General features: G+C 42.8%; 3 protein-coding genes across 6 annotated transcripts in view; 2 read left to right on the top strand and 1 right to left on the bottom strand.

Moving 5' to 3' along the window:
- Positions 1-14,355, top strand: part of LOC124721509 — a 105,767-nt gene extending 91,412 nt beyond the window's left edge. Inside the window, exons 2-3 of the mRNA XM_047246526.1 lie at positions 8,970-9,088; positions 12,860-14,355. Coding sequence (XP_047102482.1) covers positions 8,971-9,088; positions 12,860-13,248 — 507 coding nt within the window. The 5' untranslated portion in view covers position 8,970 and the 3' untranslated portion in view covers positions 13,249-14,355. The remainder of the gene's footprint in view (positions 1-8,969; positions 9,089-12,859) is intronic.
- A 113,820-nt stretch (positions 14,356-128,175) lies between these two features.
- On the bottom strand, positions 128,176-453,051 carry LOC124721500 (beta-1,4-glucuronyltransferase 1). 4 transcript variants are annotated; one of them, XM_047246515.1, is made up of 8 exons: positions 314,918-314,954; positions 282,232-282,310; positions 251,200-251,253; positions 154,656-154,932; positions 140,466-141,251; positions 135,589-135,831; positions 134,006-134,235; positions 128,176-130,809 (listed from the first exon to the last, which is right to left on the bottom strand). In XM_047246515.1, exons 4-7 carry the CDS (start codon positions 154,884-154,886, stop codon positions 134,038-134,040), a joined length of 1,458 nt encoding a protein of 485 aa, XP_047102471.1. In that variant the 5' UTR covers positions 154,887-154,932; positions 251,200-251,253; positions 282,232-282,310; positions 314,918-314,954; the 3' UTR covers positions 128,176-130,809; positions 134,006-134,037. The 4 variants fall into 4 exon arrangements, with proteins under 4 accessions (XP_047102471.1, XP_047102470.1, XP_047102468.1 ...); XM_047246514.1 differs by lacking the exons at positions 282,232-282,310; positions 314,918-314,954 and adding an exon at positions 452,947-453,051; XM_047246512.1 differs by lacking the exons at positions 282,232-282,310; positions 314,918-314,954 and adding an exon at positions 392,449-392,661.
- Positions 158,562-264,168, top strand: LOC124722439 (RNA-binding protein 25-like). The gene is made up of 4 exons (XM_047247601.1): positions 158,562-158,588; positions 164,899-165,546; positions 239,653-240,403; positions 264,095-264,168. Exons 1-4 carry the CDS (start codon positions 158,562-158,564, stop codon positions 264,166-264,168), a joined length of 1,500 nt encoding a protein of 499 aa, XP_047103557.1.
- Positions 453,052-576,716: the final 123,665 nt, after the last annotated feature.

Raw genomic sequence — 576,716 nt, 5'->3', positions numbered from 1 at the left:
CGATGGCTCTGCGTGCGAGGGCGAGAGCTAACACCGACCATCTGGCCCATTCTTTTTGTTCCCTAATTGAGGCTCTGGATCCACTACCTGCCTTGTTCGGTGCACAGTATTCAGCGCCTGGAAAGTCGTCAAATGCTCTTCAGTAACATGAAGATGGCAGCTGGTGCAAGAGTTTCATGTGCTGTTGCTTCAAAAAAGCCTCACAGCTCCCTCTGCGAATGAAACGCATCATTTGCAACTGGACTGAAGCCCTTCGCATTGACGACGACGACGACGACACGTACCTTCACGCAAGCGAAAGTTTCATAGCTGGGTTGCAAAAAGGAAATATGCGAGGTATTTCATCTGCACAATTTCACATTATTTGGACTCCCATCATTGTGGAAGTAGCTATTTTAGTTCGGTCTTTCGCCTTGATAAACAAATAAGGAAGTCCTACAGCCTAATCGTGTTCTATGGGGTGAAAGAGGTTGATTACATGCCCCGTAAACATCCTCTTTGTCAGTGACTTGTTAAAGGACTGAATCAGAGTGGTACTGGCACATTTAAGAGAAAGTTGCAGCTATTAAACAACCGCAGCTCCAAATAAAATATTTAACTACACTATGGAACCTTCCTTCATATTGCATCCTGATAAAGAACCTTTTGCTGGCATCAACAATCCAGATACTTTAATTTGTTGATTATATTCGATATTCTGAACATGGCTGCACTACAGCAATGGCTAGACAACAGGAAAAAGGACGGCCAACCAGTTGCAAAAAATGGTGGTTTTCAAGTCACCTTGACAACGATTTCGACGGATCTAAACCCATCTTCTTCAGAAGGACAGACGGGCGTCGCGTGTCCATCGAACCAGAGATTCAGCAAATTTCTTTTCCCCACAAGTTCCCTTTCTGAAGTCTTCTTCCTTCCAAATCCAAATATACCGTAGCTGGTCTTTAGATAGCTCTACATTCACCTCTATTTCGTTAAGTCGTCTACGCATTCCGCTAAAGAAATCTCTAGAGACTTAAAGATTTTTCTTAGGATTTGAAATATATGTCGTCCTTTCCTCATTCATCCATGCCTTCTTTCTCATCCACTACAAACACCTAATTTCACTGCTGATTATATTCTGTTATATTTTTTGCATCACAATGCATCCTGCTGGCTATAAATTCAACTTCTTCACGAGTCCCGCAGTACTATCTTGGAAGAACATGAGGATAACTCCTTTACTGTCCTTCTCCTACTGTTAACCTCCTGGTGGGAGTGCTCTCCCCACCCCACCCATAAAAAAGTGCTGATATTATGGGAAAAACATTACTTTGACAGTGTCAGTAGCCAAGATGTGGCTTACATACTGTTGGATCTCATTCATTACTACATCTGCCCCAGTATGTTTGGGTTACGATACTGAAAATTGTTGATTAAAACGTCATTTGGCGTACACGTAAAGACATCAGTGTGCAATAATATACTTTCGTTAAATGTCCGGGCGGGATGGGGCAGTGGTAAGACGCTGGACTTGCATTCTAAAGGATCACGCTTCGAATGCCCCCGAGTTAGGTTCTCCGTGATTTCCACAAATCTCTTGAGGCAAATGTCAGGACGGTTCTTTCGACAAAAACAAGGCCGATTTCCTTCCTCTTTCTCCCCTATTCAGTGCTTGTGCCATGTCTCAAATGACCTCGACGTTGACGTAACGTTAAACTTTAAATCTGGAGGATATTTGAATTTCTAAATATATATTATTTAGGTGCCCCAACTGTTCGTACAGTTTGGCACAAGTCAGATTAAGGGCTGATTTTGCCCTTAGCCAATTCTTTACTTTCTGAAATCGACTTCACATGTTCGTACTCACTGTTTCAGCACTTGTAATGTAATGACGAAGAAACGGAAGAGGTTTGAACTTCCTTTGTAGTCTCGTTTCTGCTGGAAAATTTCTTAATGTCACGGCTGAGCGATAATGTTCTTCCAGCGTATGGAGGAAGACAGCCATCCTTGGTCACTTTACGCACAGCCATCACGTTGGACGAACGGCCATATCTGCTTCGAAACAAAACATTTTAGACAGTCTCCAGGAAGAGAGATTTTTTCCAAAAATGCGTTTTCGGCCGCCATTTACACATATGTAGTTCAGGCATTCTTTTGCTAAGTACATGTAGGCGTAAGCGGTCAAAAATCTCAAACTACTCTGGCATAGGTGCAATGTGTGCGCAATGATGAGCTCAAGTTTTCATTTGTGTGTACAGAGGAACCGGGTAACAGTTTTAGGCTTCCTTAGGCATCCACTCACCCAAGTGTACAGAAAAAATTCATACCTCGGTGCGATGAAAGTTCTTAGCCAGTGCAACAAATGACTCACATTCACAAGCCTATCAAAATAAAAATTGTATTTAAATTTACTGAAATCTCATTGCTATCGATGTAATATTTCAGCCAGCCATTGCTGGAGAGCAGTAAGAGGCTGGTTGGTTTATAGATAAATTGTGGGAATCTTTCGATGTTTCTGCTGTCGGCCAGTAACCTCAAAAGGTTCTTCTTTTTTGAGAGTATTTCTCGTATTCATATCACAGTACTTTTCGTGTCTATAAAACATTTATCCTGACTTGAGTCGCCGGCCGAAGTGGCCGTGCGGTTAAAGGCGCTGCAGTCTGGAACCGCAAGATCGCTACGGTCGCAGGTTCGAATCCTGCCTCGGGCATGGATGTTTGTGATGTCCTTAGGTTAGTTAGGTTTAACTAGTTCTAAGTTCTAGGGGACTAATGACCTCAGCAGTTGAGTCCCATAGTGCTCAGAGCCATTTGAACCTGACTTGAGTCACTTTGTGTGCAGTCAACACATACAGCGGCACGTATGCTAATCACGGATATAATCAATAACGTGTGTCCACGGATGTTGTGGCCCGGTCCAGTGTTTGGTGGCACGTGAACCCAGGCGACAACCTGCAGTATAAAAGCGGTTACCATAGGCCACAACGAATGGGCAGCCCCCAACGACTGCAGATAGCCGGTGTTGCACAGTTATGTTTTCACATATTACGCACTGTCTTCAGGGGTTCGGTAACGTATCTACATCTACATTTATTCTCCGCAAGTCACTCAATGGTGTGTGGCGGAGGGCACTTTACGTGCCACTGACCTTACCTCCCTTTCCTGTTCCAGTCGCATATGGTTCGCGGGAAGAACGACTGCCGGAAAGCCTCCGTGCACTCTCTCTCTAATATCTCTAATTTTACATTCGTGATGATCTCGGGAGGTGTAAGTAGGGGGAAGCAATATATTCGATACCTCATCTAGAAACGCACCCTCTCGAAACCTGGACAGCAAGCTACACTGCGATGCAGAGCGCCTCTCTTGCAGAGTCTGCTACTTGAGTTTGCTAAACACTCCGTAACGCTGTCACGCTTACCAAATAACCTTGTGACGAAACGCGCCGCTCTTCTTTGGATCTTCTCTGTCTCCTCTGTCAACCCGACCTGGTACGGATCCCACACTGATGAGCAACACTCAAGTATAGGTCGAACGAGTGTTTTGTAAGCCACGTCCTTTGTTGATGGACTACATTTTCTAAGGACTCTCCCAATGAATCTCAACCTGGCACCCGCCTTACCAACAATTAATTTTATATGATCATTCCACTTCAAATCGTTCCGCACGCATACTCCCAGATATTTTACAGAAGTAACTGCTACCAGTGTTTGTTCCGCTATCATATAATCATACAATAAAGGATCCTTCTTTCTATGTATTCGCAATACATTACATTTGTCTATGTTAGGGGTCAGTTGCCACTTCCTGCACTAAGTGCCTATCCGCTGCAGATTTTCCTGCATTTCGCTGCAATTTTCTAATGCTGCAACTTCTCTGTATACTACGTATTATATGGCCCATAAGTTTTTCGAAGTAGAATGTCTATTTGAATTGCTCACATAGTTAGCTTTAATTCTTCAAAGCAAGGATAATATTTTTAGCTTACATACAAACGTAAGAGCTTAAGCCTGGGGTAATACATTTCGTAGCAACATGAAATCCTTGTCTACTTTTTGTTACAAAAAAAAGATCTAAAACATCATTATTAGAAATTAAGCAATAAAACATTTAATATTTTGATTGCATTGGTGTCCACAGCCAAAACAGTTTCTTTGAACAACATTAATTGGCCACACTGGCCGCCGTTAATGAAATCTAAATACGGAATCTTTTTAGTTTGTATTCTCTCCTGTTCAGTTTAGGGCTTTTAACCATTGTCGAATGAATGTATCGTAGGTATAACCCATCAAAGGAACGTACTTGGATTACAGTTAATTAGTCACTTCATTAGAGTTTAGAGGGTTGGCTGGACTTCAACAATATGACATACGACAGATTGTTTGAACATCTGTGACATAGCACACCAGTTACAGCCTATGCAATATGCATAACATCTGTCCCTGTACTCGAAAACGGCTATGTGCAGTAATGGAGAATCCAAAATAAAATGATAGTTCAATCCATCTAATGATAGCTAGTACGGCGAAACTTGCCATTCATTATCGATAAACATTCAAAGCTGCCTTAAACGAAATAAATTTCCCTTTATTTCAATTGTCCATAAACCACTCATTTAAGAACACTTTTGTCGTGAATTTGGGTTAACCCAAATATGTTTACCTACTTGCATCCCAGAATATACATAGCACAAAACCCCAAAACGTACTTCAATGAACATTACATGATACATAGAGCAACACTTTCTGCTCTAATAATGGCTTGCTACTGCGTCACATGTCAAGCTATACACATTTCAGGCAAGGCACCAGTGTGAACTGATGCATGTACTGAAGTTGCATGTCTACATACAGAAAGTATAATTAATTGGATAAATCACTTAGGTGCCGATTTAGTCCCAAGTAACAGAACCGACGCTTGGGAGCCACAACTGTAAAATTTCCATACGGGACATATCATAATGTAGGGGTTTGCTTGAGCCGCCATGACTGCAAGTTTTGTATACAGTACGTAGGCCAATCACAGTAGCGAAAACTGACACAGATACAAACTGTACGAGGGGCAACGCTAGAAAAGCGGCGCCCAAATGACAAGTCGCTTGTGTACAGAAATGTTTTCGGACTGGTCCTGCTACCATCATGGGTCTCAACAAAGCATAATGGCAAAGTGGAAGCATCGCATTGCTTTTGTGCCAACGCAGACTTTATTGAAAAGTGTGCCATTGAATTCCTATTATATCCACTGTTTCTCAGATTAGGGACTGTAATATATGCTTGTTGCATATAGAGCTGTAATATGTTATTTGTGAAAGCAAAACCCGAAAAAACGAAGTATTTAAATTGAAATCTGCCCTTCAGAATTATTCCTTTCACGTGGTTTTGTGCAGTTCAGTGTTGAGGATTTCCTTCCAGCGTAAAATGTTGGTAGCATTGAGAAACAGTGTGGTTGGAATAACTCGCAGGTCACACCCATCTAAAAGAAGAGTATCAAAAGTGGTAGGCAAAATCAAATTTCCAACATAATGATGTCCATATGTTGGAATGTATTCTAAACTCAAACATAATGAGGTATCTCACTCAGAATGATTTCCTCCATGCCAACCAGCATGTGTAACATAAATGTCGTGTGAAATGTTACACCTGACACACACTTTCTCATTTCACATACCCAAAATCAAAGATCAACATAACAGAGTGGGTACAGCTCTTGTTGACTTACGAAAACCTTTTAATACTCTACCATACCAATATTCTTATTAAAAACACGATTATGTTGGGCATCAAACAAAATTTGTGACTGAATTGAAGATTTTTGAGTAGGGGGGGGGGGGGGGCGGATGCAGTATCCTGTAATTAGCAGCTGTATATTTAACTTAAGGTGTGCCCTCATGGAGGTAAGTTTGGATCTTTAAAATCCATGTTGTACATTAATGACATAGCAGCCACTGTTAATAGGAAACTCAGATTTTTTTACAGATAATTCTGTTACCTATAATGAAATACTTTTTGAAAAAATGCGCAAATATTCAGTCAAATCTTCATAAAATTTCAAAAGTGGTTTAAAAAAAGGCTACTTGCTTTATGTGTATATAAAATGCAAAACTGCTCCTTACATGAAATTCAAAAACACAGTACTCTGCCTATGATAGGAAGTTATGGTAGGAATCTTTCAATTCACAGAAATATCGGGGTGTAGAAATTTGTGCAGATATGACGATGTGGTTTCAACTGTAGTTACAGCAGGTGACAGTTCCATAGGTAGGATAATGGCAAAATGCAGTCAGTCTGCAAAGGAGATTCCTTAAAAACACTCCTGTCCCTTGCTAAAATACTGCTGAAGTGTGTGGGTCCCATATCTAACAAGGGAGTTAACAAAGAAGGCAAGCTCAAATAGGCACAGATTTGTTTCACCCGCAGCAATCATAGAAAACCTGAATTGGCAGATACTTAAAGATAGATGTCAACAACCCCCACAAAAATTCTAATTCAGAAGTTAAAAGAACCAGTATTAAGGAGGAATCTAAGAATGTGCTTGTAGGACCACAAAGACATGAAAAATACAGCAGGCATGGAGTCACTGAAGCATTCATTTATCCCACACTCAGTATTCAAATCCTTGTTGATATTCTTGCAGTTCTTGTTCGTAATTTCTAGTGTGAACAATTTTGGGTAAAATGACGTATAATGTCAAGTAGTCAGCCACGTCCTCCATAATTGTTCCGATATGACTTAGCAGCCATTTGGTGAAGTGGGTGGATTATCACTATTCCACTCTTTGCTCACTTTTACTTTATCATCTTCTTTCTTTAATAATCCAAATGTCAAAAATGGGTTTATGTAGGTTTTGAACATTGGCATGCTTCCATACTTGTACTGCTACTTTGTACTCATAGTTTTTCGGTTACCTAATTGCATGGTAAATTTATTGTAACTTTGTGGTGTAATCTTTTCTAGTAGTTTTTAGTTTTTTAGACTAGGATCAAACTTACATGTTCTGTTGAGTCTTCAGTTGAATAATTTGAAGAAGTCTGACACAATTTTAGCATTGTCTTGATCGTTATGTGCTATCATCACTGTTTCATTTTTCGTCATAAGTGTAAGTGAAATACAGTTATGCTGATTGTATTTAAACATTCTAACATAGTTTGCTTTACGCTGATTTAATGTATTTATTCTGCAATACAGAAAGTGCTAACATTTACTGGGTACTTTATTACTGGAATTTAATTGAAATTGATGTCAGCATGAAGAAACAGCAAATGAAAGTGTTAGCTTAGCAACAGCCCAGAGTGCATGTAAATTCACCCCTTCCATGCACCACCTTTACCAAATGAAAGTTCTTTCCACTAATAATTGTGTTCACTGTCCAGAATAACATCAATATAGTTTGGCTAGCTTCAATTAATTTAGCACATTCCAGTATCAAAAGTATAATTCTGCATTTCACTGTTTACACCTTTGAATGGATATTGGGTGAGTATTCATCTGCACTGCTTTAAGTTGATAAAATTTGCAAACACTTTTGAGGTGGTTGTCATAAGTTTTTCCAGTATAGTATCATATTATATTGTAAGCAAACCATTGTTTTGGCTGTGGTTATATTAGCCTCCTTCTGCGTCTACTGGCGTGTTTTAGCTGTGCAGAGTCACTTACATTTTGTTATTACTGTTCAGTGAACATGACATTATTTGTACATCACAATTTTAAAATATTGTTGTTACAATTGATCTACTAAGGTAGGAGTGGGAACTTCATTGTAATAAGTTACTACGGTGAAGGAAGTGGGGAACTGCTGTTACTTATTTCTTCTTAGATTGTCTGCCATGATTGGTGATGTGGACTCCTGTTTTCCTCCTCCAGGACACAGGCAGTGAGGTGGCAGTTACTTGCTGGTAGTGCTCCCATCTCATGTTGCTGGTGTGGCCTGATGGATTCTGAGGGCTGGCAGCGAAACTAGTGCAACCCTGAGTCCATCCTCTATTCGTGTTAGGGTATTTCAGTATTTAGATGGCTTCCCTCATCTTGCATTTTACCAAAACCGTTTGCTTGACAAGTACACTGGCTTTGTTAAATTGTATTTCCTTGCCACAGTTTTGTTGGTAGTTAGCCAGTGCAGATTTGCTGTGTTGCCCTAGATGAATGTAGCACTCATGTTCCCATATGTGCATTACTATTGGCCTGCGAATTTCACCAATGTGTACTTCTTCTCACTGGCATTCTAACTTTTACACACCTACAGTTTAAAGAGTCTACGTTGTCTTGGTGGAGCCTAGCACTTTCTGGATCTTGTGGCTGTTGCAGAAGACAGGCTGAATCCAGCAAAGGTGTTTACCAATCCAGTCAGAGACAAGCTTCACACCGGGTAACGTGCTTCCGTCTATAGTTTGTCAATTTCTTGTCTATCGTGCTGTTGTTTGTTCCTTGCATGGCTATGTGGATCAGTTTATGGCTGTAACCATTGGCGAAGAATGTTGTACACAGCCTTTTGAGCTCATGAGCATCACTTCGGCACTGTGTGTGGATAGCCAAAGTTTGGAGAAATGAGTTGCTCTGCTCTGTGGTGGTTGGATTTTGCGTGCGGATACCTGTCTATGTGTAGACTTCTGATCTACTCTGTGTCGTCATGTGTGCTCCATTATTCTATATACTTAAATTACTAAGAAAGGCATCGTGCCATTCCTTTGAGGTGACTTCTTGATTCCTTGCGCATGCAGTTTCCTCTTTACCTTACAGACTAACAAATCCTCTTTCTTATGACATCTGACTGAATGGATTAAGTACAACAAATCTAAATATATAAATAAATGTTTTATAGTTCTGCATTTATTATATGTACTCTGTAACTTAGTTCTTCATGCAGGGACTGTTGGGTGAACAAGTAAGGGTTCCTCTATTCCTTCATTCCCAGCATGTCCTGTGTGAACTAATCAAGTTACAGTTCATGTATTAAAAAAATGTATAACTCCTATATTAAAAACATTTTCTTCACTTTCAGGATGGTGGGATCATTTTCTATTCAGCAAGTGCTGGTAGACCAGGTGCAGGTGCTAAGCAAGCAGTCAGATCAATTGCTGAAGACAATGGCAACTTCATCACCACCTTCTAAACGACCTGGTAAAAAATGAAGACCAGTTGTTAATTTAAAATTGTGAAATTCCAAAAATTTCTAAGTTAAAGTGCAGAAATTATATTTTAGAAGACAAAAACACTGCATTTCCATACAGATTTAACAGTTGAGTAATTTATTGGTAACAACAGTTAAAGTCCCATACCTACCACTTCTTTTCCTAAAATGTACTGAACAATCCTCTGTTAAAGTGTCACGTATGCAGAATAAAGGAATACTTGATCCAGTCGACAATAGGTAGTGTGGCAGCATGTTACCATCCACAAAAAAACATTCTGGTAGAAACTAGATAGGCTTGAAGTGTGACACAAGTGAAATATAACATCCCTTCTTTGGTTTTTTGGCAACACCTGTTGATGTAATGGCACTTGAATATTCCATAAAAATGGCGTTTTCACTACTCTCTGCCTAGTAAAAGATGAAGCAACTATTTCATTTGAATTGGAATATATAGCCATTTTCTTTAGGAACATTGCAGAGTAATTTCCTCACCATTCTCTTAGCTTGACAGCTGGGTGTCCAAGCAACACACCTACTACGCAACAATGTTTTTGATAGAAATCAAAGTAAATCACATCCTTTAGTAACTATGTTAACTCATCCTCACTTAGTAACTCATTACTAGCAGCTTCATTGGTAAGCCCACCCAAGTGGAATGGCTATAAAGTGATGAAGCTTCTGAATTTCTTCAAGAGATTAGAAGACAAGTTATTCAGAATTTCAGAACTCGCTCAACTCACTCTTAGAGTTTGTATGCCAGTTTTTATTATTGATGTAGAAATAAATACCACGGAATGGCATTGCTGTTCTAATAAGATTGAGAAAGTTCAAAGAAGGGTAGCTCATTTTGCATTACTGTGAAATAGGGGAGAGTGTGCCACTGACATAATACATGAATTGGAATGGCAATAATTAAAACAAAAGCATTTTTCATTGCAGAATGATCTCATGAAATTTCAGTCAGAAACTTTCTCCTCCAATTCAGAGAATATTTTTTTGGCACACACCTACATGGGGAGAAATGATAATCATAATAAACTGAGAGATATCAGAGGTGGCACAGAAAGATGTAAGTGCTTGTTTTTCCCATGTGCTGTATGAGAGTGGCACACATTTAATTGTGAATTACAGAGTAATCATGTAGCTGCAGATTCATAATGCTCATAAATTTTGTTCCCATCACTATTAAAGACCCTGTATTGCAGTCAAATCAGTTGCATGATATAGGGGTTAGGCAAAATTGTGGAAACACCAACAGAAATGCATGCTTGAACACAAATGCAGATGCCAGTGAAGCCTGCAGGTTTCTCTGTTGTACTAGACTATGAACAGCAACTATGCAATGTCCTCAGGACATCAAAGGAGATCACAGCTGCAAAATGGCTGCAAAATCAAATTCCACCCTCCAAAACCCTCAGACTACCAAAACAGCATAAAGTGAACTCCATAATCAGGGAAATGTGGAATTTCAAAACCACTTACAAATGATGCAAAAGCTCATAACAGGAAAAAGTGGTGACAGAGACATAAAACTTGGACTATGGAGTTATGAAGGAAAGTCATTTGGCCAGATGAGTCTTGTTTCATACAATTCCTAGCTTCTGGCAGAGGCTATGTCCCAAGACTCAAACATGGAGAGTGTTTGGCTATGATTTTGGCACCCATATCATTGTATTCCAAGGTTCTAATTGTTATTTTGCAAGCTTTATCTGACAATTTTGGCTGATCAGGTCCATCCCGTGGTACAATGTTTGGTCCTCAATGGTGAAGCTGTGTTCCAAGGTGACTGAGCACCTATTCACACAGCAGACTAGTTTTGTGAGTGTGGAGATGGATACACATCTCCTCTGCACCCCCAGTCCCAAGATTTCAATACTGTTGAACCTTTGTGGTCTGCTTTGGAGGGAAGGCCACATGATAGCTATCCATCGATCATAGTTGTGTGAACATGCCACTATTTTTGCAGGAAGATGATGACCCTAACAACCATACTGGACCTCTGTTTATCCACTCTGAGATGGCTGGAAACTGGTTTGAATGGAAACGGTTTTTGTACATTGTATTAGGCATGGTAATGTGTTATACAAAAGTATTGTGGCTTTGGAGGCCACTTGTTGACTTACTGCCTGTTGGCTTCTGTCTCCGGTTCTTTGGCCAATTTTTGTGTGACAATTTCCCTGATGTTTCCCTAGCACAAGTTGGTGTCATTGTCAGAACTGCTGCACAAGAATCTGTGTACCATTACATTGTTACTGTGTGTTATAGTGAGAGAGAGGTGTTTGTTGTCACCTTTTTTTAATTAACCCCTGCTCAGAGTTCTCTAATTTTTGTAGTAGCATTAAAAAGGTGTGCTTTGACTGCCTTTTTTAAGCCCTAAGAGGTGGTAGATATTGTGTGTTAAGATTGTACAATAATGTCTGTAGGTAATTCTTGTGATCTATGGATATTAATTCAACTGAGGAAATGATGTATAGTGAAGTCAAGTTAATCAAATCGGTCTGTTAGCCCTAGGAAATTAACTGATAGGGACAACCACTCTGTAAAGTATACTGTTCAAATCAGTCGTCATACACTCTTTTCATTGCTTTGAAATTGCAATCATTAGTGGCAGAATGGTCATGACTGTTCGTAGAGCATTATAATGCCACCAAAAAGCTATTGAAAGCAAGAATAAATACAATGTCACTTAGTGATACAAAGAACAGCAGCATTGGTTTGTGGTGCATTGGAAGAAAGCATATTTATAAACAAATCACAGGATTAAGTTTGGTGTTATGGTATGGTGCTCATTTCTTGTGGAGGGTTGGGCCATTACATTTAACCTATGGCAGAATGAATAGAAATGATGCAAAAACACATTTGACAGTAGCACACTTCTTGCGAAGGGGCAACAGCTTGAAGAAAAGGTTTCCTTGTATCAGCAAATCAATGCTGCTGTCCACAAAGTATGTCCCACTGCACCATGAAATTTCTAGACTGACCTCATTGATGCCTTGATTACAGCTGTCAGGCATCTCTTACATCAAATATAGCAACTGTTGTGTGTTAGATATATTTTCCCAACAATCTGGCAACAAGTACTCTAAAAGCTTTGGGAAGAAGGGAAGCAAAATCCACATCCTTTGCGTCAAACTTAAAAGGGAAATTTTTCCCTGAAGATGAAATACTGTAATAGTAGCAAGAGGAGATAAACATTGTTAGTTTTGTGGCTGGAGTCCCTGATACCAACAGGAGGTGGTGCCTGGAAGCTTTATTGGTGATTCTGTATACACCTTCTAAAATTTCAAAATTTTTATATCCCATCATCTTATGAAAATATAGTTACAGGATTCTGAAAACTCGTACTTGAACAAACCTCAGTACGTATCATTGTGTTGCCTGAAATTTTTCATTACTTAAATTCTTTATGTATGTATGTATGTATGTATGTATGTATATTTAATATATTTATTAATAAGTTTGTTCATAAATAACTCACCTGCTACCAGTCAAGATTTTCTTTATTTTATTTTTCGTACGACATGTTTCAGGAAATGATTCCCATTTTCATGTGCGTCGTGCAAAAAATAAAATAAATAAAATCGTGACTGGTAGCAGATCAGTTATTTATAAACAAACATATTGATTTCAGTGTTGCAGGCTTTCAGAACCATTTATAATGGATCAAATCGGTGTATATTTATTACTTTTATCTGATAGAGATTTGGTTACCCCATATTTACCATTTGACTGATAGACTTCTAATTTTTTTTCTCCAGGACTTCAGAGTGGAAAACGAGATACTTTCACCCGCAGTAGTTCTTTCATCCGTCTAAAGCAGTTTCCTGCATACTTGTGCACAAGAAGCTGTGATGCTTTCCCCAATGTGCTTTTGTTCCTTAGCACTGCACTTACATTTATTCAGGGCTATACACAACAGCTTTCCGTGCTTTACAAGAAGTATGGAATTTCAGTATCGTTATGTGGTGCCCTGATTGTCTTACTGGGTCAAGTTATTGGGTGTTGTATGGGTCTTGTTCTGGGCAACAAGCCACCTGGCTTAATTTTCTTACTGTGTTGCATTATTTTCATAGCTGTAATAGGTTACCAGATCTGTTTGCAGACAAAAGTTGTGAGAATAAGGCACAGGAAATTGAAAACACATTGATGTGCAAATAAGCAAATGCTTGAATTCTGTATGAATTGTCATGTGTATAGAACAAATAAATATATCATAAATTACGTATCAGTGAGAGTAATTAGTGAAAAAAATGTATAGCTGTTCGTATATTGAGTGTATTCTCATTCTAGAAATGAGTAATATGTAAATCATAATGTTTTGAATATATTTGACTGTGTTGACGTGATAGCTCCAGGAATTTCCCTGAAGAAACTAGACTGTTGCAAAAATGGTAACTTCATAATTTTAAATACTGGCACTTAAAAAGTGATTAGGTTAGAATACCACAAATGAGGTGCCCAAAGTGCCTTAATATAAAATAAGTGTTGCTGTGCATATATAAATATGTGTTTGTGTGTGTGTGTGTGTGTGTCCTTTTTTTTCATAAAATATGCTGGTTTGTGTGTAGCAGGTTTGTTTATTGTGGATTGTGAAGCAAATGATGATGCACTTGGTATGAGTGCCGAAATTCCCCTATTAAGACTGAATTATCATAGTTGCTATTTTCTCATACCTCTGCAATAGTACTTAACCATCTGACATGTACAGAATATTATCTATGTATCCAGCATTACTGGTAAAATATTTCAAAATCTTGCCATTAAAATATCATTTGTATATTGATCACTGTCAGTACTTGTCTCGCATTTTACTAAATTGTACTGTAGATGATACAACAAACTCTGTACTTGGTAATTGGTCTGAGAAATTTATTTACTGTATGCAGTGAAAAAACTGTTAAATATAGATTACAAATAAAAGTATTTCAGAGGTGAAAAAAGGTTCGTAAACTTTTTCGTTTGAAAGTGTCAAATAACATGTGCAATACAGGCTATTGTTGAGGAATTGTGATGTCAGCAATATAATTTAGTTACCACTGTGATTTATTAAATATTTTATTTGACGACCTGTATAACTGTGCCAAAGTGAAGTCTGAAGAAATTACTAAATTATGTAGCACTTTACTGCATGGTAAATGCCTTCACTTATTTAATTTCCTGAGAACTTTTACTTTGTACTTGCATGGAAAATTTGTACATAAAATTTTATGTGATGGTTTTTCATTAAATGACAAAATTGTTGGAACACTTGGAATAGTGTCAAATAAGTTTAATGAGTAGCATTCCCTTCTTCCTACTCTCTCCGTTTCCACACAATCCGTTTCCATGATAACTTTTAGTGTATCAGTCCACCAGTCTGGTGTGTACTCCTCCATAGTACGTGTTCTATAGATAAAATTCTTAAATTATTCTTCTGATTATCTGTCAGTACAGATATCTCACTATCCAGTCCTTATTCTTCAACTATTACCGTATTAGCCTTTAGCAATATAAAAGAACCAAATATATATGTGTTTTGCAAAAAATCAACAGCTGTAATTATTTTATTCTCTATCAGTTTCTGTACTGGCTACCATCTTGGCAGGAGATGATAATTTACATCAATTAGTCAAAAATAAGTCTTTGCCAAATATGGCAACATCAGGTATAACACGTGATGAATTAGTAAAACTGTTCCATTAAGTGTGTGGTGGTTATTTGATGCTGAGATAATGTGTGATCATGTTGTCACATTTAGTTTGTGTAATTCAACTACAACTGAAATTCAATTAAACAGTTACCATTTACTGGCTGTAGATAATGAGTTGAAGAAAGCCTAGCAAATATACACAGCAGTACTTCCATTTTGCACATAAGAACACAAGCTATTTCCTTATTTCTCTGAGTCTGTGGCTGTCAATGAAAAACAGTATTATAATAAAGTGGGATACTTTGTCAGATTTGACAAGGGATTGTCGTAAGCTGATGTACATGATTGCATTCTTGTGGTGTGCTATAGAAATGGCACAAAATCTAAAATGGAATAACTGAACACTGATTGATATCAGAATCTTTTTCAGTCAGAATGCTACCTGCAGAGTTTTTTTTTTTTAATCTTCTGATCTTCATTAGGTTACCTCTTCATCAAAGAAACACCACAGCTTGACAGCTTGCAAAAGCTAGATCACAGATATCACTGTTTTTACTCCTCTTCACATTGACTCTGTAGCAATATACAAGTTATGTTAATGTGTCATTAATTATGAAGAAAATTGTTTTCTTTCCAAAATATCTGAGCCACTTTTGAATATCTCCGGTATGTCTTCACATAGTAAAGTACAGTGTGTTAACTACTCCTTCACCAGTGTGTGTGGTACCCACTAATAAAATTCATACGTACTTTATATCATTCTATCCAACCATAGTGAATTGCAAATGGAGAAAGGTAAATGGCTGCTCCCTCTCCCTGTATCTGATGGCATGACACACTGTTCTCCCTTCATTAAACTCCACACTGCAGCAGTATTCTCTCCAGTGCATGTGTGGGTGTTGAGTCCAAGTCAAGAAGCAGTGCATCATTGAGACTAAAGTTAGTACCAGAAATACTTCGAATCATATCACCATTTTGGAATAAGATGGACAATTAGCTCCAAAGTGCTACTGGTACTTAAACTATTGTCATTCTGCCATTGAGATAAAATGTAATGGGGAATTTCTAGCCCCCCCTTTTATTGAGAAGTCAGCTGATACTAAAAATTTAGTGGCTAAGGGAGAAATGATATGATTGACTGGAGTACCAGCTTACAGAGCCTGTATAGAGAAGTGCAACTGTACATGAGTTGGTACAAACATTGTCACCTTGAGTCTTGCAAGCAAATATTTTTCCAGAGCCTATTACAGAGCGCTTCAACATAACCGCACCTTTTGGGTCTCGAAAGTGGTGACATGGTCTTGGTAGCATCAGGGAAACATCACATTCACGCTATACTTCATGTTACATACTAACATTGTGTAAGATATTAGCATAAGCCTCAGAATTTCATGCATGATGTGATTACATAATATGTTTCCCTTAAAAGATGGTACTAATTCACACACAGATATTAACAATATTTGAAACATGGGAAGAGAATTGGTGTGCATGCCCACATATGGCAAAAATTTTTGAAGTATCAATATATATATAAAATCTCAAGTAGTCTGAGTAATACTGTTGATGTGATATGTTGGAGGTAAAATATTGATATATTTGGTTTATGTGATTTTCCGAACACTTATACGTGGTGAAAAGTCTTTCAAACCCAACAACTGTCTTCTGTATAAGAAACAGGAAGTTATTACTAAAATTTGTTCTACAGGAGGTCTGTCAATGGTGACTGACACAGAAGCTTTGTCAAGTGGCTTGTTTTAAATTAAGCAAAATTATATTTTCATTTATTTAAAATTTAAAAAATTACAAAGTTTATTAATTATGCAAAACATATTAAAAAACACTCAATATATTAACTCCATTTGCAGACTGTGGGCCTCATCAGTATTGACCAACCGCCACGCCATTCTCCAAATGGTGTCACTGGATATGGTATGGAGGGGCATAAGTTCAGCACACCACTCTTGTGGGGCTGTTGTCAGTTTTTGTGACGTCGAGCCACTGGTCCTCATTTGCTATCAGGACGCTGAGTGCACCCTGTCACAGTCCTCCCACCAAGGGAAAATCCTTGGCAGTACTAGGAATGGAACCTGGATTCCCTGAATGGCAGTCAGCTGTGCTGGCCACTCACCTGTGGAGGCAGATGGAGTTTGTTTGTATACAAACAAAAAAAATATAAATTCATGTGGAAATTCCCCCCCTAATGCTGAAGATGTGCTAAGGGCTGTGTAACATTTGCTTACAAAGCTGAAGTCTGCAAACCCTTGACAGAAGGTGAATTTTCATAAAAATAAGGGCTATCTAATTTGTATACATATGTAGTGGTCTACACTAAAATTGAAACAACATTAATTTCAATGTTTGTGTGGCAGCCCATTTTGTAGAACCTTTCTATAAAGTACAAACGATCCTGTCGCCAGCCTTTGAAAATGCCATCTCAGCTGTGATGAAAGTGTGTGTGTGTCAGTAATGTTATCTTGTCAAAGCATAGTGCCATATACGTATGCTTGAGATTTTCTCACATCAGTGAAAGATGTTTGGTAATTGATGGCTGCAGGTATTGACACACAGACAGAATATTTCTCCTCAATCAAGATTTGCAGCACAGAACAAATGCACTTCAATTTGCTTGGCACCATGAGAGCATTATGATGTATCCATTTTGTTTGATGAATCTGTTGTGTTAATTTCAGTCTCTGACTCTGATGATGATACCTTTTCGACTGCACTGCAGTGAGATTTTTAAATCTAGGCAAGAGCTTTTGCAAATTTGAATCCAAATGTTTGGGTTGTTTAACCTTTGGTCCAAGGACTCGGAGCAAGTCAGTGTTTCAATTTTGAAAAGTATGCATTTGACAGGAGGAAACAATTTTGCACACCATCCTGCTATGTAAACTTTTGCAAAGGCTTTGCCTGACATTTCTCTTTTCAAACACTATGAATATTGCCAAAAAATGCTTCACTTCTGTAGAATTTTCTGCTTTCACAACATCCAGTGTGGCTTGTGATCCAGAGAGTGGATTTCCGATACAACCACAGACAGGTCCAGAACAAATTTGAAGGTTTCTCCTTGTAGAATTCCTCTCACATTCTGCTCATCTCAAATGACAGCTGGCATTTACTGACTTTAATGAATCATCTTTAATTTTCTCTTTGTGTCATCTTGTCCTGTATTTTGGATGGCAGCTTCTACCAGTAAATTTCCTGTATGAGCCGTATAAAAAAACATATTTAATTTTGCTAATACATTGTGCACATTTTTTGGAATATTCCATTGGTTCTACACTGACAGAACATGGTAGTTCAGATAATGTGTAGCAAGTGAATCAACTCAAATACACTAAGTGATACCAAATTGATAGTCCACCAATGAAATTATCAGTTGCATCCAAAATGCTTGGTGTGGTAATCAAATTTGAGGAAGAATTTGGAGGAATTCAGAAGTGTTTCTCATTTTTCAATAGCTGTTTAAGTTCATGCTTAATAATTCAGACTTCTGGACCATCAGACTGTTTACCAATATTCTTATTAGTAATTTGTTGAGTAATACAGCCTTTTTCCTGAGATAGCTAGAAGCAGCTATACTGACAGTTGACAAAGGCATGCCATCCTTGCAAGTGGAAGAAAAACGCCCCTTATGTGAAGCTGCAACTCCACACAGTGATACTGAAGAAGCGGGCGGATAAGTATAGTGCAGTCATCTTCTAAGTATTCTGCCGATAAAATGGCCTTTGGTTCAGCTTCTCAACAGCGTTTTCTATGTGATTATTTCAATTTAAGTTGTTTGTCACTGTAATCTCTAGGTATCTAGTTGAATGTAAAAACCTTTAAATTCATATTATATATATTGTAATCAAAATTTAATGGAATTTTTTATTAATCATGTTGTGGACTCTCACACTTTTTATTGTTTGGGATCAGTTGCCACCTTTCGCACCATGCAGATACCTTGTCAATCATTTTCAATCCTATGATGACTTTACTGGGCAGTAAATGGCAATATCTGCAAACAGTCTTAAGAGGGCTGCTCAGATTGTCTCCTAAAATGTTTATAGAGATTAAGAACGATAAAAGGCCTATAACACTTCATTGAGGAACACATGATATATCATCCATTTTACTAGACAACTCTGTCATTTATTACAAACTGTGACCTTTCTGACAGGAAATAATAAATCCAGTTTTACTGAGACAATACTCAACAGGCACACAATTTTATTAGAATCCTCCTGTGAGGAAGGAGAAAGATGGAAATATTTAATCAACTTGAGATCCCTTGTCGAGCACTTTTTGTGAATAAAGAGCCAGTTGAATTTCACAAGAATATTTTCTGAATCTGTTCTGGTTGTGTGTCAATAGATTGTTTTCTTCAAGGTATTCAATAATGTTGGAAGACAGTACGCGTTCCAAAATCTGATTAGAAACTGACATCAGTCATGGGTCTATAATTCGTCAGATTACTTTTGTTTACTTTTATATATTGGTGTTACCTGTGCACTTTTGCAGTTTGTAGGTATGGGTCTTATGTCAAGGGAGTCATTGTACATGATTATTAAAAAAAAATGGAGCTATTTCACTAGCATATTCCAATGGGAACCCAAATAGTATACACTCTGGACAGGAATACTTGCTTTATTGATTGATTTGAGTTGCTTCATTAAATGAGGCTATCAACTTTTGAATTGTTGCTGCTGGCAGCTGTTCTCAATTTGAATTCTTGCATATTTACTGCATCATCTTTGATGGTATTTTAGAAAACAATGATTAGTTTTTTTTTAATGGTGCTGTCATTTGAAACATTGCCATTGCTATCTCTCAGTGTACCAGAATATGACCAGAATCTCTTCGTAATGTTTTCCAGGCTCTAAGACAGAATTTTGTTGTGAGAACTATTAAAAGTATCTAGCACTGAAGTTCACACTTTGAGAAGTTTTGAGAATCTGAAATGGAGACTGCATCTTAATAAGGAATCATGCACATTTTTGTTGGCTTTTTTAATTAAACAGATGTTTCTTGCAATGGATTTTGGTGAATTGAAGGTCCCGTCCTGTTGCTGAACCTTGCCAAAGCATGGTTCCTCTTCCTCCCAGTCATCTCGCTACAAAAATCTTGTAGCGACTAATTTCTACATCCATGATTTGCTCAAGATTGTTTGTCACTAACAGGTTTAGTATGTTACCCAAACATTTACACTTTGTACATGCTCCTGTATAATTACTCAAAATAATCATCAGAGGAAGTACTCAATACAGTTTTGGACAATAGTGTATGCTCACCATAACGTTTAAATACATGTTTCTGCCAGCATATGAAGGGCCAATTGAGGACAGCACCAACTGCAACCCCCCCCCCCCCCCCCCCCAGTGGGCTCGCCACTCTTCACTCTTTGGCAGGTACGTGCTTGGCTACCATGGGGCCCCAGCCTTTCCAGCACTTTTACCCTTCCATGCTGTAGGTCTATCTTCTTGCTGATCTTTTTCCCTTCCCTTGGGGAACATGTCTGGAGTATTATTGGGAATGTTCTCCATTCTGTCACCGACCTACGAACAGTCTCAACTTTCTTTTTGGCTCCCTTTTCCCTTTCTTTGTTTCCCTTCTCCTCTCGTTCCTCTACCTCGGTGTTTGAGGGTCTTCTTTTTTCTTCATCCTCCCTGTGCACTCCTGAAGGCCAGCCCACATGTCTGACACATAAAAAGTGACTGGGTAAAATATAATTCCCAGCCCCAGATCGACAGGCAGTCCGCACGTACCCCCTGGTATGGGCCAGGCCCGGCGAGGGGTGATTGCCTGTTCTGTAACCTTCCCAAATTGCGAATTGGTCCCTCCGTTTGTTGTTCGGGAGGTGTGACCTGAGGTGTGAACAATTGCCTAAGGTGGGTGCACCCCCTTGTGAAGGGGGTCCCCAGTTGGAAGGAGCGCGCCATCAGAGATGCTGGCAATCATGGGGGATTTCCTTGCGACGAGTCAATCATTCTCTCCATTGACGTCGATGAAACCTAAATGTAATGAGGCTACTGATTCAAAGACCCTTCCCGCTGCACCGAGGTTCCTTGTGGTATCACGTACTGAAGACGTTCAGTCCTTCACCACAGTCAGTCAGTTTATTACTCAGAAGGGTGTTGATGCCATTGTTGGCCCTGTGATATCCTGCTCTCATTTATGGAATGGCACTTTGGTTTTGGAGACCACTTCTGATTCTCAAGCACAACTGTTTGCTGCCTTGCTTATCCACGGTTACCCTGTTCATGTCGAGGCCCATAGATCATTGAATTCTTCCCGTGGTGTAATTTACACCAGACTGTTCAACAGTCTTTCTCACTTTTGATAGAGTGATGCTTCTCTTCAAGATCAAAGCAGGCTATAAAATCACCACAGTCTGGCCATACATTCCAAACCTGATGCACTGCTACCAGTGTAATCGTTTCAACCACACTTGAACATCTTGTCGACATCCAGCCAAATGTGTAACCTGTGGCAGGGATGCACACGAGGGCGAATGTCCGTCTCCTTCTCCCCATTGTATCAACTGCAATGGCGACCATGCTACCTCCTCCCATGATTGTTCCACGTATCTAGATGAGCAGGCTGTTCAAGAGATTCGGGTAAAGGAAAAATTTCCTAACCCAGTAGCTCACAAGTTGCTGGCTAGTTGCAAACCATGTGTTCTCCCGGCTGGTACCTACAGTTCTGTTCTTGTTATCCCTCACCCCATGAAGGACATGGCCACGCAGACATGCGACCTCAAATTTGGCTCTGAGGTTGTAAAGTCACCCAGTGTCAAGGTAGCATCACTGTCCCCCCATCCTGCTGTGCAACAATCCGTCAAACTCTCGCCTAAAGGGGCGAAGCAACCCACTACACAACTGGTAGGCAGGAAAGGACAGAAGGAGTACTCCCAAGAAGACTTCCTCCATCCCTCCAGCCAAACAACACCCAAGCCTTCCTCTAACCAGAAGGGCTCGAAGAAGTCCGCTAAAGACAAATGGTCTTCCTCTTCACCAACTCAAAGATCTAGCTGGACGGTGTCTCCACGTGGTTACTTAGCCCAGCCGGCGTCTATCTCACCGGTGTGTACCACCAACCATTTTTCAGCATTCAACTCCACAGGCTGACCACACAAGCACGCCAATGCTTCTGTGGACCCCATGGAACAGGATCCTCCCACTTCTGTGCCCTGTAGTAGCGACGCTACACCATATGTCCCTCAGCAGCCTCCAAGTTGACACCCCTACATCTCTTCCTCCTCATGACTGTCCTCCAATGGAATGTTCGCAGTCTTTGGGTCCACAAAGAGGATTTATGGTTTCTTGTAGCATCGCAGCATCTCCTCGTACTCTGCCTTCAGGAAACAAAATTGTGCCCTCAATACCTCTTTGAGCTTTCATGTTACTTACCGATTCATTTTCACCTTCACCCCTGATGTCGGCATTCCATCTCATGGGGTTGTCATGCTGCTCATACAGGTTGACCTTCATAGTCAACCCATCTCCCTAACTACCCATCTTCAAGCTGTTGCCATTCACCTTTTCCTTCCCCACCTGACTTTCTCTCTCTGTACCATTTATGTACCTCCGTCCTTTGGTGTCACCAGGGCAGACTTCCTTCAGCTTATTGGGAAGCCACCTCTCCCATTTTTGCTACTCTGTGACTTTAATGCGCATCATCCCCTTTGGGATTCTCCCAGGACCTGCCAGAGAGGTGCCCTCTTGGATGACCTCCTTAACCAACTCAACCTCTTCTGCCTTAACACTGGAGCACCCACTTTCCTTTCTGACTCCTCACACACCTGTTCCCATTTGGACCTATCTTTCTGCATTGCCCAGCTTGCCCATCGTCTTGAGTGGTCTGTTCTTTCAGACACCTACTCGAGCGACCATTTCCTGTGTGCTCTCCATCTGCTGACTCCTACCCCATCCACATACATGCCCAAATGGCAGCTTACTAAGGCTGACGGGCAGCTTTACTCCTCCCTGGCGACCTTTGCAGAACAAGATTTCCCCAGTTGCGATGGCCAGGTGGACTATCTCACTGACGTTATCATTACTGCTGCAGAATGTTCCATTCCTCGCACTTCCTCTTTACCACGTTGTGTCCCAGTCCCTTGGTTGACTGAGGCATACCACGGCACAATTCGCACATGGAGATGTGCTCTCCATGTTTTTAACCACTACTCTACGCTAGAAAACTGCATTCATTATAAACAGATGCGTGAAAAGTGTCATCTAGTTCCTCAGGATAGCAAAAGAGCTAGTTGGATTTCATTCACTAGTTCTTTTAACAGTTCTTCACCTTCCTCTGTCGTGTGGGCCAACCTCTGATGGCTCTCTGAAACCAAGATCCATTCCCCCATTTCCAGTCTGACAGTAGGTACTGAAGTCACTGTAGATCCTATTGCTATCTCCACCACCTTGGGCCACCATTTGGAGGAAGTTTCAAGCTCTTCCCACTATCACCCTGCCTTCATCCATTGGAAATGAGTGGAGGAGGCTCAGGCAATACCCTTCTCTTCTCTGAATCGTGAGTGCTACAGTGCCACCTTCACTATGAGGTAGCTATATCATGCTCTCAGTTCATCCCAGTCCTCCGCCCCAGGGCCAGATGCTCTCCATGTTCAGATGTTGCAGCACCTCTCTCTTGCGAGCATGCACTTTCTGCTTAACACATACAACCGCATCTGGGTTGAGGGCTCATTTCCTGGACATTGGCGTGAAGCCACCGTCATACCCATACTCAAGCCCGGTAAGGACGAAAGCCTTCCTTCTAGCTACCGGTCCATCTGTTACCAGCTGCATTTTCAAGGTGATGGAATGTATGATTCATGCCCGGCTGGTGTGGTTGCTTGAGTCTTGTAATTTACTCATGAATGCACAGTGTGGATTTAGAGTGTGGCGTTCTGCAGTTGACCATCTCGTTACTTTGTCCACCCATGCCATGAATGGTTTTCAGTGGAAATCCCAGACTGTTACCATGGTTTTCAATTTGGAGAAGGCTTACGACACCTGCTGGAGAACTGGTAACCTCGGTATTCTTTACACGTGGGGCTTCTGTGGGCGCCTATCCTGTTTTCTTCAGGCATTTTTACAAGACCAAGTTTTCAAGGTGCGTGAAGGTTCTGCCTTGTTGGATACCTTTATTCAGGAAAATGGTGTGCCTCAGGGTTGTGTCCTGAATGTCATCCTCTTTGCTATCGCCATTAACTCTACAATGGCCTGTCTCCCGCCAGGTGTCTCCGGCTCCCTTTTTGTCGATGATTTTGCCATCAGTTGCAGTTCTCCAAAGACATGTCTCACTGAGCAACATCTGCAGCACTGTCTTGATCGTCTTCACTCCTGGAGCATTGCCAATGGCTTTTGCTTTTCCACTGACAAAACCGTCTGTGTGAATTTCTGGTGGTGCAAATGGTTCCTCCCACCATCTCTACATCTTGCACCTGTTGCCTTTCCAGTCATTGATGCTATGAAATTCCTGTGGCTCATGCTTGATAGGAGGGTCTCTTGGTCCTCCCATGTCTCTTACCTGGCAGCCTGCTGTATACAGTCCTTCAATCTCCTACGTGTCCTCTATGGTACTTCTTGGGGTGCCGATTGAACCATCCTCCTCCATTTGTGCTGGTCCCTTGTCCATTCAAAACTCGACTATGGGTGCTTTCTTTATGCATCTGCACACCCATGCCTTTTACACTGTCTCAACACTATCCATAATCATGGCATCCATTTGGCCACGAGCACCTTTCACACCAGCCCAGTTGAGAGTCTGTATGCCGAAGCTGCTGAATTACCACTGTCCTGCTGCCGTGACTTTCTCCTCAGCAAGTATGGATGCCATTTGTCTGCCATGCATGGCCGCCACCCCTCCTATGCCTCCTTCTTTGATTGTTGGTATGGAGCTTGCCCCTCTTCTCTGTTACCTCCTGGAGTTCGCTTTTGCCACTTGCTACAGCGGCTTAACTTCACGCTACCTGCAACTTTCCCAGTGGTTGTGAACCCTTTACCACCTTGGCTTTGTGAAGTGGCCTATGTTAACCTTGGCCTTCATTCACTTCCTAAGGACACTACTCTGGCCTCAGTCTAACACCTTCAGTTTCACGACCTTCGCATGGAACTTAGTGATGCTACCTTTGTATACCCCCATGGCTCTTGGACTGACCATGGGGTCGGGTGTGCCTTCGTCATTGGCAGCTGTGTCTCTCGATATCAGCTTCTGGCACACTGCCCAGTATTTACGGCTGAGCTCTTCGCCCTGTATTAGGCCACGGAATACATCCGGCGACACAGCCTTTTCAATTGTGTTCTCTGCTCAGACTCACTCAGTGCCCTTGAAAGTCTATGTGCGCTGTACACTGCCCATCCCTTAGTGCAGCAGGTCCAAGAAAACTGTCACTTGTTCACTCTTGGTGGAGCCAGTGTCGTGTTTCTGTGGGTTCCTGGTCATGTCGGTCTGCCAGGAAACGAGGCTGCTGACGCTGCTGTCAAGGCTGCAGTCCTTGTACCTCAGCCTGTGAGTACCTATATTCCCTCTGATGATCTCTGCATTGCCGTCTGTCAGGAGGTGGTGTCCCTTTGGCATCGCCAATGGTCCTCCCTTCACAGTAATAAGCTTCAGCTTATTAAGCCTGTCCCAGTGCCTTGGATGACCTCCTCTCTGCCCTCCCACCAGGAGGAGATTATTTTAACTTGGCTGCGTATTGGGCACTGTCTTTTCTGCCATTGTTATTTGCTCAGTGGCGCTGCCCCATCACCTTGTATGCATTGCGCCCAAATTTCAACTGTGCGCCACTACCTGCTGGAATCCCCTTTTTTTACCAATTTACATTCCAGTTTGGGTTTGCCATCTATTTTATCAGCCATTTGAGCAAATGACGTGTGGGCTGTTGACCATGTTTTATGTTTTATCCGCCAAAGCAATATGATGAAGGCCATTTAATCTTTAATTTTGGACCTCCGTTTTTGTATGGCATTTTTTAGCCCTTTTTTCACGTGCCTTTTTTAGCTGTCTCCTGTTCTGCCCATTGGGATTGTGTTCTATAGTTTTGACTTGGGTGCGTATGACCCCAGTTGTTTTTTGCACCCTAAATCAAATCAAACAAAAAAACCAACCAACCATCTATAAATGTATTAGTTGCATACCTGTTCAAAATGAGATGTAAATTTCCATACACTTTTAAGAATCTGCAAGCTGTTAGTGTGGGGGATGGTAAAAGGATCCAATAATTAATTTAATTCATGCTATTGAGTGCAACATGTATGCCTACTAACTCGTAGCAGCTACCTACATCAGTCTCACCACAAGATCAACTACTTTTAACTGCAACAAAAATACCACTACCAATTGAATTTAGTCTGTCTCTCTTAGACCATTGGCAGTGGTGGTTCATCCCCATCAAAATATTCGCGTCTGAGAGAACGTTACAGTGCATGAAGATTTTAAATTTAAAATCTCCCATTTGCCTGCCTATCTGGAGGATAATTGTTGCTTCCCATCTACATCTACAGTCATGACAGAAACTGGCAGTCAGCTTCATGAGCTCAGATCAACACATGTGCAAAATCCTGTGTGAATTGACATAGTGAGCAAGGAAGTAACTCATATTTCCAACACAACGTGGAATTTTAAACCCAGAACTGTGCAAGTTATGTATGAAAAGTCAGTCACTTGTAGAATTCCTGGAGAAAACTGAGCATACATCTTGACAAACCACTAGAATTACTCAAGCTGCAGGGCACCGTATGAAATTAAGGCACCCAGAATTTCACTTTTGCTTGTCTGTATTTAATCATAATGTGGCACACATTGCTATATTTTACAGTCGATTATGAAAAATGAGTAGTTGACCCATTGACTGTACAACAAGGGGTCAAACATTTCGAAACTGATTCCAAGGTAGCATCATTGACAGGATTTCCACATCCACAAAGCTGCTGCATCCTGCAAAGTGACTGAGAAATGAATTCCAAAAATTGTTGTTGCAAAAAAAGTGAGAGAGAAAATTATCACTCAGGTTGCTGAACACTTTCACTTTACAGGGTATCTTGTTGCTGCAAATTTATTTAATTCTGAAAAGTTTGTCTTGTATTCAAGTCAATTTCCACAAACGTTGCTGCAGAGGTCTTGCAAAACATATTACTTCCTTGACTGCAATAAGCTGAGAACAGAATTTCAGATACTATACATGAGGAATGAGTTTGGAACTCTCACAGGTGCTGTTCCACTTCTTGTTCGAAAATAATTGGCAGAGGCCTTTCAGTGAAATGATCAAACTCCCCCAAGTGATAGTTACCATGTTGGTGACATCATCTGAGGAACAGTGATCTTTGAGAAAAAAAGCTGTTCTGCAAAATACTGTGTCTCAGGAGTGGCTAACAGCAATAATAGTGCTCTCCATTGAGAAAGGTTTCATACACAGCACCATAGACTTTAATGAATGCTTCAGTAACAGAGTCTCTGCTCTTAATCAGTGGAGAATTGAATTTTTCATACAAACATTCATCATACATTAAGCGTATTTTTTTATATTATTAGCCTTTAATGTTAGTTATTAGGAACTTTGTAGACCATCTTTCAGTGAACACCCTTGGAAAAACTGCACGAACTGCCACTGGTCCTTGGTAAAAACTTCAGCAGAATTTATCTACAACTTTAGTCAGCTTTCAGTACCTATAAGGAGTATTTGTTTCAGTGCTTTGTACAAGCACCTGGATCTCTGGTTCTTTTCTAAGAAAGCTATGATAATTTGCAATGAGGGGTAGTATCATGTAGACAAGGTATAAAAGAGCTGTCACTTGTGCTCAGGTGGTTCATGTAAAATGGTTGGCGACATGATTATGGCTGCATGACAGGAATTACCAGACTTTGAATATGGAATGGTAATTTTAGCTAGATATATGGGACATTCCATTTTACAGATTGTTAGGGAATTCAATATTCTGAGATCCACAGTGTCAAGAGTGTGCCAAATATACCAAATTTTAGGCATTACCCTCTCACCAAAGACAAGGCAGTGGCCGACAACCTTCCTTAACGACCGAGAACAACGGTGTTTGATCGAGTTGTCAGTGCTGGCATACAAGCAACTCTAGGTGAAATAACCCCAGAAATCAATGTGGCATGTACAACAAACATACCCGTCAGGACAGTGTGGTAAAATCTGGCATTAATGGGCTATAGCAGCAGATGGCCGATGCAAGAGCCTTTTCTAACAGCATGACATTGCCTCCAGTGCCTGTCCTGGGCTTTTGACCATAGATGACCCTAGGTGACTGGATCCTAAATGACTAGAAAACTCTGACCTAGCCAGATGAGTCCCAATTTCACTTGTTAAGAGCTGATGATAGGGTTCAAATGTGGCACAGTCCCCATGAAGCCGTGGAGACAAGTTGCCAGCAAGGCACTTTGCAAGCTGGTGGTGGCTCCATAATGTTGGGGCTATATTCACATGTATCATTGACTGGAAATGGTTATGTTTGGCTACTTAGAGACCACTTGCAGCCATTCGTGGACTTCATAGCCCCAAACAATGTTTGAATTTCCAGTGGGCCACTAGGAGGTTTGAAGAACATTCTGGACAATTTGAGCAAATCTATTTGCCACCCAGATCACTCAATATGATTCCCATTGAACACTTATGAGACATATTTGAGGGGTCAGTTTATGCACAGTATCCTGCACTAGCAACACTTTCATAATTATGGAGACAGCATGGCTCAGTATTTCTGCAGGGGACTTGCAATGATTTGTCAGGTCCACCTAACATTGAGTTGCTGCACTACATTGGGAACAGGAGGTTCAGCACATTATTAGGAGATAGCCCATGACTTTTGTCGCCTCGGTGTATGCTGATTAAAAAGTGCATTTAGTTTTTAGAAACGATGATCATGAAAAGATATTAATGACTGATCATTTTATTACAGTACAGAATGGGGAATTTTGTCTGATACAGTCATTCATGTTGAATGTATGGATATATTGCACCTGAGATCTATGACTTGAAATTTTAGAGTAACATGTTTTAATTTTCTAAACTAATGTACTTATTGGATAATTATTATTGACGTCTGCATCCACCTAAAATTGCTGTTGACTTTTGGATCATTATATCTGTTTAATTCCCAAGTTTAACACTATACTTTTGTTGCCCTTCATCAATAAATTAAACCACTAATTAAGAAAATGCATAATTAATCATAATTTCAACTATGGCAGCTGTACTCATAAACAGATAATTCACAACATAGTAATACAAAGTAGTTCCGTAAACCTTTTTAATTTATTAGGTAACTACCTATCTTGTAAAACAAATTATTGTCTGAACATATAGCTCCTCTACTTAATTAAATTTCAATCAAGTAATTTTGTGGACAAATATATACTTTCCTAAATCCAAAAATATATAAATATCCCCACTAGCCCAAAACTCTTGTCTATGTTCCAAAAGCACACAAGCAGCATCTATGTGAAAGTCATGGGCAAGCTTGTACACAATTAATACCTCCATGATATTTTGCTCATCATCATCATCTTTATAGTAACTTTTACTACTTGTTATCAAGTTCTTTGAGTCAGTCTGGGAGCAAGTTGCATGCCAGCTGTGTCTCGCTGTTTTTGTATCAACAACATGGACATGTATTTATTTCTATAAGTGATCAGAAAGTTTATCATTTTCAATGACTGTGTAATTGAAAGGCAACTCTGATAGTCAACTGTGGGACTTCATACATGAAAGTGTACTGTAGATAATCTGCAGCTGTCACACTGATTAACATGATGCTGAAAGTATCTGCCTGTGAAAAACATTTAATGTGAGAGCTAAAACTGGCCACCATATTGCTAATAGTGACAATAAATGTGGATCAAGTCACATTAATTAAAAACTGTGTGGTATACCTTATTAGAATATTTCCCATAAAGCCAGTTCTATGGCAATCCAATAAATTTTCTCTAATGAGGCTCAAGACTAGTTTACGCAGGTAGGTAATCTTTCATAGTGCCAATATACAGGGTGGTCCATTGACCGCGAAATAAGCACCAAACGAAAAAACTACAAAGAACGAGACTCGTCTAGCTTGAAGGGGGAAACCAGATGGTGCTATGGTTGTCCCACTAGATGGCACTGCCATAGGTCAAATGGATATCAACTGCATTTTTAAAAACAGGAACCCCCATTTTTTATTACATATACGTGTAGTATGTAAAGAAATATGAATGTTTTGGTTGGACCACTTTTTCACTTTGCGATAGATGGCACTGTATTAGTCATAAACATATGGCTCACAATTCTAGATGAACAGTTGGTAACAGGTAGGTTTTTAAAATTAAATGCAGAACATTGGACGTTTGAACATTTTATTTTGGTTGTTCCAATGTGATACATGTACCTTTGTGAACTTATCATTTCTGAGAACGCATGCTGTTACAGCGTGATTACCTGTGAATACCGCATTAATGCGATAAATGCTCAAAATGATGTCCATCAACCTCAATGCATTTGGCAATATGTGTAATGACATTCCTCTCAACAGCGAGTAGTTCGCCTTCCGTAATGTTCGCACATGCATTGACAATGTGCTGACGAATGTTGTCAGGCATCATGATAGCAAATATCCTTCAACTTTCCCCACAGAAAGAAATCCAGGGACATCAGGTCCGGTGAACGTGCAGACCACGGTATGGTGCTTCAACAGCCAATCCACCTGTCACGAAATATGCTATTCAATACCACTTCAACCGCATGCGAGCTATGTGCCGGACATCCATCATGTTGGAAGTACATCGCCATTCTGTCATGCAGTGAAACATCTTGTAGTAACATCAGGAGAAAATTATGTAGGAAATCAGCATACATTGCACCATTTAGATTGCCATCGATAAAATTGGGGCCAATTATCCTTCCTCCCATAATGCCGCACCATACATTAACCTGCCAAGGTCACTGATGTTCCACTTGTCACAGCCATTGTGGATTTTCCGTTGCCCAATAGTGCATATTATGCCAGTTTACGTTACCGCTGTTGGTGAATGATGCTTCATCGCTAAATAGAACATGTGCAAAAAATCTGTCATCGTCCTGTAATTTCTCTCGTGCCCAGTGGCAGAACTGTACAAAGTCATTGCCAAGAAATTCCTGGAGCATAGAAATATGGTACGGGTGCAATCGATGTTTGTGTAGCATTCTCAACACCAACGTTTTTGAGATTCCCGATTCTCACGCAATTTGTCTGCTACTGATGTGTGGATTAGCCGCGACAGCAGCTAAAACACCTAATGGGCATCATCATTTGTTGCAAGTCATGGTTGACATTTCATATATGGCTGAACACTTCCTGTTTCCTTAAATAACGTAACTATCCAACGAACGGCCCGGACACTTGGATGATGTCATCCAGGATACCGAGCAGCATACATAGCACACACCCGTTGGGCATTTTGATCACAATAGCCATACATCAACACAATATCGACCTTTTCTGCAATTGGTAAATGGTCCATTTTAACACGGGTAATGTATCACGAAGCAAATACCATCCGCACTGGTGGAATGTTGTGTGATACCACGTACTTATATGTTTGTGACTATTACAGCGCCATCTATCACAAAGCAAAAAAAGTGGTCCAACTAAAACATTCATATTTCTTTACGTACTACATTAATATGTAATAAAAAATGGGGGTTCCTATTTTAAAAAAATGCAGTTGATATCCATTTGACCTATGGCAGCGCCATCTAGCGGGCCAACCATAGTGCCATCTGGTTCCCCCTTCAAGCTAGACGAGTTTCGTACTTTGTAGTTTTTTCATTTGATGCTTATTTTGTGAGATATTTGGCCTGGTCACTATCAATGGATGACCCTGTATAATGCTCATGAACTACAAATGAAAGGAACTTTCCAGGCTAAAGTTTTGTATAAGTTTGTAGTGAAATGAATTTCTTTATTGGTTATCAGTTCACCATACGCTGACAATACAGATACTTTCAACCAACTCAGTTTATCAGTTAGTGGAAAAATTCATGCATTTTGCATTGAGATTCCATTTAATATGTTGGTAAACTGTATACTAAACTTTCCAATCTCTTTTCTACAGTACTAGCCTATGAAAAGAACATGAAGCATCACATGCACACTGGGAAACCATCATTCCCCATCTTCCCAAGCCTGGCCAATACCTTACTTTTTGTATGATGTGGCCAAGACAGAATTGGACTACCTAAAAGAACTAAATGTCATCACAGCCATTTTTTCCAGGTTCCAAGCATCTCCATTAGCTGTTTTTAGAAAGGCAAATGGCCTACTTAATGTGTATGGGGACTTCAAAGCAGTAAATGCCCAAGTTGTGTGGATACATTTCATATTCCTTGATTAGAAGATGAATGCTTCACTACAACTAATTTGTCTGATGATCATCTGCAACTCACCCTGCAACCACAGTCCAGACAGCTTCTAGTTTAGAACACACCATTCTGTTTGTACCAATACCTGAGTCTACCTTTTGTAATTTCCAGTGATTTCACTACTTTTAGCTGCGTGGGATTAGCCGAGCGGTCTAAGCTGCTGCTGCAGTCATGGACTGTGCGACTGGTCCCGGTAGAGGTTCAAGTCCTCCCTCGGGCATGGGTGTGTGTGTTTGTCCTTAGGATAATTTAGGTTAAGTAGTGTGTAAGCTTAGGGACTGATGACCTTAGCAGTTAAGTCCCATAAGATTTCACACACACTTGAACAGTTTTGAATTTCACTACTTTTCAATGCTGTTTAGAATAGCTAATGTGCAAAGTTCTGGCTTGTTGCAGTTATCTGGATGACATAATTGTTATGGGAGTGAATACACATGAATGTTTACAGAATCTTCACAAGCAACTTACAGCATTACAGGAGGGCCCAAAATACAATCTTAATGTTATGTAAATTGAAGGTGGAAGGGGAAGAAAGGAAAGGAATGGAAAGGGACTACTGGTGTCATCTGCAATGGAACATTATGTGGAATCAGGGGCAATGAGTGAAAATGTGTGCTGGGCTGTGATTTGAACCTGGGATTCCTGCTTACTAGGCAGTTGTGTTAACCACCACACCATCCAGACACAGTGTTTATCACACTGCGTGGACTATCTTGGCACAACTCTAGGCCAACCCCCATTCCGACGTAGCACCACTCATCCAGTCCCTATCCAAGTCCTCCACACTTGCTGCTTTGAGATTCCTGCAGGAGGTCAGATGTAATTTTGCGTCCATGCTGAAGGTGGTGGATTTATTGCCAATTGAAACCACTTGCATGAAAGAACAGACACCACACATCCATATAATCTTAAGATGGTTAATTCTTTCAACAGTTGGTAGACTATCTTGCTTTTTAGTCAGTAAGAAAGGTATTCCGCCTACTTATCAGCACTTATGAGCCTTGACAGCATGCCTCCTCTTCACAGTCTCAAAGAACTGCAGTTATTCTTGGGAAAGATCAGTTACTAACTGATCTGTGAAACAAAGGAGATAAATTTATATGGTTTCAGAGTGTGGTAAGGCATTCTGCACCCTTAAATAGGTACTCTAGAGAACACCTTACTTAGTCCCACACTCTTCAGGATTCCAGGAAAACCATTAACTCTAGCTGCAGATGTGTCTTAGTATGATATCAGTACAGTTTTATTGCACTGTGAATGAGATGGGTCTAAATATCTCAGTGCATTTGTGTCAAGTACTCTGAACTCAGCTCAGCAAAACTACAGTCAGACAAAAAAGTAGGCACTGGCTGTATCTATGATGTTTCAAAGTTCCATACAAATATACATGAGGTAAGTTTTCATTTAGTGACAAACCACAAACCAGTGTTGGTTTTTTTCAGTCACCAAATGTCACTACAAGATAAAACAGTAAGCATTGGGCCCTCTTTCTTTCAGCTTACAATTATCATACTCTACGCAAACCTACCAGTGATCATGCCAATGCAAATGCATTATATAGGCACTAAGCTGGTTCAGGCTCAGTCTGACAAACAAGAGGTTCATTTCTTTCAAGATACATGCCACTCTGTGGAAGATTTCTTGATTACCAATCAGTCATCACAGCAGAACAAAAGGAGGATCCATCCCTTTGGCAGGTTCTAGAGTGGATGAGATTAGACTGGCCTGCATGGGCTACCCCAATATTGGGAACTTCTTTTCCATGAGGCAGTCTGAGATGACAAGCTACTCCTTGGTATGGCAGATGAATTCCGCTGGATAGTAGTTCCACCTACACTATGTAGCAAAGTTATTTCACTACATCATGCAGTACACCAGAACATCACCTGAATGGAGATGTCAGCCACTAACAGTGCATTAAGAAATGGAATGCCTTCATACATGCATGTTCAAAATATGCACCTCACCAGGCTGGTCCTCCTAAAATCCATTCCCTGTGGACCCAATCATCTGATCTTTTGGAGAGTGTAAATGTTGAATTTATCTAGCTTTTAGTGCTAAATGCTATTTCTAAGTTACCCTGTGTAATGTGAATGTATACAACAAAAGCAGAAACAACAGTCAAGGTATTAACACAAATTTTCAAAATTTTAGGGCTTCCTGTGCAATGCTCATGGACATCCAGGTTTATGAATTTTTTAGACCAAAATGGAATTCAACACATCTGTATTGCTCCTTCCCACCCTCAGTCCAATGAAGAGGTTGAGTAAATGGCCCACAATTTGAAAGAAAAACTAGAGCTTATGAGACTAAATTTTGCCTGTTCTACACTTACAATGACTGCAATGAGTGTTAAATTGCAAAGTTTGGTTGCAGCAAGAAGTGCCACCATGTCTATCAAATTGCAATGCCAAGTTGCACTTTGGCTCTCTATTTGTTGGTTAACTTTGTGGCAACTGTCTTTCAGTTTTTACTGTTGCCAACACTATTGATTTAACAGTGGTAGCATTGTAGTGGCACAGCAAACTCGTGTTGTGTGTGTCAACTGAAAAATAAACAGTGTAACATGTGTGTCTGAATAAGAACAACTCTACTACATGCTTTCACATAACCTTGTTACTTCCATGTGTAATTAGTACAATAGCTGCTGATTATTGGTGCACATGCATGCCTGAAGTGGCATCACTGTAGGGCAGACAGATAACATTCTGCCACGTATGTCCCTCCCTCAGCGTGGGGAAAAAATCCTTCTTTTCTATAGAGCAGACTATGGCGTCTGAAATCGCTACAACTTGAAAAAAAAATATTTTTTTTTGAAGTGATGTAATAACAGTATCTGCACAGGCATCTGCAAAGGGGAACAATAGGGGGCAGAGGTACAGAATATTTATTCATATAGTAAGTGGATAACTGTCAGTTCTATGTGATCTATGTTTTTGTGCCATGTATGCCTTGACTTGCCTCAAAACTGTCCAACTCACTTATATAAAAAAATTCTGAATGTTTGATCCCTTCTCCTCAAAAAAATTCTGGGAACAACCATGAATATGCCTAATACTCTGAAGAGCCGAAGAAATGGACTTGACTATTGTCTGATAAAATGCTGGGGGAGATTGACACCATGAATCCTGCAGGGCTGTCCACAAATCCATAATAGTACAAGGGGTGGAAATCTCTTCTGAACAGCACGTTTCAAGGTATCCAAAATATGCTCAATAATGTTCAGGTCTGGAGAATCTGGTGGCCAGTGGAAGTGTTTTAACTCAGAAGAGTGTTCCTGGAGCCACTCTGTAACAATTCTCAAAATGTGGGGTGTCGCATTGTCCTGCTGGGATTGCCCAAGTCTATCAGATTGCACAATGGACACGAAGGGATGCAGGTGATCAGACAGGATGCTTACGTTCATATCACCCGTCAGAGTCATATCTAGACATATCAGGGGTCCCATATCACTCCAACTGCACATGACCTACAGCAGGGCTTCCCAACATGTGGTCTGTGGACCCCTTAGGGGTCCGCTGGCTCCTTCTAGGGGGTCTGTGGCCACCTTTCATCAAATGGTGTAAAATAATGAGTAAAATTATTGAATAAAAATGTGAAAATCAAATCATCACTTTTTTGTGTGAAAAACATGTGTACTTTTACCTCAGGTCATATTCCCAAGCAGCCTTTGCAGTTCCTAAGTCAGAACGCATACACAATTTAGTGCCAGAGAACGCGGCTTCTCTGATCGAGTGTTTCGCAACAATATGGGAGTTGTTTGTGCACCGGCTCATGGCGCTAGATGCGCTGAAACCTTTTACGCATGCACGGAGCGAGCTTTGTGGACCAATCACAGTGCTTGCTGGCATGTATGCGGCCCCAGGCATCATTAAATGTTAAATTTGCTTTGTCATTGCACTACCTATTTCATAAGTCGATTTTTGACCAGTTTATTACTTCTAACTTGGATCAGTCACTGAAGTCAGGATCAATGAAGAAGGATGCAGTTTCTCCATCACCTTCACAACAAGGGAAGTTTCCAGTTGAAATGAATGAGGGAGGGAGGATGACCAAAGGAAGAACAATCACAAGAAGCTCCACAGCCAGATTTATTATGTGAAAATGCTGCAAGTACTCCATTGGTTGCAATATCCTGTGGAAATGGAATAACCAAGAAGCGTAAGTACAGTGAAAGCTATTTGAGTCCTTCCGAACAGTTCAATGGTTCCAGTTAAATTGCATCGTCATTTTGAAGGTACTCACCTGGACTTCCAGGCTAAAGACATTGATTTTTTCAAAAGGAAGAGTGCTGAATTAGCTCCTTCTCAGCATTGCATGAAAACTCATGCAAAAACAATTAATGAAAATTCATTAAAAGCTTCTTTCTTGGTTAGTTATTGAGTGACAAAAATAGGCAAAGCTCATACCATTGCAGGAAATCTCATAAAGCCGTGTGATAATGATATTGTTTCTTGCATGCTAGACAAAAAGGCAGTAAAGCTTGTATCTTTGGTGCCATCATCAAACAAAACTGTCAAGAGGTGCATTGCTGACATGTAAAATGATGTGAAAGACACTTGTTTCTTGCATCCAACACAGTTCATTTTCTTTGCAGGTAGATGAATCCAGTGATGTTGCAGGATTAGTGATTTTATTGGCTTTTGTCCGTTATGAATATTCTGGATGTTTTGAGGAGGACTTCTTATTGTGCAGACCACTACCTGCCAACACAACAGTTGCTGAAATATTCCATCTATTGGATGATTTTTAAAAGACTAACAAAGTTTCATGGTCTAATTGCATAGATGTGTGCACAGATGGTGCAAAAGCTATGATGGGTCCTACAGCCAGAGCAATAACGAAAATAAAAGAAAACGCCAAGAATTGCAGCAGTAGTCATTGTGCTCTCCACACATACGCTTTAGCCACAAAACAAATGCCTCTTTCATTCAAGAAAGTTTTAGACGAATCCATTCAAATCATTAACTACATAAAATCAAGGCTGTTGAAGTCAAGACTTTTCACAATACTGTGTGAAGATATGGGAAGCCTTCATCTTTCCCTGCTTCTCCACGCAGAAGTGAGGGGGCTCTCATGTGTGAATGCACTCTCTCAGTTGTACGAATTAAGATTGGAAGTCTTAGCTTTCCTTTTGGAGCATAATACCAAATTAGCAGACCTTATTAATGACAAAAATTGGCAGTGTATACTTGCCTATTTGTCAGATATTTTCTCCAAAATGAATGAAATGAATATTTCACTCCAAGGGCAAAGTGAAACAACGGTCACTGCTATCGACAAAGTTCAAGCATTCAAGAGGAAAATCAATTTTTGGGCAGAGAGTGTCGAGGAGGGGGAGGTTGAGTGTTTTTCTCTTCTCAAGGAGTTTTTGAAAAACAAAACATTGGCGCTTGGGAAGAATTTGTTTCACCAAATCCTGGAACATCTCCAAAGCTTGATGTCATTGTTGGAGCATCATTTCCCTACAGCTGAAGATGAGAAGCTGCAGAAATACAAATGGGTGGTCAACCCATTCACTGTATCCAAAAAGCCGAACATTCTATCATCAAATGAATATGAGTTGTTGATAGAAATTGCCGCAGACCCTACCTTGAAATCAAGTTTTGACATTGACGGTTACTCACACTTTTGGATCTTTTTGGATAACAAGAAATACTACCCCCTTGTTGAAAAGGCAAAATGTGTACTACTTCCATTTGCCACAACATACATGTGTGAATCTGGATTCTCAATCTATGCTGCCCACAAAACTAAGTACCGAAGCTGTCTAGATGCAGAACTAGAAATCCGTCTCCAGTTGTCAAGAACTGAACCCAACTTTTCAAAATTGTGTCAGCAGAATCACCCTCAACCATCACATTAGGATTCCATTATTATTCCTACAGACTCATGTATACTAAAGAGGAATGCATTTTTCTTCATAGATGCTCAGTGAATGTACCTGAACTATAACTCTATAGGAATTTTGTTTCTGTCTTCTATCATTTACAAAATAATTATTAATTGAATTCTGTTGGCATTGATGTTTTTGTTATGAAAATTAAAATGATCTCCAAAGCTAATTTCTTTTCTTTAAAATATATTCTGTCCTCTCAGTTAAAAATATGGCCTGCCCATACTTCAATTACAATTACTTGCTATTACTCTGACACTATATTGTGGCAACTGGCTGCAAGTGTAAACAAATGAGGACATTTCACAAGCCACCTTGTAAAAGGTAAGCCTCCACTGCCAGAATTGTTTCCTTTGAGAAAAAAAGTCTTACATTCTGTGAAATGCTTTGTCTTCTTATATAAAAATAAGAGAGTCTGTTTGTTTGTTTTCCTAATTTGTTTACAGTCGAGGCTGACTGCCACAATATAGTGTCCAAGTAGCAGTTGAAGTAGTCAGCTGTGACTAAACTGTTGCCATGCCACCTGCCAGTTGCCAGCTACCAACTGACAGTACGCTGTTGCAATGCCGCCTGCTAGCTGCCAGCTATGGACTGACAGCTGCCGTTTGGTAGATACGCAAAGGCGTAAAAATAACTAGACTTTCCGAGCTGTTTACATGGGCACAAAAATCGATTGTGGAACTGGCAAATGGCTTTATAAAAGAAGATTTCCAGAATCGATTCAGATTTCCAGAATCAATTCAGATTTCCAGAATCGATTTTGAAGTGTTTACCTCATCAACCAAAAGCGGAACTGGGACATCGGCTTACGAAATCCGGTTTTGGAAACGCATGTAAACCGGGTGAATGTATTCCCACACATTGCACAACAGATGTCACAATAGTCCTTTAAAGACAATTCCTTGGCCTCTTTTCTTTCATGATGTGTTTGTATCCCGAATCATGGGTCTGCCTCTTTTCTTCACAGGCGAAGCACTAGCTTGTCAATAGCGAACAGTTTGGATGTGACGTTGATTGCTCTTGGAGGAAGGCAGCTCCAACGTGAGACATGTCAGTTACCAAGTAATTTTAATCAGGCTAAGGTGTGTTGAAAAAAGGTAGTAAATCCACTAGTAAGTGTCTGGATACAGTGGGAATTGAAATTGGATCGTTAATTTCAAGTTGTTTTCATTCATCTCTAAAGCAAAGACTATTGATAATTCGGGAGGGGGGGGGGGGGGGGGGGAGGGAGGGTCATTGGGAACATGGCACTTGCATTAAGAAGCTTTCAGTTCCCATGGGTTTGGCTCTGAAATTTAAAGTTACTGTGCTCTTGACTGACTAGGGATCGCCACGGATTTTCGACTGAAGAAGGGGTCCGCCAGCTGAAAAGGTTGGAAGCCCTGACCTACAGCATTATAGAGCCTCCCACAGCTTGAGCAGTCCCTTGCTGACATGTAGGCTCCATGGATTCATGAGTTTGTATCCATACCTGTACATGTCCATCTGCTTGATACAATTTGAAATGAGACTTGTCCAACCAGGCAATATGTCTCCAGTCCTCAATAGTCCAATGTTGGTGTGACGGGCCCAGCTGAGGTGTAAAGCTTTGTGTCGTGCACCCATGAAGGGTACACAAGAAGTCCTTTGGCTCTGAAAGCCCATACGATGATGTTTTGTTGAATGTTTCACACGATGACACTTGTTGATCGCCCAGCATTGAAATCTGCAGCAATTTGTGGAAGAGTTGCACTTCTGTCACGTTGGACAGTTCTCTTCAGTCAATGTTGGTCCCATTATTGACGGATCTTTTTCCGACCGCAATGATGCCAGAGATTTGATGTTTTACCAGATTCCTGATATTCACAGTACATTCATGAAATGGTATTATGGGAAAAGCCCCACTTCATCGCTACCTCAGAGATGTTGTGTCCCATTGCTCATGCACCAGCTGTAACACCACATTCAGACTGCAACTGTGACATGGGATGGAAGCAGCAATCAAGTGGGGCTGGGAAAGGGGAAGGGATAGGAGTGCATGGGTGGGTGGATAGAAGGGCACTGTCTGGAGGAGTGTGCAGGGGCTAGAATACCAACATGTGCAGCATCAGTAGGTTGTGGAGTAGGAAGGTGGGGAAAATGGACCAAAAAAGGAGAGGTGCAAGGAAAGAGGGTCAGGTTAGTTGGCAAAGGACAGCAAAGAAACAGAGTGGGAGACGAGGATGGGGAAGAGGTAACACAAGAGAGGGGGTGGAAACTGTTGGATGGGGGGTGTAGAGACAGTATGTTACTGTTGGTTGAGTCTGGGATAATTACAGGAGCACAGAATGCGTTGTAAGGATAACTCCCATTAGCACAGTTCAGAAAATCTGGTGGCGGAGATGAGGATCTAGATGGCTCAAGTGCTGAAGCAGCCATTGAAATCAAGCATGTAATATTCAGCTATATGTTGTGCGTTGTACCACAGGGTGGTCTACTTTGGCCTTGGCCACAGTTTGGCAGTGGCTGTGGGTAGATTGATGGAATTCATACCAATATGAAAAGCTGTGCAATGATTGCATCAAAACTAGTAAATGACATGGCTACTTTCTCAGGTGGCCCAGCTCCTGATGGGTTAAGATAAACCTGTGACAGGACTGGAGTAGGAAGTGCTGCGTGGGTGGATTGGCCAGGTATTGCACCTGAGTGCTCCATGATCCTTGTGGCAAGGGCTTGGGATTAGGAGTGGTATTGGGATCGACTAGGATGTTGTGGAGGTTGGGTGGGTGATGGAACACCACTTTAGGAGGGGTTGGAAGGATCTCTGATAGGATCACTCTCATTTCATGGCAAGATGCTAGTTAATCAAATACCTGGTGAAGGATGTCATTCACTTGTTCCAGTCCGGGGTGGTAATGGGTGACAAAGGGGGTGCTCCTTTATGGCTGGTTCTAGGGGGTGGCAGAAGGATTAGGGGTGTGAGGGGAAATAGCATGGGAGATCTGTTCATGGACTAGGTCTGGGATAGTGCCTGTCTGCGAAGGCATTGGTGAGACCCTCAGTGGAGTGGGACAGGGATTTTTTTGTCACTGCAGATATGCAGTACCCAAGTGGCCAGCTGGTACGAGAGGGATTTTTTGGTGTGAAAGAGTCCTCTTCAGTCACATTTGTTAGCCATGCATGATCTGCCAGTTCTTCACAATGGCACAGAATTACAGTCAGTTTTACGGAAAATGCAGATACTGTCGGTGGCTGGTGGTTTTAATGTGAACGGAGGTGTGGATGGAGCCATCAGAGAGGAGGAGGTTAACACTGTTGTATCCTTCCTAGCCTCTACCGCATTCACTTGTTGGTCATAATAGTTAGTTAGCAAATCTATAACCTGGTTGTAGGGAAGTTCACACAGAGTTGCATGAGGGAATAATTACTGAATGAGGGGAAACACTGCACTTCCTACGGTTGACAAAAAATAATGGAGTTCACAGTGCCTGGTACGTAGTGAGCAATTAGGTGGGCTTCAAACTATTGCAACCACTCGAGTCATTCCTCTTGTTGTTCATTAAACTGGGGAAAAAGGCGATATGTCACTAGGAGCTACAGTAGGTGTAGTTTGCGCTGCATTATTAGATTGGTTCGCCAGTAGCTGCAGTACTGTGTTTAGCAGTATAGCTATTTGCTGTACCTGAAACTGAAACATCTATGTTAGCTGCATTGCATGTAACCGTTGCAGCTGTGGCACCTGAGCACAGGGTGCGAGAGGCAAACACAATAGCAGACAAGGCAAGCAATAAAAATAAGCACACAAGAAAAGAAAATTTCTGCAACACCTATCTGAAAACACCGATTAGCAAAAACACTATTATAAAAACTGTTAAAGCAAGTAAACACCCCTTAAATAGAAAATAAAATGTAGAATTAAGGTGCCAGCAAAACGGAAAAGAAAATCCATGGCCATCAGGCACTGGGTTCTTCTTAATATGTGTTGCCATTTCCTCTTCGTACCCTGCAAATCTGTTACCCACTCACGATAGGTTTATTCTGACCCTTTCTTGCAATTAAAGAGCTTTTACCTAATTTTTACTGGTCTATCTCTTGCCTCGAAGGTTTGCCTGAGGTCATAGTATTGGACAATGGCTCTCAGTTCATGTCAAATGAATTTGAAACATTCTGCAAATGAAATAGCATACAGCATTTAACTAGTACACCATTCCATTCACAGTCAAACGGCAAAGCATAACTTTTTGTCAGAACCTTCACACGGCCAAACTTCACACTGCAACTGTTTCTCGCCTCCTATCATTCATATCCATGAGATGGATGATCACCAGCGGAATTACTTCATAGGCATTAGCAAAACTAGCAAGCGAACAGTTTCTTCAGTGCTACGCCAGTCCAACAAACTTTTTGTTCAAATGCATGTTGGTGGAAAACGTATGAAATTTCAGTTGGACAGGGATGCCTCTGTTACACTGCGGAATCTTAACACATATGAACCGTTAGGCTTTTCACCCCTGTCTAAAACTAGCACACACCTGACAGCTTATGATGGACAATGCCCATTCTCAGGAAATGTACTTTGCCTGCCCTGTATCACTCGTATATGCGTACTGTAACATATTTGGCCTTGATTCATTTGGCTTTAAAATTCTGGAGGTTTAGGCAAGACTAACAATTTTGTTGCACACATTACTATAAAAGACAATGCTCAGCCGAAATTTTGCTAGGCCATAACTGTTCTCATTGCATTATGGGACAAATTTGCTGTTGAACATAAAGAATTGCAAGATGGTGGAGCTATTGCACCCATACAATCTAGTCAATGGGTAAGTCCACTGGTTTTGCTCCCCAAACCTTCAGGTCACATTCACCTCTGTGTTGAATTTGAGTCTACAGCCAAACCACAAACTGTAATTGATACTTATCCATTGTCACACCCAGAGGATCTTATGACAGGTTAGACCCTGGTCTTTACTTTCCAGAAATTGATTTGTGCAACACATATTTTCAAATACCACTAGCTGATGAATCGCAAAAAGTGTGTGTTGTGAACACTCATTAGGGCTTGTTTAAATATTTGCATTTGCCTTTTGTCAGTGCTCCTGTGCCCACCACTTTCCAACAGTATTTGGAACAGCTGATTGCTCACGTACCAAACTGTTCAAACTATTTGGATGATATAGTCATAGCAGGTCATACAACTGAAGAACACGTGGCAAATTTGCATTCTTTGTTTCATGTGTTATCTGATGTGGGACTAAAGTGTAGACTGGAAGAGTGTGATTTTTTTAAACCTGAGTTGCAGTATCTTGGCCACGTCATGAACAGTCAAAGTGTATGTCCTCTTCAGTCACATTTGTTAGCCGCATGCAATCTGCCAGTTCCTTGCAGTGTCACAGAATTACAGTCAGTTTTAGGGAAAATGAACTATTATATTCAGTTCATTCTCAATGCTGCTCAAATTGCAGCTCCATTGCATCCCTTGCATCACAAGAGCATTCTGTTTGTTTGGACAGATGAGTGACAAGAAGCTTTTCAGAAACTTCAAGATGCATTGCTCAGTGATCGATGTTTGGTGCACTTTAACCCTGATAAACCAGAAGTGTTGCAAGTTGACACTTCCTCTTATGGAATAAGTGTAGTGCTTTCATACAGAATTGGAGGTAAAGACAGGCCTATTGCTTTCACATCAAAAGTGTTGTCAAAACCTGTAACTATTCACAAATAGAGAAAGAGGCATTGGCTATTGTGCATGATGTCACCAAATACCACCACTATTTATGTGGCAGAAAATTCTACTTAGTAAAGGATCACAAGCCATTGCAATCCTTGTTCCATCCGATCAAGCCAGTTCCTGTATGAACTGCCCAAAAATTGTAAAGATGGGCTTTATTGTTGTCTCAATACCAGTACAAGGTTGTGTGTTGTCCGACAGCTCAACATGGTAATGTGGACGCACTTTCATGTCCTCTTATTGGTCCTGATACAGACTTTGACACTTATGCTGCATCTTGTTGTCACATCGATGCACAGGATTCAACAAACGTTTAGGAAGGTGGCATGCGGGGTTGAGGAGGACCGGGTCAAGTGGATGGGAGAGAAGGTGTGATATGGGGATTGAATGAAGATAGGGTGGCTTGACCCTGGGTCCATATCATGAAGATATCATCAATGAACCTGAACCAGACTAGGGGTTTAGCATTTTGGGAGGCTAGGAAGGTCTCCTCTAGATGGCCCATGAGCAGGTTGGCATAGGATGATTCCATGCAGGTGCCTGTGGCTGTGCTGCAGATTTGTTTGTATACCTTCCTTTAAAAGGAGAAGTAGTTGTGTGTTAGGATAAAGGAGTAATGAGTATAGTGAGCAGGGACACTACAAATGTAGTATGTGGACAGTAAGTTGGAAACGTGAGTCTCACGGGAAGCGTGCCAGAGATAAGTCCCTGCAGTTGCACTATCCTCTGTGTCCTCGATGGCTCAGTAAGATAGAGCATCTGCCATGCAAGCAGGAGATCCCTGGTTCAAAGCCCAGTTGAGGCACACATTTTCAACTGTCCCCATTGATAACTCCTCCCCTTTTTTGTTGTGTTTTCCTCACCTCCCTACTCCACAGCCTGCTCATACTGCAACTCTTGGTATTCTAATCCCTGTGCTCTTTTCCAGACAGTGCCCCTTTATCCACCCATCTGTATGCTTCTATCCCTTCCCCTTCGCCACCCTCTCCAGATTGCTGCTTCCATCCCACGTCATAGTTGAATTCGGGCCCAAGCTGCCAGAGTTGGTGGTCATGTTTGCATGTGGTGTTCTTCCTTGTGTGAATGAATGGTGTATGTCTCTCTTTCCCTGATGAGGGCTGAGGCTGAAAGCTTATGTGTAAGGGTCTTTTAATTGTGCCTGTCAGCAACTTAATATGTCCTCTTTACAGTAAGTAGCAAGATACCTTTTCCTACGTTGTTGATATTCCTACCTAAGGTTCCCATTGTTTAATACATGAGTTGGGCCTATTTCCAGTGGCATAACAATACATAGTGGACTGTGTCCTATGGTTACTGACCAGTCACTGAGGCTGTGTTTGTTTACATGAGAGTTAAACGACAAATATGAGTATAGTTGGTGGAACTTTTAAAAAAAATTGTCACACTGATAGCAAAAAGGGAGTTGCAGTATATTGTAATGTATAGAATAGTGTTTGTAAGCAAATGAAAAGCATTTAATTACTCAGTTATAGAGATGTAATTACCATGCCCACAAGGGGCAGGGGGAAGCCACAGAGAAGCGATGCTATAGTCTGGTAAACCTAATATACAATTTTGCTTTTGATTCATATTTCATTTTGGTAACAGTCCTAAAGGGCTGCTGACCCTCCCTGATATGCCACACCTACAAATTATGCTTAAAATAGAAGACAAAATTTTGAGAGTATTTTCCAGTTGCGTTCATCCAGAAAACAGCAAACACTCATAACATGGTGAAGGAATTTTTTTGAAAGATTTCATGATGCCTTCAACTGTGGTTCTTTTTATTTGAAATAGGATTGTATCCTTTGCCTGGTTGGACAATGATTCTATAATTTTCAGTGTGATAGTTAATAAAAAGAATGGCAGCTGAAGGCATCATGAAATCTTTCAAAAAATTAATTGCACCTGCGACCATATCAAATTGAAAAGATGGTAAAGGAAATCTAAAACTGTGGAATATGGCAAAATCACATAAATCCAGCATGGTGGACTTGTTTTTCTTTTTTTGCCATAAGCTAATAGCAGTATAGCTTGTTCAGTGGAATTTTATGGGAGGCAATCTACCACAATGTTGGCATTTCCAGCTCGCATTGCAATGCGGCCACTGCTGTGATGGAAGTGATGCAAGGAAGTAACAATGTTTCATGAATGCATCTTAGGGCTATATTCATGTTCATATCTAGTACTTACTTGTAGCTATGAATATGAAATGAAGCTAAATTAATGAAACAGCTCAAGGTTGAGCAGTTCACTGCATAATGGCTAGTGAAGTGCCTCTTACAATTCCTGCCAACTAGTGTAGATTGGCAAGCACAGTTACAAGTGTCACAAAAATTTCCAAATTCTATTGATCAATTCTAAGCCTTATTGAGGGCATTACCTCAAGATAAGTTGGACAAACTGTATGGTTTGGACACATTATACAAATGCAGTTGCCCTTAATGTACAAAGTAAGAAGCTCCTAAGTTACTTGATGCAAAAGTTTAAGTGTGGTGTGGGTCAATTGCTTGAAGCATCACTACACGAGTGTGAAAGAAAGGGGAATGGTATGTTGCATGTCCACTATTTTCCATTAAATAGAGAAACCATTCAATTTAAGGAAGAAAATACAGGGACTTACATGTGAACAGTGGCAAAGCAACCACACTTTTTCATTTAAAGCCACAAAACTTTTTGGAAAACAATGAACTAGCTCCCATGAAAGATTTAGTTCAAGAGATAGTTACACATTTTGAGGAGCACAGCATTCCAAAAGATTGGAAAAGGGCACAGGTCATCCCCGTTTTCAAGAAAGGACGTCGAACAGGTGTGCAGATCAGTTGTAGAATTTTGGAACACGTATTATGTTCGAGTATAATGACTTTTCTGGAAACTAGAAATCTACTCTGTAGGAATCAGCATGGATTTCAAAAAAGATGATCATGTGAAACCCAGCTCGCACTATTCGTCCACGAGACTCAGAGGGCCATAGACATGGGTTCCCAGGTAGATGCTATGTTTCTTGACTTCCACAAGGCGTTTGATACAGTTCCACACAGTCGTTTAATGAACAAAGTAAGAGCATATGGACTATCAGACCAATTGTGTGATTGGATTGAAGAGTTCCTAGATAACAGAGCTCAGCATGTCATTCTCAATGGAGAGAAGTCTTCTGAAGTAAGAGTGATTTCAGGTTTAATGAACAAAGTAAGAGCATATGGACTATCAGACCGATTGTGTGATTGGATTGAAGAGTTCCTAGATAACAGAACTCAGCATGTCATTCTCAATGGAGAGAAGTCTTCTAAAGCAAGAGTGATTTCAGGTGTGCCATAGGGGAGTGTCGTAGGACCGTTCCTATTCACAATATATATAAATGACCTTGTGGATAACATCAAAAGTTCACTGAGGCTTTTTGTGGATGATGCTGTAGTATATCAAGAGGTTGTAACAATGGAAAATTGTACTGAAATGCAGGAGGATCTGCAACGAATTGACACGTGGTGCGGGGAATGGCAATTGAATCTCAATATAGACAAGTGTAATGTGCTGTGAATATATAGAAAGAAAGATCCATTATCATTTAGCTACAATATAGCAGGTCAGCAACTGGAAGCAGTTAATTCCATAAATTATCTGGGAGTAGGCATTAGGAGTGATTTAAAATGGAATGACCATATAAAATTAATTGTCAGTGAAGCAGATGCCAGACTGAGATTCATTGGAAGAATCCTAAGGAAATGCAGTCCAAAAACAAAGGAAGTGGGTTACAGTACACTTGTTCGCCCACTGCTTGAATACTGCTCACAGGTGTGGGATCCGTACCAGATAGGGTTGATAGAAGAGATACAGAAGATCCAATGGAGAGCAGCATGCTTCATTACAGGATCATTTAGTAACCACAAAAACATTACGGAGATGATAGATAAACTACAGTGGAAGACTCTGCAAGAGAGACGCTCAGTAGCTCAGTACAGGCTTTTGTTGCAGTTTCGAGAAAATACCTTCACAGAGAAGTCAGGCAGTATATTGCTCCCTCCTATGTATATCTCGCGAAGATATCATGAGGATAAAATCAGAGAGATTAGAGCCCACACACAGGCCTACCGACAATCTTTCTTTCCACGAACAATATGAGACTGGAATAGAAGGGAGAACTGATAGAGGTACTCAAGGTACCCTCCACCACACACTGTCAGGTAGCTTGCACAGTATGGATGTAGATGTAGACTCTAATTTACTATACTTGATGTTATTACCCTTTTGCACAACTGGTTTATGTTATCTACGATATAAAAGATTAATATATATTTTAAACGTTATTCCTCTCTTACTCATTGGATATTTGTTTCAGAAGTGGCTTAATTTAATTTCATACTATTTGTCATGAATAAGTACCACATTTGAGCATGAACAACTCTGCAAAAAAGTTCTTCCCCGAAACATCATTACTTGTGTGTGTCACATTTCTACCATGCACAGAAGTTGATTGGCACAATGCAAAAACCACACATGTTGTCAGCACTGAGCAATATGCCAAGAACTGTTACTCCTGTACCGTTCCTTACCCCTGCAGCAGTCATTGCTCAACCTTTCACACCCACACTGCCCCCTCCCCTACACCAGGATTCACTATAAAGTGAACAGGCTATAGTTGTACACTCAATTTTTAAAAATACCATGTGGTATGCCTTGGCAAAAAGTCGAGGAATTCCTGTTCTAGAGGATTACCAAAGTCAGTCTGTGGAATTTTTAAACATTTCACTCTATGTAATTTGTCATGTTTCTGATTACATGTTAGAAAACACATGCTCTAGAAAATCAGCTTACTTAGACTACTTTCATGCTTTTTCCTTAACACACAACATTTATGGTTTACATTGCCACAACAGTTAAACACAGAATATTTCACATGTTCATTGCCTCTTTTTAGGAATATCATGGAACCAACAGCTCAAAAAGGAGCTCTGCAAGCAAAATTAAATCATTTTAGTCAAAGTAAAGTACCAAAACTGGAATCACCCAATGAAAACCTTAAAGAAAATGGAGAAGATGTTACAAATACAGGAAAATAGTTCTAGTTGCACTTCTTGTTCTCCGTCTGATATTAGTTCAGAAGATAGATACAACTGTGTTAACCACTCTCCATTTCCAACTCCACCAGGAAAAAGTGACATTTCTTCATTTTTTGTCAGAAATAGCTTAAGCAATGCTGACTAACTTCAAATAGTAAACAATATATGGGCAACTATGCTGAGAAAGAAAGCATTTGAAATGGACTGTGGCATAGCACGCAGCCTACAGGTGCCAAGTACTAGTGATTTATGGAGTGATTTACATCAGCATCAATAAGCACCACTTTTTTTCCTACTGTAGTGCCTTCACTTACATTCATTTGTATCAGAATTTTCAGCAGATACAACTTGTGTTCCAATTCTAAATGTTGAAACAGGTTATGACAGTTCGGCTGCAATTATTCTGGGGTACTGGCCGGAATGAACATTTTGTTTATGAACAGAACTGAACCATCCCCCACCCCAGAACAAAAAATTATCTATGCCCCTGGGGGTTCCACATGGCCACCACAGTGTGGGTGCAAATACTTATCCAGCAGCCAGAATGGGTACCAACAACTAGTACCCAGGACCCATGAATGATGTCTCTATAATGTGGACATAGTAATTCTCAGTTTCTGAAAAACATTTGATTTAGTACCACACCTATGATTATTATCAAAAGTATAAATGTAGGAGGTATCAAGTGAAAACTGTGAGTGAATTGATGATTGTGTGGTAGGAAGGATGCAACAAGTTTCTTTCAATAGAGTGTCCTCAATAGATGTAGCTCTGGATGAGCCCCAGGAAAGTGTGTTAGGCTCCTTGCTGTTTGTGTTGTACGTTAATGACCTTGTGAACAATATCAATAGTAACTTCAGCCTTTTTGCAGGTGATGCAGTAATCTACAGTAGAGTTTCAAAGAGAATGAACAAATATTCAGTCAGATCTCAGTAAGATTTCAAAGTAGTGCGAAGATTGGTGACTTTCTTTCAGTGTTCAGAAATGGAAAATTGGTGCTTCACAAAACAAAATAACATGTAACAGCCTATGACCATAATATCTGTGAGTCACAGTTGGAATCATTTATTTCATACAAATACCTGGGTGTAATACTTTGTAAGGACATGAAATGGAACGACACATACGTTCATTTGTAGGTAAAGCAAGTAGGAGTCTTTGTTTTTTGGTAGAATACTAGGAAAATGCATTTAGCCTACAAAGGAGATTGCTTACAAATCACTTATGCAACCCATCATAGAAAATTGCCCACATATGAGGAACCCATACCAAATAGGACTAACAAAGGATATTGAATGTATGCAGAGAAGGGCAGCACAAATCATCACAGTTTTGTTTGGGTTGGCCCAGGAGACAGCGTCACAGAGACACTGAAGGAACTGAACAGACAAACTGCTGGCGACAGATGTGAACTATCCCAAGAAAGCTCTCTTACAAAGATTCAAGAATTGGCTTTAAATGATGCCTCTAGGAATATACAACCTCCTTCATATCGCTCCCATACAGACCACAAGAACAAAATTAGATTAATTATATCATGCACAGAGGCATTTTAACAGTCATTCTTCCTGCACGCCAAACATGAATGGAATGAGAAAAAGCCCTAATAACTGGTGCAATGGGGACTTACCATCTGTCATGCACTTTCAGTGGTTTGCAGAGTATGTATTTAGATGTAGATGTATGAGCAGATGTCTGCCAGTGGTGTTGCCATCAGCATCAGCTTTGGTCTAGGCAACCCTCCAGGACTTTCTATATCATACTACCTACAAGCTATGCTCCGGATGGCTCGACCTCCTCCACTGCATCCTCTATAGTTGCAGCAGTAAGAACCATGCAGGTGCCAGTTCTCTGAAGTTTCCATGGATTGGTTCCTCTATGCTCTCCACAGCGAGAAGCAGTGGTCTCCATTGACAAGATGGACTCATTGACCTTTCATGGCAAAAACAGTACTAATACGGTGCTACTCCCAGTGACAACATTAGCTAGTGGGATTACAGAGTCAGCAGCAGCCCTTCAGTAGCCAGCCTCAGAGGACAGAAACATTGAGATGGAGGAAGTGCATCCCCCCCCCCCTCCCCCTTCCATCCCTTTTCCATCTTTGGAGCGAGTGTAAGTTGGGTCAGTACTGTCCCTATGTGCCATCTCATGGGGGAGGGATGCTGTATCCAGTAGCTCAGATATTAATACTTATGATCACTACTGCAGGGTCCGTGGCACAGAAATCATCACTTTTACAACAAGAATGGTGCTACAAGCTAGCAACATGCCTCCCACCTACATGTAGGATCACGTGGTACTACTCAGCTTTTTCCAGCTCAGAATAAATTCAGTTGTGTGTTGTTCTCAATCAATGCTAAGGCCCTATTATCTGGCTGTTATTTATATGATAACCACTGTGATGGACTTGGATTTTGTGAGGTTTACTATGTCAGCCAGATTCTCACCTACAGCTCATGGTTGGCAATTTTTGGACTTTATTTTGAGTATATTACTTGTTTTTTGTGAAATCAGGGTATTGTACTTAATAAATAAGCCATGTACTGTTAGTCAACATAAAGTTTATGGGATTTTTCTTCATAGATTTCAGTCATTATATCTATAAATCTTTTGACTGACTCATTAGCTTCCACTTGCGTGCAGTTAGTTCATTCCAGTACATTAAGCTGTATCTAGCTTTTTAGTCTGTATAGCTTCTGTTGCTTAATGCATCTGATTACTTTTGTCTGACTTGCATCTACTTTGTTATCTAGGGGAATTCTGAGCTGCAGCCCTTAATAGTCAGAAATACCTAGTTTAATTGTACTAGACTCCATTGTGCTGAACTGAAATTTGTAGTTAATATCATCCAGACATGTGTACAGCCTGTTAGGTTTGTCATTTATACAGTAAAAATTTAGCAATTCTAATTTTTTAAGTAAATAGCTTACAGTTCTAAGTTTAAACGTAATATTGATGATATTAATGTCAACAAACATTATCACTCTGCAATATTTATTCTTGAGAAGCAGGACTACCAGTATCTTGAGACCCTCTATGAACAAGGGTAGTATTCAGGGACAGCTAAAATTTCCACTTTTGTAAACAGTAGAGCAGCAGTTTCAAAGTTAGATTCTGTTCAGAGCTCACTTACATCTACACTCCTGGAAATGGAAAAAAGAACACATTGACACCGGTGTGTCAGACCCACCATACTTGCTCCGGACACTGCGAGAGGGCTGTACAAGCAATGATCACACGCACGGCACAGCGGACACACCAGGAACCGCGGTGCTGGCCGTCGAATGGCGCTAGCTGCACAGCATTTGTGCACCGCCGCCGTCAGTGTCAGCCAGTTTGCCGGGGCATACGGAGCTCCATCGCAGTCTTTAACACTGGTAGCATGCCGCGACAGCGTGGACGTGAACCGTATGTGCAGTTGACGGACTTTGAGCGAGGGCGTATAGTGGGCATGCGGGAGGCCGGGTGGACGTATCGCCGAATTGCTCAACACGTGGGGCGTGAGGTCTCCACAGTACATCGATGTTGTCGCCAGTGGTCGGCGGAAGGTGCACGTGCCTGTCGACCTGGGACCGGACCGCAGCGACGCACGGATGCACGCCAAGACCGTAGGATCCTACGCAGTGCCGTAGGGGACTGCACCGCCACTTCCCAGCAAATTAGGGACACTGTTGCTCCTGGGGTATCGGCGAGGACCATTCGCAACCATCTCCATGAAGCTGGGCTATGGTCCCGCACACCGTTAGGCCGTCTTCCGCTCACGCCCCAACATCGTGCAGCCCGCCTCCAGTGGTGTCGTGACAGGCGTGAATGGAGGGACGAATGGAGACGTGTCGTCTTCAGCGATGAGAGTCGCTTCTGCCTTGGTGCCAATGATGGTCGTATGCGTGTTTGGCGCCATGCAGGTGAGCGCCACAATCAGGACTGCATACGACCGAGGCACACAGGGCCAACACCCGGCATCATGGTGTGGGGAGCGATCTCCTACACTGGCCGTACACCACTGGTGATCGTCGAGGGGACACTGAATAGTGCACGGTACATCCAAACCGTCATCGAACCCATCGTTCTACCATTCCTAGACCGGCAAGGGAACTTGCTGTTCCAACAGGACAATGCACGTCCGCATGTATCCCGTGCCACCCAACGTGCTCTAGAAGGTGTAAGTCAAATACCCTGGCCAGCAAGATCTCCGGATCTGTCCCCCATTGAGCATGTTTGGGACTGGATGAAGCGTCGTCTCACGCGGTCTGCATGTCCAGCACAAACGCTGGTCCAACTGAGGCGCCAGGTGGAAATGGCATGGCAAGCCGTTCCACAGGACTACATCCAGCATCTCTACGATCGTCTCCATGGGAGAATAGCAGCCTGCATTGCTGCGAAAGGTGGATATACACTGTACTAGTGCCGACATTGTGCATGCTCTGTTGCCTGTGTCTATGTGCCTGTGGTTCTGTCAGTGTGATCATGTGATGTATCTGACCCCAGGAATGTGTCAATAAAGTTTCCCCTTCCTGGGACAATGAATTCACGGTGTTCTTATTTCAATTTCCAGGAGTGTATAATTTAATAACTTACTCTGTTTTATTAATGTACACAAACACACCACCATGTTTCGTACTTTTTCTACTGTTATCTGTTACTAATTCAGTGTTATTTGTCTACTTAATTCTAATTCTCCATATGTTAGTTTTCATCTACCATAAGAACACTACAGTTTCACTTTTCCAGGCATTATTAGAGTTACATAAGTTTATTTGCTGAAGGGTTGTACATCAGTTTTACATTACAAGCTGGTATTAATGATTCTATTTCAGAGTTATAACGACTGTGCACTGCATTTATCTGTTCTAAATTCAGAGTCATCATTACAGTGCCATTGATCTTCAGTTTAAAATCTGTTCTTTGTGTGAATTTGTTCATTATCTGCAGTTTTTCATTGTTTCCAGGTATATTCTGGTAGGGTTTGGCCCACTTTAACTGTTTCCTTGAGAAAGACCACCTAAGACAGTTACAGACTTGCTTCTAGTATTGTTTTTGCAGAACATTTCTTCACTAGCCTAGTCTACATTAGTGACATGTTCCCTTTCGTTGCACTGATTTGGTGGCATACCATATGCAGTGAAACTGTTCCTTTTGTAGCTACTAATGACTAATAACTTTACATTCAAAACTTAAGTGCAAAAGTATTTTAGTTTATCATCATTTTAAGTCTGCCACGAAATCTTCTTTGTGTGATTGGCAGATTAAAAAATAGTGCAAGGATTGCCATATCAAGTTAACACAAGATTTAAAAGCTGTACAAGAAACACCACCATAGCTAGAAGAATTGTCATTCTTACTGATAAAATATGTAAAATAAGCAAAAGACAACCATTTACCAATAGCACCAGATTGGTGCGTCATGTACAGATACATGTGGCAGAAAACAGTTAACACTTACTTTAGAGTTCTTGCTCTCTCTCTCTCTCTCTCTCTCTCTCTCATGGTAGCAGTGGAGTGATTATTGTATATTGATTATTGAAAGTATTTGCCTGGGTAGATGGAAGTGGGAAGCATGTAGAGACAGTTGCACAAGGCAAGGAGGAGTACCAGGGTAGTGTTAGGCAGGTTTTTTGCTAGATGACTTAGCAGATCCACAACAGGATGAAAGGAGTTCAGAGGGTACAGCATATTATAAGGGGTAGAGAAAGGAAGGGCTATAGAGGAAATGAAAGGAGAGGAAAGTGGTGGTGAAGAGGGAGACAGGTAGAGGAGAGAGTAAGGGAGACGATTGGTAAAAAAGGTGGAGAGGGGGGAAAAGGTGGGGAGAGAGGGAGGGGGGGAGGGAGGGAGGGAGGGAGAGAGGGGGGGGGAGGGGGGGGAGAGAGAGAGAGAGAGAGAGAGAGAGAGAGAGAGAGAGAGAGAGAGAGAGAGAGAGAAATGTGTCTGCATTTGGGGAGGGAGGGGGGGTGGAGAAAGAGTAGTGGGAGAAAGCAGTATATTATTCAATGGGAAAGGAGTTGTATCGACATAAGATAGAAGGGGAAAGATGAGGTGAGGCAGTGGGAAATAAATTAGTGGAGTTTTATGCCATGGGGATCGCAAGAGACAGTATATGCTGAAAAGACAACTCCCACCTGCACAGTTCAGAGAAACCTGTCCTGGAAGGGAGTTTCCAAAGGGCCTGTGTAGTGAAGTAGCTGTTGAAATCATTAGAGTTGTGATGTACAGCATGTTCGGCAACTGGATGGTCAAGTTTGTGGTTTGCCATGGTTTGGTGGTGGCCACTCATATGAGTTGACAGTTGGTTACTTCAGATAATCCTGACAGGGGAACAGACACAACTAAGCATTAGAGTAGAAGTTGAAAATACGTTTTCAGTTGTAAGATTTTCTTATTTTTCAATGCTTAGACCATGGCCAGTCTTGGGCTATTACATGCTCATCATCAGGTGTGAAACATAAAATAAACAGACTGAAGCTAAAAACAGTTTTTACACACACACATGAGAAAACAAAAAAGAAGTACCATATAAAATTTTCGGAAAACAGCATTTGGGCTAGGCAGTAAAACATAAAGCAATGCCAAAGCGACACCAAACGGTGCAAAGGATAATTACCTGGATAAAGGAGGAAGAGGAGATTAGAGTTTAATGTCCCATCGACAACGAGGTCATTAGAGACGGAGCACAAGCTCAGATTAGGCAAGGACTGGGAAGGAAATCGGCCATGCCCTTTCAAAGGAACCATCCTGGCATTTACCGGAAATGATTTAGGGAAATCACAGAAAACCTAAACCAGGATGGCCGGAGATGGGTTTGAACCATCGTTGTCCTTGATAAATAAGAATAGAATGACACCACGACATTTACATTTTGTACAGTGACCTGACTGCCACAGTGGAGAGTCAAGGACATGGTGAACCACCAGCGAGCACAGAGCACAGAGTAGTGAGCATGATGGAGGAAGTACACTAGTAAACCAGATTGGCAAAAGTACTGCTTTATGTTGATGGGAAGAATAACATGGCGCCAATTAGCCAAGCCATTCACAATTTGAATTAGAGATTTAAAGACTCATGCCCTTCAACAGTTGGAACAAAATTCCAGCATCATTTGAGCAACCTATCCCAGCTACTCCTGCCAGCATGGAATTACCTACAAATAAGAAAGAGCTCACCACTCTGATCCTCTTAAACCCTTCCTAGCTCCCCGGCCATGACTTGCTGACTTAATCTGCCTTCCGTACCCCCAAAAACTTCGTCCACTCTCTGTGAAACAGATTACTCCTAAACATCCATCCCTTAATACTGTTGTCAAACTTTCTGCCAAAACTCTGACTCCTGTGGAAGTCTCAGTACTTTCTAAAAGCCTCACCCTTAGCCCCAAACCTTAATTCAATTGTGCTTGACTTGTAAAGGACCTCTTTTTATCTATGCTCTGCATTGGAAATATTTCTTCGCCACTCATCCCACTGATGACAATCAACCAAAACTCCACAGAGAACCTTGTTTAAAACAGTTCCAACTAATTTATCACAGTTGCTGACAGGGCTGCAACATGTTAAAAATTCTTAGTTCCAACATCCCATCAATGGTGACCCTCCTTCCTGTTCACCAAGTCATCCTCTGGATTTTTTTTTAGGGATTCCACACTTCTAACCTGGCATCATCTTTCTTTCCTAAATCTCTCCCCAGTGAGTTCAACATCACTCCTATGGAACACACAATTATCCATAATCTGAAAACAAATTCAGACTTTATCATCCTTCCTGCAAACAAAAGCACCACCTCAGTGTTCATGAATCAGAGAGACTATGTGGCTGAGGGGCTCTGCAAACTTTCTGACACCTCTGCATATAAACCTTATGACCATGATCCCATCCCAGAAATCGAATAAGATCTCTGGCAGCTTCTGAAGGCCTCAGGTCTATCCCAAAATCTGACTCCTGAATCCATTTCTCTCCTCATACTAGCAACCCCCAGAATGCTGACTATTACCTACTCCCACACAAACCCATCCCCACATGTCTCCCCACTGGTCATACCATTGTGGTTGGGTAATATGCTCCAACTGAATGAACCTCTGCCTTTGTTGACTAACACATCCAAATCATTGCCTGTAATCACCCAACCTACATTCAAAACACTGCTCACTTCCTTCATCACCTTTCCATAGTTTTTGTCCCATTACCACAAGACTCCCTGTTGGTCACTTTGGATGTGATGACATTATATACCAACATTCCCTATGCCCATGAACTTGCAACCATGGAATACTCAACCATTCCCAATGTCTTCCAGATAGCAATCTGGTCAACTCTTTCCTAATCCTCCTGACCCATAATTATTTCACTGCAAGATCTATAAACAAATCCATGGTACTACCATGGGTGCATGGCACCTTCCTATGCCAACTTAGTTATGAGCAATCTGGAGGATGTCTGGTTCAGATTCACTGATGGTGTTCTCATGATCTGGACACATGGCATTGAAAACTAGTGCTCCTTCCTCCATAACCTTAACACATATTCCCAAATCTGCTTCATCTGGTCCTTCTCAGCTCAGTGAGCCCCTTCCTAGACGTTGATCTCCACATTCCAGATGGCTCCATAAATATGTCCATTCATGTCAAGCACATCGACACCAACAGTAGCTTCACTTTGACTGTTGTCACCCATTCCATGCCAAAAAGTCTCTTCCATGCAGCTTGGCCACCAAGGGATGCTGCATCTACATTGGAAAGCAGAAGTTGTCAAAGTATACTGCTAACTGTACAACAGCTTTTATCAGCAGACAGTATTATATCCAACTCATTCATAGTCAGATCTCCTATGCCATCTCCTCCTCTGACACCAGTAACCCTGTTCAACTGCCACTGACCAGCACTCCTCTAATCACCTACTGTCACCCTATCCTTGAAAAGCTCAAAAACATCCTTCACTGGGACTTTGACAAGCTCTAATTGTCCCCTGAGATGAGGGATATCCTACCCAAAAACCTACCCACATCACACCAAGTTGTGTCCTGACACCACACAGCTTACAGAATATACGTATCCATCTATATTCCAATCCTGCTCCCAATCCTGCACCCCACTGGTCATTCCGCTGAGGTCAGCAAAGGTCAAAGATCTGTCCTACACTTTCACCAACCACCTCCTACTGCATTCCAATCACAGGCATCGTCTACCCAACAAAAGGCAAGGCCATATGTGAAAGCAACCGTGTTATATATCAGCTATGCTGTAATTACTGTACAACTTTCTATGTGGGTATGACAAAAGTGGCAAACTGTAAACTTAACCATCCAGTTGCCAAACATGCTGCACTCCACAATGACTTCAACTGCTGCCTCACTACATGGGCCATTTGGATGCCTCCTGCAGCACAATTTTCTCTTAAATATGCAGGTGGCAGTTGTCTCTCCAGCATATCCTGCACTCTTATCAATCCCTCACTGCTAACTTTTTTCCCACTGCCTCACCTTACTTTTTTCTTCTGTACACCCCCACCCATCTCCCTCTCTCTCTCTCTCTCTCCCTCCCTCTCTCTCTACACTTCTTTCATTTTGTTATGCAGCTTCTGAGCAATTTGGTGAATGACCTGCCTCACGCTGCTCTGCTACACCTTCTTGCCTCATGGATCCTTCCCTGTCCCCTCCCCATCTATCCATGCCACAGCATTTAATAATCGATATTGAATAATAATCAGTCTCGCTGCTACCACGAGCATGTACATTTTGTGTGTGTTGTGTGTGTGTTGGTGTTTAGGTGCATGTATTCCTATTAAAAAAAGAGCAATAGTCCAAAAGCTAAAGTTAACTGTCTCTATCACATCTTTCTGTGCACCATGCACCAGTCCTCTGGAGGTAAATTGTTGTCTTTCCCTTATTTTACGTATTTTTCCATCGAGGTTTTGCCATTATTGTTACTGGCAAAATAGTTTTCTTGTCTCCTTAGGATCTGTGTTTATTAAACTAATGGCAATAGTTAGTATCCGGTAGTTTGTTAATAGACAAAATGTTTACTGCCTCTGTGAGGAAGTAATCATTGAAACTGATCACAAATAACTTCAGTGTGTCATCATTTCTGCCATTGCTACTCTCTAGGCATACAGTTTTGTTTACATTGCTGTTTTCATCTTAATAATGCTGCAAATTGATTTATTATTCCCCCTGAGTGACTTATATTTGTGTATACCACATGTGGTTTTTTTTTTCTTTTTTGATATAAGACCTAAGGATTTGGCAATACTTATCGTAATGTTGTGTTTTAGCTTGTGGCGACGTCATTTATCCACTGCGCCAAAAACAGCGGGTGAAAGCTGCAGCTGATAGATATTTATCTTTGCCGTAGTCTGCTTGGTTATGAGTTGTTTATTCTTGTGGTTTTTGATCTGTGCTTGGAAAATAAAATGTTTTCTCATCTCACGAAAAAGCTGTTACTTCATAAAATATAAAGACTCCCATAGTGGTGACCCCGACGCCATCTGCAAGATTTTCACATATACATGTGGACATTGTGGGCCCGCTATCATGCTATTCAGAACAACACTATTTGCTCACAATCATTGATCGTTTTACCAGGTGGCCAGAAGTAGTTGTAATACAAGACATTTCTGCGGAGTCGGTTGCAAAAGCACTGTTGCATTCATGGTTCTCCAGGTTTGGCGTTCCGCAAAACATAACAACAGATTGCGGAAGGCAGTTTGAAAGCCAACTTTTCAATGAACTTTTACTACTGTGCAGGTGCAACCACCTACACACCACAAGCTATCATCCATCTAGTAATGGAATGGTGGAACGACTACACCGCACGCTCAAAGCTGCATTAATGTGTAGTTCCACTTCATTGCCTGAAGCACTACCGCTGGTCCTACTCGGATTGAGAATGGCGGCCGTGAAGGAGGACTTACAATGCTCTTCCGCAGAATTGGTTTATGGCGAGCAATTGAGGGTTCCTGGAGAATTTATCGTTCCAGCATCTACACAGCCGTTCGCCCCTGAGCTATGCACGCAATTCGCGAGACAACTCAGTGTTAGAATGAGAAACATCAAACCCGCTAACCCTATCAGACATGGAGACTGGAGAATGTTTGTACATAAAGACCTGCAAGCAACGTCCCACGTGTGGCTTAGGGATGATACGGTGCACCCGCCGCTTGTTTCGCCTTACTCTGGGCCATACAGGGTAATCACAAGAGGAAGCCACAGCTTCAAAATCGATAAGGATGGTAAAGAAGAGACAGTCTCAATTGAGCGGCTTAAACCTGCTTACACCGAAGAGGGTACACTCCTTCATCGGTCTGCAAAATCACCCTCAAACGTGGAGGCCAAAGAAACAGCAGATAGTCTCGCCGAACCCTCGGTTTCAGAAGAGGACAAGGAAGCAGCAAGTGCAGAACAGGAGCAGCCATTGCCTGCACCAGATGTTTTCATGAGAGCTGGTAGAAAAATCAAGAGCAAGTTTCCTCACATACCTGGTGCACCCAGTTTCAAAAGGAGGGGGCCTGATGTGGCGACATCATTTATCCACTGCGCCAAAAACAGTGGGTGAAAACTGCAGCTGATAGATATTTATCTTTGCCGTAGTCGGCTTGGTTACGAGTTGTTTATTCTTGTGGTTTTTGATCTGTGCTTGGAAAATAAAATGTTTTCTCATGTCATGAAAAAGCTGTTACTTCATAAAATATAAAGGCTCCTATAAGCTCTTGGTTACAGCTTTTTTTCTTAAGTACATTTAAATTTCTCTTCCCTGTGAAGGATAGTTACCCAGGATTCATAGGGTGATCCTGCAGAAATGTAGAGAATCTATAAAGGGAGTAAACTGCAAGACTCTCACTGAAATATCTTCAAATATTATTTGTTTGTCTAAGATTCATAACAGGCCATATTGGCTGAAAAACTTAAAATAATTGAAATAGAGCTGAACAATTTCTGCCATCTTTATTTGAACACTACAAGAGTCTCAAAGAGAGACTTATTGGGCTCCAAAGAAATACACAATAAGAAACTTATTTCTGAAAACATGGAAAAAGCTACCAACCCTTCTGCATCAAGCATGCTCTCTCCTACACCCTAGTTCTACACAGAAGAAAAGTGTCTTTATACCATCTTGCTGATACCATTACTGTATTTAATTATTTACTAGTTACAATTACACAAATATATATTTGTATGCTAGGAGCTGAGGAAGGAAGTTCTGTCCCACACATACAGCACTGCTGAGAGAGAAGAGATATGGATACTTCCTTCTTGCAGAATTCAGGACTGATACAAAATGAATGGAACTGTTGTTTTATAATTTTTACATAACATCACAAAAGGTAAAACTCTCACTGAGAGTTAATAATCATTAAAATACTCTGTGTAATTGAAGGTGAAGGTAAAAGTAGTTCCCTTTTCCTCTTTTTTGATTGCACAGCAGTCTGAAATATTTAATAAATAAATAAAACCCTATGTAGCATTTGATAGTGCCACCAGAACATATCTAATGATGAGCAACACACTAAGCTGACAGCTGAAACTAATTTAAAGACAGACAAATATTTAGTTGATAAAAATGGTGCATGAAATTAGGTCCTCTATCTCAGCTGACAACCATTAATAACTAATTTCTCCCCTGTCAGTTTAATGTAATATTATCCAATCATTTATTTAATTTCCCACAATTTTTCTTGTTATCAGTGCATGTATGTATCTATGTAATATATGTAGTGTAATTGTTCCACTAATTATGCATGCACCAGTGTAGTAATTGAGTAATATTGTTGGAATCAGTGTAAAAAGGTGTATTTACTGATATACACTGATGGCAATGATGTCTCATACTTATCAAACTTTGTGGAGATGCTCATCACATAGTGGCTGTTAAATTACATTTGAAACCAATGCCCATCAGGAATATCAGTAAGATATGCTTCCCTCGTGGGCATAAATACAGTCTAGTATTTGTTGTGGCATAGAATCAGACATCCTCTGAATGTAATACAAAAGAATTTCTCGCAATGCCTGAAACACATGCAGTGTCAATTCATTAATATAGCTAGCTGGAGCCTGATACAAAAGTATACGTGTCCCATCACAATCCAGACATATTCTAGGGATGAAAAATCAGGGACTGGGCAAGTCAATCAAGATTCTGTACATTCCTCAAGATGTTTGTGGTGTGAATGGAGTATAGGGTCTTACAGTACCCTGCAGGAATATGAGTATGCCATTTGTTATCCTGGTAATGAAGTGTACGACAACAGGAATTACCATCCTTCCCATATATTGGTGAGCATTTGGCCTTCCTTAAACAACTGTTATCTTGAATCCATCTTGTCAGGTTTCATTTTACAGTCATTGCACGACAGCTAGCTATCTGTACAAGGTAAGAGTTATCATATACAACAGCTCCTCACAGAATAATTCAAGTTGTTGGAGAGGTATGGGTCTTGAGAACTGCTGCTACCTGTGGCTTTTCACCAAGTTGTCTGCAGACACATTGCTGTCAATCTGGCTTCCATAAACAGAAGTGAAACTCTTCACTAAACACCACAGAATGCCAATCAATGTCCCGTTTCACTCTGGATCTGCACCATGCAGGTCTCTGTTGTCTGAAATATAGTATCACTGGTAAATATCACACCATAACTCAAAATCTCAACTGAGCTCTCAACAATCTGTCATGAAGGTTTGTGGTGACATTCTACATGTAACTTCTGCCCAGATTTCAGCTGTTCTCATTGATCTATTTACCAGAGTCACGCGAACAATCCTACAATCTTCACATGGTGTGGTCTTTCAGGACCCATCCAAACCCCTTGTGCCTTACTGTTATCTTGACTCCATCTTGTCAGAACTCATTTTCCAGTCATTGCATGACAGCTAGCTATCTGAACAATCTGTTGGTATGATGCTCCCATACCACTGATGCCAATGATCTGACCTTTCTCAATGACTGAAGGATGCCAATACACTCCATATGCACATCATCTGGGCATACTGTGCTGCAATCTCCACCTGAAAATTTCAGTGATATTATACAAACACAGTAGACATCATGCACTCTCACCAGCCTTAATATTTAGGAACAGGTTGTTTTTTTCTTCACTGAAAGTATGGTCACATAAGGAAGAAACTTTAATCAACAAATTCCACAGGCATGAACACACAAGATGTGGCAAAACGGAAGGGAATTTTTGTTTTTATTAAAGCATCTTTATTTATTCATCAACAGTAACTTTTTCCTCTTCAAAGTAATCTCTCTGAGATATAATACATTTGTGTCAGCACTTTTTCCTATCTTGGAAGTACTTCTGGAACTCAACTTTTTTTTATGGTGTTCAGCTCTGTCAGCGATTCTGTTTTTATCTCATCAATAGTGGCAAAATGACATCCTTTCATGGTTCTCTTCAGCCTCAGATATGGAAAGAAGTCACAGGGTCCATGTCCAGTGAATAAAGTCGCTGAGGCAACATAAGAGTTGTGTTTTTTGCTAAAATATCACGGACAAGCATTGAGGTGTAATTGGGGGCATTATCATGATGCAATTTCCATGGGTGGTTTTGCCACCATTTCTCATTAGTTTCTTCACATTGTTTGATGCAAACAGTGCAGAACTACCAGGTAGTATACCTTATTGACAATACAACCATAAGGCAGGAAGTTGTATGAACTATGCACTATCCAACTGCAATTGATGAATACAGTGAGAAGAACCTTCATGTGTGATCAAACTTGGCCACCCCCCCCCCCCCCCTTTTTTCTTTTTTTTCCGGCAGTTACCACTGGGATGACCGGGTCTTGGTTTTGACATCACACCCTTATTTTGTCACCTGTTATAGCCTTCTTTAGAAGTTCTGGATCGCTGTTGACTTCATTCAGCAATTCCTGAATGACGTCTACACAATGTTGTTTTTGGTTGAAATTCAACAGTTTTGGAGCTGACTTTGCTGTTACATGCTTCATGCCAATAAAAAACTAAAAATAAAAAAAACTGCCTGGAATGAACCAAAGGATATGCTGATATAATTAGCAATCTCTCTGATAATGATATGTCATTTTCCAGAACCATTTTCTTTACCTTTTCCACATTGTCATAGTAATTGAAGTGCTGGGCATCCAGGGCAGTTGTCTTCAATGTTTTCTTGGGCCTCTTTGAAACATTTATGCCACTTATATATTCTTTTCTAATTCATAGTAGATTCACCAAAAGCCACAATCAACATTTTGAATATAGTGCTGCACTTTATTCCATTTTTCAAGCAAATTGTAATGCAAATACTTTAATCCATCTTTTTCATAAGTATAAATTGGTAAGCACTCAAAAACATGTACAACATTTTTGATATAATGTTTTTGACTGTCAAAAAGAAACTAATATTCGAATCAGCTGAAAATGTAAATAGTCATCAGCAACATGTTTACCAACAAGATAAGGAAAATGTTTTGAAACTGGTTGTGTAAAGCCCACGGGATTACAAAAATCCGTTACTTTTTTTATTACACCTCATACTTGAGTATCACTTTGGTAGTATTCAGTGAAGGTGTTCAAGGTGTAACATTTTCCATTACCATGAATTTATTTATATATTTATTGCTATATTTATTAAACCTGTTACCTTCTTGTCTACAACAGGTTGCAATCTTTGAAAAATGTATAACCTTAGTTTAATCAATTTACAGTCAACAGTACTTTTAAAAACAAGAAAAGACCTTATAATACTATGAAATGACAATTTATAACCAGAAACCAAGATCTAAAAATCATACTAAAAAATACAAAATTAACTGGATTATGAATAGAGGGCAAAAGAAGAAAAAGCGAATCTTATTTTCACCATCAGCCTACTGGTTATGTGAGTATCTTGATAAAAACTTCAGAACTGCTAACACCCAAGCTGGTGCCTGCTCCTTGTGTTCATAGCAGTGGCATGTTCATACAAACATACCAATGTTTGACTGTCATACAGAGTCCTGTATGAAGGACATAGTAAAATGCATACATGGTATAGAAAAACAACTGAAAGAGTTGAAAAAATAAGTCATGAGGTCCAAATGGAATCCCTATTCATTTTTACAAAGAGTACTCTGCAGCATTGCTCCCTTACTTAACTTGCATTTAACAACAATCTCTTGTCGAGCCCAAAGTTGCAAGCAAATGGAAAAAAGCACAGGTGGCTCCTGTATATAAGAAAGGTAAGAAATCAGACCCACAGAATTACAGACCAGTATCCTTAACAGTAGTCTGGTGCATAATTCTGGAACACATTCAAGTTCAAATATAGTAAATTTACTTGAGATGGAAAAGCTTCTATCCACAAATCGGTACTGGTTTGGAAAACATCACATGATATCCTACACACCATGGATGGAGCAAAATGGGCACATTATATACTCCCATATTTCTGGAAAGTATTTGACATGGTGCATCGCTGCAGGCTGCTGATGAGGGTCCAAGCATAAGGTTTATGTTCCCAGATATGTGAATGGCTCAAAGACTTCATAAGTGATAGAACACATAATGTTGTCCTCAACAGTGAGTGTTCATCAGGGGCAAGAGTCTCATTGGGAGTGCTCCAGGAAATTGTGATAGGACAAATCTTATTTTCTATGTACATAAATGAACTGATGGACTAGGTGAGCAGTGATTTACGGCAGTTTTGTGATGATGCTGTACTGTACAGGAATATTTCATGGTTGAGTGACTGTAGGGGTATTCAAGATGGCTTAGACAAAATTTATAGTTGGCGATGAATGACATCTTGCTCTAAAACCAGTAAAATGTGAGTTAATGCAGATGAGTAGGAAAAACAAACCTAAAATATCTGAATACACCACTAGTAGTGTACTGCTTGACACAGTTGCATCAATTACATTTATAAGACATAACATTGCAAAGTGATATGAAATGGAATAAGCACATCAGGTTAGCAGTAGGGAAGCTAATGCTCAGTTTCATTTTATTCACAAAGTTTTGTGAAAGTTAGCCTGTCTATAAAGGAGACTGCATACCGGATGCTAACATGACCCACTTTTGAGTACTGTTCAAATGTTTCAGATACCTACCAGATCCAGTGGCATGCTGCTAGATTTGTTACTGTTGTGTACAATCAGCATGCAAGCATTACAGATGCTTTGTGAGCTCAAATGTGAATCCATAGAGTGGTGACAACAGTATTTTCACAAAGCATTATTGCAGAAATTTAGGGAAACAGCAATGGATGCCAAATGAAGAAGGATTTTATTGCCTCCAACATACATTTTGCATAGGAACAATAAAGATAAGATGTGAGAAATTAGGGCTCTTACAGAGGCTTTTAGAAGGTCATTTTTATCTCACTCTATTTGCAGATGGCACAGGAAAGGAAATGACTAGTAATGGTATGTGGTATCCTCTACCATGCACTGTAGAGGAGGCTGTGGAGTACGTATGTAGTTGTAAATGTAGAGCTATTGTTAGTACAACTATGTTTACTGCCATTGGTATTTACACCATATCAATGGAATTCTGAAATGATTTCAAAAGCAAACTACAATAACAAAGAATGCAATAGTTATAACCTTCTGAAGAAGGTTACTAAGTGCCTGAAACCTATTAAGGAAATTGAATTTCTTTCATGCAACTGGTTGTTCGTAATTTCTATGCATAATTTTAATTGCCATGTAATCTATGCTGCTTGTGTTTTCTAAATAAATGATGCAACTATAACGCATAAAAAGTGGTGACATCCTCTAGATTGCTTGTCACTATTAATATCAACAGTGGTCACAAGAAATGGTCATGATAATGTGTGTGATGCTGACAAAGGTGACAGTCTACTCCAATCCACTGAATCTGCTGCACGTAGTACTTTATACATTCCTTCGTCACTTGCACTTATACAGACACTATGTGTGCTTTAAGCATGTTTTTTGGATTTATTTGATGCTTGTAGAAGTATTTATCGTACAGTTATAAGGAAATGCTGTTCACAATTTCTCACAACTCAAATTTTAAAAGTATGTGTTAAACAGGTTGTCTAGCATCATTTCTGGTTTTTATAATTTGAATAATGGACACTCAAATATAAAGTGTTCTGGGGAATCAGCCACTCTGCAAGCACATACTCCTCCCTACTGGCATTTCCTTCTCGATAGATGCTGTGAATAAAGGCTGTATCCAGTCAACTGACAAACCATGACTAGATTGGGTGAATGTGGTGTAGTTTTAGCATTTGTCAGATGTTTGGGAAGATTCCCTAGATAAGTCTGAGTCATTTGGCCTGATACCCAAACACCGGCAGATGTAACTGCAAATTCATTAGTGGTTGGCACATGGACCTTGTCCAGCTTGCCTATCTTGATCCAGTATGAGTGTGTCACATATCTGTCAGTAATATGTATTGGGAATATGCTTAAAATCACAAGCAGTGACTCTACTGGAGTGGTTCCAAGTACTATGGTAAGCTTTATTAGCACGACTCTCTCTGCCCTGAATAAGATAATACTACATCGAGCATAGCAAGGCTGGTGCGCCAACACACTGGCCATGAAGCTACTGATGCCCATAAATATAGCATTGTGTTATGCATTGGTTGCCATGTAACAATCTGCTACAGAATGGTGTGATAAACTGATGATTAAATTTAAATTTTGTGTTTTGCTTCTAATTAAAGGAGTTTTTTTTACAAATACTGACATAATTGGTACCAGATAATAACTTAGCTCTAGCCCTTGTTTCATATTAGGGGCAATAAGCTTGCTTTGCTTCAATACACATAACACAGGTTCTTCATGCATTCAGGATGTTGTATCCGCAATCCAGTTAAAAAATGTATACTGATATCTGATCAGTTTTCACTCTGGATTATATTTATTCACAAATACACCAATTTTGACAAACAAACTTGTTCTGCTTGCTGTTCTAACTTTCAAGTGAACTGACATTAGTCAACTCCCAATCTAACTCAATTTTACTAAGTAGCTTAGTAACTAAGGTTCAGATGTCTGATTATTTATAACAGGTAACAATGACAATTTTCATATGGCAGAATTAACAAGATTGATGAAAAGAGTAACAATGAAATTTTATACAATGTAAAAGGATAGATAAAAAATCTACTAACCAAGTGGCAGCAGGATAACAATCACACAAAAGGGTTTAACTGCCACAAGCTTTCAGAACCAGTGGCACCTTCATCTGGCAGAAGAGTTGAAGGGGAAAGAAGAGGGGTGAAGGAAAAGGACTGGTGAGGTTTAGGGAAAGGGGTACAGAATCCCAGGTCAGGTGAGATTTACTGGATGGGATCCCATTTGGTAAGTTCCCATCAATCAGTCTTTCCTTCTCATCCCGCCAGTAAGTCTCCCCTGACCCAGGGTTCTGGGTGACTTTTCTGAACTGTACCCCTTTCCCTAAACCTCTCCAGTCCTTTTACTTCACCCCTCTTCCTTCCCCTTCAACTCTTCTGCCAGAAGAAGGAGCCATTGGCTCAAAAAGCTTGTAAAACTTAAGCCCTTTCGTGTGTGTGTTCTCCTGCCGCTGCTTGGTGTGTAGATTTTTTTAATCTTTTGATTTACATTATATTATCAATAATTGATTATTTTCGTTGTTAAATTAACTTTTATAGCTTTGCAAGAATCCAGTTACACAATTCTGTTCCTAAAAATGTGTTGACATATCTTGTGTGAACCAAATTTTGACAGGTATGCATTTTTAATATGAAATTTAGTACAATGTCTATTTAAAACAATCACAGAAGTTCTAATTTCTATTTTAATTAAAATACAGGTTTTTATACTATCATATTCAAATAATCATGGTATGGTAACTGACATTATACAAGAGTTGTTTTTGAAATAAATAATTTGGGAATGCTATAAAAAGAACATGTTAGTCCAACATTCTAGAATTTTCTATGAGATTAGTTTTACAAAAAATAATGATGATTTGATGCCTAGAAATAAGCTTACCAGAAAGATGTTTATTGGCATGTGCAAGATTATAAACAGTAAGAAAAACTAAATGTGAAATATGTGGGTGACAAGTTGCCTAAAGTAGTAACAGTAACATTAACATAAACATAATAAATGAATCTAGTGAATCAACAGAATTTATTGATCTGATTAAAGCACTTGGTTTCAAGCTAAACTTCATAGAATTCACAAGAGAGGGTAAACAGACTGACAAATTATTCATTTGATGATAGAAAATAATTTGCAATGATTTTCTGAACTTTACCCCTTACAGTCAGTCATAAAGAAGTCACAAGAAAACTAAAATGAGGAACTGCTGGTACATAAGAAGGTATAAATGTAAATTTAGAAGAAAAGGTATAAAACCATATTTTGAAGGGTGGTAAAGGCAGCAAAAGAAATGGCACACAAAAAATTTATTCCAAACTGTACAAATAAACCAAATGTGGTATGGTCAGTTGTAAAATCTGAACTTGGTGTCATAGCTGGCAGTCCACAAATCTCCAGAATTAATATAGGTGACAAATCCATTGTAAATCCTCCAGAAATATCAAAATACCTCAGTGAGCTTTTGTAAATATATCATAGCCAGGTGTTGATCGAAGTGGTTACCTAGATAATGTCCAACCCTTCAGTTTTAGTCAGGATACCAGGGAAGTTCTAACTAAATTTAAATAAGTTACAGCTAAAAATGTAGAAAAAGTAGTATTACACCTCAAAAACAAAAATTGATCTGGATGGGATGAAGAGCCCACTATTGTAATAAAAACAGTTTCTGTTAAAATATCAGGACCCTTATCCGAAAAACCAGCAGCTTGAAGAAGGATGCATCTCAGATGCTCTAAAGTATGCAATAGTACAGCCACTATTCAAGAAAGGCTCAAAGGAAGATGTAGAAAACTACCAACTATTAAGTCTTCTTCTTCTTCCAATATCCTCAAAGGTATTTTAAAAAAAGTTGCTGCAAATCAAATGTAAAATTTCATATTAAAACCTAACATCACCACATGAAATCAGTTTGGCTTCCAGAAAGGGAAGAGTACAATAGGTGGTATTAAAAAATTTGTTGAGAAAATTTGCATATCTCTGGACAAATCCCAAAAAGTCACAAGAATATTCTGTGACCTTATGAAGGCTTTTGAATCTACCATTACTTCTTACTATTCTTTTCAGTGATCACAGACCCTGTAGACAATCCTCTGCATCAATGATCTGCTTCCATCTTCTTCTGTCTCTCTCCACCCTGCAGGAACTCCTAATGCTGTAACGTTTTTCTCTATGTCATCTTGCTACTGTGTGCAAGGTCAGTCCAGTAGTATTTTTGCTTGGAGAGTGCCCTCAAATGCCTTCTTAGGAATTCTGTTTGTTTCCATTCTAGCCCCATACCCTGCCCATTGCATTTTCAAATTCTGGACGTTAGTGGGTTGCTTCATTAATTGATAAATTTCTGTGTTCTTTCAAACTCTCCACGTGACATTCTCCAACAGAGGTCCCCAAATTTTTCTGATCACTTTTCTTTAAAAAACATTCAGTTTTTCTCTTCGTTTCTTGGTAAGCATCCAGCTTTCCAAACCGATTAACCATTAATACATGCTCACCTTGAGGTAGATTGGTTCAAAAGTTAAACAAAGGGAAGCAGTTTGAAGGGCAGAGGAAAAAAAGTGCCATGGCAAGAGCCAAGTACAAAAAACTTCTGCAATAGCTGGGTTGGGTTGTAGTGGCTAGTGGTTAGGAAACATGGCTGTCACATTAAATGTATCTAAGTCATATTGTTGATACTGACATGTCTCCTGTCAATCAATGATTTATGTGTGTATACAATGATCCCGTAAAATTCAGATTCTGATGTCTTTTTCAAACATAATGACAACTGTGAACTCACATATTACTGAAATTAAGAATGACAATGTTATCAGTAATTTACGAAATATTTGTTTTAGTTACAACCTGTGCATCAATATTTGCATCATTTATGGCACTAATCACTTCACTATCATGTTTCATGGTCTACCACATTACAACCAGCTGTGCCAGTCTGTAGGTTGTACCTCCTGCTGTTTTAACCATGCATCATTTCACACACTCCTGGGGCTGCATTGGTCATGTGCTGTTGGGACACTAATTTTTTTGTCTAGCGTTACCCCACATATTTGCACACTACCTACTGCAGATAGAATTGCCTCCCAACCTAATAGTCTTGTTCCTTTTAGTGGAAAATCAACCTTTCGGCAGAACCTGTGTCATCTTGTTCACTGCTACTGATGTCCCCCCCCCCCCCCCCCCTCCAACTACTTCATTCAGTCAAGGACTGTACTTACAATCTTCTTCAAAGCTGTCCTTGAGCCAGATGAAACTATTTCCAGGGAGTAATTTATATATACCACTGCACCTTCACTTTATTCATCCCCAACAATAATCGTGAGTCATGAGGAGGGGTTAAATGTATTTATCCCACAAAATAGAATCACAGATCAATCATTGTTGGTATCCTTGCTAATACATTTGATCCTCCTGTGATTGCTTGAATTACATTCTACTATCCTCCCCAAAGAATAATCGCAGACTAAAGCACAGCATGTTGGAAATCTGGAGGTCTCTCAAACATGGAAACACTGTAAGCCATTTCAAGTTGTTGATAAATATTACAACTTAGTATCTGAAGCCATATTGACTGTTCACCAGCTGTGAATATTTAAAAAATATGAAAAGGTTTTACAAATACCACTACCAGGTACAAAATTTGTTGAGTGCTTAAATTAGTGAAACCCCGCTTTTACATTTTTCATGGGACTTCAAAAAAGATGGTGTGAAACGCAGCAAAATACAAATGTGGGAAATAACGTTTTAAGCTATAAAAGTTACGTCTAGGTTACTCCCTTGCATCTTCGCACTTGCTGTATGATATATGTACATAACAAGCATCAAAAGGCTTGTCAGTGTCTTGTTTATTATCTAATAAAGATTTATTATCTGATGAAAACCGCTGATGTAACTGGAACTGACAATTGTTTGGGAAGTAGGACCGTTTGGCTCAGTTACATACGTCATAATCGTTGTTTTTGAAAGCCTGTAGCTGTCACTCATTATTTACATAATAAAAATGCTGCACTATTTACGTATTTTTTCATGCTTAGCACAATGCGTTTCGAGAATTTTTTCTCATTGTCAAGTGCACATATGTACGAAAGTATTTTGTGTGGGTTTGAATACGTGTTAGTCTGCATCTCTTGCGGTGTAGTCGTCTATTTGATGTTATCAGGTACAGTGCCTCCTCGCTGATGTCGCAAACCACACACATACATACATACTATACTCACACTTTTTGTTTGTGTAACATCACAAAAAATACATATGTTAATACTGAACTTGACAACAAGAATAAATTCTCGAAACACTTTTTGCCCATCATGCAAAGAATCATAACTATCGCTGTGTTAAATTAAACATTTGAGGAATGCAAAGTGAATGAAGTTCGTTGTCTACTAGCGCTCCAAGTGGCGTAACGCCAAAACGCGCTAAATATGGCTCGACAAAGGTGTCACAAAGATCACAACAATCACGAAACTGCGTTTGCGCAGTAGAGACAGTTTGGAAATGGTTGTGATTGGTCATGACATCTTTAGGCTGCGTTCACACTGCCGGCCGGGCCGGGCCGGGCCGGTATGACGTGTACTGTCTCGGCCCGTGCCTAGCCAGCTCAGGCCGACGTGTAATGCGTTGACATTGCGCGCCGCGCCGAGCTGGGACGGCGAAATGGGGGAAAATCCACTTCTCCAATTTTCATGTTTTAAAAATTCTTAGCGGTATATCAGACTTCGCCACATCGTTTTACGAACTTATTTTTTCCTTAAAAGCGCTACTTACGTCGTGAAAAAAGAAAAAGTCTACTTTTCGTTTCGCGTGATTTCTTAGTTTCGTAACGCTTCCCAACCGATTTTGAAGAAAGTATGCGGCTAAAAATCTGATTTTTGTACACGTGGTAGTGTAACATCTTAGCTTCGTATTGAATCATTTATCTTTCCATATTTCTTAACAGTCATTGTGAAATGATGCTATTTGTGAACGTTGTGCACTTGACTTACGAATCTTGTAGTGAAAAAGTTATGTAGCGGGTAGCTTACTGTTAGATCCGTTTTAGACCATACATTGTTGGGAATGAAATGTAGCTAAAAGTACCAAAAAGTTTTTGAAATGATAATGATACTGATATCTGTCTCTGGTCACAAATAATGCGAGCTATTCAGGGGCATCAGTGCCGCGTGCGCAAGCCACGGAATTCGCGCGGTTACAGCTTGGTTTAGTACATGTACAGGTAGAAGTGTCAATGACATAGGTCTTATAAAATTTGGTGTAAAACTAATCACAAAAACAAACTGGAGATTTGTGATACGTTTACTGCAGAAACTGAAGCGCAATTCTGTAGTCTCGTTATCTACTTTGACAGAAAAAATTATGGAGAGTTAATGAAACTACTGTAGATCGACACAGATGTGCGTTTCATTGTTCTTCATTGTTTTTTTTCTTCCTTGGCGGGCTGCGCTGCACTGTCAAGGTAATCCCCACTCTTTGGCTAAATGGCTGTTGGTTGCCGGAGGCCAAATAAATAAATTTAAAAAATCCGCTCCCTTCGACAGCTGACAAGCATGTCAGTAGAAAACACAGCTGCAGTCAACAGCTGCTCGCCTTTAGCTAGTCTGTGCTGTCGTGTTGAACAATGTCTTCACTCTTTTATTGGTATTGTTTTGACTCTGCAGTAACTCGTCGAGGTTTGAAGTACAGAAGAACTAGGAGGTTATGGATTCATCCTATAAATAGCGACAGACATTTAGGAGAGTTTTTTTCTTTACATGAAAAACTTAAAAACTACCCTGAAAAATTTTATTCATATTACAGAATGAATCACAATACATTTCAGTATGTGCTGCAGAACATTCAAGACAAAATTTAGAAACAGAACACAAATTTTCACAGAAGTATAACAGCAGAAGAAAAATTGTGTATAATGATAAGGTAAGATTCGTTAGTGCACACTTTTTGGTTTGCAGTAGAACTTTGTGCAGCATTCACTACCTCCAATTAATTGTAGTCATGCTTTTGTATTTTAAATTTCACAAACGCTTACCTCTGAGGGGAAGAGAGTTTATGGGAGTCCTAAGAATCATTAGTAAGTAATTAGCTCGTCATTTTGGGTAATGTCTTGCTGTGCCTTCAACGAAGAATCGCAGAAATACTCTTTCAGAATTTTCCTTCTTTTTTCTTCATGATGCAGCGGTTGGCAGTGGTGATGGTTCATCATGTGGAGCCACTGATGACGTCACAGAATTCTTTTCATTACCTTGTAAGACTGACAGATTGATAGGCGAAGAGTTTTGAGATAATGCCCTTTGACTCAGTGGTTCTATTTCCACTGATAAGGAACTGTGCATAGCTCTTGGAACTTAGGAAAATCATATGACAGAACAAAGCCCGAATGGAATTGCATTTTAATGTACTGTTCCCTGGATCACATGACCTTATTTTGCCAAGTTATACAAGTTAGTCTCTGTAACTGTCTCTCAGGTCTTTGCATTTCGATTTCATTATTTTAATTGAAAGAATATAGAAGGGTACAAGAAAATGTCTCTTTAATTATTGATTGTTGTATAACTGTGAAATGACATGGACTAAGTAAATATCTACTGTGCAAACAAAACTGTAAAAACCTCTCCCAACACCACACTTGAGTAACACATTTTACGATTTTTTTCTCAGGTATATGTCCACTGGCATCTCCTTTCATGCACTAGCATCGTCATTCCAATTATGAGTGTCCACCGTATCAGTGGTGGTGAAAGACGTTTGTATGGCCATATGGGAGTCACTTGCTCCCATTCATTTGCCAACGCCAACTGTTTCTCGATTTAAAGAAATTGCCAGTGGAATGCATACGAGATGGGGATTTCCAAACTGTGTTGGATGTATAGACGGGAAGCACATACGTGTCCCATGTCCTAAACTTTCTGGCAGCATGTTTTACAATTACAAACAGTATTATTCGATTGTACTCCAAGAAGTTGCTGATGCAAATTACAAATTTGTAGCTGTAGATGTTGGTGCCTAAGGTAAACAGTCTTATGCAGGCGTGTTGAAAGAAAGTATGTTATATAAGAAACTTACAAATGGGGAGCTGTTATTACCGCCATCAACAAGACTTGAAGGAATGTGTCAGGAACTACCGTACGCCATTTTGGGAGATGAAGCTTACCCCTTATTAAAGAATCTGATGAGACCTTTTCCTCGCAGAAATTTGGACAACGAGAAGATTCTATACAATGATATACATTCCAGAGCAAGAAAAGTTGTCGAATGTGCATTTGGTATAATGACCAATAAATGGAGACTACTGAGAAATGAAATTGAAACATCCATTGACGTAGCTGATCACATAGTCAAGTGCATTTGTCTACTTCACAATATTGTCATTGACAGAGAAGAATGCAATGTTGAAGCTGAAAAGATTTGTAACAATGCTGATATGCAGACAGCTGGTGCCACATTCAACAGAAATTCGACATTACGTTCGAAAACTGTCAGCAACACTTTTGTTGAATATTTCGTTAAAATGCAACTTAAAATAATTAAAAACCTTTCAAAAATAAATTTTGGAATTGAAAGTACTTAGCTATTTACTGTATTTTTGTGTATCTCATTTCACTGTAAATAAAACAAATAAAATTATAAAGTAAAATAATTTATATTTGTGTGTACTATCTGAAACACACTCCTTGGTTACTTCGTTCCATAATCTGGAAACTGCATCATTACTGTCATACTAGCCGAATTTCTGATACCAAATTGATGGACACAAGTTAATGTCATGTATATGTTATTCTGCATTCATTAAAGTAAGAACATCGCAAAAAGATGTCACAGACAACAGCTTACAGTAACGTGCCACAGCATGACTTTACAATGCATTGTCATGTGGTAGGGACGCATTTCCGTCCCTCAGTGACACTCATATCTGTCTCCGTTTACAAGTAAATGCGAATTATTTAGTGGCGGCAATGCCACGATCGCTGGCAAGCTATTGTTGTAAATGCATGTAAATACGGTAGATTAAATAAACGAAATAAAAGTAATTTCGCATGTATCATTATAATAAACGTAATTTTTCTTCACTGATTGTGAAATGTGAGGTAACATGTTAAAATAAAAGACGTGTGCAGCCACACAGAAGGGAGACGTGTGATGGGTGTACTGCAGAAGCTGTAGTGCTCCTCCACAGGCTCGCGCCTGCGGTCGGCTCGCGCCGGCAATATTAAACACTCGGGATGTCGCCGGCTCGGCTCCGGGAGGCTCACGTCGTGTCGGCGCGGCGCGGCCGCCAGTGTGAACACCGCAATTCAAAACCATGTGTTTGATATCAAAGCGGGCGGCGGCTCGGCCAGGCTCTGCTCAGCCCGGCCGGCAGTGTGAACGCAGCCTTATTCGAACGAACCTAGTTACTCCCATGAACCACTATATCAAGTAGACCTTGGCAGCGGCTGGAGATACGGCATAACTTGTTCCAACTCTTTACATGTTTACCAGATCAAATTCGCTGAGCAGAGTGCCCTGGTACCAAAAGACTTAACCGTGTAATATTTGTAAACATTACTGGACGGTCACCATCATACCAGCATCATTTTCTTTCTTCACGGACATTTTTCACAATGAGTAAATCGCGGGAAAATTATTAATATGTTGACGCAAAATCGGATGCAAATTAGCATTGTGGACATAAGAAATTTGACGGGAATGGTTAAAAATGTCGTAATCGGTGGGAAAACATTACTTCCGGGAATGTAAAAGACGGGTTATACTGTATTTATTTAGCAACAAGTTTCAAGGCTAGACCTCATCATCAGGTTACAGTGGTACAACAACAACATTTAACACAAATGCACATGGATATGAAAATGTTTTTGTAGTCTTGGCGTACGCTGTGGTCATGTTTGTTCTCCAGTGTGAATGTCTTCTTATGATGTTATCATTAACTCCATTTCTGCGGCTCTTTTGAACTTGTTAGCCCTTGTTCATAAACTTAAAAAGGTAACTCGAAACACAACATAACAAAAAACTCAAAACACTTTTCAAGTTACCTGCAGACACTTATGAACAATCACTGTAGAAATGGAAGTACCTAACACATTGTAAGAGGACAGCGATGTCACAAAGAGAATCATGAGCACAACACAACCAAAGACTCTACAAAGGACTGTAATATCTATCTGCACTTGCATTTTGTTTTTAACTGCCACCATAGTCAGATGATGAGGTTTAATATCAAAACATATTGCTAACCAAACAATTTATGTAGAGAACAAATTTTGTGACTGAGAGTGGTATTTGTAAAGCCTTTTCAGACTGCTTATTTGCCTTCCTAAAAATGACTGGTCACTGTGCCACTGGCACTTTCGTTGAGCAGCATGTATCTTATGGGTACATAAGGGGCACTCATAACAATTTCTTTCCTCAGTTTCTAGGAAAATATGTGTTTGTGGATCCCATATATAATGATGAAATACGCTCAGTTTTTATTTATCTATCAATACTGTCAATTATGTGTCAACTGCATGTCATGAAATTTAGGGGTAGTTCTCTCTAAAACAAAGGGGTGTTGAGCCAAAATATCTTCATTTTTCATTTTAGGTTGTACACAAGTGAGATGCCAGTTATGAGCTGAATCAGTTGGCCATGTCTGAGACCTTCCTCCTGTCAGTAAAACAGTGATGCTACCATGACTGTTGGAAAAGGTCTAGGGGGAAGCAGGCAAGTGCAGAGTCAATCAGAACACAGTTACATCAGATGCAGAAATACCACCATCAGGTTTCCACATTGTGGGTTGCACCAGGAGCCAGCACCACAATAATGATAACTTTGCAAAAAGGTGGAATGACTCTGGCATTGGCAGGCTGGTTACTACAAATCCAAGCTACAGGATTGTTTTGGCATATGTGATTGGAAGGGATACTTTGGCAAAACAAGTAGGCACCGAACCAGTATAAATACCCATCATTTTTAACCAAATGTACTGCAGTGTGGCAGCCACCATCCATGGGGAGAGTTCTAGACTGGTTGATGGAGTGATGTAGTTTTTTTTCCATTGGGGTGACTGTAGCGGCGTGGGAAATGGGGACGTGTATCAGACTCGTCAGTGGTTCTGTAGGATATGCAGTAGAGATAGGAAAATAGTGGAACAGGAGGGGAAAATTGCTGACCTTCAGGCACAGTTAGAGCAGGCTAGGGAAGATCTGAACAGGTTAAGGAGGGAGAAGGGTAAAGAGAGGTGGGAAGTGGCAACAGGTAACAGGAGTAACAGACCTAGAACTTTGTCAGACAGCTTTGTGGTGAATATGAAGAATAAGTTTGACCTGTTGCTTCAGTTAGATGCTAATGAGCCTCAGACAGAGGTAGGTGTAGAGAGGGCACAACAAACTTTCAGTAGAAAATCAAATAAGAATGTAGAGAGGTCAGCAAAGAGAAAGAAAGTTTTGTTGTTAGGTAGTTCACATGTGTACAACAACCAAGAGGGAATAATAAGAGTGGACGATCAAGAACAAAGTGCTCGCATTGAGAAGGGTGTAAGACAAGGCTGTAGCCTTTCGCCCCTACTCTTCAATCTGTACATCGAGGAAGCAATGATGGAAATAAAAGAAAGGTTCAAGAGTGGAATTAAAATACAAGGTGAAAGGATATCAATGATACGATTCGCTGGTGACATTGCTATCCTGAGTGAAAGTGAAGAAGAATTAAATGATCTGCTGAACGGAATGAACAGTCTAATGAGTACACAGTATGGTTTGAGAGTAAATCGGAGAAAGACGAAGGTAATGAGAAGTAGTAGAAATGAGAACAGCGAGAAACTTAACATCAGGATTGATGGTCACGAAGTCAATGAAGTTAAGGAATTCTGCTACCTAGGCAGTAAAATAACCAATGACGGACGGAGCAAGAAGGACATCAAAAGCAGACTCGCTATGGCAAAAAAGGCATTTCTGGCCAAGAGAAGTCTACTAATATCAAATACCGGCCTTAATTTGAGGAAGAAATTTCTGAGGATGTACATCTGAAGTACAGCATTGTATGGTAGTGAAACCTGGACTGTGGGAAAACCGGAACAGAAGAGAATCGAAGCATTTGAGATGCGGTGCTATAGACGAATGTTGAAAATTTGGCGGACTGATAAGGTAAGGAATGAGGAGGTTCTACGCAGAATCGGAGAGGAAAGAAATATGTGGAAAACACTGATAAGGAGAAGGGACAGGATGATAGGACATCTGCTAAGACATGAGGGAATGACTTCCATGGTACTAGAGGGAGCTGTAGAGGGCAAAAACTGTAGAGGAAGACAGAGATTGGAATACGTCAAGCAAATAATTGAGGATGTAGGTTGCAAGTGCTACTCTGAGATGAAGAGGTTAGCACAGGAAAGGAATTCGTGGCGGGCCGCATCAAACCAGTCAGTAGACTGATGACCAAAAAAATAAAAAAAGTTCACATGCCAGAGGTGTAGGCCAACTTTTGCAGGACCAGTTAGGATCAGAGTACCAGGTCACAAATTTTTTAAAACCAAGTGCTGGTCTGGGTCAGGTGACAAAGGATTTAGGTTCACTCCGTAAAGATTTTACCAAGGAAGACACCGTGGTTATTCTGGGTGGGCAAGGCAATAGTATTGACAGAGATCCTGGGTACAATATAGAGTGTGACCTGGCAAAGATTGCATCAGCAACGAGACATACCAGTGTTGAGTTTGTGTCTGTTCTGAGACGCCATGACCGACCTCATTTAAACTCTTCTGTCGGGAGACTTATTTTGGAGTTGGAATGGCTGCTTGGGTCGGGTGCAGGGTCACATATTGGTTTGGTTCCTGTTGATTCTCTCAGTAGGTGGGATTATACTAGACATGGCCTGCACCTCAACAGGAAAGGGAAGGGTAAACTGGCTGGGCTAATAGCAGGAAATGTAAAGGGGGCAGGCACTGCCATGAGTGGTAATATACCAGTGGTCATAGGTGTTGGAGCAGCACCTTTTTTAGGATAGGTAGGACAGAACGAAGTCAAGTTCTGAGAGAAGTAAAGATTGAAACAAACCTTCAGTATAATAAAGAAATCAAACAGCATAATCCTGGCACATTGGATCAGTGAACACAGCTGTTGGTTAAAAATTTACAGCAATCAGCAAGAATTTTATTTCCACCTGATTTCATCTCGGTAAATGTGAACTGCCAACTATTTTCAGTGTATCAAAATATTCGAGGGCTTAGAAGTAAAATTAATGAACTACTTATTATATTTTTTTATTGTTTTTTTTTCATGGAGACACCAACTGGTGTCTTTTGCAAACGTCATAGCATTTTTTTACAAGTTTAGTACAGTCATATATACATATGTGATTACATATACATGATACAAATGTACCATTGTACCTAATAAGGCACATTGATGAATTAGAGTCATCGAACCCAGTTGATATAATCTGCCTCTCTGAACATCATGTGACCACTGGTATAGATATGTTAAACCTTACAGAATTTAAGTTAGCCTCCTACTTCTGCAGACAAAAGATGGAGAAATGAGGAGTAGCCACATTTGTTAAAAACAGTTTTAAATTTAAGGATACTGACATTAATAAATTTTGCTTAGAGCAGCACTTAGAAGCATGTGCAACAGAGATAGAATTTCATAATAGGTCCTTTATAACAGTAGCCATATACAGAGCACCTTCAGGAAATTTCAACCTGTTTATAAATGGTCTTGAAGATTTATTATCTTATCTAAAATTAAAAAAACAAAGAACTAGTGGTTGCTGGTGATTTTAATATAGATGTCCTGAAAAACACTGCCAGTGAACAGTTACTGAAATCAGTTACATTGTCATTCAATTTAATTTCTACTGTAAATTTCCTAACTAGGGTATACAAATGTTCTAAGACTGCCATTGATATATATTTATTGACAATTCTAGGCAACTAAGCGACATTAAAAAACCAGTAGTAAATGGGCTATCCGACCATGACATGCAACACCTAACATTAAATTTTGAAAATTGTCAGCGTAAAACATCTATCAGAACTGAGTACAGAAGGCCAATAAAACAGTCAAAAACTGAGAAATTTAGGAGATTGCTAAAAGAAATTAATTGGATGGATGTTTACAGCATCCAAGACACAAATGGAAAATACAAAACATTCATTAATAAAGTTAGCACCTTATTTGAAAACTGCTTTCCCCTGAAGGTAACTCAGATTAAGCAGAAGTCTAATAAGAAACCATGGATCACACAAGGGATAAAGATATCATGTGAGACAAAAAGGAAACTCCATCTGATATGTAGGACACCTTTGATACTAGCACTATAGCTCATTACAAAACTTACTGCAAAATATTGAAGAAGGTTATCCAGAAATATAAACACCTGCATTATGAGAAGAAGATAAATACATCCAGCAATAAAATAAAAACAATATGGGATATAGTTAAGTCAGAGACAGGTAGGACCAGAGATGAGGAGGAACAAATAGCTCTAAAAATAAATGAAACCCTGGTAACAAACACATGTTGTGCTGCAAACCATTTAAACAAGTATTTTGTCTCTGTTACTGATAGCATGGGGTTGTCAGGTTCAGTAAATAATGCAATGGAATATCTGAGACCAGTGCACACAAGCAATCTCAGTAAAATGGAATTGACACTTACTTCACCCAAAGAAATGGAATCCATCATAAAGTCCTTGAAATCAAAACATTCTAGTGGTTATGATAACATATCAACAAAGTTAATAAAAGAGTGTTCATGTGAGCTTAGTAATATCTTAAGTTATTTGTGTAATCAATCACTTGTCACAGGAACATTCCCAGACTGGATTAAATATGCTGAAGTTATACCTCTCCACAAGAAAGGGGACAAAGAAATGCCGTCAAATTACTGACCGATCTCACTTTTGCCAGCTTTTTCAAAAATCTTTGAAAATAACATACTGTCAAAGTCACAGTGTGGGTTTCTTAAGGGCTCTGATATTGAGAAAGCTATTTACACTTACAACAAAAATGTCCTTAATTCATTGGACAACAAATTAGAGGCAACTGGCATATTCTATGACCTGTCAAAGGCATTTGACTGTGTGAATCACAGCATTCTTTTAAGTAAATTAAAATATTATGGCATCACTGGTAGTGCTGCAAATTGGTTTCAGTCATATCTTACTAATAGAAAACAAAGGGTGTCGTTACGTAACACTTCAGCAGCAGGCAATCAGACATCATCTGACTGGGATGAAATTACATGTGTTGTTCCCCAAGGTTCCATACTAGGCCCACTACAGTTTCTTGTGTATATTAATGACCTGTCATCTGTTACATTACCAGATGCCAAGTTTTTCTTATTTGCAGATGATACAAACATTGCAATAAATAGTAAATCGAATATAAATTTAGAAAGGGCAGCTAATCAAATTTTTACTGACATTAATAAGTGGTTCATAGCCAGTTCACTGTCATTAAACTTTGAAAAGACCCACTATATGCAGTTCAGAACTTCCAAGAGATTTCCTTCTGGTGTGTGTATAAAATATGATGACATGGAAATAGGAGAAATTGAGAGTGTAAAATTCTTGGGATTACAACTTCATAATAAATTCAGTTGGGAGCAACATACTAATGAACTTCTAAAGCACATAAACAAGTCTGTGTTTGCAATGCGAATGATGTCAGACATAGGTGATATAAATATAAAAAAACTGGTGTATTTTGCTTATTTTCCCTCCATTATGTCATATGGTATCATATTTTGGGGTAACTCCACAAACAGAGAAAAAATTTTTAGAGTACAGAAGCGTATAATAAGAGTAATGAGTAGTGTAAATCCAAGAACATTATGTCAAAACCTATTCAAAGAATTGGGCATATTAACCACGGCTTTTCAGTATATTTATTCCTAAATGAAGTTTGTTGTAAATAATACATCTCTTTTTCCAACTAACTGCTTAGTACACGGTATCAATACTAGGAATAAGAACAATATACATAAAGATTTAAAATCACTTACTCTTGCCCAGAAAGGAGTCCAGTATTCAGCAACACACATTTTCAATAAGTTACCAACAACCATTAAGAGTTTAGTTTCAGACAAGGCTCAATTTAAACATAATTTAAAAGAATTTTTGGTTGCCAACTCCTTCTATTCCATCCATGAGTTTCTCAACAAGGGAAGTAGACCATTTTAGTGAAAATCTATTATACTTTAATTTTTGACAATACTTGGTTGTAACAGCCAAGTAACAACCTACTGGGTGAATGATGTATGTATGGAAAGCAGATGTAAGTCTTAAGTCTGTAAATAGTGGAAGTTTAATTTTAAATCTTGTACATAATCTGACTGTTCTTAACCGAGGATCACTGAAATAAATAATTTACTTTAATTTTTGACAATACTTGGTTCTAATAGCCAAGAAACTAGCAAATGTCTGAATGAAGGATTTAATGAAAGCAGATGTAAGTATTAAACCTGTGAATATTAGAAGTTTAAATTTAATTCATGTACATAATTTTACTGTTTATTGACTGAGGATCATTAAAATTAATGAAACTCAAGTTTTTCTAATTACATTTTTGTAATGTGTTTATCTGAAATGTTCCACACCCAGGAGTATTCTCTCTTTTATGGGTCTATGGAATAAATAATTAATCTAATCTAATGTGGTTCTGTAAGCAGTTGCCATGAGACTTGGCCTCCACCAACTGTGGGCCTACTATTGATTCTAAGTCCACTGTTGAGGACTTAGTGCCTTCCAGCTGGCGGGCTATCTCCCGGCTCACTTCAGTTGCAGTCAGCCTTCTGCCTTGGAGGCTTTTGTTTGAGACCAGGGTGGTGCAGCTGCACAATCACCTATGCCAGGCCAGACACCTCCACTCACATTGGTGGACACAAATGCTGAGGGCTGTCTTATTGTGCAAGAAGCACAATGGGTTTCCATGCCTTCCAGCGTGCCCTGCCTTGAGCTGTGCCCAGACAGTACATGTGCAGCTGTGGTCTCTGGGCATCAGCATTCCTGCACAGCAGGCTCATGGGCATCTGCTTACAACAGTGCCTTCTCACTCTCTGTCTTCAGCACATGCCAGGTCTTGTAAACGGTGACATTTCGATCAGCAAATGATTCCAATCCAGGTAGGGAAGCATTCTCACATCGGACAATAGCTAGAGTAAACCATCCGCTTCCAGTACTCCCTGTGCCAGCATCAAGGGTAAAATTAACTCGACATCCACGGAAAAAATAGGTCCATTTAATACGACACTTTGTGCAGTGCCATTAGTCCCAAATTTATTCTTGAGGCTTATCATGTGTTTGTAGACTGGCATGCGATGGCGACATTGATGATATACACGTCGACGAGGCATAGTGCTTCAATACTGTTGCAGATATGGCTCACAGCGGAATGATTCCCCTGGTCTGCGTTGGCCACTTTTATACCTAGCACATGACCTTGATTACATAAGAGCGCTGATAACGGACTTAGACGCTGCGAGGGCCGGCGCGGGAGCATTATCCCGGTTGAGCGCTGTAGTTGTTTTAGCAGCACACGTCATGCTGGCTAGCCGGCCCATACAGGTTCCATCATGCAGCCTCGCAGGCACTCAGTGGCCAATGCGGCACTATGTTTTTGATTTTTTTAAAACTGTTGCATCACAGACCTTCACTATGATTGTAGTAACCTGTTCCCCAATAAAATGTGTGACTAATAACAATGTGCCCTTGAGCAACGATCATTCATCATCCTGACATAAAACCATCTCAACTCAGCCCTGCCACTGCAGAGGGGTCATCCATCACTTCAGGCTTCTACATTTCAAAAGAATGCAGTTATGATCCTTTTACAAAAAGGACTCCTAAAACATGCAGAAACTTATTCCAAAATCTAGGCACCATTAGTTTTACATCTTTGTATGTATATAAAACAATGATAAACTTGCCAAAGGTAGTCCAAAATGGATTACAGATGTTAGTGTACATGCCCAGAACATGTAGTGTAAGACTAATAAACGAATCATACCCCACTGACTGACAGTGCTTCAAAAAGTGCCTCAGTACCCAAGTATCATGCTTATAAGAAGTCTGTGTACAGATCTGTGTAACAGTTTACATGACTCTAACTCTCTAAATAGGATCAAAGACTGTCTGGTAGAAAAGGAATTTTACAGCGTTAAAGAGTATCAATTAAATTAAATTCATATATTTTGTTCTTTATAAGCAATAGTGTCTGGGGGTGTAATCAATATGTTTGCTCCTTAAGGAACAAGTGATAATCAATATTTTCTGTTTTTGATGTGTCCTTCATCACATGTATATTTCCTGTGCATAATGGAATCCTAAAAGACCAAATGAAAGTCAATTTAATTCAATTCAGTTCACGGAGTCAGTGACAGGTTCCCCAATGCTCAGTCTGTCAGAGGATGTGATGTTTGTTAAACTGATCATGGTACTTATATCCTACTCATCATAGATTATCATACATGTTTTCGATCATCAGTGCAGCCCAATTACATGCTCTTTGACTTATGTGTTTTCTCTACATTTTCCCTTAATAACATCAGTATTTACTCTAGTCTTCCATGGCAGCAAACTTCCCTCTCCAATGACAGACATGTACTCTGCTGGCCTTTACCTTGTTCTAACTACTTCACAAGCCATTTTCAACTTTCAGCCTTGTACTTGTTATGTGTGTGTGATTTTGTACACCACAGTATAACACTGGTATATCTGGAAGTACCGCTTGGATTTTCTGATTACATCAGTTTAGTTACAATTACATTTTCTTTTAGATGATGAAATCATTGACAATTTCCATTTATGAATTGCCACATAAATTATAATTCTCTGTGAAATAGATGGAATCCAGAAACAAATTAGATCAGAACAGTGAGTAATGTGAACTATGTGGGAAGCTACAAACCCAGTCATTAATAAGATTTTTTTTATGTGATATCAGTCCAATCCTCCCCTAATATCTTTTATACTACTGCCATACTGTTGATTCTATTCTGCTTTTCCCTGTTCTGTTGAGCAGAGGCCAGATTATGCCTCTCTGAAAGTACCAGTTCTATTTAACAATTCCAGCCAATCTTTGTTGAGGTATCGCTCCTCCCTTGTGACAGTATCCATGAATTATTCCATGATGATCTACCGTGAGATGTGAACTTAATACCTGTCAGACCATCAAACAAAACAACAATATTAATTATTCCAAGAATTGAAATCATACATTGACATTGATTCCATAGGAAGCCATGCACTTACAGTAATGCAGCTGTTTCGATCACATCTGTAGCCATCCTAACGTCTACAGGTGCCACTGCCTTAGAGTAGGTCGTGAGTATGTGTATGAGTTGTGCTTGTACCCCTAAGTCTTTGTCAAATTTCTCTAAAAACATAGTAGACCTTGAACGCATTGCAGTGTACCATTCAGTTTGCAGTTTATTTGTATCACTACCATGGGCTTTATACCTGTCAGCATACAACTGGACTATAAGTGCTACTGCAGTTGTGCTTTTTAATCCACACAGGTATGAGGTTGTTAATTGGTTTCCTGATTCTCTTGGGGGCCTACAACTAGCATGATGTAATTGGTGGTCACAGAGATCCCTCACCTGATAATAGTATTCCCTTCTGATTCATTTTCATACCATGACCCACCTACCTTCCATTGTCTTGCTGTCACACACATGACTACATGTACACTGGGCATTTACTCTGCTTCAAGTAAGTCATAGTGACACCACCTACGCACAACACAAATATGTATTGTACACACTTGCTCTGAGACACAATTCAGAGTATTACACTAAAAGTACCACCTTCTTCTGTTTTTCTTTCCAGCCTTCTTATCTGGCCAGCAACCCTTGGGTTACTGTTGGTGATTTCAGTATCATGCTTTCATCAGTCACTCAGCCTGTGAAGTAACAGTTTCACTCTGTGATTGAGTCAGTGCACAAATCACCTACTTGGCACACATGAGACTCCTGGCAGTCAGTACAGCTCTGTGTACCATCAATCAGCCAATATCCATCACTGATTCTGTCTCGTGAAGTTACCATTACCACAAGAATGAATCCTCAAATCATTTTACCAACTAAGAACAACCGAGCACCACCCAAATAGCAGGATCTATCAATGGGTTAATTCTTCCTGTACATGGTGTCTCAGTCAGTAAAACTACAGCCCTAGCTATGTTCTTGCAGCCCTACCATGAAGTAGAACTGTAGCGAGATTCGGAAGAACATAATGTGCCTACACATTCAAAAGGCTTTGCAACTTGTTCTAAGCCTCATAAGGTTACATATGATGTAAGAATGCCCATTGACACTGCACTTTCTAATGCAACCACATCCTTGGTTCTGGCTACTCACAAGTTTCTCAGCTGTTCAAGTTCGATTACTCTCTGCTAAAGTGATGCACAGTACTAAGGATCTGTGGGCTTATACCATGAATGAATGCATCAGCACTGTGTTCCCAAGTCCCTTACCAAAAGACAGCATACTTCTGAATCAGTCAGTGTGAACTGTCAATCATAAATGCTGTCTTATCAGCCCTCATTTCAGCTTTGATGTTGTTACGACATATGACAAACAGTTCTCGGCTTATATGCCCCTATTCTTGTGAATGTGCCACTTTTAAAGTGAGTCATCTATGAGAATGGTCCTAATCATTATATGCATGCACTGCTTTATGCATCTGATCATACTCTCATCAGCATCCATATTCATGGAGTAGACAGAAGATGATTCAAAAGATGGAATAGTTGCTTATTACCCTCTTCACGTTTTTGACATTGTGGTGATGTTATGAACTCATGCATAATGGAAGAGCTAATATATGTTATACATCTGCTGTACCTACACAAACTTACTATTATCTTGTCTTACTATGGATTTACCCTTTTTACACATATTACTTCAAAGCAACTGATCTTGACGAACATGTTCTCACAAAAGGGGTTAACTTAATCTGTTTAGGTCATTTGTGTGCTCTACACTGCCTTGTGTTATGGTAACCACATTTCACACTTCTTTCAAAGCTGATAATTAGTTTGAAGATAAAATATCATTTATGTTGCCTTTATTAGACTTTTTCTGTTGCTGACAATGCTATCGAAGAGCATCTGGTCAGTGTTACCTAAACACCAACTATACTATTACATTTTCACATGGCATATTTGCTGATATTATACTGAACAATCACACTTGTACATACACCAAACATACTTACAGAAACAGACTACCATACTTCTTTTCAACGCATAGTCATGAACTCAAATCAATAGACTCAACTGTACTAGAGTTTCCTGTCACCATAATTTTGTGGGTAAATCTACCCAACCACACTCGATCCTCCCATTTTTATCCCTGACACACTTCGTCATAATGGCATAAGCCTAGGAGGTGAACTTAAAGCAATAATTTCACAAACCCTTCAACAACCCCAGTCTACATCTGAAGGTTTGCACCTCATCTGGCCAAATGAGCCACGCGGGATTAGCTGTGCGGTCTAAGGCGCTGCAGTCATGGACTGTGAGGCTGGTCCCGGCGGAGGTTTGAGTCCTCCCTCAGGCATGGGTGATGTGTTTGTCCTTAGGAAAATTTAGGTTAAATAGTGTGTAAGCTTAGGGACTGATGACCTTAGCAGTTAAGTCCCATAAGATGTCACACACACATTTTTTGGCCAAATGACTTCAGCCTGAACTTTGTAAATTCACCACCGAACACTACAATTTATGTTTGGCAGATCACACTTATCCATACCCTTCAACTACCGTTGTTCTAGACTCCCTTAAGGGATTAAATATATCTTTTTTCTTTCATGGGGCCAGCCATTCCCCAAAGAAATTGCTCTATATATGCATTGTACACTAGTGAATTTCCCATTCTGTGAATCTTCTGAACAGACCATATTGTTGTATTCTGTCCACTGTCCTTTTGGCCAGACCTACTTAGTCCCAACTAAAGTTCCTGCAAGGGTGTAATCTGCTGATCACTTCTCGAAATCTGACCCACTTACACTCACTACACCTTATGTCTAGGCAAGAACACCTGTATCTGGTTCACCTCATAGCAAGTGAGCTGGTGCAGTACACAATGTTCCAGTTTGCTTAGAACACTGTGAACCCAAACAGATGATTACAGTTACCTTCCCAGCCAACCTTATCTCTGCCTCCCATTCTCCTATTTGCATGAATATCTGTAGGCACGTTATGTCATTTGACTATTTTGTCTCAGTTTCTGATAATGTACACTATGTGATTAAAAGTATCCAGACACCCGGCTGAAAATGACTTACAAGTTCGTGGAGCACTCCATCGGTAATGATGGAATTCAATATGGTGTTGGTCCACCCTTGTCCTTGATGACAGCTTCCACTCTTGCCGGCACATGCTTGCTCAGGTGCTGGATGGTTTTTTGGGGAATGACAGCCCATTCTTCAAGGAGTGCTGCACTGAAGAGAGGTATCAATGTTGGTCGGTGAGGCCTGGCATGAAGTCGGTGTTCCAAAACATCGAAAAGGTATTCTATAGGATTCAGGTCAGGACTCTGTGCAGGCCAGTCCATTACAGGGAACTTACTGTCATGTAGCCACTCCACCACAGGCTGTGCATTATAAACAGGTGCTAGATCGTGCTTAAAGATGCAGTCGCCATCCCTGAATTGCTCTTCAATAGTGGGAAGCAAGAAGGTGCCTGAAACATCAATGTAGGCCTGTGGTGTGATAGTGCCACACAAAACAAAAAAGGGTGCAAGCCCCCTCCATGAAAAACACGACCACACCATAACACCACCAACTCCGAATTGTACTGTTGGCACTACACACACTGGCAGCTGACGCTAATTGGGCATTTGCCATACACGCACCCTGTCATCGTATCATCACATTGTGTACCATGATTTGTCACTCCACACAGTGTTTTTCCACTGTTCAATTGTCCAATGTTTAAACTCCATACAACAACTGAGGTGTCGTTTGGCATTTGCCAGCATGATGTGTGGCTTATGAGCAGCTGCTCGACCATGAAATTCAAGTTTTCTCACCTCCTGCCTAACTGTCATAGTACTTGCAGTGAATCCTGATGCAGTTTGGAATTCCTGTGTGATGGTCTGGATAGATGTCTGCCTGTTACACATTATGATCCTCTTCAGGAGGAGGAGGAGGAGGAGGAGGAGGAGGAAATTAGTGTTTAATGTCCCATCAACAATTAGGTCATTAGAGACAGAGCACAAGCTCGGATTGGGAAAGGGTGGGGGAGGAAATCGGCCAAGCCCTTTCAAAGGAACCATCCCAGCATTTGCTTGAAGTGATCTAAGGGAAATCATGGAAAACCTAAATCAGGATGGCCAGACGTGGGATTGAACCGTTGTCCTCCAGTGTGCTAAACACTGTGCTAGCTCACTTGGTACGACCCTCTTCAACTGTTGGTGGTCTCTGTCAGTCAACAGACGAGGTCAGCCTGTACACTTTTGTGCTGTAAATGTCCCTTCACGTTTCTACTTCACTATCACATTGGAAACAGTGGACTTAGGGATGTTTAGGAGTGTGGAAATCTCACGTACAGACATTTGACTCAAGTGACACCCAATGACCTGACCACGTTCGTAGACTGTGAGTTTTGCGGAGTGCCCCATTCTGCTTTCTCACAATGTCTAATGACTACTGAGGTCGCTAATATGGAGTACCTGGCAGTAGGTGGCAGCATAGTGCACCTAATATGAAAAACATGTAATTTCTGTTAGGATTTGGAGCTATCAGCTCCCATCAATTTCTGGCCAGTTTTGCAGACTTATCACTCCAGTCATTATTTATACTTGCATCTATGTGAGGTCGGAGTCATATGATCCATAAGCATTTGAGACACAATGTCTCCTGCTTTCTCCGGGTACTTTTGATAACATAGGGTACATGCATAGCTGTCTACTTTGTCTTACAGGTCTCAGATTTGGAATTACTGCATTCTTTCAGAAATAAATTTTGAAGTGGACAAAGCAAAACTCTCCACCAACTGAGAAAATTGGGTAACTAATAACAAGACAAACTGTCGCATAAATTTTCTGATAACACCTAAACAATGCACTTATGCATTTTTGTGACTTAAAACTTATACACCAAATAAACCCACTGACCCACAAAGTTCTTATAGCTTGTTTCTTAAAAATAAAACTGATTTTATTATACAAAAATGGCCAATGTCCATGGCCATTTAAAACAAATGCAAGAACTTTTTCTTCTGCACTTTTTCAATTCATCATTAAGGAAAAATTCACTCTCTCATTTTGTCCGCAACATGTTTTGAACTGGTCACTGAAAACCTTGAGCAATATAATCTGACAACAGTCACTCCACTTGCACATGACGTAATTTACACAAAGCTCTCCAACTACACCCGCTTCCATAAGAAGCGAGGTCCTAAACTTTACATATTTATGGCGCTATGAGCCTGTTATTTACAACATCTAACTTTACACAACTAAACATGTTATCCCTTCCACTTTGATTCACACTTACATGTGCATTTACATCACCTTTTTCATTAAAAAGTTTGGGAGTTTTCCTGTGGAAGACTGCCTTCGCAGGTTCTTCCAATATTCAAAATTATTTGTTGTTAGCTCCACTAGTTTCTGCCATTGTAGATGAGCCTGACCATACCTTTATTTGATCCTGTGATTAACCAAAGTTGTTCCACTATTTCAAACTCTACTGCAAGTTTTCAATTTCTGTTAGGATTCCGAGCTATCAGTTCCCATCAATTTCTGGCCAGTTTTGCAGACTGATCACTCCAGTCATCATTTATACTTGCATCTATGTGAGGTTGGAGTCATATGAGCCATAAGCATTTGAGACACAATGTCTCCTGCTTTCTCTACCACTCTTTTGAGCTGACTCAGTTTTCCATCACCATACTACAAACTTAGTTTGACTCGAGACCATTCAGTCACTAATTGGATGCTTCACATGCCACACCAGCATGCTGCAAACACCGCTTTTGCTACCTGTCACATAACAGTGCACAGGTAACTACCAGCTTTTTGTTTACTACAAACTTCCCTGCGTGGAATAAACCTTCTTATTGTTCTGTCAGTTCTTGAATTTAAAACAGTCAAGAAACTGGTTTGCCCCATTGCAACACACTGAATCACTACCTTTTAGGTGGACAGACTTGCATTACTACTTAGCACTACCATTGGGACACTACAGACTAGTGATAATCAAATTTGTTGAGGTATTCTGAGCTATTGTATCTCCATTGACCATCACCTGTATTTGAAATGAGGTGCTGTAATATATTTGCTCTGCTTATTGGTGTTATGGGTTCTCCACTCTTTCAGGACCACCCCTCATCATCAGGTATAATGTTCAAATGATTGGACAACTTGTTGTATGCTCCTGAATGGATTATTGTACTAGTTAACATAACCTTAACTACACTGAAAGAAGAAGTAGTGTTGCAGCATGTTACCAGTCAGTTAACAGTATGTGAACTCTTATAAGGAGATCGGGCTAAAGTGGAATGCTTTATACTCTTTAAGACTTGAGACTAATGCCTGTCACTATCCAAGAATAACTGAAAAGTATTTCTGATGCTGTACCACTCCGTCACACCATGCAAGCCTGGTTGAACACAGGCAGAGCCATGCTAAAGACACTGTTTGGTACTCTTTACCAATCTGATGCTCATCATTGGAATAAAGACCTCAAGTGGGCTATGTCTTTTTCTGCCCAAAATCATGCGACACTCATCCACCAGCATATATGATTTTTATGTATTGAAGATAATCTTCTGAACACTACCAGACAAATGTGGAGTGTGGCTACCAAGCTGGTACAGCAATATGAAGAACTTAGAAACTCAATCCAACATGAAATAGTCATGGTATACAGGGAATTATTGAACCTGACTGCTACTCTGGAAGTAACCAAAGCATTACAAATCCTGCTACATGATACACATTTGACCTAGCTACATGTCAACACTTTATATTCTACCATTCAGCTGGGATTACGACAGAGGCTCAGCCCCAACTATTACCCATCTAAACCTTTTTACAAACATTAACGAACATTTTCTTTCATTTGCCAGCTCCTAGACAGATGGTCTACCTCATATGGGATTCAACTCTGCCAGACTACTACACAGCTGCTAGGACACATTTTTCATGGTTCCTAGATATGCTAAATGTACAAATCTCATTGACTGTCACCTGTGCAAACTGTGAATTTAAATGTTACTTTTTTCACCCTTTCCCAGTTGTATGGGCAGCTGTGCAGAAATATGTCCTCTGGCAAACCAAAAGCATTTTAATTGTTAGTAAAGACAACCAAGCACAGTCAGGTGTGGCAATTAATACATTTCAAACTTGCTATCACACCAATTACTACACCTGGCTTACCCTATCCCTTGGCACTTGGGTAAAGAACTGCGAAATTGTTCTACTTTTAGAGGAAACCAAAGTTCCTCCTTGACTCATACTGTTGTTGTGATACATGAACCGTGGTTGGCCTCTGTCAGTAACAGTGCCACAAGCCACTATAGTGGCCTTACTTTGCTGAAATCATGTTTTTATGACTCTGACTTACCTGTTTACTTTGGCTGATAGTGGACTCCTGTTTAACAGTTCCACCTGTGACATAGCCATCCCCACAGCCAAACTATCTGCCCACATAACATATATACGTACATAATGCTAGTATTAAGTCTTTCCTTCTTTACCTGCCTGAGGCCCCCCTATTGTTGCCTCAACCTGACAGCCTAACCGTATTGAAAAATAATACCAATACTTGACTATTCCAGTCTATCAATGATTCATTATCTTGGAAGCAAGAACAAATTACCCTTGACATCACAATGGCCAATATTAACACCTTGAATACAAAAGACTACTTAAACTGAGTAATTACTTTTGAACACATTATGGGAGTGGCTGTGATCAATGTCTTACAAATATTTACTATTAAAACAGTCTTAATCACGATTTATTTATCAAGGTGTCTGGTTTTGACCACTACTGTGATCATCTTCAGACCATTGAGTAGGAACCTCTTTCTGTTGATTCTGGTGATTCTCCAACAGAAAGAGCTTCCTACTCAATGGTCTGAAGATGGCCACAGTAGTGGTCGAAACTGGTCACCTTGATAAATAAATCATGATCAAGACTGTTTTTAATAGTAAATATTTTAAACTGAGTAGTCATTCCTAGAGCTACATCTGTTCCTTTAACATTGATCATTGTCTGTTTTGTTATATGGTTTCTGCATGCCCAAGATCACCTAGATGTTACCAAGCACAGCCTCAAGCAGTACCCAAGCAGCAGCTATCTAATGAGTATCATGGGTGAAACATTTAGGAACATGGAACCTTTCAGGCATGGCTCCCCACTTCCTGGTTTAAGATTTAGAAATTAAGTGTTCATAAGAGTTGGTTATTTTTCTCTTAAATGAAACATCTGCAGTCTTATGTATGTTATGCTGGAGAATTATTTTAACTAAATATAATGGGATGTAGTATACAGGAGTATTGATCTGATATTGATCAACTCCCAATAGGAGTGTCCTACACCAAACAAAAATTCAATTATTAACTGCTGATGTTGTGTACCTTTTTAATGTGCAGGAATAACACAGATTATTAACTAGTCTAGGATTACGGACATTTGTCACTGACCCCCTAACCTATTATGTGGAAACTGTTACTGTAAGAACTTTGAGCCATGATTATCTGTAACCCTCACTATAGTGACACCTTCCCAGGAGCTTCCACCGATGTGCCTCTCTGACTGAGTGATGCAGCCCTTGCCACCTGCAAAGCCAGATCATCACACCTGCTGGCCTTACTACGGCAGCATCAACACAATTTTTTAACTACACAGCACCGTTGCTCCTCCCTGGTGTTGCCACAACTCAGCTCAGCTGCTGCCTTCAAGCTGGCTCCATCCACCATCACCGTCTGGCACTATCTCCACTCCAATGGCAACATATCAGTATGGCAATGCAAAGAGTCACTTTATTCTCTATTTTGTAAAGCATATACAGGGTATCCTATTTATCTTGACCACCCTAAATAACTGTTTCTCCAAATGAAAATTACAAAATCTTTGAAGCAAATGTTCTTTAGCTGTCAGGGGGACATCAATCAACGTGATTGCCTTCATTGTAGCTTTGTTTTTTTTTACAAAGATAAGAACAGTGGTATGACTTTTTTAAATGGCACCCTGTATTTTTTATTCAGTAATTCATTTCATCTCCTGAAGACCTGTTCAAAAATGTGTCACAGTGTGCCATTCACTGATACACAACATTATTAACTACACAACACAACAATTTCATTGACGTTCCCAGCACTTAGTGCAGGTACTCGGGGTAATGGAACACATCTACGTGCTGACATTGACAGAGGGCAAATGTAAACATAAGTCAATTGCACACCCGTCATTCCATCAACCCGCGTCAGTTGAAGAGTTGTGTGAGTAGAATGTACACCAATGAAGAGAAGGTAGAAATGCTACTCATTTATGTGGAATGTAACTTAGCAGAACAGTAATTGCAATACTGTTTTCTTATGTAAGGGTACATTAGTACAGTAGTTTAGTCCTTTTAAATACTGTTGTGTGGAGTAGGCATACAGTAAAGGCTGTCCTTCCTACAAACTGCAGCGACATTTGCCTTTACAAATGTCTGCTTGTGTCTGTGTATGTGCAGATGGATATGTGTGTGTATGCAAGTGTATACCTGTCCTCCTTTCCCCCTAAGGTAAGTCTTTCCGCTCCCAGGATTAGAATGACTCCTTACCCTCTCCCTTAAAACCCACATCCTTTTGTCTTTCCCTCTCCTTCCCTCTTTTCTGATGAAGCAACCGTTGGTTGCGAAAGCTTGAATTTTGTGTGTATGTTTGTGTTTGTTTGTGTGTCTATCAACCTGCCAGCACTTTCGTTTGGTAAGTCACATCTTCTTTGTTTTGGCTCATATCACAATAAATTCATTTACACCATTCTATAACAGCAATCAACATTACCATGATTTGTACCCAATGAATGATTTTATAGGATTTTGTTGGAGTGCCCTCCAAGAGAATAAGCCCCCTAATAAATGTCAGCAACCTATTCAAAGAAGCCCTTAACCTTTTTCTTCCAAGTGATGTTATTACATTCATTTTGACCAGTAAAATGGTTCCTGTGGGAAGGGTAAGGCTATGTACGGTGAGCAGTCTGACTGAGTGGAATGTCAAAGGGTTGAGGGAAATTCTTTCAAAATTTTTATTTCATTCTCTTTTATGATTCTGGTACTGCATCCTTTGATGAAGCAGTGGCTGGACCTGGGCTGGTACATACCAGATGTTACTCAATGGGCCCCTGCGCATACTCGGTTCACAGTGGTTACTGCTAACAGGAGATGCTAGGTGAAAGGCATTGTTGCACATGGGGTACCTTAAGGTGCCCCTCTGCCAGCCAATAGGCTGGCTGGAAATCATCACATGAGGATGCAGAGCAGGGCGGCAAGGAGCACCCCAAACAAACGACCTCTCTCTCACTTACCAGCTCACCCTCAGGCTAGACATGTTTCCCAGCTGCTCTCCTAGGGCATCATGCCCTTAGTTTACCTGTGGCATCCCCTGACACCATAGCACAAATCATTTGTATCTCTTAACATTAGGGCTTGGAGACAATATACTCCAAAGGTGATATTTAATTTTCTTATCACAGCTTTCATTTCAAGAAATCTCCTAATACACCCAAGCATCCACATCCCACCTCCCTCCTAACTCAACCATTACTGGACATTAGAATATGACAAAAGAAAGGCAGGAAATGGAATAATAACTGAAAGAGTATTAAAAACATGTGTATACATGACATAATAGTTAAGGGAGGAGTAAGGAAGACAGCAGCAACAGTAACGGTTTCAACAAAAAGTGAAGGTATGTCACGAAAGCTAGGAAGGTTGAATGAAGGTGGGAAAAAGTGTGAGAAGGATATTTGAAATGAGGATAGAGAGAAGAAATAAAAATCATGTGGTATGAGTACAAAATCTTCTGCAGGGTGAATTAGGATCCAAGAATGAAAAGGAGAATGACCAGGAAAAAGTGAGAGTAACTCGAAAGGTTTTAAAAGAGGAAGATAGGGAAGAAGAACTAGAGGAGAAATTAAGGAGGTTCTCTTGATGGTATCAGAGAATACAAAAGAAATAATGAATAGCAACAAAATATATAAGCCAGGGGTAACAAGGAATTTAAGGAGAAAACTAATCTGCAGGAAATGAACAGAAAAAGAAAATTGTGGCTCCAAATGAGATACAGATCGTGAATAGGAGATAAATTTTAGAATGTCTGTGAAGGACAGAGATAGAAGGGGGGAACCTAATGAATAGCAAATCAAGAACATACATACTAAGGGTATGATTCAAGCATTATGAAATCTTAAATATTCTGTGGGATTGATTTGATTTGCATAGGGAGACCAGACAACTGTGGTTTTAGACCGCTATTGCTTGCACCAAAACTAAGTTTGCTGTGTGGCTTCCCTCCCTGTCTTTCCAGTAAAGCCAGCCATTATCATTAAAGGTCTTTGGGCCTCCAAACCTTCCCACTGGAAGATTAAATGTGGTGCAAATTCATTCCCCTCACCACACAGTCTACACTGAGGGTTTGTTTCTCTTTAACCATTGTGTGCACGTGTTTCTTAAAGTTCCCACAACCAGTCATTAGTCCTACTATGAGTTTATTGTCTCCTGTTCAAGCTCAAGACTGAGAACTTCTCTTGAAACATAGATTTGGCATCATTAGCTTGTCATGTTTTTTTTTTTTTTTTTTTTTTGGATCTTAGTGCAACATTCTCCATGCTGCCTACTTTTATTTATTTATTTAGCATCCAATAGATGACACATGTGATATAGGATTTGTCATTTGATTACACGTAACACATAACAACACATACACATAATAAACTGACAAACATATACAAACAGCAAACAAATTACATACACATAGTACATATGTAGTGTACAAGAACTTACTACCCAAAAAACAAAAGTACGTGCTCATGATAAACAATTTTAGATCATGAACTATGCCTTATACACAAAACATAATACGGATATACACAAAACGTATTACGGATATTTAGCAGATTTTTCCTAAGTATCATAATTACAAAGTTGAAAACATCATTAAATTAGTTTGAATTTTCAAAAAATAAGTACAGGTTTCAATCCACAGTCTGAGACAGGTATTCATTTACACCGTAGTAGCATTTTTCCATCAAGTATTTTTTTACTTCATGCTTGAAATTATTTTTGCCTTTCAATTCTTTAATTTGAGATGGAAGTGCATTTAAAAGCTTTATTCCCAAGTTACTAACATGTTTCTGACTTCTAGTTTTTGCTACATAGGGAATGTGGAAGTCTTTACAATGCCTTGTATTGTGATCATGGTAGCTTGAGTTGGTTTGGAGATTGCAGTTATTTTTACTTATCATTTCCAGGCATTTAGAAATATATATTGATAGTATTGGAAGTATCTTCAGTTGTCTGAATAAGGGTCTACAGTGAGTTTGTAGTGGGCTGTGTGTCATGATACGAATAGCTCTTTTTTGGATAATAAAAATGTCATTTCGTCTTGACCTGGTTTTTCCCCAAAAACTTATGCCATAGCTTGCAACTGATTGGAAATAACTAAAATACATCGCTCTAATACATTCTCTGCTGCATACCTTGGATATTATTCTTAAGGCAAAATATGGTGAGCTAAGTATCTGAGTAAGATATACACTGTGTTCATTCCAGTTTAAATCTTGGTCAATTCGCATTCCCAGAAACTTTGTGGTGCACACTATGTCTATTTGTTTGCTATCCAGCATAAGGCACATATTTTCCCCTTGAAACTTGTTTCCATACTGTATAAAGTTTGTTTTCTTTGTATTTAATGTCAGCTTATTTGAATAAAACCATGACTGTATGTATGAGAGCATTTTCTCTGCTGTAGTACACAATGATTCCTTTATATCACTAATTATGATACTCGTGTCATCTGCAAATAGTAGAATTTTGGCTGAGCTGTCTGGAGCCTGTATATCATTGATATAAATTAGAAATAACAGTGGGCCCAGAATGCTGCCCTGTAGAACACCTATTTCAATTTGTTTTGGTTCAGATATGAGTTTAAAATTGTGAATATTATAGGATGACCTCAGCTCAACAACTTGTGACCTGTTTTGCAGATAAGATTCAAACCATTTTTAACAGTACCCCTGATGCCTATTGCTTCAAGTTTCTCTAGTAATATTACATGGTTCAGAGTACTGAAGGCTTTGGATAAATCTAGATTAATTCCAACACACTGTTTATTTGACTCCAAATTTCTTACTATTTCTGTTGTGTAGCCCAATATGGCTGTTTCTGTACTCTGCCCTGCTCGAAAGCCATGTTGACTGTTGTGATTCTTGAGTTTCTCCCGGCGTATTTGATAATCAAAATATCCACGGGTATGCTGCCGGTCTATAGTGTCCAACGGGCACAATATTTCGGCGATCGTACATGTCGCCATAATCAGGTGAACTGAGGGACTGAGCTCCTGTGAACGTGCCGGCACGGAGATCCGTACGCTATGGCTGCTCAGAGGGAACTGGGTTCGGTCGCGGCATCGGCCGATTTAAATACCCTCCGCCCGCGGCGCGCTCCCTCCGCCGTCCGCGCCCCGCGCCACGGTCGCGCGTGGAACAGATTGCAACGGCGTCTGAGATGACGTCGGTGTGATGGCTCTGTCCGCCATGGTCGTCACAACTATACGTTTGCTCGATTTACTCTTGATTAACCCGATCACTGGTTCCCAAGCCTTGCTAAGATTATAGCCACAGTCCCGGTTTATGAGGTCGTCATTGGTGCGAATTTCGATGGCCTCTCTAACAACGCTGTCCCAGTATCTCGACGTCTGTACCTCCGGTAAATCTGCGTCCTTGAGAAGCGCCCTCGTCTTGTTCTCCACCTTCTTTGTAGGGTCAACGCTGATCTTCCGGTAGGAATCGTCATTTAGCAGGCTCTGCATCTTATCAGTGTACTCCTTATGGGTGACGCTAAGAAATTGTTACCCCAAGGTCCGGTACCGCCTAGACTATATGGACTCCCGAAGGTTCACAAAGAGGGGGTACCATTACGTCCCATTGTCAGCAACATCAGGGCACCTACATATTTGTTGGCCAAATACCTGACGGGAATATTAAGTCCTTATGTGAGTAAATGCCCTCATAACATCGGTAATTCCGTGGATTTTGTTAAACGCCTTGATAGCTTCAGGTTGGATGAGTCAGATATCATGGTGAGTTTTGACGTCGTTTCCTTGTTTACGAGGGTACCCCTGCGAGAGTCACTAGAATTGATTAGTCAGAAGTTTGACGAGAAGACCACTGAACTTTTTAGGCATGTCTTGACTTCCACGTATTTTCTTTTTAATGGAGAATACTGCGAACAAACGGAGGGAGTCGCCATGGGTAGCCCACTCTCACCGGTGGTAGCGAATTTGTACATGGAGAACTTCGAGGAGGAAGCCCTGTCGTCATCCGTATGGAAACCTACTTGCTTTTTCCGTTACGTGGACGACACGTTCGTCATCTGGCCACATGGTATGGATAAACTCCTTGACTTCCTTACACATCTAAACTCCATACACCCCAACATCAAATTCACTATGGAGACTGAAACGGAGGGTAAATTACCTTTCCTTGACGTCTTGGTCAAGAGAAGGGCTGACGGCACCCTAGGTCATGGGGTGTATCGGAATACTACGCACACTGATCTGTATTTGCACGCAGACAGCTAACACCATCCTTCACAGAGGAATGGGGTACTTAAAAACTCTAGTACATAGGGCGCGCACTATCTCTGACGCAGAGAGTCTACCCCAGGAATTGGAACATCTGAGAACTGTATTTCGAAAAAATGGGTACTCAGAGTGGCAGATTCAACGTGCTCTCCGCCAAACCACTGCAACAGAACCTGTTGAGATGGATGAAGTCACGAGGGAGGAGGTAGGCACTGCATTTATTCCATACACAGGCGCACTCTCGGGGAAAATCGCCCGCATTCTGAAGAAACACCGGGTCGGAACTGTGTTTTGTCCTCCAAATAAAACTCGTGCACTGGTGGGGAGCGCCAAAGATGACCTCGGTTTGAGGAAGGCCGGCGTGTACCAGATTCCGTGTCAATGTGGCAAGTCGTATATTGGTCAGACGATGCGTACCGTCGAGGATCGATGCCGTGAACACCAGAGGCACACTCGACTGATGTATCCGAGCAAGTCGGCGGTCGCTGAACATTGTTTGTCGGAAAATCACGCCATGGAGTATGACCGCACGAGGATTCTGGTACAGACGTCGAGATACTGGGACAGCGTTGTTAGAGAGGCCATCGAAATTCGCACCAATGACGACCTCATAAACCGGGACTGTGGGTATAATCTTAGCAAGGCTTGGGAACCAGCGATCGGGTTAATCAAGAGTAAATCGAGCAAACGTGTAGTTGTGACGACCATGGCGGACAGAGCCATCACACCGACGTCATCTCAGACGCCGTCGCAATCTGTTCCACGCGCGACCGTGGCGCGGGGCGCGGACGGCGGAGGGAGAGCGCCGCGGGCGGAGGGTATTTAAATCGTGGTTGTTCACCGCCAGCTGCAACAGCTGCGTGAGGAGCTGCGGGTCCTCAGGAAGACGACTACCCCCACCGCCAGCTCCACTGCGAGTCGGCCAGTGGGGGTCGACACCTCCACCCAGATGGAGCCACCCGCGCCGCCAGTTGACGTGACGGGCGGCATAGAGGCACCCATGGACATCGAAGTGGAGCAGTCTGCTCTCTCTCCTGACGGGGAGACGAGGAGACGCACACGGAGACACCCCCACTTGCTGCGCCGGAGACTGAATGCCTGCCGCTCCCTACGGAGTACAGCTTGGACCCTGTGCTGCAGCTGTTCGCGACTCTTCGTGACGGGACATACCCGCACCTGGACAACGCCTATCCATTCACTGCACCCCACAGGACGAAGACTGCTTCTTCGCAAGCTGAAGAAGAGCTAACCGATGAAGAGCTGCCCCTCCCGCTCCCAGACGAGCGGAGCGTGCAGTCCTTCCTCAAGAAGATCGTGGCGTTGCTGAAGGACGGGACGTACCCTCACGGGGAAAACCCGTACCCCTTCACGCCGGCGCACGCGAAGCCACCACCCCCTCACCAACCATGTGACCTCAGGCACATGCGTTGCATGTTGCGTGAGGCGGTAACCAGGAAGGAGCTGATTCTGCTCAACAGCCGCCCCATCTTCACCCCTTCGGACTGGGAACACATCACCCTGGTCACAGAGAAGTGGGTGAAGCAGGAGTGGCGCTCCGGCAGGCGTCAGCCTGCCCCCGAAGACATACCAGCACACAACTACTTTGTTAATTTAAAATTAGCGGGGTAGCCAGAGGCCCATCCGAACGAGAGGCCAACCATATGACAACAAAGCTGTTAACGGAGGAACAGCAGCACTGCTGCTTAGCCTCCCCCATCTCCGGACAGAGGATGTCCGTGATTTACTAGTGAGCGAGCGAGCGAGCGACCGAACCCAGTTCCCTCTGAGCAGCCATAGCGTATGGATCTCCGTGCCGGCACGTTCACAGGAGCTCAGTCCGTCAGTTCACCTGATGATAGCGACATGTATGATCGCCGAAATATTGTGCTCGTTGGACACTATAGGCCGGCAGCATACCCGTGGATATCATGTTGACTGTTATTTATTAGTTTATGTTTTTCTAGATATTTTGTAACCCTGATTTTCATTAATTCCTCAAGTATTTTGGAGAAGGCTGGGAGCAGATATATAGGTCAGTAATTTTCTATTTTATGTCTGTCACCATTTTCGCATAGAGGTATCACTTTAGAGATTTTAAGTTTGTCCGGAAATATCCCTTCAGTAAGGGACAAGTTTGCTATGTGCACTATAGGTTTGACAACACATGGAGCAATTTTCTTAATAATTGATACAGGTACATCATCCAAGCGAGAGGACATTTTGGATATCAAGCATTTAATGACTTTTAGAGCTTCATGCTCATCTGTTGGGATTGCCATCATGCTGGTATTTACCATTGGACTCGTCACTGTTGGTTGTTGCTTAAATTTACTACTTAAAGTAAGGGGAATATTTAGAAAATACTTGTTTACATAGTTTGCCATGGCATCTTTTTCTATGGGAATATTTTCATTATTTTTAAGATTGATTTCCTGTTCTTTAGATTGACCCCAGTTTCTTTTTTTTTTACCATTTGCACATCATTCTGGACTTGTTACTAGCCTGCCTTATTAATCTATCATTACTTAATAATTTTGCTTTTGCTATTACTTTGCGGTAAGTCTTTTTGTATGTCCTCACATACTCAACAAACTGCTGATCATGACATGTTTTTAGCTTTAAACTTAGTAATTTTATGGTTTCACTTGACTTTTTAATTCCGGGTGTAATCCAGGTCCCTTTGGATCCAGATGATCTGTAACTCAAAAGCTTTTTTGGGAAACACATTTCAAAGTATGTCATAAAAGTGGAAGCAAATATATTGTAAGCGTCATTTGTGTTTGTTTGTGCCAGGACCTCTGACCAAACTGCATTTTTTAAATTATTTTTGAACTGATTACAATTTTCAGTAGAGAAAAATCATTTGTACTCCTTTTTATTTTCCTCCTCCTTGGGAGTCGCAGTGAGATTAAAGGTTAGTGCATTATGATCTGATAATCCTATATTCACATTGGTAACTGCAACTTCATGTGTGTCCACATTTGAGATGATGTTATCTATTAGGCTTTCACTGGAATCTGTTGTTCTAGTGGGAGCTGATATGTGGGGGAACATGTTGAAGCTTTTTAGTATGTCTAAAAACTTGTTTTTTACTGGACTCTGGACCAATAGATTAATATTAAAATCACCACAAAGAATTATGGTAGAGTTCTCATTTGAGAAAATGTTGAGCATTTCTTCCAAATTCTTAAGAAAGACTTCAGTGTCTCCAGATGGTGACCTGTAAATTACTGCAACAATTATTTTCTTCTTTAAACTATATAACTGAATGGCTACTGCCTCAAAATCCTTTTCTATGATTAATGGTTTATCCTCATATCTTAACTCAAATTTAAGCTTGGGATTTAAATAAATGCATACACCTTTGGCATTTTGCCTAGATTACTGACTGGCAAGTTTATATTGGCTTAAGTTTATGCTGTTTAGTTCACTGTCCCTGCACCAATGTTCCATAACACATAAACAATCAATGTGGTCACTATTTGCTGCTACCTCAAGTTCAAGGTACTTGTTTTTAAGACACTGAATGTTCAGGCTCATAATTCTTAGCTGATTTGAACAATCCGACTGACCTGTGTCTTTACACTCTGTTGATGCATTTTCTCTTACACTGTTACAAGATTTCATACCTTGTTGTAGATTCCTCTGCTTACAAACATTTCCCTGTTTCCCTGTTATGTGCTGTTGTTCACTGTTTTGCCCCAGCAAAAATCCTGGCTTCTCAAGGGTGGCTGCCTTCTTCTTGTGTGATGAGTGCTCCTATTACCACTGCTGCTGCTGTGTGCTGTTGCAGTGAATGCCAGTGATTCTGGTTGCTTGGTTATTGATGTTGGAACTACTGCTTCTGATGTTGCTGTGACTGCTAATGATTCTGGTTGGTTGGTTTTTGATGCTGTAACTATTGCTTCTGTTGTTAGTTCTGCTGCTGCTAATGTTGTTCCAGTAGTAGGTTCCTGTTTTGCTACTGTTTTTTGGATGGTCCATTTGCCTGCTGCTGCTGTTTGTGCTGGTATTTCTGCTATTGGAGATTTATACCATCCCAGTTCAGTGGCTGTCGCTTTGTAATTACTTTTAATTGCTTCCCTTATTAAGGTTCCTAACCTGGCCTTCCCATTTCTGTTAAGGTGAAGCCCATGTTTCATAAAACATTCTCTATCAAGTGTGCTTGAGTCACATTGCTGAATAGCCTACAACTACTTTTAAGTTTCGCATTAATTCTGTGAATTTCCTTATTCACACATGACCATTCAGGTAAATCATGCCTGTGGGTAAAGTTCGCCAGTAAAATGTTTGTATTTGACAGTACTGATACAACTATGTAGTTCTGATTTTACCATTGCCTTGGTGATGGTTAGGACAGGTTCCATTCTGACAGATGAAGTCATCACACCTGTCTTGGCTTGTTTCTTGCCACCATTTCCTGAGTGACCAGGGTCCCACAGTAGGTTTACCCAGTTGCTTTCTTCAGGCCTCACAAAGGGTTCACGGCATTCTCTAATGATCTTTAATGTCACTGAAGGGACTGGTAGATATTTAAGAGATGCTTGGCTATCTGAATGAATTTAGATGCCATAATCCTTGTAGCACCTATGCAGATTCTCCTCTGTGGACACTCTAACAGCAAATAATTCCAACTAGAATACTGTTGTCAGTGTATCCTGTACAGCCTGGCCCCAGCATCTTTGTATCATTTTTACTTGTCAGTAAAGAAGACTATGTCTCCTCAATGGTGTTGTGATCCATTTTCCATTGATCCCTGCTTGCAATCTTTACATTGACAGGTTTATTGAAGCATATGGAAGTTGACCCAGCAGTCATTTGCCTGCTTTGGTTATTAACCATCATCCAGGATGTCCATCAATATCAACATTAAAAAAATTATGAAAGTGCAATGCATACAAAAATAGAAAAACTCAAATCTATGGGTGCAAAATACCATTTGTGTACTTATAGAGTACAACAGATTAGTTGAAAACATCCCATATTCTTTTGAAGCAGAACCACACTGAAATTACCCACAATTGTACAACCAATTTGTCTTAGAATACTGACAGTCATATTTTATGTCAAACATACAGACATCACAGAAGAAAAAAAGAGTAACAATTACTGGTCATGTCCTTCAGCAATCAAGGTATATCAAAGATAGTGCACTTGTACTAAATAGGCAACATTACAACCTACTTTAGCATCAGTGGTAAGGTGAGGGAATGAAATTGCTTTACCAACATCTTTGACTGAACATAAAAAAAGACAGATAAACATTAATACTGAAAGTTACAGTAAAAACAGTCACAAGATAAAAGTGGAACCACATATCATTTAAACCAGATATGTTTACAAGAATAAATGTATACTACTGGTTCTGGGCATAAAACAAATTTCACAATAAAACCAATGATCTTAATATAAAGAGCATCATCAAACTTCAGTGCCACTTCATTTATGGCAACACCCTTTGTGCAATAATACACATCAGACAGGGTGTAAATTCAGAAACATCTAGTCTTCTTTTTTAACTAAACAATATTTTTCAAAAGATGCTTTATCTAACATATTAAATTAAAACAAACAATGGTATATAATTATGAACACTGTTACAAGCTGATGGCACTGTTTTTGTGTCACATCAAGCAACACATTTTTTTTTTACCTTAATGTTTGTTAATATAACAATTATTTCTTATATATGGATTACTAGCCTCCTAAGAACCATTCAAGTCATTTGCTTTACATGTCTTGACAATAACCTCTATTTACTCATCTGATGATTGTACTTGGACTTTTAAGAATAGCCCTACAGTTAGAGGTGTAGATGATTTTAGGGTTGTCACTAGGTAATTACACATTAAGTTTGTTATTACAGTACCTGGTACCGTATAACTGATCACCTTGTAACAATGTTCACAATTAATACCTCTATTTGTTGTAATTTAATGTGTTAGATACAGCATCTTTTGATAAATATTGTTTACTAAAAAAGAAGACTAGATGTTTCTGAATTTACACCCTGTCTGATGTGTGTTATTATACAAAGGGTGTTGCTACAGATGAAGTAGCACTGAAATTTGATGTTATGCTTTATATTAACATTACTGGTTTTATTATGTAATATGTTTTGCACCCTGAACAAGTCATACACATTTATTCTTGCAAACACATCTGGTTTCACTGATACGTGGTTCCACTTTTATTTTGTGACTGTTTTTACTGTAATTTTCAGTACTAATGTTTATCTGGTTTTTGTTTATGTTCAGTCAAAGATGTTGGTAAAGCTGTTCTGTTCCTTCACTTTACCACTGATGCAAAAAGTATGTTGTTATGTTACCTATGTAGTACTATCTTTGATATAACTTGACTGCTGAGGGATATTTCCTGTAATTGTTACTCTTGTTTCTCCTGTGATGTCTGTATGTTTGACATAAAATATGTCTGTCTGTATTCTAAGACAAATTGGTTCTTCAGTTGTGGATAATTTCTATGTGGTTCTGCTTCAAAAGAATATGGGATGTTTTTAACTAACGTGTTGTATCCTCTAAGTATAAAAATGGTATTTTGCACCCATATATTTGTTGAGTTTTGCTATTTTTATATGTATTGTACTTTCATAAATTTTTTATGCTGGTGTTGATAGGCATCCTGTATGGTGGTTAATAACCATACAGGTAAATGACTGATGGGACGATAAACAGTTGCTGGTTAAAATGCATTTTATAAAATACTTTATGGCTGTTGAACCTCACTTTATGGAAACATTACATCCCTATACATACCACATTCATTTCATTGGTGAGGGATTCTGGCTATCCTTAAGGTTTCCAGTTTCTAGCCCATATGCCTGCACCACTGCCTCCACTGTAACCAGAACATATGTAATGGGCATGTCCAGCATGGTCTCCATCCCACCAGTGACTGTGGTATTATTTGTGCCTGTTATTCATAATCAGGCCAGTCTCTTCATATTCCCTGGCCACCTTTTGTTCTACTTTTCTCAGCCATATTGTAGCCCCATAAATTAGTGTAGGTCTTATTACAGAGGTGTATACCCAGCACATAATCATGGGGCTTAGCAACAGTTTACCACAGACCATACTAGTGTGCAAAGAGAACCTTTTGCCTAGCAATATATGTTCTTTATGTGAAGGATCTATAATAGATTTGCATCCAGGGTTACCCTTAGATACTTCACCACCAGCTCTACTGGTAGAATCTCACTGAAGAGCTTAAGATTCCAATATGTGTCCTGGATATGTTTGCTCCCGAATGGTGCGATAACAGTTTTCCTGGGACTCATCCTTAAATCTTGTTTCATGCACCACTTATGCACAATATTCAAATTACAGTGTGCTATTGTTCTGATGTACTTGAAAATCTGCCAAGTGTTACCATGACTAAGTAGTCTGTGTATCCCTGGCAAAAATAACCTCTATTATTAAACTCTTTGATGAATTCATTCACCACTAGGTTCGACAGCAGTGGGAGGAAAAGCCCACCTTGTGGATCCCTTTCATGATGTTTATCACAGTTTTCTCATTCATCATGGTGACTTCTACCTTTTTTCTACTCAGCATAATCTTAATCCACCTGCATATAGTGGTCTTAATTCCACATTCTTCTGGAGCTCTAAACAAAGAGTCAAAGGTCGCATTGCTAAAAGCCCCCTCAATATCCAGGAAGATGCAGCAAGCGATTTTGACTGGTTGATGTGTGTGTTGGTTTTCACGTAGAGGAAACTTAGATAACCTCCTTTCCCTAATGTGCACATTATAAAGTTTTTTAATGTTCTTAAGAGAAAGGAGGACAAGCTGTTCAATCTCATATCTTTAGCTTTGGTATGATCAGTTCTTCCTAGCTTAAGAATACAAAGAATCTTTGCCATCCTCCAAGCATTAAGAATGGCTCTTGCTGGTAAGCTGACTCTGAACAGTTACATAGGAGTCTGATTAATCCCTCTCCAGCTTGTTGCAGTAGAGCCAGAAAGATTCCATGTGGGCCTGATGACTTGAATGGTTGAAGCATTCCCATTGCTCACTGGATTTTTCTGACAACACATTCTCTGGCAGATTTCCAGTTCTCCTTTTGGTTACCTGTAAACCAGTACTTCCTAGAGACTGGGTCTTGGTCTGTGTTATCTGTCAGTGTGCATTGTGGGAAGAGTGTCTCGAGGATCACATCCAGCATCTGATGCGCTGTCCTCATATGCCCACCATCCTCCTTCCTTAGAGTGCCTCTTGAGTTATTTGGTATTCTTATGAGGATTTTATGATGTCTGGCCCTAGTAACAGGATCTCCCACCTTCTCACAGAGTATCCTCCAGGATGATGTTAGCTTAATAACAAGGTTGTATTTAACAAGTGCCTCTAGATATTTTGCCCACTGTATTTTCCCTCCTGCAAAGTTCAACAGTCTTCTTAATAGTTTCCTTTGCAGCTCCAGATTATTGTTCCTCCAAGGTACACTTCTGTTTGTGCACTTCTTAGTTTGGACAGTTTTCTAACTATGATGTCATACTAGCAGAAACCATTTCCTCAAGACCTTCTAGGTTTCTTGTTAGAGTTTTGACTCTAGATGAGCTTGTATTTATGTCTTTCCTTTATTAGTCCCAGTCTGTTTTCCTAGAATGCCTGTAGGCCATAGTCTGTTTAACACTCACTTCAACCACAAACTTAGTTCACATGTAGTCAGACAAGGAGCACTCCATTGCCACATGCCACTGTTGGGATGTACCCAAAAATTATTTCACTTATTTCTTCTCTTCTGCTATTCCTGAACATAGGTTCTTTAACCCTATTCAAGATCTTAAGGTTACTCACCAATAATTATTGATGTAGGCACTCACCTCTGCTGTAGGTGTTACTACTTCCCCACTCCAGGTTATGGGTGTTGGCATCCTAACCGACATGTAGTTGTTCATTCAGCTGCAAACAGTTGCCTCAGTTTCCTCACTTACTGGGAAGGAGGAACTCTGTCCTTGTAAGGATGGTATGCTCATCCAGTACCACTACTCTATGCTTCATTCTGACAGTCACTAAGCCCATATGACAGACATTTGTCATTGGCTTGAATGAAATTCCATTTTTAATGTATATGCATGTTCTGGGCTCTTTTTAGATTAATGGCATACATCAGTTCCAGTTCCTCCAAGGGCTAATACCCCCTGCCCCCTTTACATAAATAGTGTTCCCTGGTCAGGGCCAGGTTACATTTACTCCTGTCTTGCCACATGGTGACTCAGTGCTGCAGTTGCCTCCTTATTGTGTTGCAGGTTTACCTGCAACATTTCCAGCTGCTAACTTGCCTTCATAATCACGTATGATGTCCTTTATTGCCCTGATAGTAACCTGCAAGAATCCTAAGTACAGTTTCAGGCCCTGTTCTCACATTCCAAAACAAGGGTTTGGCCATCAAATATGACCTTCCAGTCAGTTACAGTCGAGTCCTCCATCGAGTCTTCTGGTTCTTCATCTGTAGTTATTTGAACAGAGTATTTGGAAGAATATCTTTAAGAAGTATTGGTACCAAAATTGATATCTATGTGGCCTGGAAGAGTTCAACTGCTATCTTGACCAGCAGCTTCACTTCCTGCCATCGAGATATCTTGGCCACCATCTGCTTAACCCAATCTGCCTACCCTTGTCCCCACCACCATCACCACCCCCCAACACCCTATCTTCTCAAAGAGAGCCATTTGAAATAGCTCCTCTTGCTACAAGGTGATGCTGAGTAGTAGATATCACTGTTGGATGACTGCAATCCTAAAACCCAAGACTGCAGCACTACAGGTCCAGTTCCCTGTTTATTGCCTTAAAGCAGACAGAAGGTTGCCAGCCATGGAAGGTTGCAACTATGTGTGAGCATTGGCAGCCAGTGGGAGGTCATCAGTGTGGTCCATTGAAGAAGAAGGGACATGAAACCTAGTCTTAGCTGTTGCTACCATAACTAACATTGCCTCCAGCAGCTGCCATTGAGACTTAACCCAGAAATACAGGCTAATTCAGTTAGTTACATCTATACTGGATTAGTAATACTCTTGGAAGTAAAAAGACTACTGTTTACTGCACCGCTAAGGAAGGGACCACAAATATCTTGTAAACTGACTCCAGTATACTCAAAGACTTGTTTGAAGGACCTTTTTATTAACTGATCTTAATACTGAAGCAGTAGTTCAAAATGCCATTTGCTGTGAATACGTCAAATATATTTGAACCTGTGCATCATCATCTTCCTAAATTATTGTAAATTACAGGGGGCAATATCAGAGCAATTAGGTAGCTGCACTGCATCATCTCATTGAAATCCGTGCTAGGAACACAACACAGCCAAGTGAACTTCCCAACTATATTGAACTGTGACCAGCATAATTTCAAACAATAAACTTAACTGCTTTAAATACCTTTTGTTTAACTAACACAACGGTGCTTGAGACTTAATAACAAAAGTAACTTTTGCATGTTGTGTCACTGCCACTTAACTTACCTCAATGAAGCTTGGACCATATACAGAAATTGCTGCTATAACTGAAAGAAATTTGCAGTGAGATAAACAGAAATGACACTTTTATTCAAAGGTGGTAATTACTCTGAAGTCACTACATTTATGATGATCCCCTGGGTATTAAGAATAGTAGGAAATGGTTCTTAATAGGGTGTGTGATCACTACAGATGGCAATGAGTGCTCTGCAACGTGCTTCCATGCTGGCCACATGGTTGGTAAGGAGTCTTTGTGGCAGGGTGGTCGACTCCTCCACCGGTGCAGTTGGCAAATGCTGGATGGTAATTGGCGCATGTGGATGTGCTGCAATACATCTCCCCCTGAGCCCCACATGTACTTGATGGGATTTAAGTAGGGGGGGGGGGGATTTCATTAATATACCATCATTCAAAGAGCTGCTCCACCTGTTCTGTTTTATGTAGTCACACACTGTCACCCATAAAAATGAACTCACAGCTGAATGCACCCCTGAAAAGATGCACATGGGGAAGAAGAACAGTGTCACAATAACCTCGACTGGTTAACCCATGTGGGTTATGACAGGGAAATGGGGGATGTGCTGCAGCACATCCACATCCACATCCACATCCACATGCACTAATGACCATCCAGCAATTGTGAATCATGCTGGTGGATGGATACCACACACTGCCGCAGCATGGGAGTACATTGAAGAGCATGCAGTGCTGCCCATTGTGAACTCACATTCTATTAAGAACCATGTCAAGCGTTTTGTAATGACAAGAGGACCATCATAAATCATAGTGACTTCAAAGTAAATATTGTCTTTGAATAAAAGTGTCATTTCTGTTTATCTTGTGTATTTCTTTCAGTTGGTTTCTGTTCTATTCCTTAGCATTCTTTGTATGTATAGTCCAAGTTTCAACAAACTGCACTACTGGCCATTAAAATTGCTGCACCAAGAAGAAATGCAGATGATAAATGGGTATTCATTGGACAAATATATTATACTAGAACTGACAAGTGATTACATTTTCACACAATTTGGGTGCATAGATCCTGAGGAATCAGTACCCAGAACAACCACCTCTGGCTGTAATAACGGCCTTGATACGCCTAGGCATTGAGTCAAACAGAGCTTGGATGGTGTGTACAGGTACAGTTGCCCATGCCGCTTCAACACAATACCACAGTTCATCAAGAGTAGTGACTGGTGTATTGCGACGAGCCAGTTGTTTGGCCACCACTGACCAGACGTTTTCAATTGGTGAGAGGTCTGGAGAATGTGCTGGCCAGGGCAACAGTCGAACATTTTCTGTATCCAGAAAGGCCCGTACAGGCCCTGTAACATGCGGTCATGCATTATCCTGCTGAAATGTAGGATTTCACAGGGACTGAATGAAGGGTAGAGTACACCATTGCAGATGTTCCTGTCTGTGATGCAGCATCAAGGGTAACCACATCCATGGTCTCCTAGCTGATATTTCATGCTGCTGCAAATGTCATCGAACTGTTGGTGCAGATGGTTGTCGTCTTGCAAACGTCCCCACCTGTTGACTCAGGGATCAATACGTGGCTGCACAAGCCGTTACAGCCATGCGGATAAGATGCCTGTCATCTCGACTGCTAGTGATACGAGGCCATTGGGATCCAGCACGGCATTCCATATTACGCTCCTGAACCCACAGATTCCATATTCTGCTAACAGTCATTGGATCTCGACCAACGCGAGCAGCAGTGTCGCGATACGATAAACCACAATCGCGATAGGCTACAATCTGACCTTTATCAAAGTCGGAAATGTGATGGTAGGCATTTCTCCTCCTTACAAGAGGCAACACAACAACATTTCACCAGGCAACGCCAGTCAACTGCTGTTTGTATTTGAGAAATCGGTTGGAAACTTTCCTCATGTCAGCATGTTATAGGTGTCGCCACTGGCACCAATCTTGTGTGAATGCTCTGAAAAGCTAATCATTTGCATATCAGAGCATCATCTTCCTGTCAGTTAAGTTTTGCATCTGTAGCACGTCACCTTCATGGTGTAGAAATTTTAATGGCCAGTAGTGTATTTGGCACTGAAACATCGCGGTAAAGTTATTTTGCACACTAATGCATGTTGTAACTTATTGTTCGACTAAAGATATTTAATTGCTACTTTTGTCTCATAAATAATTCAGTAATAAAATAAATAAGAAACTCATTTTTCACCCACCACTGGCAACGAGGAGCTGTTCCAATAGTAAATTTTATGACCTTGAAAGCAGCTTATTTTTGGAGGAATGAACAGCTGATAGAAAATGAGGTGAGAACATTCCTCATGTCAATAATTTCAGCTTTCCAACTATAGGATCATAGTAGTATTGAAGCTGACACAATAGTCATAATATTGTTTTGACTTGGTGGTAGAAAAACAAAGTTACATTCCAATTAGCACAAGGTGCATTATGGGATCATGAAATAAATTACCACAGCATATGCAAATATTTACAATAACTGTAATAGCAGACTATGTTTTCCTTCCAGGTAATGATTGAAGAAACTATTTCTTAACTATGTGGAGTACATTTGTGATGTATCATAATTAGTCTGCCACTTTCAGGTCACATCTGTAAGCAAGTGCCATCTTACCTGCATATATTTAACTTGAACTTACGAACATCTGCAGTTATATTTAATATTGGCAATATTTTTTTTAATTTAATAGCTGTTAAGTAAGTCTTAGAAGCTTTACACTTTTACACAGTTAACTGTAGCCTTCAGTTCCAGCAATCAAATCACTAACTGAGCACATTTCCAGGCCTGCTCAACTGTAATTTTATTGAATAACTGTACACATCCTTTGACATGTTACATAGTAACATTCATATTCAAAAGTGCATGTAGCTGTGTAGAGAAGTTTGTAACTTAGCTTCTTGGTACCACTTTTTCTTTTATTTTCAGTATGTCATTTGATGATGAATTTCTAAGGTATAAAAACCAATTATGAAACCATTTGTTTGACCCTACCTTAGATAAATAAAATGGGTTTGCTATAATAAATTAACTCACACATTTCAAAACGTTGGCACAACTAACCAGAAACTAAACCTTTTTCTATCCAAAGTATCTGCATCCGTTGTACTATACCAAAATGATATACTAATTTAACTCTTGAATTCTAAATTGCTGGGGAAATAAACATTAGTACTAATCAATTTTTGGAGAGCTGTGGAAGTCTGTCAGGAAAATTACGATTTTCTTCAGTCTACTACAAACATGATGATTGACTGATCTGGCCTTGTAACACTAACCAAAATGGCCTTGCTGTGCTGGTACTGTGAACGGCTGAAAGCAAGGGGAAACTACAGCCGTAATTTTTCCCGAGGGCATGCAGCTTTAATGTATGGTTAAATGATGATGGCATCCTCTTGGGTAAAATATTCCAGAGATAAAATAGTCCCCCATTTGGATCTCTGGGTGGGGACTACTCAAGAGGACATTGTTATCAGGAGAAAGAAAACTGGCGTTCTACGGATCGGAGCGTGGAATGTCAGATCCCTTAATCGGGCAGGTAGGTCAGAAAATTTAAAAACGGAAATGGATAGGTTAAAGTTAGATATAGTGGGAATTAGTGAAGTTCAGAGGCAAAAGGAGCAAAACTTTTGGTCTGGTGAATACAGGGTTATAAATACAAAATCAATTAGGGGTAATGCAGGAGTAGGTTTAATAATGAATAAAAAAATAGTGCGGGTAAGCTAATACAAACAGCATAGCAAATGCATTATTGTGGCCAAGATAGAAACGAAGCCCATGCCTACTACAGTAGTACAAGTTTTTATATGCCAACTAGCTCTGCAGATGATGAAGAAATTGATGAAGTGTATGATGAGGTAAAAGAAATTATTCAGGTAGTGAAAGGAAACGAAAATTTAATAGTCATGGATGACTGGAATTCGATAGCAGGAAAAGAGAGAGAAGGAAACATAGTAGGTGAATATGGATTGGGGGTAAGAAATGAAAGTGGAAGCTGTTTGGTAGAATTTTGCACAGAGCATAACTTAATCATAGCTAACACTTGGTTCAAGAATCATAAAAGAAGGTTGTATACATTGAAGAATCCTGGAGATACTAGAGGGTATCAGATAGATTATATAATGGTAAGACAGAGATTTAGAAACCAGGTTTTAAATTGTAAGACATTTCCAGGGGCCGATGTGGACTCTGACCACAATCCATTGGTTATGAACTGTAGATTACAACTGAAGGAACTGCAAAAAGGTGGGAATTTAAGGAGATGGGACTTGGATAAACTGACTAAACCAGAGGATGTACAGAGTTTCAGGGAGAGCATAAGGGAGCAATTGACAGGAATGGGGGAAAGAAATACAGTAGAAGAAGAATGGGTAGCTCTGAGGGATGAAGTGGTGAAGGCAACAGAGGATCAAGTAGGTAAAAAGAGGAGGGCTAGTAGAAATCCTTGGGTAACAGAAGAAATATTGAATTTAATTGATGAAAGGAGAAAATATAAAAATGCAGTAAATGAAGCAGGCAAAAAGGGATACAAACATCTCAAAAATGAGATCGACAGGAAGTGCAAAATGGCTAAGCAGGGATGGCTAGAGGACAAATGTAAGGATGTAGAGGCTTATCTCACTAGGGGTAAGATAGATACTGCCTACAGGAAATTTAAAGAGACCCTTGGAGAAAAGAGAGCCACTTGTATGAATATCAAGAGCTCAGATGGAAACTCAGTTCTAAGCAAAGAAGGGAAAGCAGAATGGTGGAAGGAGTATATAGAGGGTCTATACATGGGCGATGTACTTGAAGACAATATTATGGAAATGGAAGAGGATGTAGATGAATATGAAATGGGAGATACAATACTGCATGAAGAGTTTGACAGAGCACTGAAAGACCTGACTCAAAACAAAGCCCCAGGAGTAGACAACATTCCATTAGAACTACTGACAGCCTTGGGAGAGCCAGTCCGGACAAAACTCTACCATCTGGTGAGCAGACGTATGAGACAGACGAAATTCCCTCAGACTTCAAGAAGAATATAATAATTCCAATCCCAAAGGAAGCAGGTGTTGAAAGATGTGAAAATTACCAAACTATCAGTTTAATAAGTCACAGCTGCAAAATACTAACGCGAATTCTTTACAGACGAATGGAAAAACTGGTAGAAGACGACCTCGGGGAAGATCAGTTTGGATTCCGTACAAATGTTGGAACACGTGAGGCAATACTGACCTTACAACTTATCTTAGAAGAAAGATTAAGGAAAGGCAAACCTATGTTTCTTGCATTTGCAGACTTAGATAAAGCTTTTGACAATGTTGACTGGAATACTCTCTTTCAAATTCTGAAGGTGGCAGGGGTAAAATATAGGGAGCGAAAGGCTATTTACAATTTGTATAGAAACCAAATGGCAGTTATAAGAGTGGAGGGGCATGAAAGGGAAGCAGTGGTTGGGAAGGGAGTGAGACAGGGTTGTAGCCTCTCCCCGATGTTATTCAATTTGTATATTGAGCAAGCAGTGAAGGAAACAAAAGAAAAATTCGGAGTAGGTATTAAAATCCATGGAGAAGAAATAAAAACTTTGAGGTTCGCCGATGACATTGTAATTCTGTCAGAGACAGGAAAGGACTTGGAAGAGCAGTTGAACGGAATGGACAATGTCTTGAAAGGATGATATAAGATGAACATCAACAAAAGCAAAACGAGGATAATGGAATGTAGTCAAATTAAATCGGGTGATGCTGAGGGAATTAGATTAGGAAATGAGACACTTATAGTGGTAAAGGAGTTTTGCTATTTGGGGAGCAAAATAACTGATGATGGTCGAAGTAGAGAGGATATAAAATGTAGACTGGCAATGGCAAGGAAAGTGTTTCTGAAGAAGAGAAATTTGTTAACATCGAATATAAATATTTAAGTGTCAGGAAGTCATTTATGAAAGTATTTGTATGGAGTGTAGCCATGTATGGAAGTGAAACATGGCAATAAATAGTTTGGACAAGAAGAGATTAGAAGCTTTCAAAATGTGGTGCTACAGAAGAATGCTGAAGATTAGATGGGTAGATCACATAACTAATGAGGGTTATTGAGTAGAATTGGGGAGAAGAGGAGTTTGTGGCACAACTTGACAAGAAGAAGGGACCGGTTGCTGGGACATGTTCTGAGGCATCAGGGGATCACAAATTTAGTGTTGGAGGGCAGTGTGGAGGGTAACAATTGTAGAGGGAGACTAAGAGATGAATACACTAAGCAGATTCAGAAGGATGTAGGTTGCAGTAAGTACTGGGAGATGAAGAAGCTTGCAAAGGATAGAGTAGCATGGAGAGCTGCATCAAATCAGTCTCAGAACTGAAGACCACAAAAACAACAACAACAACAACAACAACAACAACAACAGATACAACTACAAACATATGTATGATCATTTTCTTTCAGGAAATATGAAGAAAATAGATTGTTGTCATTTATAATACAATCCTGAGGTTCATTCACTCAGACCACTAGTGACCAACAATATTCATATTACTAGTGTGCAAGCCATTAGGCTGCAAAAAGAGGGTTTTGTCAATAGACATCCCTGCCATCATCTAGGTACTGAGTTTTGGTAAGTGTTTTATACAAGTGGTCACTCAGATTGGACTTCAGCACTTAAATAACATTTCAGTACTGAGGTCATGTCTTGAAATGTAATATAATTCAGGAATTTAAACTATTATCAACAGGAAACAATTTCTGTAAGTATTGTAAGGCCTTGTCAGCTCTCAGCATTTAAACTAACTTTGCTTATTCCTGTAAAAGTTTCAGTTGCTAGGTTTGGAGGCATGTGCATTGCTTTACTTTGATATTTTGTCCAGTACCAGCTATGAATTTTTTTTTCATATATAACTTTGTGTTTTCTGTCTCACACTTTTACTATCCACCCTAACGTGGAAAGAAACATTTTCCTTGCCCTGTATTGCTATGTTACTTGATGGCAGTAAATAAGAACGTAGGAAATATACTTCCAAATTAAACTAAGTTTTGACATTTTTATCATGAGTTACAGTTTTACTGAGGAGTATATCGTCAATTGCCTGCAAATGGTTTCTGGCTTTCACTTTGTACTTCCCACTTTGGCAAATATTATTTGCTGTTTTAACTTTCAATATTGCTTTAGCTGACAGTGAAATAAGATCATCCTGTACTGTAAGATGACTAGCTACTTGGCATAAATTGCATTTCCATAATAAATTGATACATTTCTTCTTAGAGTTAATATTTATTTACACTCAACAATTTACACTGTGAGGATCACTTAATGAAATGATCCACCTTCAAGAAGCACTATAGTTGAAGTTCATTGTGACATAGACTGAAGAAGTCCTTGCAATGCAGTAAGAGGTACATGGACACAGATGCTTATCCATGGGTCATACAGTTACTGTAGGTTGTAAAGAGTTGGTTTGTAACCTTCAATCTCGTCTTTAGATATCCTGAATGTAATGTATTTAGTTGGTACTGAAAAAATCTGGGATACAGAAAATGAATGGGTATTACATATCAGTGATGAAATATGGGAGGTTAGAATTCATTAAAAATGGGGCAGTGCCTCAATGGAAGAAAGAAGGAAAAAACCATGACCTTGTTGCAGTAATTACCCTAAAATTCCCCTGAAGTTAGTTAAGAAAACCAGAGGAAACCAAATGAAGGCTGACAGAAGGGAGATTTTCATGCTGATCATCTTAATAGGTGTCAATTGTCTTAACCACCACAACAATACATATCTAAGCAGTCTGTGTGATAACACAGAGCCCTGGCTCAGTAACTAGTGCCGCCTGAGGTTTTTGTTGGTGATATTGAACAGGATCATTTACATCACTCGCTGACAACTACAGAGCTATTTGAAGGAGATACAGTGCGTCTGGCAACATACATTATAGTTATGGACTGGAAAGTCAATACTGACAAAATGTTTTTCTAATAGTCCTGTCTAGTGATGCGTTTGCTATTGAATTGTTTGATAACTGAAAATACGTAGACATATAAAGGATGATTCTGTGACTATGTTACAGATTTTCATGGAGGATGTTGAATAGATCAATTTGATGTGAGGAACCCTGGCCTGGAAACTGTTGGGTCAGAAGTTATAGGGGAAACTAATTCCTATACCAGTGACAATGGATCTCTTCTACATAAGTTCTTTGCTTTATGTATTTTGAGAAGAGGTGGTATGGACCAAAAAAAGGAGAAACAAATCAAGTAAACGTGGGCTCTGAAGTTCATACCTTAAGAGTGATGAGTACTTGTTCAGCAGAAGAGATGTGTTTCACAGTAGTAATGATGTACAAGTGCTTATAGCTCTCAGGTATGCTTACTGGATTTTTTCTTATTTTGGTCCATACTACCACCTCCCAAAATATGGAAAGCAGAGAGCTTGCAGTAGAAGAGAACCTCTGTCAGAGGTATCAGAACAATTTTCACCTATAGCATTCAACTCTGTTTTTACTGGATCAGAGCCCTGTACCTCAGACGGATACATTCACTGTTCTCCATAATTCCTGAAAGTTTTTAATACCATCAAAGAATTACTCTCTGTGTGTAATCTATAAATATGAATTAACTTTGTTAGAGGTTTGGGTTCTGCCTGTTTATGTGCAACAAACTTTTTTTGTTACTTCTTCCATTCCAACATGTTTCAGCACATTGTGCCTTCATCGTTAGATTCTTATTTCATTGAACCGACACACACTGATTTATGAGATTGGTTTTTTTAGATGTTTCTATCATGTTAATAAGTTGAATATGATGAGATCAATCTGAGTCAACCAAAATCTTAAAATTACATGATGAACCACAAGGGTTACCTCAACTGTCTTTCCCAGTTGCTCTTCAAGACATCTCCATATGCTAATCATCCTCACCTGTGCAGAATGGATTTCAACACACTCACAAGGAAAATTCTTAACTTTATCTGATCAATGAAGAACTAGAATAACTGAAATATGCATTCACTACAAAATCATTCAAGGTGGAATAAAGTTTAAAGAGCTAATTCACAATTACAAATTTTCTGAGAAACCAACCCAACAAAACTCAGGATGTACACACAAACATAAAAACATTCAGGGTGTGGGTACAAGAGGTACTGAGAGGAAAAGAAGGCAAAAAAGTGCTAAGTAAGTACAGATGTTCCCTTTAGTTGGGCACAATGAATTAAAAAAAGTGGTTTTATAGGATCTTCTTTGCTGGTAAATAGATTATCATTTCATTTTGGTGTTCTTTTCATAACACATATTTTATGGACTACACAATGCACCTTGCCTCCAAAATTCAGGTGCATCTTATACACAAATTTAATATAAAAATGTCCAGTGTTTCATTTAAAATCCCCACCATTCTTAATAATGGCCATATATGCAATGCCGTAGGAAACATATCTGTATGTGGCAACTTTGGATTCAACTGGCAGCAGCAGTGCACCAATGGGACAAATATGAGCTACAGGGATTCACAAGCTTGGTAACACTGTCCCACTCTCACCTCACCACAACAAACCCAGAACAGTGTCTAGAGACTGATGCATAATTGCAGTCTATGGTGCCAATGAAGTTGAAAGTGATTTGTGTTATTGATAACAGTACAATATTTTTGTCGGTAGCTAGTTTTGTAATGAATAAAAATAAAAGGTATTTATATAATGTGGGCTATAAATTGAAAGTAATAGCATACACAGCACAAAAAGGAAGCAGAGCAGCTGAGCAGCATTTCAGTCCTCCGCCAACAGAAAAAAATTATTTATCAACTTATTCACTAATGTTACAGAGTGACCCACCACCTTGGTAACTATAGTGGGTCATTTACTACTACAAACAAGAGACTTTTCAGAATTTTAGTACATTTTTGTTTTTTATATAATCAAATTGTTAATTTAAAAAAATAAAAAACAAAAAGCCACAAGATACATAAAGTACAACTGGGGAAATATTGCTGTAATCTTACAAAGAAAATAATAAATGAAAGGACAGATTAAGATAGCAAAAGAGGTCCTTTTGCCTAGATATTTCAAGTGGGAGGGCTTTGGTAAACACTTTGAGATGTCTCACCTGAATTAGTGTATTCTGTTCTACCATACCTAATACTATATGTATATATGTTGTGATATTAACTCTGTGTGTTTTGTATATAAGGTATGTCAGTAATATTTGTTATTACATCTACATCTACATTTATACTCCGCAAGCCACCCAACGGTCTGTGGTGGAGGGCACTTTACGTGCCACTGTCATAATCTCCCTTTCCTGTTCCAGTCGCGTATGGTTCGCGGGAAGAACAACTGTCTGAAAGCCTCCGTGCGCGCTCTAATCTCTCTAATTTTACATTTGTGATCTCCTCTGGAGGTATAAGTAGGGGGAAGTAATACATTCGATACCTCATCCAGAAACGCACCCTCTTGAAACCTGGCGAGCAAGCTACACCGCGATGCAGAGCGCCCCTCTTGCAGAGTCTGCCACTTGAGTTTATTAAACATCTTCGTAACACTATCACGGTTACCAAATAACCCTGTGACGAAACGCGCCGCTCTTCTTTGGATCTTCTCTATCTCCTCCGTCAGACCGATCTGGTACGGATCCCACACTGATGAGCAATACTCAAGTATAGGTCGAACGAGTGTTTTGTAAGCCACCTCCTTTGTTGATGGACTACATTTTCTAAGGACTCTCCCAATGAATCTCAACCTGGTACCCGCCTTACAAACAATTAATTTTATATGATCATTCCACTTCAAATCGTTCCGCTCGCATACTCCCAGATATTTTACAGAAGTAACTGCTACCAATGTTTGTTCCGCTATCATATAATCATACAATAAAGGATCCTTCTTTCTATGTATTCGCAATACATTACATTTCTCTATGTTAAGGGTCAGTTGCCACTCCCTGCACCAAGTGCCTATCCGCTGCAGATCATCTCTGTATACTACAGTATCATCCGCGAAAAGCCGCATGGAACTTCCGACACTATCTACTAGGTCATTTATATATATTGTGAAAAGCAATGGTCCCATAACACTCCCCTGTGGCATGCCAGGAGTTACTTTAACGTCTGTAGATGTCTCTCCATTGAGAACAACATGCTGTGTTCTGTTTGCTAAAAACTCTTCAATCCAGCCACACAGCTGGTCTGATATTCCGTATGCTCTTACTTTGTTTATCAGGCGACAGTGCAGAACTGTATCGAACGCCTTCCGGAGGTCAAGAAAAATAGCATCTACCTGGGAGCCTGTATCTAATATTTTCTGGGTCTCATGAACAAATAAAGCGAGTTGGGTCTCACACGATCGCTGTTTCCGGAATCCATGTTGATTCCTACAGAGTAGATTCTGGGTTTGCAAAAACGACATGATACTGTAGCAAAAAACATGTTCTAAAATTCTACAACAGATCTATGTCAGAGATATAGGTCTATAGTTTTGTGCATCTGCTCAACGACCCTTCTTGAAGACTGGGACTATCTGTGCTCTTTTCCAATCATTTGGAACCCTCCGTTCCTCTAGAGACTTGCGGTACACGGCTGTTAGAAGGGGGGGCAGGTTCTTTCGCGTACTCTGTGTAGAATCAAATTGGTATCCTGTCAGGTCCAGTGGACTTTCCTCTGTTGAGTGATTCCGGTTGCTTTTCTATTCCTTGGACACTTATTTCGATGTCAGCCATTTTTTCGTTTGTGCGATGATTTAGAGAAGGAACTGCAGTGCGGTCTTTCTCTGTGAAACAGCTTTGAAAAAAGGTGTTTAGTATTTCAGCTTTATGCATGTCATCCTCTGTTTCAATGCCATCATCATCCCAGAGTGTCTGGATATGCTGTTTCGAGCCACTTACTGATTTAACGTAAGACAAGAACTTCCTAGGATTTTCTGTCAAGTCGGTACATAGAATTTTACTTTTGAATTCACTGAATGCTTCACGCATAGCCCTCCTTACGCTAACTTTGACATCGTTTAACTTCTGTTTGTCTGAGAGGTTTTGGCTGCATTTAAAGTTGCAGTGAAGCTCTCTTTGGTTTCGCAGTAGTTTCATAACTTTGTTGTTGTACCACGATGGGTTTTTCCCGTCCCTCACAGTTTTACTCAGCACGTACCTGTCTAAAACACATTTTACGATTGCCTTGAACTTTTTCCATAAACACTCAACATTGTCGGTGTCAGAACAGAAATTTTCGTTTTGATATGTTAGGTAGTCTGAAATCTGCCTTCTATTACTCTTGCTAAACAGATAAACCTTCCTCCCTTTATTTATATTCCTACTAACTTCCATATTCAGGGATGCTGCAATGGCCTTATGATCACTGATTCCCTGTTCTGTACGTACAGAGTCGAAAAGTTCGTGTCTGTTTGTTATCAGTAGGTCCAAGATGTTATCTCCACGAGTCGGTTCTCTGTTTAATTGCTCGAGGTAATTTTCGGATAGTGCACTCAGTATAATGTCACTCGATGCTCTGTCGCTACCACCCGTCCTAAACATGAGTGTCCCAGTCTATATCTGGTAAATTGAAATCTCCACCTAAGACTATAACATGCTGAGAAAATTTATGTGAAATGTATTCCAAATTTTCTCTCAGTTGTTCTGCCACTAATGCTGCTGAGTTGGGAGGTCGGTAAAAGGAGCCAATTATTAACCTAGCTCGGTTGTTGAGTGTAACCTCCACCCATAATAATTCACAGGAACTATCCACTTCTACTTCACTACAGGATAAACTACTACTAACAGCGACGAACACTCCACCACCGGTTGCATGCAATCTATCCTTTACAAACACCGTCTGTACCTTTGTAAAAATTTCGGCAGAATTTATCTCTGGATTTCATCGAATTGTTTCATTGAATTAACCATGCTGTAAGCAGGAGAGGAATCTCAGGAGATGACCCCAAGCCTCGTCTCCCTGAAGGATGCTTCTTACCTATGTCGTTTGCTTGTATTTGTGTATTTACATCTTATTATACTGGATGTGTAAGTGTATGCACAATGCACACAGGTTTTACTGTTTCCATCTTATACATTTCACAAATTACACTCACATGTTTGAAAATAATGATCCGAAGAACTAAATAATTACTTGTTTTACTTGTACAAACATGAAAAGTCATTGTTTTATTTCTATTACTAACTTGTTTCTAAATTCCATGTATGTATTACTTTTAGTATTGTTTCACTTGTGTCATCTGCTGTATGTCATATGTATCTGGTGACACTGAAGTGTTCATGTCATAATCTGTGTCTTTATGTTCATGTGTGTGTCTATATATATATCAGTGTTTGAATCTTTGTTGTCCCTTGCATCACGTTGTGCTGTAGGGTGTGTTTAGGGTTGAGATTTTGTGTATGGACATTGCTGCTTGTAAGTCTTGTGTAGCACTCTTGCTATTTTATCAGAGATGTGATTAAGCATGTACCAGTTATTTGGACCTCTTAAAGCTGGTCCTATGTCCCCCATCTGTCAGATGTTTCCCATTCTTTTTGCCATGCCTCAATCTTCCAAAGATTTAATTGGCATTTTTATGTAATATGCTCCCCTGTTATTTCATATACCTTATGCAGTCTTCCCGTTTTGAACCAGTATACTGCTGCTGTGTGTCTAATGGTTATGTCAATGGGGTATGTTGCAAGTACAATGAATAGGGCTTCCACACACAATGACAAATGTCCCTGATATTCTGAGCAATACCCCTCTTTGTCTATTCCTCACAGTGGTTTTTTTGAGTCATGAATGACAGCCATTGAGCCCAGGCACTTCTGCGAAATGCTTTATAGATTCAAAGAGGATTTTATGATACATTCACAGTGTCTGCAGTGAGCCGAGTTTAACGTGGTGAGTCTGTGCATTAGTCTTATTGCTTTTTCAGTTGTAAGTCTTGTGAGCTTGTTGAATGACAATTGTTCATCAAGGTGTATCCCTAGGTATCTTGTTATTTCCCTCTGTATGCTAGTGTTTTTCAACCTAATGTTGGGGTTTCTCTGCAAGGCTCCTTTGATCAGTAAATATTCTGTCTTGTCTACCTCAATTGTGAGCTTTTTATGGGTGCACCAGTCTTACTTTTATAAGGAATTGTTTAACCTTGCTTTCAAGTTGCATTCTCGAGTTTGCAGTTATTACTAATAGCTAGCTGTAAGCATAGGCTACTATACCATTCACCCTATCATCTTCATTCAAATTGTTTAGGAGCAGTTCTTTGGAAAATATCTCAGAAAATTGGCCCACAGATTGAGCCTTGTGGGAACCTTATGTGTTCCTGCTTGCCATTGTGCCACCTTATCTTTGCAGTTGTCAAGTAAGCTATTGTACAAGACTGCTGGTGTCTGCATCTTTTGTAGCCTTGTGAACAAGGCACACCACCAGAGATTGTTGAAGGTGCCTACTCTATCTGTTGTTATTCCTACTGTGTATTTTGTGTGTTTCCTGTATTATTTCCATCATGCAGTTAACTGCATCGTCTATTGAACTTTTTGGTGTAAAGCTATACTGACATGGTCAAAGGTCGAAGAGTGTCCTGTGTGACTGTAGTCAACTACAGAAGAGTCTCTCCTGCACCTTAGCCAAAGTGTTCGAGAGGCTGATGGGCCTTTAAGTCTAATTACATTGATATGAGGACTAAGTTTTCTTCTGCTGAAAAACAATTGTTTAATTTTATATCAATTTGCATTGTGTGTGTACGCAGCCAAGCAATTTCTAAACTAACGATTTTATCATTTGGAGGTAACTTAGAAATATATGTTTAACTGCACTTGGATCAATTAGTATACAATATAAATACAGCATAAACTTATAGACAGTCAAGTAAAACACACTGGATGATTTCACATTTTCTACATCCTTCACTTTTTGGTTTTTAAGAGAACTGCAAGCAGTAAAGTTCGTCTTAAGGTGGGCATTCCTTCAAATGACTATGCTCCAATGGCAAGTAAGCAGTTGGTCAAAAGTTTCACATGCAGTTGGCTGTTTAATAAAACCCATTGGTAACTAATGATGCCACATATAAAATGTAAGCAAGTAATGCAACAAAATTAGGCCACCACATAACCTTTTTTTCTAAGGCAAAATGACTTATAAATTTGTTTATTTTTTAAACAACATTTTCCCAATTTTCATTTAACAGTAGAGGAGAGTGAATGGGAAGTTCAGTTAAATTGAAGGAAGGAAGGTTTACCACCCATTCAATAGTGTGTTCATTTGAGTGAATATATATATATATAAAAAAACAAAGATGTAGTGACGTACCAAATGAAAGTGCTGGCAGGTCGACAGACACACAAACAAACAAACAAACACAAACATACACACAAAATTCAAGCTTTCGCAACAAACTGTTGCCTTATCAGGAAAGAGGGAAGGAGAGGGAAAGACGAAAGAATGTGGGTTTTAAGGGAGAGGGTAAGGAGTCATTCCAATCCTGGGAGCGGAAAGACTTACCTTAGGGGGGAAAAAAGGACGGGTATACACTCGCGCGCGCGCGCGCGCGCACACACACACACACACACACATATCCATCCACACATATATGTCTGCTTGTGTCTGTATATGTGTGGATGGATATGTGTGTGTGTGTGTGTGTGTGTGTGTGTGTGTGTGTGTGTGTGTGTGTGTGTGTGTGTGTGTGTGTGTGTGTGTGTGTGTGTGTGCGCGCACGTGTATACCCGTCCTTTTTTCCCCCCTCAGGTAAGTCTTTCCGCTCCCGGGATTGGAATGACTCCTTACCCTCTCCCTTAAAACCCACATCCTTTCGTCTTTCCCTCTCCTTCCCTCTTTCCTGATGAGGCAACAGTTTGTTGCGAAAGCTTGAATTTTGTGTGTATGTTTGTGTGTCTGTCGACCTGCCAGCACTTTCATTTGGTAAGTCACTACATCTTTGTTTTTAGATATATTTTTCCTACGTGGAATGTTTCCCTCTCTATATATATATATATATATATATATAATGGAAGGAAACATTCCACGTGGGAAAAATTATATATAAATACAAAGATGAGGTGACTTACCGAACAAAAACGCTGGCAGGTCGATAGACACACAAACAAACACAAACATACACACAAAATTCAAGCTTTCGCAACAAATTGTTGCCTCACACACGTGTGTGCTGGTAAGTGTTTTATCCACACAGAAGTCAAGAAACTTTAAACCGACTCCTCCTCCTCAGTAGTTTGCAAGAGTATATTTCAGTAGCACAATTTCTACAGTTGCAAATGCAAACATGCAACTTTTTAAACATCAAATGTGTCGTAGGCTTTACATTGCCTGTAAATAATTGTGTCTCTAAATACTTTTCTTATAACAGCATTTTGTTCTTCATAAATATGAGTACAGTGACACAGCGCAAGGCAATGATGATAGTCCAGCACCGTCTCTTAATGACCTTACTGTCTTGCGGCGTCATTTTCTTCCACTGTGCACCATTTAGCAGAAAATTCATGTTACATACTCCATATGAGGTTGAATTTTGCTGGTGCAATGTACTTTCAACCATGTTTAGCTCAACTTAACATGGAAATTTAAATGAAGTTAAACTACATAGGCAGACTTGTTCCCCATATTTCTTGGTCATATCTGTGGAAAATTTAACTGCGAACTTACACAGAAGTCACTCTTCTGTCCTTATCTTTGTACGAAGTGTTTAATGCTATTAAAATGTGGACTGTTTCCCATAAATACGATAATTGCTTAAATATCATTGTATAAAGTGTGCGTAAGTACTGGCATTACAGATTAATACTTCCTCCCCTAGCATAATATCATTTGCTGAAAAACTCAGCTTTGTATGTTTAAACATTTTAAGTACAGTATTGGAATGTTGTCTTCACATGGAGCACCTGTACACCTGTAGACTCCAAACTGGTGACTTTTCAATATCACTGCAGGTGCTAGTGAAATCTAACATGGAGTATTAAAACTTAATTTGACGAAGAAAAGTATTTGTGGCTGTGAGGATTTCTCTAGCTAACAATAGAAGAATGTGTGTTTTTTCATCTATCACCATCAAGGGGGGACAAGAACATGAAAGAACGACTGTTTTTCTTTGTTGAAGTTCCAATCTTTCAGCTTACCATATAGTTGTATTACTCCTTGAAGATACAATTTGTATTTTGTTGTGTTGCATTTTAGTTCTTGGTTGCACAGTAAGGAAGAGAATGACAGTGAAATTAAAACCAAAGCTGTAATTTGAAATATGTTTCTTATTACACAAAGAGACATACACTCTCACAGTACTTTCTCTCACACATTTAAAAACATCATATTTCACGAAAACTTAGGATCGCAACTACAATAAAACTGACAGTTCCACACTGACATGGTATCGAAAATATTCATTTTGCAAGTACATAGTGCAATCTTTTTTCCTTTGTAAACGTTCATTGGTACTACATTAAATTTGACACAAAATAGACAGCACTAACTTTGATACATATACAGGATTAGTTAAATATAGGAAGGAATGCTACCAAGTACAAAGCATTAATTTTAGCTAACAAGGGCCCATTCCAACCTGTCTGTCCTCTGAAAAATGGATCGCACAACCTCTTTTGACTCACAAACATAGTTTTTTTACTATGATAATTACTATCCCATCACCCACTTACCACCACCATGCCCCATCTCTTTCAGTATCAGTTTCAAAACACTCATCCAATAATTGCTCAATTCTGAAGAGACTGATCAGTAGGGAGATTAGTCCTTTCAAGACAGCCATAAGAGTGCTTTGATAGTAATACAAAGAGGTGATATACTCTTTCAGCATAGATAGTTCCACTGTATTTTACAATAAACACTTTACATTCATCTCTGGCTCGCCCAACAAATACAGACTATATACAACATCTAAAATTATTTCTTTATTCAGTTAACAAAATTTTCAACACTTTTCCATCTTTAATTCACTTATCAAGCTTTATCTTTCATGTTCAAATAGTTGTTACTATTTAACAAAGCTTATATGCTACATAATACTTATATTTGAGTTAGGAACAAGTCTAACTGCATTTTTTGTGATATTTCAATGAGACTTAACATAACACGAAAGACAGTAATGTGAACACAACTGGCTTCAATATTTGGATGCTTTGAATTGCCTGTAATGAAGTTTCGGACAAATTTTCTGAGACATTAATACTTTGACACCTATTTCTGCTCTAAAGTAGTAACACAACGTAAAAACAGAAATTCTGTACAGCACACCAATAAAAATATATGCTTGAGATTGTTTTTCCAACAACCAATTTTGCTTTATTACTCTGTAGAAAAGTTAGGATCGGAAAAGATATTAAGGCACAATTTACTCTTGTCAGTTTACAAATTGGTGTAATGTACTGCGCATTAGTTTTTCCACTACTATGAAGAAAATAGGAGTTTACATCTATGTATATCACATTTTGTATGACTATAATGGGTCGCCATTTAAAGCTCAAGAAGTGGTCATTTGTATCTGAAGGAAGAAATAAAGGAAAACAATCTCAGTAACAGGAACTTAGAAAGTTAGAAACATTGACGTAAAACACAGCACAAACTCAATCATGGCACATACTACAAAAAAGTGACTTCACATCACAAATTATACTAAATTTGTTTACACTACCAGTGCCATTTTAAAGACACTACTCAGAAATAACTTAAGTATATGGCAACATAATGAACACACACATAGTGTTTTAATAACTGAGATACAGTAAAAAATAGTTTCTTCCTTGTCCCATGTATTGGTGACAATTAGGAGTCTCTACACTCATCTCTGAAAAATTGTGCAATTTATCCTTCACACACTACCCATTATAGAATACTGCATGATAATGTCAGAGCATACAAACTTATCCTTTTTTAATTTCTACACTGAAAATATAGCCTGCAGCCCTAGCTATCTCAGTACTTTGAACAAGAACTGTTAATAAGGTACCTCTCAACTGTTTCATAAAATACAACATTTCACAAAGTCATAAATATCCAGATACATACACTGTTTACTGTAAGAAGTAATCTTTCAAATTTAACTGTGCGCCAAAAATTGTGCCAATTCCTTCATATAATTTCACATGTTCAGCTTCTTAATTTTTCACCACTCCATTACATTTAATCCAGTTTTGCCCCACAGTCACAATGCACACATTTTATACAGTTACACTTCAGTCGTAGGCAACTCTGTACGAAGTCCCAATTTCATTTTGTGGAAACTACACCCTGTAGGAATACCGTAAAAACAAAACCGTGCATTTATGGAAATATTCACTATATACATATATTCTCCACCTGACGGGTGTAATACATATGTAAATCACAGTAGCATAATGTCCACGATTTACGAGCATAATTTGAGCTACAGTGAAGTACATATACATATATAATTTTCCACTTAAAGCTGTACCTCCATCTAAACTATGAGTGAATAATTTACACTGCACCAATTTCCTCAGTTCCTTATATTTACTCTAACACATCCCAGCACACGAACTATAGAACTAGCACTCACATAGAAAGCACACCAAAACTATTATTCAGAAGTAGTCTTTCACTATACAACATTCACAGTCTATCACCTAGCAAATCACAGAGAGCATAGCCCTAAACAACAACAACAACAATAATGATAATAATAATAATAATAGCAATAATAATGATTATGATGATGATAATAAGAATAGCTATGACAATAATAATATTAAATAACCAACAGTAGCAGCCACAAAATTAAACATTGTGCTGCAAACTAATTTGAACATCTGAACTGCTCCATATTGAAAGATATGCCTCTATTTTGCAACTAACATCAAATCCATTGGTTAAGTACACCAGAAAGACATTACCTGCAACAAAAAAATTATTTCATTTACATTATAAAGTGCATTAAAACTTTATGAAGGTGGCAAATGATGTTTGATCACTGCTGTGTCCCCCACTGTAATGGACATGCCCTCAAAATATTTGTGGATTTGTTTGTTGGCATGAACTGTGTATTTCAAAACCACCACAATTACTGCAAAGAAATATTAGCTATTTTATGTTGAAATGAAAGTGGCGTTTGTGTTTTTTGAATATGAATTTTGACATGCTTCATGGTCATACTCACTTTCTCTCCAATCCAAGTTGCTACATGGAAGGAAGTATCTACTTCTCACATTACTTCACACACAGATCATAATTATATTGCACAATTATCAGTTCTAGAGTGTATTCATTTGATGAAACAAAGTAATTTTTCACAATAGCGTTGTTTTTGTTTTTTAATATGCCTGGCAAAGTCAACATATCTGGGGGCAAGGGAACTCAGCCCTCTAGGCAGGATCTGGTCAGGGTGTGTGGGATGAACTTCGCACACACTTTTCTTTTCTTCAAAACATTGAGGAAAATATCTAACATGTGCTTTAGAGAAGCTGCCGCATTGCAGATTGTGACAATGTTGACATCCTGTAATCCCACATTCAACGCTTATTGTTGCCCACTCATAACTAATGGTTAAATGCTCATCAGTTGTTTAGAGCTGTTAGCTGAAGCTACCACTTAAATTGCTATGCTGATTCTTATACATCAAAAATAAAATCAGTTCCTGGACATTATGGATAGATTGTGTATATTGCGTATACTGCAAGCCATCTCATTGCGGACAGCATCCAAAATAAAAGTGTCTTGGTTTCAGATACATATAAAAAGAAACAATATTAGTATTGTAAAAGAAGAAAATGTTTCTGTATCTGCTGGATGAAGAGCAATCAGCTACTTAAGTTCATTTACCATGTGACAACTGGAGTAGATGACATTCCTCCTGAATTATTGCAAAATTATTACATCTGTGACCACCACCACTACCATCAGTTGTAGTCTAGTACTTACAATGATTTGTTAAGAGTCATGGACAAGTGCAGGAAGTACACCCTTCACTTTTTTACCTGTGTGGCAGTCCTTTCTACAAAGAATGTATAATCCTAGCACGGGGGAATCACATGGGTTCAAGCATCTCAGTTGCAGACATGTGCTGACATATTTTGCATGTGACAGTTCTGTAACCATCCTAAGACCACTGAAGTATGGATGCCATCCTTCACACATTTCTCTTTTGCCTCGTCTTCACTGAAATAGTGACACACAAGTGGGAGAGGAGCAAAAGGAATATATATGCTTTGGCAACTAGTTCCTTTATGTCAATGTCTGTGTGAACTACATGTAAGGGGGTTAGTTTTTTTATAAGATAGCTTTCACTCTACTTTCTTAGTCCTTAGTTAACCTCTGCCTGCATCCTTCCTCTTCTGTGATGAGGGAAGTAGATCTGCACCTGAGGGAGACACTCTACATTCTTGTCTTTTCCAACCCGCAGTGATTGTTGCATTTCTCTAGCTGCCTGAATCGTTTGAAACATCAGGAATTTTCCAACACACGAACCCCTAGATGGGCATTTGCATGTGCTGATGTTCATATCAGCATTATTTTTCTTGTTAAGGCATTAGTCTCCACAGTTGGTTGTCTGTGTGCTGATTTAAATGATGCACTGTAGTTAGATGACTGCATCGTTTTCTTCAGAATTTGGTATTCTTTGGTTTTGTTCCCTCTAGTTAACTCCAGGATTCCAACTGGAGCTAGAAAAGCCCTAATTTCACAGTTAATGCCCCTTGGCATTAATAAGCATATTGTTTCTGGTTCATTAGTGGCACGGACATACCTTTTGCATGTTTTTTATCTCTTACTGTAGTATGTTAAAATCTTTAACATTTAAAGTTCCACACAGTATTCGAGTTAGAAGGCATTTCTTCCAGTCAAATTAACCAGGCTTACGATATTTATTTAAAAATGGTGTATTGAATGTTAATATAAATTCATCTGTTTTTTATTCGCATGTTATCCACTTTTTTTGACTATACTGTGGCAACCAGAAGGCCTGATGGAAGTACAATCTTACTGTAATTCTGCTGCATTTATGTCCATTATGCCTTGGCAGTTGACAACACCTACACTTTACATGGGTGTGGTTTGCAGCTCCAGTCTGAGTGGGTACTCTCCAAGTTTCTTTATTTTAATTAAATCTGTTACTTGGACTGTTGCTTCTTCAAGGAGGAGAAATATCTCTGTTTGTTGCTTAAAATATTAAATGCAGCAGTTGAAGCATCTAAACCTTTGCTTATAAAGAAATGGAACAGTTAGAATTGATGATCTTTTACATTTTTCCTATGAACACTATTTTTTATATATTCTGTTATTTCTATGACACGCTTGATTGGGATGACTACTTGCCCAAGTTCTCTAGTTCATTCTGAAGTATTTACTATTAAACATTCCACCAAGAGTTCATTTAGTTCAGAATTTGATAACCGCATTTGTACAAACTGTCGGCGATCTGTAGTCCAGTCACGCACAGTTCCACTTATCTGTCAGGAGGTCTTATGCAATGAATATGTGGGTCATTTTCAAAAGGTTACCCACTGGTAATAGTTTCATCTGAACTGCCATCTATCCCATTGGCATACAGCATAATTTAATTTTTCATCGTTTGTTACAAAGATACGTCTCCCTGATTCTGAGACATAACTCCCATGTTATTTATTATGAAGGTTTGTACCTTCCTCACTATCGAGTATGTGAAGCCAAGGTCCTCAGTCCTTTTAGCACACAATATTGCTCCTTTGCAGACAATGGTGGTTACTGAAACACACTGAGATTGTGATAATGGCCAACTGACCAGCTCTAGCTGGGAACCCCAGTAGTGTGATGCTCCTGTACCCAGCCATCACTCACTAGACCTTTGAAGGCCATATATAGGACTATCAGAGGAAAGCAGTACTACATATACTTTCCATATCTGCCAATTATTACTCACAAAATAGTTAGAGGCCTCTTGGTGAGGACCGCACAAGCATGGAAGGGTTAATTCCTTTGCACCACCAATGGTGTTATATGAAGACAGAAGAAAATTCAGATTTGCCAAGTCACCACTGACATTTTAATGCAAGTCATAGGGAAGAACTAAATGAAATGTAAGAAAAGTGCACTTGTGTACTTTAAGCTCATAATTACCTGTCTCAGGATAATGTGCGTGTGTCCAAGTGTTACACTGCACAACCTTTTCTAACACCATATAATACCTTCAGTTCAGGAAAGATAACTTTCTTGATGAGAGCATTGGTTTTTGCTGCGAACATTGCCCTCTGTGGATCTTTCTTCAATACTTTTATTCCAGGCTTATGCACCAAAAAAGCATTGTCCAGAATTTGAAACTCATAATCCAAGACACAGAGAGCATATCCCTGAAATAGAAGATACCGTAATTATTACATTCACTTGGAGCAATTGGAAATTACTAAACACACTGAATTTAGTCGAAGTTGTTTGAGGATGCAGAAAAAAAAAAAAAAAAAAAAAAAAAATGCTTCTTATCTTTTACACTTCACAGTGACAATATATTAACCAAATTTTTTCCCACAGGAAAAATATACTGGCATAAATGTTTCTCATTTTGACAGAAGTATTAGGGCTTCTGTGACATGTGTTATGAAGCTCTGCATTGTCTTTTGCAGTGAATTAGAAATTCAATTATTTACACTTTTCATTACATTACCAAGAAGTGCACAATTTCCATATATTTATTTCCCTTGTTTCTGTTCTTTTTCTGTGACATAGAAGAAATATCTATTTTGTCATTCTTACCATGCTGCTTTACTCAACTCTGTTGTATGCACTTTCCTTTATTTGTGAAAACAGCTACCTCTATGTTTTGTAGTTTACAGAACTAGTGATATCATCCAATACAACCAATTTTATGATTATACTGAAACATTTTGTAGAAACAGTAAGAGACAAAGTGAGTCAATGTTTCTTCACACAGTAGGGCACAAATTTTTGGTGTTTATGTGCAAAACACACACACTAACCCAACTTAGTCATGCTGCTGGCAATGTAATGGAACTAGTCTGACCAATGAGGAGACATTAACTGTGTAGAATGGAAAGCTAAAAATGTTAGTGATTGATAAAAACTGTTACAGGAGCAGAACTGCATGTTTGTTAATCAGACTGTACTATTACATTATATCGTGAAATGAAATTGAAAGAAACTTAAGATAAAACTGAGGCAGAGTGTTGGGAGTGTTTGGCATATGTTGGTATGCGGGCAGAGACTACTGGTTTTCAGTAGCTGTTGTGCAAAAACTTACAAATAGGACTTCACTGTGGTTCTAATGTCTAAATATGTTTTATTAATTTTATAGATTGCAGCTAGCAGCTCCGATATTTCCAAGTGTGAAACAATCTCACACCATGACACATTGAATATCGACACATTGACTATCAGATCAATGAAACTCATGAAACAGAGGTAGAGACGTCTTTAAATAAAAGGTTAGCTTTACCTCCACCAGTTATTTAGTAGGCATCACACCACTGGAGTTACCATGTCATTGTCTACCCCAAACTTGTGGACTGATGCACACTAAGTGTCTTGGGGAGCCTAGAGTGTAATGTGGACTTCGAGCCCACGTATAAGTTCATATTTTTCAGACACACAAAGCATTAACACTGGTGAATGGAGTAGAAGTGACAAAATTAAATAATATCGAACCAAAAATAAAAATATATATTCATTAGAAAATATGATCAACTCACCTGTGGCATTTTATCACTCTTTCCTTCCCAGCTAAGGCGCTCATCATACAGTGGATCCTGATGGGTACCAATGAAAATTGGTTCCCAGTGTACATGGTAGCCTATGCGTTTCCCAATATGAAAGACATGAAGCCCTTTTGTGATGTTGGCAGCTAGCCATTCTTTGGATTTTGGCACATTGTGACATCCTGGACACAGTTTCTTATGGAATGGAATTGCTGTCCCATTCTTCAGCATCTTTACCTGAAATAATTTTAACAACTCTGAAATATTTGTATAACAAAAGAAAGTAAAGTTTAGTCTCAGTTTTCTTCCAACAAGGAATTTAGCATCTCAAAATTCTATCTTTTTTTGGTGGGAAAGAGTAGGGAGAATACAGAAGTGAAAAATAATCGTCCAAAAAAAAGGTGAAGAAACAAAGGAAAAACTTAAGGCAGACAGTAGTTTTTAGGAAGTGTTGAAGATATTTCAAGTTAAGGGAAAATATTTGTTTTATTTAAAGTAGCAAATCTAATTGGATCAAATATATGAAACAATAGCTGAGAAAAGGAGTTTTATCTATTTTAAATACAAAGAAACAAATTACGTTATCAAGTTGACTGAAAATCATAATGAAAGCTAATTTAACTTATGAAAAGTGTACTACCACAGAAAGGCTAAATTAGTCACAGGTGAACACACACAACATTATGGAGCTGACCAAAAACTTTTTATGCTTGCTGTCTAAAAGTTTCGCTATATCGTTGTCATTTTAGATAATCAGGTAAACAATAATTTTGGCAGCAGCATAATATACTTATACAACAGTGTACATGGTGTTGCGGAGTTGAAGGATTATTCTGGAGTTAGTGTTAAATTTATTTTCTCTGTATGATGCACCCTACCATTTGCAGATAAGATTTTGAATCAACTGTACAAGAATACTATGACAAATCAGTGTATTTCATTTGTCAGACTGATACTTTTACTGCTTTTAAACAGCAATGTATTTTTTATATTTCATTGCAATTATCGTGCTTACTACACTTTTGGTATTCATTTCATTTAACAACTTTAGCTACTTCTGTAATACTTACATTAACATTACATAGCCTATACACCACAGGACTTTGAATTAAATACAAAATATTTTTCATTTTGTTCACATACTTAACGAGAATGAAATTCAATCAAAAGAATTATTACACACAGATATAAACATACAACAACCAAAGCAGTCATTAAGAAAATTTCTACTGTGTACATATTGTCGTGATGGAAATTATCTTTTCTTGAACAAAAAACTGTCTAAACGAAAATTCAGCAGGTTTATATCATATTTTAGAAGATTCCAAAGATGGAGAGTAACTCCAGTTTAGATCATAAACTGAAGGGACAAGATACTCTAAATATTAAAAGCCACTAAATTACTTGGCTGGCTTCATTCTAATTGACCAAACCTGATCCATTTGCTGTCCACAACTGGATTCTGCCAAAACATAATATTATGGACTAATTTATCATTCTGAAATGAATTTTTTGTTTGCATATTGGAAATTCTCTTATTATGCCAATACGCACACTATGAACATTAGTATTAATATCGTCATTCACAATTGTCTTCACTTTCATGCATATTAGAATGCTGCACTGATGTGTGTGACTGTCTGGTTATTGTCTCGCATCCCCCTCCCCCCCACCCACCCCATGCCAATGAGCCATGGACCTCATGACGGCGTGGGGGTCAGCTTGTGTGCCTGCAAGATATAGATGAAACAAGGGTGGAGGCTATATTTGGAAATGCCAGAATAACCCGTGGTTCCTCACGAGTGGCTGCAGCCTTTTTGGTAGTTGCAGGGGAAACAGTGTGGGTGATTGACTAGTCTGTCCTTTTAACATCAACCAATATTGCCTTTCAGTGCTGGTACTACAAATGGCGCAAGGCAAGGGGGAAACAACAGCTATTATTTTTCCCAGAGGGCATGCAACTCTACAGTGTGGCATAATGATGCCGCCATCCTCTTTGGTAAAATATTCTGGGGCAGCGACTCTTCAGGAGAAGATAGGTATCAGGAAAACCAGAACTGGCATTCTATTGATTGAGGTGTGGAATGTTGGAGCCCTTAATGGATAGGTAGGTTAGAGAATTTAATGGATAGGTTGAAGTTAGATGTAATGGGAATTAGTGAAACACCCTGCAGGAAGAATGGAACTTATGGTCATATCAGTATACAGTAACCCAAGAGTATGTCTGATATTGAACAACAAAACAGCAATGTGGGTGAACAGGGATGTGAAGCCAGTACTGTAGCCAAGATAGACACATGGCTGACACCCACCACAGAAGTACAATTGTATGTGCCTACTAGCTCCACAGACGATGAGATCTATACAATGTACGAGGAGATAAAAGAAATTAGTCAGATAGTTATGGGAGATTAAAATTCAATTGTGATGGGGAACCAGAATTTGATAGCAGGGAAATGAAGAGTAGGAAAAATAATTTTCAAATATGGACTGGGGGAAAGGAGTGAAAGAGGAAGCGACAAGGTAGAATTTTGCACAAAACAATTTTGTCATTGCTACCACTTGGTTTAACAATCATGAAGAAAATTGTCTAGGTGGAAGAGACCTGTAACACACAAAGGTTTCAAATTGATAATATAATCTGAAGACAGATTTCAGTACAAGATTTTAAGTTGCAAGGTATTCCCACTGGCAGATGTGGATTCTGACTGTCATTTACTGAGTGAGAACTGCAAATTGGAACGAAATTGGGAAAAGAATGGAAATTAAGGATATAGGTCCTAGATAAAATGAAGGAGATATAGGTTGTCGAGAGCTTCAGAGGGGAAATTAAACAATGTTGGACTGTAATGGAACAAGGCGTACAAAAATGGATAGCTTTGAGTAATGAAATAGGGATGGCAGCAAAGGATCATACATGTAAAAAGGCAAGGACTATTATAAACCCCTAGATAACACAGGAGATATTGAATGTAGTTGATTAAAGAAGAAAATATAAAAATGCAACAAATAAAGCAGATGAAACAGAACACAGATATCTACAAACTGAAATTGACACAAAGTGCAAAATGACAAAGCAGGAATGGATAGAAGTAAACTGCAAGACTGTAGAAGCATGCATAACTAGAGGAAAGATATATGCGACCTGTAAGATATTAAAGAGGCCTGTGGAAGAAAGGGGAGCATTGTATGAAAATCAAGGACACAGACTGCAAGCCAGTACTAAGTAAAAGAGGGAAGAACTGAAAGGTGGAAGGAATGTATAGTGGATCTATATAAGCAAAACAAACTTGGAACATAGAAGAGGAGATGGGAGATACAACACTGCTAGAACAATTTTACAATGTACTGGAACTCTTGAATGGAGAAGGACCTTGGAATAGACAAAATTTCCCTATAATAATTTAGATTCTTGGGAGCACAAGCCATGACAACACTATTCCACCTGGTGAGCAAGATATTTGAGACAGGAAAAATATCCCCAGACTTTAAGAAGAACACTGTAATTTCAATTACAAGGAGGGAAGGTGCAAGTAATAGAAGACTATCCAGTTTAATGTGTTATAGTTGCAAAATAATGACTAACTAATTTCAGAAAAGTGGAAAAGCTGGCAGAAGCTGATGTTGGGAAGATCACTTTGGATTTTGGAGAAATGTTGGAAGACACGAGGCAATACGGAGCCTATGACTTATTGTAGACCATAGGCCAACCTTCATTTACAGCCATTTTAGATTTAGAAAAAGCTTCTGATAATGTAGAAATTCTGAAGGTAGCAAGGATTAAAAAATAGAGAACAAGAGGTTATTTACAAGTTATACAGAACTCATACCGCAGTTTTAAGAGTTTAAGGACATAAAAAGGAAGTAATAGTTCTGAAGGGAGTAAGACAGGGTTGAAGCATAATCTTCATGCTATTCAATCTGTAAATTTAAGAAGCAATTAAGGAAATGAAACAATAATATCTGAAGAGAATTTAAGTTAAGAGAAAGGAAATAAAAACCTTGTGGTTACAGGTGCCTTAACTCTGTCAGAGATGACAAACAATGTGGAAGAACAGTTTAACAGAATGCATGATGTCTTGAAATGAGGCTATAAGGTGGACAACTATGAAAGCAGAACAAAGGTAATAGAGTGTAATCAAATTAAATAAAATGATTCTGAGGGAATTTGATTATAAGTTTGAGACAAAGTAGGAGGTGAGTTTTGCTATTTTGGCAGTAAAATGAATGAATGCTGAAGCAAACAGGAATACATTTCTGCAAAAACAGGAATTTAACATCTAATACAAATGTAAGTGTTAGCGCGTCTTTTTGGAGGTGCATGTCTGGAGTTTAGCCTTGAACGAAATGAAATGTGGATGATAAGCAGTTAAAGCAAGACGAGAATAGAAGCTTTTGAAATTTGGTTCTATACGAGAATACTGGAGGTCAGATGAGTAGATCGATTAACAAATGGGGGTGGTACTGAATGAAACTGTGAAGGAAGAAAACAAATTTATGGCAGAACTTGACTAAAAGACATGACCAGCTGATAGGACACATCCTGAGGCCTGAAGAAATCAGCAATTTGGTGCAAGGGATAGAAATGTGAGAGGGGGACCAATGCTTGACTACAGTAAGCAGGTCCATTTGGATGTAGGTTGCAGTAATTATGGAGAGACGAAGGGGCTTTCACAGGATAAATTAGCATGAAGAGCAGCATGAAAGTAGTCCTCAAACTGACGACTAGTTATTGCTCAAGAAAATAGGTAAACTAACTAAAACCTAGGACATATGGAAATACAAGCTCTGCAGAACATATGACGCTTTTTACAATAGTGCCACTGCTCAGACAAATGAATTGCATCTTAGTTGTATAGAATAAATCTTACCAACTGCTCCTTATTTTCGGGAAGCGTTGCACCCTTCTCCAGTTCGAAGATGGAGAGTGGAAATACTTTCGGATTTGGTCGTAGTAGAGGTTTATCCTGCCGACGGATCATCTCTAGGAAATCTGGAATGACACCAGGACTAGGGTAGAGTTCGATATCCGACGGCAGTACGTAATGGGTAGTAGCAGACTCGCGCGCGGCGTTCCTGCCCACGTTGACAGGATACAAGATGCGGCTGCGCGTCTTGTACAGCGACGCCGCAGACACGTTGACCCAGGGTGCAGGCTTGTTGCAGTCTGACAGCCCCTTGGCAGAGGCGTCGGCGGAGCGCGGCAGCTCCTTGGGAATGTGCCGCGAGCTGAAGAACACGTGGAATGTCACGTATTCCGCCACGAGAGGCGACAGGCAGTCGCGCGCCCAACGGATCGCTTCCAGCGTTGGCTTGAAGTCCGTGCCCGGCGCATGCACAGATAGTGACACAGGTCCCCGCCACCTCTCTAGTAGTGGCTTCAGGTTATCAAGGAAGGTGTAATCGGCGTGTGTCGTGTAAGTTATTGACTCCCAACAGTGGAACGTCCGATCGGCGCGCACGTAATTGTACAGCACCCAGAAGTCGCCTCGCTGTGCCATGCGCGGCTCGCTGGTGCGATCGTAGCACTTGATCACTTCGCTCAGCGTCTTCTCGCGCTCGGTGACTGGCTCGGGGTTCGACGCAGGTGGGTCCACTGTTGCGCCGCTATTCGGTTTCCTCGTTGCATTCGATGGACCTGCGCCACTGGATGCCATCTGCAAAGAGTAATTTTCTGTCAGAGATATGATTCAACAACAGTGCCAAACGCTATGCACACGAAAATCCATACCCAAAAAAAGTGCAATAAAAATAATATTTCTTCTCTATCAGTTCACAGATGGAACGAAGAACAATGAGGGTTTATACCGTTCTGGGTGAGCTACTATTAGCCTCATTTTTATCTTCACGGTATCTGGTGCATGCTGAGGAGATGTACATGTGGAAGGAAGACATGAAAATGCCAAAAAAAAATATTGCGGAATCATGAAGATATTCAATCGACAAGGTCAAACATTTGAAGAGGGATGCAAAACAATTGGGAAATGGTAGGGGGCCGTTAAAGAAATGATTTTCAACTGCGGTGTAACTGAGAATGAAGAATGTGTATGGGGCAGCATGTCTGTCGAAAACCACAGTTGTGGAAAACGATGACAACGGGTGCTAACTGCTTCATGGTAACTACAGACCGGATTATATGCATCATAAAAGCCTTAAAATATGCATGAAAAATGATTAAAAATGCATGAAAGTGTTGAAATATCCAACATCAAATAATAAAAAACCATGGTAGTTACTGCGTACATTGTATCTCAAAGTCGAACCTGTGCATACCAGTTACGAGGAAGAGCGCCGGCTACGCGAAAAATCTGTGCATTTAGAACGCTGATATTTTCTGAATACTTTCTGATGTAAGTTAGGAAAGGGGCCTTTCTGGGGATATTTTTTAAAAATTTGCAAAATTGGGGCGCATACAGTGTTTCAAGAATTGTTCCTTCTTTGCTACTTTTTTCAGTAACATGCGGATGCGGTGCGAGTGAGTCGCAGCGAAAGAATCTATGTATAGGGCCAGCTTCGAGATATATCGCACGAGGGGGGTCATGCTCAAAAACTCCTTAATGTTTTATTTAAAAAACATTACAATCATGAATTTTTTTGAGCAGCATTAACTTAATTAATACTATTGGACCAAAGCATCATTTACAATTTATTGTACACTTTTCTACTATTGTAAGCATAAACAGCCAAGTATTGTTCTAAATGTTCGGTAGGAAAATTGTGTCTTCGATCACACTAAACTTTTTAAGAGCAGAAAAGGACTGTTCTACATCTGCTGAGGTAACTGGACAGTATTTGAATGTGGGTGCTATGTTGTCTCTTATTGTTTATGGTTAAAGCTCACCCATCCATTAATAAAACTATCAATTTGGCACAAGGGTTCGAAGCCTTGGTTATTGTTTAAAACGTTTTTCAAACTTTTCTTTAAGTTTTCTTGGGCCTACGGGAATGAGGAGTTTAGTAGAATAATTTTATTTATGTACTGAATGGATTTATTCAACGCCATACCTTAAGCTTTTTAATACTTGTAGGTATATGAGAAAAATGAGTGCTGATCACAGCAATGTCTTTTTCTAATACGGTTATCATTGAAAGCTTCCTTGCGCTGGCCAACTGCCAAAGCCTCTGCACTATCTAAGTCTTTTACTGCCCCTCTAATGGTCTCGAAATGTTCATCGTAAAAAAAAACACAGCTTCGACTCACGTAACCCAACAAGCTACCACTGGTTCGGGAGGTAAGGTCACATCTGGTAGTTTCTCTTTGTAGGTCTTTATGCGAGCTGGAGCCTTTAGAAACACTTTCGTTGTGGATGGAATCAGTTTATTTACATTCACAAACATGGAACGTACTACTTAGGCAAGGCGATGTACTCCATAAGCAAAGCACGTCACATTAATCAAATAGGGATAAAATACTGAGGGCTTTTCGTGCTTTGGTCATATAGGGAGCGGCATCTGAATACAAACACGAACAGAGTTTCATCTGCAGAAGACTCTGGAAATATTTTTCTAATACCCTCATTCACAAATCTGGCGACCGTAGGATGATTTACTTTTTCAAGTTCTTTGCAGGCCGCTAAATAGAAAGGTGGCGGCTCTTGTTTTAAAGCACAAACAATCAAATTTGCAATGTAACGGCCACAAGTGTGTGTAGTTTCGTCAACTGAAATCCAAATAATGCTGTTCTTGAGTTCATTGCGTATTTCTTCCAGAAAATTACGTAAATTGTCGGTATGTAATTTTTAAGCAATGTTGATTTATCTGGTATATTTTGATTTAAGGAATATTTGCCCAGGAAGTCTTTGAGGATAGAGTTTGTAAGTTTGTGAAGACGAATATCGCTTGCAATGAATGCTTCGCATAGATCCACGTTAAACCGACTTTTTTTGGTTACGTTTGGACAAATCCCTGCTACTGCAACTCGCTGTTGTCAGAAGTTGTCGTGATCCTGTCTTCTGCATTCCTGCGATATGGTCTATTTGAAACTTTTTTTGCACGAAATGCGCCATCTCTCATGAACAGGAAACAACGGTGGTAGTAAACCGTACGTACTTTTGGTGTAGAATCCGAATATACAATAGAAACGGTGATTCCCCATTTGAAAATACGAAGTTGATCCTGCCCACGCGGGAGGGTGGTTACGAAGTGGGCAGTTGCATTGAAGGCGGATGTCCCCTTCACTAATATTAACTTTTCACTCAAAATATGTTTTTAGTATGATGCGTCGTTCAGATGTATTTAGCTGTCTCAAGTTAAAGAAATACCCCGTATATAGCCAAAAATACATACGAACATAAGATGATTCGTTCGAATCATTATAATTAATCGCCCAAATGAGCCATGGAATATGAACCTAACTAATTACATAACTTTCGTCTGGAAGGTGTTCATGAACTCAGATACGTCAGTTGCGTGGGTATACTTATTGTTTGCATGTCCTTGCTTAATCTGAACTGAAGATCAACTGCTCTTTCATGACGTTTAAAGGTTATTTTAACATTATGCTTCTGATAAATAACTAACGACTTAGTAGGCTAATAATTTTGCACTTGCAGCCTAATAAAAACATACGAAAGAGACATTATTTCAAATTCCAAAGTAGTTGAAAGATGTCTACAACAAAGACAGAAAATCAGTAGTAGTCAACGAGATTAGCGTTGAACATCTTGAGCCAATTACATCGTATAAGCATTTAGCCATAGCACGAAGAAACAATATGATATGAAACGGAATGATAAGTTAAAATCAGTATTGAACGCAGATTTGTTGCAAGGTCTCTGGGCAAATTAAAGTATGGCTCCTAAGGAGTCCTTACCAAGTAGGCGTGACGAGACGTGAGAGGAAGTCAGAAACGTACTTCTAGGATCGTAATAGAAATTCTCGGGGAATTTACATGGGAATCCTTGGGAGAAAAAAAGACGCGTTTCTGTTCGGTAAATTTAAAGAATAGGTATTCGAACAATACTGCGCATCTATTAACCTGCCACCGTTGTGTATCTCGGGTGGGTATCATGGGACAGATAGATAAGGAGATGTACAGAGGCATATGTTACCTTTCCCACGTTAAACGGGCGAATGAAACAGGAAATAAAATCGATACCATTGATACGATGTCTCCTCTGCCATTGAACTGTGTAGTGGCTTGATCAGTGCATATGCATTTGTAGCTTCTGCCAATGTTCCCACAATAAAATGATTCCGAAATGGGTCAAAATCATTGTTTGTATTACACATACGCTGTGTCAACCCCTCATGGACGTGGGGATTCCAACGCACTGCTTCATTTCGACGACGCAGCTTCTTTTCACATGCCAGCTTCTAACGTCATTGTTAAGCGTCAGCCGAGCAGTTAAGTCATGAGAACTTGTCTCAAATTTAGTTTTATATGTCAAATGTTAATTTAAGCTGAAGGCCCGTTTTCTGCATGGTTCAGCGCGTCGTAATATGAGTGTCTCCCACAAAGTACTTGTTTTATATGCATATAAATCAGGTTTATAATATGTTCATTCAACTGGGCTGACAGGACGATGGAAGTGCTGAACGTACCAAACTGCTAAAATAAAACCTGAGTGGAATGTTCCGTATTTTACGCCATGGCATTTGATATGCGTAGTTCGAATCTGGAATCTGATTTAGTCAACAGAATCCACTTGGGTAGAAATGGATGGTTCTGAAGTGATGTCTCCATATATTACGATTCAAATATCGCCGTCGATGGAAAAACTAGGTATCTGAATACGGATATTTTTGTCTTCTGTTTCGACTGAGATAGCTGAACTTTCAAAAAGACCCTTTTTTATGAGAAAAAGTGTAATAGAACAAACGAAACAGTGTCTGCCTTAGTGGATTAGCTCGTGTGAAGTACCCCCACAAAATCTGTTAATAAAAGCTGGTTCTGACTTGTAGTAAAGGTTACCTACCTAAGAAATGATTTCTATAAAGGCAGCCAGAAACGAAAAATAGTCACTTGACGACGATTGATAGAGTGAATCTAAGTAAAATGATTGGTGTAAAGAAACAGTCATTTGAAAGCAGTGCCACGTTAAGCCAAAATTCTGTTACATCAGAACCAACTCCTAGTCAGTTAAGTCTTAGGCTGAACATAGTCGGAAGCAATATACCCACATGTACGGTAAGTATGATCCCGTCTGTGTATTGTCTTGTTCAGGTTACTCCAGGCAAACGGTTGTAACTTATCTGCCGGCACAACCCGTATTCACGTGATGGTGACAGATATACCGGGTGATCAAAAAGTCAGTATAAATTTGAAAACTGAATAAATCACGGGATAATGTAGAGAGAGAGGTACTAATTGACACATTCTTGGAATGACATGGGGTTTTATTAGAACCAAAAAAATACAAAAGTTCAAAAATGCCCGACAGATGGCGCTTCATCTGATCAGAATAACAGTAATTAGCATAACAAAGTAAGACAAAGCGAAGATGTTCTTTACAGGAAATGCTCAATATGTCCACCATAATTTCTCAACGATAGCTGTAGTCGAGGAATAATGTTGTGAACAGCACTGTAAAGCATGTCCGGAGTTATGGTGAGGCATTGGCGTCGGATGTTTTCTTTCAGCATCCTAGAGATGTCTGTCGATCACGATAAACTTACTTCAGGTAACCCCAAAGCCAATAATCGCACGGACTGAGTTCTGGGGACCTGGGAGGTCAAGCATGACGGAAGTGGCGGCCGAGCACACGACCACCACCACACGACGCGCGCAAGAGATCTTTCACGCGTCTAGCAATATGGGGTGGTTCTAATAAAACCCCATGTCATTCCAAGCATGTGTGTCAATTTTTACCCCTCTGTCTACATTATACAGTGATCTATTAAGTTTTCAAATTTATGCTGACTTTTTGATCACCCAGTACTAGGGGTGCCATTTCATTCCACATGTACAGTCTCCATACGGGGATAGCCTCACTGTTGTGAATTTAATCTGGCTGGAATTTCAGCGGACGCTCGGGATCGGGACTGCCACGTTCGCGCTGCGCTAACAGAGAACTCACTATGTCCACAATTCTTGCTGCGCACGTAATTACGTTGGACCGCCTCTTGCAGCTAAACACACTCAATATTCAGACAAGACAGAACACACTGAACGACTGGAGACGAACTTCCATATTCACAGGCTATGTACATTAGTATGTTCTGCAGAAATGATCAGCGTTTGTCATTTCTGTTCAGCATGTGTCCAGTTGGCTAGTAGGCATAGGGTCCACCATGGGCCCTGATAAGTTGTTCGATGCGTGATGGCATCGACGCGTGTAAGGCGCGAAAATTGCGTCCTGTGGTATAGCCATCCATGCTGCATCCTCCTGGTTCTATAGTTCATCTGCAGTGGTTGGAAACTGGCCACAGCGCTGCACCCGTTGATTCACCATATCCCACACATTTTCGATTGGCGAGAGATCTGGTGATCTGGAGGGCGAGGGCAAAAGGCTTAAGTCCTGTGGCACTAAGAAGTCACGTGTTCATTGAGCAACATGTGGTATTGCTGAAAAATGGCGTCTAGGTCACAGGGTGTCATTCATGTAGTCATATTGGTCACTGCCCTGGACGCGCACCAGCTGTGATTTGTGAGTGTACCCAGTAGCACCGCACAACATAAAGCCTTGAATTGGCGCCTTGGGTTTTGTGCGAATGCAGTCACTGTGATTCCGCTCCCCGTCTGCTGCGAACCAAAATGCGACCATCATTTTCAAACAGAATAGAATTTAGATTCGTCCGAAAACACTATCTGATGCTATTCCTGTCCACAGTGACGTCGTCCCATACACCATTGCCGTCCAGGATGTTTTTGGGATGTATGCCGCAGGTTTGGTCCAAGCTCCGTAGCATTCCGGGCCGCCAGCGACAGTCAGCTGTCTAGGGTCTTACCCTATAGGGTACTTTATGTACTGATCCATTGATCTGTGCAGAACACCTTGTGACACACTTTGCAACAGCATCGGCGTCCTCTTCCTATAGTGCTACCTTTTCCAGTAGAAATGCAAAGTTGAACAAACCCCCCTCTGTTTCAGGCCCCACGAAGCCGAATCCTGTAATGAACCCTTCAATGAATGGAAATTTTTTCAGGCTCTTAGATCTTGACATGACACTGCCGCAGTCCCGGTTTCCATCCACAACCAGAGGATGCAACACTTGGACGTTATCCAGAGGCAATATCTCCTCAGGATCTTCAAACAAATTTGGCACACAGGTGCCTCCCTATCACAATGGCGAGACAGCATCGTTATCCACGTCCTTAAGCCTGGGAAGAACCCAATGTGTCTCAACAGCTATTGCCCAATTAGTCTGATGAACGTACTACGTAAATTGTTAGAGAGGATGGTTAGCTTCGAATTATGTTGGGTACTCCAATCTCTGGGCCTTTTGTCCTCGTATCAGTGTGGCTTTCAGGGAGGACGACCTACAACTGACCATTTACTCAGACTGGAAACAGCAATCTGACAGGCTTTTATTAACTGCCCGCGCCTTGTCGCGGTTTTCTTCGACCTACATAAGGCAAACGTCATTGCTTAGAGCCATCACATTTTAGTTGCCTTCCATGACTGATGCTGTCATGGGCCCTTTCCGATTGTCTGCAAATTTTTATCCCACCGGCTCTTCTGGATTTGAGTTGGTAGTTCACTCAGCCTTCTTTGGGTTCAGCAGAACTGTATCCCACAGGGTTCTGTTTTAAGTGCCACACACTTCCTCATCGACTTCGGTTGGCTTGAAACCTATGTTGAGTGTCTGGTTATCCTGGCGTTGTATGCCGACGATTTTTGCATCTGATGCAGCTGCCACTCTGTAGCATCTGCTGAACCCCAGCTCAGGGCGCCATCCAATGACCCACTGCATGCGCCCTCTCCCATGGCTTCCAGTTTTCTCTCTCCAAAACGCAGGTGTGCATTTTTGCTGTCGACCCACTCCGATACAGAGCTTTATTTAGGCGACCAGCGCCTTTATTTTGTAGCAAAGTCCCGTTTCTTGGGCCTTACTTTTGTTAAAATGTTGATGTGGCTGGCCTGTATTAGCCACCTGAAGACTACCAGCATGGGGAAGCATAATGCTGTCCGCATCCTGGCCCAAAGATCTTGGGGTACCGACCATGCTACTCTTGTCCATCTTTATCGTGCTCTGGTTTTGCCAGGCTAGATTATGTTTGTCAGGTTTATGGCTCTGTGGCTCCTTCCATTGTGGAACTATTTGACCCTGTTAATCATTATGGGGTGCATCTGGCTATTGGTGCCGTTTGCAATAGTCCTATCGACAGTCTCCTCGCAAAGTGGGGTTCCCCCTCTAACAAATACGACGGAGCCTACTCCAGGTTTTTTTACGCAGTCGCCATTTGACGATTTCCTGACCATCCCGTGTATCCTCTCCTCTTTGCAAATGAGGGACATGTCCCTCCCGATGCCTACCCTCGGGTGCGATTGCCAGTTGGAGTGCGTCTCACGTCCCTCTGTCGGGATCTCCACCTCCACTCACTGGAGTGTGCACCTTGTACTTCCTCCTGCATCCCTGCTTGGACGGTGTCTGGACAAAGGGCTAGGACCGATCTATTCCAGGGTCCTAAAGTCTCTGTCGTCACTGTGATATTGTGGCAACTTGTATGTTCCATTCAGGAAGAATTGTAGGGTGCTGTGATCCTTTGCACTGACGGTTCTAAAACCGTAGATCAGGTAGGATGAGCTTTTACGTCACCTTGTGGCATGGGACGCCACTTGCTGCCGGGATCATGTAGTGTGTTCACAGCAGAGCTGCTAGCTGTTAACAGGGCCACTCATTTTGTTGCTCAGGCCTCCCTCAACAGTGTTCTAATATGTACCCATTCAACGAGTAGCTTTCAGGCTGTAGACTGATGCTACTCTCGTCACCCTTTGGTCTCTGCTACCTGTCACCTTCTCTCTGCTCTCGGCTGTGCCGCCTGCTCTGTTGTCTTTCTGTAGGTCCCAAGTCATATGCGTGTCTCAGGGAATCAACTGGCTGACTGGTTAGAGAAGCAGATACTTAACCCCATTCCCGTTCATGATTCCAGGTGCAGATACGCAGACACACATCAGATCTCTCTTTGCCCAGAAGTGGAATGACGTCTGGTGCACTACTGTTGTTACTAATAACCTCCACACAATCAAGGAGACTACTGCAATTTGGCGCTCTTCCTTCTGCTCCTCTCGGAAAGAGTCAACTGTCTTATACGTCTACGCATCGGTCATACTAGGCTCACCAAGTGTTTTCTCTTGTGTAACTAGCCACCCCCACAATGTGGCTGTCGAGCCAGACTGACGTTATCCCTTATATTGGTGGATTGTCCCCTTCATTTGGCCCTTCGCACTAAGTTCAGCCTTCCAGATTTCTGGTATTCAGTATTAGCAGATGATTCACGGATGGTTGAACTAGTCCTCAGCTTCCTACTTCAAAATGATTTTTATTTTCAGTTGTAAGGTTTACTTTGCTCCTGGTGCAGGGGCAGCCGCAGGGTATTTGTGGTTCGGGCTTCTAGATCTGAGGTCGATGACCACTCTCCCGTGTAAAGACCGCTCTTTTATCTCTGTTTCTTTTTCAGTTTTTAGATTTCGCTTACCCTTTTATACCTCCTACTGCTAGTTTCATTTGCTCGCTTTGTACTTTAACCAAAGTGACTGGATCCGCCCACTTTTAGTAACGTTTAGTAACTTCCGAATCGCGGGACTGGTGACCTCGCCGCTACGTCTATAACCTCATCAATAAATCAGTCAAAAGTAGCGGCGTTGAGTGACTGTAGGGGGATATAATGTGGCTTACACAAAATTTCTGGTGGTGTGATGAATGACAGCTTGCCCTATATGTAGAAAAACCGAAGTTAATGCAGACCAGTAGGAAAAACATACCCACAATGTTCGAATACAGCATTAGTAGTGTGTTGCTTCACACTGCCACGTCGACTGAATACCTGTGCGTAACATAGCAAAAACGATATGAAATGGAACGAGTACGTAAGGGCGGTAGTATGAAAGTCCGATCGGCGTCGGTTCATGGGGCGAATTTTAGGAAGTTTGGTATTCTTTGCAGGACACCTCGAATAGAAGTGCTGCGACCTATTCTTGAGTATTGATCGAGTGTTAGCGATCCCCACCAGGTCGGATTAAGGAGGACTTAGTCGCAATTTAGAAGTGAGCCGCTAGATTTGTTGCCGGTGTATTCGATCATCATGTCGGTATTATGGAGATGATGCTTTCAGTCAAATGGGAATCCCTGGATAAAAGACGTAGTTCTTTTCGCGGGGCACTATGGAGAAAATTTAGAGAGCCGCCATTTGAAGCTGACTGCTTAACAATTCTGTTTATTGCCAACGTACATTTTGCCCAAGGACCGCAAAGATAACAGAACAGAGGCATACAGTCTTTCCATCGCTCTATTTGGGAGTGGATCAGAAAAGGACATTGATATAAGGTACTCTCCGCTACAGTGGCTTGCGAAGTATAAATGTGTATATAGATGTACCTACAAGAAACTGCTTGAGTGCGACGTCGCAAGTTCAATCTTTAGTAGGGCTCATTTGAAAGTGTTGGGTTAATAATTATGACAGGAAAAATATAAGCTGCTAATGACTCAGTATGTCAGTCAGTAGGGCGACGAAAATGAGTGTACGGGAGGTGCAGGGATCAACCGTTTGCGGGATGTATGTATTACACTTCACGAAATTAACATTGTCAGCATTCAATAAAAGCTCGAAAGAATCCAATAACTTCGACCATGAACACCGACTGAAAAAGGCGCGCGACACTTACCACAAAGGTTAGCACCATAAAGATTATAGCTGTAGCGTGCATTTCATTAACCCCGAACCACCGGCACTTCAGACTTCAATGGTTTCAAACGAGAGCTCATTTGAGGGCAGGATGGAGGTGTCCTGTTTTCTCTAATGAAAGCTGATTCTGCCTCTCTGCCAGTGATGGCCTTGTGTTGGTTAGGAGGCGGCCAGCTGAGGACCTGCACCCATTCTGTTTACGGACACACTGGACCTACACGTGGGATTTACGATCAAGGGTGCGATTTTGAATGACAGCAGGAGCACTCATGTTATTTCATGCACCCTGACTACAGATTTGTAAGTCAGCTTGGTGATTTGACCTGCTGTGCTGTCATTCATGAACAGCATTCCAGGGGGTGTTTTCCAACAGACTAAAGCTCGCCCACATACTGCGTGGTAACCAAACATGCAGTAGAGAAGGTCGATATGTTGCTTTGGCCCGCTCGATCGCCACATCTGTCTTCAATTGAGCTTATATGGGACACCATCGGACGATAACTCCAACTTCATCCAGTCAGCGTTAACCACCCCTTTACTGACCGACCTAGTGCAACAGGCATGGAACGCCTTCCCACAAACTGATATTTGTCACCTGTACAACACAATGCATGCACGTTTGAATTCTTGCATCCAATACTGTGGGGGTTACACCTGTTATTAATGAACCAGCATTCATATTTGCAATGGCGTACATCGGACTTACATTAACTCGGGATCTTGCAATGTTAATAACTGAAATATATTAGCTAGAGAGATGTACTCCAGAAGTTTCATTACTCCGTATTAACTATTTTTCGGTGTTAAGATTTTATTTCCGTCTGTCTAGTTACGCTAGGTCATGTTACTCTGTACAATTCGGAACTGCCTAGCTGCAGAGGGCTGCAAATATGTAGACGTCACCAATAAAGATGGATAATGTTAATAAGGTTGGTTTTATTTAAAAAGGCTTTACGAGTTTAAAGATAAAAAAATTGGGAGGCATTACTTTCCAGCACGCGCTCGTAGAAACTGATATTCTTGGATGTTTTCAGATTTAACTTCTTCAGAAAGAATGTAATAACACGACAAATAAAAGTAAAGTATCGTCAACAAAACTTTGAATTACAAGAAGAAATGCTCTGTTTGAACAAATTTATTACAGGAAAATACCTGCAACTTCAAAAATTTGTAGTCGTCTATGACATGGTAGTTTCTAAAGCACTGTGGTAGATGTAAAGCCACGTAACACTCCGTGCATTCCCACGTAGTTTAGCTTCGTACTTCGTGTTCTATGCAAAATTTGCACATCCTTGGTTGGTTTCTTGTAGGTGCCGGAATGATATGATGTCGTGGTAAATGGGCCCAATACTGCGCTGGGAGCTGAAGTGGTGTTTCACCTAGTGAAAGTTTTCCACTCTTTTCGTAGTCCGATAATGGGAAATTTTTTAAAATTACCTTCGCTGTGTTTATTCGGTAATCGACTAGGATTCCTTCGTTTGAAGATGTATTGTTTCATGCATAAGGTACGTATTGACCAGAGCCACATCACACACACCATAAAAAAAGGTTTTCGGCCCCTCCGAAAATTTTTCTCATTATTGGGGAAACAGGCCAATATCTGATCTTGACGATCAAATTCCACCCATTCCTTATTATATTCGAGGATGCATTTGGACTTAATTTTTTTCTTAACGGTTTGTGTGTTCAACCATCTCTGCGCTTTAGAGTTTCGTTGATGTCACACACACGACGCGTCTTTCCGTCTCAGGGCCAACAAATGATTAAAACTTTCCTTTGAAATCTGTTTTTGAATATTTTTGGCACCTTTGCCTATTGCTGCGTATTGTCTCAACAACATCTATTTTCCTTGGTAATTTTAAAAAATAGTTGGAGGGTACCAGTTGTCAAGAGAGAAAACGTATCTCTTATTCAGTACGGATGATGCAAAGTCCATGAAAACATTTTCTGATGCCCTTTTATTTTGATCAGTTTTGTCGCGGCCAGTATATATTTTGAAACCCTAGCAAAAATCGGTACTTAACTCATTGTGTGCGAGTTTTTAATCCACATCTCGGTATTCTCGGTTTATTAAATTTCTTATATGGTAAACGTAATTTAGAATTCGTTTAGGATGTCAAGCATCCAGGTAGGAACAGGAAACTACTACATCCACGTCTTTTTCCTGGATGACGCTGAACGTAGTCCCTCAACAGACTTAAACGGCTAACCAAACTGTACTGTACTGTACAGCCCAATTTGCAACACTAAAGCAAATTTCTGGCGTATCAACCGTTAGATCACAAAGGTTTACATTTAGATCGTAAATTAAATGTAGAATCACATGCGTCGTTTCTTAATTGCAGAAACAGGTACACTTGAATTTGTAGATTACAGCGTCACATACCACGAATGGGAGGCAATGGTTTGAGTAAACCGTACGTATTTTTTGGCGTAAAATCCGAATTACAACAAGAACGGGGGTTTCCCATTTGAAAGTACAACGTTGACCCCGCCCACGCCAGAATGTGATTAGGTGGTTGCCAGTTTTGGAACGGATAGATGTACCCTTCACTAATTACTTTTCACCTGCGTTGTTTTCGAGATATTTGTCTGAAGTTAAAATGACAACCCTGTATACACTGTAACAGAAATAAAAATGTCTAACTCAAAACATGTCTAGAAGATTACCGTGAGTGGTAACCAAATTCTTACAGCACGTTTTTAAGCAGTGAGAACTTGTCTTAAAGGCGAGTGGCTCCAGAACATAGTTCCATACGACACTGCTGATTTAGAATACGTAAAGAACGCCATTGATTTGCCTCTCCAAGATTTGCAGTGATTCGAAGTGCAATTGTGGCTGAGCTGAGGGTTTTTTAGTTCACGAATGTGTTATTTCCAGCTTCAGTTCTAACCGATATGGACACCTAAAAGTCTTACAGTTTCCACCCTACACTGTTTCTTTTGAAATTTAGAGAGACAATTTGCAGAAAACTATGCAATAACAGTTTTAAAGCCTTATTTGTTCTATTGCTACATGTATGTATGGACTGATTTCAGTATTAGCGTCACTGAAAGAGAAACTGTTCTGCTTATTTATTACGTGTTATGGACCTAATATTGAACCTTATGGAACGCTATGACTGCCCAGATTAAATGATCTCCCCTGCTTCCAATGGCTGAATCACTAAGTAGCTCCAACTTAATGCATACTTTTGCTTAGCTGTATCATTAATTCGGCAAAACCTCAGTTTATGCGGGAGGTTATTGTGGAAGACTAGAGCGAGGTACTGACGGCACTGAGAGGCGGCTGCGGCTCGTTGGGCGGCGGGCGCGACGTGGCGTCGGCCGCGCTGGACACGGGTAGCTGCGCCGTGTCGAGCGCCGCCAGGCTGCGGCCGGACACCGTCTCCTCCACGAAGTCGACACCATTGCGAGAGGTGGCGAGATACGAGCATGCGTACAGCAGGACCACCACGTTCAGGCACACGCTCAGCCGCAGCAGCCACGTCCTCCGGGCGTACATGCTCACTGCTTCATTCCTCTTCTTACATCAGGTCCAACAGCGACCGCTGCAACACACCAACCGTCTCCAACTCAGTGTGAGGCAAATATTCATATGAACTAATATTAAAATGATTCTACAGCACGTGTTGTCATAACTTTCTGGTTGCACATCAGAAGCAACCTCAACACCAGAAGAGCTGCTATCGTCTTAATTTACTAAAACGTAAAATATACACTTCAACAGAAAAAATCTCAGCGCTCGGCCATATCTCACTAATACCGTATACCACCACCTCTACTCCTGTGATCACCTGAATTCGGCAGAGAAGACTGCCGTAAATTTTCTTCAGATACGCCATTCCCAGCTGAAATGCCTCAATCATTAGATTCCAGAGCTATCGGACTGCGGCGATGTTTACTGCTAAGCTATTCCAGCTGCTCCACATAGTCGCACACATTTTCTGTCGTTTGATATAGCGAGCCAGTCGAGTTGCAATAGATTGACCGAGTGTTCGTGAAACCAGGAACGTGTGCGTGCAACCAGAAACGTGTGCGTGCAACCAGAAACGTGTGCGTGCAGCCCTGCGAAAAGGGCTATTATCGTGATAACGATAATGTTCATAAGCATAGTCATCATGAAGATGGAGAAGAAAGGGCAACACATAGAATGTTGAAAAAACATCCTGGTTCATGTGCATCTTGATATTCTCGCGGCGTAATAATTGATCCATTACATTTAGAGAGTGCAACTAATAATGACACACTGATATCCCCAGCATGGATCGACCGAGCAGCAACAGTTTCAATTTATGCGCACACTCTCCCGCCCATCTGAGTCTGGCACTTGTCTCTTCTGTAGTCTGGAACAACAGAGTAAGTACTGTTGGGTATCGTAACTTCAGTTGGCTCACTCTAAAGATGGCCGGACGATATATGGCCGAAACATTGAAAGAGGAATGAAGGTAGGAAGGGTGTGTGCGGCTGGACTCGCAAAATTTAATGAATGAATCCTGATTCATGTTCACTGTACACTAAATGAGTCTTGCGAAGAACACGCTGAAAACCTCGTAATACCGCCGACCTGAAGCACACACTCCACACACTGCGGGTTGAAGGCCGCATTTGGATTCTCGCTGCACACAACGTAGCAGAATCGCAACTCTTCGGACCACACTACATGCTTCAGTTAGCTACTGTCCACTTTGCCTCGTTTGGCCAAGTCAACAGTAGCTTTTATGTGTCTCTCCCGGTAACGTTCTTTTGCAGTATACTGACTCAATGTGCACTGCACGCAGTTCTGACATTGGTCGAGATGCATCTGAATTCATTAAATGCGGCAATTCCTGTCTAGTGTTGTCATTGGCAGTGTATGACACTAGTCTCGGGTTCCTGTTGTGTAAGATCTTTATGATCAGTGTTCTTACGCCACGTTACATGGCAGCAAGTGGTGCACCATTCCTTGTAGATACGCTGGACACTCCGGGATAATATACCTACAAATCTGGTCTTCTTCTTCTTCTTCTTCTTCTCCTCCTCCTCCTTCTTCGATGCAGACCAATGAACGCAAAACAGGATCGAGCCTACGCAGAGCTGTCACCATGCAAATATGTCCTAAGTGTAGTTGCTCATGTCAGGACGTGGGGAACGTTCTCCGACGCTTGCATGGAACCTGTCGTAATCTAAGGCACGCTGACAGCTGCGAACCACCTGCATCCCTTCATGTTTGATGCCTTCCCCGAGGGCGATGTCATTTTTCAGCAGTATTATTGTCCTTGTGTCTGAGCCAGAACCGTGCTACAGTGGTTTGAGGAACATTGTAGTGAACTTACGTCGATGTCTCGGCGACCAATTCTCCTGATGTAAATCTTATCGAACATATCTGGATCACCATCGCGTACGCTATTCAGCGGCTCGTTATTTATGCAAATTGCATGACCTATACGTAGGCGTCTAATACCATATACCTCCACAAACCTACCAACAAACTGTTGTACCACTGACACGCAGAAGCACCGATGCATTTCATTCTAAAGACGGAAAAAACAAGCCATAAAGCAGGTAGTCATTACGTTTTGGGTCATCATTTCATGTTTTATGTACATGTCGTGGCTACTTCCACGTTTACGTGCACTAATTCGTAGCATATGAACTGGGGATTGATAACAGTTGGAGACAATTTTCTTACATTCGTTCTTACTCACTTTCATCCAGGAAGAACTGCTCTACTCTGTATACCGAAATCTTACTTAGCTGCTATATGTGATCTCTCTTAGCAACGTTCAGTACTCTGAACTATGAGTACCAACGGTCATACGGCGCTAACAATCTCTATCTGCAATAAGTAACAGAATTATTGCACTTAGCCGGCCGGAGTCGCCGAGCGGTTCTAGGCGCTTCAGTCTGGAACCGCGCGACCGCTACGGTCGCAGGTTCGAATCATGCCTCGGGCATGGATGTGTGTGATTCCTTAAGGTTAGTTAGGTTTATGTAGTTGTAAGTTCTAGGGGACTGATGACCTCAGAAGTTAAGTCCCATAGTGCTCAGAGCCATTTGAACCATTATTGCGCTTATTATACAGGGAAAGAAAGCTGTAGTGGTAAGTACTGCTCCACAGTAGCCTTGTGGACAAGACGCTATCGCACGCTAAAGAGGTACACATTATGGCATCACAGCAATGATTCAGAAGTTTGGGAATGATTGTGTCCGACACGGTTGCAGCAAGCCTGATTATTTTTGTTAGAAGGAACTTCGCTCGCTCTGATGTGTCAGGATAATGGCTAAGGTACACCAACTGATCACCAGTCAGTGCGCTAGCGATCTGAGCTTAGTTCGAAGGCTCTGTATTATCTTACGGAGCGAAAGCATGATACAGTATTATTAAGCCAAGTTGGATGGCCCCTTTATGGTTTTGCAGGAAATTTAGAGTGATTGCTACCGCCGTGTTTTACCTTTCTTTCCATTTTAATCTCCAAGAACGAAGCGTATTTTGATTAATATACACTACTTATCTACATTCAGAATTCGCATAAATATTAACACGTCGTAGGTTCATATATGGTTCATATGGCTCTAAGCACTACGGGACGTAACATCTGAGGTCATCAGTCCCCTAGAACTTAGAACTACTTAAACCTAACTAACCTAAGGACATCACACACATCCATGCCCGAGGCAGGATTCGAACCTGCGACCGTAGCAGCAGCAGCGAGGTTCCGGAATGAAGCGCCTAGAACCGCTCGGCCACAGCGTAACACGTCGTAGGAAACGAACCAAACTTAATTAGATACGTTCATCTTATGACTGTTACGGGGACGGCAGTTGCTGTGTTTATATGCAATAATGATTCCTTCGCCTTTGTGTGTTTTTATTTATGTTCGACCAGTTTCTGTGGTACGGTTCATCTCCAGGTCTGTAAGTACGAGAAATATGTAGCGTAACACAATATACGAGAAAACACTTAAATAGTGAAACCATCAGTTACACTGTGTGTGTTTTAAAAAATTCGTAATTTTTGTTTTCTTGGAGGGCCAAACAGCACGTAATGTAGGTATATAGGGTTTTTGAGGACTTCATTACTCTTGTTTATAACATAAACATTCACAGTTAATTTGGTTGGCGCTCAAACATGTTAAACTTTCCATATAGGGTAGAGACACTATTTGTAATGTAATAGGTTAGATGTGGCTATATAGCAATGCCCCACACAATTCGTCCAACTACGGTAAGTAAAAGATATTTAGTGGAATTTCTGTACGTGTAGTGTTGTATAGTGTATGTTTATTGAACCGGGGACCTAGAAACGACGGAGACGCTTCGTCCCGCCGTAGCCCTCAGTGGTTCACAACCCCACAACAGGTCACAGCAGTCCACCCACCCCACTGCCGCCTAACACCGAACTCAGGGTTATTGTGCTGTTCGGCCCCAGTTGCGCAGCAATCGCCGATTAGTGTAAAAGACGGAATAAGCGGAACCAGCCCGCATTCGGGAAGCTTGATGGAAAACCGCCTTAAAAACCATCCACAGGCTGCCCGACACACCAGTCCTCGATACTAATCCGCCAGGCGAAAAGTGTGGCATAAAGCAATGAGATAGAATTTCGTCTATGTAACTAAATTTAATGTGGTAAAAGGATAAATACTACTACATGTTTATCATTCCTGAAGCTGACTTCTCTGATTTGTAATGGTGTAATAAATATAGCATGTGATATCTGTGGGTTGACGTGAGCGTCAGTTCAGTCTGTTTTACTATAAGGAGTATAATATACGTATTAAATCACAATGTGTAAGTTCGTATGGAAAGTCAAAAATGATCACCTCTACAACGAATGCTTATCACGTGTTCAACGCGAGAATATCATTATACTTCTAGTAAGTGTCCATGACCATCTATGTCTGCGGAATGTGATAATACATTAGATTCAGTCTATAATCTGGATTATGTTGCTATTACTATGTTACGGTAATTAATTGTTTCTAAATACATTTCGTCTGTGGAGAATACGACTGCATCGCAGTTCTCAGTAGGAATTAAGATCTTAAAATGTCTGATCCATAGACTTACGTAGTAACATGATTAATATTGCACGGTGTTTAATCTCTGACGAAACCACTGGGGAGAGACGTAAATTGCCCGCAGTACCACGTAGACGCAGTATGACAGAATGACTTAAGTGGCTTTAGTAGGAAAGTAAAGAGTTCGGTGAATGTCGAGAAAGAATTTCAATAGGAATTATATGGCTCCACATAACAAAATACGTGTACCAAAGTGCTGTATGGTAATGACCATAGCCAGGGTTGTGACTCAAGGAACTGATTGAACAAATATGAAGGATTAAAAGTGAAGCTTATGTGGCAGAACACTTTATCGGTCGCATAAAGAAAACGGTCATCACAGAGGCCTGTTCATCGAGAAACATATGTTGTTACATACACGAAATCTGATCTCACTGTTACAATATACCATACTTACAAAAACTTCACTCCAAATTGCATACCTGCATTAGTTGGATGAACTGTGTGGCGTATCGCAGCTAACTTAATGTAACCTGCTGTATTACAAGTAGCATTTCTTCATTGTAAGGATAGTTTCTTTTTAAAATATGTTTCAGTTCCAAAAAACTTAAATGTAAATCTTATTATATTCAAGAGTAATAAAGTCCTCAACAATCACTTTCATCTATAGTATAGACTGTTGGTTCTCAAAAACGAGAAATAAAAAATGTTACCTTGGAGAGAGTTTTTGTAATTCATGTCTTCACTATTTTAGCACTGGTTTTGTGCAGTATGTTGAACAATACGTTTGCTGTACCTAGGGACCTGAAGATCGTGTATTGTACCCCTGAAACCGTTCAGATATGAGTAACAACTGATACCCATAGCTGAAGCCACTATTATTATTGCGTATGTACTAAACCGGTCGAATTCTGAAAGACCGCTTCAGAACACTCTTGGCTGGAACGTCTTTAATTACAGTTCGTCCACCGATACCACTTGCGTATTCGATCTTTATGTACTTGCGACAGCAAAATTATACCCGTATCTTAAACTGTGGAAATGGAATGGAAACTAGCCTTGCTTAGGATTCACGCCCCGTGCAACAGGTTGCATCAGCGGAGTCACGTTCTCGAGGCTGCGAGGCTGGGTGGGAGGGAGAGGGGGCGAGGAGGGGTGGGAGGGGGGGGGGGAGAGAGAGAGAGAGAGAGAGAGAGAGAGAGAGAGAGAGAGAGAGAGAGAGAGAGAGAGAGAAGTAGAAGTAGAAGTAGTAGTAGTAGTGATAGTGATTACTCCCTCATACAGTTTTCCAGTATTACCCCACCCCGGCACACTACAGTCGATCTAATTGTTATCTCATTCCCAATCACCGTATTTACATCAGTGAACTTCACTGAGACTGGGTCCGCGGGTAGGATGAACTGTTGGAACGATTCAGTGCCACCGGCCGCAGTCTCTCTATTCGCTGTGCGCCTGCGCAGTTTCGATCCTAGGCCATTATCTATTATACACTCCTGGAAATGGAAAACAGAACACATTGACACCGGTGTGTCAGACCCACCATATTTGCTCTGGACACTGCGAGAGGGCTGTACAAGCCATGATCACACGCACGGCACAGCGGACACACCAGGAACCGCGGTGTTGGCCGTCGAATGGCGCTAGCTGCGCAGCATTTGTGCACCGCCGCCGTCAGTGTCAGCCAGTTTGCCGTGGCATACGGAGCTCCATCGCAGTCTTTAACACTGGTAGCATGCCGCGACAGCGTGGACGTGAACCGTATGTGCAGTTGACGGACTTTGAGCGAGGGCGTATAGTGGGCATGCGGGAGGCCGGGTGGACGTACCGCCGAATTGCTCAACACGTGGGGCGTGAGATCTCCACAGTGCATCGATGTTGTCACCAGTGGTCGGCGGAAGGTGCACGTGCCCGTCGACCTGGGACCGGACCGCAGCGACGCACGGATGCACGCCAAGACCGTAGGATCCTATGCAGTGCCGTAGGGGACCGCACCGCCACTTCCCAGCAAATTAGGGACACTGTTGCTCCTGGGGTATCGGCGAGGACCATTCGCAACCGTCTCCATGAAGCTGGGCTACGGTCCCGCACACCGTTAGGCCGTCTTCCGCTCACGCCCCAACATCGTGCAGCCCGCCTCCAGTGGTGTCGCGACAGGCGTGAATGGAGGGACGAATGGAGACGTGTCGTCTTCAGCGATGAGAGTCGCTTCTGCCTTGGTGCCAATGATGGTCGTATGCGTGTTTGGCGCCGTGCAGGTGAGCGCCACAATCAGGACTGCATACGACCGAGGCACACAGGGCCAACACCCGGCATCATAGTGTGGGGAGCGATCTCCTACACTGGCCGTACACCACTGGTGATCGTCGAGGGGACACTGAATAGTGCACGGTACATCCAAACCGTCATCGAACCCATCGTTCTACCATTCCTAGACCGGCAAGGGAACTTGCTGTTCCAACAGGACAATGCACGTCCGCATGTATCCCGTGCCACCCAACGTGCTCTAGAAGGTGTAAGTCAACTACCCTGGCCAGCAAGATCTCCGGATCTGTCCCCCATTGAGCATGTTTGGGACTGGATGAAGCGTCGTCTCACGCGGTCTGCACGTCCAGCACCAACGCTGGTCCAACTGAGGCGCCAGGTGGAAATGGCATGGCAAGCCGTTCCACAGGACTACATCCAGCATCTCTACGGTCGTCTCCATGGGAGAATAGCAGCCTGCATTGCTGCGAAAGGTGGATATACACTGTAGTAGTGCCGACATTGTGCATGCTCTGTTGCCTGTGTCTATGTGCCTGTGGTTCTGTCAGTGTAATCATGTGATGTTTCTGACCCCAGGAATGTGTCAATAAAGTTTCCCCTTCCTGGGACAATGAATTCACGGTGTTCTTATTTCAATTTCCAGGAGTGTATGTACAAAAATGTCAAGGCTAGCACATTATGCCATACAATTTTCTACAGGTGTGTATATTTCGATAGTGGTCACCGTCATTATAGTCACGAATGCTGGTGTCGTCATAAAATTTTTATCACTGGAACCGTTAATACGGGTGCACATTACAGTTTTTAAAATCGGGCGTATTTCGCATACCATAGCACTCAACAACATGTTACGGCCGCACTACCTTTGAAATAGCATTTTGGTAGTCCCATAACATTACATATTCTGGACCATAACGTGTGGGGGAAGTGCGATGGTACGTGGAATATATTCAATTTCACTAACTGTGACGTGTATCCGTACTAACGGTGTTAGGGATATCAATCTTATGACGATTCCTGTACTCCTAAGGAAAATGACGGTGGTAACTTTTGCAACAGATACAGTTGCGGAGGCTTGTATAGCGTAACGTGCAATCGATCTATGTTTTGTAAAGTTACTCTACAATAGTCTAATACCAAAACTGTGGAAGCATACAACGAATACACAAAAAAATTAACAGTTGCAGGCGGCAACGAACCATTTAAACTATGTACATGCAGTCGAAGCACAATAGCACGCATCTACTAAACCGAAGTTTTATTTGAACGCACAAGAGCTTCACTAGTCACAGACACAATGAAAACAAAAATAATCTTTTAAATGATTAAAACGTAGCCACATTTATATATGAATGTAAAATGTCTTGTTCCACGTCATTACGATCGCCTAAAATGATGCATGGAATGTGGAACTCCTGCCTTTGAACTTACTTACCCAGCCAGAAAAGAAAGCCCGTTGAAACGAGGTGGCTCAGTGGTAAGACACTCGACACTTGTTCTGGAAGAAGGCTTTTCCAAAGCTCGATCGACCATCCAGATTTAGGTTCTCTATTATTCCACTAATTCACTTACGGCGAATGTCGGGATGGTCCTACGAAAGAGCACTGCTAGTATCTTCTCACCCTCCCCATTCTGAGCTTACACTTCATCTGTAATGAACCCTTCGGCGGTGGGAAGTTGAATCCTAATTCTCCTCTTGTAAGGAGATCTATAGTTTAACGTAGACTTCGAACCGTGATGCAGCTTAACATTTCTGACACATACAGAATGAAGCTACAGGCGATTAAGAATTCCGAGGACAGTCTGGAGACCGAACCATTTATCACTGAATTCACAGTGTGGCACCCGCTGAGCCACTAACCTAAGAAGAAACATGTTTTTCCCTATTGAACCTAGGCGCCGTGCTAAAATGCAAGATACGTGGTCGGTTGAACGGCTCGCCCAAAGCTGGCTCTTAACATTCATTCAGAGCTGTTACCTGATAAAGCACGTTTCATAAGCGCCTCCCGTCTCCACTGACAATGGCGTGAAGAGCGTGTGTCTCTCTCTCTCTCTCTCTCTCTCTCTCTCTCTCTCTCTCTCTCTCAGCCTCTTCCATCTGACGAGAGAGAATCAGTACTACGTCCGGATAGTACACAACCGTTTTTAAAGTTTCACCTGGGGGGAAAATACAGTATAAGTGAAAGCTTCCACTGTGCTGACCATATTATGGGAAAGCTTCGGCTAAGCTCTCAGTTACATTCCTGCCGCTGAAGTAAATTTTACGCTACTAATTTATTTCTCATATTCAAAGAACGTTAGGTTGTGGCTGCATAATTAAAATCACATACGTCTGGTTGCTTTTTCAGGCTGCAGATAGATCAAGATGAATGCTAGGTTTTCCATGTAGCTACCACAGTCACTGTAACATCGATCAGACCGTAAATACGGTCGCACAGTCTTATGATATTTCTCATATCGCGTTCAACATGTCGTACCGAACTGTTCGTACGACTGTGTGTGCAGTACTGTAGCATCGGAGGCAAGGAGCATACGTTGCCCTTCCCTTAAAGTAACTGAAAATAACAACGATCGACAGCGGAGCCGGCAGAAGAATTAAAAAATGCAACTGTGAAATCATGGATGGAAAGTTTTCTGTTACGAGAATACAGCTGAAGATGCATATGCTACTTCCTTAACAGCATGTAATCTAAACCTGCTGCAGCTAATGCTTCAACACTTGTCACCAAATAAGAATTTGTAGCTGTAACCTGCAGTAACAAAAAAAACTAAAAATTAACCTAGGTTCAGCTCTATACTGCCACACCGATCCTACTTCTCAAAAATTAAATTTTAATATCCTGCCAACAAACATTCATTTTTTGAGGAGTTTATCACAAATGGCGATTCCAAGTTGGTGAAGCTTTACAGTAAGTCTGGTCCTATATACAGGGTGGTCCACTGATCGTGACCGGGCCAGGTATCTGACGAAATATGCGTCAAACGAAAAAACTACAAAGAACGAAACTTGTCTAGCTTGAAGGGGGAACCCAGATGGCGCTACTATAGGTCAAACGGGTATCAACTGCGTTTTTTTAAAACAGGAGCCCCATTTTTTATTACATATTCATGTAGTACGTAAAGCAAAACGGAAGTCTTAGTTCGAGCACTATCTTCGCTTTGTGACAGATGGCACTGTAATAGTCACAAACACATGGCTAACAATTTTAGATGAACAGTTGGTAACAGGTAGGTTTTTTAAATTAAAATCCACAGAAGCTGCAAGCAAATCCACAGAAGCTGCAAGCAAATCCACAGAAGCTGCAAGCAAATCCACAGAAGCTGCAAGCAAATCCACAGAAGCTGCAAGCAAATCCACAGAAGCTGCAAGCAAATCCACAGAAGCTGCAAGCAAATCCACAGAAGCTGCAAGCAAATCCACAGAAGCTGCAAGCAAATCCACAGAAGCTGCAAGCAAATCCACAGAAGCTGCAAGCAAATCCACAGAAGCTGCAAGCAAATCCACAGAAGCTGCAAGCAAATCCACAGAAGCTGCAAGCAAATCCACAGAAGCTGCAAGCAAATCCACAGAAGCTGCAAGCAAATCCACAGAAGCTGCAAGCAAATCCACAGAAGCTGCAAGCAAATCCACAGAAGCTGCAAGCAAATCCACAGAAGCTGCAAGCAAATCCACAGAAGCTGCAAGCAAATCCACAGAAGCTGCAAGCAAATCCACAGAAGCTGCAAGCAAATCCACAGAAGCTGCAAGCAAATCCACAGAAGCTGCAAGCAAATCCACAGAAGCTGCAAGCAAATCCACAGAAGCTGCAAGCAAATCCACAGAAGCTGCAAGCAAATCCACAGAAGCTGCAAGCAAATAACGCATCAATAATAAGAATTTGTGTGTCCCACATTGTATTCAAGGTTGGTTTAGCGACAGGATAAAGATAAACCACACCAGTAATTATTTCCCATCACTAACAAATCTGAAGACTTCGCTGACGGGTTGTTGTAGTTACGATAATTAGTGAGCCACTGAAGAAGGAAGATTATGGTTCAATGGCCGGCTGATGACAACGTCTTTAAAGACGGCATTAGGGCTGAGGAAAGAGGAAGACGCAGAGATTCAACTTTGCCATTTCAAAGGAACCATCCACACATTCGCCGTAAGCGATTAACGAAGTCACGGAAAACGTGAACTCGAATGGTCGGGCGGATTTGAAGTGCTGTCCTCTCTGCTGTGAGTGCGTCTTACCATTGCACAATGCTAACTCACTCTGAATTGAGCCACTGAAATTCCTAGGCGAATTCTACGGCCCCATATTAGCAAATTTACGGAACAGCCACTTTTGGCAAGAAAGTCTTGTTTTGGTAATATTGTGGCAGGTTACTGCTGATGGCCATTTACGTCGAAAAATCGCAATGCGGCAAAACTTTCTAGTCCCGTTCGCTCCGCGGAGGCAAGATCAACGCCAACATAGAACGTGCAATTCATGTGCTGAAAAGCAAGTCTTGAGACTTCTTAGACTCAAATCCTATATTGTAAAAGACTTCTTTTATCATTTCCCTCTTCTGTTTTATTCAGACTTTCGTACCACAGACTAATTAGAATGAAGTGTCATCTGGTTTTCAGAATAATTATTTCGCATAAGCACAGAATTCCACATTCACTGCTATTACTACTTTTGTATTACGTTTGGTTTCAGATTTACGTTGATGTGGATAAGCGCGTCTGAAAGTTCAGTGAGGTGTCAGGATGGCAAAATACCGTGAAACATGATTCTCAATTAACTGGAGCAAATAACCTAATTCATGAAGTTTATAGTGACTAAATTTTAATTTCAGTTTGAATTCCACTGTAGTTCTACAGATCGAATTAGCCAGAAATGTCTGCTTCATGTCAATCCTAAAGATTTAGCGAACGAGGACAACAGCAGCGACCTCGCTGACAGCGTGTGTCAATTGCCAGATCAACTGGCAATCCCCTGCAGATAGTGAACGCCAATTCGCAACTGCCTCCGCCGGTTGAAAGATCTTAATGGCCATGTCCCATTTAGTCAGTGAGGCTAGAATCAGCTGCAAGATCAGTCAGCGAGTCGGCACGGGGACAAAGCCGCGAAAACGGCCGGTTATCGCAGAGATACTACACTGGCCTAATACAAACAACCTAATGTTGTGCACCACACAGGTCTGTACAGCTTCTCGTGTACGGAGAACGTGAGGAGTAAGGAAACAATTCACGTAAAATGTTTCTCCTTTTGTCCCTCAAACGAGTGTACACAGTAAGCTTAGACTACCCAATCTCAACTTTTTCGAAACAACCTCACGAAGTAAAAGGCATTACATGGCGGCACAATTTAAAAAGACTTCTCAGTAATTATCCGGATGCATCAAAATCTCTTTCACACAACAGTGTTCTACCATGCAACATTCTGTGTTATCAATATTCGGAAACTGAACTTCGATCAAGATTAATTGCGAGGAACTGGAATCCATCACTCCGCTCCATCTCTGCTCCATCTCTGCTCTATCATATACTTCACAACCCAACAACCTTTTATTCACAATTATAGTATTTCTATTGAGCATAACTTCACGTTATTGGGTACAAATACAGCTATGACGTAGATGCTAACGGACCAGGTAGAAGAACAGTCTTTAATAGTCAATATAGAGCCGAACAGTCGCTATGAACGATAAATTTCGCAGTGGATTGTGAGTTTTAGTTTTCGTGGCTTTAATTAATGAATGCTTTATTTGGTCGTTACACAGTATTAATACACTAAAAAAGTTCAACAAACTTGAACACACTGTTTCATTGGTATTTTAAACGCTGGTCTGGGTCTAGTTAAGTTTCACTCAAACTATGTGAAGTAGGCAGTCTAAAATATTAGTATCATTCATTCACTCATTCATTACCATTATCATTGCTCTGTACACAGTACACTGAAAACTCCATGGACATGTCAAGCACTAGCGTATTAGTAAGTAAGGCAAGAAAATACAAGATTAGGTCAGTTTTTCCTTCAAGGTATTTTGTCCTGTTATAAACAAAGTTAATAGAGACTGACGAATGGATAAGCCACGCATTGGGGAAAGGAATCTACCGTGGTTTCTTTAACTAATATATATATTTCCAAACAGGCATGTATGTTTGTGTTACATGAATTCTGTGAGGATGACCGCAGCGAGACATCAACATCGGGCTTAGTGAGAGCATCTAGCCACTGAAGTGAAATATGAAACTGTCCAGCTCATTCAAAGTCTTAAAAACTGCTCATACGATGACCAGAACTTTAATAGTGGCAACTATTTATTTACAGCTCGTACAAAATAGATACATGTTTCAAAGTTTTACTGGCCTTCAAAGTAGTCACCAGCATTGTGTATAACCCGTTGCCAGCTATGTGGAAGTCGTAGGATACTCGTAGCAATGCCCGCTGTGTTGACAGTTCGAGCGGCGCGGTCTATTGCCCGACGGATTTTTTCAACTGGCTCTATGCACTATGGGACTTTGAACTAATTAAACCTAAATAACCTAAGGACATCACACACATCCATGCCTGAGGCAGGATTCGAACCTGCGACCGTAGCAGCAGTGCGGTTCCAGACTGAAGCGCCTAGAACCGCTCGGCTACAACGGCCGGCGACGGATTTGTAGCAGTTCTGAAACTAACGTCGAAGTATTTCTTTCGGTTTAGAAATGGAGTTGAATTCACGAGGGCTTAAGTCAGAGGAGTGCAGTAGGTGGTATAGCACTTAGCAGCCCCAGCAGTCAAACAAATCAGTAACAGCTTGCACTGTAAGTGCTTGAGCATTCTCCTGCAAAATGATGGTCAGGTCCTGCAGAAAGTTCATTACTTCTGTCTCTATGCTGTTCATGTTTGGAACACAATCTACGACCACCTTAGGAACAGAAGTCATGACACTTTCTGCAGGACCTAACCAGCATTTTGCAGTGCAAGCTGTTACTGATTTGTTTCACTGATGGGGTTGCTAAGTGCTATACCACCAACTACACTCCCGTCATTGAAGCCCTCGTGAGTTCAACTCGATTTCTAAACTGAAGGAAACACTTCACGGCATTCGCTTCAGAACTGCTACACCTTCGTCGGGCAATAGACCGCGACGCTCGAACTGTCAACACAACTGGCACTGCTAAGAGTACCCTACGACTTCCACATCGCTGGCAACGTGTTATACACAATGCTGGTGACTACTCTGAAGGTCAGCAAACCTTTTGAACATATCTATTTTGTACGAGCTGTAAATAAATAGTTGCCACTATTAAAGTTCCAACCCTCGTACATTTAACGTAGGTTCTTTTCTTTGTCTGAGCAGGTTAGATTCACCTCGGTGGTGAGTTCTAAAACATTTACTAAAATAGCTTGGTAACTGATGAATGATGAACCTTGGCATCAGTTTGGGAGATCCACCTAAAGTTAATATGCGCTCCACGCAACATTTATTTCTACTATACTTTGTGTTGTACCTAACGATGTCACAGTATTTCGGAAACACTTAAATACATACTTTTGTTTACGTAGGGTTAAGATTTTCAACTTGATAGTTGCTTCACATCACAATTCGTTGCGATTCTCTAATAGCGTGACACCTACTCTAACGTCTTCGCGTCATTCTGTGAATCATGAACGAACCAAATGTCAAACGTGATATCTAATCTTCTCAGTCTGCAATGACGTAAAACGTCTGCTCTGTTAGCGAACGTCGTTCGTTCAGATGATTTTGAAATTCTGAATAGCTGCTGCATTCTCTTTCCTACTTGCGTGCGTTCCCTGAGGTTTGAGAGAGATAAGACATCCGCTCTAGGACTCTCTGCTCATGACGTGATATTCTTAAATTACTCAGTACATACTACCAAAGAAAAATCTCACCTGGTAACCTACAGAAACCTAAAAAATGTTAACCATGACGCTCTTCAAAAGGATTGCTCAGACATCCCTTGGCATGATATATACAATGAACCGACTTTAGACTGAAAAAATTCGGGGATTATGTCGCAAAATTATTGCACTGTGTGATAAACATGCTCCTCAACGCACTGTCAAGGTAAAGAGAGCTCCCGCTCCGTGGCTCACCACTGCATTACGCCAGTTAATGAATGAACGTGATGCTGCACATAGGGCCTCCAAGCGTAACCCAACTCCCGAGGCGTACGAAGCTTATAGGAAACTCCGAAATAGAACCAAGCAAAGCGTGAGGAATGCCAAAATCAGACATGCCTGCTCTGTCGTATGCGGCATATCAAAACCTGCTGCAATGTGGAAAAAGCTGCGCAGTTTCGGTATAGGGAAGCGAAGATATGACGCTGTTTATCAAGCGTCTGCAGAAGAATTAAACGATTTCTTCTCAACAGCCGTAAACTGCCACGCAGCGACAAATTACCAGCCCCAAGATATCAATCTCTCGAGAGACAAGTTTTTCCTAAAACATGTCACAACCGGCACAGTACACAAGGCAATTATGAGAATCTCTTCCGAGGCAGTAGGAAATGATGGAGTGAGCATTGGCATGATTAAGAACGTCGTAAACACTATTACTCCAGTTATCACAGACATCTTCAACCTGTCTCTTGTCAGTAGTGCATATCCTACTGAGTGGAAGCAAAGTTTAATTCGACCTATACCCAAGACTGACATCACTAAGTCGCCAGGTGACTACAGGCCGATCAGCATACTTCCTGCAGTATCTAAAGCCCTAGAATACATCGTCCATGAACAGCTGACGGATTACCTCAAAACTCATAACATCTACGACAAATATCAGTCAGGCTTTCGAAAGCACCATAGCACAGCAACTGCATTAATCAAAGTAACTGATGACATTAAACATGCTATGGACAGACGTGAAGCTACCATCCTAACACTGCTTGACTTTAGCAAGGCTTTTGATACAGTTGACTTTGATATATTACTAATTAAAATGAAGCAGCTGAATTTCTCAAACAGCGCAATACACTGGTTCGACAGCTACCTCAAAAACAGAAGTCAACAAGTCATTTGTGGGTCGGAAAAGTCATCATGGAAAAACGTGCACTCTGGAGTTCCCCAAGGCTCCGTCCTTGGTCCATTACTCTTCTCACTGTACATTAATGATATTTCTTCAGTGATTCACTCCTGCAACTACCATCTATATGCCGACGACATCCAACTGTACATAAGTGCAAGCCCCAAGAACATTGCTGACGCAGTAGCGAGTATGAACGCAGATCTTTGCTCTGTTTCTCGATGAGCACAGAAACTAGGTCTGAAACTAAACCCCAAGAAATCCCAGGTCATACTTATATCTCATCCAAAGTTAATCAGACGGTACTTTCGTGAAACAGTCCCTCAAATACTCCTCAATGGTACCCAACTACCATACCAAAAAATAGTAAAAGACCTTGGAATAATCTTGGATGAACACCTGAACTGGGAAGAACAAACGGTCACAGCTTGCTGGAAATCGCTCTCCTGCCTACATGCAATTCAAAAATTTAGAAAAATATTTCCAACCCATGTTAAACAAAAATTAGTCCAAACACTAGTCTTGCCTAATCTTTACTACTGTGATGTAGTTCAACACGGCACAAATAGTGAAAATTCGAGATGCCTCGAGCTAGTGACGAATGCTTGCGTTAGATACGTATGCAATATACGGTTGTATGATCATATCAGTCCTCCATACTCCCAGCTAGGTTGGATACGCCCACGAAATGCACGCAATCTCCACACGATGTGCGTACTTCATCGATTTCTTAGCCACTGGTGCCCCCAATACTTATCTTCTCACATTAAACACCTATCATCATTCCACAACCGCAATACCAGATTGGATACGTCTTGCATCTTGGCTGTACCTTTACATAACACAAAATCTTTCTCCGTGTCATTCTCCATCTCAGCCATACGACTATGGAACGCGCTCCCCTGTGATCTGCGTCTTATCCAAAACCACTCAACATTCAAGAGGGAACTTAAGACTTACATATTAGGGACGGTATAGCCACCATTGTTTGGCCCCTCTCACCTTTTTCTTTCTCCTCTCCATCATAGCTTCGAATTTTACCATTCTATTTCTCTTTCTCTAACCTATCTACCTCTTCTAGATCTCTTTCACCCCATTCCATCGTCTTATGTCTCTGCTTGATGAGAATAACTCACAAGCTGCAAGAATATAACGGGAAAATTCCCAACTAGCAATAGGACTAACACTCATAAAAGAAAAATATGTTTACTTTCATATACATAGTCATTATTATTATTATTATTATTTCTTTACTTTCTCAGACGTTAAGTCTGGTTAAAAATGGAAAGTGACGCGGACCTTGATCAAGCGTCACTTCCTTTTAACTGTATGGTATGTGTTATATTGCATTTAGGAACTTTCGGGTAATTGAACATGTATCAATAATTACAGATTTCTGTAGTCGTATATATGTTTGGATGTAGCTGTATTGCATTGATGTACTCGTGGATATTGTGTGGTATGACTCCTGTAGTTGATAGTACAATTGGTATAATGTCAACTTTATCCTGATGCCACATGTCCTTGACTTCCTCAGCCAGTTGGATGTATTTTTCAATTTTTCTCCTGTTTTCTTTTGTATATTTATTCTATTGGGTATGGATATTTCGATTAGTTGTGTTAATTTCTTCTTTTTATTGGTGAGTATGATGTCGGGTTTGTTATGTGGTGTTGCTTTATCTGTTATAATGGTTCTGTTCCAGTATAATTTGTATTCATCATTCTCCAGTACATTTTGTGGTGCATACTTGTATGTGGGAACGTGTTGTTTTATTAGTTTATGTTGTAAGGCAAGCTGTTGATGTATTATTTTTGCTACATTGTCATGTCTTCTCGGGTATTCTGTATTTGCTAGTATTGTACATCCACTTGTGATGTGATCTACTGTTTCTACTTCTTGTTTGCAAAGTCTGCATTTATCTGTTGTGGTATTGGGATCTTTAATAATATGCTTGCTGTAATATCTGGTGTTTATTGTTTGATCCTGTATCACAATCATGAATCCTTCCGTCTCACTGTATATATTGCCTTTTCTTAGCCATGTGTTGGATGCATCTTGATCGATGTGTGGCTGTGTTAGATGATACGGGTGCTTGCCATGCAGTGTTTTCTTTTTCCAATTTACTTTCTTCGTATCTGTTGATGTTACGTGATGTAAAGGGTTGTAGAAATGGTTATGAAATTGCAGTGGTGTAGCCGATGTATTTATATGAGTGATTGCTTTGTGTATTTTGCTCGTTCTATAAAGAATTTTCTTAAATTGTCTACCTGTCCATAATGTAGGTTTTTTATGTCGATAAATCCCCTCCCTCCTTCCTTCCTTTCTGCTTAATGTGAATCTTTCTGTTGCTGAATGTATGTGATGTATTCTATATTTGTGGCATTGTGATCGTGTAAGTGTATTGAGTGCTTCTAGGTCTGTGTTACTCCATTTCACTACTCCAAATGAGTAGGTCAATATTGGTATAGCACAAGTATTTATAGCTTTTGTCTTGTTTCTTGCTGTCAATTCTGTTTTCAGTACTTTTGTTAGTCTTTGTCTATATTTTTCTTTTAGTTCTTCTTTAATATTTGTATTATCTATTCCTATTTTTTGTCTGTATCCTAGATATTTATAGGCATCTGTTTTTTCCATCGCTTCTATGCAGTCGCTGTGGTTATCCAGTATGTAATCTTCTTGTTTAGTGTGTTTTCCCGTGACTATGCTATTTTTCTTACATTTGTCTGTTCCAAAAAGCCATATTTATATCATTGCTGAATACTTCTGTTATCTTTAGTAATTGGGTGAGTTGTTGATTTGTTGCTGCCAGTAGTTTTAGATCATCTATGTATAGCAAATGTGTGATTTTGTGTGGGTATGTTCCAGTAATATTGTACCCATAATTTGTATTATTTAGCATGTTGGATAGTGGGTTCAGAGCAAGGCAGAACCGAAAGGACTTAATGAGTCTCCTTGATATATTCCACGCTTAATCTGTATTGGTTGTGATGTGATATTATTTGAATTTGTTTGGATATTAAGTGTGGTTTTCCAATTTTTCATTACTATGTTTAGGAACTGTATCAATTTAGGATTCACTTTGTATATTTCCAATATCTGTAGTAACCATGAGTGGGGTACACTATCAAAAGCTTTTTGGTAATCAATGTATGCATAGTGTGGCGACCTTTGTTTAGTTTTAGCTTGATATGTCACCTCTGCATCTATTATCAGTTGCTCTTTACATCCTCTTACTCCTTTGCAGCAGCCTTTTTGTTCTTCATTTATAATTTTGTTCTGTGTTGTATGGGTCATTAATTTCTGTGTAATGACTGAAGTTAATATTTTGTATATTGTTGGTAGGCATGTTATGGGACGATATTTTGCTGGGTTTGCTGTGTCTGCTTGATCTTTAGGTTTCAGATAAGTTATTCCATGTGTAAGTGTATCAGGGAATGTGTATGGGTCGGCAATGTAACTGTTAAATAATTTAGTTACATGTGAATGTGTTCAGGTGAACTTCTTTGCTATTTTATCTTTTCCAAGGGCTTTCCAATTGAGTAGAATTAATTGCTTGGGTGACTTCATGTTGCAAAATTATCACTTCAGGCATTTGTGGTATCATCTTGTATGTGTGTGTTTCTGCTTGTATCCACCATGCATGCCTGTTATGTTGTACCGGGTTTGACCGTATGTTGCTCCAGAAGTGTTCCATGTCTTATGTTTGGTGGATTGTCTATTTTAATGTGTGTGTTATCTATTGTTTGGTAAAACTTCTTTTGGTTTGTGTTGAATGTTTGGTTTTGTTTCCTTCTATTTTCACTTTTTTTGTATTTTCTAAGTCGTTTGGCCAATGCTTGTAATATCTGTTTCTTTTCATCTAATTGCTCTATCGCTTCTTGTTGCGAGATTTTACCTAACCTTTTTCGTTTTTTTTCTGACATTTCATTTCTTATAAATTGTGTTAGCTGTCCGATGTCCTTTCTCAGTTTTTCTATTTTGATCTGTAGCCTGTGTTGCCATGCTGTTTTTGGGGGTTTCTTATGTGTGTTGGTTGGTTCTGATCTCTGCCTAGTGTGTATATTTAGTGTACTGAGTGCTCCTATATAAACCAGTAGTTGTAACTCTTCCATAGTTGTGTTTTCATTTATTTTGTTGTGTATGATTGTGTTGATAGTTTTTATTGTTGTTTCGACTTGTGGGTTATTTGGCGGTCTTTGCAAGAATGGTCTAATGTCTGTATTTGTGTCTTTGTATTCTATATATGTCAGCTGAAATTTTTCTTCTATATCTGTATGTCAATTCGTGTTCTATTTGTGCTTGTTCTGGTGGCTGTCTTAAGATTTCGTTTTGCTCTGTTTAATTGATGCGTGTTGTTCTTTGTTTGTTTGCTCTAGGATGTTTGAGTCCATTACTGTATTTTCTTCTTCTTCTTCTGATTGCACACTATTTTGTTCCAGTATTTGTCGTACTTCTTGTTTGATGTTTTCTAATTCTGACTGGGGTATCCTGTTATTTTTGATTATTACACGGATCTGATCAGCTAGTCGTTGTCCTGTGAAAAATTTTAATTCTGGGTATCTGGTAATAAATGTTGTGTATACTTGTGATCTGTATCCAGTTGTGTTGGTTCCTAGGTTTGTTGCTTGGTAATAACAGAACATGAGGTGTCGATTAACTTCATCTGACCATCTCATCCTCTGTCTTTGTTTTCCTTCTAGGGTGGTTGCAGGAAGCATATCCTGCAAAACACCTCTATTTGGATTTAAATCATTTTCCAGTTGGCTAGCAGTGTCGTTACCATTGTGGGCGGGCATAGGGTTCAAGCGTCGTCCCCGACCATGACGGCGTTTGTCCGAGGCTTCTTTAGTTCTGTCCTGAACCAACTAATCACACTAAATGAGGGGTTAGCGCTATTAGTGGTTTGTTCTTTTCGTCGCCTTTTACGACTGGCAGAACATACCGGAGGCCTATTCTTTTCCCGGGCCTCCATGGGGATTATTATTATTATTATTATTATTATTATTATTATTATTATTATTCTTGATTGTTATAATTATTTTTTGATTGTTATAATTATTTTTTGATTGTTACACTTATCAATCTATTTTTTTCCTTAACATTAATACTGTATAACATGTTATATGTCCTTAATGTTCTGCAGAAACTGAAATTTGTTGAATCTGAGTATGCCTGGTTAGGTGTAAGAGAGGGCTTGAAGGCCCTCATCTTGCCAGGTAAAATAAATGCATAAATAAATAAAATAAGATGTGCCACCCACTCGTCTCTTACTCATCCTCAGCTTGTCTGAAGACTTGCTCTTATTAGTAGTTAAGATTCCGATCAGTAGTTACTTTGTGCCTTATCAACAGCACAGTTATTTCGGCAGAATGAATCGTGTATGACAACAGCAGTTGTGTCATTACATATATTCATGAGCGAAAAATATATTGACAAGGTCAAACTTTTGCACTAACACTTCTTCCACTTGACAGAGCAACGAACTAGTACCATTCTTCGGTAGTGATCAACTGCTTGTACTTGCGTATGCGGTATTTTCACCCGCAAACTCATCGAAGGTTTTCTTATTAAGAGGCTCTTCCTTTGACGTATGAGAAACGCAAAGTTAACTTGTGCTCATATAAAGATTAAGAAACTGCTTCTATTCATCCCACAGACTAAATTACACTTATTTGTACTGTGGGAACATCGTAAGCTTCGGACAATATTTCTTTGTTTTTTGATGAGCTTCTGTTTAGTATTACAAGTTTGTTTTGTTTACCTTTGTGTACGGGCATTGGAAAATGTGTCGATATAGATGCAGTTCCGCAGATATGCAAAGCAACAAAAAATTCAAAAAATAAATATTTAATATTTTTGTTGTATTCTTTTACCAATCCTACACACGAGAACAATTATTTATATTCATTCTATAAAAGTGAGAAATGCAGGGTTAACTGTTCAAGATATCTACACATTTGACAAATTAATCAAGTCTGTAGCTACATTTTATTTTTGAAAACAGATCAAAAGTTTAATTACGAAGGGTCAAGGCAGTTGGCATAAATTACTTTTCCCTCTAACTACGCAATGAATATTTAAGGAAGACGGTTGCTTCAGTATCTTTTCACATTAACTAACTAACAGCACATATACAGCAAGAAGTTTTTCGTTTAGCGTTCTTCCATTTATCAGAAGTCCATAGTGTGTCTTTAATATTACGTACATAAACGTGAGATATGATATTTAAGTTTTGTACTAAGTCTGCCGCCTTTCTAAGCCAAAAAGAATAGGCTTTCCTAGTACCAGAATAACACTGATTCACCCATTCACTCACTCAGTACCTAAATTTGTAACAACTCTCTCAGGATCAAGACCATTATAAAAATCAGTTCATTAGATGGTTTATTAGAACGTGGTTTAATCTGTCACAGCACATGAACAATGTCTCTGAAAGGATATGTAAAACGCAGGAGGATAAGAGCTTCTCTCATAAAGGACTACAGATTTGAAGTATAAAAAAACCACAGTCAATACACTAAAGTATGAGCTACAAACAATATGCCATGCCAATAGAGACGGACATTTTGCAGTGCTGTGGGTGTCGAATAATTCACCTTATACGCTGGCTGTATTTTTAATACTTTCACAAAATAAGCTAATTTACCGAAGTCTTATCCGAGGTTGTTACACCTTCTGATACAGAATAATTCCCTTCACTTTATTGACTAAGTAGCAAGAAACTCTTCGTTCACGGACTCGCTGCTTGCGTAACTCCTATCAATAATTACAGGTACTAGGTCATATTCACACAATAAACCACCTCAGAATAAATTTGACACTATCGTTCACACGTCTACGTCTGCAATACTCCTCAAGCCATCTGACTGTGTGGCGGGGGGTACTGCTAACTGAGTGCCATTTCCTGAAGTCTCTTATGAATCTCAGTCTGCCACCCGTTTTTACTACTATTTGTTTTATGTGGTCTTTACACTTAAACTCGCTCTGAATATATGCTCCTAGATGTTCCTACGGTAATTAATGTTCACCGCAAATTATCAGTAGCGTAATCGTAAGGTACGGGATTTCTTTTCCTGTAAGTTCGCAGTATCTTACATGAATAAACGTACAGAGTGAACTACCATTCGCTGCACCATTCATCAATTTCTGTAGGTCATTTTGCAAATCGAAACTGTCTTCTGGCGTTGCTGCTTTCTTATAGACGACCACATAAATTGGGAACAGTCTAAAGGAGCTTCCGACGCTTTCTACTACAACATTTAGATACATTGTAAACAATGATACCAGCACACTTCCTTGAGGATACTCTGTAAATTATCTTTACCTCTGCCAATGTTGTTCAGGAGGTAACTCTTCCGAACGGTAGGATAACTTCAGGACGAGACTCCTTATCATGCGAGTAATCGAGTACTGGCAGTTCAACTGCGTTCCCCAGCCTTAGTATCGCATTTCGGAAACTCGCTTGCATGTGACGAATTTTGTAAAGTAGAAGCCTCTATATAGCCGGAATCTTCCTGACACATCGTGCATCAAAGCTAACGTAACGTCGCTCGACACACAAACCCGTATCTGCACGGGGAACTGCACACCTACGAGGGTAGTTAACGTTTCAACTATCACCTCAAAAAAAAAAAAAAAAAAAAAAAAATTTTCAGCAGCAACACTGAAGCTTGATGGTGTTCTCCCACTCTACGTACTCACCCTTCAATGCGACATTTTTTCGGAAGGATGGATGACTTGGCAATTGGAAATTTGTGGTAAGGTCTTATGGGAGCAAACTGCTGAGGTCATCGGTCCCTAAGCTTACACACAACTGTCACGCGAACCGTGACAAGACGCTGTAGACAGTGCTGCTACCCCGCGGCGATGACTTGGCGAAGACCTCAGCTGAAATTAGCATTTTGGCTCCTCAGAGAAAGTTCAGTCTCGAAAGTCGTCCCTTCATTCTGCAAATTTCTTCCAAGTAATTGTTTTTTAACCCATGGGAACAGGAAGATTCCGTGCATGCCAGATCGAGAGAATATGGTGGGAAGTTGGGTCCAAACTTTGTAGTTCAAAGAAGCAGTACGTGTGCCTGTCGTGCGCAGAACGGCGTTGTGGAGCAGAAACACCGCTCTTGCATAGCTTCCGGAGACACTTCGTCTTTACAACTTCCCGTAACACATTCATTATCCACCTTGTCCGGTGATTAGTGGGAGTCGTTTTGCTGTATGTTCCCACTGCTTGCTTTACTCATTTCTCTCAGCGTCACAGTAGTACAATCAGCTCTCATCCTTGTGATTATATGGCTAAAGAAGTCACCTCGGTTGCTCTGCAGTATTTCCGCTGCTACCTCGGTTCGTTGGGATTAGCGTGAGCAGTCGCTGAACCACACGGGAGACGACTTTTATGATTTCCAGAACTGATCCTTACTTTTTCCTCTATTTTCATACGCCGGGAGCCAGTTTTACTGCTTGACTGAAGAGCAAGGCTATGATACACTTCAGGTTTTTAGTATGCAAGCGCTTCTAGAAACTATGAAACGTGTTTTATTGCGAATCATTTCTGAGGTATGAATTGCAAAAGCCGTTTAACGAAGATCTATGTTGAGTTCAGGGAGTCCTTCAGCCGTTCTAGGAAGATTCAAGCCATTTCTTTGACCTTTCATTAAATCAATACAGAACTTCTTATAAACCTAAGTGGTAAGGGCGGCGTTTAGTGCTGCCATCGGAAATTTTACTGCCCAACTTTATTGTTGATACTACTTACGCAGACACTAAATGCTTTACTTTTTTTCAGTGTTAAATTTCTGTTGTAACACAATTCATACATATTATCCTTCGGTTTTTGGGTGCTGGTTACTCCTTTATGACATAAATCTGTTGTGGACCATGTTATGTAATGTGTGTTTACAAGAAATCGAGAATGCATATCGGTTGGTTGGTTGGTTGTTTGAGATTTAAGGGACCAAACAGCAAGGTCATCAGTCCCTTGTTTCAAATATGCTCCATTCCGCTAATGGGACATCTCAGTAAAGTCAGAACAATAAAACGGAAAAGGAAAAAAAAGTAAAAGGGCAGTCAGGTTGTCATTGGTAAAAAAACAAAATGAGGGAAGTCGGCAAGAGAACGAACCAAACACTATGCTGAAGCAGCATAGGCAAGACCACCTGTGACTTAAAAGTTACAACTGCTATAATGTAGAAAGTACGTATGGAAATAGACTAACAAAAAAAGGGTAAAAACAGAGTAAAAGGGGAAGAAAAGAGGATTTCGGTCAGGGAGGGGAATCGGGAATCTCCGAACACTGCCTACAGTGGGAGACACCCAAACACTCACCGCCCTGCCCCAACACCAGAGAGAGATTAAAAACCTTAAAATTGAGAATAAAAACCACTTTCCCGGAGGAAACTGAGAACCAGGGAGACCATCCGGGAATCGTCAGCCAACATCAAAGGTGAAGTGTGGGGGAGTCTGTACTTAGCACGCAGAGCCAAAAGAAGGGGGCATTCAACCAAAATGTGGGCTACTGACTGGAAGGCTCCACAATCACATAGTGGGGGCGGCTCATCACGCAAAAGAAAACCATGGGTCAGCGTGGTATGGCCAATGCGGAGACGACACAGTGTGGTCAAGTCCTTTCGGGAGAGGCGAAAGGAAGAACGCCACGGGCCTGGTGTCACCTTAATTGCACGAAGTTTATTAGACAGGGGAGTAGCCTCCCAAGAATTGGCCCATGACTGTGCGAAGTGGGATTTGATGTGAAGTCGTAAATCCGCTGCAGGAGGGGTTACAGAAAACGGGGGGTAAGTAACGAATGCATACCGAATCAAGCTACATGGTCCATGGATGAACTAGAAGCAGCAGCAAACGGAACTGAGTGGCAACAACTATATGAAGCTTCTGCCAGGATAAAACTGTGTGCCGGACCGAGATGAACTCGGGCCTCTGCCTTTCGCGGGGAAGTGCTCTACCAACTAAGCTACCCAAACGCGACTCATGACCCGTCTTCACAGCTTTACTTCTGCCAGCACCTCGTCTCCTAACTTTCAGACCTCCGCTGCAGAGTGGAAGTCTAATTCTGGAACCACAATACGTGCAATAAGCAGTGAGTAGGAGGCCTTATTAGAGCACGTAGGCTTTGAAGTGTGGCTAAAGTAATGTAGGTTCAACACTAGAAAGTGATCACAGAAAGCAGGTGATCATATGTTTTGTTTTGTTTTATGGCTGACGACTTTGACAACAAAAGAAATAAACCTAAGAACAGAACTGAATTAGTTTTCCGTTGGTAAACTGAACAGATTTCGAAATGAAAATTTTAATTTTCCCAAAACTTTGAAATTTTTAATCCTCGTACATAATTTTGACTTGTGTGAGATTTTAAATCCGAAATCATTCATTCAGAAACTGAAGGTTGCCCAACAAGCAATGGAGAAACTTATTTTAGGAATTGTTAGGGAAGATCGTGTAAAAAATTAATCAGGGAAGTCTGGAGTGTAAGGCTCAATTATGTCAAAACGAAATGTAAGCGCGCAGCACCTGCACCCAAGCGAATGGGTCGACTGCTGGACCAAGGAAATGTTTTTGCTTGATTTCAAAAGGAGGAGGAATTGCGACATAGCCTAATGGAAGGCGAATACAAAACATTACAAAAATATACAGGAACAATATGGATCAGTATAGCTGTAGACTGCGTTGCATAAAGAAGTTTAGACGTGGCTTCTTTTCGAAGGCATGAGCAACGAGTGACCAGTACTACCAAGTTAAAGCTAGCCAAACTATTAAGTAACCAAAATTTTTTGTAAAACAGTATGTTATCGCCTCAAATTTCGTTTCACCAAACCGATGGACTCCTTTGTACTTACGTGGCACTTATTTTCCTATGCATATTTGTTTTCCGATCGCTTCTTCCACTATTTGCCACGATGGCTTCTCACCCTATTTGGGACTTCGTTCCGCAGTTAAAGCTTTCCTCAGGTGCGCTAGTTTTCTTTAGATACTCATGAATTTCTGGTATCCAATAGTTTCCACTAATCATCTATACAGCTAGATGTGTAATTCTGTGAGATTGTAACTTTTCCCTATAGCTTCACAGGTTTCCTTCTATTTCTTCTTCATCTAAGTTGCTATATTGCATTTTCTCTTAGTATTTTCCTTAAACTTCTGTTTTACGATTTTAATGACTTAACTCTGCAATCAGTATTCAATTTCGAATGCATGAAGTAGTTTTTTCTCATTCTTACAGGATGACGTAGCTTCGTTTTTGTGACACACGTGATGTCTACTCCGAGTGAGTTTGTATACTATGATCTTTGTAGTTTGGCATATCCACAATGGTTTCTCGAATCTGGTAATTAGAACTTGAATCCGCAGCATGTCCTGTAACTTTTCTTGGAGTGTTTCGACCAATTTTCACCATCCATTTTGAACTTTCCACAACTGTTCCATCTTTTACTGGTACCTTGTTGTTTCTAAAATAGCATACTGATTCACTCTTTCACTGTGGGCGGTGCTGATTCCTGATAGATTTATCAAAAATTTGGTCGTTGGGACAGTTAGGTAATATTTGTATTTAGACTGGAAGGAGTCCGCAGTTTACTTTGTCGTTATTGTTCACTGAAAAACAGGAGAGCTACAAATCTATCCCACAGTGTTTCGTCTTTTACAAGGACCTGAAATTCCTTCCAAATCTTGCTTGTACTGCATTTACTACTCGCTGGTGGCGTTATGGTTTACGGAAGGTATGTCCAAACTGGCGCCGTCTGCACTGTTCGATTACAATGCTGACTTGTGTGGTATTAGGTAGTTTCCGTATATGAAGTTACGCCTATTCTTACTAACGGTGGATGGGGACTTATTCATTAAACTTTCTAATTTCATCTCTGACTCGTCGTTACATGCCATGCTTCCCACCCACAGAAGTATAGACAATGTTACTTCTGACTGTCATAGACCTTGTTCTATTGCTCATTCCTCTTTATCTCCAGATCAGATTATGCTTAAATCTAAGGAAACTAACTGTTCTTCGTAGACAGTGTTCGACTTTCTCATAAAATCTCTGTGGTAACGATAAGATAACGCAGACCTCGACTTAAGAGTCATTTTGTCTCAGACTACTGCCTCTGTTGATAATTCGCACTTTTTAAGATACATCTTCATGACATTCTTTGGTTAGGACTTCAGGCTTCAGTGTTTCAGGTTGCTGCGTAAGAAACGTCCCTTGCTAATTCGACGTCTTTGAGGCTGTTTTGAAGATAATCTCTTTTTTCTAGCAGTTACATCCTATCATTTTGGTTATTACGTGTAGTCCGAGAAAATACTTCACCACAGAATGCAAGTAGAGCAGAAAATCAATACGTTAGCGCAAGTATCGGTTCTGAGAGGGGGAATGGAAAAGAACTATCCACGAATTTTATCGTCAGACAAGAGGTAACCGTCGGTGATACTTCTTCCTATTTTTTCGTAAAACAGACTATTTTTGGAACAAATATTGCTTAACAAACTTAGGAGCAATTAGAAGCTATTCTAATTCCTTCCAGAAATGATCTGAAAGGGACAAGCGTAACAACGGCGCACAAAATTGCGTTTTCTTCCTCAGCTGCACAGAAGCCAAAGTCCGTATCGACCGCAGGCACTTACGTGACGCGCAAGTTTGAGAAGGCAGCTCTCTTTGTGCTAAGGTGCGTACTCCCTGTAGGCCTTCGAACCTCACAGCTAATTTTGTCTCGCGCACCACTTCACATACCACCATGCTGCGGCGGTTTAAATTTCCCACACTGTACACAAGCTTTCTGTCACTACAATAACTCCCTAAAAACATTCTATACGGAAGTAGGCTAACAGAAATATTCACGTGTATCTCTGACCTGAATTCCATTTTCCCGTATCACTATTCTTCTCGCCTCAAGATTGAAGAGAAGCAATAAATGACGCCGAGTAGAACTACTTCCATGTCCGGCAGCGATGTTGATGCTAACAAGGATGACAGACTTAAAACATGGTCAATAATGTAATGATTCGTATTTTTTGTCCTGGACTTTTAATATCTTTAGCGGGACCCCGACTAAACTGCACAACATTATCCCCAGATTTAAGAACTGTATTTCTGCAGAAACAGCTATAGTAACAAGTACAGTATGTGGCTGAACAGAAGGAATAAAGCCATTGAAATATGAACATTGATTTCGAAAGCAGTCATGAAAAGTTCTCAGACTTATTCCCTAAGAAGACTAAGCTTCACACATCTGATGAGCAGAATAACCGTAAATGCTGTTAACTGAATGTGACACGGCTTGCATTTATTGCACACACAGCTCAAATCTTCCATCTGGGATTAATCTCAAAACACCAGCAAAGTCTCATTAGAAACTTACACCTGCATCGATGTCAGACTCCTGTAAGAGTACTTTTTAATACAGCGTCAGAAGCCAATGTCATTTACGTTAACTATCCTCAGTAAATAACCTATCACTATAAATGAAGGCATTTGAATTAATGGTTTTTAGACTTTAGTGGATCACATTTATGGACCTAAAATTCTTTCTAGATCCGTAGACGAAGGTAAGTTATATTCCACTAAATAAATGGGTCATTATGTTTTAAGTAATTTGGTCAGTAAACCGTAACACACACCTGACTTTATATCCCCTTTCTCGACGACAAATAGACGTGAAAAAGACTGTGACCTAAACCCTGAAGAGAAGACCATTTCGCAGTTTTGTTCAAGTTTAACTTACAAAATAAGGGGGAACTGAAATGATCGTTTATGGGATTCAACGTACAAGTGGATCGGAACAAAAGCGTGATGCCTGACATGCTTAACTACCAGTACAACAACTGGATGCCTTGTTTCGAGTCCAGCCTCTGTTAATCGTCCCCTTTTACTATAACGGGCTATTACATACGAAATGCATTATGATTAATGAGAAATTAGGTAAACAACATAAGTCAAATTACCGCGAGTGCTGATGTAGAAAACTACAGGAGCCTCTCTGGGATAAGAACAGCCGGACAACAAACGACGTCGTAGGAAAGTAACCCAGCGTCTGTACTTCATGCACTAGAGCTGTGGTGCGTATTTAGAGAAACTGAGTTCTAAATAATGCACTTAAAACTGCAAACAGTGCAAACTAAAGAAGTTTGGTTTTGTCACGTAACGCAAGGGTTTCCATATCAAGGAAGCATGTAATCATCCACATAGGTGTTTAATTACAAATAGTAGTTCTGGCTCGTAATTTTACGTCGTTTTATTATTGCTGACGGCAATAAAGGAATGAAATGCAATATACATTAAAGACGGGGTTTTTATTTTTACCAGCAGATGCTGACCTGTTACCATTTTGTGTTAGTTGGAAAACAGGTAACGAAGTAGAAGGCTTTATAAAGGTTCTGCAGTGAATACAAGAATGTTCATATTTATGCAAATTAGTAACTACTGAATGTGGGACTCGGATTCTGGATGTAACGTCGAGGAAATCATCCAACTTGTGTAAAAAATTTAGATGCAGACTTTCGGAACGCGGCTCATCGAGTTACAACAATTGAACGGCTATAACTCCATAACCATTCAAGGAAATTTGCATTTTCTAATCACGAGGCGTTTCGGAAAATTTCACTTTTAGACGACTATCTGACTTCTGTTTAACGGCACAGCTTCCATGAACAAAATGCCATTAGGTACCTTGCAGTTTTGACCCGTTTGCTCTGTGTGTCATCTAGGTGAAGTCGGCATGTAGAGTTGACACTACTTAAAATTTATGTTGAAAGTTTTACCTTCAACTATGAACCAAATCTTGAAAAATATGATTGTATGTAAATTATTAACAGTTTAGAGTTTACTGTACAGTGAAGCGTGTTCTTTCAGAGAGAGATATACTTACCAGAATCTTGTGTAATAGCTTATTTTAATGGCACAGCATTTGATTTGATTGGCAGGTTTTTTTTATAGGAGTATTTTCCAATGAATGGAATACAACATTTCATCGTTTTAGTGTCTGTTGGTAACAAGCGTGTTTTTTGCTTTTCCATTTTCTCTCTCTCTTGTCCAAGTTATTAAGCAGGGCATCAATTATGGACAGTAAATATAAATTATTACTGGCTACTTATTTTGTCTACAAATGGTGTAATGTTATCTGTCCCTCACGCCTCATGCTCATCACCGAACTGCCCACCCATATTCAAACCATTATTTTTGTGTACCAAGTTTCTTAATGGTACACACACATACCGTTTTCTAGCTCTAGTTTTCCATGCTGAACTAGCAACGCTACCTCATACACCTGCTTTAACAGAAGCATTAGCCAAAACGTAATACCGTACCCTATGCTGCCCCAACTATTCACCCTCCATCGCTTCTGTGATTTTGTTATGCTCTCATACTACCCCTACCCCACGTGAGAGATGGTAGCCTGGCTGACGGAGCAGCGATCCCTTTTATACTCAGCTCATCGCTTATTTCAGACACTCAAATGGCGCCTTTCAGATGAACCACGTATGTAACTTCAGATGAGAGGTGGAATGGGGAAAACTACCCTCATAAGGATTAGACGGCTCCACCCACTACTTAAATACGCTGTCCACGTACGTAGCCTGGAAGACCACCTGAAGCACCATAGTCTCATCCCGTGTAGTAAAAAAATAGAATAGAACACAGTAAAAAATAAAAAATTGGTCTGGTGTTAAGCCTAACTATACTTCATCCCCTCCAAACTACGAATCACTTCTGAACCGTCTCCCACGATTCTTCCCACGACTGTCATTCAAAACATCTCTGTCTATCATTCATTGCAAAACTTTTTCTTTCGGTGGTGAATGAACACGAGAATTAGGATATTATCTACACTAATGCGTCATGCATTGATGGCAGAAAGAGCTACTCCTCCTGACAGTCGTCAGCGAACACAAATCGCTGCAACAGCAATGTAACGTCTCTAACGGAGAACTAGTAGCTATTATGCGCGTTTTTTGACACACCCACGCCTGCTAAAATGAGACTTTCTTAATTTTCAGTGACTGAACATTTTTCAAGTCAGAGGAGTGTTGTATCCCTGAAAACCGCTAGCACTGTTCTTTCTGAGCTAGAATCCTCGGAAGCGCTCTCTCTCTCTCTCTCTCTCTCTCTCTCTCTCTCTCTCTCTCTCTTTCCTTCCTCCCCCCCTCTTCCTCCCCCCCCCACCCGCCAAGTCTGAATCCAAAGAAAATTCTCAGGCTAAAGAGACTTCCGGAAAGGGCTTCTTGGAATTAAAAATACCTGGCACTGACTTACGAACAAATCTATTCCAACGATTCCCAGGGGGCATGCGAAGTATCACGGAACATGCTAACATTCTACAACTGTACCGATGATTCCACGCAGAACGTCGCACCGAGAATCTACAGTCTGCCGACTCTGTACCAACCGCACTAAAATGAGCAGTGTATTTGCTGTTAAAAATGCGCTGCTCCGCCTTACTACAGATGTGAGGGCCATTTACCAACGGTGCACATTTTAATGTTTTATCATTTTACCGCCATAAGGGGAACTCTGATGCTAGCCAGCTCATTATTCTTAATTCTCCAAAGGTCAGCCTTTCCGGCCTACCGGCAGGGTGGCTGGGCTTTTCGACCGTGATGTTTCCGACCCTTGGGAAGGTGTCGCAGGTAGTGTGCTACTTCCGACCGAACAGTATTGCACCGTTAGTTTTCCGACCTGAGCATCTCCCACTGACAAATTTCACCAGTCTTTCAGCAGCAACGGGTGTGTTGTCACTGTCAGGCAGTGCCATCGCCTACAGCCTTCTTTTCCGTATACTTTAGCGGGCCTCAGCTAGATGACCTACATACACTATGAGAAATGGGAGTAATTACAGCAACGAAAGTGAAGTCATTTCTTCTGAAGGATGGTCATCGCTACTGGGTGCACAGAAAATGTTGAGAGTTTACGAACTGGTTGTGGGTGTATTCCGAAAAATGTTAAATGCCAAGGCTGTTTAAAAATTTCAAGAGGATGAATCATGGCTGAAAAGCAACATTTGTGGCCACTTGAAGCAGATGTTCTGATTAAGAGACGGGAGCAGAACTCTAGGAAAAAGCCTACGAAGAAATTTTTGAAGAGGAATTTCAGTATCTCAAAGGTGAAGGTTAGATTGCGTCGCAAGTGTGCTCAATTAGGAGAACTCTCAGTACTGTACTGGGTAAAGCAAGAATGGAAGCTGAAGTGCCTGTTGGTTTCTGTCACAGCTTCTTCGGCCGATGTTAGTTTGATAATTTTCTGACGTTTCGCCAGCACAAGTGGCTGACATGTCAAAGCTTCACCTACATTGCTGGTGGTGGACTGGAGTCAAGCTCGCGACCGCAGATTGTATGTACCCGGAGAACTCTCAGTACTGTACTGGGTAAAGCAAGAATGGAAGCTGAAGTGCCTGTTGGTTTCTGTCACAGCTTCTTCGGCCGACGTTAGTTTGATAATTTTCTGACGTTTCGCCAGCACAAGTGGCTGACATGTCAAAGCTTCACCTACATTGCTGGTGGTGGACTGGAGTCAAGCTCGCGACCGCAGATTGTATGTACCCGGCGCTCCAACGTGTAAGGGTTTTTCCGTGGTCATTACCGCTGCGATTCTCCCCTTACTACCCTGGAAGGTCGTTCTCTGCACCACGGGAATCCAGGATCCGTTCTCATTGAGGCTTTCTTCTTTATTTTTGAAGCTATTGCCATGTTTGTGCTTTTATAAAGCTTCCCCGAACAAGTGGACGGAATAGCTCTTCTCTACAGCAAGAACTCCCGTGTCGGTGAATTTCACTATGTACTCCGTCTCTCACAGCGCGTGATCCGCCAAGGCTGATTTCACCACCTGCTCCAGCCTGCAATGCCGCTATGTTTGGTGGTCCTGGTGGTGATCGATCATCCAGTCATTCCAACGTAGACCTTTTTCACATATATGGTATAGGGTTTATTCCGGACATTGCAAGTGGGTCCCTTTTCTCCTTTGCCGATCTGAAACAACCTATGGTCTTCATTGTCTGTGAATAAGTAGTCTTTATGTGGTGTTTGCGCAATACGCGGCCGATTCTGTCCGTCACTCTGGGAATGTGTGGCAAAATGGCCATATGTAACATTTCTTTTTCCGATGTGTCACTTCGCCGAATGTGTGATTCTGTGATACTTATGTAACTGGTGGAGTACTCATTGCTCCTCAGAACGCTTTCCTCGTGTCATCCCTCGTCTGACGTGCTGCGGCTCACGTTAGGGAAGGTATTGGGACCTTTCAGATCACTGGCGCTAGTCCTAAGATTCATCTGAGCAAAGACATTTTGAAATTAACAGAGGATAATAGTTATTTCGAAACTAAAGTTGGGTCTGTTCTGGTATTCGGCGCTGAAGAAACTGAAAAAATTCTGTGTAATGAAGTAACTGTTCTTATGTACGGGACATTTGACTTGTTCGGAACAGAACTGTACACCATACACGATTTATTTTCCGCGCGCCTGGGTTGTCACCGAAAACGGCAGTGCTAGCCTTTTTTCTCCCCCAGCTTTCATTGTAGGCATTTCAATGCTACCAGAAGGTTCCTTTCAGTTTTGAAATTTTCGTCTAAACCAGCGTCTGTGAAAGAAAATACAAAACTGCACTTAACGATGGAATACAGGGCTGGCGAAGATGTTAGACTGTTTTGCCGCATGGGTGATGCAGTGTCACATCTTCCGCCAAACAATGTTGCTGAAGAGTGATTGGTAATAATGGTGGAAATGCGAAGTGGAGGACGAGTCATGAAATTCTGTAAGGATGGTATAGGAAACTAAAATCAATAAATCACAATCATCCGAACGTATACTACCCGATAAATAAGCTGATGGAGGAAGCAGTAAACGAACTCCGTCCAAGGGCCTACCGCCGTGTCATTTTCTGCCAATGGTGTCACTGGATGTGGTATGAAGTGTCGGTACACCACTCTCCCACCCGTTGTCTTTCTAATGACCTGGAGGCTCTACAACTTGGTCAAGCAGCTCTTCAATTGGAAACAAAAGGACGAGTGCACCGCCTTCCGCTCCTCCCACCAAGGTAAAAATCCCTGTTAAGTACCGGGAATCGAACCCGGGTCCTTCGCATGGCTGTTCGCCGGTCTGAACACGTAGCTACAGGTAAGGAGTAAACATTGAATGCTATACTTTAAAAAACCGCTGAGTGTGAGTAGGACTCAAGTTCCGAAGGTTCCGTACTAAGTTGGTAAATATAGACACTTCTTTCGTCTATAGGTTCTGATGAGAGTGCGAGTGTCTAAATGTGTGACAAATTGCCTTATCTTTTGACTGCATTGGGTTAGAAGCTTAATTATTTTTTTAAAATTTTTTTACACCACCAAGGGATCGTAGAAGTTAGTATTCGACATAAATTCCGATTTGGTACCTCCATCTGTTCCTGAGAAGAAAAAAAAGGTCTTAACAGACGGAAGGGTGGACCAAGAAAGTTGTTTTACGGTTCCGTTTTTACCAATTTGAGTACGGAATTTAAACAGATTCCATTGACCTCACTCCTCAAAATGAAGATTTATAGAACTTGACAGTAAGTTAAAGGGCGTAAGAAAATATAACGAGTCGGGGATGTAAGAAGTTGCTTACAATCTCTGCCTTTCTTACAAAGAATTTAGTGAGAAAATTCATAAAATACAGGAAGTTTAATCATTTTCTGAACTAATGTTTTAGAAAGAAAAAATATAAAAATAAAACGTTTCGACAATTTTTACTAAGTGCATTGTCAGCTGTAAGTCTGGACGAGTGCACCGCCTTCCGCTCCTCCCACCAAGGTAAAATCCCTGTTAAGTACCGGGAATCGAACCACGGCTAAAATACGTATGGTCGGAAATACCACGTTGACGTCATGGATAGCAATGACCACGGTCGGAAAGCCCACGACTTCTTGTCTCCCAATCATCGTGCCTGGCGGATGGCTCTCAGATACTCTAGAAATAATGAAGCTCCCTTATTTTCTACCTTGCTAAACTGTTGAAAAACATTTACGTTCATATAGGCACTCTGAAGGAAAATGCTGCAACTGTGCTTTTTTTTTCAAGCGCTGATTAACTGGATATTCGTAACGAAATCAGAGAGAGAGAGAGAGAGAGAGAGAGAGAGAGAGAGAGAGAGAGAGAGAGAGAGAGAGGGGGGGGGGGGGGAAGCGGGAGTGAAGCCTAGGTTTAAGGAAGCTTGGCTGTTCTTTCTAAGAGACATACAAACGTACTGCATGTTCTACGCTAAAATGAGTTTAGTTTTGAAGGTGTTCGCAAACAGTTGTTCATAAACTTATACGTTGTTAGTTTCTCTTATGTCCACACAATGAACGTTGTACACAAATTTACGAACGCACACACTGACTGCACTAAGGTTGACAACGCACTCAAAACTTACTGTGTACGCTTTTTAGAATAAATTGTGTTTCTCTGACCTGGGAACATTATTTGCAAACATCTTCGAATCGGTTATACTACTATGTCTATTGCGTCGAACTGTAGTAATCTCTAAGGTCGATGAGGATGAATGCTCGTTTTAAGACGAAGAGCAACTGTAACCTGGACGCAAGAAGCACAGAACTCTCTCCACTTCCAGTAAATCGTCCCGGTGAAATTGTGTGCGCTTTTTCAGCGCACATTACTACTTTGAAGTTAGCAGTAACACTAAATGTTCGAATTGTATAGCACCTGTAACGTGACTCATGAACCACAGAGCTAAGAGGAGACTGCTGGAATTTTTCGCCATCGGTGGAGCTTGCTGTCAGCCCACGATCGATCAGAAGCCCTCACGCCAGGAGATCCTTGCCTACGTGGCGATATCCAACAGCCGCGGGGCTGATAAGTCAGCTTCCATCTCGCCCGCCGTGGCGACCTCTCCACATCCGTGTCAGTAAGACGTGCTGACGTCGCCACCGCACGTGTCCCGAGCATAAAATAAACACTAATTCGGTTTACACAAAGTGCCCCTCGGCAAAATAACCTCTCTAACTTAGGGAATTAAAATCGCTAACATTTAACTATCCGACGGAAGCTTCACACAACGTACCATGTGCGACAATTTCCACTTCTGTCATTTCTGGTACTGCAATCATTTCAGCCGGAAATGGTAACAGGATTCGAACCTGCGACCGTAGCGGTCGCGCGGTTCCAGACTGTAGCGTCTAGAACCGCTCGGCCACTTCGGTCGGCTTAGGTTAAGGAATGCATGAAACTGGTCTGAGTCTTCCTATCAGTTTCCTTACGCAACGAAACAGCGTTGACTAGAAAATTGTTTCTGAGCTTAAAATTCAATCAATTTTAATTATAAAAGCTTAAATGTTTTTTTTCTTTTTTGAGAGAAATTTTGTGGTAAATTACGTCTGCTTTTGTCGTGGTCTGACCTAACTGGAATTTCTGGTTCTGCTCCTGTTAAAAGTTTGGATTAGTTACGGTGCACTAATACCACGTAACTCGAAGTTGTAACGAAGAGCGTTTTCACTTTGGTCCCAGACGTGAGACCCTGGATATGTCAGCTCTGCAAAGACGTTATCAGCGACACAATCGTAGACGATCATTGTAAGAACGAAGCGCACGTACGTACTCTTACATCACGCTGTTATTAACCATTTCCTTGGTTGATCACATCCATGTGCGCTATAGATATATTAGCTCCGAAAACCACGGTGCCTCTATGGCTATTTCCAGAAAGGGGTGGAGGAGGGAGGGAGATTTTATGCGTAACTTAGTTTGTTTAGACCTGTAGACGACTGGTTTACTTCAGGCAGAGCGTTTTAGTTCCGGTCGAATGAAGTTGCAGCAGAAGTTCGGCAATTACATGAACGCTGTATTCACGCGCACAAAACACGATTCCTCTCCGACGGCCCTCTGACGGTGGGAGACGTTATATAGGGGACGAAAGGTGGGAGAGGAAGAACTGGATACTGAACCTGAGGAGTACCTCGTCCATCTTTTGGGCAGGTAATTTTGTACATTTACATCCGGTAAGCTGTCTAAAATTCAGTTGTTTCATACGATGGCGCACTATGATAGTTCAATAAGCCTCTCTAGTTCAAAAACACATCAAAATTGGCAACCTTCCATGCACAACAGCCCCCCCCCTTCCTTTTCTTTAACAAAGAAAAATGCAGCTTCCATTAAAGAAAAAAATACACTCCCGGAAATGGAAAAAAGAACACATTGACATCGGTGTGTCAGACCCACCATACTTGCTCCGGACACTGCGAGAGGGCTGTACAAGCAATGATCACACGCACGGCACAGCGGACACACCAGGAACCGCGGTGTTGGCCGTCGAATGGCGCTAGCTGCGCAGCATTTGTGCACCGCCGCCGTCAGTGTCAGCCAGTTTGCCGTGGCATACGGAGCTCCATCGCAGTCTTTAACACTGGTAGCATGCCGCGACAACGTGGGCGTGAACCGTATGTGCAGTTGACGGACTTTGAGCGAGGGCGTATAGTGGGCATGCGGGAGGCCGGGTGGACGTACCGCCGAATTGCTCAACACGTGGGGCGTGATGTCTCCACAGTGCATCGATGTTGTCGCCAGTGGTCGGCGGAAGGTGCACGTGCCCGTCGACCTGGGACCGGACCGCAGCGACGCACGGATGCACGCCAAGACCGTAGGATCCTACGCAGTGCCGTAGGGGACCGCACCGCCACTTCCCAGCAAATTAGGGACACTGTTGCTCCTGGGGTATCGGCGAGGACCATTCGCAACCGTCTCCATGAAGCTGGGCTACGGTCCCGCACACCGTTAGGCCGTCTTCCGCTCACGCCCCAACATCGTGCAGCCCGCCTCCAGTGGTGTCGCGACAGGCGTGAATGGAGGGACGAATGGAGACGTGTCGTCTTCAGCGATGAGAGTCGCTTCTGCCTTGGTGCCAATGATGGTCGTATGCGTGTTTGGCGCCGTGCAGGTGAGCGCCACAATCAGGACTGCATACGACCGAGGCACACAGGGCCAACACCCGGCATCATGGTGTGGGGAGCGATCTCCTACACTGGCCGTACACCACTGGTGATCGTCGAGGGGACACTGAATAGTGCACGGTACATCCAAACCGTCATCGAACCCATCGTTCTACCATTCCTAGACCGGCAAGGGAACTTGCTGTTCCAACAGGACAATGCACGTCCGCTTGTATCCCGTGCCACCCAACGTGCTCTAGAAGGTGTAAGTCAACTACCCTGGCCAGCAAGATCTCCGGATCTGTCCCCCATTGAGCATGTTTGGGACTGGATGAAGCGTCGTCTCACGCGGTCTGCACGTCCAGCACGAACACTGGTCCAACTGAGGCGCCAGGTGGAAATGGCATGGCAAGCCGTTCCACAGGACTACCTCCAGCATCTCTACGATCGTCTCCATGGGAGAATAGCAGCCTGCATTGCTGCGAAAGGTGGATATACACTGTACTAGTGCCGACATTGTGCATGCTCTGTTGCCTGTGTCTATGTGCCTGTGGTTCTGTCAGTGTGATCATGTGATGTATCTGACCCCAGGAATGTGTCAATAAAGTTTCCCCTTCCTGGGACAATGAATTCACGGTGTTCTTATTTCAATTTCCAGGAGTGTATACACGCCCTGTTATTAGATGGACATCCACAATTTGCATATAATTTTTCTGTATGGTTATCACGTTGAAAGCCTAAGGTGTTTTGTGGAGTATTATTCAAAAACGCACATTCATTTTCATTTCTCGACGTAAGAAACATCTGTCGACTCTGCATGAAGTTACCACGTACACGAAACTAGAATAGCGGAAGTGGACGTGAAGCCGTTGAAACCAGCTGCAGGACGTCAATGGTAGGCTGTGACCCTGAACTTTCATAGACATGCTGTCTTTACGTGCGGCGCCATCTGGAGACCTTCAGGCGTTGTCCCCTCCCCCCCCCCCCCTCCCCCACCGAAACAAAGCAACCTTCTTGTGTTCTCATCATGAGCTGCATCGTGTGAAATTTGTTTATCGTTAGGCAATACTTGTATAAGGATTACAAATTACTACACATCAACATTTAAGCAAGGCTCTTCAGCATAAAATAACAAAATTGTGATTTTCCGTCCAGGGATAAGAACTCTCAGATTTACCAGCCTCTCAACAAAGTTTTATAGCGTAAGACGCCAACTATAATGAATAGAGATGTACGTTCAACCTTACCAAGACTGGGCCTTTAGGGTTTTTGACTACTGAACTGGGACATCTGGGATCGACTCTCGATACCGTGAAGTACCACTGATTTGGCAGGAGACCTAATAGAGAACAACACAGAAATATGAGAAAAGCTCGAAGGTATTCTAATGAAATAAGAAATTCAATTCGATGAAGCATTAGCGATGGTAATACCGACGTGCTGGTCAGGAACTATCACCTCATCGTGTCTGATGTTCAGGCCAAGGTTTTAAATTACTAGCGCCAAGGTGTATATTTTAAAGCTTAAATTAACATTACTGATTTGCTAAGGAATTGTCTACAAAACAGTGGAGTGGCTGTAGATATTCTTCCAGCAGATTATCATCCTGAACACATTATTAAGTTAAACTAGGTTAACGTCCTAATGTTTCGAAACTTGAAGGAAAAATTTTTCCTTTGTGGTGTATGAGTAGACGCTATACAAACAAATGAAATACGATTATACTAATCCATTAAAGGTGTGGTCGTCTGACTAACTGAAACAAAAGTAACGTTTACACGATTTAGTGTCAACGGCCCATAAACAGATTTAACGGTTCATGGGCAGCACAGTCTTAACAGAAAGGTACGCCAGATGGTAAACGTGGAGACTAGCTAAAGGGACGACACAGGCGTCAGTTTCAATTGTTTTCGTATGTATATAACGCAGAATGACGTTTGAGACTGACATCTAATGTGGGTGTAGTTTGATGCAGTGCTATCCATAAAAGTTGTTGTTAATAATAATAATAATAATAATAACACATGTAGTACGATCTGACCTGTCTAGCATTTTAAGTACCTATTTAGAAGAGTAGTCAATAATTGCATATATAATGGTGCCGAAACTTACTGACCGATTGAAAAATTTTTAAAGGAAATATAGATATTTTAACGGCCAAACAATTTATGTAAACTGAGAGGTGGTGGGGTGGTTCGTGTTGGTCCGTAATCCGCAAGCGTGTTTCAACCTCAGAATTGAGGGTCCGATCACTATTTTGCTGAAGATGTGCTTAGGTAATACTCAGTGTAAAGAGGTGCTGTGTAGCAGTGCGTTCGTGATACACTAGACAAAGAACATCGCACATCTACATCTACGTCTGTCGTTCCACAAACGATCTTATGGTGGGTCGCGGATTGAACTTTTTGTACCAATGGCAGTTCCCCCCTCCCTTTGCTGTTCCAGTAGCACGCGGAAAGAGAGATTATTGGTAGGCATCTCTTTTCCACAAATTTCCCAAATTTTGCCATAATGATCTTTTCGGGGGATACACGCAGGAGGAAGCAATCGTTGGTTGACTCTTCGGGGAAAGGAAGGTCACAGAATTTTACATTAAACCGCACAGTGATCTCCAACGCCTCTTACAATTTCTGTAACTGGATTTGATGAGCACCTCCGTGACGCTTTCGCTTTTGTTAAACGAACCGTTGGATAGTAAGAATGCTCTTCTTTGGAACTGCTTTAATACCAGTTTGTCTTACGTGGCAAGGTTTACGACTGACGGGAGCAATATGCAATTATCGGTAGAACAAGGGTTTTGGGAACTGTACTTCCTGAGCATTCTCGTAATGGATCTCAGCTTGGCGCCTGGCTTTAGTAGGAAAGTCAGTCTACTTTAAATCGCTTCTGTTCGCATACTCCCCGTTATTTAGGATGTGACTGTGTCCAGTGCTACTTTCGGCAACCATGTTATACAATAACACAGATTACTGACTATTAAAGCGCATTACATTTATGTGCGTGAAACGTCTCCAAGTAAATACCCTGCAACAATCGTCGGAAAGGTCCAGGCCAGAGAAGAGATAGTTATCGTCTGGTGAATGTTATCGTGGAATTCCTTGAGAGATGACCATTTTGGAAGGAATGCTGGGCAACCCAAGTATGCATCTATCCATGGGGACCGCGTCCACCCATATATGTAGTTCTTCCTCGGCGCAATGGGATCTACCAACAGGACCATGCAACGTGTCGTACAGCTCACAGCATACGTGACTGGTTTGAAAAGCACCAGAATAAGTAACGTACTCCCCTGGCCACCCAACTTTTCAGATTTAAACCTAATCGGAAATCTGTGGGACCACCTTACTCGGACTCTTCGCTTCATGGAACCTCAAGCGAGAAATCTACCGCAACTGGCCACGGCAACGGAGTAGGGATGGTTCCACATCCCTGTCAGCGCCTTCACGAACCTTGCTGACTTCCTGCATGTCCCGTGCTACAGAAGGTGGCTATGCAGGCTTTTGGCAGTTGGTCGCAATGGGATTGGACAATGCAGATATGCTGACGTGCCATTTGCAACATGACATCGTGGTTACGGACCGCCACTGACTTCAGTATGAAGTACTGTCCTAGTTAATATTTGATACGTAAACTTGCTGAGTAATTCCCTAAGTGCATGATGCACACAGTATCTGATGGAAAGTATCAGCCACCTATTAGTAGACATTAATATGGGCTGTGTTCATCCTATGCCTTTGAGTTGGCGTTTACTCTACTGGGGACGCTTTCAATGAAGCGTCTCAGTGTCTCTGGAGGTATATCATTCCTCCAAAAGAGCCGAAACCAAAGAATGTAGTGATATTTGACGCTGATGTCTGAAGCGAAGCTGATGTTCTGAATAATCCCATGTGTGTTTTTTTGGGCTCAGGTTAGTACTCTAGGCGGTCCAGTCCATTTCAGCCACGTTATTGCCCACAAACCACTGCCTCGCACATATTACTTTATGATTGGGTGCATTGCCATGCTGATACAATCAATCATTGGACACAACCCTTATTGTACACTCTTTTAAAGTATGTTCATATCCTTCCGCTTATATCATTTTCTTAAGCTCAACAAAGGGGCCGCAGTCCAACCAGAGAAAACACTCGCATAACCTACCACCACCACCACCTCCGTACTTCACTGTTGGCTTTATGCGTTAATAAGGTAACTGCCTCCAGGCACTCGCCAAACCCAAACCCTTCCATCGTATTGCCGCAAGGTGCAGTATGTTTTGTCTCTACCAATTCGTTTCCAGTCAACCACTGTCCAGTGGTTTCGCTCTTTACACCCCCTGAAGCGTCACTTAGCACTGAACACTGAAATGTTTGGCATGTGAAAAGCTGCTCAAATAATGTATCGTATTCCATAATACCCCTTACACACAGCCACTGCTTTAGTTCACAAGTGATTCCTTCCGCTGATTTCAGGTAACTTTTTTTACAACCACCCTACACAATGCTCAACGGTCCCTATCTCTCAGTGTATGCAAAAGGTAGGCCTGGTCTTTGATTAGCAGTGAATGTTCCTTCGCGTTTCCACTCCTCTGTCAAATCATGAACGGTCGACTTGAGCAGCTAGACAGGTAGACATGTCCCCGACAGATTTGTTACTAGATTGACTCCAATCCCTGGTCCACATTTTCATTCACTGAGCACTCCCGACCGAACCATTCTGTTAATGCTTACCTGTTGTCAACAACACACTTCACGCGCCCTTTTATACCGGCGTGTCCGCTTATCCTGACGTCTAGTCATCGATTCTGCATTACATTTGGATGCCCGGCTATTTCTGATCACGCTGTACGCCGATTCAGAAATTATCTTTTCGTCTCATATTTATGAAGGGACATGTGATCTCTGACAATCAACGGTGCAGTTCTTAAAATCTTTATCAGTTACAATGCTGGCATATGAGGGTTGTATTCCTTTAGCATGCTGCCTGCGGAGTAAGTGGGCGCTTCAAAGACCGGAACTGCAATTATTAGCCGAAATACGAGAGTAAATGCGTCTGACGGCTCCTTGAAGTAACACGGTATATCTGAAGTTACTTCAACGGTTTACTAATGAGAAATGTAGTTCTCCAGTAACCAAAGTCTTTCTTTGCATATGCGAGCACTCTTGCTGATTGATAGGTTCTTAGTGTTGCACGCTAATGAAGAACTGACTCGCAGGATACGGACGCCGGAAGTGACGCCATTTTATCTCTTATCTCGTCTGCGGAAACCCCGTAACGCTACTGCTACAGCAGGAGTTGGCAAACTAATTTCTCTACAATAATCGAGGTTGTATTTTCTCTAACTCATAGGTGTCTAGATAATTGGATAAATGTTAATTTTCTGACATTGTAATGCGTTAGAACCAATATATTAGATGCACGTGCAGCATGACAAATCAATTTCTATTAACACTCGTTACTCGTTGGAATGTCCTTGCTCCGACACGAGACACATTCCTTCAAGTAATCTTTTAACCTGTCTTTATTCAATATGCCTAATAGAAAAGCAGCTGCAGAAACACGTCAAGTCTGATAAACAACTTAGCGTTGTCATAAAGGACTGAAGTGATCTGCCAGCTATGTGCTGTCATTAACTAGAGTGCTGTTTTCTCGTACAGACCAAAAGAGTCTTTCCTAAAACTTGACTTTGATCATACTTTCTAGAATTTCTTAAACTGTTCCAAATTTCCACGATCAACATTAATTATTTGCTTTCAGAGATCCAATTTCCACGTACTAAGTACCCGGATTACTTTCGTGTTTGACACTTTAGATTCGACTTCGCAGTCTTAGTGTTTTAGAATATCAGTGGGAGGAACTTAGAACGCTTTCCATTTCCATTCATCATACACTCCGTTAGAAAAAATCCCTTCTTCGGTATTTGTGTTTCTGTACTCAATCCCGTAAGTTACTGATGCCTTCCTCACTACCAAGAGGTAATGACGTTCCCCGTGAGTTATTCTCTTCCCATACCTCACTCGTAAGAAGCGTTTGTAGTATTTTCTACGTCAAAAATGTGTTTTTATCTGTCTCTCTTTTTCACGGCACCAAGAATGCCAGAAGACATACGCGCTATCTAGTATCAAACTAACGTCGAAGATGCAAATCTTACAGCTCGAGAATGAACAGTAGATAGGATCTGGCAAGGATGGAGAAACGAACCAGCCACTACTTTTGAGAAAACATCTCAGCGGCAACATGAAGTTTAAGTAAGCCAGGAGAGGTTTACATCGGTATTTGAATCTTTCAGTCTGTTTAGCGCTAAGGTGTTGGTCTTGGCAGCTAACAAAAAGGCAATGGTGCCGTTCCAGTCGGATCGCCGCCAAGTACGTCGCACACGGCGAAGCCGAACGGGGGCCACTCAGCGGCTCACCGACGGCCTTGCTAGTGACAGCTTCCTACCGGCGCTACACTGCTTCGACCATCCCGGCATTCATCTCAAGTCATTTACTGACAACACGCAGCCTGTATCTAGTCTGTCATATAGAATCTGAGTACCTCTAATACTATCTGTATGTGGAGGGAGCACTGATGCTACATAAAAAAGGTGTGGTTAAAATTGTGTGTTAATATATCTGTATCTAATTGTAACTTGTGTCGGGGGTTCATCAACGCTGATGCGCATGAAAGTATCGTGTGACACACAAAGCTATAGTAAATATGTCTGATACTGGCAGTCGAACATAGTGTTGTAAGTTATTGTGATATGACAAAACGAGGTGTGTTACATGTTTCGGAACACAGCGACTGAGATTCTTGTGAGGATTACAGCGAAGTATGGAATAGAAGCAGTAAGCAGTAATTTTGTTTACAACGGGTTCAAACGATCTGGAAATTAATAAATGTCGAGTTGCAGAGTGGTTCGGAATCACGTAAAACCGTATGTTCCCCTGTAACTGGCTGGGTAAGTTAACTTAGAAAACCGTGTAAAGGGCATACCACCTCTAACAATATCATGACTACTAAATCACTGGGGCTTATCTTTTACACTATGGACGTAAAACAGTGGATGCTTCAACTAATACTGCAAGCCGTCAACCTGCCTTCTTTTTATCTGTAAGTAAAATAAAGGTTCCTTCTATCAACTACATTTCGAGCCCATGTAGGCTCATCTTTATATCGTTGATATTTACAGACATTTCACATTTTTACTCGAGTGTAGCTTGGTTCATTGCGACGTTGTGTAATTCCTGAAGCTGTAACCGTATCACAGTAAACCAAACTATTGCATGCTAGTGTGAAAGACAGCACTTTGACGTTGTTAAACCAAGTGCATCAGTCAAGATATTTCTCTAATCCCACTCTTTTGCGTACCTACTGTTACGCGCGTAATACGTGGTGTAACTTCCCTACGCATTTATCTCTAGAGCTGCAATATTTACCAACGTTAGTGCAGTTCGGAGGGATGAGAATGAGCGTGTCACACAAAAACGGAACACTCATTTCCAGAGTCTAACGAAGCTATCCTACCCGTTTTGTCAACTAACAACATTTCTGTAGGAAAGTACCTGACGCTGCCTAGAGCCTTTACCACAGTAGACATCCATAATATGAAATTTAATAGACTGCACTAGAAGACAAGTGTATGTATCTAAGTCTTAGTCTTCAGAAATAGGAGACTGATGAAATTTTTTTGCCAAAATCGCCTGACCAGTACAATACCAGAAAACTTTCACTTGCAGCCTACCAGCGGCGTGACAGCAGATTTTTTTTTGCCTCGGTAATGTGTATTAACACCAGTTCTGCTTGTCTTCTGCTAGTTGCCTTCTCCTGTCCGATGCTGGATCCTGGCAGTACCTACTAATTTTACTATGAATTCTTCGCCAATGCTTTTTAAGGTTTCCAATGACGTCATCTGAAACGCAAATGGAAGCCAGTCCATAAACTCTTTGCAGTGTTCCGTGACCCGCCTGAAAAGCCTTAGGGCGCTAAGCTGTACACGGGTTTGGGAAACTCACCAATCCCCACTGAAGAGGAAAACAGGGTAGATATTTGTAACTTAAGTAGTTCCGAAACTGACTCACTAGATAGGCATCAAATGAACGCCTGTCACTATCTCGACAAATGGAATTTATGAGCACGCTGTGAATGCCTCCAACTCACAAAGCATTAAACGTTGATCGATCTGTTTCGCTTCGAGAGTGGTATTTACACGCATTTATGTGCGGATGATTACAAAGAAATGAAGTTTTGGTTTACGTACAGATGACAGTGAGGGCATTAAGTATTGAAATCTACCTCAGAGTGATTAGAACAGATATCGATGTTTACCATGGATTGTTTGGAAGCATCTAGATTTTACCTTAAGCGATTTAGAAGAAACCCCGAAGAAAGAATGATAAGGCAAAAATCTGAAGTCTGCTGCTCTTGATCGGAGGCTCACCCAAGAAGAAACTACACGAGGCCGACTCATTGTCAATTTTTTGAAAACTTTTCTTGGACTACTATACAGTTTGGCTCCAGTTCCGATAACAATGGGATTGTGAAATTTGGGCTCATTTTGGGAAGGGGAAGGTGCACTCCTGGGCCTTTAGAATTCGAAAACTTGGAAATATTCAGAATCTAAAAAATGAAACCAATTTCGCAAAACATTTCTTCTGCCTGACAAATTCATTTATTACCGAATGTAACTACCCGTTTTCTTCAGTCTTTTTAACCGAGTGCGTTATTTTACAGACAGCACTAAATGTCTGAGGGTCACTGACCTGTCATGTAACCCAGATAGCGAGCACAGCGAACCGAACCGTTCCCTTTCACAACACGACACAACCCGGACCACTCCAATGTTCTTTCACTTCCGAGACCAGGTAGCAGTCGTGGGAAGAACGTCTTAGTCGCGAGTTTTTTTCCCGGAATAACTTTATTATTCTGTTGTTATTCACATGAAGTAACTAGACACAAATTGCCGTCTGTCCAAAAGAAGCTGAAGGTTTCCCTCTAGGATTTGCAGGTGCGTCAATTAGCTGTGTACGAAGTGACGCATTGTTTGTGCACGAGGTGGTGATTTATTGGGTGGAAAGCATAAATTCCGATACAAGAGCTGAATAACTACGCACGACAACTGTTTCATATCAACAATGGCGGCAACAACAGGAACAGGTTGGAAGGTCGACGGATGTTGATAACACGTTTATCAACCAACGGTAGAAAGGATGGGAAAGGATCATGCATCCACTTAAGAGACATCGGAGCGACCAGAGACTGAAATTCAACAATTCTGTGTATCATTTATGTAGTTTTATCTATGTTATACGTATTTGAAAATAAAAACACTACTTATTTAGCGTTATTAATTTTTTTTTATTTTGTTCGTTTAAGTTGCACGCAAGGTGGACGGTGAAAGATAGTTACAGTTTGAAAATTGCGTTCCCTGACTAATTTGGATATATGCATGTAATTCAACAACATTAACATACAAGATCCATACATATACATACTTTAGAGCACTTACAATCTAACCGGTAATTTAAAATTGGAAACAAGGCTACATCTCACAGGACAGTCTACATTGGAGTAAGTGCTCCGTAGTTTGTTGAACTCTAGTCACAAAGGATTTACGATATGGAATAACCCGATTTCTGCACGTTGTCTTGACCCTGCAATCCCAGGTACCTTATACCCCTCTCTGCATACAGTTACCTCACGCCTATTGTCTGGAGGGACAATTCTGTGGAGGAGTTTATCCTGCAGTTTGGGTTTCAGACAGCCCCTAGGCGAAGGTAAGAAATTCTGTAACATCAATTTATATTTTCAGTAAAAATGCGTACTTTGAAACAAATTTGAAATATCACAATAAGAGAATGCCGAAAGGATTTATTTTCCGGAATGATTGTACGCTTGTCTTTGTCTCTATGAAGACTTCTTGTCCTAGGTTCTGTGTTTTCCTTGTCAGTGTGTATGTCGAAAGGTGGTCCTCTGCTCCTCTGCTCCTCGATTTCAGAAATCTTTCTAAGCTTTACAAATATAAGTTTTTTTTATTCTGACATCTCTCGTGTGGCTTTACGCGAACTGAAGTATCATTTATGGTACGGGTCTCCTGAAACCTGTAGCCTTGCATATTGTTATCCGTATTTATGTAATTCAAAAACGAAAATTATCCATCTGCTCAATCATGAAGCCGAACCGTCAGACGAAAAGACAGAATGTGTTCTATCCCAGAAATAACAGGATCGAACAGTATGTCGAATAAAGCAATATGTTTTTATCGAATTGGACTTGAGTGACGAGTTCCTTAAAACAAATCCTTCGCAATTGCATGGAAATATTGAATTCATTAACGCTCTACAGCTAGTGAATGAACTGAACGTTAAAAATGATCCGCGTAAGAAAGGTGTCCAAACTAATCGAGGACCAGAACTAGTTAAAAAAAGAGAAATGCGGATAGGAGTCGCACTCTGAGGGTTCAGTCACAAAATTATATATGTATACGGGATGACAATCTCGTGTGGCTCAATGGCCTGGTGCATGTCTTCCTCTTGGAATACTCTTCGGCGACTTGCGTGTTCCCAACCTGCCCCGTTAGCCTACCGCGGAAAGGGGACCTGCAGTTTAACGTGGAATCCTAACCATGTGTTTCTGACAATTCGTCACATCACTGAGATGTGAAAGTTAGGTTAAGACGAAGACTGAAAATTCCGTGTCCCGAAAGAGATTCGATCACGCGTCCTCTGTTTCCAAGCACGCGATTTGCCTCTAGACTACCAGGCCCGACATTTTTATAGATCGCTCATCTGTACGTTTTGATGGGTGATTCTGGGAGTATCAAAACGTGTGAAATGAATGGCCGTATCTTGATTGCATTGACTTAGCTTAAATTTTTTACACCGACACGTGACCGTAGAACTTACTATCGGACAAATTCCAATTTGATACTTACACACCTCCCTGAGAAAAAGGAGTCCAGTCAGACAGCTGCTTCAGTGTAATATTGACTAGAGGGGCCCAGGAGTACAGCTTCCTCTCTTCCTACGGCGCTTAGATTAAAATGATTTCATTTTTTTTTTGTACAACGGAACCGAACGAGGGGTAGCACAAAGAAAATATCGAACTTTAAAGAAGAAGAGCCACACTAACACGATACGTACATTCGACACCAACAGTAGTTCTGAAGTCCACCACGCATCTAATTTCTTCTGGTGTAAATTGTTTAAATGTGTGTATCAAAACTAAAAAGTTTGACATTTCCGAACACATAGGACAACACTTGCGCAGAAACAAGCCGGTGTGTCAGAAGTTACGAAAATTGCGGCCAGTATTCTTAAGAGATCTCTCTCTGCCCGCCTGAGGCTACGTGTGACGAAAGTTGCGGTGAAAGGAGTGCTCATTGCCTTGCTCCAGTTATTACAGTCTAGCGAAATCTAGCGGATGAGCGCGTACAGAGGCCGCATCGTTTGCAGCGTCACGCAGGCCGTTTGCTGCACACCCAGCTGTAAACCTACGGTCGTGTTCCTGATAAACCGTACGGAATTGGTACAAGATTTAAAGCAGTATGGTGTGTTAACACCCCAACGCTACGCCAGTGGATAACTTTATGAAAGTGCTCACTTGTAACTACTCTTGCCAGTGGCATGCTACACTATACAGGGTGTTTTCGTAAGAGCGTGATAAAATGTAACAGGACAGAGGCGGCTCCACTGAACAGCTTGATGGAGGGAACCTCTGTCGCAGAAGCCAGCTTAAGGAGATAATAGGAATAAAATCGCATTACTGTGTACTTAATTTAAATAAAGTACAGTTAACTGCATATATCATCACTGAAGCAATGAACGTACCATTTATACTATATCTTAGAAAATGTGCTGAAACTGACGGCCATTAATCTCAATGTAAGCGTGACATCGGCGGACAAGATTCTGACGCACTCTGACAAATATCCCTGGTGTTTTTTGTATCACAGGCAGCTACAATTCTGGAAACTAATTCCATCTCAGTGTCCACTGAGATCTCATACACAAGTGACTTATGATATCCCAATAGGATACAATCAAGGGGATTTGATCTCGCAGGCCATGGTGTAGTACCTGAACTTCCAATCCAACAACCAGGAAATACTTCCTAGTAATCAGTCTTGTCCTCGTTTCCTTGCAGGAATTATAGAATGTACATGTAAATAAACGGCACAGTACGTATAAACTCGTGCGCATGTTTGTTGTAAATAAGCTGGAAAACAGTAATGCTAGACAAATCTGTAGGCAGGTTTACTTTCCTATTTCCTTAAGCTGGTTTCTCCGACACCAGGTTCCCTACCACAAATTGTTCGATGGAGCATTTTGTATTTCCGGTTACATTTTTGCACACTCTTACGGAAAAACCCTGTAGAAAGACTCAAAACGCGACTTCAAGAATGGCTATACTGCTGTTCGTAATTTCCACAATATTTATTGACTGTAGAACCGCTTCTAAGAAGCCACAGCGACTTTTTTCCCTTCACTATCTAGCAGAGCGCAACCTATTTTTCTTATTACTTGCCCGTACATGGGTCGTTTGATTGTAACAAGATTGGTAACAGTACTAAGGAGCTTTCTGTCCCTCCCTCTGGTGCAGTTGGTAGTAGAGGAACTATGGGATGTAGCAGCTAGTCTGGTTAAAATGTATTAGTGTGAGCGCGGTCGCTATATATACAGGGTGATTCAAAAAGAATACCACAACTTTAAAAATGTGTGTTTAATGAAAGAAACATAATATAACCTTCTGTTATACATCATTACAAAGAGTATTTAAAAAGGTTTTTTTTCACTCAAAAACAAGTTCAGAGATGTTCAATATGGCCCCCTCCAGACACTCGAGCAATATCAACCCGATACTCCAACTCGTTCCACACTCTCTGTAGCATATCAGGCGTAACAGTTTGGATAGCTGCTGTTATTTCTCGTTTCAAATCATCAATGGTGGCTGGGAGAGGTGGCCGAAATACTATATCCTTAACATAACCCAATAAGAAAAAATCGCAGGGGGTAAGATCAGGGCTTCTTGGAGGCCAGTGATGAAGTGCTCTGTCACAGGCTGCCTGGCGGCCGATCCATCGCCTCGGGTAGTTGACGTTCAGGTTTCATAACTAACCTTTTTCGTAGGACTCTCCATACAGTTGATTGTGGAATTTGCAGCTCTCTGCTAGCTCTGCGAGTCGATTTTCCTGGGCTGCGAACAAATGCTTGCTGGATGCGTGCTACACTTTCATCACTCGTTCTCGGCCGTCCAGAACTTTTCCCTTTGCACAAACACCCATTCTCTGTAAACTGTTTATACCAACGTTTAATACACCACCTATCAGGAGGTTTAACACCATACTTCGTTCAAATGCACGCTGAACAACTGTCGTCGATTCACCTCTGCCGTACTCAATAACACAAAAAGCTTTCTGTTGAGCGGTCGCCATCTTAGCATCAACCGACGCTGACGCCTAGTCAACAGCGCCTCAAGCGAACAAATGTACAACTAAATGAAACTTTATAGCTCCCTTAATTCGCCGACAGATAGTGCTTAGCTCTGCCTTTTGTCGTTGCAGAGTTTTAAATTCCTAAAGTTGTGGTATTCTTTTTGAATCACCCTGTACAATGCGCAGAGCAGAGGATTGTCTGAAGTAGTTATATAGTGTTAGGCTGCTCATGTGCCCCTGGTAAGACTACGTGAACTGAACTATGTTTCATACTTTTCGCCATACAGCTGCTCTGTAGCACGGCAGAGTATGGTGGCGAGTTCAATCCCACTGCATGGGACGTGTAGCGCTCCCGCTGGTTTGACTGACTGCCAACTGTAAGGAAGGGAGCAAGTAATTATAGAGGTCGGTAATATTCTGGCATATTCTCATAATTCTCGTAAGATTTGTAGGAAGTGGTGTTTTCGTTTCCGTTGTTTCGTAAGAGCAGACTCCAAGACCATTTTACAGATGGCTATGAGAGAAAGAGAAGAGCAACTAAACTCATTGTTTCTGGCGAATTCAGATTATGAAAACATGTTGACTACCAGCTGCTAAAGACAAACCTCGAAAGCAAACCATGTATGACAGTGAATCACGAACAATAAGAAATGTACATCGCACACTTAATGAGAGCCTGCCACAATTTCGCGGACCACCATATACGCAGTTGTACCCACCTGTTTCCGACAAGTGCAGTTATGCGGAGAGGCATTATAGGCCTGACTTCCACGGTGATCGTATCGACGGCTATGCGGCTTTCTGAAGACTCGCTAGTTTCACGTAACTATCTCTAGAGCAATTAGAAACCCATTGCTGATCTCCAATTCGAACCTCTGATTTTATTTTACAAATTTCCAGATCATCCAATCAGTTCAGCCAGAAATTTATTTTACTAGGGTGTGTGTAAACAGTTCCGTCAGTGAAATCAATTTAGACTGACTGTATTCACAGCTGTTAAGTTTTATTAACGTGTTCCCGCTGGACAAACTTTGCTCTTGCATAGATTTCTCGTTTCACACCACACACTGTTACAAATATATGGATTCACTGCTACAGACAATTAGTTGATGCTTTTAAGAGGGTGTTTGAATCTGGCTTGTGGTCTTTGATGTACGGAAAGCTGTTACACGATGAAACACACAACACTGTAGAAACTTCATGATTTGTGAATGGACACTTCACTGATTCAGATGCAGTAAATTTTGAGATTTCTACAAACAGAAAAAAAATATTTGACACAAATGCTCTACTTCTTTAACGATGAACTAACTTTCCCCTTTTCAGCTGAGTCAGACGAAATTATGGAACTTGCGATGTCTAACTTAGAGAAGTTAGAGTTGGCTGTGCATCACGGACATTCAGATAGCAAAAGTGTTCAAAATGGAAGTAATCATTGCTTAAAGTTGTTACAGTTCTGGTACAAAGTATATGCGTGCGTACGTTCGTTCTATGTGCATTATATTACTAGATTAACATATTACCACGAGTTCCGGGCGTGATTTCATCGCCATGTGAAAATTTCTAGACGCTGGCCACATGAAACTACGCGGGATATAGCTAACATTTCACTCCTAGTACGTGCGGGTAATTTCCTAATTCACGAAGAACGAAGAATTACCACATTATTTCCTGAACCGCTTGAGATGTCGATTCTATTTTCACCCAAATGATCTGTGAGTAAGACCTCACTGAAAGACATAGTATGTTTTCATAGTTATTTTAATTACACTGCCAGCCTAAAACATTGATTTCAAGCTTTAAAATGTGTGAACACTTATCTCATTAGGACAAACCGATCTTTGTTGTTGTCCGAAGAGAATATACACTGGAAGAAAATGATTGCTGCAGTAGAGATTCACGCAAGTAAATTTGAAGCTTTCTCTCCCACTGATAGAGAAGAAAGTGTCTCACGGGTATTAGAAGGGAGACGTTAGCTACATATCTATGGAAGTTATTGATAACTAAATTCAGATTAACCTCAAAATGGGTATGTCTCTAAGTCCGTCAGATAAAGCATCTTCATTCGACGACAATGGGTGGATCAGAGGATGACGCGGAAACATTTTGAAATGTTAGAGTGACACGTGTCCACGGTGAACCTGAAGGCCAGCCATGGGTCATGGGTTGTAGTTACCGTGTGGTGCACATTGGGCAGTGATATACCTAAGGTCAAAACTGAGTGGTACAATGCCATTGATATACAAATGCATACAGTGGGTGAGACTGATCACATGATTCCCGGCAACGCCTGCTGGAGGTAAAGTTAAGTTAGGATTGCAGCCCCCTCACGGACATATACTATCTACAGAGCTTCATCCACGTTCAGTTGGATTTTGGACTGGGGAGCTAGCTAGACACACTGGACTAGCAACTGCTGGTGATTGATGGCAACTGGCTGAGTGAAGCTTTGCGTTCACTTTTATCTGCTATCGTTGGATAAATATTTGTTCGCGAACTACTTGTCTGATGTCATGTGGAAGTGTGATATCCCTATGATCAACGCCCTCTGTGGCGTCAGAGTAACTATGGCGGATGGATATAGCTTTCGGCCAAAGTTAATATGATCCCTGTTATATGGAGCCACGCCTGGCCCTGCAGTATGGCGTCGCATGTGCATATAATTGTGTACCGTATCTTATGACTGGCACAGCGCAGCATTTTCGATGGCTATGGAGGTAATATGTATATTAAAGGAACTTGTGTGTTTTATTAAATGAATGCAAACTTACTTGAACTATTACGTCAGTTATTCATTAAAGTTTAAGCATTTAACAATTTTTTTTAAATAATGTGTTAAATCATCAAAATGCTAACATTTTCTCATCCACGAACAACCGGCCACCACACTTTCACTATCGCTGGCCACTAATTTGTAACTTATGTGGCCACACTGGTATATTTAACTGTAGTATCTTGCTTTTCTACGGTCGGAATAGTTGGCACTGGACGTGCACAATCTGCTGTCTAAACTACTGTAAACGTGCTCTCTGCAGGCAAGGGCTGTTGCAGACAAACTAAGAGATCTGTTGTTGACTTGCTGTCAATATCACTGATTCGCCAGAATTTAACCCATACGGGATCAGCATGAAGCACTTTTGCTGTAATAGTGGGTTACACATGAGAGGTATTGGAGGTAGTAAGTTTTCCGCAGCAGAGAAAATGTTGCAGCTAACAAAAATTAATTACTGCACGACACTCCACTTTACAATGGGCTTAGAAATTTAATTTTTGCTTCCCTATCGGCTTTCTGTAACATTGTGGCGCGGAGATTTCAGTGTGATCAGGCTTGTGGCGCGGTAAGTACCTTGTAAGCATATACGCCGCTATCATCGCCGAGATCGGTAGTTACATCAGTGCACCTTGTTTCTTTTTTGCGTGCGTTTGGTAACGGTTAGCGCCGAGATGAAAGAACACTAGATAGTAGGTGGCTGCTACGCGCAACTGAATCTTAAGAGACTCGGGTCGAGAAAGTACATTCACCTGTGATTAAAAAATGTACTCAGTGACGTGCAGTCGCACGAGCACATCGCTTAACGTTACCTCTGCTTCAAAAAACGTATGAAGTTCAATAGAATCGTGAGAAACACGAGTTAATCCCCTCGCGCATCTGCTGTGCCCCGCGTAAACGGCGATATTAAACACAGTGGCACAAATGACGCCTTGGTGGCGTGCATTAAATGGCTGTGAATGTGACCTGAGGAAAAATGATTTCGTGAGTGAACAGTCCAGCCCCGTGTTATTCGCTCAAACTAAGCTGACGGTGCGGTGGCTGATGGGAACGAGCGTAAAAGCATTACCCATTTTACAGTGACTCCAATCAGCCACCGCGCACAGTGTCAACTTAGTTTGCACGAATAATAAAGTGAATAAGTCAATATTAACATTAAGTTCTATCAGACCCGCGTTAAGTGAATCTTTAGTCCAGGGCCTCCCTTATCCCCATGTAGCTTCTTCAGCTTCGACATATTTCAGGCCGGCCGCGGTGGTCATGCGGTTCTAGGCGCTGCATTCCGGAACCGCGGGACTGCTACGGTCGCAGGTTCGAATCCTGCCTCGGGCATGGCTGTGTGTGATGTCCTTAGGTTAGTTAGGTTTAAGTAGTTCTAAGTTCAAGGGGACTGATGACCACAGTAGTTGAGTCCCATAGTGCTCAGAGCCATTTGAAGCATTTGAACATCTTTCAGTACACAACAACATCGTCACCAGCAGCAGCAGCAGCAGCAGAAGAAGAAGAAGACCGCAGATTGCTGCTCATCCTGTCCGTCAAATCATTTATGTATATAGAAAATAATAACGGTACTACCACACTTATTTGTGGCACTCCCGACGATGATCTCTCTGATGAACACTCGCCGTCGAGAGAAACATACTGGGTTCTGCATCTACATCCATATTACGCAAGCCACCTGACAGTGTGTGGCGGAGGGTACTTTGAGTACCTCTATCGGTTCTCCCATCTATTCCAGTCTCTTATTGTTCGTGGAAAGAAAGTTTGTCGGTGTGCCTCTGTGTGGGCTCTCATCTCTCTGATTTTATCCTCATGGTCTCTTCGCGAGATATACGTAGGAGGTAGCAATATACTGCTTGACTCCTCGGTGAAGGTGTGTTCTCGAAACTTCAACAGAAGCCCGTACCGAGCTACTGAGCGTCTCTCTTGAGTCTTCCACTGGAGTTTATCATCTCCGTAACGCTTTCGCGATTACTAAATGATCCTGTAACGAAGCGCGGTGCTCTCCGTTGGATGTTCTCTATCTCTGCTATCAACCCTATCTGGTACGGATCCCACACTGGTGAGCAATATTCAAGCAGGGGGCGAACAAGTGTACTGTAACCTACTTACTTTGTTTTTGGATTGCATTTCCTTAGGATTCTTCCAATGAATCTCAGTTTGCCATCTGCTTTACCGACGATCAACTTTATATGATCATTCCATTTTAAATCACTCCTAAAGCCTACTCCCAGATAATTTATGGAATTAACTGCTTCCAGTTTCTGACCTGCTATATTGTAGCTAAATGATAAAGGATCTTTCTTTTGATGTATTCGCAGCACGTTACACTTGTCTACATTGAGATTCAATTGCTATTCCCTGCACCAAGCGTCGATTCGTTGCAGATCCTCCTGCATTTCAGTACAATTTTCCGTTGTTACAACCTCTCGGTATACTACAGCATCACCCACAAAAAGCCTCAGTGAACTTCCAATGTTATCCATAAGGTCATTTATGTATATTGTGAATAGGAACGGTCCTACGACACTCACCTATGGCACACCTGAAATCACTCTTACTTCAGAAGACTGTTCTCCATTGAGAATGACATGCTGCGTTCTGTTATCTAGGAACTCTTCAATCCAATCACACAATTGGTCTGATAGTCCATATGCTCTTACTTTGTTCATTAAACGAATGTGGGGTACCGTATAGAACGCCTTGCGGAAGTCAAGAACGCGGCATCTACCTGGGAACCGTGTCTATGGCCCTCTGAGTCTCGTGAACGAATAGCACAAGCTGGGTTTCACAAGATCGTCTTTTTCGAAACCCATGCTGATCCCTACAATGTAGATTTCTAGTCTCCAGAAATGTTCAAATGGTTCAAATGGCTCTGAGCACTACGGGACTTAACATCTGTGGTCATTAGTCCCCTAGACTTACAACTACTTAAACCTAACTAACCTAAGGACATCACAGACATCCATGCCCGAGGCAAGATTCGATCCTGCGACCGTAGCAGTCGCGCGGTTCCGGACTGAGCGCCTTAACCGCGAGACCACCGTGGCCGGTCTCCAGAAATGTCATTATACTCTAACATAATACGTGTTCCAAAGTTAGTCGACTACGGGCCACACACATACATGGAAGCCTATGCCGTATACTTGTACCTCCGTTTACAGTCTGCAGTGGGGAACCGTGTCAAATGGTTTTTGGATATCTCGGCATATGGAATCTGCCTGTTGCCCTTAATCCATAGTTCGCAATGTATCACGTGAGAATACGTCAAGCTGAGCTAGACAGAAGTGATGCTATCTAAAACCACGTTGACTCGTGGACATCAGCTTTTATTATATTCGAACTGAGAATATGGTCAAGGATTCTACAGCAAACCAATGTTAGAGATGTTGGTCTGTAATTTCGCGGGTCCGTTCTACTTCCCTTCTTACATATTATAAGAGTGTCCGCCCCCGGTAGCTGAATGGTCAGCGTTACGGATTGTCAATCCTCTAGGCCCGGGTTCGATTCCCGGCTGGGTCGGGGAATTTTCTCCGCTCAGGGACTGGGTGTTATGCTGTCATCATCATCCTATGACCCTCATTTACTGCAGGTCGCCCAAGTGGCGTCAAACTGAAAGACCGGCACGCGGCGAACGGTCTGCCCGACGGCGGGCCCTAGCCATACAATTAAGTTAAATAAATATTGTAAGAGTTACCCGTAGTTTTCCAGTCGCTTCGGTCTTCACGCTGGGCCAGAGATTCGCGATAACAAGATAAGAAAGGAGCCAATGCCGTAAAGTAACCTTTGTAAAATCGAAATGAGGTTCCATCCGGACCTGGCGAATTACTTGTTTTCCACTCTTTCAGTTATTTCTCTACGCCTTGTATGCTTTCTACTATGTCGTCTACACGGGAGTCTATTCGATGGTCAAACGTCCATGTTTGTACGGTTCTCCTGCGTAAAATTTCTTGAACACGGAATTTAGAACCCCGCCTTCATTTTGCTATTTTCAACTGCCACACCAGACTGGTCAGCGAGTGGCTGGACGGAAGGCTTAGACACGCTTAGTCGTTTTACATAGGACTAGTATTTTCTCGGGTTATCGGCCAGATCTTTTGCTAAGATGTGACGGTGGTGGCAGTTTTATGCTTTGCCCGTAGATCTTTTCACAAGCGCACTAATCTCTACTGACCTTTGATTGTCATTTGCGCGTTCTCTTGTTAACCGATTGTGTAACAGCCTTTGGTTCCTCAGCACATTTCAGATTTCGTTGTTGATCCATGTTGGGGCTTTTCCATCCTCAATTCAGTTACTAGACACATACTTGCCCAGTACACAATTAACCATCTGTTTAAACTTTCGACATAATACATCTACGTTACTTCCTAAATGATATAGTAACAACTTCTACCGAAAACACTCTCCTAGACTTCCTAACTGATTTATAAACCCCTCGACCCTGCTCAACGAAATGAGTTTGGGCTGTCTGGCGTCGCTGCGCTGAATGCTCGACGGACGGCGCTCGGGACCGCAGTTGGCACATTCAGGAGGCTCTACGAAGTGTATCTTGAGTTTTACACCAGCCGTAAGGGTTCACTCGATATTTTCATATTAGTTTTTTAACGACAGATAACAATAATAATTAATGGGACGAACAAATATGCTTAACAGATTTTAAGTTCACACATGGGTACACTGAAACAACGATCACACGTGCGCAAATGGGTACCAACGAACAATTGAGATTTCTATTCTTTGTTGGCAATGCTATTCCTACAACTCTATTTTGAAATGTATTACTCTAGGAAAGAAATTCTTAAAACATCTATTTTCCTAAAAGAATTGTGTCTGCGTTCGCTACTCCAGTAAAAACCTTCATGGGATTGTCAAAATAAATCAGTTTTAACGTGCTTACTTACGTGGTACACATTCCTGCTGCAAAGATCTTCGAACTGTTGGCAACTTACAATCGCAGGAACCACGTTATTTCCGGAAGGAGCACCGAAAAGTGTCAGATTACGCCAAGCTGGAAGAAAGCGCCGCGAGGCACGGGAATAATCGCACGGGTGACAACAGATAGCGATCCAAGGAACAGCAAGGTTAAGGGGGGTTAGCTTTCGTAACCGTAACTGCGATAACGACATGATCACTAATCCCCGTCTCTATACTGACGCTGTCGATAAGGTCCGGTCTGTTTGTAGCGACAAGACCTAAGTTACTTTGACTACGTATGGGCTGCAGACTAGCTGCTCAACGCAGTTTTCAAAATACGTGTTCAAAAGTACTTCGCATGACTGTCTGTCCGTACTCCTCGCAATGAATCCACCGACGTTCCAGCCTGTACTTCGTGGGATGAAGCCACCTCGAACTAGTATTTCCATGATCCGAGTATTTACGCTCTACTGACCATATGAGTAATTGATGTGTCGAAGCGGAATCGGGTTGCTGGTAAAGACATTTAACAATTAACACGATCTCACCTAGACCTTTTACACGCGACCAGTTACCTTCACTGTCACACTGGACTTTGATCTCAATAGATAATTTTGTCAACTGCAATGAACACTCCCGCACCTATAGTACATATTTTGTACAACCTGTCCATGGTCGCCGGAGTGAGACAGTGAGGAGTGAGACAGTGAGGAGTGAGACAGTGAGGAGTGAGACAGTGAGGAGTGAGACAGTGAGGAGTGAGACAGTGAGGAGTGAGACAGTGACAGGTGCACGTGTAGTGTTATCTGCTATGGTGGTGGTGAACTACGTATAAGCGCGTTGACACCGACGGCGGGCGCGAACAGCTCGCCAGGGACGGGACGCGCCGATCTGAGCTGAGGCATGCATTCCCAGCAAGGACGGCGCTGCCAGCGCCGCCAAGGCCGCGCATCCACTGCGATGCTATCTCCACACAGCAGCCACACGCGAGCCTCGAGCCGCCAGACGCAGAACACACACAGTACATATGGTCGCAAGCTCGCAGCTTCCTTCCCTGCGGCCCCCTCCCCCGCCTCCACCACCCCGTCACTCGGCTTCCACTTTTCGTGATGGAGCTACGTCCATTGTAGCTTATCTCTGACACCTATCGCTTATACACACACACACTGTTTCTAGACGTACAAAGACTCTTATTAAGTTCTTCAAAAATTTGTGATTCTAGTTTATTCCAGTCACTCGTGACATAGAGGTAAAGAGGGCCTATGCAGCCTTCAGCGACTGAGAAGCTCAGCACTCTACGAATCCTGGAATACGGCGGAAATACAGACTCTTATGTTAGCTATACAAAGTGAACCCGAACTCAACGAAGTTTATCAGAGAGATTTTATCAGTATCTTGGTGAAAGGCAACCGTGATCTTGAGTGGCACGTTAATAGAAATAATACTATTATTTATTGTCTGTTGCTCCAATTATTTTTGTTTGTTGAAAGACCTCCACGACAGTGCAAAAGCCTCTAATATGCTATCAACAAAACGTACAACAGAATAGGGCTACAACCCTCACACAGCTGCAGAAGTACCGTGATGTGTTTGCTGTCATTGCGGAAATAGCTCAAAACGCTGTTTTACGAGCATATCCCCTCGAATCAGCAACTTTCACTCTCTTAACATTAGACAGAAACCCAACCCGCACTAGGATCGCACCTTCTTGACTCTTGCGCAGAAAGGCGTGATGTATTCTGCTGGATCCACTTTTAATAAATAACCAGAAGAATTGAAAAATATCAGCAGTAATCTACGCACTTTGAAGTCTAAACTGAAGAACTTCCTCGTCGCTCGCTGCTCTTGTTTTGTCGGGGAGTTCTTGGATAAAAATTAAAGAAGATACTGTGTTATATTGTTGATTATGCTACTTTTTACTCAGTGGCTTGTCATTTGCATCCGATCCTTGTAAATTTTATTTTATCTGTTATTAATTTTATCAATTTTAATTTTATGTACTGCATCGTTACGTTAAAGGACTGCTGGTATTTTCTATATACATAAATTATCTGGCGGATAGGGTGTGCAGCAATCTGTGATTGTTTGCTGCTGATGTGATTTTCGGTGAACTGTCTAAGTTGAGTGACTGTAGGAAGATACAAGGAGTCTAGTTCTAGTTAGGGCGAATGGTTACTTTTTCTAAACGTAGAAATACTTCAGTTAATACGTATGAGGAGGAGAAACAAACCTGTAACGTTTAGGTATAGCATTTGTAGGGTTCTTATTTACACAGTCACGTCGTTTAAGTATCTGAGCGTAACGTAGCAAAGCAATGTGAAATTTAACGAGCATGTGAGGATTGTGGTGAGGAAGGCGAACGGCTGTCCTCGGTTTACTGGAAGAACTTTGGAAAAGTGTGATTTATCTGTAAAGGAGACCACATATGGGACGCTAGTGCGACCTATTCTTGAGTAATGCTAGGTTGTTTGGTATCTGTACTAGGGCGGATTAATGGAACCCATAGAAGCAATACAGAGGCGGGCTGCTAGATTTGTTGCTGGTAGGGTCGAAGAGCACACAAGTATTACGGAGATGCTTCGGAAACGTAAATCGAAATCACTGGAGGGACAGCGACATTCTTTTCTGGGAGCACTCTTGAGAAAATTTAGAGAACCAGCATTTAAGGCTAGCTGCAGAACGATTCTAGTGCCGCCAACATACATTGATCGTAAGGGCAACGAAGATAAGATACGAGAAATTAGGGCTAATACGGAGGCATATGGACAGTCGTTTTTCCGTCGCTCTATTTGCAAGTAGAACAGGAAATGAAATAACCAGTAGTGGTACAGGGTACCCTCCGCCATGCACCGTACAGTGGCTCACGGATTATGGATTTAGATGTATGTGACCACGGACGTTTGCTTAATTTGATCCTACGGAACTAGATGTCTAAAATAAAAAATAAAAGTCAAGGTGCTAATCTCTTCCATTGCGTTCAATGAAACCGTGAACGAGGTATGAGATACATATTGGCAAATTCCTCAATACTAAACCTATCCATACATCTGTGTATCACTCCGATGTACAATAATGATTGCCGGAAAAACAAACCCGATAAGGAACCGAGCAGTACTTTTTTTAGGAGAAGACTGGAATGGGAATAATTATTTTGAGCAGCAAGTATCGTGATGGAGAAAAAGTGTTTCTGAAACACACACCGTCGACATCAGCACTTCTGTGTCGATATTTTCAGTTAAATGCGAAGGTAAGTAGGGATCAAAAAATTAAACTAAATGTAATTATTCCGTAACGCACCGCTGGAGACCATAGTTCCCTCATGCCGAAATACTGGAAAACATCACTGAACAATCCCCGAAATGTTATTAGTGGAGTTCGGGTTCAGCATGTTTACCTATGCCAACTTTACCAAAGTGGTTCCGCACTGGTGAGTAATAGCGGCAAAATTTACTTAATATTCATGAATCCTTACGTTTATTCGTCTGACGATAGAATTTCAATACTCAAATGCATCGCGTGTTCTTATCAATAAAAATTGTGATGTATCAATTGCAGTAAGTCACTGACCCTATTCAACCATTATCGTTTTATTGCGGATGAACGAACACATCCATTCAGTATGAAAAATTTAAAAATCACAGTAACTAGGAAAAGCCCTCAAATCCGATTGAGTCAGCTATCAGGTGCAGACACCGCATGTTTGAGTGCAGAAGCACGGCTAACTCTGCGTGAGCGAAAAAAAAGCCAAGTGAGACAGGTAAGCGGATTGGCGATTAAGCATCATTTACCGGATTGAGTGTTTTTATAGAGAATTATCGTCTTCGATTGCTGTTTAAATACTTGTTTTAAGCTGCTTGTGAAGCAAGTGGCTTTCGTAGCTCCGCTTCCTGTGAAGTGCGGATTTTGACCGCTCTTAACTACACTTTTCGCTGCATAATACCATCTTCCGCGGGTCATACAGTGTCTTTATACGCCTATCATTTTAACAGCCAATCGTCCTTGCACAAACATATGAACTGAAACATCGTAATTTGTTACTATATTGACCTTTCTCGGTCCCTCGGTCATTTTTGTAAAACGTTTCTTCGCAGATTTAACCAATTCACTTTGTGCACTACTATAAAAATGGAGAAAACATTAGGTGACCCAAAGAGCAGCTTCAGTGCGCAAGTTGAAACCAGGCTAACAGTTGCATGGTGAAAGGTGGGAGAAAGAGTCTAATTACAACCACATCATGAAGGAGGTACGATACGGCAAGGAAAAAATCATCTATGTACATCACACTGTTGATATACAAAATTGAGTAACTGAAATTGAGTAACTGAAATTAAGGAGAGTGAAACCCAAAAACCACAGCTTAATTTCTAAAATTTTAGGTGTCGGATCGCACCTGTTCAACAATACAATTCTCCCTCCCCCCTTACCATGACTCATAAAAATTACAAGTTTCGATATTTGTAAACTTCTGTTAGAACTTACAATGAGCAATATTTTTTTTACAAAATATTGCTAATTTCTGGTTTTAAACAATTTCTTATATTCAGAACAATGAAACCACAAGATTTCATGTAAACATCACTTGCTACAGTCTGCCTACGTAGCAGTGTCACTTTGCTCCCTAATTCTGCTAGATACGTATCGGTGAAAGTCTTCGTGACTATGAAGTTCTCAACTGCTGCAAACAGTGAAGTTCAAATGTACAGTACCTCGTCCCCACGCCCCTGCCCATCACATTACGTGTATCACCCGTTGTTACGTTTACTAGTGCCGGAGCAGTAGCAAATTGCAGTTACGTTGCGATTTGATACACATGTAATATTTTAAATCTCCGGTACCAACTTGTTCCAGTGAGTTCGAAAAAAATTCCTTGAGAATGGCGGAACGCCGTTCCGGGCGTAATTAACACTTGCACACACTATGGCACCAGAGTGCTGAAAAATATACGGGAGACGAGAAGAGGAGAAGAAACCCTGAATTTGCAGAACGTTCATCTGTTATGATGATGATGATGATGATGATTAAATTTCATGAAAGACTTTGGTGGACCGAAGACAATTCAAAGGTGGATAAGGCCGGGAAACAAGATGTTTGTGGCCCAGGTTTTCGTAGACAAATTCTGACTACATATCGCTCATATTGCTCACGGCTGAAATGAGGATGTCCGGAACTACTTTTTGGTTGGACGAAAAACGCACTTAACGCGGTATGCCTTGAATGTCCTATTTTTGAACACACATTTCCATAATACGGCAAAAAGGCCGTCAGAGGAGGTGCCACCGCACCTGGGAACGGTGTCGGCGTTCCAGCAGGGTTACTCAATAAACAGCCGCGTAATGCGTTCCGATCAGCGCGAGTTCAGTATAGGGATGTAAATGAAGACCCGGAGGTATCTACTGCAACGTCCTCCTTGGCGCTTTTTGGTAGCACGTCTCTTCAAGAATTTTAACAATCCTCAATAGATACGTTACGTGCGTTTATCATCCACCAGAAAAACTAAGGAGGCTTACATTTTGTCAGAGACGATCTTGGCCTAAGGAAACGTACGCTACTGCGGCTAGTCGTATATTGGCCAATGTCAGGTCGAGCGAGAACGCTGTGTTGAATAGACGATCGACACACACACACACACACACACACACACACACACACACACACACACACACACACACACACACACCTGGGCCAACCTCCCAAATCAGCAGTAACGAAGCAGGAGCACTGAACACAAGAGGCATCACTTTTTTTTGTGCAATTAGACTGTGAGACTGAAGTTTCATCCCCAGCATAATCGTTCTCGAATTGTGTTATCGATAAAGTCAGTCAAGTTTGTACGGCAGACAATCTGATCAACAGGGATGCGTAATCTTGACTGAGCAATGCCTAGAATCCCTCGCTGGCCACCATTAAATTATAACGGGAGATACAAGAACCTTAGTTCTACATCTGCATTTATACTCCGCAAGCCACCCAACGGTGTGTGTCGGAGGGCACTCTACGTTCAATTTATTTTTATTTTATTATAATTTATTTTCAGACATATTTGCAAATTTGCTACAATAAGCTTTTTACAGTCGACGATGTTCATCTGCATTATCAGTACACAGTCATTAGCAAAACGAAGGTGGTTCACCTACGTATCGTTGAACCGTGTTCTTTATGAGTTTTTTTCAGTTGAAGGATCTGATACAATCAGATACGACTGCTGAAGATGATTTCGGTGATGTGGAGTTTTCTCGTCCAACTCCGAATTCTGAATTTCCCCATTATGTCTATTACGTCTAATGGAAACTGTAATACAGAAGCAGATGTTCTTCGCTGAACTAACTTCTTTCTAAAGGGTTGTCATTACAAATTGTTTTTATAACTGTCAAAAGCTTTTTCAAACTGCATCAGTCTCAGATGAAGTGAAAATTCAAACCGACTGCATCATTCTGTAGTTTGTTCACAACCTTTAAGAATATTTGCTGGAACTAATCTTGTTGGACCTGTACAGTTTCCGTGACTTTGTACTGACAGCTGTCATGGGCCCATAGTAAAAAGTAAGCGACCAACAATATCAGAGTACGTATTTTAGGATTTCCGGTGCAACTGCTCAATAACCTCTTTTACAGCTACAGTCACTTCAATTTTGCATTCCATTAGACTCTCACTTGTGGTATGAATCATTTTTATGTTTCAACACCTTCACCCTTTACAATGGTGTGCAGAACGGAATGTAGATCTGGAGAATACTTGCTGAAACAATTGCGATAAAACTAACACGCTACAATTCTTCATTAGTGCATCTACTGCCCCGTGTGTCTTTCGCCTTCAAGGCATCCGTAGAACATTCTACAAGACTAGGCGATTTTCCCGAGCTGCTCACACGGATGCACGAGATTCTTTAGGCGTTGGAGGTGGCTTGCAGTTCACCCCAGCGACATGAAAATAATATAACGAAATATGATACGGACGTATCAGATGCCGAAAAAACGAAAATCTTGGTAAGTAAGAAAAATGATAAATTTACTTAACAATAATTTATTTGATTGACACATTAGGTGGTAACACTAATCCTGTACTTTTTCTTAAGAAACACAAATCAAGAGGAGCTCAAAATTTAAGATGTCTCATAACGCTGCTCGAGAGCCTAGAATGGCTGGTTAAGATTCCAACGGAACTTCTCCAAAATAGTATATATTAAACACTGCCCCTCTTCTCCCACAAATTGAAGCGGCTGTGTCCAGCTCTTCTTTATGTAGTGCGAATACACACCTCCCAAGAATCATTAGCTTCTCTAAAATTGTATTACTCAACCTAAGGAACTGCCCGTCTGGTATGATTTAATGATTTCTTCCGAACACACCGGCCCAACAGCCTGCTTAACAGTGAATCATTCTTAGCTCGCTACCGTGTCAGTAGTGACGTAGTTCAGAAGAGCACAAACAGAAAATTCTCCATTTCAGACAAAGAGGATGATCAGTCTCAAACGTGAGTGCGAACCGGTAATTAATGTAGCATGAAAAAATTTAATACTAACTTTACTAACTGTACATTTTAACTGTACATTTTAACTGTACATTTTAACTGTACATTTTAACTGTACATTTTAACTGTACATTTTAACTGTACATTTTAACTGTACATTTTAACTGTACATTTTAACTGTACATTTTAACTGTACATTTTAACTGTACATTTTAACTGTACATTTTAACTGTACATTTTAACTGTACATTTTAACTGTACATTACCTCACTTCTACACTATATTAGAACTATTTTTTTAATTTTACATATGTCTTAGTTTCCAAAAGAAGAGATAGTGTTAGTTTCTTCCATTTCCTTTTTTACGATCTTCATGTTACTGACCTGAAATCAGATTTCACGGAAATTTGTATTAGAGCAGCCATTTACTTTCTCTGCTCGGACGAAGGTCCTGAATTGAACACTTTTGACAAATACGTCACACTGCCTTCACTGAACTTCAGACGTTGAACTTACGGTTAGAGACACATACAACTTCCGTTGCCTATTCCGTACTTCCTTCTAACGCCACGCTGGACAGCCATGCGGTCTCAAGCGCCTTGCCGCGGTTCACGCTGCTGACCGTTGGAGGTTCGAGTCCTCCCTCGGGCGTGTGCTGCGTGTTTTGTCCATAGCGTAAGTTAGTTTCAGTCAGATTACGTAGTGTGTAAGCCTAGGGACCGATGAGACCCAGCAGTTTGGTCCCAATGGAGCTTGCCACAAATATCCAGATTTTTCTTCTAACCATCAGCAACAAAAAAATTTGAGAACCATTGTTACGCATTTAGCAAAACAGTTCCTTTTTATTCATCTACCGCGTAGTACACACACTACACGGCCACGTAATTGATAGTATAGGTAATAATAACAGCAAGTAACACTTATAAGGGAAAATCTGAATTCTTTTTCGGGTACTTGAAACTTAATATTAAATTGTTAAAGCCACCCAGCAGCACTGGTTAATAAACCACGAAAGTCGTTCTATTAGTACTGATAATTAGCACTCGTTCATAGTTTGTACTCTACATTACAATTTCACATTTAGCATTTGTAATTAATAATTAAAATCGTGGTCGATGACACGAATTCACCGACTAGAAAGCTGATTAATCTATTTACTTTCAGGCAAGGCTCTTTCTAATTTTCCAGGTTTTCGTCAAGGGCTTTTAGGGGAAGCGCTTAATTTAGCGTTTTGATGGGTATACTTCCCTGTGGAATGCGTAACTAACCACTAATTGTCACAACAGGCGGACTCGCCAGTGTAAAAGGAGGCGGGGAGTATCTTCTTGTAAGTATAAAAGCAGAAACACCTGAATGGGACGGTCAGGACAGCTCAACGACTTCGAACGTGGACGACTCACTGGATATCACTTAATAACAAATCGATAAGACATTTCGACTTCTCAATCTGCCGAAGTCGACTGTTGGTAATTTGTAAAGTTACGATATAGTGGTTTATTTCATGGTTAGGGCGTCGTCCCCGTATTACGCATAAGAAAACGCTAAATGCGAAAGGTTATGAACACATTTTACAGGCCCGGATACTGTAGAGGAACAGTTCGGAGACGATGACTGTATCATCAGGACAATGCACACTGTCATGAAGGAGCATCTGTGAGGGAATGGTTTGTGGGCAGTAACATACCTGAAATGGGCTAGTGTGCCCGGAGTCCTGATCTTAGTCCAATGGCAGACTTTTGTGTAGAGTTAGAACGTCGACTTCACTCCAAACCTCAGCGTCCAGTATCGCTATATTCTCTGTTTAGGAAGAACGGGCTGCCGTTCCTGTACACACATTCAAACAGCTCATTGAAAGTATCCCCGGCAGAGCACAAGACAAAGGATGAATACATTCCATATTATTGTCCAAATAGTTTTCGTCGGATAGTGTAACTGAAAGAGACGCTAAGCCTCTAGCCAACGTTTTCAAACTGTTTTTGCTTCAGCACTTGCAGGAACGAGCTGTTAATGCAGCTGAACATTTTCAGCGGCTGGTGCAGTCTCAGTAATTTCTGCAACAATTCAGATTGTGCACTGCCCCTCACAATGTACACTGAATGAAGTGAGAGCCAAAAACAGAAGAGATCGAGGAAGAAATGCGTTCTCATCACCAGTAATTATCAAAAGCACTTGGTCCACGTAATTTCCCGTAATCCCGCCATCTGCAATTAGTCGAATGAGCTATTCTTTCTGAGTAGGCACGATGCTCGTAGCGTGCGCAATCAACCTCATTAGAAGTGACACTGTTACAACGGGAGCCACGCCCAGGTGAACACGTCCGCGCGGCACGCGGGTTCCAAATAAACCTACCATCCCTTGTGGTCTACTGCATCTTCCTTATGGTACAGGAACTTAAACACGCGAATATACCAATTCTGAGTCTATTTCCAGCCATAAAACGGGAACTTTTTTTTTTGCTCAGTTCTCATTCTGACAATAAAACGTAATCCGAACATTATCATGTGTTTAATACGAATGAGTTCTATATAAAGTTCTTTCCATGCCTTTTATGTAAGCCGATTATACGCATATGCTCCGTAACATTCTTTGTTAATTACACAAGATGCCCTGTAGATGGTACATACCTACACTATCTCCCATGAAGTAGTTGGATGTTTCCTGGCGCCGAGACTGCAACGAACACGCTTTTGCTGTAGCTAATTCCCTGATTTGGACCTTACTTTGGAGCAATGTTTTACATGCATCAAGATTGGTGAAACCGTCTATAGCAATTTCCTTAGCATTGTTACGAGAACGGCATTTAATTAATGCAGTTAAACCGAGAGTAATGTCAGTTTCTGGTAGGGTCATCACTGTGCTAATCAGCTATAAAGACAAAGCTGAGGGAATCTACCATCTTTACCCGCACTCACTTCCCTCCACTACCAAACTGCTCATTCCGTCATGCCTCATGACAAGATATGTGCCATCAATCTGTTCCTTCTTTTAATCAAGTTCTGCCATATTTCTCCCCTCCCTATCCCAGATTCAGTTCACTAAGTTCCCATCAGCTATTCCATCCACTTAACTAATTTTTAGCATTCATATGTGGTACAATATATAGAAAATATCTATTCTCCTCTTATCTGTGCTGCTTACCGTCCAAATTACACTTCCGTAGGAAGCTACATTCTGAATATACTGTGTGTCACTTTAATTTCTGTTTTTGGTTCAAATGGCTCAAACACTATGGGACTTAACATCTGAGGTCATCAGTCCCCTAGAACTTAGAACTACTTAAACCTAACTAACCTAAGGACATCACACACATCCATGCCCGAGGCAGGATTCGAACCTGCGACCGTAACGGTCGCGCGGTTCCAGACTGTAGCGCCTAGAACCGCTCGGCCACCCCGGCCGGCTTTCTATTTTTCAAATATGCTGTTCTTGCTGATACCAATCCGTATTTTACGTTCCATTTATTTCTCTCATCGTCAGTTATTCTGCGGCCAAAATAATTTTATTACTTTCAGTGTCATTTCCTAATTTTTTATCATCGCCTGATGTGATTTTACTACTCTTTATTACCCTTGCTTTACCTCTGTTGATTTTCGTCTTACCAACTGTAGTCGAAACTGAGTCTACTTCCTGTAACTGATTTTCTAATAGCTTTCCTGTCCCTCACAAGTAGCTTGTCCTCGGCAAATCACAACTTTTATCCATCTTCCCCCTTAACTTAAGTCGTCTTGTTAGGATTGTCTCAGGTGTTACCCATGTCTCTGGAACTCAAACTGGTCTTCCTGGAGGACGACTCCTACTACTCTTTCTGTTCTGTGCGTAACAGTTTGTGTCAGTATTCTGTAACCACCGTAACTTAGTGATCTGAAAATTCTGTAATATTCGCACTTGTCAGCAGCTATCTTCTTTAACCTCTTTAGAATTGGACTTATTACACAAGGAGTGATCAAGAAGTTTCCGTTTGAGGGCGTTGCTGCAGCGTATATGCAACGTAGCGCGACTTTGATGCGGACATACAGATGCCGACATGTACGCAAGGGACTACTGTGGCACACAGTTCTCTCAGACGTGCATGTGGTAAATGCAGAAACGTGAACTATGGCATGTTATTACCGAATGCGCCCAAACTGTACCAGTGTGCCGTTACTCTTTTCTTGGCTGCCGAAGGGCAAACACCGGTTCACATCCCTCGGAGAATGAAGAATGCGTATGGACCAGCATGTCCGCCAGAAACGACCCTTGTCGAATGTTGCGCCAAGTTCCGTGCTGGTCGCGATTCGACACGATATGCCGGTCGATCTGGGAGCTCAGCCTAATCCGTTAGAAAACTCACGTGAAAGACACACTAGCATCCGCACGGTAGTCCTGATCTCCCGCCACCCACTTACCACGCCTTCGGTCCCTTAACGAAAACCTTTAAGCGTCCGTTATTCCTGTCAGACCATGATGTGCAGCAGGCTGCTCACGTAGTAGGTATCTTCAAACTGGTGCGTCTGTGGGATGATTACCTCGATGCTCACGGCTAGTTTGCCTGATTGACATACCCATTCTGGACTGTACGATCTTCGAACGAGAACTTCTTGGTCGCCACTGATACTTTTCCTTCAGTCTGAAGGTATTTCGTCTGTCTGGTGTATCTACCTACAATGCAGGACACTCCTGTTCTAGTTCACCAAACAATTTTAATGATTCTGAGGGTATGTCATCTATTCCAGGTTTCTTGTTTCGACTTAGGTGTTTGGTGTTCGGTCAACGTCGTCTTTATAGTATTACAATACTATCCTTTTCTATTTCCTTTTCCCTTCAAGTAGTACCATCACGGTTCTTTACTCTATATAGACGGTAAATGGGCTGGAGTTGTTCTGACAGAAAGTGCACTGTAGCCAGATTTTCCCCCTGTGACATTATCGATGACGTTAAGTGGTGTTGCCAGATTACTGATAGGTCAGTTTACCTACGTATAAAGTGGCACGAAGTTCGACAGCCAAAACTGCATCGTCATGGTGGTGGAAGTAGGGCACTTGCGCTATGTATAGAATTAAAGATGGTTGACCTGGAATAAGAGTGCCTTGTGCATTGTTGCCAGACTTCACGCGTAGTACTCAGATCGGTCTTGAGAGGTACTTTGGAACATTTCAAACAATACTTCGCTCTTATGTATTGGTCGGTTTTATCTCTGATCCAGTTACGTAGCAGAAGATGGCCATACTTTTAAGTACCAAAAGCGAATGGCTGCTGCCCTTGGACCCTCTGCTGTCCAGATTTCATCAGTCTATCTTCATTAAACATGGCGCTACCAGCCGAAGCGTTGAGAAGCTGGCGGAATGAGAGCTACGTCTCCTGTGCCAGAGGGGCATTAATTCACAGGTCATTGTGAACACATTCCTGATTGTACTTACTTTTTCATTAAATCTGAAGTAAATGTGGGAAAGGTGACAAAGAATTTACTCTGCGCTGCCAGCAGCGAAAAGGTAATTTAGCGTGCCCTTAAATGATTAAACGGCACATGAAATATTTCATCTGTGGGAGGTAATTTCCTTGTTTCATTTGGGATTTCACAAATCCTTGTAAGAACATTCTTCTTATCAACAGCATTATACGTAGAATATATATTCATGCACGCCAACGTTTTTCCGCACGACAAGCATGCAGTGCTAGCGTTTGGAATGAAACGATTATTGAAAACAATGATATGTTTAATATTTATTAATTAAGAATGTGTACAGTGAACATTGGTAACTTCTAGACCTCTATATACGAAAACCTGAGTTTTTTTTAAGCTTAACAGTGCTTCCAGCGCTAGAACCTGTTCGAGAAAGGAGTTCTACTGCGACGGCCTGTCTAATTACACCAGCAGTCGCTGCAGCGTTCGTATGAGCAGACAGCCAGCCTTTCATTCTCAGAGGTCCAGTTTTTGCAACCATTTGCCGACCAGTTGTCATACCTTCGCTTCGAGGCTTCACTGTGCAATTACAGTCTACTCTAAGCTTAAGCTGTTATTTAGATTCAACGTTTCCTTGTCATTGTCCAATTAATTTAAGAAAGAATAACTTCATGCGCAATGTCTGCAAAGGAGGCCTCCATATCATGCCAGCATAAAGAAGACTTTTGTTCTATAGCTGATCTAGTCCAACTCCTTCACTCAACAGGATGCATGCTCCATAATGATGACCCTCACTCCCCATACATACATGGCATGTCCGAAGAACGTTAGTACTGGATTTCAAGCTTTGCCACAAACTCACTCGAAGCAACAAGAGATTTTAGACTTTTTCAGTATACATCACGGCTCGCTGATGTTCACATACTACACAAAAAATAAATCAGGCTTTGACCACATGTCACCCTTCACTAAGTCCAACAATGGAAGTCTTTGCTAATTTACACTGACAGGTGACCATTTAACGAACACAAGCCGTTGTGCCTACGTCATATCGTCATTACACTTTTAATAGAGCTCGCATCTACACTGGTTAAACGTGTATTTTATTTCGTAGCGACAGTGAGAGGACAGGAGTAATGCAAGTGAATGTGGTTTTATACGGGCATTACCTACGGACGTTTACAACAAAAGAGTCAGGTAAAAAACTACTATACAGCGAGAGCGCATAGAGTCGTTATTACGTCAGACTGTGAAGGATTCAGTAAGATAGCTAGCATGTCCACATTTAAGGAACTATCCCAGCAATTAACCAATTATTTACGAAGACCGCTGGAAACCTAAGTAAGGAACGCCTGGCAGATATTTAAACTGCATCCCACGAATACGAATGCAGCATCTAGCGCATTGTGTCAAGACACTTACATTCTTTTCGCTGCTGCCTTGAGTAGTAGGAAATTTTGATGCCACTTAAAATACAGGCTGATGGATGAATGTCATTTATTTATGACAGTTGCTTATTCGACACTCTAAATCGTCGGAAAGTAGTGTGAAACATGCTAGTTTTGTTAGGAACGGGAAAGGGGAGGGGGAAGGAGGGGAGAGAATAAACGCTCTTTCACAGTACTATACGCAATAATCAATTTCACATCAAGACTGTGAAAAATATCACTATAAAAGCCTTAAACGAAGAAATATAAAGATTTAACATTTGCTGGTTATTTCTCTGAACTTAGTGATGTTTGCTTTAGACTGCTGCAAGCCAGACACACTGAGAATGTCGACACTTTCATCTCTAACATGTGCTGCCAAACTGTGTATTACATGTAGATGTGAGCAAAACATTGTATTCGAAGTGGAATTATGATTTCGCTAACAAATCTAAGTTTTATTTAGAGAGAGAGAGAGAGAGAGAGAGAGAGAGAGAGCGAGGCCCCCGGTAGCTGCGCAGATTGCTAACAGAAGGGGCCTCGAGTTACATTCCCAGACGGGATAGAGATTTTCTCCGCTCGGGGACTGGGTGTCGTGTCCTTACGTTCGTATCGTCAAATACGAAATTCCACTATTGAGGTAGTTGTATGGGCACGTCCCGAAGGCCAGTAAAAATAAAGTCTCATGTAAAAGTTACTATCATGTTCGTACTGTTTTGAAGTAATGCAGTTGTGAAGGGAAAACCAGAATGAATGAACTTAAGCTGAAGAGAGAAATTTAATGTGATGGGACTTCAACCATCACACGTATGCCAAGTTGCTTCCTTGCCGTCTTAAACAAAAACATAATGTTATCTAAATTTTAAGTATTTTGCTGTCGAAGCGTTTCGGAGGCTTTATTCCATTATTGGGCATCAGTTACTGTGTTTACCATAACTACGTTGCTCCTGGAGAACCAACTGTATCAGACTATCAAGAATGTCATAAGATCATTGCTGACTGCAGAATGATTTTGGAAGGGGAAACTTGTTGAAGCTGATGTGATGTAACAGCAGTCTTATGCATCTTCATAAGAATGACGTATTTAAAAAGTCAACTAAACTCATTTCTCGTTTACGTACAAATAATATAGAACAGTATAAAAAATATCCGTTGTTACTGTAATCCAGTTACTTGCGTAGGCGCAGATATGTCACGTGGCATGTTCCCAGAAACTGATCAGGCTATTCCCTACCACAGATAAAGAAAAAATTTTTTAACTTTGCTCGTATATTCGAACTCCTGATAAAATTCCGAATATTCTGGTACTCAACTCAGACTTATCAGTTGATTAACAAGCAGCCAAGTTTAATTACCATTACAATACTGAATTAATTTTCCCAGGCCAGTAAACACCGCCGATGTCTTGTCTACATAGAAGACCAACAGCTGAAGGGGGCGGGGTAATTTTGAAATTTCCAGTTTAATTAGTACAGAAAATGAAACTTCCTGGCAGATTAAAACTGTGTTCCGAACCGAGACTCGAACTCGGGACATTTGCCTTTCGCGGACAAGTGCTCTACCATCTGAGCTCCCAAGCACGTATCACGACCTTGTCCTCAATGCTTTGTTTCCAGAAAACGCTTAAGTGGCAAAGTCCAGCAAAGTTCCCCGGGCGCTATTTTACATTTAAATTAAAGCCATGCAGTGGTGGAGGCATGCCAGTTACATCTTGAGAATTCGCGCTGAACACATGTCGCCACTTTGGCATCATAGGACGGAGGCGTTCCGCCAGACCGAGGCTGCGGAAACTGTTCCGCCTCCAACCCCTGTTATGCTGGCTACAGGAAACTATTTTTTAACCCAGGACACACACACACACACACACACACACACACACACACACACACACACACACACACACACACGACAGAGACGTCAGAGGTTACAAATAGTGCGGAGATCCTCTCTGCACCCCCATTCTGTTTCATCTTCTGAACCAGTCTACATCGCGAGTCATTATGCGGCAGTTACCACCATTTTATTGCAAATTTTGGCTTCCATCACTTTTGGAGGAACCTTGTTTTTAGTCATCCTCACCTGTCCATGATTTGCGTTAGAGAGCGCGCAGCAATTACGGTGAATGCAACTTTGCTATCGCGACATCTGCACCGCAAGACACCTGCACTGCCAGTCCACATGCAGTAACGTGATAAGCTTTACCGATCTACCACTTTTTCTGCAGTAATATTCGTTACCCATGACTGGCTTGTTTCATTATCGCTTTTGAAGTTGATTTAAATTCTGCCTTCTCTAGGTACTGGGCTTTAGGCTCTGTTAGTGTAACTATTTGTACTTGTGGCTTGCTATACTGCAGTCAACTGTTCGCTAAGAGGCCATTATTTGTGGGCGATACCTTAAGGAAGACTTGTGACAGGGTTATTCCGTATTTGTGTGTTTAAATCGTGTATTCAGAATCTGGTGACTTTCATAGGTGTGTAGATTCCCTGCTGTCACTTTACGTAATTCTTTACTAGACGACGATACACCTGTGGTATACATGAACGTCTGACACCTTTGACAGATGATCAGCTGGTAAATGGTCTGTTAGCAAACAATGCCAGAATCACCGAAACCCATTAACTCATCAGCGTAATAATAGAAACTACAATATATAGCATGATTATAATGCAACAGACATCGTAAGACGGAAAAGCCAGGAGACGCTAAATACTTACATCATCACAGGTAAACTGCGTGAACAGTTAATGTGTTCAGCTGAAATCCAAGGAAGTACGGAATGAATGAAGATCCTGCAGGTAGGCCTTATCAGTTGCAAAGTATTTCTTCCTACTAACCTATCAAAATCATAATGCAATCGATGCGACGTACTTAGATATTTCAACATCGTCAGTTCCCAGTAGTAACTGATGTGGGCTAAACAAAGTAAGTTACCTGATAATGGGACAATGCCACTGAAACGCGTACATAAAAAGAACTTTAAATTTAGTAACTGGTTCAAAAAAAATGGCTCTAAATACTATGGGACTTGACATCTGAGGTCATCAGTCCCGTAGACTTACAACTACCAAAACCTAACTAAGCTAAGCTAAGGACACCATACATATTCATGCCCGAGGCAGGATTCGAATCTGCGACTGCAGCAGCAGCGCGGTACCGGACTGAAGCGCCTAGAACTGCTCGGCCACAGCGGCCGGCTTAGTAACTGGTTACATTGTGTTTTTATCTATAATTAACTGAAGTAGAGGTAAATGACATTGAACTTCCGTTTCCACTGAACACACAATATAGAACACTAAATACTAAAGTGTAAATACTAGAAAAAATGTTGCATACTACCACCTACGAAACGTCAACCACACGCGGGAGGACGTGGTTTTTCGTTCGACCTGGAACGACAACACCGCCTTGCGACTGCATACTATGACGACACGCAGACACGTCCTGGTCGCGCTACCCGTGACGAATGGGAGGCAAAGCCAGATGTGAGCTTTGTTTGGCAACGGTGTACGGCCTTGGTGGGCGAAGGCGATCACGTTCGTCGTCCTCTGGAGTCTAGTAACGCCCGGGATATCCTACCGCGGTCTCGCATCTTACACGCCGCCACACCGCCTTCCAAATAAACTAGAGCAATAACGGTTGTCTGCTAGCTGCAGCAGCTGAGACACCGCTGAGCGGTTCAAGGCCGGCGCAAGACCAGGCCAACGTACGGCTTCTTGCCAGGTTCCGCCAACACACACACACACACACACACACACACACACACACACACACACACACACGCGCGCACACACACACACACACACACACACACACACGCGCGCTGGTTATAATTAGACTTCAGCTTTCGCTAAGTGAGCCAGAGTACACGAAGAACTATTTGCCGTATGGGTATCCATACGAGAGAGAGTGCGCTGCAGGATTTGCGTTGTTAGTAGTGTTGGTGTCATGAATTGCCATTTGGCGTTGGTATTGGTACGGCGACGTTGGGTTGAAACGCAAGCGTCAGTGTGCATTACAATTGCAGACAGTCAATATGGCTCTGGGCAAAATGAGCAGCTTTACTCGTAAACCTGTTTTATAAAAAAGCAATAGTGCTGCTGCTCGTCCTGAGTATCGACGCATTAAAGAAATACGGAGAAGTCTTCTTTCCGCACCAGGGTTGAAGAACATGATTCGGAACTTCGAATTAACTGGCGATTTGGAAATTGCTCCTGGGAGATGTCGCCACAAACTGTTGGGTTACTGTTGCCATGGATAGAACGCAGGACGCTATGTGCCATCTTCAGTCAGTGCACGTGCTGTACCACGACAGCTGAACATTCCATGGTCCACCGTTCGAAAAGTGCTGCGAACAACTGTGAAATGGCATGTAGTAGGGTTCCAAGCTATCGTGAATGCAGACGGTCATTCTAGAAAGCAACGTTTGTAACTTGGAACAAACATGGTACGCAGTTGAACATTACCCTCTCACGTGGAAATTAAAGTGTTTCTTTCCGTGGCTTATTCGGATCTCTCTTCCACGTGTTCTTACACGTATTTCCACATAGTTTCATTGTCCAAAGATCATTCGCTTTTCATGGAGGCCCCTATTACGTAGCGAAAGTTCAATTACAATCAACCTGTATTATTGAGCGACTGAAGGTTTGTTGAAACGGTGTTTTACTTTTATTACAAGAATGACCGTAGCTGGGAGGGCGTTATTTAAGAAGCCTTAGGACCTACTCAGATAGGAAGGATAAAAGTCGTACACGACTCCCTCAGGTAAAAGGTGGCTGCTATAGAGAGAGCTTCTGCTACCTAACTAGGAACTCTGAAGGATAAGGCGCTCTTCCCTGTAAAAGAAAGCTGCATTTTATCGAAGTGAGGTGTGTCCGAGCCGCTTATGCAATACGCAAAACCAGCGAGGTCATCGTATGTGAAGGATTCTTATAGTACAGACTTTGCCTTCGACAGCATTTTCGAGATCATCACGTGTAATTTATACGGTAACTTAATATATAATAAAAAGTGACAGTTTGTTGTCCAGTCGGTATTAGTGTAAGTTCCGTAGAAGGACGTAGGGAACAATATGACAGACGTATTTCGTGAAGGCCAGCTGCATTCATCTCAAATGATTTCGAGCAACTACAGAAAATTCGAAGCGGTGTAATCGGACGTCGATTCGAGGAACTTTTGTCCCTCCAGGTAAGTGATCTGCGTGAGAGAGACAATCCTCATTTCACACCGCCAATTCGTCATATATGAATGATGAAATACGGTACAAATGACTACCACAATCCACTGCCGACTGTAATGGTTGTAAGCTACAGTTCAGTATCTGCATAAACAGTTAACATTACAGCAAATTAACGCAGAGCTCTGTATCTCTCAATGAAACAGCTTTGATCTATGTTGATAAATTTCTTACAGCTGAAATAACTTCATTTAATACTCACTAGAACGTCGTTTTGAACTACTTATTTCACGTGCTGTTATTTTCCGTTAGACCGCTTGGTTTCAAACACTTCACTGCATTAGTCCATGAATTTTGCGTATTTGTTCCTATGGAAGAGATACTTTGCTATTACTTCCTTTAAACGATTGAGAGTGCAATAGCCTATTGAAGCATTTCTTGTCAGAATTATCTTAAATACCCTTTACCAACACCTAAGAATGATTCATTCACATAATTACATAGTTTCGGAGTGATTTCAGACAAAGAGAATGTATAAAGTCTTGGAAATTGCGAATAGTTTCTGATCAGGAAATTCGACAATCGTGTTGTTGATCTTAAGACATTGGGATACACGAGAGAGAGAGAGAGAGAGAGAGAGAGAGAGAGAGAGAGAGAGAGAGAGAGAGAGAAATTAATCGAGTCATGTATCTAACATTGACCTATGTAACTCAAGCTTTTGAATTCTCTAACAAGTACAAAAAAAGAATGATACTTCACTTCCCAACTCCTGTCTTTCACAAGTGTCCTGACATGGTCCTGGTGCATGTCAACGCCACGTGAATACTAACGCAATGGAAAAAGAGCACATCAGCTACGCACGTGTCACGTCTAACCTACTTTAGAACTTTAATACTGCGCAAGTCTGAGCACCAAATGAAGTAAATTAATTATGGGTACTGTACGTTTCTACTAATAATGAATGGCACAGTCCAATTTGCGTGTGCACAAGGTTACTTCTCATTAGTTTGTTACAATTTCAAACTGTGAACTTAAAATGACTGGGGCCGCTACATTCTACGTTCAACTCCTGAAAGAAGAAAACGGTTCTGTAACCACCGTGATGGAGACTACTTCAACATCATGATCAAATTTATTCATGCCACGCCTGGAGCCATTAAATGCTGCTTTGCTTCAATAATAAATGCTCTCGTTGCTCTTCTGTGATTCATAGACATCCGCTGGATGGGTAGGGAAATAAAACATACAGGCGGCAGGCTGAAATTTTAACACGATGAAATGCCACCGAGTGAACAGTGGTGGCACTTCCAACTTCGCGTGACGACACTGGTCACGTTCTGCGACTACAAGATGCCTAGCAATGGACTCAAAAATTCAGGGTGATTTTGTTAAATCGGGACAAACACTAGCAAACTATACCTGAGAGTTAAAGAAGCAAGAACTTCCCATTGACGTGCGTTCGGAAATGCGTTGCCAGGGGCTACGCCCACTTTAAGGCGGAGATGGAAGATCTTTGACAGTGACCCCGATATCAGCACCAGCCAGGTGGTCCACCTGCTTGAGCTAAGTCAAGACGATCGTGTGGAACGTTCTCCACAACTGCCACTGTTTTACAACGCAGGCCTTGTTATCAACGGACTTGTCTGCGCGCCTAGTGTTTTTCGTCGTACAGGTCGCCACGATCCTAGGATTTCTGACATCCATCGTACTCACGGAGGCGGCTACCTTTACAAGGGGCGGTATCGTCAGCAGTCACAAACCGACTTTTGCGTTATTGAGAATTTCGAAGGTATAGCGGCAACGAACATCAGCGCCGGTTCAGACTCAATGTGTGGACGGGGATTATCGGCGCCCCATTACGTGACCAGTCATCCTCCAACAACGCCTTAGGAGTGCGGCATATCTGCACTTCCAGCAGGTGGCTATACATGCCACTAGAAGACGTGTCTCCGGTGGTATGAAGGGTAATGGGGATACCACATGACGGGGCTCAACCTAACTGCCCTCTCGGGCGTGGAGCTAAAATACGGTACAGAGAGAACATTCCCACTTCCTGGCCTTCTCATGTGTGCTATAATTAATTGAAACTTACACTGTTAAAGATAGTTTTTCTCCATCTTTAAGTGTTTGTACCTCCCTCGCATGGCATTTCAGGTTGTATGTCACTTTTTTTCCTCATTCTCTGAGGGATCGTTTCCTACAGTTTCTCTTCATCTAGCAAAACCACCTTGACTAAGGATTTGAAGGTCCATCCAACATAGCTGTCCTCTAACAGAGCTCTAAAAAAAACCTGAAGCAGACTTTTAGGTTTAGTTAAATTTTTCTGCCTGTAAATACCGTATTTATTGGTCTAAGCTACTGCTTTGTGTCCTCAAATGTGGTCGCTATGTGAACGAACTTCACTGAACACTGAAAAGTCTTCAGTGGGATTACTGAACGGAGTTCTATTTATTCCTGAATGGTGGCCTCAATGTCACTATGTAAGGCACTTCTCACCACAGCCAAAGTCTTCAGAAATTACTTCGGAGAACAGATCTGCATCTTCACAGTGTATTATTTCGGAGAATACGAATATTGGTGTTTAAAAGCTGAATGGAGATATGTTACAAAAATTTTTCACGATAGTACGAGATCCAAATGCAGCGAACTCAACAGCGCAAATGTATCTACAAGTGCGGAGAATTATAACAACTCTCAAATATTGTAGCCAGTTCATTCAATAAAACATCAGGTGGATACACTGTCCTAAAACAAACATCTTGGTATCTGTACGGAAGTGCAGTTCGTCTAGTATGGAAAACAAACTGCGAAACGATCCTAAAAAGATGTAATTATAGGAAAGTGTGTCTATACTTTACAGCCATAATAATTTCAAATAGTATCATCACAGCAGATCTGCCTTACCCGTATTGCAATTGGTAACGTATCATATGAGAAGTGAGCGAACGACCTGCACCGGATGTATTAGTACATTTTCAACACACAAACCCTTTTTTGCACCTCAAACCATGTGACGAATGTTGCAGGACACCCTGTACCGCTGCTAGTCAAATACGCATTCCTTCCTGGGATTCCCATTTGAGCGAAGAGCATTTCCAAATACTTGTGTGTTCATCGAATCTAGCGGTAATCTAACAGGACGCCTCTGAATTGCTTGAACTTATTTCTTTAATCCAACCTGATGGGCATTACGCTCTACCAATACTCAAGAATGGGTCACACGAAGGTTCTGTAAGATTTCTCCTTTGCAGGTGAGTTACACTTTCCTACAATTCTCCAAATAAACCCAAGTCGACTATTCGCCTTCCCTACTACCGACCTTACGATCTTGTACCAATTCATTTTGCTCTGCAGCTTGTCGTTGAGTCTGGGTATTTAACAGCTGTGGCTGTGTTAAGCAGCACACCACTAATACTGTACCCTTCCGAATTACCTTACTTTTCTGTACCTTTAGAGCAAGCTGCCATTTGTCACACCAATAGATATTCTGTTGAACTCGTCCTTTATCTTTCCATGGTCTGTTAACGACAACGCTTTCGTATGTTCAGTACAGCGTAATCTGCGAACATTCGTCGATTACTGCTCACCCTATAGGTCAGATCATTTACGGATACAGAGAACAAAAACCTTTCTATCACACTTCCCTGGAGCACTCTGGACAACACCCACGTTTCTAATAAACACTCGCCGTGGAGGACACCGTACTGGGTGTTATTAATTGAGAAGTCTTCTAGTGACAAATATGAGAACCCACTCTGTATGCTCGGCCCTACGTCAGTATTATGCAGCGGCGCACTGTAAAACGCTTTCCGGAAAGGTAAGTACATGGAATCTACTTCTTGCCCTTCACTGGTGCGAGAAAGGTGAAATTGAGTTAAGTACCAGCGATGCTTTCTAAATGAGTGTTGATTTTTGGATATAACTTTTTCTACCGCCAGACACGCTCAAGAATTCTGTAGCGGAGTGCTGTTGCTACCAGTAGTAACACTTAATTCCGCCTCAACTCTTCAAGCATTATCTTACAGATGGCGCCAGTCGAACCCGGCCTAATACATGTTTCAGTAACTGTTTCGTTGAAAAAAGAACTTTCCTTACTAAATTGAGTTTTGAAGTAACACTGGGGCTCGAATGTCACTAAAAGCACGGACTTATTCCCAGTGACCGGTGTGCCACGGAAAATATTACTGTGAACACAACGTTTGTGTTTTTCAACATCAGAGTTTCATTAATTTAGTGAACGGCGCATTAACTCAACTACACCGTGTTACATATTAATTATCAGCACTGTAGACTGCCGCCGCTACCTGCTTCCTATGGTGATAGTGGTCCACCGAGAGGTCATAGTTTCAGCCCAAGATTTTTGAGGAGTGACGTTAACTGAGTTGGACGCTCCGTAATTTGTTTACATGATTAATCAATATTGTACAATCTATGACTGTATATAGACGAAGTTCAGCAAATCCTCCCAGGTTGACATGTTTACTAGTTTTTTTCGTGAAACACCCGTTTTGGAGACATAATTCTATTTGCAATAATTACGTTTTGAATTTGGGCCGTGCATATACTTCAAGTTTTCCCGTAAAACAAAAACAGTAATTCTGTATACACTCTCCCCTCCATCTACTACTATCCTATGCCGTGTATCTCGATTTTTGCGCTCTGAGCGTAAAAACCTTGTGTACCCCCATCAACTATCCAACCTTCCTTCTCTCCCTGGCGCCAGTTTGACTCCACCTAAATATCTGCACAAGAACCTATGAAAGTAAGCAAGCACACCATGCTTAAATGCGGCACAAATCTTCTGGAATACTACATGAACTGAGCTGTAAAGTAAAGCAGCGTTTCCAAGAAAAGGTAGGTACCTTCCCCCTCTGATTGTGTAATTATAAAAAACCCTTACTCATCAAGAAACTAGTATCCTGAAAAGTGATAAATGTGGTAATGGATAACCGTATTTCATTAACGCTGTACCCCGATGTCAGCATCTAACATTGTACGTTGCGTTCTGAAGACAGTGTTATTAGGTCAGTTTGTTGGAGTGCCTTCAGTTTGACTTCAATACGAACAATCAAATATTGCAATTAAGGCAGTGTGTAACAGAATTTACGCACTGGACGTCAAATACAATTAACCTCCTATTTATAAAGCTCCCAGCGCAGGTGAAATTTAATAACTTGTCTGTATCAAATACTAAAGGCAACTTTCATAACGGGGGAAACACGTAGTGACAGATGAAGACAGTGGAAGGAGCGAGAGCGAGAGAGAGAGCGAGAGAGAGAGCGAGAGAGAGAGCGAGAGAGAGAGCGAGAGAGAGAGCGAGAGAGAGAGCGAGAGAGAGAGCGAGAGAGAGAGCGAGAGAGAGAGCGAGAGAGAGAGCGAGAGAGAGAGCGAGAGAGAGAGCGAGAGAGAGAGCGAGAGAGAGAGCGAGAGAGAGAGCGAGAGAGAGAGCGAGAGAGAGAGCGAGAGAGAGAGCGAGAGAGAGAGCGAGAGAGAGAGCGAGAGAGAGAGCGAGAGAGAGAGCGAGAGAGAGAGCGAGAGAGAGAGCGAGAGAGAGAGCGAGAGAGAGAGCGAGAGAGAGAGCGAGAGAGAGAGCGAGAGAGAGAGCGAGAGAGAGAGCGAGAGAGAGAGCGAGAGAGAGAGCGAGAGAGAGAGCGAGAGAGAGAGCGAGAGAGAGAGCGAGAGAGAGAGCGAGAGAGAGAGCGAGAGAGAGAGCGAGAGAGAGAGCGAGAGAGAGAGCGAGAGAGAGAGCGAGAGAGAGAGCGAGAGAGAGAGCGAGAGAGAGAGCGAGAGAGAGAGCGAGAGAGAGAGCGAGAGAGAGAGCGAGAGAGAGAGCGAGAGAGAGAGCGAGAGAGAGAGCGAGAGAGAGAGCGAGAGAGAGAGCGAGAGAGAGAGCGAGAGAGAGAGCGAGAGAGAGAGCGAGAGAGAGAGCGAGAGAGAGAGCGAGAGAGAGAGCGAGAGAGAGAGCGAGAGAGAGAGCGAGAGAGAGAGCGAGAGAGAGAGCGAGAGAGAGAGCGAGAGAGAGAGCGAGAGAGAGAGCGAGAGAGAGAGCGAGAGAGAGAGCGAGAGAGAGAGCGAGAGAGAGAGCGAGAGAGAGAGCGAGAGAGAGAGCGAGAGAGAGAGCGAGAGAGAGAGCGAGAGAGAGAGCGAGAGAGAGAGCGAGAGAGAGAGCGAGAGAGAGAGCGAGAGAGAGAGCGAGAGAGAGAGCGAGAGAGAGAGCGAGAGAGAGAGCGAGAGAGAGAGCGAGAGAGAGAGCGAGAGAGAGAGCGAGAGAGAGAGCGAGAGAGAGAGCGAGAGAGAGAGCGAGAGAGAGAGCGAGAGAGAGAGCGAGAGAGAGAGCGAGAGAGAGAGCGAGAGAGAGAGCGAGAGAGAGAGCGAGAGAGAGAGCGAGAGAGAGAGCGAGAGAGAGAGCGAGAGAGAGAGCGAGAGAGAGAGCGAGAGAGAGAGCGAGAGAGAGAGCGAGAGAGAGAGCGAGAGAGAGAGCGAGAGAGAGAGCGAGAGAGAGAGCGAGAGAGAGAGCGAGAGAGAGAGCGAGAGAGAGAGCGAGAGAGAGAGCGAGAGAGAGAGCGAGAGAGAGAGCGAGAGAGAGAGCGAGAGAGAGAGCGAGAGAGAGAGCGAGAGAGAGAGCGAGAGAGAGAGCGAGAGAGAGAGCGAGAGAGAGAGCGAGAGAGAGAGCGAGAGAGAGAGCGAGAGAGAGAGCGAGAGAGAGAGCGAGAGAGAGAGCGAGAGAGAGAGCGAGAGAGAGAGCGAGAGAGAGAGCGAGAGAGAGAGCGAGAGAGAGAGCGAGAGAGAGAGCGAGAGAGAGAGCGAGAGAGAGAGCGAGAGAGAGAGCGAGAGAGAGAGCGAGAGAGAGAGCGAGAGAGAGAGCGAGAGAGAGAGCGAGAGAGAGAGCGAGAGAGAGAGCGAGAGAGAGAGCGAGAGAGAGAGCGAGAGAGAGAGCGAGAGAGAGCGAGAGAGAGCGAGAGAGAGCGAGAGAGAGCGAGAGAGAGCGAGAGAGAGCGAGAGAGAGCGAGAGAGAGCGAGAGAGAGCGAGAGAGAGCGAGAGAGAGCGAGAGAGAGCGAGAGAGAGCGAGAGAGAGCGAGAGAGAGCGAGAGAGAGCGAGAGAGAGCGAGAGAGAGCGAGAGAGAGCGAGAGAGAGCGAGAGAGAGCGAGAGAGAGCGAGAGAGAGCGAGAGAGAGCGAGAGAGAGCGAGAGAGAGCGAGAGAGAGCGAGAGAGAGCGAGAGAGAGCGAGAGAGAGCGAGAGAGAGCGAGAGAGAGCGAGAGAGAGCGAGAGAGAGCGAGAGAGAGCGAGAGAGAGCGAGAGAGAGCGAGAGAGAGCGAGAGAGAGCGAGAGAGAGCGAGAGAGAGCGAGAGAGAGCGAGAGAGAGCGAGAGAGAGCGAGAGAGAGCGAGAGAGAGCGAGAGAGAGCGAGAGAGAGCGAGAGAGAGCGAGAGAGAGCGAGAGAGAGCGAGAGAGAGCGAGAGAGAGCGAGAGAGAGCGAGAGAGAGCGAGAGAGAGCGAGAGAGAGCGAGAGAGAGCGAGAGAGAGCGAGAGAGAGCGAGAGAGAGCGAGAGAGAGCGAGAGAGAGCGAGAGAGAGCGAGAGAGAGCGAGAGAGAGCGAGAGAGAGCGAGAGAGAGCGAGAGAGAGCGAGAGAGAGCGAGAGAGAGCGAGAGAGAGCGAGAGAGAGCGAGAGAGAGCGAGAGAGAGCGAGAGAGAGCGAGAGAGAGCGAGAGAGAGCGAGAGAGAGCGAGAGAGAGCGAGAGAGAGCGAGAGAGAGCGAGAGAGAGCGAGAGAGAGCGAGAGAGAGCGAGAGAGAGCGAGAGAGAGCGAGAGAGAGCGAGAGAGAGCGAGAGAGAGCGAGAGAGAGCGAGAGAGAGCGAGAGAGAGCGAGAGAGAGCGAGAGAGAGCGAGAGAGAGCGAGAGAGAGCGAGAGAGAGCGAGAGAGAGCGAGAGAGAGCGAGAGAGAGCGAGAGAGAGCGAGAGAGAGCGAGAGAGAGCGAGAGAGAGCGAGAGAGAGCGAGAGAGAGCGAGAGAGAGCGAGAGAGAGCGAGAGAGAGCGAGAGAGAGCGAGAGAGAGCGAGAGAGAGCGAGAGAGAGCGAGAGAGAGCGAGAGAGAGCGAGAGAGAGCGAGAGAGAGCGAGAGAGAGCGAGAGAGAGCGAGAGAGAGCGAGAGAGAGCGAGAGAGAGCGAGAGAGAGCGAGAGAGAGCGAGAGAGAGCGAGAGAGAGCGAGAGAGAGCGAGAGAGAGCGAGAGAGAGCGAGAGAGAGCGAGAGAGAGCGAGAGAGAGCGAGAGAGAGCGAGAGAGAGCGAGAGAGAGCGAGAGAGAGCGAGAGAGAGCGAGAGAGAGCGAGAGAGAGCGAGAGAGAGCGAGAGAGAGCGAGAGAGAGCGAGAGAGAGCGAGAGAGAGCGAGAGAGAGCGAGAGAGAGCGAGAGAGAGCGAGAGAGAGCGAGAGAGAGCGAGAGAGAGCGAGAGAGAGCGAGAGAGAGCGAGAGAGAGCGAGAGAGAGCGAGAGAGAGCGAGAGAGAGCGAGAGAGAGCGAGAGAGAGCGAGAGAGAGCGAGAGAGAGCGAGAGAGAGCGAGAGAGAGCGAGAGAGAGCGAGAGAGAGCGAGAGAGAGCGAGAGAGAGCGAGAGAGAGCGAGAGAGAGCGAGAGAGAGCGAGAGAGAGCGAGAGAGAGCGAGAGAGAGCGAGAGAGAGCGAGAGAGAGCGAGAGAGAGCGAGAGAGAGCGAGAGAGAGCGAGAGAGAGCGAGAGAGAGCGAGAGAGAGCGAGAGAGAGCGAGAGAGAGCGAGAGAGAAAAGGAGAAAGGCAGCCTTCACCTGAAGTTTGAACTGCAACGATGTAGGCACGAAAGCACACAATGCACTGTGTCCTAGCTTACTCTAGTACCTGCAAGAACTTCGGTAATTTTCAGGTCACAAAATTTTTCATACAAAGGGTTTCCAAAAGCCCTGTTCGCTTACGCTACAGAAAATCACACTGATTTCGCTAAAACAAATACCAGTCATAGGAATTCTTAAAAATGGGACTCCCGTATTCATGATCCAGAACATCAAGTCTGTATGAGGCAAATTCAGTTGTATCTTTTCCTTAGGCCTGACAAATTACTGCGTAAAAGTGTATAATATGGGGATCTTTGTGCAATTATGACCGTATAAATGAAATGAAGGAGATAACGAAAACCTGTATAAATAGCGCGCCGCCTTGAAGCTGGCGCCATTCTGCACGCAAACTAGCACCGCCGATGTCTGCGATGTATGCTATCCTAGTTACTCTCGTCGCAGAGTGGAGAGTGCTCGTCATTCAAATGGCCGTCACAGCATGAACATCTACATGTTATTACTTCCAAATGTCAGATCTACAAGAAGTACCACTGAATTTGTCTCTAGACATGCTCTACTGGCGGCAAAATGCCAGTCCATTTCAAATAAAGCTAATGTGCATTTTATATTTTACAATGCCACGGAAGCGATATTTAGTGGCGTAAGCAGACTGGGCTTTCGGAAACAATATTTGTCTGAAACATTTTCTTGTATGTACGCCTTTACAGCTCCGAATTGCGAGATCATGCACCATCGAAATAGTGAAGTGGGTTAAGATTTATAAAAATTTTGGCCCTTTTGAACCATTCTTGGTTTAAAGGCTGTTGATTGAGCAAGCCGCAGTATACAGCTCAACACATCCTAATACTACATAACTACAGCAAGTGTTTTTCACTGTGTAGTAGGAAGTAGAGAATCATGTATGTAGTCACAAGAGTTAATTTGCATCTAATTGTGAACTTTATGGCGCTTTCAAATTTCCATACTTCAGCAATTTTTCTGTTGACATAAATGGAAACAGAGTGTGCCAGATAGCTCGAAAGCTGTTTTATTTTACGATGCTATAAACATAAGTCTCTCAGATTCCAGTTGCGAACAGCTGGAACGTGCAATGTCCTTTGGCACAATTGACTCAGCTGTACTGGAAGTCTACACTAACTTAACTGTACGAAGTTCTACTGTAGGTGACTCAGTACTCACAACGGCCACAATTTGAAATACTTAGATTTCATGCATTGAAGATAAATCGGGGAAACTATCGGTGAAGACCTGTATCATGACTAGCTGCTAATGTTTACGGCAGCATTGTTGCCAGCTGGAATGCACTTAGCTGGTCCGCTTAGTAGAAATATTGATTCGGAGTTATATGAATATATTTGTCACGAAGATCTAATTCAGGCTCGAGGGGTGTATTCAGATCACTGTTGACCAGTTTGACACTTCCTGTAGTCAATTCACGAACCTCATGTAGGCTACAATTTAGCAAGACTGTGGACCCTTTCACTGCTGTCGCATGTCATCTGCATCATAATGTTTGTTTGTTGCGTACAGAAATCTTTTATGTATCCACACAATGAACGTAATGCTGACAAGGGAACCTCCCCATCGCACCCCCCTCAGATTTAGTTAGAAGTTGGCACAGTGGATAGGCCTTGAAAAATTGAACACAGATCAATAGAAAAAACAGGAAGAAGTTGTGTGGAACTATGAAAAAATAAGCAAAATATACAAACTGAGTAGTCCAACTTTTCACTAAATCTGGTGCGCGATGGGGAGGTTCCCTTGTGAGAAACAAAGGGAGCATATCGCCCTCTGTACGTCAGGGCTATCTCTATTAATTTGCAGTACACGTTGCAGAAGGCTCCACAGTATTTGACGTTATGACAACCAAATTTTCAATTTAAAGACTTCAGGTACTCATTCCATGTCCAGATTTGGTTATCTATTTATTCGAAAGTAGCATTTTAATGAAATTACTCTGATGCCCCATGACTACGGGGTCAGCGAGATCCATCATGTATCATTGCAACACTGTGAAGGCTGAACTGTGAAACTACAAAGGAACACCTAATGTAGAGTACGACCTTCATGTATCAATGCAGTTAGCGTGCTTATTTTAGTCTGCACGGACACGGGAGGACGATATAGAAGTTTTGACTGCATGTAGTATGTGTTCAACAAATTTATTCGAGTGGTTAGGTGCCACGATAATTTGGAAATTATAGACAGGCTCAGTGACTGTGAGGGAAGCTACCAAAAACCGGCCGGAGTGGCCGTGCGGTTCTAGGCGCTACATTCTAGAACCGGGCGACCGCTACGGTCGCAGGTTCGAATCCTGCCTCGGGCATGGATGTGTGTGATGTCCTAAGGTTGGTTAGGTTTAATTAGTTCTGAGTTCTAGGCGACTGATGGACTGATGACCTCAGAAGTTAAGTCGCATAGTGCTCAGAGCCATTAGAAGCTACCAAAATAAGGGCCTTCATCTGTCTGCTGGACTATGGAGGAGACGTCGGGTATGCGAGGGGGAGGGGGGTGGGGCGCAACCTTCAGCCGCAGCATGGGCAACGACGTCCACGTGCTTAATACCAACGTCGTGTCTGAAGATGTCCAATCAGCACAGGATAGGCCCTGGATAAAGACCTGGTGGCAGCCTCTAGGTTAAGCCTTCCGACAGACGGAGAATCGTTGGCTTTGGAAGGTTCCTCAGTTTTCTAGATTGTGGAAAGGGACTGTCACGGCTGCGCCATTGTTCTCGTCTGGAGCGCCACCATAATAGTTTTCATGTCTCTGAAAATGGTCGCTTGGGCATACTGTGACGGCTGCAGAGAGATTCTACAACGCCATGTGTACCTTTTTAAAGGTACATGTTGGCATGGGTTCCTCTAAAGACAGTGTTCTCCTCACCTGACAGGCCTCGTGGACGAGTACCAGTAAGCTAAGGACGCCACACATGTCGTACGGCCAACTTATTACCCAAGTTTAAGTATCATTGTAGAAGCTTAGGGCCTCGCCGTCGTAGACTCTTTCCGACCGCCGGAGAGCTCTTTATCACAAATAGGAGGCGTTAACCGCAAGCAATGCTGGATGCCCGATCCACGGTACGGGGAGTCGTTCTGCATCTTGCATTGCCTTATGAGGACACTGCAGCCTGCATTTAACTTCTGTACATCTTGTGGTGCTACAGAAGGCTGCTTAAGATTGAATGGATACATCGGATGGAGATGAGATGCTGGATCGGATTGGGGAGAGAAATTCATAGTGTCATCTGAATAGAAGAAGCATCAGCTGATGGCTATTTCCTGACGCCTCATGAAATATTCTAATTCATTAACAGAAGGCATTGTGAAGTGCAAAAAATTGTAGAAGGAAAACGAGTACGCAGGTTCAAGTGAATGCAGGAAGGATGATTAGCGTTTAACGTCCCGTCGGTGACATCAGATAGTGAACACAAGCTCAGATCAGGGAAGGACATTGGCCGTCTCTTTCAGATGGACTTCTCTGGCACTCGTCTGAAGTGATTTAGGGAAATCACAAGAAACAAATCTGGATGACAACACGGTAACTTGAACTATTGTCCTCCCGAATATGAGCCCAGCGTGTTTCCCCTGTATTATCTCGCCTGCTAACTGGATATAGGTTGCAGTATTTATTGGAAGATTAAGAGACTCCCGCATGATAGCGAAACGTGCATAGCGACATCAAACCAGCCTTCCAACTGACGACATGAATATTCCACTAGCTGTGAACACTACAGAACTGAAGTACTCCCATCCCGCCGTGACGCACTGGAATGTGTTATTTACTGTAAGTTTTTGATGAATGTGTAACAATAGTCCTACACATACAAAAAAAATGTCGCGGATGTAATTTAATTTTGGTGAATGTCGTTCAGCGATCTGAAATTTTTTTTAGGCAACTGGTTTTCAACAAACCAGTTTCACGGACAACTGAAGAGAATGGATGAATTTCGATAGCTCCAGAGACAAAGTAAAACATTTGGGTACTTCATGACTAGTAGCTCGCCTTCAATTTCGCCAAAATCAAGAGTATGTTAAAACTAAAGTTACTAATTTTACTCTTGCCATAATCTCAGTTGATTGTTTCAAAGAACAGCACAACCGAAGGAAATACCACCCTTCAATTTCGCCAAAATCAAGAGTATGTTAAAACTAAAGTTACTAATTTTACTCTTGCCATAATCTCAGTTGATTGTTTCAAAGAACAGCACAACCGAAGGAAATACCACGTCCCTCAGATGTAGAGCACTGAATACACTGTTGTCCGCAGTTTACCCAGTGTCTCCCTGCAGCCTTCACAGTTTCTGGGTTTTTGCACGAACGGCCGCATTTGAAAGCAGCGTGATGGACGACTCCTGAAAGTGATGACTAACCCGTCAGTTAAAAACGAGCCCCACAGCTATTGAGCTAAGTGCCAGTTCACAGTTCCCAGTGCGGCCGGCCACGCTGTTCCCGTGTACCGGGGTGACTCCGGCGCATCGCACTTTCTCATCGTAAAGGCTTAATGGGCCTAAGCACTCTTCATAGCAACGCAGCAACAGTGTCTGCCACTAGCTTTAACAGCTACTTACTACTGGCTTCGGATTTGGTACAGTAAAGAAGAACTGCAGCGATGACGTTGAAACAACTCTCACGTCTAACAATTTTTCTTCAGTTTCTTCTGCCAGTTGACACGTTTAATACCTTTCCTCTAACCATAGGTATCTTCATGCAATAAACACAGACAATAAGCGGGATAGATTCAGAAGTAAGAATGGCATGCAGCACATGTATACAAATAAGAGAACTACTCAGAGGTCGATGAATAGTGGAACTCATTAGTCGACCACAATATTAATGCTCCGGGAAGTTAAGGCGCATAGGTCGTCTCGTGTGTAACTGTGAGCTTGAAGCCGATTAGAATGTGCTGCTGTGTGAACAACCAGAAGTTATTCCAACTTCCACAATGTATACGCAGTCGAAAAAATTGATGTGGTTTTTGTTTGTCACCGCCCATTTCCGGTAACTACCACGGAAGGCTAAGTGTAATAATATCATGGTTGAGTAGTGTGTGTCCCGATGAAGTACAGCGAGAAACCTCGCACACATTTTCTAGAAAAAACATAAAATGAATATGATGTACTGTAACCGTAACCAATGTGCAATAAATACATCACTGCGAAGAGGGAGTGCCAGAGGGAACTTCAAGACAATAAATAATAGATGTTTTCATCGCAAATTCGATTCCACTCATCCTTGGGATTTAGTAAATATAACAGGAAACCAATCACTGTGGCCAAATGGCGATTTCAATCCCATTCCCTTAAGTACCATGTTTATTGACCCTTACCCCTGTCGCACTGTGGTTGACTACCGTAAGACCGCGTCTATTTATGGCACATTTACTGTTTAAGTGTAACGGTACAAGTCATGCAGTCCAGCAGTCCAGCAGTGGGACGTAAAAATGGCCGAAAGCTCAATCTTTACTGCGTTAAAGTAACAGTTTCCATGGAGGGGCGGTCATTCTCGCAAACTTACATGAAAGTGAAAATAAGTAAGACTCTTGGCATGCCTGTACGAAGCTCTCATCATACGCACTTATGAGAAGGTTTCAAAACCCATGGCAAATCAGAATTATCTACTAGCAGGTCTTCCTCAGCATCAACGTACTGACCTATTGGATTCTCAAATTGTTTTAGACCAAACTCAGCACGCATAGCTGAAGGTAACATGTTATGTATCCAGAAGAAGTAAAAACTCTCATAAAACGGAAAGATAATTTGAACGTTCCTGTGCTTTAATAGGCATTGTACTGTGAGATTGTACGCACTTTCGTATCTCCGAGCAGACTGACAGTCTATTTCAGGGGAGAATACAGTTGAACACAGAATCTCAAACGCCGTTCACATATCTTAACTGATAATGATGGTACAGTTTACGATAATCTAGTATCAACCCACACCAGAACAAAATCCTAGGGTAACTGGGGAAAAGCCTGGCCCTTTTAGTCTTGCCAGCAGTCATATAATTGTTGTTAGGTTTGCAACACGTGTGCATAGCGCAAAACCACTACCTGCGACAGGCACTTTAGGCAGACGGTGACGCCGGCTTGGCGTGCTCCAGTTGACACGATGACATTTGCATTGTCTGCGCGCGCCGCATCAGATGACATCCGGCCACAGCGACGCGACACCGCTGCTCCCGTCATGAGAGACCACACCAAGGTCTCCAACATACTGTTTATCTGGCTGTCATCTCAATTACAGTTACTGTCATCTGTCACCTATACGAATATCTCGTAGCTTTTGACTGAATCGCATGAATGACACGTGCAGGACAGGTAATCTTTAAATACTAGCCTAAGCTACTGTAAGATTCAGAGAAGACCCACGTACAGCGTAAAACGTGGGTTTTGGACTTTTAGCAGCAGGCTCTAACTTGGCCAGGCTAATTACCGTCTTAAGATTTGTCTGGCAACCAGATCACAACTGAGTGGAAATTTGTCCACTCACAGAATCGAGTCAGGAAGCTGCTGGTTAAGCTACAGATAGTGGGTTCTACGCACGTAAGAGTCTCTTTATAATAATAATAATAATAATAATAATAATAATAGTAATGTTGGGGAATATCTACAGGCGTCCGGCATATCATACAGCCAGGAGGGTTTCAGTTGTATCCGTTTCACATGCATGAAAACTGACGTACGTAAAGCCCATAAAAAGAACTTTTAAGCGGACTGTCTGTCTACTATGTAAGCTTTCAGTTTAAGATATAAGAATTACTCTCTTATTAACCATGCGAACGCACACGAGATACTCGCGACAAAGATCGTTTGAATCAGAATAGTGCGAAATGCGGTTTTCCGAATGAAATACACAGCGGAAAAACGGAGACAGCGTACTTCATGGCACGAAGGTGTAATTAATGTCAAATAAGATAAAACGAAGTCAGAATGCGCGGAAGACTTCAAAGGTAGGTGGGAGATAGTACGGTAATTGAATGCTTCAATTGAGCAACCCACCAATTATCGAAGTGTCGGGCTATAGTAATTAAACTGCAGCGGTGATTTGGAGGATGGGGAGAAGCAAAGTTTCAATACGACAGATAAGACGGATGCACGGACTTTTTGTGCGTTTTATGGTGTGTGTGTGTGTGTGTGTGTGTGTGTGTGTGTGTGTGGGCGCGCGCGCGCGCGCGCGCGCGCGCTGGGGGACCTCACCCAAGCGCGGCCGCTCTTTGCCAATAAATTTCGGAACTCTAGAAAACTGTTCGAAGATTATGGTGCTTATCAACGAAGGAAGGAAGGAAGGAAGGAAGGAAGGAACCCAGTTATCGGTGCATACTGTATCGTTTGACGAAGTATCTTTACGAAATAGCTGTAAGTATCTTGACGTAGTACCTTCACGTATACTTCACAAAATGTAGGAGCGACGCTAAGAACGTGAACTGTAATACAGAATTCCAAAAGTTCCCTAAGTACCACCTAAGAAAAAATCAACTGTATTTTCATCAATTGTGCTGTGCCCTAACTTCTTTGGACTAGCACACACTGGTTTACAAAAAAATATGAAGCACTCAGAAGAGGAGGAAAATTTCAAGGGTTGACGGGTTGCATGTTATTTGAGTGATTACAAAATCGAGGCAAGTTTATTAAGAACTAGGCTGCATAAGCCCACTTCGCAGTGAAGTATTCACCCGTCTGGCCTGGATGTGTGCAATGATGCCGGCTGGGAGGGTTGTCGAAGCAGTTTTATCCTTTCTTGGGACAAGCTGATACACAAGTGTTTTAACTGGTCCTTGATATCCTGGATGTTGTCACTGGGACACAATTTACGTTTGAATTGGTACCCCAGTTGTACCTATCCGACGATGGTCATTCGAGGTAGCAGAGAATCACGATTCGTCGCTGAACAAAATGGACGCCATTCATGAATAGTTCATGTTTCCCTGTCACGGCACCACTCCAAACGCAGCAGTATGTGGTGGTGTGTTAACGGCAACCTACGCTTGGTACGCAAATTTCCTAGTCCGACTCCTAATTTCTGACCAGTGATGCGGATGACCATGTTGCTGGGAATCCAGTATTACTGCTTGCATGGCCGGGGGGGGGGGGGGGGGGGGGAGGGCGGCATGTGTGAAGGGGTTACGATGTGCTTGGTACGCATCTTGTATACCCATCAGGCCTGGTAACAATATTAGTGCACTCTGGTGTCAGAGAATTAAAACCCCATTTACGCACCCGCCGACGGAGTGTATTTGTATGAAGTTACATTGACATCGGACCATGTGTTGTGGTTGCTTCCCATTTTTCGATAGGCAGTGTAATTGTCTTAGTTAAATAAAAAGTGGAGGTACTTACCATTACGTGAAGTCCAGTGGCAGCCTACGTGTCAGACTGGGTCACGTCCAACAACTGCAGAGAAAACAGAACAGCCATGCTAGAGATGCTGAACAAGAAAATATATTAAGTATTACGTAATATAAATGTACTCCAACACATTTCGGTGTAGAATGTAAGAGATGACATCTACAAGTGCCCTATTGCCGTTAACATGTATACAGTGATACATATTTGTGTGTGTAATTTCATCTAAACTTGTTTTCGTTTGTTGGTAAAGAATTAACCAGTAACAAATATTTTTTGGAAAGCTGTATCTTAATGCGAAACTGGCTTCCGATTGTTATGCTAATCTACAGATGCTTTAACGCTTCCTGTTACATTAATTTCTCAGCAACCAGACACCCGACTCTCCAGCACGTTCCAGTGGACAGCGGTGCTACTTGCTTTCATCCTTCGACTTTTTCAGAACGGTGCGGAAATTGTAGCAATACAAAGATGACACACATTCTAAATGAGTCACAGTAGAACGCGAATAGTTCATAATATGCTTAATATCTGCTTCAGCGTCAGATACGAGAGTATTATGACGGAAATTTATTTATAGCGTGTTTGCTGTCAGCACTGCTACAATTTGCGCATCATCCTGAAAATTTCGGAGGATCAAAGGAAGACGAAACTCCGTCCACTGGAACATACTGAAGGACCGGATGTCATGCTGTTGATAAATAAAATACGTAACAGGAGCAGTTATGCATCTAAGGATGAGCATAACCCGAAACCGGCTGCGGCATTAAAATAAAGCTGTTTAAGTATTTGCAGCTGGTTGTTCTTTTGACGAACAATCATTAACGGTTGCGTCCGAGATACAGTATGGACAAAATTGATTGTAAAGCGTGGGAACTAAAACAATTTTAAATAACTTTGGCTTTAGATAGCGTGAAATCTTGCCATTCACGATCATGCATTAAGTTAGTGTTAAGGCTAGAAACATGCCCCTACAATAAAGGTTGCGAGAAATTAATAAGGTTCAGTCGCATTCGTGCGAAAATAATCTGTTCAGATATCGTGTAGGCAGTTTTCCACCACGTTCAAAAATATTTGCCAGCCTATTTCGGCATCAGTCTTCGCAGAATCAATGCCATATATTCTATACGAGGGAGCATTATATCATGTATTCTGGAGTTAGGCAGTCCTCGCTGAACTTCGCTGTGTTCATTACCGTTCGTGACACGTCGTACGTCAGGGAGAATATGTTTCTTCATACTACTCTTTACCTCACTTTCGAAAGGAAGCAACTGCCTATAGAAGTACACACTAATCTTGGCGAATTATTTCGATTGGGATTAACTGAAGAATTTAAAGATAGAAAGTTTTTCCGGAAACATATAGGGCCTTAAGTACAGACGAACTTATACCATTAGAATGGCAGTTCGCGCTTCGTACCAAGGAAGTAGGTAAGAAAGTAACAGCAGCTGAAATTGAAATAATATCTTCAACTGTTTAGATATGTCGAGATAGTTAATATTCAATACCTAAACTAAAGAAGCCTGTTGTTCACGTCTGAAGACTTCCCTCCAGTGTCTGCTCAACCATTGATAACAGACCGACGTGACGTGCTTTGTTAAGATCAAACGTGCCTGTCAAGCGTGTATAAAATTATTTTAGGTTTTCGGCCGCGTAACGATGAATCGCCGGAACTATACACATAAAAAAAAGTTTTGCATCACCCCAGTTCCCAGAACTCGAGAAGATAGACGTTGATTGTGGATATTGTATCACAGACACAGTCCCTTTGACTGTTCAGAGATGTCATTAAGCCCGCCCAAAGATTTAAACAACCGTGCATGAACAGCGCCTATTTAACGCAGGGGGGACGGGGGGGGGGGGGGGGTCAGACAGCCGATCAGTTCCAGTCATTCTACCAGAAAGGAGGTACGACGACTCGTGTTGTCTGTATTTCAACTATGCCTAGACGGTCAATACGGGGGTTCGATCGCGTCCGCATTGTTACTTTGTGCCAGGAAGGGTTCTCAACAAGGAAGTGTCCAGGCGTCTCAGAATTAACCAAAGCGATGTTGTTCGGACATGGAGGAGATACAGAGACAAGAACTGTCGGTGACATGCCTCGCTCAGGCCGCCTAAGGGCTGCTACTATAGTGAATAACCGCTACTTACGGATTATGGCCCGGACGAACCCTGACAGCAACGCTACCATGTTGAATAATGCTTTTCGTGGAGCCACAGGACGTGTTACGACTCTAACTGTGCGCAATACGCTGCATTATGAGCAACTTCATTCCCGACGTCCATAGCGAGGTCCACGTTTACAATCACGACACCATGCAGCACGGTACAGATGGGCCAACATGCCGAATGGATCGCTCAGGATTGGCATCACGTTCTCTTCACCGATGAGTGTCGCATATGCCTTCAACCAGGCAATCGTCGGAAACGTGTTTAGAGGCAACCCGGTCAGGCTGAACGAGTTAGACATACTGTCCAGCGAGTGCAACAAGGTGGAGGTCCCTGCTGTTTAGGGGTGGCGTTATATGGGGCCGACGTACGCCGCTGGTGGTCATGGAAGGCGCAGTAACGGCTGTACGATACATGAATGCCATCCTCCGACAGTTAGTGCAACCATATCAGCAGTATATTGGCGAGGCATTCGTCTTCATGGACGACAATTCGCGCCCCCCCCCCCCCCCAATCGTGCACATCTTGTGAATGACTTCCTTCAGGATAACGACATCGCTCGACTAGAGTGGCCAGCAAGTTCTCCAGACATGAATCCCATCGAACATGCCTGGAATAGACTGAAAAGGGTTGTTTGTGGAGGACGTGATCCACCAGGCACTCTGAGGGATCTACGCCCAATCGCCGTTGAGGAATGGGACAATCTGGATCAACAGTGTCTTGATGAACTTGTGGATAGAGTGCCACGTCGGGTACAGGCGTTTCGCTGTATGGTGGTACAACATGCTATGTGTGGTTTTCATGAGCAATGAAATGGGTGGAAATTATGTTTATCTTGATCTTCGTTCCTATTTTCTGTACAGGTTCCGGAACTCTCGGAACCGAGGTGATGCAAAACTTTTTTTGATGTGTGTATTACATAACAGACCTTTCTACCTCTTTTGCGGCGATGTTCTCCAGGGTGACTGAACAGCAGTTTACCAGTTCAGTCGATTTTGAGAGAGTAGCTGCGATGACGGTTGGAACGTTGGGTGCTAGTTTTTCAGTGTTGCACAGAGCATACGGGGAGTAACTGTTTCCCAACGGTACGTGATTAAGTTGTAAGTGCACACCCCTAAGATAATGAACTGTCCAGTGGACAGGGCAGCCGTAATCAACGGCGGTCGACCGTGCAAACTGAGCGCTTTGACGCGGCTAGCGGAGCCGCTAACAATGTTGTGCCAGGCACGGGCGTACGTATTGACGCAGCAGCGGGTTTCCCCGCGCACTGAGTCAGAGGCGGCGCGCCGGACGTGCCCCACGTTTCCCCACGCCTGCTGCGGCCGCTGCTGTGGTCCCCCACACTCCGCCCTTTCCCTCCAGCCACTCACCGCCAACATTCAAGCCGCAGCTCCCTACGTAACACAATGGACCTTGGACCTCCAACTGCGCTCGGTTAATGTACCGAAAGTTACGGAGTGGAAGGTGTTATTAAGAGTCCTCCTTGTATTAGGCAAATTGCTTATTACAGTATCCATCTCTTGCATCCTCTTTCTGCATTTCTTCTTCCAGTGCATTTACAATTTAGGGCATTAACCGGGAACCGTTCTCCACCCGTACGTTCTACATTTTCCTTCTATTTTCTCCGATTTTCCTTTATTTTCTCGTTCGGTTATATATTCCTGTATCTTTCCTCTTATCTTTACGGATCTTCCCCTGTACGCCTTCCACTCTGCTTAGAAATCTCATTTCTTGAGCTTGTTTTCGCCCATGGTTCACTTGCGTAAGAAAGGCTTGGTCCTGCTACCGTTTTATGAAGCTTCAGCTGGGTTTCTTTCCTGGCTCTATTCTGCTAACTTTTTAGGCTGGGGTTACACATATGGAAGTAAATTTATTTACTTTTAAGTCCAGGTCATGGTTATATTGCAAAGTGATGTCGCATCCTAGATATTTAAAATGTTTTACTTGCGCCAAGATTTTATTATTCGAGACTGTTTTAGATCTTACTGGTTGTCTGTCGGCAGACAAAACGAAAGAGATTGCATTTCAGGGCACTTTTAGGTTGTCATTTGTCACTATTTGCTGCAACATTTTTCCATTTATTCGTTTTTTCGTGTTCATTGGCTTTTTTTTGTATTTCCCATACCTGTAACAATTTCTGTGTGTGTATGGACTCTTAACTGTATTTATGAGGTCAGATGAGTAACCTCGTTGAGCCATGGTACTCCATAGCGTTTCTCTACTGACTATGGGAAGCTTTCTCGTCCAGTACCCTGAACTCTGAAAGGTTGGAGACCATTGATTGCAATGAAATATTAGCTAGCATCCCAGTTTTCCCCACCAACATTAGCACGCAACTACAGAACAAAAAACAACTTTTTTGAATTCCTGTTTTTGTAAATACTTAAGGTAACTGATTTCATTTCCTTAGACGGTTTGTTAAACAGCGAGTTATCTAATCAGTGAGACAACCGGAGCTACTTACTTGTTAGAATAGTTATTACAGAATGAAGAACTATCTCAGTGCATTGTGAACATCACCTTGAAATACTACTCAGAAAAGAAAATGAACTACCATATTGACGACACACGCGTATTAGCAAACCTACTTCTTTTGCGCCTCTTCTCTCCCTAGCACCAATTTCCTCGCCCATTATCTCCATCGCCATTTAAAATTAACCAAGTTATGCTTAGATTGTAAATCTCGTGACTGCTGGAGTCACTTCTACTGAACTGGCAGAAATTGGAAGACTTCAGGCTGCCAATGCTTCGATTATGAATACTGCCACTCTCTATACTACTATGTAAAGCCAAGTTGTTTCACGTTGTTACCAAAAATCCCTGAACTTAATCGGCCAATAACTTACGAATTTTTACAAAATTCTCTAATAAGCGTTCACACGACTATGGGCTTTGTATTTTTTTCAGACAACGATCTGCCGCTTTTCCGTTAAAACCTACCACAAGAAAGAAAATGATGTGACATGAAAACGTGCGGCTTCCGTTTCTTTCTCGCAGTGTTTTAACTGCGATAGCATGACAGACTACTGGACAAACTGTTTCTCCCATATTATTCGCTCTCCTTATACGTATACAATTTTAAACAAGAACTACTTGCTGATTTGTTTTCTTCTTCAGAGTCGGTTTTAACAGGAAGTAGGAAAATAATCTTTATGGCTTGTCGGCTTATGATTAGAATACTACTATCGAATCCGAATCGCCCGGAAGTTTCAAGTCCTATCTGTTGGCTAATTACAACTGTAAGAACTATTGTCGGTAAAGCTACTATCCTCAGAGGGTGCAGCAGCAGGCAAGGTCTCTCATATCCTGTATACCAATGATGCCAACAGACTCACCGATTCATTTTGCTCGACTTCAATTCTCGACCAAGGTTTCGTTGGCAATAACAATAAAAAAAGCTTAAACGTGTGTGTGTGTGTGTGTGTGTGTGTGTGTGTGTGTGTGTGTGTGTGTGAGAGAGAGAGAGAGATATTGGGAGGGGGGGTGAAGACGGGGAGAAGAATATGGACAAATGGGGGTGGACGAAGGAGATTAGGACGTATATCCAATTTTTACACGTATTTAGCAGCTACTAAGTATTAATGGGTTCGCTAGTAATAATAATAATAATAATAGCAGTACTAATGTAGTGTGTAGGCCCCATGGCAGTGTAGCGTCCATTGCATGGTTACTATTATACTGCGCAGCCTTTAATTTCAGTTATTTTTGGAAAGTAAGCAAGCAATTTCTCGTCTATCGACAGAAGTACCACCAACTCTGAAGACATTTTCATGAGAAATTTGAGTTAATATTGGGCTCACTACTACATGTAGTGGTAAGATTAAAATACCAGGCAAATCAATCTAATTCATGCTACGCTTCATGGTTGATCTCTTTTTGTATGATGTAATTTGAATTTTAGTTTATATATTAAGGATACATTTTCTCAGTGTAATGGTTGATTTACAGTACCTTTTGTTGATTTCAGTAAAGCATTTGACGTGGTACCCCATTGCAGGCTGTTGAAGGTATGAGCATATGGAATAGATTAATATATGTGAGTAGCTCTAAGACTTTCTAAGTAACAAAACCCAGTATGCTGTCCCCATCGGCAAATCTTCAGAGACAAGGATATTGTCAGGAATGCACCAAGTGGCAAGATTACGGTTATTCTCTACATACAAAAATGATTTGGCTGACAGGATGGGTAGCAATCTGCAGTTGTTTGCTGATGATGCTGTGGTGTACAGTGTGTTGTAGTCGTTGAGCGACTGTTGAAGGATACAAGACGACAGACAAAATTGCTAATTGATGTGATGAATGACAGCTTGCCTTAAATGTAGAGAAATTGAAGTTCAAATGGTTCAAATGGCTTTGAGCACTATGGGACTTAACATCTATGGTCATCAGTCCCCTAGAACTTAGAACTACAGGGCTATTACAAATGATTGAAGCGATTTCATAAATTCACTGTAGCTCCATTCATTGACATATGGTCACGACACACTACAGATACGTAGAAAAACAAAGTTTTGTTCGGCTGAAGCCGCACTTCAGGTTTCTGCCGCCAGAGCGCTCGAGAGCGCAGTGAGACAAAATGGCGACAGCAGCCGAGAAAGCGTATGTCGTGCTTGAAATGCACTCACATCAGTCAGTCGTAACAGTGCAACGACACTTCAGGACGAAGTCAACAAAGATCCACCAACTGCTAACTCCATTCGGCGACGGCATGCGCAGTTTAAAGCTTCTGGATGCCTCTGTAAGAGGAAATCAACGGGTCGGCCTGCAGTGAGCGAAGAAACGGTTGAACGCGTGCGGACAAGTTTCACGCGTAGCCCGTGGAAGTCGACGAATAAAGCAAGCAGGGAGCTAAACGTACCACAGCCGACGGTTTGGAAAATCTTACCGAAAAGGCTAAAGCAGAAGCCTTACCGTTTACAATTGTTACCAACCCTGACACCCGATGACAAAGTCAAACGCTTTGAAATTTCGGCGCGGTTGCAACAGCTCATGGAAGAGGATGCGTTCAGTGCGAAACTTGTTTTCAGTGATGAAGCAACATTTTTTCTTAATGGTGAAGTGAACAGACAATGTGCGAATCTGGGCGGTAGTGAATCCTCACGCATTCATGCAGCAAATTCGCAATTCACCAAAAGTTAACGTGTTTTGTGCAATCTCACGGTTCAAAGTTTACGGCCCCTTTTTCTTCTGCGAAAAAAAAAAAAAAAAAAAAAAAAAACGTTACTGGACACGTGTATCTGGACATGCTGGAAAATTGGCTCATGCCAGAACTGGAGACCGACAGCGCCGACTTCATCTTTCAACAGGATGGTGCTCCACCGCACTTCCATCATGATGTTCGGCATTTCTTAAACAGGAGATTGGAAAACCGATGGATCGGTCGTGGTGGAGATCATGATCAGCAATTCATGTCATGGCCTCCACGCTCTCACGACTTAACCCCACAGAAAGAAATCGCATGGGGTTATGTGAAAGATTCAGGGTTTAAACCTCCTCTACCAAGAAACGTGCCAGGACTGCGAGCTCGCATCAGCGATGCTTTCGAACTCATTGATGGGGACATGCTGCGCCGAGTGTGGGAGGAACTTGATTATCGGCTTGATGTCTGCCGAATCACTGAAGGGGCACATATCGAACATTTGTGAACGCCTAAAAAACTGAGTTTTTGTATGTGTGTGCAAAGCATTGTGAAAATATCTCAAATAATGAAGTTATTGTAGAGCTGTGAAATCGCTTCAATCATTTGTAATAACCCTGTACTTAAACGTAACTAACCTAAGGACATCACACATATCCATGCCCGAGGCAGGATTCGAACCTGCGACCGCAGCAGCCGCGCGGTTCCGGACTGCGCGCCTAGAACCGCTAGACCACTGCGGCCTGTGAAATTGAAGTTAATGCGCAGGAATAGGAAGACAAACCCGTGATGGGTGGATACAGCATTACCAACGTCCTGCTTCACACAAACACGTCGTTTAAATATCTGGATATAACTTAGCAAATCGATACGAAATATAACGAGCATGTGAGGGTTGTAGTAGGAAAGACGAATGGTCGACTTCGGTTTATTGGGAGACTTTTAGGAAAGTGTGGTCTACCTGTAAAAAGAGACCGCATATAGGACGCTAGTGCGACCTTATCTTGAGCACCGCGCGAGTGTTTCGGATCTGTAACAAGTTGGATTAAATGAAGACATCGAAGCAATTTAGAGGCGGGCTGCTGGATTTGTTACCGGTAGTTTCGAATTACACACAAATGTCACGAAGATGGTTCAAATGGCTTTAGCACTATGAGACTTAACATCTGAGGTCGTCAGTCCCCTAGACTTAGAACTACTTAAACCTAACTAACCTAAGGACATCACACACATCCATGTCTGAGGCCGAATTCGAACTTGCGACCGTGGCAGCAGCGCGATTCCGGACTGAAGCACCTAGAACCGCTCGGCCACAGTGGCCGGCTGTCACGAAGACGTTTCGGGAACTCGAATGTGAATCCCTGGAGGGAAGGCGACACTCTTTTCAAGGAAAGCTATTGAGAAAATTTAGAGAACCAGCATTTGAAGCTGACCGCAAAACGAATCTCTTGCCTCCAACATACACTGCGCCTGAAGACCACGGATGAATATACGAGAATTTCGGGCGCGTACGGAGGCATGTAGACGATCTTTTTTCTCTCGTTCTGTTTCCGAGTAGAAGACGTAAAGAAACGACTAGTAGACGTAAGGGGTTCACTCCACCACGCGCCGTAGGATCGATTGTGGAGTATCGATGTAGATGTATGTGAAGCGTGAGACTTAGATGCGTTCACGAAGTATGTGAGCAGTGGGCGGACTGCTCTTAGGAAGATTATGATCATACATTCGTTTTGTATACTGTAATCTCGACGACACCTAGCCACACGTTAATGGTAATATATAAAAGAGTAACCATTGATTACTGACGTAATCAGTGCTATAGTATTACGAAATAATTTGTTTTGTGACCGAACCACAACCGAATTTTAATTCTCAGAAAGTTTCAGTTTACGCCTCTGGGTAAATAACCCTCTGGTTGCGACTATTGGCCTATGTCAACAATTACTTACACACTAATGATGCCAATTTGCACTTGTTTGACAGTGAGAAATCCTAAATGCTAGCATTTGAAAACTTAGTGAGAATGTCTTCGACATTTGTTTTAAATACTCCTTCCCGCTGCCAAACTATTGCTGCCCCTTTCACTTTCTGGCCAATGAAACACTACCAGGACTCTCACAGACGGTACTTCGGACCAACATTGTTTTTCCTTTCTATCCCATTCACGTAATGAGCAAAGGCAAAATTGTTCAAAATTTCAAGAAGTACAGCATCCAGCCTTTTTATGTATTTTACTTATGCCAAATTTCATTAGTATTCGACATCTTTGTTCTTCGATCTACATATTTATTTCTCAACATAGTCACTCTCGTGACGAACACATTACTGCCAATGAAAGACCAATTTGTTATACCGCCACTGTAGTATGTTTAACTTACTTTAAGGAGACACATCTCTGCATGCACCACTTCGTAAATATCGAAGTGAAGTCCTGGAATAAGTTCTTTCTGTTTCAGAAACTGAAGAAAATCGGATGTGGCCAAGTTGAGCTTACGACCACCGTTTCCCTCACTGCGGGCATCAACAACCCAACTTCGCACACTGTATCGAAATCAGTGATCACCGAACACAGCTTTCGTTCTTCTATAAATTTCAATTGGAGGCACGTTTTCTGCGGTGAGGAGCTATTACCGCTCGCTGTTTCTTACGTAGCTGCATCGTTACGTTACATACAGCCACGTTACACGCTGAAATACGGAGCCCTCTACCGGCAATTTGTTGCATCTGTCATCAGCAAAGCGGGGAAGTCAACCGAGTAACATGTACGACATGGAATACCTCAACCGATGTTCAGAACAAAATATTGAAGCATTACTTCGCTGTACGCTTTCTCACAAATTTAATTTTTAGTTAGCACGTCGTTAAGAACATCGACTAAAATCTTGGTGTTTAAGATGCTGTTCTGTTCTGCTTCTTGTTGCAATTTTCGCTTTTATAATCGTGGTAGCAACACTTTGACTTGTCTGTTGCACAATGACACCGCTGTACCCACCAAGTTCTGAACATTTATTGTCTACGATTATAAAGGCGAAAATTGGAATAATAAGCAAAATAGGAAGGCGGCTGCGCCATCCAAATTTCAGTCTTATGTTATTAACTCTGAAATAACTGAAGATTGTTTTACCTCAGCCGCACAGTACATGACTGCAGCGCCCAGACCGCGCGGCTAATCCCGCGCGGCTGAGCATTTCTATTACAATTTCTGATGGCCTGTACCGACCTTTGGCCATCCTCACAGCAGGTCTCTGAATTAGTTCGGATTTTCGTCACGCCTGCAGCAAACAACTGAACAATGCTGTAGCATTTAACAATTTAAAGCCGCATTGGCTGTTAAATGAAATTACCGATTCCGAAACTCTCAGTTCAACTTCAACTGGATATTGTTAAAATATAAAATGCGTAACAATTAATATGTATGAATCTGGATTCCAATAGCAGTATCTTAGTAACACTTTAAAGTAATTTTTATATTGTCATGTTGACGTGAAATTGTGTATCTTATTGTAATAATTTTGATCAACTAACATCAAAGTTGCGATAAGTAAGATGAGGAGAGGACAATGAAAACGTCTGCTAACATCAGGATCGAAAAGCCATTAGCTGATCGAAAGAAGGCTTGTTTTAACCGCCATATTGCTTCTACTGCACAATCGAGTTGATTGTGATGTATTTGACGTGTCCCTGTTAAGTTTACAAACACTGGTTAGTAACATTCAAGAAACCGTAGCATTGGAGGCAACTGAACACACCACAACAAGGCAGCAACTCATATGAACAAAATACGTTATTCAAGTCCGTTAGCTTTCACGGGCAGCGTCATTATAAAATGCTAGAGCAACTAAACTGCCGACGTTTCGAACGACTTGCTGCAGTTCTCTCCACTGAAGGGAGACCACAGCAAGTCTGTGGAAATGTTGACAGTTTAGTGGCTTTAGTGTTGCATAATGACGCGGTTTAACACCCAAAATTAGTTTGTTCAAAAGCGAGTGATTATTTAAAATTCTTTATCAGAGACGAAGAAAAAGTCTATGTAAATATTCCTTAATATTAGGATGACCACAGCAGATGCCTAGATTAACGAAAGTGCGCATTAATATTAGTACAATGCTTTGTATCGCCACTGTAGCCTGAAGATTGTTACCTTAATTAAATCACTTAATGAAGCAACAAAGTTGAATGGTAGGTGTCTGGAAGACCTCCATGCTCTGAGATTGGTCGCACTAGCGTCTTACGGCATTTCTTCGAAGATGCATCGTATTTTATTTTCATCATAACCCTTCCATTCGCCTTCCCTAACACTTTCGGTTATCATCTCATTTCATATCACTTCTCAAAATTATCCCTAAACACTTGTACGATGTGATATGTTCCCCACGCATATTTTAGTTAGATTCCATCGGTTTGTCTTTGTTGCAGGCATAATCTAAAATGCATCCACATTTAAAGACAGCTTCAACTAATTGGACTAAATGAAAATTTTTGTCTAAGTCTTTCTCCATTTGTTTACATTCATTAAACGACGATACTTTCCTGTAGGTACCAATATCGTCAATGAACTATCTTACAATGCTGTTGATCCTGTCTGGTAAGTCGTTTACACGGAGAACATTGCAGGTTTTATGACGTTTTCTCACGGCAGATTACATGTTTGTTTCGTTTCTGTGGATCATTCGCCGTCCACTGAAACGCACTAGGTTCCGTTTATCAAATGAACCTCGAGCCAACTTCACACTTTCGTGTATTGTACCTCTGTTGCTTGTCAACGATATGGTACTCTGCGTGTGCCGCTTTCGGAACCTAGTAAATGAAAATCTGTTCTTTGACCTGCGTCTACTATATAGAAGCTGTGTATGAATGGAGCAAGCTTTGTTCCACATGAGTGTTTGCTACTGAATCCAGGCTCATTCTCTGACAGAACGTTGTCTGTTCCAGGAACGCCATTTTTGACCTAATATTATTCTCTAGGATCCTTTAACAGGATACTTGTCCATACTTCTGTGCATCTGACTTTTATGCCTTTTGTAAACAGGAGTGACCTGCGTTTTTCCTGTAACGCGGGACTGTCCTCTGGACAGTAAATCCTCGACAGAAATGCGGTAGGAAAGCGGGTAATTCCGTAGTGCGTTCAATGTAAAATCTATTCAATACCATCGAAGTCTGGAGTCTTGTTGCATTAAACAGTCTTAATTGTTTTTCTGTATTTAGACATACTTTCTCCGATGCTAGTTAGCTGATAGCTGGAAGAAACTGGTTCCCGATGTGCTAACAGGTGTTCCGCTTCCTCCCAGTTCATTTATTTAAGGTCCTTTGTGAAAGTTCCTTTCCATGTGTCACGAGGTCTGCTTCTGTATCCATCCATCTGTTTCCACTACACTGCTAATTCCGTGTTTCTTCCCTCTTTCATGTGGAAAACATGCCACACAAGCTTGTCTTATTCAAGCAACTATTCTATGCAGGCTACGTAAACCATTTCTCAGCACATCATTTGAGATATGATCGCGATAACTCTCCTTCAAAATTCGCCTCAAACATTGTTGCCGAGAAACAATGAGCTAGTGTGCTGATTTTTATGACATTTTCCAGGTTTCACGTGCCTATATATGGCCATCGGGAAGATAATAGAGGTGTACCACCAAAGCTTTATGGACATACTTTGAGCGTCTAACTGCCATGTGTCTAACGTTTGTTGTAAGGCTGCGGAAACTTTCCCAGTTCTGCTGGTGATGTCTGCATCTACATCCCCGTTATTGCAAATGAGAATGCCAAGAAATGTAAATCGGTCGACCTTTATAGTACTTTCAGTTTGACTGTAGTTTGAGTAAACACATTTTCACTTTTTATGCACAGTGCTTTTTATCCCTATTTACTTTTACCCTTTTAGAACTTGCCATTCCATCCCGCCTGGGAGTCATTAGTTGTAAACTGTGATGTTTCTGGCAGAAGAACGATGTCATTAGCAAAATCCGTAACTCGTGGAATTTAAAAGCGAACACTCCATGGAAGAAACGCAGGTCGTTTGAAAAACATCACTTGATCACTCGCTTACGAGAGAGAAAAAGAGAGAGAGAGAGAGAGAGAGAGAGAGCGCGCGCACTAGCTTTCCTACCATTGGCAGCCATCTGCCTGCAGTATCGCCACACCTTCCCAGAAAGCTGGTGAAGGGAAACACGGCTTTCAAAGAGTTCTCTCGAATTTCACAACATGGTATGGCATACAACATAGCAGCACGCTTGCAAATAGCTAAGATACAGATACTAGTAACCGCGTTAATACCTGTCTTCCATCAAATACTAGTGAACCCTCCAATGCTTCGCCAATTGCTAAATATGTATGGAAAGCGGATATACGTTGTAATCTGTTCCTCTCCCTCTGTAAATCTCCTCTTCCTCCCCATCTCACTGGTCTTGAGCCTTTTTATTGTTATTGTCAACGAATCCTTGATTGGAACTGAAGTCTTAAAACGAATGGGTGAAACGGTTGGGCCGACCTGCTGCTGGCTGTATGACGATAGTAGCTTCATTGACGGTATTTCGCAAACGGATAGGATTTCAAAGCTTTGGACGATTCAAATTGCGTAGTAGTATTGTAATCGTAAGCCAATAAGCTTTAAGATTGTGGAAACAGAGGGCGAGGAAGGAAACCAAACAGCACGTTTTCACGACAGAGCATTTTCTTTCTCTCAGTCTGTTTGAACATAAAATCTCTATATTGTTTAAAAATATATTTAAACTATGTTCATCCGATAATTATTGGAGTACAGTAATAACTTCAAGTAAATCTGTGAACAATTTATCGAGATTTTTGGTAACGTTTAACAACGTTCTGTCTTATATAGTAGTATAGAGGTATATATTAATGAAGCATTAATGTCTTCGAATGTACAAAAAAAAAAAAAAAAAAATATACCCGCACTCAGAAATGAACACGTATTGAGACAGTCTCTTTCAATATGCAAGAAACGTCAACGCTGCTGTTTTTGAGAAGATTACTACAGATTTTAATGGAGTGTAATTACCGCTGTCATAGTTGCAATATCAATTCACAGAGGCCACTTTCGTTTCCTTATCTCTAATTGCACATGACAGTTTTTTGTTTTCCGAGCTTAGTTCAATATAGGACAGCAAACAATACGAGTGCTCCAGCTGGAAGAGTACCTTTTCAATTTATGTATGTTCCTTGAGTGAGGTGAATACTAAGTTTGATATTTGAGATAAGCTGACAGTCTTTAAAAAATTGAACTGGCAGAAGTTACAGATAATGTTGATTTTGTTCTCATTGTCCCCGCTCCCTTCCGTATCAGTCGAAGACAAGGTAACTACACTATACATGAAGCCACTAACTGTGGTGTAAAACACACTGCTTAAAATTATGAACTTAAAACATCTTTTCTTGGACTCTATGGATTGAACTTAGCATTAACGAAACTTCGAAAACCCTGTTTCGCTAGGAGGATAAGGTACATGCTCCAGGGATTTACGGATGCTGGTGACCAGATAAGCTCACAGACCAAAGCAGTAGGGTTTTTAGCGATCAGAACACAAGGCAAGGAAACTAATAGTCACATCGTTCAAGTAACGTTCAGTTGTTTGAGTGTGGAACAAAAATGTAAAGCCAGAACCTTCTCTCTGGACATGTCCATCTCCAATCCAGTGATATGAAGTTGGGAGGAGTTTAACAGAACACCACTGAGGAAGCTAACATAATGAAATACTTCCTTATTTTATCCGCACTAAAACCACAGTATTAAGATACGTTAGCAAATTCCTGCGCCATTGTGGTATTTCGCAACAACAGACGAACTTCTGCACACTCTCGTTTAGAAATGACCTCAACAACTCGCTGTCACCTTAAAGCTCCTTATCCTTTGTGGAAGAGGTGGCAGTTACCGGAAATCTAGTCAAGGAAGATGATCTAGAACCCTTCGCCAAGTTTGAAATAGGGGTTGGATATTTCATGGTAGTGTGTGCACGCAACTGCACGTAAGTTGGTTAGCGACAAAACCGTGGCAGAAATAAACATGCCAGTGTTCTGAATTGCTCTTTGTAGGTGCTTTTGAATCTTTTAACATATTGCGGCACATTGTGAAGGGATTGTTTTATCTCAAAGCAGTAAGGACACATTTGAGGCTACCGTATTCCATAGTTCTCAGCCACTTTACCACTATTGTCTCCAATACGACTACAGTTGCCGGTGAAGGGGTGTGCGAAGCTGGCCTACATTCTGATGTTAAAGAACTGTGTATTTTTTGCTTGATTACTGACAATTACTGGTAACGGGAAACAAGAATTTAAATTCGAATTGCAAGTAAATAGAAAATCGAAACGAGAATTCCAGTTTTTACAACAAGTACTTTTGAGTCCATTAAGAAGAGAAAGGAGAACAATAGAATAGCAGCACGATTACAAAGCAATAAGCAGAAGCGTATGGTATGCGTAGTCTTAAGTCAAGCCCAAGTACAAGACTGGCAATAATTGTCAATTGAAATCATTATTGCGACTATGGTCTTGAAAATATGAAAAAAATATTTCTTAAATCAAACCGAACGCATTGCGATCTTGTTCCACCATGCTTTATTGTACTCTAAACTGTGCATTCTAACTAAAGTGATGACTTAGTATGATCGTGAATTATGCTGAAAAATGACGTTTGGCGTTTTACTCCTTTGGTATTAACCAAAGCTCCATGTGCAGCATTAACTCTTCGTCCTCAATCAACAAGTTATATTTGCCGAATGTAAGCATAGTTACGATGTAAGTGGGGTGTGCGGTATGCTGTATACAGCGTTACTCCGTCCTACACTACGTTATCCAGTATTGTGTGCTCTATACGGATTTATGTACACAACCCACTTTTACAGTTCGGCTGCTCCGGCTCAACTTTTACGTACAGAGATGTTTTGTGCTGAATAAAGGGAATGGTCATCAGTCCCCTAGAACTTAGAACTACTTGAACCTAAGTGACCTAAGGACATCACACACATCCATGCCCGAGGATTTCCGGACTGAAGCGCCTAGAACCGCTCGGCCACAGTGGCCGGCTCTTTAGGTTAATTAGGTTTCAGTAGTTTTAAGTCTAGGGGACTGATGACGTCAGATGTTAAGTCCCATAGTGCTTAGAGCCATTTGAATAAAGGGAATCATTTTAACGGCTGGTATCTATTAACAGTCGATAACAACTTAATCTGTGGCAATACTGCTTTTGCACTCGACACATTGCTTTCATGATGGCGTGCAGAGAAGATAGGAGAGAGAGTAGAAGAGAAGAGAAAACTGTGCAACGAAGTTCAGAACTTTTACATGGGGATTCCAGCCAATTTCTACATGAAACCATAAAGTAGTAACTGGTGTCAAAATCACAGTTGGCTGTTTCTCAGAGGAAGACTGGCCAGGAGCTTGTTAGGACACGGTATGAAACACTCAGTAATGCCACTCCAATTTTGTTTCATTTCACAATTCAATGAAAACGTTCTCTTAATTTTGCATTAAGAGAGCTCCTGGCAAAATTTTGTTTTTACACGTCATTCCTGGTTAGTGCGAGTACAAGTACGATAATTACTGTGTCGCTAGGTTTTCACTGAATGTGGGCAATGTCAGTGGCAGAATGCGACACAAGTACCAACATCCCCCTTGTGTAATTAATAAGTTAATTATCCTGTACGATAATCTCTACCCTGCTTTTACAAAAAGAAATTAGTGGTTATTTGGTTTTCTGATTCAGAACGTGGTTGTGCCTAGCATATTCGTCAGGTCACATAACTACTACTAGTACACTCGTGCCGTTAGCTTGCCGTACCAATAAAACCATACCTAATGATGAACGCCGCAGGCAGGTTACAAACTGTAACTCGCACTGTTACGCATAGTGGAAGGAAAGTTTAAAGGTTAGAACTAAGTTCCGTTCGCATAGAAACCTTCATCGATGTATCAGTAACAGAGACAAGATGATGATAGTAAATATGCAGGGACTACGTTGTTACTAGTACCTGAATCCTCTTGACGTCGCACGATCTAGGTACGAGTCTCTCTCCTATCTCTGCTCAACAATAATGAAATTATAATGTACTGGGTACGAAGTCCCACGTGTTTTGTATTACGTGCATGTATGGTTAAATAGCTTATTAAAATTGCACAGTCAAAAATAAAAGGTGAGCGTGTAAAAGTTGAAATGGCAGCCTAATACATGTAGTTTTTATCTTATGCTCAGAGAACGATGTTTAGTAGTCCATGGTGTAATTAGGTGCCAAGAACGGAATGAACGGTGACAGGCCCGCCCTCCCATTTCCGGTCCATGAGGCAACATACACGGAAGCGCCGAAGAAACTGGTATAGGCATGCGTATTCAAATACAGAAATATGTAAACAAGCAGAATACGACGCTGCGGTTGGCAACGCCTATACAGGTAAAGTGAGCGTCGCAGTTGTTAGATCGGTTACTGCTGCTACAATGGCGGATTATCAAGATTTGAGTGTGAACCCGGTGTTGTTGGCGCACGAGCGTGGGACACATCTCCTAAGTAGTAATGAGGTGGGGATTTTCCCGTACAATCATTTCACGAGTGTACCGTAAGTATCAGGAATCCGGTAAAACACCGAATCTCCGACATCGCTGCGGCTGGAAAGAGATCCTGCAAGAACGGGACGAACGACAACTGAAGAGAATCGTTCAACGTGACGGAAGTGCGAACCTTCCACAAATTGCTGCAGATTTCAATGCTGAGCCGTCAAGAAGTGTCTGCCCGAGAACCATTCAACGAAACGTCATCGATATAGGTATTCAGAGCCCAAGGCCCACTCGTGTACCACTGATGACTGCACGGCACAGAGCTTTACACCTCGCCTGGGCCCGTCAACACTTAAATTGGACTGTTGATGACTGGAAACATGTTGCCTGGTCGGACGAGTCTCATTTCAAATTCTACCGAGCGGATGGATGTGTACTGGCATGGAGACATCCTCATGAATCTATGGACCCTGCATGTCGTCAGCAGATGACTGTTCAAGCTGATGGAGGCTCTGTAATGGTGTGCAGCATGTGCAGTTGGAGTGATGTGGGACCCCTGATACGTCTAGATACGACTGACAGGTGACACGTACGTAAATATCCTGTCTGATCACCTGCATCCATTCACGTCCACTGTGAATTCCGACGGACGTGGGCAATTCCAGTAGGAAATGTCCAGAATTGCTGCGGAGTGGCTCCAGGAACTCTCTCCTGAGTTTAAACACTTCCGCTGGCCACCAGACTCACCACGTATGAACATTGTTGAGCGTATGTGGGATGCCTTGCAACGTTGTTCAGAAGAGAACTGCATCCCCCTCGTACCCTTAAGGATTTATGGACAGCCTTGCAGGTTTCATGGTGATTTCCCTCCAGCGCTACTTGAGACATCAGTCGAGTCCATGGCACATCATGTTGCGGCACTTCTGCAAGCCAGCGGGAGCCCTACAACATGTATTAGGCAGTTTCTTTGGCTCTATTGTGTATAACCGCATTGTCTTTGTATGTTGTTGTAATATCTATTTATTAGAGGTGAAAGTAGAACACAGCTTAATGCTGTTACTTCACCCGCTAGGTTCTGGTAAGTGTATGTCCGTTTGTACAGTTACAAAAGAACTGTGATGTCAGTCTTCGAGTATGTGGCGTACTGTTAACGTTCGTTCACAGACACACTGCAGGGGTTGTTCTTGTCGTAGAAGAAATTTATGAGTTATTTGGGTGTTTGCAAGTCTGAGACGGACTAAAGCAATCACTTCTAGAGTTTCGTATCTAAGTCTGCCAGACCTAGGTGGTGTTTTTGATGGCCCGTAGTTTATTAGATTGTGTTGGGGTGTTTACATCCCGTTGCTTTTTGGCAGCTCATTACCTGCAATGCAGACGTAACACTGCGTTCAGACAAGAACGGTGGGTATCTCTACACTGCGGAGAGCACACAATTGATCATGGATTGTGCCGATCAAATAATGTTATGAATAGCACTTTAGTACATTTGCAGTGTAGTCAAAGTCGCCACATTTAAAAAATCTGTCGAGGAAAAGTCATGTTTTGTAGTGCTCTAGGTATGGCTATTACCTCTGCAGTATTCCTTTGGTAGGTAACGTTGTTCTGAATTCCGGTTGTGTACGTATGCATAGCTGACTAATTACCCATGGAACTGTCTGTATGAAGTACATTAAATTGTGGACACACATGGGGCAGACTGACAAGGGAAAGAAAAAAATCTACATTGTCCGTTTTAACAAATCAATACCGGTACTCATATGAAGTGGGGAAAGCACAAGGAACAACAATTAGTTTGACAGGAGGGAGTTATCAACTTCGCCGCTGTGTTTTAATATAGTCGTATGTGTTAAGTGTGTGTGTGTGTGTGTGTGTGTGTGTGTGTGTGTGTGTGTGTGTGTGTTTAGGAGGGGGGACCGAGTGAGCGAGCGACACTCATTTCCTGGTTGATTTGACTGACAGTACGCACAACCGTATTTACTCGTGGTCTGACACTTTGGGCCAAGATTTGCGTCAGTGTTTGTAATAGAACGATGTTTAAGAAAGCATTGTTTTGAATTCCTGATGTGGCGCGTCACTGAAGTGAGACGTGGTATGACGTCAGCGCGGCGCTGACTGGTCTGCGTTTAGAGTCTCGCGGGACACTATTCCGGCTACAGGGCTTGGCTTTCGCGTCCGTCCCCACTCACAGCCTATGAGCACTGCTACAGCCCATTTCCTGCGCCATTCGGGCCGAGCGCCGGATATGTCGCAAGCGATCATCACACTTCTGCGCCACAGCCCAGCACGCAGCTATCCTCTCCCGTCGGCCAACCTCATGCTCTGAGGTCACAGCACTCTAGAACATCCCATCTAGTTTAGAATTATGCATGCTCAATGACCAACGAACGGTGGACATTTCTACCACGTAACTATCCAAAAATTCTCTAAAGCCAGCTGTCAGATTTTTATGATGCCTCGTAACAGATGAACAGCTGTCAGTGGGTTTCTATGCAATAGCTCTTATATTCTCATCGTCAATCCAAGGACTGGTTTGAAGTAGCTTTCGCACGCTAGTCTGTCATGTACGTAAATACTGCGCTGCACTCTACACCAATTTTAACTTTCTTACTGTTTCCAAGCCTTTAACTCCCTCTTAAATATTTACTCTAAACCCTTCTTTACTAAATTAACTACGCCATGTTGCCTCAGGATGTTTTCTGTGAACGTTTTACTTTTTCCTTTTTTATGTCAGTCTGTGCCATAATATTTTCCATGTCTTCTTTGCTTACTCTATTTACCCAGCTAGAAAAACAACCTTCAAAAGTTAATATCTTCATGTCCGTACCGCTTACCAGCCTCGTATCTCTTTGATTTAAGTCTACATCACCGACAAATACTTTCAGAAAATATTTTAACACTTAAATATACATCGAACACAAGGAAGTTTCGCTTTTCATACAAGCTTATTGCAAGTATGCATTTTATATAATCTGTACTCGCGCCATTATTTTACTGCTAAATGGCAAACTTTCATACTTTTCGATTCATTTCACAATCGAATTTCCTCAGCGAAACTTGACTGAATTCGAGTGGATTCTTTTATCCTTGTTTTACTTACGTTTATCTTATGAACTCTTTTCAAGACACCGTCCATTCCCTTCAGCTGATCTTTCTAGGCCTCAGAAAATTACAGTGTCGTTGTGAAACAAAGTTTTTGTTTCTATTCCCTGAACTTAGGCTTCCTTTCGAGCTTTCTTCTCGATTTACTTCTTTGTTCTGTATAGACAGATCAACACGGGAAGGGGGGGGGGAGGGAGGGAGGGAGAATAGGCTACAATCTTTGCTAACTCCCTGCATAACTGTAAATTTTCTGATTCCTATTTTAATTACTAATTTCACAGCATAACTCAAAGACGTGTCATAATTACATGGAATTTTCAGGTTACATGCTACCTATTTAATGATCAGTATATATTAAAACTAGACATTAACAACATTATTAAGCTATTATTTAATACATGTGGAGTCATCAACCCATTTACGTAACGGCTGAGAGGTGACAAAAATTGTTTTGCTGAGTGATTAACGCCACTTCTGGTGAGTAATCAAACTTTATTTGAAGATATTTAAGAGCATACAGTGTCTTTAAATGAAGCCGTATTACCTGCACTCAAAATGCTTCGGAAAAATTTCTCTCGCAGTGAGCTAAAGTTACCACTAAAAAGTGGAAAATGTGCTAATATGGAGTCAGAAACGCCAACAGTTTTCGCATGGTCAAGTGACGTTTTACGTGAAACAGCAGGTGAAACTGCGCTATGCAAATAATAATGCTTCCATATTTAGCCTCTTTCACGGAAGGTCTCTGAAAGCCGTGATAAGCGTAGTATCTTTCCTCTTGGGAGAGTTCTCCGATTGCATTAGTGTAGACAATTTTGTTTTAAAGGCAGTATTTGCTTCTGTGTGTCAGTTTACTAAAAAACTGAACACTGATGAAACAACGAAATAATCACCCAATGTTAACAACAGTTACAGATAAATTTGAAATTGGCAGCATAGGTGTCTCACAGTAACCACTCCAGGTTTCAAGTTAAATTCTGTGGAATGGAAGCCACCAGCGTTGAAAGAAACATTTCTTTCGTAATTTCCTCTACCATTTGCCAGGTGTGGCACAATTTGAAACTTTTTATGGTACGATTCAGATCCAAGATTCAAACGAATAACAGGTTTTGAAGTTCCATGGACGATGAGGTAGTCTGAAAACAAAAAGCTTGGTACCCAGAAATATAAGACTGAGAGCTTGCCAGGACTTTTCAAGCGAACCCCCACAGCTCTCTGTTTAGGCAGTTTCCCGGAAATGACTGAAAGCAGTGAGGGTCAAGTGCTTTAATTCTTGTAGATTTCTATTTGCCACCTCCCGCTATCGCCGTTTTATTATTTAAATATACTGCCACTACAGTGGCCGAAGTTTATGCGTTGTGGAACAGTGTTGACAACAAGAGGAAGCTAGAAAGGAGCGGAAGAGCTCAGGAGGCGAGCGCTTGTCAAATATTTAATGAACGCTCGCCACTCGCCGCGGCCCAACTCGGCTGACAAGCTATTTCAGGCTGTCAGTCCTCGCCGCTATGCTGCACGCGACAGTCGCATACCTACACGGACGACTTTAATAAGCGCTTCCGATCACGATCAACGTTCTCGATTACAGGCGTCCAACACCACAGTGTGAGGTTCACGAATTGATTATTAAGCAGCTGCGCGGCGAAGCTTCAGCGTTCGAATATTTTTGTTTTGGTTTTAGGGCGCAAAACTACTATGGTCATTAGTGCCCGGTCCGTGACTTAGGAAACAGTAAAAAACCGAAAATGGAAACCAGCAGCAATGGGAAGGAAACTCAAAAAATTGGAGAAACTAAAAGCAGAAGAAAGGCTTAAAATCCACTACAGAAAGGGGTTGGTTGTCCCCAAAAATAGCTTCAAATGACTGACGTCATTTCACTGGCACTAATAAACTCGAGAACGCGATCGGCCGAGCGCGTGTCATCTGCTAAAATGGAAGAAATATCAGACGACAGCTGTAGACGGGCGCGTAACGGAGTAAAATAGGGGCACCCAATTAAAAGGTGTCTTACCGTCCACAGCTGAGAGCAGTGGGGACAGAGTGGGGGAGAATCACCGCTTGAAAGATGTCGATGGCTAAAAAGACAGTGCCCTATCCGGAGTCTAGTTAAAATTACCTCCTCCCGACGACGCGTTCGGGAGGAAGAGGTCCAAGCACAAGAAAGAGGTTTCACGTCCCGCAATTTATTATGGGGAAGTGTCGACCAATGTGCGTGCAATAAAAGAACAACACGACGACATAAAACACACCGTAGATCGGCGAAGGGAATCGATTGAATAGCTGGCCGAAGAAGAGAGACTGCAGCCTTGGCCGCTATATCGGCCGCCTCATTTCCACAGATACCAACGTGTCCCGGGAGCCAGAGGAACGCCACCGAGACGCCCCCCAGGTGGAGCAAGCGCAGACAGTCCTGAATCCGGTGGACCAGAGGGTGGACAGGGTAAAGAGCTTGGCGACTGAGCAGAGAGCTGAGATAATCTGAACAGAGAACATACTGTATCCGCTGATGGCGACAGATGTATTGGACAGCCTGGAGAACAGCGTAAAGCTCTGCAGTATAAACCGAACACTGGTCGGGAAGCCGAAATTGATTTGGGGTGTCGCCAACACTATAGGCACTCCCTACACCAAACGATGTTTTTGAGCCATCAGTGTAAATAAACGTGCAATAAATGTGCATTTGTGCACATAGAGCAGAAAATGCCCGACGATAAACAAGTGAAGGGGTACCATCCTTGGGAAACTGACAAAGGTCACGGAGCAGGCAGATCCGGGGACGGAGCCAAGGCGGTGCTGTACCCCAAGTTGTCAAGAAGGTTGTAGGAAAGCGGAAGGAAAGAGAATGGAGCAGTTGACGCAAGCGGATTCCCGGTGGTGGTAGTAGGGAGGAGGGTCGGCCTGCATATCGTACATCAAAGGAGGCGTCGAAAAAAAATGTCATGGGCTGGATTAGCAGGCATGGAATGCAGATGGCTAGCATAACGACTCAGAAGGACCGCTCGCCGATTGGACAGCGGAGGTTCAGCAGTCTCAGCATAAAGGCTTTCCACAGGGCTGGTGTAAAAAGCTCCTGACACTAAACGTAATCCACGGTGGTGGATAGAGTCGAGACGACGAAGAATACACGGCCGAGCAGAGGAGTAGGCTATGCTTCCATAGTCCAATTTCGAGCGCACTAAGGCGCGATAGAGGCGGAGAAGGACCACTCGGTCCGCTCCCCAGGAGGTACCATTCAGGACACGGAGGGTGTTGAGGGATCGCAGACAGCGAGCCGAAAGATAGGAAACGTAGGAGGACCAGCACAGTTTTCTGTCAAACATAAGACCCAAGAATTTAGCGACGTCCGAAAACGGAAGGTTGACAGATCTTAGATGTAGGGAGGGTGGAAGAAACTCCTTACGTCGCCAAAAATTAACACAAACGGTCTCACTGGGAGAAAAACGGAAGCCGGTTTCGGTGCTCCAAGAGTAGAGGCGACCGAGACATCCTTGAATACGTCGTTCAATAAGGCTGGTCCGTTGAGAGCTGTAGTAGATCGCAAAAGCGTCCACAAAGAGGGAGCCCGAGACATGCGTAAGGAGACAATCCATAATTGGATTTATGGGAATGGCAAACAGTACAACACTCAGCACGGAGCTCTGGGGTACCCCGTTTTCTTGGGAGAAAGTACGGGAGAGAGTAGTGTTCACCCGCACTCTAAATGTGCGCTCTGCCATAAATTCGCGAAGAAAATGGGGCAGCCTACCTCGAAAGCCCCAAGAGAACAGTGTGCGGAGGATGCCTGTCCTCCAACAGGTATCGTATGCTCTCTCCAGATCAAAAAATATTGCTACTGTTTGGCTTTTCCGGAGAAAATTGTTCATGATATAAGCGGAGAGAGCAACAAGATGGTCAACTGCAGAACGATGCTTTCGGAATCCGCATTGGGCAGGTGTTAAAAGGCTGCGGGATTCCAGCCACAACGATAAACGGTAGTTCACCATACGCTCCAAAACCTTACAGACACCACTCGAGAGAGAAATGGGGCGATAGCTAGAGGGGAGATGTTTGTCCTTTCCAGGTTTCGGAACTGGAACGACGATAGCTTCCCGCCATCGTCTGGGAAAAGTACTGTCGGTCCAAATTCGATTATAAAGGCAAAGGAGGTAACGCAGACTATGGGTTGATAAATGCAACAACATTTGGACGTGGATACCATCCGGTCCTGGGGCGGAGGAGCGAGAAGCAGAGAGTGCATGTTGGAGTTCCCGCATGGAAAAAACAGTTTTGTAGCTTTCGCGATTTTGAGAGGAGAAAGCAAGAGGTCGCACTTCCGCTGCACGTTTCTTCGGGAGAAACGCTGGCGGGTAATTTGAAGAGCTCGAAATCTCAGCAAAGTGCTGACCCAATGAGTTAGAAATTGCGACGGGGTCCACTAAGGTACCATGCGCGACAGTGAGCCCAGAGACCGGGGAGAAACTAGGCGCGCCTGACAACCGTCGAAGCCGACTCCAAACTACCGACGAGGGAGTGAAGGTGTGAAACGAGCTAATAAAGAATTTCCAGCTTGCCTTCTTGCTATCGCGGATGACGCGACGGCATCGCGCACGGAACTGCTTATAGTGGATACAGTTGGCCTAAGTAGGACGGTGGCGGAAAACGCGAAGAGCACGTCGCCGCTCACGTATTGCGTCAAGCACGTCTCGTTCCACCAAGGAACTGGGGGGGGCGCCGGGGCAATTCGGAGGTGCGTGGTATTGAACGATCCGCAGCTGTAAGAACAACGTCGGGAATATGTGAGACCTCATCGTCGACGCTGGGGAAGTGACGGTCATCGAATGTCGCTAGAGACGAAAAAAGTGTCCAATCGGCTTGGGCAAACTTCCAGCCTCGCGGGCGCATATATGGCAGCTGAGGCTGCAGTCTAAGGATACATGAAAAGTTGTCACTCGAGTGTGTATCATCAAGGGCGAACAATTCGAAGCGCCGAGCTAGCGGAACAGTACCGACCGAAAGGTCCAAATGAGAGAAATTTGTCGTGGAGGCAGACAAAAACGTAGGGACCCTAGTGTTGAGGCAAAATAGATCCGCTTGGTGGAAGACGTCTAGCAATAGTGAGCCACGTGGACAAGGATGTGGAGATCCCCAAAGCAGGTGGTGGGCATTGAAGTCCCCAACCAGCAAATAGGGGGGGGGGGGGGGTGGAAGCTGACCAAGAAGATGAAGGAGATCAGCTCGTGCCATTGGTGTGGACGATGGAATGTATACAGTACAAAGAGAAAAGGTATAGCCAGAAAGGGAAAGACAGACAGCGACAGCTTGGAAGGAAGTGTTGAAGTGGATTGGGTGATAATGGAGAGTATCATGGAGAAGAATCATGAGTCCTCCATGGGCTGGAGTTCCTTCAACAGATGGGAAATCAAATCGGACGGACTGAAAATGAGGGAGAACAAAGCGGTCATGGGGACGCAGCTTCGTTTCCTGAAGACAGAAGATGACCGGCGGGTAGGATCGTAAGAGGATCGACAATTCATCCCGGTTGGCTCGAATGCCGCGGATATTCCAGTGGATAATGGACATAAGGTGAATAGAAAATGGAGGAATGTGACCAAGGTTGCCCTCAACGACTGCTCAGAGCTTGCGACCGACAGCATGGAATGGCATTCAGCCGAAGGCAGAAGATCCTGATCCATAGGTTGTTCAGGAGCAGCTCCTGCCACCAGCGATCGGCCGGTTGATCGGCCGCCAGCAGTGCGCCTCGGCGACACAGAAGATAGCCGAGGGCGATTTCCGCCATGTGGTGCTGTAGACGGGACACGCCTTGGCGGAGAAGGAGATGAACTGGGTTTCTTAGTAGCCTTCTTGGAAATATGATGTTTAGATGAAGGAGGAACCGATGGTTGTGAAGTTGGGGTACGTAAAAAATCTTCACGAGTATGCTATTTTTTCGAAGTCTTGGTGTCTTGACTTTTGGGCTCGAGATTTAGCAGAACCCGATGAAGGGTAAGCCATAGAGTGGGCAAGCGAGAGTGGTGAGGTTGAACGGGCGTTCTTTGCGCTGGCCAATCTGACGACCGTGGCACTAAAGGTGAGGTCGCAAGTCTGCGTGGCCGCCTCCTTTGTTGGCCGAGGAGAAGCAAGGACAGTGCTGTATTTTCCTGTCTGAGGCACGGTCGGTTGTCAACTGGCGAATAATTTTCGAGCAGCAAAGGTAGACACCTTTTCCTTCACTCTGATTTCCTGGATGAGCTTTTCGTCTTTAAAAACGGGGCAATCTCTAGAGGAAGCAATGTGGTCACCAATACAGTTGATGCAGCGAGGGGATGGAGGTGGACAAGCACCCTTATGGGCATCCTTGCCACACGTAACACATTTGGCCGGATTGGAACAGGACTGGCTGGTGTGATTCAACCGCTGACACCGATAGCAATGCGTAGGGTTTGGGACGTAAGGGCGAACGGAAATTTTCTCATAGCCTGCTTTGATTTTCGATGGGAGTTGAACTTTGTCAAATATCAAGAACACAGTGCGGGTTGGAATGATGTTCATGTCAACCCTTTTCATAACTCTATGAACAGCCGTTACGCCCTGGTCAGACAGGTAGTGCTGAATTTCTTCGTCAGACAATCCATCGAGGGAGCGTGTATGAACGACTCCACGCGAGGAATTAAAAGTGTGGTGCGCTTCAACCCGGACAGGGAAGGTGTGGAGCAGTGAAGTAAGCAGCAATTTTTGTGCCTGGAGGGCACTGACTGTTTCTAACAACAAGGTGCCATTCTGTAATCTGGAACAAGACTTTACAGGACCTGCAATTGCGTCGACACCTTTCTGAATAATGAAAGGGTTGACCGTGGAGAAGCCGTGACCTTTGTCAGACTGAGAAACAACAAGGAACTGTGGCAACGATGGAGGAACTGTCTGTCGCTGAGACTCGGTGAAATTCCGCTTGTGAGCAGACATAGTGGAAGGTGAGGAAACCATTGCGGAAGAAACCCCCATGATTATCAGCGTCTCCGATGGCGTGCTCCTCCCTTGTGAGGGCCTTCTCTGAGGGCACTCCCGCCTTTGTTCACACCTCAGGTCACATCTCCTGAGAAACAGACAGAGGGACCAATCGGCACTTTCGGAAAGTATCAGCTCGGGTAATCACCCCTCCCTGGACCTGGCCGTTACCAGGGGGTAAGTACGTGTCCTACCTGTCTACCCGGGGCGGGGAATTACGCGTTACCCTGTCACCGGCTACACACAAAAATGCGTGGGTCGGCCTACAGACACGCACAGGGAGGAAGAAAGAAATGGAAAAACAATGAAAGGGAAAGGAAAGAAGAGATGTCTCAAACGTCGCAGCGGAGAAAAGGGGAAAGAGAAAAGGTAAGGACAAAGGAAGGATGAAGACATACAAGCAGAGAAGGCGAAGAATGCGTTACATTTACGAGCATCCGTCTCCGGACGTAGGCACAAACCATACTCCCAGAGGGGGAGAAAGGGAAGGAAAGAGCCAGAGGTGAGGGGAGGGGAGGGGGGGGGGGGGCGAAGACGGGGGATAGGGAAGGATGCGGAAAAGGAAGGTATGCAGCCCGGAAAGGAAGGAGGGCCACATTAGCTCGGGGTCCCGTGCTCGCTACGCACGTATCCACAAAAGAGTTGTGGACCCCCTGGGGGGAGCGTCCGATCTGACACAGCTACACAGACCACACGAAATCGATGTGCCTTTCACAGACTAGACGGTTCTCACCGCTCGTCAGGGCAAACGCTGGACTACTCACACCTACAGGTGACTGTAACTATAGTTGGTTCGAAAGTAGCATTTCTGAACGTACTCAGGCGGCTCTCTCGTGCTGTGAGCACACACTCATATTCAGCAAGAGATGTGTGTGCTCTTCACATATCTACATCTGCACTGTCCAAGTCAGACCACAGTATATCGCCCACTATCTACAGGGTTTCGTAAGTACCTCGCTGACGTCCAGTCTACAGTTTCGATCACTGTATTGTCTGTACTTAGAGTGCAAGCACTATTTTCATCGCCTTGTTCAACTCTTCAGACTTCAGACGTACACTTCTCGCGAAACATTGCCTCTAGTGTGTGAAGTGTTCTAACATCCCAACGACTAAGAGATTGCCGCGGATGGAGCAAATTTTTCCTACCCCTTTATCCGGCCGTGTACTGTTCCTCACACACGAGCGCAGTATCATGGGATAAATGCGCTGTACTTCACTTCAAGCAATGATTGTAAAAACAAAAAAAACACACACAAAACAAAAAAAAAAACACACACAAAACAAAAAAAAAACACACACAAAACAAAAAAAAACACACACAAAACAAAAAAAAACACACACAAAACAAAAAGAAACACACACAAAACAAAAAGAAACACACACAAAACAAAAAGAAACACACACAAAACAAAAAGAAACACACACAAAACAAAAAGAAACACACACAAAACAAAAAGAAACACACACAAAACAAAAAGAAACACACACAAAACAAAAAGAAACACACACAAAACAAAAAGAAACACACACAAAACAAAAAGAAACACACAAAAACAAAACAAAAAGAAACACACAAAAACAAAACAAAAAGAAACACACAAAAACAAAACAAAAAGAAACACACAAAAACAAAACAAAAAGAAACACACAAAAACAAAACAAAAAGAAACACACAAAAACAAAACAAAAAGAAACACACAAAAACAAAACAAAAAGAAACACACAAAAACAAAACAAAAGAAACACACAAAAACAAAACAAAAGAAACACACAAAAACAAAACAAAAGAAACACACAAAAACAAAACAAAAGAAACACACAAAAACAAAACAAAAGAAACACACAAAACAAAACAAAACAAAAAAAACAAAACAAAAAACAAAACAAAAAAAACACAAAACAAAACAAAAAAACACAAAACAAAAAAAACACAAAACAAAAAAAACACAAAACAAAAAACAAAACAAAAAAAACAAAAAAACACAAAACAAAAAACAAAACAAAAAAACAAAAAACAAAAAAAACAAAACAAAAAAACACAAAACAAAAAAAAACAAAAAAAACAAAAAAACAAAAACAAAAAACAAAAAAACACAAAACAAAAAAAACAAAAAAAACAAAAAACAAAAAAAACAAAAAAAACAAAAAAAAACAAAAACAAAAAAAACAAAAAAAACAAAAACAAAAACAAAAAAAAACAAAAAACAAAACAAAAAAACAACCGTCTGTATGGGGAATAGATACCACAAACATTATAGTGTGTAGTATTACTCTGAAGTACATTCCGATGCTCTAAAGCTAGGAAAATGACAAGTTAGCGGCAGGCTGTGATTCTACACCATGTAGTTAGCTGTATTTGTCTATATGCTATTAGCTGTGTGATCCAAGGCATACTTATTAACTCTAGATCACGCGGCTTCTCTTACAACCCCTGCACGCACAGCGATTGTGATACCAAGATTAATTGTATAGCTGCTTTTGTTCTTACATTATGGAAGAATACTTTAGAATCTACTTATGGAAACCTCACTCGTCCGTTTCTTTTCGATCAATACTCAAAAAGCTTGCTTTGGTAGCTGCTCATTACCTGTTCAGAGGTCATTGTTGAGCCTTTTTGCCTTTATTTTCGTTTTGCGTTAGTATTGAGAAGTGATTTAATTCTCTTGTAATGTCTTCATTGCGGGTATGTTTCTGTCTGCTAATACCTTCCATTAATCTCAGAAACTTCATTTCCGTGGCTGGACTTCGGCTTCTTTGTTGGCCTTCGGGAACCACATGTTACTTCTATGCAGAAGAGTTGAGACGAAATGTCCTGCAGAATTTCATCTGGGCGTTGTTCCTGCTGGTTTCCGATATTATTCTGAGGTGGACAAAACTGAAAAACCAGCTAACTTTCTCTCGATACTACGGTCGGATTCACATGTATTATCGAAGCGTAGGTAACTTAAGTTTCATATCAGTTACGTAGGAGTGAAGGGCCCTGAAGTGTATTTTCGCTCTTTGAATTTCTTTGGGATTTAAAGTTGTTTGTTTTAGTTATCTTATACAACAGATTAACTGTTTTCTCAAAGGTACCTTCAGAAGAGGCGATTACGCGCAGTTATCAGTAAAGGAACTATTAATAGCTCTATGTTTCATCTGTATACCTTTTAGGGAGATTCCTTTCCATTGCTTCACTGTCATGTAACTGCATGAGGAGTAAGACCAGTGACAGGTAGCAATCTTCTGTAACAAAATGGTCGGTTATTGTAGGCATCAACATGTGCAAAGTGTTTCGGAAAGTCTACTTCAGTGTGAAATAGCTGTATAGGGCAAGGGAGGTTTTGCCACAAATAAAAATACGTTTTTAGTGATATTGACTAGTAAAGTTCTCTTTAGTTATCACTTTTGCAACAGTTGCAATGTTAACAAGATGTCACTTTAACGCTTACTTCCTTGTTACGTAAGTAACACTGAACCACGTGTTATGAAATGTTTGGTTACGAGATCCCAATAAAAAAACTTCTTTAGCGCTTGAAACGGTTGGTTCCACGGAATTCATGGTTGCCAGATCTGACACCATTTCGCGTCAGTGGAGGGAAAGGAGCTTTAATGTCTTGAGTAACCGACATGCCAACAGTCCGTGAATTCCTACCCTAATTTCAGTATTTATAGAAATAGTATACAGTAACATAACTTTCTCGAGCGTCTTCACCCTATTGTTTGGAGCAACAATTATATTCCAATTTTAACTGAAGCCGGGAACTTCTTTACATTTAAATCTGTCCCAATAATCTGTACTACCGCAAGTGTTACTTTCACGTGGATTTCGGCCCACATAGCTTTTGAAATGTTACCTCGTTTAGTTTTTTGTGGAATTTCAGCGGAAGGTGCAAGAAACCAGTTTGAAGGCTGTCTATTACATTGCCCACTCCAGTTGACAAATGTCGCAGTCTTTCAGAAAACAGTTATAGTGGCTCTGAGCACTATGGGACTTAACATCTGAGGTCATCAGTCCTCTAGACTTAAAACTACTTAAACGTAACTAACCTAAGGACATCACACACATCCATGCCCGAGGCAGGATTTGAACCTGCGACCGTAACGGTCGCGCGGTTCCAGACTGAAGCGCCTAGAACCGCTCGGCCAAAACAGTTATAGTGCTGCAAGGCATTTAGTAGTAGTATTGATTATTTTACAAGTGTCTCGCGGGTCATAGCGAAGCTGGTGACGTTTATTGAAAATGTTTAGGAAGTGTAGCAGTCCCATCTTTGATCAGGGTCCGCCTATAAACGTTTTCTTAGGAGTCTTAAGTGGCTTATGTCGTCTAATTCGTCTCGTGCTCAGTGCATCGTCCAGTAAGCGAGTCAGACTTCACGCGACGCTGCGGAATTTCAGAGGAGGTAACTAATACCCGTTTTAACGTATGTTCATGACTTTAAATTATTCAAAAAACAAATATTAATAAACCTACAAGATGTATAACTCTGCTTGCGCCGTTTGCCGATAGGTGGCGATAACGGTAAGTAGCGGTGGAAGGAAACAGATCGCAGACGTCAGGCACTTAGCTTCGATCTCCATCAACATAACCTCATTCAAATATTAGTCGTTTTGTGTCTGCATCATAAAGTTGTTCTTGATTGAAAATGTCACTTTACGAGCCTAAGAAAACAGCTGCTGAATCTCATAGAATGCTGTCAAGTACGTATGGTAAGGAAAAGAACGTGTCGTGAGTGGTTTTAACACCTGAAGAACGGGGATTTTAACGTCGTAGACTGACATAGTGGTGCAAGAGAGCATGTTTTCGAAGATGCAGATTTGGAGACATTGCTGAGTGAAGACTAGCGTCAAACTCAAGAAGAATTGGCACGATTAGTGGGAGTGACACAGCAAGCCATTTCAAAACGTCTCTAGGCTTTGGGGATGATTCAGAAAGAAGGAACTTGGGTCGAGTGTGAGCTGAAACCAAAAGATGTTGATCGGCGTTGTGTGTTTGTGAACAATTGCTTCAGATGCAAAAGCGAAAGGGATTTCTGCATTGTATTGTGACCGGGGACGAAAAATGGGTTCATTACGATAACCCTAAACCCAAAAAATCATGGGGATATCCCGGCCATGCTTCTACGTAGACGGCCAAACCGAATATTCACGGCTCCAAGATCATGCTCTGCCTTTGATGGGTCCAGGTCAGCGCCGTGTACTATGTGGTGTTGAAACAAAGTGAAACAATTACAGGTGCTTTTTATCGAACGCAATTAATGCGTTTGAGCAGAGCTTTAAAAGACAAATGGCCGCAATACAGCGAGAGGCACGATAAAGTGATTTTGCAGCACGACAACGCTCGATCCCACGTTGCAAAAGAGGTCAAAACGTACCTGGAAACGTTAAAATTGCAAGTCTTACCCTACCCGCCGTATTCTCCAGACATTGCTCCTTCTGAGTGTCACCTGTTTAGATCAATGGCGAATGGCCTGGCTGACCAACACTTTTGATCTCGTGAAGAAGTCACAAATTGGATCTATTCGTGGATCGCTTTGAAAGATGAACAGTTTTTTCGACACGGGTTTCGTACACTGCCCGAAAGATGAAAGAAAGTAGTAGCCAGCGATGGAAAATTCTTTGAATGATACATGTGTAACCAATTTGTTTCATTAAAGCCTCAAATGTTGGGGAAGAAATGGCGGAAGCAAAGTTGTATACCTTGTGTATCATTCTTAATTCCCAGCATCAGTTTGCAGGCAATTAGTGTTACTTCGAGATTCGACGAATAGCACCAATATAATGCTATACAAATTGTGCAAAACCATCTCCGTCCAAACTGGCCCAACGCAACCGATCGACCGCAGTGTCACCCTCGGCCCATAGGCGTCACTGGATGCAGATATGAAGAGGCGTGTGGTCGGATGGTATACGGTAGTTAACACATTATGAAGACCACGCAATGTACACTATCTGATCGAAAGCATACAGAACCTATTAGTGGACATTAATATGGAGTGTCTCCACCATTCACCTCTATGACAGCTTTAACTGGACAGGGGATATTCTCATTCAGATATCTATCCCTGGAGGAATGGCAACCCACTCTTCCTCAAGAGCCGAAACCAAACAAGGAACTGGTTTGGGCACTGAGGTCTGGAAGGAAGAAGAAGGAAGAAAGGAAGTAAGTTGTGTCCCATCGACATCGAGGTCGTCAGAAACCGAGCACAAGCTCGGATAGTTTAAACGATGGAGAAAAATGAGCCGTGGCCTTTCTAAGAAATCATCCTGGAATTTGCCTCGAGTGATATAGGGCTTCACGGAAAACCTGAATCTGAATGGCCGGACGTGGATTTAAACCGTCGTCCTCTCGAATGCGAGTCCAGGGTGCTAATCACTGCGCCGCCTCGTTCTGTAGCGAAGCCGATGCTCTTATTCGTCACAAACGTGTTCCACTGGGTTCAGGTCGCATCTATGGACAGGCTAGTCGACTTCAGGAACGTTTTTTCCACAAACCATTGCCACGAAGATGCTGCTCTGCGACAAAGTCCATTGTCACACTGGTACAGTATAAGCCTCCGAACTTTTCCTCTACTGTACGCTATAGACAACCCTATAAAATGTGTTCATATCCTTCCATCTTCAGCGTTTTATTACGCCCAGTAAGACATCACCACCTCTGTACTTCACTACTGGCATTTCACCTGACGGCAGGCATTCAGCGAACTCTAAGCGTACCATTGGACTGACAAAGGGTATGGCGTGATTCAGCTCTTAAGATCACACGGTTCCCCTGTACAGTGGCGTCGCTCTGTTCCCCACTTCAATCGTCGCTTAACTTTGAGTACAGGGAAGTGTGGCTTACGAGGAGATGCTCGACCACTCTGCCCCATTCTTTGTAACTCACTGCGCACGGCCACTGTGCTAGCTCACGAGAGATTCCTTCTGCTGATTTCGTGTGATTTTTACAGCCGTCCTTGGCTTTGCACGTGGTCCCTGTCCGCCAGGACAAGAGGTCTGCCTGGCCTTTTATTAGCTGTGGTAGCTCTTTCGCATTTCCACTTCAGAATCACATCACCAACAAACATTTTGTGCAGCTCTGAAGGGGCTGGAATATCCCTGATGGATTTGTTACTTGAGTGACATCCAATAACTTGTCGCTCCTCTGCTGACAACACAACAATCGGCGCCTCCTTTTATGACTGTAGGTCCGCCTCCCGTGACACCTTGTCATTTGCGCATTACATGTCCCCATACTTTTTATCAGATCGTGTATCTTTAACGTCGCGCAAATTTAAGCTTCCTTCACAGTAAAATTTACTCTCTTCCGCTACACAAAGCGTTCTCTTATCGTAGCTAACAAGATCGCCAACTGGTGAATCTAGAAAAAAAAAAATTTACCTCTGCTTGAGAAATGAGGCACTTAAAAGTTAGTAGCAGTTTACGAGGATCATCTGATGTTTGAATAATCCTCTCTCAGCATATACTACATTCGTCCGCCGACTGTATAAGCAAGAGGTACAGGTTTATAACTTGAGCCTTACACAAACATGCATGGCACATTTTATATAGACTGAAGACTACGAGGCTGCCGGCTGCCTTGTGAGGTCGGGATTTTCCGCAAGGCAAACTGCCACGAGCTGGCAGCACGTCGCTGCTGGCTATTTCCTTTTACTGCGAAGTTGTAAGTGGTATTTGTCAGACCCAAAGTTTCTATTTGGAAATCGTCTGTGTTATTCCTGTATATATTGGGATCCAATGGAAGAGGCACCTGCATTTTGCTATAAAAATGTTTTTCCCGCAGCTTATGTGTCACCAAGGGAACTGCCTTAGCGAGCCATTAATTAGATTAATTAATTAAGAAGGATTATGGTAGTAAACGGCGAGGTCATCACTCCCTCGATTCCGAAGTGACTCACGGAAGATAGAGCGTCCGCCAACAGTGGACGGATCCAATCGGAGGAGTCAAACTATGAAACGAGGAAGTTAAAAAAAACACACACACACACACACACACACACACACACACACACACACACACACACACCAGTAGAAGGCATGAAAGGGTAGATCAAATCTAAAAACTGGGACATAACAGCGTTCTTTCCCCAGGGGAGTGGTATGGGCTTCCACATCGAGGAAACACGAAGAGGCCCCAACCACAGCCACCCTGCCACTGCTCCAGAAATAAAGCAAAACCTTGTATGTGAAAGTAAAAACCACTTTCATGGAGGAAACTGAGGGGCAGTTCAGCCATCTGTGAATCGTCTGCTAATATTAAAACCGAGGAATCTGGAAGACTGTTCTTACTATGAAGGTCAAAAGTAGGAGACATTACACCAGTATATGAGATACCGTTAGTCTGGCTCTACAGCCACACTGTGGGGGTGGTTCGTTACGGAAGTGGACTCCTTCCCGGAGGAGCGGAACGAAGGGCACCAAGCCGCAGCAGTCGCCTTGATTGTGCGGAGTTCATTACTGAATACAGTAGCGCACCAGATGTCATTCCACTTTTCGACAAAGAGATTTTAAAGAGATCCGCATATCTGCAGTTGGAATAATGAAAGAGAATGGGGAGACAACTATCTGCTTCTCTAGCTAAACGGTCAGCCAGTTCATTCCCTGGGATACCCAAATGACTTGGGACCCAGAGAAGTACAACAAAGCAGGCAGTACAGCCAAGGGCAGAGAGGTCGTTGATAGAGACCGAAGGGTGACACGACTAGCATCAGTCTACAGCCCGCAAGCAACTCATTGAATAGGTACATATTAGAATACTGTGGAGGGAGGCCTGAGTAACGAAATGGGGGGCACAGTTAATAGTCTGCAGCTCCGCTGTGCACACCCTACATGATCCCGGCAATAAACTGTGTTCTAAGCCAATGGGAGACGTGAAAGCGTATCCCACTTTATCATCTTAGAAGCATCAGTGTAGAAGACGGTAACACCCTGGAACACTGAGGATGGAATGTCCAAGACGCCGGAAGATCATAGGGGGGCGACAGAGACCTTTGCAAACTGGAATAAGTCAGTCGTAATCCGTGGTCTAGGCACCATACAAGAGGGGTTATGGGAGGAAATATACAGGGTGCATTCCAGTGAGCGGAGATGGAGATTTCGACAGAGAGAAGTGAGACGCATTCCAACTGGCAATCCCACCCGAGGGCCGGTTATCAGGAGGGGTACATCTTTCGTTTGAAAGGAGGATAGGGTACCTGAGATGGTCAGGGAATCTGCGAATGGTGCTTGCATAAGAAACCAGGAATTTGCATCGTCTTATTTTTAGAGGGGGAATCCTCACTTCCACGAGAAGACAGTCAATGGGACTGGTGCGAAAGGCACCAACAGTCAGACGCACCCCACAATGGTTAACAGAGTTAAGTGTTTTCAGAGTGGAAGAAGCCACTGAGTCATGAACATGACCATGACCACCACAATACAGTCTGGAACCAGAAACGGGTCTGTGCTACTGTATCAAGGAGCTTTTTTTGTTTTTTTGTGGTTTTAGGGCGCACAACTTCAATGGTCATTAGCGCCCAGACTACGTTAAGAATGCACCGCGAGGCACAAGTTCAAAACAACAACTAAAAGGGAAAACACGATAAAAGACAGACTGACAGGCATTGGATTAAAAAAAACAGCATAATCAAATGTCCTTAGACAGTTTTGTCAAGTTGATAAAACGAAGAACGCGAGCAGCTGCTCGTGGGTCATCCGCTAAAATGGCATCTAGAGTACATGGCAGGCCAAAGTCAAGACGCAGTGTGTTAAAATCCGGACGGGACGTTAAAATCTGGCGGACCGTCAGCAATTGCCCACATGGGCAGAACGGCGCCGGCGCAGCCGTCAGCAGATGGCGATGGCTGAACCGGCAGTGTCCGATTCGTAACCGGGCCAAAACGACCTCCTCCCGCCGAGAAGAGCGGGAGGAGGACGTCCAAGCCGCGGGAAGAGGTTTCAAGGCCCGAAGCTTGTTGTCCGTAAGTGCAGCCCAATCGGCATGCCACAGCGATAAAATGCGCCGACAAATTACCCTGCTACAATCCGACGAAGGGACACAACAAGAAGCTGTCCGAGGCTGGAGGACCGCAGCCTTGGCCGCGGCATCTGCAGCTTCGTTCCCAGGGATACCGACATGGCCAGGAACCCACATAAAGCTAACCGGAGAACCGACGTCCACCAGCTGCTGAAGAGAGCGTTGGATCCGGTGCACGAAAGGGTGAACCGGATACGGATCACTGAGGCTCTGGATGGCGCTCAGGGAATCGGAGCAGATGACATAAGCAGAATGTCGGTGGCGGCAGATGTAAAGAACAGCCTGGTGGAGGGCAAAGAGCTCAGCTGTGAAGACCGAACAATGGCCATGGAGCCGGTATTTGAAACTTTGTCCCCCGACAATAAAAGAACACCCGACCCCGTCATTGGTCTTAGAGCCATCTGTATAAATGAAGGTCATATTAATGAACTTCGAACGAAGTTCGACAAAACGGGAGTGGTAGACCGAACCGGGGGTACCCTCTTTTGGGAGCGAGCTGAGGTCAAGGTGAAAGCGAACCTGAGCCTGGAGCCAAGGTGGCGTGTGGCTCTCGCCCACTCGAAAGGTTGCAGGGAGTGAAAAATTAAGGTGTTGAAGGAGGCGACGAAATCGAACTCCATGGGGTAGCAGGGCAGAGACATACAACCCGTATTGACGGTCGAGAGAGTCGTCAAAAAAGGAACGATAAGACGGGTGGCCGGGCATTTACAGTAGCCGACAGGCATACCGACAAAGCAGTATACCGCGCCGGTAGGTGAGTGGCAATTCGCCAGCGTCAGCATGAAGACACTCTACGGGACTAGTATAAAACGCTCCGATCGCAAGTCGTAAACCCCGATGTTGTATGGAGTTGAGGCGGCGTAAGATGGACGGCCGTGCAGAGGAGTATACGAAGCTCCCATAATCCAGCTTGGAGCGGACGATCGACCGATATAGACGAAGTAGGACGGTTCGATCCGCTCCCCACGACATACCACTGAGAACACGGAGGACATTTAAAGAACGGGTACAACGGGCAGCCAAATATGACATGTGGAGACCAGCTAAGTTTCCTGTCAAATGTAAGACCTAACAATTTTGTTGTCTCCGCGAATGGGAGAGCAACGGGACCGAGCCGTAAGGACGGTGGGAGAAACTCTTTGTAGCGCCAGAAGTTAATACAGACAGTCTTCTCGGCAGAAAAACGGAAGCCATTGGCGACACTCCGGGAGTAAAGACGGTCAAGAGAACGCTGAAGACAGCGCTCCAGGACACGTGTACGCTGCGCGCTGCAATAGATGGTAAAATTGTCCACGAAAAGGGAGCCTGATACATCAGCTGGGAGGCAATCCATTATTGGATTGATCGCTATGGCGAAGAGAGCGACGCTCAAAACTGAGCCCTGTGGCACCCCATTCTCCTGGCGAAAGGTGTGACAGGACAGAACCCACACGTACCCTGAACTGTCGATCCATCAAAAAGGAACGAATAAAAAGAGGGAGGCGACCGCGAAGGCCCCATGTATGCATGGTGCGGAGAATGCCCGCCCTCCAACAGGTGTCGTAAGCCTTCTCCAAATCAAAGAACACAGCCGCGGTCGGGCGCTTCCGCAAGAAGTTATTCATAATGATGGTCGACAAGGTAACCAGATGGTCAACAGCAGAGCGGCGCCTACGAAATCCACATTGTACATTGGTAAGTAGGCGTCGAGACTCGAGCAGCCAAACCAATCGAGAGTTAACCATTCGCTCCATCACTTTACAGACACAGCTGGCAAGCGAGATGGGTCGATAACTGGAAGGCAAGTGCTTGTCCTTCCGCGGCTTAGGAATCGGGACAACGATAGACTCGCGCCAGCATGCGGGAACATGCCCCTCAATCCAGATGCGATTATAAGTACGAAGAAGAAAACCTTTACCCGCAGGAGAAAGGTTCTTCAGCATCTGAATATGAATAGAATCAGGCCCTGGAGCGGAGGACCGTGACCGGCCAAGTGCATTTTCGAGTTCCCCATGGTGAATGGGGCATTGTAACTTTCACGATTCGAGGAGCGGAAGTTAGGTGGCCTAGCCTCCTCTGCCTGTTTTCGGGGGAGGAAGGCAGGGTGGTAATGAGCGGAGCTCGAAACCTCTGCGAAAAAGCGGCCGAAGGCATTGGAGACATCCTCCGGGGCCACAAGGACGTCATTCGCGACCATCAAGCCAGACACTGGTGAGTGGACCTTAGTGCCAGACAGCCGGCGCAGGCTACCCCAGACAACAGAAGAAGGAGTAAAACTGTTGAAGGTGCTTGCGAAAGCAGCCCAGCTGGCTTTCTTGCTTTCTTTAATAATACGACGACACTGTGCACGTAATCGTTTATAAGATATACAATTCGCCACTGTAGGGTGGCGTTTAAAGGTGCGTAAAGCACGTCGACGAGCACGTAAAGCGTCTCTACATGCTGCGGTCCACCAGGGGACCAGTACGCGACGTGGAGAAGAAGTAGGGTGAGGGATGGAATATTCAGCAGCAGTGAGAATGACTTCCGTGAGGTGTGCGACCTGACGATCGCAGCTTGTGAAGGTTTGATCCTGAAAGGTCGCCCTGGAAGAGAAGAGCCCCCAGTCTGCTTTGGCGATGTTCCAACTAGATGAGCACGGGGAGGGGGTATGCTGCAGGAGATGGATAACACACGGGAAGTGGTCGCTCGAATATGTATCAGAAAGTGCATACCACTCAAAGCGGCGTGCAAGTTGGGTAGTACATATAGAGAGGTCTAAATGGGAATAGGTGTGAGATCTGTCCGAAGGAAAAGTAGGGGCGCCAGTATTGAGGCAGACAAGATTGAGCTGGTTGAAAAGGTCTGCTAACAAGGAGCCCCTCGGGCATGATGCCGGAGAGCCCCAAAGGGGATGGTGGGCATTGAAGTCTCCAGTTAACAAAAATGGGGCAGGTAGCTGAGCAATAAGCTGCATCATGTCTGCCCTGGTAACGGCAGTCCACGATGGAGTGTAAACGGTACAAATGGAAAATGTAAAAGTGGGGAGAGTAATGCGGATGGCAAATGCCTGCAGGCCGGTGTGCAATGTGATGGGATCGTAGTAAATATCATCCCGGACCAGCAACATATCCCATCCATGAGTCGGAATACCTACCACAGGGGGTCGGTCAAAACGCACAGAGGCGTAATGTGCCAAGGCAATGTGATCGCATGGGCGTAGCTTCGTTTCCTGGAGGGCTACGACGAGCGGACGGTGCAAGCGGAGCAGCAACTTCAAGTCCTCTCGGTTGGAGCGAATGCTGCGAATATTCCAGTGAATAAGTGCCATCGTAAGAAGAAAAGGAAGATGAAAGAAGGGGTCACCTCGAAGGCCGCTGAGGGCCTGGCTTCGAGCGAGCACTGCCGCCGCTATCAGTAGGCGGACAGTCATCGTCCATTGGGTCTATAGGTTCAACGGCCATCTTGGTAAGATGGCCGGTAGGGGAAGCTTCCTCCGCCGGTGAACGGCCAGATGTTCGGCTACCAGCGGTGCGCCCAGGCGAAACGGATGACGGCCTGGGGCGGCAACCGCTGGGTGGCGCAGGAGAAGAAATGCGCCGTGGCGGAGAAGGAGAACTGTGCTTCCTATGAGTCTTCTTGGAAGGTCGTGTGGTGGAAGTACTGGTCGAAGGCTGGGAGGTCGAGGTACGTAGGAAGTCTGCACGGGACGGTTACTTCTTGAAGTCCCGTGAATCTGACTTCTGGGTCTTCGTCTTAGCAGAAGCTGATGAAGGGGCTGGTGTCTGTGGGGTGATGGGAGGAAGAGGAGACGTCGACCGCGCGATCTTAGCACTGGCCGAACGGACGACCGTGGTGCTGAAGGTCAGATCGCATGTCTGGGTTGCCACCTCGCTGGTAGTCCGAGGAGAGGCGAGGACAAAACTGTATTTCCCCGCTGGGAGCAGCGTGGGCTTCCTACTAGCCAATAGCTTGCGAGCAGCTGAGGTGGACACTTTCCCTTTGACCCGAATTTCTTGGATACAGCGTTCTTCCTTATAGACAGGACAGTCGCGGGAGGATGCGGCGTGGTCACCCTGACAGTTCACACAACGAGGAGACGGAGGTGGACAATCACCCTCATGGGCATCCCTACCACGAGTGACACATTTAGCCGCATTGGAACAAGACTGTCGAGTGTGATTGAAACGCTGACACTGGTAGCAGCGCGTAGGAGGCGGGACATAGGGGCGAACAGAAATAACCTCGTAGCCCGCCTTGATGCGCGATGGCAGCTTAACGGTATCAAAGGTCAAGGAAAGTGTCCGGGTCAGTACAAGGTCATTGTTGACCTTTTTCATGACCCTATGGACAGCCGTCACGTCCTGCTCAGCGAGGAAAGATTGAATCTCCTCGTCAGTCAATCCGTCGAGGGATCTAGTATAGACCACACCACGAGACGAATTCAAAGTTCGGTGAGCCTCCACCCGGACAGGGAACGTGTACAGGAGTGTGGCCTGAAGCAGTTTTTGTGTCTGAAAGGCGCTCTCAGTTTCTAGGAATAAGGTACCGTTACGCAACCTGGTACAACAGTTGACAGATCCGGCTATGGCATCTACGCCCTTCTGGATAACGAAAGGGTTGACAGAGGAAAAATCCTTTCCGTCCTCAGATCGAGAAACGACGAGGAACTGTGGGGCAGGCGGGAGTACTTTGGTCACTGGTGGCTGGTGAAGTTCCCGTTTTTGGGCAGAAGTCGAGAGAGATGGAGTGAAATCCATTGCGGAGGAATCCCCCATGATTGCCAGCGTCTCCGATGGCGCGCTCCTTCCTTGTGGGGACCCTCTCAGAGGGCACTCCCGCCTTAGGTAAATGTTTACACCTCAGGTCACACCTCCCGAGAAACAGACGGAGGGACCAATCGGCATGGTCAGAAGGTATCAGCTCAGGCAATCACCCCTCCCTGGGCCTGGCCTTTACCAGGGGGTACGTGCGTGCCTTACATGTCTACCCAGGGCGGGGAATTACGTGTTAGCCCGTCACCAGCTACGCTTGAGTAGGCCTTCAGGCGCGCACAGGGAGGAAGGAAGAAGAGGAAAAAGAAGGGAGAGAGAGAGAGAGGACAGACTGTCTCAAACGCCGAGGCGGAGGCAAGGAGAAGGAGGCAAGGAGAAGGAGGCAAGGAGAAGGAGGCAAGGGAAAGGAGGCAAGGGAAAGAAGGCAAGGGGAAGAAGGCAAGGGGAAGAAGGCAAGGGAAAGAAGGCAAGGGAAAGAAGGCAAGGGAAAGAAGGCAAGGGAAAGAAGGCAAGGGAAAGAAGGCAAGGGAAAGAAGGCAAGGGAAAGAAGGCAAGGGAAAGAAGGCAAGGGAAAGAAGGCAAGGGAAAGAAGGCAAGGGAAAGAAGGCAAGGGAAAGAAGGCAAGGGAAAGAAGGCAAGGGAAAGAAGGCAAGGGAAAGAAGGCAAGGGAAAGAAGGCAAGGGAAAGAAGGCAAGGGAAAGAAGGCAAGGGAAAGAGTAAGGAAGACAGTGAGGTGGAGAAGAGCAAAGAAAGGAACCAACCAAAGGAAGGAAGAAACGAGAAGTGAAAAAGCAAAATGACCGCAAATAGAGGTCGTGGTACCGTCCGTCTCCGGACGCAGGCACTAACTACCCCCTTGAGCGGGAGGGACTCCTTTTAGTCGCCTCTTACGACAGGCAGGAATACCTCGGGCCTATTCTAATCCCCGCACCCGCAGGGGAGGTCAAGGAGCTGATCGCCTAAATAAATTTCTCGATAAGGGTGCGCTGTGAATCAACGACAATGATACATAACCCACGTTTTGGAGAGAGAAAACCGGAAGCCTTGGGAGACGGCTCACACACAGGTCCTTCAGTTGGCAACTTAGCCGGCGCTCAGTAGATGCTACCGAGTGTCAGCTGCACCAGCTGCAAAAATCGACAGACAACGCCGGGGTAGCCATAGGTCCAACAGAGGTTACAAGACCATTAATGACTATGAGGAAGAGTGTTACACTTAACATAGAACCCTGTGGGATACTGTTCTCCTGAATCCGAGAGGCTGTGTGTGAATTGTCAACTCGAACCCGTAAGAGCCGGGGATAAGAAGTCGCTGATAAAAATCTGATGGGGGGCCGCGGAAGCCGAAGTCATGGAGGGCAACTAAAATGTTATGACGGCAAGCCGTCTCCTATTCCTCACGTCAGTCAAACAAGATCGCTACAAAGTGCCGGCGGGTAGTAAAAGCCTGTCTGATTGCTGTTTCCAATCTGAGTAAATGCTCAGTTTGAGATGGTCCTTCCCAGAAGCCTCACAGACACGGGGGCAAAAGGCCCCGACATTCGATCACCCAACATGATCTGAAGCTAACCATCCTCTCAAGCAGTTCACGTAGTACATTCGGTAGGCTCTTCGGGCATTAGTTGTTGAGAAAAGTTGCGTTCTTCCCGGGCTTAAGGACAGGGATAACCATACCGTCTCGCCATTGCGAGTGGAAGGCAACTATCAATGAAGTGTGGTTCGAGACCCTGAGTACATATTGCCTCTGGGTAACGTCCCGGTGTTGGGTCATCTGGTTGCGGATGGATTCCGGGCGTGGAACAGTGTCATGTGAAGAGGTAAGAGCCTGCAAGAATTCTGATTCAGTGAAGGGATCATTATACCATTCAGCTCAATAGGGGTTGAAACAGAGGTGATTCTGTTCAACACGGCATTTCTGCTGGAGGCAGAGGGATAGAAATAGGACGCCGATGCTGTTGCGGAGTGTGTCACGAGGTGTTCTGCAAGAATCAATGGATCAATATACGAAGCAACATGGAGGATAAGACACTGGACAGTTGATTGTCAAAATGGCTCTGAGCACTATGGGACTTAACATCTCTGGTCATCAGTCCCCTAGAACTTAGAACTACTTAAACCTAACTAATCTAAGGACATCACACACATCCATGCCCGAGGCAGGATTCGAACCTGCGACCGTAGCAGTCGCACGGTTCCGGACGGAGCACCTGAACCGCTAGACCACCGCGGCCGGCTGTTGATTGTCGCTGGCGACCCAGAAGGCTACAGAGCTTGGACCAAACTTGCAATGCAGAGGTGTATGTACCAAGGGAGAAGAAGCACTCAAAGCATTCCTTTTTACTCTGCTTAATAAGGTAGCGAGCCTCAGCACAGAGATACTTAAAAGCGAGGAGGTCGGTCTGTGAAGCCTGTCGTTTAAATCCCCGCAGTGCCCGTCGGCGGTTCTGGACAGCGACTGCTATATCCTTGGTCGACCACGGTACTCGTCTATGACGAGGCTACCTGTGGATAGGGCGACAGCAGTGACAGCAGCATGGAGATTAGTGGCAGAGACGCCCTGCACGACCTCATCAATGCAATTCGAGAGAGAGGTTTCTAAGCGCACAGCAGAAGTATATGAAGGAAAATTGGATCTATGGAATGCCCAACGTGGGGGTCAAGTCCGCCTGGCGGCGGCCGGGGAACGATATAATCACCAGAAGGTGGTCACTGTCACGAAGATTACCATGGGGTGACCAATGTAGGGACGCCACGGGAGGATGGGAGGAGATCGTGAAATCGACAGCAGAAAAGCCATGAGCGGTACCCGAAGTTGGTAGGGGAACCTTCACTGAGGAGAGAGAAATCAAAGTCTGTAATAATTTAGCTTTTTAGAAGACCCCTACCTCTTGAAGTAGCGCTCCTCCAATGGAGGTGGCGTGCACTTAAGTTCCCGATGAGAACATGTGAGGGTGGGAGTTGCTCTATTAAGGTAGACAGTTCAACATAATGAAGTTGCCTAATTGAGAGGGAGGCAGACATCGCGAACTGTTTTTGGTGGAGTCGCTGGTATTATAACTACTATTGCTTCCAGGTTGGTACGAAGGGGGATCCAGTCACTAATGGCTGGAGAGTGAATCAAAGTGCAGACGCCCTCCAGATGCTATCCTGGGGCCGGCACCATCCCGACAGAATTCCCAATAACCACGAAACATTGGAGAGTGGTCATCATGGAAGTGCATTTCTTGAAGAGCAAGACAGAATGCAGAAAAGGTGGAAGCAAGACGTAATTCCGGTAGGTCACAATAATATCCATTGAAATTCTACTGGATTATCGTGCAGCGAGAGTCAAACTTAGACATGAAGTCATGTGGCTCAGTCAGTGCTCGTCACCGACGAGGTTGGGGAGACATCCATAAATAAGATGTCAGGTTCAGGTTGCGAGGGGGAGACAGCAGCTCTGGGGGTAGTGGGGGGGGGGTGTCATGGGACTACTACTTCTTCTTCGTCGTCTTCTCTTTCAGAAGTGGAGAAGGGTTGGGCACAGAGGGATTACAGGCTTCTGCACGATCCAGAGCCGAAAGAGTGGGCGACATTTGGGTGCATATCGTGGCCGAGTTGTTGTTGTTGTAGGTTTCGGCCACAGAAACGACGGAGGGGGGGGGGGGTGAGGGGTCCTGGGGGGTAGCCGCATCACCGGAAGGTGCCAAAGAAGGGGGTGGGCACTATTTTGGTCGGGGAGTGGGAGCAGATCCTGGAGAGGGGGGCGTGGGAACTGTAGGCGAGGGGGAGGGGACAAGCTGGCGTAAAGAAGAGGTAGGAGAGGAAACGAATGCAACAGAAGAAAAAGTTCATTGAAGTGACACTGGACGGAGCGTATCTTTTTGGCTAGCCTCAGAGTAAGACGCGCGATCCAGGGGCTTGTACTCTCTTATTTTTTTCTCTCTGGTAAACTGGGCAATATGGCGAGTGTGGAGAGTAGCGGTCGTGACAATTGACACCCACAGAAGGCAGAACACAGGGTATTTCCTCATGGAGAGGGTGTCCAGTCACCACACAGAGGGTCTGCTGTACAGCAGGAAAACGTACGCCCAAAACACAATCACTGAAAGCAGAACATGGGTGATGGGACGTACGACTTCACGTCGAATCTGTAGCACTTAACCTTGACCTTCTCTGGAAGGTCATCTCCCTCGAAAGCCAGAATGAAGGGGCTGGTATGGGCACGGTTGTCTTTACGATCCTTCAGCACACGTCAAACAAAAATGAACGCCACGTCGCTCCAGATTAGACAAGAGTTCTCATCAGTTTGCAGGACGAGGCCCTATGAATATGGTCCAGGGGGGATGATTTTTCAGAGACTGTTGAGGTGTAATAGACACTGGGACACTTCCAAGAGCATCAGAAGCATGAAAAGCTGCAGATTAGGCGGTAGCAGCAGCTCTGAAAAACAGGGAGCCAACCACATCTTACCGAGACTCCACTTCACCAAACTTGTCCGCGATATTCTCCACAAAAAACAATGGCTTTGTGGCAGTGAATGTGTTACTGTCCGTCTTAGTACAGACGTGGTAGCGGGGAAAATGTTTCATCCCAAGAGGGCAAGTCTAGCCGTCCTCCCAGAGTGCAGCCAGGGAAGGGGAAGCTGCCGAATCATATGAAGCAGCATTCAATGACCCTTCGCCATTTGTACAGACGGCCGTTTGAGAACAGCGAAATGTTTGCAACTTGATACTCTTCTTGCACGAACCAACTGTCCTGTACCACCCCCTCCTACAAGCGCTCTCCCCATGGGCGCCTCACAGCCACATCAAGGTCCACCTGGCACGGCGGACGTTGCCGAAATTTCCGATGTTCTAAAAGACAAGGAGGAAACAGCTCACGTATCGGTAGTGTGATCCCTGTGTTGTCAGGGGGCTCAGCCAGATGGGTTTGTAACAACCCCACCACACAGAGTGGCTACATGCACTGGTGATCCAGCGGGTGGAGGGGAGCTATGGTGGGGAAGGAAGAGGAAAAGGAAAAGGGGAGATGAACCCAAGCACTAGAACCTACGAATGGAGTTCTTCCGCAAACGCCTCACACTGAAAACAGAAAAATTTAGAAGTAGACGTCGTACCTCAAGTAGGGACCTAAACGCCAACAAGGATTCCAGAGAATAGACAGGAGAAACAAAATTGGAAGCAATGTAAGTGGATAGCGAGGTCGACATACATCAAAACACCGAGAGAGGGGGAGGAGGGGGCAGCAGGGAAGGAGCGAGAATAAGGAGGGAGGGCCATGATGAAGGAAATGCAGTCAGGGAAGGAAGAATGGGATTCAATAGCTCGGGGCCCCATGTGCACCACGCACGAACTCCTGGAAAGACCGTGAGCCCCTTTGGGGGGCGGGGGGGGGGGGAGCCATAGCCATTAATTGTAACTAAAATTTCCTTGTGAACGAGTACTGTAGATCTTTAGGTTGAAGCTGTCTCCCTCTCCTCATTGTTCAGACCACCCACATGTACAGTATGTTTAGCGTGTGAGTTTAACAGCACTTAACTGATTAATTCATGCATGTATCCCCTTACAATGTTGCACGTGACCACAGCATACAAGCAGTACAGCAGGGAAGTTCTAGGTTTATCCGGTTTTCTGAAAGGGAACAAGACAACCCAGCAAAGCAAATATGGCACTTCAGCTTTAAATATTATCTGAAGGCCAAGCGGTGTGAGTGAACTATAGTTTCGTATTGCTCTTTCGTCCAAGAATATGACTTGGGTTATTTTTTTGTGGGAGGGGGGGGGGGGGCACCGAACAGCGAGGTCATCAGTCCCATCGGATTGGGGACGGATGGAGAAGGAAGTTGGCTGTGCCCTTTCAAATGATCCATCTCGGCATTTACCTGAAGCGATTTAGGGAAATCATGTTGAACGTATACCAGGATGGCTGGACGCGGGTTTGAACCCAATGCGAGTCCAGTGAGCTAACCACTGCACACCTCGCACGGTAAGAACTGACCAACACTGTATCAGCAACTTTTCACATTTTTGAATACAGTATTTTAATAGTTTTTAGTGCTGAGCGTTAAGAAATCTTTTATCTCTGTCGATGTTGTTTGGAAACGACAGTTATCATAAATCACGGAATACGACTTCTGCTATTAAAGTGGTATCTTCCCACTGTGATAAATGGGAAAGATCTCCAGCAGACCCGTATCGTGACCCTCGGCTACAAACTGAACTGCAGTCTTTATTAGTTATAACAGGCAGTCGTTTCAGCAGCAGTCCAGCAGCTGGGCAGTTACGATTTAAAGGCACTTTCTCGCAGAAACCTCGCGTGCGTGTAATTGCTCTTATTAGACCTTACTGAAGATTTTAGCTCACACAAATTTTCCTGTAGGACCGTTAAGTGTCCCACGTAGAGGTTAGATCGCTGATGGCGGCGAAGATGTTTCTAACTTGCGTCACGGGAAAGCACTAAACGCGGGATATATTTACCTGAGAATTTCGAGTGTGTACACGATTGCGTAAGCGGCGCAGCTACCCGGGAATTAAGGCGATGCTCTTCAGCTTCAGCAAGCGTGCGCTTACGTACGAAAGAATTCGGAAGAGTCTGGAACTTTTTAACATTGTAGTACCCCAGCAAATCAAGTTTACGGAATGTACGCTACAAGTCTTTACTACTTTTCTGTCGTTCTCCGCCAGTTCCAGGAGGCTCATGTGGCGTATATCACAGGGCGAGGGGGTGCAGCACTAAGACACTAGTCTCCTGCTGAGGAGGTCCTTTGTTTCCATCTCTGCCCAGTCATCCAGATTTAGTTTCTTCATGAATTACTTAAGATGAATACAGGGATGATCATCTGGAAACGACACTGTCGATTTCCCTTGCTATCCTTCCCCAATCCTTTATCTCAAATGACGACGTGGAGAGGACGTTAAAACCTTATCATTCAGTAGATAGCTGCTTCTTTGTCTGAAAAGTTGTCTCAGTTGCATTACGCAGCATAATGTTGTTTGGCAACTTTCTACGCTGCCGTACTTCATGATTTGTATGTAAATTACCACAGTAACGATGAATGAACGCGACATCTTTTAACGGTCAACGGCGGTGCCTAACGTTCAGATGAAGTATACACGAAGCTTATATGAAGCTCACACATTTATGTATAATTCAGCCAGTCATGGATAACCCCATTCTACCCAACTGACAGAATAACTTCGCAGAAACTTTAATTCGACAGTGACATCTGTTTAAGAACGTCCCTACCACTTCGGGCCGAATTTCTCATATGATATTAAATCTAAACGACCCCTACGTTCCTTCTGCCAGTTATGGAAAAGCAGACAATCCGTCAGAAGGACGTTCACTGATTACCCCTGCGTGCTGTAATACCATAGTACTGCTTTACCAAGGCATGGATGATATTTTGTTTTAAAATTAGTATACTTTGCATGGTTCATTTTTAATTCAAGAGAAAAGTTTCATCACATAATAATACTCAGATTTCTCTGAGTAACTATCACGAAAAATCCTACAAAGCTTCTGCAACTTGCAGGTCCTTACTGAACGAAGTGGGCTTTAATGTCCCGACGACGGCGAGGTCGTTACACAGCAAGAGCGAACTAAATGAAGGATGGTAAGGAAACTGGCCACATCCTTTTTAAAGGCACCATTCCTGCATTTGCCTTACGAAGTTTGGAGAATAACAAACTAAATCTGGATGGCCGGACGGGGCTATAAACAACAGTCTTCCCAAAAGCGAGTCTCTCTTAGCAGTGCGTCAGATCGCCCGATCAGTACACTGAAGTTTTACGGCGAACAGGTTAAGCTACGCATATTATTAGATTAGACCTCTGAGGATCCTAAAACAAGTTCCACGACTAAACCAAAACAGTGGTTCTACTCATTGCTAACACGGCCGACACAATTTCAGCCAGGAAGTCTGCAATGCAGTGCAGTTGACAACAAAAAGCCTAAGCTGCACCCGCTTGCAGCTCTGTTTACGAGGCGACGTGCATAAACAATCCCGTCTGTGCAAAAATTCAGCCGACAGTAACTGCGAGAGACGGGATTAAAAAGTTATGGAACAAGTGCAGGGCGTGTAAACGCCAAACCAAATGAACCGAAGGCTCCTGCAGGCGTATAGCCCTGCCGCGTGTATCATGGCTGGCAGGCGTCTAAAATCGAGGTCACGCCTACTCTTTCAAGAGAGAACGTAGTGATTTTAACTACGTGAGAACGGATTGAAGTTGCAGTACCTGTGGATGTCATAATTACAATGCTCGCTCGCGGACACATTGGACCAAGAACATCCTCATATTTTGCTGTTGAATAGTTGCCGAAATATTCCCTGACGAAAATGGTTTACGCTGATATGAATTCAGATCATTTAACAGAATGTTGAAACTTCGAGACAAATACTGTGTGTGGACCGGGACTTGCACCGGATCCTTAGTTTTCACAGGCAGTGCTCTTACCGACCTGGGAGAAACGAACTGCGGAAAAATGGCTTACCCACAGCCTAGGGTATTATTTCCAGAATGCATATTTCACGATGCGGCAGTGTGTACAATTATACAAAACGCAGAGTGTCACAGGTAAATGACCTTTGTGAATGGCAGTACACGAACACAGATTTATTCCTGCTTTCATCAGTTTCAGCCGTTCACTCTGCTCCACCTCCCTCCTGAGAACTGCCATCTTGAGTAGCTGTACAATTGAATATCATTTCCCCGCAACAAAATTAAATGTGAGATGTTACAGGTTGTAGGAAAGTATGACAATTTACGTAAAGCGGAAACTTGAGCCTGTCGGCAGCTGATCTGATTGTACGCTGCTTTTAGATAGCTGCAACATAGGTTTAAATCCAGAATATACTCCGCTGTACGAAGAGAAAGTAATGCAATATTTTATGTACAGACGCTTTATTCTAGGTTAACAGAAGTAAGTTAAATGAGTATGTTGGTTACACTAGGATATTTCTGAGTGAATTATAAATCTAGCATCTCTGACCGAATAAATGTATTCATGCAACTACCAAATTGCCTTGCGTTTCGTGATGTACTTTGTCATTGTCTATATACATCAAATTTCGCGCTGTGCACTTTTAATTCCAGAAAGGAGAACAATTTGTAGATTTTGAGCTTTTTCACTGCAACTCTCTACTGGGCATTTCAGTATGAAACGGGCGCACGTTAAATTGTGATTCAATTATTCTTAAATGAAAAACATGGAGATATACCCAAAAAAATTGTGGTAGGAACGGTACGGTCGTTAGTTCGTTTCTCAACTTCTTATTTCAACTGATATTCATAAATGCGACTGCAAATGACAGCGTATTTTGCAACTGATATATAGATATGTATATTCGTTTGGTAATCAGAGCTGATGACTAACAACCACGTCTGTAACACTAACAAGACTGTCTCATCTGAGGGTAACGTAGCGTCGTCGACGCAGGTGTAACCTCATGTCCCAGGAGGGTAGCACAAACGCTTCCTGTTCGTATACTCATCATCTCCGTGACACCGAGTTAACGAAATCAGAGTTTACATGCTGGCTCAAAAAAGAGAGATTATAATCTGCATTAAAATTAATTGCTTTTCGTGACGTCGACAGTGGAGGTTATTACTGAAGGCTGTAAATGTTAGTCTAATTGAACGCAGTAGCTACGCGGGTAACTTTCTGTTCAGTTCCTTCCACTTAGTTTTTACACTTCGATCTTTTACAGACCACAAAGTGGAGGAGATGCCGAGGCAGTCGAAAGTATTAAACATCATAACAACCAGAACAATGCACGTGTCCAGTTTGATCGGCGTACTGCATCACTTGCTGCAAAGGCTACTGCCTCTCGATGCAAGAATATTACAAATCTGTTCACCAGAGGAACATCGTCGAACTTGTCTCGAACTATCGAGCAAATCAGAATTAGATGCTACACACTTGTGTATCTGAACTGTCACACTATATATTGTACGACTTATTTCTTCAGAGTAGTTCATAATTCTGATCTCATGTACGTTTCAAGATGATATACATAGTGAAATTTAAAGTCAAGAATTTATTGAAGAAATTATGCTCTTAATCTACTGCATCTTCATACAGCCAATATCTTTACAAGTTTTAGCAGTCCCTTGCTTTTTAAATTCCCGTTTGGAGTAATGTTTAAAAATGCTTCACGAAACATCTTTTTTCAACGATTTCAATGTTTTACGAGTGAGTCTAACATTTCTTACCGTCCATAGACTTCTTGAGAGTCTAGCAGGTCTCATAGGTCTTCACCACCGTCAGGCCACCATTACCCCAGAACATTGGGACAGAGCCGCATAACCATCTTTTATCCTCTTCCATTGACCTATCCCTGCACTTCAAACGATCTGTCTTTTTTACTTTCCTGTTACTGGTTTCATGTGTTCATCTGGAAGTCTTAGCGTAACTGCATAACATTAATAATGACCAATATTAAAATAACGACGTTATTTGATTAAATCATAAGTTGTGATCCGGTAGTATCTGATCCTCTGTTCTGTTTCCGAACACGGTTTGTAGTTATTCAAATGTACAGAAACAGCTACTGCTAAGGGAAACAGACACCCAACGAGTCACAGATTAATGTAATCTTTCGCACGGTTGGGGGCACATATTTCGATAGAAGCGTTTCCATAAAGTCACGATTCAGAGTTTTACTATGTGACAGGAGAGAACTAATGGTTGAGCAGGCATTTCTGAGCAACAGGCAAAGGCACGAAGTTCGAGTCACTCCTTTTTTACCCTAATCTTCAAGCGAATAGTTTTCTCTGTACACGAAGTCACGTTTCTGGGAAACTAGTACAGTAGAACCCATCTAATCCGTCACCTTCCGGATCGGGACCATGGTCGGACCGAAAAAAATGTCCGATTATCCCAAAAATCTAATGTTTATTGCAAAAAATATAAAAAGACATTTAGTAAAAAAAAATTCGACGATTTAAGAACTAAAAGACGTCTACTGTAATAAAAGATTTTTTTACACAGTGTTAAACAATCTATTAACTAAAAATCGTCTACACACTATAATATGTATTGGTTTTAAAAGGAAAAACAACAAACAAGTTACAGTACTGTACTTAATAACGTATAAATTATATATACTGTAAACTAAAAAAATTTTATAGCACTGTATATAAAAAAGAAATTTTTTACAAAGAAACTACTGTATGTATAAACTAAGAAATGGTTATACTGTACGCATTGTTTTTACAGTAAAAACAAAAATTACTTGGAAAAAGTTAGTGATACATTTTTGTTTAGCAGATGTTATTCTAGATTTAGCTGCAGTGTCCCTTTTTTTCCCCACACAACGTCCATTGGAGGTGAAGTTGGATTCTGCTCGATTTATTGAAGGGCCATGTAAAAAGCGTTTTTGCATCCTTGTGTGAGATCCGCGAGAATCTATAGTAGTAAGTACTGTAGAGAACACGGAATAAAGCAAACAACGACGTTTTATAATCCCAACAAAGGATAAAACTGCACAATAACGTACAGTATAACAATATGCACAGCGATAGTCACCGCAACAATGGCCCGACAGGCGTCCAGTCAGTGACAAGTCGGCATAGGCTCGCGAGCCTTAGCATGGTTGGACTAACCGGAGTAACGGACCATCCAAGGTCGGATTAGAGGAGTTCTACTGTAACAATGATAGCAATGAGAACTATAATAATAAATTACTACTGTTACCATTACTATTATTCAATATGTTTTGTAGCAATTTAAGTGTCTAGTGGAAGGTAAATAATAAATGCCGCGTGACTAGGGCCTCCCGTCAGGTAGACCGTACGCCAGGTGCAAGTCTTTCGATTTAACGCCACTTCGGCGACTTGCGCGTCGATGGGGATGAAATAATAATGATCAAGACAACACAACACCTAGTCCCTGAGCGGAGAAAATCTCCAAACCGGGAATCGAACCCGGGCCCTTAGAATTGACATTGTCGCGCTGTCCACTCAGCTACCGGGGACGGACAGGTGGAAGATTAGGGGATAAGGAAAAGAAGAAAATAGTGACAATAAAGCTGTCATCATCTTATGGTTGTAAACTGACTTATCTAGCGTACCCAGAATCCACGTTGGCGTTTTGAACCACCGTTTCGTCAGCCTTATGAATAAACGAATATGAAACATTCCATCAACTTACATTCCGAGCATTGATTCGGCCTGTGAAAGAGGTGATAAATCAAATGACTGCTATCACGCGTCGATTGCATGCATGATTATCAATAAAATTCTGCAGAGTACGTGGCCGCACTGTCAATATGCTAAATTCGCCGATGTTTCGGCCACTTCTGCAAATGATGTGTCTCAATGTTTTGCTTAGAGTAAGGAAAACACCCTGTGGTATGCCATTTGCAACAGTGGCCGAAACGTCCCAGTATATTACAAAGGTACTGACAAGCAATGCCTTCAAGAATCTTTTTTTCTGTTCACAATAGCGGTTGATGTATTACATGTAACGTTTAACACTTGGTCGACTTTTCTGCTTCGTTGACGTAAGTTGCAACCCTCTGCCGCAAAAGGACTCCTGATAGTTAAGTTGCACACGGCCAAGTTACACGCTACTATGTCTGTGCGCGAGAAACAGCGTGCTGTAATAGAGTTTCTAACCGCAGAAAACGTGCCTCCAACGGAATTCAAGTCGGAATGAAAGCTGTGTAGGTGGTGATTGTATCGACATCAGTAATATGCGACCTAGGGTTGTTCGCGCTTATAATGGAGACGGTGGTGTTAACATAACTTGGCCCCATCCGATTTTCGTCTGTTTCCAAAATTTAAAGAACACCTCTGAAGACTTCATTCTGATAGTGAGCAAGGTGAGATGACTGTCTCCGCCAACCAAGTAAAAAATTTTACAGAGACATTATCAACCATGTAGTCTCTAGTTGGGAGAAATGTATTCGTCGCCAGGATTACTATGCTGAGAAATAAATATGTAGACACGAGGAATAAAGATGCAGAACGTCAATAACTTGTTTTCTTTAAAAAGATGTGTTTCACATAAAAATTTGGAAGACACTGAAGAATTTTATTGACAGTGAGAACGGCCGCGGAAGCTTACGCTTGTATGAATAATTGATCAGCTGATAATTTGATGGACAAATTTCACTCTTAGAAGTAATTTTCCCGCTTATTCCGAACTGACCGACATGGTGCCAAAGAGAAGGACCAGTGGATGAAGTGGTCGGTCAACTTAGATTTATAAAAATAAATTCAGTAAAATTGTCACAAGATGATGTGTCCCTTGAAAATGAAGATATGAGCCGTTAAGATCAACTTGATCGCAGACACGCGTGTGCAGTTTTCCCGAGTGTGCTGGTCCAGCGCCACTGCGGAAGAACCAGCTTTAAACACCAGGGGGTCGGCCCCGCAAGTGTCAAACGCTGCGGGAGGGTGTCAGAACTACCTCCCTGGTCAGAACCACTTTTTTCCTGAGTAGTCATTCCAGGGTGGGGCCACATAGATGATAAAACCGAGAGCCCGCTCTCTGAGCTTTCACTCTAAAGCAGCAGGTAGTCACGGTTGTCTGATTTCGGTGCATAGGGAAGATTGGCGTAGAAGTCAGCCACCATCAACTTTGTAAGATGTTCTGACTTCTAAGCAATGAAATCCAGAAGTGTTCAGTAAATTTACGTCATGAATCTGGAACCATCAAGAAGCGTTATACTGACGCGATTGCGTTAACGACATGCAATCGCTTTGCGTCCTACAAGCAGCCCATAGACTGTTCGTCAACGCAACTGACAAGAAACGCACTCAGGCCCCCATTGCACATCTGTATTACTGTCAGGGTTCTTCATCTGCTTTTTTATTATTACCTTCTGATTGTCTCTTTCTCAACACTTATAGTTTTTTTCCCTGAAGGCTGGAACGACGTCTTACCTCTATGCTCTTGTGCATTTTATATATTCTATTTCCGTAGACAGCTTTACTGTGCCAGTTGTATTCCATACTTGTGGATTCACGGCTTTTCTCACACTTCAAAGGCTGCCTCGCGTTTTCCTCAACATACTGAGTTTAACGCAGTTGCAACACCTTTGTTACTCGTATGCAAGATTTCCCCCGTCCGTAAATATTTCTCACACGCCACTAATGAAGCCTACTATAGGTTCTAGCTCCCGTGCTGAACGGTTAAGACGACATGCAGTTTTGCAGGTAAGTTTTGATTTATCTGCCAAATTACAGGAATGTGATCGTTCACACCCCCGCCTTTTCATTTCATTCATCTCATCGGGAGTGGTAACGAATCAACGCTATAATCTGCACCATTGAAGTATTCACTGTAATCGTGCGGAAGAAAGCCAATATGGCTGACCCGTTAAGTTTATGCTTCCTTATGCGTCAGCCTGTGTGCCATAGCACTGTTTCCGGATATGCGAATCCGAGCATTAGCTTGAAAATGTAATGAATGATGTTGCTGTCGGCTTGACAGAGCGTACAGTTAGGTTTGAGATGCGCGCAGCGGACCGTTAGCAGGCTGTGGCTGGCGACGCGCCAGCGGTCGCAGCTTCCGCGACCTCTGCAGGCGCAGAATGGGCCGGGGTCGTGCCCCGACGGACACACACTACCAGCGACGCTTCCGCTACGCCAGACACGCAACGCGCAGCGCCTAGCGGAACTACTCAGCTACGACTTATATGCGGCACTGCGGAAGGGAAAATGCAAGCGAGCTCAGTTATGGTGCCCACGGAAATCCGCGTGTAGTTCTATTTCTCGCCTGTTTGCGGCGTCAGGATCTGCAGCGAAGGGAACTTCCTTTACCTGACCACAATTAAAGGTAACTTCTTAGCAGTTACGTATCGGACTGGAATTTTCTGACAAGGGAACCTCCTCATCGCACCCCCCTCAGATTTAGTTATAAGATGGCACAGTGGATAGACCTTGAAAAACTGAACACAGATCAATCGAGAAAACAGGAAGAAGTTGTGTGGAACTATGAAAAAAATAAGCAAAATATACAAACTGAGTAGTTCAAGGGAAGATAGGCAACATTAAGGACGATGGGAACGCAGGAGCGCCGTGGTCTCGTGGTAAAGTGAGCAGCTGCGGAACGAAAGGTCCTTGGTTCGAATCTTCCATCGAGTGAAAAGTTTAATTTTTTATTTTCAGTTTATGTGACAAACTCTTATGTTTTCATCACTTTTTTGGGAGTGATTATCACATCCACAAGAAAACCTAAATCGGGCAAGGTAGAAGAATCTTTTTACCCATTCGCCAAGTGTACAAGTTAGGTGGGTCGACAACATATTCCTGTCATGTGACGCACATGCCGTCACCAGTGTCGTATAGAATATATCAGATGTGTGTTCCTGTGGAGGAATCGGCTTACCTATGACCTTGCGATCAAATGTTTTCTGTTCCCATTGGAGAGCCACGTCCATTCGTCTACTAATCGCACGGTTTTGCGATGCGGTCGCAAAACGCAGACACTAAACTTATTACAGTGAACAGAGACGTCAATGAACGAACGGACAGATAATAACTATGCAAAAATAAAGAAAGTAAAATTTTCAGTCGAGGGAAGACTTGAACCAAAGACCTCATTCCGCAGCTGCTCACGCTACCACGGGACCACGGTGCACCTAAGCTCACATTGTCGATTATGTTGCTGATGTGGCCCATGGACTACTGAGTTTGTATATTTTGCTTATTTTTTCACAGCTCCACACAACTTCTTCCTGTTTTCTCAATTGATCTGTGTTCAGTTTATCAAGGCCTATCCACTGTGCCAACTTATAAATAAATCTGAGGGGGGTGCGATGGGGAGGTTCCCTTGTGAGTCAGGAACCCTTGCCTTTCGCGTATAGTCCTCTGTGCATCCGAGTTACGGAAGTATGATGAATACTGAAGTACTAATTGTCACACCAAAAAATGAAGTCGCGAAATTTGTTTTGTTTGTAGGCCCATACTACAGTCTTCGTACAGAACTCTGTATTTTAACAGGCCGCTAGATGAGCCAAAATAATATAACGCTGCCCTATCACAACAAAAGCACGCTTAGATACTTTTCTGTTTATGAACGGGAACAACACCGCAACAGTCCACGCTGTGTTAGTGTAAGTGACAATGCAGCATTGTATGGAAGCTGTTAGGTATGCATCTACCTCAAGCCCCCGTATGGAGCCATAATCTCTAATCTTATTTTCGTGGTCCTTACGCGAAAATGTACGTTGGCGGCAGCAGAATCCTTCAGCAGTCAGCCTCATATGCCGGTTCCCTCAATTTTATCAATAACGCTCCTCGGAAAGACCGTCGTCTTCCCTCTAGTGATCCCATTTGAGCTCACGAAGCCTCTCCGTAATACTTGCGAGATGTTTGAGCCTACCGGTAACAAATCTAGCAGCCCGCCTGAACCGCGTCGCTATCTTCCTTAAATCCAACATGGAGCGGATCTCCAACACTAACAGCACTCAATAGTGTGCCGCGCCAATGTCCTGTAAGTTGTCTTCTTTACAGATAGCCCACCCTTTCCCAAAATTCTCCCAATAAACCGACGTCTACCATTCACCTTCCCTACTAAAACCCTCACATGTCCAATTTGCGGTTTTCAGTGCAAATTTGTCTTTTCTTGTGACGCACTTGGGGTACAGTCTAAGGGTGCTTCCACTGGTATTAACAACTGGCCCAAAACTTGGGAACATCACTGGTTTATACTCTGCACTCTGATTAAGCATTCGTGGATTTCTGGCTACATGGATGGCAGAAAACTAGGTCGCGGTGAACGAAAAACGCTCTTACGTGAACTATGCAAATGACAAACCAGTAATTAATAAAAGATTATGAAAATGAAAATAGGCTTCACATTGTGCCCACTTACCCAATACACATGAAGACATCCTAATAGACTCCAGGACGAAAGCGTCCATTTTTTATGTCTACGCTACGCTTTGAGTACCAGTTTGCTACTGACTAGCTTGGGGCCACATGCTCGTCTGGTATGTACACACAAAGGCGTTGGGTGCCCCCTGGGGAGGTGGGGGTTGGGGGCGGCTGGATACTTATTGAATGGTGAACTTTTCGTTGACTAATTAAATTTAATTCGCTACGTAAGTCTATTTGCGTGTAACGCAAAGCAGTTATGAAACTTACAATAACTAACGTTTTTCCCATTGGATTGGTTTGAAATGTTCACCGCTATTAACTGAAGAATCATGCGGAGGGGGCATGCAACGAAGAAATTTGAAGAACTTTGTGCAAGAAGGGGTAACTCACATTTTACAAATTTGACGTCGAACATAGACTGTGGTCCAAAGTGATTTGACCGAGTATGTTCGGTGCAAAATAGTGGTATCTCCAGTATTTATCCTTTTCTTCCCCCGAAGTGATACAGCAGGTAAGATTCTGAAGCTTACAGGGGATGGTGTATATTACGGGAAACGCGGAGTTATCCTTTTCCTGCACGGAGGTCTTCATTCATGTAAGGATCGAGACTCTTGGATACGTAACGTTAAGGAACAACCTTATGAGCTGTTGAAGTCTATTAGTTGTCAGGCGCATTTTATCTGGTGTTTGCAATTGCGCTTCTTGCAGCCTAAAGAAATACAGTTTACTCTATGTTTCATGCGACGTCCAGCGTCGACGGGAAGGGTCGTTTGTTTCCCATAACAAAATGATTTTTGAAGACCACTTTTGCGTGTTCATTCTACAGAGCGGAGGCAAAATAGTTTCGTGCGATACTCATTTTTTTAGGTTTGTAGTAACAGGGACAGCAAAACAAGAGGAAGAACCAGAACTGTAGCAGCTACTGTGCAACGCAACTGCATGCCGGTGGCAGTCCGTGCGGCTGAGGGCGGTGCTCTCGCTGCTGGAGTACTGGATGTTCTGCTCTACCGCTGTATAGAATAGGTACGTAAAAATCCGCTTTGAGTATTTTGTTGGTAACGAAAAACAAATCTACGATTTCCGCCGACACTGGACGTAGCATGAAGAACGTGACGAGCAGTCTTTGCTTGGGGGTAAATCCAGCTACACATAGCAAAAACTGAATTGCAACCATCTGACGAAACAGCAGATGAAATCTGTCTGATGACGTTTAGAAGAGAGACCCTGTGTATATACAGTGCGCGGGTGTGCGTAACTATTTCGCACTTGGTGTTAACGACACAAGAGAGACTTACGGCCGAAATGGTGCAGCTCTAGTGAGTGGCGCAGAAAGCAACGAACTCGCCGGCCACGCAAAGGCTCGGGCGCGTGGCTTGGGTAATTTCGCTAGTGTGCCGCAACAACGTACTAAGCCAATTACGGCCGCTAAACAGAATGCAATTTATTGGCAATTCGCGAACGTCACAACACAGGCCGCTAGCCACACGCAGCAGATTTGGCCATGAGCCCACGGTCAATCACGCAGTTTGCTGTCCCGCCGAGTGAGGTGACAACCAGAAGAGATTCATCAATGTGTCCTTTCACATTGCGGTCGCATTTTCAGTGGTCTTTCCGTTCTTAGTTCTCCCTACGCTTCCTTTTCTAATATAGCGCGAAGACCTACATGCAATGTAATTTTACAGGAATTCCAACCGATTTTTGAGACACTACACAAAACTTACTGCAGTATCTTAACTCTAAACGATATTGCGAAACAAAATTTGACGTTTTACAAACTCGAAACAATGTTCACGACGAACTGCAATGGTACTCCATGGACAGCCTGAACCATTTATTCTATGAGATACGTACGCATCTTAGGCAGCTGACACTCTTAGGAGTCGTCAATTAGTTCCTTCAGAAATGAACCGTAAGCATCGTATCTGGCTCATCTCAAAATGTAACCGATCCACCAACACGAATGAATACGTAATTGTACACATTATTCTGTAACATCGACCGAAAACCTATGTGCTCTGGTACGTGTGAGCTTCATGGTCCAACTACTTATTTGCGACTGCTCTCCTAGAATACGCGACATTGTTTCCTAGGACGTTTGATAAATAATTCTGTCCCGTCTTCCTGCGAATATCCTTCCACAATAGTTGTTCCACGTAACGGAATTCAATCGATATCCATGGACTATCCTCCTTGTAGTCTGTTATTGGTTTACACCATCTAAGTGTGTACTGGACGACGTTTGTCACCTGGAACGCGAAACTTTCATCTATATTTATCCATCTTATGGTTGCAGTAGTCACCATTCTTGGCAGAAGTGAGACAAAATGAATGGACATCTTAATAATGGTAACCATCTATTTTCTTTTCAAGAGCATTTTAGCTTCGCCAAAAGAAGCTGTGAGCGCAGTGTAATTAGCGCTTCAGTTTGTTATGCAAGAACTCTGCAAAATTCACAGGTATATCTGAAGTTTTAACGAAAGCCTACACATATTCTTCCGTAAATTTGTGTATTTCCACCACAGCTTCATGAATTTAAATTACGAACGCACCAAAGCATCACATACACGCATTTCTGGCGTGTTGGCATCGCAATGATTTGCTTTTAAAAGCCATCTGAAGTCTCGCAGAAGCTTTGCTTCTGGATGTACACTAGTGGACGGAAAACTCTTGAGCACACAGTGGACGGACTTGATTGTTAGTCCCATACAGCTGTACATTTCGTCGTCTTCACAATTCGTCAATAACAAACGGCGTGCGAGTTTCACTGACGAACTTTGTATTTATATTCTTAAGAGTTTCTATACTCAGATCACCTGCCGGTGGCTACACTGACTGATCTTACTCCCAGGAGCGAGAAAAGCTGTCTATTATTCGCTGGACGGTGTATTAAATCAACCTATAAACTAATTTACAATATTAAAATTTTTACGACATATAACGATCCGACGATTTTCGCTGCTAGATTTGGAATTTTCCGGAAGTAGTTGCAAATAAATTTGGATCCTGTGTATAAAACACCGTTTGATAGCCGCAACAACAACTCACGATTAACAGTACCTACCTAGCCGTTATTGGGTGCACCGTCTGGCAGTGGGGCGTTTACGTTAGATTAAGCGATAGCCCTGAAAAGGTATAAAAACCTGCAAATTCTTTTAGTTGAAATAATGCACAGCAGTATTAATTGATGCTAGTTTTTTCTATTTGCAGAGCCCAATTTAGTAATGGCTACCTTCAAACTACAACTTGAGAGAAGGTCTTCCAAGCTGTCATAGTATTTTGTTAGTTGTTATTCGCAAATGTTTTGGCACTACGACCGTGTTCATCAACCTAGCTATTAAACATTCCTTCTGTAAGGCATCTAATTTAATTTTTCAACTTTTCGTATTTCCTGATTTGACTTCTGTTGAAGAGTTTCGTTTGCGAGGCAGCCTAAGACAAACGTCTTTCCCTTACCATTCCTAGCAGAACTTAACAGAATCTTCAGAATCATTCTTTAGGGAATTCAGTACGTTTCTGTAACTTATGATATAGGTGGTTCAGATCTTTCAGTAAGACGCCACATAATTTCAGCATTAAAGACAGCGGCACAAAATGTGGTGTAGTTGGTGTCAGGACCACAATTACGAAAGTTTGAGCTTCGACGCTTACTTCTGGCAATGAAATATGTATGAAAAATGCTAAGCTGCGCCGTGGTTCGGGATGAGTCAGTTCGAAGTTCTAAGGAAGGTAAGGGTACATCACCTCCAATATGACGACCATGCCCAGTAAAGCACTGTTGTGTTCAACCTTCCGGTTGGGCCGTTTCTACTTAATGCAAATTTTGCGTCACGGGTTTCACGTTTGGTCAGAACTAAAATACATAGCATAAACAGGAGCAAGAAATGTAACGGTTTCTCTATGTTCTTCGTGTATGCAGCGGAGGCACTATACCGAGCGAACAGATTCTGCTGTAACAGTTCATTCGCCGAAGTGTCGCCTCGTGGAGCTGTAGTAAACTGTCAAGCTAGAAAACGGCTTTTTAGAACACATTTATTATGGCAAAGTTGCCATACGTAAATCTCAAATAATACGTATGAAGTGGCGACGTGACTGTCTTTCACGAAGAAAGATTTAAAATTAATCATTACAGTAGGGTAACGCGTGCAAGAAAAGGCTTAGATGCCAAAATCAAGTCACTTTCGGAGCCAGATTAAAACTTATAGATTTTTAGAACAGGAAAGTGGTGCCATTACAGCATCTGCACTATGGTTTTTAAATTGAAAAGTCAATCGACCAATGGTTGAAACAAATTACCTGTTCTTCGAGTCCACGGCCGTCCTGATGATGTACTTTCCACACTGTGCGCTAGGTGACAACTGCGGAAATCTTGATACGACACTCTCCTTCAGGCATAGCCTTGGCGTGACACCGTCGAATGATATTGAAGTGCGTCACGTAAAGGCAAACAAAGACCTTCCATGCGATGTGCGTGACTCGCGAAGAAATACATCCTCATGGACGCTTTTCATATTGTTTGATCCATTTACGACGTGTTAAATCGTGAAACACCTGCCGCAGCACAAAGCGCTGAGTGGCAAGGATATCTTCTGCAAGACGGTCACGTTAAAGCGTCAGCTCCCGCAGTGCCACGACACGAATAATGGCACCGTAGCATGTGACGCTGTACGCGCTTTTGCGCTGCGAACTTGGCCGCCCAACTTGCTGCCACGTCTTTGCCGGATTGATGAAGTTTGTAACAACTTCCCATCGACAGGAAATTTAACAGGAGCAAGAACCCATCTTGCAAGCTGAAACGTTACGAACGTAACGTGTTACTTCCCATCTATAAAATCTGTGTGTAAGGGAAGGATCATCATGCAGTTTAGGTTTAGTGTCTCGTCGACGAGGTCATAATGTACCGCACAAGATTAGGTAGTACAAGAATAGGGAAGGAACTTGGTCTTGTCCTTTTCAAAGGAATCGTACCAGTATTTGTCGTATGCGATTTAGCAGCAACACAGAAAACCTGAATTTTTATGACCAGATGGTCAGTTGAAAAAGCCAAGCCGCTCCTCCTCCCGGTTCAAAAATGGTTCAAATTGCTCTGAGCACTATGCGACTTAACTTCTGAGGTCATCAGTCGCCTAGAACTTATAACTAATTAAACCTAACTAACCTAAGGACATCACACACATCCATGCCCGGGGCAGGATTCGAACTTGCGATCGTAGCGGTCACGCGGTTCCAGACTGAAGCGCCTTTAACCGCACGACCACACCGGCCGGCTCCCTCCTCCCGGACGCGACACTACACATAATGGGCTAGAGCTCAACTATGGGAGACTCGGCCCCTCAGTAAGATTACATTAATCCTGTTAAGTTTATTTCCACGCTATCTATCAAAAGCCTTGTACTAATCCTCTGACGTTCATTGAAATGTCTTAATATATGCTTTAACACATATCAGCGAACTGGTCATTTAGCTTTCTCTGGCTTCATTCGGCTTACAGTACTTCCCATCCCTTAGGAAAAACCACGAATTTATAACCCAGTGGAAATAAACTTGATAAATAGAAACCATCAAAGAGTCGGGAATCATTTGATATTAATGATATAGTTGATCATTATAATATAGTTTCTCACTAAGGTAACCCTTCAACTGACATCTATGGTTATACGAATTAGAGAGGGCGTAGAAGATGCAAATAATTCATATATTAGGTTTCACAGTTTCCATCGACACGCCATTTACGTTAGAATGTCTAATATCTACGGTCATTCGTGCAGAGTTAAACGAACTAACAGTGGCAGTCGACATTTAGCAGACTGCGTTCTACAAGAAATTTAGGTACAAGTCATTCCTCAAATATTTTTATAGAGTTGAGTCCTTACAGAACGGACTTGATTGATGTTCTTCCTTCTCTTTTGGTATCAGAGAATGATGAATTCACACATGCGCTGCTGGTGTTTAAAATGCTCAGATTACGTTGGTGTTTCGAGGGGATGGTCAACCATGTCGACAAAGTATGAGTTCGTATTTGCCTGAAACCATTTTAGGCCTGTTATACACAGTCTGTGTAAGAAGCAGCAGCAGCAGCAGCAACAGCAGCAGCCACAGCAGCAGCCGTCCCCGCCGCCGCCAACAGGTTTCGTTAGTGAAGATTGTCTTATCTGCTATCGATATTTCGAAACGGTGGCGAATCAATTAAAAATTTTGTTAAAACGACGCAATCATCATGTATATAATACTGCCTTATCTTTTACGTATCTCAATAAGTATTTTTTGGAGTAGAGTTATTTTAAACGGTCATCACAATGAAATCAAGATAAGACATCGTCCATCAGCATGATGACATATAGCAAATACGTACACTCAACTATCTCACAGTAGTCAGAGGCCCCGTATTCGTTAATGTAACACGTACGCTAAAAGGGGAACCACTCTGAATAGTACAGTGACAAAGCAGTGCAGGAGTCCTACAAAATGTTTTTATTAAGAGGGGTTGACCAATGAGCACATGCCATTACGCTGCGTCTGATCATCTGATGAAAGCTATGTACTAGCTGAAGGCCTCACCGCATATACGTCAACCTGTGGATTATTGGTAGGTACTGTCTGTAACACTCTTCAGTTCAGACATTTAACTGTGAGACTAAATATCTCAATTTGCCTCTTGTAATATGGCTCTAAGTATTTCTGGCTTCAACTCTCTCTGCTACAACCAATTTCTCGTGCTCTACACACATTGACACTAATTCCCGTAAACAGAAATGCCAAGCAGTGTCCGCAATTAGAAACTGCATTGAACTACAGATAAATTCCTTTGGAGGGGATTAACAGTTTGGAGGAATCTGGCGAGATGCTACCCCAATAGTGCTATACCTAGGTAATCACTTGTGATCTAACCTGCTCTTAACTGTCTTACATAAATTACATGATTAATATTAAACTACATAATTCCCATTTAAGTAACTGGAAGCTTTAATCTTCTATCTGTCTATTTTTTAGCAACGGTTAGCGACTGTTTACGCTGGCTGTTACTTAGGGACCAAAAAATTATGTTCTGTGCGGTTACAGACTTGCAGCTCTGCTTCCGTCTTGATAATGTGGACAAAACTACTCCTGACGAATGTTACACCACAGCGCACTGCTTAAAATTAAGTTTGAAATCATCTTGTCGCCAGCAACGTATGTTTGCAAGAATGAGAAAGCTCAAACCACTGACTGAACTGACGGAGTCCTCTTGGTTTAAGATGGAAATTACTGGCAAGAATTGAGACATTTAAATGCGTCTTAATGTAAATCGATTTCTTCTGAAGGTTTCTGATACGCACCTGACAATTATGAGGAGCAACTAGTTGTTCTAGTGGTAGTAGAGTAACAGACATATTACATCTAATTCATGGAGTAGTCACATGTAATTGAGCTTGTGAGAACATTAAGTAGTACAAAAATCTAGGTATAGGTTCCTAGTTCCGGATAACAGAATTCTTGTAGACGGAGAGCACTGACTGAAGACTTGTGATGGGGGTGGGGGGGGGGGGAGGCAGATGTGTGTCCTTTTTATAGGCATTTGCTTTGATCGATTTAAGGAAACTACGAATATCTAAATCTGAACGACTTCAGAGGTATCTGATACAAATGATCCAGAATGAATGTTCAGTGCGCGAACAACTACGCCAACGCAAACTTTTATCGACACACGTTACGCAGTTACAGTGTCTGGTGAATCCGAATGTGTGTCCGTGGACTTTAACGTCATGTCGCAGCTATTTCCAATTATTTGTCACGTTTCACCGCAAATCTGAACCGCTTTACAGTATCCAGGACAGCGTTACAAATAGCCGTACATAGGAGAATGGGTGAAAGACCAGTTTCCAGCAACAACCGTATGCCGCGAGATCTGGGCTAATGATTTGCTGCCAGCAGCCGTAGGCCCTGCACAGCGATTACATCAGTACAGGCACTCGCTTCAGGGGTGCGACTAACTTACTGCCTCTAAAACGGATGTAAGACGTACTTTAAAACTATCAAGCTATTTTCGTCGCTCCTAGCCCCCTCCCCACCCCCTCCTGTGTGTGTGTGTGTGTGTGTGTGGGGGGGGGGGGGGGAGGGGGGGAAGGGAGGGGGGCCGCAAGGACAATTTCTTGAACTGCTGGCAGGTTTGTGTTATTGAAATCACTGTGTTGGGGGACGTACACGGAAGTAACCCATTTTTTTTTTTTCCTGTAAAGGTCTGAGTGAAGGCGTTGTGAAATTCAATGGGCGGAAAGCTACGCGAGTATTCTGATAATGCCGTAGTTCACTCTGATTCGAAATACATTTATGATCTAGATTTTTCAATTTTCATGACTGCTTATTTATGCACCACTTGGATTGTTAACACTGCAGTTTGTTACACGAAGAAAGAGGCTATATTTCTCTTCATTTAGGAAGTAACGTGTCGTAATACAATATCCTTAGTGTTATCGATCATTTGGATCACACGGAATATCTGTTGTGATAAAGGAAGAAAGCAAAGGAAGAAAGCATAAGTTAAATGATGCAACTAGAAAAAGAGGAGACGTCAGATTTTCATTTCTGCTCGACAACGAATGATAATGGGATTTAGCAAGTAAATTTCTGGTTGACAGTCATGTGACAGCAAAATATACTTTACTAACACAAAACCCAATTATTTGTCCTGTGGTTGACTTCGAGATCCGAGACTCGCTGTTATCTGGATGCCGAATGTATGTAGTCATGAAGTCTCAGGAAGTCTGAAAGAACTACGGCTATCCAGTGACTGACCCCAGAAGCAATCTACTATTAATCTGAAACTTAACAATTAGCTAAATATTAACAAAAACCTATTTCTGACAATTATCTTAGATCAACGTCATGTTGAATTATTTACTTTCACGATACACAACGGTCAGTTGAAAAATTCAATTCTTGTACTTCTAAGGAAACTTATCGCTTCCTGTATATGGCATGTGTAGCGATAAAGGAAAGTAATACATAAAAAAAGAGTGACTATGCTATTTTCTCTAAGATTAGATGGTAGTTGTTACTCCACAGGTTGAACACTAATAACTGCTTAAACCATCAAGGTAATTAATTTTAACGAGCGATCAAGTGAATAATAACTGTTGAAAATGAACACTATTCTCGATATTTTGGCAGAAACTGATGTCGTTAAATGTCGTCAAGGTACAGTCTCTCAGTAGATCACTATGAGAACGAAATTACGCTTTATGACGAAAAATTCCTCATAATACTTGTATTAGTGAGAATTGTTCAATACCAACAGTTATTTTCTACCAACAAATTTTGACATAGCGTATATGGAGCAACAGCGACCGCTAACGGAAACTAATGTTGATAGAATCCAAATGGATTTTTAATTTGCGACCGGTTTCGGAGATTCTACTCAAAACTGTGAAACGATGGCGTTGTAAGAATCCAAGACTAATTTATTAACAGCCGACCCAGAGACGTAGTATGAGTGTGAGGACGCAACGAGAAGTTGATCTGAAGATGGTTTAACCGAAATCTGTCGTCAAAAATAAATAAGACTAGCTACTTTTACTGTATCAAGGTTAGTCCATTACCGTCAAAACGAGCTAAGTGTTATTTTCTGCAGATCAGTGGCTGAAGTTACGTGTGGCTACACCATTATGTTTGAATTATCGACGTTACTGCAATAAAATCTAACGGATTTACTTTACTTCTGCGCCATCTATTTCTACATATATTACATTAACACATATATAACGTATTACAAAAAATGTTCAAATGTGTGTGTGAATTTTTAAGGGACCAAACTGCTTAGGTCATCGGTCCCTAGACTTACACACTACTTAAACTACCCTATGCTAAGAAGAAACACACACACACACACACACACACACACACACACACAAGGGATGACTAACCTCCGGCGGGAGGGGCCGCGCAGTCCGTGACATGACGCCTCAAACCACGAGGCCATATATACATGTATTACATTAAGGGTTCTTTTTAAGCAGATATTGTCAGCCAGAACTTCACTAACGCCTATTTGTGTTAGTAGAAATGTGTGAAGATCACCCATTAGTTACTAAGTCTTACGCTTCTGTTCCTTTTACAAATACATTACTTTAACTGATCGTGCAGCCAGTCTTAAGGGAATAACAAGGTCGGTACCACTAGTTATCCCTTTGAATTGTGAATCAGCATTCAGTTTAGCATTTCCTGACCAACACGCGGAAGGACTGTTAAACGTGTGAAAATTCGCAGCTGCCGCTGGTTGCGGGCGGACCACAAAGCATTTATTCAATCGTATCGATCACTGAGTCATCGCCCACACAGTTGTTGCATTTTGTGGGGGACGGAGCGACAGGACGAGCACAGCAGAAACTAAACTCAGTTGCCCGACAAGACTTGAGTATATCCCACATGCCTGTTTTGCAGATTTTTATCGGCTTTGCTCAGCGCTATGACTTACGTCGAATGCTTATGCTAAGGGAGAGCGAAACTTTTCGAACAGATCTCTGGTTGTTAGGAACTGTAGCGTGAGCTATTCGTGAACCTTTTCGTCTCTACGAGACTACGGTATAATCGGTTTTTTCAGTTCCACGGAAGTATACATATATTCCCGTGAAGTCTCAGACTCCCTTACAATGACACGGTGGGCAGATTTCGTTGATTTCTTCGGAGCAGTTTAGAAATTTAATGGGAATGGAATTCACTCAATGACCCAACAGCGAACTACGTTGAAACTGCATTTATTACTTCGAAACTATGTCAGTGTAAGGCCAAGAAATTTTTACGTCCCTTGTGTTTTTATTTCTTTGGAAACTATCTTTGATATCAGTCGTAATAAAACAAAAGTTGATTTAATTTCGTTTACCTATGGTGATTCAGTTACAGCGTTTCTCCAGTTGGCGCAGAGTTCCTGAATGTTCCACGGTTTAAATCGCCAATTACACAGCGACGCACTGAATGACAATGTCTCAACATTTGTAGCTGCTCCCTGCGCGTGTATTTCTACTGTCAGTTCGTAGCGTGAAACTTCCTGGCAGATTAGAACTGTGTGCCCGACCGAGACTCGAACTCGGGATCTTTGCCTTTCGCGGGCAAGTGCTCTACCATATGAGCTACCGAAGCACGACTCACGCCCGGTCCTCATAGCTTTACTTCTGCCAGTACCTCGTCTCCTACCTTCCAAACTTGCCCGCGAAAGGCAAAGGTCCCGAGTTCGAGTCTCGGTCGGGCACACAGTTTTAATCTACCAGGAAGTTTCATATCAGCGCACACTCCGCTGCAGAGTGAAACTCTCATTCTGGAGTTCGTAGCATGACAGAACTTTGAGTTATGTCTGCATAACAGTCGAACAGCGGCCTATGTGATTCAGCCAGACAACGTCCTCAAGTTACTAACACATGTCTTTACTCACGGAAAGTTAAACGTTGTCTGCAAGTGTGCTAGCAAAATTCCAAAGCCGCTGCAGTGAAAGTACAGTCGCCGTCAGAAGCGGTTCTCTACCGTTTCCTTTCATTTGTAAGTTGGATTAAGTATGGATAGCGAAGTATTTAGAGCCATAGAGAAGCAAATGTCTTATGGAACTCTAGCATTTTACTATGAGATATCTGAGAAAACCATCTTAAAAGTAACCTTTACTCGGCGCAACACTGAAGAGCAGTTTTCAGCTGAGATTAATTCTCGCGCTTTTGAACGTGCTATATGTATACATAAAATAATGCAAACTAACTTCTCCAAAATTAGTTTCGGTAGGACATCAGTACAAAATGATTTCTTCCCGTCGACGAATACAAGAGTTTTTATCACATTAAAGAATTACGGACATATCTTTGCAGCTTTCCACAGTGGTGAACAACTACAGGCGATACCAGGAATCGATACGAATGAAATCAGTAGGAATGAAATCAGTAGCTAGGAAACGACAGTATGTTTAAGATTCAACAGAAGGATTCTAAGAAGGTATGCTGTACCCGATCATGCATGCAAGACCAGTGGTTTCTGCTCTACAGAAATGTCACGACGTATGAACAAGCCAACCAATGCGACAAGCTGTTTAATCACCAACATTCTCCTCCGAATGCAACTGTTTTGTCGTTGCCCACCTACATAGGGGGATATGATAATAGTATAATCGTAACGTGAGAAGGGAAATTCGAATTAGCACGGAAGATTTAAATGTCAGTTTTTCCTGCGCATTGTTCGAGAGTGAAACGGTAGATAAATAGCTTTAACGTCTTCGAAAAACCGACTGCCAGCCACTTAAATGTTAATCACAAAGTAATAATGGAGATTTAGATCAGACGTGAGGACGTCGTTCAATACAATCATCATTCATATGGCAGGTACAAACCAACTGCCAACAAGTTGTTAATCGCTGTCTGTCTATAAATCCAATGATGATAGTTATGAACAGCTAAACTTTTCGAACAGCAGGTACGACGCTAACGACTAGAGTTAATTAAGCTTATTATGTCAACCCATCCCATCATTTGAATAGTTGCTACACTTGGGAAGCAGATCCTTGAAAACCAAATGTCAGAATGAATTGCCCTAGTGGGCCAGCTCCAAGGTCTCGTCGAAGACCTCTGTACTTTCTTGCTGCTACCGCCCTTCCAACAACAGTTCGTCCTATCATCGTGCGTGAACATTACATGCTGCCAGATATATTCTTTCTTCCCAATCAGACCCGCAGAGAGAAATTTCATGGCATTTGTACCAGAGGCAGGAGTAACAGCAGTAAGTCAAATCGCTCTGAGCACTATAGGACTTAACATCTAAGGTCATCAGTCCCCTAGAACTTAGAACTACTTAAACCTAACTAACCTAAGGACATCACACACATCAATGTCCGAGGCAGGATTCGAACCTGCGACCGTAGTGGTCGCGCGGTTTCAGCCTTTAGCGCATAGAACCGCTCGGCCACCCTGCCGGCGCAGAAAACTAACACGAATAATTTACAGAAGAACGTAACAACTGTTAGAATCAGACGTCGTGGAAGATCGGTTCCTGAGACAAGTAGGAACACTAAATACTGACCGTACGACTTATCTTATGAGAGACATTAAAGACAGCCGAACCTCTACACTGATGTGCCAAAGAAACTGGTATAGGCTTGCGTATTCAAATACAGAGATACGTAAACAGGCAGAATACGGCGCTGCGGTCGGCGACGCCTATATGAGACAACACGTGTCTGGTGCAGTTGTTAGATCGGTTATTCCTTTTATAATGGCAGACTATCAAGATTTAAGTGAGTGTGAACGTGGTGTTATAGTCGGCGCACGAGCGATGGGGCGCAGCATCTCGGAGGCAGCGATGAGGTGTGGATTTCCCCGTACGGCCATTTCATTTCACGGGTATACCGTGGGTATCAAATTCCCGACATCGTTGCAGCCGGAAAAATATTCTGCAAAAACGGGACCAACGACGACCGAAGAGAATGCTGGACCATGAGCAGGTGTCAGCGTGCGAACCATTCAACGAAACATCGATATGGGCTTTCGGTGCCGAAGGCCCAGTCGTGTACCCTTGACTGCACAACGAAGTTTTACGCCTCGCCTGGGTCCGTCAATACCGGCAATGGACTGTTGATGACTGGAAACATGTTACCTGGTCGGATGTGTCTCGTTTTAAATTCTATCGATCGGATGGACGTGTACGGGTATGGACACAACCTACACGATATTATGCAGGTGTACCAGTTTCTTTGGCTCTTATGTGTATTTATTGCAATTTCAAGTTTAGAGGAAACTTAGGACAATGAGGACAAATGCACTCTTTGAAATTATGAAGGTAGAGGGACAATATTTTCTGGCGTTTCAATTCTCTTCAAATAGTTACTGCTTTTTATTCACTACAGAGCCCGCTTCACACCATTTTTTACTAAGTTCTGCACCGCAGACTTTGCTGGAGGCTTTCAAATGGTTCAAATGGCTCTGAGCATTATGCGACTTAACTTCTGAGGTCATCAGTCGCCTAGAGCTTAGAACTAATTAAACCTAACTAACTCAAGGATATCACACACATCCATGCCCGAGGCAGGATTCGAACGTGCGACCGTAGCCGTCGCTCGGCTCCAGACTGTAGCGTCTAGAACCGCACGGCCACTCTGGCCGGCGTTGGAGGCTTTACCGGAACACCTCTAGTCTCATACTTCTGGGCGAACTGTTCAGCATACGTTTTCCGCGAACTGTGCCTCACATATTACGCGACAATGAACACGCACTGTGTTATGGTATTTTGTGTTGTATTAAAATGATCACTTAACATGTGTACTCTTTCCTGGCAGTTTTCGGTGTTAATTTAACGAAAGATCAAATATTTGCGGGTAGCACGTGTAGTATACAACAACTCCTTACGACAATAAGACCATTGGAGGTAGTAACTACTGTACTATTATTTCGTGCATCAGGAAACTGCTAGGTTCGACTGGTGCAGATTTCTACAAGAAATCTGCTGAACATTGCTAGTAAACACGGAGATGGAAAAGGAAGCATCAATAGATTACAAGATCAGAGTCGCGCTCGGCTTATCTATTACGGTATACCATATTTTCATCAGCTGGCACATTCGAGAGGAAGGAGGAAATGTAACCATCTCCAACCCACAGGTCGTTATGGACTGGCCACTAACGCAATTAGGAACTGCAGAAGTACTTTAAAATGAAGTGTTTCGGAATTTAACTGGTTTATGTAGATCACTGAAAAGTAAAATGTCAGTGGTCCGACTTGGCGAGCTCACTCCTTCCGAACACGAGCTCAGAAAGTCGCTCCAGTATGAACTGACCCATCTTTAGGTAAGGCTTTCATCTATTTGAACGGGTGGCTGGACATCGATGTGGCCAACAGACAATGAGAAACGAGAAGCACTTATCCGCGTCACTATATGCTTAATAGGCAGGAGTGAGGCACGAACTGTTCTTCAGAATTACCAATGTTTAAAAGCTTACATGTTTGTTTCTGCACCTCACCCTTTTCAAGCACAGTGCTGTAACACGTCTCATACATACAGCCTCACATTTTCTCACAGTGCCTTCTGTCACTTTTAGAACGAATTATTTTGCAACAGCAATTTTTGCGAGATCATGTAGCGATAGAACACATTTTAACAATGCCGACTCTTACCGATTTAAATTTAATGCACGGTATTTAGGTATTTTAGCAGTGCAACAATACGCGACGATTTGTATTTAGTATGGTCTAGTAGTTGGCGGAGAGAACCACTCCCTCCCCACAAGGTTATAAATAATTGCGCCAGTTACATACTGCATGCGCAGGATACAGCAAAGAAATTGGCTTTCTAGCAGCGACTTAAATATCCTTTAGAATACGCTTGAAAACCAATAAAAACGTGAAGAGTGATAATTCCGGAAGTAGTAACTCGTTTTTATTCAGACTGCCAAGGAAAATGTTGAATTCGCAGGTTAGTTGCACATAGGACTGTACTATTAAGCTATTCCTGAAGGTCAGAAGCCAGTGACACGGCATCTGAAATCCTGTGGGCGAAGTTATTCGTGGCAGTCTAACGAGACAATAGTTTTCTAAACTTATACAATTAATATCAACAGCTCTAAGTATGTCTTCCACTGTCAGGCCTAAGCCATTTACAAGAGTCATTTAAGGCTGTCGGCGCAACGATCTCCTTCATTCACAAAATCTTCATGCATTACAGAGAAGGTTGTTCACGAACATCTGTTCTCAGATACTAAAAGGCGTCAGTCCGGCGGCGAGGTACGTTAACGTTAGCGTGGATGCTGAAACGGTAACTGAACCTATTTCCGAAAGCGTTGTCATCAAAAGCTTCGAAGCCTGAATGTGAACATCACTGCCTTTCGAAAGCGTTCGAAGGAATTTCGCTTTCCCAATGCATTCTACAGTTCAGTTCATCTCTCTCTCTCTCTCTCTCTCTCTCTCTCTCTCTCTCTCTCTCTCTCTCTCTCTCTCTCTCATATTTTACTACTTACACACATTCATGGTAACCCTATACTAGCGTTGCCTAAGTGCAGCATATGAGGTATAGGGAACTGGTCCTTCCATATAACTGCATCACCTTTCATCGAGTTAATGAGGCTCTCTGTTAGTGACTGAGAAGCATTTTGTCCCGCTTGGCGGGCCCGAAGTTGCCCGGCCGAGCCCAGTGAGCAGCAAAGTTGTGACATGCTGTCAGCTGGGTACTTGCCCAGAAAGTTTTAACGGCAGAGCCAATATGCGCACATTAAACATGAGATATATAAGTACTGAAGATGCCTACATAACTATGTAAAACGTTTGGTTAAAAACAAAAAAATGGAAATTCAGTTGGAATTAATGTGATTTATTCTTCAGTGCCCAACATTCAAAACGTTATGGGCACAGTGCTTACACTAACCAGCACTGAGCAACCCGCCTGGTCCTAATCACATTTCTATATTGCTATTTAGAAAAAAACAGGCTAGTTACGAAGACGACAGATACTACCACAGGAAGGCTGCTTCAGCTCCTTTGTGACTAACAAATTTAGCATTCCTCACTAAATTCATGACGCTTTTCTTGCGTGAAAGTATGCCTAATTTGTTATACACTGAATGCATCACTTCGCTCCGCAGCAAGTGTCTGACAGGTGTAACTAGACTGCGTAGCGGTCGACAGAACAGAGATCGCAATTCCGTTAGGTCAGTGACGGGATGTGGACAGAGAGAAATTTAAATGACTGTTATAGTGTAGGGTGACACCCCTCCCCCTGAAGATCTTTTTTCATTCCGAAATTTATCTTCTATCGGAGTTAGGGTCTCAGTAACTACAAAATGGTTCAGATGTCTCTGAGCACTATGGGACTTAACATCTGAGGTCATCAGTCCCCTAGAACTTAGAACTACTTAAACCTAACCAACCTAAGGACATCACACACATCCATGCCTGAGGCAGGATTCGAACCTGCGACCGTAGCAGCAGCGTGGTTCCAGACTGAAGCGCCTAGAACAGCTCGGCCACATCGACCGGCAGTAACTACACCGTAAGGTAAAATTGAACATCTGATAAGGTAATTTTTCATTCGTTCGCAAGAAGCATATGCGATTAACTGCATGTATGATCAAGAAAAATGGAAGAAGCAACCTGATCATCATTGTCGTGTCACCCTTTGAGTTTGCGGCTTTGGAACAAAGGGTATTTTGATTAGAATGTTATCTTGCAGGCAAATAAAGTGGTCAGTGATATGCAAAGAATTTCTGTTCCAGCAGAATCCTGAATCTGTCTTACAATGATGGAAGTAACGTCATATTTTTACTCCTACCTCGTTTTCTAAGGTAATTATGTTAGGCATAGTATGTCAGTAACAGATTGCACAGTGCGTTTGTTTTGTTTTAGGGCGCAAAAGCAGCTAGGGTCATACGCCCATGTCAGAACCGTGGATAATGAATACAACAAACGGAGTTTAAGGTGTTTAAGCCTAATCGACGGAAGGAAAGACAGCTAAAAAGAGGAACTTTGAGAAAGGTCCATAAAAAACGCCAAAGAGAAACACAGGTCCCGAACTAAATATTGAATGTCCTTCGCCATATTACTACGGCGGATAAAAAGTAAAACGAAGTCCACAACCCGTGGGTCGTTCGCTAAAACGGCCGGTAACACAGAGGGCAAACAAATTGTAACGTGAGTGGTTAAAAAGTGGTCAAAAAAGAGGCATTCCGACAGGAAATGGCGAACCGTCAAAGGTAGTGGGCAATAAGCACAATGTGGTGGGGGACACCACCTAACAAATGGCAATGGCTAGAAAGGCAGTGCCCTATACGCAACCTAGGCAAAATGATGATCTCACGGCGAGAGAGCCGAGAGGTCGCCCAAGCCGCTGGGAGAGGTTTAATTTCCCGGAGCTTGTTCCCATGAAGGGAGGACCAGTGGTAGCAGAAGACTATTGAAAAGTGTCTCAGGATATACGGCGTGGCCTGATACGGCCTACTGGGCTAAGATCTCTGCTGTCAATACTGAGCAGTGTTCCGGAAGCTGGTATAGAATAACGTCGGTGCCATTGACGAAAGCACACCAGACAACATTGGTCGTCCGAGAGCAGTAAGTATAAACGAAAGTACCATCGCGAAGTTGCGTGCGAAGGTCGTGAAACTTAGGGCGATAGAGCGAGGATGGAGTAATGTTCTTAGGAAGTGAATGAATGCCAAAGTAAAGCAGGCCGCCGCACGAAGCCAAGGTGGTGAAGGGTTCACACCCATCTGGAAAGTGACAGGTAGCGTGAAGTTAAGCTGCCGGAGCAAGAGCTGAAAGCGAACTCCAGGGGGTAGCAGAAGAACGAAGCGCCCCATACTGGCGATCAAACCACTTATCAAAGGAAGAGGCGTGGCATGGGTGGCGAGGCACGACAGACTAACGGCATGTCTATCTGCCGAGGAGGACGTCACGGCCGCGTGACTGGTAGTTCGGCTGCTTTGGCATACGGCGTCTCAACCAGGCTAGGGCAAAGGGCGCCAATGGCCGGATGCCACGATGGTGGCTAGTACTGAGATTGTGTAAGAGGGGCGGACATGCAGATGTATAAACCAAATACCCATCGTTTAGTTTAGAATGGACAAGGGACTGATACAAAAGGAGGAGGGTGGTCCGACCCGCTGCCCTGGACGTACCGCTGAGGACACGTAGGACTAACGAACTGAATACAACAGGCCCGACATGTAAAGATGGTGGAAGAAACCAACTGCTCCGCCAGAAATTCATACAAACTCTTGTCAGCGGAAAAGCGAAAAGCATTGTCGATGCTCTACAAGTAAAGACGATAGACACATCGCTGAAGACACCGCTAGAGGAGACAATTCCGTGACGATAGAGACATCGCTGAAGACACCGCTAGAGGAGACAATTCCGTGAGAACTGCAATGGATGGCAAAATCGTCAAAGAAGAGAAAGGCGGAGATGCCCGGCGGGAGACATGCCATTGTAGGGTTAATGGCGTTAGCAAAGAGGACGACGCTCAGGACGGAACACGGAGGCACACCGTTTTCCTGGATAAAGGTGTCCGACAAGGCAAAAGCCACACGTACCTTGAGAACTCAGTCTTTTAGCGAATTCGTGAGGGAAACGTGGCATGCGGCAACGGAAGCCCCACGTGTATGAAGTACAGAGGATACCAGCGTCCGGCCCTGAGCAGGAGGATTGGGATGAGGTGAATGCATGACCTACTTCCCCTAATAATAAAGGCGGCACTGTAGCGCGATTCTGAGAGCCGCCTCTACTAGTTTCCGAGGAAGGAAGGCAGGGTGATAGTGGGTGAGCTCGAAATCTCCGGAAAAAGGCGGCCCAAAGAGTTGGAGATAGCAGTAGGGTCCGCTAAGACATCGTGTGCTACTGTCGCGCCGGAAATTGGTCCACGTGACGGAAGATTAAGTGGAACTGTTAAAAGAAATCGAACTGGCCCTTCTGCTATCCCGAAGATCGCGACGGCACTACACGCACCTGTGACATTTAAAAACTCAGAGCACGTCTCCGCGCGCGAATTGCGTCGCGGCGCGCCTCAGTCCACCAAGGGACCGGAACACAGCCTGACAAAGAGGAAGTGGAAGGAATGGAACGTTCTGTGGGGTAAGGATAACATTTTAATATCTTCTACCTGGTCATCACAACTGGGGAAATATTGTTCGTCGAACGTCGCCAAGGAAGAGTAAAGCCTCCAGTCGGCCTTAGAAAGCTGCCATTTGAGTGTTCACGTAGATGGGGTAGGAGTCATCAATCTGATAGCATACGGGATATGGTCGCTCGAATGTGTGTCAGAGAACAGACCGCTCGAGATGATGGTCAAGCTCGACAGTAAAGAAGTAGAGTTCCAAATGGGAATACGTATGAGTGGAGTCGGAAAGGAACGTGAGTGCTCCCATGTTAAGGCAGATGAGATTAAGGTGACAGAAGGTCAGCCAAGAGGGTATCTCTCCAAAGGGGAAGTTGTGCATTAAAGTCACCCAGCAGCAGGAAAGTGTGAGGGAGTTGCCCAATAACCTGGAGGAAGTCTGCCCTGGTGACACCGAATGATGGGAGGATGTAAACATCACAAAGGGAAAAGGTCGGGCGGGAAAGGAAAATGCAGACTGCGACAGCTTGAAGCATAGTAGTCAGGGGGAGAGGTTGACTATGAACGTCATCCTGGTTATCAGCATGACTCCCCATGGGATGGGATGCCGTCCTGAGGCAGAAAGGTCAAAGCTGACTGAGAAGAAATGCGAGGGCTCAAAGCGGTCCTAAGTTCTAGGGGACTTATGACCTAAGATGTTGAGTCCCATAGTGCTCAGAGCCATTTGAGCCAAAGCGGTCCTGAGGAGACAATTGTGTTTCCTAGAGGCAGAGAAGAAGCAGACACAGATTCTAAAAGCAGCTCTAAGTTCTCTTTGTGGGATCGAAGGCTGCGAATATTCCACTGGAGGAGTGTCGTAACGAGGGAAGGGGAGAAGGTAAAAAATGAAGGGCTGTCACCTCGACGGCCTCCGAGTGCCAGCTTCAGAAGATTGACTGCTACAGGGCACAGAGGCTGGAGGATCCTGCTCCATTAGTTCTATCTGCCGAGTCCAGGGCAGAAGGACGGTTGGTGGTGGCGTGGCGACACCATCAAAGAGGATCTCTGAGTTTGCCAAGGAGAAGACCAGTTCCCTTTGTTTGACTTCTTGGAACCTTTCCGATGGTCAGAAGAAGACTCAAGATGTTTGTTGGCTGGGTGGACGTACGATATTTTTACGGAGTATTCCTTCAATCCTTTCCAGCCCGCCTATTGTGCAGCAGCTGACTTCGCCCCGTGAGGCGAAAGTTTCGTGGCTTGTTGGAGAAGTAGACGGGGATGCTGCCATGGCACTGGACGATTACACAACCGCAGCGCCGAATTTGAGATCGCGTGTCTGTGTAGCCATGTCTTGTGGAGGGAGATGTAGCAATAACAGTACTGTAAGTGCCGGATGGTAGAACGCAGCGTGTTTGACTAGCCAACAGCTTGCGAGCGACCGGATAAGGCACTTCTTCCTTCACCCAGATCTCCTGGACAATCCACTCATGGGACACGGGACCATCTCCGGAGGAGGCGGCACGGTCCCCATTGCAGTTTACACAATGGGAAAAAGGAAGCAGATTATCGCCCTCCCACAGGTTACACATTTGTCCAGGTATCGACAGGACTCTCGGGCATGGTTGTAACGATAACACTGGTAGCAATGCATCGGGTTTGCAATATACGGTCGGACTGTGACAGCTTCATAGCCTGCTTCGATCTTTGACGGAAGCACCATCCCATCAAAAGTGAGGAAGAGTGCGCATGGGCACTAAGGATTCATCTACTTTTTTCATCACCCGATGGACTGGAAAGACACCCTGATCACAGATGTATGTATGGATTTCTGCCTCAACAAACAATCGAGCGGTGAAGAGTGAACAACACAGAAAGAATAAATCGTCGATAAGTATCGACCCGTACAGGATAGCTGCGGGGGAGCGAATCTGTTTGCAGTAGTTGTGCTTGAGAATCAGAAGTTGCCTCCAAAAGCGAAGTACCACTGCGGAAACGAGAGCAGGGTTTCACAGGGACAGCAATTCGATCAACGCCTTCCTGAACAGTAAACGGATCTACCATAGCAAAGGACTCACTGTCTTCGGTACGCAAAACCACTAGGAACCGTGGTGCAGCTGGGAGGGTGTTGGAATCTTTAGTCTCATTACATTTACGTTTAGTAGACGTTGACGGTGAGAGAGATGATTTACTCATTGCGATAAAATCCCCGAAGATTGCCAGCATCTCCGATGGCATGCTCCCTCCACCCGTGGGGCACCTTCAGAAGGGGGCGCACCCGCCTTACGTGATTGTTCACACTTCAGGTCACACCTCCCGAACGCATGACAAAGGGACCAATCGGCAATTTAGGAAGGTAGCAGCTTAGGCAGTCACCCCTACCTGGGCCTGGGCTGCACCAGGGTCACGTGCGAACCCTACCTGTCGACCCGGGGCTGGGAATTACTCGTTTCCCAGCCACCTGTTACGCGTCAGACGCGTGGGCTGGCCTTCAGAAGCGCACAGGGAGGATGAAGGAAAGGAGAAACCTCGAACGCTAAGGCGGCGGAAGAACGGAAGAAGACAAATGAAAAACAGAAAAAAAGGAACGAAAGAACAGTGGAGAGACTGCTCTGATATTTACTGGAAATGCAGAACACATTTTCAAAGACATCCCAGAGATGTTCTCCAAGGAGGAGAAAATCGGAGCAATAGGACACACATGCAGCACGGAAGGGAAACGATGCTGCAAAGGTTGGGGTCCTGTGGTAGCCAAGCATGAACTCATCAAGTTTACTCCATTTCAATATGAACTTCCTGAAGACATTTTTCATTTCGTATAAAGAAAGTTTGGTAACGATCCTTAAAACAGATTCCATTGTAGAGTAAGTACCCAACCCTTTATCTTTTACTTAACAGCCAAAGGAAATAATGTTTCTGAACTTTTCTTTTAATATAATCTACGTTTTGTGTGTGATCGATTTTGGTATTTGCCACAGTGCTCGGCAGTGCCTTCATGCCAGGAAGAGGAAGGATTTTGCCTTTACTTTTAATTCTGCATGGAGAATGAAAAGTGCCCATTATTTTGCATGACTCAGCGAAGTATTGAGCCCGATGGTCAGGGTTTCCGAAACATGTATTTAGCGGACATCGTGCGCACACCTCGAACGTAGCTCACTGTTAGATCACAGTTTCCAAATTTATCAGTACCTGTTCGGTTAATCTTCGTACCGTGAAATGGGTTACCTGGTTTTAATCAATGCGTTCAGTGAACTGTGGACCATATTCTTCAAGTTTCTGATCATTGTGCAACAGCCTAGGGCCCAACTCATGCCGCTCGTGTTGCACACTAGATGCAGCACCATTCACGTATTCCAGGTCCACGGCTTGGATTTATTTACTTCGCGGACTTTGATTTTCTAGGCAGTATAAGTGACTACCATGTATGTCTCGTCATATCTTCCGACTGCGTTTAGCACACCTGGAGAAGAAATGTCAGGCAGAGAATTACGCCTGAAGTCCCAGAAACTACATTCCACGGGGAAATGTCCCAGAAGACTGACATGATAAGCAAGTGAATGGTTGGTCGTTGGTTTAAGCCATTCCACTCTGACAAGTTACGTAAATTAAGTGCTCCAGATACTTGTGATAATATAGATTTAAGATCTGGCTAGTGCTGTTAATGCTTGTGTCATATAAGCTCATACCTAAACAACGCCACTTTTCCGTGGAATGACAATGTCGTATTTAACACTGGTCTTTTACAATCCATCCGTGTTCAGTTTCATGGCTCCAAACGTCCGTTTAGTGCCTGTGCGCTCTAGAGGCTATCCGCCTATTGTGCGGCGGCAGACGAAAATTAATTAGTGTGGCTCAAAATAGAAGACGCTGCCCGTGAGCGCGTCGCCACAATGCGGGCCTGTTTGAACGCGTCGTTGGACTGCTACACCTCGTCACTACACACGTCATCTAACATGTGAACACCAACGTCTGCTCGTACAGGCACGTCAGTGTATCTATGCCTAATAGTTAACACATTCTTATACCGTAAAATCGCTGCATTATCTCCATTAACCACTTACCAGAAATTAATTTAGCGACATCATATACATAATGTCTTCACTACTCACGCACTGGCAATGCGCTCACTACCATTCAATGAAAGATCGTCAGTGCTTTGCAGTGTATCAGTTTCAGCAAATTAAAAATGTAATATGAGTAAATTTTATCTCTCACTCATATTGTGCAGAATTGTTTCAGAGACCGTATGGGCTTTCTTTTACGTTATTCAGCATATCTGTATGTTAATTTGGGAAACGGTTACACGTACATTACATGTGACACGAGAAACCGCAGCATGACTGACGTACTTTACTTGCCGTTCAGACGAAATATAGGCATTCCGTGAATTTTCGATCAAGATGGTGGCCATACACAGGCATGGCATACCACTAGTACCGAGATTTCTTGGATGAGGTAGCCATAAAGAAATGCAAGCAGTGGGAGATCGGCTATAAAAATGTTCATGACCTTCACGGTGGCGAAAGAATGTTTGGAAGCTCCAGCACTGGTGGTATCTATGGCCTAATGCTACATGATTTTAAGGAGCTGCTCTGGAGATTCGAGGTTAGGTTTTGAATTACTACGGTGAGCGGAAGTAACAAGTTTCATCAAATCTGAATGTTGAAGAGTTGCGATTTCTTTTCAGTTATGTTCTCCGTTAGGTTGCAGGGCATACAAAACGTTGGCAAGGGCGATCTAAGAATCGGACTACGCTGGGTTTCCTGAATTGGAACATTACTCTCCTGAAATCCCATGACAATATCAGAAACGTTTGGCGATGCGAAGTGTGTACTGTTAGCAGACTGTAATTTCCGTTGCATTGTTAAGGTCAATCACACAGGAACACTAGTGACGTTATCAACGTTGTATTATGGATCAAATGTCACTAGAAGCTTATCAAAAACTATTTCCCAAGTATAGAACTACAGGAGGTTGATCCAGATTGCCCAGCAATATATATCTTCTATCAGTTTTAGTGTAATTACGTCTCTTCGAGAATCATGTACCGGTGGAAAACAAAGGGTGGCGATGGGCTTTAGGGAGACTTCACAAGAAGAGAAGCAGCTTACTCTCCACGAACTGAAATAATATGTAGTTACTGGCAACAAAGGTCAACCTAACACCCAACAACGCTTTAAATGAGTACGACCAATTATTCATGTTTCTAGTAGACTGCAAGGTTTTTTTTTTAACGTTTTAGTAACACTGGTCAAACTTTTACGGCCGAGAAATTTATTACGTAGTAAATGCTGCCTAGCCCGCGATGTAAGCCTGTGTTTCTACTTTCGTCCATTGCGTTCCTATAAGCTCGCGAACTGTTACACAGAACAAAGCATCTGATCATTTATAGCACTATCACAAGTCTGACGGGCGTAATACCCAGCGGATCTGAGTCTACGCTTACAGCCTGTCCGCGACGTACTCAGACGCATGTCACCGTCCTCTTCGGCTGTGTCATTTGTTTCGTCACTTCTATACCTTATTTGGTGACACTTTTTATAGAATGTCATGCAAATTCAGACGTGATTAGATCACGGAGGTAGTGTGTGACTAGCGCGTACGGTATTCAGAGGAAATAGTCGCCGTCAAATAGATTCTATAAAATATGGCACGTATGTCGGATATCCTGCTATCATCGAACTGGCAATGTTTGACACCGCTAGAAAAGCTGCATAAGTAGAAATGGAGCACATAGTATACTGAATGAACCAAATAGCCTACTGAAGAGTCAGTGTTAGAATCCAGTCATCAGTAAGTTTAAGCAGAGGAAGTTACCACCGAAAGAAACCACTGCTTAATCTTATGAGACAAAGTAACGTCCAATTTGTAATACTAGAAGTGAGCTGCTCTGCTACCTCGAGTTTCGTTGAATTTCTTTCTTCAGCCTCTGTAGGTTCCAGGCGTAAAGAAGGTGCGAATAGCAACTCGAGTTTACTTAAAGCAGGTAGGCAGGTACATTTGTGGTCTAGACACCGACATAGTAGTTATGGTGATGTAAGAAATTAACTATGTTTACACCGTTTGCAAAGAACATTGCTCCTTAAATGTTCAACGATAGCGTGACTGTTCAGCTGCTGCTTTCTTTACTTATGGCCGTAACAGGCGTAACTTATTCTGCTTATAAGGAAATTTGTGAAGAATGTTACCGTTGGTCCCGTTCCATATAGAATTCGTCACTGAGACCTGCAGAACCAGACTTAGAAAACGAAGTTAAAATCTGAATATCGCACCTAATAATAGTAAGGATGAAGTTGACATTATACCAATTATACTGTCAACTACAGGAGTCATTCCACACAATATCCACCAGTACATCAATGCAATACAGCTACATCCGAACTTACATATACAACTACAGAAATCTGTAATTACTGACATTTTTTCAATTACCCGAAAGTTCCTAAATGCAATGTAACATATACCGTACAGCTAAAAGGAAGTCACGCTTGATCAAGGTCCGCGTCACCTTCCATTTTTAAGCAGACATAACGTCTGAGACTAGAAATAAATAATAATAATAATAATAATAATAATAATAATAATAATAATAATAATAATAATAATAATAATAATAATCATCCCGTGGAGGCCCGGGAAAAGAATAGGCCTCCGGTATGTTCTGCCAGTCGTAAAAGGCGACGAAAAGAACGAACCACTAATAGGGCTAACCCCTCTTTTAGTGTGATTAGTTGGTTCAGGACAGAACTAAAGAAGCCTCGGACAAGCGCCGTCATAGTCGGGGGCGACGCTTGAACCCTATGCCCGCCCACAATGGTAACGACACTGCTAGCCAACTGGAAAATGATTTAAATCCAAATAGAGGTGTTTTGCAGCATATGCTTCCTGCAACCACCCTAGAAGGAAAACAAAGACAGAGGATGAGATGGTCAGATGAAGTTAATCGACACCTCATGTTCTGTTATTACCAAGCAACAAACCTAGGAACCAACACAACTGGATACAGATCACAAGTATACACAACATTTATTACCAGATACCCAGAATTAAAATGTTTCACAGAACAACGACTAGCTGATCAGATCCGTGTAATAATCAAAAATAACAGGATACCCCAGTCAGAATTAGAAAACATCAAACAAGAAGTACAACAAATACTGGAACAAAATAGTGTGCAATCAGAAGAAGAAGAAGAAGAAGAAGAAAATACAGTAATGGACTCAAACATCCCAGAGTAAACAAACAAAGAACAACACGCATCAATTAAACAATCAGAGCAAAACGAAATCTTAAGACAGCCACCAGAACAAGCACAAATAGAACACGAAGTGACACACAGATATAGAAGAAAAATTTCAGCTGACATATATAGAATACAAAGACACAAATACAGACATTAGACCATTCTTGCAAAGACCGCCAAATAACCCACAAGTCGAAACAACAATAAAAACTATCAACACAATCATACACAACAAAATAAATGAAAACACAACTATGGAAGAGTTACAACTACTGGTTTATATAGGAGCACTCACTACACTAAATATACACACTAGGCAGAGATCAGAACCAACCAACACACAGAAGAAACCCACAAAAACTGCATGGCAACACAGGCTACAGATCAGAATAGAAAAACTGAGAAAGGACATAGGACAGCTAACACAATTTATAAGAAATGAAATGTCAGAAAAAAAACGAAAAAGGTTAGGTAAAATCTCACAACAAGAAGTGATAGAGCAATTAGATGAAAAGAAACAGAAATTACAAGCATTGGCCAAACGACTTAGAAAATACAAAAAAAGTGAAAATAGAAGGAAACAAAACCAAACATTCAACACAAACCAAAAGAGATTTTACCAAACAATAGATAACACACACATTAAAATAGACAATCCACCAAACATAAGACATGGAACACTTCTGGAGCAACATACGGTCAAACCCGGTACAACATAACAGGCATGCATGGTGGATACAAGCAGAAACAGACACATACAAGATGCTACCACAAATGCCTGAAGTGATAATTTTGCAACATGAAGTCACCCAAGCAATTAATTCTACTCAATTGGAAAGCCCTTGGAAAAGATAAAATAGCAAAGAAGTTCACCTCAACACATTCACATGTAACTAAATCATTTAACAGTTACATTGCCGACCCATACACATTCCCTGATACACTTACACATGGAATAACTTATCTGAAACCTAAAGATCGAGCAGACACAGCAAACCCAGCAAAATATCGCCCCATAACATGCCTACCAACAATATACAAAATATTAACTTCAGTCATTACACAGAAATTAATGACCCATACAACACAGAACAAAATTATAAATAAAGAACAAAAAGGCTGCTGCAAAGGAGTACGAGGATGTAAAGAGGAACTGATAATAGATGCAGAGGTGACATATCAAGCTAAAACTAAACAAAGGTCGCCACACTACGCATACATTGATTACCAAAAAGCTTTTGATAGTGTACCCCACTCATGGTTACTACAGATATTGGAAATATACAAAGTAGATCCTAAATTGATACAGTTCCTAGACATAGTAATGAAAAACTGGAAAACCACACTTAATATCCAAACAAATTCAGATAATATCACATCACAGCCAATATAGATTAAGCGTGGAATATACCAAGGAGACTCATTAAGTCCTTTCGGTTCTGCCTTGCCCTGAACCCACTATCCAACCTGCTAAATAATACAAATTATGGATACAATATTACTGGAACATACCCACACAAAAATCACACATTTGCTATACATAGATGATCTAAAACTACTGGCAGCAACCAATCAACAACTCAACCAATTACTAAAGATAACAGAAGTATTCAGCAATGATACAAATATGGCTTTTGGAACAGACAAATGTAAGAAAAATAGCATAGTCAAACACACTAAACAAGAAGATTACATACTGGATAACCACAGTGACTCCATAGAATCGATGGACAAAACATGTCTATAAATATCTAGGATACAGACAAAAAATAGGAATAGATAATACAAATATTAAAGAAGAACTAAAAGAAAAATATAGACAAAGACTAACAAAAATACTGAAAACAGAATTGACAGCAAGAAACAAGACAAAAGCTATAAATACTTGTGCTATACCAATATTGACCTACTCATTTGGAGTAGTGAAATGGAGTAACACAGACCTAGAAGCACTCAATACACTTACACGATCACAATGCCACAAATATAGAATACATCACATACATTCAGCAACAGAAAGATTCACATTAAGCAGAAAAGAAGGAGGGAGGGGATTTATCGACATAAAAAACCTACATTATGGACAGGTAGACAATTTAAGAAAATTCTTTATAGAACGAGCAAAATACACAAAGCAATCACTCATATAAATACATCGGCTACACCACTGCAATTTCATAACCATTTCTACAACCCTTTACATCACGTAACATCAACAGATACGAAGAAAGTAAATTGGAAAAAAAAAACACTGCATGGCAAGCACCCGTATCATCTAACACAGCCACACATCGATCAAGATGCATCCAACACATGGCTAAGAAAAGGCAATATATACAGTGAGACGGAAGGATTCATGATTGCAATACAGGATCAAACAATAAACACCAGATATTACAGCAAGCATATTATTAATAATCCCAATACCACAACAGATAAATGCAGACTTTGCAAACAACAAATAGGAACAGTAGATCACATCACAAGTGGATGTACAATACTAGCAAATACAGAATACCCGAGAAGACATGACAATGTAGCAAAAATAATACATCAACAGCTTGCCTTACAACATAAACTTATAAAACAACACGTTCCCACATACAAGTATGCACCACAAAATGTACTGGAGAATGATTAATACAAATTATACTGGAACAGAACCATTATAACAGATAAAGGAACACCACATAACAAACCTGACATCATACTCACCAATAAAAAGAAGAAATTAACACAACTAACCGAAATATCCATACCCAATAGAATAAATATACAAAAGAAAACAGGAGAAAAATTGAAAAATACATCCAACTGGCTGAGGAAGTCAAGGACATGTGGCATCAGGATAAAGTTGACATTATACCAATTGTACTATCAACTACAGGAGTCATACCACACAATATCCACGAGTACATCAATGCAATACAGCTACATCCAAACATATATACAACTACAGAAATCTGTAATTATTGATACATGTTCAATTACCCGAAAGTTCCTAAATGCAATATAACACATACCATACAGTTAAAAGGAAGTGACGCTTGATCAAGGTCCGCGTCACTTTCCATTTTTAACCAGACTTAACGTCTGAGAAGGTAAAGAAAGACTTAATAACAGTAATAACAATAACAATAACATAATAATAATTATTATTATTAGTTCCGTGTGGCTCGCTGGCCTGCTGCGAGTCTTTGAATTGGACGCCTTTTCTGCAACAGTGTCTGTAATATTCGCATTTTTTTCCTCGATATTTCACGTTGAAAGAATTTCCTGTTTCATATACAATCGCTATCGGCGCTGTGCGCATCTGCTCTAACCTGATAAGCCTCTGAGCAGGACAATAGCGACTGTTCGCAGAGAGATTTCAAGAGGCCTGCTGAGGTAACCCGAAAGAACACTGCAGTAACTCAGCCAATTAGAAAGGCCGGCTTGACTTATGTATACAGACAACCGTGTAAATGTCGCTTTTAAGAATTACTGGAAATTTTTTGATACCACATAATTAATTTCACGGTGATTCGTACGATTTCTCTGAAGTGATAGGATCTAAACGATACCCAAGTCGGGACTCCAGCACAGTCAGTCTGTATCCTCATGGATCTGTCAAACAGCAATAGATCGAAAGAAAATGCGTAACAGTTCCCAAACGTAGGTAGCTCTTTAACGAGGCTTGTGAAATAGAATTAGGAAGAGAGAATAACACCTAAAATAGTGATGAAATTACTGCTAAAAGGAGGAGGAAACTCCTTGCCAGTGCAGGGATGGACTGTAAATGACCACAGTGAAAAACCTGGCAGCACGCAGTGAAACAATAGTATCGTGTCGCTCGGCCTTACGTAGCAACATTACCTGTAACAACTACAATCTCTACCAAGTGACCTCAGAAACGTCCTCACTCCATTCGCCTCGCCGAGCAGTCAACGTTCTTTCCGCATTTAAACTCTCCTTTACTTTAAGGATCACAGTACAGTGATCACAACGTGTTTTAACCCTTTGTTTCCTGACATAACATATAACTTACTTTTTAACATTTTCTTTGCAGAATTTATGCTATTGTGGCCTCAAATGATGGTAGGATTTTTTGTAAAATTTTATTTTATTTTTCACAACTTTTTTCTCTCCTGGTACTCAGAAGTACCGTCAGACTCCATGGACAGAATCACAACATGCGCAGAAAAACGGTCCAATTTTTATAACTTGTACTTTATGCCACATAAATATTAAATATTTTTACATTAGAAAATTAATTAACAGAAATACAATATTTCTGAATTTTTATTTTTAAATTTCGCATAAATTTATTCTAGAGCAACTTCACAATACATAGTAACTTAGCTATACATTTTTGACATTTTATGCATATCACATATTTAGTGACACCTCATGAAATTGTAGGAAACAGTTATTTTTCTCATTGCAGCACAAATACACTTTACATGTACAACACTGAAAATGTGGTCTCGACAGAATTTTATTTTTCGCACACTTTTCGCATCGTCCTCTTTTACAACTGAACACTACAAAATGGTTTCCTCGGTTGCCAAGACGTACATCCTTCGGAACAGAACACCTATCCTTCCTTCTCTTTGGGAGAGGTATTTCATCTTTACCAGAGTTTCTCTTTTTGAGATTTGGCACTTGTTCATTCATTAGCCCTAGTGCTACAGCACGCCTGAATTCCAGCAGTGGCAGTGCCCCATGTAGATCACTGAAAATGACGTAAGCATTGACAAAAGCAATTTCTATTGCTCCCCAGAAGAGATGGTGCCACCATTTCTTTGATCGCTTGTCAAGACCATAAGTTGAACGTAATCTGTCTGCATGATCCACACCACCCATGTTTTTATTGTAATCACATACAATAATTGGACATGGTGTAGTCATACTAGTTCCATCTTTCTGTTTTCTTCTCACTACCCTCTGTTCAGTACCATGGAAGTTTGACGCAAAATACACTACTTTATTTTCTTTCCATTGAAATACTGTTAGGTCTAAAGATGACACACTGTGATTTGATTTAGACATTTTTCTTTAGATAAATTCCCTGGCAAACCTTTCCTGTTTGTTCTAATTGTTCCACAGGCAAATATATTTACGGATTTCTGTGTGAGAAAAAGTGGACAGAACAACTAGTGAGAGGTAACGCATTGTTGCTACAATAGAGTGTTCGCACAACCTGACGGTACTAGTAAGTCCGCTTTATATTTTCCACTTTATCTCATTCACTTGTAACGTAATGCTTCAAACTATTATAAAAAAACAAAGAAGGCAAGTACGTACAATGGAAAACTCAACGGAAGTTTCAATAAATTGCGCACAAATTCAGGCAACACCACGGAAACAAGCACATACAATCTTCTGTTTTCACAGCAGCGCGCGAAAAACAATTTCAAGCTCTGTCCGCCAGAGAGGTCTATGTATTGCACAATAACATCTATGAAACAGTAGAGCAGAGTTACTGTGACGTACCGACAGGCTCTCATATCACGAAACTGCACCACGAGAAAATAATGAGAGTCAAAACTTACTGGTACTTTTAAGTACCGTCAGGCAACAAAGGGTTAAAGCAAACGCAGTCCTGGAGTGCCGAGGGGACTGTGACAGTCGTAAATAATACACAGGAAGACAGCCTTAAGTCGTCGTAATTTGGATTTTATAATCAGTTACAAAACCATCTTGGATTTCGTTGTGACTTACGGAATTTTCAAAGAACTTAAATCATGACAACTGGCCAGATATGTTAATACTCCTCCCTGCCCATACTTCCATTCGAGCAGCGAACTCATGGCGCCATCGTCGTTTATGACATGAAGGTAGCAATGGAATCAGGGTGTTTTATATCTATTTCGCTACACTATGTAATAGAAATACCACTGTTTAGAAATGCATCTTACACACGGTTGCGTTTGAAATGCTTTGAGCAATGTCTAACACACCATGTTAGGACGTTCTCTGGACAGTAAGTGGTGAGCGCGGTTGGAATGCATACGAGAAAGCGTGAGGCGCACATGGCGCACCGGTCGCGGAGTGAAAACGGGAAGTGGCGGCTCTTCCCTCGCCAGTATTATCGCCACTGCTGTGGCAACCACTGACGCAACGAGAAAGTTTCGTGTTGTCGGTTGCAGCGATCACTAAGTTGCTAAAATGGCGCTGCCTCGTTCCTTGTCAATCCACAGCATTGGCGAAGAGTTTGAGAGTCCCACAAATTAGGCCGAATATAGGACTGTTTACACGGAACCATACTTCAGAAAAGAACCCTTACATCACCCGTATATTCGGGTGGCATAAGCAGTTTCCGTGTAGTTAATGGAATGGACTGAGGCCCAGGTAAGGTCCCTTTCCTCTATCCTGTATGTGGCCGAAGATTTGTGTTCGATGTTGGCCACATAGTCAGCGAAATTACTCAATGCCACTGGTTCCCAAACATTTTCACAGATGGGACACTTTGAAAACTCCGACACTTTCCTTGTTAATTTCGAAGATAAATAAAACTTAAGAATCAGGAAACTACTTTCATTCGCTGATTATTTCAGTTTTAAGTCAGAACTAATAGCACCGAAATCACAATAAAATTTTTAAAAAGTAATTAGTAACGTCAAAATTTCGAGATAGGAAAGAACGGCAAGTTACTAATAGTTTTCCGGAGCACTTCAACACCAGTGCCCCGCGGAATAGTTTGTGTAACCCTGCTATATGCTACGTTATTACCCACAACCTCCACTAAGGTTTTCACTGATGGCTTTTTGATGAAAATGACTAATCGCACTTTACTCCGCGAAACGTGGTTAGTCTCCAGACTGTGTTGCTGATTTGAGATCAGTTGCTAGTTGATTGCATTCCAAGCCTCTGATACAATAAATACGTTATTTGTCTCCACTTAGCTTCTTAAAGGTTTCACTGAACTTTCTTTAGTCTTTGGAGCATTACTTACCATGAAGTAGCTACAAAGACTGGAGTGGAGTTGATTTAACGGGTTCCTATGTAATAAAATCATCACTTTAATCATAGCTACTTAAGTACATTACTTCGATCAAGGTCTTATACGGCTTCGTATCAGCTCTACAATTACAAGTATTCTACTCAAGAAAATAACCCAGTAGTGTGTAGTACATAAGCTGCCTGTGAAGGCAATCGCCAGACACCTCAATTGCTCTATGCAGTTTATCGTAACTTCAGCAGTCCGTTGGAGCAACAAGAGCAAGCTAGTTGTGTGGAATTACGGTCGTGATATTTTTGGTACAGAACATCTCCGGAAAATTTTTGAACATTTCACGTATCAAACTTCATGAAAGAAATTGTGGTCGATCTTCTCAAGAAGTCTGTTATCTTTCATTTAATGCACTTCCACAAGCTGTCCTTTGTACTGGAAGGACGTCGTCACTATTACTGAAATCAGGTGATCTAGTAAGTCTCACTGGTACAGGAGACCTCTCTGATATTTAGCTTAATCCAGATCCGTTTGCGTGAACATTCTACTAGCGTTGGCACCCTCCCTTGGAACATTACTACGCTTGGCTTTCCACCTTTAGCTACGATGCTGCAAATAGAAGATGCCTCCACCCCGTTTCACTAATGTATTCTTGTCTACCACAGCCAACTGTACAAGATTAGAGGCTATATTTTATGGATAATAAATCATTTGCCCAATTAAAATCTGGACTGGACGATTCACTGCTTCGAAAACTTTACCAGACGACTAGGATGTGATAAATTCTAGCCACTTCGGTGGGCTGCTTTAATGACCACATCTTGTATTTTGTCGGTGACTGATACGTGGTTGAACACTGTGTAACATACGGCGTTGTCTGGTTTCAGCTCCCGACTTCTCTTCAATGTGTTGTGGAGTGGTAGTTCGTCCTGATTCTGCAGTCGTGTGATATTTGAAGGCATTAGGCAAGCCTGTTGGTTTAGTCATCTATATTTTAGAATAAACAGAATGGCTACTGAATGAGTTTTTTTACGACTGAAGTTCTCGTGTAGCGTCTGTGGAATAGTATTTTCTTACAGCTTACGGTCATCGCATTTTAGAACGATGGAGTACCCTTTTGTTTCCTTACATCTGACCTTGCTCGCCCAAATAGTCAGGTCTATGACATTCGCGTTTCGTTGATGTCATTACGTTTCTCTTAGAGTTTTAAGTGACATGACTGATGTTTTCGGAAGGTCGGTAATTGTGTTGTATGTGGGCAACAGCAAACGTCATGAAATTGTAGGGAAATAGAGGATAGACACTAGACGAATGGAATGTCTAGTAAGTCACACCAAATTAACGACAGGTAATCTGCGCGGATAGGTTTGAAAACCAATTGTGTAACACGACTGGCGATATTTCACAAAAAAAGGGTCCCAATCTTTAAAATGTAAGAACATCCAGAGCGATCTGAAATTGAGCGATCACATGAAATTAATTGGCGTAAGGGGTATGCTATAAGGAGACAATTCACCTAGAAGTGCAGTAATTTGTGGATCAGTCCTTCGACAGATTCTTGAGTACTGTTCGTCGGTTTAGCACCCTTAACAAATAGGATTAATGAAGGACATCCAAAGCACGTACGCGTGTTCCACCACGTTAGTTTATTAAGCGTGGAAATGTGTCCTGGAGATTATCAACATAGTTGCCGAGACGAGTCGGGCAACAGATTATTCGCCCTCCAAACGTATATCGCTTAACAACCGTGATAGCCAAAAAACAGGAACTAGAACTCCTAAGGAGGGTTGCGGACAGTCCCTGCTATACACGAGTTCCGAAATTGTTACGGCGTGAATCCAAGCGCCGACGCGCCAGTCAGTAACAAAGGGGAAAAGATGGCTGTGAGAAGACGTCAACCAATCGCGCGCTGACCTACCCCTCTCCAGGACGACAATGCGACAGCAGCGGTCCCTATGTGAAGCGGAATAAGCGCAGCGCCCGACCGGTCGCGGCTCAGTTGAAGAGTACCTTAAAGACTAGCAACTAGGATGGAAGTGTCAACTCTAATGACTTGCTTGTACTGTATATGTAACAGACTTGTGACTGTTTATACCAAAAAAAGATTCATTATTTCGTATGTCGCCCTTTGCGTGGGACAGTTGTGTAATCGCCAAGTTAAGTATTGTAATCTTTTCCTTTTGTAATGAAACCACCACACACCTTATGTTAGCTTACGGAATATGCATCAATGATTTTTCCCGAGTATCTGTAGAAAGAAGATACATATGGTGACGCACGATTACGGTATAAGGTTCTGACAACGTGCTATTACAAGTAAGACACATTAGGTTTAATATCAATGTAATCACAGGCGCAGGTTTAGCTTGTATAGGGGACTGCTGAGGAAGAATTTCGGCAGTGTCCTTTTCGAAGAAACCAACCCAGTACTTGCGTTAACCGATTTAGAGAAGCCACAAAAGTGAGTGTGGATGACAGGATGGGGATTTAAACCGTCTTCCTCCAAAACAGTTCAGTGTTTTAGCTGGTTGAGATGGCATTAGAGACGGAACGCAAGCTTAGTGAAGAAACTCTGCCTAATGCTTTACAAAGGAATCGCATCGACAACCTCATTAACTGAGACATTCAAACGGCGGTAGACGAAATGATGGTCGGATGAGAATTTGTCTCCCCCCCCTCGTTCCGAATCCGAACTGAATGTGCCAATCACTTCCGCAGTCTGAAACTAACATACAGACGTAACTGATATGAAGATCACGAACCTTGTAGTGAATACGCTGTGGGCACGTATTTGAAGTCCGGGTGATATGAAAGGGTAGTCACCAGCACAGCCAAATCACAAGACCTAATTCGGATGAATCTGTACGCATATTGTCTAGTTTACACGCTTATAACGTGTGAGGGGAGCGGGAGTGGTGGGGGAGGAGATGAGAGGGAATGGAAAGGGTGCAGAAGGGCAGAGTGGGAAGGGGGTGTGGTGGGGGGGGGGTGGAGAGCAGAGGTGGATAGGAGGGGATTCTCGCGTCTGCTGTCCCAATATCGTGTAAAGCCAACTTAAATGCGGCCATGATAATCAATGCAGACATGTCGCGATAGCAATCTAGAATGTTACATTTAGCAAAATTCTGTCAGCAGCCCGGTGCTTCCTTTCAGAGTATTGAGAATTTTTGAACTGTTCAATCGACGATGGGCGTCTGAAGTAGATGTATATTAGACACGGAGCAGGAGTTGGTATTGTATCATCCAAATTTAAACTCACCGAGCTTACAAGACCCAAACGTTTTACTTCATTTGACCACAATATTTTTATTACCATAGAAAGTTTTACTGTCAGTAACGTAACTAAAAACGTTTGTCTTTTGTATGTTTTAAGAACTGAATGTGAAGTTGTTCAGTGCCCTTGGGAAGGAGAGGGCGGGTGGATTGTCAAAGAACTATTTTTTAAATGCAACAGTTCCTTCCAAGCATTAACGTGACCGTAGGTGTGCGTTCACACGTAACAGCAACTACACAATATTTGCGTGAACAGCACTCTGGTTATTGAAATCCCCACTTTTAACCGCACGAGTTACAATGAAGTTCCGGCGAAATTTACGTTTTATGCCGCAAGCGGTAGTATTGTAACGAACTTTACAGACCAGATGTTCTATGAAAGCAATGAAGTAGTTCTGAGAACACTCGTTACATCTCTTTTACTAGCTTTACGTTTATGTCTCATGTTTCATGTAGGTACGACTGGAGATTGCAATGTAACAATGCAGGACATTACTGTTTGCTTGCGTTTCAATAGCCTGCCTCTCTCTCTCTCTCTCTCTCTCTCTCTCTCTCTCTCTCTCTCTCTCTGTGTGTGTGTGTGTGTGTGTGTGTGTGTGTGTGTGTGTGTGTGTGTAACGTTTGGCCACTCAGTATGCCATTATCGTTGCAGTGAAATTCAATGTGTGGAAGGGCCATAAAGTATACAGGCGACAGTCGAGTCTTGCATGCGCTTTTTCCCGTCAGAGGAGACTGACTGAACGAACTGCCCCGATACAGCCCTTTCATTATGCTCTGACCTTGAGTATCTTGTTTAACGTTTAGAACTTGCGGAAGGTTGGAGATGCAGACGAGAGGTGGGGAGGGAGAGGGGGGCAGGGAGGGAGGGGGGGGAGAGAGAGAGAGAGAGAGAGAGAGAGAGAGAGAGAGAGAGAGAGAGAGAGAGAATATGTCGTCATTTGCGTAGCAGCTTAAAGCAACCCGTACGATCGCAAATTTCGGCCCCTGAGAAGTGTGTTTCTCTGACCCAGCAGCTGTATTTATATGGAACTGCTCGTATGTGACAGAGAGAAGCGTGCTGTCTGTTCGTAAACACGGCAGCCGTGAGAGCTCACTTACGAAGGGAAAACTGATGTGATCTATTTGTGGGATACGACCCCCAGGCGACCGCCTATAAGGTCCCACCCAGCGTGGCAGCGTAAAGGGAATACTACTGCTGGTGGAGCTCTGTACCGACGCCCTCTGCGCTACGGATTTTGAATGTAAGCCGAAATACTGAATTCTATTCTTCCGGAATTATTTCACTTAATGAGACCATACTACCGTCTCTCCAGACAAACGTCGCACGAACGGCGTAATAAGAAACTGAAAACGTGACCGGGAATAGAAAATCAACTGCAATTGGTCAGAATGAGATTTTCACTCTGCAGCGGAGTGTGCGCTGATATGAAACTTCCCGGCAGATTAAAACTGTGTGCCGGACCGAGACTCTAACTCGGGATCTTTGCCTTTCGCGGTAAAGTGAACTACCATCTGAGCTACCCAAGCACGACTCACGCCCGTCCTCACAGCTTTACTTCTGCCAGTATCTCGTCTCCTACCTTCCAAACTTTACAGAACAAGCACTTATGAAAGAAAGAATATTACGGAGACATGGCAAAGGTCCCGAGTTCGAGTCTCGGTCCGGCACACAGTTTTAATCTACAATTACTCAAACAGTGGAGGCAGGCCTGTATCGCAGACGTAGCTTATATATTGTGGAGGTAACGAACACTTTATGCTGGAACAACTTTTCCATACTAAAAATAATCTCTACAAAAAACAGCATGAATACCGGAACATCAATCTTGTTTAACTCCGCTCCAGGTATTCGTCCATGAGATCCAGAAGGCAGTAGGTAACGTTGCTGTGATTGACGTGTTCCTTTACTTTCGAAAAACGTTCAATACATTTGCACAGTTTCCTCTAATGACCGAAATAAAAGGTTACGGAATATCGGACCACCTTCGTGATTTACTAATTCCTAGCAAATAGGATACCAAGCCATTTTTAAGGGGGGCGAAATAGATTACTTTTCCGGAGTAATCCAAGTGAGTGTTCTAGAGCTGCTGCTGATCAGGATATATAAGAACTATATGATGAACAGCGTTGGAGTCTCAGGCTGTTCGTAAATGCTGCTGCTGTATATGGGGAACCCGCTACAGCCAGAAATTTTAAGGTAAATGCAGGAAGATCTGCTAAGGATGGAAAATTTGCGCAGAGACTGGCTGTTCACCTTCAACGCACATTTAATTTGTTGCGTATAAATAGGCACGAAGTCCAAATGTAGTTTAATTACTCCAGCAAGCGATCGGTCACTGGAAACCATCTTGACACACGCAGAGGTACGCTTACATAACGGCCACAAAAATTAGTTTTAGGGAAGGCCGACGATGAAGCACATTTCCAGCAGTCTATTTCCATCATTTATTGAGAATTATGAAGAGTTCTGGACCCTTTCGGGGGTAGAATTCAGAGGTAAGAGTGAAGAAACGAAGAAACATGGTGCGTTTCTACGCGACTTTGTGGGCAGACACCACAGTAATGGGTACGTTGCAAAGAGAGTCAGGCAACCTATTACTTCCTACCACATACATAATACAGCGAGTTGACAGGAGTATCAGTGTCATTATAGCTCATACAGAGGTGTATCGATAGTCGGTATTACTTAACATTCACGGTCAGAACGTAAAACCGCCACACATCTAAGGCTGGATTGGTCACTACAGCTAAAGGTGTGGTTCTTACCACTAGAAACGGCTGCTGTTATTTTAGTAACAGCTGTGAGTGCACGTCATAGTATTCATGGAATGTTAGCCATAGATGGGCGACCTTAACACAGTGCAACTGAAGGAAAGGAACAGGGCAGCATTAACCGCGAGACCATGCTAATACGAGAAAGAATGTTTAAGTTTCTCGTTACGCCGCGCGGAGTGGCTGCGCGGTTAAGGGTGCCATGTCACAGGTTGTGCGGCCCCTCCCGCCGGAGGTTTGAGTTTGGTTCTTTAGGAAATCACACACATTTGAACACACATTTTCCCGTTCCACGAGCACTTATTAGAGGCGGGGCACAATCTGAGTTGACGAGGATGAGATGAGACATCAGCTATTATCTTGTATAAGGAACTACCCGAGTTCTCTAAGTGGTTTGGGACAGAAACGAAAAAGAAAGGCCAAAAACCGGACAGTTTTCTAGAGCGTACGACACTGAATTCCATTCGTTTGTTTTATCCATTTTGTTTTAGGGCGCAAAAAACAACTGGGGTTATACGCGCCCAAGCCAAAACTATAGAACACAAAAACAGACGAGGTAAACGACTGTATATCAGTCCCAATGGACAGAATAGGAGAAAGCTAAAACAGCACGTAGAAAAAGGCTAAAAAACCATACAAAAATGGACGTCCAAAAGTAAAAATTAAATGGTCTTCGCCACATTGCTTCTGCGGGTAAGAAGTACAACTCGGTCGGCAGCCCGCGCGTCATTCGCTAAAACTGCTGATAAATCGGATGGCAAACCCAAGCTGGAACGTAAATTGGTAAAAAAAAAGGGCATTCCAGCAGGAAGTGGCTGACAGTTAAAATTTGGGCGCAACGCGTACAAAGTGATGGGGCAGCTCCACTGAGCAAATGACGATGGCTACAAAGGCAGTGCCCAATACGCAGCCGAGTTAAAATAATCTCCTCCCGGCGGGAGGGCCGAGAGGAGGTCGTCCAAGGCGCTGGGAGAGGCTTAGTAAGCTGAAGCTTATTTCCATGAAGGCACCACCTCCTGACAGACGGCAACGAAGAGATCATCGGAGGACATATAGGTGCTCGCCGGCTGAGGTACGAGGACTGCAGCCTTGGCTGCAGCGTCAGCAGCCTCGTTTCCTGACAGACCGACATGACCAGGGACCCAAAGAAACATGACACTGTCACTTGCTCACTCTTGGTGGAACCAGTTTTCCTGGACCCGCTGCACTAAGGGATGAGCAGTGTACAGAACACAGATACTTGGCAGGGCGCTTAGTGAGTGAGTAGAGGACACAAATGGGAAGGCTGTGTCACCGGATGTACTACGTGGCCTGATAGAAGGTGAAAAGCTCGGTTGTAAATATTGAGGTGTGTGCCGGAAGCCGATATCGAAAGACACGGATGCCAATGACAAAGGCACACGCGACCCCATCGTCAGCGATAGTACCTTTGTATAAATTGATGGCTCTCTGACTAAGTTCCATGCGAAGGTCGTGAAACTGAAGGCGATAGACCGTGGTTGGCGTAGTGTCCTTAGAAACTGAATGAAGGCCAAGGTTAACATGGGCCGCTTCACGAAGCCAACGTGGTGAAGGGTTCACATCCTCTGGGGAAGCTGGAGGTTGTGTGAAGTTAAGCCGCCGTATCAAGTGGCGAAAGCAGACTCCAGGAGCTAACAGAGGAGATGGACGAGCCCCATACTGACGATCAAAGGAGGCGGCGTAGGAGGGGTGGCAGACAAACGGCATGCATACCTGGTGAGGTGAAAGCCACGGCGGTAGGACTGGTAGTTCAGCAGCTTCAGCATACAGTCCCAACCAGGCTGGTGTAAAAGACGCCTGTGGCCAAACAGATGCCATGATGAATAGTGTTGAGACGGAGTCGAAGGGATGGTCGTGCAGATGCATAAACAAAGCACCCATAGTCTAGTTTCGAACGGACAAGGGACCGGTACAAACTGAGGCGGGTGGTTCGATCGGCAACCCAAGAAGTACTATTAAGGACACGTAGGACATTGAGGGACTGCGTACAGGGGGCTGCCAGGTAAGAGACATCGGAGGACCAAGAGACCTTCCTATCGAGCATGAGCCCTAGGAGCTTCGTAGTGTCAACGAACGGAAGGGCAATAGGTCAAAGATGTACAGATGGTGGGAGGAACCATTTGCGCCGCCAGAAATTCATACAGATGGTTTTGTCAGTGGAAAGCTCCAGGAGTGAAGACGATCAAGACAACGCTGAAGACGTCGCTCAATCAGACAGGTCCGTGGAGAACTGCACTAGGTGGCAAAATAATCGAGAAAAAGGTAACTGGAGACACCCAGCAGGAGAAAGGCCATTATAGGGTTAGTGGCGATAGCAAAGAGGATGACGCTCAGGACGGAACCCTGAGGAACACCACTTTCCTGAATAAAGGTGTCCGACAAGGCAGAACCCACATGCACCTGGAAAACTCGACCTTGTAAAAAAAACCCGAAGAAAATAGGGCAGGCGGCCAAGGAAGTCCCACGTGTGAAGAGTATGGAGAATACCAGTCCTGCAGCAGGTGTCTTAGGTCGTCTCCAAATCGATAAAACACGGCCAAAGTCGGATTTCCGCAGAAAACCATTCATGACATGGGTGGACAAAGTAACGAGATGGTCAACTGCAGAACGCCGCGCTCGAAGTCCACACTGTGCATTCGTGAGTAAATGGCGAGACTCGAGCCACAACGCCAGCTGGACATGAATCACACATTTCGCCACCTTGCAAACGCAGCTGGTAAGAGAGATTGGGGGGGGGGGGGGTTTGTAGCTAGAAGGAAGATTTTTTTTTTTCGTTACCGGGCTTAGGTATGGGTACGACGGTGGCTTGAGGCCAGTGGCCAGGAAATGTGTCCTCAGCCCAGATGCGACTATATGTATTACGCAGAAGTGCTTGCCTGCAAGGGAGACGTGCTGCAACATCTGAATGTGGACGGCGTCTGGTCCTGGGGCAGAAGACCAGGATGAATTTAGAGCAAGATCTAGTTCCCTCATAGTGAAGGTGGCACTGTAGCACTCATGATTCGGAGAAGAGAAGGGTATCGCCTGAGCTTCCTCCACTCGTTTCCGATGGATGAATGCAGGGTGGTAGTGGGAAGAGATCGAAACTTCCGCAAAATGGCGGCCAAAGGTTTTATAGATAGGAATAGGATCCATGATGACATAGGCACCTACTGTCAGGCCGGAAATGGGGGAATGGATCTTGGTTCCAGAGAGCCATTGGAGGTTGGCCCCCACGATAGAGGAAGGTGTGAAACTGTTAGAAGAGGTGGTGAAGGAAATCCTACTAGCTCTATTGCTATCCTGAAGATCTCTACAACACTTTCTGTTTATAATGAATGCAGTTTTCCAGCGTAGGGCGGCGGTTAAAAACGCGGACAGCACTCTTCGTGTGCGATGGTGGTGGTGGTGGTGGTGGTGGTGGTGGTGGTGGTGGTGGTGGGTAGTGTTTAACGTCCCGTCGACAACGAGGTCATTAGAGACGGAGCGCAAGCTCGGGTTAAGAAAGGATTGGAAAGGAAATCGGACGTGCCCTTTCAAAGGAACCATCCCGGCATTTGCCTGAAACGAGTTAGGGAAATCACGGAAAACCTAAATCAGGATGGCCGGAGACGGGATTGAACCGTCGTCCTCCCGAATGCGAGTCCAGTGTGCTAAACACTGCGCCACCTCGCTCGGTCCGTGTGCGAATTGTGTCGTGGCATGTCTAAGTCCACCAAGGGACTGGGACACGACGTGGTGAAGCGGAAGTGTGAGGAATGAAACGTTTTGCAGCAGCAAGGATAACGTTGGCGAGATGGTCCATCTGGTCATCATAACTGGGGAAATCTTGTTCTGCAGAGGGCGCCAGAGAGGAGTAAAGCTGCCTGTCAGCCTTAGTAAGCTGCCATTTGGCCGTTCATGCCGATGGGGTAGGAGTCAGCACACGGGAAATGGTCTCTCGAGTAGGTGTCAGAAAGAACAGACCACTCAAGATGACACGCAAGCTGGACAGTGCAGAAGGAAAGGTCCAGACGGGAATAGATGATTGAGAAGTCAGAAAGGAAAGTGGGTGCTCCAGTGTTAAGATGGAAGAGATTGAGTTGGTTAAGGTGGTCAGCGAACAGGGCACCTCTCTGCCAGGTCCTGGGAGAAGCCCAAAGGGGATGATGCAAATTAAAGTCACCGAGTAGCAGAAATGGGGGAGGTAGCTGCCCAGTAAGCTGAAGGAAGTCTGCCCTGGTGACATCGAAGGATGGAGGTACGTAAATGGTACAGAGGGAGAAAGTCAGGTGGGGAAGCAAAAGGCGAGCGGCAACAGCTTGAAGATGGGTAGTCAGGGAGCTTGGTTGACTATGAAGGTCATCCTGTGTGAGCAGCATGACGTCCCCGTGAGTTGGGAACGCTCAAAGCGGTCTTGGGGGCAGAGTACAATGGGATGCTGTAATGCTAGAAGCAGCCATAGATCCTCTCTGTGGGACCGAAGGCCTCGAATGTTTTATTGGAGGACAGTCTTGAAGAGATGTAGGGGTGTCAAACTCTGCGACCGGTGTAGAGTCGTTACTACAGGGCACAGTAGTAGGCTGATCCTGCTCCATGGGGTCCACAGAAGCATCGGCGTGCTTGTGCGGTCGGTCTGTGGAGTTCAACGCTGAAAAACGGTTGGTGGTGCGCACCAGCGAGACAGAGGCCGGCTGGGTCAAGTGACCACGTGGCGACACCGTCCAGCATGATGTTCGAGTTGGTGAAGGAGAAGACCGTTTGTCTTCAGCGGACTTCTTCGAGCCCTTCTGGTTAGAGGAAGACCTGAGTGTTGCTTGGCTGGAGGGACGAAGGATGTCTTCTCAGGAGTACTCCATCTGTCCTTTCATGCCTGCTGATTGTGTAGTGGGTAGCTTCACCCCTTTACTCGAGAGTTTGACGGTTTGTTGCACAGCGGGACGGGGGGGGGGGGGGGGCAGCGATGCTACCTTGACACTAGGCGACTTCACAAGCTCAGAGCCAAATTTGAGGTCGCATGTCTGCGTCGCCATGTCCTTCATGGAGCGAGGGGTAACAAGAACTGAACTATAGGTGCCAGACGGGAGAACACAGGTTTTGCGCGACTAGCCAGTGACTTGTGAGCTACGGGGTAAGCAACTTTTTCCTTTACCTGAATCTCTTGTACAGCCCGCTCATCTAGATAGACGGGAAAATCCCGTGGAGAGGCCGCATGCCCGCCATTGCAGCTGATACAGCGGGGAGGAGGCGGCAAACATTCGCCCTCCTGTGCATCCCTGCCACAGGTTACCCATTTGGCTTGGTGTCGACAAGACATTTGAGTGTGATTGAGACGATTAGACTGGTAGCAGCGCATCGGATTCGGAATGTACGGCCGGGCTGTGGTGATTTCATAGCCTGCTTTGATCTTTGACGGCAGCACCACCCTATCAAAGGTGAGGAAAAGAGTGCACGTGGGCACCAAGAACAAATGGGCCTTTTTCATTACACGATGGACGGCAATGACACGCTGATCAGGGAGGTGCGATTGTATTTCAGCCTCAAACCATCAAGCAGAATGGTGCAAATTACACCACAAGAAAAGCTCAAAGTTCTAGGTGCCTCGACACGAACAGGGTAGCCGTGGAGAAGTGAGGCAGCAAGCAGTTTTTATGCTTGAGAATCAGAAGTGGTCTCCAAAAGCAAACTGCCATTCCGTAAACGCGAGCAGTATTTCACAGGGCCAGCAACGGCATCAACACCTTTCTGGATAAGGAACAGACTGATGGTGGCGAAGGACTGACCATCTGACGTGATTGCACAAGGAACTGTTGTGCAACGGGAAGGGTCCTTTTATCAGTAGCCTCATTACGTTTACGTTTCGTCGATGTCTAGGATGATTGACTCATCGCAAGGAAATCCCCACGATTGCCAACGTCTCCAATGGTGCGCTCCATCCAACTGGGGGCCCCTTCACAAGGGGGTGCACCCACCTTCGGTGACTTCACTCCTCACGTCACACCTTCCAAACACCTGACAGATGGACCAATCGGCAATTTGGGAAGGTTACAGCTCAGGCTATCACCCCTCCCTGGGCCTGGCCTGTACTATCGGGTACGTGCGAACTCTACCTGTCGATCCGGGGCTAGGAATTACGCGTTACCCAGCCACTTGTTACGCGTCAGAAGCGTGGGCCGGACTTCAGGGTCTCACAGGGAGGAAGAAAGGGAGGAAGAAAGGGAGGAAGAAAGAAAGAAAGAGAGAGAGAGAGAGAGAGAGAGAGAGAGAGAGAGAGAATCCTCAAGCGCTGAAGGGGAGGCACGAGAGCACAAGGGAAACAAAGAAAGGAAAAGGGAGCCAAAGAAAGTTGAGACTGTTCGCACGTCAGCGACAGAATGCCGAACATCCCCAATAATACTACCGACATGTTCGCCAAGGGAGGGGAAAAAGAACAGTAAGAGGATAGACATACAGCACGGAAGGGGAAAAGTGCTGCAAAGACTGAGGGCCCGTGGTAGCCAAGCACCAACCCGCGAAAGAGTGGCGAGCCTCCTGGGGGAAAATCCTTTCATACCGTGGACGTAACATAGTATTATACAATATATGATCAGAAGTATCTGTGCACCTGGATGAAAATTACTTCGAAGTTCATGCTGCCTTCTATCGGTAACGCTGGAATTCAATATGGTGTTGGCCCACCCTTAGCCTTGATGACATCTTCCACTCTCGTTGCAGGCATACGTTAAGTCAGGTGCTGGACAATTTCTTGGGGAGTGCTGCACTGAGGAGAGGTATCTGTCTGTTGGTGAGGCCAGGCACAAAGTCGGCGTTCCAAAGAATTCCAAAGGTGTTCTATAGGATACACGTCAGGACTCTGTAGGCCAGTCCATTACAGGGATGTTATTGTCGTGTAATCACTCCGCCACAGGCCGTGCATTATGAACCAGTGCTCGATCGTGTTTAAAGATGCAATCACCATCCCCAAATTGCTCTTCAACAGCGGGAAGCAACAAGGTGCCTGAAACATCAATGTAGGCCTGTGCTGTGAGAGTGCTACGCAAAACAAAGGGCGCAAGCCGACTTAATGAAAAACACGACCACATCCTAACTCCACCGCCTCCGAATTTCACTGTTGGTACCACACACGCTGGCAGATGACGTTCACCGAGCATTCGCCATACCCTCACCCTGCCATCGGATCGCCACATTGTGTATCGTGATGCGCCACTCTACACCACGTTTTTATTCTGTTCAATCGTCCAACGTTTACGCTCTTTACACTAAGCGAGGCGTCGTTTGGCATTTACCGCTGTGATGTGTGGCTTGTGAGTAGCCGCTCTACCATGAAATCCAACTTTTCTCACCTCCCACCGAACTGTCATAGTACTTGCAGTGGATCCTGATGCAGTTTGGAATTCCTGTGTGATGGTCTGGACAGATATCTGCCTATTACGACCCTCTCCAGCCGTCGGCGGTCTCCGTCAGTCAACAGACGAGGTCAGCCTGCACGCTTTTGTCCTGTACGTGTCCCTTCACATTTACACTTCACCGTCACATCGGAAAAAGTCTACCTACGGATGTCTAGGACAGTGGAAATATCGCATACAGACGTAGGACGCAAGTGACACACTATCACCTGACCACGTTCGAAGTCAGAGTTTCGCGGAGCGCCGCGTTCTGCTCCCTCACGATGTGTAATGACTACTGAGGTCGCTGATATGGAGTACCTGGCAGTAGGTGGCGGCACAGTGCGCCTAATATGAGAAACTTATGTTTTTGGGGTGTCCCGATACTTTTGATCACACAGTGTAGCTAGCTATATTTATGGTCTGTTTCGTAGTAACAAGGTTCATGAGAATAACGGTATTGTACGGCGTGTGCCACCTATTTTCTACTGGTGTTAGTGTCTTCGAACACTGTGTCGAATCGAGGTTAATGCAGAAAAATAATGCGTTGTGGGAGGAGTATTGCCATATTTAATTAGTACACTTAGACATCGCAGCACATACTACTTTAAATCTAAAAATGTATGTTTTAAAATGGTATTAGGCAGAAAATGAACTGCAGAAAGACTTTGGCTTCTTATTCAATACTCTTTCCAAATATTCGTGTGAAACGTTCCACTGAGAACAATGAAAATTTAAGAACTACATGCTTTTGCACGAACAACCAAAGCCCGAAGAAAGTGATCACTCCACTTAAATAACCTTCTGCTTCAATATCAATAAGAGATTCAAGTATTTATCATACTTACAACAGCTCTTTTTGCGTATTATGATTTGGCGGAAACTCAATATATTTAGGTTTTGCGAAAGAGTAAATGATTTACACATTATGGATGTGGTGGAAGGGGATTTCCACACTATATTTATTGAAGTAACACACTATCGCCAGATTTCGGCTAAGCCATTTGCAGGTGGACCTATGTGAAATCAGTGTAATACATCAAATAGTTATGTTATTGACAGTATTAATTTCATTGCTCACCGAAGTTCAAAAATAGGTTTCTCTACTCAATAAACGTACGTCAAGCATTCTTGTGATTCTTTCATGGCCCATGTGCAGCAGCCTTTTAGAGGCCAAGCCAATGTAAAATTGAAACTTAGCAGCCTCACAAAATCAGAGCAATGTCTTGCGCTAGTAAATAACAAGAAATACGAAACGATGAACACTAGACCAAATATAAAATTCCACGGAATGACCTAGAACTAGCTCTCAATGCCTGTAATTTTTAACTGAAGTTACTCTAAGCGAGGGCCTGCAGTTCAGCGATTACACGTACAAACGAAGTGAAAATCTCCATAGACAACTGGCATATTGGACAGTGTTTCACGTTCCTAGGAGTTCGTGACGGTACAGCTCCCACAGAAAGTAGAGGAAGATCATACTTTTGCGCCCCTAAATGCCTAAGTCGTTTGAGATGGAGAAAGGGTCTGATGGAACAAGGAATAACTGTGCCTTTGTTCATAGTACCTTCCACCAGTCGCCCTGAGTCGTATCTCTAGCGGTGTGTGCTGTTTAAGAACTTCCTTTCAGATTAAAACGGTTCCCGGACAAGGAATTTAATCCAGAACTTTGTTCGCCGTGACCAGTGCTGTTACCGACTGAGATCCCAGGTTAGAGCCACAATCCGGCACAGTTTTCAGACAACTAAACCTTCCTGGCATATTAAGTGTTTGAAGTAACCACAGGCAACGTCAAATGAGAATACGATGAAAATTAACACTGTTTTTCAGTTCTTCCGCGACAACAGTCCACTGTCAAACAGTAAGTTACCAGTGTCGTACCCACTTAGAAACAAATGTGAAGTATTCATTTACAACATCTAAGTTTTTTCAGGTGGCGATAGTGCAAAAGTATTTGTGGAGAGTCTAGTAGGATAATTGCTTGTGGCGAAATAACGCTCCGCCTGAGTCCGAAAAAGACGACTGAGGACGGGGATGCAGTGAGCAGACGGAAGCCGGGCCGGCACCCCGATAAGAGCCGCACAGCTCTCGGAAGTCCGCCTCCGCGCGCTGGCGCCGGTGTGCAGATACAGCACGCTACCCGCGCGATACCCAAAAACACTCGTCCCAAGGGCCAGTGCAAGCTGAAAATAACGATACTCAAAACTGTAATCATCAATACTTGAACAACATCCCGAAAGCAATTATGTCTTACTGGTAGGCTAACTCAATAAATATTTACACATCCACGCATCCAGAGTCAAGTGACTGCATATACACTTAAGATCCAACGAAACTGGTACACGTGCCTAATATCGTGCAGGGCCCCCGCTATCAAGCACGAGTGCCGCAGCACGACGTGGCATGGACTCTACTAATATGTGTAGTAGTGCTGGAGAGAACCGACACCGTGAATCCTGCAGGGCTGTTCATAAATCCGTGTAAGTACGATGGAATGGGGATATCTTCTGAACAACACGTTTCAAGGAACCCTAAAAAATGTTCATGTCTGGGGAGTTGGGTGGCAGCGGTAGTGTTTAAACTCAGTTGAGTGTTCCTGGAGCCACTCTGTATCAATTCTGGACTTGTGATGTGTCGCATTGTCCTGCTGGAACGTTTCACCTGCGACAGTCGTATCTAGACTTATCAGGGGTCGCATGTCACTCCAATTGCACACGCCCCACACCATTACAGAGCCTCCACCAGCTTTAACAGTCCCCTGCTGACATGCAGGGTCCTGGACTCATGAGGTCGTCTCCATACCCGTGAAAGTCCATCCGCTGGATACAATTTGAAACGAGGCTCGTCCGACCAGGCAACATGTTTCCAGTCATCAACAGTCCAATGCCGGTGTTGACGGGCCCAGGCTTTGTGGCGCGCAGACATCAAGGGTACACGAGTGGGCCTTGGGCTCCGAAAGCCCATATCGATATTTCGTTGAATGGTTCGCACGCTGACATTGTTGATGGCCCAGCATTTTGATATCTGCAGCAATTGGCGGAGGGACTGCACTTCTGTCACGCTGAACGAGTCTTTAGCCGTCGTTGGTCCCGTTCCGGCAGGATCTTTTTCCGGCCGCAGCGATGTCTGAGATCTGATGTTTAACCGGATTTCTTATACTCACGGTACACTCGTGAAATGGCCGTACGGGAAAATCCACATCCCATCTCTGCCTCGGGGATGCTGTGTCCCATCGCATGTGTACCGACTACAACACCACGTTGAAACTCAACAGCCACTGTAGCAGCAGTAACCGTTGTAACAACTGCGCCAGACACTACTTGTCTCCTGTAGATGTTACCAACCGCAGCGCCGTATTTAGCATATTTACGTATCTCTAGATTTGAATACGAATGCCTATAGAAGTTTCTTTTGCGCTTCAGTATAAATTTACAGTTAATTTGGCAATCGCACTGAGTAGTTCTATATTCTCTACCCTTTCGCGCAATACCCATTACCGGAACTTCACTCACAGAATTATGGATTAATCTTTTTAGATTCAAAAGACATCCAGTATTTAGTAACATATGTTCTATAGCTATACTTCCTAAGCTTTATCACAGTACTCTCATGTGAGACCAGAAAAAGCTTGAAGTTACTTGGCTGCGAACACTGAACGTTACACTAACGTTCTATGTAGGTAATTACAGACGGAACGGAGGCATTAATTGCCAATGGAGCTGAAACGGAAAGAAATCGACGCGTACGTACTGGTAGTAGGGTGATATTTTTAGAAATAACGAAAAGAATATGTATGTGGACATTGATCCTCTTTTTACAGCGCCATGAACACTGAAGCGATTGATTTACTTTACATCAGATGAATGCTCTTCACATTTGAGCTTCGTAGGTAGAGGAAGTTAACGAGCAATAGGTTTTATAGCCTATCTGCTCTATGCTAATAATAAAAGTGTAAAACCGTCGTGGCTGAACACGTTGACCTCTAACTACTAGTCGAATTTTTATGGGTTTTCAAAGTTACCTTGAGCATAGCTTAGAACGTGTACGCTTTATTTCATCAAAATTAATACGAAAAAAGATATTTAAGGTTTTATCTACATTCGTCTGCTCAGCTTAGTAGTTCGAATCTTTAATCATGGCGCAATACACTGAAGAACCACTAGAAGGCTGTAGTAGTTTTTTAAAAGACTGGCGTATGTATTGTTTGAGATTTAAGATGTGACAGAATGAAACACTGCAGTCGTATCTTTACGAATAAAAATTAACACTGAATTTACTTGCCTGATATACTGATTTACCGATTTCCTTTTGTGTATTAAGAACTTTACGATGTCGCTTTGTTTCTTTCGCTATGTTTCATTTACATTCTTTGCTAGGAAAAAGAAATTTACGTTTGCTTTGTGATTTGGATCCCTACTCGTATTTCTATTTTGTTTACAAATAAAATGCCCAGAATACTGCAAATCTACACCAGAATAGCTAAAAGACGGAAACTATGCGTTCTTTAAAATCCAGCGAACATCTTAAGGCAAGACTTTCTGTGGCTCGAAAATACTACGCTTTAGCTTGCTCTTTGGAATCTCCTTCCGAAAACCAGGTATGATATCAGATCTAGAGCATCATACGTCTTCTCGCCCCCTCACACCCTTTTATTAACAGATGTTTACGGTTACTTCTGTGTAACACAAAACAGCTCCAATTTTGACGTTAAGTGGCGCAGGCGAACAAGCATTTATACCCTGAATCCCACTTATTTCCAGCATGTTACGATTTCCCTTTAAACGTGTACAATTTCCAGTGAGCTTATGTTATGCGACGATCATAAGCGAAGCGCAAGGCCGTACGCTGTGTGTGGTGAGCGTCGTTCCTAGCGCCACGTACTCCTCGCACAGCCATCACTACACGGATCTCTCCGTGTTAGTGAAGCAAGTAAGTCCGTCGTTCATGTCCCCAATCGTACTACTTCAAACGCTGTGTACAGAGAAGTTCTTTAAGACAAAGTAAATTCCACACGTACGATGTCACTGGCATAGTTCTAAAAAAAAAATACCTGGACAAGACCAGGTTTCTCACCGACTTACAGATAAACCCTGCAGGCGACACACAATGAACATTACAGATCACCCAGTCAATCAGCCAGTCACAGCTCAAGTTTTAGGACGAACGGTGGTGGTGCCTGCTCCAAACACCAATCAGCACCGTTAGTCTCCATTCACAGCGGGACCTGTGACGGACTGGGCGGCCCAAGTTGCCCGCCTGTGTTTGTGAGCGGGCATGCAGTCAGGTCTGCTGTCCACGTTCTGCCGGTTCGATTTGCAGGACCTCCGCCTCAAACTTTTATACAGCTAGCCACTACTTCTGGTGTAGTGTAGGGTTTCCTTACAATTAAGAGTGAAAAAATTTGGTCTATACGTATCAGTTTGCTGACGGCACGTGGTTAACGAAAATGAAACTAATTTCACCATAGGCTATTAGAGAAACATTTATAGTAGCGCTGAAGCTTTACTTTAGCGTTCATATCTTTTTAGTATATGTAGGACAGCTTCCCTCACGTGACGATGCCGCTTCAAGAAAGGACGAAAAGTCCCTACCGAAGCTTGGAAACTGACAGGACATTTTGTTCTGAAATAGGAAATAAAAGAAGAAATAAAAACTCTACAGACATACATGCGCGGCGCATTTTTCGAGGAGCCGTTCTGGATGACTGAGTATCCGGACACAACCATCCATCAGCTGTAACAAGGAACGTTATTTATCTGATCAGATTCAAGTTTACATTGATCCACAATCCAATCCAGATTATTCCATGTCCACTGCAATCTTAACTGACAATCTCGTTGGGTAAGTATGGAATCGTCTGCTGCAAAGCATCATGTTCAACATGGGCGGAACAATGTGCTCCGATACATTTCTGCATGTACCAGCATTGCACTCTTTTTTTCAGATCTGTAACAGCTCCCTACCTGTGCTGCTTTACTGAGCAAGCAAGCGTCTGATCATGTCCTGCGATGGGCTGTCTATCACCTTGCCGCCAGCTCGTAGTTTCACCATTCATTACGTTCCACAGATTGTTTCCGTGGTCCTCGTTCCTAGGCACCGGGCCGTGACTCACTCTCCTTTGTCACAGTCGCTGATTTCATTGGATTTCCCCATTTGCTGCCCCTGTCTACGCTAGCATGATTCGTCATTCGGCTCTGCTCTACTTACATTGTTTACTTATTGTTTCATGTTCCTGCAACGCCACCAGGCTGAATATTATTCAGTCTTCGTAGGAAACCTTTTCGAACTGATTTCACGCGTACTGTTAATTTGTTTCGATCACAATAGAAACTTATCTGCACTAGAGACAATACAATGTCATCAATACGGTGGTGTACTGGAGTTAGCGCATCTGCCTATAAGCAAGATACCTAAGGTCCAAATCCCAGACTTCGCTCAAATTTTAATTGCTTTGCCTTCCATCCTGACCGAAAGCTAAGAAAATTCACATGTCTTTCATTAAATCTATTTCCTTCTATTTGTCTGATGATCTGATAACTTTCCTTAAAATTGCTTCAGTGACACGGAATTTTCTTCCCAGACTCCCCCCGCTTCTGGTTTCCCGTCTACAGGAAGTGCAACGGAATTTTTAGCACCGATTGATCAATGCTTGTTTTCTCAAGGGCTGTTAAGCATAGATTTTAGTTCAACAGCCTGCAGCTTTCTCGAAATTCAGAAAAATTTGGGCATTTCTACTCATTGCTACGTTCCATCATTTCATTCAAGATTTGCACATGATCTACCATGCTACATGTACTTATAAATATAATTTGCTCCTTTTCTTGGTTAAAATTGACTATTTTTCGACGCGATTCATAGTAATTCTGCCGAATATCTTATTACGCGCACAGGTGGCCCGTAAGTCTAGTTTAAGACTTGTCTAGCTTCCTTTTGTAAAAATCGTCGTTCCAGATTTGGACAACTGGCTTTCTGCAAAGATTTTGTAACGGTTTTGCAATTTCCTTTTGTACTACTGTCCCATTAGCATTATTCATTTCTATCTGAATTGATTTTCTAGCTGTTTTCCTGTTCATACACCAATCATCATTCGGAATGTAGTTTTTATTATTAACTATCTGCTTTTGATCCATTGCTTGAAACGTGAGAGTATTCTAAGAAATACTAATACTTTTTCAACTTTGTTATTACTGTAACAAATGCCATCTCAAATTACGAAATCTGTCCACCAAACGGGAGCAATTTTGTGTAGTCTTGAAGTTTTCTATTGTTTCTCTTCCCAAAAGTCACTGAAGCGCCTCGCATTCTCTCATGTTAGAAGATATTTTGTTTGATTCAGTATATTCTGTTAGCGGTTTGTTGCCTCTATTGGTACACCAGCAGCATGGCGTGAACGTGTGGACTGGATATTCATATCTACCCCAATCGGCCCCTTCAAAAATCCCAAAGGTATAATTGGGGTGTTTCCGCTCAATGTACAGTGGTGTAAAAAATAACTTAAGCACGATACATCAGCGATTTCTTTTTAGGCTTATTTTAACATACGTTGACAAAAAAGTGAATCACCCGGAAGGATAGGAGGAAACTTAACTTCACGGATGTGATGTTATTTGGCTGGTTACGAAACAATCAAATTTGAAGAAAGCTTGGCAGTATGAACCCAGTTATCTGTATGACGTTGCACCCCGTCTAGCCTGGATGTGTGCCCTGATTTGGCTGTCAAAGGCGTTGTACCCTCTACCGAGGTAAGTTGACCCCAAAAGTGAGCTTACTTGTCCTTGTTATCCCGGATACTATTATGGTAAATAATTTCACGTCAGACCTAGTTCCACACATCCTATAGCGGACGGATCTTTCCAACTTGCTGCCCACGGGGATACCTCAACATTACGCAGACAATTCAGAGAGAAAAATGCCATGCCTGGACGAACATTGTTCTGTTTAAAAAATACCACCCCTACGCTGTCGCATGAGAGGTAACGCTAGGACGCCAACGTACATTTCACGTGAAGACCAAGAACATAACATTAGAGAAATTAGGGGTTGTACGGAGGCCTATAGACTGCCATTTTTCCGTCGCTCTATTTGCGAGTGGAACGGGAAAGGAATAGTAGTGCTACAGGGTAGCTACCGCTACGCACCATACGGTCGCTTGCCGACGATGTACGTAGCCACAGATGTCACTGACTTGCCGTTGTACCGTCGCTTTTTCCCTCAGCTAGCGGCGACCTGAAGTCATATCAGATAGCTCTCCACACCATGACGCCAAGAGAAACACCACACTCTCTCAACGAAATGTCGGCAGCATGGGATACCTTCCCAGGTCGCCGCCATACTCGTCGGCTACGGTCATCCAGGATGGTGCAGAACCGCGATTCGCCGCTGAACGAAATTCGAATCATCCATAATTATCTTTCTATGCGTCCCGGTCACGGCACCACTGTGCCGCAGTGTTAACGGCAGCCTACCTCCGCATGGGATGAGAACTCCTTAGTCCTGCTGCTGCTGTTGCTGCTGCTAGTCTCCGATACGTGGAGACAGAATAATGTACGGAAACCATTTACTTGTTCCGTGGCCAGCGCAGGCGTGGAGGGGTATGATGTTCTTGGTGCATAGTATAGTGACCCTCCCTTGTGGTCGACTAACCGTTACGATTATGCGTGCTCTAACATCCCCACGCAGTGCAAAATCGGGCCACTGTCACATCCGAATGCGCTATGGAACTGGGTATTGCACGATTCAGCCAGCCAGCCAAATGGAGACAGAACGAGGCCTCTTTTGACTATCAGATGCTGATAACGCTGTCTTTCATCCGTAAGCGACGTATCCATGTCCTTCATCGTTATCACTAAACATTGTACGCTGTTCACACCTCTAACATCCTACCAAGACTGCTAGCAAGACTGAACACGGATAATTCTAACTCTCAATTTATTTACCCGCCGATGGCTTCACGTGTACGAAGTTACATGACGTCTAACTATGTCTTCTGTCTATTTCACTTTTTTTGGTCGAGCACCGTATCTCTAAGCAGCTGCAAGCATGAACCGTAAGTGACCATCACGCAGATGACAAAGGTAGAGCAACTGCTCTGACGCCTTGTTAGTATTATTAGAAACATGGACAGTCCCAGTCTAAACACAGGGAATGGCACATCTCTATACGTGACACTAAACCAAGCATCAGCAAATTAATTATCATCAGTATCCTCCACTGCACCGGCGACTAGATTTCACAAAGACCGACGACAATTTTCCCTTTTAAAGAATATAATTGTATCCATAAGCAGACAACACGCCGAGGCTGTTTCGTGAGTTGTCCAGTTTGAGACTTTCTTACAATGCTTACTAATTATTGAGAATTTTCTTAGTAGACATATTTATTGTTTGCGATGAAGTCTTCCGATTAAGCGAAGGCTTTGCGTCTAATAATGAAGCAGTATGCAATTGGCTCAGAATACAATGCGTGTCATTTACTTGTTTACGGTACTCGCCAGCAGGCATTATGGCCTTCTGCAATTAACCACTTTTTACTTCACAACCTTAATGCCTGGCGGACGCTATCTCCCCTCTAAAAAGGCAGTAAACTACAGTGAGTACACATAAATGTGTGCATTACCAGATATTCTACTTTAGCAAGGGCAGTTCTAATGTGTGCCGTCTTCCATCCTGCAGTAGCCATTAGAGCTCTACTACAAATGGAATGAGGACTAGAGAAGCGTTATTGCTGTCACAACGATCAAATCCAAACTATGCAAATTTACATGACGCTGTTTTAATTACTTTTAAAATGAATCAGTTGGCTTGATTCGCTGATTACTATCGTTTCATTGTAATAAACTACTTTCAACGCAGAATGTAGTGTAGAATGCCTGACATCAAGCAGACGGACGAAAGTAATACTTATTTACCAGAAATTGTTGGTCACGAAACATCTGCAGCGAATTCTCGACTCTACTCAAACTTATTATAAGGAATACCCAATCTGTACGCAGCTACTCAGCAGCATCGACACAATAAACAGTGGCTTTACGGACTAGTGGAGACTTCCGAATCAGTAGGACCAAACCATTATGCGGAAAGCTGACAGCAAAAATGTAGCAGTAAAATTGAATTTTATAAGCTAGGTGATTTTTCGGAGTTCACTGAATGTAAATTTCCTTTGATGTAGGACAACCTAGCAATGTAGTAGAACCTTGAGATCGGAGCGCAAATCATTAGCTAAGGAGTAACGAAAGCTAGAACGAAAGAAAAAATTAAATGGAATAACTAGTACAGTATTCATACAATCTTACAACTCAGCAGAGGGGGTGGGGGGCGGAAGGTTCTACTTCAACTCCACAGAGTGTTCACGTGCCGTTAAGTAACGAAGATTGTTTATATATGAGTTTCCCGAAGACATACTATTTCCAATTTTTCGTTCTGTGACGAACTATTTAAAATTGTAAATTCCTTCAACATACGAACTTATTTGCCAAAAAACGGCAATACAAAAACATTAAAGAAAGTTAACACACACATTTTAAGCAAGTAGCTTCCTATCTTGACATGTGCTGTTCATCACTGAGAAGATAGCAGTTTATGATTCAGAGAGCAGGTGACAGGAAACTACTACTTGATTTGTGTGTTCATGTTAAATAAAATGTTATCAGGCACAGACGTTCAAATGTATCACTGAGATACGGGGTACCAAGATCGCCCTGGATAGGGGCTAACCAACTGCAGGAGGACAAATGAGGTCTCAGAGCGACGTTCCTAGTCACCCACATTTTGAAGGACTGTCTGGAATCTAGGTCTTGAGCTCCCACCAAGTTCTCCGTGTAGATCTAATACTGCAATATCTTTTTATAGTAACAGAACTGTATGTTGCAGGGAAGGAAAATAAATGAAATGCTCGTCTAGCGTTATTGGCCAGAAGACCCCGATCTGGGATTGTTCGGCAGACTGATGCAATTAGTCTTATTTGACGCCACTTCGGCGATCTGCGCATGCGTGAAGCCAAGGTGAAGTCCCTAAGCGAAGGAAATCTCCGGCCTGAACGGGAATCGAACGCGGGGCGCCACTATTCACAGGCGGCAAGACTAACCACTAGACCACGAGGTTCTGAGGGAGGAATAGGAAAGGTAGGGATTACGGAAAATACTCCGTCCCAGAGAAGTTTGGAGTACATGGATGGGAATAAGTAAATAATCTACACCCAAGTGAAGAATTATCGAGCATTGCGTTTTGTTGTGACTTGGCTAGAATCAACCCGGATAGACTGACTAATAACTTCTTGACCATTTTGGAAAAAATACCAAAACACTTCTAAGTTGGCTCAAGGAAGTGCGAAATGACTTAGGAGAAGCCAACATTAATAAAGCAGAAATTCCAGACAAGCCAACTTTTCGGAACAAGTAGTAGTTCAGGGGTCTTCACAAAAATGTCAGAAAGCATGTCAATGTGTGTACGAATTAAATGAAAGAACACACTGAAAGACAGCGTAAGTTCTGCGAACACCGAAAATCAGGAAAGAAGACATCATCATGAAGATAGTGCACGCGGCCCATAGATGACAATCGGGGCAGAAGTTGATACGAACCCCAATGCTAAAATAGCTCTCTCAGTGAATGTGCAATCAGTCCAGCTATGGTGGGCACCAGTCGTGTTCATACTGCGCCAAAATGATTGGGACATGGGTCGATAGCTGTTTCTCTGTGTGAAAATCCGAATCGTCGCTTTCACAGAGAAATATTATTTTCCTAAGAACCGCAAGGCTTCCGATCTGTGACTAGATTATAGGACAATTATTGACATATTTCTGGTGCCACCTGCCACTCAAAAGAAATAGCTGAAGTAGGTTTTTAGACTATTTCCTGATCAGGTAAGTAACTTCAGACAAAAGCGCACAACAGCATGTATTTTTTTATCTCAACACCGTGAACAGACAATTTCAGAAACATATGAATACTTTTGCATAAATTGCAACTGGCTTACCATTGCATGACGGTGGCGCTCCTAAACGACGCACCGGCTCTTTCCTTTGGACTATGTCATTATGCTACTCCCGAAGCTGAGGAATACTCTGTGTGTTAAAACTTATTACGTTATCCAATTTAATTATAGCAATGTATTTACGAGAACAGTTACAACTGCTTCGTTGCCAACATAATTCCCTTGTTCTGCAAATGCAAGCACGGGTTTTGTTTCTACACTAAGCAATGAACAGCGACTGGTCTGGAAATAACGGAATTTTTCAGTATACCTTAAGAAACGAACGTTAATGTAGCTTGCGTTCTAGGACAAACTGTCTGCCTCGAGCAGTGCGTGAAACAGAAGGCGTACAGACAACTGACGGCAAAGAGCCGTGTAGTAACGAGCTAAGGCAGAGCAACTTTACGACACGCAATTCCCTGCCCCAGAGCCAACTCGCGCATCCTCTTACAACAGCGCAGAAACTGCTCAGTTCGTTGAAGCCAGCTCTAAACAAACCTAACATTTCTGTTGATATAAAAAGGCTTGAACAAGCTCACAGATGTTAGCCCATATCACCATTCTTCTCTTCTGCCTGTTCGTATTAGCACATATACAAACAAAGTTGCGCGTATGTTGAGAAATGGCTGTAAATTTCATAAGCTTTGTGGCTGTACACCTGAACACGTGGATGGTCTGTCTGTTTGGTTGCCAGAGGTGATGTTAGGGACAGATGAAGTCAGTGTCATCTCGTCGAGAGTCGTCGTCTATCTAGTTCTGCCGGTGGTCATGACCAATGGTAGTTGATTACTGAAATATTTCCCTGTGTGCCTCTATACTTGGAATGAGACAAAATGTTGAAATGTGTGTGAAATCTTATGGAGCTTAACTGCTAAGGTCATCAGTCCCTAAGCTTACACACTACTTAACCTAAATTATCGTAAGGACAAACACACACACCCATGCCCGAGGGAGGACTCGAACCTCCGCCGGGACCAGCCGCACAGTCCATGAGTGCAGCACCTCAGACCGCTCGGCTAATCCCGCGCGGCAGGGATGAGACTGTGTGCCAATTTATATACTGGGTGCGTCCGCTGATTGTGATACTCGCGCAAGCTGCTTTGGCATTCATTCCACGAATTATTATTACGTGAAAGATGAAGTTCCGTTCGAGAATCTCTGCGTTGGTATCCACCTCATGCTATCAATCATGTGTTCTGGTAACTCGCAAATTATTCCTTCACCAATTTTAAATGCACATTGGAAAAATAAGTAGATTTTGTGAAAAATTTTCCCGATGTCTATTGGGTTCATGTTATCAGGCACAGACGTTCAAATGTATCACTGAGATACGGGGTACCAAGATCGCCCTGCCTGAAGTGGGCCAGAAGTTTTCATACTAATGTAACTGAAATCATGTGCGAGTTTGAATTCCGTTATAACTAGTTTGAAATAATCTTTTGAATTAATTAATCCCAGTTGTAACATTTTCCTTTAGTATTTGAAGTAAGAGTAACGTTACGTTGCTTACACGCAATGCGCTGTAACGTGGTCAGCGTGCTGCATTGTCCACGAACGTTCAGAGTTTTGGTAAGCAGCTACATTAATTTCAGGCACACGCAGGACACTGATTTCCTACAGGTACATGCTTCTCAATGATTTATTTCAGGTATTTGATCACAGCAGAGAGAAATCACAGTTCCCGTCGTTCAGGTAATGATCAGCTTCAGGGCTAAGATAAACTATTGTGTGTTGTAATTAGGAAACAGTGATCATTCGTGGTTTATCTATATAATCCAAAACCAGTATTAATAACCATATGCAGATTCTAACACGACTGTTAATCGTCTGAAATTGATTTTTGTGGAGTAGTCGTAGAGTGTTACGAAGTTCATTTTCACGATTGCTCTGTTTGAGCGTCAGGATTGGGATTAGCAGTAGCATTTCATGTTTAGCAATTTACGCTGCTAATTTCCGCAGTCGAAAGTAGTCCAATTATATTCGTTCGAGGCCATGGTTGACTGGCTGTTCAATAGACAGAACTAGAATATTTCTTTATAGTGTCTGAATATTACGCGTAAGACATCTTATTCCTGTAGAACGAGACAGCATTAATCCTTTCGTTGAGACGTAGTTCAGAGGAAGTTGGAATTATGGTTCGAGCAGTTTATGTTTTGGTAACAATGAGCAATTAGAAAACCACACTGAAGCTTTCTACAGAGAGAAAAAAATAAAAAACCAAAGTTAACACACCTGCTATGAGATACAGAATAATTATATAATAGTTTCAATAAAGTACGCTATAGCAGGAAGTTTACGCAAGTCACACCATTGTATTGTGAACAAGAAGGTTACTTACAAGGAGTTTCAAAAACTAAGTTTTTACAAGTACTATCAAAATTAGTACCTCAAAGAAAAGTTAGGTAACCATTAACTTTCTTAAAAACGTGTCCAAAATAGTACAGAACACCGTCCAACTACTGCGAGTTCTAAGTTTCTGGACTATCCTACGACACAGGTGACACGAAGCATATCTGCGCCAGTCGTCCTACTCTTTCACTCCTATTACCAAAATTTCAGTCTTAGTAGCAGCCACTGCCCATTATAATACAGGTCTCCAGAAACTGATGTTGACAAATACATATTTTGGTAGCGTCCGACGATATTTAAGGTTACAAGACATCCCCATCGTGGAATATTAACGAAAGACGGTATTTATTTATTTATTTATTTTTACAGATTCCTCCACTTCTGATAATTTTAACTGTGTGTGTTTCAGAAGGGGCCATGAGCGGAAACATTTTAACTGCGTCGCCTTACCTATGATCGACACATTCCTTGCGCAGGTCTTGGCGCGCTATTAAGTACTGGACTGATTTCTGCCGCTGAGTATAAGTATACTGTGACCAGATATGAGCCTAACATCTTCGCTAAAGGTGCCCAGCAGCGACATTACAGTTGTTCTAATTTAGAGCATAACATAGAATTCTTTGAGAAAGAACGCACATTAACTTTACTCCGAGACTATCCGAAGTACGGAATTAGTTGTAAAACTACCACGGTTGTATCTCACGTTTTGGGAACAGCGAATGTTAGGATAAATTATGATGAATAATGTGAGGAACAGGACGAGACGCTTGGCAATTTCCGCTTCTATAAATTTTTCTATGTCACTCCTTAAAAATGTACTTCTTACTCTAAGTTCATTGTTGTGCAGTTTTAATACGGAATGAATATTTTAAAATCTCTTAACAGTTTCATTGCTGTAGTAATGTCAGATTATCCGTAAATTAGTTTGCACGACCGAAGTATCGCGCGAATTTCTGTTAACCATATTAGTACGATTTACACCCACTGCAAAATTCCATTTACCAGCCTGTGGACTCTGTAATGTTTTCCACAACTGGTTTTTAATTCTATTTGCAGTTAGCGCATTCCAGCTGCCGGGCGCAGGTGAGATCTGTATATTGCTGTAGAGACGCTTGAGCAATTAATTTTCGGAAGAAACAGAACAGTACTAAATTACTGTAGACAGTTTCTACGAGCAGTGAACGGGAAAAAGCACACGAGATAGTGGAAAATTTGGTGGACAATATAACGTTCGAATTTACGTAATTAGGTTCACTGTTTATCCACTGTAGTTCATCTAACTCACGTGCATGTAAGTTCAAAATACTTTTTCAGTTATCTTACAACGTTGAACCACTGGAATGTGGTCCAAAGAAAAAAAGCCAACAACTTAAAATATTTGCTAACACATTTAGCTGCACTTCGCCTCTGGAATGACTCAGGTCTGGTACACAACAGGATGGTAGACCCTGGTGGAAACTGTTCAGAGTTTCTGAATCTACGATCTTTCTAGAAGCGCTGATTGAGCAGAGTAATGTTAAGCAACATTTAATTGCTGCGTCTGTCGAACGAGACTACACAATATGCATTGCCTGGATAACAATTCGCCTTTTTTTATCAAGGCTGAAAGCATCAAACCAGTTAAGATTTCACAAAAGCTGTTAAAGAAGTAATCACTTTCTCCTGCGTGCGTCCGTCACTTTCAACATTCCAGACAACGCAGAAACGGCAATGTTACGGCGGCGTGATAACGGCAATCATCACAGATTAGTTGCGGGAAGGCCGTGTCTTTCCTTGACTGGCGGTGCAGCATATTTACTGCAACCCAGGCCCAAGCTTTTCTGGTGTTGAGTGTTTCAGGTGGATTACATCATCAAATTTAAATTATTTTTAATCATCTCACGGATATGTCTGCCGACCGAAGTGGCCGTGCGGTTCTAGGCGCTGCAGTCTGGAACCGCGAGACCAATACGGTCGCAGGTTCTAATCCTGCCTCGGGCATGGATGTGTGTGATGTCCTTAGGTTAGTTAGGTTTAACTAGTTCTAAGTTCTAGGGGACTAATGACCTCAGCAATTGAGTCTCATAGTACTCAGAGCCATTTGAACTATTTTTTTATATGTCCACAACAACCTGTTTAGCCTTATTTCCCTCCAATACCTACAAAACATCACGTTCTTTAGTGGAAATACACGCGTTGCGGGGTAGTTGCGCAAATCAAAGTTATTACTCTTCGAGCATATGTCTTTGTACGCTCCACGCATCCCCGTGAGAAATCCAGCTAATATTCCGGGTTATTCCACTGACGACCGGTCCTTATAACTTGCTAAAGTGAAGGAATATTGAGAGCGAGCGTTCTGTAGCAGTTACAGTGCCAGTGTGCATGCGCGAACGAAGTCACCAACATGGACATCAGCTGAAGGTAAAGCCGTGGCCTTTACGAAATCAACCGACCTTTCTCCTCAAGGGATTTAAAAAAGGAAACCAAGAATAACCTAGAGCAGAATGGTCACATTAGGATTTCATCCCAGCTGCTGCACCGCAGCGGGACGCAAGGGCAGGCATGGCGCGCTGTAGACTTGGGAAGCTGGTAGCCAGCAAGGTCGAGGTCCGGCGCGGCCGTAGCATCGAGGTCAGCGATACCTGCCGCTAGAGAGCTGCCAGCGTTTCCTTTCCGAGCGGACGCGAAGGCGATGCACGGTAAACACTCGCCGTACCGTGACCCCCAGTCCCGACTCCCGTACAGGTGCCTGTTGCCTCGTGCCTCGTTCCTAGTGCTTGCTGCGTTGCCGAATTGAGTGCTTCGCCCCTGCTCCAATGATAACCAACACAGTCACCCCTCTATCTGTCACTTCCGCCCGATATTTGATTCGACTGCTATACGCCTTTGAGAAACCTAGTTAATATACAACATCAACGACGAAAGACCTGCTACTAATATCTGTAACTGCACGTCCATGACATGGCACTGCTAAACGGGTAGTACATGTTCCAAGTTTACGAATACAGTAGTTTATGCTGTCTACACGTAGTTATACCACTACCTACCTTCAGTTTGTAAGCGTATCTTCAAGTATCACTGTGGATAGTTTTCGTGGTTGGCTCTGAGCACTATGCAACTTCTGAGGTCATCAGTCGCCTAGAACTTAGAACTAATTAAACCTAACTAACCTAAGGACATCACACACATGCTTGCCCGAGGTAGGATTCGAACCTGCGACCGTAGCGGTCGCTCGGCTCCAGACTGCAGCGCCTAGAACCGCACGGCCACTCCGGCCGGCAGTTTTCGTTGTCTCGGGATGTGATCCGTTGCTTCGCACAGCGAAAGTCGCGGTTGCGGTTCCCGTTTGTGACATAGGTTCGAAGCAAGTTGTTTGGGTATTATGGCATTGCGAGATGCTAACAAATGTGTGTATTTAAATTCTTGTCCCAGAGCGCATTAGTACCTATCTTCCATCTGCCGCCAACTATGTTCAGTCGTTCACACACCTTGCCACCTTTCTGGATCTCCACTGGGGCTGACTCATCCAATTATTCATCCCACTATCGTGTAGTACTAGAACTTGAAAAGTCCGATACCACAAAAACCACTCCGAGGTTAGGCACATCTAATCAAGATACTCCCGCATCGAAAATCCGGCAAGGGGACAATGCGGCAATTTAATTTCTGTAATTTTGTGTTTACTATACCTGAAGTCCAGAATTCAAATATTAATTTCTCAAAGCATTTCGATACCACTCTCAAAAATATTCCAGAAAATAGACTAGAATTTTCCGAGTCTCTAAAACCCGAAAGTAAGATCTACTTTTCGGCAAGTAGTGTGTGACTGTGGTAGAACGCTCGCCTACCAAATGGGGAGGCTGGGTTATATTTGCGGCCGATGTGTATTTTAAAACAAAGCTACGATCATTTGCGGAAAGTGTAAAATGTATGGAGATGGAAAAGAAAACTTTGTTGTGCTCGAAACGTATTCAACGGATCACTTGTTCGAGTCATTTCGGTCTCTTTTCTTTAATATAGAGTAACTGCCTCATTTAAATATATTCGTCACTTTAATACTAATTAACACGGCTCATTTTTATAAAAAATGTACGTGCCTAGATTTTAATTTACATATCGCACACGAAAATAGTTTCCTTCGGAAATATGAATTCTTGATTACTGATATTTTCTATTGAAGACACAGCGATTTAAGAAACATTACAATTTTTTTATATCTTTGTGTATATTACGCTTCTCGGAAACGCTCGTAGAACGCGCACCTTTGAAAGTCTACGACAGTCGAGAATCGAGCTCAAGACATCTTACGGGCAGGCAAGCATTCTATCACAGGACCACGTAACGCATCGAGTTAACGTAGTCATTCATTTAGGGTGCTAAAAAGGCTCCGAAAATTTTAAAGTTTCCTTTCTCGAAAGGTTTTTGAGAGTTGCATTGAGCTGCTGTGGGAAACATATTTGAATTCTGAGCTTCACGTTGCGCAAACAAAGTAATACAAAGATCCGACTGCCGTGCGACATCTTGTAAGATGTGCTGTCTCGCTGTTCCATTAACACAGCGCTACCTGCTGATGAAGCAGACGGCCTATTGCGATACAGATACTGTATTTCAGTATCGCATCTTTGTATTAGTAACAGAAAATTACGTTATTGGGGAGACAGGACGAACGACCTTCTCCAGCATTCCTTCAACGAGAACGCCACTGACAGTTACATAATCTTTCAAGAAAACGAGATACATTATAAAACAAAAATACACTCAGCAAGTGTTCAATTTTAAGAATCTCAGAAAAACTCTTTACAAAGGAAATTACACTTAACACTCATCTTTAACGTAATTAAGCTTTGAAAAATATTCTTGACAGTGTATGGAGTCTATGACATCTGACAAACCAAAAGGTTGCTGTGAATATGTCAGATCAATTCACCAATAAATTTGCTCATTACATTGGGAAAGAGAAATCCCAATGTTGTTTCCAAAGAAGAGCAGTGATCACTATACCAAGGCACTCAACACATTGAAGTACTGTTATTATCGAGATATGGCTGTTAACGTTCCAACAATACGTAGACAGCAGTCACTGCACCAAGGTAATGTAACACTGTATCAAGCTGGTGACGAAGATGACAACTAGTATTAGAAGAACTTTTATCCCACCTCGTTAAGTACATCTGTCACCTATGGGGATACCAAATTATCGCAACCCCTTAAATAGATAGGAATACCGTTTTCGTTTTATATGAAGACGAAGTTTACAACACAAGCAAAGACAAACGCTATTCAAAGCTGGTAACAGACTAAACTATCTTCGATAAGCAGACGGCATTATCTTACTGAAAAAGAAAAAAGTATTTAAACATATGAAGCCCAAGAGTGCACTACTGGTCTGTACTTCCATATTTACGGTTATCTTTAAAGAGTGGATCATGAATTTCTCGTGTTGAAGATATTTCTGACACTGATATGGAGAGGACACCTGATAAATTTGGGCAGTATGCCAGCAGGAATATTTTGACAACACGTATGTCAGTGGGGTGACGAAACACCACAGTTTTGAAATAAATTCCCTACTGTTTACTTAGGTTAATTTTTAGATCGTAAATTCAAGTATTTTGTTCACATTGTGGGAAACTTCGTTGTTCTATAATTGTTCTTGCTACGTGTGGTAATACTGGCCAAGTGAAGTTACTGTTACTTATAATTTGTAACTGGTAGCACTACCAATCAATTTACGCCCTTAGTTGTTGACAAGAAAAGGGGGGACTGCCCTGAACAATTTGATCTGATTGAATGAAGGAAAGAATTAATTCCAACTTCAAGTATTCGAGAGCAACTACAGGCTCAAAACCTGGCCAGAAGATAATTAAAAGGCTGTGTCGGTTTAATGAAGCGTCGTCCTATCACTGACGTTTTCGAAGGGTTTAACTGGCAAGCCATTAGCTTCTCGGAACCAGTGTAGACTCGTGTAAGTCGTAAAAGAAAGCTCTAGTTAATAAGCCTTTATAAGCTCTAAACTCCATACCAAAGAGTCATTATTAACGACGACGAGTGTGAGCTCTAGAAATATTTCTTGCGAATATTAGAATAGATAAAAATTACGATCTTTGTTTTTGACGAAACTTGTCACGCTATATCTCGTCATGACTTTGTGGAGTTATTTCCGAGTAATGGTTCGACTACTGTGGTGATAATATCTCCGACTGAATGTATACTATAAGAAGTCTAAGAAAGGCTTCGAGTAACTATCATATAACGAAGTACCTGGAGATTAAGCAGATCAGAACACCCCTAAAATTTGTGAAACGCATTATGGAACTCAATGTTGCATCTGAGCATTTAACTGAAAACAAATGCTTGAAGGAACCACAATGTAGCGGTTTGTCAATTTACCGAAAACACGTGGCTCCCATGCTACGTGTGAATTTCGCAACATGTTAGACTGAATGTGGTAACCCAATGAACAATGCTACGTCAGTCTGGTTGGAGTCCAACGAACACACAAGCATCGCCCACATCAACAGCATATGCGTGACGGAGGCGGTTGACGGAGGAGAGTTATTGTTGACAGTAAAATGCCAGCATAGAAATTCCTTTAGACGGCTCTAGGACTCCACGCCCAAACTTATAACGGAGCGGGAATGGCATTCCAGAGCTGGACGTAGGATGTAACGTCCAACTTTCGGTGTGTGGCCTCTCGGCCGGTCGCCAGTAGAACTCCGTCAAAGTGACTTTACCACAGAAACTTGCAGGTAACACAGTCACAGTTGTCGCTACCGGCGTTGGCTGCTAGCCATGTTTGAGCTTTTGACCAAGTCTATGCTCGGGAAATTTCGATAAAGGTAGCTTCTGAATAGCTTTGCTGAGTATATATAATGAAGATGAGAAATGTTTACCTTTCGCAATCAACTGCGCTCAGCTCTTCGTGTCTAATTCTTCTTCTTCTTCTTGTACTATTAACTATGCCGTTCGACACTTACTGACGTCTGTCCAGTTTCAATTTCTCCTCGTGCCTTTTCGTTATACCACCCAGAGTTAATTATTCCACACAATATTTCGACGACAACAGTGATCTAAACGTCGTTTGTGTGGTACTGTCCGAACTCTCACCATAAGGATGTACTACTGGTATCGCCAACCTGTGTCAGTCTGGTTGGAGTCCAACGAACACACAAGCATCGCCCACATCAACAGCACATAAAAACTAATAGAAGCGACCTCGAGCAAACACAGAACTGACAACCCCTCTGAAAATCCGGAAGCTTTATACTTCAACAAACTGAGAAAACCTTAGAAATGACGTCACGACATCCTTACTGTGGCACATTATGTAGCTACTTTCTTTAAAATTCCGTACTGAACAGAATCGTTCTATGGAACGCAGTCGTTGAGTTAACCATCGGAAATCCTGACATTTACTACTGTTGAGTTTTCACGCATAAGCTTTCCCATATATAATACATTACGCTGAATAGAAGTAACACCTATACAGTTATGATAAACCAACGTCGCTGTAACGTACGATCGGTCACTTGTCACTGGAAGCAATCGCAGCCAACAGGTGTCAGAAATCTGCCTGGGGAGACGAAGTAGAGCGACCACATAAATATAACTGCGGGGAAAGTAGACGCAGGACAGATGTACCGGAAGAATTCCATCGGCGCTTCACCAACTGAGTGTTCTTCGCCAGTGTGGGGCGCCACTCAGTTGCGTTAATGAAAGGGATGCAAGTTTCATAAGAGAAGATACACGCTTCGTGATGAGCTTCACATTCAGCGCGAGAGGGTCACACAAATGCTCAATCAACTCCAATTGGGATACGACGAGAAAGCTGCTGCGCATACCGGTGAGCGTGACTCGCAAAATGCTGCGAACCAATGTCCCAGGATGCGCCAAGAGATGATATTTAGCCTGGTTTATAATTCGCGTTGTGACCACCAAGGTAAAATTGAAGACATTCGGACCGTTTTTCTTCCAGCAATACGTCCATAAAAGAAACAGCAGAAAAAATGACATACGTTTTACTCTCAATTACGCGTCCGGAGGGCTCGCGTAGTCTTGAGTATATGTGTAAGTGTTCTATAAAAGCGTCACGTGACAGACTGAAGTGTCACAACTGACTAGAAACAATTTAGATCTGCAGACGTGGCTTCTGTGATCCCATCCGCATTTCAAGTTCTCAAGCTTATGTTAATGTAATTCAGTAAGAGCCGTTTGTTATACTACATCCTGAGATAGCACATAGTTTGACAAATGTATGGAAGCATGGATTCTTTCTCGATTAGACATATGACATAAGAACAGCTGTTTCTAGAACTCGTTGTCTGTAAGATCAAACAACATAATTTGTATTGTTTTGAAGCATAGGGAGAACGATTTGGCCGCGATCTTCCACGAATCATTTCAGCCTTCAAATTAAACAAAAAACCTCTTTAATTAGAAAGACAACGTAACAATCCAAGCGTATCTTTCTGTGTACGAATTCGAAGTCTAGTCGGAACGCCACATTCGCTTGGTTTAGCAGACGACAGGAATTTTGAAGACTGATCACTTGACTGTTTTAGCCGTGTCCTGGTGCACCCGTGCATTTTACGAAGTTTGAAATCTAAATTCAACTTCTTTGCCATTTTACTTACTGATAACTGTTCTCGAAGCCTAAGTTCCCAATCGTACTAATACTGAATACCAATGTCATTAATATAAGTTAGGATCATGCAGGTGTCTTATTGTTAACGCAGATAGTGTCCTTATGGATGATTTGCTTTTGTTTCGATGACCACCTGTTGATGTGTCCTATGAATCTCAGTATCGTAAGAGAGACCTACAGTTTAATACACTATATTCGATGATGCGTGTTGAGTGGTACAGAGGGAGATGATAAACCGACGTGTCGACACTATACACTTTTCTGACTAGAAGGCTGAATGGTGCTGCCATATTCGCATACAGCGTCCACAGATTGCTGGCAGATGAAGTGGTGTACCGTCCAGCCTACTGAAGACGCTTTACCGTAACCCTGTACCCCTGTTCATATTCCTGTGACCAGAGGCATATATCCATTTCGCAACATATGTCCACACAAAGTTAAAATTTTCAAAGCTGTAGCACTTCTCATGAAACAAGACCAACCACGAAGAATCTCACGTTTCATTTTGCATGTACAAATGAATTACCGTAATAATAAAAAGAATTATTTGCAAATACACTATGGATCCAAAAGGACTCTTAACGTCAACCCGTTGAGACTGCCATTACGCTCCTTCAGTTGAAGCTCTGTATTAGAAGCTTTTCGCTAAAACTGCATCACCGTAATTTCCGTCTGGAATATCATGAGATATGTTGCGTGGTCAGCTTCACGCAACCATCGCTACAAACTTCCTCCGCAGGCATTACTGGAACCGTAATTTATGGAAAGGCATTGCGCTGAACTTCTGAAGATGCCTTGCTTCTGGGAAGAAAGCAGCAACTGCGTTATACAGACAGGGAAAGCCACGGGAAATTCCTACTGACCCGAGCAGACGGGAACCGGTTAGCTTTCGAGGTCTATCCCGGCGGCGATCGAAACCAGCTTGGTAAACCTCTAACTGCAACCCAATGACACACTTTTGGCGGGGCTTATGATTAACGAGAAAAAATTATTTTTATGAACTATTTCACACTGAGACATGAAAAATAATTTTTCAGTGAACATATAGCTTTTAGATCATCTTCAGCAGTCGGAAAACAATTCAGTCGTTAACAAACTACCATTTTTTTAAAAACTTTTAGAACTGTAGTATGAAAGAAGATTCATAGAGGATTTTGACTACGCGCATATTTCTGTAGTAGGAAGCATACCTGCAGCTGCGAAATAGTTTATCCTTTTAGAACAATTTTGAGTTTGACAGCTTTCAAAGTCATACTGTGACATCTACGATATGGCAATGGCATCTGTATCGAAATACATAAAGACACGTATTCCTTTTTGAATAATCATGATTTGGCCGTATATGAATTCTATCTATGAGGACAACATATACAGATAGACTGAAGATACTATTCCATTTTCACATTCATTGTGTTCCAGTGAGCTTAAAGAAATGCCCTTTGTGTGGTTCTCTGTTCCTCTCAAACTTTTTAGCAAAAGCTTTTGCCTGCCTCATTACAACACTGCTTGCAACTTAATCTGTCAGCGAACAGTTTCAGCATAATTTTTGTCCCGTAACTTCTTTGTACTGAAGCCATTCACTGAGTAAACACGTGATAGACGCCGCAAATGTTTTCAAGTAACCACTGCGCCAATTATTTGATGAGGGAATTACAAATGTTAATCGCTCACCGCTCATCATACAATCGGAGCACTAATATGACACTGAATGGATTTAGACGTTGTTCTTTGGAGTCTGTATTGAATACGGCTGCTGGATGTTCCTTGTTGGCAGCAGCGGACCTCGTTTAATACTCATTCACACAGGCAGTGGGGCCTAAAGGCAGTGTGATTGTTGAATTTCTTAAAAATAAAACATTTTGATGTAAGTAAGCCAGTTGGTAAACTTAACGAAACAGCATGAGCTGCATTAGTGATCTTACACTTTTAGAGGCCGATTGGCCTAGAAAGCCATTCAGTAACAATAACTAATCAGTTCTCTTCAGTCCGCTTATTGAGAGCCTGGCAAAGGTGAGGGCGTTCCTGAACTTTTCTCCTACTATCAGACACTGACGAGAGCCAGTACGTAATACATGATGGAACAAAGGAGCATTTGAGTAAGGACAAATTTTACGCCCTCTAAATTTGGGGAAGAGTGGCATCAGTTACTAGTCGCGATCACATTTGATGTTTCTGCAAGGTGGAGTAACCAGTGCTCGCTACGTCGCACAGGCTGTTACTACCGTTCAACTGTCATTTCTTCGATACAACAGTGATAACTTTTCAGCAGGACAATCAATATCCACATATTGCTGCTGCGACGCAACGTACTACTAAGGCGCAAGATGCTTGGGACAGACTATCGCAGAATGTCTTTCTGCACGGCACCTGCAGACAATACACTGCTCCGCTGCCGCCAGATGGGAGGGTGCATTGCTTACTGATGCGACTGTTTGGGCACACTTTACTGTGACTTGCTTCATTTGGTGTGATGTATGCTTACAGTGATTAACTGTCACCTTATTTGCCAATAATATGACCTTGTCGTTGAGGGTGCTGCGTTTTTTCCCCGGCCCTGTGCGAAGAACTTCTCACAGCTGATCAAGCGTGCTCTACGTCAAGAAATGTGACAGCATCATTTCCTGCAAGGAGTATCTAAAACGCCCTCTGTGTTCGGTACGGAGAAATGTTGGCTCACACACAAGCAAATCTTGGTAAGTAAAACTGAGTGTTACAGAGCTAGATTTCCTGGTGGCGCTTCATTTCCTCTACACAAGATACGTACTACACTTCAGCGTTTGAAGCATCCAGCAATACTTTGGAGCTTCTCATCATGACAGAAATTGGCACGTCAGTCTCGTCACATTTGTTGCGGCAGCCACTGTTTTGTAGGGCATTGTTCAAATAACCTATGGAGAGACAAAAACAACAGTATTGAGCACAGCGTCGATTATTTACTTTGAGACGCGAGTAACTGATTACAAGTGGAATAGTGCAGACAACGTATTAACTACGTCTACACACACAATCCACAAATCACCGAACGGTGTATGGCGTCGGGTACCTTGTACCACCTCTAGTCACTTCATTCCTGTTCCGCAGGCAAACTGAACGACGGAACGACGTAACATCGACATCTATATGCCTCCGTACCAGCCTTAATTTCTCTTATCGCGTCTTGTCTTCGCAGTCCTTGTGCAAGATCAGTGTTGGTGGCAGTAGAATGGAGTGAGCAATGCGTAAATGTTTATAGATTTATTTTTGTAGTATTTGTTAAATATTCACGCACTCATTAAGAGAGAAATCCTCACTACACACCAATGGACAAACGTCTAAAGCAGCTTCGAGAGCGTTATACGTCAATAAATTATCGAATTTCCGAGTCTAAGCATATCATCATTTGAGACAAATTTGGTATGAAACATGAAAGGAACAGTACAACTGCAGTAGCTTGAATAATCATGAACTGAAGTTATCTTAAAGCCGGCCCTACGGTCTGCCGAGACTGTAGACATAAGAAAAAACTGAATACTACATAATTAAGAAAGAATTATTTATCGTTGATCCCACAATTATGAAACTTTAATAAATATAGATGCTCGGTAATGAATTATATAAAAATGAATAAAAACTTGAGACAATCAAGAATGTATTAGATCATACCTGGCTAGCAGATTTTATATGTAAATCTCTCGCTACGCTGACATGTGAATAAGTTCATCCAGTGGATAACCGGCTTTTATCTTTAAGAGTTATTGCAAACATTAGGTGATTTTACAGGCAATGGAATATCTGAACTCTTTGAAGACACTTTCGTTACAGACAACGAGATAAACTGATCTCACATCTGTTTAGCAACTGATTTTTTTCTTGGTACTGTTTCAGAAAAATAAATTCATGTGTTTCTCGGTATATTTTAAGAACGGCTCACGAAGAATACGACAGCTTGTAATGAATCTTAAATGACGAGACATACGTTTATCATTCACATACACGTATTACAAAGGTACTTTAATTTTATTGAACTGTTCAGCCGCAGTTCTTTACTACCCCACGTTGTACAGCTTAACAGCAAGATAAATAAGCAACATTGGCTCGGTTTTTCCACAATTCTAAACCTGCTAGATTCCTTCCTCGCTAATAACTTCACTTTGACATTCCCAGCTATATGGCTTTCCAGGATGCCTCCGGGTTAGTAGATTGACACCACTATTTAAACTTGTCTTCAGAAATAGTCTTAACTGATATCCATAAACTGCTGTTCTCATTATGAATTATGAGCTGGCTACTTCTTTTTGAATTCACAGTTTATGGAGCTGTGAACAGTTTCTGGACGCCGCTCTGATTGCTGTCACTGAGCATTACGTAGGTCATTTGTTCATCTCAGTTGGACTTGGTGTCCCATACACCATTTGGTTGGCAATACAGGAATGGTCTTAACAGAAATCATCATGTGCCACTTGTTCTTCGGATAAGTAGCACGCACGTGAGGAAGTGAATGAAAAATGATCGACGTCTCCGGACATCTTGGTGAGTACTATTATCGTGATCTTCGTAGTCAGTATCGTTGGCTAGCGACACAACCATATCACATTTTATTCGGGTAGGAAGATCTGGAAAAACGTCTGCTCAGCCTACTGAGGAAAATGGCGACGCTGCAGGGACAAATAAGTAACAACTTTAACACGCAAGCGACCGAAGATTACGAATTGGAAAATCTTGAGACTGAATAAGAAGGCAAATCATTTATTGTGGCGTCATGCTAGCCTGTTTGCTACAGGTGGGGCTATGTAGGCAAAGGGATTTAACCCGGATAATCTGCTACAGCTCGATCTACGAGACTTAAAATATGTAAGGCAAAAAATGGGGAAACTACATGTGAAACGTTGAATTGGATCGTTAGTGCGGAAATATATGGGTTGGTTACATTCATTTTGAAGGGTTGGAGGAAATTTTTCAAAGAGTAACCTCGATCCGTTTAAACGCGTTAGAACTCTGAATGATGTGGTATGTAAGAAAATAAGAGTACACCTGAAAGAAGTCTTCCGTAGTCAACTACGTGAATCCCGTTACTTACATCTGAGCTTGGGTAATAGCGATAGCGATCCAGTTAACGACCGGGGCCGTACGGTAAATTCTTATCTCATTTCAGGACTGATATCTGCGCTCTACAAAATGGCTTGCTGTCGTTAGGAGATCATTGTGCAGGCAAGTACGTGGAGGAAGACAATCTCGTTCTCTCCTCAGATAAGCCGCTACACAATGTCAAGCCAGCCCACCTTGTCTGTCGGGAACTGGGAACGTTATAAGGCTGGCCGAACTCAACAGACGTTAACAACCTGTTGTCACGTTCATTTAAATATTAGAATAAGCAAGGAAAACCAGAATTACGAAGTTCTAGACCCACCCATGGAGTCTAGTTTTGTCAGAAATCTGCCAATGAAGTAAACTTTTTGCTGCGTATCAATTTTAAATTTATCTTCAATTCAGCATTTCATATTTCAAAGGTTTTTGGTCCGAATTTACAGTCATTGTACATATAAAAACGTATTCTATCGTGATATGTCATTAACACAGAGGTGCTACGCAATAAAAAGAAATCCTTTAATGTGCTTTACCGGTGTCTCTCTAGCTCTCTGTATGGTCTAAAATAAAATGAATGTGATCATTTCGCAGACAGAAGTAGTAGTTCCTTACGTTAATAACATCAAAGTTAATATCAATGCTGATTTGTTTTTACGAGCAAATGTTTAATAACCATAACGTTCTACGGATGGAAAACTGAAGTTGCAAGCAAGACAAAAGCGCAACCTAGTCGCTGTCACTGTGTACTTACAGATTACGAGACGAAGAAGCGTCTCCTAGTTACGACACTTGGTTGTTGCGTAATGGTGTCAGCGTGAGACAACACAGAAATGAAGGTATCTAAGAGGAAACTTTCAAAGTCTGTCCCAAGACTGCCTGAAAGTACAGCATAATCCGTTCCGCCAACTGTCGACCGTTGCGCGTCCCATCTCCTACCTCCGGCATCATAAGCGACAGCGTAGCAAATCTGTCCAGGCCTGAAGATACTAGCCCCTTGCCTTACGCATCGTTCTTTCTGTTTAGAACTGCTTTTGTTACGGATCAAAGTGAGCCACATACCGGAAAAAATGAATATCCTTGTCCCACCAATCAGGGCTCTTAAATATTTGGTATAATGATGATATCCCGTCATTCGTCAGTACATACGTTTCTGCAGCTCCTCTTGCTATCAATTAACAGACAATTAAGAATTTACTCTTCAGCCACAGCGGCATCAGTACGCGTGTTTCGTCCGGACGGAGTAAGCTGTAAGAAAAATCTCCCGTGGGCGTACTTAACGGGGCATTTTATTTTTAGCATTACTTTCGTGAGAAAGAAGACGCAATAGAAACCTAGACTAAAATAATTATACTAACAAGGTGACAGCGCCTACTCATCCTCATTAATTTATTCCATACTTATTGAATATGCAGGGCTTGACCAGAAATTTAAGTGCAAAGTGGCGAATTGTTGATAAAAGTATGCATTTGTGAAGGGGGGTCGGTCGAAGTATGAGTTATTTGTATTCCCATAGTTTCCAGGTAGTAGTTGGCGCAGTGCAAAGATGGCAGAACGGTAATTTGCGGGTTGTGTGGTTGTCCCTACGCGGAAACTTTCCTGTTTTCAACTTTTACGTTGCTTACACTGCAAATAAACCGAAATAATGTTCAATGTATTGTATGTATCATTTTCGTGAAAGGAAAATTTGGGACTGCAAATTTGCGAGAAAGGATTGTACTTTCAGCATCCACGAGGATTCTACAATTAACTTTCCAGGAAGCTATTGTAATTAAAGCTTACAGTAATTCGTATTCCGTTGACAATAGATAAAAAGCACTATACTGCTGATGTTCTACACTGCAGAACGTAAGCATTATGCGTGTTTTTAATTTATTGTAATTTTGTTCTACCAAGAACTGCCGGAAGACTCGGTTAACACGATTTCATTTAGTTTCATTCTGATCTTCGAACAACCCTCTGCAGTTAATCCTACAATGTCGAATTTTATCGTCAAGTAAATAATTTGATCAAATGCTTCAAAACTGATCTTATCGACAAAAAAAGGTCTTCACAAAACTGCACAAAATACGCCACACTCTAGATCACCAGATATCCTCGCCAATATTTGCTGAAATGATGAGTTATGCGATGTTTACTGCCAAACTCTGCGATGAGAGAACATTTTACGAACTAAAGTTTGTTCTTCCATAGAGATTTTAACACAACCATGTAATTGTAAAAATGCAGCAATTATAACTGAAGATGCCGACAAAATTATTGCTTCCCCTGTTTTTACAATGAGTATCACCCGAGCACGTGTATATCCTGAACTGTAAAATGGAAGTATCTAATTTTACATTGGAAATTCTCACGTACGCCTTAAAATCTCTTCCTGAAATTTTTCAATCCCGAATTGTTTTTTGCCTTTCCTTTTCAAGATACTTATAATTTGATTTGTCTTTAAGATTAAAGTATAAATGAACATTGCTAACGAACAGTTCTTTCGATCTTAAAAACAAATGAAATTATTAATATCTTTAATTACAGACCACTTATGATGCATTAACTCAATAAAGCGAAACGTACCTGGTGAAGGAAAAAAGCTTTTCTTGTAGTTGCAACGACAGAACGAAAATACCCCTCAGGAATTAAATGGGTAATGCATCGTCCGACCCGCTCTAGTTGCAATGCTAGGTTTTCGAAACTCTTGGTCATCTGGGACTCCCGCTTCTGTCACTCATTTCTGTCCGAGTCCTGCAAATACCAACAATTTTGACGGAGTCTGTGATAAAAAGAAGGTGCGGTTCCATTAGAAGTTAATAAACGTCGGGAGGACCGCAACTATATTCAAGAATCTAGATTTGATGGAAGCGCGGCCGCTTGCATGTCGGCTAAACTTATTTATTGAAGCAACACTGGCCTCTCGAAGTTAACTGTACAATATTTGAGACTATTCCCCCCTCCCTCCCTCCCTCTCTCTCTCTCTCTCTCTCTCTCTCTCTCTCTCTCTCTCTCTCTCTCTCCAAACCGGTAACCCAGAACCGAAACTCCGGAGCTCCACCTTAGAAGCCAATAACGGCTCCACTAAACCGCAGAGATTTTTACAAAAAGTGCAAGAATAATCGAAAAGTCAGTGAACACTTTTCATGGACCAGCAACATTATCTCCCTCCAACTCAAGTGAACTTTCTGTCATTCGGCATTCAAGTTCACTGTACTAACAGGGTCACACGAGTATACAGCAGGAAATTTACTGCTCTAATAGGAATCCCTAACAGTGCTGAAAATACTCTTTTTACTAGCCTTCAACAAGCGTCAGTGGGAGCCAATAACTTTGATACTGACTAATTTCTTTTTTGGACGAATATTCGAACACATGACGAAAACATGAATTTGAACGAGCTGAGAGACGCTGAACTAAATTCGCACACTGACTCATCACAGCATTTGTTCAAAATATTATGCGGGAGCAATCTCTCAGGCGCAGTTCATCTTGTATTATCGACATCTAATGCCGCCAGTAGCTGAAGATTCAGTTTATTTCCGAGAAATTTTTAGAGCGTCCAAATTAGTGTCTCAAATAACCTGATCCTAGATCATTCGAAGCTACAAAACTCAAAAAATTCGGTCCAACGATTATTTGATATTGTTCGCTAAACTGGAGCTCTTGTCAGATAACTAAAAGAAGTAGACATAGAAGACCCCCAGGAGAACAGCACGTTAAGTCACGCTTTAATTTGTCAAGTGCTAGACCGTCGTGTTCATCCTACTTTCGTGGAGGACGACTAGGCTTAATCTTAAAATTCAGAGAGCGTAAATTCCTAGAAGAATGAACCAACATTACTTCCTGCAACACTTATCTGATTAAATGGCCGTGATGGTAAAATCAGAGAAATTATAGGTCATACAGAATCGTTCGTCCTTTATTTTTGCACACCACTCGCGAATTTAATCAAAAGTAACAGTGGTACGTAAGTGCAACACTGCGGATAGTACGGAGTTCAGCTTTCTGATTACAGATTGCTGCGTATCTTTTACAGTTTGGACTGCACTTGTGGTCCAGTTATTGTTCTATGCTTCATTTTGTCACTTCATACTAGCTGCAAGGAGGGACATCAACGAGATGGCGATAAAGCTTCGCATTTAACGGCTAAGAAAGAATGGAAAAGTATGATAGCGCCACGTTTTAATTTATGCTTTCGTTAGGACATTATCCATAACGGTGTAGCCAATCACTGATGAATAAAATTAAATCCAATTTACCGCACTTTAACAGATGAATAGTGGCTAGCGGATTACAGTCCATTTTCAAAGGATGTTGGCACTTTACTACAGTAGTTGCTTACTGTATCAAGTGGTGTTAATTCTCTACATGTTTGTAGAATTGTTTTGTTTTCTGTTTGCCGAAACAAGCCACGGTGTGCAAGGAAAGCGAAGTACACATTTTTATTATTCACGTTACGCGATACAACATCGCACCGAAGGCAGTTATACAACCAACGGATTTAAAAATTAAACGACAGCGCTCATACCTTAATCTTGCGCGACTGCGATTTTCGGGACAGCAGTGTGCAGAGTTCCGAAGAGGAGGTAGCGCGTTTGGTAGGGACTGTCAGAGAGGGAAAGCCGTGGACCGTGAGTGGCGTGGCCGGGTGCGTGCGCACACGGCGGTCGGCGGCTGCGCCCTGCCCTGCCCTGCCTCCCTCTTCCGTCCCCCTCACCCTACCACATAAGCACACAGTGCTCCCTTCTCCCACAAATACCCCTCGCACCACAGTAGCCAAGCCCGGCGCTGCAAGTCTCATGACACTGCAGATACCTAGAGCCACCAAACCAAATTCGAAACGCCGAAGTTCTATTTCCCAACCGTTGACTATATTGGCGTTAATAAACGATCTGAAATATTACAGACACAGAGAGCACATAAGTTTGTAACTAATTCAGGTAACTGACTTCATTACTACTCCAATTACAGAGTCAAGCTTTTCAGATGTTACTATAGGGGGGGGGGGGTGTCTACGAATCAACAATAATAATAGTAATAATAATAATAATAATAATAATAATAATAATAATAATCCACACATAGACACATTCCGTTTTCCACCACCGAACTACAATATCGTTTTCACTGAATTTTGTGATGTTACTCGGTAATCAACACCCTGTAGCAAAGATCGCATAAATACTACTAAATTTTTGATAACCGATTTCAACAGACTTTTCTGACAATCTGAACATTTTGTAGTGAAAATTGTGCAATACCAGGCGATGAAAGCAAAATGTGTGTAAACCAGTTGTTGACTATGAAAATTATTTGCCCAAAACATTTTTATTTTTGAGAACCGAAGCGTGTGCGACGTATTTGCTAAAACGTGTACGGTTCTCTTATCAGTTTTAACTAATCTGGTACATCTGAAACTTATTCATAGATTCAGACGCATGTTTAAGTGGATTTCATCTGCTGATAGTTTTAATATTCCAGCCACGGCTGCCTACATTTCCAACAATTTGTCTACCGCGACATAAATGACAGGTGTCATGTTGTACTGACTTGCGCGTAAATATGACTATTGACAATATCGTTGCTACACTCACTTTTTTGGTCATAGAAGACAGTCATTTAATCTTCCTGAGGTACCAATATATACTGTATGGTAAGTTGACACAAGGAAGTCCCATGAAACAGGGTTCATCCTGTGAGGTGCATAATTATAAACGTGGTAGTACGTTTCTAGTTTATTAGTGGTGTCTCAGGACGATGCTATTGTCTAGCTGGGCTATGGTCGTCACTTAAGAACGAAGCAGAGAAAGTTTTTGTGCTATGCTAAATTTTATTTAATTACAATCTTCCGATCTTTCTGTTCTGTTTCAGAGGTTCTACTCATCTATTTACAAATAAACTGTAAATCTTTGATAGCAGGTTGTTTACTCTACGGACAGAGTGTTTCATAAGAACATAAATTTTGTAATTGTGTGTAGGAACTGGCATTCGGATACAAACAGGTTAGATACAACCGTGTACGCGCACAATGTAATCTAAGTCTCGAAAATGCTAACATAAAATTGACTGAAAAATTCAACTGCATTTTCGTAAATAAATCCCTTAGCACTATTTTTACCTTCCTCCAGCCTTCTCTTACGTGGTAGCCAGAAGCTTGTGGGTGAATCTTAAAAGATCATGTCGTATAGGAAGGACCTCTAAGATTGTTTAAGGAAGTAGTTAAAAACTAAATCGGGGGATCCATCAAACAGTGAAGAAAATTTTCTCAATCATCAATACAGCATAATTGAAGAACCATTAAAGATAAAAATCCAGTAATAAGGAAAATTGTCTTTCAACGAAGATTCATATCGCTTAATCAGAAAGATGGAAGTAAAATGAGTCTAATTTTTACGAGACACGGCAGCTCAATTTTTACTTCAGAAGAAGTAATGTCAATAAATAACTCTTACAGTAAAATCTCATCCAAACTAACGACGGTATTTTAACACTACATAAAATACTAATGTGATGATCTTCGTAATATTCGAATTAGTGATACTCCAGCAATTCTCTATCTTTGACAGCGAATAACTTCAAGGATGCAACACCTTTATTTACTTCAACAATGTTGATCTGAAGTTTGCATTTTGTAATGGAATGTTTACATTTGAATTTATGAGAGCCAAATTTTTTTTTGTTTGATTTAGAACCAGCAAATCAAAATTAGGTTAAATATACGGCCAGAGGCTGAGACAGAACTTACCGGAGAGATTCCTGCTTACACTTCAGGTATTCTGAGCCCATCCTGCCTAACTGTCCATCATTGTTGTTCAGCTTCAAGAACTATAAAATTCTGCACATATTCACGCGCTAAATACCAAACATGGCCGGTATGTGTGACATATAAACATCACAGTAAGTAGTTAACACTTAACGTGAGAAGCGCAGCGCGAAGTGCCATCGACCGAGGCAGGACACCAACTGCTCACTGCAGTGGGGCAGCCAAGACTACGGCCCCACGACCCGTCCACTGCTGCCAACATACGCGCGCTGCAACGCGTTGCTCCCGCTGCCGCCAGAAAATTCCTGGTTTTGCGCTCTACGAGCAGCTTTTGGAGATTTTAACGCGAAGTAATCAATCAATAACGTTCAATTTATATTTATCATTACATTTGCTTCATCTGAGGATTGTTTCCACCTTACGAACGGACCGGTACGCAGAGAGAGAGAGAGAGAGAGAGAGAGAGAGAGAGAGAGAGAGAGAGAGGTAGGGAGGAGGAGGAGGCGGCAGTGATGGAGGGAGCGAGTTGGAGAGGTGAAGGAAGTAACGAAATAATGGAGCGTCTTATCGTGTTCGTCTGGAACTCTATCAAACGAAAACGTGAAGTAACTAGTACACGATTGGTTTGTATTTTCAAAAAGTCAACATTAATACAAGCGCATACGAAATGCTTCATGACATGTTCAAAGTTTCATGAGTGATACTTCATGCTGATAACTTATTCTTTTCACTTCCCTGTTTTTCTTGTTCACGAATCACGCTGGTTAGAAGAAAGGGTACATGGAAATAATCTTACAACTAATTATAATGAAAACAGCTGGCAATCACAACATTTAGCTTGCGCCAGTATTTTCTTCTTTGATTACGAGCGTTTAGTTCGAAGGATTTCTTGTAAGCACTGAACTAGGTCGTTTCGCGAAAAGTTTTGCTCTGTCGTTTGTCACACTCCTGCTCCCTCGTGAGTGACGTGTGGGAGGGAAGTACAGCTACGTATACACTCATCGAGTCATAGAGAAAGCCTCTACTGTTAAGTTCCTAGGCAGAAGAGGAACGGCTTATAATCAAGGAGATGTTGCCTCCTGCCTAGTAATTCCAGTTACATTTTCCATTGCTTCCGATATCATTTCATGTTCGTACTTGGGTGGCGGATTACCGAGATCTTTCATGACGTATGTACTCTGTGCTTATGAAGAGCTATCCGAGCATATGTAAACCTAGTAACTGACGGGCGACCTTCACCTCTCGCTTTCTTGATTGGACAAGACGACGCCCATATACCAGAGAGAGTTCGCTTCGTGTTGATCAGTAACAGGTGCAGGAGTTTAAAAAACTTAAATTCATGAATTAAACAACATTAAAGTTTCAAAATTTCGTTTTGAATATTTTACTTTGTTTTGTCGAATCAGCGGGATGTATTTTCCCTCTTATCTACTTCCGAAATATCTTTATTACAAAGTTCTATGTGGCACCGTTTAAACCGTTGTCCTCAGGTTCTTTCTGTACCTGGATTAAATTCACAGTGCAGCATCTAATGTTCTATCTTTTTTGAATACTTTTGCTCTAGTCAAGGCTCATCATTTTGAACACACTGGATCATATACTACCCACGATGAAGCGGTGTACGAATTTAGATTTCGATCCTTCCAACAGCAGCGAGAGAAGAAATTACAATTTTGGAGAGAATATAGATGATTTAAGAGAAATGAAGCGATCGTAAAGGGAATAAAAGCTTGTCTTTAAACGATGCATTACGGAAACGAATTGGAAAAAAAAGAAGGAAATTTCGATGCATGATTGAAGTAGTAGTGATGGAATCCATCAACGATGCAATCATCGCTGCTGTAGCCTCATCCAGTTGTTTAGCACATCAGCGTTACCACGTTTATTCCATTATTCATTAATTATGTACGGTACGTGCCAGAGGCAGCGTGATGCGTTATTGGAACCGCTGAGTGGAGATAGTTTTGGTGTGAATTTTACTCAGCTTTAGAGACCAATACTAATGTAAGCTCCGCGATTTTCCGTTCTCCACTAATCATTCGAGTTTCATGAAAACACAAAATATTTCCGAAAAAAACTTTCTTAAAGAATCGGCGAACGGTGTCTTATTTCCATCCAAATATGCTAGCCTCAACAGAAAAAAGCATGGCATTGGTATCCGCATGTCATGTAGAGAACACTTTTGGGCCGTCAGTTGGCTGAGAACTTTTTCTAAGGAGAGTATTTTTAGAACTAATATGGATACCAACCTATGATAAGCCTTTTGATTATTAACAAAACTCTTAAGGATACACAGTTAAGGCAAGAAAGCACGTGGCGTATTTCTCGGGTCTCTCAGGTCCGATGACGTACACTATGTGATCAAAAGTATCCGGACGCCTGGCTGAAAACGACAAGTTCGTGGCACCCTCCATCGGTAATGCTGGAATTCAATATGTTGTTGGCCCATCATTAGCATTTATCACAGCTTCCACTCTCGCAGGCATACGTTCAATCAAGTGCTGGAAGGTTTCTTGGGGAATTGCAGCCCATTCTTAACAGAGTGCTGCACTGAGGAGAGGTCGGTCGGTAGGTGAGGCCTGGCACTACGTTGGCGTTCCAAACCATCCTAAAGGCTTTCTATAGGATTCAGGTCAGGACTCTGCAGGCTAGTCTATTACAGGGATGTTGTGTATCCACTCCGCCACAGGCCGTGCGTTATGAAGAGGTGCTCGGTCGTGTTTAAAGATGCAATCGCCGTCCCCAAATTGCTCTTTAATAGTGGGAAGCAACAAGGTGCTTAAAACATCAATGTAGGCCTGTGCTGTGACAGTGCCAAGCAACACAACAAAGGGTGCAAGCCCTCTACACGAAAACCACCACCACACAACACCACCGCCTCCATAGTTTGCTGTTGGCACTTAACACGCTGGCAGATGACGTTCACCGGGCAATCGCCATACCCTCACCCTGCCATCGGATCGCCTCATTGTGCACCGTGATTCGTCACTCCACACAACGTTTTTCCACTGTTCAGTCGTCCAATGTTTACGCTCCTTAGACCAAGCGAGGCGTCGTTTGGCATCTACGGGCGTGATGTGTGTCTTACGAGCAGCCGCTCGACCATGAAATCCAAGTTTTCTCACCTCCCGCCTAACTGTCCTAGTACTTGCAGTGGAACCTGATGCAGCTTGGAATTGCTGTTTGATGGTCTGGATAGATGTGTGCCTGTTACACATTACGATCCTGTGTAACTGTCGGCGGTCTCAGGCAGTCAACACACGTGGTCGGTCTGCACGCTTTTGTGGTGTACGTGTCTCTTCACGTTTTCATATCACTATCACATCGGAAATAGTGGACCTAGGGATGTTTAGGAGTGTGGAAATCTCGCATACAGACGTATGACAAGTGACACACCAAGTCCCTGAGTTCCGCAGAGCACCCCATTCTGCTCTCTCACGTTGTCTAATGACTTCTGAGGTCGCCGATATGGACTACCTGACAATTAGGTGGCAGCACAAGGCACCTAATATGAAAAACTTATGTTTGGATGTGTCCGGATACTTTTGATCACATAGTGTACATGTGTTCAGTTTCTAGCTCGATAGACTCATTACTAAAGATTACCATTATTTTCGTTTACTCTTTAGAGGTAACTCACTGTCAATATGCACCCTACTGAATATATGTCAAGTGATGTTTTTTTTTAAAAAACAGCAGAAACAAAGACTGAATGTAACAGATCCCACCCACCTAAATGTGGAAAAAATGGGAAATTTTGTTTTGATTGAGGTGATATCCTCCATTTTTCTTGTTGCCGAAGGTGTTAACCCTCTTTGAACGCAAGAAAAATACAAGATTCTCGTGATTTTTCAGGTAAAATAAAAAGAATTGCTGAATCTGATAGAATTTCATTCCTTACACTTTCATCTTTCAGAAGTAGTTTGCGTCTACATCGGACGCTCCCTGTGACCGCTGCAAAAGATGGAAGACCCCTTAGAGCCAGAAAATCGGTGATCGGCGGGATTTCCAGAGGCCATCCTATTGGACCTGTGACAAAATAATTTTATAGAAGTCAATTTCAATGTATTTTTTATCAGTGTGCATGGGATAATTGAAAAATATTAAGTTCTACCGAAACGCGTCGAAAGAAACGTCACTTTCTTCGCCCACAAAATCGAGACGAACGCTTGCACGGAAAGTGGACTTTTGGAGATATCGCAAAACGGGTACGTACGGTGACAATTCAATTTAGAACGCCAGCATCAAATTCTGATCAAAATCTTGTGTGCCGTTCTAAAGTTTGTTTCCCGCCAATTTGAAAAATGCGCTTTCGAGGAAAATAATACGTTTAACGTTTTGGGTTACTTTTGTAAGTTAAATATACCCCTAATCAGCGATCCCAGGATCATACAGCCATTCTTTCAGACCCAAAAGGAGATGATCCATCTTCTTCGTCGCCACGGTGGCCCTGCGGGCCTCTTTCGCAGCTTCTGTCATCCCCTGCTCTGCTCGCTCGATACGCTTTTCGTCCGCTTTGTGCAGAAGTTTTAACAGGCTGCTCGCACCATAAGTTCCAGGGCTTTCATTATTTCCATAATGCCTTTCCGTCCGTCATTGAAATTACACGTATTTTGCTCCCGCTGTGAATGGTTTTCGGAGACATTTTTTACAGATTGCCTCGTATTTCGATAATGGAATTTCTGGCGAACTATGGATTAACATTCAGTAAAGTAGCCATCGAAGAGAACATTTTAAGCCCAAAAAAGGAAAATGAGTTTTTTAAAATCGGAGACTACTACCCCTAACCAAGGAGTAATGTAAACAATTGAATTAAAAAATATGAGAAATGAAAGAAATCTCTGAAGGCAATACGCACTCATCACTGTAACTACACTCCTGGAAATTGAAATAAGAACACCGTGAATTCATTGTCCCAGGAAGGGGAAACTTTATTGACACATTCCTGGGGTCACATACATCACATGATCACACTGACAGAACCACAGGCACATAGACACAGGCAACAGAGCATGCACAATGTCGGCACTAGTACAGTGTATATCCACCTTTCGCAGCAATGCAGGCTGCTATTCTCCCATGGAGACGATCGTAGAGATGCTGGATGTAGTCCTGTGGAACGGCTTGCCATGCCATTTCCACCTGGCGCCTCAGTTGGACCAGCGTTCGTGCTGGACGTGCAGACCGCGTGAGACGACGCTTCATCCAGTCCCAAACATGCTCAATGGGGGACAGATCCGGAGATCTTGCTGGCCAGGGTAGTTGACTTACACCTTCTAGAGCACGTTGGGTGGCACGGGATACATGCGGACGTGCATTGTCCTGTTGGAACAGCAAGTTCCCTTGCCGGTCTAGGAATGGTAGAACGATGGGTTCGATGACGGTTTGGATGTACCGTGCACTATTCAGTGTCCCCTCGACGATCACCAGTGGTGTACGGGCAGTGTAGGAGATCGCTCCCCACACCATGATGCCGGGTGTTGGCCCTGTGTGCCTCGGTCGTATGCAGTCCTGATTGTGGCGCTCACCTGCACGGCGCCAAACACGCATACGACCATCATTGGCACCAAGGCAGAAGCGACTCTCATCGCTGAAGACGACACGTCTCCATTCGTCCCTCCATTCACGCCTGTCGCGACACCACTGGAGGCGGGCTGCACGATGTTGGGGCGTGAGCGGAAGACGGCCTAACGGTGTGCGGGACCGTAGCCCAGCTTCATGGAGACGGTTGCGAATGGTCCTCGCCGATACCCCAGGAGCAACAGTGTCCCTAATTTGCTGGGAAGTGGCGGTGCGGTCCCCTACGACACTGCGTAGGATCCTACGGTCTTGGCGTGCATCCGTGCGTCGCTGCGGTCCGGTCCCAGGTCGACGGGCACGTGCACCTTCCGCCGACCACTGGCGACAACATCGATGTACTGTGGAGACCTCACGCCCCACGTGTTGAGCAATTCGGCGGTACGTCCACCCGGCCTCCCGCATGCCCACTATACGCCCTCGCTCAAAGTCCGTCAACTGCACACACGGTTCACGTCCACTCTGTCGCGGCATGCTACCAGTGTTAAAGACTGCGATGGAGCTCCGTATGCCACGGCAAACTGGCTGACACTGACGGCGGCGGTGCACAAATGCTGCGCAGCTAGCGCCATTCGACGGCCAACACCGCGGTTCCTGGTGTGTCCGCTGTGCCGTGCGTGTGATCATTGCTTGTACAGCCCTCTCGCAGTGTCCGGAGCAAGTATGGTGGGTCTGACACACCGGTGTCAATGTGTTCTTTTTTCCATTTCCAGGAGTGTATAACAGAAGGTCAGGCAGCATTAAAATTACACCAGCGAGCAATGTTCCAAGAATGGATGACCGATTATAAATGAAGACATGCGAATATGCCATGTTCTATTTGTTTTAATTTGAGCATCTTTCGACAAAGAGGTAGATGGATGAGAGAAATTTTCGTTACTGTTCAGAGAAAAATTAAGCATGATATATAAATTTTCTGGATCCTAATGTGTTGTAGTAGTAGTAGTAGTAGTAGTAGTAGTAGTAGCAGCAGCAGCAGCACGCTGGTTTGATGCAGCTCTCCATGGTAGTCTTGTGTGTTAACCTCTTCATCTCTGCATTAACTGCTGCAGCCTCGGTCCATTTGAGTCTGCTTACTCTACTCAAGCTTTGGTCTCGTGTACAATTTTTACTCCACACACACCGTTACTAAACTCAAGATTCCCTTGACCGTTCAGGGTGTGTCCTGTCAAACGAGATTTTCTTTTAGTCAAGTTGCGCCATAAATTTCTCTTCCCCTCCAACTCAGTTCAGGACCTCTTCATTAATTATTCGATCTAGCCATCTAAAATTCAGCATTCTCCTGTGCCACTACATTTCAAAAGCTCTTATTCTCTTCTGGTCTGAACTGCTCCTTGTCCACGTTTCACTTCCGCATTAGGCTACAGTGAACACGAATACCTTCAGGGAAGTCTTCCTAATACCTGAATTTATTTTCGATTTTAATTTTTTCGGAAACGCTTTTCTAGCTATTGACAATATGCATTCTATCTCTCCTCTACTACGGCCATTGTTCAGTTATTCTGCTGCCCAAATAGCAAAACCCTTCTATTGCTTTTGGTGTCACTTCCAAATGTAATCCTCTAGGCGTTACCTCATTTAATTGGACAACAGTCCATTACGTTTGTTTCACTGATTTTTATGTTCTTATAACCTATCTTCGAAACATCCATTCTGTTCAACTGATCTAAGTCTTCCACCGTCTGACAGAACTACAGTGTCATCGGCAAACAGTGAAGTTTTTTGTTATTCTCCCTGAATTTCACTTCCCTTTCCAAATTCCTCCTTCCTTGCTCAATACACAGACGGGATAACGTGAGAAGTAACCTACATGCCTGTGTCATTCTCTTCTTCGCTAATATTTCTCTTCGATGTCCGACAATCATGGCTCTAGTCCGGATTCTATGAAGATTGTAGGTAACTTTTTCACTCCTACATTTTATCCCTGCTACCTCCACAGTCCAAAAAGTATTCTAGTAAACACTGTCAAAGCTTTCTCTAAGTATACAAATGCCATAAACGTACTGTAGGTTTACCTTTCCTCAAGGTGTGTTCTAAAATAAACAGTCACAACTGCCTCGCGAATGCAGACATTTCCCCAGAATCCGAACTTATCTTCCCTGAGTTAAGATTTCATCAGTTCTTCCATTCTTTTGCCGATAATTTTAGTCAGTATTTGCGACTATGACTTACTAAATTGAAGGTCCTGTAATATTCAAGTCTGTCATCACCTTTACTTGGAAATGGAGGTATTAAGTTCTTCCTCGACTGAGTATATCGCCTGTTTCGTATCCTGCATACCAACTAGAATGGTTTCGTGATGACTGGTACTCTCAACAATTTCAGTAATTCTGAATGAACAGCATCTATTCCAAGGGCCTTGTTTCGATTTAGGTCTTTCATTGGTCCGTTTAGTTATTCTCGCAGAACCGTATGCCATTTTCGTCCACATCCTTTACCTTTCTATAATATTGTGTTAAAGTTTGTTTTCTTACATAGACCCTCTATATATTCCTTCCACCCTTCAGCCTTCCTTTGTTCGCTGAGCACAGCCTCCCCATCCGAAATCGAGTATTAATACCAGTACTTCTCTTTTCTCCAATGGTTTCTTCCATTTTCCTATGGGCGGTATCTGTCTCTCCCATATTTATGCATGCTTCTACAGTTTTGCAATTCTCGTCTAGCCATTTGCGCTTATCCGTTTCTTAGACGTCTGTATTTCTTTTTGTCTGCTTAATTCGTTGGACTTCTATATCTTCTCTTATTTATTATATTCACTATGTCTTGTGTTGTCAAAGGATTACTTGAGCCTTGTAGTTCCGGCTACCGAATTTTCTGGTGCCTTCAGTGCTTCATCTCTCAAAGCTACCCATTCGTCATCTACTGCATTCCTTTCCCCTCTTTGAGCCACCGCAACCCTTTGAAACAGCCTATAGCCTCCGATTCTTTGAACGATCCAGCTCCAGTCTCTCAAGTGTCAACCGGGCGCCACACCGACACTGAGTTGGGTCTTCACGGCGCAGGAGGTAACCGTGGGTCGCCCAAGGGTGGCCAGTGCGGAGCCGGAAGAGGATAACTGATTCCCTGTGAGAGGGCTGCATGGAAGACTTCCACACAATCTTAGTCTCCATAATGACACACAATTTGTTGCGCGTACTGTTATGCCATTCCATCTGCCAAAACCGAAAAATCCTGTGGCGTAAGTCAGAACGCAAGTCAGGTTCAGAGATACCCATCTCCAGAAGCCGTTTCCGCGTATCCTGTCTGGCCAGCCTGTCTTCAAGTTCGTTTCCTGGAATGCCAATGTGTCCTGGGGTCCACACAAACACCACTGAACGACGGGACCGGTCCCCTGGATGGACGCCACCAAAGGATGGCGACAGTAGCACTGGTCGAAAGCTTGTAGGCTGCTCAAGGAGTCAGTACGCAGAAGAAACGATTCCTCAGGGCATGAACGGATATACTGAAGTACACGAGATATGGCCACCAGCTGTGCAGTGAATACACTGCAGCCATCAGGCGAGGAATGCTGTTCAGTATGGCCTCTGTGGACAAAGGCATATCCAACATTATCATCAGCCACCGGTGTAAACCACTGCAGAGCCCCCGAACACTTCAAGGATCGTGAGGAAGTGACAGCGGAGAGCTGCAGGGTTAACAGAGTCCTTAGGGCCATGCGAAAGGTCCAGGCCAATCCTTGGCCTACAGTTCCACCACGGAGGTGTAGGTGAATGGTCCTCGAGGAGAGGTGGTACTGCCAAGGACTCCAAACAGAAGTGATTGCAAGCAAACCGCAATCATTAGCCCTGACCTGGGACGCCCATGCGGGAGGTGACCTGCCGTGGTTGGGAAAAGAAGACGGTAATTAGGACGCTCAGGAGAGCTATGAATGTGTGCAACGTAAATGGCATGCAGTTGTACACGTTTGATCTTCAATGGAGGGACTCCAGCCTCTACCAGTACGATTGTCACCGGATTTGTCCTAAAAGCTCCTGTCTAGTCTAACTGCGCAATGTTGCAATGGGTTGAGCAAAAGCAATGCGGAGAGCGCCACCGAAATAACACTTCCGTGGTCAATGTGGGATTGGACAAGGGCTCTGTAGAGCTGCAGCGAAGTGGAGCTATCTGCATCCATTTGGTGCTATCAGGCAGCAGAGGGCATTGAGGTGCTGCCAACACTTCCGTTTAAGCTGACGAAGATGAGGAAGCCAAGTCAAACTAGCGTCGAAAACCATACCTAAGAATCGATATGTCTCCACTACAGCGAGTGGTTCGTCATTCACGTGAAGTTCTAGTTCTGGATGAACGGTACGACGCCGATAAAAATGCATGACACGTCTTCATGGCTGGAAACTGGAAGCCATGGGCTAGAGCCCATGACTGCACCTTGTGGATGGGTCCCTGTAGGCGCCGCTCAGCAGCACCAGTACTGGAGCAGCTATACGAAATTCTGAAGTCGTCTGCGTACAGAGAAGATGAGATTGAGGGACCGAAAGCTGCTGCTAGACCGTTAATGGCCACTTAAAACAGACTCAATACAGGGCCCTGCGGGACTCCATTCTCCTGCATATGGATGGAACTGTGGGAGGAACCAACTTGGACATGGAAACTACGGAGAGACAGGAAATTCTGGATAAAGATCAGTAGAGGGCCCCGGACACCCCACTCATACAATGTGGCAAGAATATGATGTTGCCAGGTCGTGTCGTATTCTATATGCAAGTCAAGAAAGATGCAACCAGGTGTTCGAGTCTGGAAAATTCTGTTCAGATGGCAGACTAAGTACACAAGATTATCAACCCTGGCGGAAGCCGCCCTGACATGGAGCTAGTAGGCTACATTCCAGCAGCTTACAAAGAACGTTGGTGAGGCTGATGGGTCGATAGCTATCCACCTCAAGAGGGGTTTTAATCATATGGCTCTGCATCCGATCAGGCCTAGGAGCTGTGTTGGGGCAATGTGCAAGGGCACTGAGGAGCTCCTAATCTGTAAATGGGTCGTTACAGGATTCACTGTGTCGTGTAATGAATCTGAGGACTTTCCCTTCCAGCCGCCATTTGAGAGTGCGAAAGGCTGGGGGGGGTAGTGCTCGACAAAGTGCTCGGCAATCGCGTTTGCGTCGGTAGATAATACGCCATTTATAATAACACCTGGAACACCTATTGGTGTCTGGTACCCGAACAGACGTTTGATACTTGCCCAGACTTGGGAAGGTGACGTATGGCACCTAATGGTCGAGACTTATCCCTCCAAACACTCCTGCTTTCGTCGTCTGATAAGTTGAAGAATGCAGGCACGGAGCTGAGATACTTCAGGGAAGGGCGCCGCTTATGCCACTGTAGAGCTCGCTGACGCTCCTTAATTGCTTCAACGACTACCGGCGACCACCAAGGGAATACCTTGCACCGAGGGCACCTTGAAAAGCGAGGGAACGTGTTTTCTGCCACAGAAATGATCGTTGTAGTCACCTGATGAACCATCACAGCGATGTTACCGTGTGGGGGAGTGTCAACAGTGACAGCAGAGGTGAAATTTTCTCACTCCGCCTTGTTTAAAGCCTATCTGGGAATTCGTCCGTGGGCCTGATGCTGGGGCAGTGACAGGAAGATGGAGAAGTGGTCACCACCACACAGTTCGTCATGTGCGCCCCAGTGGATAGACGGGAGAAGTCCTGGGGTGCAAACTGATAAATCAATGACCAAGTAACTACCATGAGCCACAGTGAAATGTATGGCGGCCCCAGTATTTAAGAGGCAGAGGTTGAGTTGCGACCAATTTTCGACCCCTCTGCCTCGGGCAGTAAGCATGGTACCATCCCACAAGTAGGAAAGGTTTAGTGAGTTGGCCAATCAGTGCAGTTAATACATTCAGGGGTACTGCACCATTTGGAGGAATACATACATTGCACACAGTTATTTCCTGTGTCGTCCTTATTCTGACAGCCACAGATTGAAGACGGGTTTGAAGGGGCGTAGTTGACTACAGATTGAGTTTAGGAGACAAACAAAAACTCCAACTGACACACGATTATAGTCGCTACAGTTCCTGTAATATCCCATACAGCCATGGAGGGCAGGGGTCTTCATTGCCAGGTACCAGGTTTCCTGGAGGGCAATGCAGATAACAGGTGTAAAGCTTAACAGTTGCCGTAGCTCAGCCAGGCGGTGGAAGAAACCGCTGCAATTCCAAAGGAGGATGACGTCATCGTGAGACTTTGAAGGCATGGAACATTCAATGAGGCAGTTTATGCCTCAGGTTCACCTGCTGCCACCGACGTTTTGCCTGAGCAGTCTATATCGATTGTGTGTGAGGGTATAGCGAGATATAGGTCCTCAGTGGACGCCAGAATCTCCACCTCATCGTCAGACACAGAGCTTCTAGGTAGCCGTGGTGTGGGGTGCCACTGCAATTTCCTTGGTCTTGGGAACCTTTTTTGATTTCTCTCGCTGGTCCTTGGGTTTCCCTGGCTGGGAGGACTTTACTGGCTCAGTTTCTGGGACTGAGGATGAGCGTGAAGCCCGACAACCAGCTGCTTTTGAGCTCTTCAGCCACTGGTGGGTGTCATCTTTCCCAATAGCAGAAACCTGGGAAGGAAGTTACCCAAGGGACCCCTTCCTAGCGAGAGAAGCCGATGAAGTTATGCTTCTCTGGCTTAGAAATCGGGATGGACATCCCCAATGGTTTGGGGGGGGGGGGGAGGGAGGGCATTGCTCCAAAGTAGGTGGTGCAGGAGCAACAGGGAGGGGGGTGCCGTGTCGTGGGGTAAGGTCCATCAATCTAGATCTTTTCGCTTCAGGGCACAGATGACGAAGCATAGCATAATGGATCTCAGCAGGCTCTGGAGCAATATCTCTGGCTGCAGACAAAGCTGATTCCAGTTCCCACATGGAGAACGGAAGAGTTTAGATTTCCTCATTAAGAGAGAAGAAACTGATCTTCCTCATCTCTTCAGTCCTAAAGAACACCTGGAAAGCAGGAATTTGTTTGGATGACGTAGTGACAGTAAAGAAATGTTCAGCTAAAGCCTGAGCCATGTCCACAAAGACCCCATTACTTGACAAGACGATAAGGGGACGTGTACTGCTCGTCTGAAATCCGTCTTGTGTCCCAAACTTGCAAATTGGAAGCCGACCAATTAATTGAGTCGTGAATTCCTTCCAGGAACCACTCATCTGTTCTTTTATCACTCGCCTCATGTGCTCTCGCAGATATGAAGGCATGAAGGTTTTCTGTAGTTGGACGAAGTTTGAAGTTCTGCGGAGCTATTTGTCTGGCCCAGATTGCCAATCGGGAGTCATCATTCCACCAAGGTACAGGCCATCGTCTGAGGTGGTTACTAGACTGGCAGATGAGCTCTGCGCTAGCCTGTTGGATCTCCCAAATCATATGGGCCACTGTCTCCTATGTACAATTCTTTTATTCAAGAACAGCTTCTCGACTGTACTGTAAACAATTTGACCTTTCTATCAGCCATCTGCATGGTCTCCTGTCAGCCCCTGTCCTAATTGAAAGACGGATCCACACTGGGAAGTGATCACTAGACTGTAAATCAATAGCCACTACTCACTCAACTGAGTCTCTAATAGCTGGAGAACAAAAAGGCCAACGGCTGAAAAAGAGCCTGTACCTGTAGAAAAGTGTCATCTGACCCGCGTTCGGAAGACATTGTTAGAATGGACGAGTCGCTCTATCATCCGACCCCTGGAGCAAGTCGTAGCCAAGCCCCCGCAGCACGTTGTGTGAATTGAAGTACCACACAAGGAAGAATGGGCGTGGGAGTGCCTGGAAGAGTTCCGTCGATACACTATGGTATCAAAGGGTGCTACAACTTTAACGGTAATTGCTTGTCTGGTCGTAATAAGGGGGACAGAAAAGGAGTGCTACCTGTCACCGATGGAAACAGCCACTCCACCTTTAGCTCTGTCTCCAGTAATAGCGAACTTCCTGTGTAAGTGGTAACCTCGTAATGCAGGTGTGTGTGAGTGAGTGAGTGAGTGAGTGAGTGAGTGAGTGAGAGAGAGAGAGAGAGAGAGAGAGAGAGAGACTAAGCCGCGTTTCTTGTAATCTGATGCAGATCGGTTTCTCCTGGACACGAACTCTAATTCTTCTACATGTGAGCGACATCTGTCTAAATTCCACTGCAGCAAAGGAGTTCCTGTGGAAGCCATTGTTTAGCGATGGTTGTTCTGGCCTTTCTCCCTCTGAGGTGGTGATTTACCAGGGAGGCCAGGGGAACATTAGCCAGCTCCCAGCTACCTGGTTCCTCCGAATGGAAGTCCATATACTCATGAGCAGTCCCTATCGTATAGCGAGGAAGCTCGAAGATCCGAAGGTTTAACTACCAGTTTCTTGGACTTTGAACTACTTTTCCAAGGACCTTTTTTCCTTACGTAAGAGAGGTGGTGGTTGCTTAGATTGCGGGGACGGCTTACTTGGCTTCTGATGGTTGGCAGTGGTGTGTGGCATATGTGATAAGCTCATTGCCAACGCCTTCCGAATGGTTTCTGTTTCAGGTGGAGCATCCGTTGTAGCAATATGACGAAGGTCACTTAATCTTTAGTTCAGTACCTCTGTTTCTCTATGGCGTATTTTATGGACTTTTCTCCAAGTTCCTCGTTTTAGCTGTCTTACCTTCCATCGACAGGGCTTCACGTGTAGTCTTTTTTAACTCTTTTTTCTTCATGTTCTGTGGTTGGGTACTATATGTATACCTCCCAGGCCATGTTTACCCTCTCTTTGTCAGGTTGTATTTGTGAAATCTTCTGTGACGTGTGCAGTACGATTATATGCCCATTGTCACTGCAATACCCCTCTAGATGGTCCTCTTTTGCTGCCTGAGGGACCTTTAGTGGAGCACGGACATTGCCATCTATGATAGCTGTCGAGCCTTGCAATGTCTTAAGCAGTACCCAATCTCTGCCAGATTTGTTACCTCTAAACTCTTTCACACCAAATGTAACTACTTAAACAGACCAAGCAGGTATGTTGGGAACCCTCTGTCTCCATCCTAGGTCCTTTTAGGTGTGTGGCTACACTCAGCTCACTCCAAGGTTGCCAATGGCCGACTTCCACCTAGGGCATTGACATCTCAGGTGGCCTTACTATGGATCCACAGGTTCTTGCGTACCACCTTGTGACCCATCTTGCAATGGCAACTGAGTCAGCCTGCCGACCAGCTGCTTTCTTCCTCTGGAGATAAATGGCTGAAGCCTCCCACTTCAGTTTTAGCCCTTATCAGGTGGAATCCTAAAATGAACGTTTTAGTGAATGAGAACTACATTTCTACCTCTGAGAGCTACAGTGCCGCCTTTACTACAAGGGAACTAGATCATTCAGTAACTTCATCCTGATCCTCTGCCCCAGGGCTAGACGATGTTAACACTCAGATGGTGTAGAGCCTTCCTCTTGCGAGCAAGCGCTATCTCTTTCATATTTACAATCGCATTTGGGCAGAGGGCACGTTTCCCCGATGCTGGCGTGAAGCCACTGTCACCACCATACCTAACTGTGACAAGGAAAAACACTTTCCTTCTAGTTTTCGCCGTATTTCTCTCACCAGCTGTGTTTGCAAGGTGATGGAACATACGATTCATGCCTGGCTGATATGGTGACTCGAGTCTCGCAATTTACTAACCATTGCACAATGTGGATTTCGAGCGCGCCGTTCTGCGGTTGACCATCTCGTCACTTTTTCAACCAATGTCATGAATGGTTTTCTGCGGATATACCGAACTGGCCGTGTTTTTGGATTTTGAGAAAGCCTAAGACATTTGATGGGGAACTGGTATCGTCTGTACTCCCTACACCTGTGACTTCTTTGACTGCAGGTCCCATTTATTTCAGGAATACTTAAAAGACGAAGTTTTCAAGGTATGTGTGGGTTCTGCCTTACCGGACACCATTATGTAAGAAAACGCTGTGCCTCAGGGTTCTGTCATTAGTGTCGTCCTCTTTGCCATCACTATTAACCCTATAATGGCCCGGCTTCCTCTTCGTTGACGATTTTGCCGTCTATTGCACTTCTCACAGCATTGTTTCCTTTAGCGGTGTCTTCAGCGAGCTTTACTTGTGGAGCATCGACAATAGCTTTCGCTTTTCCACTGAAAAAACCGTTTGCATGAATTTATGGCCGCACAATTTGTTTCTTCCACTGTCTTCACATCTAGGGCCTGTTGCTTTTCAGTTTGTTGAAACTGCAAAATTCCTGAGGCTCATGCTGAATAGGAAACTTTCTCGGTCCTCACGTGTCCCACCTGACCACCTGTTGTATGAACTCCCTAAGTGTCCTACGTGTCGCCTGTGGTACTTCATGGGGAGCGGATCGGACCACCCTCCTCGATGTGACGGCGCCAAGCCATGTCATAGGACTTATGAATATTGAAGCCAACTGTGGAAAGATGGCAGTGCCAAGAAAAAGTCTGGGTAATTGCAGTTTCCAACCAAAGTAGGTTATCGATAGGAGGCAGTCCCTCCTTAAAGGCATACTGATAATGATAAAGGAGGTACCACGTTTTGAAGACTGAACAGAGGAAACGAGCCACCATCAATTCAAGTAACTTGAAGGGAACCTTGATCAGACGAATCTGGCGGTAACTAACTAGGAACGAGGGATACTTATCAGGCTGAAGGACAGGAACAACAATACTAACCCTCCACTGACAGGGGAACACCTTTGAGCCAAATACAGCTGAACATGTAGAGGAGATATTGCCATTATGGAGAGTTGAGGTGTTTAAGCAATTACTTATAGATGGATTCAGGGTCTTAGAAAGCTGCCATTTGGGGGTGCATGTAGGTGGGGTACGAGTCAGCAATCTGATAGTGCACAGCAAATGATCACTCAAGAAAGTGTTGGAAAAAAAGTACCACTCAATGCTGATGGACAAGCTGTGCAGTAAAGAAGGAGAGGTCCAGATGGGAATAGGTGAGAGTGGAGTCTGAAAGGAATGTGGGTGCTCCCGTGTTAAAGCAGATGATGTTAAGGTGACCGAGAATGTCAGCCAAGAGGGCACCTCACTGCCATGTTATGGGTGAGCCCCAAAGGAGATTGTGTGCATTTAAGTCACCGATCAGCAGAAAGGGGCGAGGGCGTTCCCTAGTAAGCTGGAGGATGTCTGTCCTGGTGACACCAAATGATGGAGGGATGTAAATGGTACAAAGGGAAAAGGTCAAGTGATTAAGAAAATTTTGGACTGCAACAGCTTTATGCTGGGTAGTCATGGAGATGGGTTGACTTTAAATCATCCGAGATGAGCAGCATGACTCCTCCCCAAGATGGAATGCCATCATCAGGGGCAAGGTCAAAGCGTACTGGGAAGAAATGCGAGAGAGCTCAAAGCAGTTGTGAGGATGCAATTTTGTTTCCTTGGGACAGAGTACAAATGGAGGCTGCGATTCTAAGAGAGCCGTAAGTCCTCTTTGTTAGATGAAAGGCCACAAACGTTCCATTGGAGGAAAGTCGTGGCCAGGAAAAAATGAAGGGTTGTCACTCATTGCTACAGGGGACAGAGGCAGGAGGATCATACTCCATGATGTCTACAGAGGCGTCAGCATTCTCCCGCTGTCGATCTGGAGAGCCCACGGCAGAAAGACGGTTGGTGGTGCCCACTGACGTCACTGAGGTCGGTCAGATGAGGGTATCATGTGGTGCGACCATCGAAGAGTATCTCAGAGTTCGTGAAGGAGAGCATTTCTTTGTCTTCATCTTCTTTAAGACTTTCCAGGTGGCAGAGGAAGACTCAGATGTTTGTTGGCATAGGAAGTCTTTGCAGGAGTATTCCTTCTGTCCTTTCCAGCCTGCCGGTTATATAGCAGGTGGGTTGTTGCACAGTTGGAGGAGGAGACGGGGATGCTACCATCACGCTGGGCGGTTTCTCAACAGCAAAGCTAAATTTGAGATTGCATGTCTGCATGGCCATGTCCTTCACGGAGCGAGACGTGGCAGTAACAGTAATGTAGGTGCCAGATCGTAGAACGCTGGGTAACCCACTAGCCAACAACTTGAGAGTGACTGGGTAACGTACTTTTTGCTTCGCCCAGATCTCTTAGATCGCTGATCAGTATTCACAGGACAATCTCAAGTGGCGGCGGCATGGTCGCCACTGCACTTGATACAGTGGAGAGGGGGTGGCCAATGGCTCTCATGAGCATCCCTACCACAGGTTACAGATTTGGCCAGGTGTGGTTGTGATGATGACACTGGTAGCAGAGTGTTGGGGTTGGTACGTATTGTCATACCATGATATCGTCATAGCCTGCTTTGGTATTTGACAGAAGTGCCACTCCAGCGAAAGTGAGAAAGAGTGCATGTGGGCACTAAGGATTCATCTACTTTTTTCATCATCCAATGGGCAGCATCCCTCAGAGGTGTATGTTTGGATTTCTGCCTCTGTCAGACCTACGAGCAGCCTAGTGTATGTAACACCACAGGAAGACTTCAGCGTTCCAGGGGCATCAATATGTACCAGATAGCGAAGCTGCAAGCAGTAGTTGTGCTTGAGAATCAGAAGTAGTCTCCAAAAGCAAAGTACCACTGTGTGAACAAGAGCAGTATTTTACAGGGCCAACAATTGGGTCAACACCTTCCTGAATAATAAATGGGTCTACCATAGCAAAGGACTGATCTTCAGTATGTGAAACCATGGGGAACCATGGTGCAGCTGGGAGCATCTTTGAATCGTTAGCCTCATTCCATTTACATTAGTAGACACTCACTGTGGAAAAGATGATTGGCTCATAGCGAGAAAATCCCCATGATTGTCTGTGTCTTTAATCATGTGCTCCTTCCAACTGGGTGCCCCCTCACAAGGGAGCACACCCACCTTAGGTAATTGTTCACACCTCAGGTCACCTCTCAACACCTGACAGAGGGACCAATCAGCAATTTAGGAAAGTAGCATCTCAAACAATCACCTCTCCCTGGGCCTGGTCTTTACCTGGGGTACCCAACCCCCTGGGGCTCAGAATTACATGTTACCCAGTCACCTGTTACACGTTAGACACATGGGCTGGCCTTTAGGAGTGCACAGGTAGGGGGTAGAATGGGGGTAGAAGGGGGGGAGAAGGGGGGGAGAAGGGGGGGGAGAAGGGGGGGAGAAGGGGGGGAAGGGGGGGAGAAGGGGGGGAGAAGGGGGGGAAGGGGGGGAAGGGGGGGAAGGGGGGGGAAGGGGGGGAGAAGGGGGGGAGAAGGGATGCAGTCCAGCAAGCACACCGAGTGGCGGTCACGACACTTAATATAAACATGGTGGCGAAACACACATACTCCCCTCATAAGGTGGGCATCCACACTTATGGCATATAGGATCTGCCGTACAGTGGAAGGTGTGTCAAAAATGCAAAAACTGTTAACACATTGTGGGTGGTGAGACGTATGGTTTCACATGATAAACCATAACCTCAACTTTATCTGGGAGGGTATCTGTCCCCACCCCCATAAATGCCAGAATAAAGGCGCTGGTATCGATTCAGTTGTCCTTTCTGCCTTTCTGAATTTGCTGAACAAAATGAATACCCACCATTCCCAAATGGTCCAGAGTTCAACAGTTTGAAGGATGAGGTCTGGGTGCAGAGTGACACCCTGTAACATATTCAAAGACTGGTGAGGAGAAATGGACACTTAGTCATGAAATGATCACAGGCATGAAGGGCCACAGTTTGGGAGGTAGAAGTATTTTCGAGCAACTGTGAAACCAGACCCATCTTGTTCAGAGGCCACTTCGTGAAACTTCTTTTCAATGTTTCTACGAAAAATGACAGCTCGGTGACGGTAAAAGTGTACCTGTGAATCCTGGTGCAGACCTGGTAGCGAGGAAAGTGTGTCAATCAAAGCTGGCGAGCCTGGCCTTCCTCCCAGAGAGTTGCCATGGAAGGGAAGCCTGCAGGGTTACAAGCAGCAGCATTGAAGGATTCATCCCCAACTCAAGATATGGCCTCAGAAAAATCAGCCAGTTTTTTAAGCTTAATACTTTTCATACACAAAACTTGTACCCTTTTTTTTGTTTGGGGTTTAAGGGCGCTCAACTACTGAGGTCATTAGCGCCCAGTCACAATTGTTAGAGCACATAGAATCTAGTAAAACTCAAGGGGGGGGGGGACACCAGAAAGTTCTTACAAAGATGCAGATAAAGTAAGTGAAGATGTCTTTGGACAAGCCAGTCAAAGTAATGAAACGAAGAACACGAGCAACTGCTCGAGCGTCATCAGCTAAAATATCCTGTAAAGTAGATGGCAGAGAGAGGACAACACGAGATTGACTAAAACGGGGACACGACAATAAAACATGGCGCACTGTTAATGCATGACCACAAGTCACTGCGGGGCTGGGTCACCGGAGAGCAGGTAGCGGTGGCTAAACCGGCAATGCCCAATCCGCAACCTGTTCAGAAGGACCTCTTCTCGCCGAGATGGTCGGGAGGAGGTTGTCCAAGCAGTTGGGAATGGTTTTACTGCCCGGAGCTTGTTTCCTTGGAGGGATGACCAAGTATCCCACCACAAAGACACAAGCCTCCTACAAACAACCCCACTAATGTCAGATGACGGGACACAATGGGAGGCTGGCCGAGGCAGGAGGACTGCAGCCTTGGCTGCAGCATCAGCAGCCTCATTCCCAGGCACTCCTACATGGCTGGGAACCCACAGAAAGCTGACAAGAGAGCCATCAGCAGCAGAAGAATGGAGGGACTGCTGGATCCGTTGCACCAAGGGATGGACCGGATATGGAGCTCCAAGGCTCTGAAGAGCACTGAGTGAATCAGAGCAGAGTACATACGATGAATGGCGGTGGCGGCGGGCATACTGAACGGCCTGATGGAGAGCAAAAAGCTCGGCCGTAAAGCTGGAACACTGGTCGAGGAGCTGGTATTTAAAGGTGCCGGCGCCGACGACAAAGGCACAGCCGACACCATCGTCAGTTTTGGAGCCATCAGTGTAAATAAAGGTGTGACTGGCAAGTCGCGCACGAAGTTCGACAAACCGTTAGCAATACACTGCAGCCGGAGTACCCTCCTTCGGGAGCGAGCTGAGGTCGAGATAAATATGAACCAGAGCCTGGAGCCACGGTGGTGTCGGGCTCTCACCCTCTCTGAAGGTGGTAGGGAGGGCAAAATCCAATTGTCGAAGCAGGCGACGAAAGCGGACTCCAGGGGGCAGCAGGGCAGACACATGCAACCCATACTGACGGTCGAGACAATCTGCGAAGAAGGACTGATAGCAGGGGTGGTCGGGCATTGACAACAGTCGGCAGGCATACCGACAAAGCAGTACGTCGCGCCGGTAGGTCAATGGTAATTCGGCAGCTTCAGCATAAAGACTCTCGACGGGACTAGTGTAGAATGCTCCGGTCGCAAGACGTAACCCCCAATGGTGGATGGAGTTGAGACGGCGTAAGAGGGATGGCCGAGCAGACGAGTAGACGAGGCTCCCATAATCCAGCTTTGATCGGACTATGGACCGATACAAGCGAAGCAGGACAGTGCGATCCGCTCCCCAAGATGAACCACTAAGAACTCCGAGGACATTAAGGGAATGTGTACAACGGGCAGTCAAATAAGAGACGTGCGAAGACCAACAAAGTTTCCTGTCCAGTGTGAGCCCTAGAAACTTAGTTGTTTCCTCGAATGGGAGAAAAACGGGACCGATATGTAAGGATGGCGGAAGGAACGCTTTATATCGCCAAAAGTTGATGCAAACCGTCTTCTCTTCAGAGAACCGGAAGCCATTTGCCACACTCCATGAGTATAGGCTGTCTAGACAACGCTGAAGGCAGCGCTCCAGGAGGCATGCTCTCCGGGCACTGCAGTAGATCGCGAATTCATCGACAAAAAGAGAGCCTGAGACATTAGGTGGAATGCAATCCATAATTGGATTGATCGCTATGGCAAAAAGGGCTACGCTCAAGACGGAGCCCTGAGGCACTCCGTTCTCCTGGAGGAAGACGTCGGACAATACGGAACCCACACGTACCCTAAACTTTCGATCTGTTAAAAAGGAATCAATAAAAAGGGGCAGGCGACCGCGTAGACCCCACCTGTGCATAGGTATCATAAGCCTTCTCCAAATCGAAGAACACGGCTACCGTTTGGCGCTTTCGCAGAAAGTTGTTCATGATGAATGTCGACAAGGTCACAAGGTGGTCAACAGCGGAGCGGCGGCGACGAAAGCCGCATTGAACGTTGGTAAGTAGCCGTCGAGATTCAAGAATCCAAACTAACCAAGCGTTAACCATGCGCTCCATCACCTTACAGACACAGCTTGTAAGAGAAATGGGGCGGTAACTAGAAGGAAGGTGTCTATCCTTCCCGGATTTGGGTATAGGAACAACGACGGCGTCACGCCAACGCATGGGGACTTGACCTTCGGTCCAGACGCGATTGTAGGTACGAAGAAGGAAGCTTTTGCCTGCCAGACAAAGCTGTGCCAGCATCTGAACGTGAATGGCATCTGGCCCCGGAGCAGAGGACCGGCGTGGGGTGCCGGAGACGAACGACACAGGGGAAGTGGTCACTCGAATAGGTGTTAGAAAGGACATACCACTCGAACCGACGGGCAAGAGTGGTAGAACAGATCGAGAGGTCCAAGTGGGAGTAGGTATGAGTAGAGTCCGAGAGGAAAGTCGGGGCGCCGGTATTGAGGCAGACAAGATTGAGATGGTTGAAGACATCCGCCAAGAGGGAGCCTCTCTGACAGGATGCAGGAGAGTCCCAAATGGGATGATGTGCATTGAAGTCGCCAAACAATAAAAACGGCGGAGAAAGCTGAACAATCAGGTGCATCATGTCAGCCCGACTAACTGCAGATGACGATGGAGTGTAGATGGTACAAACAGAAAAAGTAAAGGCAGAAAGAGTAATACAGACAGCTATTATTTGGAGTGGTGTGGTCAATGGGATGGGATGGTAATAGACATCGTCCCGAACGAGCAACATGGCCCCACCATGAGCTGGAATACCGTCCACAGGGGTGAGGTCAGACCACTCCGATGTATAGTGGGTAAAATCAAGACTGTCAGTTGGGCGCAACTTGGTTTCCTGGAGACCAAGGACGAGCGGACAGTGCAGGCGGAGGGGCAGTTGTAATTCCTCCCAATTAGATGGAATACCTCTTATGTTCGAATGTAACAAAGCCATCGCTAGTCAGAAAAAAGGGGGAACGAAACGGGTGAAGAGCTGGTCACCTCGACGGCCGTCGAGGGCCAGGTTTCGAGGGAACAACGCTACAACCGGCGGGAGATGGATCCTGTTCCATGGAGTCGTCGCCAGCTGCGGCCGCTTTCCCGGGTTGCGTAGGAGGGGCAGCATCATTCGCTGACGAGAGGCCAGCTGAGCGCCTGGCAGCAGAGCGTCCCATCGAAACTGAGGACGGCCTGGAGCAGCGACTCACGGATGGAGCGTCAGACGAAACGCGCCGGGGTGGAGAGGGGAATAAAGACTTCTTCTTGGAGATGATCTTGGAAGTCCGATGAGGCACGGGGATGGTGGGCTGGACCCGAAGAAGGTCCCCACGCGCAGGGTCTGTTTTGGAACGCCAGACCTCGGAAGCCGGGGTCCGGAACGTTTCCCCAATGGGCGCCTGAGAAGAGGCTCACTTCTCAGGCGGCGGAGGAGGAAGGGTGGCCCCTGGGGCAGAGGGGGTGGGGGCCATGGGGGAGGAGGATTTGGAAGGGAGGGATTTGGGAGGCGGAGGCATAGGCCCCGGATGTGGGGAGGAGGTGGAGGGGGGACAGGATAGGGGTGAGGGTACTGTGGAAGGAGTTGACACGACTGAGGCGAACGAAGTTGTCAATGTCATGGGATGGAGGCAGTCATACTTTTTCCTGGCCTCAGAATAAGAGAGGCGATCCAAAGTTTTTAATTCTTGGCTCTTCTTCTCCATCTGATACGTGGGGCAGTCTAAAGATCTAGGCGAGTGGATGCCAGGACAATTGATGCACCGAGGTGGTGGCGTGCATGTATGTTCCTCACGAAGAGGACGTCCACAATCGCCACAAAGGGGCTCAGCCTCACACCGTGACGACATGTGCCCAAAGCACAAACACCGAAAGCTGCTCATAGGAGGCGGGACGGAAGGTTGCACATCGCACCGGTAGCACATCACCTTTACCTTCTCCGGGAGAACGTCCCCCTCAAAGGTGAGGATAAAGGCCCCGGTGTCGATGCGATGGTCTTTGGGGCCGCGCTGGACTCGCCGGACGAAATGCACGCCTCTGCGCTCCAGGTTGGCCCTGAGCTCATCATCAGATTGTAGCAGGAGGTTCCGATGAAAAATAACCCCCTGCGTCCTATTCAGTGCCCGATGCGGGACAATGGACACTGGGATGTCCCCAAGTCGGTCGCATGCCTGGAGCGCCGCCGACTGAGTGGCGGAGGTGGTCTTTATAAGAACGGACCCGAACGCATTTTACTGAGAGCCTCGATTTCCCCGAAGATGTCCTCGATGTGCTGGACAAAGAACATGGGCTTGGAGGTGGTGAACATCCCCCCATCGGTCCGAGAACAGACTAAATAGCAGGGGAAGTACTTCGCCCCAAGCCGGCGGGCCTGTCCTTCCTCCCAGGGAGTGGCCAAGGGGGAAGGGGCAGGAGAACCAGAACCAGAGACAGTACCTTCCTTTTTAAAAGACTTGACTGTAGAGCGACCCGATACATGTTGACGTTTCATCTGCGAAACGTCCACCACGATACCACCCACTCCGACCAGGGGCTCTCCCCACGGGCGATACCCAGCCTCAGCAAGGGCCACCTGGCAGGATGACCGTTGTCGGGAGTCCTGATGCCCCAAGGAGATGGGCATCTACTCCTTGGCCGACATGGGGAGGGTGCGGCTCAAGTATTGGCAGTATGATCCCTGTGTTGTCAGGGGGCTACAACCTAGAGGGTACATGACGACCCCACCACAATGGGCTGGCTACTGTGCTGGATTTTGGGTGCCATGAAAAGTCCATCATGATCGTAGGTGCAGATGGGGACGCACTATGGGCGTAACTTGTGCAACCCATCAGGCGTTTAGGCCCAATTTGAGGAATAGCAGGTGTGGTTACAACGCCGTTACAATGCTGAGTGCCAAGGTCTTAGTGCACTGAGGACCAGTGAGACACCACATAAGGCGTCCTTCCCCAAAAGGCTCGTACTTCTGTAGAATTTTGAAAAATGGAGGTCAAACCCCAAGGGGGACCATCACATGGAAGGCTGAAATGGTTGAAACTCCTTTTAGTCGCCTATTACGAGAGGCAGGAATACCTTGGGCCTATTCTTACCCCGGACCCGCAGGGGGTAAACTTTTACCCTGATACCACCCACTCTGATCAGGGGCTCTCCCCACATACACCATCCAACCACAGCAAGGGCTGTTTGGTACAGCAGCTGTAGCCAGGAGTTCTGATGCTCCAGGATGATAAGGAACCACTCCTAGGCAAACATAGGGATGTAGGAGCTCAGATATCAGAAGTGTGATCCCTGTATTGGCTGGGGTCACAATCAACAGGGTACATAACGACCCTACCACAAGTACTACCTATGATACTGGCTGTACATCGTGGAAACGACAATGGCTTTGAGTTAAAGAAGGAAGCGGCGGTAAGGCCACATACCAAAGACGCTAAGTGAGGTGTTCTCCCCAGTTGTTCACACTACAGAGACAGAAATTAGAAGAGAAAGTCAAACCCAGAATGGGGACCAACAATGTCGAAAACGAAAGGTGGAAAGAAAGAGGAACAAACCCCTAAGGCGAGGTGGGAGGGAGGGAGAGAGGGGGAGAGAGAGAGAGAGAGAGAGAGAGAGAGAGAGAGAGAGAGAGAGAGAGAGAGAGAGAGACAGCGCTGTGGTTTCCCCTTGGTTACCTTGATCAATTGCCTGTGATTCCCTGTGAGGTGGGGGAGGGGAGTGACCTTGATTAGTCGCCCCAGTGTGTAACCTGAAACTGTAAGCCTTGTCAGTTGCCCTGAAGTGTGTCGTTATCTGAGCTGCAGCATGTACAGATAACCCACTAACAGTGACTCACCAATGGATGTAGGGGAGAAGGCCAGGGCTGCAAATGGAAAAATCAGAGGCAGAATAAACTCCATATGCCACACTGAAGTGTATGGGGTGCCAATATTCAAGGAACGAAGACCCATCTCCACGAACCAAGTTTCGATAGCTTTACCACTTCCAGTGGTCGTACTTTCACACTGCAAATAGTTGTATTTAAATCACTCAAAATTAGTAAGGGTGGTGGGGGAGAGTGCAGACAATGTGGTCCGAGACACTTCTGAGATACCCATTACACACTAAAATCCTGAGACGTCCTCACCCAAACAGCTGCAGCCTCCGAAGGTATATGGAGTGGCACACGTTCACAGTATACAGAGTCCAGAATATACATGCAAACTCCACCCACTCCTCTGTCATAGCTCTATTCTAGAAACAGCCCCGGTAGCTGTGGAGGGCAGGGGTTTGCTATGGTGGAAATCCAGTTTCTTGGAGGACAATAGTTGCAAGGATACAGTGTCAATATACATGAGTTCTGAAGCAGCTTGTGTGGATGAATTTGGTGCCATAGAGGCAACCAGAAACTGTCTTGTGTACGGAGCCAGAAAATGCGGATTCTGGTGGCATAGGAACCACTAGGATCTTCTACATCTGACGCATTTGTGTCCCACTTTTCCTTGAATGTTTTCTATGCCCACTAGGTCTTGTCTGCCCTAATTTCAGGGACAGGAGGAGGAACAAGACTCCCTATGCTCAGCAAATGGTTGGTATCTGGTTGCGCATCAGCAGAATCCTGGGAGGGGAGAATACCAATGGACCCTTTCATGGTGAGAAATGGCTGCGGAGAGTGTTGCTTCTCCAGCTGGGGGTTGGTGACGACGACCCTGGTGGGTGGAGAGTCAACAATCCAAAGCGAATGTGGAAAAACAGAAGGAGGGTGTCCCCCATCCACCAGGAGACCAAATTTAGTCATACATCCCGAACAGACCTACTCTGAAGGCACAATGGGCGAGGGTACCGTCTATCATACCCTTAACAAATATCATACATATAGGATTCAAATGACCATATTTCTTCTTGGTTCCTGATACACGAGTATGTGAAGCGTATTTTATTCCTGGATTCTCGTTTCTCTTTGGAATACAGTCAGCAATCCTGTGAACAGGTAGAATGGGGCTTTATGAAGTTGACACAGAGATGGTGGGCGTGGGGCGGCACAAGAAGTGTTTTTGTGGAACTTATGTCTACATTCCCTAGAGATGGGGCTGGCGTTAAAACGCGAACATGTGCGCCTGAATCACACGCATTTGAAGCACCACTAAGGAGGGAGACCCTGTGGTTTCTTATTTCATTGATACCATATCACACCGACCTTTCAGGAAACGATTCACTTTCAAAGGCAAAGCGGAAGGCCCTGGCATCAATCCTATCAGCCTTTCGTCCACAGTGGAGATGACGGATAAAATGCACATCCGATCACTGCAAACTGACACTTATCCGTCTGTATGAGGAGGTCACAGTGGAAGTTGATGGCCTGTACAATATTGATGCGGGTTTAGAAGAGGGGGGTGATAGTTACAGGAATGTCATTTAGCTTGTTAGAAATGAGCAGCACCCATGACTGAGCAGGGGATGCTGCGTTGTAATCATATCTGAACCACTTTTCGTTTTCGAAACGGGTGCCAATTCCCCAAACCTGTCTTCAGGGTGTTCAACACACAGTAATGGCTTTTGTGGCAAAAAGGAACCCCTATAGGTCCTAGAGTTAACTAAAAATTGTGAGGATTATTTCTCCCATTCTCTTGCCCCTATATTGTGCTATTTTCTTTAATATGGAGCAGTGCGTTTGAGTAGACTTGGGTGGCGTACATATACAGATACCCTTTGTGGCAGAGGGTAACGAGCATACTAGTATTATTTGATAGTGTCGAATTTCCATATGTAGATGGTAATCTCGAAGGTAAGACTGTCTATACGCTTCTGTATGAGCCCTTATTTCTTCAGTCTTAGTATCGCCGTCATTCCACGAGATATTTATTGGAGTAATGATGTGTTTCTTTAATTCCTTACAATGTAGGTTCCAAATTTTACAAGGCTCTCCTTTTCGTTTCTCCCCACGGCAGTTTCTGTGCCAATCACAAAACTAACTATTAGTTCGGCCACTCCTCTTTGTGTTCTTTTCCTTCCGTTAAAGTTGGTTAGTGTCCATGAAGGACGAACAAGATTCAAAAACTAGTCGCACGAACGTTTCGCACACTAATTCTTTCATGCGTGAAGTATATTCTTAAGATTCTTTGAATCTAACATGCCCTTTTTTGTTTAGTGAATGTATGATTGTTTTCTCGTAGGCACACAGAACAAGATATAAATTTTACAAAAAAATTCCGTCGATCTTTCGTATTTAGGTTTTTTAGGCTGTTACCGGTATGTATTTGGGAGCTCCACCATCGAGTTTACAAAATCGTTTGAGGTTTCTCGTAAAAACTTGGCAACAAAGTCGCACCTGAGCGATGTTTTACAGATGGAACAATACATGGACTCTAGTTAAAAATTAACCCTATAAAGAAGTGTATATTGCGATAATCTCCTTTACTAGTGGTCTAAGGAGAAATCTTTATATGCTCTTTGGTTTTAAATGCACTTATACCGTCGACAAACTGAAGCAATAAAATATTGAGAACAATCATGTATGAACAAAGATGGTCGCTTAAGTTAGCTGTACACACTACTTGTGATATAATGGAGAACAGAAGTTTGTTGTCAAAGACTAATTGTTACCTGTTATTATGGCACGCCAGGTAAGTTCTATTGAATGCTACACTGCACTTCAAAATGACACAGATACATTATTTTTCAAAATTGTCATCAGGTCTGTGATAAACAACGGTGAGAACGTTCCACCTGTCGTTCAATTCCCGGACTACAGACATCCGCTCCTTTGATACGGAGTCATTGCAGAACCAGTGTGTGAACGTTCTCATCACACACGTTCTTTTATCCTACCGAAGAGATTGAAATCGCATGGTACAAGATCAGGACTTCTCGGTAAGTATCACCCCCATCTGTGGGGCCTTGGTCAGACTAGTGACACCATTTCACTATGGCTGGACTCGATATTGCATTTGGTCTATATACCGTCAGGGATTAACGGTGAATGTGCACAATTTACGCGTTTTGCCTACAAGAATAGCACCATTCCGCGTGTCTTAACTTTGCAGTACATTTCCAGTTGCCCTGCCATCTGACTCTCACACTGCAGCACCTGCAACCAGTACCTCAGCAGAATTGTCTCTGCGGGAAACCCAGAACATTTACTCTCTTCTGACAGTGCACCACCCTTGTTGTGCAATGGTTTTATCGAGGGACGACATGTATAATTTATTTTCTGAAGTATCTTCGCAATTCTTGTCTCTTTCCATCTGAAGACAATAGCATTTAAGAGCACCCCCGAGTACAGGTAAGGCTTTTCTTAACGCGCTGACTAACTTAGAATGCACTTTGGGAAATTTTTTGCAGTTACTTATGAATATGCTGTGCTCTTATTAACCTTACCCATTTACTTTGGTGAGTTAAGGAGACTCAAACAACAGCAACCCCAACAGCAACCGCCCCTCCTCCTCCCAATAAATTTAGCGTTCCTTCCTCCTTCCTCCTCCCTCCTCCCTCCTCCATCATTTGGTTTGCAATATGACTAATTTGCCTGCATCCGTAGGCAAGGTCGCTAAAGCACAGCTGTCCAGTGGCTCTCTACTCAGATTAGACGGTTCGAATCCTGGTTGTGGGCAATCTACGCTGCCAGTATTTGGCCGGCAAGGGGAGGGGTGGCGGTTGTGTAAGGTTCCTAATCACCAGTGCTTGCGCCAATGTCCTTTATTTAATTGCAAACCTCTTCGCAGTATCTGATGAAGTGAGGTAATGTGGCACTATTGGTAGTGATCCGTCCACAGGATGTGGGCGCAGACGTTGGCGGCAACGTTGGTGCTACTCGAGAGGATTGGCCCTTGTGGCGGCACCGGGTTTCAACCTTCACCCATTACATTACAGTGCACGAGTACCCACGACAGATGCACATCTGACACCACCTAACAGTCGGAGGAAGCCAACGGCAAACCACCTCCACCAGGACTTGGCTTAGTACGGCGATGCCCGATTCCTGCACGTGCTTTTTTACACTCATTCCCTGAGTATGGAAGTACTTTGATGGATTCATGCTGGTGTTTTAAATTAGCTTGTATCTTCTCCATTCCTGTCGTGTATTCGAGTTTGTACGAAAGAATCTATTCTCACTCAATGTTTTAACGCTGTTCGACTTCCTGAATGTCCGTGGTAAACACCACATCTGTTTCAGTATCTTCTTATCCCTCAATTTTCCTTTCCCTTTCATTTCCATCTCCCTCAAGACTCAAATTTCGAAGTTGTCATGCACGCTACTATCACGTCTTCGTGTATGTTAAAGCACAATTTGACAATATATTCCATACGAGTCTTCATGTTTTTTTCTTAGCTGTTGCCGGCCGGGTTGGCCGAGCGGTTCTAGGCACTACAGTCGAACTGCGCAACCGCTATGGTCGTAGGTTCGAATCCTGCCTCGGGCGTGGATGTGTGTTATGTCCTTAGGTTAGTTAGGTTTAAGTAGTTCTAAGTTCTAGGGGACTGGTGACCTCAGAAGTTAAGTCCCATAGTGCTCAGAGCCATTTGAACCATTTTCTTAGCTGTTAATTCGAAATCTGCAGACAAAACTTTTATAGAAAATTTTATTTTGCCACTGCTTTTGCTAGTTTCCAATTCATGCCTTGTTTATTTTGTGTTGTATATACTTAAAACTGTCTTCCTGCCGAGTCACCTTCTTACCAACTGTCACATTTGCTTTATATTTTCTCCTTTGGCCTTCACCACTTCTTTCGTGTATTTCAGATCTCCTTGTACCACACAGTTTAAAGCCGTTCGTCTGACACTGCGATAAACAGTTGGCAGTACCGGATGTCTAAGCTTGTCCTCCATGTGACCAGTCATCCGCGTAGGTAGGCTTCATATCAATAACAATCCAGAACCGAAAATCCAACGTTTCAGCAACAATTACTTGGGCACGGAAAGTCGCATTACGGATAAAAAAACTGGTATTGAATATTGCATGTGTGTTCACTGACAAAATTAAAGCAAAAATACAAGCAGTAAGTAAGATTACAATGATGGTAGGCCAGCCTTAGTGTCACCGGGCAACCTTGCTATACATCGCCACTATCTTATCTAACTGATCAGCTTGCTACGCATGAACACGTGTTGCGTGTGGCATCTGTCAGACTAACAGTAAAAAAGAAAAAAATATATCCAGGTCCAAACTGACAAAATTCTCAGAGTGAGAAACGAGGGAAGAAGACCTGGAATACTTTCTGGAATGACTTACCGCAGTACACGCAATTAAGTGCTTACAATCACACAAGAAAACGGCAGTGGTGATAGCTGTGTGATTTGTAGAAAAGAAATGAACGACGATTCGTAAAAGAAAAGAATTTAATCCAAGAAGAGAATGCTCTTAAATGCTATCGCTCTAATGACACGCCAGCACGCAATCAAATACATTTTCGACTGTCAGCTCATCATTTCCCACACACTGACTGATTGCGTAACGGCTCTTTGACATTCGAATAGTCATCTTGTAGATAGGGACCACTGGTATCTCGTCGTGGATTTCCGATTCGAGCGAAACAGTCTGTGCTTAGTGGTTTAGATATTACAACTTAGCCCTGATGAGCTACCACATGTCACTTGATACTAAACGCATTTGTGCTACATTTAGGAAATAAAAGGTACGTATGCTGATTGTGTCACCGACTTCACTGAATATTTGGTACTCTGCATAGAATTCAGTACTTCAGAGTATTCGTCTACGTTTTCTTCAGTTTATGACAAACGTTATTTCCCTTTAAGGTGACTTCAGTTACTTTCGTATCCTTTAAGTTTCGCGCCCTTTTGCGTAAACTTAGTTTTTCATTTAGCGTGCAGACTACAACATTGGCGACAACGGGTGAAATATTAGGTGCGAAAGCAGGGTAGAATGCTTAAGTCTCGTCAATGTCGAGATTATGCTGACGCGACAAACATCATGGAATAGCGAGATGCACTTCTACAGATGGTGATAGTATCACGTACACAACGTGTAAAAGCGCAGTGCATCGGTGTAGCTGTCATTTTTAATCAGGTGACTCATGTAAAATGGTTTCCGACTTTATTTTGGCTGCACGAAGGGAATAAACAAACTTCGAATACGAAGCGATTGTTCTAACTAATGATTTGGTCACCCGGATCGCTCGAGATGAAGCCCATCGAATATTTATGAGATATAATAGAGAGGTCAGCTCGTGCACAAAACCCTGCACCCACAACATTTTCGCAATTATGGAGGGCTATAGAGACAGCGTGGCTCAACATTTTTGTAGGACTTCCAATGAATTGTTGAGTCCATGCCACCTCGAGGTCCTGCGCTATTCCGGGAAAAAGAAGGTTCGACGCGATATAAGGAGGTATCCCATGACTTTTCTCACCTCAGTGTGTAAGAGAATGAATACAAGCTAAAATCTGAAAATGTTTGAGAACAAGAAACCGACTGTTGTGTTATCTCAGGACCCAATCATACATTGGCCTAGATTGATTCAGAGCAACAACAGGACAGCCGAATACTACTATCCTATCTCACCAACTAATACCACCTCGTTTGGACTCTGTCGAGAAATGAGTACTTAAAACCTACGTGACTGCCCAAAGGTAAACAGATTGGGCATGAATACATGATTTAGACTTCCCGCAGTTCATCTAAGGTAACAGGATGAACTATTGCCTTAAACTTTATGCCGACAATCGCAAAATGTAGAAAATTTATTATGTCATTTAACACTCTTGACCATGGTATCTATAGACAAACGTCTCGCTCATACTTACAAACGCGAAGAGTGGCAAGCACAGGCCGCATGAAAGAAAGATTGATTTCGAAATCAAAACCTTCGTTATTTTAGTCACCAAAATGTAGCACTCTAAAATCAGCTTTGAGGGGCCAAAAAGTGGACGGAATTGATCCTAAGCTTATTCAGTTTGGGAAAATGAAGGTAAAGAAACTAACACAGTCGAAATCTGTTGTTTTCGAATATGAGTCCCACGGTGAAGACTGTCACGTCGTTTATGGTACCGTGCTGATTAGCTATTAAGATGTAATCTAGAAACGACGAAATTACTTGCCAGACGACTACGAACAGTGGTGTCTATGACTCGCTTATAAATGCAAACATTGCTGGCAAGCAGATGTTTATCTGTAGTAGAGACTTACGCAATCCTTACTTCTGATCAGCCTTTACAACGTACAGAGACTAATTTGTACAACAGAGACACGCCGAAGATTTTGGGACAGCATGAAGCATCGTCACATTATTTATTTATATATCGTATGGCAATACAGACACATAAGAAACAGACAAATCACTAATGTAACAAACGCAATCACACTGAGGGGATGGTATTTTACCCTATTTATACAGAGAGTAAGCACATCTGCCATGACGAGTTCTAATCCTGTTTAGAGTGGACCACGTTTTGCGTGGTTGGTCAAAACCAGGTGGCTTTTGTGTGATGCAAGGCATGTTATGATTTTGCCACGCGTTCCATTTATCAGACCATGCGTTTGTGATACTGAAACCTTCTTGTACACAGTTCCTTGCTGTTCTTGTTGGCGGGTTCCTAGATCGAAGCCTATTAGTGTTTGCAGCCTCAATGTCTTGGTGGATTGGCAGGCCTCGATTCCCCGTCGTCACAAGAAGGGAATGACAAAAGCCTATGCTGCTTACCTGTGTTTTAGAATTTTGAATACACGTTGCAGTCCCATGTCCTGTGGTCTTCTAGAAGCTCCTGTGTATGCATCAGTATGGATTATGCAAACTGTGATCTTGCTAAATTCAGATTGTGTTATTCTGTTATTAGACCAAAAGGGCTTCAAATAATGGCACTCTTGTTGATGGCTTACTTCTGGACCTCGGGAGAGCATTTTCGTAAGGATGCACGTTGTTGATAAGTAAACGAACACTTGATTAATCAACTCTAATCAGATGTTTAACATGTATTTAACAAAATTTAACTCAGCGCCATAGAGTGTACTGCTGTGATATTTCCTACCCAGTTAGAAATTCACCTTTCGCAGCAGACTGCACTTATCGACTGAGGTGTTCTACCAGAATCAGGAAAGAAATATTTGAAGAATTGAAGCTTTGCAGGCGAGTCTTGAGTCGCACCAGGCCTGCTTAATTGGTAGGAGGATTTGGTTACTTGTTTGATCAATATCCATCCATTGCTATGCTAGGATGCACAATGAGGCCATAGAAATTCCGAAACATAAAAAGAACTTAAAGAAAAAAAGGACAGAAGTTTGACAAACTGAGGGCTTTAGAGCTAAATACTTAAACTGCATCAACTATCTCCTATTCCATGCTCCATTACAGACATCGTGTCGCAATAGTGGGCAGCGTTCTAACGACGTTACTAAATTACCGTTGCTTGGATACACACAGGTTGATTATAATCAAAGTGCAGCTACTTACAGGAGGCCAGTGTGGGGTGTAGTCTTAAGGCAGCGATTATTTGCAGATATTCTAATGTGTTAATTCAAAACCTATTTACCCTGGAAAAAAATTATTTCCATTTCTTCCCATCAGGTGCAAATCTGGTGGCGTAAATGTAAGAAAGACGTATAGAAATGTTTCCATACACGATGGCTTAGGAACAAGACGTGGGCAAAAAAGGTCGAACGAGTGAGAAAGGCATAATGTTGATTTTATTGTCAGACGTTTTCACAATCTGTTCAATATGAGCACCTGAGGCGTCGACGAGATGCTGAACTTGTTTGAGACAGCATCTGCTGTCTGAGTCGTTATAGCCGCTGAGGATGTCTCCGGCATTTCAAGACAGAACGATTGGTTGGATTGTTTGTTTGGGGTATAAATGGACCAAACTACAGGCTCATCAGTCCCTTTTCCTGACGCAAGCAAGGCTCAAGGCACAAAAACACCCAACACCACACCTAAAAAGAAAACGGTTTGAACGAACAAAAAAACGGAGAAAACATAAGCCACAACGAAAAGTAGAAGAAGGTATTAAAACCATAGAGCAGATGGTCTGGGCTGGCTGATCACAATAATAGAAGAGGATGAGCCAGCCACTCTGCAACACATTAAAATGTCCATCCCAAAAAGGCAAGGCGAGATGAACACATGTAGGGAAAAGACGACCACCAAGACAAACAAATGCAAAGAAAGTGCGACAGATTTAAAATGGAGGTAGGGTGGCTGCCTCAGACAAGGCTACATGCCCACCCTTAGATGGTAGGAAAAATACGCCCTCACGAATAAAACGTAAAACTAAATCTGCTGTTGAGGCATTGTCACTCATCACCGAAGGTAGGGTGCTGGTCTTAAAGTGGGCAGTCCAGCAGGATGTGGACGACAGTCAGTGACACCGAGGTGGGTCCTCATGACGGGGGAGGTAGCCACGTGTTAGACTCGTATGGCCAATTCGGAGCCGGCAGAGAACCACAGAGTCCCTGCGAGAAATCCATATGGACATCTTCCACACATTCGTAATCTTCTTAATGGAATGCAGTTTGTTGTGCGTACTGAGATTATGCCATTCCGTCTCCCAAAGCTGAAAAATCTTGCGGCGTAATAAGGTCAGTTACAGGGATGTCGATCTCCAGAAGCGGTTTCCGAGTAGCCTGTTTGGCCCGCCTGTCGGCAAGATCATTTTGCGGGATTCCGACGTGGCTTGGGGTACACACAACCACCACGGAACGACTGGACCGTCCCAGGGCATAGATGGACTCCTGGACGGTCGCTATCAAAGCGTGGCGGGGGTAGCACTGGTCGATAGCTTGTAGGCTGCTCAAGGAGTCAGTACACAGAAGAAACGACTCGCCAGGCCATGAGCGGAAGCGCTCAAGACTACGAGAAATGGCCGCTAGCTCTGCAGTGGAAACACTGCAGCCATCTGGCAAGAACGGCTGTTCAATATGTCCTCCATGAACATACGCGAAGCCAACGAGACCAATCAGCCATCCAGCCGTCAGCGTAAACCACTTCATGACGCCAGTACATGTCAAGAATCTAGATTAAGTGGCAGCAGAGAGCCGTGGGTTTAACCGAGTCCTTAGGACCACGTGTAGGGCCCAGCTGAAGCTTCGGCCTAGATCTACGCCATGGAGGTGTACGTGAATGGACTTCAAGTATAGGTGCTAAAGGCAAGGACTCCACTACAGACAGAAGAGATCGGACGCGAACCGCAATCTTAAGCCCTGACGTGGGCCTCCGATGCGGGAGATTAACCGCCGTGGATGGGAAGCGGAGACGGTAATTCGGATGCTCAGGATGGCTACGAATGTGTGCAAAGCAACTGGCGAGCAGTTGTGCACGCCTAAACTTCAATGGAGGGACTCCGGTCTCCCCAAGGACGCTGGTCACTGGACTCTTCCTAAAAGCTCCCGTTGCCAGTCGAACGACACTGGTGCATTGGGTCGAGTAAACGCAACGCTGATAGCGCCGCCAAACCATAAACCAGACTCCCATAGTCAAGGCGGGATTGAACAAGGCATCTGTAGAGCCGCAGCAGCGTAGAGCGATCTGCACCCCAGTTGGTGTTGCTCAGGCAGCGGAGGGCACTGCGGTGCTGAAAGCACTGCTGCTTCAGCCGACGGAGATTAGGAAGCCACATCAATTGGGCTTCGAAGACTAGTCCTAAGAGTCGATATGTCTCCACTACAGCGAGTGGTTCGTCATTAAGGTAAAGTTCTGGTTCTGGATGAATGGTGCGACGCCTACAGGAATGCATGACATGCGACTTCATGGCTGAAAACTGGAAGCCGTGGGCTAGAGTCCATGACTGCGCCTTGTTGATGGGTCCCTGTAGGCGCCACTCAGCAACACCAGTACAGGAGGAGCAGAACGAAATGCAGAAGTAGTCTACATATACAGAAGGGAGACGGACGGCGGACGGCCCGACAACTGCTGCTAAACCGTTAATGGCCACTAAAAATAGACACACACACACACACACACACACACACACACACACACACACACACACACAATACAAAGCCCTGTGGGACCCCATTCTTCTGGGAATGGGGGGGGGGGAGAACTTTCACACTTTAATGGGGGGGGGGGGAGAACTTTCACACGGAAAGTACGGAGCGATAGGAAACTTTGGATAAAAACCGGGAGCGGACCCCTGAGACCTGTGGCAAGGATATGATGTCAGGTCGTGTCTTAAGGTTTTTTAAAATAATAACGGCAGCCACGGGCTGGCGTCTGGAAAAGGCTGTTACGCTGGCAGACTCGAGGGAAACTAGATTATCAGTGGTAGAGCGATCCCGGCGGAAACTGCCCTGGCATGGAGCCAGTAGGCCACGTGCCTCCAGGACCCAACAACTGCGAACTTACCATACGTTCTAGAAGCTTACAAAGAACGATGGTGAGGCTGATAGGCCGATAGCTATCCACATCAAGAGGGTTTTTATCGGGTTTGAGCACTGGAATAATGGTGCTCTCCCGCCATCGCGATGGAAAGACGTCATCGCACCAGATCCAGTTGAAGATGGAGAGGAGATGTCGCTTGTAGTCGGACGAGAGATGTTTGATCATCTGACTGTGGATCCGATCTGGCGCAGCAGCTGTGTCAGGCAATGTGCAAGGACGCTGAGGAGCTCCCGCTCTGTAAATGGAGCATTATAGGGTTCACTGTGACGTTCAGTGAACGAGAGGGCTTTCCTTTCCATCCGCTGTTTGAGGGTGCGAAATGCTGGGAGATAATTCTCCGACGCAGAGGCTCGAGCGTAGTGCTCAGCAAAGTGCTCGGCAATTGCGTTTGCGTCGGTAGATAACAGGCAATTTATGTTAATGCCAGTAACACCTGTCGGGGTCTTCTACCCACAAAGTCGTCTGATCTTCGTCCAGAACTGGGAAGGTGATTTATGGCACGCTATTGTCGAGACGTGCCCCTCCCAACACTCCTGTTTCCGTCTTTTTATAAGCTGGCGAACGCGAGCACGGAGCCGTTTGAAAGCTATTAGGTCCTCTAGGGAAGTATGCCGCTTATGTCGCTGTGGAGCTCGCCGACGCTCTTTAATGGCCTCAACGACTTCCGGCGATCACCAACGTACTGACTTTCTCCTGGGGCACCCTATAGAACAAAGGATCGTGTTTTCCGCCGCAGAAACTATCGTTCAAGTGACCTGCTCAACTACCACATCGATGGTATATTGTGGGGAAGATTCAACGGTGACAGCAGAGGTGAAAGCTTCCCAGTGTGCCTTGTTTAAAGCCCATCTTGTTAGACATCCGGGGGAATGGCGCTGGCGGAGTGACAGGAAAATGGGAAAGTGGTCACCACCACACAAGCCATCGTGGGCTCTCCAGTGAACAGGTAAGAGACGTCCTGGGTTGTAGAGGGATAAATCAATGACCGAGTAAATGCCATAAGTCACACTGAAATATGTGGGGGGGGGGGGGGGGGGCAGTATTCAAGACGCAGACGTCGAGTTGAGACTGCAAAGTTTCGAACTCTCTACCTCGGCCAGTAAGCACTGTGCCACCCCACAAGGGGTTATGGGTGCTAAAATCTCCCAAAGGTAGGTAAGGTTTAGGGAGTTGTTGAATCAGTGCAGCCATGTGTTCAGGGGTACTCCTCCATCTGGAAGGACATATACATTACCGACAGTTATTTCCTACGTCGTCCTTATCCTGACAGACACAGCTTCAACAGGGGTTTGAAGGGGCACAGGTTCACTGAATACTGAGTTCAGGAAAAACACAATGTCCACTTGACACTATTTTAGTTACTACAGTACTTGTAATATCTCCTATAGCCACAGAGGGCAGGGGTCCACATTGTAAGGAACCAGGTTTCCTGGAGGGCAATGCAGAAAGCAGGTGTACAGCTCAACAGTTGCCATAGCTCATCCAGGTGGTGGAAATAACAGCAGTAATTCCACTGGAGGTTGACGTTATCGTGAGGCTAGGAAAGGTATGAAACATACAAGGAGGCAGGTTACACCTCAGGGTCATCTGCAGCCACCGATTGAGTATTTGTATCCATTCCTATTGTGGATGAGGCATCAGTGAGATCCAGGTCCTCAGGGGACGCTGAGATCTCCACCTCATCCATGAATTTGTAGGTAGTGGTGGTGGTGGTGGTTGGGCCACTGGAGGGTCCTTTTTCTTTTGATTGCTCTGTCGCTTCTCTTTAGCGGCTTGCTGGGAGGACTTCTGTGAAAAAGCTTGAGGCATCGAGGAAGGCCGTGAAGCTCTTTGTCCAGAAGATTTTGGCTCCTTCAGCCACTGGTGAGTGTCTGCTGCGTCATTAGCGGAGACGTAGGGAGAGAGGGTCCCAAGGGATCCCTTTGGCACGAGAGGAGCCGGAGGAGGCTGTTGCTTCTTTGGCTGGGGGGGGGGGGGGGGGGGAGGGACCAATGTGCCCTGCATTTGGGAGGGGCCTTCGTCATGAAGTAGGTACTCTGGGAGCAATGGAAGGAGATTTTCCCTCTACTACCGAGGGGGCAGGTGCATTCTGGAGGACCGGAGGCCCACTGTTCATGGCACAGAGTGTGGTTCAACTGGTACTTGTGATGGCGATGGGAGTGTAGCTGTAGCGTATGTGGACACCAAACAAATGGAGTAATTGTTCAAATTTACGTTTAGCCTCTTGATAAGTCAAGCGCTCCAGGGTGTTTTACTCCATTATTTTCCCCTCCTTTTGGAGTACTGTGCAGTATGGCGAATGGGGGAGTGCTGCTCTCCACAGTTGATACAAGTGGGAGGAAGTGCATAGTGAGTATCTGGATGCAGTGGACGCCCCGCCGTCTCGACATGTGGCGCTGGAAGTGCAACGGGAAGACATGTGCCAGAATTTCCAGCACTTAAAGCAGCACATAGGGAGAGGGACGTATGGTTTAACGTCACAGCGGTAAACCATCACCTTGATTTTTCAGGCAATGGATCATCCTCGAAGGCCAAGATGAAGGCACTGGTAGCAACCCTGTTGTCTTTGGGTTCCCTGTAAATGCGCATGATGAAATTAACACCCCGCTGTTGTAGATTGGCGCAGAGCTCGTCGTCAGACTGCAAGAGGAGATCGCGATGGAAAATATTTCCCTGGACCATGTTGAGGCTATTATGGGGAGTGACGGACAGAAATATCACCCATCCGGTTTCAAGTGCGTAACGCCTGGGATTCGGCTGGGGATGCTGTCTGAATCAAGACTGCACCGCTTCTCAACTTTGACAGCACTTTCACTTCCCCAAACTTATCCTCAAGATGTTCAACAAAAAATTGAGGCTTCGTAAGTAGAAAGGAGTCCCCGTCCATTCTGCTACAGACTAAATACCAAGGCGAATATGGCTCTTCTTTCTGCAACACTACGTTCCTCCCATGGTGTAGCGCCGGAGGGAAACGATTTAGGGTCATATCTGTCAACATTGCACTCCATCTTGCCGTTCTTAGAGAGTGCTGGCGCCATACGGTGACCAGCAAGAGGACTTAGTCCGCATCATTGCAGGTCATCTGCCCCGATGCTACCCACTCTGATCAGGGGCTCTCCCCACAAGCGCCACCCAGCTACAGCAAAGGCCACCAGGCATGATTGCCATTGCCTGGAGTCCTGATGCCCCAGGAAGAGTGGTATCTACTTGGTTGGTTGGTTGGTTGTTTGAGGTTAAAGGGACCAAACAGCAAGGTCATCAGTCCCTTGTTTCAAATAGACTCCATTCTGGTAACGGGACATCTCAGTATAGTCAGAAAAATAAAACGGATAAAGGGGAAACGTAAAAGGGCAGTCACGTTGTCATTAGTAAAAACAAATGAGGGAAGTTGGCAAGAGAACGAACCCAACACTATGCTGAAACAGCATAGGCAAGACCACCTGTGACTTAAAAGGTACAACTGCTATAATGCAGAAAGTACGGATGGGAATAGAAAAACTAACCAAGCCTTAAAAAGGAGGGGTAAAAACAGAGTAAAAGGGAAAGAAAAGAGGATTCCGGTCAGGGAGGTGAATCGGGAATCTCTGAACACTGCCTACAGTGGGAGACACCCAAACACTCACCGCCCTGCCCCAACACCAGAGGGAGATTAAAAACTTTAAAACTGAGAATAAAAACCACTCTCCCGGAGGAAACCTAGAACCAAAGAGACCATCCGGGAATCGTCAGCCAACATCAAAGGTAAAGTGTGGGGGAGTCTGTACTTAGCACGCAGAGCCAAAAGAAGGGGGCATTCAACCAAAATGTGGGCCACTGACTGGAAGGCTCCACAACCACATAGCGGGGGTGGCTCATCACGCAAAAGGAAACCATGGGTCAGCCTGGTATGGCCAATGCGGAGACGACACAGTGTGGTCGAGTCCTTGCGGGAGAGGCTAAAGGAAGAACGCCATGGGCCTGTATTCACCTTAATGGCACGAAGTTTATTAGACAGTGGAGTAGCCTCCCAAGAATTGGCCCATGACTGTGCAAAGTGGGATTTGATGTGAAGCCGTAAATCCGCTGCAGGAGGGGTTACAGAAAACGGGGGGTAAGTAACTGCTCCCCCAGCCAAACGATCAGCGAGCTCATTACCCGGGATACCCACATGGCCCGGGACCCATAGGAAGTCAATGGAACAAGCAGCACGGTGAAGATCAGCGAGATGGTCATGGATGGCAGAGACCAAGGGATGGCGCGAAAAACACCGGTCAATAGCAAGAAGGCCACTCATCGAGTCCGTACATAACAAAACGCGGTTGTGTTGGGATTGTTTAATAAAGGTAAGGGCCCGGGAAATTGCCATCAATTCCGCAGTAAACACCCCACATGAGGGTGGCAGTAGATGATTTTCCGTTCCAACAAAGGACGTGAAGGCATACCCAACATGATCAGCAGATTTAGAGCCATCAGTGTAAAAAACAACAGCATCCCGAAACTCCCATAAAATTTGGCGGAAAAAGGAACGGAACACCACCGGGGGGATGGAATCTTTCGGACCGCGGCGGAGATCCATCCGAATTCGAGGCCGAGGAACTAACCAAGGAGGGGTGGAGGGGAGGGAGCGAGGAAGACAGGACAAAGAAGAGAGCCGAAAATCACGGGTAAGAGACGCAAGGCGCAGCCCAACCGGTAAACCCGCCCGAGGGCGGGAGTCAGGCGGGCGACGTCCATGGTCTGGGAATAGGATAGAATAGGAAGGATGAGCGGGAGAAGAACGGATAGTAAGGGCGTAAGACACCAGAAGCTGGGACCGCCGAACAGAAAGGGGGGGGGGATCCCAGCTTCAACCAGGAGACTATCAACAGGGCTAGTAGGGAAGGCACCGGTGGCCAAACGGATACCACGATGGTGGACTGGATCCAGCACGTGCAGCGTGGAAAGAGCAGCTGAACTATAAACTTGACAACCATAGTCCAAACGTGACAGAACTAGAGCACGATAAAGACGGAGGAGGAGGGAACGGTCCGCACCCCAGGAGGAGTGGGCAAGGAAGCGAAGGACATTGAGTTTACGGAAACATCCTACCTTCAGGAGTCTGATATGGGGCAGCCAAGTGAGCTTGTTGTCGAAAAGAAGACCTAGGAAATGAAACTGTGGAACCACAGGCAATCTTTGTGCAGCGAGATAGAGCTCTGGATCAGGGTGGACCGTAGTACGGCGACAGAAGTGGACCACCCGCGATTTTAAAGGAGAGAATTGAAACCCGTGGGAGAGGGTCCATGCAGAGGCACGCCGTATAGCCACCTGGAGCTGCCGTTCTGCAGATGGCATCGAGGAGGAACTAACCCAAATGCAGAAATCATCCACATACAGGGCAGGGGCGACCAAGGGACCGACAGAGGCCACAAGTCCATCGATAGCAATGAGGAAAAGAAGGACACTCAAGACAGAACCCTGTGGGATGCCCGTCTCCTGGGTCCGTGGAGAACTAAAAGCAGTACCAACTCGAACTCTGAATGACCGATGGATCAGGAACTGGCGGATAAAAATCGGGAGTGGGCCCCGAAGACCCCACTGATGAAGGGTTAGTAAGATGTGATGGCGCCAGGCCGTGTCATAGGCCTTGCAAAGGTCAAATAACACTGCAACCAAATGGCGGCGCTGGGAAAAAGCCTGCCGAACTGCGGATTCCAAGCGAAGCAAATGATCGATTGGAGATCGTCCCTCTCGAAAGCCACACTGGTAAGGGGACAATAGATCCCGAGATTCGAGGACCCAAGTGAGCCGACGGGCTACCAGCCGTTCAAGTAACTTACAACCAACATTGGTCAAACTAATTGGCCGATAGCTGTCAACAGATAGGGGGTTCTGACCAGGCTTAAGGACAGGAACCACAATGCTATCCCTCCACTGAGAAGGGAAGTCACCCTGGAGCCAGATACGGTTGAACACCCGAAGAAGATGGTGCCGTTGTGGAGCACTGAGATGTTGAAGCAGCTGGTTATGAATGGAATCTGGGCCAGGAGCCGTATCATGAGAAGCAGATAGAGCAGAAAGAAATTCCCATTCAGTGAAAGGTTCGTTGTAAGATTCTGACTCACAAGTGGTGAAACATAAGGTGACAGCTTCAGCCTGCTGTTTTTGATGAAGGAAAGCAGCTGGATAGGAGGCCGACGCTGATGCCACTGCAAAATGGGTCGCAAGATGTTCTGCAAGAACTAATGGGTCCGTACAAATGCCATCTGGGAGGTGAAGGCCTGGGAGGGTGGACGGCCGATGGCAACCTCGGAGAGAGCGAAGTGTAGCCCATACCCGTGACAGAGGGACAGTGGAACCAAGGGAAGAAACGAATCGTTCCCAACATATCCGCTTGCTCTGTTTGATTAAATAACGGGCTTTAGCGCGAAGGCGCTTAAAGGTAGAAAGGCTGGCTACAGATGGGTGCCTCTTAAAGTGTTGCAAAGCTCGACGGCGATCACGGATGGCAATGGCAATGGCCGTACTCCACCACGGGACTTGCCGACGACGACCAGTGTAATGAAAGGAGGAGAGAGGGAGAACAAAGAGAAAGATCAATGGCAGAAAAGGTACCATGACCAGCACTGAAATGAGTAGGGGAGCCATCATTAAGAAGGCACAGGTCGTGGTCTGCAATAAATTGGTCGATAAGAAGACCTCGTCTAGATGGAAAGGCACTGCCCCACAAAGGATGATGAGCATTAAAATCCCCAAGGAGGAGGAAGGGAGGAGGAAGTTGCTGAAGAAGGGTGGTTAAGGCAGCAGGTGTAAGAGTCCTGTCAGGAGGGAGATAAAGATTGCATACTGTGACTGCAGAGTCTAAGTGGACCCTAACAGCAACCGCTTCCAATGTAGTTTGGAGAGGAATCCACATGCTAGCAATGTCTGTACGGACCAACGTACAAACGCCACCAGAAGCCCGCAAGGGTCCGACCCGATTTCGACAGAAAACACGGAACCCACGGAGGGTCGGTGAGTGAGCATCAGTAAAATGAGATTCCTGGAGAACCACACAAGCTGCTGAGTAGGACGAAAGAAGGGATTTCAATTCCGGAAGGTGACGATAGTAGCCATTACAATTCCATTGGAGAACCACAGAACGATGGTGTAAATGAGGGCTGAACACGCTAAATCCAGTCATACCGCCGGGTCCCCACCAGTCACCGACAAGGAGGGGGCGACATCCATGAACGACAGGTCAGAATCCGGTTGTGAAGCCGGGGAAGGGACCTCCGGTGACACCAGAGGCTCTTTGTCCCGGGACTTATGTTTCTTCTTCTTTTCAGGCTGAGATCGAGGAGGGCTGTGTGGCATAATGGAGCCAGCTGCAGCAAGATCAGGAACAGAAAGAGACCGGGCGACCTGGGGGCCGATAGACCGCGGCTCTCGCGGTCGCCGCGCTGCAGCAGACCTTTGACCTGGAAGGTGCCGGGAAGGGGCATCCCGGGAGAGGCGCCCTTGACCGGCAGACGCCGAAGGAGTGGGACACTTCTCCGGCTGGGGAGGGGGAGCGGCGCCCAGAGGAGAAGGTGTGGGAGCCGCAGGGGAGGGGGGAAGGAGAGGGGTCCGGGACGGGGGTAAGGAAGGGGGAGGAAGGGATGAAGATGTAACCAAGGCGTAACTAGATGTCATGGACACAGGGTGCAATCGTGCATATTTCTTACGGGCCTCTGTGTAGCTTAAACGATCAAGAGACTTATACTCCTGTATCTTTTTTTCTTTCTTATAGACTGGGCAATCTGCTGAACGTGGAGAATGACTACCATGACAATTTACACATACAGGAGGGGGACACAGGGACTCCCCTCATGGAGTGGACGTCCACAGTCACCACAGAGGGGGTCCTGGGTACAGCGAGAAGACATGTGGCCAAAACGCAAGCACTTAAAACACCGCATAGGTGGTGGGATGTACGGCTTCACATCACAGCGATAGACCATAACCTTAACTTTCTCAGGAAGGGTATCCCCTTCAAAGGCCAGGATAAAGGCACCAGTATCAATACGATTATCTTTAGGACCCTTCTGTACACGCCGAACAAAGTGAACACCCCGCCGTCCGAGATTGTCCCGAAGTTCCTCATCAGTTTGAAGGATGAGGTCTCTGTGAAAAATCACACCTTGTACCATATTTAGAGACTGGTGAGGGGTAATGGACACGGGAATTGTGCCAAGATGGGTACAGGCACGAAGGGCCGCAGATTGGGCAGCCGAAGCAGTTTTTATCAGTAACGAACCCGACCGTATCTTGCTCAGGGAGTCCACTTCGCCGAACTTGTCTTCAATGTGTTCCACAAAGAATAAAGGTTTGACACTGGTGAAAGTATCTCCATCAGTCCTGGTGCAAACTAGATAACGGGGGAAAGGTTTTGCCCCTAGACGACGGGCCTGACCCTCCTCCCAGGAGGTAGCCACGGAAGGGAAGGCCGAAGGGGCAAGAGAAGCAGCACTTGAGGAATCAGTACCACGCAGAGAGACGGCCGCAGAAGAGCGGCCAGAGGTTTGGACCCTTATGCGTTTCATCTGCATAGCGTCCGCCCTGATACCACCCACTCCGATCAGGGGCTCTCCTCACGGGCGCCACCCAGCCACAGCAAGGGCCGTCTGGCACGGTGGCCATTGCCGGGAGTTCCGATGCTCCAGGATGACGAGCAACCACTCCAAGGCATGCATGAGGAGGTCACAGCTCAGGTATCAGAAGTGTGATCCCTGTGTGTTCAGGGGGCTCAACCAAAAGGGTACATAGCGACCCCACCACACGGGCTGGCTACCGTGCTGGCTATGCACCCTAGCATCAGACAACGACGTAGAAGAAAAGGTGGAATATACTAGGAGGGCACACGTCGGAGACACTAGGTAAGGTGCTCTTCCCCAAATGGCTCACACTACGGAAGAGAAATTTTGGAATGGAGGTCAAACCCCAGAGGGGGACCAAGGAATGCCAAAAGGAGGAGATGATTACGCAACAAAGCCAGAGTGTAAAACCAACAGAACCAGGAGGATAGCGGGGGCCAACATAAGCAAGGACACCAATAGAGGGAGAGGAGAGGGCGAGGGGAAAGGGGTATGGAGGGGAAAGGAGGGGAAGGGAAAGGAAATGCAGCCCGGGAGAGAAAGAAGGCTGCAATGGCTCGGGGCCCCGTGCTCGCCACGCACGTATCCACGAAAGAGTTGTGGACCCCCTGGGGGGGTGGTATCTACTCCTTGGCATACGTGGATAGTTTAAAGCTCAGGCATCAGCAATGGAGTCACTGTGTTATCAGGGGGCTATCACCAAATGGGTACATGATGGCCCCACCACACTGGAGTTGCTACCATGCTGGATATTGGGCGCAGAGAAATCCAATGTCGTCTTTGGGGCGAAAGAGGGCAGGAGACAACGGAAGAAGATGACATACCCCAGAGAGTGTCCCCACCCAAATAGTTTAACTGCAGGTGGAGATGCAAAGCCATGACAAGAGGTCCAGGAGACCGAATCTGAAGACCCTAGGGATAACTCATGCACCACGTAAGGTGTCCTTCCCCATATGGCCCGCACTTTTGTAAAATTTGGAAACTGGCAGGTCAAACCATAAAATGGGACCAGAACTTACAGGGCTGAAAACTGAAACCAATGAATAGGAAGTACCGTAAGTGAAAGACAGTATTGCATGGCAACAGCATTACCCGCGAAATGCAACTGACGGATGTCATCGAGGAAAACTGAAGTGATATCTTGCGTTCCCAAGGAAGTGTTTTAGGTCCTTTGCTGCTCCTAATCTATGTAAATGACTTAGGAGATAATCTGAACAACCCTCAGATTGTTTGCAGATGATGCTGTCATTCACCGTCTAGTAAAGTTATCAGACTATTAAAGCTAAGTGCAAAGAATTTAGATAGGATATCCGTATGGTGTTAGAAGTGACAATTGAATCAAAATAATGGAAAGTGTGTGGTGATCCATACAAGGTCTAACAGTAATCCGTTGAAGTTCGGTTAAATGGGATCCGCAGATAGAATTGACAGTCACCAAGAAGTTTGAAGTACAGCTCGTTTTGCGTTATTGTGTAATAGAGAGTGTCACGGATATGATACGCTTCTTGCACCAGAAGTAATTATAACAAAGACTTTTTCATAGCGGCAGAATCTTTTTACGACATTTTAATAACTTTCTCCTCCGAATGCGAAAATATTTGTTGGCGCCCAGGTAAATAGGGAAAGTGACCTTCGTAATAAAATAAGACAGACCATAGCGCGCGCGGAAAGATTTAAGTGATCGTTTTTCCCCGCATGCTGTTCGATTGGTTGGTTGGTTGGTTGGTTGGTTGGTTGAGGTTTAAGGGACCAAACAGCAAGGTCATCAGTCCCTTGTTTCAAATATGCGCCATTCCGCTAATGGGACAACTCAGTAAAGTCAGAACAAAAAACGGAAAAAGGGAAAAAACGTAAAAAGGCAGTCATGTTGTCATTGGTATAAAACAAAATGAGGGAAGTCGGCAAGACAACAAACCCAACACTATGCTGAAGCAGCATAGGCAAGACCACCTGTGACTTAAAAGATACAACTGCTATAATGTAGAAAGTACGTATGGGAATAGAAAGACTAACCAACCCTTAAAAAAAAAGGGGGACAAACAGAGTAAAAGGGGAAGAAAAGAGGAATTCGGTCAGGGAGGTGAATCAGGAATCTTCGAACACTGCTTACAGTGGGAGACACCCAAACACTCACCGCCCCACCCCAACACCAGAGAGAGATTAAAAACCTTAAAACTGAGAATAAAAACCACTTTCCCGGAGGAAACCGAGAACTAGAGAGACCATCCGGGAATCGTCAGCCAACATCAAATGTAAAATGTGGGGGAGCCTGTACTTAGCACGCAGAGCCAAAAGCAGGGGGCATTCAACCAAAATGTGGGCTACTGGCTGGAAGGCTCCACAACCACATAGTGGGGGTGGCTCATCACGCAAAAGAAAACCATGGGTCAGCGTGGTATGGCCAATGCGCAGACGACACAGTGTGGTCAAGTCCTTTCGGGAGAGGCGAAAGGAAGAACGCCACGGGCCTGGTGTCACCTTAATTGCACGAAGTTTATTAGACAGTGGAGTAGCCTCCCAAGAATTGGCCCATGACTGTGCGACGTGGGATTTGATGTGAAGCCGTAAATCCGCTGCAGGAGGGGCTGCAGAAAACGGGGGGTAAGTAACTGCTCCCCCAGCCAAACGATCAGCGAGCCCATTACCCGGGATACCCACATGGCCAGGGACCCAAAGGAAGTCAATAGAACAAGCAGCAAAGTGAATATCAGCGAGATGGTCATGGATGGCAGAGACCAAGGGATGGCGCGAAAAACACCGGTCAATAGCAAGAAGGCCACTCATCGAGTCCGTGCATAACAAAACGCGGTTGTGTTGGGACTGTTTAATAAAGGTAAGGGCCTGGGAAACTGCCATCAATTCCGCAGTAAACACCCCACATGTAGGTGGCAGCAGATGACTTTCCGTTCCAACAGAGGACGTGAAGGCATACCCAACACTATCAGCAGATTTAGAGCCATCAGTGTAAAAAACAACAGCATCCCGAAACTCCCATAAAATTTGGCGGAAAAAGGACCGCGGCGGAGATCCATCCGAAGTCGAGGCCGAGGAACTAACCAAGGAGGGGAGGAGGGGAGGGAGCGAGGAAGACAGGACAAAGAAGGAAGCTGAAAATCACGGCAAAGAGACGCAAGGCGCAGTCCAACCGGTAAACCCGTCCGAGGGCGAGAGTCGAGTGGGCGACGTCCATGGTCTGGGAACAGGATAGAATAGGAAGGATGAGTGGGAGAGGAACGGATAGTGAGGGCGTAAGACACCAGAAGCTGGGACCGCCGAACAGAAAGAGGGGGGGGATCCCAGCTTCAACTAGGAGACTATCAACAGGGCTAGTAGGAAAGGCACTGGTGGCTAAACGGATACCACGATGGTGGACTGGATCCAGCACGTGCAGTGTGGAAGGAGCAGCTGAACCATAAACTTGACAACCATAGTCCAAACGTGACAGAACTAGAGCACGATAAAGACGGAGGAGGAGGGAATGGTCCGCACCCCAAGACGAGTGGGCAAGGAAGCGAAGGACATTGAGTTTACGGAAACATCCTACCTTCAGTAGTCTGATATGGGGCAGCCAAGTGAGCTTGTTGTCGAAAAGAAGACCCAGGAAACGAAACTGTGGGACCACAGGCAATCTTTGTGCAGCGAGATAGAGCTCTGGATCAGGGTGGATCGTAGTACGGCGACAGAAGTGGACCACTCGCGATTTTAAAGGAGAGAATTGAAACCTGCGTGAGAGGGTCCATGCAGAAGCACGCCGTATAGCTACCTGGAGCTGCCGCTCTGCAGATGCCATCGAGGAGGAACTAACCCAATTGCAGAAATCATCCACATACAGGGCAGGGGCGACCAAGGGACCGACAGAGGCCACCAGTCCATCGATAGCAATGAGGAAAAGGACACTCAAGACAGAACCCTGTGGGATGCCCGTCTCCTGGGTCCATGGAGAACTAAAAGCAGTACCAACTCGAACTCTGAATGACCGATGGATCAGGAACTGGAGGATAATAATCGGGAGTGGGCCCCAAAGACCCCACTGATGAAGGGAAAGTAAGATGTGATGGCGCCAGGCCGTGTTATAGGCCTCGCGAAGGCCAAAAAACACTGCAACCAAATGGCGGCGATGGGAAAAAGCCTGCCGAACTGCGGATTCCAAGCGAAGTAAATGATCGATTGAAGACCGTCCCTCTCGAAAGCCACACTGGTAAGGCGACAATGGATCCCGAGATTCGAGGACCCAATTGAGCCGACGGGCTACCATCCGTTCAAGTAACTTACAAACAACATTGGTCAAACTAATTGGACGATAGCTGTCAACTGGTAGGGGGTTCTTACCAGGCTTAAGGACAGGAACCACAATGCTATCCCTCCACTGAGAAGGGAAGTCACCCTGGAGCCAGATACAGTTAAACACCCGAAGAACATGTTGCCGTTGTGGAGCACTGAGATGTTGAAGCAGTTGGTTATGAATGGAATCTGAGCCAGGGGCCGTATCATGAGAAGAAGATAGAGCAGAAAGAAATTCTCATTCAGTAAAAGGTTCGTTGTAAGATTCTGACTCACAAGGGGTGAAACATAAGGTGGAAGCTTCAGCCAGCTGTTTTTGATGAAGGAAAGCAGCTGGATAGGAGGCTGAGGCTGACGCTGACGCCACTGCAAAATGGGTCGCAAGATGTTCTGCAAGAACTAATGGGTCCGTACAAATGCCATCTGGGAGGTGAAGGCCTGGGAGGGTGGACTGCCGATGGCAACCTTGGAGGGAACGAAGTGTAGCCCATACCAGTGACAGAGGGACAGTAGAACCAAGAGAAGAAACGAATCGTTACCAACATATCCGCTTACCCTGTCTGATTAAATAACGGGCTTTAGCGCGAATGCGCTTAAAGGTAGTAAGGCTGGCTACGGATGGGTGCCTCTTAAAGTGTTGCAAAGCTCGACGGCGATCGCGGATGGCAATGGCAATGGCCGTACTGCACCACGGGACTTGCCGGCGGCGAAATGGTCCAGATGAGCGCGGGACCGCAAGGTTAGCAGCGCGAACAATCGCGTCAGACACGTCACGTAGGACGTCATCAATACAACCCGACAAAGAGGGAGAAAACTCAACCTGTGCAGTGTATAGAGGCCAATCGGCGCGGTGGAAAGACCAACGAGGTAACCTGTCCATCGGGGAGCGGGAAGGGAGCGTGATAGTCAACGGGAAATGGTCACTATCACAAAGGTCGTCGTGTGGCGACCTGTGTAATGAAGGGAGGAGAGAGGGAGAAGAAAGAGAAAGATCAATGGCAGAAAAGGTACCATGACCGGCACTGAAATGAGTTGGGGAGCCATCATTAAGAAGGCACAGGTCGTGGTCTGCAATAAATTGGTCTATAAGAAGACCTCGTCTAGATGGAAAGGCACTGCCCCACAAAGGATGATTAGCATTAAAATCCCCAAGGAGGAGGAAGTTGCTGAAGAAGGGTGGTTAAGGCAGCAGGTGTAAGAGTCCTGTCAGGAGGGAGATAAAGATTGCAAACTGTGACTGCAGAGTCTAAGTGGACCCTAACAGCAACCGCTTCCAATGTAGTTTGGAGAGGAATCCACGTGCTAGCAATGTCTGTACGGACCAACGTACAAACACCACCAGAAGCCCGCAAGGGCCCGACCTGATTTCGACAGAAAACACGGAACCCACGGAGGGTCGGTGAGTGAGCATCAGTAAAATGAGATTCCTGGAGAACAACACAAGCTGCAGAGTAGGACGAAAGAAGGGATTTCAATTCCGGAAGGTGACGATAGTATCCATTACAATTCCATTGGAGAACCACAGAACGATGGTGTAAATGAGGGCTGAACACGCTAAATCCAGTCATACCGCCGGGTCCCCACCAGTCACAGACAAGGAGGGGGCGACATCCATGAACGACAGGTCAGAATCCGGTTGTGAAGTCGGGGAAGGGACCACCGGTGACACCAGAGGCTCTTTGTCCCGGGACTTATGTTTCTTCTTCTTTTCAGGCTGAGATCGAGGAGGGCTGTGTGGCATAAAGGAGCCAGCTGCAGCAAGATCAGGAACAGAAAGAGACCGGGCGACCTGGGGGCTGACAGACCGCGGCTCTCGCGGTCGCCGCGCGGCAGCAGACCTTTGACCTGGAAGGTGCCGGGAAGGGGCATCCCGGGAGAGGCGCCCTTGACCGGCAGACGCCGAAGGAGTGGGACACTTCTCCGGCTGGGGAGGGGGAGCAGCGCCCATAGGAGAAGGTGTGGGAGCCGCAGGGGAGGGGGGAGGAGAGGGGTCCTGGACGGGGGTAAGGAAGGGGGAGGAAGGGGTGAAGATGTAACCAAGGCGTAACTAGACGTCATGGACACAGGGTGCAGTCGTGCATATTTCTTACGGGCCTCTGTGTAGGTTAAACGATCGAGGGACTTCTACTCCTGTATCTTGTTTTCTTTCTTATATACAGGGCAATCTGGTGAAAGTGGAGAATGACTACCATGACAATTTACACATACAGGAGGGGGAACACAGTGACTCCCCTCATGGAGTGGTCGTCCACAGTCACCACAGAGAGGGTCCTGGGAACAGCGAGAAGACATGTGGCCAAAACGCAAGCACTTAAAACATCTCATAGGAGGTGGGATGTACGGCTTCACATCACAGCGATAGACCATAATTTTAACTTTCTCAGGAAGGGTATCCCCTTCAAAGGCCAGGATAAAGGCACCAGTATCAATACGATTATCTTTAGGACCCTTCTGAACACGCCGAACAAAGTGAATACCCCGCCGTCCGAAATTGTCCCGAAGTTCCTCATCAGATTGAAGGATGAGGTCTCTGTGAAAAATCACACCTTGTACCGTATTTAGAGACTGGTGAGGGGTAATGGACACAGGAATTGTGCCAAGATGGGTACAGGCACGAAGGGCCGCAGATTGGGCAGCTGAAGCAGCTTTTATCAGCAACGAACCCGACCGCATCTTGCTCAGGGAGTCCACTTCGCCAAACTTGTCTTCAATGTGTTCAGTCCTGGTGCAAACTAGATAACGGGGGAAAGGTTTTGCCCCTAGACGACGGGCCTGACCCTCTTCCGAGGGGGTAGCCATGGAGGGGAAGGCCGAAGGGGCAAGAGAAGCAGCACTTGAGGAGTCAGTTCCACGCAGAGAGACGGCCGCAGAAGAACGGCCAGAGTTTTGGACCCATATGTGTTTCATCTGCATAGCGTCTGCCCTGATACCACCCACTCCGATCAGGGGCTCTCCTCACGGGCGCCACCCAGCCACAGCAAGGGCCGTCTGGCACGGCGGCCATTGCCGGGAGTTCCGATGCTCCAGGATGACGAGCAACCACTCCAAGGCATGCATGAGGAGGTCACAGCTCAGGTATCAGAAGTGTGATCCGTGTGTGTGTTCAGGGTGCTCAACCAAAGGGGTACATAGCGACCCCACCACACGGGCTGGCTACCGTGCTGGCTATGCACCCTAGCATCAGACAACGACGTGAAAGAAAAGGTGGAATGTACTAGGAGGGCGCACGTCGGAGACACTAGGTAAGGTGCTCTTCCCCAAATGGCTCACACTACGGAGGAGAAATTTTGTAATGGAGGTCAAACCCCAGAGGGGGACCAAGGAATGCCAAAAGGAGGAGATGATTACGCAACAAAGCCGGAGTGTAAAACCAACAGAACCAGGAGGATAGCGGGGGCCAACATAAGCAAGGGCACCAATAGAGGGAGAGGAGAGGGCGAGGGGAAAGGAGCATGGAGGGGAAAGGAGGGGAAGGGAAAGGAAATGCAGCCCGGGAGAGAAAGAAGGCTGCAATGGCTCGGGGCCCCGTGCTCGCCACGCACGTAGCATGCTGTTCGAGAGTGGAATTTGTGAAATGCAGAGTAGTCGTCTGGTTGTAGACACGGATCTTTAAAAATATTGTTTGACTCCTTATGCAGCACCTCATTAATCCGTATAGCCACATGTGAACGAACACCTGGGTGGAGAGACGCTACTACCACTTTCAGTACCCTGATAGTATCACAACTCTCGATACTCAATCTTCCGCAGAAACCACTAATAAAATTGAAGAGGACCTCAGTTCGCCAGCAAATTAGGACTTTGAGGTGGGACGACCAAATCCATGAAGCATTTTTTTTTTACCAAGAACTATTATGTATGTCCTTCGAAACTGAGCCATCAACAGTAGAGCAAGTAGCCGACTTCACGTAGCGGACTTCATGCTGCAGCAAAGTTCCCGTGATATATGCTACTCGTACATCAGCTGAAAAGGATGGAAAGGGTTCTTGTAGTAAATATAGGAAAGTGGAGATGGTTAATGGATGATGATTCTACACGGAAGGGCTCGATTCTTGTTACAGCAGCGTTACACTCATTATCATTATTGCCGTTAGTCCAACAGCAAGTCTGAGTCGATAAAAAATAAAAACCAAACGAGTTGAGCACATGAAATCAAAGCCGTGCCTCATCGGAAGATTCACATTCTTTAGCGAGAAGAGATGCTACACAATGGGATTTGACGATTTCGAGTGAACGTTGCAACAGTCGGATATGGTTGACCCTTAGCTGTGTAAGTACCTCAATGCATCGGACGTAATTTAAAGATGTATGTACCTGACTTGAGTTTTGAGTTCGAAAGGCACGGTGCGCTAGCACGAAGAGCGCTCAGAACACGCGCACGTTATAGGAACACGTCTTACTCTATTTAACAGCTTTTCTAGGGCTCTGTCTTACACTTTGTATCAACATCTAATAAACCAGCCGCTGCCGGAACGATTCTCCTTTATTTTGCCTGCATCTCCTCCACCGTAGAAACTTTTATAACGACTGTTCTTCGTAACTATTCGACATATATTGGTACCTTTCTTTGTTTCTTTCACTTCATAAATGCTGCTAGGACTTCTGAGGCGTTTTAACGCCCAAGGAAACAATGTTTAAGAGTAATACTGTTAAGCATTATGAGAGCAGTTCAGTACTTTTAAGGCCCTGCAAACAATACATCGTTGAAGTAACACAATGCGGGCATAAAATTGGGGATATTTCGAAGTTCTGAAGAAAAACATGAATCGAAAGCTGGTAAAAACTTAACAACGCTTGCCTTAATCTTCCTACCTAGTGAAAACAAGAGTGAAAGTACCCTGGTAACAGTTTCAGTGTATACGAATTGTGGAATTAAATTTTTATTTCAGTTTTATGACAGTCTCCTTATTCGTAATAAAGCTGCATAATGTTCTAATACTTTGATGGTACTAGTTCATTTGTAAGAACATGCTATGCGACATGAAAGCAGGTGCTAAATATTGCAATATTGTTACAAAGTAGCCGTTTGATTTGTTTTCAGACACTGGAATCTAAAATCGAACTGTGGGTTTTCGCAGGCGGTCGCTTTTACCAGAAAAGCCACAAATCCACCACATCGAACATACTCAAATTCACAATGTGGCATATTTGCCTCAAATTTTCTCCGCGTTTTCTTTGGCCTTTAACAGCTTCCTTCGCTTTAAATAGCACAATACATTGCGGCGGCATTAAGGACCATCAACCTTCCCTCTGATGCACATTTTTTTAGTTGCTGAAGAACTTCTGATGATACATTCAGAGAAACTACGTGCAGTCAAACGTTACTATTAGAACTTAACCATCCGGAATGCGAACGTGAATGGCGTAATTGGTAAAGTCGAGCACTCACAAGAATAGAGAGATCCGTATTCTAATCTGTTGTCTAGCTCAGACTTCCATTGCATCGTATTTTAACAATCACAGCGCATACTAAAAATAAATTAACTGCTTTCTCTAATTCGAAGGTACGGTACTTTTAACACGGTTTTAACTGGGCTTGACATGACCATAAGCAGAAGCGCACGTCCATTACTATTTTATCAAATTAATGGTTCCGCATAAACTTGAGATTTTTAGTAATGAGTAATTCATATTTAGCATTTAAACCAGGAGAATATTCCGAGTGTCTTTCGGAGTCACAAAATAGATCATTTCACGATTTCGTAAAATAAATTCCCGATTGTGTCAAATCGTTGCCTGCTTCATGTTCTTCACAAGGTTGCATGTTTAGGAAACACCGTCGAACTTAGACATAGTAATTGTAGTGATTTTTCCGGATACAATAACTATTTTTCATTTTACACTTAGTATAATTAGGCTAGGATAACAGGCTACTATCTATCGTGTGTGTCACTGACGTACCGCTTGTATTTAGAAAAATGTGGGAACTTGTGAATTGACGTCCTTCAGTTTAAGCTGTTAAATGCGTCGTCTGACTTTTTCCGCTCAATATCCACTGGCTTAAGTATGACGCGGTGCCACGCTCAACATTTGGTTACAAAGGTTTCAAAATTGATTTCAGGGAGGTGCAGAATGTGACAGAATGGTTTGGGGAGTGGTAGAGGAGTGTAAATTTCCAAGTAGCTCGACACATTGGGGAGATGCCGAATTTGGAATCTTCCTTTGTGTGTGTATATTTTTTGTCTGCAGGAGCGTCCTCCTGTGACCGTTACTTTTAAGCCAGACGACTCACGTTAAATCGACAGGTGTGTAAACCTATTGGCGCGTTAGCAGGTTTACACACAATTTATTTCCGTATTCTTTCTGGACGTGTAATACGTAACTGTGGCGGAACGGTTATCCACCATACCATCGCTTACGTAACTGCAGTAACCACCAAGAATCGTAACTGAGGCTGACCAGCGGAGCTGACAAAGACCTGCGTCGAGAGACAGCATTTTCATCTGCTAAGAGTAATCACACATTACCATAAAGCGATTTCCGCGGGTTATGTGTCTTTTTGTGAAGGAACACAAAACATCTATTTACTTTCCTGGAGAAAAGATTTTACTCGGTGTGCGAATGCAACTAAAAAATTTCATTTGTGATAGGTACTTTTAAAGCCTTAAACTTTTTTATTAACAGCCGCGCGGGTTGAGGCGTCTTGTCACGGTCCGCGCGGCTCCCCCCGTCGGAGGTTAGAGTCGTCCCTCGGGCGTGGGTGTGCGTCGTTCTTAGCGTAAGTTGGTTTAAGTTAGATTAAATGTTGTGTAAGCTTAGAGATCGATGACCTCAGCAGTTTGGTCCCGTAAGACCTTACAACAAACTTAATTTTCAATGAGATAACATTTCCAAAATGGAAGTATATATCGTTTGTCAGTGCTTTAATTAGAAGTAAATATTATTAAGTATTACCTTATAATACATCTAAAAATATATACATTGTGCTAAATATTGGTTCAGTACTTTATTACTGGTATGGACCCTTCTGCTTAAACGAAGATCATCGCGAGTTGAGCCTGGATAGCTCAGTCGTTAAGGCGATTTTCCATGAAAGATAAGGGCCAAATCCGAGCCCAATTCCGACACACAGTGTTACTGTCAGAAATATTCAGAACCCTGCACACTCGAGTGCGTAGCAGAAGATTAATTCTAGAAATGTAACAGTTTAAACGAACGTCATAAAATCAAGCAATAAGATTTTATGTTCTCCCAAAATGTCCAAACATTCTACCAGCAGCGTTTCCTTTCCATTATTTAAATCACATATATAAGCAGATACCAAATCTTTTTCTGCAATATAATATCACTCCTACCGCTATTGCCAGATTGTTTCCTGAATGCCCACAGCCAACAGCACCTTTCGATACAAAAGTTCAATATTACAGTGACCAGATTAAGGCGGAGAAAGAATTTAACTAAAATAATAATAAATGGTCCACGACGCGAAACGAAAATTAAAGAAACTTATAGTAATAAGTAATGTAATAATATGCTATGATAATGAAAAGATAGATTGGAAATGTGTCTGTATGGTCTAGAAGTAAATATTTTGGACCTCGTTTCAGAGCAACCAAGAATTCCTTAGTTTCGATTTTGTTCATTTGATGGGAATTGCTGGTATAAAACAGGTCGGTAACAGTGCAGTGGGCTGCCTTTTCTCACACTCCTCCTCATTATGATGTCCCAGTTTTCCATCACTTCGGAAACAGTAGAAGTTTCCTTGTTTTAGGAGCTGACGTCCTAACGATACAGCAGTACCGTGGCTAAGTCGGATTCTAATTTGTATAGTAAACTACAGGACATTTAGTTCCGGTACGTCAGATTTCGTACAATTTTATGTTTTAAAGCAGCATAGGCAATCCTTTTTCAATTACTAGATCGATAGCAGTCACTTAAAAATGTCATTATTATTCTAAAGACGCGCATTGTACCTAACACATCAAAGGCACCACATTTTTCACTTGGGTTATGTGAAAACGTTAGGATACGGGAAAAAATGGGGTAGTTGATGGGTGATAAGCAGGAGTAACCATTGCAACATCTTCCATTCTCGTATGTAAATCTAAGTTGGATCTGCGATCTTTCAGAACAGGTGTGGTAGGAGATTACGAATGCCTCTCTTTCGCTTTGGTGATACGCAAACAGGTCGAAGTGGCTAAGTGACAAAATCTCACTAGTTAATATGGCTTTTTGCTTACATTTGACGTTTATTGACAGCGTCGTAATTAGAGCGACCCGCAACTGCTCAGCTTTTGCAACAAGAGGAAGGAAACTGTACTGACAGAGTAAAATAAGTCTGTACTAATAACGGAAACGTTGTCTCCCTCATTACTGATAAAAGCCCTCCCCCTCCTCTATTTTACAGACATTCAAGCAATGTAAGGGTGGAACTTGTCTGTTTGTAAAACACACATAAAAGATACATTCAAAATTTGCTCAGTGCTAAATCGTCTTGCGTCAACTACGAGTGAGTGTGTGGATAGAGTTAACTAATTTATAATTTGTGTGTCTACGATATATTTTATATGCCTATAATAAGTAAGTTAAGCCAAAACTGGACTAACTGCGTTGCACGTGTTATCTGTACAGTTAAATTCACAGTTCCAACAGGTCTAAGAAAGACCATACCGCAATTACAACGTATTGTCATATGCCTTATTGCTACGGGTTTCCTTTGATTTTCATTTCGCGTCACAGACCACTTTCTAATAATGCTTATTGTGTAGAAATTCCAATCACAGTCAGTCTCGGTACCTGTGCGGCGTATTGCTATCTGAAGGGGGCTGGGTTCGATTTCCGAGAGGGTTGGATACTTTCTCCCCATCAGGACTGGGCGCTGTGTTCTCACGTTCGTATCCTCTTAATTGACATTCCACTACTCAGACAGCCATATAGGCACGTTCTGAAAGCCAGTACATTGAAAAACTTGTTTTCGGAATTAATCTCTTACTACGCAGCGGGATGTGCGTCAGACTAGGGTTCTTATCGGGCCTTCTTTGCCTTTCGCAGGTTACCCCCACGCACCAGAGATGGCTCGAAGAGGGGCGAATGCATTTCTCTCACTCCACAGACATCGGTAGTTCCCAAAAGCTTTTGTCTGTAGCTAGCTTTGTGCGCACGTAAATTGCCTCTTAAAAAGAAGTCTTTAAATGTTTCAAAGAATTGCTATTACATACAAGTACGTCGCGGATTTACTTTAAAAAAATCCTGCGAAACTCGTTATAGCTTTGGAGTCTGTGACGAAATAAAATACAAAAACGCCACAAAATAGTTTTCTACAACGTCAAATTTGAAAGATTTATTGCGAACAATACAAGTCAATGACAGATTTAAGTTTCTTGATTTCGTCGCTTATTCTCCCACCACGAGTCAGCAAATCCCGTTCTACATTCAACAAGTCGCAGGGGCAACTAACTAAGTGTTAGTTGAGAATTTCTGTTTTTGCTCCATATCATTATAAATCTAAAAGAGGCAAAGAAAATTTTATCAAACTACATCTGATAGTGATCTGCACACCGTCATTTCTCAGATATGTAAATAGACTTAGTAGCTACACAGTAGCATAGCTTAATCAGCTAAGTACACAGCTATTTAAGAACCTTTTCCACATTGCACTGTACCATGTTAGAGGCAGTGGCATTTACTGAAAATACAAAAACGTACAGAAGGCCATCGGTTCATTCATAACGTGCTCCGCTGTTCATCGTATCTGCATTAGTGATGCTTATCTAAGCGCGCAACATTGGAAATCTGTTTCACTTGTTTGGATACTTACAACATAAGAGCTCTGGAGTTAACTTTCTGGAGAGGGATGTCAGGAAATGTTTCACACCGGAATCAGTTCAAACCTGAGACTGAAAAGAGTGAACACGTCCGAACGATTTGAAATGACTTAACTCTTTATATTGAACTCTGCTAAGAATGAGCGATCTTTAACTGAGAAATTATTGCTCACAAAGTGCAGTAGCGCATGTATCATCGTCGGAGGACGAAGCCTGCAGAACCTTAACGCAGAATATCTGTTCAAGAAACATATTTAGAGGTGTAAGAAGACAAACGTCTTTCAGGATAAGAGACGGTCAGGAACAAACCAAGGAAAATTGCATAAAAAAGTATAATTCATGCACAATTATAATCCCAAATTTCCGCTGAGAAGCTGTAGTTAGCGTATCTGTTCCTAGCATGGTTCTAGAACGAAGGGAATTCCCAAATACTGTCATAAAACCAGTAGTAGCTAGAATCACGCTAATTTTCTTCAGCATGAAAAGCGCTGAACAGCTCTTGCGTTGTTTATCGAGAGAAAAATTATTTCTTAACATTGTGGACAAAGGATGCGGTTACACAGCACCGTTTAGGCAATCAGCACATCTGTGTCTTAAAAAAATAAACGAATTTTCAGACTGTTGTTCAGTCATTGCCAGCAGAAAGAACAAACAATGATTACAGGACGCGTTGTCATTGAAAAGAAAAAAAAAAGAAGAAAGAAATAAACGTATAGTGAAATGCGGAAACTGGTAACCACTTAAGAACACAGTTTCCGCAGCCGAATCATAAGCAGACACTATAGGTTGAAGGGATAGTCGCTGGTAACTTAAATGCAAGAGCAAAAACTTGCTGCGCCCACCTGCACTCGGCAAGCAGCAAGCGTCGCGTAGCAGGCAAAGATGCTGCGGAGTGCGTCGAGCCGTCCTCCCCTCCACTTCCTGCGTGCAACCCCTATCGCTGTCGGCTACTCACTGCTGACAGCTGGCAGTCGTAAATTTGCCTGAGGCGACTCGGGCACAAACTCGTGACGTCACCGCGCATGCGCCCTAGCGCACCTATCTACTGCCTCCGTGCTTGCGGCGGTGGCTTTGGGACGATAGGCACGCGCGTGAGGAAGCTACTGACTCGCTACCAGCCAATCACGAACGTTAAGGTAATATTACTTTTTGAGGCAGCTGTCGAGCGTCCAGACGCATATCACCTTGCACCAAAGTCACCGGGTAGGAATGAAGAGTAAGAAGTAACTGTCCTACGGTATTTAATGCCTAACTACCACAGTGGTCAGTAAACAGTACTTCTTGCGCAACATTTAACTAATTAGACATAGAATGTATCTGCTTTTCTCGCACCGTCCCAGGATTTACACATACTACAAGCCGATATCAGAACAAACTCCTCTCAATTCAAATCTACTTGGCACAGTAGTAACCTTTGATACAAATACTGCCATCGCATAGACGAACACCTCTTTTTTTTCCCAAAAGCATCTGTTAACGATAAAAAAATTTCAAGATCGTAAAAGCTTTTAAAAAATAAAACGAATTCTAGCTTTCTTTAATTCCTTGGCGTAAACATCGAGATGTTACGAATTTATCTTCCCATCTGCCTGGACTGATAGATCGAGCGAGGAAACCCAGTGCTTAGGACACTGGGTCGTAGTCGCGAGGAATGGGGCTCAAATCCTCGTCCAGCACAAGACGTTGAATGTTAGATTGTGAGAAGTGGGAACACACCAAAAAATGGTTCAACTGGCTCTGAGCACTATGGGACTCAACTGCTGAGGTCATTGGTCCCCTAGAACTTAGAACTAGTTAAACCTAACTAACCTAAGGACATCACAGACATCCATGCCCGAGGCAGGATTCGAACCTGCGACCGTAGCGGTCTTGCGGTTCCAGACTGCAGCGCCTTTAACCGCAGGGCCACTTCGGCCGGCGGAACACACCATACAGCCAACATCCGCCCATCCTTTTCATAACTGCTGATATCATACATAGGTCGGCATGGATGTGACTTTCGCCTGTTTGCAAGACCTGCCATTTTACGCCGCATGTACCGGAAAAGAAACAGATATCAGCGGTCACAGATTGGTGACGTGCATCCTTTCATATGCCTGTTAGTTAACGGTGACGTAGTGACAGAAGGAACTCCAGCTACAAGAGTGAAGTTTTTCTATTGGACGCCGCTTCGGAGAGTTGTGTATCCCTGAGCTACCCTAGTAGTTCTACCAGAGAAAGGGGACGTACCCTTTAACGTGGAATCCTAACCACATCTCGTTGCTGGCGAATCTTTACGTCTATGAAAGGTGAAGGCTAGGTTAAAGGCAAATTCACAATTCCATGGTCTGACCGAGATTCGATCCCGGCCATTCAATTGTCAGAAGCACTTACCATTTCTTTATTTTTTGTGAGACCACAAGGCACGACTAGGGGAGAAGTGAAAGGTTCAGCCGGCCGTGGTGGTCGAGAGGTTCTAGGCGCGTTAGTCCGGAACCACGCGACTGCTACGGTCACAGGTTCGAATCCTGCCTCGGGAATGGATGTATGTGATGTCCTTAGGTTAGTTAGGTTTTAGTAGTTCTGAGTTCTAGGGGACTGATGGCCTCAGATGTTAAGTCCTACAATGCTCAGATCCATTTGAACCATTTTTGAAAGTATCAAACAGAGGACGAACACATGCGCACAATGGGATCACGGTATACTGTTAAAGCGAGAAAAGCAGCAACAATGTCAGAGAAGAAGAATAATTAAATGTACAACTTTACTGTGTCGACAACTGTGCTAACAGCTTTGTAGTGGAGTACCCATCGCAGAACTGAGTGAAGTACATGACATAACACAGATGAATGCAATAACACGAATTGAGTTCTTGGTGGGCTAAACAATCTGTGTGCGAACCTTAAAACAATGTTTTCCACCATTTAGTAGGGAAGTTTTGCGATGGGACACACATGACTATTAATTATACACTGTCCAGTCAGTTAATGTGACCACCGGTCAAAAGGTTAAATAACTGTCTTTTGTAGCACAGTCCTCTGTGAGACCTGCAGGAAGACCGTCATTCAGGTTCTGAAAGGTATCGACGGGGATGCGGAGCCATGGCGACTCCAGTGCCGTGGCCAGCTGTGCTATGTTTCTCGACTGAGGATACGTGGCGCATACAGTGTGACCGAGGTGGTCCCAAAGATTTTAGATTGGGTTTAAATCCGGGTATTAGGTGGCTAAGAGAGTACACTGAACTCATCCTGGTGCTCTTCGAACCACACGCGTACGCTGCGAGCTTTGTGACACGTTGCATTGGTCCTGCCGGTAGATGCAGTCGTGTCGAAGAAAGACGAAATGCATGTAGGGGTGAAGATGGCCCCCAAGGATATATGCATACTTGTGACTTCCAGAATGACGAGATTACCCATGGAATGCTTCGAAAACATTCCCCAGACCATAAGGTTGCCTCGATTGTTGCAGGGTGTTTGCTTCCAGACGTTTCACACCGTACACGTCAATAGCCATTTGTCCGATGTGATTCATCTTAAAAACCCACCTGACTCCACTCTCTCGTCATTTAGGTGCTGCCTTGGCGTGTAATTTCCAGTCGTTGTTTCCTATGAACAATGCCGATGAAAAATAGTCTGCACGGCTTCACGAACCAGGCGTCTGCTGCGGAGGCCCATACGCAGCAACTTTCGCTGAACGGCTTTTGACAAGATCCTGTTCTAGCCCCTTGGTTCATTTGGGCGGTCAGTTGCTCAACAGTAGCACGTCTGTTCTCCCATACACGTCTGTGCAGGCGTCGTTTACCCCTGTCATCTAACTTCCATGGTGCACCACAGTCGCCTAGACGCCGGTTTTTGATAGCGCTTCTTTGCCGTACATAGGATATTTTAACTACGGCGGCATGTGAACGGGTTACAACTTAGCCCTTTCGGAAATGCTGCGCCCCTCCCCCCAACCCCCCCCCCCCCCTCCGCATGGCCCTAAAGCCAATGATCATGCTCGTTTGGACGTCAGATAAATCGCCCCATTTCGGCATTACGACAACGACTGGACGTTTTGCGGGTCTCCCCTCCACTACGAGTGCTGCCACCTTCCGTCTGTGTGTGCTTATTGCACATTGACGTCACATAAAAGCGATTGGACCGTGTATTTCCAGAAGACACTGTGGACAATGATACACGGATTCTTGTTGTTTGTTTTTACCTTCTTATTTTTTTCACTTGGTTTCTAGACGGACTGAAGATTTTTGCACCCAAAATTGACGCGAGCACTTCAACAGCAGTTCGCTCTAGCATGAGGCCAGCATGTTTGTGGCAGGATGTAGCCTGGTTCCAACATTCAGCCCACAAGTGCTTACACAAGAGCCAATGGTCAAACGTAAATGGTAGGAGAATTAACCAGAGTGTTCTATCTGCAGTCTTTATTTGGAAATGTTGTGAATGTCAAGGAAAACTGAAAGTTCTACTATGAAATACTTCGTATCTCAAAGCAAATATTTGCAACCAAGCAGGCGATTATTTCTTTTATATCTTTGTTGACCACTGATTATGCCTAAAACAATCAGATGAAACAAATTTTGGTTAAAAAGAATAATAAAAAATTCATTTGCAAAAGACGTGTAATAGGTATTCTTACCTACAAGGTAACCAGCTTTGAGGTAGCAACTGGCGAGGAATAGCTGCAAATATCGATGGTGTAAGCCTATCTGTACCAAGAAAGCCCAAGGAGCCATAATGCTGACTTTCTTCATCTGTTAGGGAATTATTATTTGCATTGTGTTTGAAGAATTTTTTTAATAGATGAAGGACAATCCTTAACTGTCGTTTAGTTCGTGGATGGCGATTTTCATCCCAACACGCGAGCAGGTAGCAAACAGTCGCAGGTAATGAGCTGTTAAATGCAATGTAATGGCGAAATGTTCAATGTTACACTGTCGGCAGGTTTTCGGAAACTAAGTCCTCGTCGAAACAGGTACGGCGTAATATCTAAACCCGATAAGGCCACAACAGCTGTTGTAATATCTGCCTGGAGCTCACATAAAAACTTTGTAGCGTGTTTTAGTTAACACTTCCCTCTCTCACCGAAAGCAGCCCCATTGTAACAACCGCTAGGTTGCCTTGGCCGGTTAAGGCCAAGTTATATCAGCCAAGATGAGTAATAGGAAGTGCTTTCCAGACCGTGCGATACGCGAAACGTGAATGGAATGTGCTCAGTAAATTAACAATCGATGATCTTATAAATGAAATTTGTCGGATATGCTTTTGAAGCCACCCTTCGCATCTATTACCACGGATTCCTTTCTAGTTCTGTATTTTCTCCTCTCCTCTTCCTTCCCCTTTTCATTACAACGTAGTGTAAGATCGCACTGCGGCTTTTTCAACAGGGGTATCCAGACACATGGAAAACATGCCGAATTTATGTGACGGCGACCTCACAATCAGCAGAATTAATAACAGGAAATATCACTTTATTCAAGATCTGTAAATATTTCTCCTCTTTCAGGTCGTTTTTCAGTGGCGATAGTAGAAAGAGATTTTTTTAACGGATTGATCTACACTAAGATTAAATATTCGTTTCCACAAAAGGTGTTGTGCGCTTATGCAGGGTAATTATTTTCACTATGCACAAACTCTCGGGATTGATCGATGAGAGGATACGGAACGAAAACGGTCTAATGAACTTACGTTCGGGAACGCAATGTTTCCATGCTAGAGACCATTTATTCAATCATAATTTTTCACAGAAACTGCGGTCTAATATGCGCTATACCATGCAGCCACAGTTACAGTGTGCATGTTTACCCCCTAGCCTAGAGGGTGGTGCTGTTCTTCTTACGTCATGCGCTAGCGCTCTCTCCCGCCATACTAATTGGTAATATGTCCGATTCACTTCTCTTGCTGACTCACCTTGTAATGGATGTGATACAGCGTTGTGCACAATGCTTCCGTATTCGAATCGAGAGCTTCCCGACGTGGTGTTTTCTTACGGAAAGGCAAATGGCAACGGGCAGAGGGTATCAAGGTTGTATCAGTACACCTTTCCTATCCGACAACAACCACAGCAGTCAGTCTTGCAACAGTGTTTCGTCGTCTGTCTGAGACAGAGTCGTTTCAGGAGGCAGGAAATCATGACGGACGTACCCGAAATGTTCGGACGCTAGACTTGGAGGAAAATGTAATTAACACTGTGGAGACGACCGGGCAATTCGCCCGCCAGTACAGGGGAAGCCAGGCAGTTGTTACTACCCTTATCACTTACAGCGTATGCAGGGCTTACTAGCGACAGACTTTCCACATCGGGAGCAGTTTTGTCATTGGTTTCTTCACCAAGCAATCACGCTCTCGGGATTTGTGTCATCCAGCCTATTCACAGATGAGACCATCTTTACGCACAGTGGTATCTTCAACTTTCTTAACAGTCATCTGTGAGATAGTATGCAGAACCCTCATGGTATGGTGACAGTAAATCATGAGCATCAGTGCAGCCGGAATGTGTGGGCCGGGATAATTGGCAACCGTATTTTGAGACCAGTCTTCCTTCCACATTGCGTAAGAGGCCGGAACTATCGGCGTTTCTTGGGGGTTACTTTGCATCTCCTGCTAGAAGAAGTGCCATTGATGATTCGGAGGGTTACGTGGCTGCTATATGATGGTTCTCCAGCACATTTCGATGTTAACGTCCGGACGCAACTCAATCGCGTCTTTCCTGGTCGATGGATCGGACGACAGGGTCCAGTTGTATGGCTTGCTCGTTCACCGGATCTCAACCTGTGCGATTTCTGGTTATGGGTCCATCTCAAATGTATCGTGTATGCAGAGCCAATTCCAGTTGTGGACACACTAGAGCAGCGTATTCATGCTGCCTTTGACACTCTTCGGATGCAGCTTGACCCATCTAAACGTGTGACACAGAACATGCTACGGCGCGTACGCGCATGCGTTGAAGCACGTGGGAACCATTTTCAACACATACTGTAACTGTGGCTGCATGGTACTGCGCGTATTAGACCGCAGTCTCTGTAACAACGTACGATTGAATAAATGGTCTCTAGCATGGAACCCATGCATTTCCGGACGTAAGTTCATCAGAAATTTTTTGTTCCGTGTTCTCTCGTCGATCAATCCCTAGAGTTTGTACACGGTGGAATGAATCACCCTCTATAATATAAATAAACCACAATTTCAATGCAGCCAGTGAGCGATAAGTTAACTCTAATTACTCAAAAAATGGTTTAAATGACCCTAAGCACTATGAGACTTAACATCTGAGCTCATCAGTCCCCTAGACTTAGAACTACTTAAACCTAACTAACATAAGGACATCACACACATCCATGCTCGAGGCAGGATTCGAACCTGCGACCGTAGCAGCAGCGCGGTTTCGGACTGAAGGCCTAGAACCGCTCGGCCACAGCGGCTGGCTGTAATTACTAAAATGTTTCTGAAGGGTGATTTAATTGTCTGACCGAACGATCCGAAAAGTTCGCTGATAATTTGGGTGTAACTTAGGTGGGATATTTTAGGACATGATTAGTTACGTAAATGTTCCTCACATAACGATGTTATGCATTACTATTCCCTCAAATGTAGGCAAGCAGCCGTTGTGATAGTGGGTTTATACAAGGACACCTCATCAAAGTAGTGTAAGACCACCGCCGGCTGGTGTGGCCGTGCGGTTCTAGGCGCTTCAGTCTGGAACAGCGAGACCTCTACGGTCACAGGTTCGAATCCCGCCTCGGGCATGGATGTGTGTGATGTCCTTAGGTTGGTTAAATTTAAGTAGTTCTAAGTTCTAGGGGACTGATGACCTCAGACGTTAAGTCCCATAGTGCTCAGAGCCATTTGAACCATCTTTTGTGAGACCACCCGTTTCGGTATACAGCAATGAATGCACTCCACTGGCGGAGATTTGATGGTTATATCTTAATCTACGTCTGTACTCGGCAAATCACCTTATTGTGTGGCGGAGGGGACTTTGTGTACCACTGTCACTTCCCCATTTTACTGTTGCAGTCACATGTGCTTCGTCGGAAGAACGATTGGTGGCAAGCCTCCGTGTGGGCTCCAGACTATTTTTACGTTCATGGCCTTTCCGGAAATATACATAGGAGGAAGCCATATATTGCTTGAAACTTCTAAGAACATGGGCTCTCGGAACTTTAACAGTAAACCACACCACGATACAGAAAGTTCGCCTCTCTTGTAGCGTCTGCAATTAGAGTTGACTGAGCATTTCCGTGACGCTTTCGTGTTTACTAAATGGACCTGCAACGAAACGCGCTTCTCTTCTTGTGATCTTCTCTGTTTCCTCTAATATACCTGTCTCGTACGGATCTCAGACTGACGAGCAATATTCAAGTATTCGACAAACGAGGGTTTTGTAAGCTGCCTTCTTTGTGGGTGGACTACATTTCTTGTCGACTCTTCCAGTGAATATCAGCCTGGTACCTGACTTGCTTGCGAGTGGTTTGATGCGGTCGTTCCACTTTAGAGTCTGATGCAGTCGTTCCGCTTTAAATCGCTCCATACACCTACTCCCAGGTATTTTTTTAGCTGTGACTGCTTTCGGTGGTTGTTCTGCAACCGTGTAATCATGCAGTAATGAGTGTTTCTGCCTATTTATGCACAATACATTACATTTTTAGATGTTGAGGGTTAGTCGTCCATCCTTGCACCGAGTGTCGATCCTCTGCAGGTCTTCATGCATTCTACTACAATTTTCTGACGTTGCGACTTCTTTGAATACAACAGCATCATCGGCGAGAAACCCCACGTAATTCCGACGTTATCCACTAGGTCATTTATATGCACTGTCCGTCCGAAAACTGCAGAAGATGATTTTTAGTCCTGGCCCCTAAGCAACGTCAGCGCACTAACTACGGTGGCAGCTTGAACTAACAACTGGAAACAACGTATGTACATTCCACCAGTCAGTTGTAAGCAGGCAGTGTTAACCAGTGCTCGTGCGGCTGTGGAGTGTCAACATTGTTGTGTCACAAATCGCAATGGACCAACATCTCTCAGTCTAGTGTTCAAGATATTCTGATGAATGTTTTGAAGAAGAGGAAAGTGTGTGCGAAATTTGTCATGCACACTATGAGTTCCAAACAAAGACAACGATGCGGGGCAGCCTTCTGTGATTTGATTGAAATGCAAATCGCGTTCTTCTCTGGAAAAAAATCAGCACGGCTGACGAGACTTGGTGTTAACAATATAAACCTACCACAAAACGACGAAGTGTAGGAGTGCACACGAAGGGTCAATGTTTTGTCTATATAACCGACATTCAAGCCAATGTAACTAATCGGCTGAACAACACCCCAAAGACGGACTTTTCTGACACTTTCACATGTATGAACGTCGTGTGCATTGTACTAAAGTGATGGGATACTACATAGAACACATGAAGCATTAAAACCGCCATCTTAACGTTTCTCCATTTTGTGTTAATCCTTTCTCGAAGCTTTTTGGACTGACGGGGTATATTGTGAGAAGTAATGATCCTATAACACTCCCTTGGGGTACGCACAAAGTAACATTTAAGTTTGACAAGTTATCTCTGTTGAGGATGACATGCTGTATTCTGTTGCAAGGAACGTCTTAGGCCAGTGACGCAGCTGGTCTGATATTCCGTGCGCTTGTGGAGGAGGGGGAGATTAGTGTTTAACATCCCATCGAAAACGAGGTCGTTAGAGACGGAGCACAAGCCTGGATTAGGAAAGGATGGGGAAGGAAATCGGCCATGCCCTTTCAAAGGAAGCATCCCGGCATTTGCCTGAAGTGATTTAGGGAAATCAACGTACGCTTGTATTTTGTTCATTAGGCAGCAGTGCGGAACTGTATCGAAGGCCTTCTGGATATCAAGAGACATAGAACAACCTGGGAGTTTGTATCTACTGCTTTCTGGATATCGTGGACGAACAGAACGAACTGGATTTCATACCATCATTGCCATAAGAACTTATGTTGACTCCTAAGAAGGAGATTTTCGGTCTCCAGAAGTGCCATAATACGCGAGCATGAGACATGTTCCAAAATTCTGTAAATATCGTTTCTTTGCCGAAGTCCTCCAACTTTACCTAAGTGCCAGACCTGAAGATATAAATATTGCGATCGTCTAGACGAATGATGATCTGCCTTCAGTGGTAACATGGGATAAAACTTGGCGCTTAAACTAACTGCAAAAAATCACATGTTATCTTAGTATCTGATGAGAAATTAATAAGTTTACAATTCCGCGAACATTTCCTCGTATTCTGCTCGACGGAATTCAAATAGCATATCAGACAACAATGAAGAACTTGGTGTAACGCTTGGTGAGAATCTATACAAGGCAAAAAGTACTGTTGCCTTCTCCCGGAAGACCTTCGCTTGTTTTATGCCCTCAAAAAGTATCATATCATATTTCCACAGGATATGAAACGTAAACACGTGCAAGCACTTGTTCTACCGAGCATCCACCATTGCGATGTAATTCAGTATGGCATGAGTTGCGAAAACACAACATGGCTACAGCTAATCACGAATGCTTGTGTATGTTACATCCTCAAAAGTCGTCTACATAACCATGTCGGTGCTTCACACACCCATTCACGGTGGTTGCCACCAGACACATTACGTGACAATCGCAGGCTATGTCTGCTTCACAGACTGCTCAGTGCGCAAGCATACCAGTACCTGGAATTAGAGATTAAATACCTTTCATGCCATCACAGTCCAAACAAAAGGTCCCACTTACCTACTCTCCTTGCTATGACCACTCATGAAACCAAAATATTTGGTTGGCTGGTTGACTTGGAGTAGGGGACCAAACGGCGAGATCATCGGTCCCATCGGATTGGGGAACGATGGGGAAGGAAGTTGGCCGTGCCCTTTCAAAGGAACCTTTCCGTCATTTGCCTGAAACGATTTAGGGAAATCACGGAAAACCTAAATCAGGATGGCCGGACGCGGGTTTGTACCGTCATCCTCCTAACGCGAGTCCAGTGTGCTGACCACTGCACCACCTCGCTTGGTCAAAAACATTTCCAACCTCCTTTGCTGTAACTGCTGTCGGCCACTGAAACAAGCTGGTCAGCTCTCTGTTCACAATTCAATACCCTGCTGCTTTTAAGAAGTTGAAGCATTTCCTTCTGTCACCCTCACAACGTTTTCTCCGAAAATTAACCTGTATGTCCAGCTTTCCCTCTGTCAAATAATAGAGCCAATTCATCTGTCTTTCCCTAGTTATTCTCCTTTTCTTTCTCCTTGACCGAGCGAGGTGGCGCAGTGGTTAGCACACTGGACTCGCATTCGGGAGGACGACGGTTCAATCCCGTCTCCGGCCATCCTGATTTAGGTTTTCCGTGATTTCCCTAAATCGCTTCAGGCAAATGCCGGGATGGTTCCTTTGAAAGGGCACGGCCGATTTCCTTCCCCATCCTTCCTCACCCGAGCTTGCGCTCCGTCTCTAATGACCTCGTTGTCGACGGGACGTTAAACACTAATCTCCTCCTCCTCCTCCTTTCTCCTTGAGTCACGCTACTTTCTTATGCCTTATATTTATTAACTGTGCTTTGTCATTTTCCTCTTTCCCACCCTCGCCCCCTTTTCCGTTGTCTGTGAGTCACGCTACCTTCTTTTCCCTTATATTCGTTAACTGTGCGTTGTCATTTTCATCTTTCCATCCCTGCACCACTCCTTTTTCTCATGCTCACTGCTGCTAGAACTCATATTAAAAACCTACCTTACCGTATGTTCTAATTATTGTTGTACTTTTCATGTGTTAATATAAACTGTGTGGTTTTCTACCTGTACTATCGTCATTTTTAATTTCTAAATTAATATAGTGTAAGATGTTTTCCGTAATTTATGTAGTGTAAAATATGTAGAATGCCTGTTTAGATACAAGAGAGGGCCTGATGACCCTAAATTGCCACGTTAATAAATAAATAAATATTCTACAGGAAACTGATGTCATAGGTGGAGACCTATAATTTTGTGCGTCTGTTCGACGACCCTTCTAGAAAACAGGAACGTCCTGCGCTTTCTTCCAATCATTAGGAATACTTCGCTCCTCCACCGAACCACGGTACCCTACTGCCAGAAAAACAGAAAGTTATTTTACATACTCTCTGTAGAAATATAATACTGTGTGGGAATTATTATCTTTTATAAGCGAGAATAGTTCTGGGACCTTTTCTGCACTTAATTGATATTACGAGAGCTATTCGGAATGTAAGGAACACTCTATCCGATGAAGCTTTGCACAGATGGGTTGGGTAGTGTCTTCGCTATGCCTATCGATCGTGTCACTTCATTCTCTTCAGTTCCGAACACAGGAGAACGTAAATGTGTATCCCGCCAATTATGGGTGCCCTCTGAGAAGTTTCGCCTGATTTCATGCAGTTCCACATAATGTACCTGTCATGTATTTCCTTCTTCATGGCCGGCCGCGGTGGTCTCGCGGTTAAGGCGCTCAGTCCGGAACCGCGCGACTGCTACGGTCGCAGGTTCGAATCCTGCCTCGGGCATGGATGTGTGTGATGTCCTTAGGTTAGTTAGGTTTAAGTAGTTCTAAGTTCTAGGGGACTGATGACCACAGATGTTAAGTCCCATAGTGCTCAGAGCCACGTACAGCCTTCTTCATGACAGTTCTCGGCAGCACACTGCAGGGGCAATGACGACGCCCCTTCAGCGTTTTTACGGAAAGTGTTTGATCACCTACTCCTACTTGGCTATCTCTGATGTTCAGTTCTGTTCTAATGAACAGCTGGCTATGAAGACAACATGTTTGCACAGACAACGAGCTGCATACCAGCGTAAAGAAGTGGCAGGAACCACAGGCGGCTGCCTTCTATGACGAGGGTATTGGAAAGTTGGTACAACACTACGACAAAGGTGTAAGTCGCAGCGGCGACTATGCAGAGAAGTAGCAGGAAGGTTTAGTAAACTGTTGCTAATAAAATAGTTTTGATTTTCACTGCCGCTTTCATTTTGCGACAGATCAAGCCTTACTTTTCGAATAGCCCTCGTATTTTAACATCGTCTTTCTCCAGTCTGCCATGACGAAAGCTACTCTCTTTAATTAACAGGGATAGTATTATTCCCCGTCTGAAATCAGGACGTACCTTATCGGGCCTATGGAGGGATTTCTCTGTACTATAAAAAGAACCACATGTGCACGCCGTAGGCCCTCCGCTACCCAAGTAGCTGCTTCTTGCATGGACTGCACGCCTTACCTATTAAGGGGGTCCTAAAATTCACCACCAGTTAGTAGAGGTCGAGAAATCCGCAACCGAGATTGTCATAAATCGTCTCAACCTCTAGTTTAAGCCTTCCACTCAGCTCCAAACCACGGGACCACGATAGGATCTGGGAACGATTCTGCTAAACGCTAGCTCTACTACCATCCCACGAGCGGGGCTAGCTGTCTTCAACAAAGCGGTCAGTCACCTATAGAAACCGAAGGTGGTATCTGAACCCATGTGACTGCCATCTTTCGTGCCGTCATGACCCACGATATATACCGGGTGCACCCAGTGGCCTCAATCGCTGCCAGCAAAACGTTCTCCCTATCTTGGACATGACCCTCTGGTAACCAGCGTGAACGTTGTCCTTCTTTCCCGACCTGCCCGCTGTTTACCAAAGGGAAATATGAGTTTTACAATTTTACTTTACCTATTTTAGAGTATTATGCAATTTTTTTCTACCAATGGGGTTCGAAATGTTCAGATACTTTGAAGATGTTAACTCTATGATATCTAATTTAGTTTACATTTTCCGTAATTATCTTGGAATTAACAGGAAATTGATCGTCTGATCATTAAAACCAAATTAACTCAAGTGAATGGATTACGCAGTGCATTGAATGTAAGGGAAGCTTAGTGTTCCCTGTGTCCAGTGGACGATACCTAAAAGTTGGATATTCCTGTTTCACTACGAGCGTGAAAGGGAGTTGCATGCTGTTTCTGTTAGAAAGCTTCTTTTGTGCTGTCTCTCGGTGACTGCTCTGAGTAATAGTGATTATGATGGCTATTTTTGTCAAACTCCGGTCGCTCAACAGATGGAAACCACAGGGAAAATAAAAAATGTGCAACATGTAATTACACCTTCCAGCTACTTCTCTGTTTACTCGTCACTCCGACTTAGACATTTCTTGTAGCGTGGTACCAAATTTCTAATATCCTCCTCAGAGGTGGTCTCCAACTACGTGTTCTAATTCCCAACGCTGGTCTGCAGCTCGTTGCATGTGCCAAAAACCTTCTCTCGGCAGAGGTACGTATGAGCAAAGAGATGAAAATCAGGGAGAGCCAAATATGGGCTGTGTGGCCGTTGATCAAACATTTCCCATAGTAAACACAGTGTGTGGCCGAGTATTTTTGTGAAGAAGTACATGCACAAAAATTACGTAAGCTGCGTGAAATCAGGCTCAACGCCCGGCACGAAGATATCAAATGACTGCACTTATCGGAAGATTGTATCGATCTAGGCGTCTTTACATGCTCAGAAAGTGCTAGAGACACTGTGGGACATGAGTGGGCTAAGCTTCATCGGATTTTCACTGTGGTTTTAATTTCCGCGAGTGGTTGGAGCTTGAAAACAAATAGTCCTTATACATACCCGCAGAAATCTGCAAGGATACTGTAGAGTGATGGTGAGATAAGCGAGGGAGATGGATAAATGGTGTGAATAACTTGCATAATTGAGTTCATAAATGTGGAAATTACTGTATACACAAGACACAGTACAATTCAGAAGTGTCAGGCTGTCCCTGTCGTCTCTCTTCTCATTTTTCCTCTTTCTAATATGCAAATACATTATAATTCGACAGATCACATTCATATCGTTCGAATCTCTCTCTGATTTAATAAGATAGTAATAGCAGTGATTGTAAGGTGAGATCATCTTCCTCTTCTCTAATTAACAATACGGGCCTACACAGAGGTAGAACTCAGTCTCTGGCGAACGGACAGAACAGTCGACGGGGACAGCGACTCGGCTGACCCCTAGGGAGCGGGCTGGTGGAGGAGCGGACAATGAACACCGCAGGCAGGCTTGACAGACTACATTTAGGTGTAGGATATCGTACTTTCGCCAGCTAAGGGACAATGTTGGCTGTCTCGCCTCCGATTAAGACAGCATCGTAGCGTATCTTCCCAGCAGAGAAGCGACCTACTTTTACTGGCCAGCTCTACCACGAAAACACGGCCTGTTTTTAAAGCTAAGTTGGACGTCCAGCGGAATTCGCAGAAGACGGGAGTGAAGAGGCTCATTTCTCCACCTACCTGTATTTTCCCCCGGTCTGAAATCAAATAAGACATTTAGGAACACGTCTTGTGTGTCATTTCTTACCACCGGGTGGGAAGATGACAGGGGAGACCATAACAGTGGGATGGGAAGAATTTGCCAACCACAAGCAGAAAGAAGCGTCCTGAGAATTCGTGGAAAAGCAGAGAGCCGTTGCAGTATTTTTCCATGCGAAACGACTAATCATTGGCTTACTAAATGGCGTGCATTCATGATGGGCACCCAAGGCCCAGAATCCTCAGTACAGAGCAGGCCGATGGACGCTAGATTGGAAGCTATGTTTTTAGCAATTCATGGTGGGAGCAAAACAGCAATTACTATTGACAAAATCTACGAAAAGTCTTGTCATTAGCGGACAAAGAGTTTAGTGCGAAATCGAATTTAGAGTAGATGCTGGGAGTGCAATGTCTTCAGTTGTTGGTCAGAGTTCTTTTTAGACAGTACTCTATGGTCTTCCCTGGACATTTGCATACTGCTGTAGACTCCACCTTAGACTTCACATGCAGAGAGTGCAGATTGCCGTGCACTTTGAGATGGACAGAGGCGAAGGCAACATCTGTAACTAGATTGGTAGCGGCTGGAATTCAACTGATCTCCATCTACATTTTTGCAGTCAACTCATCTGGTCACAGTTATGGTAAGATCGAGTAAGATTGAGGATAATTTTAATTGCTTTTTGTTCAGTTTTGCCACTTAGTAGCAAAGAATAATCGATACTAAAATTATATATTGATATGGGTTAAAATTTTATAAAAATGTTATAAAAATCATCATATGGAATTTTATAGTCATCAACCATTTCCATCGAGACCCATTCCTAATTTTATTTCCGAAAATCTCTCTAATTTCTGATGCTGCTAATTTTCCTCCAAACAATGAATCACAAAGTACATAGTTTGTCTTTCTTCATTTTTTAAAACTGTTTATCTGCTTTATGTCTACATTCTAAATTTTTATGATATCTGAATGTAATATCCTCTTCGTTTTTGTAGGTTTTATCTAAGGAATTCCTTTGCTGATCATCTAATACTAGTCTTTCATCTACTTAAGTGAATTTTCTGCAATATGAAAATCCTGGTTGATACATCTCTGGTATTACCAAATTACTTAAGGTCAATTTAATAAAACTTTTCTATGCTTTTCATTTTCTAAAATGTATCTGGTAGTCATCAAGATACTAATTAAGAATAGAATTCCTTTGGGATTGTTGCTAATGAAATCATTGAAAATATTAATTTATATTTGCTTATTACTCACAGTTTTTCTCCATAAATTACTGATAATCGAGTGATTAAATCTCTAACATAATTTATCCAAATATATTCTACTGCTCTTTCTGTGTATTTTTTAATTCAACTAACTTCTTTATACATTTTCTGAGGCATCTATATTTTCACTAATTTTTACAACATTTTGAAAGCAGAGGAGTCATTTACAATAAAAGAAATGGTTAATGTCAAATTATTTTAATTTAACTTATAATTTCTCAGAATATATTACTGTTGACTCAAATGATATATTTACATAATTTGGTAAATCAACAGACTCAAACTTTGAATTTATATCATCCTTAGTAATATTTTTCTGCCAAGAAACTTCATTAGCTTATGTGTTTCTTCATATTCTCTTTCACCAGGAATTACTTTATCTCCATCAAGTTTTACTGGTAAATTACCAATATATTTAAACATACCAACCAGTTTTATTCCAAAAACTTTATTTGCACTATTGTTATCATACTTCATAATTCTTGCACTTATGATTATTTTTAATATCTTTTGATTTTTTATATTCTTTTCCCTTCTTCATATTTACTCAGCACATCATGTATTTCTGATATGCTTAACGTATAATCAGTTAGTGTAATATCAATAAATTCTTCAAAATGTTGATGGTGATTATAAGGAACCAATTGTTTTTCAGCTTCTCTATTTTTTTAAATATCCTTCAGTACATCATCACCTAAACCTTAGATTCCTTGTTTTACTATTTCTACTCCATTAACAACAGAATGAGATTCCTTTTCATATTTTTCATTTTCTGTTCTTGTTTGTTTCTTCTGATTTTAAATTCTTTTTTTAATTCTTCCTTTATCTCCCTCATTCATTTAGATTTTCTAATAATTTGTCAGTCATATTTTGCAAATATTTCAAATATTTAATAAGTACAAAAATATTAATACATTATATTTAGTGTTTATGTTTTTACATTATTATGAAATCGTTAATCTTATTTCTATATTTTCCTTCATCAGTTTTTCTTGCCATATCTAATGTAAAAATTAAAATATATTATTATTCTTACATTTACTACACATTTCTTAAAACTACCAAACTTATATTCCTCAAACATAGTTGTGGTAAATATGTTTAAATCTGTGTCATCTTATCTAAATATAATTAAAACTTTTGATTATATCTGACTAACTGTTTTGGTATTGTTGAACAAGCCTGTGCCAGAAAAACAATCTATTTTTCATGTCTTTCTCTAGTAAAATATTCTTTTACTACACCTTTATTTTCAGGAATAAAATTACTAGCTAAAACAATAAAATTTTCTTCACATTCATCCAATTTTATAACATCTTCATTACTTTCAATAAAAGTAACAATACTTTCATCATATTCTTACACATTTTCATAGATTCTTCATATTTGGTTAACATAAACTTTTAGAATTAATATATAAATGATTGATTTTGTCAAAGTTCAACCATACTGGGGTGAAAATATTATTATTGATCATAAATGTTTTTTCTTCACAACCATGTGGTCCAATTATAGAACACTGATTTGTATTTGGTAAAAGTCTACTATGTTTAATCATTGAATATTTTTCTGGATTTCTTATTTTAAGAGTTCAGTGTGTCAATTAATAAATAACAATTATTTTTATAAATGAAATTAGTGTTTTCAAATAAACAGTCATTCGTCGGTTTTCGAAAAAAAGATTACCTGTGCCCATAATGTAACAGTAATTGGTTTTTATACAACTTTCTTAATTCAAAATATTACTTTCAAAATAAATCAATTATATTGTATTCGAGAAACTATAATAATCCCTGTTGTTCAGTATGGCTGGAGAAACTTAAAAAATTGTTACCATTCTAATAAACCTAATGTATGTGTTAAAGTAAATGATATTTTAAACAGATTTGCTATTGATTGCGATGTTATGCTATGTATGAATGTAAAATATGGTATTGAAGAAGTTTTAGGATTTAAATTTAAAATTATACCATTGTAATTAATTAATGTTAACTTTTTAGTTGACTGATAGAAAGTGTCAAAATGGTAAAGATTTTCTTTAGGACATTTTTATTGCTCCTTTTATGCCTGATTTTTAACTTAGTGCTTGTATTATGTATGAATCAAATTGTGCAAAATTTATTCCAGTTCATGATAGAAACATTCAATATTCCAATAAACCATAACTGATGAAAACGATAATTTGGTTGTTTTTAATGGCTCTACTACAATATCTATTTTAGTAATGAATTAATAAATTTAAGAACCTAATTAATAAATTTTAATCCATTTAAATGAAGACCATTGCGAATTATCCATTTTATTCTTTTCTTGTTAATGCAAAAAGTAAAAATAATTTAAATATTCTTAATAAAGATGCTGAAGCTAACATAAATATCTGCAACTGATCGGTTTAAACATATAATGCCCCATTTTATAGAGTTGTAGAATTACTGGAGCTGGTTATCGAACATACAATGAAGAATATGATAAAAAATTAATTGGTAAATATTTTGCAAAGTTATTTGATTTTATAACTAAAAAGAAAGGAGATAATATTTTATCTAAAGTAGAATACTCTTTCAATTCTTCATCAGTTTCATTAAATTTAACTTTGTCTCTTTCTGATCAAATCAGTATGTAAGGATATATACTTAATAACGGTATATTAAAAAGTATGATAAATGAAGTTCTTTATCTCTTAGAAATATTTAGAGGATTTTTTAAATACTGCAAAAAAGTAGTGTGGGAAAGAGGTCTTACTATTTATTTCACTTTGAGTTTGAGTTCAAATGATGATATTTTTCGATAGACTGATTTAAATAATTCTGAAGTTGGAATAAAAGATGCTTTACCAAAACAAGAAGAAACTGTAGTTCAAAATTCGGAAATTCGACTTCCTGTTGTTAGATAATAACCAGAGTGTAAATCTGAATTAGAGCAAGAAAGACTTAAGAATCCTAAAATACCAATATCACTCTATGAGTTAGAAACTACAGAAATCGCTAGATTAAGTATTAGAGAAAATTTTGGGTTGGATATAACAAATCATTACAATTCAGCAAAATTTCATATGTCTTATATTTTTGTTGTTGTTTTTCAAGCAAATCGTAAAAATAATTAATTAGTTGATCCTTCATTATTTGACAGTGGTAAGTTACAGAATATTTGTTTGAAAATTTGGGAAACGAACCTTTGTCTGAATAAATACAGAATTTAGGTCTAGCAAATAACTTTTTGGAATCTTATGGTTCATTTCGTAATTTTAAACGATCAACATAATTAAAAGGAGTTACTGATATCAGTTCACGTAATTTTATCACAAGTTATCCAATTGGTGTTATAAGTATGTCCCACAGAAAGAAATAATGTGGCAACACTAAAAACTGCTATTAAATAATGTAGTACTTTTAATGATAAAATTCCTAATGATATGTTAGCTTATATAATTTTGGCTGGAAAAAGAAATTCAACTTATGGAGCTTGATACAGGTTATTATCACCGAATTTTTAATTTTTTCATTTTTTAAAAGTGTCTCCTTTTCTCAAATTTATCAAAAATTAAGTTATCAAAAAACTGAATATTTTAATCCATCATATTTGTTATCTCTTCAACTGTATAAATTTATTTAGATTTTTGTTGTACAATTTCCAAAATATATTAGCAGAAAATATAACTCTTTTTTCAATTGTTTAGTTTTATCAATTTAAAAAATTTTTTCACTATTTTCATTTTTAGAATAAGTAAATTGTTTCCAAATATTTGTCTAGTTATAAAAGCAATTATTTTATCTTTTCTGAATTTATGATATCCTCCAAAACTATTTCTTTTACAACGATCACAAGTTGAGAAAGAGTGTATTGTCTCAATGTAGTCTGCATCAAAAACATCAAAATCTGTTAGGTTTTCCAAAAAAAGAAAATCGAGTTTATATTTTTTATAAATTTACTGTGTAAATTAAAGGGCTATAACTAAATTTTTTACAAAGTATTACTGGTTGTGAATATCTGAATACTAGGTCTGATGAGAACATTTGTATGAGCATAATAATGAGTTAAAATTACTTTGCCAATGAGATATAATAAATTAATTAATGGAAATGATTTCAATTATTTTGAAGAAGGAAATGTTAAACAAAGACCTGGAGAAATGAAAAATAAAGGTAATGAGCTCCAATTATATGATCTGGTATTCGCACAATGAGTTCCTTTGAAATACAATACTGAATTCCTAAAATAAATGTTTTTTTTCCTTAAAATATTTATCCTAAAAATAGTGAAAATGCCTGCAATTATGACAATTGTTATATAAATTCATGTAAATTTCCCTTAATTTCTAGTGATGTTACTGACTTTTCCGACGATTTTAGATATTGAGCTAAAATTTACGATTTTTCTGCTTACAAGCATTTTATTTCCTGTCGCTCGTGTCTTTTGCTATTTATTTTTATTGTTTTTTTACTGTAATATGAAGTGACATACATGCCTTTTTATAATACATAAAAAAATTTCAGTTAAAATTGCGACTTTGCTGATTGTTCTATTATTTTCTTTCATGGTATTTGGCTGAAATTTACAATTTTTCCGAAAACTAAGGTGTTACTTAAATTTTTATTTAAATTTTGTTGATTTTGGTAAAAGTAGGGTTGTATCCCTATAATCACTATACTATTTCACAATGCAATATGCAGTTCATCAGGGATCATTATGTTTTGCTATATGAACTTACACACATTACCAACAAGTACATGTAGGGTATTGCGATGAATACACTAAAGAATTTGGGAGCCTATTACAATATCTAGAGTTTGCCATATGATAGAGTAGCTCACGAGAGAGAAGAGGTGAACAGCAGAGTCAGTTTGGTGGACCACAGTGACATGTTAACGAAAGCTGAAACGAGACAGTAGAAACAACAGGCTTGGATCTTCTGGAACTTGACGATTTCAGCTGTATTCATCAAATAAAGCAATCTGGAATCATAACAGGGATAACAACAGGAATAGATTTCGGCAGAACTAGAACAAGACAGGGAGCAATAGGTCACAGATGGAAATTGTGAAAATGAGACTGCCTAATCAGAGATACAATTAGAATTTATTTACTGTAATGACTGATAGCAGGCATGGGAATGGTAGTAGCAAAACCTATGAACCACATCAGAATCAGCTACAGGAATTTTAGGTGAGATGAAGACGCAATAGAAACAGTATCAGAAGAGGAAGAGGACATTGTTGTGCCTGATAATGAACAATAAGGAGAAAGTTAGAAGGCTCATGCTGATAAAGACTACATACAGTGAAATTTGTATGACGAGCAAACTGGAGCAGAAAATGATACTGAAATGATGGCAGAAGTACCTGTCGATCACATTGAGGCCTGTGAAAGAATATAACTGAATGTGAGGACATACGGAAACTCTGTTGGACGTAACAGATGGCATTGTGATGCATCAATTGCGTCCCGTTATCACAATTACTGTTGGGGACATACTACTGAAAAGGAATTTTGACAGTTCCTGCCAGATTTCTGCCATTTCGGACGAAGCCTTTAATAAGGTGATAGGGAACAATCAGTGGTCGGTATTTTCACCAAAAAGGGACAAAAATTAAGGGAGCAGTAGTTGAAAAGTGCATGAACGTGAGCCAACAAACTTCAAGAGCTTTAACTCCAGAGAGAAAAGGAATTACCATAAATCCCTTCGCTCCTTCACCCAAGGAAATAAATATAGAAGATGAGATGTAAATAAATGTAAGACTAACCTAAGTAATTAACAAATGCTTTATTTGCAGTTTACATGAAATAAACGTAAGTGTATACATAACGTACGTTTCTCTGACGTTTCTTTTTCCTTGGTGTTATTTTTTTTTCCGCAACAGTTGAAGAAATCTGTGGCATTGCGTCAATCTCACCCCTAATCAGTTTGACTCTACGTAATGGACTATAGGTGGTCTAGTTGGCAACTGTAATTTTATGTTGACTGTCATAGTCATTACGATAACTTGGTATGGTCCATCATATTGCGTTAAAAACGTTTTTGTTTTGTACTATGGGGCATCCAGATTAGCCAGTAATATCCACTGTCCTATTCCGTGTTGTGGCAGTTTACTCATGCATTGCCCAATACGTTCTTACTTCTCTAAAGCACGGTTTACACTTCGCCAAACTTTCCTTAATGTCTTCCGAAAATTATTCACTGATTCATCCTGCAGGCCCAGTTTAGGTTGAATTGCTTCGAAAGGTGATGGTATTTTTCGCCCACATATTGCCTCTTACAGCGAGAGGCCAGTTCTTTTGTGAACTTTTTAATTATATGCACTGATTACAAAACTTAAATGTACCGGTATATCCCAATCTGAATACTCTGCGTTTATATAATGGCTCAAAATTCCGGATAAAATACGGTGAAATCGTTCTGTCTGTCCATCGGTTTGAGGATGGGATGGCCTGGTACGTAACATTTTTAGTAAGCAACATAACTGTTTCATTAGTTCACATACAAAGTTAGTTCCCTGTTTCGTAATAATGGTTTCTGGCACACGAAATTTCAGTAACCTGTGCTATTGTTCTCGTCTTCTGATTCTGGATGACTATTAAAACTAAATATAATGAAAAACAATGTAATATGGTAAGGAAATATTTATTACCGGCTTTTGTCCTATTAAATGATCCTGAAACATTCAGGACTAGCATAGAAAATGGTTTGTCAGCTGGAGGTAATATCTGTAACTGAATTTTCTGATGACTCCAATCTGATCTTTGTGCACACAGGACGCAGTTCCTCACATATTGTTCTATATCACTGTGACGTGTTTCCCTCCAAAATTTTACAGCTACACATCTATCAGTTGTTCTTTTCTCTTCATGACTGATAAGACACCGTCATTTATTTGATGTAATACTTCCATTCTCACCGCTGCAGGAACGACAATGAAGTCCGCACTTTTTAAATCTGCATAGAAAGCCTTATTGCGTTTCAAACTGAGGTTGCATTCAAAACAAGTGACACTCACTGTCAGCTGATTGTGCCTTTTCCGACCTGCCCAAATTCCACCGATTACGTGTAAAACTTCTGTCTTACTGCTTTGGGTATTAGCATTCGCATGTTCGACTCCCGGCTCATGAACTACTTTATAGATAAACCCACTTTATTTTAACACCCATCTCGTTAACTGACCCGACCCTAATACCCATCTTAAAAACGTGTGATCTGTAATCACTCTGAATTTTCAACTGTACAAATAGCAACGAAAATAAGAGAGCTGCACAAATAACTGGTAATATTGTTTTTCAGTTGTTGAATAATTAGTTTTAGCCTTGTTCAGTTGCCTGGAAGCATACGCCAGGAACATTCTGACTTAAAATACAATTCAAAGTATTGTTGGAGGTATCACATGAAACAATGAATTCCTGTTCAAAGTCAGGGAATATTAACACAGGATCCGTTATTAATGTCTTCTTGAGCATCTCAAATGCTTCTTGACACTGTGTTGTCCATTGAAAACTAACACCTTTGCGTAGTAGCTTAGTTAACAGCCGTGGAATTTCAGCGAATTCCTTCACAAACTTACGATAATAATTGCCTCCTGGGTCGCTGCTGACTGAGCCAGGGTGTGAATCGGACATTCACCAAAGCTGCTATCCCCCTTGAAAATGTCCTCCGCAGATGGGGACGAAACGTCGGGTTTCGAAGTGAAATCCACTAGACCACGGCATAATAGCCAGGAATATTTTATTACCTGTAATCAAGAAATTGGATATTATTATTATGAATGACATCGACCCCAATGATCAACGTTTGATGAGTGGTGAAGTATATAAATGGAGCTAGCATGAGTCTATGATGAAGGGCTTGGTTCATAATGATTGCATGTGTCGTCCTTATTCTGCTAGATTCACTTTACAGGCTGTTAACTTCTGTGTCAGTTCCATGCCATGTGCTCTTGTGAAAGAGATAAAATTTCTTGCAGCATGTCTTATGAGATAATTAATAAGATTGTCTTGCTTCCTTTGGTTTTCTGTCACAGTCTCCTTTTTGCTGAATGTATCTTCGCACAACAGATTGTATCATAATATGTCGACAACATGAACCACTTGCGACGTACTGGCTCACTTCCTACTCCCGCCTCTGTCTCTGGCATGACTTGAGTTGGGCGGTGGCAATGTGAATGAGTTTTAATATATATTTTTAAATCTCTACCACTTAGTGTTCTGTGCCATAACTCCACATTACTACATGCGAATAAGTGCAAGGAATGAGTGCGTAACCTAATCAAACAGATAGCTATAATATTATTTGATTTATTGTCCTATATGTCTAAGCAGAAACTAATTTTTTATGCCATAACATTTGTAAATCTTAGTTATGTTTACAGAATGGTGTACACTACAAGTTAAACACCACTGAACTGAGACCGGCCAACCATCAACATCACCCAAAAACACCAAGAAAGACGTTATGTTATAATCAAGGAGATACCTTTCACGAAGAAGTGGAAAAAATAAAAGAAACATCAAGAAGAATGTGGCCAATTCACCAGTACTGGATGCAGTATGGTGACGGTGATAGTCACAGTAAAAATGAGATTTTTCGTAATGAGGTGCCTATACAGGAAACAATTGACTTCACGGATGGAAAAAGGGATCATGCATGACGTAACTACCCATTAACCACTAATAAACCCATGTAACAAGTGTGGGCGTGAAAGTGAATTATGACTCCAAATGATGATTTAAGGAGAAATTTTTTTTGTTCGACGAAGACACATGTAATGATATAAGTAATAAAAGTAAAGAGCAGAGATCTACATACATCTTTGTAAATAATTATAAGACTGAAAATTATCAAATATTAAATAAAGTTTATCCTTGCAATTAAATGTAGAGTTAACGTGAAATTGAAGTGACAGCTTAACCAAAGCAAAGGGTGCACTTGATGCGTACTGAATAAAGCAGTTTCTTGCTATGTAAGTCATGTACTTAACATAAAATTAGGATAAGTTAGTAGTTCGTGATTTTTGGGAACTATGCAGAGATGATCAAAGGGCAGCAGTGGACAGAGAAACAGATGGATGCTAGCATGTGGCAGCCGTGGAGTCTCCAACCGCTCAACTGTCAGCAAGCTAGGCCTGAGAGGATGATGAAACTAATGACGAGAGACGGAGTAGTGTCGAGCAGTTCATTTGCACTCTTGCTTTCACTCCAGCACAGGGAGTGGAGCTGCCTCAGTCAGCCCGTCTGCAGCAACATATTTTGACAGACAACAGAGTCGCTGCCCAGCTGCACAAGTCATTGCCAAAACAAAAAACAATTGGTGCTCTGCCTGCCACGTCGATCGGTGGATACACTGAACTGGAATCAAAGATACGGAAGCTCTCAGGCAATTGTTCCCGAACCACGGAAGATGAACATTTACAACTCTGTTCGTATCAACGAGTTCTGCCCTGCATAATTAGAACTATAGCGTTCCCCTTCTCAAAACAATTACGTTGGACAGATTGACAAATAAGCAGTACTGTGTACTGGGCCACACACAGATCTCAAGATTCTAATTTTTCTCTTCGCTAGAAATTCCTCTGCCATCACTCTGTAACATTATGCATATGTAGGCGAGTTATTCAGCTGCCTAAAACTAGTAAGAGATAAGGTAAATTTCTTGTGTGACTGTGCACTAGCCAGTGGGTCAGGGCATGGTGTGGCTGGCCTAGCCAAAGCAAACGTTAATGGTGAGTCCAGGTATGAAGGCGAGGAGCATGTGGCTGGAAATGGGTAAATTCCAGAATAGGGAATTTGGATGGAGATTGTTTAAATATCCAAGAGTGCAGATGCACCGTGAATGGCAGAGTTTAAGGCAGTCTGAAATTTGGTTACTTACAGCTCTGATAAATACAATAACAAATCACAGTTACATAGTAAAGCAAATCCTAATATACTTGCAATCTCAGAAAACTGAGGCACATCAATGAAAGAATAATATTGTCAAAATCTTAAAAAAACTACAAAACTTAATATTTTACAATGACAATATTTTCACAATGAATTTTATAATTAAAAATTCTTAAACTCTTCATGCGATTTAAACAAACGGCATCCCAGATGATGGCATTGCACCGTACTTATCATCCCTGATAGCTAATCATCTGTATCTATTTTATTTTTTGATTTACTAACATTTATACCGTTATCATTACGTAGATATTTGTCAGAATATCATATCCTCCGCAAGAAGATAGCTTCTGAATGCAGCATGAATACCCCATACCCTGTCATATTTGTGTAGTTATTTAAGGAATATCTTACTATTTTTGTCTATATTTTTATTTAAGTGTGATCACATTCGTTATTAAAAGGCCAATGTAATTTAAAAGTGGTCAGCTGCATGTGTTAACTGATACCTCCATTGAAAATGGAGGCAAAAGATGCTTCTATGAAACATAAACAAGAAATTGTTTAAACAATATTTAACAACATTTTGTTATCAATTAACATGAGCAAACATGATCAAGAATGGCGCATTATTTGTTTATGAACAAACTACTATTTATATTTGCTGGAAATGGTCTGAGTGTGACAGTATGTTTATAATATTTGTTTTATTTAAATATTGTTGTAATGTATTAGTTTAGCATGGAAAATCCGTAAAACATAAGAACGATTTAGATAGTTAGATTTGCTGTGGATGCCCTTCAGCAAATGGAAATGTAGGCAATGACAGAACTCCACTGGAGTCAAGTGGAGACAGACTTTTTTGAATGGTGCACTCAAGGTAGCGATTCTGGACACTTTTACATTAGATCTGTAAGAAGGCAGACTTGTCCGAGGGAACGTGTTATATTCAGTCGTGTGGGTGCTAGATTCTGGGCAGTGCACCGCCAATAGAAAACTTTATCTTTTGAAGAGACTTTAACTTTTGCTATGTCTGTATGTGCTCCAGTGTAGAACTTTAACTTTTGCACTTCCATTATGAAAACGAGACTAGACAGAGTATCTCTCGTGTTTTTATGGATAGATTGTTATGCTGAACTTGGAGTTATTTTGAGCCACTGAGTATTTCGTGTACAGTGTTCATGAAATGGACTTAGTTTCTCACGTGGCTTGGCTGACTATTTAGCTTGGGGATTCTGCTATCATTCTTACAACGTACTTAACGCATATTTATCGCATTTTAATAAGATTATCATTCTGTCTGTTTTTAATGGAAATTGTAAGAGGACTTTCCTTTCATTTGAGGTTGCTTTCTTGAATAGACATTATTCAACAGAGTTCTCTTGTGTCGTCTACATCACTTTCAGACGTTATAGAAAACTTTTTTTTATTAAGTATTCATTTTCTTTTATTTTAATATTTTGATTATTGCATTAATTCGCAATTGTAGCCAATGACTAGACTATTTGACCGCAGGATCACAGCTACAGATATTATTTGCTGCGAGTTAAAAATGGTTCAAATGGCTCTGAGCACTATGGGACTTAACTTCTGAGGTCATCAGTCCCCTAGAACTTAGAACTACTTAAACCTAACTAATCTAAGGACATCACACACATCCATGCCCGAGGCAGGATTCGAACCTGCGACCGTAGCGGTCGCGCGGTTCCAGACTGTAGCGTCTAGAACCTCTCGGCCACCCCGGCCGGCGCTGCGAGTTATCTGCAGAGCATGCAAACAGGTAAAGATGCAACTCGTGGACGAATGATGTTGGTAAGTACTCTTGAAGTAATCAGAAATGCCACAATACAGCGCCTCGTATGGCACTGTCTCTCCACAAAACCACTATCCTTTCTGCTCAACAAGCGACCTAACTTTTCTCACTGGTATCAACTCAGCTGAGAAACATCCCTCGACATGCCAAATGTTTTTGAGGCGTAACAAAAATGCAGAGCCGATACGACGCAGTTACTACTCTCTCTTGAAAACTCAGCGAGATGCAGAAAGAGTGTGAACATGTCAAGCAGAAGAAATTTTTGTCCTGACAGTTAGTCGGCATTAACCATTTCGCCTCATCAGTGTACTTCGAAAATTAACATTTTCACACTACTACTTCCACAAAAAAGTAGGCCAACTCTATGAAACAGCATGAGAACGAGTCTACTTATCGCTACACATATAGCTAATCTTCATAGACAAACAGCCACTTTTCCAAGAACTGAACATCATCTTGTGTTTCGTGAACATTTGCGTGCCAGTGTTCATGCACATTATCATTTTGTCTGCCGAACTTGAACAATGACACCGTCTCCAATGAAGCTACTCTTTCTCTTATTTAAAAAATGGCTCTGAGCACTATGGGACTTAACATCTTAGGTCATCAGTCCCCTAGAACTTAGAACTACTTAAACCTAACTAACCTAAGGACATCACACACAACCATGCCCGAGGCAGGATTCGAACCTGCGACCGTAGCAGTCCCACGGTTCCGGACTGCAGCGTCTAGAACCGCACGGCCACCGCGGCCGGCTTTCTCTTATTTAACCTGTCAGTACAAGTGTATCATTGTTTTGTATATTTGCTTGTAATTCTATCTACAAGTGTCAAATACTTTTCTTGGATCCTTTAGACATAATATTTTGTTAAGTTGTTTTTGTATTTATTTTATTGTCCCAACCACATTTGTCACACATATACAAGCTATCGTATTGAAAACACACAGAAATTTTGTCCTATTTTATCTGTTTCCTTTCAGTGTATTTTGTTATGTATTTATGTTACGGTACCATACATATTTTTGTCACAGTTGTGTAAACTGTCCACTTGCAAGAACTCCGTAATTGTATCGTATTTCACTTATTTGTTTCAGAACATTTCTTTAAGACCTAAAATGTGTACCTTATATGCTTAAAACCATCGTCTAATACTAACATTGACACAACAAGTGTTATATGTACAGATATGAAATACAATTTCATGACTTTTGTATGTAGATTATGCTATTTCTCTGTATCCACAGTAAAGGGATGTCCTTATAAGGAATGCTGACCTTCAGGCACAGTATACTGAGGCATTCCATCGTACTAGTAGCTATGTTTTTCGTACACATTACTGTCATAACACTTCTTTTCCCTCTATAGTGAATTTTTCATGTCACTGATGCATATTAGACTATTGGCCATTAAAATAGCTACACCAAGAAGACATGCAGATGATAAACGGGTATTCATTGGACAGATATATTATACTAGAATAGATATGTGATAACATTTTCACGCAATTTGGGGGCATAGATCCTGAGAAATCAGTACCCAGAACAACCACCTCAGGCCGTAATAACGGCCTTGATACGCCTGGGCATTGAATCAAACAGAGCTTGGATGGTATGTACAGGAAGAGCTGCCCATGCAGCTTCAACACGATACCACAGTTCATCAAGAGTAGTGACTGGCATATTGTGACGAGCCAGTTGCTCGTCCACCATTGACCAAACGTTTTCAATTGGTGAGATATCCGGAGAATGTGTTCGCCAGGGCAGCAGTGGAACATTTTCTGTATCCAGAAAGGCTCGTACAGGACCTGCAACATGCGGCCGTGCATTATCCTGCTGAAATGTAGGGTTTCGCAGGGATCGAATGGAGGTTACAGCCACGGGTCGTAACACATCTGAAATGTAGCGTCCACTGTTCAATGTGCCGTCAATGCGAACAAGAGGTGACCGAGACGTGTAATCAATGGCACCCCATACCATCACGTCAGGTGATACGCCAGTATGGCGGCGACGAATACACGCTTCCAATGTGCGTTCACCGCGATGTCGCCAAATACGGATGCGACCATCATGGTGCTGTAAACAAAATCCGGATTCATCCGAAAAAATGACGTTTTGCCATTCGTGCACCCAGGTTCGTTGTAGAGTACACATCTCCGGCGCTCCTGTCTGTGATGCAGCGTCAAAGGTAACAGCAGCCATGGTCTCCGAGCTGATAGTCCATGCTGCTGCAAACGTCTTCGAACTGTTCGTGCAGATTGTTGTTGTCTTACAAACGACCCCATCTGTTGACTCAGGGATCGAGACGTGGGTGCACGATCCGTTACAGCCATGCGGATAAGATGCCTGTCATCTCGACTGCTAGTGATACGAGGCCGTTGGGATCCAGCACGGGGTTCCATATTACCCTCCTGAACCCACCGATTCCATATTCTGCTAACAGTCATTGGATCTCGGCCAACGCGAGCAACAATGTTACGATACGATAAACCGCAATCGCGATAGGCTACAATCCGACCTTTAACAAAGTCGGCCGGTAGGATTTGCCGTGCGGTTCTAGGCGTTACTGTCTGGAGCCGAGCGACCGCTACGTCGCAGGTTCGAATCCTGCCTCGGGCATGGATGTGTGTGATGTCCTTAGGTTTGTTAGGTTTAAGTAGTTCTAAGTTCTAGGCGACTGATGACCTCAGAAGTTAAGTCCCATAGTACTCAGCGCCATTTTTTTGAACAAAGTCGGAAACGTGATGGTACGCATTTCTCCTCCTTACACGAGGCATCGCAACAACGCTTCACCAGGCAGCGCCGGTCAAGTGCTGTTTGTATATGAGAAATCGGTTGGAAACTTTCCTCATGTCAGCACGTTGTAGGTGTCGCCACCGGCGCCAACCTTGCAGGTCACAGCATGTTCTTCCTGTCGGTCAAATTTCGCGTCTGTAGCACGTCATCTTCGTGGTGTAGCAATTTTAATGGCCAGTAGTGTATTTCAATTTTTATATTCATATGTTTGTGTATTGTGGTAGAATTATACGAATGCATAGAGGCCTAAGGGCTACGAGAATACCTGATTGCGAGCAAGATGTGCTTATAGTCTTGTAGATTAATAATGAATGATTTTAGATTAATATTTAACTATGAATGAACGAATGGTTGAATGAATAAATAGGGAACCAATAGCAGAGTGACAGTGATTAACAAATTAAAGAAGAATGAGTAAATATGGATCCAATAACAGAGTGAAAGTGGTTAACAAATTAAAGAAACCATAAAAATTCGTGATGAATGAGAAAGCTTAAAGTAAATTCATTGTAAATCTTTTTTTTGAATTAGAATGATAGAGTTTTTCAAGCCAGTTTTCTCTTTAATCAAACAAAGTTTGGTTATTTTTGTAATTGTAAAACTACACTGATCAGCCAGAACATTGTGACGACCTTCCTAAATGCCGGTGTGTCCACCTTTGGCACGGATAACAGCGGCAACGCATCGTGGCATGGAAGCAATGGGGCCTTGGTAGGTCGCTGGAGGGAGTTTCCGTTACACCTCCACACACAAGTCACCCATTTCCCGTAAATTCCGGTGACGCCACGTTCAATCACATCACAGAAGTTTTCGATCAGCTTCAGATCTGGTGACTTTGGGGACCGGTATATCAATTGGAATTTGCCACTGTGATCCTCGAACCACTCAATCACACTCTTGGCTTTGTGCTGTGGTGTATTATCTCGTTGAAAACTGCAACTGCCGTCGGGAAACATGATCGTCAAGAAGGAGTTTACGTGGTCTGCAACCAGTGTATGATTCTCCTTGGCCGTATGGTGCCTTGCACGAGCTCCACTGGCCCCATGGATGTCCACTGTTCCCCTGAGCATAATGGAGCTGCCGGCAGCTAGTCTCCGTCCCATAATACAGGTGTCAAGGAGCGGTTCCCCTGGAACATGGCAGATTTGCGCCCTTCCATTGGCATTATGAAGAAGGCATCGGCATTGATCAGACCATGCAGCGTTCTGCGATTGCGGCAAAGTCCAGCGCCGATGGACACGTATCTATTTCAATTGCAGTTACCGACTTGCGCCATAGGGTGGTGGGGTTTCGGGTTCTGCTGGATAGGTCAGGAGTCCACTACGCGCAACAAGCGGCTACACGGGTAGCAGGGGTTGTGTGGCGTGCGCTGGGCGGTTTTTTAGGTTAGATGGCCTTGGGCAAGTACAGAAAGGGCAACAGCCTCAACGGGTGCGGGGCAAAGTCAGGACATGCGGGGACCAAGCAGAAATCAGTATTGTAATTGTAAACTGTCGAAGCTGCGTTGGTAAAGTACCGGAACTTCAAGCGCTGATAGAAAGCACCGAAGCTGAAATCGTTATAGGTACAGAAAGCTGGCTGAAACCAGAGATAAATTCTGCCGAAATTTTTACAAAGGTACAGACGGTGTTTGGAAAGGATAGATTGCATGCAACCGGTGGTGGAGTGTTCGTCGCTGTTAGTAGTAGTTTATCCTGTAGTGAAGTAGAAGTGGATAGTTCCTGTGAATTATTATGGGTGGAGGTTACACTCAACAACCGAGCTAGGTTAATAATTGGCTCCTTTTACCGACCTCCCGACTCAGCAGCATTAGTGGCAGAACAACTGAGAGAAAATTTGGAAGACATTTCACATAAATTTTCTCAGTATGTTATAGTCTTAGGTGGAGATTTCAATTTACCAGATATAGACTGAGACACTCAGATGTTTAGGACGGGTGGTAGGGACAGAGCATCGAGTGACATTATGCTGAGTGCACTATCCGAAAATTACCTCGAGCAATTAAACAGAGAACCGACTCGTGGAGATAACATCTTGGACCTACTGATAACAAACAGACCCGAACTTTTCGACTCTGTATGTGCAGAACAGGGAATCAGTGGTCATAAGGCCGTTGCAGCATCCCTGAATATGGAAGTTAATAGGAATATAAAAAAAGGGAGGAAGGTTTATCTGTTTAGCAAGAGTAATAGAAGGCAGATTTCAGACTACCTATCAGATCAAAACGAAAATTTCTGTTCCGACACTGACAATGTCGAGTGTTTATGGAAAAAGTTCAAGGAAATCGTAAAATGCGTTTTAGACAGGTACGTGCCGAGTAAAACTGTGAGGGACGGGAAAAACCCACCGTGGTACAACAACAAAGTTAGGAAACTACTGCGAAAGCAAAGAGAGCTTCACTCCAAGTTTAAACGCAGCCAAAACCTCTCAGACAAACAGAAGCTAAACGATGTCAAAGTTAGTGTAAGGAGGGCTATGCGTGAAGTGTTCAGTGAATTCGAAAGTAAAATTCTATGTACCGACTTGACAGAAAATCTTCGGAAGTTCTGGTCTTACGTTAAATCAGTAAGTGGCTCGAAACAGCATATCCAGACACTCCGGGATGATGATGGCATTGAAACAGAGGATGGCACGCGTAAAGCTGAAATACTAAACGCCTTTTTCCAAAGCTGTTTCACAGAGGAAGACCGCACTGCAGTTCCTTCTCTAAATCCTCGCACAAACGAAAAAATGTCTGACATCGAAATAAGTGTCCAAGGAATAGAAAAGCAACTGGAATCACTCAACAGAGGGAAGTCCACTGGACCTGATGGGATACCAATTTGATTCTACACAGAGTACGCGAAAGAACTTGCCGCCCTTCTAACAGCCGTGTACCGCAAGTCTCTAGAGGAACGGAAGGTTGCAAATGATTGGAAAAGAGCACAGATAGTCCCAGTCTTCAAGAAGGGTCGTCGAGCAGATGCGCAAAACTATAGACCTATATCTCTGACGTCGATCTGTTGTAGAATTTTAGAACATGTTTTTTGCTACAGTATCATGTCGTTTTTGGAAACCCAGAATCTACTATGTAGGAATCAACATGGATTCCGGAAACAGCGATCGTGTGAGACCCAACTCGCTTTATTTGTTCATGAGACCCAGAAAATATTAGATACAGGCTCCCAGATAGATGCTATTTTTCTAGACTTTCGGAAGGCGTTCGATACAGTTCCGCACTGTCGCCTGATAAACAAAGTAAGAGCCTACGGAATATCAGACCAGCTGTGTGGCTGGATTGAAGAGTTTTTAGCAAACAGAACACAGCATGTTGTTATCAATGGAGAGACGTCTGCAGACGTTAAAGTAACCTCTGGCGTGCCACAGGGGAGTGTTATGGGACCATTGCTTTTCACAATATATATAAACGACCTAGTAGATAGTGTCGGAAGTTCCATGCGGCTTTTCGCGGATGATGCTGTAGTATACAGAGAAGTTGCAGCATTAGAAAATTGTAGCGAAACGCAGGAAGATCTGCAGCGGATAGGCACTTGGTGCAGGGAGTGGCAACTGACCCTTAACATAGACAAATGTAATGTATTACGAATACATAGAAAGAAGGATCCTTTGTTGTATGATTATATGATAGCAGAACAAACACTGGTAGCAGTTACTTCTGTAAAATATCTGGGAGTATGCGTGCGGAACGATTTGAAGTGGAATGATCATATAAATTTAATTGTTGGTAAGGCGGGTACCAGGTTGACATTCATTGGGAGAGTCCTTATAAAATGTAGTCCATCAACAAAGGAGGTTGCTTACAAAACACTCGTTCGACCTATACTTGAGTATTGCTCATCAGTGTGGGATCCGTACCAGATCGGGTTGATGGAGGAGATAGAGAAGATCCAAAGAAGGGCGACGCGTTTCGTCACAGGGTTATTTGGTAACCGTGATAGCGTTACGGAGATGTTTAACAAACTCAAGTGGCAGACTATGCAAGAGAGGCGCTCTGCATCGCGGTGTAGCTTGCTCGCCAGGTTTCGAGAGGGTGCGTTTCTGGATGAGGTATCGAATATATTGCTTCCCCCTACTTATACCTCCCGAAGAGATCACGAATGTAAAATTAGAGAGATTAGAGCGCGCACGGAGGCTTTCAGACAGTCGTTCTTCCCGCGAACCATACGCGACCGGAACAGGAAAGGGAGGTAATGACAGTGGCACGTAAAGTGCCCTCCGCCACACAACGTTGGGTGGCTTGCGGAGTATAAATGTAGATGTAGATGTAGATGTCATGGTCTTAACATTGGCACATGCATGGGTCGTCGGCTGCGGAGGTTCATCGTCAGTAGTATACAGTACACTGTGTGTTCAGACACGCTTGTATTCTGCTCGGCATTAAAGTCTCATGATAGTTCCGTCACAGTTCACAGCCCGTCCTGTTTTAACAGCCTGTCCAGCCTACGACATCCAACATCTGTAGTGAGTGGTGGCCGCCCAATACCTCGACGTCTGGACGTGGGTTCACCATGGTTCCGCCACGTGTTGAAGACAATCACCACAGCACTCCTCGAACAGCCGAAAAGTCGTGCAGTTTCTGAAATGCTCGTGCCGAGCCTTCGGGCCATCACAATCCCCCTTATGTCAATCGTAGATTGATCATGCGCCTTCTTCATTCTAGTCATGTACAGCACACTCACTGACACTGCATGTACAAAAAATTGGTTCAAATGGCTCTGAGCACTATGGGATTTGACATCTGAGGTCATCAGTCCCCTACAACTTAGAACTACTTAAACCTAACTAACCTAAGGACAACACACATCCATGCCCTAGGCAGGATTCGAACCTGCGACCGTAGCGGCCACGCGGTGCCAGACTGAAGCGCCTAGAACCGCTCGGCCACATCGGCCGGCCACTGCATGTACGTGCGTGTGTATGACTAGCAGTCATTCCTCGCCAGGTGAGGCTGCTATCGCCTGGACGGATTTATATCGATAGTAGTTCTGTGGTTATTATGTCCTAGCTGATCACTGTATTCAGCCAATCAAATAATAACATTCTTCAGCATCACCTCTTGCTGTTTGTATGATAGGGCATGGCCGGTTCCCACAGAAAGGAATGAAGTAATTTAGTTTGATGGTGCCATCCGACATTCTTACCTACCCTATTCCAATCTATGTTATAGTACTTCCGTACAACATTAAAGCAAGGTAGATTGTCTCACACTACATTACTTTAGAGTAACATGATCTGCTTAGATTTGACATTACGGGCTGGACTGATGAGAACCATCAAGCCATCTCTGCCAGCCTCTCGTCTTTCTTGTCTCTCTGTGATATGGAAATCCAGTAAATAATTCGTCAAATAACGTTCAGATCGATCGAATCTTTTTCTGATTTAATAATAGAGTAATAGCAGTGACTGTAAGGCGAGATCACCTTCTTCTACTCTAATTAATAATATGGACTGACATGGAAGTTTGATTCTGCATGTGAAACTTAGTCTCTGGCGAGCGGACATAACAGTTAATGCAGAGAGTGTTTCGGCTGACCCCTGGCATGTGGGCTGGCGGAGGAGCGAATGCAGGACACTGCAGGTGGACTCTGCAGAATGCATTTAGATGTAGCGTCATGGTTAACTTTCGCCAGCTAAAGGACAATACTGGCAGTCTCGCCTCCCATTAAGATGGCACCATAATGAATCATCGCAGCAGAGAAGCGACCTACTTTTATTACGCAGCTCTTCCACGAAAACACGGCTGTTTTTTAAGTTGAGTTGGGCGTCCATCGAAATTCGCAGAAGACGGGAGTGAGGAGGCCCACTTCTACACATGCCTGTATTTTCCCCAGATCAAAAAGCAAATGAAACGTTTCGAAAGATGCGCCTTTTGTCATTTTTTTAATATCATATGCAGACGCGGACGCTACGGCAGTGTGATGGGAGGTCTCTGTCTCCCTCAGACAGAATCAAAGGTCCTGAGAACTCGGGAAAAAAACAGCGTGCCGTTTCAATATTTTTCTCCAATGCGAAACGACCAGTCATTGGCTGCCTAAATGACATGCGATCAGGATGGAGATCCAAGGCCCAGAACTCTCACTACAGAGCAGACCGATGGACACCAGATTGGAAGTTATGTTTTTTGCAATTCATGATGAGAGAAACCTACAAACACTATTGGCAAAATCTTGGAAAAATCTTGTCATTAGAGGACAAAGATTTTTGCACGACGTCACGCGCAGATCAGATGCTGGGTGCGCAATGTCTTCACTTCCTTGTCAGAGTTCTTTTTAGATTGTATTCTCTTTTCCGGATGCTTGCCGACTTCCGCAGAGTCTAGCTCCGACTCCATATGCAGGGAGCGTCAATGGTTGTGAACTTTGAAATGGAGATAGGCGAAGACACCAACTGTCACTGGGATGGTAGGAGATGGAATTCAGGTGATCGTAGCCTACACGCTTGCAGTTGGTTCTTCTGTTCACAGTTATGATAAGATCGCACAAAAGCTTCGGGAGGTAAGGTCACAGTAAAGTTAGGGCGGTCCTAGACTCGAGTAAATTCACGCAGACTCACCATAAGTGAATTAACAGGTATAGCGCACTTGTAGTCGTCCTTCTTTTCCTCGATCATGCAGTTACTGCATTCACGTGAAACCATTTCGTTTAATGAAAGTGGTTTATTAATGCCATCCATACACTTACCAGATAGCCTTCCCAAAACATTATTGTATTTCTTTTTTGAATAGAATTAGTTGAATGTTCTTGAAGTGTGTGTAACAAAATATTGTAATGAGATGTTTGAGACTTCTCAGACGTAATAACTGCTTCAGTGGTTCATGGACGTTGCATTATCAATGTTATGAAAGCTGCAGAATATTTGAACGAGACACCTGCTCGGCATCTTCAGGTGCTTGCTGATGTGCTGCAGTGGCACGCCGATATGAGCACTGGCACGCCAGAAAAACGTAGGCGCCAATAGTTGGGGCTATATCGTCATCGTAGACGAATTGTACAGCACGATCACATCCAGTGCCCCCGGCCACATAAACGGACCACGGTTTCACATGTGCGAAGTGGGAAAAGCGCGGCCACAAATCACGACCCAGCGCGCACGCGGGCAGTGTGATGGCGCCCAGTTTCAAGTGTCCGGACTCCCATTTCCCGTCTGTGTTGACTCGTTAGATTCTTTCGTCTGCGGCCGACGGCGCCTTAGTAACATCAGTGCTGGTTCACATGCCTTGCCAAGTTAAAATCCCCATGTCTTTATTAGGCGGGTCGTTACTTACAGGTATTTCGACTGCTTTTTTTATTACTGGATTCCCAGTACATGAAGGCGGACAAAAGGATCTTCATCTCTCCGTAGTTCATGCAACGTCTCCTTTCAAGACAGTGGCTGACTTAATCTGTTGTGACGACTATGCTCAGTGCATATAGCACGACCCATCTGGACAGTGTATGATTTCCCACACTGGGACAGGATTTATACATCTCTGGTCTCCTTAGAACTAGGTTCAAAAATGGCTCTGAGCACTATGGGACTTAACATCTGAGGTCATCAGTCCCCTAGAACTTAGAACTACTTAGTTAAACCTAAGGACATCACACACATCCATGCCCGAGGCAGGATTCGAACCTGCGACCGTAGCGGTCACGCGGTTCCAGACTGATGCGCCTAGAACTAGGTTGTCTTTAACAGAACCCATCACCATTTGCACTCGCGCCAGAGAGCAGGAGATATATTTTATTTCATGTTTCTTGAACAGCCTGGCGACTTAAAGGACACGCCAGTAATATAAGGCAAAAAATCATCCTCATGGAGTTCTCGTTTTTCTTCTGGCTTTTCTTGGGGTTTAGTGCGTGCAAGTTGAAATATATTTCGTATCTGCCTATCAGGGTACCTGTTTTGTACAAACATAGAGCGAAGATGGTTAATCTCTTCTCAACGCTTCCTGGATCTGAAATAAAATCTAGCCCTCAGATGGAGGGAGCTGAGATGTTATAGAAATGCAGGAAGGGCTGCTGCCACATGTGGCCACGCTATAGAACAAAGTTGTCGTCCATATAATCTCCAGGAACATTTAGGTTTCAAAACCGCCAATAGAAGTACTTTATCCTCGAATTCCTTCATCAAAGGTTGAGTTACCATGAGAGGAAAAGTGCTACCCGTAACAATGCAGTCAATTTGCTCAAAATATTGTTCGTTAAATCAAAAGTAAGGCTAGGTAAGTACATGTTTCACTGTCTGTAACATTTTCTCTTCCAGCTTAGTTCCTATGAGTTCTAATGAATCCACCAGAGGTACTCCTGTGAACAAAGAGAACACATCGAAAATCGCTAATACGTCAGCTGGTTCGAGACGCAAATTCTTCAGTCGCTGTACAAAATCCTCAGCGTTTCGGATATGATGTTCACGTTTTTCCTCCAAAGGGCTCAGAAGAGAAGCCAGATGTTTTGCTAGGTAATATGTTGCGGTCCCTATACTGTTCACAATGGGACGATGCGGAACCGCTTTCTGATGTATCTTAGGCAGACCATTAAGTCGTGGCGGAGATGGCGCTTGTACTCGTGACGTCTTTTTAAGATGTTCAGGCAACTGGCTGGGTCTGAGGAGGGCGGATGTCCTCCGTTGTACTACATCAGTTGGGTCATTCTGGAGACGACGGTACGCTGAGGCCTGCAGCAAATCCGTCATCTAGCCAAAGTTAGATGGTGCAGTCAGAACAGTAGCTTCCCCTTACAGGGAGATAAAATCACTATTTCTGTGCCTTCTGTTAAGGAAAAGAGCGCTTTTTTTTCTTCAGTCTTGACGTTCTGCTTTGGTGCGGACATTCTACTAATGGTCCTGCAGATCTCTAGCCTTATTTCCTTCAGCAGTCTCACTGGAAAGTTTCAGGACATATTCACTGTACTGATTCAATCCTTGGCGGCGAAGTCTTTGGAGTAGGCGCTAAATTTAGTCTCTTTTTCAACACTGCTGTTTATCTGTGAAATTAAACATACTGCGTCTGCATAGTCTGTGTTGTTGCGATTATTGGTGTGTAAGGCGATGGAACTTGGGAGTTCGAAGCGCCGCGGACTGTTGCTGCGTCCAGTCCGAAAACGACCACGTAGCACTGCCCACCCACTACCAAGAATCCGCTGACAGACATGACGATATATTGAGATGAAGTGAAAGCAAGTGCCTAGAGACTCTGTCCAATTCTCGCCTTGTACTACAGATTCTTTATCTCACCAGTGCCCTGCTGGCTCGTTTTTTAATCCTTTTGGAGGCCACAGGGTTTATGCGGAACATTATTAAAACCGACGAAGTGCAGGAAAGGATTAGTTACTCTAAATGGAGGAAAAATGGTTCTATGAATAAACCGACGAAGTGGAGGAACGGATTCGTTACTCGAAATGGAGGAAAAATGGTTCTTTGAACATGTGTCCAGAAATGGATAAATGGATTGTGTGCATGCAACACCAACAAATCGTCCTGGAACACTGTACAGAGCTGCTTTGCATATACGTCATAACAGATGTTCAAAGTGGCCTCTATGGGATGCAGGACACACGTTCACACGTCGTATCATGGATTGCTGCACTGTTTGGCACGTTCCAGTCTCTGTCATGAACAGTGTCACAGGCGTCGTGAAGACGTTGTTGAAGGGTCTGCAGATCAGGAACTGGTTCAGCATATACTTTTCAGATGCCACCAGAGGTAAAAATCAGGGGGGTTTCACTCCAGTGGTCTAGCACGCATGCTACAGGGCCTCCGCGTTCTGTCCAACACCTGGGGAAGATGTTGAGGTGTCAGCGAATTGTAATGCAGAGGGGGGGGGGGGGGGAGTGCTCCGTCATGCAGAAACCACATAACCTGTCATACTGCCAAAGGTACATTCTCAGGCAGCCTGTGCAGTTTATACCACATAAAGTCCAGGTACGTTCCTCCGTCGTGGCGTTGTTGAATAATAACCTATCCACGTATGCGGTCGCCAAGAATCTCTGCCCTCACATTGATGATGAAACGATGCTGGTAAGTCACCTCAACCATTCCCAAGGATTTTCTGTTGCCCACAGATGACCATTATGTAGTTCGATGATGCCAGTTCTGGTAAAGGTTGCTTAGCCGGTAAAGAGAACTGATGACAGAAGTCCCATAATTTTGATGGTCTGGTTCAAAAACTATCGACAAAATCCTTCCCGTAGAGGGAAATCCGCTGCTGATAATCCTTGCACTCACTGCAGGTGCTAGGGATAGTGGCAGTTGTCATGCACGATACACATGATCGTACTTCGGCCTACACCATGCTGGCGGGCCACTTGCCTGGAGATTGTACTAGGGTTCGTCTCAATACCCTCTAGAACCTGGTCCCCCAAATCTGGTGTACGCACAGTCCGCCGCCTCCCTGCACGTTCGTCTGACTGGAAGCACCCATGATCACACAAACGTCCAAAAAGGGCATGAAATGTTGTGTGATGTGGCTGGTGTCTGTGAGGGCACTTGGTTTAGTATAGCCGTCCTGTCTCTCGACCGTTTCCATCTGCTTGGCCGTACACAAACGCCATCTTGGCTTTTCTCGACATGAATACTGGACCATTCCGCTGCTTACAGTACGGTGCGTCAATCACGCAGCCTGCAACACACAAGAAACACACGACACGTGGTCAGAGATCAGAGGGACTTTCATTCTCCCGCGCACGGGTTCCCGGGTTCGATTCCCGGCGGGGTCGGGGATTTTCTCTGCCTCGTGATGACTGGGTGTTGTGTGTTGTCCTTAGGTTAGTTAGGTTTAAGTAGTTCTAAGTTCTAGGGGACTGATGACCGTAGATGTTAAGTCCCATAGTGCTCAGAGCCATTTGAACCATTTGACTTTCATTCGTCAGTGCCATTTACCGTGGCGACAACGCATTTCCGGACACATGTTCATAGGATCTTTTTCCTCCATTTCCAGTCAGGAAACTGTACCTGCAATTTGTCGGGTGTATTAATGTTCACCTTGTATAATATTCTGAAAGTCACAAATGAAAAAAAAAAAGAATCCGCACAATCTAACTAACAGAGCAGTTCAGAGTCTAATGCGCTGATGCCACTATAACTGTCCAAATTAAATATTTAAATGAATGCTCGCCATAATTTGATGATAATGTTCATCAAACGCCACGCTAAATAATGGTAGAATGTCTGTCCCGCGGCGGCACGTGAAAATACGACATACGCAAACTGAAGATATATCATTAAAGTCATCCCAGAATTAACACTTCACTCGAAAATGATTTCATGGTTACGCGTATCCCGAGTAACTTAATACGGCATCCGAGGCTGTTTATAGCAATGATTCCGACGCGACGCGACTCCCGACACAGATGGTGTGCTATTCAGCGTCTGGAGAGAACTGGGGCCTTGCTTCCTCGCGCCGCGTTCTTATATATATAGCCGCGGTGCGGACAGCTAAGGGAACGCCTGATCAAATCGGCTCTCCCGACTAGCCGCTGGGCTAGTAATGCACCACATTAAGTTATTGAATAAATCATAGCTTCTTTTGCTGATGGCCGATGAAGCTCTTAATTTAAACGTGCATTCAACACACAGGTAAGTAATCATAATAAAAGTTTGACGTGGCTAAGTTAGATATTTTGGGCGAGAGAATTAATTTAATTACACTGCACGCAGTAGACGAGCTCTGAACTTGCTATAGTTTTATAGTTATTCAAATGAAACTTCTCACGTTCTTATGGTTATAGCGGATCTCCATTCTACTTAAATATAAACATCCTAGCCTTATTTACTAGCCTACTTAATCTATCTTGCTTCCTTAATTTTTAAGACAAAAACCAGAAAATTATAAATTTACATTAAAATTTTAATTTGTGAAATCCAAATTACTGTTTTTATTAAATTATTGTGAAAGAGGAATCTAAATAAAATTTTAATGTCTCTACCTCTTTTCTGTTGCTCCAATGATTTTTACAGAAAAACATCCAAATTTCGAAAATGGTTAAAGTTATCGAACTGATATTCAACACATATTAATTTAGTATTACTCCTGACATTCTAGAAACATTTTAGGTTATTTACTTGATTTTTAAAGTATTGCGCAACATTTATGACGTCAGAGCTAGTTACAGCGGACCGGCTGGCACACAATCGAAAGACTGATGTGAATTTACTATGGCGTGAGTAGGCTGCTTCCCTACAATTGCTACTCGCGTTGGTCGAGATCCAATGACTGTTAGCAGAATATGGAATCGGTGGGTTCAGGAGGGTAATACGGAACGCCATGCTAGAGCCCAAGGACCTCGTATCACTAGCAGTCGAGATGACTGGCATCTTATCCGCATTGCTGTAACGGATCGTGCACCCACGTCTCGATCCCTGAGACAACAGATGGGGACGTTAGCAAGACAACAACCATCTGCACGAACAGTTCGACGACGTTTGCAGCAGCATGGACTAACAGCTCGGAGACCGTGGCTGCGGTTACCCTTGACGCTGCATCACAGACAGGAGTGCCTGCGATGGTGTACTCAACGACGAACCTGGTTGCACGAATGGCAAAACGTCATTTTTTCGGATGAATCCAGATTTTGTTTACAGCACCATGATGGTTGCATTCGTGTTTGGTGACATCGCGGTGAACGCACATTGGAAGCGTGTATTCGTTATCGCCATACTGACGTATCACCCGGCGTGATGGTATGGGGTGCCATTGGTTACACGTCTCGGCCACCTCTTGTTCTCATTGACGGCACTTTTAACAATGGATGTTACATTTCAGATGTGTTACGACCCATGGCTCTACCCTTCATTCGATCCCTGCGAAACCCTACATTTCAGCAGGATAATGCACGGCCGCATGTTGCAGGTCCTGTACGGGCCTTTCTGGATACAGAAAATGTTCCACTGCTGCCCTGGCCAGCACATTCTCAGGATCTCTCACCAACTGAAAACGTCTGGTCAATGGTGGCCGAGCAACTGGCTCGTCACAATACGCCAGTCACTACTCTTGATGAGCTGTGGTATGGTGTTGAAGCTGCAATGCAGCTGCACCTGTACACGCCATCCAAGCTCTGTTTGACTCAATGCCCAGACGTATCAAGGCCGTTATTACGGCCAGAGGTGGCTGTTCTGGGTACTGATTTCGCAGGATCTATGCACCCAAATTGCGTGAAAATGTAATCACATGTCAGTTCTAGTATAATGTATTAGTCCAATGAATACCTTTTATTATCTGCATTTCTTCTTGGTGCAGCAATTTTAATGGCCAGTAGTGTAATAGCTTCTTCAGTGGTTCAGGAGCCTGACGTCGAATATTGTTATGAAAGCAGCAAAATATTGTAAAAAGACAGTTGTTCATCATCTTCAGGTGCTTACTGGCATGATGCTACACTGGCTCTCTAATATATGAGCTGGTTTAGCGCAGGTGACAATAAGTGGGCCTATAACATCATCCATCCGAGTCCTTGCCTCGCCATGGACAGAAATGGAGGTCTCCGGTTTTTAGATGTCTTGGTCCGAAGAAAATAAGATGGTTCCGTGAGTCACAGTGTGTTCCAAATGGTTCAAATGGCTCTGAGCACTATGGGACTTAATATCTGACGTCATCAGTCCCCTCGACTTAGAACTACTTAAACCTAACTAACCTAAGGACATCACACACATCCATGCCCGAGGCAGGATTCGAACCTGCGACCGTAGCAGCAGCGCGGTTCCGGACTGAAGCGCCTATAACCGCTCGGGCACAACGGCCGGCCAGTGTGTTCCGTAAACCAACTCAATCTACTAGCTACGAGCTGCCAACATCCGTCTCAATACAGTGGTGTATTACGGACTCTCGTTCATAGGGCTAGAGTTATCTCAGAGCCGGGGAGCTTATCAGCAAAGCTTAGTCGCCTTCGCCCTGTGTTAGTACAAAAGGGGTGCTCTGATAAGCAAATTTGAAATGTATTTCAACCCGCACGCACTAAACTTCAAGAAAAGCCAGAAGAAACGGAAAACTTCATGAGGATGATTTTTCTGCCCTATATCAGTGGTGAGTCTTTTAAGATTATCTGTCTGTTCAAGAAATATAAAGTGTGTCTTCCACCATCTAGCGCGAGTGCAAAGGTTGATGGGTTCTGTTAAAGACAACCACGTCTAAGAGGACCGAGATCTATAAAGTCATGTGCCACTCTGGGGAATCACACATTGGCCAAACGTGTCACACTGCGCTGAACATAAAAGTCACACCAGATTTGGTCCGCCAGAAAAGTCTACTGCTGCTGAACACAGGACATAGCATGTACTATGAAAAGAAAAAGATATTTTCTTTCGTTTTCACGTATGGGACTCGAGTATTAAAGAAGCAGTCGAAATACCTATCAGTAACGATCTGATTAATACAGACACGGCATTTCAACTTAACAAGGCATGGGAACCAGCGCTGATGGACTAAAGCGTCGTCGGACACAGACGAACGAATCCAACGAGTCAACACAGACTGGGAATCGGAGTCCCGACACTTAAAATTGGGCGCCAACACACTGCCCGCGATCGTGCGCGCTGAGTCACGATTTGCGGCCGCGCTTTTCCCACTTCACACATGCGAAACCGTGGTCCGTTTCTCCGGCAGGGGCCACTGGATGTCGTGGCGCTGTATAATTCGTCTACGATGATGTTTTAGCCCCACCTTTTGGCGCCTGCGCTTTTCTAGCGAGCCAGCGCGTACACTGGTGAACCACTGCAGCAACGCTTCAGTTAAGAACCTGAAGATGCCGAGCAGCTATCTCGTTGAAATACTGTGCAGCATTCGGAACAATATCCAATGCGACGCCCGTGAATCACTGAAGCAAATGTAATGTTTTGTTATGGTCTGTGCACATACAATAAATTGTGATAAAATTGGTGTTTATCTGGACACTGTATTTAATGTTGTAGTCATTAGAGCCCCTTCTTGAAATTTACAGCATAATAATTGTGGAAATATCCTTACTTGAAATTCAATTCTACGTCCACCTTGTTCAAACTGCAAGTCCATTGCGTATCTTCATTAAGCATTTGGATTTCAATGAACGATGTGCCTCTTAGTAAGTTCCCTTGATGCAGATCTGGAAATATTTAAGTATTTCACACAGCCTTAAAACTGGTGTCGCAGAAGTGTATGTTTCATCACGGCTATCAAGTGGTTAACACACAAGCACGTACGAAATCCAGATGTGTGTCATTCATGAGGATGACTTACCTATCATGATGTTTAATTTGGAAACTACGCTGAAAGTCTTTGCTATTAATATTGTCACGAGCGAGGAATTTCACCACCAGAGCAACTTAATGAGGAGGAAGTGGGGCCAACCCAGAAAATCACGGTTGAAGTGGCAGTACCTGATCACTGCGACCTCTGTGTGTGAACAGTATTCCTTCGAAAGTCTCTGAAGGTTCATAACACCGTATACCCATTCACTGTACTCACACCAGGTTGCCACCGACACCAAGCTCGTGTCTTCCTCATTGTTCCTGTAATACACTAATGGGAAAAAAGCGCAACACAAGAAATGATTAATGTAGAGTAATGAAATTTCGGAATACATTTGTGTAGGTAATATATTTAAGTGATTAACATTGCAAGATCACAGGTTAATGTAAGTGAGAGGTAAGGAACTGCAAATGTGAAATTCTCCTACAATAATAACCGGTGTAACTGCCAGAATGTTGAATACAAGCATGAAAACGTGCAATCGTTGTGTTGTACAGGTGACGGATGTCGGTTTGTGGGTTGAAGTTCTATGCCTGTTGTACTTGGTCGATTGTTACAGGGACTGTTAACGCTGTTTATGGATGTCGCTCGAATTTTCGTCCGCTGATATCCCATTTGTACACGATTGGAAACGAATCTGGTGATCGAGCAGGCCAAGGCAACATTTCGATACTCTGTAGAGCATATTGGGTTACAACAGCGGTATATGTGCGAGAGTTATCAAGTTGAAACACATTCCAAGGAATGCTGTTCCTGAATGACAGCACAACAGAAAGAATGACCAGACTGACGTACAATTTTGCAGTTAAGGTGCGCGGCGTAACCACGAGAGTTCTCTTGCTGTCATACAAAATCGCACACCAGACCACAACTCCGAGTGTAGGTCCAGTGTATCTTCTACGCAGACAGTTTGATTCCAGGTCCTTAATTGGCCTCCTTCGAACCAGCACACGGCTGTAGCAGGCAACGAGACATAACTAGCTTTCGTCAAAAACACAGTAGACTTCCACCCTGCCCTCCAATGAGCTCTCCCTTGACAACTCTGAAGTCGCAAAGGCCAGTAGATTGCGATCAGTGGAATGCACGCTAGTGGACGTCCGGTTCGGAGCTGTGCTTGAAGCAACCAATTTGTAACAGTTCGTTGTGTCACTGTGATTCGAAATGCTGCTCAGATTGCTGCTGCAGATGTAGTACGATACGCTAGAGCCATAAGGAGAACGCTATGTTCTTCCCTCTCGATAGCGCCACGTGGCCGTCCGTAGCCCCGTCTTCTTGGGACCGTATATTCTTCTGACCACCGTTGCCAGAAAACGTACGGTTGCTACATTCCTGCCATGTCTTTTTGCAATACGGCAGAAGGAACATCCAGCTTCTCGTAGCCCAGTTACACGATCTAGTTCAAACTCAGTGAGGTGTTGATGATGGCATCTTTGTCGCGTTAATGGCTACTAGCGCCTCTTAGGCGACTAGCATGAAATTTAAACAGACATCATCTTTCAGATGTAGAAACACTCCTACCAAATTTCGTTTGTGCCGCATAACTGCTTCATGGTGTTACAATTTTTTTCAGTCAGTGTAGTACTGATAGTCACTTTCCCTGCAAATGTACGTAAAGTACTCAACAACGTTTTACAGCATCGATGTACCAGCGAACGGACTTTGACTTATTGTTAGAGTTAAGGGGAGTGGGGAGTCAAAGTATGGTTCACTATTTTGAATTCTGATTCGACCTGGATACAGATGTTGAAATTAACACGATCGAAGTCTGCAGAGGACAAGAGAGCAATTGATATTATGAACGCCATACAGGATGAAGAAAAAAACTATAATCGGAGCAGGGTAGAAGATCTCGAATCGAGCAAAATTTTCCAAATAATCGTAGGTCATACGTGCACTGTAGTGAGCTACAGCTATAAGACGATGGACAATCAGCGACAAATGTGCAGAACTGTGTACATTTAAACTGAGTGGATCTAACCAGTACTGATATAATGCCCAGTTTCTAATTGAATTAGTTGAAGATAATATATTTAGCTGAACAGTCAAAGCTATGCAAACTTTAAATTCTTATCCATGGCTGTTTTCTCTAGACGTGAATTTTATGTTACATTTACTGAATAAAGATCGACTAAGAAGCCACCTACCCTGAAAGTACCGTAATGAAATTAAGTATTAAGATAATAAAATTTATTGCAGAAACAGCACTGAAATAATGTAACGAGTCTGACAGTTGCGATGTTATTAATAGTGAAAACTAAAGACCACATGTTTTAATTTCTACTAGTGCGCAAATAAGGTGAATGAACTTTTATTCTAACAGGTTTAGTTGATCAGTACGTGTAAACTATGACAGTAGTGAAAAAGGAAAGCAGAAATTAAATTTGGAACATTCTTTTTTCTCATATCACATTTTTTATAGCGAATGCTAGGAATTAATGCCTCAAACATCGCTACAAAGTTGATATCGTCGAATAAATGAATGGTGCACCCTCTCGAAAATTACTAGACGCCCCAAAACAGCTCGGTTAGCCGACATACTTCGGAGCCTATCGCTAACTGGTTGTCGTTTTATGACTATAGCTCTACAACGGTGCATTTCTGACCTATGGATAGTTGGAAAATTTGGTTCGATTCGACATACTCTACCTTCCTTTGTCAGTATTACCAACACACTGTACATGCCAAACACCAGATTAAATGATTGATACATCCAATCACTGTAAAGGAACACATACAGTGATATGTCAGTACTAGTCCAGAATCGTAATTTATCTTCTTTTGGCTGCACTTAAAATTTAGTTTTTCTGCAATGGCTGTGCTTATGGAAATGCAGCTCACATTTCACTCAGTCTCAGCTCTATTGCAGTTCATGAGCTGTAAGGTCATCCGAGTGGTTATTAATATAGAACGTTTGAGATACAGTACGTGATCAAAAGTATCCGGACGCCCTCATTTTACGTTTTTTGTGCTGCCACCTACTACCAGGTACTCCATATCAGCGACCTCAGTAGTCATTAGACATCGTGAGAGAGCAGAATGGGCCACTCCGCCGAACTCACGGACTTCGAACGTGGTCAGCTGATTGGGTGTCACTTGTGTCATACGTATGTACGCGAGATTTACACACTCCTAAACATCCCTATGTGACCGTGAAGTGGAAACGTGAATGGACACGTACGGCACAGACGTTTACAGGCCAACCTCGTCTGTTGACTGACAGAGATCGCCGACAGTTGAAGAAAGTCGTAATGTGTAATAGGCAGATATCTGTTCAGCCGGCCGGCGTGGCCGAGCGGTTCTAGGAGCTACAGTCTGGAACGGCGCGATCGCTACGGTCGCAGGTTCGAATCCTGCCTCGGGCTTGGATGTGTGTGATGTCCTTAGGTTAGTTAGGTTTAAGTAGTTCTAAGTTCTAGGGGACTGATGACCTCAGAAGTTGAGTTCCATAGTGCTCAGAGCCATTTGAACCATATCTGTCCAGACCATTACACAGGAATTCCAGATTGCATCAGGATGCACTAGTACTATGACAGTTAGGTGGGAGGTGAGAAAACTTGGATTTCATGATCGAGCGGCTGCTCATAAGACACACATCACAGCGGTAAACGACCAACGATGCCTCGCTTGGTGTAAGGAGCGTAAACGTTGGACGATTGAACAGTGTAAAAACGTTGTGTGGAATGACGAATCACGGTACACAATGTGGCAATCCGATGGTAGAATGTGGCGAATGCCCGGTGAATGTTATCTGCCAGCGTGTGTACTGGAACAGTAAAATTCGGAGGCGGTGGAGTTATGGTGTGGTCTTGTTTTTCATGGAGGGCTCTTGCGCTCCTTGTTGTTTTGCGTGGCACTATCACAGCACGGGCCTACATTGATGTTTTAAGCACCTTCTTGCTTCCAACTGTTGAAGATCAATTAGGGGATGGCGATTGCATCTTTCAACACGATCGAGCACCTGCTCATAATGCACGGCCTGTGGCGGAGTGGTTACACGACAGTAATATCTCTGCCATGGACTGGCCTGCACAGAAACCTGACCTGAATCCCACAGAACACCTATGGGATGTTTTGGAACGCCGACTTCGTGCCAAGCCTCGCCGACCGACATCGATACCTCTCCTCATGCAGCACTCCGTGAAGAATGGGCTGCCATTCTTCAAGAAACCTTCCAGCACCTGACTGAACGTATGCCAGCGAGAGTGGAAGATGTCATCAAGGCTAAGGGCGGGCCAACGCCATATTGAATTCCAGCATTACCGATGGTGGGCGCCACGAGCTTGTAAGTCATTTTCAGCCAGGTGTTCGGATACGTTTGATCACATAGTGTGTAGGTAGGACGTTATCTCTTTCAGCTCCAAGAAAGCGAACAAGCATTGAGGTATCTACATGTTCCATTATTAGAGAAGTAATAAAATACTGGCCAGACGTTTTCCTCTATTACGAACCAATGTGATGGAAAGTTTCGATATTCAGAAGTGGAAGGGAGAGAATAGTCTGAAGCAATGCTCCCACATGACTGAAATTTTAGTCACATATTGTACGCAGCATATGATCATAATCACAGAATTCTGAACCTAATAGTCATGGACAGCAATGACAGTATATTCTACAGCGTCCTCTGGAGACAAATCACTCACAAATTTTGCGTGGAGACGATCATGAAGGAGTCGGGTATCATCTTCAGAAATAATGTTACACGTCCCACCTCTTGTCGCAAATGGACAAGACGTTTGCGGTAACGCAGACTGGAGCGCGTGCCGAACGTATTCAGTGAGGGATAGATCTGCTGATAGGGCTCACGGCGAGAGCCGATATATATCTTGGACGGTGTACTGATAGAAAAGAGGAATATGTGCACAGAGTACCGTTACAACAGCTGCTGCGGGTATGTTTGTTGCAAGGCTTACTGCCCTCTGTTCACAACATACACGGATCAACGAGAGAGAGGTATGGCTGAAAATACGAGTTACATTAATTTTCATATGAATTATAAGTGGGTCGCCAGGAATACTAACACTCAAACAAAAACATGAGATTAGCAAATGTCCGTTACGTTTGTTGTATGACGTAAGTATCTGCATATGCTATCATATCGCTGTATCAGAGCAGTAACACTGTAGTCAGTCTGCAAAGTGAAGAGCGAATAGCGTAGGAGGTAATCGTTCTCGGAAGAACGCTACAGCTACCGCGCAGGAATCCAAGAACCAGTTTTCCACTTAGCAGTTTAGCAGTGTAGCAAAGCGTATGGCAATTTGGATAGATTCTGTTCATATGCGTTTCTCGAGTTTGTGACATTAGTTACTAATTTCTGTATTTCATGCAGTGTCAATGCATAAACACTCGGCAGGCATGCTTGCGCGGTGCGTCGCCACTGATTTAACCCTTTCAACCCTTTCACTAGCATTGGGACATGTGTATCCCACGATAGGTTGTCAGAGAACCAGTAGGAATTTACTGCATGCTCTTGCTATGTATCAATGTCTCACTTGTAAAGAGAAGCCTGCCAATGGTCTGCTGAATTTTTACAGGTTGCACCTGTAGGATGTGCTGTTTCAAGTGTAACTGTTAACTGTCTGCTCCGCTCCTCTCACTATTGTCGCATCGGATTAGTTCGCGCCTGCAAATAGGCAATCCAATGAACAGATTTGCAAAACAGGCTGCTTGCCTTCCAAGACGCTTCATGTCAACGAACTGCAGGCAGGTATCGACTTTCGCCGCGTTACGTAGGGATCCCATATTGAGCACCTGCATACTATTGAGAATTAAAAACTTGAATAGACGCTCCATCCAATGATGCGTCTGCTTTCTTTATGTCTTTTAGTTTTAGTGCAGTCGTCTTCTGAAACCTCGAAGATACTTACGAATAACCCTATGTGCCGCACCCTTTCCCGTGTTTGAAAACCAGATGACGAGAAATATTTTTTTACTATTTTTTCTTCTGAGTACGAAATTAGTTGAAGTAACCGTTCCTTTCAATCTGGAAAAGCGGGAATGAAAGGGTTAGAATGTGCTCTTATTGTGAAATATACTGACAAAAATATCTTAAAACTGGATCTGAAATCGAATTGGAGTTTTTCCTCGAAACTAGAATCGCGTTCCCACGTCGCCATTTGTTACTAAGAAGGCATATCATTTCAACTGTCCATCTCAACTTACGTCCGTTAGTTCTCCAAAAGAAATTTACTCCATACGAAATCTCCAAGAGACGTGAGTACTTTAAAGTCTCCGAGGGAAGTAAGTGCTGCTCATGGACACGAGGCAACTCCTGCTTGATATGCACGGCTTCAGAAGCGACAGTCGATCATCTACGCTGCTTGCTTTTGACACAAGCTTTCAATAGATACATTAAAGTCCTGCCTCATTACGTCGTTCAGCCTTATCTGGATTTCAAGTATCTATTTCTCTCTTAAACATTTTAATTGTGATTCCTCTCATTAGCATAATTACGCCTGCTTTCTGATTTGCTAAGGCAGTATATGGCCCATACCATTGGCGTTACGTGGAGCTGTTGGAGTTGTGTCGCCCGCCGTTACTAGAAGGCGAGAGGTGTCCACCCTCCTGCAGAGACTCTCGGGACTATATACGAGGCTGGTGACCTCGTTTCCCTGTCTGGCTAAGCCAGCGCATGTCACACGCCATACTGGGCGCAAAGAAAATATACCCAACAGAATATAAGTCCTACAGAATGTAATTTTAATATATACTAGCAGTTGAGGATCCGTGGAGAGGGAGAGCGTTGTCAGGTCATGGGAGTCAAGTACTCACACCCACTCAGCCCACAACGTTTTAGTAAAAGCAATCATAGTTTCACATATACCAGTTTCCTAGTTACTCTACTAACTTTCGGAGAATAAAGAAGCATACAAATGACCAGGAATTCCAGAAAGTACACAGCATAATCTTCAGTTGATTGAATGAGGGCTATCCCATATGGATTGGTTTGCGGTCTAGACAACATTCCATCCGGGAAAAGACGACGAGACATGGGGCGACCGTACCTGTTGTGAGCAACAACTTCGACGCGATTAATAAGTGCACTGGTGGAACGAAAATGACTGGAAACTGAATTAGGCAAGACAATAAGGGAACGAGCTTCCACTAAGGAAAAATGAAAAGTTAGAGAGAGACTAACTCCCCAAACGTAGGCGGAAATGACTGAAAAAGCAGTATTTCCATCATTTACATGTTGACATAGCTATAGACTGCAGACCTGGAGACCCTCCATAATCGTAGCGCTAAGGAAATACTGATAATGGTAAGTGCACACTTCGATTATACACTCTAAGAAAAAAAAAAGACGCAGCATGAATGAATTATCCGAATGGGTCAGAAATCGCTAGCCATGACGTGCATATACAAAAAAACAAATGATTACAAGTTTAGAAAAATCTGACTGTTTCTTCGAGGGAAGGATCTTCACGAGCTGAGAAAGTCAGTAAAGCGTTGGTCCACCTCCAGTGCTTATGCACGAAGTTATTGGGCTTGGCACTGCTTGAGAGTGTAGTTGGATGTACCCCGAGGGATATCGTGCCAATTTCTGTCCAACTGGCGCGTTACGTGGAGATGGTTGAAGGGCCTTCCTCAGATTGCTCCAAAAATTCTCAATTGGGGGAAAGATCCAGCGACTTTTCTAGCGAAGGTAGGATTTGGCGAGCACGAAGACAAGCAGTAGAAACTCTCGTCATGTGCTGGCGGGCATTATATTACTGAAATGTAAGCCCAGGACGGCTTGCCACAAAGGGCAACAACACGGAGGGTACAATACTGTCGACGGACCGCTATACAATAAGGGTGCCACGGATGACAAACAGAGGGTTTCTGCTGTGAAAAGAAATGTCACCTGAGACCATTACACCTAGCTGTCGGGCCATATACCGGGCAACAATAGGGTGGATATCCCATTTCTGTCTGGGGCGTATATAGACACGTATTCGGCTTGAAATCTGATTGACTGAGATAGAATATTGTTTTCAGTGATAAGTCCCCCTTCGAACTAAGCGCCGATAACCAGCGAAGACGTATCTGCAGACGCCCTGAACAGCAGTGGGATACCAACCGGGCTATCGCCCGACATACGGCCCGACAACCTGGAGTGATGGTCCTGGGTGCCATTTCCTTTCGTAGCTGATCCCTCTGATGGTCATCCGTGGTACCCCTACAGCACAGTGGTATTTCCACGATATTCTATGCCCCGTTTTGTTGCCCTTCATGACAAGCCATCCTGGGCTTACATTACAGCAAGATAATGCTTGTCAAAGTTGCGAGAGTTTGTTGCTGTTATAATACTTACAACACCTGCATCACACATGCAGTTCTCAAATTTTCGGAAGTATATTTTTCGAATTCTGTTTTTCTCTAAATTTTAATTTCTTGGAAATTATGCTAAGGCAATGTTCTACGCCCAAACAAATTGTTATAATTATTGTATTAAATATTTTGTAGTAATAAAACAATTTATTATTATTATATAAAAATATGTAATATATTTTATTGTTATCATTATTAAAAACGTAGGCATTTGTGTAATATTAAAAGTGGGTATGGAGGCAATATATTTATACAGGGTGTTACAAAAAGGTACGGCTAAACTTTCAGGAAACATTCCTCACACACAAATAAAGAAAAGATGTTATGTGGACACGTGTCCGGAAACGCTTAATTTTAATGTTAGAGCTCATTTCAGTTTCGTCAGTATGTACTGTACTTCCTCGATTCACCGCCAGTTGGTCCAATTGAAGGAAGGTGATGTTGACTTCGGTGCTTGTGTTGACATGTGACTCATTGCTCTACAGTACTAGCATCAAGCACATCAGTACATAGCATCAACAGGTTAGTGTTCATCACGAACGTGGTTTTGCAGTCAGTGCAATGTTTACAAATGCGGAGTTGGCAGATGCCCATTTGATGTATGGATTAGCACGGGGCAATAGCCGTGGCGCGGTACGTTTGTATCGAGACAGATTTCCAGAACGAAGGTGTCCCGACAGGAAGACGTTCGAAGCAATTGATTGGCGTCTTAGGGAGCACGGAACATTCCAGCCTATGACTCGCGACTGGGGAAGACCTAGAACGACGAGGACACCTGCAATGGACGAGGCAATTCTTCGTGCAGTTGACGATAACCCTAATGTCAGCGTCAGAGAAGTTGCTACTGTACAAGGTAACGTTGACCACGTCACTGTATGGAGAGTGCTACGGGAGAACCAGTTGTTTCCGTATCATGAACAACGTGTGCAGGCACTATCAGCAGCTGATTGGCCTCCACGGGTACACTTCTGCGAATGGTTCGTCCAACAATGTGTCAATCCTCATTTCAGTGCAAATGTTCTCTTTATGGATGAGGCTTCATTTCAACGTGATCAAATTGTAAATTTTCACAACCAACATGTGTGGGCTGACGAGATTCCGTACGCAATTGTGCAATCACGTCATCAACACAGATTTTCTGTGAACGTTTGGGCAGGCATTGTTGGTGATGTCTTGATTTGGCCCCATGTTCTTCCACCTACACTCCATGGAGCACGTTATCATGATTTCATACGGGATACTCTACCTGTGCTGCTAGAACATGTGCCTTTACAAGTACGACACAACATGTGGTTCATGCACGATGGAGCTCCAGCACATTTCAGTCGAAGTGTTCGTACGCTTCTCAACAACAGATTCGGTGACCGATGGATTGGTAGAGGCGGACCAATCCCATGGCCTCCATGCTCTCCTGACCTCAACCCTTTTGACTTTCATTTATGGGGGCATTTGAAAGCTCTTGTCTACGCAACCCCGGTACCAAATTTAGAGACTCTTCGTGATCGTATTGTGGACGGCTGTGATACAATACGCCATTCTCCAGGGCTGCATCAGCGCGTCAGGGATTCCGTGCGACGGAGGGTGGATGCCCTCGCTAACGGAGGACATTTTGAACATTTCCTGTAACAAAGTGTTTGAAGTCGCGCTGGTACGTTCTGTTTATGTGTGTTTCCATTCCATGATTAATGTGATCTGAAGAGAAGTAATAAAATGAGCTCTAACATGGAAAGTAAGCGTTTCCGGACACATGTCCACATAACGTATTTTCTTTCTTTGTGTGTGAGGAATGTTTCCTGAAAGTTTGGCCGTACCTTTTTGTAACACCCTGTATATGGGGCTGGGGAGGAAGTCTAGAGACAGTAACGAATTGTGAGCAGCCCCTCCCATCCAGGACTGGATCATGGATATGTGTCTGATTATTAGTCGTACTGGTGACTTGTAGCGTTTTAACAGGCATTTTTCTACTAGAGGAACTAATATTTCCACTCCTCTGGTCGGCATCACAATCACACATCACATCACTGACAACAGAAGCGTCATCGCTCTCATCACTAAACACAACTTTGTAACTTTCAGTCGTCTAGCTGTGTTTTTCGTCGCGGTATCGGAAAGGAAAGAAAGAAGGTTAGGGTTTAACGTCCCGTCGATAACAATCATAGATGGGATTGGAATGTGAAGAAATTTGGGCATGTACTTTTCATAGGAATCACCTAGGCTTTTACATTCGGTGAAACCTCAACCTCGAGGGTCAGATGGAGGGGAACGCGAGACCAGTGACTTACCAGTCCTCCACCTTGCTCATCACAGCTCTGAGACGAACTGGAAGATACTGATACTTTTCTCGTAGCCCACTTCCAGCAAATGGTCTTGATTGTTGAATCTGACTCCCTGTATTTAGCATTAATCCTCATGGGAGGAACACCGAGTAATCAACAATAGTTGCTTGCCTAATGAGTCTGTCCGCCCCTGAAACTTTGTGCTGATGTCGCCTGTGGCTAGGATAACGAACATGATCTCCTACCTCTGGGCCACAATAATCAGCACTTATAAATAGGTGACACGTTGTGTTAAGGTCAGATCTATTAAAAGTGTCAGTGTGTCATAAATGTAAAATGCGCATAGAAAGGGCTCTCTTGAATGTCTGTTAATGGTTTCCAAACCTTAAAGATGTTAGTTCGGACTGAATGACGCTGTTGAGAACCCACGGGCCACGCGGAGCTCACACACATGTAGGCTGTGGTAATTGGACAGTGTGTAAATGTTACCATAAAAACGACCTTGTGTGAGTTTTTTGTTGCAAAAGCAGTCAACACTGATCGACCCTTTGTGATTCGGACGACCATGAAGTTAGCATCGGTTTTCTTCCTCGCATTTGTTACAGGGGCTGTGTAAAGTGCTTTGTTGAACACTACTCCAACCCTGCGTGAGTGTACAAGAAGCTCATTCCGCGTGTATGACAAAATGCACAAAGACAACATACTTTCAATGAATTTTTCACTTGTTACCAGGGTGTGTCCAAAAATGATTCTTCCTCGAAAATTAAAGCAGTGTACTTTACCAGAATGCAAACCCCAATATTTGCTTACCCCGAGAGATACTTCGCCCCTGAGTCATCTGACAGAGCTTGATGAAATTGGGTTGCACAATTTTATGTCGCATGGCTCGTTTTTTATTTTAATAGCTTTGAAGCACAATAAATGATTTATAGTGGTGATAACCAACATTAATTTAGTTACACTGCTAACCACGAAAACTGCAACACCATGAAGGCAACAAGCAACAAACGTCGACTTGGTATTAAGAATACTACTCGCTTGGCTATGCAAACTGTTAGCATTTCCGGACAACCTCATAAAGTAAGTAGGAGTAACAACATCTACATTATTTACATATACAGTGGGTTTGTCATTCAGAAGTCGCAACTGAATATTGGTTGACTTGGAGAAAATCATGTTATGTTTCATGTAAGAAGGAGAATTTCGACCAGCACATCTCAAAATTTAACAGCAGCAGGATTGTGGCCTAACGAGGCTGCATTTTACCGTTCCATGATATTGCTGCTCGTGTTAGTCGGTATCCAACGCCTGTCATTTTAATATTGAATCAATGGGTTCAACAGGGCATAATCAACATCATGCAGGATCTCTGTGGCTCCGTGCTACTAGCGCCCGAAAGTACACACATATTATTCGCTCAACCGTGCCGGATCTTACAGCAACGTCAAAAATAAAAAAAAAAAAGGTTCACATGGCTCTGAGCACTATGGGACTTAACATCTGAGGTCATCAGTTCCGTAGAACTTAGAACTACTTAAACTAACCTAAGGACATCACACACATCCATGCCAGAGGCAGGATTCGAACCTGCGACCGTAGCAGCCGCGTGGTTCCGGAATGAAGCGCCTAGATCCGCTCGGCCACGACTTAAATGTCAGTTCTCTAAAATTTCTCAGTAGTGCTCCTCGAAAAGAACGCCGCCTTCCCTCCACTGATTCCCATTTGAGTTCCTGAAGAATCTCCGTAATACTTGCGTGTTGTTCGAACGTAACAGTAAAAAACCTAGCAGCCCTCCTCTGAACTGCTTCGATTTTTTCCTTTAATCCTATCTGGTGTGGATCTCAAACTCTCGAACAGTAGTCAAGAACGGGTCACATTAGTGTCCTATATGCGGTCTCCTTTACAGACGAAACACACTTACCTTAAATTGTCCCAATAAATCAAAGTCGACCATTCGGCTTCCCTACTATAGTCCTTACATGCTTATTCCATTTCTTATCGCTTCGCAACGTAAAACCGAGATATTTAATTGACATGACTATCAAACAGCACACTACTAATACTGGATTCGAACACTATGGGTTGGTTTTCCTACGTATCTGCATTAATTGACTTTTTTCTACCTTTAGAGCTAGCTGTCGTTCATCACATGAAACATAAATTTTGTCTAAGTCATCTTGTATCCTCCTACAGTCACTCAACGATGACACCCTATCATACAACATCATCAGCAAACAGCCGCAGACAGCTGCTTACCCTGTCAGCCAGATCATTTATGTGTAAAAGACAACAGCGGTCCTATCACACTTTTCTGGGTACTCTTGACGGTACTCTTGTCTCTGATGAATACTCAGCGTCGAGGACAACGCACTGGGTTCTGTTACTTTGGAAGTCTTCGAACCACTTATATATCTGAGAACTTATTCCGTATGCTTGTACCTTCGGTAACTGTCGGCAGTGTGGCACTGTGTCAAACGCATTACGGAAATCTAGGACTATGGAATCCACCTGTTGCACTTCAGGTGATGGTTCGCAGGATCTAATGTGAGAAAAGGGCAAGCTGTGTTCAGAGCGAGCGATAGTTTCTCTAAGCCCGTGCTGATTTGTGGACAGAAACTTTTCCCTCTCAAGGAATTTTATTGTATTCGAACTGAGAATATATTCAAAGATTCTGTAACAAACCGATGTTAAGGATATTGGTCTGTAATTTTGCGGGTGAGTTCTTTTATCCTTCTCATTCCTGTAGTTGCTCAGGATCTAAGCACTACCGCGTGAATAGCACCCACGAAGACAGACATATTGTACGCTTGGCGGTGCAGGATCATACAACCTCGTCACGTATCATGCGTCAGGAAATGGGTTTGTTCGCAGCAAGACATGTTTCCACACAGACAATGCGACGCTGTGTGGAGCACCAAGATCTGTCAGCACGGCAGCAATTGTTGTGGATTCCTTTGATATGTCAGCCGAGAGAGGCGCGCCGACAGTGGTGCATCCACGACATCACTGGCGGTAATATGTCGTATTTTGACACTACCTCCGGTTCTGAATACAGCTTTACAATGATCGCATCCATATGTTGAAACTCGGCAGAGAACAAACGTTACCAGACTGCGTTCGTCATCGTCATATGGGCGCATCACCACGTGTGATCGTACAGGGTGCCACCGGATATATCACTGCCACTGGTTCACGTAGCCGGTAATTTAGACCGCAGTCGCTGCGTTTATGACGTAAAGCCGGTGGCTGTACCCTGTCTTTAAGGTCTCTCTGGTGTTATGTTCCAACATAATAACGGAAGACCACATGTTTCCCGAGCTATCCTGACATACCTCGATACAGAAGGTGTTCGACAGTTAATATGGCCACCTTGCTCTGCAGCCTCTCACTCAATGAAACATTTATTCACGGCAGGGGCGTCACTATAGTTATGGGGACACTGGCGCATGCACCTAAAGTGGGCCATGGTTTTCAAGCTGATGAAGAGCCGTGATTTGAATCGGACTCTATGCGAAGTACACAGTACGCAATACAACCTACAAGTACACAAGGACCTTTTTATGTTTTATTTTAGTGTATTTCATACATGTGCAGATGGACATGGTAATGGGTGAATTACTGTTGCTGTGGTGTGGTGTATATCTTTGTCAGGGTCTGGGCTTGAGAGCTTTAGTGAAGAGATGTTATTGTGTACAAGACATTTCATATTTCTGAGTGTACCAACAAGAACTATGGGAAGTCTATTTATCAACGCGATGCTCCATTCTATAGCTGTGCGAGATGGCTCACTGGTCAAGACACGTTAGGGCTGCTGTGGCTCTAATCTCCCTCCGACTGTTCAGATACAGGTTTTCCGCTGTTGAATTAAATCACTTCAGTTGGATGCGTGGATGTTTCCTGTTTAAGGACACGCCCGATTCCCTTCCCAGTTCTTACCAAATCCGAGTTCGTGCTTTGTGTCTTTTTCCTTCGTCATCGACAAGACGTTAAACACTAATCTTTCGCCAATTACTACCTTAAGGAAACATTTGTGAAATAAAAGCCCAAATGTGTTAATGAAAATCAGTATTTAACTTGTATTAAAACCTTATTACGTTCGGAATAAGACATTAAAAATCAATTACTGCACAAAATAATAACCTTATCGAACCAAAGCTTAGTCACCGCTAGATAAGTTATTACAAGCATCATTTCATATCGTGTAATTTCGTCCTTGCACTTGATGGCCGACTGGTCTCGGTTGGGAAGTGAGTCCACGAGGTTGTACAGGTACGTCGCACCAAGGTTAAGCCACTCACTGAGAATCTGATCATGTAGTTGCACCAAATTAAGGGGATGCTGGTGTCGGTGTTTCACCGCTGATCCAACATATCCCACAGATTTTCTATGGGAATCAAGTTAAGTGATGCTGCAAGTCAGTCGAGACAGGGTGGGAGGGTGTTCAGAAAACCAGTCACATATTCTTCCACCCCGATGAACTTTACTGCTGTCGTCTTTATGAGCCTGTGTGTGCAATGGCCTCTTGTGAAGTGACAGGCTCCAGATGTTCACTGCATGCAGTTGCTGTCGCAATGTTGTCTCGCTAACAGGTTGGGATGGATCTCTATTCACTGCCTGCAGCAATTCCTGTCGCGTTTGGAAGCGATTGTGATTCACAAGCCGTGAAACGCGTCTCAGGTCCCTCTCAGTCAGGATATTTTTCCGACCACAATTCCGACGTGTATCGTGGCCAAATGCTGCTGCGCTATCTGTAAAGGCTTAATGATTCATCTGATGATGATGTTTGGTTTGTTGGGCGCTGAACTGTGCGGTCATCAGTACCCGCAGTAATTCCCAATCTATACACAGTCCAGTCTAGCCACTTTCACGAATGATGGTGGAATGATGAGGACAACATAAACACCCATTCCCCGGGTAGAGAAAATCCCCAACCCGGCCGGGAATCGGACCCGGGACCCCGTGATCCAGAGGTAGCAACGCTAGTCACTAGACCACGAGCTGCGGGCGATTCATCTGTGTGCGTCCACTGGGGTGACTAATTTTTTGTCCGGTGAGCGTCTTATAATACATTTAAGTAACATCCGATACTACATTGTAAGACAAAACAGAAACTAAAAGTTAATTTGAAAGAAGTATGAATATCCAGGTTGAACTAGAAATTGCTTATGAATAGTATTGGCTTTGAGGTCTAAATTTTTGTCATACTTAAATGTTTTTACCCTCTTTTCTGTATCTGCAAAACGTTCTATTATTTTAGAAATATTAGTTTACTATTCTTTTTCACTTTCTGTTGATAACACTGTTACGCTACATGACAGTTCATGCCCCGGTAGCTGAGTAGTCAGCGTGACAGACTGTCAATCCTAAGGGCCCGGGTTCGATTCCCGGCTGGGTCGGAAATTTTCTCCGCTCATGGAGTGGGTGTTTTGTTGTCCTAATCATCATCATTTCATCCCCATCGACGCGCAGGTCGCCGAAGTGGCGTCAAATCGAAAGACCTGCACCAGGCGAACGGTCTACCCGACGGGAGGCCCTACTAGCCACACCACGTTTCCATATATGCCCCACTGTAGCAATTTCTTTTAATAATTTTGACTCAGAATAAAAACGCTCAACTATTCCAAAATTCACAAGCATGGGAGATTGTTGTCTCTAAAGGATAGAAACACATGATATTTTTTGGTCGATACTTCAGCCTAGTGACTGATTTTAGAATCACTTGAAGGGACGCGCACTACAGATCGCCATAAGCTGTTCCGCCATTTTCTGCAGTTTTTGTTGGTGTTAGACATGAGGTTGTATTTTACGAAGCATTTGTAAACATTTCGTGTTCCACACATTTAAGTGCTGTATAATGTATTAAAAGCATTTGAAATAGATTGTTAATTCTTCAGGTATATAATTTTATGGTGAATAAAATGCTACATATTTTTACAACTGTTTACTTAACATGTGGACAGTTAAGCAATACCTCGTCGGTCGTGCACCGTCTTGTACCTTGAAATAAAAGTTACCATGGAACATGTGATACTCGCAAATGAACTGAGTTTCTTTCGTGTATTAAAAATTTTACCTGGCTTGAAAATGAAAATTTTCGTTAGTTTCCAGTAGCTTCTATTTCAAAATGTATTTAACTTGTAACTGATGTTTGCTTAATGTGATTTAACCTACTAATTATTACTGTGTAGTAGAGTAATAACGCAACAGATAGACTATGAAACACGTTATTGACAACTATTTCTCTTCTGCTACGCTTTTAAATATAGATCGAATTTTTTTCCTAGATACATGGCCATGTTCCACCTTGGACCATGATTTCACATTTGGAGAAGCCTTAATTTTCCGGAGCAATTTTTGTAATTTCACAAAAAGCCTGCAGCACATAAAAAGTGAATGCCATCATTTAAAAAGGGAATAAGAAAATATATTGGACTTCTATTACAAGGTTGGCTTAAGGCGAAAATCTCAAAAGTGTACTAAGATACAAGGCCCTTCCCTACCATTAGATACATCAGAACGAGCGTGTTTGCTTCATGGTAACTCGATACCAGTGAGCTGTGTTTTAACAATATTACCTCTGCAGAGTCTTGTGCACCTGATAATTTTGATCTATGTATTTTAAATTAAGTTACAAATATCAACTGTACTGGCAAGGAGGAACAAACTTCATCAGGAAATGACACTAACTTAAGTGTATTCTTCCACGCCAATGTGGAAAGTCTCGCACTGGGCAGACATGGAGATATTCTGAGAAGTTTAATCCATACTGATCTACACTAGTATGCCTGAGCATTAACGGGAAAGATCGTTAACCATGTTATGACACTTGCATTCTGTGACAAGAAAAGAAATCTGCGTATCTACAAAACGCTACCAAGTGCCACTGGTATATTTTTGTGAGTTCATTGTACGTTCTCTCGTAGGTAACAATGAGTGCTCCCAAGATTGTCGCTGGTAACAAGAGAACAGTGCTTTTTCTCGAAGTCAAGAAAAAAATATGTCCGAGAACTAACAAAAAAGTAACACCTCTACAAACACTTAACGTCATATGCATCAAGTTATGTTGTGCATTTCGGTAACACGATGATAGACGTACTCACCTAGTGGAAGATGATTACGTATCCCCCATATTCTTCCGATACTGAGCCACGTTTCTCTTAAGTCTTCAGTTGAGTAAATAACATTCGTCAGGGAAACTCCTTCGGTAACGAAGATCCATCGTAAACTTAGAGTAAAGGTGTCTTATACGTCAATCAGTTGATACTGGATCGTGAAACTTTCTCAGCGATGGCAAAGACTCATAGATAATTTAGGACATTCTAATTGTTAGTGATTAATTTCTGTATGTTACTTATCTCTAATAAAAGCTTTTGTCATAATCAAGAAATGCTATGAAATTTTGGATTTGTTCAATATGAATCACGCTCAGAGGAGTACTGGACGAAATACAATAGAAGTATAAGTGGAGGAGGTGAAATTGTTATGGCTACATGCCTGAAATTTAATGAATTAATTATTTACTTTTTCTGGCTATGAAACTTACATCACTGACTGTAACGGTGTGACCTACTCGTATAGCGAACGTAAAGCGCGCTAGTTTGCGAGACAGGGAGATCGGTCAAACCCGGATCGAATCTGCACGGAGCCGGCCGGTGTGGCCGAGCGGTTCTAGGCGCTACAGTTTGGAACCGCGAGACCGCTACGGTCGCAGGTTCGAATCCTGCCTCGGGCATGGGTGAATGTGATGTCCTTAGGTTAGTTAGGTTTAAGTAGTTCTAAGTTCTAGGGGACTGATGACCTCAGCAGTTAAGTCCCATAGTACTCAGAGCCATTTGAGCCATTTTTGAATCTGCGCGGAAGAGTAACGACCGTGAGCTGGTACAACGGACAGCCTGAGAGTGGTTATTAGAAGGTTTCCCACGTACATTTAGTCAAATGCTGGACTGATCCCCAAATTCGACATCAGAGAATGCGATATAATACAGTTAAAAACAAGATAACTCAAGGAACAAAATGTGCGTATGGCGTTTTCAACCGAGAGTCCTCTTGTGGGAAGTTCGGCAGCCAGATGCAAGTATTTCTATTTGACGCCACCTCGGTGATTTGTGCGCCGATGGTGATGAAATGATAATGAAGACAACACACACTCCCAGTCCCGAGCGGAGAAGATCCCCGACCCGACCGTGAATCGTACCCGTTAGAGAGTCAGCAACGCGAACCACAAGACCACGAGCTCATGGCTATAGAAAAAAAGTTTACACGATTCACCGACGATGGCTCATACAATTCCGTCTCTTAGGTTACATTGGCGGCTGTGGCATAAGAAAGGGCTTCCGGCCACGAAGTTAAATACTAGTATAAAATTTATGAAATCCTGAAAAATCGGATGCAGTACTGGACTGGATTAACGTTATGGAAAAGAAAGGTGACTGTAACAGTATCTGAGGCGGGAACTATCGGATCGGAACGAAATTGCAGTACTCCATTGCAGACAAAGTGAATGGGCCAATCATTTGTTGTTTATAATAACAGCCTCAACATGCAAAAAAAAAAAAATCTTTTGTCTGCAGTTGTGCAACGAGCTCTTCCTTTAATATCACAAAATCATAACCACCAAGTAATGATCCATCTTATTCTTCGGAAGAAGGTACTTGCACTTTTATGTGGTGGACAATGGCATATTTCCAGAACGAAATCGAATGCCAGAGAAGGAACGTGAGCTATGCACCTCACACAAGCAGCTCTAAATATAGTTTTCTCCTTTGTCTCAAGCTATAGAACCTTGCGACTATTTATAGGTAAATTTTGAAGCTCCGATCCTAAATACAATGTGGTTAATCATCGTTAATTCTATTTCAAAATTGTCGCAAGTATGCGAGATCTAATCAGCATCATAAGACTCCACAGCAAGGGCATCATATAATATTTTTTGAACTAGATTATATTCCGAAAGCTACAGATACAGACAACAGCCCATATTTATCTTCTTCCACATTCTCACATTTTTCTGTTCAGGAGGAAATACAACACTTTCAAACTGCGCATTTCCACCCACAATGAAATGACAAAGTGAAAAGATTTTTAGAAAATGTAAGATGCAGATGAAAAAAAAAAAACATTACAGGCTATAAATTGGAACAAAGTGACAATTTTTTTCAGATGTAGGTGTACATCTAAAGGTGGAAAGAGTCCATGTGAAGTTATGGATGGATGGCAACACCAGAGTCTGCCCCATCTACTGGTACCACAAGCAGCATCACATAACACTGCATATCGCACTTAGGTCACCAAAGTACAGTTGCGAAGTTACGGAAGTCACCAAAGGTAGGGTGCCAGCAATTGACAAAAGAACGCTAGGCCACTGGATGTATGAGGTGGCATCTCAAGTTGGTCAAGAGCATCGTCACAGGAACCACCTGTGTCCTTGGCAGCAGACGACTGACACACCAGCTTACAACCTGCGCCCAAGAGCATACAGCCACATGCGCCTATGGTGTTCAGGCTATGCAGCGGCTTCCACTGCCCAGACGCCAAGTGGGGAGACTGCCACCTTTCCTTGTTTCACGGGATCTCTGCCACGAGAGTCTACACAGCAACCTTCGTCAGTTAACCTTGTACTAGCAGCCACAGATTGCAGCATCAAGTCAACGTTTCCCACTTCATACCAAAAGACACATTTCAGCAGCAACACAGCCTCGGCATAAGCACCTGCAAGGTCGCATAACTGCAAGGATTATGTGGTCATTTTGGAGGATCAGGTCCATCAGATAGTACAATATTTGTTCCTCAATGCTGATGCTGTATTCCAAGACGAGAGGGGCCCCGTTCCCACAGCTCGCATCGTCCAGGACTGGTTTCGTGAACACGAGGATGACTAGTCGCACCTCCCCTGGTCGCTACAGTCACCAGATCTCAATACTATTTAGTGTCTGTAGCCAGCTTTGGAGAGATGGTTGCATGATCGTTATCCACCTCCGTCATAGCTACATGACATTACTAATATTTTACGGGAAGAATGGTGTAAGATTCCCTTGAAAGCCATATAGAACCTGTTCCGGGACGACAGTAAGCTGTTTTGAATGCCAACTTTTTTCTACGCCTTGTTGGGTATGGTAATCTGTTGTTTTTCTACGTTTCCATATGTTCATCCACCCACTTTAGATCAGGTAGCAACTGATACACCCTCCTTGAAACTAAAATTAGCCCCTCTTGTGAAACTAATCCACCCAAAATGTGGGCGGATGTGGCATTCGAAATGATTGCCTTTGCAAACAGAGGCATGGGTACTTTATTTTTATTTAGTTAGGCAGTACTGAGGCGATAGTGCTGTTGTCTACGGGTGCAACAGTGCCTCTTCTTACAGTCGCACTAAGGTACTGAGACAAACGTCGTCGTTAGAGGCCTAATTGGAATCTGTTGATACCCTCAGATGTTCCTGACTCCCTTTGACAATGGTAGTATAAATGTTTGTCGTCGCTCACGCTTTTATATCTCTGTGAATACTCAGTGTTTTCCGATTTTCCTACGTGAACTGTATATGTAAGCTAGTGGCTGCTAGCGCCAGCACGCGACCCTCGCTTTCTCGCTTTCTCCGATGACTGAGCATTTCTGTCATTTGGACAGTAGACGACAGTTCCCGTCTCATATAGAAACGCCAACACCTTTTTAGTTGTGTGGATGACAGCTACCATCGACAACTTTATGGGCGGAAGTTTTTCGTGCTTTTACGTCTGCTTAATCCTTCTCGCAAAAGGCTTTCTCCTAGAATTGTAGCAGGTTGTTCTTCTATACATCTAATCTACTACAGAATGGCTTCAACAGGCGAATATTGCGGCGGCAGCATTCCTGAATTAATTCCTACCAAAATTGTTCTCTGAACTTTCAGTGTGTTTCAGGTTACCTAAAAATGTCTGACCAATAATTTTGCTGCTCTGTAGTGCCCATTCTATGGATTTCAGCCACTCTTCAATTATTTCTACTACTTGTCCCCTTTCACCTATCTTCTCGTTTACCCGTGTTAATTCTGCAGATTCCTTTCGGACATGTTTCATATTGAAATAGAAATTCTTCTCTAAATTGTATATTAGGCTCTTCGTAGTTTTTTAGTTTCTGCGTTATTTATCTCTTATCTTTCTCCTTTCTCTCTCTGTCACCTTTCTTCCCCTCTCTTCCCTTTATTTATCTCTAGGTCCAGCTTTCTCTCTTTCTTTAGCTCCTCATCTTCTTTGTGATTCCATTTATTTATCACGTACCTTTCATCTCCACCCGTATTATTCCTCCTGTCCCTTTCTTTTATATCCATATCCTTTTATCTGCCCCTTTTCTCATCTCCTCTAATCTTCCTCCAGTTTTTACATCATTTTAGAAACTACCCGCTGCGTGGTAACTCACTGGTTGTTCTCCGAATTTCTGGCCTTATATTCTACTATCAACTAATCTAATAAAGCGGACACAGAATTTTCGAACATTTTCACTAATGCTAAGCGATAACGAGCTGCACAAATATATAGAGCTTACATTGAGGTAATGTTTACAATGTAGCTGCGGAATGCTCTCCCGTACCAGCAATGAGAATCCCGACATTGGCAGGATCTCCTGATGAAATGTTCCTTTCCTCCACATAGCCGAAGAAGGAACATCCACTGACAACATGCACTCACTCCAGGCGAAATGTGACGAGCGCGAGTTCGCTATGTGACATAATCATGCACCTATTCGTACAGGAAACATTAATCCACAGGTCTGGATCAAGTCCTATACTTCTATATATGTGCAGCTGTGTATGGAAGCGCCCCACTTTGGAGATAAGGTTGACAGTTACAGCTCTTTGCCTGCTAATAGGAGCACTGTAATCTCACCAATGGACCGAAATATAAAACGTGATTTGTTGCCTTTACTTAGATGTCTCTTGGTGTCACACAAATCTATAACTACCTAGATAGTTTGTCAGGGAATGCCAGTCGGTAATAGTTAAAAGGTAAATCATTAAATCAAATCAAATCAGCCACTTATGTTTTCACAGAAGCAAAAAGGTTTATTCAATTCACCTTCACCAAGACCATGCTTGAGGCGATTGTCTCCTCCACCTGGTTAATCTACAGTCCCATTACATAAATATACTGTTGAAGTTTCTTACCTTTTAGAAAGTCAAAATTATCGAAACGTTGTCTAAAGTCCAGTCTATAGCGTCTCAGAAAAATATTTAACATTTAGCCTTTTCAACCAATAGGCGTTTTAACGGCGGTTTCATTCATTTTTCCGTAGTCGCAGGTATTCCCATTTATTCTGCCCCTTATTTCACTAAAAACGATTCCCTGTACGGTGTTATCTCCTAGGAAGCTCCCTCGTACAGTTATTTACCATACTACCGATCTGGAAAGTTTCGTTGGCCTATTGGAAATATGTCTGACAAACAAGCGATGTAGCTCGTGCACGATCACTGTGTCCAAAGGAGACGAGTCTCAGCTTATAGGGTGAGCAATGCCAACGAAGGAAGCATCCCAGCTAAGAACAGTGCAGCCACATCTTCAGCAATCTAGTGGATGCCTGTTCTAGTTTCACTTTCACTAAAACTCTACACTGGTTGCCGCGGTCTTCTGCGTCGCACTTAAGGTTATTATACTCTCACAAGTCCAGGAGTCGATATATTACGTTTCCGCTATTACGTCACAGTGCTGATAACTGTCAGTTGTGATAAATTCTGTCAGTTCGTATCAAATATTGTCGAAGGGTTTCTTTACGAAACAGGTGGTTACATCACTGTTGCTTTCATACCTTAATTTAACAACAAAGAAATCATTCTCATAACGTATTTTTCCACAGGACGCTGCATATGTTAGAAAATGAAGATTAGGGATTAACATCCTGCCGGTAATTATATTATTTGAGACAGTACGCAGTGGACGCGCGGTTAGAGGCGCCATGTCACGCATTGCGCGGCCCCTCCCGCCGGAATTTCGAGTCCTCCCTCGGGCATGGGTGTGTGTGTTGTTCTTAGCGTTAGTTAGTTTGAGTTGGCTTAAGTAGTGTGTAAGTCTAGGGACCGATGACCTCAGCAGTTTGGTCCCTTAGCAATCACACTCATTTGAGACAGTACACAAAATGTTCAAATGGCTCTGAGCACTATGGGACTCAACTGCTGTGGTCATTAGTCCCCTAGAACGTAGAACTACCTAAACCTAACTAACCTAAGGACATCACACACACCCATGCCCGGGGAAGGATTCGAACCTGCGACCGTAGCAGCAGCGCGGCTCCGGACTGGAGCGCCTAGAACCGCACGGCCACCGCGGCCGGCGACAGTACACAGGTTCGGGTTAGAATCAAGATGGCGAAGGAAAGCAGCCGTGTGATTTCACTTCAGTGGTAGCGTTAATCGATTAAGAGACACCACGGAAAACCTTCATATGTTCGGATGGGGACTTCAGCGCACTGCACCTGGACACGGGTGCCCTTTCTTAATCATCTGCGCCATCTCGCTAAAGTCACTAAACATTTGCTGCGCTCTACATTAACTGACAAAGGTAACTCCATGTCGTACCCTCCTCAGGGTTAGTGGTTAAACGGGCCAGTGGATAGCCCGTCAAAAACTGAACACTGGTCAAGCATGAAAACAGGAAGGTGTACTGAACAGTGAAAAAAGAAGCAAAATAGAAACAGTGAACCGTCCAAGCCGAAGATGTCCAACATCGAGCGAATTTCGAAAATTACGGCGTGGTGGCTGTGTGGTCACTGTTTCGGACTGCAAAGCGGGAGCTCCGTGTTCAAAACTCTCTCTTGTGTATTTTTGTTCACAAAATTATGAACTTTCCATCCGGTCATTGATTTTTGTGTTCTCCTTCCGTAGCCTTGGCAATTGCCATACTATACATTGGTTATAGAATATGAGTCATTTGGTGAGAATATATTACCGTCGCAAGTAAATATCGTGTATAGTGAGAACAGGCGAGATGCAGCACAGACCTCTCTCAGAAATGAAAACTACAAATAGACGAGTGTGAACTATGTCACAACAAAGGAATTCAAGAGTTAAAACTTCCAAAACGGAACGCAAGAGTCATAACATATGGTACTTGTATAAAACAAACAGGAGGTACGTACGTCTGCAAGTCCCTCCCTTACACCTCGCTGTTGGAGAAGGACGTTACACCACGACACAGACAGAGATTCGAATACAGCGAACTGAAACGTCAATGACACGACGGACAGTTCATAACCTTGACAAAAAAAATTGGGGCACGATGGAGATTTGAACACGGACCTCACCGTTCGCAGCCAACACCATGGGCACGTAACCACGACGCTGTGGCTAACCAGATTCACTCGATGTTCCGCATCTTGAGCTTGGACAGTTCACAGTTTCTATTTTGCTTCTTATTTCAGACTTCAGTACACCTTCTCCCTCTTCTCATGTTTGATCTGTGTTCAGTTCTTGACGCGCTATTCACAAGGAGTTTCCCTTGTGGGAAGACATAAGATTAAACCAAAAAGAGATTTCTACAGCTTTAAAGTGGTTCTCTCAGCAGTAATTGTGTACGATGCTGAACGCATGTACCCACAACATCCAGAAGCAGTGAAGATATCATTCCCACTTTCAAGGCACTACCCGAGTACGGGATGCGACACGCGTGACGTCATTCGTAAGTAGCGTTTCTTGGGAACTGGTAGAACTGTCGCTGGCAGACTGCTGCTGCCCTGTGCGAGTCTCACATAAACATTCTTTTACACCCACGTATCTCCACATTTTCTTTTACTGCTCTGTATGGAAACCACCGGCATTAGATAATACTGGCTTCTGGATCTCCTGAAGATGACGGAATGCAGTTGTTCTGATTTTTTGTTCTTACGTAGAATCGATCAAACGGTTAACAGGGATACTGATGTGCTGCTTTAGCGGTAAATAACATTCTGACATCTGTTTGTTTCTCTTGCCCTTGATAAAATTTATTTGCAGAAGTGAGCGCTACAGTAACTGTGCTCCGTTACATTTATGGTTCTTCCACTACGAACTAATTGAGCTCTTGTGTTGGTGACAGAACGTAGATAGCCCAGTATACCTGAGTATCTTTTCTCATTAGTACATACTTAGGAATGCTTTCAGAAGAAGATGTAAACCGTTCTTTCAGAAGGAAACAGGAAAATGAATAGACAATGTAACTATTATAAATATGCTATGAATTTTTTGTTTGAATAATTCTCGATTAACTTATCGGGCTACATTTAGATAAAATGTAAAACATTCTACATTTAGAGAGTAATGGATCAAACTGGGAAATTACCTTTGTTTCTGCTTTAATGATCGGAAGGTTACAGGCATGTGAATAGTACTCCTTGTTTACGTAACATTTTAACGTCTGTTTTTTTATCAATATCGGCGATGAAGTGGCTACAATAGCCAATCTTCCCTAGGAAGGCTTGCAACTCTTTGAGATTATGAGGGCAAGGCCTTTCGTCTATCGCTTTCAGATAGAGCTCTGTAGAAAGTAGTCAGTCTTTTTAATTATGCAATCTAAGTTCTGTAGACTTAGAGAAAGCTTTTGACAATGTTGAGTGTAATACACTCTTAGAAATTTTGAAGGTAGTAGAGGTAAAACTCAGGGAGCAAAATGCTATTTACAATACCTACGGAAACCAGACCGCAGTTATAAGAGTCGAGGGGTATGAAAGGGAAGCAATGCTTGAGAAGGGAGTGAGACATGCTTGTAGTCTATCCCAGATGTTATTCAATTTGCAGACTGAACAAGCAGTAAAGAAACTAAAGAAAAATTAGAAAATGGAATTAAAGTTGAGGTAGGAGAAATAAAATCTTTGTTTATCGATGTCACTGTAATTCTGCCAGAAACAGCAAAGGACTTGGAAGAGCAGTTGAACGGAATGAATAGTAAAACAATGGTACTGGAAAGTGCTCAAATTAAATCAGGCGATGCTAAGGGAATTAGATTAGGAAATGAGACACTAAAAATAGCAGATTAATTTTGCTATTCAGGCAGTAAAATAGCTGATGAGGACCGAAGTACAGAGGGTACAAAATGTAGACTGGCAGTGACAAGAAAAACGTTTCTGAAGAAAAGAAATTTGTTAACATCGTACTTAAGTGTTGGGAAGTCTTTCCTGAAGGTATTTGTCTGGAATGTAGCCTTTTATGGAAGTGAGACGTGGACCATAAATGGTTTAGACAAAAGAAGAATAGAAGATTTTGAAATGTTGTGTTACAAAATAATACTGAATATTAGATGGGTAGATTAAGTAACCAATGCGGAAGTACCGAATAGAATGGAGGTGAAAAGAACTTTTTGGCGTAACTTGATTAAAAGAAGGGATCGGTTGGCAGAACACATTCTGGGATATCAAGTGATCATTAGTGTAATATTGGAGGGAAGTGTGGAGGGTTAAGACTAGAAGGAGTCAAAGAGATGAATACAATAAGGAGATTCAGAAAGATGTAGGTTCAGTAGTAATCCGTAGATGAAGAGGCTTGCACTGAAAAGAGTAGTGTGGAGAGCTGCATCAGTCCAGCCTTCAGACTGGAGATCACAACAACACAACAATTACTTACCGACTTTTGAATATACGGATTTCTTTTGACGCCTGAGACCAGCTGCTCTTAAAGTTTCAAATACCTTTACAAGATTTTAGAAATGCTCTACATGTTTGCATCTGATGCAATTATATCATCAAGATAGTTACTAAAAGATGGAACAATCCTGAAAAATTGTTCTAGAAGTCTTTAAAACGTTGTTAAATACTTGCAGTACTGAAAGACAGATGGAGGTAGGTATAAAACCCGAAAGCAATTTTGAAAACTACAGTATTTCGAGGAATATCGTTTCATGGCTATTACAGATTTGCATCAGATAAATCAATCTTCCAGAAATACTCACCACAATTTAGACGTGCGAGCACTTCTTGCAGGAATGTTATTGGAATACAGTTGACTACAATTTGGGAAGACACGTTCGCTTTGGTAACAGTCACTAATGGTGAAGCCCAAGAACTTGAACGCATAGTAACAGTTAAATTTTATATATTTATAACCTGTGAAGTTCTGCTTTGACTGAATCCCACAACTCATTTTCGAACTGGGCACCATTGACAAGGCCATTTGGGTTTGCACCTCATTGTATTTTGGACAGTCCAAGGTAGGCACGAAAAGGATAGAAAACTATCACAGTATTCCTCCAGCTTTTGGAATGAAATTACCGATGAAAGTATATTCACAGTTTCCAGAATAGTCAAACCAAAAGCTCTAAAAGGGTCCAGACAAAAAATGTTTTCTGTGTTAGCTACCTGTATTACTAAGTGTCACGTTTCTTTTATCTTGTGATCACCATGGCCTATTACTGATTTATTGTGAACACTCGATAGCGTTAGGCCTAACAGCTCATACGTTCTTTAGTTTAAAAATGGGGCTCAGGCGCCTGCATCGACTTGAAAGGACAAGTTGGTACTAAACATTCGAAACTCGATCATAACTTTTGTGGCATACGTATAGCTAGGTTCCATTATGTTTTAATATGGCTCAACTAACTGGTCGTAAGCCGGCCTTATTGTTGATTTGGCATGGCAGACCATTTCGGCTGTCCTGATATCCCATAGCGAACACATACTTCGTCTTTCATAACGCAACGAAAACGAGGATGCTTATCGAAGCTTAAGGGGACGCTTGCTGATTCTCAAGAGTAAATGAAGAATGTTGTCATTGCGACAAAGTTACGTTCGTTTCTGGATCGTTTTGCTGTTCCTGCAAGCGGACATACCTGGTGCTACCAGAAACAGCATGACTGTGTGACTTCATTGGCTACGCTGGCTGTTTAGTCGCTGGGCGTTGTTCCATATGTACGACGGACATTTTCTCAACAGACGACAAGTGCTTTCCTGCTGCCTGAACGAACTAGAAGCTACGAGCAATTTTCAAAACTTCGTCTAGCGAGAAGTCTTGTGATTTCAAATCTTGTGATGGAATATCCCTCTCAGACGCTGATCTGATCATCCAGTTCATGATTAATTTCTCAGCATATAACTGCTGCAATGCAGGAATTTCAAGACGAAAATTGTTATGGCAGCTTTACCCGCTTAAATCTGTTTCCTGTTCCTGATATGATTCTGAGAGTTTCTCTGAAGAAACTGACTGAATTCTAATCTTGCTACTAAGATATGTACACTACTGGCCATTAAAATTGCTGCACCAAGAAGAAATTCAGATGATAAACGGGAATTCATTGGACAAATATATTATACTAGAACTGACATTTGGTTACATTTTCACGCAATTTGGGTGCATAGATCCTGAGAAATCAGTACCCAGGACAAGCACCTCTGGCCGTAATAACGGCCTTCATACGCCTGGGCATTGAGTCAAACAGAGCTTGGATGGCAAGTACTGCTGCCCATGCAGCTTCAACACGATACCACGGTTCATAAAGAGTAGTGACTGGTGTATTGTGATGAGCCAGTTGCTCGGCCACCATTGACCAGACGTTTTCAATTGGTGAGAGATCTGGAGAATGTGCTGGCCAGGGCAGCAGTCGCACATATTCCGTATCCAGAAAGGACCTTACATGGCCTGCAACATGTGGTCATGCATTATCCTGCTGACATGTAGGGTTTTGCGGGGATCGAATGAAGGGTAGAGCCACGCGTCGTAACACATCTGAAACGTAACGTCCACTGATGAAAGTGCCGTCAATGCGAACAATATGTGATCGAGACGTGTAACCAGTGGCACCCCATACCATCACGCTGGGTGATAGGCCAGTGTGGCGATGACGAATACACGTTTCCAATGTGCGTTCACTGGGCAAACACGGATGCAACCATCATGATGCTGTAAACAGAACCTGGATTCATCCGAAAAAATGACGTTTTGCCATTCGTGCACCCAGGTTCGTCGTTGAGTACACCACCGCAGGCGCTCCTGTCTGTGATGCAGCGTCAAGGGTAACCGCAGCCATGGTCTCCGAGCTGATAGTCCATGCTGCTGCAAACGTCGTCGAACTGTTCGTGCAAATGGTTGTTGTCTTGCAAACGTCTCCATCCACTCAGGGATCGAGACGTGGCTGCACGATCCGTTACAGCCGTGTGGCTAAGATGCCTGTCATTGCGACTGATAGTGATAGGAGGCCGTTGGGACCCAGCACGGCGTTCCGTATTACCTTCCTAAACCCACCTATTCCATATTCTGCTAACAGTCATTGGATCTCGACCAGCGTGAGCAGCAATGTCGTGACACGATAAACTGCAATTGCGATAGGCTACAATCCGACCTTTATTAAAGTCGGAAACGTGATGGTACGCATTTCTCCTCCTTACACGAGGCATCACAACAACGTTTCACCAGGCAACGCCGGTCAGCTGCTATTTTTGTATGAGAAATCGGTTGGAAACTTCCCTGATGTCAGCACGTTGTAGGTGTCGCTACCGGCGCCAACCTTGTGTGAATGATCTGAAAAGCTAATCATTTGCATATCACAGCATCTTCTTCCTGTCGGTTAAATTTCGCGTCTGTAGCACGTCATCTTCGTGGTGTAGCAATTTTAATGGCCAGTAGTGTACTTTGTGACTGAAATGTTCGGACAACACCTCAAAAATTGAACAGAAAGCCAGATTTTTCTGACCCTCTAATGGAGACTATTTCCTTAACAACTGTGATACTTCTTACGAGTACGAAGACAGTAATAACGATAACTGAAGAGGTAAATCAGTTACCTGGGGAGTCCTAAAGTGTTTTCGTCTTTGAAGCTACACTCTTCATTCATCCAAGTCCACAATGAATGATGAACAAGTTAAGAAGGCTACTGTAGAACGTTTTTGCATAGCCAACACAGGTATTAGATGGTTTGGTTGTTGTTGTTGTTGTAGTTGGAGCAAAAAAAATGTTGAAATTTGTGGTAAGTTCATTTGGGACCAAACTGCTGAGGTCATCGATCCCTCCGCTTACACACTACCTAATCTAACTTAAGCTAATGACAACACTCACACCCATTCCCGAGGGAGGACTCGAACCTCCGACGGAGGGAGCCACGCGAACCGTGGTAAGACACCTGAGACCGCGCGACTACCCCCTGCGGCGTTGGAGCTGTTGTTGGTAGTAGTCTTCTAGTGTAGGCATCTGATTTTTGATGGGGAACCATCTGCTGCTGTTGCTGTGCCTGCAGCTCAACAGTTGTCTTGTCCACATGTAGAGCCACATGTATTCACTCTCACTAAAGTGGCTGCGACAAATAGCTAACAAATTCCCTTATTGCAATCACAGATACACAATAAAAATTGGCAAGACAGGAAATGACGAGTGGTTGGATGCACTGGAATCAAGGATGGCCGGATCGAAATACCAATGCAAGTCCGAACTATGTGTTTAGATCGTCATCAATGATCCACCGGAGATAGCCACACTGTACATCATGTATATAAGTGTCTCTGCGTGGCGGTGCATCACTATCGGATTTAAGCCCAGACATACGAGAGGGTATTGGCAAACGTAATTCCACTCCAAGTGTGCGTGACTGGTAATAGCACCTATCAAGATATTACTGTGTGGGCATATTGTCGCTTCTGGCAGATTTGACTTCGCTAACGACATCGTAACTATTCGAATGCGGGTCGGATATAATAATAAGCAGAAATAAAGTAAGGAAGCTATCAGACAGAGTGAGCCAGTGAAAAGGGGGTGGGAGTGAATTGGTGTGAGATTTTACAAGGTGTGAGCAAAGCTGTAACGTATGGCTAGGTTCCACTATGTTTTAATATGGCACAACTAACTGGTCATAAGTCGGCCTTATTGTTGATTTGGCATGGCACGCCATTTCGGCTGTCCTGATACCCCATAACGAACACAAACTTCATCTTTCATAACGCAACGAAAACGACGATGCTTATCGAAGCTTAAGGCGTCGAGGTTCCATGCAAAGGGCACTGCCGAAGTAAACGCACAGAAAGGCTTTTCTGTACTGCTGACACTTGACGGGGCACGGAAGTAACAAGCCTTGTCCATTTATAAAATAGAGAGTGGCTGTTAACAAGAAGACCGTACACCACCTCGTATTTGCATCATCTACACTAGAGCGAAGCGTGGACCATAGCTGAACTGGATGGGGAACCGTTATATCATAAACGGTACCTGCTGGATATAGGTATACTATGTGATCAAAATAATCCGAACAACCCCCCAAAACATAAGTTTTTCAGATTAAGTGCATTGTGCTGCCACCTATTGCTAGGTACTCCATGTCAGCGATCTCAGTAATCATTAGACATCGTGAGAGAGTAGAATGTGGCGCTCCGCGGAACCCACGGATTTCGAACGTGGTCAGGTGATTGGGTGTCACTTGTGTCATACGTCTGTACGCGAGATTTCCACACTCCTAAATATCCCTAGGTCCACTGTTTCAGATGTAATAGTGAAGTGGAGACGTGAAGGGACACGTACAGCACAAAAGCGTACAGGCCGACCTCGTCTGTTGATTGACAGAGACCGCCAACAGTTGAAGAGGGTCGTAATATATAATAGGCAGACATCTATCCAGACCATCACAAAGGAATTCTAAACTGTATCAGGATCCACTGCAAGTACTCTGACAGGAAGCCGGGAGGTGAGAAAACTTGGATTTCATTGCCGAGCGGCTGCTCATAAGCCGCACATCATTCCTGTAAATGCCAAACGACGCTTCGCTTGGTGTAAGGAGCGTAAACTTTGAAAGATTGAACAGCGGAAAAACGTTGTGTGGAGTGAGGAATCACGGTAGACAATGTGGTGATCCGATAGCAGCGTGTGAGTTTGACGAATGCCCGGTGAACGCATCTGCCAGCGTTTGTTATGCCGACAGTAAAATTCGGAGACGGTGGTGTTATAGTGTGGTCGTGTTTTTCATGGAGGGGGCATGGACCCCTTGTTGTTTTGCGTGGCACTATCACAGCACAGGCCTACATTGACGTTTTAAGCACCTTCTTGCCTCCCATCGTTGAAGAGCGATTCGAGGATGGTGACTGCATCTTTCAAAACAATAGAGCACATGTTCATAATGCACAGCCTGTGGCGGGGTGGTTATACGACAATAACATCCCTGTAACGGACTGGCCTGCACAAAGCCCTGACCTGAATTCTATAGAACAACTTCGGGATGTTTTCGGAACACCGACTTCGTGCCAGGCCCCACCGACCGACATCGATACCTCTCCACAGTGCAGCGCTCCGTGAAGAATAGGCTCCCATTCGCTTTCTAGTTCGTTGGAGATGAATGACAGGCCGATACAGCGTTATTGTTCTACTTTTTGAAATTATGGTGTGTGACAGAAGGATATTAACTTTTTTGTAAGGATGTTTTATTAAAGGCAACTACTATCAACTAACTTGGTCACAATGACGTATAATGTAAATTAAGTCTAATGTACTCAGTTTATGTTCCTGCGGCGCGCGCGCCTATTTTCGTCATTTATTATTCGTTAAAATCAAACTCGTGGACTTTTCAGAACTACCATTGCATAATAGCTTGCAAACATGGGGCCCATATTAAATTAGTCATTACGCAAATGGAACCCATAGTCTCACAACAATATGAATTTTCAACGAATTTTAGATAAATGTTCCCATTAAGTAATATTACAGTAATGGATTACCAATTTTCATTTCAATTTTGAAATAACAGAGCAAGAATAACACATGAAATAATGACGTTTTGGGAATATTGTGCTAGCCTTCTTGTGGATTTCTTCTCAATGAATTTAATTAATAATTCTGTGCATATCTATTTTGATTCCTTATTTAGGGTTGTTTGTATAAATTAGTGTAAAAAAAGCGACGCACCACGAAGGATTTATCTGAATGGGACGCAAACTGGTAAGGTGTAAATTAATTGTACAGACAGAAAAATGATTAAAATTCCAGAAAAACAATTGCATTATTCATTCAAGAGAAAGAACTTCACAATTTGAGCAACTCAATAATGGGTTGGTCCATCTCCGTCCCTTATACAAGCAGTTATTCGGCTTGGCATTGATTGATAGAGTTGTTGTCGGGGTCAGTTCGACGTGGGACTCATCACTGAAGACAATGTTAGGCCCCGACGACAAGTGAAGACGTGTCTGGAGACACCCCAGATAGCTGTGTGATACCAACCTGACTGTCACTCGCTAAACGGCCCGACAGCCAGGATTGATGATCTGGGGTCCTATTTCATTCCACAGCAGGATCCCTTTAGCTGTCGTTCACAGCACCCTTACAGCGCAGCCATATGTCGACGATATTGTACGTCAGTTTTGTTGTCATTCAAGTCAAGCAACCCTGGGCTTACATATCAGCAAGATAATGCCCGTTGTCACACGGCGCGTGGTTTTACCGCTTTTCTTCATGCTTTGCAAACCCTACCTTGGCCAACAAGGTCGTCGGATCCTTCCATAATTTAGAACGTTTGGATTATTATGGATAGAGCCCTCGAAGCAGTTCAGTATTTTGACGATCTAAAGCACCAGTTGGACAGAATTTGGCACTGTGTCCCTCACGATGACATCCAGCAACTCCATCAGTCAAAGACAAGACGAATAGCCTCTTGCACAAGGGCCAGAGGTGGACCAACGCGTTACTGACTCAATTTTTGAAGCTCTTTCTCTTGAATAAATCACACAATTTTTATGATATTTTAATCATTTATTTGTCTGAACATGCTCGTCACATCTACCGATTTCCGTCCGATTCGGATAATTCCTTCGTGATGCGTCGTTTTTTTGGTCTTAGACTGTATTTTTACATGCTCTGTTTACTGCTGAAAACTGCATCACACTCCTTTATATTACGTAACTCAGATTCCTGTATTTGCAGTCTAATGATAAATATAATTAGAATTTCATCGAAAACTATGTTTCTGCTTAAACTGTTCATTGTCCCATTTAGAACAGGTTATATGTTTTGATATAAATTTGAAGCATCAATTTTTGACATTTATAAGTTAGAATACAAATACGGCCAGTGTAGTCGACCAAATGTCTAAATTTTCCACCAGTAGTCCATATTAAAACCATGGGTTCAATTTTTCCTAGACGGGAATATTACAGTATTTTCATTGCATTAAATGGCGTCACATTACATCATTTCATAGGATTATGGGAACGGCTGTATCTTCAGGGTGAGGCAAAAAAACCACTACAGCTCTGGTGAAAGGTCATCTAATTAAGTTGTATGAAGGCTTCCACTCGGTCTCTGGGAGAAGTGGCAGGCCCATAATTCGTTTGGTATAGCAATGCTTAACCGATGATCTAAGGTTTCCCTGTGTTGGCAGTAACTGCCGCCAGGTTGGTTCCCAGATACTCAAACTGAGCTTAGGGGCACAGTAATAAGACAGACACTTGACTTACATGAACGCTGTTGAAAATAGTCCCAGGCTTGGGATTAACATCGAGAGATTCAGCGATGAGTCGAGTTGTCATAGTGTGATTGAGTATTCGTTCGACTAGTACCGTGCACTATCTGATCAAAAGTATCCAGAACCTCTATATAATGCGAATTTGACAACTAGAGGTCGCGAGTGACGAAACCACCAGTATAAAAGGAGGCGCACAATACTGTGTTGTCAGTAGAGAAGCATTAACAGTAGAATTGGTCGGTTAGGAGGCCCAGTGACTTCGAACGTGAACTAGGCATTGGATGTCACTTGAGTAACAAACACATCAAGGACATTTCTGTGGTGTCACCGCCAGACACCACACTTGCTAGTTGGTAGCCTTTAAATCGGCCGCGGTCCGTTAGTATACGTCGGACCCGCGTGTCGCCACTATCAGTGATTGCAGACCAAGCGCCGCCACACGGCAGGTCTGGAGACACTTCCTAGCACTCGCCCCAGTTGTACAGCCGACTTTACTAGCGATGGTTCACTGACAAAGTACGCTCTCATTTGCCGAGACGATAGTTAGCATAGCCTTCAGCTACGTCATTTGCTACGACCTAGCAAGGCGCCATTACCAGTTACTATTGATGCTGTAAAACATGTACCGTCAAGAGCGATGTTCACCATTTATGGATTAAAGTTAAGTATTCCACAGCTACGTCCTTTTTTGCTAGTCTAATTTCCTTGACCTGTTCCAGACCTCACGCCAGCCTGCGTGAGCTAAAACGCGTGCCTTTCGGCTTCCTCTCAAAATCGGGTTGGCTCTCTTGCCAATCCACAACAATTTCAACCTTTAAAGCTGCCCAAGTCAGTTTTTGGTGATTTGACTGTGAAATGGAAACGCGAAGGAACAGTTACAGCTAAACCAAAAGCAGGCAGACCTTATGTACTGACGATTACGGACCGCCGAGCGTTGTGAAGGGTGGTTGTAAGAATTGGATGAAATCAGCGGAGGGAATCTCTCGTGAGTTTTAAAGTGCTACCATCGGTCCACCTAGTACAATGACTGTGCATAGACTGTTAAAAAGAATGAGGTATTATGGTCGAGCAGCTCGTCGCAAGTCACACGTTTCTGTAGACAGTGCTAACGCTTGAGATGGTGTAAAGAGCAACGCCACCTGACAGTGGATGTCTGGAAACGAGTGATTTGGAGTGCTGAGTTGCAATGTACCCTGTGGCAATCCGATAGAAGGGTTTGGGTTTGCCACATCCCTGGTGAACTTTTTCTTGTCAACATGTGTGGTGCCAAAAAGGTAGGAAAATTTTTCTGTTTAGCAAAAGTGACAGTGTACTTGACGGATCAACACAAGAGTTTTGTCTCAAGTACAGATAGTGTTGAGGATCAGTGGACAAAGTTCAGAACCCTCGTACAATATGCATTAGATGAGTATGTGCCAAGCAAGTTCGTAAGAGATGGAAAAGAGCCCCCGTGGTACAACAACCGAGGTAGAAAACTGCTGCGGAAGCAAAGGGAACTTCACAAAAAACATAAACATACCAAAGCCTGGCAGACAAACAAAAATTACACGAAGCGAAATATAGTGTGAGGAGGGCTATGCGAGAGGTGTTCAATGAATTCGAAAGTAAAGTTCTATGTACTGACTTGGCAGAAAATCCTAAGAAATTTTGGTCTTATGTCAAATCGGCAGGTGGGTCAAAACAAAATGTCCAGACACTCTGTAACCAAAATGGTACTGAAACAGAGTATGACAGACTAAAGGACGAAACACTAAATGTCTTTTTCCAAAGCTGTTTCACAGAGGAAGACTTTACTGTAGTTCCTTCTCTAGATTGTCGCACAGATGACAAAATGGTAGATATCGAAATAGATGACAGAGGGATAGAAAAACAATTAAAATCGCTCAAAAGAGGAAAGGCCTTGGACCTGATGGGATACCAGTTCGATTTTACACAGAGTACGTGAAGGAACTTGCCCCCCTTCTTGCAGCGGTGTACCGCAGGTCTCTAGAAGAGGGTAGCGTTCCAAAGGATTGGAAAGGGGCACAGGTCATCCCCGTTTTCAAGAAGGGACGTCGAACAAATGTGCAGAACTATAGACCTATATATCTAACGTCGATCAGTTGAAGAATTTTGGAACTCGTATTATGTTCGAGTATAATGACTTTTCTGGAGACTACAAATCTACTCTGTAGAAATCAGCATGGGTTTCGAAATAGACGATCGTGTGAACCCCAGTTCGCGCTGTTCGTCCACGAGACTCAGAGGGCCATAGACACGGGTTCCCAGGTAGATGCCGTGTTTCATGACTTCCACAAGGCGTTCGATACAGTTCCCCACAGTCGTTTAATGAACAAATTAAGAGCATATGGACTATCAGACCAATTGTGTGATTGGATTGAAGAGTTCCTAGATAACAGAACGCAGCATGTAATTCTCAATGGAGAGAAGTCTTCCGAAGTTAAGAGTGATTCAGATATGCCGCAGGGGAGTGTCGTAGGACCTTTGCTATTCACAATATACATAAATGACCTTGTGGATAACATCAGAAGTTCACTGACGCTTTTTGCGGATGATGCTGTAGTATATCGAGAGGTTGTATGAACGGAAAATTGTACTGAAATGCAGGAGCATCTGCAACGAATTGACGCATGGAACGGGGAATGGCAATTGAATCTCAATGTCGACAAGTGTAATGTGCTGCGAATACATAGAAAGAAAGATCCTTTATCATTTAGCTACAATATAGCAGGTCAGCAACTGGAAGCAGCTAATTTCATAAATTATCTGGGAGTAGGCATTAGGAGTGATTTAAAATGGAATGAACAGATAAAGTCGATCGTCGGTAAAGCAGATGCCAGACTGAGATTCAGTGGAAGAATCCTAAGGAAATGCAATTCGAAAACAAAGGAAGTAGGTTACAGCAAACCTGTTCGCCCACTGCTTGAATACTGCTCAACGGTGTGGGATAAATGGTTCAAATGGCTCTTTAGCACTATGGGACTCAACATCTGAGGTCATCAGTCCCCTAGAACTTAGAACTACTTAAACCTAACTAACCTAAGGACATCACACACATCCATGCCCGAGGCAGGATTCGAACCTGCGACCGTAGCGGTCGCGCGGTTCCAGACTGTAGCGCCTAAAACCAATCGGCCACCCCGGCCGGCGTACCAGATAGGGTTGATAGAAGAGATAGAGAAGATACAACGGAAAGCAGCGGGCTTAGGTAGAGAATCATTTAGTAATCGCTAAAGTGTTACGGAGACGATAGATAAACTCCAGTGGAAGACTCTGCAGGAGAGACGCTCAGTAGCTCGCTAGTAGCTGAAGTTTCGAGAACATACCTTCACCGAGGAGTCAAGCAGTATATTGCTCCCTCCTCCGTATATCCCGCGAAGAGACCGTCAGGATAAAGTCAGAGAGATTAGAGCCCACACAGAGGCATACCGACAATCTTTCTTTCCACGAACAATAAGAGGCTGGAATAGAAGGGAGAACCGATAGAGGTTCTCAAAGTACCCTCCGCCACACACCGTTAGGTATGGATGTAGATATAGATGTAGAACAGTGACGTGTGGAGGAGGTGTTGTTATGGTGCTAGATGTGTTTTTCGTGGTTAGGATACGGTCCCTTTATCGCAGTTAAGATAACGCTAAATGTCGAAGGATATGAATACATTTCATATTATTGCATGCGGTATACAGTAGAGGAACAATTCGGAATCGACGGTTGTTTGTTTCAGTGTGACGTAAATCAGCATCTCTCAGGCAACGGTTTATGGGAAATAACATTCCTGAAATGGGCTGGCCTGTCCAGATACCCGACCTGAACCCAATGGATCACCTTTGGAATGGGTTAGAACATCAACTTTGCTTCAGATCCCAGAGTCCAACACCACTACCTTATCTAGTTTCGGCTGTTGAGGAAGAATGGGCTGTCATTCGCCCAAAGACATGCAGGCATCACAATGGAAGTGACGCCAGCAGAATTTCAGGCGTCATAATGGTCAAGGGTGGAGACACCTCACACTAACGTTCACTAATAGGTGTCTGGTTAATTTTGATTAGATAGTGTATGCCCTAGGAACATGGCTGATGTTATCTTGGAAGATCGAAGAACCACCTCCATACTGAACTGCAACCAACACCATTGGAGTTAGCCGCCTCACTGACTCGTCGCTATACTCTGCAGCTTGCATCATTTCAAAAGAGTTAAAACTGTAACTTTTTGGATCATATAAGACGCCTCCAGTAAGATGCCGTTCATTTTCTGCGTGTTTGGCCCACTGAAGACTTGTAGCAGTATGTCCCACCGTGAGCAATAAAATGTGAGGTACCCAACTCCATTGTTCACAGAATGGAGTTCCCGTCACAATGTTGGCTCGGAAACTGGTGGAGATGGACTTGCATTCACTGATAATAGTGATTCGTATCGGGTTCGAAACCGATTATCATTGATTAGGGGTGACACTCGTTTCCATACGATTTTTTACGACCACTGTTCTTATAATGTATTACGTGGTTGCCAATGGTACATCGCTCACTGTAGACACTTTGGACAGTATGTGTTGATATAGCAACAAATCAAGGAATTTCTTTCACGGTATGGTCATGGGTACATCGAAATACTAAACCTCCTTTCTGCCATTCTGTTACGTCTGCAAAACCATGTTCCTGCGTTGATTCTGTGCAAACGAACCGTCGCATATACAACGCTTCACTGCCATGAGTTACTCCACTGGAGTGTGACGTAACCACCTTGCCTGTTGTACGCCATCCACAGCGTTCCAAAGTGACCAGAGTGCTCTTTTTAGACGTTAATGAATATTTTATCTGATGAGATTATGATAAATACTGACATACTGAGCCAAGAATTATTCTGTTGGTTGAGAAATGTCCTACGACACCATCACAGAGATTCTGCCAAATGAGCCCACAAATTCTTTTTACATGAGGCTGCTGCTCGGTTTTTTCATCGACATACTTCTTCAGTAGTTTTCATACATCATGTTCTTAAAAATCAGTTGCCTAAACTGCATATTTTATATGGTATCTTTGGGGTTATAGATTTTCACTGTCACAGAGACGCTTGAACTGTGTATCACGTAATTGTGTAACATCAGGCAACTGAGCACCACTGTTGAATAGTACTATTGTTTGCAAGGAATTATCGAATAGTTGATACCATTCAAGAGTGAATAATACCCTTGCTGTCATTGCATCGCCGACTTTTTTAAAAAAATGCCATTTAGCAAAACTTTGATCCTGATGATCAACTCATTAAAGCATGTTTGTTCTCACTGACATTCAATATGTGAATATACGGCAGTAGGTATATCAGTGTCGTCATGAGCTGAGCAACAGATAAAAAAGGGAAACGGTGTTCCATCAGGGAGCTTGGTCATACGTGCAGAGTATGGATTTAAAGTAAACCAAGTTGTAACATATTGGTACACGCTACTGAAATGGGACGGTGCTTACCCACCACAACTGCAGTGCTATCCTGCCTGTGTTTAAGCGTAACAAAAGTGTGTTTTTCTTAATTTTTGTGGTATTATTTGACTTAGGGTAAATAAGCTAGTTTAACCATCTAATTTTTATCGCCATTTTTGTGTATGACAACTGGTTTAATAAAATTTCTCACCACCTTAACATAAGGCAAGAGGCTTATTTTACAATTATACTGACAAATTTTGAATTTCCAGTCACTTTTACATAGGAAAAGTTAGCTATTTCCGATATATTGGATTATTTCGTCAGAAAACTTAGATCGTTTCATAGGAGTGGAGGGAAGTTAAAATCCGTTAATAACGCAGAACGTGCCAGAACTGGTACTATCTTGGTACTAGAAAAACTCTGGAGAAGAAGTAAAATATATTCAACTCAAACGATCATATAATGTAAAACAATTTGGTTTCCACAGAAACAATACTTTTGTTATATTTAATCCAGCTTTACAAAGTCCATGGATGATTTGCTACCTGCAAGAAGTATTCTTAGATGACAATCTCTGGCTAGGTTAGACTGCAGATATGGTAAAAACAATACACCAAATTTCATGTACACCCTAAGTGTACCTTTATTATATACACCTTTATGACATGGTCAATTTTTATTGTAATGTTTACCAAGCCCTTGGAGAGGTCCACTGTTTCACGAAATGGCAGTTATTTACTTCAGTTTTATGGCTGGCTACTGTTATTGCCGCCACAGTAGTCAACTCAAGGGCGGAATGTAGTTTGTTACATCTGTCTGTAAATCGGTGTAATTTTTGTTCTGGCTGTCATCGTACTGAAACTGTTACTATAACGTCTTTTTTCACGTAGAGACTGGTAGTCAGCCCACTTTCCACCTAAATGACTATGGGAAAACACCTAGAAATCACACTTTCCGCTGCCTGCTGTCTTAGACCATGATTGTTAATGTGGCGCCAAGATTCGATCTGTGTCAAGTTTACCTTCCTGTGTTACAAGTTGGTGCACTGTGTTCGAAAATAATAATAATAATAATAATAATAATAATAATAATAATAATAATAATATTGCCCGATACGGTGTCGTCTAGCAGACGTGTTCGAAGCTCCAACTCAGTAAGTTTATCATTGCGAAAGAAGAAACCTCTGGGAGTCTTTAGTATTTGACTATTTCCCTAACATACAGTTCTTTACTGGTCGGAATTCCCAAAATTCCACTATGAAGTTGTCCTACAAGGAAAGTATACTCGCTCCAATGGCTAAAACTCGCTGGAAACCAATTCAAAATATAATTATGTAGCTGTTTCACTGACTACCAGAATCATTCATTTGTAAATTTTCATGTGCGGCCCCTTTCTCCATCTGAAGGTCAGGGCACTATCACCACTGCATAGTAGCTGTACACAAAGTACGTGTGTGACTGTTACTTAGTTTAGTGCACATACTAACGGCAGACATAAGTGAGAAGAAACCAGTTAATACTGTGGACGTTGCTTAGCCGCTTCCAGAAAAGTTACGCCGAATTTAAACACTGGTCACTGAAGATGTAATTAGAATGGAAGGAGAGCCGTTTGCACGTTTGTTACAGGATAGAATGCAAAAATATGGTGGGGCAGAACAAGACTAGATAGAAATAGTGAGTCTTGGTCTGACAGCGACGAAGAAAGGGTAAGTGAATATGAGAGTTCTGAAAGTTAAGAACTGATATATTCATCAACTAAACGAACTACAAATCAAAGTGAATATGCATCTTTACACCCAATAATATCGCAAGAAGTGTACTGCTGTGTATTGATGACCGAACACTGGGTGATGTGTATGAGTTTTACTATAACAGAGGTTACAGTTCTTCCTGTCGTTGTTGTGGTCTTCAGTCCCAAGACTGGTTTGATACAGCTCTCCACGATAATCTATCCTGTGCAATTCCCGGCGTAACTACTGCATCTTACATCCGTTTGAATCTGTTTAATGTATTAGAATCCTGGTCTCCCACTACAATTTCCCCCGTCCTCACACATGCCTGCATCACCAAATTGACGATTAGTTAATGCGACAGCTTCTTGTAATCAGGTTATGCCATAAATTTCTTGTTTTCCCATGTCGATTCAGTACCTCATCATTACTTATTTGAGCTACCCACCTATTCTTCAAGATTGTTCCGTAGGTTCAAAAACTTCTCTTCCTTTCCTATCTGAACTGTTTGTGGATAACGTCTTACTTCCTTAATAAAAGAATTCAAAATTTATAAATTTTGTATTCGGTATTAACAAACTTCTCTTTATGAGAAATGCTTTTCTTGCTAGTGTCAGTCTGTGTTTACGGTATACCATCTCTTCTTTGGCCATCGTCGGTTATATTGCTTCCCAAATAACAAGACTCTTAACTGCTTTTAGGGACTCATTTGCTAATCTTATTATGTCAAAAACAGCTGATTTAATTCGACTGCATTGTATGTTGACGTTCACCACATAATCCCTTTTCAAGAGATCTCTGGCAGAATTACAGTGTCATCAACAAATGTTTAAGTTTTTATTTCTTCACCTTCATTTTTGATACAGCTAGCTCAATGTGCAGGCTGAATAACATGGGTGATTTTCACTGCCTTCTCTGCTACTACTTGTCTTGTGACAGCCAGAGCGAGAGCACCAGCAGCAGCGAGTACTGTTTGTATAAAGCGTTTATTTTGCATTTTGTTTACGACCTTCCACTAAGGAAGGGATTCTATTTGTGTTTATCTGCTCTGCATAGTAACTAACAGTTCTTGATAAAACTTTACGTAGTTTTCGTGTTAGATTTCTTAGTGTTTTCTTGATCGTTTAGAACAGAAAGCGCCCTAAAACCGTCTTTTGTTTGTTTCGCGGCCGTTAGCCACTAGTCACTTGAATCAGCAGTTGTCTTGTGACAGCCAGAGCGAGAGCACCAGCAGCAGCGAGTAATGTTTGTATAAAGCGTTTTTGTACTTATTTGCTGCGCTTAGCTTTTAAATAGTTTTTCTGGGAAAACCTAGCGTAGTTTTCGCGTCTCGTATTTCAGTGAGTGTTTCTTGATTATCAGAGTAGCTCATCAGAAGATTATCTTGGAAATTTGTCACCGTATAGAGTAGGGTAAACATAGTCATGTGTAGGGACTGTGGTTGTTGTGAGCGGACGCAAGGAGAATTGGCCACTCTTCGGGGGCAGGTGGAGGCTTTGTCTGTTAGGCTCATCGAGCTCGAGGCGCAGGCGTCGGCTCGTAGTGGCGTTGGGGCAACTGTGGTGAGACCTATGCCTACTTCGGTGGCCTTGGAATCACATGGAACCCCTGATGTCGCTGCGTCTTCCGGCAGTGAGCATCTTACCGGTCAGCCATCACTCCAGGGTGAATGGCGGACAGTGGTGGGCTCGCGCGTGCCTGGCCGAAAGGCGAAGGTGGGATCTGGCCGCGTGGCAGCTGCCTTACCCCTTTCCAACAGGTACGGGGTGCTTCCTAGTGGTGATGACATCGTTTCCGAGCCACCACAGGATGCCTCGCCTGTTGGGCCAGTGGCCGATTCTCCGGCAAGGTCCCGACAGTCACAGAGGGCGGGTCTATTAGTTATAGGGAGCTCCAACGTTAGGCGGGTTATGGAGCCCCTCAGGAAAATAGCGGGTAGGTCGGGGAAGAATGCCAGTGTGCACTCGGTGTGCTTGCCGGGGGGTCTCGTCCGTAATGTGGAGGAGGCCCTTCCGGCAGCTATTGAACGCACTGGGTGTGACCGGCTGCAGATAGTAGCACATGTCGGAACGAATGACGCCTGCCGCTTGGGTTCTGAGGCCATCCTTGGTTCCTTCCGGCGGCTGGCTGATTTGCTGAAGACAACCAGCATCGCACGCGGAGTGCAAGCTGAGCTTAATATCTGCAGCATAGTGCCCAGAGTCGATCGCGGTCCTCTGGTTTGGAGCCGTGTGGAGGGTCTAAACCAGAGGCTCAGACGACTCTGCGACTATAATGGTTGCAAATTCATCGACCTCCGTTATTGGGTGGAGAACTGTAGGGCCCCCCTAGACAGGTCAGGCGTGCGCTACACACCGGAAGCAGCTACTAGGGTAGCAGAGTACGTGTGGCGTGCACACGGGGGTTTTTTAGGTTAGAGGGACCCACCCTTGGGCGAAACGATAAAATACCTGACGGCTTACCAGAGAGGACATTATCATCGTTGATAAAGAACGTCCGTCCTCAGAGACCAAAAACAGGAAAAGTTAACGTAATATTGGTAAACTGCAGGAGTATCCAGGGCAAGGTTCCTGAATTAGTATCTCTTATTGAAGGAAATAGTGCGCATATAGTATTAGGAACGGAAAGTTGGTTAAAACCGGAAGTGAACAGTAACGAAATCCTAGACACAGAATGGAATATATACCGCAAGGATAGGATAAACGCCAATGGTGGAGGAGTATTTATAGCAGTAAAGAATTCAATAATATCCAGTGAAGTTATTAGCGAATGCGAATGTGAAATAATCTGGGTTAAGCTAAGTATCAAAGGTGGGTCAGATATGATAGTCGGATGCTTCTATAGACCACCTGCATCAGCAACCGTAGTAGTTGAGCGCCTCAGAGAGAACCTGCAGAACGTCGTGAAGAAGTTTCCTGATCATACTATTGTAATAGGGGGAGACTTCAATCTACCAGGTATAGAATGGGATAGTCACACAATCAGAACTGGAGCCAGGGACAGAGACTCTTGTGACATTATCCTGACTGCCTTGTCCGAGAATTACTTCGAGCAGATAGTTAGAGAACCAACTCGTGAAGCTAACGTTTTAGACCTCATAGCAACAAATAGACCGGAACTTTTCGACTCCGTGAATGTAGAAGAGGGTATCAGTGATCATGAGTCAGTGGTTGCATCAATGACTACAAGTGTAATAAGAAATGCCAAGAAAGGAAGGAAAATATATTTGCTTAACAAGAGTGATAGGGCACAAATCGCAGAATATCTGAGTGACCACCATCAAACGTTCATTTCTGAGGAAGAGGATGTGGAACAAAAATGGAAAAAATTCAGAAACATCGTCCAGTACGCCTTAGATAAGTTCGTACCGACTAAGGTCCAAAGCGAGGGGAAAGATCCACCGTGGTATAACAATCATGTACGAAAGGTACTACGGAAACAAAGAAAGCTTCATCATAGGTTTAAGAGTAGTCGAATCATAGCTGATAAGGAAAAGCTGAACGAAGCGAAAAAGAGCGTAAAGAGAGCAATGAGAGAAGCATTCAACGAATTCGCACATAAAACATTGGCAAACAATCTAAACAAGAACCCTAAAAAGTTTTGGTCATATGTAAAATCGGTAAGCGGATCTAAATCCCCTATTCAGTCACTCGTTGACCACGATGGCACCGAAACAAAGGACGACCGAAGAAAGGCAGAAATACTGAATTCAGTGTTCCGAAACTGTTTCACTGCGGAAAATCGTAACACGGTCCCTGACTTCAGCCGTCGCACGGACGCCAAAATGGAAAATATTGAAATAAACGATATCGGAATTGAAAAACAACTGCTATCACTTAGTAGCGGAAAAGCATCCGGACCAGACGAGATACCCTTAAGATTCTACAGTGATTATGCTAAAGAACTTGCCCCCTTTCTATCAGCAATTTATCGTAGATCGCTGGAAGAACGTAAAGTACCTAGCGACTGGAAGAAAGCGCAGGTCGTTCCCATTTTCAAGAAGGGTCATAAATCAGATGCGAATAATTATATGCCTATTTCGCTTACGTCAATCTGTTGTAGAATAATGGAACATGTTTTGTGTTCTCGTATTATGACGTTCTTAGATAATACAAATCTCCTTCATCATAACCAACATGGATTCCGCAAACAGAGATCATGTGAAACTCAGCTCGCCCTATTTGCCCAAGAAATTCACAGTGCCGTAGACACTGGCGAGCAGATTGATGCCGTATTCCTGGACTTCAGGAAGGCATTTGATACGGTTCCGCACTTACGTTTAGTGAAAAAAATACGAGCTTACGGAATATCGGACCAGGTTTGTGATTGGATTCAGGATTTCCTAGAAGAAAGAACACAACATGTCATTCTTAACGGTTCAAAATCTGCAGATGTAGAGGTAATTTCGGGAGTACCGCAGGGAAGCGTGATAGGACCTTTATTGTTTACAATATACATAAATGACTTAGTTGACAACATCGGTAGCTCCGTGAGGCTATTTGCAGATGACACGGTTGTCTACAAGAAAGTAGCAACATCAGAAGACTCGTACGTACTCCAGGAGGACCTGCAGAGGATTAATGCATGGTGCGACAGCTGGCAGCTTTCCCTAAACGTAGATAAATGTAATATAATGCGCATACATAGGGGCAGAAATCCATTCCAGTACGATTATGCCATAGGTGGTAAATCATTGGAAGCGGTAACGACCGTAAAATACTTAGGAGTTACTATCCGGAGCGATCTGAAGTGGAATGATCACATAAAACAAATAGTGGGAAAAGCAGGCGCCAGGTTGAGATTCATAGGAAGAATTCTAAGAAAATGTGACTCATCGACGAAAGAAGTAGCTTACAAAACGCTTGTTCGTCCGATTCTTGAGTATTGCTCATCAGTATGGGACCCTTACCAGGTTGGATTAATAGAAGAGATAGACATGATCCAGCGAAAAGCAGCGCGATTCGTCATGGGGACATTTAGTCAGCGCGAGAGCGTTACGGAGATGCTGAACAAGCTCCAGTGGCGGACACTTCAAGAAAGGCGTTACGCAATACGGAGAGGTTTATTATCGAAATTACGAGAGAGCACATTCCGGGAAGAGATGGGCAACATATTACTACCGCCCACATATATCTCGCGTAATGATCACAACGAAAAGATCCGAGAAATTAGAGCAAATACGGAGACTTACAAGCAGTCGTTCTTCCCACGCACAATTCGTGAATGGTACAGGGAAGGGGGGATCAGATAGTGATACAATAAGTACCCTCCGCCACACACCGTAAGTTGGCTCGCGGAGTATAGATGTAGATGTACTTACTTTTCACTTCTTTCGACTCTTATAACTACAGCCTCGTTTCTGAACAAGTTACTGATAACTCCTCGCTCTCTGTATTTTTTCTCTGTTACGTTCAGAATTTAGAAGAGTTTGGTCCAGTCGACAATGTCAAAAGATTTTTCGAAATCTATTAATGCTATGAACAAAGGTTTCCTTTCATTAATCTCTCTTCTAAGATACGTTGTATGGTAAGTATTGCCCCGTTTGTTCCTACATTTCTTCTAAACCCAAAGTCATCTCCCCCGAAATCGACTCTTCTCAGTTAACCCGTTCTTCTGTAAAGAATTCGCATCAGTATTTTGCAAGGAACTGGACTTACTAAATTCCTCTTGAACTCTGGGTTTCTTTGCCGGTCTCATATATGTTGCACATCACCTGGAATAGTTTTATTGTGGCCGTTTATCCCAATTATCTCAAAAAATCTGACAGAATGTCGTCTGCTTCAGAGTATTTGTTTTGAGTTGTATCTTTCAGTGCACTCTTAAATTCTTCTCGCTGCATCACAACTCCCATCTCGTTGTCATTTACTTCCTTTTCCCTTTCTATAATATTTTCTTCAAGTTTATTTCATTTGTATAGTCCTTCTATACATTCATTTCAAATTTCAGCTGTTTCTTCTGAGCATAGTGCTGGCTTGTCATCTGAACTTTTTGTTCTCATACAGCTGCTTCTTTATTCTCCCAGAGTCTCCTTAAGTGTGCTGTAGGCGGCATCAATCTCTCTCCTAGTTACTAACGCCTCTACAGCCTTGCATTTATTTGTCCTGTAGTCAAACCTGCTTAGCCATTTTGTACTTTCTGTCAGTATCGTTATTTAGACGTCTGTTTTCTCTTTTCCCTGCTTTAAATGCTGTAGTTTCTTTAATGTTTTCTCCTTTCATCAGTCAGTTTCAGTGTCACGTATGTTCTACAAGAGTTTCTATTGGGCCTTGTCTTTTTACCTATCTGACACTCTGCTGCTTTCACTTTATCGTATCTCAAAGCAAGTCGTTGGTCTTCTGTTGTATTCCTTTTTCCCGATTCTGTTAATCGCTGTCTAATGCTATTTTTGAAACTCTCAACACCATTTGGTTCTTTGAATTTACCCAGGCCCACTATTCTTGATTTCCTACCATCATTCAATTTGTTCACTTTTAACCGTTATTCATAACCAATAAAACGCAGCCAGAGCCCACATCTGTCCTTGGAAATATTTTGCACCTTAAAATATGGTACTGAAATCTCTGTCTTACGATTATATTATCCGTATGAAAACTTGCGATGTCTCCAGGTCTCTTTTATTGTTTCATGATACTTAGAAAAGATTAAATTACGCTCCGTGCAAAATTGTTCCACGTAGTTTCCACTTTCATTTCTGTTCCCCATTTCATGTTCTTATTGTATTTCTCCACCTCTTACTTTTCCTACTATCGAACTATAGTCTCCCATCTCCCGTCTGAGCAATATATTTTACCTCATCATACATTATTTCATTCTCTTCATCATCTGCAGATATAGTAAGCATATAGAATAGTGCTACTGTGGTGGCTGCTGGCTTCGTGACTATCTTGGTTACGTTAGTGTATTTGTTACGTTGTTGATCCTAGATTGCCCGCATATCACTTTTCTTATTCATTATTAGACCTACTCCTGCATTACCCTTGTTTCATTTTTTATTTATAATCATGTACTGACCTGACCAATGCCCTGTTTCTCCGGCCACTAAGTCCAGCTATACCTGAATTTAGCCTTCCCCCTTACCTTTTAAATTCTCTAGCATATCTGCCTGATTAATGAATCTAACATCCCACACTCCGACATAAAGAACGCCAGTTTCACTTTCTGTTACGACAGCATCCTCCAGCGTATTCCCCGTCAGGAGATATGAATGGGTGACTATTTTATCTCCGTAAAATTTTATCCAAGAGGATTCAGTAGAGCTGTATGCCCACAGGTAAAAATCAGGTAGGTAGTTTCTCCTTGCTTTCAGCCATTCACAGTATTAACGTAGAAAGATCATGATGGTTTATGTCAGTCAATCATCCAGACTGTTGCCCCTGTAACTACTGAAAAGGTTTCCACCCCTCTTCAGGAACCACGAGTTTGTCTGGTCTCTCCACAGATACCTCCTCTATTGTGGCTGCACCTGTACTATAGCTATCTATGTCGTCGCGGCATCCAAACCACACAATCTCGACAATGTTCACGGTTCACGGGGGATACAGTTCTTATAAGAATCGTAAATACTGTTTTAGCTGCGTCCTTTCGAAATCGAACCACAAGGTAATTTCACATTCTGTGACCCGAAAAATGCACAATCCAATTCATTTCAAAGGAAATAAAACGACAAAAGTGTAGGCTTTAATAGATTCTGTAGGATCACAATCTGAGACAGATACAGACAACTGATCAGTAGTCTACTATTGACACATTCACGCGTTGGGACTGGAAGTTGCTACAGCAGTTGCTCTGGATGGTTCAAATGGTTCAAATGGCTCTGAGCACTATGGGACTTAACATCTATGGTCATCAGTCTCCTAGAACTTAGAACTACTTAAGCCTAACTAACCTAAGGACATCACACAACACCCAGTCATCACAGTTGCTCTGGACATTTCGATAGAACCTTCAATGAAGAATTAACAGTTCCTCAACACAGTCAGACAGTCTGTCAGACACACATGGAGCAGACTAGATTCTGGATGAAAAAGCATAACAAAGAGGAAAAAGACACTCATTTCAGCTGCTTTAGCGGTGGCTTATGCAATGAATTCGTAAGTTAAACTGCGGATGGTTATGAAGAAGAAGAAGACCACGGAAAATGTAATGAACAAAATAATTACGTAACTTCGAACAGTCATAAGGGTCTGAAGCCAGGTAGTAATCTCGTACCAGCTGTGAGCGCTGCTAATAAAATAGCTTCACAATGTGCTATAAAAGTAAAATCGCTGTAATACCCAAAAACAGATGGAATATTACATCTCACCCCAATATTTGCTGCTTTATCAGCTCTTAGAGGTTTAACTGGAGGTGATAATACTGTTAGTGGTGCAAAAAATGCTCGCAGACAGCTTGCCGAGATGAGATCACAATATTACAACGGAAGCAACAGCACTTCGGGAAGGGGGTGCGCAGAAAAAAAAAGAGTTTGAACTGTATTAAAAAATATCTCCATAAACAGTTCTCCAGCAAAAGAGCTTTGTAACATTGACTTATGCTAAAAACTGAAAATACCTCATTTAGAGGTGTTTTTAAGAGAGATTATTTACCCAAAATGCCTACAAATATGAGAGCGGGATTGTTAATCTCCAGACAGAAAGTGAGCCAGATTCGTCCTGGATATATTACAAGATAAAGGAACAGTGAGACATTTCAAAAACCATACAGTAAAGTCTAACTACATTACGTTTCACTCATCTAAAAGCGAAAGTTGTGGCGGCCTTCGTTTAAGGTTTGTGAATTCTTAAATTAGCACATCTTTTAGTACATATTGTCAATGTCACAACAGATCGAAAACGGTGTAACGTTTGGCCTGTTTGTTAAGGACTCGATTATAACTGCCGTCTTTAACGCCATGCTGAATTTGTCTCATCACAGTCTTACTTGACTTATTTATTTACAATTCCATACCAAATATTACATCCAGAAACAATAATTTCTACTTCTTTAATCAGGTAAGTGATCAGGAAATTCTGGAGTGAGTTATTTTAAAATGTGGAACTGAATTCCATAACATTCTTTCCACTAAGTTGAGGGAGACAGAGACATACAACAGTAGTACGTCAAAAAAGATATCATCAAGCACACAGTTCAAGTTTCTGCGACTACTCGGCGCTGCAGTCGCTGAAAAATCGAAGATGGTAGTGATGGTGCGAAATTCAAAAGAGCAAGAAGTCGGTGGCGGGAAATTAAAAAAAAAAAAAAAAAACAGTTGCAAGATGTCGAAGGGGGGAAATATAAAAATGCAAAATGGCGGTGGTAAGACATTGAAAAAAAGCAAGATGGCGGTTGTAAAAGAATTAGAAATCCAAGTTAGAGGAACTCGCCGAACTCCACTTTCTGCCCCTTCCCCCTCCCATCTCCAACGGAATATTAAAACCAAACAACCAATCACAACATTATACTTTAGCGGACGCTAGTATGAATTCACGAAGTAGCCCCCAGAGCAGCAATCTTGACTGTCGTTAAGTGTATCCAACTAATGTAACACCTGTTAAACCAATGTTAAGCTTCTGAATATGACAGATTAATCTGTTGAAACTGTTAAAGTGAGTTAAATTTCCTAGTTGTGCAACTGATGACTGTATTTTATTCTGATATACATACTACAGTTGCTGAGAAAATGAAAGCTATGGATAAAATCGTAAATTTGTCTTTTATGAGCTTTCGATTGCACTATAAACAGTATGTCATCCCATTAAAAAAAACAGTTGCTTCAGTATTGCCTTTAATACAATAGTTAACGGTATTAATCGTACAAGAAAATAACGTTATGTATTCCAGTATTTTATTAGAACATTTTATCCTCCCTTCTCTCTCTGTCCATCCCCTTCCCTCCCTCTCTCTGTCCATCTCCTCCACCCCCTATCTGACCATCTCCTCCTCCTCCTCCTTCTCATTCCGTGTCCTCAGGCCTTCTCTGTTACTCCATAACTTCATCCTCCATCTCTCAGTCCGCCTGCTCGTCCCCTCTTTTCACTCCATCACCATGTTATCATCCTATCTCCACCTGCAATGGGAAGTTGGAGGTTTTCAGTCCCACAATATTTCTCTCCAAATACTAACTAATCGGTAAACCACAGATTATTTAAAGAATCGAACTCTCATGTACGAAAGCTCTTCACAGGTTTTATTACTTTATAAATGAGTTGTGTATTAAATCCTTGACGTTCAGCAAGTTTAGCCTTTATCCGCTACAAATGGTTTCATAGACTAGGTTCTATACTATCAACAATGGCGTTACAAACAATTAGTTATGCACTCTCTTTGATAAATTCATCAATAGTATTTAATATTTAGAAGCTAGAGTTTCACACATACATCGTTTGAGACGTCTAGTGAAGGTATAATAAATTAAAACGTCAAGCCTGGTGTAGAAGTTGTACTACGCATCTTTTGAAGTAAAAGTTAGTTTTTCACGCATCTAAATGTTTATTACGTCATTTCTCCTGAACTATGTGTCGCACAGTGATATAATGTTGCAGGTACATTCGATGATATATGTAGATACCGTCTGCAAAGTGTGGGGCAAACAGAGTAAGTAGTGAAGAATTGATAAATTAAAACGTCATTCCTGCAAACGCTAGTTTTTCACGTATATAAATGTTTATGACTTCACATCTCCTGAACTACGTGTCGTACAATGGTATAATTTTTGTACATACGTTCAATGGCATATGTGGACACGGCCTGAAAACTGTTTTGCGAATACAATAAGTATTAAGGAAGTAATAAATTAAAGCGTCATGCCGGATGCTGCAGTTTTACTGCACGGACAGCGAAGTGTAGTAAGCGATAAACGTTTTTAGTTTCATGATTTTGTGGGAGCTGTCAGCGAGAAAAGTTTCGAAGATGTTTTAAATTATGAGCAGCGTTGTTGGAAGTCACTAAGTGCTCTCATTCTTAAGCGCTGGATGAATAAATTCCAGGTATTTGCACGCCGACAGTTGTGTTACCTCGAGACAAATGCACAGTTTCTAGCTGTAATACTTTTGACGTAAGATTATACCTCTTAATGGCTAGATTATGACAAAATTTCGAATTTTTAATTTCGGTTAATAATTGTGCAAAATATAGAAAATCAAATTTTTGCTGCCCCTGGAACCATTATATTCAAACTGCTGTTCGGGTAACGTGCCCCTGCTTCCAGGACGGTCGGTTAGTAATATAGCTACGTTTACCATGTTTGGTTTTTATCGATCCAAAGCCATAGGAAGAGATGCTGGATATATGCGTATGTCAGATGACTTCCACTCACATGTCTGACGCTCTGCCGCTTTGCACTACAAGATTCGAGACAAAATGTTAAATTTATCTGTGGTATTCAGCTGTGTGGCTTGCTCTTAAGTATCGTAGTACGTTCACAAAATTATTGGCTCACAGCAGTGCTAATTCTCGTGACCTAGCTGAACACAGAAGCAGCACAAATAAGAGACAAATTGTATTTCATACTTTTAAAAGTATTCCAAGTCAACTTAATACACGATACAGATACTAACAGGTCACTTTCGAACATTTTATGTCGCCCCTTCTCACGCTAATGGTAATGGGGAAGCTTACACCCACAGTGTTTTTATGCAAACAACAGGGCATGCACCTAACAAATTAGGTTGAAATTTGATCCTGGGTTATGCTTCAGTGTCATCCCCTTTTCATTCCCGCTCCTATGGGAGGTAGGTCGTTATTAACCTCACCTTGCTTATTTCGAGACAGTAAATAACCAATAGAATCCCAATTCGTTAAAGAGTCGTACTCTCCTGCATAAAACAGCTTAAGACTTCTGAATATTTTTTAAATAAGTTAATGTGTTAAATATTTGGAGTTACTCATGTAACCGAGAAAAAGTTTATCAATGGTTTGAAATTATGTTTGAAGTCTGTTGGAAGTTGCGAACACTGGAGGAATATAATCTGGATAATTTGCACCCCGTTTTAGGAAAACCTAGGTTTTTAGGCATTTCTGTATTTAATACGTATCTCCTGAACTATTTGTTGTACAGAGTTATAATTTTGCAGGCGCATTTAGTGGTATGTGTGGATGCCATCTGCAAAATGTGTTATGAGTGGAGTTAATACACTAGAGGAGTAATAAATTAAAACATCATTTCTGATATGGCAGTTTAGTGCATAAAAAGCGGAAATGCAGTAATTGATAAACTTTTTACTTTTCAACATTAGGTGGCGGTTGTCATCGAGAAAAAGTTTCGTAAACGTCTCAATTATGTGTAAAGTCTATTGGAAGTCGTTGATTGCTTCCATTCTGAAGTATGAATGAATAAAATCAGGGAATTAGCGCGTGGCGCGTTACGCTTCAGTTTCACGCCCATCCCTACCCCCTTCAGAGGTAGGTGGTTCTTACCCCAACAGTGCTTCTATCTAAACAGCAAGTGTTATGTGTACCAAGTCTGCTTGAAATCTATCCACTAGTTTAGGAGGAGATGTTGAATATACATACATACATTTTAAGATTTAGAGATATACTTTTAATTACATGACTGTATTGTCGCATCAATAACAGTAACGGAATAGGTGCACTCTGGGTAGGTTCTTCCAATTATGCTTCTCAATTTAAAAACTACGCAAATCAAAATACTTTGAGAGGATTAAAGGCATTTGACATGATGTTAAGAAGAACTTCGCTAACAGCTGATAGAATTGTTGTTTTATTGAAACTCAACCGGATTCAATAAAACAGCAATTTTACTAGCTGTTAGCAGAGTTCTACTTAACAGTACGCTTTACAACAGTTGCCGATGTCCAGAGTATAAAATAATTTGTTAAAAGCGTTCCCTTCTTACACAATGGAAGGGCTGAAAATAAAAATGTATCAATTGATTGATGCATAGTAGAGATCACCTACAACACAATGTCAGAGAAACATATTTTCTCTGGTAAGTTCTAAGACATTGCACGCAGACGCAAAGCGCGATGCAGGATACGTAACAGACTGGAGTACTGCATATCGACAACACAGGGCCCAACGCGGTGGGCTGCTCGGCCGACAGGCTAGATAGCTATCTACACTGAAGCGCCAAAGAAACTGGTATAGGCATGCGTATTCAAATACAGAGATATGTAAACAGGCAGAATACGGCGCTGCGGTCGGCAACACCTACATAAGACAACAAAATTCAAATGGTTCAAATGGCTCTGAGCACTATGAGACTTAACATCTGTGGTCATCAGTCCCCTAGAACTTAGAACTACTTAAACCTAACTAACCTAAGGACATCACACACATCCATGCCCGAGGCAGGATTCGAACCTGCGACCGTAGCAGTCGAGCGGTTGCAGACTGGACCGCCTATAACCGCTTGGCCACCGCGGCCGGCAAGACAACAAGAGGCTGGGGCAGTTGTTAGATCGGTTACTGCTGCTACAATGGCAGGTTATTAAGATTTAAGTGAGTTTGAACGTGGTGATGTAGTTGGCGCACGAGCGATGGGACACAGCATCTCCGAGGGAGCGATGAAGTCGTGATTTTCCCGTACGACCAGTTCACGAGTGTACCGTGAATATCAGGAATCCAGTAAAACATCAAATCTCCGACATCGCTGCGGCCGGAAAAAGATCTTGAAAGAACGGGACCAAAGACGACGGAAAAGAATCGTTCAGCGTGACAGAAGTGGAACCCTTCCGCAAATTGCTGCGGGTTTCAATGCTGGGCCATCAACAAGTGTCAGTATGCTAACCATTCAACGAAACATCAACGGTATGGGCTTTGAGAGCCGAAGGCCCACTCGTGTACCCTTTATGACTGCATGACACAAAGCTTTACTCCTCGCCTGGACCCGTCAACACAGACATTAGACTGGTGATGACGGGAAACGTGTTGCCTGGTAGGACGAGTCTCGTTTCACATAGTATCGAGCGGATGGACGAGTACGGGTATGGAGACAACCTCATGAATCCATGGACCCTGCGTGTCATTAGGTGACTGTTCAAGCTGGTGGAGGCTCTGTAATGGTGTGGGGCGAGTGCAGTTGAAGTGATATGGGACACATGACATGTCTAGATACGATTCTGACAGGTGACACGTTCATAAGCGTCCTGTCTAATCACCTGCACCCATTCATGCCCATTGTGCATTTTGACGGACTTGGCCAATTCCAGCAGGACCCTAAACCTCCAGAACTGCTACAGAGTGGCTCTAGGAACACTCTTCTGAGTTAAACACTTCCGCAGGTTACGAAACTCCCCAGAGATGAACATTATTGAGCATATCTAGAATTCCTTGCAGCGTGCTGTTCAGAAGAGATCTCCACCCCATCATACTTTACGGATTTATGGACAGCCCTGCTGGATTCATGACGCCATTTGCCTTCGGCACTACTTCAGCCATTAGTGTAGTCCATGCCACGTCGTGTTGCAACACTTCCGAGTGCTCGCAGGGGCCCTACACGATACCGGGCAGGTGTACCAGTGTCATTGGCTCTTCAGTGTATATTACTAAGCGACAATCCCGGAACCCTCCACCGGTTGCAGGGGCAACAAACATTTGATTTTCAGTATTTCGTGTAACTATTGACCGAATTGATATGGCCTCATAAACATTGAGATTCGTAAAAAAAAAAAAAAAAAAAAAAAAAAAAAAAAAACTAACAAAAATGGAACACACATCACCCACACTATATTGATCCAGTGTTTTATTATGAAAAACTTAGCGAATTACAACAAACTTTAAGCACAACTTCGAACCTTTTCCAAACTTTTTTTCCGCTCACATGCTCCACGTCAAATACTTAACTGACTTTCTCATTTGTAAAGTACTCAGACGTTTGCAGCGGTTTTATACATGGGAATTCTATTCTTTAAAGACTCGACGCTTACTGGTGGTAGATATACGACACGTTGTCTGCGGCAGGGCTGACCTGTAGGACTATCCCGTGGCCCGTAGCGGTGGGAGCGCGTGACACACGCCGTGCACGAGTCGATACGCAGATACAGCTTATGTTGAGGTCCTCTGTACAGCCTGATAGGGAAAAAATGTTCTATGTGCGCAGTTGGGATCCTCGCTGTACATTTTCCGTGGAAACGTCTGGATAAAACCACAACAAGTGTTTCGTATTAACATGTAATTTCACTATTAGTCTCTTTAATACAGTCGTTACACAAAATAGTATAATTGTTATGGAAGAGATGAACTTCACTTTCATCGCATGTAGCGTCGTTTGACAACACTATGATGTTTGGTGGTCGCGATACATACTCGTCTGGCACTATCACGTTGCATCTACGTCTATATAATCACTCTTTTCTTTACTGCCTTCCAAAGACGCCTTCACATCGCCCGATGACGCTGAGACTGTCGCTAGCCTCTATGTGACCGAACTATGCAATCGCTTTGCGACCTTGCCTCATTGTCTTTCCGCCGCTGCCATCGATGTCATATTCGTTCGGCACTGGACGTTTTAGGCTTATTGGATTCCTTTCAGGGTAAGCTTTCCTATGACTTGTCTTTCCTATCCAGAGCACATTTTCGAGTCATATGAGTACCGAATTTCACTTATATTCCAGCAAATATCTTTATTATTTCGCTTTATGTCCTAATAGTGCACCAAGTGTTCTTCACATGACACGTGAATAGATGTCCTAGCTAACCACGTTTTCACACTACAGTCTCATAATACTGCACGAAACTAATTTTGTAACCGTCGCTCGTATATGCCTCTACTGGTACGATGACCACATAGGAGTAGTAGGGAAACGCAGGAGTCACCCCACATTGTGGGTTGCCTACATCAGGAGCAAGCATACATTTAGGGGCAAACCCCATCACACTAGGCGCGCAGTCCGGAACCGCGCGACTGCTACGGTCGCAGGTTCGAATCCTGTCTCGGGCATGGATGTGTGTGATGTCCTTAGGTCAGTTAGGTTTAAGTAGTTCTAAGTTCTAGGGGACTGATGACCTCAGATGTTAAGTCCCATAGTGCTCAGAGCCATTTGAACCATCTGAAACCTCATCACCTTGCTTTGATTCACAGATACTTAATGTATTGTTCTGCTGAGGATTAAAACCCCCGGGGGATAATCCATCCTTTTGATTGACAGCTTATGACCCCCTGGGGATGATCCTTCCTTTTGATTGACAGGTCCTTGAACTATTGTTCCCCATCTCTCGCCCTGCTCCTCTTCCCCCTCCATGTACTCCTCCCCCATCCCTCTGGGAACTTCCCTCACCAATACAAGTACACTTTTGATGTCATTTTGTTGTCTAATTAATTAAATCGATCAATAAATTATATCCACCATATGGAAAAGTCCCCAGCCCTCCCCCTCCCCTCCACCTCCCAGAAATTGATCAGCCACTTGGAGGGAAATCTTTTGCAGTGTATCGAATATTGCTTAAAGAATTTAGAAACTATGTGGAATATATTTTATTTATTTATAGAATGTAGGAAATATAGTTTATTTATTTAGTTAAAGAATTTGTCAAGAAATCGATTGCTGTGTTACCATTATCGTGCATAAAAAGCGGTCTTGGTTCTACAGGCACACACAAGAGTTGCTGATAGTGTAACACTTTCTGGTAGAAACGCTGTCAGCGATTTGTTATCAAGTCTCTACATTCAGGCACATACCTGCATTGGATCCTATGGAGACGTCATTAATGATAACAACCACTGACAAATAATATTCAGGCCATTCTCATATCTTGAAATGAGTCACCTTTTTCGAATCTATCTGGTACAGCAAAACTCCAACGTGTTTTTAGACAATTCCTCCGCATCTTGTAACTGTTGTCTGGTCTCTGCTTTGGCCTCCCTGCGTATTTGTACATATTACCATCCCAACTTAAGTTTGAACTAAATAGAAGTCAGAGAGTGCTATATCCACCACACTCTGCAACCCATGTAGAAACAGGTTGAGCTGAGTTAATGCAACAGATCAGTCTTTTGTTCACTCAGTGGAAATGGGAACATGTTATTGTAGCTCCGCCAATGATGATGATTGCAGAAGGATTGTACCACTGGCAACATACATTACGTGTAAAGACCGCACTATTAAAAACACCATCACAACAGCTATGTTACCGTCATGCATAAAAAGCGGTCTTGATTCTACAGGTACATGCAAGAATCACTGATATTGTGCGTTTCCTTGTAGGAATGCTGTATGCGATTTGGAATCAAGTCTTTCCATTCAGCCCCATACCTGCATTGGATCCTATGAATACCTCTTTTAATGATTACATCCACAGGTGATTAATGTTTGTGCCACTCTCATATCTCGAAACTAGTCAACTTTTTCGAACCTTCCTGCTACAGTAAAATTTCAACATGGGTTTAGATAGTCCCTGTGCATCTTGTAACTGCTACTCAGTCTCTGCCCCACCATCCCTGCAGCTTTGTCAAGACCTCGAAGCCATAGCGGAAAAACAAAATGTATGGCAGTGTACAAAGCGAGTTACAGCAGAAAAAAAAAACAATGTATCAAACAACAAAACAGGGACCCTCTCTTGCACCTGATAGTCTGTGGGATATGGTCCCTCCACAGTACAGGCAATGAAACTTTACACTAGTCTGTACAAACGACTTTGATCACTGGCCGCCTGCTCCAATGGATCAATACCTGTACATTTAATAGGATCACCACATATGCTCGACGTCCGCATGCTGACAGACGGTAATTGTTTTCGATCTATTGGAAGAGAGAGAGATACAGTAAAAATCTTATCGAGTTCTCTATCAGATGAAGTTATTGGAGCTTTTTATAGTTTGTAGTTTTTTATTCTCTGTTGGATGGTACAAAATAACTATGATCGAATGTTTGGGTGATAGACGTGAATGGACCCTGAGAGATGCAGATTTCCTTTGGAATGCAGTACCTGTATGTAATTTGGAGATGCACCTGAATGCAGTAGCATTTGTACCACTTCAATCATCCCGAGTGCCTTCCATGGCCAGGAGTGGTGCACACTTGCATACATCCATGTACACAAATGCGGCTGCGGCCGCGCCATAAATTTTTACTGACCTCTTTATGTTGGTGCTGGTGGTGTACATGGGGATGGGCGTGTTGTGTGTGGACCTTGGGACAGGAGAGCATGGTATGTGGGAGTGTTTTCAGCTGTATCTGATATCTAGCCATGACAACTTATTGCTATGGACTGTATCGTGGTTTAAGTGTGTGGTGTTTAGTGCTTTTCAATAAAACACAGAGGAGTGTGCCCTGCAGTAGTATTTGCTATTGTCTCTACCCTATCATGCAGAAGGCCTTCCTCCTCCTTCTTCCAAATGTAGCAGAGAGAAGCATTTTGGGGCTACAAGTGCCTTAAAAACTCAGTCGTGATGTCAGATTCCCAATTAGCTTATTACTATCGACTGGATCACAGTTTAAGTATGTTGTGTTTAGTGCTTCTCAGTACATCGCATTGGACTCTGTCTTGCAGTGGTATTTGCTGTTGTCTCTATTCTATAACGCAGCAAGACCTTCCTCCCTTCTTCGGAATATAGTGGGGAGAATAAATTTAGGAATCCTATAGTACTTTTCAAAACCCCATCGCATTTCCAATAGTTGTACTGCACGCACGCATGTGTTCGGGTGTGGATCTCTCTCCCGGCTGGTGTGGGCTGCCCTGCAGCCAGTGGACGTTGTACTTCATGATCGAGAGTGTGTGTGACAGTTAGGATTTTTTCTTTTTCACCAGATATGTTTAGTGGAAACGTTGTGGAGGAGGAGGGTGTTTGTATTCTCAAATGGCGATACATCCAAGACCTTGGATATATTTGGCACTACGATCAGTTTGTGGTGGAAATTTCATTACTTCATTTGCATAATGTTTGTGTATGATACTCAAATGCTGAAAATATGTTATTATGAAGTAGGATCATTGCAAGGTGGAGGTGAGTCTTTAAAGTGCTCTATTTGACTCCTGTAAATTGTTATACAATTAATTTGAAATGGTAATGCAAATGGATTATTTCACTTGTGTCAGCTTGCCCTTTGTCTGCAGCATTAGCTAATAGTAATAAAGTATTCTGAGGAGAGATGAAAACCTCCATCTTTGTGTTTTGTGACGTTGACTCACACAAACAGGGAGTGTGTTCCTGAGAGGCAGACACATGAAACGAATCTGGAATTTGCCGACCGCTACGGCCGCAGGTTCGAATCCTGTCTTGGGCATGGATGTGTGTGATGTCCTTATGTTAGTTAGGTTTAAGTAGTTCTAAGTTCTAGGGGACTGATGACCTCAGATGTTAAGTCCCATAGTGCTCAGAGCCAATTGAACAATTTTTTTGGAATTTGCTGATCAACAGAATGCAGCTACTTTACATTTTGTTTGGGGGGCACAAGATCAGAGGTGGCTGATATGTGGTCTGTGGTCATTGGTATTTAGTAATGTGATCTGCATTTAGGACACTGGGCTGTTGGTAGAGACATCTATATGAGATCTCAAACAGTGGCTACTATACAACGTTTCATTCCATTCATGGATGAACTTTTAGACACGTAATTGTTCTGATTTTCCAAATCTGTGCTTCGACAGCAGTGTGCCTCGAAAAGTGACGAAAATAAGAGCATTATCATCTCTAACTCTTGTAGCAAATATAAAAATAGCCTATTCAGTGTTCCTGGTAATGGCCTTGCCACAGTGGATACACCGGTTCACGTCCGATCACTGAAGTCAAGTACTGTTGGGCGTGGCCGGCACTTGGATGGGTGACCAACCAGGCCACCATGCGCTGTTGCCATTTTTAGTGGTGCACTCAGCCTTGTTATGCCAATTGAGGAGCTACTTGACCAAATAGTAATGGCTCTGGTCAAAGAAAACCCTCATAATGACCGGAAGAGCGGTGTGCTAACCACATGCCCCTTCTATCTTTATCACCAGCTGAGGATGACACGGCAGCCGGATGGTCCTGATGGACCACTTGTGGCCTCAAGACAAAGTGCTTTATTCAGTGTTTCCAGGTGCGATCAGAGTAATAAAGCTCTGTAATTATTTGAATATTCTATGCTGCGTTTGATTTTCTGACAAATTCCTTAAGTAAACTGTATTCCATACTCCATCCCATATCCTGTAAATTGTTTAAATAAATAGTATTTCATACACTGCAATCAATTTCCTGACAAATTCTTTAACTAAATAAATAAACCTTGTTCCACACACAGCCTTGAATTGCGAAATTTTTTTAAATAAACTATGTTCCACCCATTGTCTAAATTGTTTAAGCAATATTCCATACATTGCAATCGATTTCCTGACAAATTATTTAACTAAATAGGTGAACTGTATTCCAGACATGGCCTTTAATCCCTTAAATTGTATAAATATACAATATTCCACACATTGTCTAAACTGTTGAAACAATATTCCATGTACTGCAATAGATTTCCTGACGAACTATGTACTAAACAAATAAACTATATTCTGTACACTACCATAAATAAATAAACATTATTTCGCACATTTTCTAAATTGTTTGAATAATATTCAATACACTGCAAACGCGTTCCCTCGAAATGGTCAATCATTTGAGTCTTTCTCCCATCAGTCTCCGGGAAGGGGAGGGCAGGGGATGGCTGGAGATTTTTCCAGACGGTGGATTTAATTAACTGATCGATTTAATCAATTAGTCAATAAAATTGATGTCAAAAGAGTGCTTGTATCGGTGAGGGGAGTTTTAGCATAATTGTGGAGGAAGACATCAAGGGGGAGTAAGAGCAGGGGGAGGGATGGAGGAAGAATAGGTTAAGGACCTGTCAATCAAATGGAAGGACTATTGCCAGAGGATCATAACATGTGGATCAAAAGGATGGAATATCCTCAGGGGGTTTAATCCTCTTGTCAGAACAATGGGTTAAGGATTTGTCAATCAAAGGAGAACAATAGGTTTGCCCATGAATGTATGCTTGCCTCTGAATGTAGGCTTGTCCCAGATGTAGACAATCCTCAATGTGGGGCGACGCCGGCGTTTCCCTACTACTAACAGGCAAACAAATACTGTGTGACATACATGTACACACAATCCAGTAGTTGTAGTCCTGACCATTGTTCAAGTTTTGATAGTCTCGTAGTTATTAGCGATTAAATTCTGCTTCTCACTGTAACGAGCGTATAAACGTTTTCATCATATTCACTACTGTTTTAATGTCCTTTACATGGCTATGCTGAAAAGATGAGTTGCTGTTATGGGATTTTCTGCCTCATTTTATGATAAATTTTGTCGTCAAACCATATAGAACGAGAGACGAGTATGTATAAACATCATTCTACCATCTTAATGCTTTACTGCTGTCGATATCACATTTGCTGAAGTGGGTATACTTTCGTAACTGGAAAATTACTATCCGGTATTTCTCCGACATTTTTCTGAGAGCTGTGTTTCAATATCTGATCTCTAAACGAGTTGCGCTAAACACGTGAAACTTGCAGCACCCAGAAAGAATGTACTCAGACTTTAAGATGCATAGCATCGTATATCAACAATAAGTTGCTGAATGCTGGGAGATGGCATACAGATGCCCATTCTTTGTACTGGAATGGTCAATTTTACTCTTATCTCAGACTGTGAAGAACCATCAAAGTAAAAAGAAATGTGAAAGTAAGTGGCAGATTGCCCCATACGCATCAAAGGGTAAACTAACAGCGTGTGAACTACTTCGAATGGACAAACTGATGGGATTCCGCAAGGTGAGTTTGTCATGCTGCGGTATTTCGTCTTGTACATAGTAGGCTTCTATGAAATGGCGTCAGTATTGAGTCAGTGGACAGAAGACGATTCGAGGCAACAATGAGCGAATACTAGATTACACGCTGTGACGATATCACAGGATGGCCCCTTCTTATCAACATCACGCTAACGGACCGTATAGTTAGATAGTTTGAGACGCATTAGCATACAACATGCTATCTGTCATCCTAAACACTGGGAATAGCTGCTATACTGTGGAACTCATAAGTTCTTGATACTACCCTACCTTCAGGCAACTCCATATCTATATTACAGTAGGACAATGACCGGCAGCATGTGGTGAAGTATCTGCAAATCTTCGAAAAACGAAGGACGTCATTGCTTCCCTCGTCGCCATGTTCGCTCTGTATGTTACCAATCGAACACATCTGGGATATAGTAGGTCGTAAGTTGTTTGTCAATGTCCTCCATCTATCACTGCTTGTACTTCGCAGACTCGCACGTAAACGCCTGAGAGAGGTTTCACAGGAACGTAGTGATGCCCTCCTTTATTCCAAAAAAGTCAGTTAAACGCTGTAATGGCAACAGTAGTTGGCTTCGCACTGTACCGAATATTCAAAGTACAATTTGTCCTAGATTTAGAACATTTCACAAGGTCAGTGTATATGTAGGTGAAAGGTAAAATGTTCAAGCTGAAGCCCCTTCTGACCTTCCAGTCAAAAACGCCATACGACGTTTACACTTTATTTATTTGGGAGACGAGCTACACAACAGACCATATATATCACATATTAAATGTGTAAATAAGAAATAGAAAAACACGAAAAAACGTAGTCCGACTGTAGTCGAAATCCACCAGCTGCTTTCAAAACCACCAACACTTTGAAGCAGTCTGTTACTGAAAATCTCTTTCGAACAATGCAGTGGATACGAATCTGAAAAGCTCTTTGTATTCAGAATAGTATTGGCATGGCAACTTATATTCTGCTACATTGCACAACAAGGAACACCACCTGGACTTACTCTGTTTCATCGCAGTTAACTGCTGCTTTTACATTCTTCACCGTTCATTGTTGCTCATCGCAGTTTAAACTGTTCATCGAATTTCTCAGTAGGCAGTTTCTTTTATCACAGTTTATTCGCTTATCTTGTCACATATATTCTCGTTCGATCTTGGTCATAAGCATTTCGCAAAATTGTTCATTCATCGCTGTAATATAACTACGGCGTGGTTTGTATCATCATCATCACTGCTTGCCGGTTATAACAGTGACTTCCGCACCACTCGTGTAGTTGGAAACCTGACTGGTATATCAGGAGCACTGCGATGCATGTGTACAGTACTTTTCTTAGTATTATGGACAGACTTACCTTTTAACAGGTGACCACCCATATCCCAAATATCTCATTCGATTGGGATAGAGGAACGTGTGCAAATTATATATAGCAATAACAATTATAGAGGGTACATAAATAAAGAGATTAATAGAAATCAATTATTTTCAAATAATGCTCAAATTTTGGATTTTTATAATTTCTTTCCTTTGAGTCAGTTTTAACGTCAACTTACTTCTGATATTCTGGGTTATATTTATCTTCTTCCGGCAAGAATATTTATCTGTTGACCTTGCCTGTAACCGTTCTTAATCGGGCTTCTTCTTCTGAATGCAGACCGCTTCTGGACCTGACATGAGATGATGTGCGGAAGAAAAGAAAACTTTCATGGTTTTGCACAAATAATAATTATTATTCAAACAACACAATTGGCTACCTCACACATATTACAAAAATACGTCTTTTCCACTCGAGAATTAAAGACAGAGTCTCTCTATTTAAAAAAAAAGAATGGAATTTTTTGTCATTTGTTATTAGCCTTCCAGCGTAGCAAAATATATCTTTATCGGCGCTTACAGTGGCCGCGCTAATGATTATTATCATTGATTTTAAATTTTTGTCGTAGCTTGTTGGGGCTTTTCCTTGTGTACCTATACACACGCACCAATTTGTAATGCGAAGAATGCGGTTCGGGTCATCAAGAGTTTATGAGTCGCCCCAGTGTGACTATAATTAGCAAAAGATCGTGGAAGATCTTTGGATTGAGAGTAATATTACTGAAAATAGTCTTTCAAAGAAGCAGTTGCCCTACTTGTCGTCCTAAAGCTCACTAGGACACATTGGTTATACATCAGACATTAATAGATCCGATGAATTAAATCAAGAGAGAAGTAAAACGAGAGCCCTTGACATAGAACCTAGGCCTAAAATGAAAAACAATGTAGCTGCTAGTTACAAGCATCAAATCCATACATATTATAAAAATGGATATACATACACATGTATGTATGTTCCACATCTCCTCTTAAACCACTTGACAGATTTCAACCAAACCCGGTGCACGTACCACTTAATGTCTGGAAATCGTCGCTATATCGCTATGGGGGTAAGGATCACCTACCTGCCAAAGGGGTAGGAGTGAGGGTGAGAAATCAGTGTAGCCCATCACGCAAGAAAACCTATACTTTGGTCATCCAGTATTTGAGATTGGGAGCACTTAGAGACTTGCAACAAATTTTACATATAATTTCAAACCTTTACGAAAATTTTGCTTGCTGACGACCCCCACAAAATGATGAAAGTGCAAAACTTTATCCCTTACTTCATTTTCACTGTTCACAGAGTAAAACTGCCACGTGAAGCATGACGTTTGAATTTATTACTCCTTTACTACTAACAGCACTCGCGACACATTTTCCAGACTATATTCTCATATCTCATAGAATACACTACAAAAATTTTATCATTGTGCGACACGTAGTTCCGAGATATGATTTAATAAACACTGACATGCGTGAAAAAGTGCCGCATCATGCAATACGTTTAAATTCGTTACTTCGTTGCTACTAACACTATTCGCAACACTTACCGGAGATAGTGTCCACATATGCCGCTGGATGTACCAAGAAAAATATATCGTTGCACGACACATAGTTCACGAGATATGTACGTCATAAGCACTGAGTTGCATGAGACGCTGCCGCATCTTACGTGACTTTTTAGTTTATTGCTTGTTTACTACTAACTCTTTTCGTACCACATTTCGCGGACAATGTCTATATATGCGGCTTAACGTACCATCAGAATTATACCGTTGTACCGCATATTGTTCAGGAGATAAAATGCCATGAACTTCGAGCTGAAACTGCAGGGTGAAATTCATTAGAGATACATATGACATATGTGTACAAATACGTGTGTGAAATACACTGAAGCTGAAAAACCGGAACACTAAAAAATAATTAATGCAGCATAATGAAATTTCGGGAATACATTTGTCTAGGTAACATACTGAAGTAGTTAACATCGCAAAATCAAAGGAAATGAAATTGAGAGATAAACCGTTGCAAACGTGAAATGCTGGTACAATAATAATCGGTGTAGCGGCCAGAATGTTGAATGCGAACGTGCATGCATCGCGTTGTACACGTGCCCGATGTCAGTTTGTGGGATGGAGCTCCATGCCTGTTACATTTGGGCGATCAACACAGGGATGGTCAACGCTGTTTGTGGATGAAGCAGGAGTTGTCCGAAGATATCCCGCATGTGCTGTATTGGCGATAGCTCTGGTAATCGAGCAGGCAATAGCAAAATGTCGACACTCGGTACAGCATGTTGGGTTATAACAGTGGTATGTGGAGGAGCGTTTTTCAGTTGGAAAACACCCCTAGGAATGCTGCTAATGAATGGTAGCACACCAGGCCGAATTACCAGATTGACGTACAAATTTGCAGTCGGGGTGCGTGGGATAGCCATGTGAGTGCTCTTGCAGTCATACGGAATCGCGCCCCAGACCATAACTTCAGGTGTAGTTTCAGTGTGTCTAACACGCAGACAGGTTGGTTGCAGGCCCTCATCCGGCCTCCTTCTAACAAACATATGGCCTTCACTGTCACCTCGGCAGAGCCAGCTTTCACTAGAAAACACAAAAACACAACAGACTTCCATCCTACCCTCCAGTGAGATCTTACATGACACCACTGAAGTCGCAAATGGCAGTGCTTTTGGGTCAGTGGAATGCACGCTACAGCTAGAACCATCTTTCATCAGGAAACACAACAGATCTCCACTCTGCTCTCCCGTGAACTTTCGCTTGATCCAACTGAAGTCGCAAATGGAGGTGGCCAGTGGAATGCACACTACAGCTAGTCCGATTCGGAGCTGTACTTGAAATAAGCGATTTGTAACAGTTCGTTGTGTCACTGTGGTGCCAACTGCTGCTCATATTGCTGCTGCGCATGCAGTACGATGAACCAGAGCTATCAGACGAAGACGATGGTCTTCCCTCTCGATAGTGCCACATGGCCGTCCGGAGCCCGGTCTTATTGCGACCGTACATTCTCGTGACCATCGCTGCCAGCACCTATGTACAGTGGCTACAATCCTGTCAAGTCTTTCTGTAATACGGCACAAAGAACATGCTGATTCTCAAAAAATTGTTCAAATGGTTCAAGTGGCTCTGAGCACTATGGGACTCAACTTCCGAGGTCATCAGTCCCCTAGAACTTAGAACTACTTAAACCTAACTAACCTAAGGACATCACACACATCCATGCCCGAGGCAGGATTCGAACCTGCGACCGTAACAGTCGCACGGTTCCGGACTGAAGCGCCTAGAACCGCGGCCGGCTCCCTGTTTCTCGTAGCCCTATTAGACAACCTCGTTCGAACTCAGCGAGGTGTTGTCAATGGCGTCTTTGTCGCCTTAAAGCAATTCTTGACTGACGTAAACTCACCACGTCCAACCTTAAATGCAACCACTACTGCGTGTATTTAAAGAAAAAAAACTTGACTTGCATCCTCATTGTGGCGCTACTAGCGCCACTGTTAAGCGACTGGCGACAAAATTGAATAGACGTCATCTTTCAGATGTAGAAACATGCCTGCCAACTTTCGCTTATGTCGAACAACTCCTTCTTAGTGTTGCGACAGTTTATGTCGTCAGTTTTGTATGTAAAATACACTGAAGAACCAAAGAAACTGATACATCTGCTAATATCGTGTAGGGCCCCCGCGAGCACACAGAAGTGCCGAAACATGACTTGGCATGAAACCGACTAATGTCTGAAGTAGTGCTGGAGGGAACTGACACCATGAATCCTGCAGGGCTGTCCGTAAATCCTTAAGATTACGAGGCGGTAGAGATATCTTCCCAACAGCACATTTCAAGGCATCCAAGATATGCTCAATAATGTTCATGTCTGGGGAGTCTGGTGGCCAGCGGAAGTGTTTAAGCTCAGAAGGGAGCAACTCTGTAGCAATTACTGTCCTACTGGAATTGCCCAAGTCCGTCGGAATGCACAATGGACACGAATTGATGCAGGTGATCAGACAGGATGCTTACGTATATGTCACCTATCAGAGTCGCATCTAGAGGTATCAGGGGTCCCATATCACTCCAACTGCACACGCCCCAACTTGAACAGTCCCCTGCTGACATGGAGGGCCCATGGATTCGTGAAGTTGTCTCCACACCTGTACACGTCCATCCGCTCGATACTATGTGAAACGAGACTCGTCCGACCAGGCAACATGTTTCCAGTCATCAACAGTCCAATGTCGGTGTTGACGGGCGCAGGCGAGAATTAAAGCTTTGTGTCGTGCAGTCATCAAGGGTACACGAGTGGGCCTTCGGCTCCGAAAGCCAATATCGATGATGTTTCGTTGAATGGTTAACATACTCACACCTGTTGATGGCCCAGCATTGAAATCCGCGGCAATTTACGGAAGGGTTCCACTTCTGTCACGCTGAACGATCATTTTCCGTGGTCGATGGCCCCGTTGTTGCAAGATCTTTTTCTGGCAGCGGCGATGTCGGAGTTTTGATGTTTTACCGGATTCCTGATATTCACGGTACACTCGTGAATTGGTGGTACGGGAAAATCACGACTTCATCGCTCCCTCGGAGATGCTGTGCCCCATCGTTCGAGCGCCGACCGTGACACCACGTTTAAACTCACTTAAATCTTGATAACCTGCCACTGTAGCAGCAGTAACCGATCTAACAACTGCGCCAGATCCTTGCTGTCTTATATAGGCGTTACCGACCGCAGCGCCGTATTCCGCATGTTTACATATCTCTGTATTTGAATACGCATACCTATACCAGTTTCTTTGGCGCTTCAGTAAATATTTAGCATGTGCGTACGCGGACAAAGCCATGGGTAAAAAGCTCATCCTGAACCCCGGGAACGGTTTCAACAAAATTTTACACACTTATTAGTCACAACGTGGAAAGAAATGCTGTGGGGATAAGAGCCACCAACCTCCAATTGTAGTGAGCGTGATAACGCTGAGAGAGAAGAGGGAGAAGAAGATGGACAGAAAGAGATGGGGAAGAAGGTGATTGGCCGCTTAGAGGGAGGAGGTGAGGTATAGAGAAAGGAAAGAGGAAGAGATAGATAGATACAGGGGGAGGAAGAGATAGACAGAGTGAGGGGGAGGAAGAGATAAAGAGACAGAAAGGGAGGAGGAATGGACAGAAAGTGAAGACTCGGATACTGACAAAGGGGCAAGAGGAGGGGTTGGCATATAAAAGAAAGAGGAGTAGATGAACAGGAGGGGGGAATAGGAGGTGGACAGAAAAAGTGTAGGAGGAAGAGACAGGGATAGGGGAGGAGGAAGAGATGGACAACGAGAGAGGGGAGGAAGAGATGAGCAAAGAGAGGATGGAGGAGGAGATGGAATTAGAGGGGGAAGGAGAAAATGGACAGAGGGGGAAGGAGCAGAGGGACAGAGGGAAAGGAACGGATTGTCTGAGAGAGGAGGAAGGAGAAAATAGACAGAGAGTGGGACAGGAGAAGATGGTCACAGAATGGGGGATGGAGGAGGTGGACAGAGAGAGGGTAAGGAGGAAACGGACTAATAGAAGATTTCAATAAATTCTTACCCAGAAAATGTCGGGTACTTAGATAGTTATATATATAAAATGGCCACAAGAATGCTAAGACTCGAGGACTGCCAAAGCATACATTTACAGATGACGATGGTGTAGAATAGGAGTCTGTAACAGTGACAAACTTCCAACGATTGCGAGGCACCAGTAAACATTTATTTGTGAGACATGTAAGACATAATAAACATTTAGTTAGGATCTCTTTAGTTTGTTTCAAATATTTGGTATCGTTTCCTTATTTGAAATTAAGAATCTTTGATATAAATGTAATTTACATCTGTAAGTTTAGTGCAAAGCAAAGAGGTCCTCAGTACCACGTAAGAACTTTAAAATGTACGGCCTGTGTTACAGTTCCTAGGTCAGATCAACTCCCTCCCCCCCCCCCCCCCCCCTCCATTAGTCACTTCATTACACCTATCACACTCACTGCCTCGTAACCTGCCTCATCTCGATAGCTGAGTATCACTATGAGAGTTCCCTTAGGGGGGATTATTTTCTTATGTGAAGTACTGTACGTGGATTGTGTGGATGGTCGATGGTGGCCGTGACCGTGGCACGACAGCGTGGCTGGCCTCCGCGCCACTCTGTAAATTAACCAGCACCGCAGGGGCGGACACTGGTCGGCCACGTTCTCTTACAATCATCCATCTATTCACACCACTTCTAGACTTCAGTCAGACGACGGCAACTTTAAAGCTAAAGGAGAGCACAATGTGAGCGTGATATAACGGTTTTTCCTACCGCTGTCAAATAGTGACCGCAGATTCTTCGTCTGTAAGGTAACAATTCTTTTTGTATATTTTAACTCCCTTTGTTCAAGTTATAAGCAAAAGAAAGCTTTTCTCGTTCGAGATGCTTGACAGAGTTCTAAATAAGGTGCCTTTCACGAAAAATTCATTTTCCGTTTTTTTTTTCTTACATTATTCTTCTGCCCAGCTTTGGAGACCAACTGAACTTATTTCACTGATGTTCGTGCTGTTTTCTTCTCCCAAAATCTTTTCACCTTCTCACTGTGGTTTTTCTTACGTTCTGCTATTCATGTTCTCTTAGATGTTACACATGATGTAGCTTTGAAACGTTGCTTGTCAATTAAAGTTTTGAATTCTGCGTTGTGCTGTAGAATTTTGTTTGTAATGCTTATTTTCTGAAATTTTCTTCAATTTCAAGTATCCAACTGTTTTTAACTTTAATGGAAAGGACAAGGTATCCTTCCGGTTACTCTGTTATCGTTCATTCTGAGAATGTGATAATAAAATTTCAATCTTCTTTTTCTAAATCGATCAGAGATTTCAGATTTTCTGTCTCATCCACATCCCTTGGAAACAACCCAGACCAAAAATTTCCCTTAGGATTTTCATTTCTTCTTTTTCAATGACGTTATTTGATCATCTACTTCCAAATCTTACTGTCTCTGATGCATGTAACGCTTCAGGTTCGACTACTGTGATGTAATGTTTTAATTTTGCTTTACGAGATAAGATTTTTTACTGTACATATTCCATATAATTCTGAAACCTTTTTATAATTTAATGATTCTCTCTTTGTTGTCTTTGCTATTTAATCCAGAAGGTTGGATGATTTCTTCTAGGTATTTAAGTTCGGATACTTGAGATATTTTGCAAAGCTGTTTGAACATGGGTTGTCCACCTAGGAATCGAGGAGGACCTTCCACGTATCGTTTTTTTCATAAGAAATTTTAGGCGTTATTTCTTGAAGTTTTCTCTGTTGTTTGCAAAGATCGCTAGATCGTCTGCGTAAGACAAACATCGTAAATGAATTTTAGTTTCACACAGTCTGTGAATGGTTACTCCTTTTACTTCTTTTTCGAATTTCCTATTTGTTTTTTCTAGTACAAGATTAACAGTATTGGGGATAAAACGTCTCTCTGTCCGACGCCTGTTTTTATATCAAAGGTTCAGACATTTCGTCTTGGTATTTAACTTTTGAGTTAGTATCAGTTAATGTTTGTTTAATCAACTGTCTTTTCTTTCTGCGCACTTTAAACTGTTCCAGTATATCAAACAGTGTACGTCTATCTATTGAGTCATATGCTTTCTGAAGTCTACGAAGGTGATCACCGTTCGTCTGCCCTTGTGGATTTGTGACACACTCTTGTGATTGAGGATTTGTTCCACACATGATCGACCTTTCCAAAAACGTGACTGATATTCAATAAAACCCCTCTTTAGTTATTTATGTCAGTTATATCCCCTTTCTTGTGAATTGGTAGATTATGCCACACAACCATTCCTTAGGTATTGTTTCCTCGAGCCAGATATCTGTAAGAACTTTATGACTGTTCTGCGTTGGACTTTATCATCGATTTCCCACATTTCTAATATAGCCTCATCTTCACGTGGAGCTTTATCGTTTTCGAGTTTGCTTCGTCAACTACTTCTATTGCTGGGGGTTCTGATTCTTTGTTTGGCTCTGGTTTTTCAAATGTGAATTCGGCTATGGGAGATTAACAGTTTAAAGCGTCTATAAATTAGTTTTGTAAGAGTTGTTACCTGATTTCCATCTGGTCGTCTAACACAGAGAATGGGTGCTTGAAATGTGACATTTTTTCTCTGAAAATTCTATAGAAATTCTGTGTGTTACTGCACTTGAACTCTTGTTCTATTTCTGCTGGTCTGGTTTTATCATAATTGTGTTTTCCTAGTAGAACTGATTTTGAAGCCTGTTTCTGGACTGCGGTGAACTCATGTCACGTCTGTGTGGTTTTATGGGAATACCAGTCTTTCCAAGTTTTAATTCTTTGCTCTCTAACCCAGTCACAAATGTTATTCCACCGCCTATGTTTACGTTTCCTTGGGGGTGTAAGAGACTGTTTTTAAGTTCTGACCAGCTGGAAGATTCTTGGTGGAGGATGTATCCACTGAAAATGTTTGGATTTTGTTTACGAAATTCTGTATCCATTCTTGGATTTCTACTTACTCTCAGTTCGGCTCTATTTGGCTGGAATTTAAATTTAACTAACGACTCGTGGTGAGTAGAGTCGATGACTCGTCTTTTTACTTTTACATTCAAAATTTCGTTGTGATTTCTTTTTGTGATGGTTGTATGATCTATTTGAAATTCTTCACGATATGAGTTTGGAGACTGATTAGTCCTTTGGTGAGGTGGGTGCTGTTCTGAAGTTGTTCTGAATTTCTTTTCCTTGCGAGTTTGTGCTTCAAAATCTGCCATCAAAATTTTAATACGGCGTTAGAGAATAGCGGCTGTAGTTTTTTCTAATAATTCCTAGAATTTCGCCACTTTATGTGACTGTTTTTAATTTTAGTTGTTTGTTGATGCATGGGCATTGATTAGCGAAGAAGCTTTGTTCGCCGATTTGATTGACAGTAATTAAATTCTTTCAGAAGGGGAAGTAAGGTTCAGTATCGAATTATGATATTATTCTACGAATTTATGGTGTTATTCTATAACTGCTTCGCAATCCACCTCGTTATAATTAAAAATTCGGTTTATGTACTTGTTCCACTGTACCAGGTGTGTGGTATTACCCATAACGTTGAATGAGACGCGGAACACGTATCTTAGGTGTGTTACTATGCTATTCTTTGATGATGATCTGCTGAGAAGTGTATCTGATTATACAAAACTAATAAACACCATTTATAGGCCCATATGTTAGGGCAGAAGAAAGCCCACGTTCTATTGCGATACGCGCATTTCTCCCAATATTACGTTACAAAGGGGATATCAGTGGGTTTGTTACAAATTAAAACCAGATGTCAAAAACATAAAAACACGGTATCGACACTGAAAACATATGTCACATTCATTGAGGAGTACATCATGCCTGTAATGAACAAGAAAAGTGTATCCGCGAAATGTTACTTCACTTGGGAAGGAAGCCAATGTGACACGATACACGTAAACTTTGCTTACTTGTAAGAACCGCGAAGTATCCTCAAAACAAGGTGCAAATCTTAATGAAGCTGCAGTAAACAGACAAGGACAATCTACATTTATAAGTGATTTGTTGAGCCACATTGGAAAAAAAATGTTTTGAAATACATCATATTTTCCGATGTGGCCTTATCTCCCATTTAGGGAACAGTTGATTGTGATAATATCTGATATGGCGTTCACAACTTACAACGTCCGACTGGTCTTTGGGAATGCGGGTGGGACTTAACATCTGAGGTCATCAGTCCCCTAGACTTAGAATTACTTAAACCTAACTAACCTAAGGACATCACACACATCCATGCCCGAAGCAGGATTCGAACCTGTGACTGTAGCAGCAGCGCGGTTTCGGACTGAAGCGCCTAGAACCGCTCGGCCACAACGGCCGGCCATAACCTCTGCATTAATGTCTCGACGTGTAACCTACTCAACTGTCCATTCTTCTTCCCACGAAAGGCCATTACAGAGCAAATGTATCTAGGCGTCCTAACAGAGTACATGTCGCCAATGACTGCAGTTTCCAGCCGCACATCTGGTATCAGCGTTTGGTGTCCCACTCGTCTGGGCGGCTAGTGCGTGGTTCTTATGACGGATTTTTATCCGGACTGTAGATGTGATGAGATAGACCCCTAGCGTGGCCATCACGTTCCTGGAATATTATGCCCATTGAGTTTCATTTGCTGGTGTTGTATCAAAGGCCAGATTTATCCCACATGTTATTCGTGGTGTTGACGCTATCGGCATCGTCGACCCAGACTGTGTTGGGGCTGATGTGACTGAAAGTTTAGTGTAAACTAGACGTCCTTCATGCAAACAATTGTTGCGGTTTTCGGTGGAAAATGAACTGTCGAAATCTATAACCTATGACTATGAATTATACGTTCGTATACTTATGAGTCTGTATTCTGCGACAAAACGTTGCACACCCTGTTCTTTGGAGACATATCATTGCCGAATAAATTATCCAGTTTAAAGTAGACAGAACGCTCTAACGAAACTTAACTGCACCTAAACCATTAACCGTCATTTTAGTTTTTCAAGGTGTGATATTCCAGAAACTTATGTTCATCAAATAAGAAGTTAGTGACGTTAGTCCCAACGGAGCGTAATACCTCCACTATCAGTGGTAACAGCCGCGTTCCTATGGTGTGGACTGGAAGAAGTTCTGGATGTAGGAGATACCAGCATCGAACCACTACAGTTACAATGACAGGAGGAACTCAGCTGCAATGCATGAATGCCGTTCCAGACGTGGCTCGCTTTTCCAAGCGATCCAGAGATTCATATCGTGGGAATTTTCAGCGCAATGTAGATGTGTGGTCGCTCCATAACGTCCTACATGTCAATCATTCACCTGACTGACGGTAGTATTCTCGTCTTGGAAGAAATGACTGCTAAGCGTTCCGCTAGTCGTTAGGATACAAGGCAAACGACAAAACGCTGTCGTCCAGGAGCTCGAGGTACCTAGTCTAATTAAAGATGAAAGCAACCTAAAAAGGGGATCACACAGCAATCTGATTTTTGTAATTTTATATATTTATGGCACGTGAAGTTCACAACTCAAATATAAATTATTCAAAGCTATTCGATGCAGCTCTAAAAAATTCTCGAGAAAATCGTCTTTGAAGCTCCCAGAGCGACTTTAATTCACTGAAGGTAGAACGCTTTTCGAAGGGACGCGTCTCTCTGTCGGTAGCGCTCGAGACCGTAAATCCCTGGAACACTGGTTCTAGTCACACTTCGGTCACTATTTTTCTTTTTTTCGTTCTGTTCGAATACCTACGACATATACATATCACACTCATTGGATATACGCTAATTTTCTCGAGAATTTTTAAGAGTGGCATCAAACAGCGTAAGGAGAGTGATATTTGAGTTCCGAACATCACGTAAAACATAAGTTTGAGCTCCGTCCACAGGCCCTGTCTGGTGCATTGGTACCGACCGACATCTGTGTCATCCTCTTCCAGTGGCGTCACTTTACGCGGCCTGAAGGGGCATGGGTTGGCGCACCGCTCTCGCGGCCGTTGTCGGTTTTCGTGACGTACAGCCGCTACTTCTCAATCAAGTAGCTCGTCAGTTAGCTTCACGATGCTGAGTGCATCCCTGGCAGTACCGAGAATCGAACCCGGATCCCCCGCATGGCAGTCAGCCGCGTTCACCATTAAACTATGGAGGTGGACAAAAAAAATGGTTCAAATGGCTCTGAGCACTATGGGACTTAACGGCGGAGGTCATCAGTACCCTAGAACTTAGAACTACTTAAACCTAACTAACCTAAGGACATCACACACATCCATGCCTGGCAGGTGGACACCGCAAATGTAGAGAATTACAAAAACCCCTATGTCCTCTGGTACCCCTGTAGAACGAATGACTCATTTCCGTGTGATTAAAATATTTCTAGAAGATCACGAAGCACCTTGCGTACAGCTCTCCTGTACGGCTTCCTGAGCTCATTGATAACTATGACGCCGCGTCTCGTTCACGTGGGACTAATCAGTTTACAGTCTCTCTCGAGTATTAGAGAAGCTATTTTTAGTCACGACCCTGAGTACACGCCGTAGTTCACGGTCCTTCATGAGTGTTCAAAATGGTTCAAATGGCTCTGAGCATTATGGGATTTAACTTCTGAGGTCATCAGTCCCCTAGAAATTAGAACTGCTTAAACCTAACTAACCTAAGGACATCACAAACATCCATGCCCGAGGCAAGATTCGAACCTGCGACCGTAGCGGTCGCGCAGTTCCAGCCTGTAGCACCTAAAACCGCTCGGCCACTCCGGCCAGCGTCATGAGTGTCTTTCGACCGCAACTCTTACGTAAGTTACTTCTCCATCGATACGTCTGCCACAGGTGGTGAATCCATAAGACAGTACGCAGAGAAACAGTTATGAAACCTTGTGTCCTCTTCAATGGATGTCCTTGCGTCGGACGTTACATATTGTGAACAAAGCAAGAACTGACTGTAATATTTCCATGCACAGAGTGAACGCTAATCTACATATTTCAGACGGTTATTTGTGCTCCATCAGTTACCATACATTCGAATGAGATCATGACCCAGATGCTTGTCTGTTTATCAGTATTTCAGTTCTCCGACGTGACAACCCCAACGCAATAGCCGTAGGTGGAATCACTATTGGTCATCTTAAACACATTCTCGATCGGCCACAATCCCTCTTCAACTATAGTCTTGGACACCTAATGCCTACCATCTATTTTATCACACTAACAATCACATTTGCCAGTATGTATATCTGCCCCAACCATACAACTCCCTTTATTACATTGACTAATCATACTCCACGTTTATTATTGCCGCAGATCTAAATATGAACACCCGCTCCCAAGCCGGAATCAACCGGAGGCTTCAGTTTCTGGTGACATAGTCCGTCTTGCGCGGCCGAAAAGCAATTCCATTCCTAAATCATTAACAACACAGAACAACCTGCTTAGACGCAGGTATGCATCTAAGACATCATGAGCCTGTTCTTCTTCTCCATCCACCATATCGTGTACAAAAATTTCTGCCTATTTGAGCGACGTATTCTTTGTCGCAGATTCCGCACTTGACCTTGTACACTCACGAGTTAAAAAATTTATTTTTGTCACATGTTAAATTATGTTTTAACTTGTTCCTGGCGTCTTTGGGACTTGGAAGCTTATTTTAATCTTATGTTTATTCAACCAGCATGCTGTTTTATCTGTTATAAAGAACACAGTTGTAAACTGAATAACAAAAGATAAATGACGAGCGTGTAGACACCACTGGGCACACCATGAACCGCATTCAATCCGAT

Source organism: Schistocerca piceifrons, chromosome X (genome assembly GCF_021461385.2).
Source record: "Schistocerca piceifrons isolate TAMUIC-IGC-003096 chromosome X, iqSchPice1.1, whole genome shotgun sequence".
NCBI lineage: Eukaryota > Metazoa > Arthropoda > Insecta > Orthoptera > Acrididae > Schistocerca > Schistocerca piceifrons.
This window is presented reverse-complemented; position numbering and strand designations above follow the sequence as displayed.

Bases quoted from the DNA above. Each gene is read 5' to 3' on its own strand.
- LOC124721500 (XM_047246514.1), bottom strand. From the start codon at position 154,886: ATGTACGCCCGGAGGACGTGGCTGCTGCGGCTGAGCGTGTGCCTGAAC. The intron at 141,252-154,655 runs GTCAGTACCTCG...TACTCTTTGCAG, and splicing joins CGCAGCCGCCTCTCAGTGCC to ATGGCATCCAGTGGCGCAGG. The intron at 134,236-135,588 runs GTGAGTTGATCA...CTTCTATTTCAG, and splicing joins AGAGTGATAAAATGCCACAG to GGATATGCTCTCTGTGTCTT.
- LOC124722439 (XM_047247601.1), top strand. From the start codon at position 158,562: ATGCCCCACACAATTCGTCCAACTACG. The intron at 165,547-239,652 runs GTTGGTTTAGCG...AGAGAGAGCGAG, and splicing joins TGTCCCACATTGTATTCAAG to AGAGAGAGCGAGAGAGAGAG. The intron at 240,404-264,094 runs GCGAGAGAGAGA...GACATTTTCCAG, and splicing joins GAGAGAGAGCGAGAGAGAGA to GTTTCACGTGCCTATATATG.